The sequence below is a fragment of the Capricornis sumatraensis genome, chromosome 6 (assembly GCF_032405125.1).
Source record: "Capricornis sumatraensis isolate serow.1 chromosome 6, serow.2, whole genome shotgun sequence".
Classification (NCBI taxonomy): domain Eukaryota; kingdom Metazoa; phylum Chordata; class Mammalia; order Artiodactyla; family Bovidae; genus Capricornis; species Capricornis sumatraensis.
The window spans coordinates 114076486-114512245 of NC_091074.1; the positions used below are offsets into that span (position 1 = coordinate 114076486).

At 45.7% G+C, this 435760-nt stretch overlaps 1 protein-coding gene across 1 annotated transcript; it reads left to right on the forward strand.

The window, feature by feature from the left end:
* The first annotated feature begins 162610 nt into the window (after positions 1-162610).
* Positions 162611-417313, forward strand: PAPPA (pappalysin 1). Its single transcript, XM_068974426.1, has 22 exons — positions 162611-163031; positions 195906-196968; positions 218469-218614; positions 223496-223789; positions 231293-231485; positions 238463-238584; positions 246890-247388; positions 277806-277934; positions 283188-283279; positions 311528-311721; positions 341523-341636; positions 342782-342917; positions 345078-345291; positions 354033-354201; positions 356631-356814; positions 367591-367801; positions 368417-368588; positions 377026-377173; positions 382181-382290; positions 393280-393351; positions 397880-397978; positions 417197-417313. Exons 1-22 carry the CDS (start codon positions 162611-162613, stop codon positions 417302-417304), a joined length of 4890 nt encoding a protein of 1629 aa, XP_068830527.1. The 3' UTR covers positions 417305-417313.
* The last annotated feature ends 18447 nt before the right edge of the window (positions 417314-435760 follow it).

The window sequence follows — 435760 nt, forward strand, 5'->3', positions numbered from 1 at the left end:
ATTCTAGTTGGTCATAGAGGTGGCATGTGGACCCACTGGAGTGTGCCACACCTCTTTAGGGATAGTTCTCACTTATCAACTAATGGAAGGGTTAATGAACTTGTCCAAAGGCTTACAGCTAGTCAGTGCAGCCACTGAGACTGGAACCCAGGTTGTTTATTTCCAAACCTCTTGCTCTTCACTTCCGTATGACACAGCTCCTCCTGAGTGTCATGTCTTAGGAAGCACCTCTTCTTTCCTGTGTGGCACAAATCAATGGTAATTTAACATCCGAAAACACCTTTCAGTTGCCTTGATATTTGCACTTCCCCGGGCCTTTCCGATAAATGCTCACATTCTAGCCACTTTTGAATAATCCTTGCCTGGAGTTTGCATTTAAGAAGGATCAGCTAGAGCCACAGCACACATTTAATGTGCACTTCTGAAAGTGTAGGAGTTTTCGAAATATTCTAAATCACTTCCCTAAGAAAAAAGAGGAAATGAACGAGTCATGCTGATGAATATTTGAACACAAACAAATATTGGGAAAACCTACAGAGAATGTGGGCTGGGAAAATTCCTTTGCCCCGAACAATGTATTGATACTTGTAACCATAGGGATTTGCCTTCCTCTGTATTTCCTGTGTTCCCTCCACTCAGTTTCCCTGCTGTTGCCTCCAGAAGCCTAGATCTGACCTCATCAACAACCTGCTGACTGGTTCCTGCCTTGCTTCTTAGATCAAAGGCATTGCTATTAATTTCTTGCTTCTTGCCACTTATTCATTCCAGAATCAGCCATGGTTCTTCTTTCCCTACTGACGCTTAAACTGAGTACTCAAGAGCTTTGTTATCTGACCCCCAAGCCATGGGCCATACATCATGTCCACCTATTTCTCTCCCTTACCTGTCCTTTGCTCCAGCAATACTGACTGCTCCATGTTCACTGAATGTGTTCTCCATCCTTTATGCGTTTCTGACTGCCATCCCTTCTGCCTGGAATGTCTCTGTCTTCATCCTCTCTGCCTAATTCTCACCTTTCCTCCAAAACCTAAACTCAGTGTTACCTCTCGGATGGACCCTTGCACTGATTCCATGATGATTTCATCACTCAGTCCTCTGAACCCCAGTCCTCTTGGCTGGTTGCAATGTTATGGCTCTAAGAATGCAAAGTTTGGGTCTTTGAGTGTCCATCTAACTGCAACACCCTTACCTGCCCAGCACAAAGAAAGATCACACTGAATGTTGGGAACTGGCTATAGAACCCAGGTACTTTGACTCCTATTCTTGCAACAAGAATATGATTCAGCATTTATTCAACACGTATTTTGAGCTCCAATAATAGTGCTGTGATGAAGGGATCTCATTCAAGGTAAAAGCCCGTGGGGCTTCCCCTGCAGTCCAGTGGTTGAGACTCTGTGCTTCCACTGCAGTGGGCATGGGTTCAAGCCCTTGTAGGGGAAGTTCCACATACTGCACAGTGTGGGGAAAAAAAAGTAAAAGCCCATGGCTTTGAATGGCCTTTAAAGCCCCTCATAATATGAGCCTTCATCTCCGTTCTAACCCTCCCTCACTTACATCTACCTCCATAACCTCTTTCCTCTTCTTGAACATGCCCTCACGTCTGTGTTTTGTCTTTGCTCCTGCTTCTGCCCAGGATGATCTTTCTCCTAAACAAACCCGGCTTTTCTTCTTCCTGCTTCAAGTTTTCACTTAAACATGCCTTCCTCAGTCAGGACACATCCCACTATATAATGTAAAATTGCAATTACCTCCCACGTTGACTGTTATCCTTTGCTCACTCTACTTTCCTCCATAATGCCTATTGTCCTCAGACTCACTGTATATATTTTTTTCTATTCATGTATCTTTTGGTTCTGTCACTGGAATATTAGGTTTTTTATTTATTGCTGAACATTTCATATGTAGGAAAGTACCTTATGCATGCTAGGAGTTCTGTCACTCTTTGTTGAATAAATGAATGAATACAAAGTTGAACAGGACAGGCTGAGCTTTTGCCCTCTTTGTGTTTCATGGACCACCAGAAGAATAGGCTCGATTCATCACCCAGCTGAGAAGTGTCCTGGTAGGGAACTTAGAGACAGCCAACTTGGATGAGGACAGCGGAGGAAAATAAATCATTATCCTTGCCCTAAAAGAGTTATAGATTTCCAGATGAATAAATAGATAAGTAGATATCAAACAATATGAAAATAACTTAGCCAAAGGACAAAATAAACACTCTCTCATGCACTTCTTATCCTTTCTGCTGTTATAAACCCGTTGAGGAGTTGGTTCAGGGATAATTCATCCATGCATCCTTTTTTTCTTCACACCCCTGGGAACATTGCATCCCAGCCTCGCAGGTACACCATCTGGAGGGAGGGAATATACAAGAAGATGACTGATGGATGAATGAATGGCCCCTGAAACAATATGCAAGCATGTGGTCCCTCTCTGCCTTAAGCAATATAAATGCCAGAGGTGATTTGGCTGAGAGACGATTATATTTTTCTGTTTATCCATTTGGCTGGCACAGTAAGGCGGGGATTTCACAGTCATTCACTGACTGATATATGGCGTTATAAAAGCAGGCATCTGCTTGTGAGGAGCAGTTCTCCATAAAGCTATTCTGAGAAAAACAGGTCCAGTAAAGTGAGCTCACGCCCATTACTGGAGATATCTCCAGATTTATTACTGGAAGCTGTATTAGGAGGAGAGTGGACATAGCTTTCTCCTGGTCAATGTCATCAATGGTGATTTGGAAGGCATGACATCAGCTAAGCCATGGAAGATTTGCTGCCCTCATCCATCCCCTGGAGGGTTAATGCAGGCCGCTGGGACACTTCAGTGTCTGAGGGGACACAGCCTCCCCTAGTGACTCCCTTGTCTTCAGATTATAGTCGAGAAAACTGGGGCCCAGAGTGGGAAGGGATTGGTTCAAATTCAAACAGCTACCTATTTCGGCAGAGCCTGTACTAGAACCTACCATGTAACACGTGTTGGCCACCTAATCATTGCTTGCATACTTCCAGTGACAGAATTTAACAATGACTTGAATCTCCTAGATTTTTTTTATTTTAATATTTTATTTATCTACAGTTGATTTATAATGTTCTTAATTTCTGGTGTACAGCAAATTGGTTCAGTGTATATATTTATAGGCTCCCCAGGTGATGCTAGTGTAAAGAACCTGCCTGCCAGTGCAGGAGACTTAAGAAACTCGGTTTCAGTCCCTGGGTTGGGAAGATCCCCTGGAGGAGGACATGGAAACCCACTCCAGTATTCTTGCCTGAAGAATTCCATGGGCAGAGGAACTAGGCAGTCTACAGTCCATAGGATCGCTCAGAGTCGGACATAATTGGGGTGACTTAGCATGCATATGCATATATATGCATTCTTCTTCACTATAGTTTATTATAGGATATTTAATATAGTCTCCTGTGCTCTCTAGTAGGAACTCATTTATCTACTTTGTATATAGTAGTTTTTATCTGCTAAACCCAAACTCCTAATTCATCCCTCTCCCATCTCCTTTCCCCTTATGGTAACCATAAAATCATTGCCTATGTCTGTGAGACTGTTTTTGTTTTGTAAATAAGTTCATTTCTATCTCATTTTAGATTTCACATGTAAGTGATATCATATTTACCTTTCTCTGATTTTTTGGTCTGGATTTTTTAAGGTATTTTTAAAAATGTAGTTGCTTTATGCTGCTGTGTCAGTTTCTGCCATACTGCAAAGTGAATCAGCCACATATATACAAACATCCTCTCTTTTCCCAGATCTCTTTCCTAGATAGGTCACCCCAAAGCGCTGAGTAGAGCTCCCGGTGCTATGCAGTAGGTTCTCGTTAGTAATCTGTCTTATACATCAGTTCAGTCAGTTCAGTCGCTCAGTCGTGTCTGACTCTTTGCGACCCTATGAATCGCAGCACGCCAGGCCTCCCTGTCCATCATCAGCTCCCAGAGTTCACTCAGATTCACGTCCATCGAGTCAGTGATGCCATCCAGCCATCTCATCCTCAGTCGTCCCCTTCTCCTCCTGCCCCCAATCCCTCCCAGCATCAGAGTCTTTTCCAATGAGTCAACTCTTTGCATGAGGTGGCCAAAATACTGGAGCTTAGGCTTTAGCATTATTCCTTCCAAAGAAATCCCAGGGCTGATCTCCTTCAGAATGGACTGGTTGGATCTCCTTGCAGCCCAAGGGACTCTCAAGAGTCTTCTCCAACACCACAGTTCAAAAGCATCAATTCTTCGGGGCTCAGCCTTCTTCACAGTCCAACTCTCACATCCATACATGACCACTGGAAAAACCATAGCCTTGACTAGATGGACCTTTGTTGGCAAAGTAATGTCTCTGCTTTTGAATATGCTACCTAGGTTGGTCATAACTTTCCTTCCAAGGAGTAAGCGTCTTTTAATATCCTGGCTGCAGTCACCATCTGCAGTGATTTTGGAGCTCCCCAATTTCTTTGAAAGGAATAATGCTAAAGCTGAAACTCCAGTCCCTTGGCCACCTCATGCGAAGAGTTGACTCATTGGAAAAGACTCTGATGCTGGGAGGGATTGGGGGCAGGAGGAGAAGGGGACGACTGAGGATGAGATGGCTGGATGGCATCACTGACTCGATGTACATGAGTCTGAGTGAACTCCGGGAGTTGGTGATGGACAGGGAGGCCTGGCGTGCTGCGATACATGGGGTCGCAAAGAGTCAGACACGAGTGAGCAACTGAACTGAACTGAAAATAAAGTCTGACACAGTTTCCACTGTTCCCTCACCTATTTACCATGAAATGATGGGACCAGATGCCATGATCTTCGTTTTCTGAATGTTGAGCTTTAAGTCAGCTTTTCCACTCTCCTCTTTCACTTTCATCAAGAGGGTTTTAGCTCCTCTTCACTTTCTGCCATAAAGGTGTTGTCATTTGCATATCTGAGATTATTGAAATTTCTCCCAGCAATCTTGATTCCAGCTTGTGCTTCTTCCAGTCCAGCGTTTCTCATGATGTACTCTGCATATAAGTTAAATAAGCAGGGTGACTATATACTGCTTTGACGTACTCCTTTTCCTATTTGGAACCAGCCTGTTGTTCTGTATCCAGTTCTATCTGTTGCTTCCTGACCTGCATATAGGTTTCTCAAGAGGCAGGTCAGGTGGTCTGGTATTCCCATCTCTTTCAGAATTTTCCACAGTTTATTGTGATGCACACAGTCAAAGGCTTTGGCATAGTCAATAAAGCAGAAATAGATGTTTTTCTAGAACTCTCTTGCTTTTTCCACGATCCAGCAGATGTTGGCAATTTGATCGCTGGTTCCTCTGCCTTTTCTAAAACCAGCTTGAACATCTGGAAGTTCACGTATTGCTGAAGCCTGGCTTGGAGAACTTTGAACACTACCTTACTAGCGTGTGAGATGAGTGAAACTGTGTGGTAGTTTGAGCATTCTTTGGCATTGCCCTTCTTTGGGATTGGAATGAAAACTGACCTTTTCCAGTCCTGTGGCCACTGCTGAGTTTTCCAAATTTGCTGGCATATTGAGTGCAGCACTTTCACAGCATCATCTTTCAGGATTTGAAATAGCTCCCCTGGAATTCCATCACCTCCACTAGCTTTGTTCATAGTGATGCTTTCTAAGGCCCACTTGACTTCACATTCCAGGATGTCTGGCTCTAGGTGAGTGATCATACCATCGTGATTATCTTGGTCATGAGATCTTTTTTGTACAGTTCTTTCCAACAACACAAGAGAAGACTCTACACATGGATATCACCAGATGGTCAACACCGAAATCAGATTGATTATATTCTTTGCAGCCAAAGATGGAGAAGCTCTACATAGTCAACAAAAACAAGACCTGGAGCTGACTGTGGCTCAGATCATGAACCCCTTATTGCCAAATTCAGACTTAAATTGAAGAAAGTAGGGAAAAACCACTAGACCATTCAGGTATGACCTAAATCAAATCCCTTATGATTATACAGTGGAAGTGAGAAATAGATTTAAGGGTCTAGATCTGATAGATAGAGTGCCTGATGAACTATGGAATGAAGTTTGTGACATTGTACAGGAGACAGGGTTCAAGACCATCCCCATGGAAAAGAAGTGCAAAAAAGCAAAGTGGCTGTCTGGGGAGGCCTTACAAATAGCTGTGAAAAGAAGAGAGGCGAAAAGCAAAGGAAAAAAGGAAAGATATAAGCATCTGAATGCAGAGTTCCAAAGAATAGCAAGAAGAGATAAGAAAGCCTTCTTCAGTGATCAATGCAAAGAAATAGAGGGAAACAACAGAATGGGAAAGACTAGAGATCTCTTCAAGAAAATTAGGGGTAACAAGGGAACATTTCATGCAAAGATGGGCTCGATAAAGGAAAGAAATGGTCTGGACCTAACAGAAGCAGAAGATATTAAGAAGAGGTGGCAAGAATACACGGAAGAACTATACAAAAAATATCTTCACGACCCAGATAATCATGATGATGTGATCACTAATCTAGAGCCAGACATCTTGGAATGTGAAGTCAAGTGGGCCTTAGAAAGCATCACTATGAACAAAGTTAGTGGAGGTGATAGAACTCCAGTTGAGCTGTTTCAAATCCTGAAAGATGATGCTGTGAAAGTGCTGCACTCAATATGCCAGCAAATTTGGAAAATTCAGCAGTGGCCACAGGACTGGAAAAGTTCAGTTTTCATTGCAATTTCAAAGAAAGGCAATGCAAAAGAATGCTCAAACTACCGCACAATTGCATTCATCTCACATGCTAGTAATGTTCAAAATTCTCCAAGCCAGACTTCAGCAATACGTGAACCGTGAACTCCCTGATGTTCAAGCTGGTTTTAGAAAAGGCAGAGGAACCAGCGATCAAATTGCCAACATCCACTGGATCATGGAAAAAGCAAGAGAGTTCCAGAAAAATATCTATTTCTGCTTTCTTGACTATGCCAAAGCCTTTGACTGTGTGGATCACAATAAACTGTGGAAAATTCTGAAAGAGATGGGAATACCAGACCACCTAACCTGCCTCTTGAGAAATCTGTATGCAGGTCAGGAAGCAACAGTTAGAACTGGACATGGAACGACAGACTAGTTCCAAATAGGAAAAGGAGTATGTGAAGGCTGTATATAGTCACCCTGCTTATTTAACTTCTATGCAGAGTACATCATGAGAAACGCTGGACTGGAGGAAACACAAGCTGGAATCAAGATTGCTGGGAGAAATATCAATAACCTCAGATATGCAGATGATACCACCCTTATGGCAGAAAGTGAAGAGGAGCTAAAAAGCCTCTTGATGAAAGTGAAAGAGGAGAGGGGAAAAGTTGGCTTAAAGCTCAACATTCAGAAAACAAAGATCATGGCATCTGGTCCCATCACTTCATGGGAAATAGATTGGGAAACAGTGGAAACAGTGTCAGACTTCATTTGGGGGGGCTCCAAAATCACTGCACATGGTGATTGCAGCCATGAAATTAAAAGACGCTTACTCCTTGGAAGAAAAGTGATGACCAACCTAGACAGCATATTCAAAAGCAGAGACATTACTTTGCTGACTAAGGTCCGCCTAGTCAAGGCTATGGTTTTTCCTGTGGTCACGTATGGATGTGAGAGTTGGACTGTGAAGAAGGCTGAGCACTGAAGAATTGATGCGTTTGAACTGTGGTGTTGGAGAAGACTCTTGAAGGTCCCTTGGACTGCAAGGATATCCAACTAGTCCATTCTGAAGGAGATCAACCCTGGGATTTCTTTGGAAGGAAGGATGCTAAAGCTGAAGCTCCAGTACTTTGGACACCTCATGCCAAGAGTTGACTCATTGGAAAAGACTCTGATGCTGGGAGGGATTGGGGGCAGGAGGAGAAGGGGACGACTGAGGATGAGATGGCTGGATGGCATTACGGACTCGATCGACGTGAGTCTGAGTGTACTCCGGGAGTTGGTGATGGACAGGGAGACCTGGCGTGCTGCGATTCATGGGGTCGCAAAGAGTTGGACACAACTGAGCGACTGAACTGAACTCTGTGTATTCTTGCCACCTCTTCTTAGTATCTTCTGCTTCTGTTAGGTCCATACGATTTCTGTCCTTTATTGAGCACATCTTTGCATAAAATGTTCCGTTGGTGTCTCTAAATATCAATCCCAATCTGCCAATTTATCTCATCCCCCTTTCTCCCTTGGTATCCATAAATTGTTCTCTATGTATGTGTCTCTATTTCTGCTTTACAAACAAGATCTCCTATACCATTTTTCTAGATTCTACCCACATGCATTAATACATGATATCTGCTTTTCTCTTTCTAACTTACTCCACTCTGTATGGCAGTCTCTTGGTTCATCCCCAGCTTTGTAAACAGCACAGATTTGTTTCTTTTTATGGCTGAATGATATTACATTATACAGCACGGCATCTTCCTTATCCATTCCCCTGTTGATGGATACTTAGGTTGCTTCCACGCCCTGGCTCTTGTAAATAGTGTTGCAGTGAACTTCGGGGAACATGTGTCTTTTTGAACTATGGTTTCCACTGGGTATATGCCCAGGAGTGGGATAGCTGGGTCATATGGTAGTTCTATTTTCAGTTTTTTAAGGTACCTCCACTCTCTTCTCCATAGTGGCTGTATTGAGTGTAAGAGGGTTCCTTTTCGACACATCCTGTCCAGTATTTATTGCATGCAGATTTTTTGATGACCATTCTTACCAGTGTGAGGTGATACTTAATTGCAGTTTTGATCTGCATTTCTCTAATAATTAATGATGCTAAGACCTTTTCATGTGCCTCTTGGCCATCTGTATGTGTTCTTTGAAGAAAGGGCTACTTAGATCTTCTGCCCATTTTTTTATTAGTTTGTTTGTGATTTTTTTTAATTAAATTGTTTATATTTTGAAGATTAATCCATTGTCATTTGCTTCATTTGCAAATATTTTCTCCCATTCCAAGAGTTATCTTTTTGTCTCAGTTATGGTTTTCTTTGCTTTGCTAAAGTTTTTAAGTTTAAAGTCTCACTAGTTTATTTTTATTTTGATTTTCATTATTCTAGGAGGTGGGTCATAAAAGATCTTGCGTGATTTATGTCAGAGTGTTCTTCCTATGTTTCCCCCTAAGTGTTCTATAGTGTCCAGTCTTACATTTAGGTCTTTCATCCATTTTGAACTTATTTTTGTGTATGGTGTTAGGGAGCATTCTGTTAATAATTTCATTCTTTTACGTGTAGCTGTTCCGTTTTCCCAGCATGACTTATTGAAGAAACTGTCTTTTCTTCATTGTATATTGTCACCTCCTCTGTTATAAATTAGGTGACCATAGGTAAGTGGCTTTGTCTCTGGGCTGTCTATTCTGTTCTATTGTACCATTCTGGCTTGATTAATGTGGCTTTGTAGTGTAGTCTGAAGTCAGGGAGCCTGATTCCTCCAGCTCTGTTTTTATTTCTGAATATTGCTTTAGCTATTCTGGGTCTTTTGGTTTCCATACATATTGTAAATCTTTTTCTTCTAATTCTATGAAAGAATACCATTGGTAATTTGATAGGGATTACATTGAATCTGCATATTGCTTTGGATAGTATAGTCATTTTCATAATATTGCTTCTTCAAGTTCAAGAACATGGTGTGTCTCTCCATCTGTTTGTATGAGCTTTGATTTTTTTTCATCAGTATATCATAGTTTTATGCATACAGGTCTTTTGCCTCCTTAGTTAAGTTTATTCCTAGGTACTTTATTCTTTTTGTTGTAATAGTAAATGGGTTTGTTTCCTTAATTTCTCATCCTAATCTTTCATTGTTAGTGTATAGGAATGCAAGGGATTTCTGTGTATTAATTTTGTAGCTTTCAACTTTACTAGAGTAATAGATTAGCTCTTGTAGTTCTCTGGTGGCATCTGTGTAAAGTATCATGTCATCTGCAAACAGTGACAGTTTTATTTTTTTATTTTTTCCAATTTGGATTCCTTTCTTTTTCTTTTCTGATTGCTGTGGCTAGGAATTACAAAACTGTATTGAATGATAGTGGCAAGATTGGGCACCCTTGTCTTGTTCCCTTTCTTAAAGGAAATGCTTGCAGTTTTTCACCGTTGAGAATGTTTGCTGTGGGTTTATCATCTATGGCCTTTATTATGTTGAAATAGGTTCCCTCTGTGCTCACTTTCTGGAGAGCTTTCATCACAAATCCGTGTTGAATTTTGTCAAAATTTTTTCTACATACATGAGATAATCATATGGTTTTTATTCTTTAATCTGTTAATGTGTTGTATCATATTTGATTGATTTGTGGATATTGAAAAATTCTTTCATCTCTGGAATAAATCCCACTTGATCATGACAGATGTTCTATTAATGTATTGCTGGGGTCAGTTTGCTAATAAACATATACCTATAGATTTTTTGGAATTATGTGAGTTTTTTTCCTAACATATTAATTTTAATATGTTGATAGACCTTAAAATGGTACTGTGCCAAAAAATACTTTCAAAAGTTAAGTTTTAAAAAAAGCTAACATAGGTTCACATACACTTTCAGGAATGTTCTTTTTAAAGATTCCATGTATTGATTATCTGAAAAAAAGTAAACACTTTTTATCAGTAAGTATTTACATAATATAGTGATCTTTGTAACAACTATATCTAATATGATATCACTAATATATTTGAAGTATATTTTTTTTGCTCTTAGTGTGATATTATTTTAATATTTTCTACAAATTGCTTATAATCTTTTCAATATTATAGGTTTTATTTTAATTGTTGACACCTTCAATTGACTCTATTTGTACAGTATAATATTGAGAAAATTCTCAGCAGATACGGAGGTACCCAGGAAGCTCAGAATAAATTATCAACTCTATTTTTCACATTAAATGAATAAATACATCAACTCAAATATTTCTAACAGGGAGTATCTTTTCCCTTCAATTTAGCCAAATGGCTTTTTCAACAAACTTTTTTTATAAGACAAAAACTTATCAAATGTGTTTATCTATGTATGATACTAAATTTAGATGTTGCAAAATTGTATACTTTCTCCATCCCATTCTACTATGGAACAGAATAGAAATCTACCCAATTAACTAAAGGAGCTCCTTTGAAGGAAAGCCACTAAAAATCTAGATTTTCCAAATGACATTGAACCACTCCTTCTGTCCCTGTTCATACCCAATCATCATCATCTAGCAATCATCTCAAAACAATCTTTAAAAATATTTTGAAATGGATTCAGAAACTCAGTACTTAATTTCTTTTTTAAATATATACTTTCATTTTTTAAAATTGTATTGATAATGAAAGGGTTATTGGAAATGTTTAAAGTATCAACAGAAAATTAAATCAATATGTAATTGTAGGTCTACACCATACAATCAATTATAAAAAAACCCTGTAGCTGGATGAACTTAGGGTCTGTCATACAGAGTGAAGTAAGTCAGAGAAAGAAAAACAAATATTGTATATTAATATGGAATCTAGAAAAATGTACGGATGCAGGGCAGGAATAAAGTAAAGACTGAGACATGGAGAATCAACAGGTGGACAAAGCAGGGGCAGGGGAGAGTGAGACAAATTGAGAGAGTAGCATTGACATATGTGTGTGTCTGTCTGTCTGTCTGTCTGACATGTGTAACATAGATAGCTAGTGGAAAGCTGCTGTATAGCACAGGGAATTCAGCTTGGTGCTCTGTGATGACCTAGCAGGTGGGATGCGAGAGCAAGGGGGGCCAGAGCTGCAAGAGGGAGGGGATATATGTATACATAAAGCTGATTCATTTTGTTGTACAGCAGAAACTAACACAGCATGGTAAAGCAATTATACTAAAAACAAACAAACAAACAAACAAAAAACCCTGTGGCAAGTACAATTCAGAATACTTTCTATTGGAGGGCCACTCAGTCTTTATTTTCCTCAAATGTCTCATGCATACCTCACCTATTTAATTGCTCACTGACTTGCCTGACCATTTCCTTCATCTCATAATCTGCAACAGGGCTCACAGCCTTACTACATGGTTCACCAAATGGCCAACGCTGTTGAATTGTTTTTCCAGCACCTCTGGACGCAGGAAAGATACAGCTTTTCCTAGTGAGTCCTCAAAGGGAAGTGTTGGTTTTATATTTAAGTGTAGAAAAAGTCTGAAAAGTGAGCCACGGATGATTGTCATTTAGCCTTAACTCTAAGTTACAGGAAGACCTCCCTGGGCATTGTGTCTTACACTCTATTAGATGAGGCCACAATGAGATGGAGAAAAAATATGGATATCTTCCACACCATCCCAAACAATTTAAATGCAGCTCTTAGGTGACTGAGATGGTCAAGAATCTGCCTGCAATATGAGACATCCCAGTTCGATTCCTGCGTTGGGAAGATCCCCTGGAGAAGGGAATGGCTACCCACTCCAGTATTCTTGCCTGGAGAATTCCACAGACAGAGGAGCCTGGTAAGCTACAGTCCATGTTGTCACAGGATCAAACACAACTGAGGAACTAACACTTACACATTAATAATAAATAACACTTTGCAAACAATGGGAAGATGGTAATCTCTAGGAACATTTTTTCTCAGGTAAATTGAGTTCCCTGGTCACCTTGCTGTAAGGTGTTTCTGTCAGGGCCATATTTTTAAAAAATGGTATTTGACTTAAAATCCTAGTTGAAAATAGTATTTTTGACTGGTCTTGAATAGGTAAGAGAAAATTTTAAACTAGTATAGATATCAAGAACTATAAAATATTTGCAATTCAAACCAAAATTAGACCATCTTGTATGTGCATTCTACCTTTATGAAATCTAGAAGGAAATGGTGGCTTCCCTTTCATTGCATGAGTACATTTCAGAGGCTGAAAAACAGATCACGTGGCTCCTTCCAGTGTCTTTTAGTTTGTTTATTGTTTCATTTGGAGGTGGTACTATTATTTTAAGCTGTTTAAAACCCCACAGTGGATACTCCACAGTTTTGAGGTCAGCATTTTAAATTCAACTATATCATCTAGTTGCTGTCTATTACTCTAGGGTTATCACCCTCAAGCTTCTCCGTTATGTTCTTTCTTCCAGCCCAAGTACGATAATTTTAATTTCTTGGAACATGTTTCAAGACATGTGACCCTGCATACATTGTTGCCTCTGCCTAAAATTTCCTTTAGCCCTTATCTTTGATTCATTTAGCAAGGATACTAGAATGGGTTGCCATTTCTTCCTCCAGGGGATCTTCCAGACCCAGGGATCGGATTGAACCCGTATCTTTTTCATCTACATTGGCAGACGGATTCTTTACCACTAGTGCCACCTGGGAAGCCTTCAAGCCTGTATCTAAATGTGAACTGCTCAGTGAGAATTTCCTAGACCACTGTATAGTTAGTACTTAAAGCATCCAAGTTCCTCATTTGCAGATTCAACCAACCTCAGATCAAAATATCCAAAGGAAAAAAAAAATCCCAGAAGGGCCCCAAAAGGAAAACGTGACTTTGTCACACAGAGGTAACTATTTTATAGCATTTGCAGTTCATTTACAACTATTTACATAGCGTTTACATTGTATTAGGTATTATAGGTGACCAGGGCTTCCCTGGTGACTCAGACAGTAAAGAATCTGCCTGCCTACGTTCTCCTCTAGGAGTTTTATAGTTTCTGGTCTTACGTTTAGATCTTAAATCCATTTTGAGTTTATTTTTGTGTATGGTGTTAGAAAGTGTTCTAGTTTCATTCTTTTACAAGTGGTTGACCAGTTTTCCCAGCACCACTTGTTAAAGGGATTGTCTTTAATCCATTGTATATTCTTGCCTCCTTTGTCAAAGATAAGGTGTCCATAGGTGTGTGGATTTATCTCTGGGCTTTCTATTTTGTTCCATTGATCTATATTTCTGGGATTGCTGTGTCATAAGGCAGTACCGTACTGTCTTGATGACTGTGGCTTTGTAGTAGAGCCTGAAGTCAGGCAAATTGATTCCTGCAGTTCCATTCTTCTTTCTCAAGATTGCTTTGGCTATTTGAGGTTTTTTGTATTTCCATACAAATTGTGAAATTATTTGTTCTAGCTCTGTGAAAAATACCACTGGTAGCTTGATAGGGATTGCATTGCATCTGTAGATTGCTTTGGGTAGTATACTCATTTTCACTATATTGATTCTTCTGATCCATGAACATGGTATATTTCTCCATCTATTAGTGTCCTCTTTAATTTCTTTCACCAGTGTTTTATAGGCAAAACACTCTCTGGCATAAATCACAGAAGGACCCTCTATGACCCACGTCCCAGAATACTGGAAATAAAAGCAAAAATAAACAAATGAGATCTAATTAAAATTAAAAGCTTCTGCACAACAAAGGAAACTATAAGCAAGGTGAAAAGACAGCCTTCGGAATGGGAGAAAATAATAGCAAATGAAGTAACTGACAAACAACTAATCTCAAAAATATACAAGCAACTCCTGCAGCTCAATTCCAGAAAAATAAACGACCCAATCAAAAAATGGGCCAAAGAACTAAATAGACATTTCTCCAAAGAAGACATATGAATGGCTAACAAACACGTGAAAAGATGTTCAACATCACTCATTATCAGAGAAATGCAAATCAAAACCACAATGAGGTACCATTTCACACCAGTCAGAATGGCTGCAATCCAAAAGTCTACAAGCAATAAATGCTGGAGAGGGTGTGGAGAAAAGGGAACCCTCTTACACTGTTGGTGGGAATGCAAACTAGTACAGCCACTATGGAGAACAGTGTGGAGATTCGTTAAAAAACTGGAAATAGAACTGCCTTATGACCCAACAATCCCACTGCTGGGCATACACACTGAGGAAACTAGAATTGAAAGAGACACGTGTACCCCAATGTTCATTGCAGCACTGTTTATAATAGCCAGGACATGGAAGCAACCTAGATGTCCATCAGCAGACGAATGGATAAGAAACCTGTGGTGCTTTCTTATGCACAATGGAGTGCATACTTGATCATCCTTGGATTTTGGTATCTGTGTGGGCCCTGGAACCAATCCCTATAGATACCAAGTGCATACTCAGCCATTAAAAAGAATACATTTGAATCAGTTCTAATGAGGTGGATGAAACTGAGGCCTATTATACAGAGTGAAGTAAGCCAGAAAGAAAAACACCAATACAGTATACTAACACATATATATGGAATTTAGAAAGATGGTAATGATAACCCTGTATGCAAGACAGCAAAAGAGACACTGATGTATAGAACAGTCTTTTGGACTCTGTGGGAGAGGGAGAGGGTGGGATGATTTGGGAGAATGACATTGAAACATGTATAATATCATATAAGAAACAAATCGCCAGTCTAGGTTCGATGCAGGACACAGGATGCTTGGGGCTGGTGCACTGGGATGACCCAGAGAGATGGTATGGGGAGGGAGGTGGGAGGGGGGTTCAGGATTGGGGACACGTGTATGCCTGTGGCGGATTCGTGTTAATATATGGCAGAACCAATACAGTATTGTAAAGTAAAATAAAGGAAAAAAAAAAAAAAGAATCTGCCTGCAAGGAAGAGACCCCAGTTTTATCCCTGGCTTGGCAATATCCCCTGGAGAAGGGAATAGCTACCCATTCCAGTGTTCTTGCCTGGAGAATCCCAGGGACAGAAGAGCCTGGCTGGCCACAGTCCATGGGTCCCTCAACTAAGCAACCAACGCTTTCACTTTTTTCACTTTTTAAAGATGATATATAGTATAAGGGAGGATGTGTATAGATTATATTCAAATATTGCACCGTTTCAAATAAGAGACTTGATCATCCTTGGATTTTGCTATCTGTGTGGGCCCTGGAACCAATCCCTATAGATACCAAGGAAGGACTCTGTTGACTCCCCTTTCCTCAGTATACTTTGTCATACCATGATACTTCCAATCCCTCTTTTCAGAGCATTTTTCAGTTTGTAACTATATACTTATTTGTATGCCTCCCTGTTTATCATCTGTCTTTTCAACTATAAGGCTCCTAATGGCACATAAGCCTATTGTCATCACAACTGTATATCTGGTGCTTAGCATAGTATTCACCATATAGTTGATACTCAACATCTACTTGTGAAAAGTATGAGCTTCAAAGTGCTGTTACAAAACTTGCTACTACTTCCAAGTCTTCCTACAAGCTGGAAGTTGGAGACGGGTGATGGAAACATTGCTATTTCACAGAGAAGGGTGCTAACCCATAAAGGAATGATTAATACCTGGCGATGAATCTGTGAAGAAGCTGTTCTCATCTTCTAAGTTGTATCCCATTATCTGCAACCCCAGGCTGGCTCTCCTGCTCTTTCCAAATGGGAAATAAAGTTAACAAGTGCCTTTAGCATGACTTTGACCAAGGACTTCTCAGGAGACACTTTGAGGGATCTCAAATGCCCACTTGGGCAAGCCGCCTTCAATCAGAAGCAGGCACGTGCTGTAGGCACTGAAAGGGGAAACCTTCTCTGTGTCACAGCTGAAAGCAGCACTCTGGATATTTAAAGCAATCCCTCTTTTAAAAAATTAATGACCTGAAAGGGGAGAGAAGAAGCTGCCTATGTAATGCGGAAAGAGGAGCTAGATGACCGCAGCCCTGGTCCCTCTCCAAATGATGTCATCATCAGTCTAGATAATAAATTTGTAACAACGTGGCTGAAAGATATGGGACACCATTTTGATATAAGTCAAAGGAGCTGGTGGCAGCAGAATTTAAAGGAAGGAATCTTTAAAATCTGGCTGGCCTACAGTTTTCTCTTTACTGGGTAATTAGATTATCCGGAGAGCAGAGCAGAAACCACCATGCTCTGGCTCTGCGAGTCTGGACGTCCCCAGCCTATCAGAACAGGCAGAGTGGCCAGCAGGCCCTGCTCTGTTGGGAGTCTTCTGGGCACCCCTTTCTACTTTGAAAGAGGAGAAATGGATGAACACTTGATTTATGGGTTTTTTTGGTTTTTTTTTTTTTTTTTTTAATAGAAATCAGTCACTCACTTAACATGTATCCTAAGACATGATCTCAGAGAAGTTTTTCCTCAACCATGTAAGACCGTACTATCTTTTGTGGTGCTACTTTGAGGATCTCTTCCTGGTGACTTGTCCCTGGCTTTGGTCTACAGTCTGCCATCCTTTGCCATGTATACATTAACCTTCCTTTCCTTTCCCTTCCTTTCCCATTTCACATATGATCTAAATCACAGTGTCTTGTTTTAAAGTATTTTTCATTTCATCTGTGGTGTTAGAATGGCACAAAGCTCAGTTATAGAGGCAAATCTGGTCCCAAGGTCTTATATTATCTATGGTCTACCAATTTTCACAGATCCTCATAAATATAAATGCTTGATAAAAAAATAAATGAATGAATTGATGAATGTGTAGGTTTGTAAGCATCACTGGGATGATTTAATTGTGAAGCACATGTTACTACCTCTTTCATCTCAACTTCAGTGCTTTCCCAGTCCCCAAAATAGACTGGCAGGTGATGGATTAAGGATTTGGCCATCTCACCTGGGCCCTTATAAAGGGTAAACTGGCAAGCCCACTTCTCTCTGTTCCCATCTTCATCCAAGTGGCTGTCACTTCTCTCTTACTGCAGTAATCTTATAATGTTTCCCCACATTCATACTTTTCCAAAAGAATTTTAATTTATGCCTAATATATTCACATGAGATAGAAAAGTTGTCTTTTTTAACTTTCTATTACTCACTTATTTATTTATTTAACTTAAAAATTTTTAATTGGAAGCTAATTACTTTACAATATTGTGGTGGTTTTATCATTCATTCATATGAATCACCCATGGGTGTACATGTGTTCCCCATCCTGACCCTCCCTCCCACCTCCCTCCCCATCCATCTCTCATTTGCTTAACTGGATAATGCCAAAAAGTTGTTCTACACAGCTCATCACAAAAGAGGTTTTGTTCTTATCAAGAACAAATATTTTATATTTATCTATGCCTTTGTTAGGGCTTCCCCAGTGGTTCAGGAGCAAGAAATGTGCTTGCAGTGCAGGAGTCACAAGAGAAGCAGGTTCAATTCCTGGGGCTGGCAGATCCCCAAGGAGGTCCTGGCAATCCACTCCAGTATTCTTGCCTGGAGAATCCCATGGATAGAGGAGCCTAGTGAGCTACATACAGTCCATAGCGTCTCAGAGTTGGACACAACTGAAGCAACTTAACATGTACACACATGCCTTTGTTAAATTAACAGACATTACTGATACCATCTAGTGAAGTGAAGTGAAGTCACTTAGTCGTGTCTGACTCTTTGCGACCCCGTGGACTGTAGCTCACCAGGCTCCTTTGTCCATGGGATTCTCCAGGCGAGAATACTGGAGTGGGTTGCCATTTCCTTCTCCAGGGGATCTTCCCCACCCAGGGATACCATCTAAACTAAAAGCAAAATCAGGATTTCAAGTGAATAGACCATCAGTTCAGTACAGTCATTCAACCATGTCTGACTCTTTGCGACCCCAGCACGCCAGGCCTCCCTGTCCATCACCAACTTCCGGAGTTCACTCAAACTCATGTACATCGAGTCGGTGATGCCATCCAGCCATCTCATCCTCTGTCATCCTCTTCTCCTCCTGCCCCCAATCCCTCCTAGCATCAGAGTCTTTTCCAATGAGTCAACTCTTCACATAAGTTGGCCAAAGTATTGGAGTTACAGCCTCGGCACCAGTCCTTCCAATGAACACCCAGGACTGATCTCCTTTAGGATGGACTGGTTGGATCTCCTTGCAGTCCAAGGGACTCTCAAGAGTCTTCTCCAACACCACAGTTCAAAACCATCAATTCTTTGGTGCTCAGCTGTCTTCACAGTCCAACTCTCACATCCATACATGACCACTGGAAAAACCATAGCCTTGACTAGATGGACCTTTGTTGGCAAAGTAATATCTCTGCTTTTTAATATGCTATCTAGGTTGGTCATAACTTTCCTTCTAAGGAGTAAGCATCTTTTAATTTCCTGGCTGCAGTCACCATCTGCAGTGATTTTGGAGCCCAAAAAATAGTCTGACACTGTTTCCACTGCTTCTCCATCTATTTCCCATGAAATGATGGGACCAGATGCCATGATCTTCATTTTCTGAATGTTGAGCTTTAAGCCAACTTTTTCACTCTCCTTTTTCACTTTCATCAAGAGGGTTCTTAGTTCCTCTTCATTTTCTGCCATAAGGGTCATGTCATCTGCATATCTGAGGTCACTGATATTTCTCCCAGCAATCTTATTCCAGCTTGTGCTTCTTCCAGCCCAATGTTTCTCATGATGTACTCTGCATATAAGTTAAATAAGCAGGGTGACAGTAGACCATAAACATCACCTAAATAAAGCACCATAATGAAAGCCCCACAGTCATACTCCATCCCCTCTACACGTTTCCATAGCCAGTTCGTCTTTAAAAATGATTTTTGTTTTTGATACTCTATTTCCCACACAGTTAAATGGTTACCCATTCCTCCCTAGATAAGGACCAAAGTCCTTCACTGGATGGCCAACAAAACCCTGTGTAATCTGAGGTCCACCCACTTCTCCCATCTCCCCTTAAAGACTCATGTCTTCCTTGAGCACTTTCTCCAGCCACACTATATCTTCTTCATCATGCCTTGCTCCTTTTCATCTCTAAGTCTTCCTATATACTGCCTCTTCTATCTGAATGCCCACCCATCCTCACTCACACCTTGTTAATTCTCATTCATGCTTAGCTCTCTAGTTACTGCATCCATGAAGTCTTAATCCTTTCCCTCAACCAAAATCAATACACATGCCCATAGGAGAGCCTTTCTCACAATAACTGGGCAGAACCTTAGCAGCAGAACCTTAGCAGATATTTTCCACTTAGGATAACATTTTCCACTTATAACTGCTAGTTTCTATATAAGCCATTGCTTAACTGAGTGTAAGATGTGAAGGGCACTGTTCACTTTATGAAGTGAAAGTGAAGGTCACTCAGTTGTGTCTGACTCTTTGCAACCCCATGGACAGTCCAGGGAATTCTCCAGGCCATAGTCTCACAAAGTATCGGACATGACTGAAGCGACTTACTTAGTATGCATACATGCTTTTGTTATATTAACAAAGGCATTATCGATATCTTTTGAACTAAAAGCAAAATCAAGAACTTGTACATAAGTCCATTTTATGTGCTTTGCTTATTCCCAGAGACTAGAGAGGAGCACATGATTGATGTGATGGTGGTTTAGTTGCTAAATCATGTCCGACTCTCGCGACCCCATGGGCTATAATCTGCCATGCTCCTCTGTCCATGGGACTTCCCAGACAAGGACACTGGAATGGGTTGCCATTTCCTTCTTCAGGGGAACTTCCTGACCCAGACAGTCTCCTGCATTGAAGATGGATTTCTTACCACTGAACCACCAGGGAAGCCCTCATGATCAGTAAAAACTTACAAAATGAATAAAAGACAATTTATCTCACGTTTCATGACCCTGAGAAATCAAAATTATAAGTAAATTCCAAGGAGCCCCAGGACACAGACCATATCCCTTAACAAAGATGACAATGATGATTATGATGGCGATGATCATGTACCACTATAGAGCCTTAATATGGGGCATTAAACTAAAAGCTTTTTATATATTCTTCATTCAACTCTCCCAAACGTGCTGAGGAAACTGAGGTCAGAGAAGTTAAAGGCCTTGCCTGCAGTCATATAGTTTGGATTTAAAGCCACATCTGCCCAACTCCATCATCTTTTTCTTTTATGCTTCATGGTAGAACCTCTTCTGATGATGTAGTAGTTTTCTTGCAGCCAGGTCATAAAGCAAGAGTTCAGAGGACATGTTCTGTGGATGTAGCACTGGGGTGTGATTTGTGGACAGAGTCATGGAAGCGAAATGTTTCACAGAAGAACAGGTGTCCTGTGTGACAGAGTGCGGGAAAGCTTTTCCCTCCCTGGTCGAGGTGTAAAGATGTTTCCCATTGATATATTCCTGACAGTACAAGCTGAGTTATGATGGGATGTTAATATGTAGAAATAATGGGACACTGAGTGTAAGCTGTAAGGAAAAGCAGGATATCTCTCTTTGGAGGATCTTGCCAAATGGCTAGTGGAGGAAAGTTTAACTGCAGTTAAACATCTGGGGAAACTTTCTTCACATCTGTAACTTTCTCCTATCTCCCCCCTCATTCCAGCCTCAATAAAGTTCTTTCTATGGAAATATCTAAAATTGGTAAGAAATCAAGTATTTAAAAAATCAAGTGACAGTCTTGCTTTTTTTTTTACTTGCTTATGTTCTTCCAAAGCATCTTAAAGAGAACTCTGTGAATTTAGAGTCTTAAAAGTTTGAATAATTATACAATTGCATGAGTAAGAAATACATGTCAATGAATTAAGCTTACCACTACACTCTTTTGAGAGAAAGGATTTGCTTAGCAAATAAATAACTTTGATATCGTTGGAAGGAATGTTTAAACACTATAAGAGAACAAGCCTTTCTCAAGCACTTTACATACCAACCCCTGATAAGCTTATTACAAATCACTTGTCTTCATTTACTAAGATATGTCCCTAGAGACACCTACTTGGCAACTCTAGTTTAAATTAATATATTTTCCTTAAAAGATAATCTGCCTTTACTTTAAAAACTGTGTGTAATTCAAAGCATTACAGATTCATACTGATAGATATGTATTAGTCAGAATTAGGAAAGCTTCAGAGTGTTTACATAATGACTTCTATTTAGAAGTCTGTTCAAGGACCACAGAATCTCAAAGTTCTTTTTTTTTTTTTTCCCTCTGTCTCTGTTTCCTCTGTCTCATTTTCTAATGCCTGGCTCTGCTTACTGTAACTGAATGCTTGGATTCAGGAGAGAAAGTGTACAGGCAAAAACTACATTAGCTGCAAGAACCACCATAAAAACGGAAGTTGCACATTGAATCTTAGAGTCCAGTATTTGGAGTTCTAAAAAACTGCACAGCGTTCTTTTTCTTCTTTTTTGCATCTACCACAATGCAGTGTTAAAATGTCTATTATGTGTGTACCATTCTGTGGCACTGGAAAAATATAAGGATGTTCTAAGTCTTCCAGAGCTTTCTCTAGCTAGGGAAACAGAACCTTGCTATGTATATTGATACAGATCAGTGGTGGTTTCGCTCCCACCCCTCCAGGACATTTGGCAATGTCAAGAGATGTATCTTGGTCATCACACTTGAGAAGGGTATGACTGGTACCCAGTGCTACAGGCCAGGGATGCTGCCCAGCATCCTAGGGCTGCCAGGACTGTCCCCCAGAGCAGTCACCCAACCAGGAATGTCAGCAGCACCACAACTGAGAAACCCTGACTTGATATCAATTCCCTAAAATATGAGATCCTGAAGTGGAGGGCTCTTATGGTCTTTATTTCTCTGTCTCCTGTGTCCAGCCAAGAGCCTTGAACATTTCAGCTGGCATTAGATGTTTGACTGTTACATGAATGAATGAGTAAATGATTATCAGAATTGGGGCATAAGACTGAAAGACGACTAATCTCATAAAAAGAACTACATGTGTTAGAGATTTTTTTTTTTTTCATGTAGAAGTTTATTTTCAGACCACTAGTAACACTGATACTTCCAACATGACTACCTTTTGTTGGGAGACAAATCTTTGCCTATATTTTTATCATATGTCCAGAAATAAAGAAGCCCTGGATAGACAGCAATTCTCCAAATTCCCAGTGATAAAATTAAGACATGTATGACCAACTTGAAAATGTTAGTGATTTAGATTAAATAATTAAATATCTACTTATATAGTTTATTCATTTAAATATATTCAAAATTATTAATATATTAATTTAGAAATGTGCTTTTTTTCCTATATTCTTTTATTTTATAGAACAATTTTATTCAAACTTTGAAAAAATGTGTTTTCCAATATTGCTCAGTCATTACATCATCATTTTAAAATTCTTTCATCTAAGTTGTTTCAAATATAGTAGTTTTTAAAATCATATATATTTCTGTTCCTTTGTATTTTTTCCCTCTAAGTCTCATGTATGATTATGAAAGGTCATTTTTTCTTCCTGTAGATTATTACCCAAGACCTTTACAATACAACCACTCAGTGTATTGCTCTTAAAAGTGCTGTTTACAGGGCTTGTTGTTGGTGTTCAGTTGCTCTGTTCAGTTCAGTCACTCAGTTGTGTCTGACTCTTTGCGACCCCATGGACTGCTGCATGCCAGACCTCCCTGTCTATCACCAACTCCTGGAGTTTACTCAAACTCATGTCCATTGAGTCAGTGATGCCATCCAACTATCTCATCCTCTGTCGTTCCCTTCTCCTCCCCACTTTCAATCTTTCCCAGCATCAGGGTCTTTTCAAATGAGTCAGCTCTTCGCATCAGGTGGCCAAAGAATTGGAGTTTCAGCTTCAGCATCAGTCCTTCCAATGAATATTCAGGACTGATGTCCTTTAGGATGGACTGGTTGGAACTCCTTGCTGTCCAAGGGATTCTCAAAAGTCCTCTCCAACACCACAGTTCAAAAGCATCAATTCTTCAGCACTCAGCTTTCTTTATAGTCCAACTCTCACATCCATACATGACTACTGGAAAAACCATAGGTTTGACTAGATGGACATTTGTTGGCAAACTGATGTCTCTGCTTTTTAATATGCTCTCTAGGTTGGTCATAGCTTTTCTTCCAAGGAGCAAGCATCTTTCAATTTCATGGCTGCAGTCACCATCTGCAGTGATGGTGGAGCCCAAAGAAAAATAAAGTCAGCCACTGTTTCCACTGTTTTTCCACTGGAAAAACAGTGATGGGACCAGATGCCATGATCTTAGTTTTCTGAATGTTGAGCTTTAAGCCAACTTCTTCACCCTCCTCTTTCACTTTCATCAAGAGGCTCTGTAATTCTTCCTCACTTTCTGCCATAAGCGTGGCATCCTCTGTATATCTGAGATTAAGGGTGGTGTCATCTGCATATCTGAGGTTATTGATGTTTCTCCCAGCAATCTTGGTTCCAGCTTGTGCTTCATCCCGCCCAGTGTTTCTCATGATGTACTCTGCATAGAAGTTCAGTTGCTCAGTTATTTCCAACTCTTTGTGACTCCATGGACTTCAATATTCCAGGCTTCCCTGCCCTACATTGTCTTTCTGAGCTTGCTCAAACTCACGTTCATTGAGTTGATGATGTCATCCAACTCACTCTGTTGCCCCCTTCTCCTCCTGCCTTCAGTTGTTCCCAGCTTCAGGGTCTTTTCCAGTGAGTCAGCTCTTCGCATCAGGTGGCCAAAATATTGGAACTTCAGCTTCAGCATCAGTCCTTCCAATGAGTATTCAGGGTTGATTTCCTTTAGGATGGACTGGTTTGATTTTACGGGGCTTGTTCATATGAAGATCTTGCCTAATAAGACCATCTTCCTTCTCAGCCCCCTCTCCACCCACACTTCACTTCCAGTATGGCACAAGTACTAAATATTTGTTACATCTGATTGCTTTCTTTTGGTACTTGCTTTTGTCAGATGATTTCATAAGAATCCAACTCTAGGACTGATCAAAATAGATATAGAAAAAGGCGCCTTCCCCCTTCATGGATAACAACCTTGTCATAGCAAAGGGGCTTGTGTAACCCAGTAATGCTATGAGCCATGCCATGCAGGGCCACCGAAAATGGATGGATCATAGAGGAGAGTTCTGACAAAACGCTGTCCACTGGAGGAGGCAGTGGCAAACCACTCCAGGATTTTTACCGCAGGAACTCCATAAACAGTATGAAAAGGCAATAAAGATAAAATGAGCCCCTCAGGTCAGAAAGTGTCCAGTACGCTACAGAGGAAGGGTGGAGAAATAGCTCCAGAAAGAATGAAGAGCCTGGGCGAAAGCAGAAACAAGGCTCAGTTGTGGATGTGTCTGGTGGTGAAAGTAAAGTCCAATGCGGTAAAGAATAATATTGCATAGGAACCTAGAACATTAGGTCCATGAATCAAAGTAAATTGGATGTGGTCAAGCAGAAGATGGCAAGAGTGAACACTGATATTTTAGGAATCAGGGAACTAAAATGGATGTGTGCCAACTCTCTTCAGTCATATCCAGCTCTTTGCAACTGGATGGACTGTATTCTGCCAGATGCCTCTGTCCATGGGATTCTCTAGGCAACAATACTGGATTGGATTGCCATTTCCTCCTCCAGGGGATCTTCCTGACCCAGAGATCAAACTTGAGTCTCTTACATCTCCTGAATTGGCAAGTGAGTTCTTTACCACTAGCACCACCTGGGGGAAATCCCTAAAATGGATGGAGATGGGCAAATTTAAGTCAGATGACCATTATATCTACCACTGTGGGCAAGAATTCCTTAGAAGGAAGGCAGTAGCCCTCATAGTGAACAAAAAGGTCCAAAATGCAGTAGTCGGGTGCAATCTCAAAAGTGACAGAATGACCTCGGTTCATTTCCAAGGTAAACCATTCAACATCACAGTAATTCAAATCTATACCCCAACCACTAATGCTGAAGAAGCTGAAAGTGATTGGTTCTATGAAGACCTACAAGACCTTCTAGAACTAACACCAAAAAAAAAAAAAAAAGGAAAAGATGCCCTTTTCATCATAAGGAACTGGAATGCAAAAGTAGGAAGTCAAGAGATACCTGGAGTAACAGGCAAGCTTGGCCTTGGTGTACAAAATGAAGCAGGGCAAAGGCTAATAAGATTTTGTCAAGAGAACGCACTGGCTGTAGCAAACACCCTCTTCCAACCACACAAAAGATGACTCTATACATGGACATCACCAGAGGGTCAACACCAAAATCAGATTGATTATATTCTTGACAGCCAAAGATGGAGAAGCTCTAAAAAAGCTTTGAAAAATAAGACCTGGAGTTGACTGCGGCCCAGATCATGAGCTCCTTATTGCAAAATTCAGGCTTATATGGAAGAAAGTATGGAAAACCACTAGACCATTCAGGTATGACCTAAATCAAATCCCTTATGACTATACAGTGGAGATGATAAATGGATTCAAGGGATTAGATCTACTAGAGTGCCTGAAGAATTATGGACTGAGATCCATAATATTGTACATGAGTCAGTGACCAAAACTATCTCAAAGAAAAATAAATGCAAGAAGGCGAAGTGGTTGTCTGAGGAGGTTTTACAAATAGCTGATAAAAGAGAAGCTAAAGGCAATGGAGAAAGGGAAAGATATACCCAACCAAACACAGAGTTTCAGAGAATAGCAAGGAGAGATAGGAAAGCCTTGTTCAGTGAACAATGCAAAGGAATAGAAGAAAACAATAGAATGGGAAAGACTAGAGACCTCTTCAAGAAAATTGGTGACATCAGGAGAACACTTCATGCAAGAATGGGCACAATAAAGGACAGATATGGTAAGGACCTCACAGAAGTAGAAGAGATTAATAAGAGGTAGAAAGAATATACAGAAGAACTGTCCAAATAATGTCTCAATGACCCAGATAACAATAATGGTGTGGTCGTTCACCTAGAGCCAGACATCCTGGAGTGTGAAGTCAAGTGGGCCTTAAGAAACATTATTACAAGCAAAGTTAGCGGAGGTGATGGACTTCCAGCTGAGATAGTTAAACATCCTAAAAGATGATGCTGTTAAAGAACTGCACTCATTATGCCAGCAAATTTGGAAAATTCAGCAGTGGCCATTGGACTGGAAAAGGTCAGTTTTCATTCCAATCCCAAAGGAGGGTAATGCCAAAGAATGCTCAAACTACCTTAAAGTTGAGCTTTATTCACATGCTAACAGGGTAGTGCTCAAAATCCTTCCAGCTAGGGTGCAACAGTACATGAATCAAGAACTTGCATATGTACAAGCTGGGTTTAGAAAAGTCAGAGGAACCAAAGAACAAATTGCCAACATCCACTGGATCATAGAGAAAGCAAAGGAATTCCAGAGAAAACATCAACTTCTGCTTCATTGACTAAAGCCTTTGACAGTGTGGATCACAACAAACTGGAAAATTCTTAAAGAGATGGGAATACTAGGTGCCTGACCTGTCTCCTGAGAAAACTATATGCAGGTCAAGAAGCAACAGTTAGAACCAGACGTGGAGCAATGGACTGGTTCAAAATTGGGAAATGAGTGTGTCAAGGCTGTGTATTGTCACCTTGCTTATTGAACCTTATGGGGTGTACATCCTGGAAAATACCAGGCTGGACAAATCATAAACTAGAATCAAGATTGCTGGGGGAAATATCAACAACCTCAGATATGCAGATGATATCAATCTAATGGCAGAAAGCCAAGAGGACTTAAAGAATCTCTTGATGAGAGTGAAAGAGGAGAGTGAAAAAGCTGACTTAAAACTCAGCATTCAAAAATCTAAAAGATCATGGCATCTGGTCCCAGCACTTCATGGCAAGTGGAAGGGGAAAAGTGGAAAAGGTGACAGATATTATTTTCTTGGGTTCCAAAACCACTGTGGCTGCATCCATGAAATTAAAAGGCACTTGCTCATTGGAAGAAAAGCTATGACAAACGTAGACACTGTATTAAAAAACAGAGACATCACTTTGCTGACAAATGTCTATATAGTCAAAGTTAAGGTTTTCCAGTAGTCATGTACAGATGTGAGAGTTAAACCATAAAGAAGTCTAAGTGCCAAAGAACTGATACTTTCAAACTGTGGTGCTGGAGAAGACTCTTGAGAGTCGCTTGGACTGCAAGATCAAGCCAGTCAATCCTAAAGGAAATCAGTCCTGAATAGTCATTGGAGGGACTGATGCTGAAGCTCCAGTACTTTGCCCAGCTGATGCAAAGAGCTGACTCATTGGAAAAGACCCTGATGCTGGAAAGATTGAGGGCAGGAGGAGAAGGGGATGACAGAGGATTAGATGGTTGGATGGCTTCACCGACTCAGTGGACATGAGCAAGCTCTGGGAGATAGTGAAGGACCTGGAAGTCTGGCCTGCTGCAGTCCATGAGGTTACAAAGAGTCAGAGAAGACTTTGGGACTAAACAACAACAGTGTGCATTCCCCAAAGTCTGTTATTCAAAATATAGTAACTGAGATAACATTGTAAACTCTCAAATGAAAGGCAGTTCTCCTTTTTGGGGGTACAATTTTGAGAGAATGAAAACCTTACCTGCTTTTGAGACATTATCAGTGGAACAAACATTCTAAGACTCCAGTGGACGCCAGGAACCACAGATAGCACGGATCCCTGCATACACTGCTTTTCAGTCACTACTCTTGCACTGGGACCACTAAAAAGTAGCATAAGGGTGACTTGAACACAAGCACCGTGATACTGCAATGGCCAAGCTGATAACCAAGTCAGCTGCTAAGTGACAAACAGGTGGGAAAAGCTGAACAAAGGATGATTCAGGTCCTAGGAAGGACAGCTCGATTTCAGTGTGCTACTCAGAATGAGCATAATGTAAAACCTATAAATCATTTATTTCTGGGATTTTTCACTTATTATTTTCAGACTTCAGTTGACTGTGCATAACTGAAACTCTAGAAAACAAAACCTTGGCTGAGGGGGGACTCATTTTCTCATTAAATCCCAATGGCAACAGTAAGCTTCCTGGTTATTTATATCCCAACCTTATGAAGCTCAGTGTTGTGGCAATGCAAGGCCCAGGCCACGTGACTGATAGGAACATGAGCAGAACCCATTCTCAAGTCTCTTAGGCCTCAAAGATGAACCTACTTATCATTCATCGAAACAAATTTTCATGAATGAAACCAACTAAGAAGGTGTTGCAGGGGGAAGGTGGAACCATAACCAAAGGGGAAGTAAAAATCCCCATGACACTTCTCCTCCTACGTTCAGTTTCCTTCCCAGTTGATGTCTAAGGCATTAACTAAAGTGAGTAATATTTTATTTTGTACATTAGACTTGGCTCATTTAACACTTCTTAGAAGTTAAGAGTCCAAAGAAAGGTTAATTAAGATCTAGGTACTGAATGCAATCAACCTTTGCAGTCAAAATGTGGGGGAAACATTTGTTTTCATTTTAAAACTAAACACACAATACAATTTTAAAACAAATCCAAGAAGCTAAGTTATCCTTTTCTTCAGAAGCCTTTGAGTAATTTTTTCCAATGATAAAACTATTTGTTATAGCCTTCCCGAGTGTGATTTGAGTTCTAGGTTTCTTCACCAGTAAAATTCCTAAACCGTCATGCTGGTGTGAGGTTGAAAGGAAGAAACTGTTTGAAGCCCAGCGCGCTGGTTCACAGAAAGCATTCAGCCGAAGTTAGTCCCTCTGACTTTGTTCTGTTCTTTTCTTATCACTTCAGCTTTCTGACCAACAGTAATACTTGAAGGAGAGCAGCAGTAGACGTGGAGAAGGCAATGGCACCCCACTCCAGTACTCTTGCCTGGAAACTCCCATGGATGGAGAAGCCTGGAAGGCTGCAGTCCATGGGGTCGCAAAGAGTTGGACACAACTGAGCGACTTCACTTTCCCGTTTCACTTTCATGCATTGGAGAAGGAAATGGCAACCCACTCCAGTGTTCTTGCCTGGAGAATCCCAGGGACAGGGGAGCCTGGTGGGCTGCCGTCTATGGGGTCACACAGAGTCAGACACGACTGAAGTGACTTAGCAGCAGCAGCAGCAGTAGTAGATGAGGCTGAAGATGTTGTGATGGTTATAAATGAGCAACAAGTTAATATGCATATCTTTGGGCACTACAGTTTTTGCATGGATGTTAATTATTTGAAGAAAATCTTAGGGGGTCAACCAAAAGCCACACTTTACATGCTGAGAAGTTGGAAATAATGTTCCTGAGGCCTTCAGATATTAAGCTGTAAAGCGAAGGAAAGCTTATTTCAATGAGATCAGTGGTACTATGACTTTCTTTTAATTATCAAGAAATTCAAGGTCTGGAGTGTTCAAAAATTTGATTCCAGTCCAGGATCTGACACTCAGTTATGGAACTTCACCATCTTTAAAGCTCCGCTACACCCACTGGATGCGGATTCCCAACCCCATGCTGCTTAAACCTGGCTATAGTCAGCCAGCAGAAGGGAACACAGCTTCCTTTCCAAATCCCACTACAGACTGGCAAGAATGTTACATCTGATGAAGTTCATATCCGTTTGAGGCAATGATAATGAAAGACAAAACAAGACCATTGATTTGGTAGCAAAATGTCCTCAGAAGGATACATCAGTTCCTTAAATGCAATCATATAAATGCTGCCGTTGGTCTCCAGTAATAAAGGAAACACAATGGTGGAAAAGGTCTTAGAGATTATATTTCCAACATAGTTGTCATGCAGATGGAAAAACAGAGGTCTAGGAAAGAGGAATGATTTGTCCAAAGTTTCACAACAAATCAAGACAGAGCAAGAACCAGAATTCTTAACTCTCAGGTCTCTAGTAACTAACTAGATATCAATATATAGATACATACATGCATAACCATTTCTTAAGAAAGCACTCTTAGGGTGCTCACAATTTCACTTCAACATCTTTGCACAAAGGCCACTGTAGAGTTATGACCTAAATAGGAAAAAAAGTGACATCACTTCTAGGACATCTGTCCCTGGTAGGTAGCATCAAAGACCCTTGCCAAGGACACCTCCAATCTCCTTGGACATGCTGCTTCAGCTCCTTGTTTGGCTGACATCAGCCTGACTCACAGCTTCAGAAATGGCAAGATGTGCACAGTGAGGAATGAAACAAACTCATGCTCAAAGCTAGGTCAAGTTTGCCAAAATCGTCCCCAAACCCCTTTAGCTAATTGGAAATTGCTACAGAGGGCCTACCTCTCTATTCTACAGCTGAGCAACAAAAATGCCTCCAGTGGAGACTTTACCTCCCAGAGGTGAGCTGAGATCATTTCTGGCAATGAAGCACTCCCTGTTTATTTTTAGACTGGTACAGTAGAACTCACTGGTTGATTGCTGAGCACACAGATAATTTGAAAAAGAGAAAAAGCCTTCTAAATAAGTGTTCTTTAACCTGTTTCTGTCTGCATTAATAATTCAAAAATGTTGATTGTTATGTCCACTAAGCTATACTTTACTTTCTTGTACACATGGATGCATATGTTTCTATGTGTTGAAGGACCACATGTAGGATAGAGATTGGCCCTGGAAGACATTTAATAATCATCACTTCTTTTCCATTCATAAATTTACTCAGGTTTCTTTAGTAAATAACTATTGTGTTTTACTATGAACATTATCATGAACTGTTAGCTCAAATATAATAATCAATAGAATCATTAAATCATTAAATGAACAAGTGTTTACTGACTGCTTTCTATTTAGTAGGCACTGTACTAAATCCTTGGGTCATCATGCTAAATGAAATAGAGTCCCAGGAACAGAAGAGATAACCTAGAGAGGGAGGGAGCTGTGTAAAGGAAAAAGGATAATACAGTAGGGTCGGTGATGGAAGAAAGGCTGCCTAAAGTGCTAGCAAGCAGAGAGAGAAGTGAGCAATGAATTCTGCCCAGGAAAAGTTGAGGAGGATTCCTGGAGCAACTGACCTGGAGTTTCCCCAGGCTTAGGAGGAACAAAAGGATGACAAGAGTTTTTCAGCCATAGGAAACAGACCTTGCCTTCTTTCTTTGGAGGACTGAAGCTTCCTGGGAAAAGAGAGTCTTAAGAAAGCCCATGTAGATGCCCCAGTTGACCTGTGGCCAAGAGGAGAACCTCCATGTCTCTAGCCCTCTCGATCTGGGCATCTCTAATGAATCTAGAAATGACTGCTTTCAGAAAAAAAGTGAAGGGGCCCATGTGGGTTTGGAAGGTGCTTTCCCTCTGAATCACTGCCCTGCAATACCCAAGCAGGACCTCAGGCAGGGGCAGAGTGGGTTTCCCTAGGCCTAGCCAAAATAAAGCTTTTTTAAACCTAAGCTTTACAGGAGGAAAATGAAGACTCTGTATGTAAGATGCTGGAATAATCAACCTCACCTTTCTAAATTCAGTCTATAGACCCCAAAGGACTTGGAATGCTAACAAAGCTGTTGGGGTACCTAGAAGCAGGATTCTAGAATTAAGAAAGATGTGAGTTGAGTCCCAGACTAAGATTTTAAAGGCCTTTGGTCTATCATCAACTCTACCACTAAAAGTCTGCTGCTGCTAAGTCGCTCCAGTCGTGTCCGACTCTGTGCGACCCCATAGATGGCAGCCCACTGGGCTCCCCCATCCCTGGGATTCTCCAGGCAAGAACACTGGAGTGGGTTGCCATTTCCTTCTCCAACGCATGAAAGGGAAAAGTGAAAGAGAAGTCGTTCAGTCCTGTCCAACTCTTAGCGACCCCATGGACTGCAGCCCACCAGGCTCCTCCATCCATTGGATTTTCCATAGTCTTGAGAAAATAACATTCCCTTCTCAAGACCTCCCTTTCCCCTAATAAGATAGCAATTGGATTACGCCTTCTTGTGTGATTCTCAAATTTAGGATTCTAAGTGTATTTAGACATGTGTGCAACCTAAGGGATCTCTGTAGATTTGGACTGTTTATTGGAAAATCAGCCATTTTGGCCACATCATGATGGAAACTGTCTATGCAAGGGATAGGTGAACAAATACCTTCACAGATACTGACACCCCTCAGTGATTGCAGTAGGTTGCATTATTTATCTACATTTTTTCCTTTACTCCCTTCCTTTCTCTCCTTCTCCAGAAGTATCCTCCCTGAACCCACTGTCTTGGGCCAAATTTTATGACTTACTGGCAGCAATGGAATGTGGGCAGAATTAAAGTATGTCACCATCTACCTGTGACCTAAAGAGGCGCAGCAAATTTATGCCAGCTTTTCAGAGTTCCTTCCCTTGGCCAGGAGATGCAATCTAAATGGCCCCAGAGACGCATTGCTTCTTCAGCCTGGTTATTGCAATGAAAGTCTTGGAGCTGAGCTGAGCCCATCCTGAAGCTTAGAGCCCAGTAAAGTCCAGCCTATGATGGTACAGTTTTTTTGCATATATTGAAGCTGAGTTATTTGCATCAACCTATCTACCTGTTAGCCTGGAATATATTTTCTTTGCTTTAATGTACAGAGTTTGGGGATTATTTGTCATGCAAGAGCATTATTTCAGCCAAAAGCGTTCTAGTGTGCTGATCCTCTTTGATTAGATTCCATAGATTGCCCTGCAGTCTGTGGAATAATGCACTCTATTAATATCCTGTCACTGCTCTAACAAATGTTACTGGCTTAAGCAACACAGTACTTATCTTATAGTTTTAGAGGTCGGAAGTTTGAAATAAATCTCACGAGGCTAAAATCAAGGTGTTGAAATGGTTGCATTCCTTAGGGCAACTCTAGCTAAGACTCCATCTCCTTGTCTTTTCTAGACTCTAGAGGCTGGCGACCTTCCTTCGTTTGTGGCTCCCTTCTTCCATCTTCAAGGACAGCAATGTCCTTAACACATTGTCGTCTCTCTGATTCTCTTTTCCTACCTCCATTTTCAAGTTCTAGAGACCTTTATGATATATTCAGTTCAGTTCAGTTCATTTCAGTCACTCAGTCGTGTCTGACTCTTTGCAACCCCATGAATTGCAGCACGCCAGGCCTCCCTGTCCATCACCAATTCCCGGAGGTCACTCAAATTCACATCCATCGAGTCAGTGATGCCATCCAGCCATCTCATCCTCGGTCATCCTCTTCTCCTCCTGCTCCCAATCCCTCCCAGCATCAGAGTCTTTTCCAATGAGTCAACTCTTCGCATGAGGTGGCCAAAGTACTGGACTTTCAGCTTTAGCATCATTCCTTCCAAAGAACACCCAGGGCTGATCTCCTTTAGAAAGGACTGATTGGATCTCCTTGCAGTCCAAGGAACTCTCAAGAGTCTTTTCCAACACCACAGTTCAAAAGCATCAATTCTTCAGTGCTCAGCTTTCTTCACAGTCCAACTCTTACATCCATACATGACTACTAGAAAAATCATAGCCTTAGGAACATACAAATAATTCAGGATAATCTTGTCTCAAGGCCAGCTGATTAGCAATCAGAATCTCACCTATAGCATTATTTCCTATTTGCTACATAATCTAACATACACAAAGTGCAAATGTTAGTCACTCAATTGTGTTCGTCTCTTTGCGAACTCATGGACTGTAGCCTGCCAGGCTTCTCTGTCTATGGAATTCTCCAGGCAAGAATACTTGGGTTGGGTTGCCATTCCCTTCTCCAGGGGATCTTCCCAACCCAGAGATCAAACCCCAGTTGCCCACATTACTGGCAAATTCTTTACTATCTGAGCCATAAGGATTCCATGAATTAGGAGGTGAATGTCTTTGAGGGTTTAGGGGGACCTTATTCTGCCTGACACAGGAACCATTGCTAATCCTGTACTCCTAAAAAGAAAAGAGTGTTAAAAAGAAATATACAAATGAGCTTATTTACGAAATAGAAACAGACTCACAAACTTAGAGAATGAATTTACAGTTACCATGGGGAAACGGTGAGTGGAGACGGGATAGTTAGGGAGTTTTGGATTGACATATATACACTGCAGTATTTAAAATGAATAACAAGGACCTACTGTGTAGTACAGGGAACTCCACTTAATGTCATGTAACAACCTAAATGGGAAAAGAATGTGAAAAAGAATAGATACACATATGTGTATTACTAATCATTTTGCTGACACCTGAAACTATCACAACATTATTAATCAACTATATTCCAATATGAAATAAAAAGGTTTAAAAAAAAACACCAGAGTAGAGTGAGCATTTGCCTTGGGGGCTCCTGCTCGTTCCTCCAGTTCAGTTCAGTTCATTTCAGTCGCTCACTCGTGTCCGACTCTTTGCGACCCTGTGAATCGCAGCATGCCAGGCCTCCCTGTCCATCACCATCTCCCAGAGTTCACTCAAACTCACATCCATTGAGTCCGTGATGCCATCCAGCCATCTCATCCTCAGCCGTCCCCTTCTCCTCCTGCCCCCAATCCCTCCCAGCATCAGAGTCTTTTCCAATGAGTCAACTCTTCACATGAGGTGGCCAAAGTACTTGAGCTTCAGCTTTAGCATCATTCCTTCCAAAGAATTCCCAGGGTTGATCTCCTTCAGAATGGACTGGTTGGATCTCCTTGCAGTCCAAGGGACTCTCAAGAGTCTTCTCCAACACCACAGTTCAAATGCATCAATTCTTCAGGGCTCAGCCTTCTTCACAGTCCAACTCTCACATCCATACATGACCACTGGAAAAACCATAGCCTTGACTAGATGGACCTTAGTTGGCAAAGTAATGTCTCTGCTTTTGAATATACTATCTAGGTTGGTCATCACTTTTCTTCCAAGGAGTAAGCGTCTTTTAATTTCATGGCTGCAATCACCATCTGCAGTGATTTTGGAGCCAAAAAAAAAAAAGTCTGACACTGTTTCCACTGTTTCCCCATCTATTTCCCATGAAGTGATGGGACCAGATGCCATGATCTTTGTTTTCTGAATGTTGAGCTTTAAGCCAACTTTTCCACTCTCCTCTTTCACTTTCATCAAGAGGCTTTTTAGCTCCTCTTCACTTTCTGCCATAAGGGTGGTGTCATCTGCATATCTGAGGTTATTGATATTTCTCCCAGCAATCTTGATTCCAGCTTGTGTTTCCTCCAGTCCAGCATTTCTCATGATGTACTCTGCATAGAAGTTAAATAAGCAGGGTGACAATATACAGCCTTGACATACTCCTTTTCCTATTTGGAACCAGTCTGTTGTTCCATGTCCAGTTCTAACTGTTGCTTGCTGGCCTGCATACAGATTTCTCAAGAGGCAGGTTAGGTGGTCTGGTATTCCCATCTCTTTCAGAATTTTCCACAGTTTCTTGTGATCCACACAGTCAAAGGCTTTGGCATAGTCAATAAAGCAGAAATAGGTGTTTTTCTGGAACTCTCTTGCTTTTTCCATGATCCAGCAGATGTTGGCAATTTGATCTGTGGTTCCTCTGCCTTTTCTAAAACCAGCTTGAACATCAGGAAGTTCACGGTTCACATATTGCTGAAGTCTGGCTTGGAGAATTTTGAGCATTACTTTACTAGCATGTGAGATGAGTGCAATTCCACAGCCTAGGTATAGGAAGTGTTTTTGATGCCCAACATATCCCTTCAACCTCTTACCTTACTGTAGCTGTGATGGATAATTATGTATATTTTTGTTTTAACCCATATCAGGGGTACACTACCAACTTCTACATGTTTCTCCCTACAGCTGCTTTGGAACTACAGAAGCCTGCTCAGCTTCCTATGCAGACACAGCCAGCACTGGTGGGGTGGAAGCTGATAAATAAATGTCCAGCCTTCTGGGAGAACATGGATGGAGGCTCAGTTCACATGGTTTCTAGAAGGGTCTCAGCAGGACCATAACAATCCTCAACTCATTAACCCCACTGATGAGCTTTCCCTTCTCCCTCTCTCCCAACTCTTTATCCTGCCACCTGGATCGCCTCTCAAATGAACTGCCTGACACACAGACCTTACCTCAGACTCTGCTTTTGGAGGAAACCAAGCTGAGACTTCATGTTTGGTGTTGGCTGAACAACCACGCCTCAAGGCTGAAAGAATCCTAACCATTATGCAATGCAACTTGTGTAGAAATGTCTAGAGCAGCTTGTATGATTCAAGAAAGCCCTCTAGTCTGTAACGCCTCTCACGAGAGGCTGTGCTGTCTCTGATTACACACCTCCAGGGATGCAGAGGTCACAGTTTGCTCACGTTGTCCCATGAGGCAAACCCGCCTAATGTAAGACAGCTGTCAGTAAAAATGCGCTTCCTTGAGAAAAGTTCTCATTACTCCTAGTTCAGTCTTTTGAGTCCTTTTGTAATGTCACATATTCTTATAAAAATGCTCAGAGACTTAGAGACCAAAAGACTTTCCATCTTTATATTAAGCCTAGGGCCTTCAACAATACCACACGAACTCAAAATGTCCTTACAGCTGATGGAATCCTCTTTGCCAATATACTTAAATGTTTGTTCATAGTGAAGCAGAGCATAGTATTTCATGAGTAAGCAAGGTGAGTTTGTTTAAAAATCTGGGTTCAAAAGTCAGCGATGTTACCTGTTACCTCTGTGTGCATGAGGAAATCAGCATCATTCGCCAAGCTTCAGTTTCTTCATCTGTAAAATGGGGATAATGAGACTCCCCTGAGGGTTGTCATGAGGAGAAAATCTATTGACGCATAAATGATGTGGGGAAAGCTCTGAAACATTGTTGTTACTCATAGAAATGATTCAGTTGTTCAATTTCAGCTCTGCCTCCAATCAAGGAATAGAAAATCTTCACAATAAACATGGAAGTGGAGCCAAGATTATAACGAACTGAGTCTCCAGTTTTAAATGACTAAGACATTCTATACTGAAATGACAGAGACCATGGTGAATTGTAGCACTAAATTTCTGCTGTGCCTTTGTTTCTTTGGTTACTGATACTGTGAATCAGCTTTATTATATGGGACCAAATATTGTTCCATGTCCTGACACTTTGCAGTCTACAAATCCTGGTCCTCACCACTTCCCTTTGAAATCTTCTCACAGCAGAGGGAAAATAGAGGTTCTGAGGAGGAAGTGAAAGTGAAAATGAAGTCACTCAGTCATGTCCGACTCTTTGCGACCCCGTGGACTGTAGCCCACCAGGCTCCTCCATCCATGGGATTCTCCAGGAAAGAATACTGGAGTGGGTTGCCATTTCCTTCTCCCTCTGAGGAGGAAAGGACTTACTGAATCGGTGAATTGGTGTCAGAAAGCCGGTTGGGAATCTGAGGCAGAACCATACTGGCCAGTGGCAAAGCAAGTACAAAGGCCCTGTGGTTAACCTTGGCATGTTCAAAGTAGTACATACACTGGTGTGTCTCTGGGGAACTGAGTAAAGGGGGTAGTGGTAATAGATGGGAGCCGAGAGGTAGGCAGGAGTCTGATTATATGGGGCTTTTCAGGATATGGGGAAAAGTTCATAATTTATTTTTAGTAAGATGAGAAATCTTGGGAGGTTTTTGAAGGGGAGTAACATGATCTGGTTTCTGTTTTTTAAATCATGAAGTGTTGATAATTGACTGTGGAAAGGGAGCGTGTCCCAGGGAGACTGGTTAGAAGGCCATTAAGTATTCTATGTGAAAGACGATGATGGTTTGGAATAGTGTAGTAGTGGTAACAACCCTTGGATTCAGGACATATTTTAAAAGCAATGCAGTTAAGACGTGGGCTGAATTGGACGTAGATGGTTAGAGAATGAGAGGAGTCAAGAATGACGCCTACATTTTTGAGCCTGGACAGATGGGAGCATGACACCTTTTGGTGAAAATGGAAAACTGTATAGAAGCCGTGGGGATGGAGTGCAGGGGAGCCAATGGGAAGCAGGAGTTTTGTTTTGAACATATGACATGGAAAATGTCCATGAGGTATTCAACTGTTGATATCATTTGCATAAATAAAGTGTGGATCTGCAGATAATCGGTGAGATCACAGTGTGAGGAAAAAAAAATTGTGTCATCGTTATACCCATGGCATTAAACACTCATAACATCAATAGAACCACCCAATGGTGTTGAGTGTTCCTCAAATAGGGGAGGGCTTGAGACTGAGGCCTAGTCTTCCCAGGTGTGGAAAAGGAAGAGGAACCTGTAAAGGATGCTGAGAGAGGCCAATGAAATAGAAGGAAGCTAAGAGATAGTAGCTACCTGTATGCTAACTGGAGCAAGTATTTCAAGGAGAAGTGAGGAACAGGGTCAAATGATGCTAATAGAATAAGAATAAAATAAGGTGTCTGACAGCCCGCATAATACATATTAGCATATCAGTGTGCCCCCTAAAGACCTCTTTACCACCTTCATGGAATCCATTTCCCGAATTCACTTGCCCAAACCACAGTTTTCTTGTTAATATCAGTTACCACGTGTGGAATACTCAGTTCATAAAATGTTGTAAATACAAGGAAGGGAGAGGAGCTGATCACCTGTAATCCCCCCATTCCCAACTCTGCTGCTTCTTAAGTGAGATCCATTAAAACTGTAAAGAAGGACAAGATGGCATCCATTCTTGTAAGTGTGGGTAGCCTTTTGGTCTGATGTCAGTTGGGCAAGGCCTGGTTTCTTGGGTATGAGAAGACCTCACATATGAAAAGAAAGCCACAAGCAAAATCCAAACCACAGCCTTCAGAGGTTTGCTTGTCACAAGCCAGGTCTGAACGTTGGCAGTGCCACTCTGGAGGACCTGATGCAGTGTGGGCAGGACCTTGCCTGGCCTCGGCACCACCCTCCCTTCCCCGAGTCCCACATTCCAGCCTTACTTAAAGAGAAGTGTCAGAAAAGATTTTTCTTTTCCAGATCATTGGCAAATGTTTGCTCAGATCTATTTTGGGGGCATTAGCTCAACACTGCTGTCTTTTCTTTGCAAGAATTAGAAGAGTGTTTCAAAACCACATTTATTTTCCCTCTCTCTCTGTCCCTTTATCCTTCTGTTCTCCCTATTTTCTTTCCTTGCCCCTCTTTCTGTCCTTCTTTCTTCCTCGACATACTTGAGTTCTGCATGGGTTTTCTCTGTCGTGGCATGGAAAGGCTATTGTGGCCCATGGCTGACCCTTGGCTCTCTTAGCATTCATTTACATTGTAAACCAGAGCAGCTGCAAGGGATACAGAAACTTCCATCAACCAACTCAATGTAAAACTGATCTCATCCTACATGTTAGGATCGTTGTTGAAAAAAAGGGAAGAGAGATGGATAACTACGGGAAGTATGAGACACCCACTTTCCTCGCTGATGGCTGTGAAAACGTTCTCATTGAATCCTTCCAACTGCTCTGTAAGGGAAGCACGGTTGTACCCATTTTAGTTTATAGTTCGGGACACTAAGACATGCTGAGGGGAAGGGCCTTGCCCACCATCAGTCAGAAGTGGTCCATCAGTCCAGGCCTTCCACTCTCTGTGGCCCAAGGTTTGCACTTGAACTGACTCAATAAGGGGCACAGAGAGAAACAGGAAAGCAATGATTATCTTCCACGAGGAAGGATAATTTATTTAAGAAAGGTAATTTATTTAAGAACACAAGATAAGATGCACTACCCCTACCCTTTTGGTAAAAATCAATTTTAAGCACATCTCTGTTCTTTGTTTTTACATGATTCCTATCTACCAGGCACTGAGCTGGATACTTTGCATGATCCCTGAAAGTCAAAACAAACTTTTAGGTAAAAAGAAAATGCACATGTTTTTCCTTTCTCCTTTCCTTTCTCCCTTTTGTTAAAACTCCCCTCTAACATACTTCTCAGCTCACAGAATATTTTAATGATTATGCTGGCTGTAGAGACACATACCCTAGAAGAGTCATCAGCGTGTACTCCCAAGTTCTTTTCCCAGATTGGAAAAAAGTTATCATTTTTCCCATCTGACATCTTAAAAAACCATATATACTGAGAATGGCATAAAAAGAACCCATCTCATCATCTTAAAACATCTCCAGTTTTTTTTTTCCCTATTTCTCAGCCAGAAGTTCTCCCTAATTTGGCATCACAAAATGAACAGGAATGTAGGAGGAAGCTTTTATTTCTCTTAGAATATACGATCTACTCCTGTTTTTGAATCACCTTCAAAAAGCCAGCTATTTGGTCCTACACAATCATGTTCCAACTGCAAAATATGGTGACATTGCCATCTTGGTGAACTGCAGTAAATATTAGATTCTTTCAGCTGTCTTGTTTCTCAGCTCCTACCAGCAGCCTCAGTACTGGACCTGCCCATATTGTAACCCAAGGCATCTATCCACTGTTCCTTCCAGGAGCCCTCTTCGACCTGCCCAGAGACAAATGGTGGTGATCATCTTCTGCCCACCCCGCTTCGTGAAGAGCAATGCCCATAGTAGACTTCCCTAGTGGCTCAGCTGGTAAAGAACCCGCGTGTAGTGTGGGAGACCTGGGTTCCATCCGTGGGTTGGGAAGATCCCCTGGAGAAGGGAAAGGCTACCCACTCCAATATTCTGGCCTGGAGAATTCCATGGACTCTGTAGTCCATGGGGTCGCAAAGAATCGGACATGACTGAGCAACTTTCGTTCATGCCCTTAGTGAGTGTATGAAACCCTGGTCTTTCATGCATTTCCTTTTGGCTTCAGAAATGAGGCAAAGGGATCAAATACAACTGCGGCATGAACCTGAAGTGGCAAAAAATACTAATATATATGTACACACACATACTCACACATACATACATCAGCAGTCCAAGTTGTTTTGATAAGTTGCTTATACCATAGCCATTTATCAAGACATCTGTTATGCACACAGCTGGGGAAGAATGAAAGTCATCGGTTTATTCCTTCAGGAGTCCAACTAATCCTTCTTTAATGGTTGGTACAAAGATTTGTTCCTCTCCCAGCAGTTTTGAGCTCTGAAGGGCACTTAACATGTTCCACTGAATTATACCGGATATATCAAATTAATTCTATTAACCAGCTTATCCTCTAAATCTTTAACCAGGCCCTGATACATATGCATTCACTGGTGTAAATGACTTCTAGCACTTTCAGTGCCTGCTCTTTGGAGCTGTAGCTACATTGAAAGGTGATCCAGGCTCTGACCTTACTGCATTCCTCAATATTAAATAATCGGCTAAATGGTTACAGCCCGTTTTCAGAAAGGGGTACTGCATTCTCTTCTTACCCCCTCCCACCCCCATTGCAAGCTTGGAATTTGCCTTCAAACCAATTGCAGGACCCATGAGCTGTAATGGGCAAAAACAAGAGCTGTGAGCAACAAGGTCGCCATTGACGATGGAAGGTAAAGGAAGTCCAGGAGAGTTGTTTCTAAATCCAGACCTTGTCCTTGTTGTTCCCTAGCCCCTACCCATCTACTTGACATATACCCACTTTCCCTCTGCTTTCTGGGAAGTTTTTCCTTCTCACCTACCCACCACAGCTCTACATAAGTGCCTTTTTGCTTCCTTGCAGTATCTTGTCATTCCCACAATCAAAAATTATCACGATGATAATATAGTAGTGAACATTGAGTCTCTGGGGTTTCCGTGGTGGCTCAGACTGTAAAGAATCTGCCTGAAGTGCAGGAGACCTGAGTTCAATCCCTGGGTCGGGAAGATCCCCTAAAGAAAGGGAATGGCTACCCACTCCAGTATTCTTGCCTGGAGAAGTCTATGGACAGAGGAGCCTAGAGGGCTACAATCCAAGGGGTCGCAAAGAGTCGGACATGACTGAAAGACGGACACTTTCACTTTTCACGTCAACATTGAGTCTTTACTGTGTGCCAAACATTTTTCTAAGTTCTTTATAAATATCAACTTACTTAATCCTTGTTATGACCCTGTGAGGCACATATCAGTCTTAACCCAGCTTATGTATGGGACAACTGAGAGGCAGAATGGTTCAGTACTTTGCTCAGGGACACAAAGCTGGTCGGAGGTAGAACTCAGACTAGACCCAGGCAAGTGGTCTGATTCCAGTATAGAAACGAACACTGTTGAGTGCTAGTTATGTGCATATAACACATAACACTTGATGTGAAGAGAGAGCTCTTGGAAAAGACCCTGATGCTGGGAAAGATTGAAGGCAAAAGGAGAAGGAGGCAGCAGGTGGTTAGATAGCATCACCAACTCAATGGACATGAATTTGAGCAAACTCCCAGAGATAGTGAAGGAAGGACAGAGGAGCCGGGCGTGTTGCAGTCCAGGGGGTCGCAAGGAGTCAAACGTGACTTAATGACTGAGCAACAGCAGCAACGTGCACACATGCTAAGCTGTCTGTGTGCTGTATTCCATTTCATTCCTCACGCAGTCATGTGCAATAGGGATGGTATGCCAGCCCCACTTTACAGATGCAAAGGCATGATGATTTGTTGGAGTCCATACAGTGAGTGAGTGTACATTCAGGATTCAAACACAGGTTCTCTCTATGAAAAGCCCAAACTCTCCATCACTATGCCTTAAAAGACATTTTTATAATTGCTCATTTATTTTCCCATGAGCTTTCCTTGTGTGCAAGCTCAATAAGTTCATTTTTCTGTGCTGACCACCCCCTGCGACAGAATACCTGTGATGTACCTCTTTTTATAAATGTTGGCTATGCTCACAGGACCTGAATATATTTTGAGGCTAGCCCTGTTGCTTTGCATCATCAAAGGACAGAGAACTTCATGAGACAAGAGACTGTATGTCTTAACTTTGCCCATGTGTTTTTTTATCCTGCCTTCCTGAAAGCTGGTGAACATGTAGACATCTATAGCCCCTCCTTTCCCATGGAACCTCACAAGCTCCATGGAGTATAGCTCCAGTGTACATGATAGGACTATTCTGGTGTCACTTGACATAGCTACCTCCCAATAACAAGGGCGGTTCACTGTGTGTTATGTCAAAACGGTACCAAGCAGTCCAAGGGATTTACAGGTAATCAGAGTAGAGTTCTGGGCTTCCCTGGTGGCTCAGACAGTAAAGAACCTGCCTGCAATGCAGGACACCTAAGTTTGATCCCTGGGTTGTGAAAAGCCCCTGGAGAAGGAAACGACTACCCACTCCAGTATTCTTGCCTGGAGAATTCCATGGACAGAGGAGCCTGGCAGGCTCCAGTCTATGGGATCGCAAAGAGTCAGACATGACTGAGCAACTAACACTTTCACTTTCAGAGTATAGCAAAAGTTGTAGAGTCAGAAAGTTCTACATTTGAGTCTATCTTGAGGGTATCTTACTTTAGATAAATAACTTTGTTTTGCTTTGATTGTTTGTACAGAAAATGAGTCGTACTTACTTTATAATATCCCATGGTGATTAAATGAGATTATATTCATTAAGTACATGACACAGTGCCAGGTGCTTCATAAGTTCTCAGTAAGAGGTGGGCTTCCCTGGTGGCTCAGAGGTTAAAGCTCTGAGGTCTGCCTCCAATGTGGGAGACAGGGGTTCGATCCCTGGGTTGGGGAGATCCCCTGGAGAAGGAAATGGTAACCCCCTCCAGTATTCTTGCCTGGAGAATCCCATGGACAGAGAAGCCTGGTAGGCTACAGTCCACGGGGTTGCAAAAAGTCAGACACGACTGAGCAACTTCACTTCACTTCAGTAAGAGGCAGCAATTATAACAATTATGCCAGAACATCTTTGCTTTTTTTCTCCTCACGTCCTAGCCATTTTCTTCACCATCTTATGCCCAGGTACATTCAGCTTGTTGTTGTATTTGCAGGACATTTATCAATATTAATGAGAAAAGCAAGAAACTTTGAGTAATAACCTTGTATTTACGGAGCCCTTGCTATGTGCCAGGCACTGTGCTGAGCATTTTAACATATGTATTCCTTACCACACCTTATAAGGTAGACAACAGTTTTCCCCATTTTAAAGCAGAGGAAATAAAGGTTTTTAGAGGCTAAGTAGCTTACCCAAGGTCAGGCAGTCAATAAGTACCGGGAATGGGTTCCCAACCAAGGCAGTCTTAACTCTGCAGCCCGGTCTCATAACCAACCTGGCATGCTAAAATTTCCTCCACGTAATCCTGAGTTAGGTCTCTTGTTTTTAAAATGGGTGACAAGGAAGAGCAAACACTTGGAAGGTCAAATTTACCCAGCTGTAAGCACCATTTGGAACTTGGCTTGACAGCGTGGAAATGTTTGTTTGCAGGCTTTTATGAGTGGCGTTGCTGAGTCCCTTCACTAGCTGTCTTCTGGGTATTCCATACCGATGATCCTTGGTGAACTTTTGGATTCTGAGAAGCAGCTGGTTGGTTTGCATAACTGCCTTCACCCTCTTCTGGCCCAGATGTCAAGTATTCTTAAATCTGACGCAGATAAAACTCAGGGACTATTGATTAGATTCTTGACACAGTGTGCTCAGGTTTCCCTTCTGTCATATTTTACCACATTCCATGGTGATGTTGGTGACCTTCTGAGCTTTCTTTGAAATGTTATCGATCATGCAATTAAATGGCCTCTCAGTGTGTGTCAGAAGTCCAATTCAGGTAAAGCTCCTGCTGCCTCGTTCTTGCAGATCCGATCCTTAATTCCAAACAGAGGCCCTTCTCAGACTGTCAGTCATTGTGTTTAAGGTGGATGCGGGTTTTGAAAGGCTGACTTCAGGGTGGATTGGAGTCTGCCTTACAGAAAGCACATACCAGCATGCATCTTCTCATCTGTGTCTCCCACTTCCAGGAAAGCAGTATTCTGACTTTTAATTGTTCCATGTTCAGAAGGCAGTCCAACTGGAACAAGAAACACACATTCCAAAGCAGATCTTGCAACTTCTAAAAGGCATTGGTATTCACTCTATATTGCAGAATGGCTCAGGGGGAAGGCCGAGAGAGTTCACGAGCGAGTCGGAGTTTGAAAGATGGTGAATATACATTGTTCTCCCATTAAGTAGATGGGATCTGGGCCACATTTAGGAGATGATATGAGGAGTCAACATTGATGACCCACCATTTAGAGTGCTATCAAAGGCTTTCAAACATGAGATGTGGCAGAGCAGACAAGGAAAACAGCAGTAGCCTAAGATTCGAGAAACTGGAACGGAGGCTTGCATAATTCCTGCTAAAACTTCTGCAAATCCTGCCTCCTCTCTGGGACTCAACTTTATAATCTGTAAATTCAGAACATGAGTCCTGAGATTCCCTTCTGTAGAAACAAGTTTCTTGCTCTGTGTAAAGCCTGCTGGAGACAGTATGTACCAGCCTCCCCACCCCCCGGCCACCCCCACAACCAGAGCAGTTTTCAGGATGCAAAGTCTGTAATAACTATGTGTGAGGAAGAAAGAAATGACTTTCAGCTCTGCTTTCAAGGAGAAAAAACTCACCACTCATTGGCCCAAGGAGGCAGCCAATATTTCCAGAAGTCTGATGTTAACTGATCTCAAATCTGAACCCTTGTGAATTATAAGGCCAATTTTCCAATCAATTCCGGCTGAAATTTAGAACGCTTGTTGAGATTTAGGGGCTGGTGAGAGGATAGAACTGCAGAATTGCCAGAGATAATTTCTATTGCCATGTTCTGGCACAAAACAAGTCCTTGTGATGATAATAATAATTTTTTTTTAAAAAAAGACACTGGCAAGGTTGCAGAGTGAAAGTAAGAGTAATCCAATCTGGATATAAGGAATGCATTCAAGCCCATTTCCAAATCAGTAACAGGCAGGCAGGATTTAATCCTCAACGTATTTTTAACATCTTACAAAAAGCTGTTGCTTTTGGTGTTTTATTTATTGTCTTTAAAGGCCGGGGCAGGGGGGTGGGGGGGTGGGGGGGTGGGGAATACATGCAACAGCAATGACAAAATTTTTCCTCCAAACTGGAAATAGGTTAGAGAGGGCTTTCTGATGTCAGTCAGCTAGAAGTTGGTGATTTTGCTCTTATTACCACTGTTTAAGATTAGCATTTAGGAAGTAGGACTCACCCACATGTTAACTCAGTGTAGGGCTATTCAGGGCTATTACCAGGAAGTAAGTACCAACTGTATGCCTGGAACAGGACTGACCTTTCATTTAGGGTCCTGATGACTTGGGACCCCACAAGGAGCTATCACTCTCCTGTTTTAGAGGAGGAAGCAGACCCTGAGCAGTTAAGAAATGTATCCAAGAGTCTGTGGTTGATCGCTTTGAGATTTGAACTCAGTTCTGTCTGATTTTATAACTCATACTGTTTCTGGAATCCTCTGTCAATGCTATAGGATGCCTGTGACCTATTTTCTGTGACCGTGAACTTGACCTCCTGTACTATTTGAGGCATCTCCCATGGAGCTCACCTTCCACCTAGTCACAGTGCAGAAATAGAATCATCAGCCAGTGGACTGATAAAGACAGCAGTTGAGTGAGGGAAATTATGTTTAATTTTGAACAATTTGAAATGTAGTATATGAATAATAGTCTCTTTCCAGTTATAAAACCGGTTTATGTATATCCATTGTTAAAATTTTGGAAAATCCAAAATGTCACAAAGATGAAAGTAAAAATTACTCCTCATCCTGCGAAAGTGAGAAAACTATGGCTGATGTTCCTTTTTCTGAATTGCGTAATGGTTAAATGATCAAATTCTGTAGCCAGACAGGCTTTGGTTCAAATCTCAGTTCAAGCAATTATTAGCTGAATAAATTTGCATATATGTATATGGGCTTCCCTGGTGGCTCAGATGGTAAAGAATCTGCCTACAATGTGGAAGACCTGGGTGTGATCCCTGGGTCAGAAAGATACCCTGGAGAAAGTAATGGCTATCCATCCCAGTATTCTTGCCTGGATACTGGATGAGAGGAGACATAGGAGCCTGGTGGGCTATAATGCATGGAATCACAAAGATTAGGACACAACTCAGAGACTAACTCATATATATATATATATGTGATTCATCTTTTTATTTCAAACTTTGTTTTAAAATAGCTTATGAATTACATCACTAAAAAAATGAAACAAATAGCCAACACTTCTATAACATTGACTTTGTGACAAGTACTGTTCTACAGCTTTACAGAACATTTTAATTGTCAGAAAAATCTCTACGAGGTTGTCCCCATTTTACGGGAACTGAAGAGGAAACTGAGACAAATAGAGGTAAAGGATTCCCAAAATCCCGTAGCAAGAAAGTGTCAGAGCTGGAATTTGAATCCAGGAGTTCTAACTCCACAGACTGGGTTCTTAACCATTAATCATACTACTTCTGGTATTATTTAGTATTATTGTTGTTTCCTTCATAATTTTTTACAAAATTGGAAACATACGGACATATTGCTTTGTTATCTTTCTTCATTTAACAGTATGCCTTGAACTTGCTTCCAAGTCATTAAATACTTTTAGAGAACACAATTTTTTGATGTCTGCGTGGTATTCAATTGAATGTCTGAAATGTAATTAACTTAGCCAAATCTCTATTGTCAGGCATTCCAGATGTTTCTAATTTTTCACTGTAATAAACAATGCTGAGATGAACATCATTGTACATGCATTCTCTAGTTATTTCCTTTGGATAAATTCCTAGAAATAGAATTGCACAGTCAAAAGAGTATGACGCGTTTTATGTGGATGTTGGTACTTTTTGTTTGATTTTTGAGAAATTGCAAATCTCTCTGTAGCCACACCACATCAGGCATACTCCTGTGACAAGGGAACTATTAAAAGTCACAAAACTAGTTAGGACACACACATTACACATAACTCAATATTTATTGTATGTAAAACCAATGGTTCATCAGAGCACAATTCTTGCTAATTCATGGTTGCAAAATGTCATAGCTACTTAACCCTACACACTGGACAACCCTACTCCATATTCTGGAGACAATCCTCTTCATAGGGTATGAAGGGAACCATGATTTATTGAGCAATTAGTACATGTCTGCACTGAACTCAGTCCTGTGGTGACCCTGCATTGGGCAATGGGAAATGCACTTCACAGATAGGGACCTGAAAAGTCATATGCCTCATGCAGTGTTGCAGAGAGAGTGAGAGGCCGTCAGCCTGAAGCACTGGCCCGCCAGCCTTTACCCTGCCCCTTCCATATGCCAACACACTACCCCAGAAGTTTAAGATTTCTGGCTCTGAACTTGTCAGGAGAAATGATCTCAGGTTCCTGCAACTAGACTTCAGGTTTGGTCTTAGGTCTCTTCTGCATTTGTTAATTTTAACGAGATTGCCTAGCCTCATACCTCACTGCAGGTGTCTCCAAATTGTCAATCTCTTTCTGTCTCTTCTTTCCTCCCTCCCTCCATCTCTCTCTCTCTTTCTCTCTCTCCCTCCCCCCTTTATCTCACTTCTGGAGGCCAATAACTGTATTGATTTTTTTAAAAGAACTCTATAAAGACAGTGACTATTCTTCTAAAACAAAACAAAACAAAAAAAGAACCAGAAGGCATAAAATAAATCAGAAGTGAGGGTGGGGTATGGAAAGGAGCTGGGAATCCCCTCAGAAAAACTAATAATTGTTGATACGAAACTTGCAAGGGGAGGAAAAGGTAGAACCAAGAGCAAGAACTTCAAACATGTTGACATGGTGAAGGAAGCAAGCTCCCTAAAGACCCTGGAGTACACGGAAGGTGGGTTAGGATCACAGCAGTCACCTCCTTGTGGAGCCTAGCGCAGGAGTCCTCACTCAGCTATAAAGCTGGGTGTGTACCGGGTGATCAAGTCATCTTCCTTTGCAGAAACTTCTCCAGCTGTGGCACAGAGAGTTGTCTCACATTCCAGACAAACCCAGACAGTTGACCACCCTGAGTGGTAACTGCACAATAATCCTGGGTCAGACATTCACAGACAGGTTTCCTTAAGAATCACTTAAGCTACTCTTCATGTTCATTTATTCACTCCATCCTCCATGCCTGGTCACTGTACAGTCATCTGGTACTCATCTGGTACTCATCTTCGTACAAGAGATGAGTACAGACGAGATGAGATGGAGATAGAAGAAAAGCTGACTTCCATTCTTCCCTTGGTTAGCTGTTTCCAAGAGGAAAACGACAGAAAATGTAATTCCATTGTGGGATAAATGCAACTATACAGACACGGAGCAGGCAATACAGGGGCTCTGCGGTTGGCACCGTTTAGGAAGATGAGAAAAGGCTTCCCAGAAATGGGCTCTCTGTACTCAGGACCACAGGTTCTGCAGGACTTGTGCGTGGTTAAGGATGGTCCAGGGAGAGGGGACAGCAAGAACAGTTCAGAGGGAAAGATTTGGTGGGTTTGGGAAGCTATAAAGAATTGAGAAGGATGGGAGGTATGTACAATTATGACTGATTTGCGTTGTATAGCAGAAACCAACACAATGTTGTTAAAGCAAAAATTAATTGAATTTAAAAAACAGAAAAACAAAAAGAATTGCTAGGACATTGGAAAAGGGCCCTAGCGTCAGGACCCTAGTCAGAGGCAGAGGGAAACAGAGGAGGGATATTTGCTGAACAAATTCCCACTCGTTATGGAAAAAGCTGCATTTGGATAGAGGAGCAGAGATTTAAGGCCAGCGCTAATGGAGAAAATGGGCTTCCCTGGTGGCTCAGATGCTAAAGAATCTGCCTGCAGTGTAGGAGACCCAGGTTCGATCCCTGGGTCAGAGAGACCCCCTAGGGCATGACAACCTACTCCCAGTATTCTTGCCTGGGAAATTCTGTGGACAGAGAAGCCTGGTGCGCCACAGTCCATGGGGTGGCAAAAAGTCAAACGTTACAGAGTGAATAATGCACAATACAGAAAAAAAAAAAAAGTCAAGACCTGGTGTTTAGGGATTTTATTTACAATGTGACAGTCATGGATCATCTGTTCATTTATTCTCTAATCTGTCCACAAGTTGGATATTTATTTAACATCTACTATTTGCCAGAAATTGTTTTAGATGCTGGAAATACAGCAGTGAATAAAAACAAGGTAAAGTTCCTGCCATCAGGAGTCTCACAAACAACAAATAAATATATAAGTAAAGAGTCCACCCCGGCTAGGAACAAATGTAGCACAACAATACACAGAGTAATGTGACAGCAAGGGGCTGAGTAGTCAGTGTAAACTGGGTTGTCAGAGGAGGCGTCTCTGAAGATATGTCGCTAGAGATGCAACCAAAAAAAATGAGAAAAATCGGCTGTGCTAAGATAGATTTGGACAAGGGGAACAGCAAGAGTAAGACAACAGGAACCTCAGAAGGCTGGAAACAAAGCTAGTAAAACTGGAAGCTGGGAAATGAAACAGAGAACAGATAGGATGAAGTTGGACCATATAGAATAAGACCTTGCAGAAAGGAAAGTTCCTAGAAGTTTATCAATGAAAGAGAGACATCATTCCAACTAGAGCTTTCTACACACACACACACACACACCCAGCGTTATATACATCCCCACAGACCATCATTCAGTGACCTATATTATTAACATTCTGCTTTATGACCATGGGAAAGTCATTTAACATACACACCAGGCAAACAGTGGTGAAGAAACAGACACAGTTCTTATCTCCATGGACCCTTGTCTCTCTAATGTTTGGGTTCCTGACCCAAAATAATTCTCAACCTGTAAAGATTATAATGTGCTGAACTCTCAGCAACCCCATGGACTATAGCCTGCCAGGTTCCCCTGTCCATGGAATTCCTCAGGCAAGAATACTGGAGTGGGTAGCCATTCCCTTTTCCAGGGGATCTTCCTGACCTAGAGGCTGAACCCAGGTCTTCTGCATTGCAGGAGGATTCTTTACCATCTGGGCCACCAGAGAAGCCCGTCAAATAGGATTACAAGACAGAAACACCTTGCCTGGTACACAGAAAAAGGCCAGTAAGCATTGAGCACTTTCCCTTCCGTTATGTAATCATTCATGAACCCAGCATGAGGTCTCTTTCTAGATTTAGCTAGTGTTATCTTATCAAACCAGTTAAAATTTCAAGAATATACCACCCCCCACCATGAGAGAAGGGATGATCCACATTTTGGTATTCTCATTGCTTCTTTGAAGGGCAAGCCCTTTCAAGGGCCACTAATCCATTCCAGACTCCAGCCACGATAACCTTAATTCCTTTTTCTAAAGAATCAATGACAAAGTTAGAAAAACAGGATGACCAAAGGTCAGCATATCACCAGATGTCCCTGGGCCGATGGCCAAAACAGTGGAACACAGGTATGTTCGGGGTAGAAGGCTGTGACCGATGCCAGATGGAGAATCTTGTCAGCTAAGCAATTTTGTTGACGTGGCATCTACTCACTTCACTCACTGGAACCAGCATTATGCAGGGTCACGCGCTATACACGAACTATCAGGAATGGTTACTTATTACCAGCTCAGCAGGTGACCAGGGCCATGTCATTTCCGAAGGAAGCTGTTTGAAGGCTTTTCCTGCACTTACTTTCCCATGTTCAGAAATTCTTAGAAGAGTGAATGATTGTCAATAGGTTTCAGAATTTCTCTGACTTGAGCAAACTCCAAAGGCATGGGGAAGTTTCTTCAGCCACGCAGGTTCCCAGATCTGAAAGTCTAGTGTCATCAAACAGTCGCTTTCAACCCCTACTATATGCCAGATGTTGCATGCCAGGAAGTGATTCACAAAAATGATATGGACAAGAATTGTGTCCTCAAGTCATTTATATTCCAGGGAGCATGGCTTCCCACTGTCTCCAGGCTAACGCTGAAACTCTCAGCACGCCCCAGGAGGCCCTTGGCAGGCTGCCTCTGCTCCACCTTCACACGTCCTCTGGCCAAATAAAGGAGTTCTCTTTCCCTGGGCATGCCTCATACTTTACAGTCACTGCAATCATGCCTCTCTTTAAATTTCTCCCAGATGATTCCCCAGAACAATTTGATGCCGTGAAAAGGACACAAATATCAAAGCCAGGTTCAGCCACTCAACTTACTGTGTGTTCTTCTGCAGGTCAGTTTCCCTCTCTGAGCCTCAGTTTCCCTGGCTGTTAAAGGGGTTCAGTTCAGTTCAGTTCAGTCACTCAGTCGTGTCCGACTCTTTGTGACCCCATGAACCGCAGCACGCCGGTGGGGAGGTCTCTATCATTTCTCCTCTTCCTTCCATCACTGACAAATCCTAGGATTCTAGAGCTAAGCGTAGAATGAACAGGACACCTCAAGAAATGTTAAAGCATGCCTTTTCAGAGCAAGAGAAAAGAAACAGCTTCCTTCATGGATTCTGTCTGCCCAGAATGGTGAAGATGAGGTCCGCTGAGCTAGTTCAGCACACTATGCATGCTGTTTATCAGCTTCCGTCTCCTGGGAGGCCTCTAATAACACTGATGGAGGGCCCACTTAATGTCATTCATCAGCTCTCACATCTTTATACCACTCCTGAGAAGTACGGGTTATTATTTCCATGCTGCATGTGGGTCAACATAGAGGCTCAGGGAGGAGCCTTGTCTGAAGTTGTACAGAATCCTTGACTAGGTTAGGGAGTCCAGATGCAGATCAGAGCTCAGCCTCTTTCTGGGCCAAAGCCTCTGCTATCCAGCCCATGTCCTGTCTCTGATCCTCACGTCTGGATCTCCTTGCAGAAGCGGCGGTATTGGGAGACAAGCCTTTGAGACTGAGCGCTGTGCCAACACACATGTATACTGACTGGCTTCCCCTCCACGGCAGGCAGAGGCGAGCTCTGTATGTGATATAGGGAAACCACAACAAGGCAATCCCTGCAACTATAAAATCAAATTAAATCAGGGATTCTGGCTGGGGCTTTAAACGTCTTAGCCGCTCTGATTTCTCTGGAGAAGCTGGGAGACAGAGCCAACTGCTGGAATGCACTCTCTCCCCAGTAAGAGTGTGTTTTTTTGCCTCAGGTTCTCAATCTGGTTTAAGTTGTCCATTTGGAGAGGAGAGAACTTTCTGGGCTTGGGGAGAGCTTTCGTCTGCCAGTGAGTTTTGCTCACCATGCTAGGAAATCTGGGATGCTGGTGGGTAAATAAGGGTAAATAAAAAGAAGATGGGCTCCTGTTCACTGAGCATGGGCCGCCCTCCAGTTAACTCCACACCTGTTAATTCCCATAGCAGGGCCATCACAGCAATGCAGGTAGGTAAGGTCCTCATCTCCAATTTAAAGATGAGGGAACCTAGCCTCAGAAAGACAAAGCAACTAGTCCAAGTTTACACAACTGGTAAAAACGGAGCCGTATTTCAAATTCTGGGACATAGGAACATCTCTTCTTTTAAGCCACATGACAATATCACCTCCACTCCCATCCTGAAGGGAAATTTTAAAAGAACAGTCCAACCTGCCCCATTTGTTGTTGTTCAGTCACTCAGTCGTGTCCAACTCTTTGTGACCCCATGGACTGCAGCATGTCAGGCTTCCCTGTCCATCACCAACTCTCAGAGTTTGCTCAAACTCATGTCCATTGAGTCAGTGATGCCATCCAACCATCTCATCCTCTGTTGTCCCCTTCTCCTCCTGCCTTCAACCTTTTCCAGCATCAGGGTCTTTTTTAATGAGTCAGGTCTTCGCATCAGATGGCTGAAGTATTGGAGCTTCAGCATCAAGTGTTTCCAATGAATATTCAGGACTGATTTCCTTTAGGACTGACTGGTTTGATCTCCTTGCAGTCCAAGGAACTCTCAAGAGTCTCCTCCAACACACAGTTCAAAAGCATCAATTCTTTGGCACTCAGCCTTCTTTATGGTCCAACTCTCACATCCATACATGACTACTGGAAAAGCCATAGCTTTGACTAGACAGACCTTTGTTGACAAAGTTGATGTCTCTGTTTTCTTAAATGCTATCTATGTTGGTCATAGGTTTTTTTTTTCAAGAAGCAAGTGTCTTTTAATTTCATGGCTGCAATCACCATGGTTATTATCTGGTTAGCAATTACATCTAACCAGAATTTTTTTTTTTTTTTTTTGGTGTGTGTGTGGGAGCAACATATATGGGTACTCATGACAAGATTTTACAATGACATTGGCTTTGAAATATATAAAAATCTCAGCACAAATTCTTTGGTAGGAGGAAATGTACAAAGTAGAATTGAAGAGAGGGGAAGAGGAGAAATACAGGGCTATAATGTGTAGTTTATGGGGCTTCCCAGGTGGTGCTAGTGGTAAAGAATCCATCTGCCAGTGCAGGAGACTTATGAGACACAGGTTCAATTCCTGGGTCAGGAAGATCCTCTGGAGGAGGGCATGACAACCCACTCCAGTATTTTTCCTGAGAGAATCCCATGGACTGAGGAGGTTGGCAGACTTCAGTCCATAGTCACACAGAGTCGGACATGACTGAAGTAACTTTGCATGCAGGCACATGTAGTTTATAATTGATAATAATTGATACCACATAATAATTTAGCTTGTAGATTCTAGAGAAGTCTATCAAGATTGGAATCTCAATCTTAAGGAAATGATTTATTCTCTAATTTTTTCTCTTTATTTAAAGGAAAATAATAATACTGCTACCTAACTAGGTTGTAGTGAAGTTTAAGGTATGATCTATAATGAGCTTATAGGAACTACTTAACAAAGTTAATGACATATATGCCTGATAGTATTATTTTTTTAATGAAATCTTATTTATCAGCTTTTTTTTAAATTTTTTATTTTTACTTTATTTTACTTTACAATACTGTATTGGTTTTTAACCAGCATGAAGTGAAGTGAAGTCGCTCAGTCGTGCCCAACTCTTGGCGATCCCATGGACAGTAGCCTGCACCAAGCTCCTCAGTCCATGGGATTTTCTAGGCAAGAGTACTGGAATGGTTTGCCGTTTCCTTCTTCAGGGAATCTTACTGACCCAGGGATTGAACCCAGGTCTCCCACATTGTAGACAGACACTTTATCATCTGAGCCACTGGTGAAGTCCTGATATATAATTCATATGCCAAGAAATTCATCCATTTAAAGTGTAAAAAAACCCAGTGGTTTTAAGTATTTTCACAGAGTTGTCAAACTAATATTGCAGTCAATTTTAGAACATTTTCATCATCCTAAAAAGAAACCCTGGGTTCATCAGCCATCCTGCCTATTTCCCCAAACTCCTTCACCCTGGATGAAGGGTCCCCAGCCTCCAGGATGTAATGCCAGATGATCTGAGGGGGAGCAGATGTAATGTTAAGAGAAATAAAGCGCACAAGAAGTACAAGGTGCTTGAGTCATCTGAAAACCACCTTCCTCCACCCGGTCCACGGAGAAATTGTCTTCCACGAACCCAATCCCTGGTGCCAAAACAATTGAGAACTGCTCTCCTAGACAGCCATTAATTCAGTCTCTATTTCTACGTATTGGCCTGTGCTGGAGATTTCATTACAATTGAATCATACAACGCATGGTCTTTTATGATTGGCTTCTTTCACTTACTGTTTTCACAGTTCATCTTGTAGCAGGTATCAGTACTTTATTTCTTTTTATGGCTGAATAATGTTCCATAGATATATGCTACTTTCCATTTGTCAGCTGAAGGATGAGTCGTTTCCACTTTGTGGCTACTATAAATAATACTGCTATGAATACTTGTGTACAAGGTTTTTTGTGGTCTTGCATATATAGCCAGAAGGGGAATTGCTGGGTCATTACAGTAACTCTATATTTGACTTCCTGTGATGCTACTAGACTGCTGTTCAAAGAAGCTGCGCTATTTTGTACTCTGACCAGCAATCTATGCAGGTTCCAATTTTCACATCCTTGTCAACACTTGTTATTGTCTACTTATTTTATCCATTTTTGTGAGAGGGAAGGGGTCAGATCAATCCCTTGTCCATTTTTTACTTGGGTTATTTGTCCTTTCACTACTGGGTTTTAAGAGCCCCTTATATATTTTAGATATAAATCTCTAATCAGATATATTATTTGCAAATAGTTTATCTTACATCATAAGTTACTGAAAGGAAAGGGGTTTATATTCCTTTGAATTGTGAGCTTTAGAGTCAGTTCTGGGTTTGAACACCTAAGATCAGTTATTCCTAGCTGTTTAACTTTGGATTGGCTTCTTAACTTTGCCTCTGTAAACTGGGAACACTAATTCTGATGCTTCAGTTTGTGAGATTCAAATAGCTAATACATGTTCACGTATGACACAGTGCTGAGCATATAGGAGGCATGCAACAACCAGGATTTGTTATTATGTGTATTAGGCAGTTCATAGCATTATTGTGATAACTGACTTCTTTTTAAGACAATTGGAATGTATAAAATATTGATTATTTTATTTTATAACCTACATCAGTTGCTTCAGGAGGTTAAGTAACAAGCCCAAGAGACATAGTAATTCCACAACATATCTAAAGCTCAAACTGCTTTTTTTCAACTTGAAGTTTCATGCTGTATTCAAAGGACTTGGTGAGACACATGATGCCTTTGTGCATAACCAGAGAATGGAAATTTCTGGGAATTGAAACAGCAATCCACGTAGGCAGGTTGCAAGCAAGTAAATTAAAACTAATCAATTAATCAAATATCCTCTGGCTAAAACAGTATCTTTCACCCCAGATTCCATCTTGAAATGTAAGCTTGCCATTCTCTCATTAGGAAATGTTTATTCCCCTTCGTTTAAATCTGAATTGGCCCTTTGATTTGACTTGACCGATGAAATATAGCAGGATAGTATGCCACAGTGTAGCTGCTATGAAGTCTAAGTGGCCTGTCGGCCTCTGGCCTGCCTGGTGGCTCAGATGGTAAGGGATCTGCCTGCAGTTCAAGAGACCTGGATTCAATTCCTGGGTTGGGAAGATCCCTGGAGAAGGGAATGGCTACCTACTCCAGTATTCCATGGACGGAGGAGCCTGGCAGAAAAAGTCAGACACAAACGAGTAACTGATACTTTCATCTTGGACTTCTCTGGTGTCTCAAACAGTAAAGAATCTGCCTGCAATACAGGAGACCCAAGTTCAACTTTGGGGTTGGGAAGACCCCTTAGAGATGGAAATGGCTACCCACTCTAGTATTCTTGCCTGGAGAATCCCATGGACAGAGGAGCCTGGTAGGCCCCAGTCAGTGGGGTAGCAAAGAGTCAGACATGACTGGTCAACTAACACACACACACACACACACACACATACACACACTAAGTGGTCACATAGATAGCAACCCACATGGAGGAGACCCTTGACCCTTGGCTGTTAGCCCCAAATTAGCTTCCAGCCAGCAGCCAGCACCAACTGCCAGCCATGTGAGGGAGGCCATTTGGCAAACCCAGCCAATGCCAAGTGAAGCAGAGCAATCACTTAACCAAACCAAACCCAGAATTGTAAGCAAATAAATTATTTCTGTAACAATCCATTAAATTTTAGGACAAATTATCACATAGTATAATAGGTAGACAAAAACCACTTGAGATTCTCAGGTAAGGGATATCAGAATACTGTTTATATAGTTTGACATAGCTAAAGAAATACATGCATTTTCTACCTTAGTCAACTGTAGGTAAAGTTTTGCTTTACTATATTCCCAGGAATTCCCCTCAAAAGATAAGCATATTCATTTAGCCACGCCGCTTTGTATCCATCCATCCAATAAACATTTAATGAATGTCTACTAATTTTCTGGCATTGGGTTAGACCCTGAGTTTATAGAAATAAATGAATGAGAAAACACAGTTTTCTGCTCTTGTATATGATTAGAGAGGAAACAGACATTGAACAAGTATCTGTAAGCTGACAGGCTGGAAAGAACCAGGTATCAGAAGTGCTTATAAGAGAAAGGACTAGGCTTTTCTGTAGCTCAGGGCTAGCTATCTTATCAGGGGCCACTTGCTTGGAGGACTGAGAAGCTGGCTACTTGTATTTCAGTACTAGTGCATCAAAAAAACCTCCTCCGCCATATCTCCACACAAACTCGTGGTATAAAACACCAATTTATCATACTCATGAATCCTGTGGGATGGAGCAAAGAGAGGACCAGTTTCAGCTATATATCTATGGCATCATCAGAGCAGAGTCCTAAATCAGGGGTCCCTTGATAGCTGGAGGCTGGAGAACTCTCAGGACACCTTCACCTGCATGTCCTGCATTTGACTTTGGTGTGAGCCAAGATCTCAAATGGGCTGTCAGGCACAACCTCTCCAATGTGGCCTTTCCACGTGCTGTCTCCACATGCGCCAGTTTGGATTTCCTCATAGATGGCAACCCACTCCAGTGTTCTTGCCTGGAGAATCCCAGGGACGGGGGAGCCTGGTGATCTGCCGTCTGTGGGGTCACACAGAGGCAGACATGACTGAGCGACTTCACTCTCACTTTTCACTTTCATGCATTGGAGAAGGAAATGGCAGCCCACTCCAGTGTTCTTGCCTGGAGAATCCCAGGGACAGGGGAACCTGGTGGGCTGCCATCCATGGGGTCGTGAAGAGTCAGACATGACTGAGCGACTTCACTTTCACTTTTCACTTTCATGCATTGGAGGAGGAAATGGCAACCCACACCAGTGTTCTTGCCTGGAGAATCCCAGGGACAGGGGAGCCTGGTGGGCTGTCGTCTGTGGGGTCACACAGAGTCAGACATGACTGAAGTGACTTAGCAGCAGCATAGCAGGGCAGCTGGGTGCCAGGAGTAAATACCTCAGAGGAGAGCTAGGTACAAGCCAGGAAACTTGTCTTCCTTGACCCTGCCTCAGGTGCTTACAGGTATCACTGTGTCTCGGTGACAAGTCCACTTAAATTCAAGGGGCGAGCACCTACAGGTCTGCTGCTTTGATCAGAGCACTGTCAAAGTTCCATTGTGAGAAGAATTTGTGGAATGGGAGAAATGATTGCAACCATCTTTGGAAAAGATGCCTGAACAATCTGCCTGAACACGTATCAGAATCAATGTTCTTTTGATATTTAAAGATGGGGAAAAACATTTATAGTCCTTAACTTTAATAGCTACCCATATGCAGAAGAAACACAAAGGTTGAGAGACGCTGGATCTTTAAGATCCAGAGTGTTTCAGTAACAAATTCCAGTCTGGGCATTTATATAGTCCCTTGCTGAGAAAAGGACCAAAGAGCTATATCTCTTCATTCATGAGGAACTGATGGAAAGGTGTAGATTCTTCTAATTGATCACAGATCCTGAAAGAAACAAGCTGCTCAAAATTTTTTTAGAAAGGGGATCCATGAGTAAATATACTTTGAAAAAAATCTCAAAATATATTAGATCAGAGAGGCTAAATGAGTTATCAAGAATATGAATTATTCAATTCATTCATTAAATTTATCTCCAGGAAAATCATCTCAGCCTGGGTTAGTTGGACTTTCTTCTCTACTGCCCTCTCATCTTGGGATCACCTACCCACCCCCACCCCCCTCATAGTACTTGCTGGATGTATTGTGGTTGCCTGCTTATTTATTTACCTTCTTCATTAGACTATGAACTCTCTGAGACGGGAGACCAGGTCTCAGAAACTGCTGAATCCTCAGCATCTAATTATCTCATCATAACTGAAATCATAGTATTGTGTCCTATCTCTTGCCAACAGCTTTTCCTGGACCAAACTTCTACAACCCGTGACTACTGGAAACCCAGTGAGAACTTTCTCATTAGGACTACTGAAGTCCTATTAGAATTCCAAGGGGAAAAAATGACTGATTCTAGGATAGGAGCAGGCGATATGAAAGATGATCCTGGAGCATTTTGTTTTGTTTTTCTTATTTTTTTAGTTGGTGGAAAATTGTTTTACAACATTGTATCAGTTTCTGCCCTGCAACCATACACACACAAACACACACACACAACACAGCACACACACACACACCATATACACACACATAACACATAGACACACACACAACACATACACACACACCACACATACACACACACCACACACATACACACATACACAAATACACAACACATACACACACAACACATACACAACACACACATACACAACACATACACACACATACACACATACACAAATACACAACACATACACAACACACATACACAGCACACGCACATACACAACACAGACACACACACACAAATACACAACACACACACATACACAACACACACACATACACAACACACACACATACACAACACACACAACACACACATACACAACACACACAATACACACATACACAACACACACATACACAACACACACACATACACAGCACACGCACATACACAACACAGACACACACACATACACAACACACACACACACAACACACATACACAGCACACATATATAACAACACGCACGTATATGCACCCCGTGCCTCCAGGGCCCCCTCCCTCCCCCTGCCCACCCTCTAGGTCATCACAGAGAGCCAGGCCGGGCCCCCTGTGTTCACAGCAGGCTCTCACTGATGGTCTGTTTCACCCATGATCGTGTCTATCCGTATGTCAGTGCTCCTTTCTCAATTTGTCCCGCGCTCACCTTCTCTGGCTGTGTCCATGAATCCATTCTCTCCTAGGTTCCTCAGCACCATTTTCCTATATTCTGTGTCTATGCATTAGTATATGGTACTGATCTTTCTCTTTCTGACTTACTTCACTCTGTGTAAGAGGCTCTAGGCTCATCCACCTCGCTACTTCTGACTCAAATTCATTCCCTTTTATGGCTAATATCCCATTGCATATGCACACCACGTCTCCCTGATCCGTTCATCTGCTGTTGGATATCTAGACTGCTTCCATGTCCTGGCTATTGTAAATATTGCCGCAGTGAAACTGGGGTACATGTGTCTCTTAGAATTGTGTTTTTTTCGGGGTATATGCTCAGTGATGGGATTTCTGGGTCATATGGTAGATTTATTCCTAGTTTTTAAGGAATCTCTATACTGTTTTCCATTTTGGCTGTATTGCAGGAGGGTTCCCTTTTCTCCCCATTCTCTCCAGCATTTATTGTCTGTACAATTTTTAGAGCATGTTGTAGTGCCAGACAGTAAGGAAGTGTGCAAGAAATAAGCAAACAACTGCTACAGTGACGGGAGTATGTCAAAAGGAGCCAACTGAGGGAGACGTGGGTGGCCAAACCAAGAACATTTTGAGCAACAAAATAAATAAGGTGGCAATGGATTATAACCCTAAATGTAAAATGAATATTCATGAGTCCATACAAATGTTGAATGAATACATAAATTAGGGAGAAGAGACAAATCCTCCACTGAGAACGATATCAAGTGATTTATGTAGATCACCTCCACCCTCAAGGACGTTGAACCTGCTTCCCTCTCCTTAAGTGTGGGCTGTACAGAGGGTGTCATTTCCAAAGAGCGCAACAGAGAAAGTGGGTAAACAGAGGGTAGCTGGACAGCTGAGAAGCATGACAAGCGCTACCTCAGCGGGCCGACCAAGATGAACACCCTCAGCGAGAAGTTCCATTGTTAATATCCACCCTTAACACGGGGCTCCTCTTATGGCTCAGATGGGAAAGAATCCACCTTCACTGCAGGAGAGCCAGTTTCATCTCTGGGTTGTGAAGATCTCCTGAAGAAGGGCATGGCTACACACTCCAACATTCTTGCCTAGAGAATCCCATGGACAGAGGATCCTGGCGGGTTACAGTCTGTGGGGTCACAGTCAGACGTGTCAGACTCAGACATGACTGCACAACTAAGCATGTATGCATGCACCCTTAACATGATGGGACGAACACGGGTCTTCACATCTGTCATTTTTCTCCTTAAAACACACAACCTCAGTCTAATCACACACACACACAAAAGCCTATCAGGCAAAGCCCAACTGAGCTCATTCCACAGAATACCTGACCAGTACTCCTCAAAACTGTCAAGATCATAAAAAACAAGTAAAGTCTGAGAAACTGTCATAGCCAAGAAGAACCTAAAGAGATGTGATACAATATAGCAGCCTGGATGGGATGTTGGAACAGAGAAAAGGGCATTAGGTAAGAAGTGAGGAAACTGGAATCAAGTATGGGCTGTCATTAGTAATAGTGTATCAGTATTGGTTTATTAATTACAGAGATCATACCACTCTAGTGGTAAAAAAAACTTGAGATGCAGTATATGGCAATTCCGCACTGTCTCCACAATTTTTCTCTAAGTCTAGACCTGTTCCAAAGTTAAAATTTTTATTTTTAAAAAGTTTCAAGGAAACATGTATAGTTTAAAACCCTGCCTTTCCCAGTTGAAAACAGAACTGATATAAACCACCAAAACAGCGAAGTTAATAAGTAAAGGACTCAATCTTTCAATGCACTTAACACCAGCAGACTTCACATTCTGATTCTCGTCTTGTTCACGGACCGAGTTGCAGCAGGGGCATTTAGAAGGTGGGCAAGAAAAGGGCTGAAAGCTTTTGCCTCAAGGCCTGGTGCAGAAGATCGTCTGAAGTCTGGAGCAGAAACACTTTCAATCTATGTAAATATCAGGAAATTAAATTCCATATGTTGTGTGCCAGATGCTTTCAGCTGCCACAGCTGTGTGCAAAACGGTGAGCAGACAGTTTGGATTGTCAAGCAGGCAGAGTGTCATTCTTCACAAAGGAGAAGACTGGCTGCCAGTTGGAGGTCAAGGGGTAATATGTACGAATGACTTGATTCCAGCAATCTGACAAGTTGAATCACTGGACAGTTGGGAATTCCTTGGGAGGCTTAAAAAGTTGGAAGAACTTGTTAAGGGTGTCATAGTCTTTGGAACCAGAGATTGCCTTTGAAATACACTGTTTATTTTAGAAGCCACATGAAAAAGGCACGTGTATGATAGGGCGAGGATGGCAGGGAGGTTCCCATTATGATTAAATATGAATGGTCATTGGAGAAAAAAAAAAGATCATCAAATATAAAAAAATAAAAAGATAATAAAATATGGTTGTTACAACTAGAATGATACATATGGGATAGCTTTTAAGCTTTCAGCAGGGGTCCCAGCCCTCTCTAATGCCTGTCTGTTTGGTTTAAATACTTTTTAAATATGAAGATAGCAAAAAGGCTGGGAGTGACTAAGATTTCAGAAATGAGCGGTAGAGCATAAACATTTAGGGATTAGACATAAGTGATGTACAAACGTTCCAGGTCTAGCCATCTGTGAGAGAATGGGAGGAGAGGAGACCTACGAAAGGGCACATGTCCAGGAAGAACTCTCAGATTCAGGAGATCTGAATTCTGCTTTGAGCTCTTTTGCTAGACTTCTTCCCCCTCTGTCTCTTGGCTGTGAAACACGAAGCAGAGCTGAAGCGCTGGAGTTTAAATCCCTGAATTTGAATTCCCATTCTGTACCTTATTACCTCTGTGATGTTTGAAAAATAACTCCATCTCTCAGTACCTCTGTTTCTTAACCTGTAAAATGGTAGCATGTCTCTCTAGGGTGGTGTAGAGAATTCAGTTAGCTCAATGCCTTTTAAAGACCTCGTATTCCCCGGTGGCTCTAGTGGTCAAGAACCCACCTGCCAATACAAGAGATGCAAGAGACGTGGGCTCAATCCCTGGGTGGGGAAGACCCCCTGGAGAAGGGCATGGCAACCCATTCCAGCATTCGTGCCTGGAGAATCCCATGCACAGAGATGCCTGTCAGGCTGTAATCCGTAGGGTCGCAAAGAGCTGGGCAAAACTGAAGTGATTAGCATGCAAAGACTTTACCCCAACCTTTGGTTCTTGTTTAATAAACAGTACCTGTTTTTCTTCCAAGGACTTAAGCAGCATTCAGAGTGATCTTGAAAGTCTAGAATGCTAATCTGAAACTAACAGAGAAGGATCTTAAAGGAGTTAGTGTGTGATTGAATTTAATCCAAAATGAATCAGTGGCACAAGGTTGGGATGGTTCTTGGGATTCAGGTATGGATTTGTGGAATGAGACCCGAGTCAAAGTCTCATTTTCAAAGCTCATGCTGTCTGGTTAGTCTTAATAGGGTGTCCAATCATTTATTTAGACAGAACACACCAAAAGCTTTGGCTTTAATTCTGAACATCTCATTTTAAGAGGGATTTTGACAATCTAGAATCCCAAAGTAGGCTGCATAAGATCACAAAAAATTCTCAAAATGTTGTTACATGGCACAGTTGCTAAAGAAGTTTTTGGTTTTTTTTAAACCATTGCTGTTTTTCAGTTGCTAAGTCGTGTCCAGTTCTTTGCGACCCCAAAGAACCACAGCACGCCAGACTTCCCTGTCCTTCACTGTCTCCTGGAGTTTGCTTGGATTCATGTCCATTGAGTCAGTGATGCGCCATCCAACCATCTCATCCTCTGTCACCCTCTTCTGCTGCCCTCAGTCTTTCCCAACATCAGGGTCTTTTCCAGTGAGTCAGCTCTTCGCATAAGGTGGCCAAATTATTGGAGCGTCAGCATCAGTTCTTCCAGTGAATATTTGGGTTGATCTCCTCGAAGTTCAAGGGACTGTTTAACCATAGAGAACAGACGATTCTCGAGGTACATGATAGCCCCCTCCAAATGTTTGGAAAATACCTGTATAGATAACCATGGGAACCACTTAGCGGCACTTTGAATGACAGGTTTTAAGTCAGCACAGATTCTCCATGTATTATTTTCTCTTGTCTTCTGAAATACCCCATAGCCTCTTCCTCCATCCTCACTCTCAGCTGGCAGCCTTGTTTGCTGTTTCACCAAGAAAATGCAGCCGTTCAGATCATGTTCGCAAGCTCCTCCCCTCACATCTGTACCAATCGTCTGTATTCTGATCTACTGCAGACTCGATGTCTGCGTATTTCTTAGCCACAACGGAGATTTCTACCTCTTGAACAGACCTACCCTCTCTCCGCTCTCTCCCTCTGTCTCCCGTCCTTTCTCCTGCATCATCAATCCACTTTATCTTCGGGATCTTTCCTTTGTGCAAGTAGAATTGGTATTATTTCTCCCATTAACCCCTTCAGAAGCTGTTTGACCCTATTTTTTGTCTCTTTGATGCAAAACCTTGAGTTTCTAATTCCTCTCTTTCCATTCTCCCTTTAATTCACTTCAGTCAGACTCTTATCCACACGACTTCACCAAACCACCATCCCCAAAGTGATGAGCAATTACTATGTTGCTAATGCCACTATTTCATTCTTGCTTGACTTAGCAGCAGTATTTGATCCTATCTGTTTCTCTTTCCTCTTTGAAGCTCTTCATTGTCTACCAGGAAATTCCTCTCACAATCTTCTTCCTTCCTCTCTGACCGATCCTTAGTCTCCTTTAAAGATTCTTCCTAATCTGTTCATTTCTAAACACTGAATGTCTAGGACTCAAATCTGGGGTGGTGTCTATCTATGCATACTCACTGGTTAAGCATTTCCTACTCCAGCCTTTTAAACTGCCATGCCTGTGATAACTCCCATATTTAACCTGCATCATGGTGTTATAGCCCCTGAACCCGAGATTTTTATAACTGACTGTCAACCCAACATCTTCACACAGACATATTGTATGGTTTTAAAATGCACTGTCCAGAACTGAACTTGTAATATTTTCCCATCATACCTGTACTAAACCTACCCTACCCATAACATCACTTTCTACATTGTACATTATGAATCATGGAAAGGCCATCTTTTTCTTTTCTAAGGCCTTATTCTCTCTCTCCCTCTCTCCCTTAGCCTCTCCCTCCCTCCCTCCTTTTCTCTCTTTCTCTCCGATCCATCCATGTTTGGCTTTACCTTCTTACCCTTTCTGCTGCTCTCTCCTTGGTCCAAATTTCCATAGCCTTTGACATGGCTTTTTAATAGCCCATGGTCTGTTTAACCTGTCTCCACTTCTGTTCCCTCCAAAATGTTCTCAATGTAGCAGCTGAAGTAGTCTTTTTAAACTTATATCCATGATATCCCTTATTTAGTTTCCTCCAAAAGTGACCTATCTCATTCAGAGTGAAAGCCAGTGTCCAAAGCATAGCCAGTTGGGCCCCACATGCTCTGCCCATCTTGTTTCCTTGACCATCTATCCTAATGCTCTTCTTTTTCTTCTCTCCACTTCAGTCACATCAGCCTCCTCAACACATCACGTGTCCTATCACCTTTGAGACTTGGTGTTTGTTGTGCCATCTGCTTTGAACATTCTTCCTCCAGTGGCTTCATGACTCACTTTCCTCCAGGATTAACACAGAGGCATTGTCTAGGTTTGACCCCCTCTGGCCGTTTACTTCTCACACCTCCAACAATTCCTGTCCTCCTTTCCTATTTTATTTTGTTCTCCTTAATCTTTTTTGACAGTAGCATAGTATTTTGTGTGGGTTTTCCCCTGGACTATGAGTGTCAATGATCTTTATTGTTCACTGACCCATTCTGAGCCCAAGAACAGCCCCTGACACATAGTACATACTCAACAAATGCTTAATGAATAAATGATTGGTTGGAAGGATGGATAGATAAGCAGGACTTCTTAGGAAGGTGGAAAGCTCCCTGCCACTGGGTGTCTACCATTCAGGGATGCTGAATATAAGACTTGTGCATAGGCTTGGTTATTCCCAACTCCATGATTATATGAAAGTTACAACTTAAGTGGTTTGGAGATTTGGATGTAATTCTGTGGTACTGACAATTATAGAGGAGAAAGCAGCAGGACATAAGGTTTATGCCTTAAATATTCAAGAAATTATACATGGCCTAACTTCATCTTATGGATGAACCACTTGTGTCCCAGAGGTTGCAAATAATCTGTTCTATGTTACATAACTAGTAAGTGGTAGCAGAGAGACCTAATGAAAGTAGCTGTCTCCAATAAACCACACTTAACCCTGGTTTGAAGTCTGGATCTATGCAAAATCTTGTGGGCAATAATCATTCTTCTTTACTTCTGTTACCATAGTTGAAATTTATTTTAAAGAAGACTCACTTTATCTTGATTCTGAGAAAGTTCTTCCTGCATTAGGCACATGTGCTTTTTTACCTATGCAAATTATTTTTTAAAATATTCTTTTACAGCAGCGTTTCTTGAGAAAGAAAAACAACATGGGTCCAAGGGAGTGTCATTCTTCAAGTTATTTATGAAAGCGAGTAGAGCATTTGGAAAGCATCCTGCCTTGCTGTCCTCAGCTAAGACCTGAGAACTAGGCCTCATGCTCTTCCTTTTGCCGAGGGTTGTACATTTGATCCCAGGAAGGTGAGGTAATGAGGCCCAAGGAGGTGATGACTCAGCAGCTGAACCACAAACAGACCCTTAAAAACTCCTGAACTGGAGACCAGAGCGCCCACTTTCTTCTGTGGTGACAAGGGAGTGACCTGGGCTTTGCCTTATAAACCCCTCGTCCCCTGGGGCCTTATGGAGACTGCACACAGCAGAGGTCTTTGGGTAGCTGAACCCGAGAACACCAAGAAGGACAGTTCAGTCTTCAGGGGATGGCTCCTCCCCTTAGGTACAAAACACATTTGCCAAAACTTTGAAGTGGAAAGAAAAACCACATCGTCAGCTCCCAAGGCAAATCCATGTTCAGCATCACCAATGGTCATATCCTGGGTGTTACCCCTTAAGTCTTTTTCGGATTCAACCTAGCCACCTGGCCTCAACTCCAGCCCCCACTTCTCTCTGGCAACATTACCGGTGAAGCTGGCTTGAACTCCTAGTGATAATGTAAAACCCACACCTCCACTCTGCCACCCATGCAGAAAGACTGAGTGGCCTCATCTTGCCCTGCTCTGCTTCCTTTCTTGTTTTCAACCCACATGGAAAACTCTCTCTTCAAAAGGGGAAAATCATGGGCTCCTGACATCATTACCAAGAGCGTGTGGATCAGAGGGTAGGGGTTGTGATACATTTGCTTACAGAAGGTTGGCAGGAATGAGGGGTGTGTATGTGAATCACCCAACACAAGGTGAAAATATTGGTGGAAAAATCCAGCCACCTGATGACTCTGAAATTTATTTAAATATAGTATCCATGACCCATGTTTCCAGGGAATTTAAAACAGTGGTTTCCATTGACCACACAATCCAAATTCCAAAGAATCACATACTTAAGTTTCTTTTATGGACTTGACACCAGAGGAGGAGGAGAAAGGAGAGAAAAGGGATCAAAATAGTTCACAGTGATATGTGAATAGCTTAGCCATGTGCTCTGTGTGTGTGTGGTGTGTGTGTCTGTCTGTCTGTCTGTGTGTTTGCTTAAGCTTGTTGGCCTAAAGGAGAATACAAAGTATTTGGGGCCTGCCAAGGTATATGGTTTCTTTTACATTACTCTATCATATTAGGAAATCTTTCAGCCTCCCCCAGCATCCAAGACACAAAGAACTCAAGACACACGTTTGCCAACAAAAACTACCGTTTCCAGTCTGACTCCTGTGGGGCCCAGCTCAACACCACTTGTCAAAGTAGCTTCCTGCACAACCATTGTTCACCAAATGTCCTTTGTCTCTTTAACACACTTGGCTCACAGTTTTAGAAGCTAGCACTTTCTAACTGAGGACTTTCCATTGATGCTGCAGGAGAAAAGGGCAATACGACAAAGGTAGGTTTCCTAAACGATTCTCAACTTTCAGAGTGTAGTGGTCACAAAATCTGGGATGCTTCAGTGATTTTGTGCAACTCTGGAGTCTTACAGAAACCTCTCTTGGCCCTCCTCCAGTGTTCGCTCCGTTTTGTGGATGTGGTTGATCTGTGAGGACACATGTTCCCAATTTCCTCTTCTCCCCCTTCTTTGACGAACATCCTTATACTATTTACCTTTGGTATTCACCCCTTGTACGCCATATTGGATCTAGGAGACCTTTGATTTTATGGGTTCAGCTTCTCAGAATGCATTTCTGTTTTCAGTCAGACTCTATGCTGCCAACTGTGTTGGGCATTTGAAGAACAATTGAGGTGGCGAAGGTACAAGTGATCTCTCAGAAGAAAAATTCATGCTACCCTGATCTACAAATCTCCATTTGACACCTTTCTTCTGCTCTGTCCACCTTTTTCTAGGAAAGGTGATTCCTGATATGCTAAAAAGTATCCTAAATAGCCTTTCCTATAAAATGGGCTTCCCTCATGGCTCAGACAGTAAGGGCATGGCAACCCACTCCAGTATTCTTGCCTGAAGAATTCCATGGACAGAGGAGCCTGGTGGGCTACAGTCCATGGTGTCGCAAAGAGTCAGACACGACTGTGTGACTAACACTTTCACTTTCCTAGAAGGTAAATTAACTATACATAAGCTTTATTCATTCATTCATTCATTCATTCATTCAGTGCCTGTTATGAGTTAATTATTATTTTTTTCCTCCTGGATGGTCCTTCTACCTTGAACAATTTTATCTCTCAAACTTGCTGCGTTTAATAAGTATAAACCATCCCTCCCACCCTGAAGATGATGCATATTGCTAATGAATCAAAATGAGGCTGGTCTCTTCAGTTCAGTTCAGTCACTCAGTCATGTCAGACTTTTTGCGACCCCATGAACCACAGCACGCCACGCCTCCCTGTCCATCACCAACTCCCGCAGTTTGCACAAACTCATGTCCATTGAGTCCATGATGCCATCCAGCCATCTCATCCTCTGTCATCCTCTTCTCCTCCTACCCTCAATCTTTCCCAGCATCAGGGTCTTTTCAAATGAGTCAGCTCTTCGCATCAGGTGGCCAAAGTATTGGAGTTTCAGCTTCAGCATCAGTCCCTCCAATGAACACCCAGGACTGATCTCCTTTAGGATGGACTGGTTGGATCTCCTTGCAGTCCAAGGGACTCTCAAGAGCCTTCTCCAAGACCACAGTTCAAAAGCATTAATTCTTCTGTGCTCAGCTTTCTTTATAGTCCAACTTTCACATCCATACATGACTCCTGGAAATACCGTAGCCTTGACTAGGTGGACCTTTGTTGGCAAAGTAATGTCTCTGCTTTTCAATATGCTGTCTAGGTTGGTCATCACTTTCCTTCCAAGGAGGAAGCATCTTTTAATTTCATGGCTGCAATCACCATCTGCAGTGATTTTGGAACCCAGAAAAATAAAGTCTGACACTGTTTCCACTGTTTCCCCATCTATTTCCCATGAAGTTATGGGACCAGATGCCATGATCTTAGTTTTCTGAATGTTGAGCTTTAAGCCAACTTTTTCACTCTCCTCTTTCACTTTCATCAAGAGGCTTTTTAGTTCTTCTCCACTTTCTGCCATAAGGGTGGTGTCGTCTGCATATCTGAGGTTATTGATATTTCTCCCAGCAATCTTGATTCCAGCTTGTGCTTCCTCCAGCCCCAGCATTTCTCATGATGTACTCTGCATAGAAGTTAAATAAGCAGGGTGTCAATATACAGCCTTGACACACTCCTTTTCCTATTTGGAACCAGTCTGTTGTTCCATGTCCAGTTCTAACTGTTGCTTCCTGACCTGCATATAGGTTTCTCAAGCGGCAGCTCAGGTGGTCTGGTATTCCCGTCTCTTTCAGAATTTTCCACAGTTTATTGTGATCCATACAGTCAAAGGCTTTGGCATAGTCAGTAAAGCAGAAGTAGATGTTTCCCTGGAGCTCTTCTGCTTTTCCATGACCCAGCGGGTGCTGGTGATTAACACATAGTAGGTGCACAATAAACCGTAGTGCCCTACACTGTGTGATGCTCTCTCCTTCATAAAATACCTCTGAAGGCTTCACCCTTGCACAGCATTTCTGCTTTTATATGTGGCTAGTAGCTATAAAGTTTGCCATCTTGCTTATTAAATTTAACTAACACCCCCCTAGAGATGCATAATCAAGTGATTTTGGCATGTGAAATAAAATACAGCAAATGTTATTGCTATGATTATTCAGCTGCCAGAATATTTTATAGTAGTACTCAGATGATGGGTTACATAGGAAACTAGGGTAAATAAAATGGGTTTTTGCAAACTTGTAAATGGTTCATTTAACCTTATTCTTTAGGGAGGGAGACGAAAGACTTTACCTACCTCCCTTTCGAAAGAATGAATGTTAAAATTTTGCACTAGGCAACTCAGGAAGTTTTGTTTACATGTATATATATTAAAGCTCTCTTCTCAGCCTCTGGACACATTTACAGACATCAGAAAAAATAAAAATACTGGAATATTTTTATTACCTTTTACAAATCTTACCCCTACTAGAATGTTAGCTTTGGAGAGATAACTATTGTATGTATATTCTTCAATGTACTAACACTAGCAAACTGAACAGAACTTGACCCTGAATAATTAAGTAAAATAATTCTTGTTAAATATGCTGATATTCTTATGCCAAGTAAGTACTTTAATAAAGCAGTCTTCATTCTAAAAATGTTTTACATGGAATGGGGAGTTGAAATGGGAGGAAAGGACACATATGTATGAGGCTTTCAGCATCTTGTAGAAAAAGACCAAAAAAAATTTAAAAAGCAAAGTAAAAACTGAATCCCCCAATAGAAGCTCATATTTAACCTATGAAATAGTTGTCAGCTTTCTAACATGAGTATACAGATAGAATTGCTGACATGAAAGAATGCTAAAAATACACTTTGATTGAGGAAAAGTATTTACATAATGCCATAACCCATGTTTGTATCTTGAGATGGTGGAAGGTGGATAGTTTTCTTCCTTTCCTTTCATTATTCCATGTAAACTTTATATTTTTAAAAAATCTTTTTACATGTTATTGATTACAGAAGTCTTTTCCCTCAGGAGAAGAATTCTCTATCTTTTTTTAAAGTGAAGTTGCTCAGTCATGTCCAACTCTTTGCGACCCCATGGACTGTAGCCTACCAGGCTCCTCGTTCCATGGAATTTTCCAGGCAAGAGTACTGGAGTGGGTTGCCATTTCCTTCTCCAGGGGATCTTTCCAACCCAGAGATCGAACCCGAGTCTTCTGCATTACAGCCAGACGCTTTACCATCTGAGCCACCAGGGAAGACCCTCTATCTTTTTAGCTTGTTATAAATGTAGTTTTTGCTGTTGGCATTGTCCCACACCAATTACTTCCAAAATGTTTTATTGACAAATACTGTGTTTGACTATCTTACTTGGGCAAGATCTTCGCAAAAACTTCTGAATGTTTTTGTATTAATGGTTAGTTATTAGCAATTAGTAATAGAAATTAGGTATTAGTAATCAGTTACATTGAATTTATTTAATATATGTTATTCTCTTTGGAAAACTCAGTTTGAACACAGGTTAGGAAATGACCTTAAATTTCTGTCTAAAAAAATTCTCTAACTCTTGCTGTCTTCCCACCACAAACCACCCCCATTCTTTAGAATGATGTTGGCATAAAATTCCCATTGCTTCTTTAAACAAAAGAGGAAATTAGCTATTCTTTGGCAGAAAAAAAAATGTACTCTAAGAAGTATGTTAAATTTATGTTTTGACTATCAGAAGATAAATAAAAATAAATTTAGGCAATATTTTTGGTAGCAGAAATAAAATGTACCCTTTATTTATTTTACCTTTTTTATGGTAGTATAGTTTATTTATATATGTTTCAGGTATGCAACATACTGATTAGACATTTTTATAGATTGCATCCATTATAAAGTCATTATAAAATATTGGCTCTATGCCCTGTGCTGTACATTATATCCTTGTATCTTCTTTGCTTCATACCTAGTAGTTTATATCTCTTGATCCCTTTGCTGTTAATGATGCTAATAAAAAAAGTCAATCCCACATTGAATGTGGGGACCGGGAGGCACGTAGGGGCACATGTATCATCACCTTTGTGTTGGTGCACTCTTGCACACCCCGTCGTCCCCGAAACCACCGTTGTACTGTTTCTTTGATTTGCCTGTCTTAGATTTCTCGTAAGTGAAGATGTTTGTCCTTCTGTGACTGGCTCGTTTCATTCACCATAAGGGTTCCAGGTTCATTCATGATGTCTCATGTGGCAGGATTTTCTTAGCACTGAGTGATATCACATTGTACACATAAGCCACATTTTCTTTATCCATCCACCCAAGGACATGGACTGGCTATTTTGAATAAAGCTGCAATGACTCTGAGAGTAGATACCTCTTTGATATCCTGATTTCAGTTCTTCTGGCTATATGCCCATCAATGGTAATTGTATGCTAATTCTATTTTTAATATTTTGAGGAATTGCTGTACTGTTTTTTATTGAAGCTACACCATTTTACATTCCCACCAGCCAACAGTGTGCCAGGATTTCAATTTCTCCATATCCTTGTTGACACTTGTTACCTTTTGTTTTTGTTTTGATATTATCTGTCTTAACACAAGTGAAGTGATATCTCATTGTGGTTTTTATTTGCATTTTCCTCATCGTTAGTGATATTGAGCATCTTTTCACATACTCATTGGTGATTTGCATGTCTGTTTTAGAGAAATATCTATTCAAGTCATTGGCCCATTAAAAAATTTTTTTCAATTGAGTTGTTGAAATTTATTATATATTTTGAGTATTAACCCCTTATCACAAATATGATTCACAAATATTTTCTCCCACTTCATAGCTTGTGTTTTTACTGTGTTGGTTCCTCCTATGCAGAAGCTTTTTAGTTTGATACAATCTCACTTGTCTATTTTGCTTTTGATGCTTGCGCTTTAGTGTCATCTCCAAGAAATCGTTACCTGGACTAATGTTATGAAATTCCACTTCCCATGTTTCCCCTTAGGATACTCATGCTGTTAAAGTGAAGTCGCTCAGTCGTGTCCGACTCTTTGCGGCCCCATGGACTGTAGCCTACCAGGCTCCTCTGTCCATGGGATTTTCCAGGCAAGAACACTGAAGTGGGTTGCCATTTCCTTCTCCAGGGGATCTTCATGTTGTTAGTAAGTGTTAAGTGAATCATTTGATCCCAGTTCTGTCCTTGGGTCATTGATGAGCAGCAAGACAGTTAAACCCGGTGGGTCTCCATTTGCACACCTAGGAAATGGGAGGTGCTATCTGACACACGATTCTCAGGGTTGTAGATAGGATTTAATGAGATGCTGTCTGGAAAACTGCACTGTAAGCTGTGAAACGTTACCACAGCAGTGAGACAGTGCGCCCACATAAAACTAAGCTGTTAGCTTTGTTGAAAGAAACACAGCTTGATCTGAGGATGCTGTTAATTGTGTTAATGGGGATATCATTTCTGACAGTTTTGGGTAGCAAATTAAATCAGTCACTAGCCTCAAGGAGTCCCTCGCCCACAGCCACACTCCATCACCCCACTCGGTTTTCATGCCCACACTTCTCACTGCTTGACGCTACTTGTCTGTTCTTTTGCTGAGTCTCTTCCTCTGCATTATAACGTGGCTGCCGTGTGAGTGGTGACCCTGTCTATCATATTCAGTAACATATCCTCGGTGCCTGAAATAGCCGTGGTCATAGACACCTCGTGTGTGATTACGGAATAAATAAACAGACACATGAATAAACAGACTCGAATTTTCTGAGCACTAAGAGAACTTGAACGAAAACATGTTTATTTCTATTTCCCAATTAAGATTTAGGGTAATTGGCACAAGTGGTTATAAAACAAATCCTGCATTTCCTTCTTTGTCCTTCCACCTACTTCTGCTTCTGCCCAGGTATGTATTAAACTGGAAGATGGAATCTTGTGGAATCTAAGAAGATGAAAGGTAGAAATCTGCATGTAAACAGGCCTTGCTGGGACCAGATTTTTATTTTTCGATGGCTCTTGAGAGCCAGCGCAGTTCCCTCTCCATTCGTAGTCCTTTGCTGGGTTCCTGAGCCATGGGGCTGGGGGGGCAGAGGTGTAAAGCTCCCCATCACTGGCTTGAAGGAGTTCAGAGTCCAACCAGGCAGACAATCAGGGAGGAGATAATTGTAACAAAAAGGCAAAAACATGGCACTGAGGAGCAATAGTGAAGGAGCAGGAGAAATCCAAGAAAGCTTCCCTGTGGAGGTGACCTCTGAAAATAGAGACCGTGTGAGCAAAGGCACAGAAGCTTGAAGCAGCATCACGAGTTATAGCAACATTCAAGGCAGGGAGACCGAGGCATAGGTGGCGTGCGGTGAGACAGAGAAAGGGGATGGGTTTCTCATGGCTATGTGGCCATTTCAAACTTTCTGCCAACTTCCACAGTCTTGGTCTAGCTCTAGGATTTCTGAGACACCTAAATCTATTGCTCTCATCAGTCCTACCCATCCTCCTATCTTTTTTCATGTAGAACTCACTACACAACCACAGACTCTCCTTACACAATTCTCAGGTCAGCCCTCCTACACCATTAATGAGGACATTCTTTGTTCCCACGGAAAGAAAACCACCTTGAATTAGTTTATGCCAAAGGAAGGTGATGTTTGTTTGCTTGTTTTTGTCTGACGTAACTGAGAAGGACAAGAGTTGAACTGGAAAAACTAGAATGGTTTCTCCATGAAACCACTAGCAGCTTTCAGGATCAAATTTTTCCAAGAAAAGAGAGAGTTTTTCCCTCCTGGTTTCAGCTGGAAAACAAAGATCACAGTCAAGAACCCTTATTGGCTCAGTGTCAGCCAGGCATCGGGCTGAGCGGTGCTTGCTCTGGAGTACACGTTACTGAGAGGAGGAGAGGTGGGAGCTGGGAGGAAGGATGAATGCCGGGATGACGGCTGGGAGGGGAGATGTGGAGAACAGTGTAGACGTGGATCCTACGATGACTGTTAAGGGCCGCACCACATGCTCAGTTGTGTCAGACTCTTTGTGATCTCACAGACTGTAGCCTGTCAGACTTCTCTGTCCATAGAATTTTCAAGGCAAGAATACTGGACTCGGTTGCCATTTCCTACTCCAGAGGATCTTCCCAACCCTGGGATTGAACCCACATCTCCTGTGTCTCCTGCATCAGCAGGTGGATTCTTTAGCTCCTGAGCCATTGAGGAACCCTGTCATGGGCTGTGAAGCCATCCGGATTCGTCTCACTGCATCATCCCTCCCTTTTAATTTGTTGTCCAGTCACTAAGTCCTGTCCAACTCTTTGCAAGCCCAGGAACTGCAGCACATCAGGCTTCCCTGTCCTTCACCACCTCCCGGAGCTTCCTCAAACTCATGTCCATTGAGTCAGTGATGCCATCTATCCATCTTGCCCTCTGCTGTCCCCTTCTCCTCCTGCCTGCAATCTTTCCCAGCATCAGGGGCTTTTCCAGTAAGTCGACTTTTCACATCAGTCACCTTTTAACACCATGGTTTCTCATGCAGTGCCTATTGCTAACTACCAGAATCCTTCTTGAAGCACAATTATCATGAGAATGAAGGCTGACTATGTAACTCACATGAAATAAGAGAAGACACCAGACTGGATGAGGGAGCAGATGGGGGATTAGTTGGAGGCAAAGATGGATGAGGGAAGCGAGGAAGAAACCATCACAAAACCAGGACCATCAGGTCCCCTTCATGGAAGGAGAACTAGATCTGCATTCCTCAGGGGGATGCTGAGAACATCCGTGTGGCACCAGAAGATTTCTAATGTCCCTGCAAGGCAGACTACTCAGTGAGGCTGAGTAGTCTTTCTCTGCAGCTGCAAGAAAGCATAGCCGGGCAGTCTCTCACCAAGTGTAGGATCATCAGTGGTTCCAATGGTACCCGCCGCCCCCACACACCTACATGGCAAGTAATGAAAGTCAGAGATGCCTTCTCCAGAGGGCAACACAAGGTCCTCCTGGCCCATGCTTGAGTTCAGACCAGGTTTTTGGAGTCAGGTGGGTGTGTGCAGATATTTTTAAGCTACAAGACTCAGTGCCACTAAAACAGCCAAACAGCTGAGCCTTTCTTCCAGGCTTCTGAAGACACACGTCAGTGTGCAGGTTTGAGTGAGGAGTCTGTTCCCTTGGCGCTCCGCCCAGGCCCCTCTACGTTTCTGCCAGAGGTGGGGGTGAGTGGGAGGACACAGCTCATTGTGGCCAACCTCAGCTCCCCAGCATGTCTGGCTCCAGCAACCACCAAAGGTTAAAATAATTTTAATAAAGTCTTAATGAACAGCTCAAAGCCTCAGAGTTATTCCTAGGTCAGTGGAGTTGAAGTCAGAGTTCTGAGATCAGTCCATTTTGTTAGAACCATTTTATAGTCATTGGTTCATGTCAACCGCTCACCCATTAAACATTGGAAGGGCATTAAAATTTCTATTTATAGTAAGGATAAGAGTTTTGTGCTAAGCACTTTGCAGGCATGATCTCATTTAGTTCTCAAAACAATGCTGGAAGAGCACTCTTAGGATTATCCCTGTTTTATGGATAAGTACACTGAGGCTTAGCAAAGTTAAGTAACTTTCCACAAGGACTGGAAAGTAAATGGCAGTGAGTGGACTCAAAGCCAAGTCTATCCAACCAAGAGCAAGCCCATGTGCTTTGTATGTTCACTTGGTTTTTGCTATGTCATATGTAGTCCTTGGGCTTCCCAGGTGGCTCAGTGGTAAAGAATCTGTCTGCCAATGCAGGAGATACAGGAGACGTGGGTTTGATCCTTGGGTTGGGAAGATACTCTGGAGAGGGAAACGGCAACCCACTCCAGTGTTCTTTGCTGGAAAATCCCGAGGACAGAGAGCCTGATGGGCTACAGTCCATGGGGTCACAAAGAGTTGGACATGACTGAGCATGTACACACATCCACAGCTGGAGTCCTTACCCGTGTGTCAGGCCTCATATTAATTATGGGGCCACAGAGATCAATAAAATCATATTTCTGTCCTCAAATTGCTCGTTGTCTAATAGAATAGATTTTAAAAAATCAATCATTATACTACAATAGCATATTAAAAAAAATAAATAAAATGTCTTAAGGCAACCCTAGAGAACCTGTCAGAATGCCCCGGGAAGGCAGTTAACCCATTCTGGATCATTAGAGATTTCCTGGTCGGGGTGCTTCTAAGCCAGGTTCTGAAGGATGAGTAAGGCTTGGTCATTTGAACAAAGCAAGGATGGAGCAATCAAATCATAGGAAACCAAGAGTTTGGCATATTTAGGGAACTTCCAAGTAATGCAGTGAAGCTTGCATTTACATTAAGCACACAGAGCCAGTGAAGGAGTTTATTTGGGGAGAACTCGGAGCTGCATCGGAGAAGGCAATGGCACCCCACTCCAGTACTCTTGCCTGGAAAATCCCATGGACAGAGGAGCCTGGTGGGCTGCAGTCCGTGGGGTCACCAAGAGTCAGGCACGACTGAGCGACTTCACTTTCACTTTTCACTTTCATGCATTGGAGAAGGAAATGGCACCCCACTCCAGTGTTCTTGCCTGGAGAATCCCAGGGACAGAGGAGCCTAGTGGGCTGCTGTCTATGGGGTCGCACAGAGTCAGACACGACTGAAGCGACTTAGCAGCAGCAGCAGCAGCAGCAGCAGCAGCAGAGCTGCATACGGGGAAGCTCACACTGGCAGCACCTTGGCTCAAGGCTGCAGTAGCAAGCCCAGAGCGGGGACTCCGTTAAACGCTGGCCAGCCACACATCCTGTGTCTCTTTTGGCATCAGTGGGTGCACTGCCTGTGTGAACACTGATGCACGTGGCCAGCACCTTGATCAAAACCCACCTGTTTTCCATCTGCTCATTTTCACCTTCGAGGGTCCAGCTAGTCTCCTGTAGGTCCCTACAAAGTTATTCAGGCATGGAAATTGAAAAAAAAAAATCCTGAAGGTTGGTTTTTTGTGGTTGCAGCTGATTAAAACCACATTTGACAGAGTGTAAGGAGGAAAATGCCCTGGTATTTGAAGGCAGCGTGTCAGAGAAGGTGAACGATTAGGTGCCTTCATCTGTACTATGATATCCTGTGCTGATCCAGAAATTGGCCTGCTGGAATTCTTCTTGAGTCTGAGAATATACAGAAAGATCCTCGAGTCCTGGGACATCTCCCTTCAAAGCTCCTCGGATGGTACAGTTAAGCTGCCTGGCCCGTGAGCCCATGGCTTTCCTCTACAATCCTGTGATTGTGGCAATGTTTCACATCCTGCTTTGCCTCCATTAGGGGAAGAAATACAGTAAATCACCCTCTGGAGGAAGAAGAGCTGGTATGATTTATCTATCAAAAAAAGAAAGGTTAAAGGAACTGTGTAGTGCAAAGTTGGATAAAGAATTAAGAAAAACAACAGGAAGGTTTGCAGGTTTGGGGAGCCGCTCTTGGGAGATGTTAGAGGAAGGTGGTACAGATGATTGGAGACAGAATTCAGAGGGAAAAAGAGACACGAATAGGTGCTGCCTCTCTCCAGATGAGAATTTGTGTGTACACTGATGCACTTAGTGGTCACAGTAATATTGGGAGGTGAGTATTATTAGCTGCCTTAGTGAATCCAACTGCCAAAGCAAGAGGCACAGGGAACACAGGTGTGATCCCTGTGTCAGGAAGAACCTCTGAAGTAGGAAGTGGCAACCCATCCCAGTATTCTTGCCTGGGATGTTCTGGGACAGAGGCGCCTGGTGGGCTGCAGTCCATGCAGCCACAAAGAGCTGGACACAACTGAGCAATGGAGCACACACAGAGAGGACACTGACACTCAGAGCAGTTGAATTACTAACACAAAAGCAAGCAACACTTAGAACTGGACGTGGAGCAACAGACTGGCTCCAGATAGGAGAAGGAGCACATCAAGGCTGTATATTGTCACCCTGCTTATTTAACTTCTATGCAGAGTACATCATGAAAAACACGGGGTTGGATGAAGCACAAGCTGGAATCAAGATTGCCGGGAGAAATATCAATCACCTCAGATATGCAGATGACACCACCCTTATGGCAGAAAGTGAAGAACTAAAGAGCCTCTTGATGAACGTGAAAGAGGAGAGTGAAAAAGTTGGCTTAAAGCTCAACATTCAGAAAACGAAGATCATGGCATCCGGTCCCATCACTTCATGCCAAATAGATAGGGAAACGGTGGAAACACTGGCTGACTTTATTTTGGGGGCTCCAAAATCACTGCAAATGGTGATTGCAGCCATGAAATTAAAAGACTCTTACTCCTTGGAAGGAAAGTTATGACCAACTTAAACAGTATATTATAAAGCAGAGATATTACTTTGTCAACAAATGTCCATCTAGTCAGGGCTATGGTTTTTCCAGTAGTCATGTATGGATATGAGAGTTGGACTATAAAGAAAGATGAGTGCAGAAGAATTGATGCTTTTGAACTGTAGTGTTGGAGAAGACTCTTGAGAGTCCCTTGGACTGCAAGGAGATCCAACCAGCCCATCCTAAAGGAGATCAGTCCTGGGTGTTCATTGGTAGGACTGATGCTGAAGCTGAAACTCCAATACTTTGGCCACTTGATGCAAAGAGCTGACTCACTTGAAAAGACCCTGATGCTGAGAAAGATTGAGGGCAGGAGGAGAAGGGGATGACAGAGGATGAGATGGTTGGATGGCATCATCGACTCAATGGACATGAGTTTGTGTAAACTGCGGGAGTTGGTGATGGACAGGGAGGCGTGGTGTGTTGCAGTTCATGGGGTCGCAAAGAGTCAGACATGACTGAATGACTGAACTGAACTGAACTGAACACAGTTAGTAAACTATGCGGGTGAGTTTTTTTTTTAACTCAAGTCTGTTAGACTACCAACCCCTTGTTCAGGAATTTACTACATAAGAAGGGAATCTGTATTTTTTTATAGTATAGTGGATTTGGAAACTGTGTTAGTTTCAAGTATACAACCAAGTGATTTAGCTAAATGCATATGTGTAAATCTATATTAGCTTTTCAATTATTTTCCTTTATAGTTTATTATAAGATATTGAATATAGTTTCTTATGTTATACACTAAAACCTTATTGTTTATTTTATATATAGTAGTATATTTGTTAATCTGCTGCTCCCAATTTATCCCTCCCCCACCTTCCCCTTTGGTAACTGTAAGTTTATTTTCTATGTATGTGAGTCTGTTTCTGGTTTCTAATTTCATTTGTACTAATTTTTAGTACACATATATCACATATAAGTAACATCATACAATATTTGTCTTTTTCTGATGTAGGAGTTGGTGATGGACGGGGAGGCCTGGCGTGCTGCAGTTCATCAGGTCACAAAGAGTGGGACACGACTGAGCGACTGAATTGAACTGAACCTCACTTAATATGATAATACTAAGTGATAATCTCTAGGTCCATCCATGAGCCAAACAGCACTATTTCATTCCTTTCTATGGCGAGTATTATTCCGTTGTGTACATGGACCACTTCTTATTTATCCATTCATCTGTTGATGGTGCTCAGGTTGCTTCCATGTCTTGAGTATTATAAATAGTGGCACTATGAGTATTGGCTTGCGGGCACCATTTAGAATTAGAACTTTCATCTTTTCTGGATTTATGCCCAGGAGTAGGATTGTTGGGTCATAGGGTAAGTCTCTTTTTAGCTTTTTAAGGAATCTTCATACAGTTTTCCATACTTGCTGTACCAGTTTACTTTCCTACTGGCAGTGCAGGAGAGTTCTCTTTTTTTCATTCTCTCTCCAGTATTTATTACATGTATGCTTTTTGATGGTGGCCATTCTGACCAGTGTGAAGTGACGCTTCATTGTAGTTTTTATTTTCATTTCTCTAATAATTAGTGATATTGAGCATCTTTTCATGTGCCTGTTGACCATCTATCTGTCTTCTCTGGAGAAATGTCTATTTATGTTTTCTACTTTTTGATTAGGTTGTTTGGCTTTTTCGTTTCTGAGTTTTATGAGCTGCTTGTATATTTTGGAAATTAAACCTTTATCAGTCACATCATTTGCAAATATTTTCTCCTACTCTGCAGGTTGTCTTTTCATTTTTTTTATGATTGCCTTTGCTGTGAAGGACTTCCCTGATAGCTCAGTTGGTAAAAAAAATCCACCTGCAATGCAGGAGATCCCAGTTTGATTCCTGGGTTGGGAATATTCACTGGAGAAGAGATAGGCTACCCACTCCAGTATTCTTGGGCTTTCCTTGTGGCTCAGCTGGTAAAGAATCCGCCTGCAATGTGGGAGACCTGGGTTCAATCCCTGGGTTGTGAAGATTCACTGGAGAAGGGAAAGACTACCCACTCCAGTACCTTGGCCTATACAGTCCATGGTGTCACAAAGAGTTGGACGCAACTGAGAAACTTTCACTCACTTGATGTGAAAAACCTTTTAAGTTTAATTAGATCCCATTTGCTAATTATTGTTTCCATTTCCATTACTCTAGACGATGGATCCAAAAAAGAATCCTGCAATTTATGTCAGCGTCCTGCTTATGTTCTCTTCTAGGGATTTTAAAATGTCACGTGTCAAATTTAAGTAGTGTAGTCATTTTGAGTTTATTTTTGAATATGATGTAATGGAATATTCTAACTTTATGGATTCACATGCCCCTGCCCAGATTTCCCAGTACCACTTTCTGAAGAGACTGGCTTTTCTCCATTGTATATTCTTACCTCCTTTGTCAAAGATCAATTGACTGTAGGTATGTGGGTTTATTTCTGGGCTCTCTTTTCTATTCCATTGATCCATACGCCTGTTTTGTGCAATACCATGCTATTTTGTTTACCGTAGCTTTGTAATATTGTCTGAAATCTGGAAGGGTTATGTCTCCTGCTTTGCTCTTTTTCCTCAGGATTATTTTGGCAGTTCTGGGTCTGTTGTGGTCCCATGCAAATTTTTGAAGAATTTGTTCTGTGAATAATGTCATGAGTATTTTGATAGGAATTGCTTTGAATTTGTAGATTGCTTTGGGTAGTATGGCCACTTTAAGTACACTCGTTCAATCCAAGAGCATTGCCTATCTTTCTATTTCCTTGTGTCATCTTTGATTTTCTTTATCAATGTTTTATACAATGTTCTCTGTGTATACGTTTTCACTTCCTTGGTTAGGTTTATCATTAGGTAGGTTTTATGCAATTTTAAGCAGGGTTGCTTTTTAAAATTTCTCTTTCTGATATTTCATGGTAAGTGTAAAGAAAGAGATTTCTGTGTATTAACCTTATATCCTAACACCTTGCTGAATTCATGGATCAGTTCTAATGGTTTTGTATGCAATCTTTGGGCTTTTCATTATAAAGTATCACATCATCGACATATAATGGCAATTTTACCTCTTCCCTTCTGATTTGGATAACTTGTATTTCTTTTACTTGTCTGATTGCTAGGACTGCCAATGCCACACTGAACACAGGGGTCTTGTTCTAGACTTTAGCAGGAAGGCTTTCATTTCTTTATCATTTCATATTATGTTGACTGTGAATTTGTCATAAATGGCTTTTATTACATTGTGATATGTTCCCTCTATACCCAGTTTGGCAAGAGTTTTTATTATCAACAGATACTGAGTTTCACTGTGCTTTCCTACGTCTATTGAGATAATCCATGTGGGTTTTGTCTTTTCTTTTGTTGATACGGTGTATCACATTGATTGATTTGCAAGTATTGAACCATCCTTGTGACCCTGGAATGACTCTAACCTGATTATGGTGTAGGATCCTCTATGTATTGTTGGATTTGTTTTGCTAATATTATTTGCTAAGTATCATGAGCCTCTTTTATGAAGGGTAAATTGACACTCAGAGATTAAATTATTAGTTTGCAAAATAATGCAGCTAGTAAATGGGGCAAGGGAGTTTTGTTAGACTCTGAGCCTCTTGTATTTGAACTTACCCCATAAGCAGAGAATCTGTATTTTTGAGGTTGGCTGATCAGATGCAGACCTGATAATTTGATCAAGTCTAACTTTAATACTTTAATACAATTCTACATGTGAAACCAGGATTTTAGTCTTTGCTGTATGGTTCAGTGAAATAGAATAAAACATATCATTGAGGAATCAAGTCAATAGGGAAATCAAATCATCTTTCTCAAAGGTTCTAACCCAAAACAATGAAAAACTGTCTTAAAATGGTCATCTCATCTTTCGGAAGAGGAAGTGTGACATAGGGGTTCACAAGGTCATACTGGCCTGAGTTTGAATTATTTATCTTCCCATTTTCAAGCTGGATGATCTCAATCATGTTCAATCATGTTGTATATATATTTCTCTCTCTCAGCTTAATTATCTCATCTGTAGAATGGAGATGGCCTTTCTTATCTCACAAGTTGGTCGCCAGAATTAAATGGGGGCAGTTTTGTTTAAAAAAAAAAAAAGAAAGAAAGAAACAGCTAATATAGAGCCCGGCAAACAGCAGGTACTCAGTATATGCCTGGTGGCTTTAAACTGTCAATAGGATGAAATGGTGATGATACTTTTGCTATGAGTGTTATCACTGTTTCCACGGCTACTGTTATTGTTGCTGCTCTAACGTCTTCCTGCCTCTAAGAAAGAAATTCCCTTGATTATCCCTGATGGAAATTGAGTGTCTAGCTCTTTCTTTGATTCTCCCCTCCCCCATACTCCTTTGGCTTTCTTCCACGGAAACAGAAGGAGACTGTCAGGGAAGAAACGCACACACAGGCACACCAATGCTCGACAGCCAGGATGGCGGAGTGCATCTGCCAAAAATCCACAACTTTATGCCAGGGGCAAACATATGACTTTATTTTCCCCCGCTAGGAGGGACTTGTGCTGTCACAGCAAAAATTGATCTTCTGTTTGTGGGAAATTATGCAGAGTTCCCTCTTGTCTGTGCTGGGGAAAATTCAAGTCCAAATCCTCACTCACAGATTCTGGCAAGTGGCTCTCACTTTATATCTGTTGATTTTTTTTCCCCACAAATATTTACTGAGCACCTATTATGTGCCAGGCACAGGGCTAGTCATGAGGAATATAACGCTGAGCAAAAGTATGCTTAACCCCCCGCCTTTATGAAGTTTTAGTCCAGGGTGTGGAGAGAAGGGGAAGATAAATAGGAATTAAATACTCATAAAAATGTGATGGCAGCTAAGATGAGAAAGATAAGTAAGACTTGTGCAGGTGAAGAGAGAGGAAAAAGTGTTCCTAGTTACAGTAAAGTTACCTATTATTCCCCCAGTTATATGCAATATTATAAACCTTAGAGCATAGCAGATTGACAGACTGAGGAGAAGTGTGTGTGTGATCTGAGTGTGAAGGGGTCTGGGATTCGATGTCTGACTTGGGATCCAGTCCCAACATTGCTGCTTATGGGTTAACTGAATAATTCTGAACTTTAGGTTCTAATCTGTTAAATGGGAATAATCTTTGTAAGGCCTAAGATAAATAATGCATAGAAGTCTGTTCTCTGTCTTCACAACTTTCCTCACCTCTGCTCTCTGGTTAACTCCTACATACATGTAAGGCTTAATCTTAAACCTTTTTTTCTCAGGAACATCTTCTTTGACCCTCCTAGACTAGGCTAGATCCCTCAATTATATAGCACATATATAGCACCATGGACTTGCACTTGCTACACTGATCATGAAATATGTTTTCATATATGTAACTGTCTTCCCCACTTAACTTTTTGATTGCAGGGGCCACGCATCATCCCCAGGCCTAGGCATATGGCTGAGTCATAGTACATGTTTGGAATAAAGCTGAGTAGTTGAATGTGCTAAGGAGTACACTGGCTCAGACGGTAAAGCGTCTGCCTGCAATGCGGGGGACCGGGGTTCGATTCCTGGGTTGGGAAGATCCCCGGGAGAAGGAAATGGCAATCCACTCCAGCACTCCTGCCTGGAAAATCCCATGGATGGAGGGGCCTGATAGGCTGCAGTCCGTGGGGTCGCAAAGAGTCGGACACGACTGAGCAACTTCACTTCACTTCACTTCAAGGAGTCCATGCCTGGCAGAGTAGGGCTTTAGTAAATGGAGTTCGTAATGGTTATATTGGTGGTACAGAATACTTCTGCATAATGAAAATCACTGACAATAATAATAAAAGTTAACCATGACTTAGGTTTATGACGATGGTGCCCCGGTTATTTTACAGCTCAAGAGTTTCTGCCTTCACCACCTTCTCGGAGACAAACATTATCTGAACTTCTATCACTTCTACTTTCTTATCCTGTCTATCCTTACTTCCCAACTATATTGTACTTAGTATATGCTGAAGTCCCTGAATAAATACAGAATCATCCTATTTATTCTAATGAAAAAGTCCCTGGCTCAGTAAACTTGTGATCCCAAAGCACCATTGATTATAAATTCCTCTAGCCTTGCACTGGATCAGCACTGGCAGCTTCCAAAATACTCATGCTGATCTCTTTACTTAATCCTCCTTATACCCGTTTTGTTGATAAGAGAACTGAGACTCATTGATGAAAGTGGAGTCCCCATATCCAAGTCTCACTGCAAAAGATTTAAATTAGAAATCTCAAGCTAAATGCTCTCCAGGTAGCTGAAAGGAATATAAGCTGGGGGAGGGGCTGGGGGTGGGGAGGACCCACACTGAAAGAGGAGCAGTTCCCATCAATTGTTGGCAGGCAATGTTGCCAGACACTCCATTAAAAAAAAAAAAAACAAAGAGAAATCTGGATTTTTATATGAACCTCACCACTTTTCAATGCTGGCATCTGAACCAAATTCTTTTAAAACACATTGCAGTCCAAATAAAACAGCCACGGGTCAAACTCAGCCCATGGACCACCAATTTACAAGCTATAATTTAAACTTTAGAGTCTTCCAAAATAGCTTGGGTTGCCCTTCCCAGCGGGTTGAGTCTCAGAGCTGGGCAGCCCTTGGACCCAGTAGATCCGACTGGGTGGCTCCCAGGTTAGTCCACTGGCTAGGAAAATTAGGATAGAACATAGTGGGCAATTTAATGTCCTGACTTGGCAAAAGTGGAAACATGTTGTACTCTGCTCTTGATTTTCCTAAAGTGTACTGGTTTGTGAAATCCAGAAATCTGGAAACAAGTGGCTTAGCACAACCCCCACTTTTTATGGAAGAGAAGACAAAGATTCATGGACGTTAATGATATGAGCCCAAACATCAGGTTCAGGAGGACTCTACTCCTATGCAAGACATCTCACTTTGCACAGCTCCCCAAGTGTTCTGGACTCTGTGCCAACAAAACCGTCACCTTCTTATGGTCGAGAGTCCCATCCTCCTTACCACATGTTAGTTATCACAAGGGATGTGCATACAGTAGGTGCTTTTTCAGTACTCATGGCTCAGATGTCTGCCCCATCTTCTCCTGTGAAGTTCTGCTTAAATGTTCACTGCTTTACTGAAAACCCACATCTTCTATAATACAAAAACCTTCTCAAATCCTGTTGGTTAAAGTATTTTCCTTTCCCTGTGTGCCTATGAAATATGACTGCCTCTCTATCATAATCCTCACTTGTGCTAGAGTTACTTTTGATTTATCCATTTCTGCAGAAAGATTGTGAGCCAGTGGTGGGCAGAGCCCATGTCTTATTCAACTCCACATCCCTCCCACAAAGAAGAGCTCAGCATCTTGTTCATAGAAGGTATTTAACAAGTATCTATTGAAGTGCCTTCCTTTTAATGTCTGAGTGTAGTGCTGGCACATAGCGGGTGCTTAATAAATGTCTTTTGATTGCTGTTCCCTTTTAAAAGTTAACCCAGTGCCTGGAATGTAGTAGGCACTCAAAAAAAAAAAAATTTTTTTTTTTTTTAATGAATGAATGGAAAAACGCCCTGTTAAGTTAAATACAGAGACTTTTCTTGAGAAAGTCCAGGGAATTTTCAGAAAATACCACCTCAGTCCAAATACCCCTATTGAGAGGTTTAAGGGGAGTTTGGTGCTGGACTGTCTCAATAGTTGTTGGAGGCAGGGCATGGCCTAGAGCAAATTTCCTGTGATAGAAACTGAAGAAGGTTTTTGCTTGTGGGGCTGTGCGAGTCCATGTGATGTCCTTGTGATGGTGGAGTGCGTGCCTGATTTGTCTTGGACTCCCTGCTCCAGCCTGTCTGAGGGGTGTTATTGGCTCCACTATTAGTACTCAGACTACTGTGACAACGTGGATGATTGAAGCAATAGGAATGTGTCTTCTAATAGTTCTGCAGGCTCGACGTCCCAGGCCACAGGGTCAGCAGGTTTGGGGTCTCCCGAGGCCTCTCTCCTGGGCTTGCAGGCGGTTGCCTTCTTGCTGGGTCTTCACACATTGCTCCTCGGTCTGTGCCCTAATCTCCTTTGCTTACAAGAACACGGGTCATATTGAATAAAGCCCACCCATATGACCTCATTTTACCTTAATTACCTCTTTATAGGTCCTATGCCAAATACAGTCACATGCTACAAACTAAGGGATTAGGACTTAAATGTATGAATTTGGAGGGGGACATAATTCAGCCAATAACAGCCCCCCCACCAGACACCACAGCTAACAACTGGTTTGACCTCTTTGTTTTTTTTTTTTTACCTTAGGAAATTGAAAATTGTACCAAAGCCATCCATAATGTCCATTAAAAGGCTATGTGGATTTTTATATAACTTAACAGTTCTTGCTCCTGTGAGAGATAACAAAACCCCTTCTTTCTGCCATCCATCTCTGTGCCATGCCAGCACCTTCTCAGACATCTGTCCTCCACCTATAGTGTCAGGCAAAGAAAATTTACTATGTGCTAGACGTCTCTGTGTATGATATATGAGTTTTTGTGATGTGAACAGGCAGGGAAAGAAGAAAAAGGCCCAGAATCATTTATGTTGCCCATAAAGCACAGTTACAGACAGCACCTAAGTTTAAGTGCCCATAAATTCTTATAAAAAATGATTTAAATTATAACCACTCCAGAAATAACTTTCACTGAGGGATGACAAAATGTTTAATTCACCAGTGGAAGTTGTCTGTGGATCCTGGCAGGTTGAAAGGGACAGAACTATTTGCTTGGATCAACTTTAACTAGGGTAGCTGCTAACTATGCTAAAAATATTTAGGTACACGGACAGAACTGGGAACACTTTGAAGTTAAAGATTTATATAGTTCTATGTAGCTCAGAATATTTCAGAAATATGCTTCCTTAGGACAGGCATTATCACTTGAGTTGTTCAAGTAGCTCTTGGAATCTCCCCCTGTCTTTCTCTTGGAAGCACTGGAATCTGTGCCTCAGCTCCTGTGGACCTGCCACTTTGAGGCAGAAGGATAGATTAGGAGGGCCATAGGGGCAAAAGAAGGGCAAAAAGAGAAAGATATTATTTGGGTAAAGAAGGTTTCTTCATAATGAAGCTGACCAGGACCTGTCAAACCATCCACCTTCAGAGTTAAGCCTCATGATGTGGACATCATGAAGACGTGCTTTCTGAATGACCAAACCACGCAGCCCCCCTGACTCACAGCTTTACTGTACTGTTTTCTAAATCTTGGAATCTCTGTGTCACATTCTGAGCAATATTCCTAAATTTATTTTCTGTTCCATCAATTTAGTTTTCAGTTGTGTCTAAACTGCTGTTTGAAACTCTCTGGCTTTATACAGTTCGGATTCTCAGTTTAGTTTTCAGACTCTAAGTTCTTTTTTGAAAAATCATTTTGCTTATATAGTGAGATGTGTGTGTGTGTGTGTGTGTGTGTGTGTGTGTGTGTGTGTGTGTGTGTGTGTGTACTGTGTTGGCAAAAAGTTCATTCCAGTTTTTCCATAAGATGCTATGGAAAAATCCAAATGAACTATTGGCCAATCCGATATAATTCAGGTTGTTGTATTAACAGTATCTCACATACCTGGAGTTGCTCCTCTTGCATCTGCTGTCCTTTGTGCTGGGCTATTTCTACACATGCTTGTTGATATTCCTCTTTTAAAATCTCATCCTTTGTGGGGGCTTTGTTTGTGTATCCAGGGGGAGAATTCTAATGGTGGTGCTCAGGGCCTAGAGGTCAAGCCTAGCCCTGCTCAAGATTTCCAGCAACAATTTAAAGAAAGCTATCATGTAAGAATTGAATCGCCAGTCTATGTCTGACGCAGGATACAGCATGCTTGGGGCTGGTGCATGGGGATCACCCACAGAGATGTTATGGGGAGGGAGGTGGGAGGGGGTTTCATGTTTGGGAACACATGTAAGAATTAAAGATTTTAAAATTTAATTAAAAAATTTTAAAAAAATAAATAAATAAATAAATAGACATTTTTTCAAAAAAAAAATAAATAAAATAAAGAAAGCTATCAGGTTTCTAAAATGGAGATTGGATTAGAAGAATAGTTAGCACACTGGACTAGAGTCAGTGTCCCAAGGAGATCCATTGGGTAAAGTTCAGCAAAATATAGGAAGACAACACAGATCCCACATTCTGCCTACAAAAAGCTGTCTGCAGTTCACTAAACTTATCAAATGCTTTTCTCCCTTTGAAGTCTGTCACGTACTCTTCTGCCCAAACTTCACCTTGCCCTGGCTAACTGTCTGCTACTAATCCTTCAAGTATAACTCTTAGCCTTCGTCCTTCCGTTCTAAATCTCAATCTCTTCCATCATAACTAAATCGTGGGATTTCCCAAGACTGCAAGAAAAGCCCTTTCCTTCTACCAGAGTACAATAGTGTCCTATGCTTTCCTCCATTACGGTTCATCCTTGCTCTCTCTCCCATCATTCAGTAATTCCACCATTCACTAAAATTCTTAAGGGTAACAATTATATTTTAAGATAATGATTAAAAAATAGCTGCTCTATTGAGCACTTACCACCTGCCAGAAAGCTAAAATAAGCTTTTCACATATATTTTTATCTTTTACTCTTTACCACAAAGTTATAAATTTAGGCATTTTTATCTCCACATTAAAGATGATGAAAAGGAAGCTCAGAGAGGTCAGGAAACTTTAAGATGATTCAACACCTGAATGGCAGGTACAGGATCCAAATTAAGATCTGTCTCCCCAGGCTTGTATCCTTAACAATGTTCTGTATTATTTTCCCATATCTGTATCCCCATAATCTATAAAGTAGGTATAAAATGCATATTTAGTGAATAAATCCATGTGATTTCCTGGATACTGAAATAACAGAACTTTCCAAAGGAGAAGGGGAAATGCAATGTTCTGGTGATATATTCTGCACCCAACCTCAAAAATTAGCTCGTCTATATATCCCATGATAGTGTGGCTTAGAAACTCTGTGCTAACCAGTCTGGCTGAGCAGTGCTCCCACTGCATGGGGCATCGCCCAAGGTCGCTGGTGGTACTCAGCTGATGGCTCTTCTGGCCTGGAGGACAAATTGATGGAAGAATCTGGAAGGCTGGGCTTAGCTAGGTCCCTGTCTCTCTTCACGAAGTTCCAAGGCATCTCTATGTGGTCTCTCCAATAAAGCAGTTAAACGTCTTACAAGGCAGCTCAAGGCTCTAGGGGACCACGGTGGAATCTGCCAGATCTCTCGGGGCAAGGCTGAGAACTGGCACAGCACGACTTCCCCCACATTCCACTGGTCAGAGCAGTCACAGGCCAGCCCAGATTCCACAAAAAGTGGAAACAGACACCACATCTCAGGGAGGAGTGACAAAGAATTGGTGGCCATCTTTATTTCATTACATACAGTGAATTTAATGACAAAAATAGTACAGTGAAAAAACAAAACAAAACAAAACTTTGACTTAAGGGTACGTAGTGTTCACCTCTGGGCTGGAGCAGGTCCCTTAGTATCCTCTCCCATAGCACCCTTTTTTCTTGACTGCAAGGTTGTGGGATCTTAGTTCCCTGGGACTCTCCAATGAAAGCAATGAGTCCTGAACAGTGACGTGCAAGTCGCTCAGTTGTCTCCAACTTTGCAACCTCGCGGACTATACAGTCCATGGAACTCTCCAGGCCAGAACACTGGAGTGGGTAGCCTTTCCCTTCTCCACGAGATCTTCCCAACCCAGGGATCAAACCCAGGTCTTCCACATTACAGGCAGATTCTCTACCAGCTGAGCGACAAGGGAAGCCCAGTGGGCTGCCAGGGAATTACCCACCCTAATCTTTTCTTTACACTGTCCTCATCTCAGAGTAATATACATATATTTTAATCACAATTGTTTGGCTGAGGTCTGGGTCCTGATCTAGACTGTTAGTTCCTGGGAACAGGTTTGTTCTGCAGAGGGCTGTCACGCAGCCATCAAGACACATGGTGAGCACTCAAGAAATACTTGTCAGATGGATGGGTAGGTGGGAAGAAGGCTGTGGACATGGTTCTTCTACCCACTGGAGGAGGTAATTAGACCTCAATTCTTCTTTTATCAAGAATGATCTTTGAGATTCCTTCTTACCCTATTTTCCTGTAATTCATCAGCTGAGGCATATAAGATGACTGCAAGGAAAGCAGGGGCCAATAAAAAGGTAAGGCTGCCAAGAAAGCTCGGGAGATCTCAGACTCTTATGAATGAAAATTCTGAATCCAAAACAGAGTCTACTGTACAGTGTTCTGGCCTCTAACTGGAAACCACCTCTGCTTCTGGGCATAGTGCTTTCAGAAAGATTTAACAAATTGAAAACTCCCCAGAGGTCACTCTACTGGTGAGCAAAGGGCCTAGATGTCCTAGAGAAGTTGAAGAAACAGGAACACTTTTTTTCCCAGAGAAGAAGAGACTTCAGGCTCATCATAAAGCTATTTAAACATTCGAGTTATATCTTTAAGGCGGAAGAAGTAGACTTGAACTCCTGTGTACCCAGAAGGCAAAACTAGGACCAGTGAATGAAAATTATATGAAAAGAAATTTCAGTTCAGCTGAAATACATTTCTAACCCTAAAGCTACCTGATACATGCCATAAAGTTTGCCCTAAAGTGTAGGGGCTTTCCCGACGGTGCTAGTGGTGAAGAACCCACCTACCAACACAGAAGACTTAAGAAATGCAGGTGTGATCCCTGGGTTGGGAAGATTCCCTGAAGAAGCATATGGCAACCCACTCCGGTATTCTTGCCTGGGAGAAACGCATGGACAGAGGAGTTTGGTGGGCTACAGTCCATAGGGTCACAAAGAGTCAGACATGACTGAAGTTGACTTAGCACATGGCAGTTGCCTGATAAATGCCATCAAGTTTGCTATAAAGTGTGATGGCACCCACTCCAGTACTCTTGCCTGGAAAATCCCATGGACGGAGGAGCCTGGTGGGCTGCAGTCCACGGGTTCTCTAAGAGTCGGACACGACTGAGCGACTTCATTTTCACTTTTCACTTTCATGCATTGGAGTAGGAAATGGCAACCCATCCCAGTGTTCTTGCCTGGAGAATCCCAGGGACGGGGGAGCCTGGTGGGCTGCCGTCTATGGGGTCGAACAGAGTCGGACACGACTGAAGCGACTTAGCAGCAGCAGCAGCAGTGAGTTTTCTAGTACCAGAAGTATTCAAGAAAAGATTCTCAATGCCTAAATATACATCTCAAAAAGAGAGTCAAAGCACAGCTAATGATTGGACCCAATGACCTTAACTGCCAAAGAATGCTGGGAGGGTATGGGTGGACTTGGGTCCAGAGGACCAGGGTTCCAATGTCAGCTGTTATCTCTTTCATGTGATGCAGACATGTGACTGTCTCTTCCAGGAAAGGCTAGTGAGAATTAAATAGGATAATACACCTAAGTACCTAGCATGTCAAATGAGGCGCAGAACACTTCTAACAAATGGCAGTATTTTTTATTATTTCTATACTATTACTTCATGGGGGGAAGAAGACAATGAATATTTTGTGAACATCTGCCTTTAAAAAAAACATACATATATTATACTCTTTATACAGGCATATTTTCTTTCTCATGACCCTATGATGTAATTAGTTGCTAAAACTTCCCTTCTGCAAATGAGGAGAACATTCCCCCAAAGTCACACTTCTGAGTGGAGTTCAAATCCAGATATTCTTACCCCAGAGCTTCATCTTTTAAAATTTATCTCATGTAGCCTTTCTGCAAGTATGTACTCTTATCCTAATGATGTCATTTTTGTTAAGTATTATGTGAAAAGGGGCTTCCCAGGTGACTCAGTAGTAAAGAATTCACCTGCCAATGCAGGAGACCCAGGTTCTGTCCCTGGAAGAGAAAACAGCAAGCCACTCCAGTACTCTTGCCAGGATAATCCTATGGATAGAAGAGCCTGGCAGGTTATAGTCCATGGAGTTGCAAAGAGTAAGACATGGCTGAGTAAGCATGCGTGTGCATTATGCAAAAAAAAAAAAAAAAATTGCATTTTTTTCCTCCACTAAGCCAAAACTTTCGGAGGCTAGGAATTATACTCATGTACTGTTTATACTGTATATTTCTAGCTCAATTCTTGACACATAAAGGATCTCAGTTTTTCTCATGCACTGTAATTTTGCTGCAAATTTATTTCTGGAGATTATTTCTTATAGTATTTATTTGGGACTGTTGGAAGCTCAACACTGAATGCATACAGTCCATGGCCATTAATATTTGAATATTTCTTTTGGATGATCTGACCAGGCAAATGGACCTCCCTCCAAGTTCTTCTGCCTGTGCTTCCAACTCAAGACTTTTGAAATTGCAGGTGATTTAAGGGCCACATGCTTGTCTGTTGATACTTCTGTGTCATTTCATAAGTTATTTGATAGCTCAAAAACCTGTTATTTTATTTGCAAATTATGTATAATAAGCCCTCTCTTGCAACAATTTTGCAGACCTTATATGAGGTAATATAGCAGAAGCAAAACTATGTGTTCAGAAAAATGTTTCATTTTCTGTCTGGAAACATAGTAGCCTCCCCACCCCCTTTATAGCTAAGTGAGGGTGGTTAGTGCTGAAATGTAGGCCAAAGAATGGAGCAGTTGTGATACAGGCCATATCCAGATATAGAGCTTAGAACCTTCTAGTCATGTGTTGCAGGCTGGATGTAAGGAAAAATCTCATGGGAAACTGAGGTCCTGGAGGAGAGCTGAGATGAAAGGTACCATCAAAGACAGGAATGCTGCTCCAGCCACATTGGAACTGTGATACAAACAGTATAAAAGTGCTTTCCTAGGGATTATTTGTTACAGCAACTAGTACCACTTGCCCTGACTTATACAACTAATAAATGCACCAAGCATGGACTTTACACGTAATAGCACTCCATAATAAGCATCAGTTGTTTGCATCTCATTTTCCTTCCCGTTTATTTAGCAGTATGCCAAGTAAGGCGTAGTTCCCTGATGGCTCAGCCAGTAAAGAATCCACCTGCAGTGCAGGAGCCACAGAAGACTTGGGTTCAATCCCTGGGTCAGGAAGATCCCCCAGGAGAAGGAACTGGCAACCCACTCCAGTATTCTTGCCTGGGAAATCCAATGGACAGAGGATCCTGGTGGGCTAGAGTCCACAGGGTTGCAAAGAGTCAGACATGGCTGAGCATACGAGCAGAAGGACATTTTCAAATATTATTTCATTATGATTTATAAAGCTTCTCATCTATGTACAAAAATATGCATTTATTTTGAATTTTGCAACTCTCTACAACTGGCAGGTAATTACTGCCTTATTTTACAGTTAATGATTCCAAAAAAGTAGGAATATTCTTCTCATGAGAATTGTCTGAGAGCCTCATTGCTGAGTAAGTACTTCATTTAAAGTCCTCATTCTTGCTAATGCACATTGCTAATACTATTTAAACATTTCAGATGAGGACACTGATACTCAGAGCAGGACCCACATTTGCACAGCATAGTTAGTGATAAAATTAGAAGTTTAACCTGAGCCAGTGTGTCTTCAGAATCTATGCCCTTTGAACATTCAGACAGTCTAGCTAATCCAAGGTCTACAACAGGCCTACCAGCAGAGCTTATAAGAGACTACAGAAGTGTTGGCTCCTAACCCATCTCCTCTTTCACAACCCCATGCTGTCTTCCTGTGCAAAGAATCTACCCAGTCATAAGTAGTTGCCATTGTTGTTGTTCAGTCACTAAGTTGTGTCCGACTCTTTGTGACCTCATGGAGTGCAGCACACCAGGCTTCCTGTCCTTCACTATCTCCTAGAGTTTGCTCAGACTCATGCCCATTGAGTCAGTGATACCATCCAGCTATCTCATCCTCTGTCATCCCCATCTCTTGCCCTCAGTCTTTCCCAGCATCAAGGTCTTTCCCAATGAGTCAGTGCTTCAGCTTCAGCATCAGTCCTTCCAATGAATATACAGGGTTGATTTCCTTTAGGATTGACTGGTTTGATCTCCTTGCAGTCCAAGGGATTCTCAAGAGTCTTCTCCAGGACCACAATTTGAAAGCATCCATTCTTCGGCTCTCAACCGTCTTCATGGTCCAACTTTCACATCTGTACATGACTGATGGAAAAGCCATAGCTCTGTGGTTACCATAGCCATCTGAAAGATAGGAATCTTTTCCAGCTGCATCTCTTCTCAGTGAAAACATTCATAGCAGTGGTTGAGTGAATCACTCAGATTTCAAATATTTAGAATTAACTGTGATGACCCCTTTATAAAATCAAATCAACCAAAAGAAATATGCTTTTTACATTCCAATAAATAAATATATCTTCCACAAAGAAAAATATGGGTGCCATTTGCCATTGAGTAATATGGCAACAGATGGAACTCAGCGTGAGACATAGAAATCCATGGGTGTTTCCTGGTGGAGATGCTATTTGCCAAAAAAAAAAAAAACAAACCTGAATTGTGAGACTGTTTTATAGCAATAAAAATAAACAACGTTATTCAAACATAATTAATCTTCCCCAAAATATTCTTCCTTCCTTGGTGTTTTTGTTCTCACCAGCGTTTGGGGAATCTCTACCTAGGTTTGAGTCACCAAACACCTATTTTGATTTTTTTTTTTTTTAACATTTTATGTTTAGAATCAGTTGTGTCATTACCCACTGAGAGCTTAGTCATCCTCTCATGGGGTCACATCAGCGCCTCCACCCATGCCCAGGTTTAGCATTTCAGTCTCGGTTACCTCTGCATCCTTCTGCCCACCTTTGACTGCAGCTTTGCCAGCTGCCAACCGATCCCTGTATATGCCCTGTATTATCCCATCTTTTTATCTGTGTCAATCTTCCCTCCCTTCTGGTTTTCTCCCCTTCAGAGCATCCTTAGAAAGTTTCTCCATCTTTCCACATCCCCCCTTCTTTCTAAAACAAAAATGAAAACTTTTATTTGTTTGCGTGTGTGTGTGTGTTTTTTAATAACCTTTAACTTGCAGTACTGCTGTAGATGTCCATTTAACGTAAGTCTCCAATTCCGTTTGATGTTAACATGAGGAAAAAAAACCATAAGGGTGTTTTTTAAGATTTGCTGAGAGAAAAATGGCAAGAATGCAGGAAACCCACATGTTTGGTACACTTGAACTGTGCCTGGCATTATGCCATATACTTTACAGATCTTACCTTATTGAAGGCTCATGACGACCCTGGGAAGGAGACTAGCATGTTCCTATGTAACAATTAAGGAGCACAAGGAGTTAAAGGAACTTCCCCAAAATTACCCAGCCATGAAATAAGTGGTAGTGTGTCGGATTTAGACACAAAGGAGTCTTGACCCAAATTCAAGGACACAATTATATTCAACTTTTTATTTTTTTTTTTACTCATAAACCAAGAACTAAAGATCAATAGGATCATTAAAGAAAAGAGAGACATGCGTCTCTAACTCTCTAAATCTCAGAAGGAACGACATTAGCCATCCTTAGTTGCATAGAGGCTTGGATTCTAATCAGAATTCTAATTCTGACCCATCAGTCCTTGCTTGACAAGCCAAGCTTTCTTTTTTTGTCTCTCTCAATCTGAACCCCCAAAAATGCAAAGGTGGGCTAATTTGATGCCCCTATAGGAAACCTGACCAATCGCTCCTTCTGTCTATCACTTTGGAGTCCAAAAAGGTTAAATCTCAAATAAATTCTCAATAATCAAGAAGGAAAAGGAGGGGGAGGGGGAGAAAGAGGAGGATGAGAAGGAAAATTGAGAACGACTGCTCATGTCCTACAAAACACTTTTTAATTCTATTTTCTGTTCCCTGAAATGCTTCACCTGTCAGGAGTGTGGCAGTATCCTCCTTTGGGAAGTAGGAATGTTTCTGAAGAAAAGAATATTTCATATATTGATTAGGTGTATTTGCTAAGGGGAGAACTCACCACCACTTACACTTTACCAGAGGGGTTGAGCTGAGGCTGAGCAGGCACTGGCATCTTGCAGGAAGTACAGAGTACAGGAAACAGATTCTTCCGTGCCACGAGTGTGCAGCAAACAAAGTCCAGGCTATGAGACACTCCTCCAAGGCCATGGGTTTTCCCACGGATGAAATGGAAGGGAACTCAAGAGGCAGAAGGTGAACCTATAGATTAAAAGTCTCATCAGTCTTAAAAAAAAAAAAATGAGTGAGCAGGGCTAAACTATAATCTCTAAGGATACACACTTGGGAGACAAAACTATAAAGAAACAGAAGGAAGTTACTAGAAGGATGTCAAATTATTTTGTAGAAGAGAAAGTGAGGGTTGATCTGGTCAGAACACGAAGTAGGGGCTTCTGAAGCAGTAGGCAAAGTTGATGTTCTTGACCTGGGTAGCAGTCACAAAGGTGTTGACTTTATAATGATTAATTAAGCCATACATTTGTTCTCTGTGGTTTTCCTGTATCTGCATTAATAGTTTTCAATTCAAAGAGTAAAATACCTAATTAAGTAGTACCCTGAGGCTCTAACTAGAAAATTGAATATTCATCTTAACTAAGTATTGAATTCAATAATGGGGAGATTTCCTCAATCTATAGAACATTAACAGAAATAAACAAAGCAAGACAACATTTCCTCTCAAGAAATGAATGCATGCCTGGATTCAAAACATTCATTAGATCTTTGATTTTGGTTACCTTTTCACCCTTTTCCTCTCTCAGACACGTAGTTTCCTCATATTAAAATGATGGTAACTATATCATTTGCAAAGACTTTTTATCAGGATTAAATATGATTACATGTAAAAGTAAGTTTTAAAAATGCCTAAAGTAGTGCCCCCCCGCCCCACGCAGGAAAGCCTCAAATGGCACTTCTGTCTATTGACGGTGGTTTTAAAATATTGATCTTTTGACTATGAGATGGTTCAGACAGGATGTAAGTTACACATTAGAGCTAGAGATCAGATTGAAATAGTTCAGCTCAGGAAGCAGGTGATGGTCAAGTGGGCTGGTACAGATGCACAGAACAAGCAATAGAAACAAGCAAAAGAAAGACAGCCTCAGTATGAGAAAGCCTTGCCCAGTAAAAATGATACAGACCTTGTAGGATAAAACCTAGTTTCCTCTTCTGAAGTAGATGTTTGCATGTTTATCTGGGGGTGCAGAGGGTGAAGGGAGTGTTGAAAGTGCTGCAAAAGGCTGCTTAGCAAGGCATCGAGTTTGATGCTCCTAGAGTCCGTGAGCTAGTCAACTCCTCATCAAGTCTGATGTCCTGAGTCTTTCAAACTCTGATAGAGATATATGTCACAGATACGTCAGCTCTTACTCAGTTCAGTTCAGTTCAGTCACTCAGTCGTGTCCGACTCTTTGTGACCCCATGAACCGCAGCACGCCAGGCCTCACTGTCCATCCCGGAGTTCACTCAGACTCACGTCCATCGAGTCAGTGATGCCATCCAGCCATCTCATCCTCTGTCGTCCCCTTCTCCTCCTGCCCCCAATCCCTCCCAGCATCAGGGTCTTTTCAAATGCATCAGCTCTTCACATGAGGTGGCCAAAATATTGGAGTTTCAGCTTCAACATCAGTCCTTCCAGTGAACACCCAGGACTGATCTCCTTCAGAATGGGCTGGTTGGATCTCCTTGCCGTCCAAGGGACTCTCAAGAGTCTTCTCCAACGCCACAGTTCAAAAGCCTCAGTTCTTTGGTGCTCAGCTTTCTTTGTAGTTCTTACTCAGTATCCACTAAATGCTAGGTGTTGTGCTATATGTTAAATATGCATTATCTATCTTTCACACACATAGACACAACTTAGGAATCAGATATCATGATCCCATTTACAGTTCAGTTCAGTCAGTTCAGTCGCTCAGTCGTGTCCAACTCTTTGCGACCCCATGAATCGCAGCATGCCAGGCCTCACTGTCCATCATCAACTCCCGGAGTTCACTCAGACTCACGTCCATCGAGTCCGAAATGCCATCCAGCCATCTCATCCTTGGTCATCCCCTTCTCCTCCTGTCCCCAATCCCTCCCAGCATCAGAGTCTTTTCCAGTGAGTCAACTCTTCGCATGAGGTGGCCAAAGTACTGGAGCTTCAGCTTTAGCATCATTCCTTCCAAAGAAATCCCAGGGCTGATCTCCTTCAGAATGGACTGGATGGATCTCCTTGCAGTCCAAGGGACTCTCAAGAGTCTTCTCCAACACCACAGTTCAAAAGCATCAATTCTTCGGCGCTCAGCCTTCTTCACAGTCCAACTCTCACATCCATACATGACCACAGGAAAAACCATAGCCTTTACTAGGCGGACCTTAGTCGGCAAAGTAATGTCTCTGCTTTTGAATATGCTATCTAGGTTGGTCATAACTTTTCTTCCAAGGAGTAAGCGTCTTTTAATTTCTTGGTTGCAGTCACCATCTGCAGTGATTTTGGAGCCCCCCAAAAATAAAGTCTGACACTGTTTCTACTGTTTCCCCATCTATTTCCCATGAAGTAATAGGACCAGATGCCATGATCTTCGTTTTCTGAATGTTGAGCTTTAGCCAACTTTTTCACTCTCCTCTCGATCCCATTTTAGATATGAAAAAACAAAAAACTGAGGCTCAAGAAGTTTAGACTACTTGTCTAGAATTTTAGAACTGGCAAACAGGGACTTGAAACCAGATGTTTATGATGATAATTTCTATTCTAGGTTATACTGCTTAATTTTAAATCTCCAAAAATAACATACAGAAATACCTATATATATAATAAAATGTATTCCACATTGAAATATGTTTAACATTTTATATATATATATATATATATATATATATATATATATATATATATATTAGCCCAAGGCCACCCAACAGCTAGCTAACCAGATGACGGAAACAAAGCTTTGACCCAGGCAGTCTGATTGAAGAAACCTAACCTATATTCACACTACTGTGATGCCTCGAAATAGAACACCCTCTCTTTCCTTGGGAAATCAGAAAAGCCTAACTCCAAACTAGAATAGAGATGACTAAGTAGTGAAAAGAATATCCGGGAGTTCGGCAACCTCAGCTCTTCTTCTGGTTCAGAAACTAAATTTTTGCGTAACTGGGGCAAATCATTCATTCTCTTTATATATATATATATATATATATATATATATATATATATATAATTATTTTATTCCAAGTCATCCTTTCTTGACTCTGTGTTGTCAGAGATTTTTCCAAATGTTGGGAGAATTCTAGGGAACTCCTGGGCTTCTGTAGGGTCTCCGAAGGGGTAGGGGTGGAACCTGTTAGATCATGCCAGGAGAGAGAAGGAGAGGAACTAAAGCATCACTTAGTAGGGCCCCCCTCCCAATGCTTAGTATCACATTTCACTTATATTATCTCTTTACCTTTTCAACAGCTCAATGAGGTAGGCATCACTTCTCCACTTTGTAGATTAAATAAGCAAGATTTATGGAAACTGAATAAAAGGATTTGAGATTCAACTCTTGATGACTCTAAAGTCAATTGTTGACCTCCACACCCCCTCAATCCCCACCACCACACACAAAAACATACTCTGGAAGAGGATAATTTCTTTCCAAAGCCTCAGAGGTAGAACAGTCCCAGGTGAGGAAAAACTGAGCCCTGACTCTGCATCAGGGTGATCCAGGCCCTAGAGTAACAGAACAGTTCCTGGGTCCCACCACAGACCAACCTACCTACAGTAGCCTGGGCTGTACACCAGTGACATGTGCTTTAATGAGCTTTTTGGATGATACCCCAGGAGAAGGGGAAGGATACCGACTCCACTATTCTGGCCTGGAGAATTCCATGGACTGTATAGTCCATGGGGTCACAAAGAGTGGAACATGGCTAAGAGACTTTCAACATGGGATGGCTCCTCTAGGCCCTTCTGCGCCCGCACAGCCACCACTCCTTGGACATGGGGTTGCCCCTCTGGGCCGCCGCCCCTAGCCTTGGGCGTGGGGTTGCTCCTTCCTGCTGCCGCCCTTGGCCTCGGGCGCCGCCCCTGACCTCAGACACGGGGTGGCTCCTCTCGGGCGCAGGGTAGCTCCTCTTGGCCGGTGGGGTAGCTCCTCTTGGCCATTCCTGCGCCATCATAGCCTGGCACTCTAGGCCGCTGCCCCTGACCTCGGACGTGAGGTAGCTCTCGGCCGCGCTTAGTGTGCCGGCCAGCCGCCGCCGCCGCCTGCACTTAACGATGGTGTGATCACTCATCTAGAGCCAGACATCCTGGAATGTGAAATCAAGTGGGCCTTAGAAAGCATCACTATGAACAAAGCTAGTGGAGGTGATGGAATTCCAGTAGAGCTATTTCAAATCCTGAAAGATGATGCTATGAAAGTGCTGTACTCAATATGCCAGCAAATGTGGAAAACTCAGCAGTGGCCACAGGACTGGAAAAGGTCAGTTTTCATTCCAATCCCAAAGAAAGGCAATACCAAAGAATGCTCAAACTACCACACAATTGCACTCATCTCACACGCTAGTAAAGTAATGCTCAAAATTCTCCAAGCCAGGCTTCAGCAATACGTGAACCGTGAACTTCCTGATGTTCAACCTAGTTTTAGAAAAGGCAGAGGAACCAGCGATCAAATTGCCAACATCCACTGGATTATGGAAAAAGCAAGAAAGTTCCAGGAAAACATCTATTTCTGCTTTATTGACTATGCCAAAGCCTTTGACTGTGTTGATCACAATAAACTGTGGAAAATTCTGAAAGAGATGGGAATACCAGACCACCTAACCTGCCTCTTGAGAAATCTGTAGGCAGGCCAGGAAGCAACAGTTAGAACTGGACATGGAACAACAGACTGGTTCCAAATAGGAAAAAGAGTATGTCAAGGCTGTATATTGTCACCCTGCTTATTTAACTTCTATGCAGAGTACATCATGAGAAGCACTGGACTGGAAGAAACACAAGCTGGAATCAAGATTACCTGGAGAAATATCAATAACCTCAGATATGCAGATGACATTACCCTTATGGCAGAAAGTAAAGAGGAACTAAAAAGCCTCTTGATGAAAGTAAAAGAGGAGAGTTAAAAAGTTGGCTTAAAACTCAACGTTCAGAAAACTAAGATCATGGCATCTGGTCCCATCACTCCATGAGAAATAGATGGGGAAACTTTGGAAACAGTGTCAGACTTTATTTTCTGGGGCTCCAAAATCACTGCAGATGGTGACTGCAGCCATGAAATTAAAAGACGCTTACTCCTTGGAAGAAAAGTTATGACCAACCTAGATAGTATATTCAAAAGCAGAGACATTACTTTGCCGACTAAGGTCCGTCTAGTCAAGGCTATGGTTTTTCCTGTGGTCATGTATGGATGTGAGAGGTGGACTGTGAAGAAGGCTGAGCACCGAAGAATTGATGCTTTTGAACTGTGGTGTTGGAGAAGACTCTTGAGAGTCCCTTGGACTGCAAGGAGATCCACCCAGTCCATTCTGAAGGAGATCAGCCCTGGGATTTCTTTGGAAGGAATGATGCTAAAGCTGAAGCTCCAGTACTTTGGCCACCTCATGTGAAGAGTTGACTCATTGGAAAAGACTTTGATGCTGGGAGGGATTGGGGACAGGAGGAGAAGGGGACGACCGAGGATGAGATGGCTGAATGGCATCACTGACTCGATGGACGCAAGTCTGAGTGAACTCCGGGTGATGGTGATGGACAGGGAGACCTGGCGTGCTGCGATTCATGGGGTCGCAAAGAGTCGGACATGATTGAGCGACTGAACTGAACTGAAGAGACTTTCACTTCACTTGGATGATGCTTATGAATACTGATCTTGCCAGAGCACTTTGGAAAGGAATAGTGAATGGAGAATGGGTAGCCTGATGCTGTGAACACAAAAGTATCCAAGATGAATGGCTGGGACCATGGAGTAAGGTAGGATGTCAACATACACCTAAGCATGTGTCTGTGTGTATAATCATGTGAGGGGATAGGAATGTGTGTAATATATGCATGTAATATATATGTGTAATATTCCATGAATAGAATAGAACCTTTCTATTCAAAAGCTCGTCTATCGTTATTCTCCATCCCTCTGTTCTGCTTTATTCCTCTCCCTAGTCCTTACCTTATTTTACATTACTTGTACTACTTCCTGATGTATTTACTTTTTGTCTCTCCTCTGTAGAATGTGAACTGCATGAGGGCAGGGACGTGGCTTTTGTTCACTGCTCTCCATCATCTTAGCAGGGCTTGGTGCATTGTAGAATCTCAATAAATGCTTTCTGAGTGAGTAAATAATAGACGGCCTTCCAAGGAAGCTTGAGGCAGTAAGTTTGGAAAATCATCTGGAACTGGCCAGAAGGGAAGGGTTAGACAGGCTTCCAGCCAGATCAGTAAGAGCAAGAGGATTCCAGTGGAAGCAGCTCAGTGAAAGAACCGGAATTTCCCAAGATGGAAATAGGGTAGGTAGAGTATCCCCAGGGTTTATTCATTATAAAATCCTTTAAACAGACACCTTCTCAGAACTAATATTCCATAGAACATACTTTGAGAAATGCTGAGCTAGACCAGCAGAGAGAAGGGGGCTTTAATGATCCAGACAAATATAGGCTTTGCTCTAGTAAAGGCAAGAGTTTACTAGAGTACTGGAGTGGGTTGCCGTTCCCTTCTCCAGGGGATCTTCCCAACCCAGGGATCAAACCCAGGTCTCCCTCATTGCAGGCAAACGCTTTACCCTCTGAGCCACGAGGGAAGCCATCTTTAATGTTGTTGGTCTCTGCATTAAAGGGGGGAAAAAGACAGCTGGTTGGTCTCAAGTTCACCCATTAAATCCCCTGGCATGGAAGAGGCATATATTACTTAACGGTTACAGTTCATTGGTCAGGACTAGCCTCATGTCCCACACGATGACAAGAAGCCTGGAAGCGTAATCCTTTTATGTGCTGAGAAGGTTTCCCGTACAATATGGTCAGAATTCTTTAGTGAGCAGCAGTAACATCAATCTCAAGGGAAAAGTTTTGAGGGATTTCTCTACCTATTAACCAAGAGCAAGAATCTTGGACAAAGGGATAATGAGAGAGATGGAGTGAAGGATTTCTGAGTACAGTTCAAGGAGCAGATTTCCTTGGGCTCTGATGTTGAAACACTTTTCAGGCTTTTCTTTTAAATTTCCTTCTTGGAAAGGACAACAGGGATTACTGGAAATTCTGGGTGGGTCTGAGTTTGGCTTTGATATTCTAATTTTTCACCATTTCTTCTCCTTCTCACCTACGGTCACATCTTTTTTGGGGGGGTGGGAGTTGATTCACTGTGTCCTGAGTCCTCACCTGTGCCACTCTGAGCACTGGAGTGGGTTGAGACCCCTTCTGTTTCATGACCTGTTTCCAGTTGATGATCAGCTTTTCCTTTTTCTCATGGCTTAAGAAGGTTAGACAAGAATCATCCCATGCGACCTTTGTGGCTTTCACTCCTAGTGTTCTCTTGCTCAGACTTTGGTGCATGCCTTCCAGGAGCCCCACCCCTGACTAGCGGATGGCCTGTCCTGCTGTCTTTGTCCAAGACAACCATCCTGATCAACCCATAGACCTATTTTTTATTTTTTCACTTTTCTTCGGGTAACATGGCATAGTGTTATATACGCAGAATGTGGAGTCAGATGTACTGAGTAAAATTCTGGATCTACCACTTCTATCCCTGTGATCTTGGGTGAGTTACTTCTCCCCTCATCAGTCCTCCTTTCCTCATCTGTAAAATGGGGTCAATGACATCATATACCAGTTGTGACATGTGACAATCTTTGGAAAAGATGGCAGTACCTAGAGATCAGTTCCTAGACCAGTTGAGTATTACTACATACCACACAACATAAAAACTTAGTGTCTGAAAATAAAAACATATCATTGCCCCCACTGGGCAACTTATCTGTAGATACACTGAGAATTTCTGATCTGGCTAGACTTGGAGAATCTCAGTGAGCTCACACATGTGTTTATATTCTGCAGTTAGGTTCACTGGGGTTGACTAGTCTAGGATTATCACTTATCATTTATCAGTTGGCCAACTGCTGACTTGGACCACAAGGGAGACATGAACATATATCTTTCATCATCTATTTTGTTCTTGTTCTGCCCTTGTCCTCTAGGCAGCCAGCAAAGAACCAAGACAGAAAGCAGAAATGTATAAAACCTGTCTGACGTAAGTTCAAAACTGGCACAAAGTTTCTTCTCCAACAAAGCATGTCCCAAGACTAGCCCAAATTCAAGGGCTGGCAAGGTAATCTCCACTCGCCTCCTGATGGGGGAAGCCATCAGGTAGCATCTCAAAAGCTGTTGGCACAGGAATGCATGGAATATCAGAGCCATTTGTGCAGGCAGTCTACCAGTTCCATCAGGCTTCTTCCCCTCTCAAGTATTTCTTGTCCTGCTCTAGTTCTGGGCTTCCTGATTGTGAGCTTCTTGAAGTCAGGCATGACATGTTATGCATCTCTATGTCCCACATTTCCTGAGCATCAAATGAGCACTACAACCATTACCACTGAGGACTTCCCTGGTGGCTCAGCAGTAAAGAACCTGGCTGCCAATTCAGGAAGACACAAGTTCCATCCCTGGGTCAGAAAGATCCACTGGAGAAGGAACTGGCAACCCACTCCAGTATTCTTGCCTGGAAGATTTCATGGACAGAGGAGCCTGGCAGGCTACAGGCCGTAGAGTCCTGAGAGTCGGACGTGACTCAGGGACTGAACGTGCGTGCGTGCACTCTCATTCCTACCATTTAGCACATGTCGAATTCATTCCAGACTCTGTCTGAATAGTTTTTCAACATATCACCTTATCCTTACAACTCTTCTCTTTATAATTGTTTCTCTTCCCTGTCTTCTCCTTCCCATACACTTAGTAGGTACCCAATATCAACTAAAGGAAGCTTTTTTTCCTACTGTAAGTTTTCTCTGGGGTTAACACCTGCTTTGTGTTTCCAGGAGATGGGCCAGAAGTGGGTTGATGAGTCAGTCATTCCCATCTCTGACTTCCAGCACCCACTCTGGTGGCTCACCTGTCTCACCTCGAGTTCACCCCACAGACGTGTTATCCTGGGGTGGATTCGGAACTCTTGTAATATTTCCCATGCTCTGAAATGCCCATATTACTCACCTCGCTTCACCCACATACCTCCTACTCCCCGCCAGTCATGTCTTTGCCCACATTGGTCCTAGTCTTTGCTTATGTGAGTTTATCACAGTTATTTTTCAGAGAGAGGTACCATAAACCCTTACATTGAGTCATAAAGGGCAATAAAAATACCAATATATTTTTATTGCCAAATACTTGTCCAGACATCTCACTTGATTTCTGGACCCACCTGACTGGATATGAGGCAGCTACAATAGTCCCTATTTACAGGCATCAAAACTGAGATATAGACAGGTTCCATGGCTAGCTCTGGGTCACACAAATACAGTGATGTTCAAGATGGAAAGAAATCCAAGCATTTATGATTTATGGACCAGCAATAGTTCAATCCTCTTATCATTTAACTTCACCTATTCTGCAGTTTCTCATTTCTCCAGCCTTTCGTACTGTTGTGTAGCAATGCTAACTGACTGTAATCAAAGAAAACCTAATTTACAAATGAGCTATAGCATCACTTTAACACACGCAGTATCAAGAGGGCTAAGTAGAAAGAAGTGAACACAAACCTGCTCGTAAATAAAAAGCGTAGAACAAATACAAGAAAGACGTTGGTTTATTTATTATTACATATTGTGGAGCGTGAAACACTAGAGGCAGAGTCTTATAATTTGTCTGGATTCTGACTATATGCCAAGCATAATTCAGAAATGGAAGGCATGGGAAGTCTGTTCACCTTAGGAGAAATCCTGTTGTTTTGTGCCCAAGTGTTCTGCATTTAGGCAGCACAGGATTTTAATCAAGTTTCTGTCCCTTTCTCATTTTGTGATCTTGAACAAGTTGCATAATATGTTTGATCCTCAGTTTCTTCATCCCGCATGAGTGGGTATTAACCTTCACACCACAGGTTTATTAGGAAGATTAAATGAGATGATGCAAATAGAGCTCTGACACATAGGAGCCTTTCTGCAGGCTATTACTATTGTTGTTGTTGTTGTTGTTAACAAATATGAATGAGGTAAGAATGAGTCATCTTCGTCAATTGCTCAACTCTCTCTGTTCAGTCTTCATCATATTTTTGTCCCTATTATTCACTCCGTGTTTGTTTTCCAGAGGTATGAGCCTCTTCTGTTTTATGTGCCTAATTCCAGGATGACTTTTAGCTCAGAGGGGTAATTTGGAACATAAGTGATGTATTTGTGTCCATTTAGCGTCTTCATTCTTTTGCAAAGGTGTATATAAGCTAGAAGGAATGGTAATTTAGAAAAATATTAATATCCAGAAAACCTAGGCAGACAAAACAGTGAGTCTGTGATCTCTGGACTGAGTTCCTGAATAGTAAACACATTAACCTTGGCCATCATGTTAAGGAGGTCAGTTAGTTCAAACCTTCATGATCTAAAATCCTTTGAATCAATTTTACATCTATAGTAGCTTTCTTTTTTTTTTTTTTTTGAGATGTATCACAACCCACAAAAGTTAGGGACAAAAGCCCAGCAAATCATAAGAATCTGCCTCTGGGGTTTCATGCTCCACAACACTGTAGTAACAGGTAAATTGACCTCTGTGCCTTTTTTGCTTACAAGCAGGTTGTGTTTGCTTCTTTCTCCTTAGCCCACACAGTATGTGTGTATTAGTGTAAGTGATGCTATAACTCACTTGTAAAACTAGAGGTGAAGAAGTTGGACTCAGAGGGGTAAAGCAGCATACCCAGTTTATCTAATTAAACATCAGAGAGCTGTTGATCACACCTCATGAAGGTCGTTTAAAAAACACAACTAGATGTTGAATGCACTGATGCCAGTCTGCTCACCACCCAGTCCAGCCACCTCTCTACCCAGTGGCAGTGCTGCAATAAGATAAAATGGCATCAAAGTTGGTCTAATCAAGGCATTTCCTTCTACACTGAGCTATGCAGGAACACTTTAAATCATGGCTTTCTTCCTGAGGATCAGATAGTTGGAAACAACTGAATGGAATTATAGAAGACAGATCACTCTGATGAAGAAGCAAGGAAGGGACTGAATAATTCAGTGAAATTTAATGGGCTTTCAGAACATGCCAGCAATCTGTTCCCATTCTCAAACCAGATGCCACCGAGCCAGCACTCTTTCTGTCTGCCTGATCCATTTGAGCAGTCTCATTGGGGGGCAAATGATGGTTTTTCCTAAAAGGTAGAGAAAGGTTGTCTTCTGAGAAGCCCAGACTTCCCAGGTGGCACTACTGGTCAAGAACCTGTATGCCAGTTCAGGAGACATAAAAGACACAGTTTTGATTCTTGGGTTGGGACGATCCCCTGGAGGTGGGCATGGCAACCCACTCCAGTATTCTTGCCTGGAGAATCCCATGGACAGAGGAGCCTGGTAGGCTGCAGTCCATAGAGTCTTGAGGACTTCCCTCCTTTTGGATCCATCATTATTCACTAGAGAAGCAGAGATGTGCTTGATAGAGGTCCCTGACCTTGTCACAACTCGCTCACATCTGGGATGTCACAAAGGTCCATTACTATTCTGCATGAGTCCCAGCTGTAGAACAAGGAGTTTGGGCCCTTGTCCCAGAACATCTTTTAAAGCCCCAGATTCCATGGTTTTCAGTCACTTGCTCACATGAGCAGCTCCTGCCAGGGCTCCTTTGGGAGAGACAGTCTAGTCTTGTCACCAACCTTGAGCAGATTAGTCTAATTGAGCCTTTTCTTCATCTGTGAGAGAAGCATTGTGGTTTTCAGTCTGTCTGTCCTCTGATGGAGAAGGATGAGAGGCTTATGGAAGCTTCCTGATGGGAGAGACTGACTGAGGGGGAAACTGGGTCTTGTTCTGATGGGCGGGGCCATGGTCAGTAAATCTTTAATCCAATTTGCTGTTGGTGGGTGGGGCTGTGTTCCCTCCCGGTTATTTACCTGGGGCCAAACTATGGCAGAAATGGCAACCCACTCCAATATCCTTGCCTGGAGAATCCCATGGACGGAGGAGCCTGGTAGGCTACAGTCCACGGGGGTCGCAAAGAGTCGGACATGACTGAGCTAGTTCACTTTCAAACTATGGCAGAGGTAAGAAAGATAGTGGCGACCTCCTTCAAAACATCCCATGCACGCACTGCTGCATCCAGTGCCCTCAACCCTGCAGCAGGCCACCACCAACCCACGACTCCGCTGGAGACTCCTGGACACTCAGGCAACTCTGGGCCAGTCTCTTGTGGGGTAATTGCTCCTTTCTCCTGGGTCCTGGTGCACAAAGTTCTGTTTGTGCCTTCCAAGAGTCTATTTCCCAGTCCTGTGTAAGTTCTGGCAGCTCTACGGTGGGGTTAATGATGACCTCCTCCAAGAGGGCTTATACCATACCCAAGTCTGCTGCACCCAGAGCCCATGTCCCTGCGGCAGTCTACTGCTGACTCATACCTCCATAGGAGATGCTCAAACTCAGTGAGTTTTGCCAAGAAAATGCACTGGTCATGGCAAACACCCTCTTCCAACAACACAAGAGAAGACTCTACACATCAGCATCACCAGGTGGTCAACACCAAAATCAGACTGATTATGTTCTTTGCAGCCAAATATGGAGAAGCTCTATACAGTCAGCAAAAACAAGACCGGGAGCTGACTGTGGCTCAGATCATGAACTCCTTATTGCCAAATTCAGAATTAAATTGAAGAAACTAGGGAAACCCACTAGACCATTCAGGTATGACCTAAATCAAATCACTTACAACTATACAGTGGAAGTGACAAATGGATTCAAGGGATTAGATCTGATAGAGTGCCTAAAGAACTATGGATGGAGGTTCATGACATTGTACAGGAGGCAGTGATCAGGACCATCCCTAAGAAAAAGAAATGCAAAAAGGTAAAATGGTTGTCTGAGGAGGCCTTACCAACAGCTATGAAAAGAAGAGAAGTGAAAGGCAAAGAAGAAAAAGCAAGACATACCCATTTGAATGCAGAGTTCCAAAGAATAGCAAGGAGAGATAAGAAAGCCTTCCTCAGTGATTAATGCAAATAAATAGAGGAAAACAATAGAATGGGAAAGACTAGAGATCTTTTCAAGAAAATAAGAGATATCAAGGGAACATTTCATGCAAAGATGGGCACAATAAAGGATAGAAATGGTATGGACCTAACAGAAGCAGAAGATATTAAGAAGAGATGACAAGAATACACAGAAGAACTATACAAAAAAGATCTTCATGACCCAGATAATTACAATGGTGTGACCACAAACCTAGAGCCAGACTTCCTGGAATGTGTAGTCAAGTGGGCCTTAGGAAGCATCACTATGAACAAAGCTAGTGGAGGTGATGAAATTCCAGTTGAGTTATTTCAAATCCTAAAAGATGATGCTGTGAAAGGGCTGCACTCAATGTGCCAGCAAATTTGGAAGACTCAGCAGTGGCCACAGGACTGGAAAAGGTCAATTTTCATTCCAATCCCAAAGAAAGGCAATGCCAAAGAATGCTCAAGCTACCGCAAATTGCATTCATCTCACACGTTAGCAAAGTAATGCTCAAAATTCTCCAAACCAGGCTTCAATAGTACATAAACTGTGAACTTCTGATGTTCAAGCTGGATTTAGAAAAGGCGGAGGAACCAGAGATCAAATTGCCAACATTTGTTGGATCAATGAAAAATCAATAGAGTTCCAGAAAATCATTTACTACTGCTTTATTGACTATGTCAAAGCCTTTGACTGTGTGGATCACTACAAGCTGTACAAAATTCGGTGGGAATGCAAACTAATACAGCCGCTATGGAAAACAGTGTAGAGATTCCTTAAAAAATTGCAAATAGAGCTGCCTTATGACCCAGCAATCGCACTGCTGGGCATACACACCAAGGAAACCAGAATTGAAAGAGACACATGTACCCCAGTGTTCATCGCAGCACTGTTTATAATAGCCAGGACATGGAAACAACCTAAACGTCCATTAGCAGATGAATGGATAAGAAAGCTGTGGTACATATACACAATGGAGTATTACTCAGCCATTAAAAAGAATACATTTGAATCAGTTCTAATGAGGTGGATGAAACTGGAGCCGATTATCCAGAGTGAAGTAAGCCAGAAAGAAAAACACCAATACAGTATACTGACACATATATACGGAATTTAGAAAGATGGTAATGATGACCCTGGATGCAAGACAGCAAAAGAGACACAGATGTATAGAACGGACTTTCGGACTCAGAGGGTGAGGGAGAGGGTGGGATGATTTGGGAGAATGGCATTGAAACATGTATACTATCATGTAAGAAATGAAGTGCCAGTCTGTGTTCGATACAGGATACAGGATGCTTGGGGCTGGTGCATGGGGATAATCCAGAGAGATGATATGGTGTGGGAGGTGGGAGGGGGATTCAGGACTGGAAGCTTGTATACACCCATGGTGGATTCATGTCAATGTATGGCAAAACCAATACAGTATTGTAAAGTAAAATAAAGTAAAAATAAAATTAAAAAAAAAAAAAGATGGGAATACCAGACCACCTGACCTGCTTTCTGAGAAATCTGTATGCAGGTTAGGAAGCAACAGTTAGAACTGGACATAGAACAACAGACTGGTTCGAAATAGGAAAAGGAGTACGTTAAGGCTGTATATTGTCACCCTGCTGATTTAACTTATATGCAGAGTACATCATGAGAAACGCTGGGCTGGATGAAGCAAAAGCTGAAATCAAGATTCCTGGGAGAAATATCAATAACCTCAGATGCCAATGACACCACCCTTATGGCAGAAAGTGAAGAAGAGCTAAAGACCCTCTTGATGAAAGTGAAAGAGGAGAGTGAAAAAGTTGGCTTAAAGCTCAACATTCAGAAAATGAAGATCATGGCATTCAGTCCCATCACTTCATGGCAAATGGATGGGGAAACAGTGGAAGCAGTGGCAGACTATTTTTCTGGGCCCCAAAATCACTGCAGATGGTGACTGCAGCCATGAAATTAAAAGACGCTTACTCCTTGGAAGGAAAGTTATGACCAACCTAGACAGCATATTAAAAAGCAGAGACATTACTTTGTCCACAAAGATCCATCTAGTCAAGGGTATTGTTTTTCCATTGGCCATGTATCGACGTGAGACTTGGGCTGTAAAGAAAGCTGAGTGCTGAAGAATTGATGCTTTTGAACTGTGGTATTGGAGAAGACTCTTGAGAGTCCCTTGGACTGCAAGGAGATCCAACCAGTCCATGGGTATTCATTGGAAGGACTGATGTTGAAGCTGAAACTCCAATACTGTGGCCACCTGATGCGAACAGCTGACTCATTTGAAAAGACCCTGATGCTGGGAAAGACTGAGGGCAGGAGAAGGGGACAACAGAGGATGAGATGGTTGGATGGCATCACTGACTCAATGGACATGAGTTTGGGTAAACTCCTGGAGTTGCTGATGGACAGGAAGGCCTGGTGTGCTACAGTCCACGGGGTCACAAAGAGTCAGACACGACTGAGCGACTGAACTGAACTGAACTGAACTGAAGAGAAGCATTGAATGATAGACTTTTGAAAGGATAGAGTCAGTTCTCGCATATAAAATTCTTTATTTCAGAACTTAGCAGCAAGCACTCAAACATTAGCTTCCATTGTTATCATGATTAGCATCATCTTTCTCCTTTTTAAACTAATTTTATTGGCATATAATCAATTTAAAATGTTGTGTTAGATTCCACTCTACAACAGTTAATCGATTATACTTACATCTACTCCTTTTAAGATTCTTTTCCAACATAGATCATTGCAGAGTATTGAGTAGAGTTCTCTGTGCTAGACAGTAGGTTCTTATTAGATATCTAATTTCAATACATGTATTGTAATGTGTCTATATCAATTTATAATAGCCAGAACATGGAAGCAACCTCAATGTTCTTCAGTGGATGAATGGATAAAGAAGACATGGTACAAACTATACAATGGAACATTGTCTTTCAGTTCAGTTCAGTTCAGTCGCTCAGTTGTGTCCAAATCTTTGCGACCCTGTGAATTGCAGCACGCCAGGCCTCCCTGTCCATCACCATCACCCGGAGTTCACTCAGACTCATGTCCATCAAGTCCAAAATGCCATCCAGCCATCTCATCCTCGGTCGTCCCCTTCTCCTCCTGGCCCCAATCCCTCCCAGCATCAGAGTCTTTTCCAATGAGTCAGTTCTTCTCATGAGGTGGCCAAAGTACTGGAGCTTCAGCTTTAGCATCATTCCTTCCAAAGAAACCCCAGGGTTGATCTCCTTCAGAATGGACTGGTTGGATGTCCTTGCAGTCCAAGGGACTCTCAAGAGTCTTCTCCAACACCACAGTTCAAAAGCATCAATTCTTTGGCACTCAGCCTTCTTCACAGTCCAACTCTCACATCCATACATGACTACTGGAAAAACCATAGCCTTGACTAGACGGACCTTAGTTGGCAAAGTAATGTCTCTGCTTTTGAATATACTATCTAGGTTGGTCATAACTTTCCTTTCAAGGAGTAAGCGTCTTTTAATTTCATGGCTGCAATCAATCACCATCTGCAGTGATGTTGGAGCCCAAAAAATAAAGTCTGACATTGTTTCTACTGTTTCCCCATCTATTTCCTGTGAAGTGATGGGACCATGATCTTCGTTTTCTGAATGTTGAGCTTTAAGCCAACTTTTTCGCTCTCCTCTTTCACTTTCATCAAGAGGCTTTTTAGCTCCTCTTCACTTTCTGCCGTAAGGGTGGTGTCATCTGCATATCTGAGGTTATTGATATTTCTCCCGCAATCTTGATTCCAGCTTGTGTTTCTTCCAGTCCAGCATTTCTCATGATGTACTCTGCATAGAAGTTCAATAAGCAGGGTGACAATATACACCCTGACACTGACGCACTCCTTTTCCTATTTGGAACCAGTCTGTTGTTCCATGTCCAGTTCTAACTGTTGCTTCCTGACCTGCATATAGGTTTCTCAGAAGGCAGGTCAGGTGGTCTGGTATTCCCATCTCTTTCAGAATTTTCCACAGTTTATTGTGATCCACACAGTCAAAGGCTTTGGCATAGTCAATAAAGCAGAAATAGATGTAAGGAGATACCCGTCGTCCAAGGTAAGGAGCAGCAGCTGTGCTTTGCTGGAGCAGCTGTGAAGAGATACCCCACGCCAAGGTAAGAGAAACCCAAGTAAGATGGTAGGTGTTGCAAGAGGGCATCAGAGGGCAGACACACTGAAACCATACTCACAGAAAACTAGTCAATCTAATCACACTAGGACCACAGCCTTGTCTAACTCAATGAAACCAAGCCATGCCTGTGGGGCAACCCAAGACGGGCGGGTCATGGTGGAGAGGCCTGAGAAAATGTGGTCCACTGGAGAAGGGAATGGCAAGCCACTTCAATATTCTTGCCTTGAGAACCCCATGAACAGTATGAAAAGGCAAAATGATAGGATACCAAAAGAGGAACTCCTCAGGTCATTAAGTGCCCAATACGTTGCTGGAGATCAGTGGAGAAATAACTCCAGAAAGAATGAAGGGATGGAGCCAAAGCAAAAACAGTGTCTTTATTCTTATCAATTAAATCTTTTCTGCTGTCCCATGAGCCTCTGGAGCCAGAGAAAGCTGTGAAGTGAAAGAGCATCCCTATGGACTTCTTGGGCTTCTCTTGTGGCTCAGCTGGTAAAGGATCTGCCTGCAATGTGGGAGACCTGGGTTCGAGCCCTGGGTTGGGAAGATCCCCTGGAGAAGGGAAAGGCTACGCACTCCAGTATTCTGGCCTGGAGAATATATACAGTCCATGGGGTCGCAGAGAGTCAGACTTCTTGGGCCTTCAAGGAAAATGAACACTTCCCACTGTCAGTGCTATCAATTTCCTGTGGAAATCAACTCTCCCAAATAGAGAGAAGTGTTTAATTTCAAGCGTGAGAAAAGAGCAGGAAACAAAGATTAGTCACAGGTTTAAAATGTTCAAATGCCATTGGTGTTATTATCTCAGCAGCCAGGTACCCAGTGCTTCCACAGCTATTTAGCATAATGGATGTTGCTGACAGGCTTCTCCACAGAGCTCTCACTCACAGGTGTACAACCAGGGTATTAACTGGGACTTTATTTAAACAACATGCTCTTCTCATGCCTAAATGGAAGAGCTTTCACTTTCAGGGCTCAGTGGCTGCTTAATGTGGAAAGGCTGGTTTTCAGCTGCTCATAAGTCTCTGCTAGGAGATCCCCCAAGAAGATTTAAGCCCCCCTTCCCTAACATGCTGGGGTGCTAAGTTTTATCAGTTGGAACAGAGTCAAGTCTCTTTCGGTTGGTTTCTCCTTTCATTTTGCAGTATTTTGTCACCAAACAGGCTCAGTTTCTCACTTGCCTCATATTCTTCTATTCAGATGGTAGAAACTGGGAACTGGGACTGTGTGTGTCTCCTTTTTTAATTTGATCATAAACAAAAATCATACTGTGTCAGAAACTTCGAGCAACATAGAAATTTGCCCATGGAAGTGTAAAATTCCCTACCCTAATCTCAACCAGCTCATAACCCCAAACATGGTGACGATTAACAGTATAATGTGTAGCCTTCCACATTTTTGACTATGAATTGACTCTTGCAATTAGATGGGGTGGGAGGGAGCTGCCCTATTCAGAGGGATTCATTGTATAAAGGACATTCTTTGGGAAATATGTAAGTAAGAAAATAGAAGCCTCTAAGCTGAGTGCCAAAGAATTGATGCTTTTGAACTGTGGTGTTGGAGAAGACTCTTGGGAGTCTCTTGGACTGCAAGGAGATCCAACCAGTCCATTCTGAAGGAGATCAACCCTGGGATTTCTTTGGAAGGAATGATGCTAAAGCTGAAGCTCCAGTACTTTGGCCACCTCATGAGAAGAGCTGACTCACTGGAAAAGACTTTGATGCTGGGAGGGATTAGGGTCAGGAGGAGAAGGGGACAACAGAGGATGAGATGGCTGGATGGCATCACTGACTTGATGGACGTGAGTTTGAGTGAACTTCGGGAGATGGTGATGGACAGGGAGGCCTGGCGTGCTGCAATTCATGGGGTCGCAAAGAGTCGGACACGACTGAGCGACTGAACTGTACTGAACTGAATATGGCTACAAGAGTTTGGGAGGAAACGTATAAATGTATAAAGAGGCTGCTCCCCTGAAGGTGGAGGATGGGCTGGAAGAGGGCCACAGAAAGGAAAGGAGGTGATGCTGAAGCCAGGAAGCCAATCTTGTTTCAATTCTAACCTCTCTGCTCAGTGAGACACTGTAACTCTTTAGCAGCGTGAACCCAACACAATAAAAGACTTGGATGTGAGTTGATTCTTGGCTGCTGCTGCTGCTAAGTCACTTCAGTCACGTCCGACTCTGTGTGACCCCGTAGACGGCAGTGCACCAGGCTCCGCCATCCCTGAAATTCTCCAGGCAAGAACACTGGAGTGGGTTGCCATTTCCTTCCGCAATGCATGAAAGTGAAAAGTGAAAGTGAAGTTGCTCAGTCATGTCCGACCCTCAGCGACCCCATGGACTACAGGCTACCGGCTCCTCCGTCTATGAGATTTAGATAGAGACAAAAAGATTGAGTTTTGCACCCCAAGTTCAAATGGGGAAGGACGGAAGCAGCATGATACATAGAAGCAGGTAGAAACATGAGGGGGAAAGTCCTGAAACTTGCAGAAACCATGAGGAAGATTTTTAAATATTAAGAAATAAAATTTAGATTTGAGCCAAGAGTAACTGTGCTTCAAGAATCGAAGCTCTGCAAATGAGATCATTATACCATTCTTCTAGATTCCATATATATGCATATTCAGTGGGATATTTGTTTTTCTTTTAATGAGAACCTACCATGTAGTACAGGAAACTCTTCAGTGCTCTATAGTGACCTAAATGGAAAGGAAATCCAAGATGGGGGGATGTTTGTATACATAGAGCTGATTCACTTTGCTGTGGAGTTAGAAACCAACACTGTAAAGCAAGTATACTCCAACAAAAATTAACTAAAATTAATAAATAAATCTAGGCTAAAAAAACAATCACTGCTATCAGCTGCTGATGTTCTATATGATTATACATGTTTATAAATATTATATATGCATATATATATATACATATGCACGTCTATGCATGTATCAGTTCAGTTCAGTCGCTCAGTCGTGTCTGACCCTTTGCGACCCCATGAACCTCAGCACACCAGGCTTCCCTGTCCATCACCAACTCCCGGAGTCTACCCAAACCCATGTCCATCGAGTCGATGATGCCATCCAACCATCTCATCCTCTGTCGTCCTCTTCTCCTCCTGCCCTCAATCTTTCCCAGCATCAAGATCTTTTGAAATGAGTCAGTTCTTCACATCAGGTGGCCAAAGTATTGGAGTTTCAGCTTCAACATCAGTCCTTCCAACGAACACACAGGACTGATCTCCTTCAGGGTGGACTGGTTGGATCTTCTTGCAGTCCAAGGGACTCTCAAGAGACTTCTCCAATACCACAGTTCAAAAGCATCAATTCTTCGGTGCTCAGCATTCTTTATAGTACAATGCTCACATCCATACATGACCACTGGAAAAACCATAGCCTTGACTAGATGCACCTTTGTTGGCAAAGTAATGTCCCTGCTTTTTAATATGCTGTCTAGGTTGGTCAAAACTTTCCTTCCAAAGAGTAAGCATCTTTTAATATCATGGCTGCAATCACCATCTGCAGTGATTTTGGAGCCCAGAAAAATAAACCCTATGCCTGTATGTGTGCATATAGTATGTATATATACATATACATACATGCATACAAAGGTATATAGTGTTGGAACTTGCTTTTTCATTCAGAAATAAATTGTGACATTGATTCATTGTATTTCAAAAATATTTAGCAAAAGCCTTCAATGAATCAGGCCCTATGCTACAGACCCTGGAAAACAGCCATGAAGAATCTTACCATGCCTATACTGTCAGATCTATATCATTCTTTTTAATGACCACATCAAATTCCTCAGTGAAAAGCTCTGTTTTGTTTTGTTCTGTTTCATTTTGATAACATGTCCTCTAGTGATAGATATGGAGGTTATTTTTAATCTGAGATATTATACACAGTGATCCAATGTACTGATATGTTTGTGGAAGTATTTATATGCAAATATTTTTGGAGGTGTCTTTCTTAAGGATGATTGGAGAAGTCAAGGCACACGCATATTTTAAAATTAAATCAGCACTGCCTGATTCACTCCAAAAGCGAATGTCATAAAAATTTAGTCTTTAGAATCTCAAAGAACCAAAGACTATTGTAGAAGTAAAATCCTTGTTGGATCCTGTCAAGAATACTGATGATGGTTTAACTGATCATCTTCCTACCGTGTACCAGCTTTGGGGCTTCTCATTTGGCACAGCGGTATAGAATCTGCCTGCCAGTTCAGGAAACACAAGAGACATGAGTTCAATCCATGGGTCAGGAAGATCCCCTGAAGAAGGAAATGGCAACCCACTCCAGTATTCTTGCTTGGAAAATCCCATGGACAGAGGGGCCTAGCGGGCTACAGCCCATGGGGTTGCAAAGAGTCAGACACGACTGACTGGCTGAGCACATAGGCACACGGTCTTTGGGCGTTTCAGACCTTGGGGCTACTACACGCGAAATAAGGAGGCTCAGAGCAGTAAAAGTAACATGGCTTCTGAATGGCATAGGCAAGAGTTGAGCTCTTTCCTCTCATTCTCCAAAGCCCACTCTTCTTCCAACTGTATATAAGGGTTTGCCAGACACAAGTATTATGTGAGGTGTTCCACTAGGAAAAACTGCTTAATAAATGAAAGGGTTCCGTGGCCAAACAATTTTGGGAAACATTTTATATAGTCTGTATGTTTTTCGAAAATTTACAATATTTGTGATCTGGCTTACAGCATCCTCTATATTCCCAGAAAGTGAAAGAAAATGAAAGTGAAGTCGCTCAGTCATGTCTGACTCTTTGAAAACCCCATGGATTGTAGCCTACCAGGTCCCTCCATTCCCAGAGAAGTCAACAAGTGAAGGAGCGTGTGTAGGATGGATGGTCTGGGGGGATGATATAATGAAGAGTAAAGGATAAACTATAGAAATTATTTTGGTGAATTTCTCAGGAAAGATAAATATCAAGTACACACCAAAAGAAAAGAGTTAGAAATGAGAGTAAGAATAGGGTGCGACTAATGTTTTACATGTGTCTCCTCTTTTAAACATAAAAGATACTATCGTTCTTAATTTAAACGTACAGAAACTAAGGACTTGAAAAGTCAAAAGACTTGTCCAGTTCTAATTAGCTGGTAGGTTACAGAGTCAAGATTTCTGCCTAGGTATATTTGACCCTACAGCCCTGTCATTGTTCAGTCACTAAGTCATGCCTGATTCTTTGTGACCCCATAGATTGCAGCATGCCAGGCTTTCCGGCCTTTCACCATCTCCCTGAGTTTGGTCAAACTTATGTTCATTGAGTCAGTAATACCATCCAACAATCTCATCCTCTGTCACCCACTTCTCCTCTTGCTCTCAATCTTTCCCATCATCAGGGTCTTTTCCAGTGAATTGGCTCTTTGCATCAGGTGGCCAAAGTATTGGAGTTTCAGCATCAGTCCTTCCAGTTAATATTCAGGTGATATCTCTTAAGACTGACTGGTCTGATCTCCTTGCAGTCCAAGGGAGTCTCAAGAGTCTTCTCCGGTGTTACAATTCGAAAGCATCAATTCTTTGGCACTCAGCCTTTTTTATCCAACTGTCACATCCATACATGACTACTGGAAAAACCATTGCTTTGACTATACAGACCCTTGTCAGCAAAGTGATGTCTCTGCTTTTTAATACATTGTCTAGGTTTGCGATGGGCTTCCCTGGTGCTCAGATGGTAAAGAATCTGCCTGCAGTGCAGGAGACCCGGGTTCAGTCCCTGGATTGATGGCAGCAGTTACCATCCACAGTGATTTTGGAGCCCATGAAAATAAAATCTGCCACTGTTTCCTTCTTTTCCCCATCTACTTTCCATGAAATATCTAAGTATATTTTACCTTACAGCTATAGAAGCAACAGTTAGAACTGGACATGGAACAACAGACTGGTTCCAAATAGGAAAAGGAGTACGTCAAGGCTGTATGTTGTCACCCTGCTTATTTAACTTATATGCAGAGTACATCATCAGAAACACTGGGCTGGAAGAAGCACAAGCTGGAATCAAGATTGCCAGGAAAAATATCAATAACCTCAGATATGCAGATGACACCACCCTTATGGCAGAAAGTGAAGAGGAACTAAAAAGCCTCTTGATGAAAGTGAAACAGGAGAGTGAAAAAGTTGGCTTAAAGCTCAACATTCAGAAAATGAAGATCATGGCATCTGGTCCCATCACTTCATGAGAAATAAATGGGGAAACTGGAAACAGTGTCAGACTTTATTTTGGGGGGCTCCAAAATCACTGCAGATGGTGACTGCAGCCATGAAATTAAAAGATGCTTACTCCTTGGAAGGAAAGTTATGACCAACCTAGATAGCATATTCAAAACCAGAGACATTACTTTGCCAACAAAGGTCCATCTAGTCAAGGCTATGGTTTTTCCAGTGGTCATGTATAGATGTGAGTGTTGGACTGTGAAGAAAGCTGAGCGCCGAAGAATTGATGCTTTTGAACTGTGGTGTTGGAGAAGACTCTTGAGAGTCCCTTGGACTGCAAGGAGATCCAACCAGTCCATTCTGAAGGAGTCAGCCCTGAGTGTTCTTTGGAAGGAATGATACTGAAGCTGAAACTCCAGTACTTTGGCCACCTCATGCGAACAGTTGACTCATTGGAAAAGACTTTGATGCTGGGAGGGATTGGGGGCAGGAGGAGAAGGGGACGACAGAGGATGAGATGGCTGGATGGCATCACTGACTCGATGGTTGTGGGTCTGAGTGAACTCCGGGAGTTGGTGATGGACAGGGAGACCTGGTGTTCTGTGATTCATGGGGTCGCAAAGAGTCAGACACGACTGAGGACTGAACTGAACAGAGCTGATAGAATTCTATAATTCTAGGGCTTTTTCCTTAAAACTCCTAGGGAAATCCCAATGGTGCTAGGATAGAGTACTGAAACTCAGTGAGCCAAGGGTGGGATGGGGGTGGGGCTGGGCCACAAGACCAACTTACAGAGAGATGAAGTAGCCATGACTAGTCCTCTGGTAAATCAGCCCTCTTCACAATCTGCCAGAGAGAAACTCTCTCTTCCCCCAGGATGAGTTAATTCTGAAAATCAAAAGTCTTATAGAAAACATGTTGGAGACTTCCAATTAGGCTTCCTTGAACTATGCCTTTGAAATTCCCTTCTTTTATGTCCCTTTTTTTAATTTTACTTTTTAAATTTTAATTGCAGGATGATTGCCTTATAATGTTGCATTCGTTTCTGCCATACACTGATGTAAATCAGCCATGAGTATACACATAGCCCCTCCCTCCTGAGCCCTCTCCCACATCCCATCTTCTCACCCCTCTAGGTCATCCCAGAGCACTGGGCTGAGCTCCCTGTGTTATACAGCAACTTCCCACTCACTATCTATTTTACACATGGGTAGTGTACATCTGTCCATGCTACCGTTTCAGTTCATCTTACTCTCTCCTTCCCCCACTGTGTCCATGCTTTCATTCTCTTCTTCTCTATTCCTGCCCTGTAAATAGGTTCATCAGAACCATTTTTCCTAGATTACATATATATGCATTAATTATGAAACTTTTCTATTTCTGACTTACTTCACTCTGTATAACAGGCTCTAAGTTCATCCACCTCAGTTCAACGGACTCAAATACATTCCATTTTAATGGCTGAGTAATATTCCCTTTCATATATATACCAAAACTTCTGTATCCATCATCTGCCTATGGATATTTAGGTTGCTTCCATGTTCTAGCTATTGCAAATAATGCTGCAATGAACATTGAGTACATGTGTCTTTTTGAATTACAATTTTCTCAGGGTAAATGCCCATAGTGGGGTTACTGTATCATATGGTAGTTTTATTCCTGGATTTTTAAGACATCCCCATACTGGTCTCCATAGTGGCTGTATCAATTTACATTCCCAGCAACAGTGCAAGAGGATTTCCTTTTCTCCACACCCTCTCCAGCATTTATTGTCTGTACATTTTTTGAAGATAGTCATTCTGACTGATGTGAAGTGATACCTCACAGTAGTTTTGGTTTGCGTTTCCCTAGTGATGAGCAATGTTGCCCATCTTTTCATGGGCCATCTGTGCATCTTCTTTGGAGAAATGTCTGTTTAGGTCTTCCACCCGTTTTTTGATTGGGTTGTTTCTTTTTCTCATATTGAGTTCCATGAGCTACTTGTACATTTTGGATATTTATCCTTTGTTAGTTGCTTCACTTGCCATTACTTTCTCCCATTCTGAGGGTTATCTTTTAGTCTTGTTTATAGTTTCCTGAAAATCCCGTGGAGAAGGGATAAGCTGCCCACTTCACTACTCTTGGGCTTCCCTTGTGGCTCAGCTGGTGAAGAATCTGCCTGCAGTGCATTTGATCCCTGGGTTGGGAAGATCCCCGGGAAGAGGGAAAGGCTACCCACTCCAGTATTCTGGCCTGGAAAACTCCATGAACTGTGTAATCCATGGGGTCACAAAGAGTCGGACACGACAGAGCAACTTTCGCTTTCACTTTGCTGTGCAAAAGATTAAGTTCCTCTGATCCTGGGGTTAACTTTGCAGTGATAAAGAAGGAGATTAACCGGACTTACTAGTACAATTTTCCTGTATACAGGTTGGGGTTGGCCAAGCTATTTTCATATGAATTTGATGCTATCTGTAATATAAAGGTATCTTATTTATTGATTGTTTATGTGCCATGCATACCACCCAATGATCAAAAATCATATTTTTCAAGCATTTTAAACATCTTTAAAACAACAGCAATAATGACAGATCACAGAGAGGCAGAAGGAAGCTTTTGGAGGTGACAGGTAAGGTCAGTGTCTTGACTGAGATCAAAATTATCATTCTCACTTTTATCTATAAGGAAACTACAAAACCAAATTGCCCAGATCCCCAGAGTAAATAAAGAGTGGAGCCAAAATTCTAAGCCCAATCTGTCTGAAGTCAAAGCCTCGTTAACCCAATATTCAAGATGAGGCATCTCAGACTGAAACATATTGTAATCTCAGCTTTTAAAAACATAGCCAAAATAAAATTCTGATTTACTAGGCCATGGAATCTGCATTTTGACAAGAGCCACCCGATAATTCTGAGCACCATATTTGTGAAGAAAACTTTCTGAGACTACAAAGAGAGCCCTTTCTCTGTATGAATTGTTTCCTTTCCCCAAAATGTGAATGTGAATGGTGTGTCCTCAATAATAATAGTGAAAGTGAAAGTGAAGTCGCTCAATCATGTCCGGACTGTAGCCTACCAGGCTCTTCCATCCATGGGATTTTCCAGGCAAGAACACTGGAGTGGGTTGCCATTTCCTTCTCCAGGAGATCTTCCCGACCCAGGGATTGAACCTGGGTCTCCCGCGTTGTAGACAGACGCTTTACCATCTGAGCCACCAGGGAAGTCAAATAATAATAATAGTAAAGCTGAAAAACTGAAGCAGCAACAAAAAAGCTCCATTTCCAGAGAAAAGAAAAGTGAGTAAGGTCGGGATAATGAAGAAAGGATGAAATTATCTTTCCCGAAATATTTGATTTCTAGTTTAGTGTAAACAGTGTGCTTTTATCACAGCGATCTTACTTTTCTCTGTTCTGCTGGCTTCCTGAATTGCCAGTTGGTGCATTCCTTGGACCAGAGACGAGAGAGCATCAGCCCCGAGAAAGAGGAAAGGCAGTGACTGGGCAGGGGCTTGGTGGACAGGTCATTTGCCTCTTCCCTCTTGCACCCTTCCAGACTCCCGCAACCAAGAGGAGTGTACAGAACTGTGAGCACGAGGGGCCAGCAGCCGAGCGGTTTCCTCTGGGATATGAAATGTACAACTTACGCATTGCCTGGAAATGCCATAAGGATTTAATATTTGTTACAGAAACAGTGAGGCTGCATTAATATTTTAATGGTGAATGAATATTTAATCCAAAACTCTGAATGGAAAGTGGACAAGATAACCATGGCAGGAACAGCCACACCACCCAGTTGAAGATGTTAATGATTCGCTGGCTCTGGCGGTGGTGATAATGCCACATAGTGTATCCATTATACAGTGCCTTTGCAATATTAGTAAGTCACGCCTCAGAATCAAAATTGAAAGAAGCGTTGTTTACTCTTTGAGAAGCAGTATGAAGCATGGGATGGAGCAAATCTTTGGAATGGGAACCTGGAATTGAATACCAAGTGTATGTTTTGCTGGTCATGCAACTAGAAAGAAGACCATTCACCTCTTTGAGCTTTATCTTCAAGATGAGTTCAGTGCCTCCTTGATGCGATTGTTGGCTGCTTCTGTTTTTGGTTCTCCTTAAGATATGGGAGAAAAAAACTGAAGGTGCTTGCAGTGTCTCTTAATTTAGTCCCTTGTCTACTTCTTGCAGGAAACAATGAAGTTTTCATTTTCTTATTTCTCCTAGATACTTATATCTATCATCATTTTATTTCAGTGGAAATTTTTCTAAGTAGCTGGGGGAAGCTCTAATTAAAAACTCAATTCTATCTATTCAATTTGATCCTTAAATTAAAACACATGGATAATAACTTGTTGTATAAATGCACTGAGGCAACTTTGTATTGTCCCGCTGTAAATGGTCACATTTACAAGATAATTGCAATGTATCAGTAAGTTTCTCCTGGCAGGTAATTGTCCCTCCTGACAGGCTAGACTGTGGCCCTGTGGTGCGGGCTGCCCTCCTCTCCCCTCTGTGGCCCCACTAGACTCTGTTAGCTTCCTTGTTTTGTCACTTGGAACTTTTGATAACTTAATAAACACATGGGCTTGAGAGTTCGAGAGCTTTTAGGTGCCAGTCTCTACTTGATTCATTATCTGTAGTGTGATCTTGAGCAAGGTCATCAGTCAGTCCTCTTGTCAAGGGACTTTCATTTGTAAAATTGTGATAGTGACATTTAATCTCACCGCTTCCCAAGCATCTATGAAATATACATATATATATATGTATATATATATATATATATATAATATGTGAATGTGGAATATATATATATATATATATATATATACACACACACATACACATAAAATGAAATAGTTCGCAGACCATTCCAAAATTTCAAATGAAGAAACTGAGATGCAGAGACCAAGTAACTCACTCAAGGTCATTCAGTAAGGACTGGAACATGGTCTTCAGAACAGACTTGAATCTGTATTGTTTGTAATCCATCTTTATAATATACTAAGACACATTTTAAAATCTGAGGTTGCAGTCAAGCGTGAACAACAGTGCAGTACTAAGTACTGTGTCTGAGAAGAATAAACTTCAGTGGCTTTAGGTTGTAATATTTAAATGCAGTGTCGTAATCCTTGCCTCATGACCCAACCTAAAACCCAGCACATTGAACATAATAAGCCCATCATAAAAGCTAGAATTTTCTTTTATTGCTTTTTACAATTTTTTAATGAATTGAGGTGTTATTGATCTTAATTCTTTTTTCTCATATACACTCTAAACGGAAAGTATTCTAGTTTCTTAATTATTTCTCCCAATCTTGATAGCTGTCTTTTTCTGCTATATGAACCCTAAGACCCTGAATCTTACTTTTCTGATCCTTTAAGGAGTTATGCATAGTGATGGCATCAGGCCCTATTCAATCCTCACTCTCCTAAGAAATGTAATAAATGAGGACATTTTAAAAAAATCAAAATAATTGTCTATGAAGAAAATCCCAATGACTCTACAAAAGAATTTCTAGAACTTAGATGAGTTTAGCAAGGTTGCAGAATACAAAGTCAACAGAAAAAAATCATATTTCTATAGTCTGGCGATGACTAATTAGAAACCCAAATTAAAAACATAATATTATTTTAATAGTTCTAAAAAATCTGAACTTTCAGGTATAAATCTAACAAACCATGCATAGGATGTCTTCTAATACATAGCTGGAATCTAAAAACTCTTGTAAAATAAATTTTTTTTAAATGCCTTCAATGGAAACATACTATATTCATAGACTGGAAAACTCCACAAATTAAAAATGTCAGTACATCCCAAATTGATCTATGTTGAATGCACTTCCTATCAAATCTTGTGAGGATTTTTGTAGATACAGACAAGCTGATTCCAAAATTTATATGAAAAGCCCAAGTAACTAGAATAGCTAAAATGATTTCTTAAAAAAAAAAAAAGAATCAAGTTGGAGAAATTACATTACTTGATTTTGAAACTTCATTTATGATTACATTATGAATTGTAGTGCTGATGGAGGGGTAGACGTATTGATCAATAGAACAGAATAGAGAAACTAGAAATTGATCAAAGCAAATATGCTCAACTTCTTTTGGAAACAAGTGGAACAGGAATTTCAGAGAAAAGATATCCTTTTCAACAAATGGTTCTGGAACAATTTGGTATAGGAAAGAAAGACAGAAGGGAGGGAGGGAGGATTCTTGAAGCAAACCTCACATCTTACACAAAAATTAACTCGGATCATAGATCTAAATGCAAGTATAAGTCTCTGAAAAGAACATATAAATCTCTGTTACCTAAGTCAAGGGAAGAATTCTAAAGTGTGATTCCAAAAGCAGACTCCATACAAGAAAAAAAAAAGTTAAATTTAGACTTCATAAAAATTAAAAATGTTAAAGGTACTCTTAAGAGATGGAAAGACAAGCCATAAACTAGGAGACAATATTTGCACATCAATCATCTAACAAGGAATTTGTGCCCAGAATATATAAAACATACTTTAAACATGAAGATAAGAAAACAAGCCATTCTATTATAAGATGACAAAAAAGTCACTCCATTGCCCCACCAAATTGAATATATAGAGGCAGATAAGCACATTAAAAGATGTTCAGCATCATTCACCTTTAGAGAAATAAATTAAAATATTTTAGAGAAATATCAATAATCTCAGATATGCAGATGATATCACCCTGATGGCAGAAAGCGAAGAAGAACCAAAGAGCCTCTTGATGAGAGTAAAATAGGAGAGTGAAAAAGTTGGCTTAAAACTCAACATTCAGAAAACTAAGATCATGGCATCCAGTCCCATCACTTCATGGCAAATAGATGAGGAAACAATGGAAACAATGACAGACTTTATTTTGGGGGGCTCCCAAATCACTGCAGATGGTGACTGCAACCATGAAATCAAAAATTCTTGCTCTTTGGAAGAAAAGTTATGACCAACCTAGACAGAATACTAAAAGCAGAGACATTACTTTGCTGACAAATGCCCATCTAGTCAAGGCTATGGTTTTTCCAGTAGTCATGTACAGATGTGAGAGTTGGACTGTAAAGAAATCTGAGCCCTGAAGAATTGATGCTTTTGAAGTGTGGTATTGGAGAAGACTCTTGAGAGTCCCTTGGACTTCAAGGAGATCCAACTAGTCCATCCTAAAGGAAATCAGTCCTGAATATTCATTGGAAGGACCGATACTGAAGCTTAAACTCCAATACTTTGGCCACCTGATGTGAAGAACTGACATTTGAAAAGACTCTGATGCTGGGAAAGATTGAGGGCAGGAGGAGAAGGGGACAACAGAGGATGAGATAGTTGGATGGAATCACTGACTCAATGGCCATGAGTTTGAGTAAACTCTGGGAATTGGTGATGGACAGGGAGGCCTGGCGTGCTACAGTCCATGGGGTCACAAAGAGTCAGACACGACTGAGTGATGGAACTGAACTGAAGTGTGAAGATGACAATAGTGATATAGATGTGTTTATCTAGATGAAGAACCAAGGAAGTGGGATAAGACAGGTCACTAATTATTATTATGCAGAACAGGAAGTCGTTCTTGGCAAGGGGAAAATATATTGCGAAGCATATTCAAAGTAGCAAGAACTTTTAATTCATATATTGGAGTTCTATATAGAATTTCACTGGGGAAAAAAAAAAAAGATGTATCTACTGGCAAGAAACTAAAGGGAAAAAAGAGCAAAGTCCCTTGTGATAGATGATGTCACTAAGCTACAACCGAACTAAAAAGTCATTGTTCTGTGCCTCCTTCTGAACAGAATCAAATCTGTGAGTATTCACCTTTTTGTTTTCCTAGGAGAGTACGTGAAGTATACATGAGAAAGAAGGCAAGATGGATGGACGCAAGATGGAGAAAAAGTCAGCAGCCTGAACTCAGCAATCAGAGTGTGCAGTTCTGAAGAGTTTCTGCTTGGTCAAGCAGGGAAAGAAACCATATGAGTCCCTGCCAGAAGCTCTACAGAATGCCTTACATAACTAATTTCATTTGATCCCCACAAGAACTCTAGGATGCAGGACTTAGATCAGCAACAAGTCCCCTCTGCTTGTCTCAAGCATCGGACGATTTCTGAGCGGCAGCCATACAGTCCTCTGCGAGCCTGCACCACCTATGGGTGCAGACTCTCTCCTAGACATCTCTGCCTCACCTGAGCATCCTTTCTCTCTCATTCCTTCATATCTTAGCCATTCACTCAACCTCCAAACTTCAAGGCAGGAGCATCCAATCAGCCAGAACCAGGTGAAGCCCTCCACACCAGGACACCTAAGAGGATGCACATCCCCATATCGGCTTCCCTACTTCCCTCTAGACTCACAGTGAAGTCCCTAAGATTGGGAACAAGTTTATATCCACAGCAGACCACATGACAAGTACCTACCGTAGGTACTATCATACCAATTTTATAGATGAAAGCACCAAGGCTCAGAGAAGTAGACAGCTGGTCCTAAGACTACACAGTGAAGTGAAAGTCTCTCATTCATGTCTGACTCTTTGTGACCCCATGTACTATGCAGTCTGTAGAATTCTCCAGCCCAGAACACTGGAGTGGGTAGGCTTTCCCTTCTCCAGTGGATCTTCCCAACCCAGGAATTGAACTGTGGTCTCCTGCATTGCAGGCAGACTCTTTCCCAATGGAGCTACCAGGGAAGACTACGTAGCTAGTTTTTTTTAAAAAACACTTTATTGAGGGATGACTGACATGTAAAAGTTGTCCAAATTTAGTGTATACAACTCATTGAGTTTGGGGATAAATATACAGCCATGAAATCATCACAGCCATCAAAGCCATACACATAAGCATCACAATTATGTGACTTTTGCCACAAGAAAAAAATAAATAAAAGAAGAACAACCATATCCCCCCAAAGTTTCCTTCCATATGATTATTATTATTATATTATTATTGTTCTTATGTTGATAACACGTAACATAAAAGCTACCCTCTTAGAAATGTTAGGAGTACACACTGTATTGTTAGCCATAGGGTCTATGCTATATAGCAGATCTCCAGAACGTATTACTTACATAACTGAAATTTTGTACCTTTTGATCATCACTTCTCCATTTCCCCCTCCCCCTAGCCCCTGGTAACCAGCATTCTACTCTTTGCTTCTGTGCGTTTTGACCATTTAAACCCCACATATAAACGAGATCATTACAGACGTGTCTTTCTATGTCTGGCCTATTTCACTTAGCTTAATGTCCTCTGGGTTCATCCATGTTGTCCTAAATGGCAGGGTTCCCTTCGTTTTTAAAGGCTGAATTGTACCTCATCATATATGTGCCCTGTTTTCTTTATCTGTAGGTGGACATTTGGATTGCTTCCACTTGCAACAATTGTGAATAATGCTGTTATGACCGTGAAGGTGCAGATAACTATCTGGGTCCTTGTTTTCCATTCTTTTGGATATAAATAAAGAAGTACAATTTCTGAATCAGATGGTAATTCCTTTAATGTTTTAAGGAATCACCATAGTACTTTCCACGCTTTACACTCCCTCAACAGTGAGCAAAGTGTCCAATTTCTCTGCATTCTTAACATGTGTTTCTGTTTTGGTTTTGAAAGTAGCCATCCTAATGAGTGAGGTAGATACCACTGGATAATTTTTGGTTCTTGTTCAAAACTGACTCTCAGGGTCCCCTGGTGGTATAAAAAATAATCCCAGTTGCCCAAGCACAGTGGTAACTTGCTTATTGGTTTCTCTCCTTGCCTTGACATACACGTCAACTAGTATTTCCTCAAATTTCCTCCAAATAAACTCCTTACACTCAAAGTCTTACCTCAGGGTCTGTTTGTGAGGATCCTGAACATGACTGAGATTATGTTTCGTTTGTTTGTCTGGCTGCAGCATATCTTAGTTGCAGCATGCTGGATCTTTGTTGTGGCTTGTGAGATCTTTAGTGATAGCATGCGGGATCTAGTTCCCCGACCAGGGATCGAACCCAGGCCCCCGGCATTGGGAGTCCTGAGTCTTAGCCCCCAGACCACCAGGGAAGCGCCTGAGGTTCTGTTTTATCTCCGATAGTGCATCTTGACAGCAGCACCTACCTTCATCAGTTATGTTAGACTAATTTGCTTCTCAGCCTTAGTTTTACAAAAGATTACCTGTCCCCACAAGCCGTTGGGAGGGAGTAATTTCCTAAATATGACTTAGCTCCATGAACATAATCTCTGCACACTCTTAAAAATATATAGGATTCATTCAGTCTATCCCATAGATACGAAATCTTCCTTTCTTTGGTACTGTCAAAACTCCTAAGATGGCACAATTTCAGAGGTGAGTGAGCGCTCACAGATATACAAAGCAGTTGTTTATAAAATGATGTGCCATGGAACTCCCATGTTTTTTGGACTCTACACATGTTTACTGCTTTGGGTTCAGCACTCTGTTTATAATATCGCTAGTCATCTCAGCTAATTACAAAATATCCAAAATCCCTGAGGCAAGTTTGTTTTTTTAACATTGTTACAAATATCTGCATATCTCTGTCAATCCGGACTTTATCAATACTGTGTCACCATAGCATAGCCCCAAATTTCTTGATTTTTCTATTAATCAGACAATGTAAATATGAAATCATTTCCCTGGAAAAAAAATCCATTGCTACTTTTTCTCTTAAGTATATGCTGGGGGTTCCAGTATAGTTTGATTAAACATCAATCAACAACCAGTAAGATTTCCACAGCCATAAAAGTTTATAAACCATAGATCTAGGTCAAGCCCTCATGCAGTTTATAATTTCCCTCCACGACTTCTTGACACATGTGCTTAAACATGACACGTTAAAGAAAGCGTCTACCTCCCAAAGAAGTCTGCTTTATTTTAAGATATTTCTAATTGCCGTGAAGGTTCCTGTTTCCCCTCTTATTGAAACCTACCTCCCTGCAACTTCCACTCTTCCATCTAGGAGAGATTTTGTTTGCTGGCTTTTTCAAGGCATTCTCAGACCTTGCTGGAGTTACCCAGTGTTCCTACACAAGCATGCAAGAACCCTTGCAAGTATCTGAACTCCTATACCTTTGGCATCCAGCAAGTAGAGGGTACCCCAGTCCTCTGCTTGCTGGCAGCAAACCTCTCCTCTCCAGTCCATCTGTAACATATAGGGAAGTGATGGCAAAGACATGGGTTTCACCAAACTTAATCAGAGCCTTAAGTGAATCAGTGGGGTGGGGGTAGGATGGGAGTTAGTGGGTACAGAGGAGGGGGCGGCTAACTTTCCAGCCCCACCACATATGGCAATAGTTTCATTGAAAGCTCAAGGCAGTATTTATTTCGTGCGGTGACATTGCCCCCAAGAAGTGCACAGGCAAAAGTTCTAATACCTGAACCTTAAATCCAATGTTTCAGATCTCCTCTTCCTCTAATTCTCCTTCCCCCCACCCCACCCTGCTCATTTTTTTTGAATACTCCATGTTCTCTTTGAAACCTGGGGCAGAATGAATGGAATGTTTTGATTTACTGCAGCCCTCCTTGAATTATATTTTCCCAAATCAATTCATTTCCGCACATTCTGATAACTGAAGGGTAGGGGCAGAGCTGAGGGGGGCAAGGGTTGGGTGGTGAGAGGTGAAGGTATAACAGGGAGTGAGGCGAGTGGGAGGTGGGAGCTCCCTGGAGGGGTGGGGCCGGGAGCAGATAAATTACCCCTGTGCTTGGTGTTGAGAAAGAAGGACTCAGGAGAGCTTGGTATCTGAGGCTAGCACACATGAGTCCTGGGGGTGGGGGTGGGGTGGGGTCAGCTGTCAATCAGAGGGTTCAAAAAAATAGAAGGAAAAAAAGCAACTTCATTCTAAGAGAACTGGAGGCTTGGACAGTCTCCCTTACCTCCCCTGCTTTCCCAGGGCCATGGTTATGGCTTCCTGCTTGCCCCTTGACCCCTGTAGCTGCAGCCCCATCACAAGTGGGCAGTGGTACTTCTCTAGACCAAGTGTTCAAGAATTCTGGTCCGAAAGATGAAAAAAGGAAACTTTTCCATATCCCTTTGTTTCTTTTCAGTCTCTCTCTTTAAAAAAAAAATTATTTATTTTTAATTGAAGGGTAATTTCTTTACAATATTGTGCTGGCTTCTGCCATACATCAGCATGGCCTCTTCAGTCTCTCTTATTTTTCCTCCTTTCTTTCCTCCCTTCCTCCTGCTTCCCATCCCCCCTTCTTTTCTTTCTTCTTCCTTTCCCCACCCCCGTTCTTTCCCTTGATCACTCTTCCAGACTGTACTGAGCAGCTGATCTGTGGGACAGTCGATGGTAGTTAGGCCTTCCCTGGTGGCTCAGCTGGTAAAGAATCCGCCTGCAATGTGGGAGACCTGGGTTCGATCCCTGGGTTGGGAGGATCCCCTGGAGAAGGGAAAGGCTACCCACTCCAGTGTTCTGGCCTGGAGAAATCCATGGACTATTCCATGGGGTCACAAAGAGTCGGACATGACTAAGCGACTTTCACTTCACTATGTTAATTTGGCAAGACCATAGTTTTAAGTTATCAGACAATTCAGCTGAGAAGACATTCATCAAGAAGCTCTGTGCTACATGCTGGAGATACAGGTCGAAAAGAAACGCAGCACCAACTGTGGCCAACAAGAAACACACTGAGGCAGTCCAGTAGTTAAGACTGTGCTTTCAATGCAGGGGGCGCAGGTTCAATGCAAGGTCGGGGAACTAAGATCCCACGTGCCACATGGCACAGCCCAAAAGGAAATACATTGCTATGTAGGGGGAGACAGACATATCATTACTCATTTGTTTATTCTCTGAACCCCTTTGTGAAGTGCTGGGACCTTTGACTGGTTTTGAATTTATAACATGTAAGACCATGCCTGGCCTCTAGTTGACATGCAATAAATATTCGATGATGAAAACAAGTACATTTATTAGTACACCTGTGATGTGTCAGATATTTTGCATGCTTTATTGTTAATCCTTCCTCTAACCTCAAAACAAAGCTATGATTACCCCCATTTTACAGGTGAGAAACAGAGGCATAGAGAGATTAAGCAATTTGCCAATGTTAAATACCACTTAGAGGTGAAATAAAATTAAGATGCTAATTTAGGTCTGCCTGATGCCAGTGTAGAATATTTTCCTACTCTTCCATGCCTCTTTCTGCAAAAATTTATGAATAAAAAACCACTAGGTGTTCACGTCAAGTTGATGAGATTAAAACCTTCCTAATTCCAAAAGAGAAATCTTATCATAATTGGTAGGAAATGTAGGTTATAATGTATTTTGCATTTCATGACCCTTTATAAATCATGTACACCCAAATTTTACTCTTGCAAGCTTCCACCTGCATAATTGTAGGACCCTGTGGCATCTAGCTGAAGTCTCTTTCTAGTTATTTTTAGTATCAACATATGCTCAGTATATCTATATATACAGTATATATCTGTATACCTATGGACTTCCCTGGTGGCTCAGACGGTAAAGCGTCTGTCTCCAATGCAGGAGACCTGGGTTCCATCCCTGGGTCGGGAAGATCCGCTGGAGAAGGAAATGGCAGTCCACTCCAGTACTATTGCCTGGAAAATCCCATGGACAGAGGAGCCTGGTAGGCCACAGTCCCTGGGGTCGCAAAGAGTCGGACACGACTGAGCGACTTCACTTTCCTCTATGCTCAGTAGTAAGTTAACTCCTGTTCCTCTCTTCCTGTCCCTTCGTTGGTGTCTTCTGCACAAAGTCACTTGGGATGGTTGCTCACCATTAACGTGCCATTCATGACCTCGAATGGGAACAGTGTGCTCCCACTGTGGATGGTGTATCCCAGGGTCCTTCAGAATACATCACCCAAGACTGAAGCACTCGTTTCACAAGATGCCCAAGGTGGGTCACCAGGGAGGCGCTGCTCCTGGAGTAACTGACTCATCACATGCTTTCACCACCTTCTCAGCAATAAGTAGGAGGAGCCCCTGGAGTTGCCAAACCCTGCTGTTTTGTCTACAGTGCACCTTACATCAGAGCCAAGTGTGTTCCAGCTAGAGATGAGGCGGACACGCCACTCTTCAACTCCCCACGCCTCCATCATTTGAGGCCTGAAGGGAGTTTGCTTGTACGCAATAGGTTGACTGCCAAGCTTTCACTCCTCACTGCATCTGTGTCCTTTCATGGTAAACCCACTGACTCTGGGTCGGGCCATGTGACTGACTTCAACCCAGAAGATAACGACAGACTCGATGTAAGCAAGCGCCTGCAAGAACACGCCTGGAACGGACTGCTAGAGGAGGAGGCGTGAGAAGCAGAGGCAGTCGGCCCAGCTAAGACTATTGTAGCTTTGCAAACACTCAACTGATCACTTGCGTCCCGTGAAGATTGTAAGAGCTTCCCAATCAACTCAGAGACTTGTGAAAAATAACATATGTTTATTTAAAACCACCACTCTTTTGAAGTGGTTTGTTATACAGTTATAGCTAGTTTATTTACTGTTGAGTTATGTCTCATGAATTGTTCATGGAAACGTTGTTTAAGCTCTTGCCACCAACAGTTCTCTCCAAAGGGTCAGAACCCATCTGAGAAAGATGTATCATGAGCTACTTTCCATCTTCTGTATTGCCCTCCCCTCTCCACCTTATCCCCAGAGATCTGCTTGCAGAACTAGCCTATGGTGCTATTAGGAAGCAGATGACCTGTGGTCCATTCTGTTCTTCCATTCTCTGCTTTTCTCCCTTCTCCCTGTCTCCTTTGTCCAGGTCTCTCTCTTTCCCATATTCACCAGGGTACCAACGTGTTCACTCATCGAGAAAAAAAGATAAAACACAAAGCTCTCATATAAATTAATGCAAATAGATGCCTATGTGTCTACCAAATCTATCACTTCATTAGGCATATACAGACAAGGCAAAATTCCCTTTAGGCTAAACCAAGAATTCACAACAGAAGAAAGAAATAAGTGTAAATATAATTGATATACATGAGTATAAGATGCCTCCGGTGGCTCACACAGTAAACAATATGCCTGCAACACAGGAGACCTGGGTTTGATCCCTGGGTTGGGAAGATCCCCTGGAGAAGGGAATGACAACCCACTCTAATATTCTTACCTGGAGAATCCATGGACAAAGGAGCCTGGTGGGCTACAGTTCATGGGGTTTGCAAGAATCAGACACAACTTAGTAACTAAACCACCAGCACCACATGAATTTATCCTGTACATACACACAGATACGACTTTTAAGGAATTACACAGACATAGTAAGATTAAATCGATTAAGAATTGGCAAAGGTGACTGTGAAGATTAAAGTCAGAGAAGGCTGCATTATGCAAAACCACATCGTTACCACTAAGAGCAGGTGCATGACTATTTTTGGCCACTATCATATATTGAGTTCACACATACTTTATCACATTTTCTTAATAATTCTACATTAGCAGGATAATACTAAACAGTGGTTTTGTGCCTGCATCTTGCCTTATAATTTTGCCAGCTATGTAGGAGAAGTTTTGACTTCCCAGGAGTCCATTCTTGGTACCTCATAAGGGACCAGTGCCACATTGCCCAAGTTATCCTCTGGGCTTCCTTGGTGGCTCAGATGCAAAACATCTCCCTGCAGTGCACGAACACTAGGTTCCATCTCTGGGTCGGGAAGATCCCCCAGAGAAGGACCTGGCAACCCACTCCAGGATTCTTGCTGGAGAATTCCATGGACAGAGGAGCCCGGCAAGCCAGAGTCCATGGGGTCACAAAGAGTCAGACACGACTGGTGGCTAACACTTTCACTTCCTTTCCCTAGTGGCATCAAGGTCAGTCAGTCGAGGTCATGTTTGCATGTTTCTAGGAAGCTTTGCTTAATTTCCCTGATACCTACAGACAGGTCCTCTTTCCCTTTGACCCATAATTTTATTTTACCTGTCACAACCCTCAACATCAAGAACATCATGTCTTCCTTCTGTCAGCCAAGAAAAAAAAAAAGCCTCTGAATTTCATGAGCAATTTCATATCACAAGCAATGAACTTGTGAAATACAAGGAGCAAGTCTGAGCCTGTAAGGGCAGTAAAGGGAGCACTGGGCTAGGAATCAAGAGGCACAGGTTCTAAACACAGCTCTGCCCCAACTTCCTCACTGAACGTGGACAAGTTACTCCAAGTTGGAGTTTTGTGGGTTTTTTTTGCCTACTTGGCTCTGAAATGCAAAGTTGTACTGACTGTTCTTTAGAGCTCTAACTTCAAAGACTAAATAAGTTGATCCTGAAGTGCTCAAATGGTGCCGCAAAACTCGACCTGCCCTGCTTGAGAGATTAGCTGTTGGGAGTCCATCCCTGGACTGTTAGACACCATGATCTTTTGCCCGGACCACTGTAGTCAATCTTGAATTAATGTTCCTGCTTTAGCTCTTGTGTTCCTACAATTCATTCCCCAATTAGAGTCCAGAGTGATGTCTACAAACACAAATGAGGTTGTGTTTGCTTTTTTCCACTGAGCTTAGAATAGAATCCAAATATCTACAAGGCACAATCGGGCCCTTGCCTGAACCCTCAACTTCATTTCCCACCATCCTCCCAGACTGGGACCCAACAAGGACTGTAGCTGCCCAGGCTCCACTGTCCATGGGATTCTCCAGGCAAGAATACTGGAGTGGCTAGCCATTCCCTTCTCCAGGGCCTCTTCCTGACCCAGGGATCAAACCCAGGTCTGCCGCATTACAGGCAGATTCTTTTACCATTTGCGCCACAAGGGAAGCCCAAGAAGGAAAGAGCAACTTCCATCTCTTCCCCCTCCCCAACCCTGGCCACACTGCTCAGAGGTTGTGGGATCCTAAGTTCCCCAACCAGGGATCAAACCTGCACCCCCTACAGTAGAAGCACAAAGTCCTAGCCATTGGACCACCAGAGAAGTCCCAGCAACTTCTGTCTTATGACTACATGTAACTCCATTTTTTTAGGAACTTAAATCAGGCTGGAAGTGGATTCTCAGCCTAGACACCTGAGAAAGAGCACAGCCGTGCTGATATCTGAATTTCCACATTGTGAGACCTTAAACAGGGCCCACTGGACTTTTAGTGAGCCTCAGCCAAGCCAAACTGGACTTCAGACAGAGAGAACTGGGAGATGATACAGTGTGGTTTTGAAAGCCACTGATGGATTAGTTTTGTTGTTGTTGTTGTTGTTTTTTCACAGCAGCGATAGAAGACTAATACAAGACACAGAGCTCATCCAAGAAGACTCCATGAAGTGATCCTTGATGTTCCTCCATCTCTTACGCCAGGTTTTCCCCTCTTAGAACTTTGGATTCTTCTCTCAAGTAACACAAATCTTAAAATTCAAATTACTCTCAGCTTCTGGATGAAATCTCAGCAGATGTAACTGACCCGTCCTTCTGCACAAAGACAGCAAAATCAAGCTCTTAAATGTACCAGATTAGTTTCTCCTGGAGTCTTGGGACCCACTCTTGGTACCACACTTTAAGATGGAAGGAACAGGTGGGACATGTGCAGCCTAAGAAAGAGTCCAAGTATTATAAAAAAAGAAGGAACGGATCGTTTAGCCTAGAGAGAAGGGAGCTCAGAGGAAACAAATGTCTGCAGACTCAGGGAGACAAGGAAATACACTTATTTGGGCATCAGGAAAGAACAATTAAACTGATGGGTACATATTCTAGAAAGCTTAGTGCCCAGAAAAAAAAAAAAGCTAACCATAAAAGTTGTTTGAGACAGCCTTGGGAAGTACTTAGAGCAAAGATGTTGTGCTGGAGAGCTTGCCAAATTGGCTAGAAGCAAGAGCACTTCAGAGTCTTGGGCCAGCATCCTCATTTTATCAATGGGTGAACCAAAGCCCAGGGAGCACGACCTGTCACATGACCTTCAGTCTTCTGCCACGACGAAATTCTCCTTCAGTGATTCCTGTTTTATGGGATGATGAAAGGCCCATGGGAAAGACCATCTCAGAGAGCACGCTGCCGCTCTTCAGGAATTGCTACACCCTCTCATTCTCTCCAGTTTAGATTCGAGATCAGGGTACAGTTACTGTGACCTAATCCTACCGCTCATACACTAGAAAAAGAAAAACTTACGGGATTTCCAGGTTTTATCTGACCCCGCAAATAAAAATCCCCAGGCTTCAGCTATGTGAGGACTTCTGTATCCTTTTGTGCTGTGTCTTGAAAAGAGATCTGTACAGCAAATCAAGATGCTTCATCAAGTCCAATCAAGATGTTCAAATCCTGTTTTACCTAGAGAACGAGATTCAAACTTTCATTTATTCACTCACTTGAAAACAGGAGTTCCTTCTATGTTAAATGTAGGTATGATAGAAATGAACAAGATATGATACTCACCCTCTAGTAGCTCATAGAGAAATGCTATGGAAAGAGACCCCTGTACCATTCTGTGTCACAGTGCTATAGTGTGGGACTCTCGTAGGTGAAGGGAAGAGGGAGTGAGGAGCCCCAAGGCAGCAGGAAAGGTCACACTCCGTGTACAGTTCAGAGAAGGCAATGGCAACCCACTCCAGGACTCTTGCCTGGAAAATCCCATGGACGGAGGAGCCTGGTAGGCTGCAGTCTATGGGGTTGCGAAGAGTTGGACATGACTGAGCATCTTCACTTTCACTTTTCATTTTCATGCACTGCAGAAGCAAATGGCAACCCACTCCAGTGTTCTTGCCTGGAGAATCCCAGGGACGGGGGAGCCTGGTGGGCTGCCATCTATGGGGTCGCACAGAGTTGGTCATGACTGAAGCGACTTAGCAGCAGCAGCGGCAGGTACAGTTTGTTTCATGGGGGCTGAAGGATGGGTGGATTGAAAGCAAACGTGGATGGAAAGTTTGTCTGGGACCAGGTATGGCTACGAAGGTCCCTGTAGTCAAAGCTATGATTTTTCCCATAGTTGTATGCAGATGTGAGAGCTGGACAATAAAAAAAAGGCTGAGCGCTGAAGAATTGATGCCTTCAAACTGTGGTGTGAACTGGGGTGCTAGAGAAAACTCTAAAGAGTCCCTTAGAGAACAAGGAGACTAACCAGTCCATCCTAAAGGAAATCAGTCCTGAATATTCATTGGAAGGAATGATGCTGAAGCTGAAGCTCCAAAACCTTGGCCACCTGAAGCAAAGAACTGACTCATTGGAAAAGACCTTGATGCTGAGAAAGATTGAAGGCAAGGGGAGAAGAGGACGACAGAGGACAAGATGGTTGATGGCATCACTGACTCGTTGGACATGAGTTTGAGTAAACTCTGGGAGACGGTGATGGACAGAGAGGCCTGGCGTGCTGCAGTCCACAGGGTCACAAAGAGTCTGACAGCAGCTGAGCAAATGAACAACAAGGCATGCCATGTTAAGGAACTTGTATTTTATTCTGAAACTAACATGCAGTTGGGAATATTTTTAAAAGAAGAAGAGGATAAGTTTTTTTGTTTGTTTGTTTGTTTTGTAGAAAAAGACTTCTGTTACAATGGGGAAGACAAATTTCCTGAAATCCTCTTGGCAACATTCAATTTTATTTTATGCTAAAAATGATTTCACTCATTATAATATGTTCAAGGGGCTGCTCTTTTGGCTGTATAATGTAAGCTACTAATTTTCAAATAATATATATCAGGGATGGTTAAACAATTTTATAATATTTGCATATTCATATTGTAAGCAGCGTTATTCACAAATGCCAAAACAACCCAAGTATCCATTGACAGACGAATGGATCAACAAAATGGGATAGATATACACACACAAAGAGATAGTATTTAATCTTGAAAGGAAGGGCACTCTGATATATGTTACAGGAGAGACAAACCTTGAAGCCATTATGCTGAGTGAAACAGGCCACTCACAAAAGGACAAACACGGAATGATTCCACCTAGATGAGGTACCTAGAGTCATCAAATTCATAAAGACCAAAAGGAGAATGGTGGTTGCCAGGGGCCGGAGGAGGAGAAGCTGAGAAGCTACTGTTTAATAGATACTGAGTGTATCTACCTGGAGGTAGATGCTGGTGATGGCTGTACAGCAATGCCAATGTCCTTAATGCCACAGGACCATACATTTTAAAAATGGCTAAAATGGTAAATTTTGGGTTGTGCATATCTGATCACATTTTAAGGTTCTGTGCTGTGTAAGCAAGAGGCAAAATTCAAATCCACTTCAGACAGAGTTCTAGGGTAAATTTCCAGCCTGTCCAACCTGTCAGCCACAATCATCACTCCACCTTCTTCCGGATTATTTCTCAGCTACGTTTCTCCCCTTGGAAAATGATTTACCTGTCCTCTTCTGGCTCGTATAGAAACAGAGGCCAGTTCTTTTCTTCATCAAAACCAAAATGGCAAAAGGTCTGTGAGATCATGTCATACATCCAGGAGACAAAAGTGGGCCAACTCTTGTTCAGTTCATTCTGCTGCATCAGGGAAATTCCATCGCTCTCCTTGCCTGCGATCGTACTCGAAGGGCCTCAGGTACACAGACACTCTGCCAGAAGTCTTCCTCATCCTTGGCAAGAGACCAGGAGCTCAGACATCTTCAAAGAGTGGGAGAAGGAAGCAGCCCAGAGACCTGGCTGGACCACTCTCGGTCGGAAACCAGAGGATGTTTGCTGCAGAGTAGACTCCAGGAACCTTGTGCCTGCTGACATGGCACCAGAAGACGAGCCAAGGGAATAAATGGGAGGTTAGGTCAGAAACAAATGCCAGGAACAGAAATACAGGAAAGTAGAGCAACCCAAGTGCCACAGAAAGAGCCCTGAACTAGAGCCCGGTGCCCTGGGTACAAACTGCTCTGTGATTTGAGGCAAATCACTTCACCTCTCTGAGCCTTACTTGGAGACTTACTTGGCAAATGAGCATATTACAGAGTCATATGCATAGTCAATGAGGTGGCAAAACAGGAAGTGTGTGATACGCCATAGGTGGCCACAAATGTTAGCTCCCTTCCTTTGGGGATGCTTGGGAGAGGTGGTCCAGCTGTGTGTTATCTGGAGGCCTCTCCTTCACACACATCTGTGTGTCTCTCCTACAGAAACTGGCATCCCGCCCTCTCCCCACGTATGTCGCCATCTTGCTGAACGCCTACTGTGTGTGAGGTGTTGTGCTGACCTCACATCTGCAATCTCATTCCTGCCCTTACTCTTGAATGCATGAATTGCTTTGGGGATTTCCCTCTGATTTCTTCTTATAAGTCCATCTTGTCTTGTAGATCTTGGACCATATGTTGGAAGAAAAATTTCTTTTGGAGTCCTGATTGGGGTTAGCTCCAAAAGTGCTTACAGGTCTCCCAGAGGGCTTCCTTTCCTTATTCATTCCTAAGTGGGCTTGCATGTCAGATATCATGCAACTCATTACATTTGTTTATCTGCTGAGGGCATCATGTCAGACTGGGGACTAGCCAGGGCCTTAACAGTTACACAGGATGATCTCTTCATTTCTCCAGGTGAATTCTGACTCTATCTCAAAGATTTCTTTAAGTGATGCCTTCAAAGATAATTTTTATAATTTGTTTATTTTGGGCCATGCTGGGTCTTTGTTGCTGCATGGACAATGAGCAGGCTTCTCCCTGCCATGTCTTCTCTTGGGAGCATGGGCTCTATCAGTTCAGTTCAGTCTCTCAGTCGTGTCTGACTCTGTGACCCCACGGACTGCAGCACGCCAGGGCTCTGTGAAGCTCTGCGTGGGCTCTGTGGAGCACAGGTGTACTGAGCACATGTGCTCAGTAGTCGGAGCTCCTGGGCTTCAGAGCACAGGCTCAGTAGTTATGGTGCACAGACTGAGTTGCTCCTTGGCATCTTCCTAGACCAGGGACTGAACACGTGTCTCCTACATTGGCAGAAGGATTCTTTACCAATGAGCCACCAGGGAAGCCGCAAAGATAATTTTTAAATGTACGTTTAGAAAATGTTTATTCTTCAGGGGAAAAACTGTCAGTAGATAATATTTGCTCTTGACTTTGTCCAATAACCAGGGCCTGGCTTTCCCACAGATTTTAAATGTGGAGAGGATCTTTGAGATCACTGGGTCCAGAAGCAGTGAACGTAGATGTGCCCCAAGACCGGGAAGGGAAAGTCAAGTATTCGGGCAGTTGTACAACGATGTGATAAGAAAATTAAAGGATTCGTTAGAACACCGAGGTGGGGAACATAACCCAGCCTGGTGTTCACAAGAAACTGTCCAAGCCTGAGGAAGAGAGTTACAAAGGGGGTGGTGGATCAATGGATGACACTGAGGACGGTGTTCCCTGGAGTATGTAACCCAAACCACACATTCCCAAGGGGGAGAGGGACATTATCATTCAACCATCCCCATGGGGGGCATTTTAATAAATTCCAGCTTTGTGTTTTGGGAAGAGGAAAAACACAGTTTATGTCCAGCCTTCCTGTCATTAAATACACTGAAGAAACTGAAAGCCTATTGGTTGGGGATGGCATTGAAGGAACTCAGTCTCCAAGTGGGGTTCAGAATGTTGTCTTGGTTGACAGCTCTTTGGGAGAACAGACCTCCAAACCAAACCACAGGTGTGTGATGCCCAGCTCTACTACTCACTGGTTGTGTGTTCTTGGCTGAGTTCTTACCCTTTTCTGTGCTTCAGCTTTCTCCTTATAAAATGGGTATCATAATAGTACATGATTGTAGGGTTGTTGTACAGATTAAACTATAAAATTGCAGAAAGCACTTAGAACTATGCCTGATACCTGGTAGTCATTTAATACAATCACAATTAAAACTACTATAGAGGTGGGGTTCAGTGATCTTTAAAGTGCCTTCCAATTCTGGGATGATGAAAATCCCATGGACGGAGGAGCCTTGTAGGTTGCAGTCCATGGGGTCGCTAAGAGTCGGACATGACTGAGCGACTTCACTTTCACTTTTCACTTTCATGCATTGGAGAAGGAAATGGCAACCCACTCCAGTATTCTTGCCTGGAGAATCCCAGGGATGGCAGAGCCTGGTGGGCTGCTGTCTAAGGGGTCACACAGAGTTGGACACAACTGAAAGCGACTTAGCAGTAGCAGTGATTTCACAGGGAGGTCATGAAATCCGGTCTGTATATGCATTTGCAGTGGAGATGAGGGAATGGTGAAAACAAATTCCAAGGTAAAAATAAACCCACTTGGTGGGTGCAATGATGCTTTCTGATTCTTTTTTTTTTTTTTTTTTTCCCAGAATTGTTCATAGAACAGGAGAGAGAAACAGGAAGGGGGGTGGGAGGGAGGGAGAAGGGGAAGAGAGAGGCACATGAAGAAACAGGGAAAGAAAGAGAGAGAAAAAGGAGAGAAATGATGAGGATTTCCAGTTTGGAGGCCCACAGCTAGTTTCTTTCATTCACCAACTGGCTTGTGATCGTCTTCTACGTGCCTGGAGTTGTCCTCCATGCAGTGACACTGGAAGGATTAAGAGGCAGAGAGAGCAGTGGATCTAAGGGAAACTGGGAGCGACTGAGACAGAATGGAAAAGGCATGATCAGTGCCACTCGGGAGGCACTCAGGTCTCTCGTCATTTTTCGTCCGAATTCCTGCAGCAGCCTCCCTGCCTCCCACCTTGTCCTTCCTCAGCCAGTCCCATCACTGCCCAGCACAAGCCTCTATGTGATGCAGGTCCATGCCGCTCCACGGCTCGCTGGGTGTCACCAGGACCCGCGGGCTCTGCCAGCATCCTCGTCCACAGCTCCTGCTTCGCCTCTTGCCACTGCACCCCCACCCTCGCCACCCAGCTTCTTCTGTCTGGTGAGGCTCTCACGAGCTCACCTCCCTCGCCTCTAGGCTTCCACCATACTGTTCCTTAGATGGGAACAGTCTTCCCCCAACACGGTCTGGCTAAATCCTCCTCATCCTTCAAGCCTGGGCTTAGATTTCACTTCCTCCAGGAAGATATCTGGGGGGCCCTCTGGTTCACACCTATACACACACAGATCTAGAGTAGATGGATGACCTCCCTCTGAGAACCCTCCATGTCCTGCACCTTCCTACTAAAACACGTATCCTAAGGCATTCGCATGTCCTTTCTCTCCCCTAAATACTAAGCTACACATGTGCCCCTACCACGACTGTCTCATCTGCCACTTGCTCCTAGCATGCCCCAGGGCCTCTAGCACAGAGTCGGTACTCAGAAAATGTTTGGTGCTGTGACTTTCCTTCTAAGAATGACAACCCAAGAGCACGTGAGCCCCCTAGTACCAGCCACTCTGGTACATCCTGCACTGTCCTCACCCCTGATCTCCGGAGAGCCCAACTCCCCTCCACTCTAACCCTCTCCTTCGGTGCTGGCTCCCATCCGTTCTGGAATCAGTCTTTGCTGCGCCAGGCTTGTGTTCACTCCGAAGCCATGGCTAAACACGGCCACACAAACTCTGGCATCGCAGCCTCCAGTCGCCCGGATCCTTGGTGACCTGACAACAGAACATCTGGGCAACTGACTCATCACGGTCTTGTTTTCATGCACGTGGTTTGGCACCAGTGAGGACTGCCTGAAGGTCAGGCACCGGAGCCCTGCTTCCGTGACAGTTTTCCTCTGGTCTCTTGAAATCATCAAGGGCTTGTATACGTGGGCAAGGCTTTTTTAATCAGGAAACAGCTGGTTGTGGTGGCGGATCTATTTGTTGCACCCACTATTAATTAGTAACATTTTAAAAAGGAGAACCAGCAAAGGGAAAAAGGAAAGTTTCTGACCAGGAGGGAGAATTGGAAACCATGTGTAAAAGCTGCGGGCTGGATTCACATGGCATGACTGGAGAGTCTCAGGTGAAAAAGATAGATTTTTCTCCTTGAAGACTTTAGAGAGTAAAGTTGTGATCAAAAGTTTCAGGGAAGACCATTTTAGACTTTATCTTTTCAACAAAAACGATTGAATCATAAGATACTCTTCTGTTGTTTTTCAACAAATATTTACCATACACCTTTATATTCTGGGCCAATCCCTCAAAAAGGCATGCGAGGAACAGCTATAAAATAGAATTCTTGCCCTTAAGGAGGTTACAGTGAAACAGAGGAAAACGGACACAAAGCCAGGAGATGGGATGTTTAAGCGCAATGACACACACGTGCCTCACGGCAACAGAGGACCGAGGCATCTTTCTCGGGTTTCAGACCTGGTACCACCACTGCCTGGTGATGTGACCTTGAGTAAATCTCATAACCTGCCTGGCGTGTTGATAGTGAACCTAATAGGACTTAATATAAGCAACAGCATCTTATAAACTGACGAACGATTTATTGGGGTTAATATCCACCATTAAACTTTCCCAGATTTGCACGGGATGATCTTATAAGTTGTTGAGCTTCTGGTCATTAGAAGTATTTCAGGAAGCCAGATGACTTCCTGGATAAGGAATGTTTTAAGGGAAATTCCTCAACTGGGGGAAGCCTATAAATGCCTGAGGATCTCTTATTTACAGCACCTTGTTGTAAGTAAAATTTGTGAATTTGATGCTGGTTCTAGACCATAGAAAGTGTGTCAAAGTTAGGCTAGCAGCCGCCTGACACTGAAGAACAATATCCACCCCTACTAATGGGATGAAGAGGGCCGCCCCTGACACTGGCCTGACCTTAGCTTCCCGAATAACAATATTTCATTGTAGACCACCAGCAAGGATGAAAGCCAATTTCCTCTTCTTTCTCCAGTGCACCTGATCTACTTCCAAAGTTTCTTTTAAAAAAAATTTTTTTTCTGCAATTCTTCCTTCTGTCTCATCCTTCTCCCATCACCAAGTCCTATTAATTTTACTTCCTAAATAAATTTTTATCATCCTCCATCCAGGCATTACCTGTGTTCAGACCTCATCATCTCTCATATTAGTCCTCTGATGTCTAGTCTTGTCTCTTCACCTCCAGCATCCACAATATTTTTCAAACAGTAGCCAGAGCTATCCTTTTGAAATGCAAATCTCATAATACCAGTCCCTTGTATGAAACCATTCATTATCTCCCATTGGCCGCAGGGTCAAGTTCAAGCTTGGTGAACATCCCATAAGGGCTTCTGATCAACTGATCAACTATGCCCTGGTCAGCCAAACCAACAGTGGATTGCTAATGCTTTGAGATCTTCCACGGGATCTTTGCACATGCTATTCTCTGCCTGGAAATGTTAGCCCTCTCTGTACGTGTTCAAACTTGTGTTTTTTTCCTCATTCAAACTTTTCCTAACCTTTGCCCTTTTCACTCCTCGTTTAAGTTAGAATTAACCATTTACCCCTTGAGGACTTCAGTACTCCGCTTGCACCTCCACGGGTGCAGTTTTAATGCTTCATTACACTCCTTTCTTTACAAAACTCTCTTTCTCTCTCTACATTGTGAAGTCTTTGAGGGCAAAGACTGTGTTCCCAGTTGCCTGATATACAGTGTTTTTAAATGAAGAACTGAAACTGCCCAAATTACCCCTTGACGTTAAAAAAATAATCAGCAAATGTATATATTCATTCCTGGGCTTTTTTTCATTTTATAAGAAATTCCAAGCACTGAGCATTGATCCAAAGATAAAATCAAGCAAATTTTAAGATTTACTCTCTTTCTTCAAGTAGCTCACAATCTCCGGACAGGGAGCTGGCTAATTAGACTATATAATTAGTGTCATCATGGAGATCTGAAGAATAATCAAGTGAGGTGAGATTTTTCATTTTCCCGCGCCACCTGTGGACATGGGCAGCATGCCTAACAGGAGCCACACCACGAACAGAACGTTTCTTCAACAAGAGATGTAGCCCCTTTGATATTTCTGTGGGATAAGGGCATACGTGAAGGGTGAGATGCCCATCTCTAACAAAATCTTAACTCGCCCCATCAGAGTTCAGATGGTGGGCAGGTGGGCAATACCCAGCCCTTCCATCTTCCTCTGTGGAAGTTGCAAGCCAGTGGCACTTTGTTCCACCAGAGACCCTATTGTCATGAAGGAGAAGGATTCAAGGAACACATCCAGCTTTCAATGGATCACCATCTGGAGCTGTCAGTCTTCTGCCCCCCCAGGAAATAAAGGTGTTGTTAGGAGCTTATTAATCCAGAAAAACAACAAAAGCAAAATACATAATGACCTCAGAATTTTAGCGGGATGGGGTGAGAGTTGGAATACCCACACATAGTCTCTCTGAGCAGGTGACTGTTCATTGAGAAAAATGTGAAGGGCATAACAGCCATTCTGCAAGGACAAGAAATACTAATGAGCGTTTCTTTAAATGGCGTGTTAATCTATGTGGTGACCTTTCTTCTGTGTTGTCAAGATGCGTGACTCCTTGGATGGGAACCACACAATTTGCAAGAGTCGTGGACTTCCTTGTAGTGTCAATATTATGACCAGCTGGGCTTGTTCATGGTCCTGACAAAATTTCTAGGCTTTAAAAGTGTTTCATGAGCATACTCCAAAAAAAAAAAAAAAGATATAGCTGCCTGGCACTACCCACAGGAATTTCAGTAGAGTGGACTGGACACATTTCGTAGGATCCTGTCTCAGTAAAACCAATGGTTTGTTGACATTTCCCGTCTTCCTTGACTTTTGATTATCTAAAATGGGCATGGAAGCTATTGGACAGGATAAGTTTCTTTCTAGTTCTGCCTTCCTAGACATCTGCTTCCATGGGTTTTATTAACTCAGTTGTATCTCGCTCAACAATGATAGTATAGTAAAATAGGGTAAGGCGGTGTTCAGAGGAATTTCATGAGAACAACCAAATTTTCATACTGGTGAGATCAGGAATACATAGCTCTGAGTCCTATGCATGCAAGCATGCATGCAAGATCACTTCAATGCAAAGTGTCTGACTCTTTGAGATGCTATGGACTGTAGCCCGCCCGGCTCCCTCCCAGGTGGCGCTAGTGGCAAAGAATCCGCCTGCCAGTGCAGGAGACATAAAGAGAGGCAGGATTGATCCCTGGATCAGGAAGATCGCCTGGAGAAGGAAATAGCAACCCACTCCAGTATTCTTGCCTGGAGAATCCCTTGGACAGAGGAGCCTGGCAAGCTACAACCCATAGGGTTGCAAACAGTCGGACATGACGGAAGTGACTTAGCACGCATAACATGTGGTACCTGGGCAGAGAGTTTGGGAGCCCTGTTAGTGGACAAATCAAGTTCACAGCTCAAGTTCACTCACTAAGGGGGTGTTTTGGTTTCTTTTCTGTTTTCCCGGCATGGTAGACACACAAGATGTGGTACAGAGAAGACAGCTGGAAATGCAGAATTTATATATTATTTGTATCAAGTTCTAGGTTGCCTGGTCCCTCAGGAGTCTGACATCCAAAAAAAAAAAAAAAGAGAGAGAGAGAGAGAAAAGAGAAAAAAAGCCAAAAATTTCCAATGAAAAGGAAGAATGTCATTTCTCTTAATTCGCTCGTGAACTATAGACTTGAGAGTGAATGAGTCCATTTGGGATCCCTTGGAACACATATCTGTGGTTGGGATCGCTCCTTTACAAGTTGTGTAATGCTCCGTCTATCATTCCACGGTTCAGCGCGTTGGCAGCGGGCTGGCTGCGCGTGAGATAGACACCTAAGGCGGACAGCCACATCACTGAGCACGTACTCCGGGCCGGGCGCCGGGCCAGGGGCTTTAGTGTCCTGTCTCATTCGTGCCTCGCAACCCTGCAAAGCAGGCGAATCTAAGCCTATTTCCAGATGAGGAAACGGAGACCCAGGGAGTGGTGAGGTCATTTGCCCAGGGGCATGCATCTTGTAAGGGACAGAGCCAGGAATTAAACCCATACTTGTCATGCTCCAGAGCCTGTTTCCAAGGCAGGAACCTTCTTCAGATCCTTGCATCCTGCTTGGCAAGAGAGGGCATTCATATGACTGCAAAGCTAGAAAGCTGCTTCTGCAGGAGACACTCCCTTGAGCAGGCACTGTGGGTATATCGGATCCACTCGGTTTCATAAGCGCACTTTAAACTGAAGGAGGCATTGTTATTTCCACTTCCCAGATGGTGCAACCGAGGGCCAGATGGTTAGAGTGACCGTCAGAAGAATACCGGTGGGACAGTCGCTCAGGCATTCCAAGCACTTTTCCTCAGGAGTTGGCCTTGGAGGTGAGGCGATGGAGGCCTACTTTCTCCTTCTCATGGCTAACAACGCAAGTGTTAGTGGAGAGAAATTACAGAGCCGCATCTTCAGATCAGTGACTTTGGCTAAACCCCCCACCCAGCCTCCAGTGAGTCAGTTATCCTCTCCTGGGAAACCTCAGGCTCCCTATTCAGAAAGTAGGACTAAAATGGGCATTGAGAAGATTTCAGGAGTTCAGCCTCAGCAGGATGCAGTGTCTTAGCACTAGAAACCTTAGCTGTTTTGTCATGATCCTCGTCACAGTCCTCCTCCTCGTGTTTGATTGCCGAACAGCAGTGGGTACTCACGTTGGCCAGCCGTGGTGAAGGAAGCTCAAAAATCGAGGTGCACAGAGAAACCGCAGGCTCACCACCTCTTAGCTATCTAAACCCCTAGTCACCGGAACCCCTGACTGTCAAGCGCTTCATCTCTAAAGTGGAAATGGTAGAGATCCTGCTGTTCCACCCACCTTGCAGGGAGGCCCCAGACTCCGGAGGATAGAAGGGGAAACCGTTTTGCAAGGTCTAAAGCGGACGCGGTGCAGAGTGTATGTTGCTAATTCACCCTTACATATGTTTCTCTTCTTAATATGTAAAAATTCATGCACAGATGTATGTCTACTGTAAAATTAGAAGCCAAACAATACAAAAATCCCTTTGACTCATTTCCTATTTGGCTTTTTTGTGTGTTTGTTGGTTTTTTGTTGTTTTTGTTTTGGCTGCTTTAGGCCTTGGGTGCAGCATGTGGAATCTTCAACCTTCATTGCAGTGTGGGGATCTTTAGTGTGCGGTGTAGTTCCTTGACCAGGGATCGAACCAGGGCCCCCTGTATTAGAGTGTGCATTTTTAGCCACTGGGCCATCAGGGAGGTCCCTGACTCATTCCAGTCTGCTTGCCCTAGGCTCTCCTTATCTCCTCCCCCAGGGGTCACCAACCCAACACACCTCTATCACATTTCTTTTTTTGTTTTTTTTTCAGTTATTTAATATTTTGCCTTTCCAATGAGATATGTGGCCAAGTAGATAAAGACTAGGTTTTGGACCCAAGCTGCCTAAAAGTTTCAATTGTGACTTCATCATATTCTAATAAAGGGGATAGTTGTTATCCTTTCTGGATCTCACTTTCTCCCTCTGTAAAGTGAAGACACTAATGGTACCTCCCTCAGGACGTCCTTGTGAGGACTGAGGAGGCTAACCAATAGACCGACAGGACGCAGCACCTGTGATTTCCAATGCATGTTCCTTAGTGCTGTTATTGGACAGATAAGTTCACGAAGTCATGGGTCATAGCTGAATCCTTGGCACTTGGTCTGCTGCCTGTATCCAATGAGTGACTGATAAATAGTTCTTTAACTGGTAAGAGAAGACCACGTTCAATTTTATCTGGGATGCTGCCAAGGAGTAGGGAAGCTTCGTAGAAATATTACGAAAATAAGAATAGCTTGCATTACTTAAGCTCTTAATCTGCACCAGACAAGCCCTTTCTGCTTAATACATATTGACTCCTTTAATCCTCACAGAAATCCTAAAGGATAGATCTTACTCTTACTGCCCTCATTTTACTGGTGAGAGAACCCAACAGGTTAAGTCTCCTGTAACACAGTCACACGGGCTTCCCTGATTCCGTGTTAAAACTATTCACCTGTCAATGCAGGGGACACAGGTTCGATCCCTGGGTCAGAAAAGGAAATGACAAACCCACTCCAGTATTCTTGCCTGGGAAATCCCATAGACATAGGAGCCTGGTGGGCTACAGCACATGGGGTCACAAAGAGTCAGACAGTACTTAGCTACTAAACAACAATAACACACAGTTACACAGTCAAGATGTAAACCCAGCCAACGTGGGTCCAGTGTGGGCACTCTGCACTTCTCTCCAACCTTGTTCCTCTCTCCTAAGGGACTGTTAACTGGCTTCACATGAAGACACTGAGTGACTTTACCCGGCAACCATTCGCCTGGTGGTTTCCTGCTCATCTTTCTGGACTGAAAGTGGTTACTCGTCTCTCCTTAGAATGATGAGCTTACGTAACGATGCAGAACATAAAGATAAGTTAATACTGCCTTTGAGAACACATGTGTAGAATGGTCCCAACAGTTTCAGAAAGATGCTGAGACCATTTGGTGGGTTCACACCTGGCTGTCTGGGTACAGCTGCTATCCAGAGACCCACCTCTCACCTTACAGCCCATTGGACTTCAAGAGATAGCCCACGACTATGAACTGTGCCAACAGCAATGTGGAGTGACTCCACAGTGCCGATGAGAATGAGGGAAGAATTGAGCAGAAAGGATTCTTAAGGGGAACATCATCCAGAGGTCTTAGCGGGATTCCCATTGAGATCAAAATGATGAGCGTCAACCCTCTAAGATCACATGTAAATTACCAACACAGAGTAGCAACAGTAGGTCACAGATATCAGCCAATCAGAATGAACATTGGCCCAAGAGAAGGGAATGGATAATGGTCCTAGAGCATGGCTGTGGCAGTGCATATCTGGGCTTTCAGCCTGAGGGCTCAGTAATTTTCTACCTCTAACATTTTCACAGACTCTCAAAAGGAAAAGGAAAAGGATTTGTCTAAGGCAATACAGAAATTCAGTGGCAAAAATGAGAACACAGCCCAGACTGAGGACTCCCGTAAGAACTCTTTGATCACTCTTGTCTACCCCATGAACCTTTCTGAGCACCAGAGAAACGGGTCCAAGCACAAACTGCTCATTTCTCAACAGGACACTACACACTAACTTTATACGCACCTTTTCTCTGAAGAGCATAAAGCTCTTCACAAATACTGCTGCTGCTGCAGCTAAGTCGCTTCAGTCGTGTCCAACTCTGTGTGACCCCATAGACGGCAGCCTACCAGGCTCCCCTGTCCCTGGGATCCTCCGGCAAGAACACTGGAGTGGGGTGCCATCGCCTCCTCCATCACATATACTAGGGCCGTTGTCTAAAACTATCATCGTCGTTAGTATCTATTAACTGTCTAAAGTCTGTGCTTTCATTTGTGGCCCAAGTCAGTCAATGGTCTGTATTCTCTTAGGGTGGAGTGGTCTTCTCTCTCAATGCTCATTTCAGTAGAGCTTCCCATTGACTTCACTGTGGAAGAATGGCCATGGAGGGGGTCTCTGTATCCGTGGACTTAAGGACAGACTTGGGGTGCTGCATGGTAAATCTCCAGTTGTCTGAAAGGAACTTTTAAATTTCTCCTTGAGATCATTTCTCCTAAGTGCTGAGTTTTGGAGGCAAGCATACTTGATTTTTGGCCATTGCAAATTCATGAGTGTTGTCTTTTTCTTTTCTATGAAATGGAAGTACTCATATTACCTGCTTCTTGGAAGTGTTACAAAGATTAACTGATGCTATATGTAAACACTCACCACATATAAACAAACAAGAAACTTTAACTTTAGAGACAGACAGAAGTAATAGTTTGAGAACAAAAAACTGTGTTAGACAGCTAGCCACACCTTGGCACAGTGCCAGGCACATAATTGATAATAGATAAACAATTGTTGGATGAATAAATTATCATCATCATCTTACCTCCCCCCCACCCCGCCCAAAAAAAGTGTTATAGTGGGAAAATATTGGTTTGGGGATGAGAAAACCAGAAAATCATTTCTTTGGGATGGTTTAGATGTCTGAGACTTTGGGAGAATCCCTTCCCTTCTGTATCTTCATCTGCAAAGTGACAGTGCTAGGTTTAACAGGCTGTAATGCACTTTTGGGGACTTCCCTGATGACTTAGGTGGTAAAGAATCCACCTGAAATGCAGAAAAAGCAGGAGACATAGGTCCAATCCCTGGGTTGGGAAGATCCCCTGGAAGAGTTCATAGCAACTCACTCCAATATTCTTGCCTGGACAATCCTATGGACAGAGGAGCCTGGTGGGCTACAGTCCGTAGGGTTGCAAAGAATTGGACACAACTGAAGAAAGCTGAGCGCCGAAGAATTGATGCTTTTGAACTGTGGTGTTGGATAAGACTCTTGAGAGTCCCTTGGACTGCAAGGAGATCCAACCAGTCCATTCTGAAGGAGATCAACCCTGGGATTTCTTTGGAGGGAATGATACTGAGGCTGAAACTCCAGTACTTTGGCTACTTCATGCGAAGAGTTGACTCATTGGAAAAGACTCTGATGCTGGGAGGGATTGGGGGCAGGAGGAGAAGGGGACGACAGAGGATGAGATGGCTGGATGGCATCACGGACTCAATGGACGTGAGTCTGAGTAAACTCCGGGAGTTGGTGATGGACAGGGAGGCCTGGCGTGCTGTGATTCATGGGGTCGCAAAGAGTCGGACAGGACTGAGCACCTGAACTGAACTGCAATGATTGAGCTATGCAGTTTTTAATTTAAACATATATGTATGTCAGTGGGCTGATGCAACACATACCAACATCATCCCATATACCATGGAGGTAGGGTTATGTCCACATGATAAGGTGAGTAGCAATACAAGGTAATGCATGATAGTGCTGACTGAATGGCTTGAAAATGAGACAAGAGAGTCTCAGAGGAGGAGGAGCTTAACTCTGATTGGTGGAGGGCACAAGTAAGGTTTCCTAAAACAGCTACCGCTTTCTTCAACTGGGTTTTGAGAATTTGAAGGACTTCATATGTAAGCAGTATCACATATTTGTCTCTCACAGACTTCACTCAATCAGTCTGTAAGTCTATCCATGTAAAGTGGTAGGTACAGATGAGCTTATTTAAAAACAGAAAGAGTCATAGATATAGAAAACAAACTTATGGTTACTGGGGGGAAGTAGGGAGCAGGTTAAGTTGAAAGGATTGACATACACACACTACTATATATGAAATAGATAACGAGAAAAAGACCTACTGTAGAGCACAGGAAAATCTACTCAATACTCTGTAATGGTGTATATGGGAAGAAAGTGGATACACGCGTGCACACACACACACACACACACACACACATATCTATATACCTGAAAATAACGCAACATTGTAAATCGAATACACTCCAATAAAATTTAAATAAAAGGTACATTTTATTTATACAAAACAAAAATAACAACAAAACCAACAAAGCACGGAATTTGAAGGACTCAAGCTGAGATAAAACGAAAGAAGCAGGGCATTATTCTGGAAGCCACCCAGAGGCAGGAGTTACAGAGGTTCCCAGAGTTCACCCAGTGCTCACTGATCCCCTACTCAGCGTAAACCATAGAGTGCTAACCCCATGGAGGATCTCAAAAGGCAGAAAACTCAGGCTCATCTCCAATAAGCTTAAGATCTGTCATGGAAAGCAATACAAGGACATGCATGTAAGAACACAGGACGGGAAACAAAACTAAATAATCCTCTGGGAATGACTTATTTTAATGCTTCATAAAGAATGACGTCATGGAGAAGGTCACATTTCCACTAGGGGGAGAAAAGCATGGAGACTGAGTTTGGGTTTGAACACATACCTGCTAGCCAGATGATTTGGGGTAAACTGCTCCCTCTTTCTGAACTTGGGTTTCCTCATCAATTAAAACAAGCAGAGCAAAACCAACCTAATTGAGTAGTCAGAATACATGTCCCCAGGTCCATGCATGGCATACAGAAAGCACTCAACAAGTAATGCTAATCTTAATTGATAGAGACTGATTTCATCAGAAAGTGTTGTTGGATTAGTTTCCCATGAAAAGGTCTTCTTCACTGAACAACAATTAATTGCATGCCTTCAACCTCAGCTGATATAAAAAGTGGCTGATTGGATGTGATTCTGCAATTTCTCAAAAAGAAACGGAATTGAAAGCATTGCTCATTATGTGACTCAAGGCCTCTTCTCAAATAAGCCACAAGATACATTTGTTCTGGAATTAAGAGGAAAGGTCATCACACATTTTATTTTCCATTCAACTACAATAACAATTAAACAAAAGGTGAAACATACCAAGTGAAGAAAATGCTCACAATTTCCTATTTATGATTTTTCACAAAGCTTCCTTTTCCTTAAGATTATGGAGATATTCTGACTAAAGTTTAAGACATACAACGATTAAAGTTAGCTTAGAGTAGATACCACCAAGCAGTTAAGAATATGGACTTTGAAGTGAGACAGACTTGGGTTCAAATGTCATAAAAGCCAACCAACTTTATCCAGCTTAATTTTTTTTTTTAACTTGGAAAATGGGAATAAGAAAAACTACAGATTGTAGTTTTGAGGATGAAACAAAATAGTCTATATAACCACTCAAGATAGTAGCTTATCTCTCATAGTGAATTCTAGCTAATTATTATTTTACTGAAGAGAACAAAAGATAAAACAAAACTCATAAAATTAAATGTTTTTCCACAAATAAAAAAAGCAGTGTCAAGCAGTGATAAGTCAAAGTGAAGTCACTCAGTCGTGTCCGACTCTTTGCAACCCCATGAACTGTAGCCTACCAGGATCCTCTGTCCATGGGATTTTCCAGGCAAAAGTACTGGAGTGGGTTGCCATTTCCTTCTTCAACCTTCAACTAAAAATCTCAGCTTCAGTAATGCATTACACAGTGGAGGTGAATAAAATGAAATTCCTTGTCATGAGCCAGGGACAGGGGTTGGAGTTTAGAAGTTGCTATTTCAGCTTCCTAGTCATAAAACTGCAGAAGACTAGAGGAGGACTCCGCTTCATTCCAGGGCCTCCCACTTGGGGACACAAAGTTTCAGAAAATACAGAGGAAAACATTTGGAGCTTGCCAGCTCCACCTCTAGCCAGAGTGGTCCCTAAGCCCCATCTACCCATCCTCATTTCAGGCATAACAGCGTGCTCCCTGGCTCTCTTCTCTTTGTGGCTTTGTAGAACAGGCAATTCTTTTTATTTACTTAAAAAAAAAACTTTTTTGGCTGTGCTGGGTCTTCATTGCATTACACAGGCTTCTCTAGTTGTGCTGGATGGGCTCAGTAGTTACAACTTACGGTCTTAGATCCCCCTTGGCGTGTGGGATCTTAGTTCCCCAAGCAGGGATCAAACCCATGTTCCCTGCATTGGAAGGCTAATTCTTAACCAGTGGGCCACAAGAGAAGTCGCGAACAGGCAATTATTAAAACATGAAATTCAATTTTTTTTTTTCAGATGGAGCTTGGAGATGCTAAAAAAAATACTCAGGGCTGAAAATAAAATTTATTTTTTAACATGATTTAAGAAGAGAGAAGGATAGGCAGAAAACTACTGAGCAATTCAGATAAATTAGGTTCAAACTTACCTCCTAGTTTTGTGAAAAGTTAAAAGCTGAGTACAATGCCTAACACATAGCTGGTGCTTAATGCAGATGAGTTATTATCACTGCTGGCATGAATCTTACGATTGTCAACTTGAGTACATGTGTTAAATTAATATAATTAAACTACTGTATGGGAGGAAGTAAAGAAGCTAATGTTTCTACAACACCCACTGACATGTGTACTCATCACTATGCAACATGATACTCATCCCCACCGTCTCATTTCATCTCCCAGATAACCCCATGAAATGTCTGAAAATGAAAAATGAGATTCAAAAGGTTAAGTGATTCTTCCTGGCCCCCAGAGCTAGAACACAGAGTACAAGGTCCAGATTTAGTCTATGTGATTCAGGATTTGGTTTTTTTCTCCTGTAAAATGGGATGATTTTTAGACTTCCTCTGTAGGCTTGTTCCAAGGATTAGGTGGCATCATTCCTCTAAAAAGCTTTTAAACATTGCTTGGAACACAGAACATAGTCACTAAATGTAAGGCATGATTAGAATTGTTCTTTAGCAAAGGTAGGATGTGGATTCACTTTCTTTCCCAAAGCCTGAATTCTTCCTAGTAAACCTCCCTTGGGCAGCCAGTGAACCTCAGTACCTCTGTCTATGTATCCCTACATGCATCATCTGGGAAAGAGGAGGCTGGAATCACCCATTTATTAAGAGCCTGATATATTCATAGCACCGGCCAGATTAGCATCATAGCAAAAAGTAAACAAGCATAGAGAAGCAAAATGCATACATACATCTATACATGTATGTGAATTTATGGATTTGCAAATCAATCTCTATAAATATGTGTGTGTGTGTTTGTGTGTGAGAGCACGAACATGTCCTAAGTTGCTCAGTTGTGTCTGACTCTTTGCAACCCTATGGACTGTAGCCCACCAGGCTCCTCTGTCCATGGAATTTTCCAGGCAAGAATACTGGAGTGGTTTGCTATTTCCTTCTCCAGGTGATCTTTTCAACCCAGGGATCAAACTCACATTTCTTATGTCTTCTGAATTGATAGGCAGATTCTTTATCACTGACACCACCTGGGAAGCCTGTACACACACACACACACACATATGTTCTGAATGAGCAGCTATAATTTTATGCAAAGTGTTGAACCAGGCATTAGGGCAGACACAAATATGAAGGCAACAGACTCTGTCCCACATGAAAAGCAGGGACAAGCAGATATATAATTAAGCCTGATGGTTGGCTTTGGGAAAATACCCAGAGAAATTCAGAGGAAGTTTCATGAGAGCCCAGAGGAGGGAGCCCTTCCGGCTGGGAGGGAAGGGCATGGGGACAGAACTGGCCCTTGAAGAGCCTGGCCTAGATGGGTTCCAGTCTTGTCAACAAACACACCAACAAAACGCATAAATAGGACCCCAGGAACAAAGCAGGATCCTATCTTACGAAGTTGTGGATTCTACCAGGCAGGCAGTGCTTGCTTTGGAATTCTGAGATAAGAATAACCTTTCTGGTGTGGAGTAAGGAGGCAGAGCTCAGTGTGTAGATGGAAGACGACCAAAGCTCAGAGAGCCATAAAATGTAGATTCCCAGAAAGGAAGACGGAGCTGGTTGATTGAGCTTCCACACTGCATCAGATAGCACAGCATCCTCAGGACAGCTCCATGATAAGGTCACTGAGATCAGAGAAATGAAGTGACTTGGTGAAGGCCGCAGGAACCCATGAGGGTGTGACTCTGAGATGAGTCCTCTGAACCAGACACACACCTTCAAGCCCTTCCCAAACTTCAGCACACCTCTCACAGGCTGCCCTCCTGACTTCCAGTAAACAGATATTGAAGCTTACTGGCTGCCCAAGTGAGGTTTACTAGAATGTAAGCTTTGGGCAAGAAACTGGATTCACATCCTACCTTTGCTAAAGGACAACTCTAAACGTCGAGTCAATGAGTGTGAGCAAACTCCGGGAAACAGTGAAAGGCTGGGGAACCTGGCATGGTGCAGTCCATGGGGTCACACAGATTTGGACACTACTTAACAACTAAACAACAGCAACAATTCTAATAACACCTTACATTTATTGAGTATGCACCTTACAACTCCCTGGTAAAATACCCTGCTTCTAATTATTACCAAATAAAATATTAAAGGAGTATATCCTAAGAGTGGAGGAACAGGTCTTTTTGTTCTATCAAAGTAGTTTTTAGAATGAAAATCCTCAGAAACAAAGGACTATTTCGAGGGTAGGGGGGAATTGACCAAATATGGGGTATTTAGATGGGAGTTACTGCCATGTTCCAAAAATATGGGGACTCCATTACACTTCAGATTTGGAAGTGATCTTAGGAATCTCCTGCCTTGTAATTTTACATAGGAGCAAACTTAGGTCAAAGAGGTGACACAGAGTCAGAACTCAAGTCTCCTAACTCTCAGATGATTGCTCTTTGACCATAAATGTTAAAAGGAGACGGGCCAAATCCATGAGTAATCAAGGGATGGAGTAAAAGAGGGATGGTAGTATTTGACATATTATTTGTTACATATAACTAAATAAGAATGGCATGCATAGGCCAATGATAAGGGTGGGTCATGAACCAAGGGTTAGAATTCATCCAGTTCTAATCACTCAGTTAAAAACAAACACATACATGTGTACATAGATATATACATCCATAAAAGTATGTGTGGCTTGAAGACAGGTGGGATAGAATAATAAATGTATGTTCCATGAAAAGACCAATGAAAAGTCTTTTAAACACATTTAGGGGCTAAGTTCCAGAAGCTCAAAGAGCTATGAGACTCAGATCTCTTTATCCCTTCCCCTCATGCCTGTCACAGGACAGGAATGGTGACTTGGCCTCCCAGATGTTTGCTTATCTTTAAGAACCCAAAAAGTACTTGGTCCTTGACAATATCAGTAGAATAAATGGGTTTATATAGCATCTTTATAGCTTACAAAATATTATATACCCGAAAGCATCTTTTAACCTCAAAGCACATTTGTGAAATACATATCCCATTTTAAAGGCTCAGAAGTGCCGGGTTAGCAAAGCGCCTGGCTCAGGGCATGGCACTGATACGTGTTGGGGTGGGTGAGACTTAGAACTATAAGTCCCACATTTTGAGCTTTGGTGGGAGAGCTGACAAAGTCCCAAAAGTCTAGGAATATTCAAAACTATTGTATGCAATGACTTAGAAGCCCTTGGAAGGAATACAGTTTCCAAATGCCTAGTAGCAATAATCGAAATGAATTAGTAGTCAGGTTCCAATTTCGAGTGAGAAAAGAGGGATTCTGTAGGATATAATATATGGAGTTCAACATAGGTCTTATTAGTATCATTATTAAATGCCAACTTCATGAGTTTTATACTTGACTTGGAGGTGCAGAAAGTGAAAGGTTTGCCTGGGCAAATTCCTTCTCCATGGCATTGTTTCTGGAAATACATTTATGATATAATGCCATTTCCATTTTATAACTGGAGAAGCTGATTTCATCCATTCTGAGCCTAAGACTATATGACAAGTTCTTCCCAAAGCAAGAAGATCTGAATCTGGGATCTCCCGTTTTCAGAACGGTGCCATAATCCCTGCACACCACATGCCGGCTTTTATGGGGGATGTCTGAGTCATTTGCTCATCCTACAAATCCGCATACTTCAACCAGCACATACTCTCCACTAGTGTTCACCCTCCCGAAGCAACCAGGAATGACCCCAGCTCTTAGGCAGGATCCACGGTAGCCCTGAGGAGAGGAGACACGGGAGGAAAGTCAAGTTAATCCCCCCCGCAGGCTTCCAGCTCACTATCCACATGCAAGCCTCACACAGCATATTTTTATCACTGTTCTATTTGAACAACCCAGTAACTAATAATTTGTAATCTACCACTGCTAACTCATTTTAACTTACTTAACACTTGGAAGGGGGAAAAAAAAACAACAACTGTTTTGCCATAAGGGGGAGCTTTTGAGTTCTACAAAGAGGGGGAAAAAAAAAAGAAAAAAAATTACATATATGTCCCAGTTCGAAACAGATCTACAAAGCAGCAAATGGCCAGATCCTTACCTGTGACTTTAACAGTGTCAGAAGGACCTGAATTTCTTAGATGGAAAAAAAAAGGCAAAATAATAGGTGTTTATCTTATTTTTTATATAAAACAAATAATTTCTAACAAATTTAAAAGTATTCAGGAGTATTTAGAGACCTAGTTATGCTGAGTCTACAGCTTCGGGAAAGCAAATGCCTTTTCTAGTTGCTTCTGGTGATTCCTTGAGGACTTTGGGACAACATTTGGACTAGCTGAAGCCAGCAGCACCGCGGCTCTGGAAAGAGGGGGAGACCTTCACCACTGCATAACTTTAAGGAGATTCCAAGAGGGAAAAGGAGAGGGAAGGCAAGAGAAGGGAAAGAAGAAGGGAAAGAGGGAGAGAGAGAGATACGGAGTGGAAGGAGGGAGAGAAGAGAGTGAGGGTGAGAAAGGAGAATGAAAGAGAGAGAAAGAGCATTACCCAAAAAAAAAAAAAAAAAAAATCTGAGACTCAAGTTTCAAGACTCTTTATGTGCTATAGAGAAGGATGAGGTTGACCAGCAAAGTGCAAAGGGGATCCTGAGAGAAGAGAGATTTTTCTCCCCTCCAGGAGGAAAAAAAATTAAAAGGTGGGAGGGGGCAGTGAAGGAGGCGAAAAAAAAAAAAGCAAGCAAAACAAAACAAAAACAGGAATGTGTGTTTTGAGCAGGAATGAGGAGAGCTGGGAGGACCATAAGGGGGTGTGTACAGAATTTCATTAAATTGTTACTTTAAGATTGTCTTCTTAAAAAAAAAAAAAAAGGAGGGGGTGGAGAAGCAGAGAGAAGGAGGCAAACGGGAAGGTGGAGGACGGCTGGGTAGCTCGGCCTCTCCAAACTGATTGATTAGTCATGATCCCCGCAGTTTTAACTAGGACTCATTCAATTGGGGAGGTGGAGCGCTCGGGAGCAGATTAGCATACGCTTGTTTACTCATCTTCTGAGGGATTTTTCCCCCCTCTTTCCTTTCATTTTGTGAAGAAGGAGGGAGGGGAGGGGGACTGGGGTGGGGGGGGAGAAGGGGGCTGTGGCTTGTGTTATAAAGGACGCAAAAAATAAATAAATTAGAGCATCTTTTGGGGGGGAGGGAATTCAGCGGATCAGTGTCTTAGAGGAGCTTTTTTTTTTTTTAAGAGCGAGAAATCATATAAAATAAAATGAAATAAAACAAGGAGGAAGGCAACCAGCTGTTAGAGGGGGGAATAAGGCAGATAAAGGAGCGGAGAGAGAAATTAATTGCCAACCAGGAGGAGTTGGGCTGTATTTTTTCAAAGGTGGGGGGAGTGGAGCACACACCTTGAGGAGGAAAGCGAGAAAGAAAAGAAAAAAGCAAGTGGAAGGGGGGGCTCGCCCAAGAAGGGTGAAGAAGCGAAGAAAGTCGAGGCGCCGAGGCTCCTAAAGCTGGCAGCTCCGGGCGGCGGTGCAGGGGCGAAGGGGGGGCGGGGGGGACCGTCGGACATGCGGCTCTGGAGTTGGGTGCTGCGCCTGGGGCTGCTGAGCGCCGCGCTGGGCTGCGGGCTGGCCGAGCGCCCCCGCCGGGCCCGGAGAGACCCGCGGGCCGGCCGCCCCCCGCGCCCCGCCGCCGGCCCGGCCACCTGCGCCACCCGGGCGGCCCGCGGCCGCCGCGCCTCGCCGCCGCCGCCGCCGCCGCCGCCGCCGGGCGGTGCCTGGGAAGCCGTGCGCGTCCCCCGGCGGCGGCAGCAGCGGGAGGCAAGGGGCGCCGCGGAGGAGCCGAGCCCGCCGAGCCGGGCGCTCTATTTCAGCGGGCGAGGCGAGCAGCTGCGCCTGCGAGCCGACCTCGAGCTGCCCCGGGACGCGTTCACGCTGCAACTGTGGCTGCGAGCAGAGGGGGGCCAGAGCTCTCCGGCGGTGATCACAGGTAGGCGAGGGCGCCCGGGTGGGCGCTGCACCGGCCCCGCGGCCCCAGGGGTGCGCGGGTGCCTGGGAGCGGGTGGCGGGATGGTCGGGGGGCTGGAGGGTGTGTCTGTGCAGGAGCCGCCGCTCAGCTGGTGGCTCAGAGGCTCCAGGACGAGCCGCGAGCCTCACTTTGCCCCATCTGCGGAATGGGCGCGCTCGGAAGGTGTCTCTGCCTAGCCCCTCGGGAAGAACGCAGGGAGCGCTCCCGGCCACCCCGGAACGCAGTTGGTGAGGGCTGGTCTTGGGGAGCCTTGTGCACATGAATCGTGTTTTGGATGTTCAGGTGGACTGTTTCTGTTCGGGATGGTGGACAGGATGACCCAGCTGGGATGCATGTGAATAGAAGCTAGGGACCATTGATTTCTTTGGCTTTTTAATGGAGATGACCCCTGCCCACCCCCGCTTTACTTAGGCCAGTTACCCTGAAAGCCTACAAGGTTGTTGTGATCCTCAGGACTTAAAAGTACTTGAAGTGCCCCAAAGTTGCTCTGTACTTGATGCCTGCCTCTAGAATTAACCCCCTACCCTCAGACACCCACAGACACGCACACACACTGCCGTCCCGTGTTCTCTCTTTCCAAGCCCCTTGCCTGTCATTCGGAGCTGGGGTGAGACTTTCCGCATGCACACCCAGCCAGTCTTCCCGGGACTAGGCTGCGAAACGGGGCGCTTTTCTCATTTGGGACTTTTACAAGCCCGTAATGAATTTAGGTTCCTCTCCTCACACCCTCCCCTTTCCATAGCAAAACCCACAGTGAAACCGGACACTTGGCGAGGGTTGCAAATCTTAGAAATCCTCCAGCATCCATTTTCCCCCCTCTTAATGAATCTGTGGCAATGTCTTTAATAAAACTGGGGGGCGGAAAGGGAGGGGGCGGCGCTGGAGGAGAGGAGGAAAGTTTTGCCTCTTCTGGCTGGGAGATTCCCTCCCTGCACAAACAATCTTGCCTGGTCCTCGGACGGCTCAGAGTGAGAGTAGGGGTTCCCCCGTCGCTGCAGCCAGGAAACGTGTTGGAGGCGTTTTGCGATCCCACCCCCTTACACACACTTTCTTAGAAGGGAGAGAGCTCTGAGTTCTCTGAGCAGTCCGGCTTCTTTCTGTCGTGGCGTGGACCTCAAATGTTGCTAACTCTGTCCTATTTACATCAAGCCCATTTCGGGGACCCAAACTCTGCTGCCGTACTAAGTAAGCACATACCCGCAGAGCTCCGCTCTCCCGCTACCAAATCCCAAGCCGAGAGCTACAAAGTGACTTTCCCCCATGCCTGACGTCATCACATGCTATTTTTTTCTTTTTCTTTCTTTTTTTTTTTTTGCGTCTCAGGAAGTAGAGGGAAACTGAGCTCATTCAGTTTTAGCCCCCAAGCTCCAGTCAGCCAGAGGGGGTTATAATGTAGAGTAGAGAAGAGACGGTACTCATAATAGTAATGCTGATGCTTATAATTCAGGGCTGTGGTGTGTTTACTTCTCTTTCGGAACACAGGAAAAACGCAGAGCCTGCTACTTGGAGATTTTTTTTTTTTTTTTTTTTTTTAATGAGTAGATCTGATTTTTCCCAAGTCTATACCTGTGGTTCAGGGGTTTGGAAACCTCCTCCAGAGTGGAGAGCCCAGGGTTATAGAGGTATCATCAATGAAAAGGTAGTAAATGCATTTTTTCAAAACAAGCAAATGCATACATATAACACCTGAGATTCCACAGGAGTCTGCTTTATAAATGTCTGCAATTCAGACAAGGAGCCCCCTCTTGACACACACACACTCTCTTGAGCACTCATTCACTCTCTCACACAAAGATTGTGCAGTAAAATACTTTAATTGGATGGGGGACGTTAGGTTATTATTGCTTGTATAAAATGCCTGGTCCATTTTATGTGTGGAAATAACATTCCTCTCAAAACGAGAGAGAAAGAAAAAAGTCACTGCTGGTGTGTAGCCCCAGAAAGCTCAGAGCTTTTCTCCCGAGGATTCTGGTGGATTTTTTTTTTCCCCTCCCCTAGTTGAGTCTGAGCCAGATTTGACGGTGTGTAAACACCTGGCCTTGAGCCAGAAAAGACTCATTCTGCATATCCTCCACACGGTACAGGCTGTGGGACTGAAAAGAACCTGCTTCTCCTTGAATTAAAACACAAACAAACAGAGGTTCTTTACAGAAGCACTTTTGCAGCTCCTTCCTCCGTGTCAGTTCAGACTGGGAGAGGCAGGGCCGGCTGAGGTGGGCAATTTGGACAAGGGTGCCAAGCCACGTCCTCCCGCAGCGACCTCGGGTGCCCGGTTGGCCACCTGACCTTTGCTGGCGCTCTCTGGCGGGGCGTCGCCACTTTCCTAGGAATCCCGGGTCACCTATCTTGAGAGAGCAGGCATCTCCCAGCAGGGACCTCACTGCTATTTCAGGCAGAGGGTTGCTGCCTCGCTGTCAGGCCAGGCTGCCTTACATCACTCTTTGCTGCAGGATTCAATTGGGTTTCGTAAAGGTCTAATTTTATGGTGCTGTTAAGCGGGTCTGTCGTCTGGCAGAGGCAGGCCTTGCCGCTGCTGGGAGGCGGGCCACGCTCCCAGATCCGCCTGGGATGCTATTTCTACCCCGGTTCAAACTTCACTGACACCAGTTCAGACAGGCGCTCAGAGAGGCAGAGAAGAGTGAAGGAGCAATTTGCTTCTGAAGCTCAGAAAACATGCCTTTTATTTTTTCCAAAAGGGAAGTGGCGGTGTGGGGTGGGGGGCGGGGGGGGGGGATATATATATACATATATACACACATATACACACACATATCTGTACATGTGTGTGTGTGTCAGTTGCTCAGTTGTGTCCAACTCTTTGCAACCCCATGGACTGTAGCCCTCCAGGCTCCTCTGTCCTTGGGATTTCCCAGGCAAGAGTACCAGAGTGGGTTGCCATGCCCTCCTCCAGGGGATCTTCCCAACCCAGGGATTGAACCTGGGTCTCTCATGGTGCAGGCAGATTCTTTATCGTCTGATCCACCAGGGAAGCCCACATATATATGTGTGTGAGTATTAATAAAGATGAAAAGGCTTATGCAGGCAAAAGCAGGGCTAAAGTTAGAAAGTTCCTGTGTGCAAGAGTCTCTGAATGGCCCACCCACGGTGGATGGTCTGAGGGTTGAAGAGTCCTTTAAGGCTGTTGTGGAAAGGGTCCTCGGAGGTCCCCCAGGCCAGATCTTGTCTCTTAGGCCAAACAGGGAGACAGACGCAGCCAGGGGAGGGGCAGGAACTAGGATCTGAGCCTGGTCATGTCCACTCCCAGGCCTTACCCACTATCCTGCTGAGAAAACCTGTCCAGAAACACCGTCACCTCCCACCCCTCACAGACCCACCACCCAGGCCCTTGGGGCATGGTAACTGGGGTTCCCTTTCAAGTCTGGGGGTGAGGAAGGCTTATTGACACATCCTTTTGCCTTTATAGCGTACCAGGCAGGATCCAGACCCCTGCCCCTCATCCCTACCTGCCCTCCCCCACCATACCTCTCCAGTTTGACAGAAAGAGAAAGAAGGGGAAGAAAAAGAAAACAAGACTCAATTTGCTCCAAGGAGCAGAGGCCCTGGGCAGCAGTTAATCTTGTTAAAGTTTCTCTGACCTGCTAGGTAAGTGAAATGTGGAGCCCACAAGTACGGCTACCTCCTCCCGCCCCCATCCCTAGTGACCCAGAATCCCTGCTCACAAGAAGGAAAGGATTTACCTGAATCCCCTCCAGCACCTCCTCCTGCCATGCTTCTTGCCTTTGTTCTAAATGTTGGACTATTGAGTGGACAGGCTACCGAGAAGAGACTTTTATTTCCTCCCTTCTGCAGCCCACACTTCCCACAATCCACTCAACCCCCCAAAAGCCTTGGTTTATGGACTGAGGACACTCAGTGGCAGGAAGGAAAGTGACTCTTCCTGGGTGCCTCCCAGGTGCCAGGCACGGAGCTAGGTGCTTGCCTTGTGTCTGCCAGTTTCACCCTCACAGTCACCCTGCAAGGTGGGCACTGTCACCTCTGTTTTCCAAATGAGAAAACAAAGTCTCAGAGGGTGGAAGCTACTTAGTCCAAAGTGGACAGAGCCCAGGTATGAGCTCAAACTGCAAGTGTCCACTTCTTCTTCAGCAGTCCTTTGGGAGAAAGAAGGAATGACCCCCTTTCCTTCTTTAGACCTGCTGCAGACAACTCTTTTCTGCCCCTCTGTGTGCTAACTGTATTCCTGCAGATGAAATGGGATAAAATGTGAATCTAAATCTCCTTGGAACTCTGGACGTGACTCGCATATCTGCGTGTTTCTTTTTTCTTTTCCCATCAAACTATCTATCAGACCGACGGGGCTTGGAATTTCTATTGCCGATGACTTCCTGTGTGGTTTGAGTCAGGTCACTTTGTCTTTCTGTCCCTTTGGCTTCCTCTCTGTAAAAGGGGCATAATGGTGTCAGGATAATGCAGGGAAATAAGTAGGCAGAAAGTACCTGGCACAGAACCAGCTCATACTGGGTCGCCACCTTGCCTTCAGCCCGTTTATGCCTTGTTTGGGCTTCCCCGCTGGAGTGGCTGGGGAGTCTGTCTAGAGTACACAGTGTGTCTTGGGGAACAAACAGTTGGGCCCCCTCAGATCCCTTGCTTGCACTTTGATTTCCTCTTCTTTGACCTACTTGGATGACTCCTTGGTGATCAGGGCCAGAGGAGGGCCACCAGCACAGGACCAATGAGTAGTAAAGCCAGTTAGCACCCAGGGGGAGAATACACCCTCAGGAACAGTGGCCACAGCGCATCCCGGTCACAGCTCTGTGGTCACATGCCTCTCGCTCCTTCCCCAGACACTCCCCTGACTTTCACGTTGTCCCAGTCAGCACTTTACGTGGACAGATCGGGTGACTGGAGGCTGCATCACCCTCGCCCCACTACACCGAGGAGGGCAAACTGGAGGCTAAGAGGTGCAGGGCTCGGGAACGTGGGTTCTGCATGGCCAGCCAGGCATGGACTGGGTCCAGCAGCCCATGGAGAAACAGGGAGACTGAGGACCAGCATCACATGGGCGCTGAGAACTGAACTGTATCCATAAGCTGCCCCTCTCAAGGTGGCCTGGGAGACGGTTTGGTTGAGTTGCTCCCATCTCGTAGCACTGAAAATCACCAGCTTTTAAAACCTCCTGCTGCCCAGCTGCCTCCCAGGGATTCAGAGGTCGAGGGTCTGGCCCTGGCCTGGGCAGCAGTGTTTTCCGAAACCTTCTCAGGAGATGTAGAAGGGCTACCAGCAGGAAGAACCGCTGATGCTGCTTGATGCCTCCCTGCTCTGCAGGTGGAGAAGCTGAGGCCTCAGTCAGGGGCAAGGAGTAGGGCTTCCTGCTCACCCAGCTGGTCGGTGGCAGAGCTTTTAAAGAAGTTCATCTGTTCCAGTTCTGAGTTACCATCAGAAGGGATCCCCTTTCCATTCCCAATTCCACTGTGGTTCCTAGGGGCAGGGTGTGTGTGTGTATGTGTGTGTGTGTACACACACACGCACGATGACATTCCATTTTTTCAAATCTGGTCCTGTATGTGAAGCCACATTCTCACCTTCTGGCACCTCCTTTAAAGAGCAAACACTCCTAAAAGGGGATAATACATGGAGTGCCACACATCTGAGCTCAAATGGATCTCTCACCATGCTTGAGCAGTGAGGTGTATTTTTTTTCTGAGGAATAAGAGGTGGAAAGGAGGGAAGGAATCCCAGCTGGAAGGCATTCCCCACTTTGCCCAGGGCTAGTCCTTCCTGAAAGAAGGCAAGTGTTCCTATCATCCCAAATCCCCTCACCTTACGATCACTCTGAAACCAGTGCTGGCTGCAGGGTGTCTTAGATGAGAGAGAAGACCCCATATACAAGCAGCCTGAGCCTCATCTACCTATGGCTGGTCCAGGGTTTAAGAATTCAGTAAGTGCCTGCTTCTCCCCTCACCTGCTGCCCCATCTCTGGAATTTAATTTCCTTTCCCTCAGTGTCTCTTTTTATCCTTTTTTCTTGCTGCGCTGAGGACTCTGCTTCATGCCTTAGTGCACTTACTGGAAACGCTCAAGTCAGACCTGACTTGTGGGTCTTGGCCCTTTAGCTCCTTTGAAAACCTGGAACTGAGAGCCAGGAACTCTGGACTCAAGTCCCAGCTTGGCCTCCTCTGAGCTGTGTGACCTGGAGCCTCTGGGGAGAGAGTTGCAGGTGTGGTTACAGTCAACACCCCCATCTCACAGGTTGTCACGAGAACCAGGTGAGACAATGGCACGAGAAGCTCTCAGCTGAGATCAGAATCTAGACCATAGGTCCACACTGGTTGGAGGATCCAGAAAGTGAGAGATGTGAGTGCTTTGTAAGATTCACGTTCCTGAAAAGGCACCTTTATCGTCATTCTTCACACTGGAACAATACACAGTGATCGAGTTAGCAAACCTTTTCCTGTGTGTGACCTCACTGGAGTTCTTTGATGTTGGAATTAACAGGTCTGCCTCACTTGCTTTGTGACCCAGACAACTTAACTGCTCCTCTCTGCTTCAATGTTCTCAGCGTGCGTAGGTGGCGGGGGTGGGGGGGGGGGGTGGGGGGGTGGCGGAGGTGGGTAGCAATGAAACAGGGGCTTTTACACTGTTCCCCACAATCTTAGGAATGCCCTAAGGGGCAGAAGTGATGGAGAAGGAAATGGCAACCTACTCCAGTGTTCTTGCCTGGAGAATCCCAGGGACAGAGGAGCCTGGTGGGCTGCTGTCCGTGGGGTCACACAGAGTCGGACACGACTGAAGCGACTTAGCAGCAGCAGCAGCAGGGAAGAGGCGAAGGGAAGCGAAGCATTCTGCTTCCGGCACCGTCCCTTCGCCTATACTGCCTGAACTGTGTGCTTCTACAGGATTTCCTTTGAAGGACTGTGCGAGTTTCTCAGTGACAGAATGCAAATGGACACCGACTGACATCGTTACCTTTGTTATCTTTGTTAAAGATCTATTCTGTTAGAAATGCGTACTGAAGTATTTATGGGTAAAATGACGTTATGTCTATTTTGTTTGTTTAAAGTGTTCCAGGGGAAAAAAAAAATTAGGATGTTGGGGGGAAGAGGGGGTAGATGAAAGATTGGCAGGCTGATGGCCGCTGAAGCCAGGTGACAGGAAACAACGGGCTTCAGTACAGGTTTTGTCTGTCCTCCTGTGCCTGATTGAAGAGTCCCGGCATGAAAAGTTTAAAAGAGTTGGAGAGCCACAGGAGGAGCTGAAGTCTTAGATCCCTGCGTGATCTGTGAGCTGACAGGCTTCCAACTGCATTTCAGCAACTTGGAGCGGGTTAGGGACTCTCCCAAGGTCACACAGAGAGTAACTGAAAGTCAGGGTGCAGACACCGGGAGCTCCCTCGGCCCTTCTTCCTGTACACCTGTGAACCCAGGTGATTGGCTGTCCTGGAGAGCTTGCAAGGAAGACAAGAGATGGGAGGGGCAGGTGGAGCCTTGCAGAGCAATTAGAAATGTCCGTGAGGGCATTCCTTGCTGTATGGAACCATCCCCAGCATTGGGAAGCATTTTACAGCCTTGGTTTTGTGCATAAGGATCCCCTAGAATCTCCTAATCATTGTGACAACCCAAAACACACTGCCACCATTCACACACAGGCACGCGCGCACGCGCACACACACACACTCATTCACGTTTCCATCTACCCGTTTCTTTGGTTTTTTTTTGGCTCCTTCTTTCTCTGCGTCTCCCATTGCCCTGGAAGCCTTCTAGAACCTTCTAGAGCCCAGTGGGGATGGAGGAGGAGGATAAACTATAGTTGACTAATCTAAGAAAGAGCTGACACCCTCAGGAAATGGGAGGAAGGAGCATATGTTTACTGAGGACGTATTTTGTAATGATTGATGGTAGAACTCGAGGCAGGTTGCCTGAGTGTGATTGGCTGATTCTCCCACCTGCCAGTTGTGTGACCTAGGGCAAGTTACTTAATATCACCAAGCGTCACTTTTCCCCTCTGTGAAATGCGGATAATACTGGCTCCTACTTCGTAGGGTTGTTTTGAAGATTAACTGGGCCTCCATGTGGAAAATGCTTAGTAATGGAATCTAGACCACGGGGAAGCACCCAGTAAACGTTAACTCATGTGGGTTTTATGTGTGTCCGGCCCTTGCTACATGCTATTTCTAATTCTCTCAATAACCCTATAAATTAGACATGTTTATCTCCTTTGGCAGAGCTAGGAATTGCCTTTCCCTCCCTCCCCACTCAGGAAAGGCTTGTTCCTGTCATCTTCACATCAAACAAAAACTAAAATGAAGGACAAACAGAATAAACACTTTCTCATTTCCTATCACAGAAGCAGTATGGGCTCATTGCAGAGACTCTGAGAAAAGCAGATCAAAAACAAGGAACGGAGTAAGATATGTCCCTCCCTGCCCAAGTAGCCAACAAGTGTTCCATGGGTTTCTTCTGCAGGCCAGGCGCAGTTTTAGGCTGTCAGTACAAAGCAAGGAGCAAAGAAGATATCTCTGACCTCAGGGAGTTTCTATTCTGGAGTCCGGGGTGGGAAGTGAGAAGCAAGAGCAGGCAGAAGACAGATGAGTAAGGAAATTCACCTCATCGTGTCGGGTGAATGTTTACGAACCGACAAAATAGGAAAAGGGAGCTGTGTGGGGCTGGGGTGGCAGGAAGAGGAGGGAGGCAGTGCTGAGAAGTCTCTCTGGACCAGAGGCTTCAGAGCAGAGCGGCGCCGGCTGGAGGAGGCTATGGGGCTCGGAGAAGGAAGCACAAGGGACTAAGGGCAGGGGGGTGGAGGGTGGGGTCAGGTCCAGACCAGTGCCGTCCTCAGCTTGCTGTGTGATAACGCACTTTCCTTCTTGGGGCCCATTTTCCTCATCCGAACGGTGGGGGCAAGGAGGAGCTCATCTTTGTCTGTCTTTGCCCCGGAGGCCCGTCCAGCAGAGGTGCCCTGGGGGCCCGGTGACCCTCATCAGGCCTGTCCTGAGACTAAACTGCAGTGTTGGCAGGAGTTCCCACACTCTTCCTTTTTGAGTGAGGCTTCCTCCACTAGGTGGCGCTTGTGCCCCTCGGGGACTAAGTGCCCACACCGCCGCTTCTCTTTCCCAGCTACACTCATCCTCGAAAAAGGACATGGCGCCCCTTCTTGCTCAGGTATCATCGACCGACCCCAACTTAGAGTGTGGCTCTTTCATGGACGTATATGTTTTAATGTCTCCTCAAAAAGCCTCCTATCCACAAGCAGAGTACCAGTGGGTAGAATTTCCGTCAAAGACTGACTGAAGACATTATGTCGGGAATATTGGTGCTTCCCAAGAGCTGGAAGCCATCGCATTAATAATATTGCTAATAATAGCTGCCATAAGTATTTAAAAAAAAAAAAAACTCGCCAAGTGACCTTTTCAGTGATCACATCTTGGCTTATGGCTAGAATACTCAAGTTTCATAATTTCTTATTGTACGAAAGCCATTCCAGACAAGTTACTGGTCGCTGGCGTAGCCCACTGGCCTTTTAGTCATGCTTATCATTTTAATCACATCACTTCATGATTAAAATACTAGAGCGCTAGAGTCTGTAGCCATCTGCTAGTCTATTTTCCGTCTGGGAATCCCCAGCACTGCCATACCAAGGTTTTTCTTCCAACAAGAGAAAGAGAATGTTTTCCAGTATCACTTGTCACAAACCCAGGGACCGTGGAAGAGCAGGAGAGATGGCCATTTCAGTTTTGGAAAACCTGAGACAGTCCCAGGTTCCAGTCCACTTGGAGGAAACAGAGACAGAAGCTCTAGGAGGTGCGGGGTCGCAGCTTGGGATCTAAGTGCCTGGGTCGTTGTTTGGTCGTTCAGTCATGTCCAGCTCTTTCTGTGACCCCATGGCCTGTAGCCCGCCGGGCTCCTGTTCATGGGATTTCCCAGGTAAGAATACTGGAGTGGGTTGCCATTTCCTTCCCCAGGGGATCTTCTGAACCTGCATTGGGTGTAGCTTCTTTACCACTGAGTCACCTGGGAGGCCCAAGTATGTGGGTGGGGGGAGCATATAACTTGTTACAGATCCCTGAGTGAAGAAACATTCCCATAAGTGCCGAGAACCAAGGTGTGTGAGAGTCAGCATCAGAGCCATTCATTCCCAGGATGGGAACCCAGGGGTGGCGGAAACAGTGACTTGTCCAAACCAGTGACCATTCAGGGTAAGGTGCTCTATCTCCGAGTCTTAGGCCAGGGCTGGGTCTGCTTCCCTCCTCCCTCTGCATCCTTCCCTATCAAAGTACCATCTCTCTGCTGAGGAGCATCACTTATCTCCAGATTCTGCTGGACTCTGGACTCACAGACCCAGCTGTCTGTTGAAAATGTCAGCCTGCATTTCAAACTCAACGTGTCCAAAGCTGAATCCTCTTTTTTCCAAAATTCCTTCTGTCCTCATCTAGTGTCGCCTGCCCTAAATATGTTACCACCATATTTATCCTGTCTGTCCTGCCTTTTTAACATGTTTATAGCCAGCCTTCCCCTTTCTTAGCTTAGGCTTTCTTCATCTCTTGCTTTGACTCTTTCCTTAGTATTGTAAGTGCCCACTTCTCTAAGCCTCAACTCCAACACCTCCTTCAACCTGTCCTTCAGCTTTCCGCAGTCAAATCTTGCTACAATGCTAATCTGCCTCTACTGCTTCTAGCTAGAGGCCCTTCAATAGCACTGCAGTTATTTACAGTCCCCCAGATACATGCCCTAGGCTTTTCCCCATCATTTTCTTTGCTTGACATACCTCCTATATCCCCTAGATCCTTGACGTACCTTTCTATCCCCACAGAGAAATGTTGCAGGCAGGGTGTTGCAGAGCACTTAAGCCTCTAGAGGCTTCTGCTCAATGTTCCTCTTCTAGGAAACCCTTTCTGACTCTTCCCCAAATACGGCTTGTTTCCCACCTCTCTTATCCATCTGTCTCTATACCCTCTGCACACATTTATCAAAACACCTGGGATTCTTTATCACGTTTTATCCTGTGCAAATTAGGGGTCCTCTCAGCTTCTCCACTGCCTGGCCAAGCACTTCACTTATAAGGAAATACAGAGATTTTTTTGTTTAATGAATGCATGAGTGGATAAAGGAACCAGCTACATTTCTAATGATTCTGGGAGAAAGAGCTTGGGGACCTCAGGCATGTTGTATTACGTAACCAAAACACATGACCTGGCCCGTGCGTCACACTCAGAAACATTACACAGTGGTTAATTCCATTTCCCCTTGAGCAAAGAAGTCAGAAGGGAAAAGATAATCTGGCCTTCCCAAACACGGAGTGGGGGAGGGACAGTGTAGTCAACGCCTCCTCAACTCATATCTCAGCCTTTCTAATCCAAGCCCCGGATTAACCTTGGTCTTTCCCACTCTGTCCTTCGCCCGTTTGCGAAGCGTTTGTTCTGTGTGTGCACTGCAGCACATATCCCAAGCTTTGCTGTCTTCTCCGGTTTCCACCCTGGTCCCCCTTCGCAGGTCCTTTTTGGGCCTTGAGTGTCCCAGCTGTCATATCTGTTGCCTGGGTTTTCCCTCCTTTGTGATTGGCGGGCCTCCCATCGGCTGGCCTTGATCTTGTGAGCCCTTGGGGTGACCTTGGGGTCTGGAATCCTCTATCCGCTGTTTATATACCCTTGAGGGAGGAGACGCATTCTCAGCGGTAATAACAGTAATAAAAGCCTCCAGCTCATAATGAGCACTGACTGTGTGCTGGCCGTGTGCCGAGGGCTGCACGCCGGACCCTCGGAGTTTGGTTTAGAAAGTGACATGACTTGCTGAAGGCCTCACGGCTTAAGGGTCGTGGAACTGGAGCTGAGGCCAGTTTAATTTTCTCTCTATCCACAGGGCCTAGCGCATTGCTTGGAATACAGTAACTGTTCCGTAACTGTTCCGTGAGAGATGAATATATGTGAATGCTAAATAGATGGCTGGCTAGCTGGCTGGATGGATGGATGAGGCTACCCCCAGTGGCTAATGCAGCCATCTACAGAGACTGCAGAACAGAAGCGAAGAAATAGAGGGAGAGATGGAAGAAAAACTGGAATGAACATTATAAGACTTTAAAGAGATTGGCTAAGAAATCTCTTTGTTGTTCAGAATATATTTTATTTGCCAGTAACTTTTGAACAAAAAGGCCATTGATGTCCACCAGAGCATTTCCCATTTTTACATAGTCTACCAGGAGCTAATAAACTTTCAAAGATTCGCTCTGCCAAACATGTTTCTGGATTCCTCTTTTGGGAATCAGACTTCCCTGATACCTCAGCTGGTAAAGAATCCATGTGCAATGCAGGAGACCCTGATTCGATTCCTCGGTTAGGAAGATCTGCTGGAGAAGGGATAGGCTATCCACTGCAGTATTCTGGCCTGGAGAATTCCATGGACTATTGTCCATTGGGGTCGCAAAGAATCAGACACGACTGAGCCCCTTTCACTTTTGGGAATCAGGGCCTGAGAAATGTTCCCCCAGGAACATGCTCGGCAGAGATGGTGACCCTCTCACCATCTGACGAGGGAGCTGATACATTCAGAGCCAGTTTGGGCCCGATGTAGGTGGTATGCTGTGAGAACCAGGGGTTCTGAGCAGAAGAATGACTCTGGAGTAACAAGGCTGGTTTGTGATGTGCTCTCATTGGAGCTGATTAAGGCTCTGTAGAGCCAGTAGTGAGTTCTCAGGATTACTCCTTTACAAAAAACCCCACTGGGCTGATTAGAGCTGATCTGCTAGCAACAAATATGATATCTTGTTCTTCCCTTTCCCAAGACAATAGAGTCTGCTTTATAAAATCTGCTCAGTTTTTAGATGAAGAAACTGAGATCTAGGCAAGTTAACTTGTTAAACTGAGTTGAGTGAGGTTAAGCACACAAACCGGTAGCAAAATTGAAACTAGAACTTGGATCTCTTGACTCCCAAATCAGTGCTTTTTCCACCAGACCACTTTGTTTTCCTTTACAGTGTTAGATGCTGGATACATCTATGGGTTCACGTTAGTGAGCTTATTAGAAATGTCATACAGCGGTTTATTAACTTAAGTATTTCTTACGTGCCAAACCTCTGTCCTAGACATTCTGCAAAGTTGAATGGGAAATGGCAGTTTATTCAGAGAGGTAAGCTTTCCTTCTTTTCTTCCTTCCTTCCATCCATCCATCCACCCATCTATTTGGTAGTTACTGAGCAACCTTTACGTCTTTGTGTCTTACACATTGAGCTAGGAGATGCAGATTAAAAAGAACAGGGCACAGTTCCATCCCTTGGGGAACTCCCAGTCCTAGTGGCGGAAGCAGACTGGTAAACAGCTACATGACATCATGGTAACTGCTATAACTAAGCAATTAATAGAGTCCTGGAAAAGCTCAGAAGCAGAAAAGCTGTGTTGCTGCACATCTGTGTTGGCTATGGGGGCTAGAAAGTACTCTGGGATTTTGGGGGCTAAAAGAGGTCCCTTCCCTTGAAGGGTTGGGGATTCTTGAAGTAGGTGGGGTGCCTGTGGAATGTGCGCCTTGCCCTGCATAAGGATGTATACCGGGCGTGACGTTTCAAATGTCGAACTGTAAGTCAAAGTCGAACAATAAACACTTTTTGATTCCTGTCTCCGCTAAGGACATTGACCTAGAGTGGCTTTTAGGAGTATGACACTAGGAAATGATTGGACGATTCAGTCTATCACCACCCGAATCAAACCCAACAGCTCCTTACTGCATTTGTCACGCTGTTGTGATGCCTTCGTACTTGTCTTTCTCCACTTGTGTCCAGGCTGCATCTGAGCAGAGACCATTTCTGTCGTTATTGCTGCTTTATTCCTACCTGTCACACAGCGCCAGCCATGCTGGTGGAGCTCAGCCGACTTTGTGAAATGAACGGGAGATGGCTCCGCATAAGGGAGAAAAGAGGACGGCTGAAAGGAAAGGTGCTTTGAGAAATGATGATGAGCCTTCAGAAGGGCCAGGCAATGAGAGCAAACTTGTTGTGAATGACAGCCATTCGACACAGCTCTGGTTTCTCTGAGCTGACCCAATCCCTGTATATATTCCTGCCACCTTTCCCCTCTTACTAAGCCTCCTTTCTTTCTGTTGAGCCAGTATATCATTCTATTGGCGTTAAGTCCTTTTCCCCCTGGCTTTCTCTCAGTTTCTCCTATCCTGTCCCTGGAGAGAGCTGCTAAAGAACCAGCTACAGCAGTGAGGATGTGCCCTGCAAGCCTCCCCTGCGCCCTGGAGGCCTCCCAGAGGATGTGAGCGCAGAGTGAGGGCAAGAAGCATGCCTGCCATCTCAGCACAGCTTCCCAGGGCTGGCACGTTGCTGGGGTTCAGCAGATATGGGAATGAACTTCTGGACGCATGAATGCTGTAACTTTGCAGCACATCTGATCTGGTCTCTTCAGCTCACAGGTGGAGAGAATCTGATGTCCAGAGGAGGCAGGGAAATGATTCCAAGTTCTGCTCCAACTCAGAGACAGAGAAGGACAAGAGTCCAGTTCTCCTGACCATTGTTCTCTCCGGTCATATTTTGCTGGGATTTGAGCCCAACTCACTTGAACTTGGTCATAGAGATTTTAGTTGGGTAGGACCCAAGCTATCCTTTTATAGCTGGGAAATCTGAAGTCCCAAGAGTGGAGGAGATTAAACCACACACCAAAGCTTCCCCCAAACCCTCTATGCATCTCCATAGAGGCAATAAAAATGTAGTATGTGCCCAATACTCTCAGAGGTGCAACGCTGAGAGACAGAGCGGGTCCCTGCCCTCGTGGACTTAGTATTCTTGTGAGGAGAGAAAGACCATACATAGGGAATCAGTTGTAAGGGCCTCTACAGTGACCCTTTCATGCATTGGAGAAGGAAATGGCAACCCACTCCAGTGTTCTTGCCTGGAGAATCCCAGGGGCAGGGAGCCTGCTGGGCTGCTGTCTGTGGGGTCGCACAGAGTCGGACACGACTGAAGCGACTTAGCAGCAGCAGCAGCAGCATACAGTGGCAAGCACTGAAAGTGGATGCTGTGGAGAATGACTGGAGTAGAAGGACATCGATGTAGGTGGCCAAGCTGAAGCTTGAATGACAGGTGAGGAGGAACAAGGCGTATGAAAAGATAAATAGAGTTCCAGAGAGAGAAAGAAAGAGACAGAAGAGCCAGCGCATAGACCGTGAGGCAGGACAAAGAAGATTTAGCAGGTTGAAGAAGCAGACAGTCTAGCCATTAGGAGACCTGTGTTTCTGAAGCTAAAGGTAGTCCAGCTTGTGGAATGTGGATTTGGATCTAGATGAACTAGAAAGTTATCAGAGTTTCAACCAAGGAAGTTACAAGGTCTGGTGTTTGTTTTCCAACGATCAGTTTGACCTCTATGTGGAGAATGAATCATATGAAACCAAGAGTAGAGAGTCAAGTATACCGTTGTCATGGTTTGAATTAACTATTGATGTCATTGCTTAGTTAATTGTTTAGTTATTACTTAATATTTTGGTGAACATCATTACCACTTATTTCCTTGCTAATACCAGTAGCAACTAAAATATCTGAATAGCACTAATATTTTAAACCAATAGGGGGAAGAGGGGTTCCTTGCATTATGCTCCAAGAGGACTTGAAGACACTTGTCCTCAAGACATTTTCTGTAAAAATTTGAGACTGTGCACGTTTTTCTGGTTGAAAGTTTTCTTCACTTTCTAAAAGGGGTCTATGGCCCCCAAATGATGACTTAAATGCCTAAAAGAAGACCTAAGAGGTCATTTCCTGAAGCCTGGTCCCAGCTCTCCAAGCTGAACACTCTAGGAGATCTGTGAAACTGAGAATGTTGACGCTGAGTTGTCATATCAGACTGAGGAATTGCACTTTCCTTCATCTGTGCCCTTGGTGGAGTAAATAGAATTGGGGATTTTTTTTCTCTCTGAGGAGAAGTTCGTTTATTCCTTAGAAATATAATCTACAACTTTGTTTATTCAGACTCTGTTCTCTGAGGTTCTCTGAGTTTTAAACTAGGCAAGTTCACTTCCAAAGTGGCCTGAGGTGGTCCTTATCGTAATTATTCACTGTGGACTTTACCCAGGAATCTGTGAATCCAAATATCCATCTACTCTTCCATCTCCAAGCATCACCCAACATCCACCCACCTTCCCTCCTTCCCACCCTCCCTTCATCCCTCTTCCATACATTGATCTTTCCACCCTTCCATCAGTCCATGCCCTCACCAATCTGTCCTTCCATCCATGGAGCCTATTTACCGGCCTCTCTGCTTCCCTGGTGACTCAGATAGTAAAGCATCTGCTTGCAATGTGGGAGACCTGGGTTCTATCTCTGGATTGGGAAGATCCCCAGGAGAAGGGAATGGCTACCCACTCCAGCATTCTTACCTGGAGAATTCCATGGACAGAGGAGCCTGGCAGGCTACAGTCCATGGGGCCAAAAAGAGTCAGATGCGACTGAGTGACTAACACTTTCAGTTTTTACTTTTCTCATGCTAGAGCTAGGACAAGAGTTGCTGCTGCCGCTGCTAAGGCGCTTCAGTCGTGTCCGACTCGGTGTGACCCCAGAGACAGCAGCCCACCAGGCTCCCCCGTCCCTGGGACTCTCAAGGCAAGAACACTGGAGTGGGTTGCCATTTCCTTCTCCAATGCATGAAAGTGAAAAGTGAAAGTGAAGTCGCTCAGTCGTGTCCGACTCCTAGCGACCCCATGGACTGCAGCCTTCCAGGCTCCTCCGCCCGTGGGATTTGCAGGCAAGAGTACTGGAGTGGGGTGCCATTGCCTTCTCCAAGGACAAGAGTTAGGAGACTCCAGTTCTTGTCTCACACCACTGTGAGTCCTTGATGAAAATCTCCTGAGAAACCTCCACTGAACCGTTCACTTCTACTAGAGCACAGTTAGAAAATCTCACTTCAGAAGCTGAAAACTACTTTGAAAAAAAATTCAAGTGCTCGTCCTGCTTAGTGACATGGTTTTAAGTATTCCCAGCAGTGCTCTGGATCTGGGTCTAGGTGAATGGAGGCCCCTTTATCAACTCTAATATTTTAGATCAATAACGGCTTCTACCTTGGGTCAGCAGGTGGTGGGAACCCAATAGAGAATGTGAAATAGAGGCAGGGCTGGTGGGGAAAGGGATGGCTGCATAGAGCAGGCAGAGAACGGAGCTGGTGGTCACTTAGCTTCTGGAACTGTCTTTTGCCCCCAAGCCCTGGTCTAAAGACTCTGAGCCTTCATGATCCGTGTGTGCGCCTGGACGCATGATGTAGGAGGAAGCCCTCGTGGCATGAAGTTGTTTCAGTTTCCGAAACATTTTCGACATGTACCTATCATATTCCCACTCGCCTTGTAAAACAAGCATTTTCATTTAATACAGTGAGGTCTTTGTATTCTCAACAATAAACACATGGTCTAAGGCTCGCGGACAGAACCTGCCTTTTTCTTCAACACTCTCCGCTACCCACCCCCACCCCCCCCCCAGACTCTGTCCGCCCTTACAAAGCCCAGCATCAGCAGAAATATCTGTTTACAAACAAGGGCTCCCAGAGAACAGTATCAGTAGCTCAAACAATCCTCTAGAACACGCCCCCAGCTCTGCCCTTGGAATCCCTGTGAGCGGTGTGTGTCACTGGCAGCCGCTTTCGTGGAAGGCTTCCTGCCTTTCCATCTTTCCATCTGGCTTCCTCTGTCTTCTTCCACTTATTCATTAAAAATGTGAGGGTCCTGGACTGAAGAGGCAGTTGGATGTGGGCTTGGGATATCTGGAAAACAGAGCCCCGACCGTGAGTGGCTTGAGAACAGCCACACAGACCCACACACATCCCACTTGCCATGTCATCTGAAGCAGAAGCTGATTGAAGGAGGATTATTCATTGAGTGGATGTAACAGTCACACGGTGATCAGGCACCTCTAGATCATTTTTCTAGCACTAGCAGCAGCCGAAGCGATTCTTTTGTTACTCTTTCAAACTTGAGTCCACTGTAGCTCCCTATTACCTACACCTGGTAAGGATAATAGCTAACATATTTAGCACATAATATGTGCCAGACGCTGTTCTGAGGACTCTGCGTGTATTAACTCTTTAATCTTCACAAGGACCCTCTGAAATAGATACTCTTATAATCCCAGTATTCCAGATTGAGAGAGCTGAGGGGTATGGGAAAGTTACGTGGCTTCCCGAAGGTTAAGTACTGTACAGAATTAGTCCCAGAGTTCCGTACATCCCGCTACAAATCCTCTCGGTCAGGCTAGAATTCCTTAGCATCCCATTCAACTTTCTCCTCAAGCATTATTTTCTACCGTAACATTTCCTAGTTCCTCATATCAGGGATCCTCAACCTCAGCACAGTGGAGATATCGGAAAGGGTGAGTCTCTGCGGTGGGAGTTTGTCCCAGGCACTCTAGGATGTTTAGCAGCATCCCTGGCCTCTGCCCACAAGAAGCAGAAGCAGCCTCCCTTCCCTAGCTGCGTTGATCAAAAATGTCTGCAGGAACATTACCACATGTTCACTGGTTGAGAAGCGTTGTCTAACGTGCACTTGTCTGATGAAACAGAATTATCTGGTGTTCATAGAACACTATTCCCACCCCCTTGCTTTTTCAGGTTTTGGAATGTTTTTAATGTATGGGAGTATAGTTGCGTTAGTTTCTGCTGTGTAGCAAAGTGAGTCACTTACACATGTACCCCCTCTTTTTTAAACAGTAGGTTCCCTTCCCACTTAGGTCACCACAGACCACTGGGTAGAGTTCCCCATGCTGTAGACAGTTCTCAGCAGTTATCTGTTTTATACGTAGGCCCTGGGTCAGGAAGGTCACCCGGAAGAGGGCATGGCAACCCACTCCAGGATTCTTGCCTGGAGAGTCCCATGGACAGAGGAGCCTGGCGGGCTACAGTCCACAGGGTCGCAAAGAGTCGGACACGACTGAGCGACTAACACTTTCACTTTCCGCTTTCTACATGCTAGTGTTTATATGTCAGTTCCAGTCCCCCAGTTCATCCCCCTCCCCCTCCCCCTTGGTATCCATAAATTCATTCTCTACATCTGTGTCTCTGTTTCTGCAAGTAAGTTCATCTGTACCATTTCTCTAGGTTCCACGTATAAGCGATGTTTACTATTTGTTTTTTTCTTTCTGACTTACTTCACTCTGGTTGACAGTCTGTGGGTTCTATCCACATCTCTGCAGATGCCACGATTTTGCTGCTTTTATGGCTGAATAGTATTCCGCTGTATATATATACACCACATCTTTATCCCCTCCTCTGTTACGGACATTTAAGTTGTTTCCATGCCCTGGCTATTGCAAATAGTGCTGTAATCCACATTTGGATGCATGGATCTTTTGGGATTATGGTTTTCTCCAGGTATCTGCCCAGGAGTGGGATTTCAGGGTCGCACGGTAGCTCTGTTTTTGGTTTTTTAAGGAACATCCATACTGTTCTCCACAGTGGCTGCACCCGTTTACATTCCCACCAACAGTGGAGGAGGGTTCCCTTCTCTCCAATCCTCTCTAGCATTTACTTCTTTCATATTTGGTTTCCCCTTTGACCTTGCAGGGTCCTTGGCCTCCTCCCCTCAGTCTTTTCTCTGTTCCAGAGTCTTTGAGTTCCTCAACACCTTTTACAGCTAGAGAGGAAACTCTAGCCTATCTGTGTTATTGATCTGCTTGTATTTATGCTTTTTTGTTTAAAAAAAAAAAGGTCACTTATTTCAAAGTTTCTGTTTAAAAATCCGCTAAAGATTCCACAGGAGCTTGAATTAAAAGCTCAGTTCATTTCATGCATTCAGTGATTATACATCGGCTCTACTTTGTTTCAGGTCCCAGGCTCAGTACTCAGGGTATGAAGTCACAGGTGATACAACACTGCACCTCCAGAGTTTGTGTGATAGATGATCACAGTTAGGGAACAACTTAGAGATTCAACTCCCCACCCTCTCCTAGTTGAGTAAATGAGAGGACCAAGCCCGGGAAGGTAGATGATATTTGATCAAGGTCAGCTAGAGAGCAAGCTCAAAGCTGAGCTAGATCATTCTCCACCTAGTGGAATAAAATTCAAAATCTGAAGTCCTAGTGAACAATTAAATACCACCTACCCATCTGGAGTTTTAAAGAGTTCTTTTGATTTGAGTCATAATTTATGATTTTTTAGTGGATAGTTAAACAATAGAAAACTCGTATCTGAAAAGTATATCAGCCCTCTTTTCAAAATTTTTGCTTACATCCCATGCCTTTCATTATAAGTCTTTAAGGCTGAAGGGCTCGGGATTGCCCACAGGCACTGGACAGGGTGTCCAGGGAAAGGAGTCCTGGTTCTTTCAGCTCTGTGACTCTATCAGTAAGAGCATCATGAAATCCCTAGCTGATGATCCCTACCCCGATGGACTCTGTTTCTGAAAACCCACCAAAGAGTCCCTGTTGTCTATGGAATAAACTTCCAATCTCTCCGTCTGGCATTCCCCACCCTGCACAATCTAGCTATGCCATTTCCCTCTAAGAGCTCCCTCAGTGCCATCAAAAGCAGATGTCTTCTCCATCTCCAGAGTCACCTTCCAGTGACCACAGCTCTTGACTGCTAGAAAGCTGGTCTGCCCAGCCTCCCACCCCCTACCCCTCCTCTCCCACCAAATTCCTTATGCAAGCTTAGTTATGTCATTCATCCAAGAAAACTTCCCGGAGCCTTCTTGTCTGAATCAAGTGTTCCCTCCACTGAGCTCTTTGGTTTATACCTCCACTAGAACTTACTCTATTATGCTTTATTTATTTATAATTAAAAACTCTACTTTGTCCTCATGTAGTCAGTTTTCCCCTGACTGGCAAGCCTAATTCAGAACTTAGGAACGTGAACCCTCGAGACCCATTGCCTGGGTTTGAATCCCACCTCTGTCATTTGCGAATTACTCTGGCTTGGGCTTGTCTGAGTGTCAGTTCTCTCATCTGTAAAGTGGAGGTAACAGTGCTCCGATATGGTGAAGGGAACCTGACCTGCTCCACACAAGGAGCCAAGCACGGTGCCTGGCACGCGGTGCGCACTTGGCACACATCCAGTCCCACTGCCGGGCCCCCCCACCACCTCCGCTTTGGAGAGTGATTCCAGATGCCCCCAGCCCAGCAAAGCAGGGATCTGCCTGTCTGGCCACATCCCTTTCTCGTCTCTGGCTGCCTTCTCACTCCCCGAAAGGCTCGCCCCTAGCTGTGTGTGCCAGGGTGAGGTGACAGCAGGCCCGCCCCAGAGGAGCTTTTGTGTCCAGAATGCAGCCCACACTGTCTAGGGTGTGTTTTCACATAATTTGTTGTGGGCCTCCGCCGGTTGGGAAAGTCACATCACTGGACTCACCCGTGTGGGAATCCTCTGAATCCCTCCGAGCTCCCTGGATTGGCAGGCAGCAGGCACTCAAAGCCTCCTCTGATGCTGTTCTGTAGATGAAGACCCGTCTTCTTCGAGATGGACCCAAGGCCGACTCATCCATTAGCTGCAGTTGACACAACGCCTGAGGTCCACAGCACTTTTAAGAGGCCCATAAAAATGGCTTCATGTTTCTTTTTTAAATCAGGAGAAAAAAGCTAGTATAATAATACATGTATGATAATGAAACCACCCTTCATTATATATATTTAAATATGTAAATAAAGATTATATAAATCTTTACCCTTTACACCCTTCATATGTATATAAAAAGATTATATACATCTTTATACCAATGCAGTCATAAAGTATAATTATATATATTTAGGGAGAAAGAAAAAGCCTCCAGGGTCCATGAAAGTCATGACGCTACCCCAGAGGGAAGGAATTTGCACCAGATCAATAGTACCTTAGTGGCAAATCCGGACACAAGTTCATGTCTCATCACTCCCAATTTAGAAATCTCCCTACATTTGAAGAAAAGCCCCAGAAGCGATTTCACCACGATCTTCTTTCAGAGATGAGAAAAGGAGGCCAGAGAAAGCACGACTTGCCTCGGGTCACACAACTTAGTCGCACAGCAAGCGTCTTTCCTGACCTCTGGTTGCTCTTTTCAGTATTTTACGCAATCGACCTGGTGCCCACCAATGCCAACCTCCTACTCGATGGATAGACATTTGAGGCCCTGGAGACACAGGGGCTTACTCATTGTCACCAGGATGCCTGCCCTGCCTCCAAGTCAGGACTCTTACTCCAGTACTACAAAGATGAGTCCAAACCTCAAAATCCTCCGGTTGAGTTTCTTCACAAGTATTAGGCATTTATTTCATTCATTCATTCAGTCAGTCACTGCTCATTCATCTGTTCAACAAATGTTGATTGAGTACTTAGGTCCTCAGCAGCCTCTTTAAGGCTCTAAATGCAGAGATGTAAAGAGATGTACTCTTTACCTTCTCAGAGCCTCATTTCCCCCATTTGTGTGAATTGTGAACATAACGTCTTAAAGAGAGTTCTTGGGAGAAGTGAATGAAATAATTAAGGTCCTTTGTACACGTTAAAACTTCAAGGAGTCTTAAGAATGCTTCTTGTGTTGTTATCACTGACAGAGTGTGTAATTAACATAAGAAAGAGTAAAATGTTGAGTATATGAGAAAATAAGTATTAAGTAAAAAATAATTTCTGCTTATATTTAGCCATAGAAAACTTAAGGCGTTGGCTAAGCATCTGGCTTTGGAATCAAAGAGCTGGCACCGAATCCTGTTCTTGTTATTGTTGACCTTTGCCCAGTCAGTCCACCTCTGAGCTTCAGTTTCCTTACCCGTAAACTGGGACCAAGAGAACTCATCCTGTAGAGTAGGTATAGTAGTTCAGTGAGCTGATGCACATAAAGGTCTTGGTCTTGTACGTGGCACACTCAATAGTGGCTCTGTTGATTTCTTGGGAGGTTCATGCGGCTTGAAGAGCCATTAGAACAAATCAGGTCCTAGGGATGATATGAGGAGGCAGACGCTGGTGATAGCAGATCTTCCTAATCGCATAGTATCAACTCGTATTGCATCTGTGTTGCCTTAACAGAAGGACTGGCGCTAACATTAAGGATCAGCATGTCTCTCAGCAGAGGGTATATCTCCATACTTGAACGTCCAGCTGGGTCCTGATACAGTGGATGCCTGGTGACTGTGTGTTGAAAGAATTGGTGAATGGACAGATTAATAAATCAGAAAGGACTTGAGGATGTTGATTTAGGGAAACGAAGAGCCAAGGATAACACAGTGAAAAGCCTCAGACAGCTCCAGGGCTCCCTTGGGTAAAGCGCACTGAATAACTCTGTGGGTTCCTGCAGTCCAGATCCCGCACCACTGTGTGCAGAGGAAAGGGAAGCGATTTTGGCTCACTCTGGGTGAGCACTGGGGCTTCCCAGGTGGTGCTAGTAGTAAAGAATTCACTTGCTAATGCACGAAATGAGGGTTTGATCCCTGGTGGAGAAGATCCCCTGGAATAAGGAGTGGCAATCCACTCCAGTATTCTTGCCTGGGAAATCCCATGGACAGAGGGGCCTGGTGGGCTACAATCCATGGGGTTGAAATGAGTCAGGCACGGCTGAGCATACTGGTGAGCACCAAGAAATGCCCCAAGGTGCAAAGGCCTTGTTCTTCAGGGGCTCAGAAGCTGTCTGATTCTGGAGATACACGGTCACTTGTAGAGAGGTACAGGTGATTCAGACGGGAGGTTGGGTGTGAAAGGCTGTTGAATGATTTTTGAGGGAGCCTCCAGTCCTGACTGTGCCTGATTCTGTGAATGTGAAGGGTGAGCTTGGGGCTGCTGCGAAGAGTGTGGGCGGCAGGGGGCTTTGGCTTGAGGGTTTTCTGAGAAGCAATGTGATTATCTCTGAAGTTAGTGGGTCTTCATCAAAAAGACCAAAGGTCAGCGCTCTTCTGTGGGGCAGTTTAACGTCAGCACCGAGTCCACTGGGGAAACTTTTAAGGGTGAACAGAAGAAAACATGTAACCCTTCCTCCTCGTCCACTCTTCCCCTCCTCTTCATCCTGACTCCTCGTCCCCTCCAACCCTGCCTCCTTTTCTTCCGTATCTCCTTCTCCCTCTCCCCCTCCCACTTCCTTTTTTAAAGCCCTTATGAACCAATTTCAATGACAACGTGTGAAAAAGAGAGTGATGAACAGGTCTCTCTCTTTCAGAGAACAGCCTCAGAAAGGATAAAGTTTCACCACACAGAAGAAGGGGGAAAATGGTCCCGATTTGGAGGAAAAGGCACAGACGTTTATCATTAATACTGATTAAACAGCATAGCTAACATTTATCATGTGCTATGCAGATGAGTATTTGTATTCTCTAACTAAATCCTCAAAATGTCGCTGTGCCTTAAGTACTGTTATTATCAGTTTACAGTTGAGAGAACTATCAGGGAGGTGAAGGGATTTTGCCCAAGGCTACGAGCTAACAAGCAGCAGAGCTTGGATTCCAGCAGTTAAGTCTCCACAGTACAAATGCTTCAGTTCAGTTCAGTTGCTCAATCATGTCCGACTCTTTGCTACCCCCTGGACTGCAGCACGCCAGGCCTCCCTGTCCATCACCAACTCCCGGAGCTTCCTCAAACTCATGTCCATCGAGTCGGTGATGCCATCCAACCATCGCCAGCGCCCATGTGCCAAGTCTGGATACGCTTATTATCTCTTTAGTTCCCCCTCCAACCAGCAGAGGTAGATCGCATCATCCCCATTTTACAGATGAGAAGACTGATTCTAAGAGAGAGATGCTCTGACTCTCCATGCGTCACACTCGTGCACGGCAGAGCCAGGACCTGAACGCATGCTTGCTGGTCTCTAGAACTCTGACCGTGCTATATTCACAGAGCCTGCTTTCATGTGAGTGAAGGAGGCAGCCTGGAGAGCCACAGTCTAGAGGGAAACACGGATGCACCTTGAGCCCCTAAAAGCACTTTGCCATCCCCAGTGTGTTATGTAAGTCTGTGTATTAATACAGAAAATGGATTTTTAGGAACCCTTAGACATACTCTTGTTCACCTTGCCTTACATCCAAATGGCCTTAAACAGTTTACAAGGAAATATGCATCCATTTATCTCCTTTCTCTCCCTCTCAAAAGAAAAAAAAAAAGACCTGTGAAGTATACAGAATGAGACTGTTTAATCCCTGGAATACAAATGGGAAAACAGCCTCAGAGAGTTGAATGAGCTCATCCAAGGTCACAAGGCTAGTGTAAAAAAAAAGAAGAAGTGAGTGGACCGATAATATCAGGGACTTTTTGGGCGATGGTTCCCAGCAGGGAAGAAGGCCACAGGCAGGGAGCAGACACAGGCGCTGCCATGGATGCTGGTCACGCTGCTCTGCCTAGACCTGATCTTGACCTTGTGAATTGCCCCAAAGGGTCACTCTTGATATCCCAGCCTCTCACACCCAGAGGGAGAGACAGCCAGAACTCAGCAGAGTGTGGAGAAGCCTCTAGCCAAGTGTGATTTCCTCCAAGCCTTCTCCTTCCACTGAGCCTAAGCGCCATCCTTTGAGCCAAGGTACGCCGGCCTGGAGGAATGGGGATGCTGAAGTCCCTCGGGCACCTGCCTGGTGCTGCTGAGTCCTCCAGGGTCACCCTGGTGGTTCTCCCCCACCACTGAACCAAGTGCAGGGGCCATGGGTATACTTAACCCGAATCTGTCTGTTTTAATCACCCTCCTCTAGACAGATAAAAGCTTTCCATAGGATTGCTCTCTCAAGCATTTCTCTGTGGCTTTGATACCAGCCATTAAACCATGGAAGGGAAAACAAAACAAACAAAAAAAAGGACCAGCTTCAACTTTTAGCTTTTAATTTTTTTTTAGCCTCCTGAAAGAAACCAGATTGTTGACCTAAATTCCCCCTTTCATCCCCACATCCTCTCACCTCTGCTCGTATTCCCCTGGCTGAGGTTCCACAGCTAGTGGACATCCTGAAGTTGGAGGGCCTGAAATGGCCTTCTTTTCCCTCCTCCCCACTCCTCCATGACCTTATATTCCCTTCAGTAGGAACTGAGGCAGGGACGTCTGAAAGACCTGAGATCTCAGAGTTACAGAGGGTCTCAGGTGGAAGGGACCTCTGTGGCCGTGTGATACAACCCTCCTATTTCATAGGGGAGGATTTGAGGATGCCCTTGCTGGGGAGACTGCCCACCCATTGACATATAGCAGCAAAGTGGCAGAGCTGGGGCACAAGAACCTTGACCGTGGGCTAAGAGATTTTTTCCCCCTGAAGGAGAGCATCCCAGAAGACAGCTCTGGCTTTAGAGTTAGCCCAAGTGGGATTCTCCCACTCTCTAGCTGAGATCCTTGGAGAGAAGCCAATTAGCTTCTCTGCACCTGTTCCTTCTCTGTCAAGGAAGATCAGTCAAGCCCACTTCACTGGGTTCTTATGAGCATGGAAGGGGATGTCTGTGCTTAGCCAAGAGACTACTACATTGCCCGTTATTATTATTATTACAGTTTTCCCTTGGTATCCCCAGTGCATTTGTTCCCAGACCCACCGTAGTTACCAAAAGCTGTGGGATGCTCAAGTCCCTTGTACACAATGGCATAGAACTTGCGTCTGGTCGACACACATCCTCCTGTGTACATCAGCGCTAGGCTACTTAAAATGTCTTATGCAATGTAAGTACCAGCGCATGTCAAGGTCCTCCTAGCGGAGGTCTGGCTCAGCTGTAGGGGAACTGAACTTGAAATCAGGAGTCTTGAATTCCACTCCTTCCTCCCAGTTAGTGGTGTGTGACCTTGGGCAGATTGACCTCACCCCTCTGAGGCTCAGTTTTCTCATCTGTAAACAGCGCCTGTTATACAAGGTTGCTTGTGAGGGTCATAGGAGACATCTTGGCCCAGAAGCAGCTAGGCACATGCTCAGTGCACAGCAGGGGCTCTAGCTGGAGTGCAAGAAGCAGCTCTTTCCTGGGAGGAGCATTTCCTGTGAGGCGACCACACCAGCCATTTTTATATCCTCACAGTACTTGCCCTGCCCACAGTAGGAGTTAAGCTGAGACAATTAGTTGTAACCAAGAAGGATACTGAATTGAGTACAAAGCAGCAAATGATTTTAGAGAAACTTCAGGGGGAGAGCTTAAAAAAAACTTGTTGAATGGCAGTATTATAGTTTGCTAGAATTACCACAAACACAGCACCATGACTTACTGGCTTAAACAACAGAGATCTATTTTGTCACAGCCCTAGAGACTAGCAGTCTGGGATCAAAGGGTCTGCAGGGTTGGACTTTCCGAGTCCTCTGCCCTTGGCCTGTACAGGGCACCTTTTCCATCCCATGTCTTCATGTTGTCTTCCCCTTGTATCTGAATCTCTTCCTCTTAGGACAACCATTATATTGGATTAGGGCCCAACGCAATAACCTCATTGTAGCTTAATTATCTCCTTAAAGACCTATCTCTAGATAAATTCACATTCTGAGGGATGAGGGGCTCACCTTCCACCTAGGAGTTTTTTGAGGGGAAGACGTTTCCGCCCATGCAGATGGAATGGAAGATGGGAGGCAGCCAAGAGCAGGACAGCAGCCTTGAAGGAAAGCTGAAGAACACTGCAATATAGAGCTGGTGCAATGGAGCAAAGCTGAGTCAGAAGCCCATAGGCAAGGAGGCTAGTAACGGAGGTTCAGATGCTGAAGGACAAAGCAGGGAGGCACCCCAAACTCCAGATAGGCAGCCAGGCCTGGGCAGGTCTCTGGTCCCAGTAAAGCGAGGCAAGGCAGGCAGAACCAACGAAAAGCTGATTGTAAAGAGCCACTGATTCTTAGTCCAGAATTGAGCACCAGGCAGAAGAATGACACGGAAAGCAGCCTTTTTGCAGTTCAATTCCACTTGCTTGTGTTGGTGCTGTTGAACTTGCAGAAATGTTTCTGGAGGGGGTGGGGCATGTCTTCAGATAGCCCAGGATAATGTGTGTGCCACTTGGCGCTTGGTGCAGTAATGTGATTAAGAAGTGGGGTCTGGGACTCGTATGGACATGGATTCTAAGCTGTGTTGCTTTGGACAAGCTGCTAACCTTTCTGAGCCTCTGTTTTCTCTGCAGAATGGGCTGCACTGGTAGTTTTGTTGTGAAGACCAAGTGAGAGAATTCATGTAAAGCGCATGGCGCTTAGTACGCTCTAAACAATGTGATTATATTAATCATATGCTGGTGCTCTTATAAGGAACAGAGTGATAGAGAAGTGTCCCCCTCCTTCCCTTCTCTTGCCTACCTTGTTTGCTCCCTCCCTTCCTTTATTTTATAATTTTAATGATAGACTCTATGCAGCACCTGCAAGGTGCCAGATACTGTGTTGGATGTTGGGTGTTTAGAAATGAACCAGAGAGAGATATACTCAGGAAGCAGAATGCGTAATTACCAAACAGATGTCTTTTAGGATAGGGAAGAGCATGATCAATGTGTGGGAGGAAGACCCATCTACACCTGGGCTGGAGTGGCGTGGTCACACCACACTGCCCTGGCACGGTGACAATGCAGGGATCCTGAGAGTGATCCTGACTCCAAAGCCTGGACAACTCACCCCAGGTGGCCTGGGCAGAGGTTTTGGGAAACTCCCTGCAAGTCCTTCTGCGTTTGAACTTGCCCCATTGTGCATGCCCTCTACCTCTGGAGTGAATTGAGACCAGAAAAAAAAAAAAAAAAAACAGAGAGAGAGAGAGACAATAAAAATAAATAAACATCAAGCTTCTGCTGGGCTGTGCAGCCCTTTCACAGCAAATCTGTCTGCCAGAAGATAGGGACACATTAGAGAGACTAGGGTTCAAGCGTCTGATGCTGGTCATGAGACCCAGGGCAGCCTCCTTCCTGGGCCTCTACTTCCTCATCTATGCAGGTGCCCCGGACGGTCATTGGCTGGTGAATGAATGGGCTCTGGCACTTTCATTGCCTGCTTCCACCTGCTTGCAGCTTTGAGGCAGGCTTATGCTAATTAGGCTTAGATGGTGTGCAGGATTGCCTGTGGCCATTCCATGAGGATGTGTCCCCCGGGATCAACCTCTAGTACCACCCAGATGGTACTGACATTCAGACTGACTCTTACTGTTTCTTTCACTCTGTCTCTGTCTTCCTGGAGAACCGCGGGGAAGGATGAGGTGGAGGGGTACTGGCATTCACCCATGTCCTCCAGAGAACACTGTTCCATGTCTGGTATGGAGACATGCAAAGGACATGTCCTCTAAGCACACAAGAACTGGCAATGACGTGAGGCATCCGATTCAAATCAACATGCATTTTTGAAGCATCTCCTCCTTACAAGGAACCATTCTCACAGGGAACAAAAGAGCTCTTAAACTGTAGCAGGGAGATCGTTTACTCCCAACTCCTCCTTTCTCAGAAAAGGGAAATAAGGCCTGGCAGCCAAAGGGGCAGGGTGACTTGTCCCCGGCAAGGTCATGCAGCAGACCGGGAGCCCAGACCTCTGGTCCCAGGTCTCCAGTTCCAGGCTGGTGAAACAGCGGTGTCTCCCATCCAGCCCTCTGAAATGTGACTGCTGTTGATTACTTCATTTTTGCCCAGAAATAAATCCCATTCACCACTACACCCCATCCCCCCCCATCCCTATTGAAATTCAGTGATTTCCTTTCACCACTAGCACCCCAGGTAAATATTTCCCTCTGAACTTTTGAAGCCACTGTTTCAAGGTTCTCGTTTCCCTTACTGTGTTTCCTCTTGGTTCCACTGAAACCCTCCCTTTGCCCTTCCTCTCTGCCTCCTGGGGCTAAGCTGCCTCTTGGTCCTCCGCTCCGTGTCGCAGAGTCAAGCCTTTCTCATTGATTCCCTCTTTTCTCTCAATTGCAAACAGAGGTGGCCGAAGCCCGTGTACCCCAGTCCCAGGAAGGTCCTGAACTGAGGGCACCCTACAGATGTGTACACATTTTACCTTGCTACCCCGGCCAGCCACCTTCCAAAGGCAACAGCAAAGCCAGGCCTGAGAGCCCCTGGCCAAATAAAAACCTGCAGAGAGAGAGAGAAAGGATCCTGTTTCAGATGTGAATTTTCTTATTAGAAGAATTTTCTGTTTGGGGGGTGTGGGGGGGTGTTAGCCAGAAGAGGAAGAGAAGGTGAGCAGAGAGGTGGGATGTGGTGAGGGCAGGGATGGGGGGGTTAAGGGCAGGGGGGCGGGGGGTGAAGTCCAAAAGCCTGTTCTCTCATACTTCCCGTAGCTAGCAGTGAAAGACATAGGGGAGCTCATTCCAAATGTGGAGTCAGAGCTTTGGCCTTGGAGAGGTCAGTGGGGAGGTGGCTTTTAACATGCAAGTCTTATAACAGTAGCAAAGCCAAGGAGCGGGGAGGGGGTATGGGTTATGATTTCTGAGTAGAGTCTGCCAGTAAATTTGAGGAGGACTTGTGCTTTTTTGAGCCCTCATCCTACCAGCTCTTGATACATCAGTCACATTGTCTTTAGGATACCCATTCTCCCTGGTGTTGCTGTATTTTGTTCTTTATCCTTTCCCCCATTTCATCTTTGACATCACTCTGAGATTCTCTAGCATTTTAACAATGTAGTCCCATCTGGACAGCCACGGTGTGCCAAGGATGGTATAGCCACTATGTCTTTTAAGCATGACAACATATGTAAAGAGAGATAGAGAGGAGGGGATTGAGATCCACAGAGGTGAAGCGATTTGCCCCGGATGTACGGCCAATAACTGTTGTCATCGGAATTACCCTGAGTCCAAAGGTCCTGCTCTTTGTATCCGGCCAAGAACACACTCTGTCTTCTGATTCTCTCTGTCCTTTATCCAGGGAGTCATAGATTAGTCCCTCTGATTCTATTTCACCTTTTCTCTCCTCCCACGCTGTTCAGAATCATCCATGTGCGCATTTGGGGGACACTTGCTGAGTGCCTGCTGTGTACACCCCATAGTGCAAGATGCTGGACAGGGTAGAGATGACCCAGACAGAGTCATCATTCTCAAAAAGGGTCATGTCTAGGGGAGATTCCAAAACTGGAGAGTAAATGTACAGTTTCCTAAAAGTACAAAGAATTCAGGGGAGAGAGTGATTATTCCTCACAGGACCATTAGGGAAAGCTTCCTGGGAGAGGTGGTTTCTGTTTTAGCCATTGGGAAACCTGGGGTCACAGAAAATCCCCCGTAGACCAGGCATATGAGGGAAACCTCATTCATTCCCCTCCTTTGCTGGGGAGAGGACCAAGACCCACCAATACATGGTGTTTCTTCAAGGCCTGAGAGCAGGTTGATACTGTAGGAGACCCTGGCCATCACTTGAAAGTTGGTAGAACAGGGAATGCTGATAGGGGAGATGGAGGTGGACTTGGAAGCTTGGCCAAAACTACCATCCATGTCAGCTGCTCCCAGATTTACACAAAATCGAAGGCCCCAGTACCCACAGAGAAGCACAAACTGTGTGGGCTTTCTCTATTGATTTTGCTAGACACTCTCTGTGCTCATTTGATGAGTGCTAATGGCAGAGGTACAAAGTTATGGTGACCGCAACAATTCTCCAGCTGAAAGTAGGGACTGTCCTCCTAAATGAGCATCTTTTATTCTTTCTCCTATCCCTGCTCTCTCCTCGCACCTAACCTCATACATCATCGAACGCTTAGAATACATTCTTAATTAGAAAGTCCTCTTCCCCATCCAACTGCTTGCCTGTGCCAAGGACACTGGGTGTATTCCACAAAAGCTGGGAACAGGAGTTGATGAGAGTAAAGAGACTTAGATCCAGAGAGAATCTACTTAGTGACTTCCTGGGGTTTCCAGGCTAAGTCTAGAGATGTCTAGCTTGGAACTTTCCCAAAGAGTCAACTGAAATTTGGGACAACCCAGGCAGGTGTTTTCATGCAGATGGACCCTTGGTGACACTGATGGGGTAGAGGGAGGTAAAGTTAGTGCCTAGGACGGTGATCCTAGGGTCTGATGGATCTAGGATCTAGTTACCAGCCAGTTGACCTTAAGCTTCCCTCTCTTTACCTCCTTCAATTCCTGTTTCCACCTCTGTTAACTTAATATCATCACCTTGAGGGTGCTACATGGGTTAAGAGAATTAATGCATGTGCAGACCTTAACACAATGCCTCACTTGTGACAGAGGCTTGGTTTTACTTAATGATGGAGTCCCCAACATCTGTTTATGCTAAGAGGATGCCTTTTACTTTTTAAAATATTAGCATTGATGTTAGAGAAAAGCAGGGTTGAACTGAGTGTCAGGAAATTTGTCAGTGACTGTGTAACCTAACAAATACCTTCCATTTCCTGAGTCTCAACTCCCTTAACTTTCGAGTGAAGGAGTTGGAATTGGTAATGTTTAAAAACCTTTCCAGCTCAGATAGTAAGTATGCCTGCCTTTCTTTGGGGGTGAATGTCAGAGCTAGTCAGGACTACTGTCACGATAGAAGCTTTGCAGCCCATGACCATCACTTGTCCAGGCAACTTTCCTGGCACTTCACCACTGCTGATCATTGATGAGTGCTGGTGGCTGACACACTCCTAGTTATGGTGACTATAGTTGGCGCTGTTGAAATGAGCACCTTTTATGGATCATTTTCTCCCTTTGATTCTTCTCTTACCTCTTCCTCTCACCATGTATGTCATTCTACACTTAAAAGACACTTTTAATTAAGAAGTCCTCTTCCCCATCCAAAGGTTTTGCAAAATCAAAGATTTTCAGATTTTAATTATTAGTAGTATTACTGTTGTTTCCTTTGGCTCAAGTATGTATTCTGCAAACAAATGTCATTTTTTGTGTGCCCCATACTCAGAACCAATCAAAGTGAAACCGCATGGGTTAAAGTTGTGGTCAGAACCTCCCAAAGCCACCTCATCCATGTTACCCATTCCTGTAGCCCTCACCTTGCCCTCGGGCTGGTCCCAGAGGCTCAGTTAGTCACTGCCAGGAGGCCACTGAGCGCAGTTTGTGAACTTCTTCTTCTAGGACATCCTGATAGGAATTTTATCAGAAAGAAAGAACTGTCCCCTCCTTCCTCCACCCTTTATTTATTCATCTTTTTCTTTTGGGGCTACATAGGGCTCTATGACAAATGTTCTTATGCCTCACGTGACCGAGGATGGGTCGTGGGCATTCACACCGTCAGTGACCAAGGCAACAGAGACCCACGCTACTTTTTCTCCTTGAAGACAGACCGGGCCCGGCAAGTGACCACCATCAATGCCCACCGCAGCTACCTCCCAGGCCAGTGGGTATACCTGGCTGCCACCTACGACGGGCGGCTGATGAAGCTCTACATGAACGGTGCCCAGGTGGCCACCTCCGGGGAGCAGGTGGGCGGGATCTTCAGCCCCCTGACTCAGAAGTGTAAAGTCCTCATGCTGGGAGGCAGCGCCCTGAACCACAACTACCGGGGCTACGTGGAGCGCTTCAGCCTGTGGAAGGTGGCCAGGACGCAGCGCGAGATCCTGCTGGACATGGGGACCCGCAGCCCCCAGGGCCCTCTACCTCAGCTCCTCCTGCAGGAGAACTGGGACAATGTGAAGCGGGCCTGGTCCCCCATGAAGGACGGCAGCAGCCCCCGCGTGGAGGTCAGCGGCGCCCATGGCTCCCTGCTGGACACCAGCCTGGAGCCGCCGCTGTGCGGGCAGACGCTGTGCGACAGCCCCGAGGTCATTGCCAACTACAACCGGCTGCCGCGGCTCCGCCAGCCCAAGGTGGTGCGCTACCGCGTGGTCAACCTCCACGACGACGGCCGGGAGAACCCCACGGTGAGCCGACAGCAGATCGACTTCCAGCACCAGCAGCTGGCCGAGGCCTTCAAGCACTATAACATCTCCTGGGAGCTCGAGGTCCTGGAGGTGAGCAACTCCTCCCTGCGCCGCCGCCTCATCCTGGCCAACTGCGACATCAGCAAGATCGGCGACGAGAACTGCGACCCCGAGTGCAACCACACGCTGACCGGCCACGACGGCGGGGACTGCCGACACCTGCGCCACCCCGCCTTCGCCAAGAAGCAGCAGAACGGGGTGTGCGACATGGACTGCAACTACGAGCGCTTCAACTTCGACGGCGGGGAGTGCTGTGACCCCAATATCACCGACGTCACCAAGACCTGTTTCGAGCCGGACAATCTGCACAGGTAAGGGAGTCGAGCTCCTCCCCTTTCTGCCCAGGGGTGTGGCTCCTAACGCCCAGTGGGGTTGCGGGAATTTCCCAGTTCACAAGGCAGACTGGACCAAGTAATCACAGGACTGCAGGCAAGGTTGGGCTTCCCAGGTGGCTCTGTGGTAAAGAATCCGCCTGCCAATGCAGGAGAGGCAGGTTGGATCCCTGGGTCAGGAAGACCCCCTGGAGAAGAAAATGACACCCCACTGCAGTACTCTTGCCTAGAAAATCCTGTGGACAGAGGAGCCTGGCAGCCTGCAGTCCATGGGGCAGCAAGGAGTCCGATACAACTTAGTGACTAAACAAATATGCAGGGTGAGTCCATTACCAGAACATTTCTGCGTCGCCTCCTATGGGCTCAGAGGAAGCTCTCAAGATCCTGTCTTCTCAAAGGGCTCAGAGTCTAAAACTGGACGACCGGGGCTGAGTGCTAACAGCCGCAGTTATAAAGCACTCTGCCGTCCAGTGCAGTGGTCATTAGCCACATGTGACTGGTTTTAAATTAGTGAAGATGAAATGCAGTTTAAAATCCAGTTCTTCCATCACACTAGCCACGTTTTCAGAATTCAGTAGCCACCTGGGGCTGGTGGCTACCATACTGGACACAGTCATGTGACCGCTTCTGTGCTAGCAGAAGGGTCTGTGGGGCAGTTCTGGTGGAGCTGGGATGGGCTGGGGTCAGACAGACTTCATGCTTTCTCAGTCACTATGTCATGTCTGAATCTGTGGGACCCTGTGGACTGTAGCCTGCCAGGCTTCTCTGTCCGTGGGATTTTCCAGGCAAGAATCCTGGGTTCAGGTCTCTTCCCTTACTTTGTGACCTCTTACAAGCTGTGCCCTCATCTGTACAATGGGAATGACAGTGGCACCTACTTTGTGAAGTTGCTTGGAGGATCAAATGAGGGCAGGCAAAGCAAGTCTCTTCTAGGGGCAAGCAGGTGACTACCTCTCAATAAGTGCCTCTGCTGTTTCTTGAACAATGAAAGGCAGCATGTAGCATGCATAGGAGGTCAAAGGGGAACAGCTGACTTGCAGCTTGAACATTTTAGGGAAAGCTTAGGTACGGTTTGGACATCAGAGATTGAGTAGATTGAGTTGAGGGAGAAGGAGGGTACTCAAGGCAGAGGAGCTTCACATATTGCTGAGAAGAGGGTGGAAAGGGTGGAGGGCAGATTTTCTGTCTAATGCCTGACTTACCCTCTGCCTTGTACTACAACTATGACCAGCAGCCCCCCAAAACACCCAGAGGTGGACCATAGGTGATCGCCATTTGATGTGGGACCCAGGGGGACTAGTTTTAAGTCAGAGAGACCGTCTACATCCACTTTCCTGACTTCCCAGATTCACGCTGAGCTTTTCCATTCTCTCCAGCTCACAGAACCCTGGCCTTGCTGATGGCTTGATTGGTTGGCTCATTTGCCAACCTCTGTGGGTTTTCTGCTGACTCTTCTCTTTATGTCTCTCTCACAAGAGCAAGGGCCTCCCATGCACTGACAAAATACCTATGTGCAGAGGAATGACAATGCTGGCAAGAGAATGTCATGCCTGGCCCCAAGCCAGAGAGCACGTCAGCTCAGCCGTCTGGCACCAGTCGGGCCCCTGGACTCTCACCTTGGCTCAGAGATGGGAGCAGCCCATGTAGGAAAAGCCTTGGTGTGTGGCAGGTTCCTTCCAGGTCACAATGCACTTTCATCTCTGCTCTAGTTAGGCTTTGATGGCATTTGACGAGAATGACTGAACAGAGTTAGCATTTTGTATTTAACTGATAGGGCCTTAGAGAGTGAAATGACTCAACCAAGGTCCCAGGTCAGGAAAGACATTTGGCTAAATCACAAATGCAGGACTTCTGAGATGAATGTGATGTATGCTCTCCTGAGCCAGACCCCAGGAGTTCCTGGGGTGCCCAGGGAGAGTGGGCATGGGAGGATTGATGAAGTGCCAGGAATATTGGAAGCCATTTATCTGTTTGTCCATTTACCCATTCATTCACTCATGCAACAAATGTTTGTTCAGCACCTTCCCAGTGCCAGGCAGGTAAGCACCCTTATCCCTACTTTGCGGAAGGAAATCCAGGCTTCAGAGGAAGGAAGGGACTGACCCCCAGTCACTCAGCTAAGGCATAGAGAGCTTACATTTGAGTCTTGCTCTGTTGACTCCAAAGTTCCCATGGAAGGGAGGTATTTTGAAATCCAAGGAGCAGTGAGAGGCAGAGTCAAAAAGCAGGAGTGACTGGCGAGGTGGCTTTCGTAAAGCCTTTGGGAGAAAACTGCTGAGTATGATTGGGTCAGGATCAAGGGCAGCTGACCTCTGTGGTTGGGGTGCTGGGGCCGTGGGGCCTGAGGTTCCAGAGAGCTGACCATCAGCAGACCGGGCCAGCAGGTGCCAGCGGCCTCCTCTTTTCTAAGTCACAGGACCGCATGTCCAGAATATCCGTGGGCAGCCATTTGGCAGCGCTGTGACCACTCACACCAGGGCCTGTGTGGTTGCTGGCTAGAAAGTGCTGTGCCCCAGGGAGCCCCACCAGGGATGTTTTACCTCCTGATGAAGCTGGAGGGGCACAGCATTCTGGCTGAATCAGCTCTCCTGTGTGCAGAGAGAAACCTGTGGAAGTTTGCAGAGAAAATACTTGCTTCGTGACTTTAAAAACAAAAGGAGGGAGGGAAGCGGGGAGGAAGAAATGAATGAAAAAGGAAAGAAAGAGGAAAGAAAGGGAGAGAGGGAGCTAGGAAAGAAGGATGACACCTGTAGTGGAAAATTACAGTGACGTCGTCTTGATTTTTAACGAAGAGGTAAACTTGCTTTATACACAAGGTATGCTCCGCATCGCCTGCCTGCTTCCCAACCTCCCTTTCTCTCACTGGGTAAAAACAGTAAAGATAATATTTCAATTACTACTTCTCAGTCTATGGTAGAGAACCAGTTTTGTTTCCTCTACGTTGCCAACCGATTCTTTTGTAACATACAACAAAAATGAACTGCTGTGAATGACGTATCCCCAGGAATGGTGAAGCAGTGTCAGAGTTCCCTAGAAGTTTCTAAATGCTGGCTCTCCGCTTCTATACTCATTGTGCCATAGACTAATGAGAAGTGGTTGGTGCACAGCTTACTTAGAGTGGCACCGAGTAAAATTCATCATCCTGACAGCTTATGTAGCAGTTCCTTCGAGCAAAATAAGATCCAGCAGCGATACAGCAGTGCAGACTCCATCAGAGAATTACCATTTCTTCTAACACATTCGAAGTCATTCTTTACCTACTAATCCTTGGGGCCCCTTAGTCCATGTTCTCAGGAGTTCATATGTTACGAAGAACTTCCAGTCCTAGCAGAAGGCTACAGAAGACATCGAAACGATGTCAGATGTCAGACCTAGAAACAGCCTCAGAGATCAGTGGGTCCAAAGCCTGCTTCCCCCATAGAGGGAAGCTGAGGCCGAAGCTCACACAGTCCATTCGTGGTCAGAGTGAGGTTAAAGATCCTCTAGGTTTCTGAGGCCGGGTCATCTGCTGTGATGCAGCTTCTCAGGACTGTGCTGACGTTCTTGCCTTTCACAGATACCTGCTCCCCTACTCTCTGACCTTGCTCTCTTCTTCTGAGCAGTTGGGGTCGTGAAATGCTGAGATGAGGGAGTTTGGAAGAGAATCAGATAAGGACTTTGGGTGTCCATGAGCCACTGCAGAACCATTAGAGCTAGCTTGGCCATGGGTTTTCCTTGTGAAGAGGCCAGGATAAGGTCACCTGAATGAGGATATGCACGAAGAAGGGGGCTGGGGAGTGGCTGCGGATGAGTGAACAGAACACTGAGGTGTCCACCAAGAGGAAGCAGCCTCAGCAGCGGGTCGGGGGAGGGGTGGGGTGAGGAAGGGCTTGTGGAATAAGGAGTCACTCAGTGTGGCTGGGGTCCGGAGCATAAGCAGAAAGGGGTTCAGTTTATCTTGTGGAAAACTCTAGCCTGCCTCTCTCCCTTCCTTTACTTCTTCAGGCCCTCCTTACTCTCTCGCTTCCCTCCCTCCTTCCTTCCTATTTTGCCTTCTTTTCTCTTTAAACGTTGAATTGCTGCCTTTGTGTCAGCCCTGTCCCTGCCCTTTTGGAGCTCACCATCCAGTGGATAATCCTGGCTTCCCTGACGGCTCAGACGGTAAAGTGTCTGCCTGCAATGTGGGAGACCTGGGTTCCATCTCTGGGTCAGAAGATCCCCTGGAGAAGGAAATGACAACCCACTCCAGTATTCTTGCCTAGAAAATCCCGTGGATGGAGGAGCCTGGCGGGCTACAGTCCATGGGGTTGCAAAGAGTCGGACAGCTTCACTTTCTTTCTTTCTCTTATCCAGTGGATAAGAGAGATGAGCAAACAAGGCATCGCGATCCCTGGTGTGAAAGAAGGACACCCCCCCCCGGTCTCAGCCAAGAGGGGCTGTCTTGGAGGGGAAGTGCAGGTCTTTTTATTGGACTGGTCAGTTATAAAAAGACATTCCAGTGACTTGGTCGCGGAGACAAGCCAGGTAGGCAGGACTTCATTTGCAGCCATTAGAAATGTGTGCAAACAGGTTAGAATGTACTTGGTGCATCTTTTTATAAATGAAATGAGAAACCTGGCTGTTACTAGAAATCCCCAGTGTCAGGAAATCCAGGGGCAGTTGACCCTTTGGGCTGGGCACACTTCATGGTGAGAGGGTGTTGCAACACGTCCACCAGGCTCCTGGTGGACCCTCTAGCTGCGCGCTCTGGCATCTTTAGGTGAGCTGCACTTGAACATCTCTTCCTGTGGAGTAGGACAGATAGATACAAGGAGACCTCCCGGACGATGGCTCCCAGGGAAACCTTCTCTTTGTCTTCTCTGCATTATTATTTTTAATGTAACAAGGGCATTCCCCAGGGGCCATGCTTTGTTTGTTTGGCCCCGAGTGGGTGTTGCTGGAATCTTTGGAAAGGGCTGGAATAAGCCTCGAGGCAGAGTCTACATGACCCCTCTGCTAGTGTCTGTCATCCTCCTCGGTCTCCTGCCCCTTATCTGAGGCCAGTAGATGGTTTGCCTTCTAATGAGACCTTTTATTGCGTTTTTTTTTTTTTTTTTACTTCTTTTCTAGAATGATCTCCCAGAGCATGCAGTTTCTTCTCTTCGTTCCCTGCATGTCTAACACAGTTGCATGGAATCAGGGACTCTCTGAGCTGCAGTGAGTGGTGGAGCGGTCCAGCCCCCGTGCCCATAGATGGGGAGCGGCGAGCTCCCTAAAGGGGCAGTGCTGACCCAGGCCTCACAGAGAGAGGGGGCCAAGCAGAGCACAAGTCCTGGGGTCTCATTTCTCTCTCCTGAGGCATTTCAGTGCCCCCCATTGCCTTGATGTCTTAGCAACTGGCAACTTGGAAGCACTCTGTTCAGGAAGGCTGTGTTCTTATTCATCATCCATATTTTGGTGAGAGACTTTGATATCCAAGGGACTGTGAGAAATGCCCTAGGGATCGAAGATATGATCCATGTCCTCAAGGTATCTATATGCTGTGGTTTAATGACATTTTGTTACAGTCATTCAAGAGATGGCAGGAGAGCAGATGATTCACTTCCAAATGAACCAGACAGATGATAAGACTTGAATGAGCTCTGAGAAGAGGCAGATTCATGGCAGTCAGGAGCAATCAGGAAAAGTTTTCTGGCAGAGAAGGTATACAAACAGGCTTCCAGCATTTGTAGGGGCTGGAGTGGAAGAAAAGAGCAAGGTAGGAGCAGAGAGATGGAGGTGGGCAGGTGTGGGGAGGGTATAAGAAACAGGTGGGGAAGATGCTTGAGGCTTCATGCCGGTAGATGCTCTCTCTTGATCATCAGGTTACGAACCTCCCACAACCCAACTTAGAAAGAATGAAAGAGGAATTCAGGGGAAACAGATTCGAGCCCTGACGTGGCAGCTTCTTAGCTATGCAAGTCTCTCAATCCCCTCGGGCTTCCGTTTCCACATCTGTCCAAAGGGAAAAATAGCAATAATGGTATTTGACCGCCAGGATCACACAACTGCCTCGAGGGTCACACAAAATAACATCTCAGAAAGAGTTCTGGGAAGAGTTAACCAGCACGCAGATGAAAGAAGGCATTGTTGTTTTTTTCTGTAACTTTGTTCATTCTTTTCCAGTAATCATGTAAGAGAAATTGCTTGGAATTTTATAATCAGAATATCGGAGTTTATTTAACGTGACTAACATTCATTAAAGCAATAACAGCAGTCAAGCCTGGTGGAATGGAGAAATGAGGGGTGTTGGAGACTGACCAGGGCTTGGGTCTTGGTTCCTCATCTGCCTTGGCCCATCTTGCAATAACAGTGACTTGGATTCCCAACGGTCACAGTTGGGTGTGGCATGTCATGAAATTTAAATGAAGCCATGGTGTGTGAAGCACCTGGGCCAGTGCCTGGCACATAGTAGGTGCTGGGAGGCTCCCCTCCCTGCCCCCAGGTCCTCGTCTGCCTTGGCCCATCTTGCAATAACAGTGACTTGGATTCCCAACGGTCACAGTTGGGTGTGGCATGTCATGAAATTTAAATGAAGCCATGGTGTGTGAAGCACCTGGGCCAGTGCCTGGCACATAGTAGGTGCCGGGAGGCTCCCCTCCCTGCCCCCAGGCACACGTGGGCTCCTCTTCTACCAGCTTTGTCTTATGGAGACTGGCTGAAACTGCAGTGCACACACTGAGGCCATTTGTTCAGATTACTTCCATTCTTAAAATACTTTTTTTTTTTTTTTGAGGACTGACCACAGAATTGGTTTTTTAAATGAAGACCACATAACTTCTCTCAACTTCACTGAGCTCACACACTAGTTTACTTTGAAAACAGCCCAGATGTCTATGTTAGAGAATACATCTCTGCAACAGGGAACGATCCCCTCAGTGTTGAGGGGGGTCATAGTGGGTGGGTCACTGATTCAGCTGAAGCTCCGAGATTTCTCGACCGTGTCCGGCCCACGTGTATGCCTGAGTGTAGATATGCAAACGCCCCATCCAGGCCCCCTGGTCCACGTGGTCTGGTGTCCTCTGATTCAGTCTGAGATTTCCTCATGATTTTCTTCTGAACAAAGCCCGCCTTGACTCACAGGTTCCGTCTGTGACCCATGAACACCCGTGACTTTGTTCTTTGAGAGCAGACTAGAGGGGTGATAGAGAGCAGGAGAAGGATTGCTTGTGGCCCCTGAAGGTGTGATTAATAAGATGCTCAAGATATTGCGGAAGAGTGAGGGATCAGGCAGTCCAGAAAATAAATAAGAACACAAGTTTCAGAGACAGAGGGGATGTGAATCAAGCCACTTACTATTTCTGTGACCTTGAACTAGTCTTTTCCATAATCAGAGACTCAGTTTTCTCCTCTGTAAAACCAGGAATGAAAGTAACATTGGGTGGTTTTAGAGGATGTCACGAAAGTAGACCTGTTCAACCCTTTCAAACAGCACCTGGGACTTAGTGACCTCTCAAAGTAACAATGGTTGTTTGAAGATTTTCTGTCTCTGGGAAACCTTCTGACCTCTGACATGCACATCCCCAAATTCCTAGCCTCTCTCAGATCCTGAGCCCCCTTGCTAGAACCTCCGGGCTGGACTGGGAGTTGGATGTGACCTGTTCACTCCGTACTGCCAAGGGCTCTTGGATTTTGACACCTGTCGATTCTGTTTTTAAAAGATTTCCTTTACTCCCAAAGCCCGGCATGTACGAAGTGCTAATATATTCATTTTCCCAAGAGTTAGGCAGCAGGTCACATAGAGTGTATGCATTCCCACCAAAAAACACAGGCCTGTCGGGGTCCCAGGATCCTACCAAGAAATTCACCTGTGAGCATCCTAGGGAGGGGGCAGGGAGCCAGGCTCTCAGGACCCACTGGGCAGGATAGGGTGGAGCTGGTCTTCTGCCTGCGCCTGGGGATCTGGCCACAGCACACCCACCTGAGCGTGTACGGGTGAAGGTTGGGCCCTTTCCTCTGAGACACACCTGGGAGGCCCCAGCAGGAGGGGGCTGCCCCTTCTCTCACCCTTTCCTAGACGTATGTTTCCACCCGCAGTGCCCTGGACAGACAAATGGAGCGCGCGGTGCCCTTTTGAGGGCCTCAGTGGGAGGCGGCTGGGTTTTCTGCACCCTGTGCCTGGCTCGGTCAGCACTCTCATTCTCCTTCCTCCATCCGCTGGTGACACTGAGCACTTATGACGGCCTCAGCGCTCAGTCAGACGCCCTTCCAGGTTAGGAGACAGAGCGGCTGGACTGTGAGGAAGGGCTGGACAGACACCGGTACAGTTTGTTTCCGTGAAACACGTTTCCCTCTAGTGATTTCAGCCCAGCTTGTACCTGCCTGCTTGCAGCTGGCCAGTTTTCCACCTCCTGAGAGGGAACCCCCCGCCCCCCACCTCCACTCTCACCTTCTGCAGACACAAAAGCACTGTGTGGACAGCAGCATGTAGGTCACGGGTTTGTCTGTAGGCATTAAAGAGGCTCCCGTCTCTTCATATTTATGGAGGGGTGTTTGCTTTTTCTCCATCCCTCTCTGCTTCTCTTTCTCCCTCTTTCCCAGAGTCTGTGTGGTTTTGTGGGTCTGGTGATGATGGGTGGAAGGTGAGGGGGTTTGTGTCCTCCGTTCCAAGCTTCTAATGTTCACTGATTCCAGCCTTTTGGGAGCTCAGCCAGCCAGCCACAGCTCTCAGACTTGAGCTTGGCGTCTCGCTACTGACCTGTGTTGATGGCCACCGAGGGCAGTGGTGACTGTCACTCCACAAGCCTGGAGTGTCTTAGAATCTTCCAGAGTGGGGGGAAGGCAGACATGAGGGAGTTTGCCTGTGGATGCCAGAGCATGTGGAAGGAACTGACTAGATCCTTCCAAGTAACTTCAAAGCCAGAACGGAATAAGTCGCTTCTCTGACTTCAAATTCTGCCTCTGTGAAATGGGAGGACTGGGACAGACGAGCTCTGAGAACTGTTGCCTGCTCAGGCATTATAGTCTAGGCTTGTGGGGACTGGGGCTAGAGGAGAAAAAAAAAAAAAAGGAAGGGGAGAGGTGCTGACTATTGAAAAGTACACACACATTGACACTGGGGACATTCAGGGAAATGAGAGACAGTCCCTACCTTCAAAGTGTCTGCCAGGCCCCATGTCTAATTGAGCACGACACGTAGAGAGCAGCGATGAGGGAACAGTTATACTCTGTGACAAGTTGAAAAAAAAACCCTCCCACTTTCACCCCGGTCCTGGCAGAAGCCTCAAGAAAGAGCTCCACCTTGGGCACTCTGCACCTCCGCTCTTCTCTTTTCCCTCAGGCCCCGAACGAGGCATCCTCTTTCCAAAAATCAATTTGAATTTAATTCTACTTTCGACAGCCTGACATAGAGTGTCATACTTTCCAGCATTATTTCCCCATGTTTGAACCCTGACTTTCACATGACCCTTGGAGAGCTGTCTCTTTTTTTAATCCCTCAAGAGACCCAAGTTTGTGGAAGTTACTAACTAGGCTTGTGCAGGATCACACAGGGACGGTATGGGTCTCTGTGAGATGACACTCATCTCCTAGAATGACTGGGTAGTTCTTACTTTAAATGTGTCTATGATTTGCCTAAGGTTAGGTGATCTGTCTCTTGTATTGTTGGAAGAGGGGTTTGCTATGACCAACGTGTTCTCTTGGCAAAAAATCTCAGTTAGCCTTTGCCCTGCTTCATTTTGTACTCCGGGGTCAAACTTGCCTGTTACTCCAGGTATCTCTTGACTTTCTCCTTTTGCATTCCACTCCCCTATGATGGAAAGGACATCTTTTTTGCTGTTGTTCTAGAAGGTCTTGTAGGTCTTCATAGAACCATTCAGCTTCAGCTGATACTGGGAAAGATTAAGGGCAGGAGGAGAAGGGGGCAACAGAGGATGAGATAGTTGGATGGCCTCACTGACTCAATCAATGGACATGGGTTTGAGCAAACTCCAGGATATGGTGAAGGACAGGGAAGCCTGGCGTGCTGCAGTCCATGGGGTCACAGAGAGTCGGACACGACTGAGTGACTGAACGACAACAAGGTGATGTGTATGGGCCCAGACTAACACCCAGAAGCGGCCATATTGACTCACATTGAAGATAATGTTTAATTCTTGCTCAGATCTTCCCAGCTATAAATCTGTGGGGTCAATCTTCACATCACTTAAATTTTAAATGGTTACAAATTAGAGTGAAACAACAGTCTAGTGAGATTGCTACCTGTCCTTAGAATTCTGTGGCTTGCAACACAGAGGTGATTTGTCTTTATTTAACTGAACATCAAGTGTAAGACCAACCACAGGGCTGTCGGCAAGCTGTGTATACCCTTCTCAGTGTGGTCAGTTGTATTATTTATCAATTGTGGTTTTGATCCTCTAAGAAGAAAGTGAGGGGTGGAGAGAGAGAGCTGAGGGCCCTGGAACTGTGCGTTACTGTTATGAGAGCAATGCTTCGACGTGCAGTCTCCATATGACTGTCCTCCTACTTTTGAACACGCCATCACAGTTCAGCTGTTGGTCTTCCTTACAGTTCAGGGGATTCTTCAAGTTTCATGATTTCCCTGAAAATCAGTAAACTCGGAGTCCCTGGGGCTATCAAAGCAGAGACGGTAGAACCCCAGGAGAAGATGCTAGGAGAGTGATGGTTCGTTCATGTGTGTGTGAGGTGATGGGGGGCTTGGGGGAGGCATGTCTGCTATGTGCAAGCCCTGTGTGAGGTGCTGGGGTTACAATGAGCATTTCACAAGATAGGTGTGATTCTGCCCTCAAGGAATTTCCTGTGGGTAAATAAGTAGCTAGTTGGAGAAGCACTGCTGAGTCCAAGGTGCTGAGGGAAGCAAGGGTGGGTACCTGACTCATCAGGGGTCAGAGTCGCTTCTAGGCTGGGTCTGGGAGGATGGGGCACATTAACCAAGTGAGTGGAGCTGAGCTTGCCAGGAACCAGGTGTCTGACACTCTGCCTTCTGCTCCACAAGTCTCTAGAAGCCTTTTTCAGGGTGAGAAATGAAAAAAAAAGGAGCTGAGTAGTTCTTGATAAAAGGTATTCCTTTTAAATCACTGTCCTTAATTCTGAGATTATTTTGTTCCTTCCATTAGAGTCTTACATCAGTCCCCAGTATTTTATGATGGGGGACAGCATGTATGGGAGTTCCACCTTTTGAGCTGTACTTATTTGTCAGAATGAGAGATTGCTACTTTCACACCAGTTTTAAGATGATCCAGAGATCTGAGAGCCTGTCCATTGGTCCTCCCTGCCTCTCTGAATCAGCACCCTCCTCTCCTCCTGTCCTCCTCCTCAGGATTCTCAATCCCACCCGTCTCCTGGTTTCATTAGGATCCTATTCTGCAGGCCCGTGATTTTCCTGGGGGTGGACCTTGACCTTCCACGTGACGTGACAGCCCCAGAAAAACAGAGCTGGTGGACCTAGAGTTGAGGGCAGCAATGCAGGATGGGATTGGGCGGCTGATATATAGAATCTGCGACTCGTAAAAGAGCAGCGCTCCAGCAGACCTCATCAGAACCCGGACCCATCATTTCACCTGCTCTCACTCCTGACCCCACCAAACATCAAATGATCCTTGAGCGCAAATACCTCTCCTTAGACACGCTCACATCCACCCCGTTTCTGCAAGCCGCTGCCGATGCCTTTACTTTCATCCCTCTTCCAGTCCATCTTCCACATTCCTCCAGAAAGCTCTTTGGAAAACATGAACCAGATTGTTTTGTTCCCTTCCATAAAAGTCTGCCAGGGTCTGCTTAAAGCTTGCAGAACCTTGCCCATCCTCCACAGCCTGGTGTACAAGGCCCTTCCTGATGTGGCCATTGCTGACCCTGCCAGCTGCCTCTTGTGAAATCACTCCCATGGTCCCAGTTTTGAAACCAGAGGACTTGCTGTGTCCTCTTCTTCTTATGTGTTTCCAGGCGCCTTTTGCTCTGTCTCCCACACTTGGTCCAAGGTGTACTCTTCCTGTGAAAACCACAATGGTATCTCCCCCCCTGCCTTCACCTGGGTAAATGCCATCCCTCTGTGCTTCCATCACACTCAGCACTCACTCTGTCATAACACTTATCAGAGGCAAAGGTAAGAGACCAATGGTTAGAGTGTGTGGGATCCAGGAGACTAGCGATTGTGTTGTGTGACTTACATCCTGTGAGTGCAAAGGAGGGTCTTGGGAAAGTGGTGTCCCCACCACTGAACCCTGGTTTCTTCCCCTGCAAGTCTGGGAATACTCATACTTCACACATAAGGTTTTTGTAAAGCTTCAAAGAGACAGTTTAAAAAAGGACTTAAGCAGTGCCAGTGTGTATAATAGTAAACTCCCCAAAATGGTAGGTTTTATTAGTATTATCACATCATGTTGTGATCATCCGATAATTTGTCCTGCTTCGTTCATAAAACTGCTAGCTCTTTGGTAGAGAAGTGTTTCTCATTCATATTTTATGCCCAACTTCTAGCTTAAAGTATAGTGTATGATATAATCTCAATAAGCATTGGCAAATGAAAGAGAAAAAAAAATGAATCATATGCAGGGAGAAAGGAAGTTAAGCAGGAAAGAATGAAAGCAGGCAGACCGGAAGGGAGGGAGGCTAAAGGATAGATAATGAAAGAATGACTCATTCAATAAAAGAATTTTAAAAATGATCACTTTTCAATTGATCTTTGATTACTGCCGTTGCATTTTTCTTAGATTGTATGTCAAGCTTCCATATAAGAGTTATCTTTGAAACCAATTATTCAGGATTCTGAGAATTGAAATCAACTCTTCAAGTGTTTTCTCTTTACCTCTTCTCACACACAAGAGGGGCAGATTTAGGCATTTCTGACAATGAAACTGAGAAGGAGAATAAAGTCCAGATCATTAGGCCCCTTGGGGTAAAAGTACAACATCCAGGTTTTAGAACTGGTCACAGTTTGGAGAAAGCTTGTTATTTGGAACAAGGATATGGATGCAATAAACATTCTGAGGTTTATCTTGTTTTAATGACTTGCATTGAGTGGCTTTGATCTTTATATTTGATAATCACTTTCAAATGGTCTGGTGTGTTCTGAAAGTGGAGGAGTGCCTTATGGACTTGAGATCTTCCATGGGAATGACAGGCTGCAATCAGAATTTGGAAATGGGCAGTGTTATAGGACTTTTTCTGTGAGTTGTAGAAATGGGGCAGCTGCCTATGAGGAAGATAAACACATAGGTCCAGTGATGGAACCAGGGTACACTGATGGAAAGGAGACACGATAAACACTGGGATCCAAGACCAGTTTCTTCTAGATCCATAGTGATGGTGGTGGTGTAATTAATAAGTCCTGCCCAGTTCTTGAGATCCCGTGGACTATAGCCTGCCAGGCTCCTCTGTTCATGGGATTTCCCAGGCAAGAATACTGGAGTGGGTTCCTTCTCCAGTGGATCTTCCTGACCCAGGGATTGAACCCATGGCTCCTGCCTTGTAGGCAGTCTCCTGCATGGCAGGCAGACGCTTTACCACTGAGCTACCAGGGAAGCCCGTAGCTCCATGAGCGAGTTAAATAAAATTGCGCATCTTAGGGCCTTTTCATGAGTAGAGCAGTCTTTTAGGGACTTTCTTGTGTATTACCCCTTTGGATTTTTATATTCTCATTTCTAGGTTGAATTTTAAAATCCCCATTTTACAGATAGGGAAATTGAGGTTCAGAGAGATTGAGTGCCTTCTCCAAGGTCACAGGGTCACTTGCTAGAAGAGGGAGGATTTGAACCCTATTCTATCTCTGTCTTAAAATATGGCTTTTTTTTTTTTTTTTAAAGAAAAATAAGGCCAGGGATGACAGTAGTTAGGAAGGTCTTGGTGTATAATGCCAGAAGAAAATAGTGAACACAAAAAGAAACTAGTGACTGCGTATGTATGACTTTGACACACGTATATCCCACGGTCATATGATTGCATGAAGAACCGATTTAAGTCCTGAACATTTCTATCTAGAAATCCATCCGAGAACATTTAATCATGTAATTAACAGAGTTTTACTGTGTAAGACTGTGCTCTACATGGGCTTCAGAAGAATAAGAATCTAAGGTATTCTATTTAAATGTTGTTGCTGTGGTTCAGTCGCTAAGTTGTGTCCGATTCTTTGTGACCCCATGAACTACAAGATGCCAGTCTTCCCTGTCCTTCACTAGCTCCCAGAGTTTGCTCAAATTGTGTCCATTGAGTGGGTAAACATTATGCTGTCATATTTAAGGAAGTTTCACTTTAAAAAAAAAAAAAAGATGAGTTTTTCTGTAGCACTCTGCTGTGGTTCCCCTTACTTTGAAAGAGCCTCTAGCTTGGAAATAGCCTGTTCTCAGCCAGGAGCAGCTCAGACAAACCCTCTTCAAATGGACAGTATTTACAGGTGGGCAGCACCATTCCCGTAACCTGCCTGTGCCCATCAAGGGCCCAGGGAGCAGGACTTTGGCTTGGCAGTCCTCAAAGAGCTCAGCCATCACTTCTGCGGTGGGGAGTCCATTTGCTCTGAGTGGTAATAGAGACACAGTCTTGACCTGAGCTCACTGTACCTTGCCTCTCACCATCTTGAAAATGGGGAAGCTAGTGCCATACGGTCTAGAGTTGGAAAAACTCGATGCTTTCATTGGAGGGATTGCTGTTGTTGTTGTTGTGCATTTTGAACGCAGTTCCCTTTTGCTTCCCATTCAATAAAACAGGCCCTGACAGCCCTCTCACTGAGATTATTACCGAGTTGTACCATCTCAGGCCAGTGCGTTTAGGAAATATGTTGTTGGCACTCACGAGCGAGTGAGATGCTTAAAGAAAATATTCTAATGACAGTTGAGTTGAGAGGGCTTTGATCTCCCTCCAGGACTGCTCTCAGGGCTTTGAAATGTAGTTCTGGCAGAAGGGGAGAAGCCATGAGAACGCCTTGGCCGGGCCCTGTCCTGAAACTGACAGTCCAGGGGACCCACAGCCCTCACAGGGGGAGCCAGGTACAAGGGCTGCGCAGGAAGAAAAGAGACACCCAGACACCTCTCTTGACAGGCAGTCGGGAGAGGCTCTGAGTGAGAAGGGACTTTCCAGCTTAGCCCAGCATTTCCCAAGCTCGGTTGGTTGTGCTGTTATTTCATTTTTGGCAAGGGCAGCGGTGGGGTGGGGGAGAAAGGATTATGGTCAAATGTGTTTGGGAATACTTCATACGCTCTGTCTTACTCCCATTCTGTATATTAAAGGCTCTGAAAATTCTTGCAATTAAAAAAATATATGTATTGAAGCTTGTTTCACAGAGCATGTCCTAAAGCCATCTGACTTGGAAACTCTTTTTTCCTTTAAATATGCCTCTTCTTCTTGTGGAGTTAGCCTCCCATAGACCTCGATTTGGAAAATGCTAGTAGTTCACAAGCTCACTGAATAGATGGGGACTCAGAGCTGCAACCTAGGCAGCTGAGCATAGTGGGAATGGGCTTGAAATCCAGGCAATCAGGTTCTGCACAGGGGTGTGCAGCTGAAATGGAGAGTGGATGCTACAATCCTCCCCACGCTTAACTCTCCACACCGTGCCCCCTTGCAAGGAACTATGCCCCTCCCGCCTCGAAGGGAGAGGTAACTTTATTTGTTGGTACAAAAGTGCTGTCGTACGTGGGCTAGTGACTAGAGGCCTTCCACTCCTTACTTGATTGGGCAAGTCACTTCACTTCGCTGACTCCTGGACTTCCTCATCGTGTTTTGAAGTTACACAGTTTATGAGTGTATGTGTATATGTGTGTGCTCAGGCACTTAGTCTTGTCTGACTCTTTGCGACTCCATGGACTGCAGCCCATCAGGCTCCTCTGTTCATGGAATTCTCCAGGCAAGAATACTGGAGCAGACAGCCATTTCCTCCTCCAGATCTTCCCGACCCAGGGATGGAACCTGCGTCGTTTGCATTTCTTGTGTTGGCAGGCAGATTCTTTACCGCTGCACCTCTGGGAAGCTTACAAGCTGCTGCTGCTGCTGCTAAGTCGCTTCAGTCGTGTCCGACTCTGTGCGACCCCATTGACGGCAGTCCACCAGGCTCCCCTGTCCCTGGGATTCTCCAGGCAAGAACACTGGAGTGGGTTGCCATTTCCTTCTCCAATGCATGAAAGTGAAAAGTGAAAGTGAAGTCGCTCAGTCGTGTTTGACTCTTCGCGACCCCATGGACTGCAGCCTACCAGGCTCCTCCGTCCATGGGATTTTCCAGGCAAGAGTACTGGAGTGGGGTGCCATCGCCTTCTCCGAAGCTTACAAGAGAGGTGCTGAAAAGTTGCCAACCAGAGATAGCTCTGTATCTTGGAGGAAAGGCGTAGGCAATATAGAGAGGATAAAGACACAGCTTATAAGTTTGAAGCTTATTGCAGACTGATGAAAGGTACAGCGACGATAATCCTGAGCAGGATAATAGAAACTAGAATCAAAATTAGGAGCCTCTGAGGAGGGTGAAATCATTTTCAGCTGATTTTGGTGTTGCTAATAATTGTCCTTGTAATTAATATAATAATAACGCAATGCAAATAGCCTCAGCTAACCAGTGAGTGCCTTCAAATGTGCCAGGCACTGTGGGAGGAACGTTTTCTTCTGCCTCTAGTCCTGCTGACAGCCCTGGAGGGCGGACATCATCTCCCCGTCTTACAGGGGAGAGTGGTCAGGAGCCGACACGTGGCACGTAGTGCATGTAAACTGAGCTTAGCAGGGAGGGTAAGAATTTAAAAGGCCGAGATTCAGGGTGAGAGCTTGTAAAGCAGAGAAGAGAGACTGATGGATGTGCTTCAGGAAACGGGCATCACTGGGCAAACCCAGAGGTTCTTGGGATGAGGAAACTGTAAGAACGCGAGTGGGAGGTTGTAGGGGAAAGAAGAAGATTGGGTGGTAGGCCTGAGACACTGCAGGCTGAGACCAGAGTGACCCGGAGGTGGTTTTTCCCACCAGGAGGAAACAAAGAGAAATAATAGGAGATCAGAAACTGCAGGGTGGTGGGGGGAGGTCTGAGCCAGGGTGGTGCTGAGCTGGCTTGGTCCAGCCCTCTGGTAGCCTCTGAGCTAGCTGAGACTCAAAGAGGCGAAGCAGCTTGCCTGTGGATCCGGATCTACTGTCCAGCCAAGTAGAACCTGCACATAAATTAATAAACACACAGAGTGTGGGATTTAGATGAATTGGGGGGAGGTAATTTCTTTTTTAAAGAAATTTGGCCAGTTTAGAGCAAACATAGGGGACCAACCTCCCTGTGGTAACAAAACGGAGAGCAAGTGGCCCTCAGCAAACCCTTTTCCTCCTCTTAGCACCCATCTCCCTCGACTCTGAACGGTCCTTCTCAGTGTGACCCCCTGTGCTCTCTCTTCTGCAAAGGGAGTAAGCAAACCTTTTCTTAAAAATTAACTGTTTCCGGCAGTGCACGGCCTTTGCTGCTGTGTGCGGGCTTTCTCTAGTTGCAGCAAGTGGGGCTGCCCTTGGTTGTGGGGCCGGGGGCTTCTCTAGCTGCAGGGCGCAGGCTCCAGGCGTGTGGGCTTCAGAAGCTGTGGCTCATGGGCCCTGGAGCGCAGGCTCAGTGGCTGTGGCGCATGAGCTTAGTTGCTCCGAGGCATGTGGAATTTTCCCGGACCAGGGATCAAACCCGTGTCCCCAGCTCTGACAGGTGGATTCTTACCCACTGTGCCACCAGGGAAGTCCAACAGAGCTTAAAGAGATGGAGGAGGAAGTTAAATACACGGGCTCCTGTCCCCAAGAGTTTCCCCTGATACTTTTGGGAAACACCCAGCTTGGCTCTGAACAGGTGGGAAGACCTGAGCTAGCAGAAGAAAATCTTTTAACCACAGAACTATTCTCCTTTGCGTGGGTCCCCCCCAAAAATAACTGGAGAGGAAAGGGGCCATCTCTTTAGGGAAACAGGAGCTTCTCAAAGTGTGAAAAACGAAAACCGGAAAAAAAAATATATACAAGCAAGGGAGAGTCTATTTATTTAATATCGCACATATCTGCCTTGAGCCAGGATGAATACCACCCACTGAAAAGATTGGTTTCTGCAATTATATCAGAATAAACAACCAATTAAAACGTCTCCCTGCCCCTGCCCCACCCTCCTCTTCCTCTCCTGAAGCTTTCTCAGCCTGGAGCCGTGGGACAAAGAGGTGACTCTCTCTAACGCCATGTGCGTTCTCTGTGCGAGAGAGCGGTAGATGGAAACGGGCAAATCAATTGAAAAATAATAGATCGCGTGGGAAGGGCCGACGCAGGGTGTTTTCACTCTGCTCCCACTTGTTTCCTTTCCCTGTGGCCCTGAGAGGGCCCGGGATTGAGGGTGAGGTTGAGGGAAGAGTTGGACACATGGAGATTTGGACTTGGCCTTGTCAGTATTTATGTGATCTCTGAACCCCTGTTCCTTCATCTGTAGGACCAGGATGAGTACTGGGAATGGCTAAACATTTACCCAGGGTTTCTGCGTGCCAGGTACTATTCTAAGCCCTTTACACTTCCTTTATTAATGTCCCAAATCCTCAGACCAACTCGATGAGGTGGATACTGTTCGTATCTTTATCTTCTGTATAAAGATTCGGGGACACAGGAAGTTAAGCAGATAACCCAGGGGGACCCAAACATCCAGGGGAAGAGCTGGATTCAAACCCAGGACTTTGGCTTGATAACAGGTCATCTTACACGCTCTGCCCCGTGGCTTCAGATTCTGCACAGAGGTGAGACAGCACGTATAGCTAGGACAGGGGCTGGCATATAGCAAGAACTTACTGCGTGTTGTCCTTAACCTTCCTCATTTCTACTCGGATCACAGAGAAGACTCATTCAAACTCCTCACGAGGCTCCTCGGCTCAGAAGCTGAGGGAAGCAGAGGTATAACAGTGATATTCCAGGTCAATATCTCAGCTTCTGTCCTCAGAATTACAGGTCAGCTCAGCCTAGACACAGGTGTGACCTCTCCAGGCCTTGCCTGTATCTCCAACACATGTGCAACTTTTTTTTTTGGTAATTGAAAAGCTGGAAAAATTATGGTCCCGTGACTAATCATGGGCTCTTGATCACACGTGGGGCCGGGAGGGCACTGTAGGTTTCAGACATATTCTCTTCCCCCAAAGTGGAGACACAGGTTTGTGACCCACAGAAATGCTCCATGAAGCACTGGGCATCTGTTCCTAAACCCAGTGCATTGATAAGGAAGCTGAAGCCTCATAGAAAGGAAGCTGCAGGTGAGACTGGGGCCTCAGCGTTTTAGATTTTCTCTTTCTCAATATAATTCCCCTCCATCCAGATCTCCTGAGTGCTTGCCAAGGGTCAAGCCCTGTGCTGAGAACTGGGTGATAAACAGAGATGAATTAGGCACATTCCCTGCCCCCAGGGAGCCACAGAGAGTGGCAGATACAGACCAGTGGAGTATTTGGAGCGGTGTGAGTTCCCGTGCTCATAGGAGGTGGAGGGGTACAGAGATGGAAGAAGAGTTGGAGGTGAGGTGGCAATCGGGGATGGCTTCCTGGAGGAGTGATGCCAGCACAGACGTCGGATTCGTTCATCAGAGGATCTGAGTCCTTGAGAGGAGCAGCGAGAGTTAAGGCGCTGAGGATAATGCATGATGGGGGGACGGGGGAGGAAGATGTTGCCGACAGCACACTGTGGGAAGTTCAGGGGTGGGAGCAGAGTGATACGAGGCTCAAGAGGAAGACAGGGTCCCACAGGCCCTGCTGGGGCCCTCTGACTCTACTGCTTCACATGTGGGGAGCTTCTTCTGTGACCCCAGGAAGAAGAGAGAAAAGCGGCGTTATTAGTGTTTTGCTGGCCAGGCTCTGTGCCAGCCCCCACCCCCTCCCCCTCCCCTCCAGAGGCAGCACGGTGGAAAAGGGAAGCACTTCCAGCTAGCTGTGTGACCCAAGCAATGTCTGAAGTTACGCGAGCCTCTTTTTCTTCTTCTGGAAAATGGGGATAACAATACCACCTACCTCAGTGTAATGAAGATTAGAGGTGATTATCCATGTAGTGAGGGGCCACAGAGAAGGACCCAGAAAACATTAAAGATCACTGTTGGTCTCTCAGTTGTGCCCGGCTCTTGGTGACCCATGGACTATAGCCTGCCAAGCTCCTCTGTCCATGGGATTCTCCAGGCAGGAATATTGAAGTGCGGTGCCATTCCCTTCTCCAGATGATCTTCCCAACCCAGGGACTGAACCTGGGTCTCCCAAATTGCAGACAGATTCTTTACCATCTGAACCACTAAAGATCATTACTCACAGGCTTTATCTCACCTACTACACCAGGCTGACTGCTTGCTTATTTATAGTTGTTTTAGTTCATTGATTCATTTCTAACTTTACTCCAAAGATATTTATTGGCTGTTCACAAGTATCCTAAGAGAGAATATGCACGCATGTGTTCTAACTCGCTTCAGTCATGTCCAACTCTTTGCGACCCCATGGACTGCAGCCCGCCAGGCTCTAGTATTCTCCAGGCAAGGATGCTGGAGTCGGTAGTCATGCCCTTCTCCAGGGGATCTTCCTGACCCAGGGATCGAACCTGCATCTCCTGCATTGCAGGCGGATTCTTTTCCACTAGCTCCACCTGAAAGAAGCATGACAGGGGGATACGATGCCTCTCTCTGAGATCCGCTGAATCTGTGACTGGCCCAAAGCTTTATAATTCCTGTTGTGAAGGGAGAGTCGTACTCCACAAGGGAAATGTTCTTATTTATTAAGCACCTGGGATATGCCAGTCTCTTTCCAAAGACCATTTTTTCTCTGTCTGACATGTTTGTTCGGTGTGTGAACAACCTGATGATGAGAGTGTGCAGAGTTAATTCACTTTCCAAATGCATCAGTATATATTCTAGGTTTTTGCAGTGATGGCTGCCTCCAATGTGATATACACCGTGGCCTATTTTATGGACAAAGTAATAAAGGCTTACAGAATGCAGAGTCATGTATGGGAGGCAGATAGTGCCCCAGTGAAAAGAACATATATTTCTAAGCCAGACAGACTTGACCTTGAAACCCAGTTCTGCAACTCTGGGTAACCTGTTTAATCACTTTGGACCAAACCCCCTTGCAAGATGGGGATAGAGATGCAAAGCAGGCCTCCTAGTGTAGCTTGCATTTGCCTAATAAATGGTCCGAGGTCCATAGTGAATGAAGTAGAGAAGAAGCCAGGATTAGAATATGTGTGATCTCTTCCATGGTCTCTTCTCGATCTATGTCCGTATTATGTCATCAGTCAATATAGCAGAGCCCCTAGGGCCACACTTGTTGCCTTGAGATTGACTGAGGTTCTAAACTGAACGCTGCTATTGTTGATAAGCTGAGAAACCTTCAAGTTTCTCAAACTCACAAGGACATTTTTTTTTTGTCTGTGCAATGTGATCACCTCACTTACTGTATAATATTTTGGGGAAAGTCAATGAGGTCATGTTTATAAAGTGCTTAGCCAGGTGCCTGGCGCATGGTGTGACTCAGTTAATCTGGGAGTACCTGGTATTTGAATAGTACCCTTTTTTTCGGATGTCAATGACAGCCAAGGTTCTTTTTCTCTTGCAGAGCATACGTGGATGTTAATGAGATGAAGAACATTCTTAGGCTGGATGGATCGACGCACCTCAATATCTTCTTTGCAAACTCCTCAGAGGAGGAATTGGCAGGAGTAGCAACTTGGCCGTGGGACAAGGAGGCCCTGATGCACTTAGGTGAGAACTGGAAACTTCTTCAGGAAGAAGTTGGATTGGGACAGGCATACATTGAGTAGTGAAGTAGTCACGATTCTGATGGTGATCGTGGTGGTAATGACGATGAACAACTTAGTTATTGATGTCTTTTAATATTGCAAAACGCTTTAGCATTCCTTATCTGTCAGCCATCAAGTGAGGCTCTGAACAATAACACAATACTATTAATTCTGTTCTACCAGTGGAGGAACGAAGATCTGGAGAGTGAATGGGGCCTATCTAAGGTCACACCCAAATCAGGGCCAGAACCACAATTGGAATTTAGGTTTCCAACTCTGTTCACTGGTTGCTTTCTCCTTATACCCCCTGCCTCTTCGTTCATGCAAATATCTTCTCAGCCTAGTAACAACTTTGTGCTGGGCCAGCCAGTGATGGGTTGGCTTGAAAGGAGGAAACAGAGAGTTTGCAAGAACTCCCTGTTCCTCCATGTTCCATCCACCGACACCACCAGGAATTCTAACATTCAAATTATGCATATCTATAAACAAGACATGTGTTTATACAAACCAATCACCAAAAGTCAGAAATGACAATGGTTTCTGAACCAGGCCCTGTAAGCAAACACTGTTGTCATTTAATTTCAATTTTTCCATGTTCTCTACCAGTACTCATCTGTATGTAGGTATGCATTTTTTAACTTGTGCGTATCTGAAATCATAGCATAGATGCAAATTTGTTCTTTTTTTTTTTGCTTAATATTATGCCATCTACTTTTTGCCATGTTGCAACAGTCTTCAAAGTAATTTCTCATCCAGTTTTTTTTTTTTTCACTTAACATTACAAGAGAATAGCCTGTCTCTGAGTTATGTCCAGTTCTCTAAAGACCAGGATATTTTAATGGCCATGTAAAATGCCACTGGGGGCTCCCCTGGTGGCTCAGGAGATGTAGGCTCGATCCCTGGGTCAGGAAGATCCCCTGAAGAAGGAAATGGCAACCCACTCCAGTATTCTTGCCTGAGAAATCCCATGGACAGAGGAGCCTGGCGGGCTATATAGTCCATGGGGTTGCAAAAGAGTCAGACACAACTTAATGACTAAATACCGACCATATGCCATTGAGTGAGGGCACTGCAATTTGTTTAGCTCTTTTGCCTGTGTTAGAATGCTCCTATTATTTACACCAGTGAATAGTAATGACTCAATGCATACCTTTTTCTGAGAATGTTAGGGCTCAGCAGAGTGACAGTGCTGGATCTTTCCTCAGGCCTGTCTGATTTTCCAGTGATACAGCCAGGGTCCAGTAGCTGCTCTAAATCCACAATATCTTAGAGCTGAGGGACTTTGCAACTTCAAACAATAAAGTTGTGTTGAGTCAGCTTCTGGACTTAGTTCACTCCAGAGCACTATCTTCTGCTAGTTGTCTTTAAGAGAGTGAAACCAGTTTGTATGTCTGTGTGTGTGTGTGCATACACACATATGTGTGGTTATTTAGAGACAGAGACAATAAACAGCTGGCAGTTCTCAGCTGGAGGATTTTTATATTCTGGGAGACATTTGACAAGGTCAAGTGAAACTTCTGGATTTCACAAATGCGGCAATGCTACTGGCATCAAGTGGGTAGAGGCCGGCCACACCGCTGGATCTCCTGTGGTACCCACGTTAAAGAGTTACCTGGCCTCGAATACCAGCAGTGCTGTTGTTGAGAAACCATGAGATAGGTGATGGATGGGTAGACAGACAGACCTAGACAGACAGGGGCTGGGTGAAATAGAGTGCAGCTGAGGCAAGCTGAAGCTGATTAGCTCATATCACATGCCTACATGATGTATGGGAATCCTGCCGGCCCAAAGCCAACATATAGGCTTGTTCTCAGCTATGACTTCACTTCACAGGATGGCCTTAGGCAAGTCTCTTTCCTTCTCCAGTTCTCAATGTCTTCAGATTTTAAGGGAGTAAGTTAGACTAGAGGGCCTCTGAAGATCCTTCTCAGGACTGAAATTCTCTCCTTTTGAAAAATCAACCGAAAGGGTCATGATTAGAGTCTTAGAATGGTTGAGCAGCAAGTTTCTATAGTGAGAGAGAAATACTCCTGATAATTCCTTGAATTTCAGAGACTGGCTCAGGACCAGGCATACAGAAGGCTATAAATCCACAGCATGTTATAGTATTTCAGGATGATGTCAGCCTCAAGCTATTTCACCTTTTAAGAGAGGCAGTGAAACAGGACTCAAGCTCTGTGCTGTCGCTCTGTGAAGAGGGGGGCCTGGGAGACCCAGCCTGGACATCGAGCCTGCAATCCTATCATTATCCCCTGGAAACACCTATGGGGTCCTGCCAGCACCCCGCCTCCCTTCGTTCTCCATTGACCTCAATATTACAGCTTCACAGAGAGACTGAGAATCTTTGGTGCTCTGCTGCTGCTGCTGCTGCTTATATCAGAACACGCTAGAGGTGCAGAGTTACTTTCTCAAGATCACACAGCCATTGCAAAACAGAATGAAGATTGCAACCCATGTCAGGCTAACTCCCGCCGGCCTCCCAGGCTGCCACCTCTCCGTCCTGAGACATGCTGATCCTGAGCAGTTCCTCTGCAGTAGGCCCAATCAAACCCAATTTATTAGAATCATATATACACACCCTCTTTTCCTGCTGTTACACCATGATCCCTGGAAAAAGCCTTGGGTGGGAAGGGGATTATGTTTCATATTATGATTGACAGAAAATAATTGAGGGAGATTTCCTGTCTCAATTTCTCTTCCTCCCTGCCTCTGCCTGCCGCTTCTCACATATACACGTGCAAGCACACCCACCCCCTCATACATCTTTATCTTTGTGCTGGAAGGCTCTGAGCAGCTCAGAATTAATCGACTCCATGAGCCCCATGACTGAGCAAGCTTGCCCTCCCAGCAGTTCAGTCTGAGATAAAACTCCCCCCTACGCCTGCTCCTGGCTTGCCAGCAGAGAATAGCAAGGGCCTCCCTCCTCACCGTTCTGTAGTGAGCTGCTCTGCACTTACAGCCACTGCTTGCAGATTGCTCAGAGGTGAAGCGTTTTCTTTTTTTTTAAGCTTTTTATTTTGTATGGGGGGTATAGCTGATTAACAATGTTGTGATGGTTTCAGGTGAACTATGAAGAGCCTCTACCATGCATATCCTTCTATCCATTCTCCCCTCCCTTCTAGACCGTCACATAACATTGAGCAGACTTGCCTGTGCTGTTCAGTAGGTCCATGTTGGTTATCCACTTTGAATATAGGAGTACGTACATGACCATCCCAAACTCCCTAACTGTTCCTTTCCCCCGGCAACCATATGTACATTCTCTTAAGTCCCCGAGTCTCTTTCTGTTTCGTAAGTTCATTCTGTATCATCTCTTTTTAGATTTCACATATAAAGGCTGTCATACAATATTTCTCCTTCTCTACCTGACTTCCTTCACTCAATGTGACAATCTCTAGGTCCATCCAAATGGACCGCAAATGGCATTACTTCTTCTTTTTAATGGAGGACGAGTATTCATTGTAAATATGTAACACATCTTCTTTATTCATTCCTCTGTGCTCGGACTTGAAGCTTAACCTTCCCTTAAACACACTCGGATTTTCCAGCTGAAATATCTATCTGCCAACCTGTATGTATTTCTCCAGTAGCTAAATACAAACACAGAACCATGCTATCCATTGGTTTCCCTGAGATCTGATCCATCTATCTGCCCAAGGGAAGAAATGGTCATTCTTTTAAGATGTGTAGGGTGGTTTATCGCTTCTCAAACTAGAACATACAGGCAAGTCGCCTGGGGCTGTTGGTAAAAGACTTATTATTATTTTGATTCTTTAGGTCTGGGGTGGGGCCTAAGAGTCTGCATTTCTGATCACCTCCAGGTGAAGCTGATGCTGCTTGTTCTTGGGGTGCACTTGGGGTAACAAGTGGTTAGACAGTAAACAAGGCGCTTGCGGTGTGTAAGGTGCTATGCTGGCTACTTACACGCAATTACTTAGGCCTCACAAAACCTCTTTCATTGGGTTGGCATTCAGCAGATAGTCAACATTTACTTAATGAGATGCCATATTCTGTGCCTGTGGTGGGCATTAGCAGCAGAACTGATTAAGATTCCTGGCTTTGGAATCCAAAGATCTTGGGTTCAGGTCTGAACTCCCCGCTTACTAATTCGATCATGGGCCCATTGTTTCACCTCTCTGTGAGTCAGTGCCCCTCTCAGGGTGTTGTGAGATGATTAAGTGTGCTTATACATATGAAACACTGAACACAAGGCCTGAAAATATGTAATAAATGCTCAGGAAACACTGACTATTATCAATGTTATAATGTGAGTACGCCACAGTGCTGGCCTTTATGAACATTCACTCTCATAGGGTACAGAGCTTCGGAAACGGGATTCAGAGACGGCAATCAACTTGCTCAACTTCACAGCGTTAGTGAAGGCAACATGAGAGCTGGAACCAAGGTGTCAGGGCATGAGAGTTTCATTTAAGCAATTTGTGTAGATCAATTTGTGTAGATATTCATAGACTGGGGCATGCCTTACTTCCTAAGAGGTTGCAGCTGAAATCTTTGCCCGTCCAGAAGTCGAAGTCCTTGAATTGTAATCATGCCACTACTTCTAAGTAGTTTGACATCCCCTTGAATAAGTTGCCTCACTCCTTTAGGCATCGGTGTTTTCAACTGAAAAATGAAGAGATTGCATAAAATGACTTTGAGACTTCTTCCTACTCCATCAGTGATTCATGCCGCAAGTCAGAATGGCTCTCAGCCATGGAGTCGTAGGGTGGAGGAGATTGTGGTTACTTTGGGCTGTGCCCCATTCCCCCTTGAGGGATCTGGGGACTCCTGCAGCAGGAAGCAGGGTGCCCTGTTCACCTAACGCTCTGACTTCCCCTGGCAGGTGGCATCGTCTTGAATCCATCCTTCTACGGCATCCCTGGGCACACCCACACCATGATCCATGAGATTGGGCACAGCCTGGGCCTCTACCACATCTTCCGAGGCATCTCGGAAATCCAGTCTTGCAGTGACCCCTGCATGGAGACAGAGCCCTCCTATGAGACCGGAGACCTCTGCAGTGACACCAATCCAGCTCCGAAACACAAGTTCTGCGGTGATCCGGGGCCAGGGAACGATACATGCGGCTTCAATAGCTTCTTCAACACTCCATACAACAACTTCATGAGCTATGCAGGTAAGGCCCACACTCTGCAGGCCCACACACTGCACCAGAGTGCCAGAGTGTCAGACATGGCCTCCCGGCCTGGCTCAAGCAGGCTGCCTGTCTTTCCTAAGATCTCTTCATCCCAACAAGTCCTCATCCCAAGTAATCGAGTACCTGTGCCTTCCATGAGTACCTCAGGGATGCAAGGAAGATGTTGTATCTAAAAGCTCCTCAGAAAGATGCTTGGGGAAGCTGACCAGGACTAACAGTCACGAAGCCTGAGTAGAAGGCCGGGTTCTGCTGCTAGGTCACCTGCTGCCTTGGGGTCCATCACTTCCCATCTCTGGATCCCACTTTTCTCAAGAAAATGGAAACTCTGGAATTGATCTCTGAGGTTTCTCCTACTTTTGCAGCTATAGTTTTCTAAGCTGGTGATTGTTGAAACTTTAAAAAAACACACACACACAAAATTTTCACATGCTCTTTTACTGTTTTATTACAGTAGAATAGAATTCTTTTGGTTTTGAAAATAATGAAATTATTACATGAGATGGAGTTGTTTTTTCCCTCGTTGCATATTTAGTACCATCAGTAACAGTGTTAATAACTCATTCTGTGCATTCCAAGATCCCCTGCACTTCCTTTTAGTGTATATCAAGACCAGCTCTAGTCCTTATAACATCTTGGGAAAATTAGCTATCCTGGGACTGTCCTGGTAGTCCAGTGGTTAAGATTTCAGCTTCCAATGCAGGGCATGCAGGTTCAGTCCCTGATTGGGGAGGTAAGATACCATATTCCTCGTGGCCAGGAAAACCAAAAAACATAAAACAAAAGCAATATAGTAACAAATTCAGTAAAGACTTTACAAATGGTCCACATTAGAAAAATCTTTAAAAAAAGAAAAAGAACGCATGAGATACCCCTTTCTTAGGATGGTCACAGCCTCACCCGTAGGCCAAGAGACTAAGGAAAGCACCAGATGCTGGTGTGTGTTAGCTGAGCATCCAGCTCTATCATAATAGTCAATTTAGGTGTTTCTTTCCACCACCAAAGCAAGTGAGCTCTATAAAGGCAGAGATTGTCTCTAAGACATCACTGTACTCTCCGTACCTAGCAAGCACAGGCCTTATGTTTTTAAAAATGGCTGCTAAGAAGAAACGGAGGAAGGATAAAGAAAGGCAAGTAGGGAAGAATATGAATAAATTCTCTAACAACAGGTATATAAAGATTTGTATGGAAATATTTCTACTTATATAAACGTTTACTGTTCATGGGACTTCCCTGGTGGTCTAGTGGTTAAGACTCCATGCTGCCAATGCAGGAGACGTGGGTTCGATTCCTGGTCAGGAAACTAAGATCCCACATACCATGCAGCACAGCCCAAAGATTTCAAAACTAAAATAAAATAAAAAGTTATTGTTCATAAAGGACTTTAACATATGCCATCTTGTTTAACTCTCTCAATGAGCCTCTGGGACTGGAACTACCCCCGTTTCACAGGTCGCTGGTTTTTCTCTTTTCCTTTTGTGCCACTCTTCCAGTGAGACCTAGCTGATGGCTGAGTGGGATATTGAGCAATCTGGGTGGTTTTCGAGTCTGTGCCAGAGAGATCATTGTCAGGGAGGTGGGGGCACTCTGAGTGGCTGTGTGACTCTGAGCCTCCATTTCTGCTCAAAGCAGGGGAGCCCACTTCTAGCAGTTCCCATTTCTGATGGGGTTTGCCTCTGATTGCATTCAAAGAGAGGCTGTCCCTCCCGAGATCCAGTGGGTTCCACGACTGCCAGTGGGTCTTCGCAGTTTCCCGTTTGGACTGAACGATCTCCGGGGGCATCTCCAGTTTAAGGTTCATACAGTTCACACCCAAGGTCTCTTGAATGGTCAGCACCCACACTTGGTGCCATAAACAGCCCCTAGCTTGGGGTCTCTAAAAAAGACCCGAGTGCTAGGGATTTCCTCAAAAGCAGATTCCTACCATGCTCCCATTCCCAGCCAAGCCGGCATCCATATCCGGTGTCCCGTCCCCTCCCAGAGCCCTGCTTAAGTTCCATTTCTATAGCACCTTTCCTTGGCCAGCTCAGTGCACATGGAAAATAAACAATAACATGAGTTTGGAAGTTTGCCGGCCTCTTAGGGGCCAGGAGCTGCCACTCGCTACCGGACCCCCATAAACTAAATCTTTTTGTTGTTGTTGTTCCCCTTTGTACAGATCTAAACGGTGATTGATTTAATGTTGCTTTTCTAAAGGAACCCCTCAGCTCAGTGACCCATTAACAGCAGAACTAATTCACTGAGCTACGATAACAAACTTACACCCGCAAAAGCATATTCAAGGAGACCACGAGCTTTGAAATGTTTGTTTTTCTTAGGATCTCTGATAGATGAGGTGACAAAAGCAGCTGGATAAAATTCAAAATGCAGACCAGGATTGGGTTCTCAGGGCTGGGGAGAGGGACACACGGGGGCTTTGCAGTCAAGACAAGAGGGTAGAGAGCTTGCTGGGTCTGCTGCTTAGAGTTCCTTCCTTTCGAGTGCTCTGGCTTTTTGCAGAAGTGGGTGTATTCTGTGTTTGTGTCCCCCTGCATGGTAGCCACCAGCCACTTGTTGAGCAAGGAGAGTGAAGCTGAGGACCTGAATTAATTGTTAGTCCTAAGACTGTAATGAATTGAACATGGCTGGTGGCGAGTCTGCAGAAACTACTGAGTGTCTGTGACATACCAGACACTGTGGGCAACGCCCAATGGGCTTGTCTCATTGAATCGTCTAAATAGCCCAATGGGATAAGTGCTATTACTACTGTACCCACTTTACAAATGGAGAAAGCATGGCTTAGGGAACTTGTCACTTTCCCAGGGCCACACAGCAAAAACAAGGCATTCCTTTCATGGCAGAGCCTGCATTTAAGCAACAATTATCTGGCTCCCTTTCTGACACTGGGGGAGTTCGAGAGTGTCCCAACTGCTCAGATGAAGCAGACACCAGGGCAAGTGCTGGGGCAAGCCTAGTCAAGCACCGGGTGAGTGCGGTCACGTTGAGTTGTTGGCTAATCCTCAGGCAGATAGAAAGACGGCAGGTCAGACTCTTACTTCCTGAAGACAGCATGCCATAAGGAACCCACTAAGAGGACCTCCAAGCCCAGCTTCCTCAATAGTGCAGAAACCAGGCCTTCCCCAGCTATGGGAGCAAGCGTCTTGTCACTGCTGTTCTGTGTGTCCCTTTTAATATGCACTTAAGCTTTGACACAGCAGCCCCACCTCTAAGAAGTATGTCTTAAGGAAATAAATCTGTTAATGTGTTTAAAGATTTAGTCCTAAAAATGTTTTTAGCAACCTTTTTTTCCTCCACATATTAATTAGGACATTTACTAATTGAAGTGTGTAACAGGCATAGAAGAGAAATGCTTACACGTGTGAAAAATTAGAAGCTTCTTACAAATCCAAAAAGAGAATGGGTTGCTGAAATGAATCACAAGGCACTCATATGACAGAACATCCTGTGATCACTGAAGATGGTGTAGCAGACGGTTGATAGGAACACAGTGGTTCGGAGCGTAAAGTCTAGAGTGTGAGAACCACCTTGAATGCTCTGTGTGCCAGCCTTTGACTCTGACCTCAGGCAAGTTCCTTCTGTCTAAGCCTGTTACTTTATCGGTTCATGGAGGACAATCACCCTCACCTTGTGTGAGAGTCATACAGGTGAAGGGGTTAGAACTGTCCTTGGTACCAAAACTAGTGCTCAGTAAGTGATGATTAGCAGGATTATCTGTTGACTGTTAATTGTGAAAACACTCCAGAACCTAATGTACAGTATAAGACCTGGCACATATATCATGTCTCATCACAAGTGTGTGTATGTTTGTGTGTATGTGTGTATATATATGTATATGATGTTCGTGATGATAAGAATTACAGAAATCCACTATAGATATTCATATCCATCTATGCATACATATATACTAGATTTTTTTTTAATCTCTAGGTAATATTTAGGTTGATGTTTATTTCTTTGTAGCATGTTTGGCACATACCAAGTGTTCTGCGGTGGCTATAATCATCTATTGCTGTTACTGTTATTATCACTGTTTTTAAAACAACAAAACCATCAGTTATTCACGTGTTAGAAATGGGTGAGCTAGTTCCACGCTTCCCTTGGCTGTAGAAGGCAGGTAGGCTCATGAGTCCCTGTTTCACAGTGGGTGGAAAGAAGGGTGTCAGGGGTCGGCATTTTGTCTGAGGTCCCACAGGAAGTGGCGGCCTTGAACCTCCCTGCCCTGTGGCCTTCCAGCTGCAGGTGGAAACTGTTCTTGAGAACAACGTTTAGTTTGCAAACTCACAGCACAACATCAACAGCGTGGGGACTGGTGTAGCTTCCCAGAATTCTGAAGTCCCCCATGTCCTTTCTGGTTGGAGGCAGCATGGGGACGGAAGAATAGGATGGGTTGGCTGTTCCTACAGACCAGGACGAAGGGGCCACAGGTGTCAGGAGGGGCAGCCTGTGGAGGCAGGAAGCTAAGAGGGGCCAACTCGAAATGTCAGCTAGTTGGGGCAGAGGCTTTATGATTGACAGAAACCCTTTGGTACCTCACCCAAGGTCCCGGCAGCGGTTCAGTCTCTAAGTGATCTAGCTCTGGGAGGGATGTTTTTTGACTTCAGTTTTAAAGTTCAGGTACAGTTCTGTCCTCCTCCCAGCTTCTGTCACCTACCCATTTTCCAAACTTTTAAATTGGCAGACATGGAAATGGCTAATTTTTAAGTTATAAAAGGAAAGTAACTCCTTTGGACGAAGAAAACCAAACAAATCAGAATATAGAGAGGAAAGCAAATTGCTGTTTTTCTCTCTCATGCATCAAATAAATGCTGTATGTGTTCCAGCTCATGGAAATCACACCATCACTCTAGGTTGTGGGGTTGATTTAAATGTCCCCAACTTATACACAAGGGGCCTGAGTTTTAGAGTTACTTCCTGTTTGGGAAGTGACTGATTAGAATTCTGTTCTGTGCGTGTGCCTTGATGTACAGAGTCCTCCCCCTATTAATAGACAGATGTGTTATTTCTAACGTTTTTTCTATGTAAATGATATTTCAAAAGATGTCCTTGTACATATGTTTTCCCTCATGTTTGTTCATGAGTATCACTCCATCGAATTCCTAAATGGCGATGTTGCAAAATCAAAGAGAGTGATTATTTTACATTCTGGTTTTTTTCCTGCTTCTATTCCTAACACTCACCCACATTAGTGTACGTGTACACACACATGTGCACACACGCAAGCACACACACACACACACAGAGGTGCCTGCACTATCCCAAAATGTGCGGCAGCGAGCACTCACTGAGCATTGCTCCTGCCTCTTGATGCTACACCTGCCATGACCTTCGGCAGCATTCTGACACCAGCACTCTCGTAATCATCATTATCTCCACTTTACAGGTGGGAAAACTGAGGCACAGTGGTCATGAAGTCATTTGACTCCAGATCATTCACCCATCAATCTAACCATATAACCCTTACTTCTTTAGCCAGCATGCCCTTCCCCTGCTTTTAACCTATTTAGTGGCTTTTCCAAAGCTTTTGGGATGAAGTACAAAGTCCTTGGTAACAAAGGAAAATGTACCAGCCCATCCAGTCCTTCTTAGACCACTGGGGGCATTTGGAATCTTATTTTCCAGGCAAAAGCAACCCATAGCCTGTTTTGTATCTAAGGAGTTACATGCAAGTATCTGAGCTTGAGAGTGATTTGTGCAACTAGCCATTCTTTGATGGTGTTCTCCAAAGGACTCCAGGCTCTTCTGCTTCTTCCAAATGGATAAAAGTCTTCCCCAGGGTGCTGGCAAGGAGACCATCAAAAATTGCTAAGGGGATCAGAGGCAGCTTCTGTGTATAACCTCCTCACCCTCCTATCCCTTCCTCAAGCTGGATTCTCAAGGTCATGTCCAACTGCCCAGCACCTGCCTGAACTTATTTTCTGTTTGTTTGATAAGAGAAAGTGAGTTTATACTGTGGAATTCCCGTGGTGGGTTTATTTTAAGATCTGGTGAGCCCCGTTCCCCTCTGTCTGGGGCCCAGCTGCAGAAACCCAGGCCAGGCAGACACCTCTGGGAAGTGGTGTTTTTGGAAACCAAGCCAAAACAGTGCCTTGATCTTTCCCTGGGGCAGCTGAGTAAAGCTGTTGGAGGGAGAGATGGGAGGCAAGCTTCCTCCTTGGCAGGGAAGAGTCTCGGGTCGAGGCCTTCATTCCTCATCCTAGAAAACAGAGGGTAGAATTGAAGGTCATTAGATCTAAAGACATTCAGAGCTGAGATTGTATTCTGGTCCCCTCCAACTCAGGCTCAACTCCTATTTATCAAACACCTGCGGAACACTTTGCCCATACAAGGTCTCATGGACACTCAGAAAAAAGTTCTCATATTGATTAGAAATGTGGCCTTGGAGTCAAGACTGCCTGCGTTCACATCTCAGATCTGCCCCTCGGTCTGTGATCTTTAAAAAGTAGTGAGACCTCTCTCAGCCTCAGGTTCCTCCTCTGTGAAATGGAGCAATCAGAGTATTTACTCCAAAACTAATGGGAGAGTTACACATGCCCAAAGCACAGTATCCCATGTACGAAGCATGTACTAAGCCCACAGTCTGTGTCCAGCGACAGCACTGTGCAGGAGGTGTCATTGTCCTTGCATTCCTGCCGTGGACACTGGAAGCTGGGTGCTGAGCCTGGACTACTTCCGAGCCTCCCTGTGCTCACTGCCCAGGGCTCATCGCTGCTGTGGTCCTGAGCTGCCCCTTCTGCCATCCCTCATCTTCTTCCCCAGTCTTAACGGTGTAACCTGGTTGACCTCCAGGACCTCCCCCAGAAGCCTCTCCAGTTTATCCATCTTCCTCAACACACGTATCGCCTTGTCGTCGGGGACTGGCGTCACAAACTTGAACAGCCTTATAACCACCTTGAGCCACACAGCAAACTGACCTTTGCTCTATAGCTAGACCGGTAGCTCCTCAACAGCAGGAGTGTTGTAGGTTTCCGTGGCCCTTGGCTTCAAGCAGAGGGTATAGAATCGATGCTCAGAAGGCTGGTTTGGAAGGCAGCATCGCTGCATCAGTAAGGGGCAGAATTGATGAACGAGCCGATGAGCAAATGTGAAGGTGGGAGTGAAGGAACAAGTAAGCATGTGAAAGAATGAGTGAGCAGACAGACGGGACACGAGTGGATGAGTGAGAGTTCCTGACTGATTGGCTGGAACTTACTGACCGGTAGATGGGGGCCCATGGAAAGTGGCTCGTCTTGCCCTTGTCCTTACCCGCGACGTGCCTTTTCAGTCCCATCCGCCCTCCCCCTCCTAATGCTCCCTCTCACCTGTCTGCAGACGTGATGACTGCACTAATTTGTTCACAGACCATTAACTCTCGAGCACTGGAAGAGGCCCGCTCCCAGTTGGCAAGGGCCAGGGTGCTGGCTTCCGGGCCGCCCGGGAGGCATCATCATTCTCTTGCCTGTCCGTCCGTGCAATGAGGTGCTTCTCTCTCCCTCTGCCTGCTTGCAGATGACGACTGCACCGACTCCTTCACACCCAATCAAGTCGCCAGAATGCACTGTTACCTGGACCTGGCGTACCAAGGCTGGCAGCCCTCCAGGAAGCCGGCGCCCATCGCCCTCGCCCCCCAGGTCGTGGGCCACACGACCGACTCTGTGATGCTGGAGTGGTTCCCTCCCATCGACGGCCACGTCTTTGAAAGGTGAGTGTGGCCTGTGAAGCGTTGATCCCTCTCTCTCTCTCCTGCCAAGAAGAGGGAAACTTGGAAGGGAAGCAGCCTTGGAGAGGGATTTCTCTGTCTTTTATTGTTGCTCTTGTTTAACAAGTGCCCACAAGTGCCCAGATGGTAAAGAATCGGCCCGCAATGCAGGAGACCCGGGTTCGATCCCTGGGTCAGGAAGATCCCCTGGAGAAGGCAATGGCAACCCACTCCGGTATTCTGGCCTGGAGGATCCCATGGTCAGAGCAGCCTGCCTGGTGGGCTCCGGTCCATGGGGTCGCACAGAGTTGAACACGACTAAAGGAATAACACACCCACTCAAGGACTAACTGGCTCGGCGGCTGCTCCGTACAGACATGTTGTAGATATGGGGGTCAGGGAATCCATAAGTGATTGCTAACAGAAATTGATGAGTAATGATGCATAATTTCTGTGGTGAATAGTAAGCTGTATTTTATTGGTAAAAACCTGGAAACTTCTGTCGCCTGAACCTCGTCTGGAATGGAGGTGCTGGTCACATCTCATGAGCTTGGGCGTTTAACCTGCCTCTGGTTAATGAGCTAACACCTTTGTATACACACAGTACAATATAAGAAGGGTACATTAAACATGAAGGGTACACATGCATATATATATACACATGTATTTTTGTATAATGAGCATCTTTGCCTTTGGTGTTTAATAGAACTGAAGGTAGTCTTTTTAGAAGATCAGGGGATGATAAATCAGCGCACAAGATGCCTTAGTTGAGCTCCTATCAGTTACTTACTAGCCGTATGGCCGTGGGCAAGTCAGTTTCTCCCCCTGAGTCTTATACTCCACTGAAAGGTGGGTCTAATGATGCCTCAGTGGTCTGAAGGTGGAAACATGAATGAAATCATTTCTTGTGGTGCCTTTCAACATTGGGTCTCCCCAAGGCACTGAAGCTTTAGGGGATTTTAAAGGATCATGAAGATGTACGAACAGGTTGACACTTAATTTGGTTGGAACTTGGCTATAAATTAGTGTGGATTAGTATTTTTGCCCCCTCCCAGTCCTTCTTGGGAATGTTTTATTCAATAATGATAATATAATATTGACGATGGTGGAAATAATAACCAGTCCATTCTGAAGGAGTCAGCCCTGGGATTTCTTTGGAAGGAATGATGCTAAAGCTGAAACTCCAGTACTTTGGCCACCTCATGCGAAGAGTTGACTCATTGGAAAAGACTCTGATGCTGGGAGGGATTGGGGGCAGGAGGAGAAGGGGACGACAGAGGATGAGATGGCTGGATAGCATCACTGACTTGATGGACGTGAGTCTGAGTGAACTCCGGGAGTTGGTGATGGACAGGGAGGCCTGGTGTGCTGTCATTCATGGGGTCGCAGAGAGTTAGACATGACTGAGCAACTGAACTGAACTGAACTGAACTGATGAAGAATTAATATTACTCAAGGGTTGTGCATGCTGTTTATCAATTGCTCACTCTGCTCTGGATTCTATACTAAATGCTTGCTGTACAATCTCATTTCATCTCTTCAGTAATTTCTGTAAAAGGGGAATCAACTTCTTCATTTGCCAGCTGAGAAAGGGATTGGAGTTCAAAGAGGCAAAGAGATTTGGCCAGAAGCCCGTAGAAAGTGGTGGGAGCCAGGCTCCGACCCACATTTTGCAGTGTCTCATCTCAGGCTCACATGTTCTTTCATTAAGTTTTTCCAAACCTTGAATTATGAAGGAGGTGTTACTCCCCCCTTTATACAGGCCATAAAATGTGGCAGGGAACTCTCACAAGGATGTGTGTGTGTGCATAATAATATATTAGATCAGGGCACCACTATTAAATTTGGGCTCCAGTTTTCCTTCAGTACTATCAGTCCTTGAATCGAGAACCTTCTTTGACAGCTGGATGAATGTGATCATGGAGAAAGGAAAGCCACTCCTTAGATGCTCTGTAGAAACCCCCTTCCTCTGCCCCAGCCGCCCTCACTGGGAGCTCAGAGCTGGGTTTGGGAAACCTTATGTGACACTTCGGAGCAGCCTTTCCAGCAGCCCGTGGATTTATTTATTTTTTCTGTGGCGATGAGAAGTATCAGACTTTTGGTCAAGCCTTAGCCTCGATTCCACTTAAAAATGGAAGTTTTGTAAATGAAGCTTCCTGTGTGTGTATTCAATTTGTATTCCATAAAGCAGTTATTGTCCATTAAATAAATACCATCTGATTGTTGGAAACCTATTGGAGGGTTAATTGTTGTGTAATGAGATGTGTCTCTATTACATGGGGCCCTCAGCTTCAATCAGTATGTTTTTAATAACCTATAGTCAGTTGGTACTTGAGGCTCATACAATAGCTATTCTGTTCCGTCTAAGATTTCATAATGGAGTTATCATATGTTAAATTAAAACTGACATTTTAGAAACATATCTAATTAGGGTTAACAGCTATGTAGACTATAGTCTGTGACTGAAGGAAGTAGGTCAGCAAGTTCAATAAATTGTTTTAAAGAAATGAATCTATCCATCTCCCATACACAAGGAGTTCGTACTCATGGAAATTGACTTAGTACAAAGTGCACAAGCTTTGATGTCAAGCGGTCTGTATTCCAGACTCTGCTTTACCACTCCCAGCCTAGGGGACCTTGGGTGAGTTGTCTCACCCCTCTGATCCTTTCTGGCCTTCTTGAGTCTTCTTCCATAAAAAGTGCTAACCATACCCACTCCACCTAGCTTCTGTGGGGAATTTAATAAGATGACATGTGTGATATGCCTGGCACACACACTCTATGCTCAGGAAACACTAGCTCCCATCTTGTACAAAGTTTTTCAGAGCTGTTGAGCTACTTGAAATCCTCTTTCCCTGCAGAATCTCTGATGTTTTCCACTCCATTCATCAATGCCAACCTCTAGCCCCTGGCCATCGTCATGTCCTCCTGCTGTTCCTCACATCTGTGGTCGAAGAGAATACAAGGGTTTTCCTTAAAAAAACATACTCAGATCCTCCCACCGCCGGTGTCCTCACACATGGGCAACTGAATAAATAATTCAAGGCCACCCTTGGCTTTTTTAACTCCTTCATTTTTATCTGTTTTGCAAACATGTGTTGACTGGATGGTTTCAGTTTTCTGAACAATGGGCTGTGGTATATAGTAGAAAGAATGCTGGACTGGGAACCAAGAGATCTGAGTCTGAAGTCTTTGCAACTTCGTTTCTTCTTCCTCTTTGGCCTCAGTTTTCTGACCTGTAAACTAAAAGGGAATCTAGGCTTTCTCAGCCAAGGTTCTTCTTCCAAGTCTCAGAACGTAGAAAATGACTTGACTGACTATTTTCTCAATTCTCCTGAGGACAGTACCTAACTAGTACCATTCTAGATGCCTAGGAGAGAGCTTAATTCCTTCTGTACAGTGGATACCTTAGAGAAGCCCAGTAGAACTTTCTGTAATATCCAGTGCGGTGGCCAGAAGCCAACTGTGGCTCGGGAGCAGTTGAACTGGGACGAGTGTAACTGAGGAACTGAAGTGAATTCTATATTAATTTTAATTCATTTAGATTTGAATAGCCACATGTTACTAGGGGCTGCTGAAGTAGATGGCACAGATTTGGAGCTTTAAACTTTAATTCTCATGGACCCTGAGTAAGAAAGGCGATCTCTTCCAGTGTTAGCATCCTTTAGCATCCTGTGTTTCTATGATTTCAGTGTGTGTGTGTGTTTCTGTCTGTGTAGGTACAGGTGCCCATTAAAATCAAATAAATGCCAAAGGTTAGAAACACATTTTACATACCCTGAATGTGTAGGATATGGCATGGTTTTGGTAAAGTGTGTTTTGACTGTGACTTTCTGAGCTTTGACCTTGGTATAGTTACTCTGTACCCATGATCCTCAGTTTCCTTGTCTGTAAAATGGGAACGTCACCCACCATATACAGGATCACACCTTTGCTCTTTATTTCCTGACTTTGCTTTTCCCTGTGCTCTTCTTTTCCCGATTTATTCTTCATTCGTCACTCAGGCTGATCTTTTAAAAATGTCAACTGGATCATGTCACCCATGTTATAACGCTCCAGTACCTTCCCATTGCTTTTATGTGTAATCTGCAAGGAGTCTGCAGAGCCTTCCACCCTGTGGTCCTTGCCTGCTTGCCCACTGGCTCTCTTACTGCCCTGTCTTTCATTTCTGACTCTTGCCACTCGAGTTTCCTTCAGGCCCTCTATGGACCAAGGCCGTCCTCCCGCCTCGGTCCTTTCCATACCGTTAGACTGAGCCCGGGCTGCTTCACTCCCGCTGTCGGTGTCGTTCTTCGTCATACCTACACTAAGGTCCGCCAGCGTTGCGCCCATCTGAAGCCCTGCACAACCCCTCGTTAGTCTCGCCTACATCACCTAACGACTTTCCTTCTAGCAGCGATTCAACCTGTACTTTATACACATTATTTTCCTGTTGGTTTATGGACTGTTGCCTCTGCTTGGATTGCAGGGTCTGTGAGGGCAGGTACCACATCAAATCTCCTCTCCCGTGGTTGGTTAATGTCTGGTAGCTGCACAGTGCTAGCAACCAGAGTGTGCAATGAGTATCCAGTGAATGAACATGCGAACCCATGATTGAGCATGAGGGAATGCACTTTGTGGAACTCTGTGTAAATAAGGCCCATTTACTGTCAGGTGGATGACATTTTATTAATTCATCAAAGTATTTATAGGGAACCTACAGTTGTCAAGAACTCAGTGAAGTACAGGTGACTACATGCATTTCCTCTAAAGCAAGGCATCTAGAGTAGAAAGCTCAGTTACCATTAAGATCAGTGCAATCTGGATTCATACAAGGATGTTTGTAATCTCATTGTCGTCATAAAGCCAGTCCTGTGACTCTGAGCTGCTATGCGTGGATTGTGGTCATTGTAATGGAACCAGACTGGTGCTGAGCAACTCTCTCTCCACCCTTCATCCTCTGCCTCCAGGTGCATTTGTATAATCATCATTATTGCTAGTTCAAGAACACCTCATACATACTGAAAAATACAGAGAAAGTTCAGAAAACCAGAAGGAATGGAAGTAGGGAGAGAGGAATCAGCCTGAGTTCCACCACCTAGAAATAGCTTCTGGTAGTGTTTTGTCATGTTACGGTGTTTGAACAGCATTGAGATGCTGCTATAAGGTACAGTTTTGAATATGACTCTTCCCTTAACATTATAACACATTTTCCATAAATTTTAATGATCTTTGAGTGTTCGTACCAACTGCTTACTGTTTCATTGAGCAGACTGACCTTAGATTGTTCAGTCATTCTCCTATCACTAAATATTAGTGTGCGTATAAAATTATACCTATGTATGATTTCATATTTCTGATGATAAAGCTGATGATGCAGAATATGCAATTTGAGGGTCTAGACCAGGTTAGTCATGAGTCTTAGCAACATGTTGGAGTGACTGGTATTTATCCATCTATCCATCCAGCAACTACACATGTTGGTCACCATATTAGCAGATAAGCAGAGGCAGAAAGTATTCAGATTTAGGTTTGGGGATGAGCTCCCTGGCAGCTGGGTGGAGGAGGAACGAGGACCAGCTGCAGACTGTGATGTTAGCAAGCATGTGAGCCCCGGGGCTGTGGAGCTTCCCTGTGGAGCTTCTCTGTGAAGCAAAAGCCCTAAGGCTTGAGATTGGGTCCCTCCCTTGTGTCTTTCACGTTGTTGAAGGGTGGTGATTCTTTTAGGAAGGAGATTTTGGCAGGACCATTGCATTTTGAGAAATAATGGGTTGGGCTATGACCTTTCTTGATATTTTCCCCCTCCACTCGCTCTGTAGAAGTTGCTCAGATTTTCAGAGTTTTGGGCTTGCTCACCCTAGTACAGGAGAAGAGGGCTATTATCCCTCTCTCTCCCTAGCAACTATCTCCTGAACAGGGGCCAAGTCTGGAGAACAAGTAGGATCCCAAAGGCTGTTGTGGTTAAAGGGAGATTGAATCCAGACACATAAGATACTAGCTGATGGGGAAAGCCACTGTCATATTCCACTGCTGGGGTTTGTCCCATTGAGGGATTGGCTTGCCCCTTGGAAAGCTGCTGAAGTGAATTAGATGGCATGGTAAGGAAACTGCTTTTGACTGTAAAATCCAAGAGTGACTCATCTATCCCCTGAATGTCAGTGCTAGAAGGTTCTTTAAGCACTGTCTAGTTCAGCCCAGTCGTTTTCAGCTGAAGGAACTGAACCATTCCTTCTTCCTATTTAATACCTGGGATCCTGATAATTCCTGCACATAGTAGGTACCAGACAGAGGTTGTTAAAAGAATAAAATTTGAGGTCTGATGGGTAAAAGATTTTCTCACAACCATATATCAAATCTGCAGTGGAACTTTTAATCATTGATGAAATGAAGAAATAGTGCAGGCAGTAAGCCTTTCACCTGTTGATTTTGGTCTGCTTTAAATTTAAGTGTGTCCACCATCAGAACAGAAGACGCTTAGACCCAAGAAAGGCCCTCCTGGGTGGTGGGGAGGAATTTCACTTATGGTCATATTCTGGAAGCTCTGACAAAGATAGGGAGGATTTAGTGTTGTTGATTAGCCTCTAAGTTGCGTCCGACTCTTTGTGACCTTGCGGACTGTAGCTCGTCAGGCTCCTCTGTCCTCCACTATTTCCTGGAGTTGCTCAACTCATGTCCATGGAGTCAGTGATGCTGTCTAAGTCTCTCATTCTCTGCTGGCCCCTTCTTTTGCCTTCAGTCTTGCCCAGCATCAGGATCTTTTCCAATGAGTCTGCTCTTCACATCAGGTGGTCAAAGTACTGGAGCTTCAGCATCAGTCCTTCTAGTGAATATTCAGGGTTGATTTCCTTTAGGATTGACTGGTTGGCTCTCCTCGTAGTCCAGGGGAGAATAAGGACAATAGGGGAGCAGTTGTTGTCACCTACACCTTTGGCTCAGTTGAGTTGGGATCTCATTCAACCGTTCCTAAGTCGGTGCATTTCCTTCTTTCCTTGGCCTCCTAGAGAATTGGGATCAGCATGTGACCTTTGCCTGGAAGGGAGATTCCTGGTGCAGTTTGCTTTCAATGCCTCCTCCCCGATGCCCTGCGGCCCATCAGGACACTGGAGTCCTCGGGAAGCAGAAGGTAAGCCAGGCTGGGGGCTCTTTTGCAGGTTGGGTATGCAAAGAACTCTTTCAATGTAGATAGAGCTTTGTGATTTTAATGGTCTTTCTCATGTACCATCCAGAGAAGGCAGTGGCACCCCACTCCAGTACTCTTGCGTGGAAAATCCCATGGACAGAGGAGCCTGGTGGGCTACAGTCCATGGGGTCACTAGGAGTCAGACACGACTGAGAGACTTCACTTTCACTTTTCACTTTCATGCACTGGAGAAAGAAATGGCACCCCACTCCAGTGTTCTTGCCTGGAAAATCCCAGGGACGGGGGAGCCTGGTGGGCTGCCGTCTATGGGGTCGCACAGAGTCGGACACGACTGAAATGACTTACCAGCAGCATGTACCATCTCATTTGATCTTAAGATTGCCCTGAAAGCCCAGTATTTCTTTTTTTCTTTTTAGGTCTGTTGTTTCTGACCCCCCCAAAAATGAATTTTTTCTGAGATATAATTGACTTTTAATATTGTGTAGATTTAAGGTGTACAATGTGATGACTGATAGACCCTTGGGTCGGCAAGATCCCCTGAATGGAAATGACAACCCACTCCAGTATTCTTGCCTGGAGAGTTCCATGGACAGAGGAGTCTGGTGGGCTACAGTCTGTGGAGTCGAAGAGAGTCAGACATGACTAAACCAACTTAGCATGGCAGAACACATTTATTTTAAAGTCACCACACCTGTCACTGCACACGTTTCTTTCTCTTTTTTTTTTTTTTTTTTGCAGGGGGGGAAAGCAGTGAGAATGTTTAACATCTAGTTGTTATGCAGTTTTTCAATACAGTATTGGCAACTGTTGTCACCATGCTGTATATTGGAGCTGAAGAATTTATTCATTGTATTGCTAGGAGCGTGTGCCCTTTCCCCTCCACCAAGGCCAGTATTCATGCATTTGTTAAGCATAAGCCTTTTTAAGCACCTGAACTGTCCTGGGTGTGTCATCCCACTTTACATATGAAGAAGCAAAGCCCCTAAGGAATCAAATACCCAAGGCCACGTACCTGATAAGACACCGTGTGTGTGTGTGTGTGTGTGTGTGTGTGTGTTTGTCTGTGGCCTAGACCTTGACAGCCTGTGGGTACAAACAAGCTCACGTCAGAATCAACACTCATACTGGAGGACTTCAGGGCATCACGAGCCTTTGATTCTTCTGCAGTTATTCCTGGGAATACCCAAGGCAGTCTTCCACGTGCCCCAGTTTTTCCTCTCGGACTCCTGCCATGTCATTTCCTTGTCAGAATCCGTGTATCAGCAAGACACTGGAGGGAAGCACCTCAGGACGGCCATGGTTGTGGACTCCACCCACAGACCTTCCATGCTAGGGGTGGGGCAGTCTCCCAGGCCTCCCTGCAGACCAACAGTCTCTGCTCCCTTACACTCACTGCCACAGCCCCTCGGTTTTCTAGAGAGATTAAGAAAGTGTCTTTCACCCAATGCTTTGTCGCCCTGTCACTTGGCCCTGAAGCAAGACAGCTTGCAACATAGCAAATCTCATGGCCAATTGCCCATTCTGGGTCCTTCTGTGGTGTCTCTTTCTTCAAGGCACAGGTCTAGTCCCTGAAGCCAGGCTGGCAGAAACCCCGCACCCCCTCTCAGCCCTCTGTCTCACCCTCTGTTGCTCTCGGAGATGTCCACACAGAAGCCCCCCACCCAAATCCCTCTTCATGCTCTGCGGGGCGGCTCAGGCCAACCGTCTTTGGGTAGGGACCCCCAGCTACCTGAGGAAGCAGAATCCGACTCTTCACTGAGGTTCAGTGAGAACTCCCCCGTTCTCCTTTATATTTTTAGAAAGAAGGTTGAAAAAGAGAACGCCAGAGATAGAATAAAGCAAGGGAGAAGGATCAGAGAGGAAACGTGAGGGAGAAAAATGGCAGCGCTATGCTCTAATATCTTCTAAAGTAGCTTGAAATAAAAAGGAGGGTCGAACTGGGGAACTCTAAACAGACCCATCAGGAATGGAAAGCCCAAGGGGTGCCTGGGAGGAGCCCCCAGCTCGGCCTCACAGAATCACGGGCTGTCAGACATGGAAGGGATGCCTGGGGTCACCCGGCCCCAATTCCCACTCTGGGCAGGAATCCCCTTTGTGTGCACCCAGCACCAGCTCATGTATTTCCTTGGTCTCCCCATTCTAGTGCCATCTGCTAGAAAGTTCTTCCTGAAATCTGCAGTGGTGGCTTTTTCACCCAAACTGAACCCACGTTGGGTTCTCCCAGAAGAAGCTCTGTGTCTCTTCCATGCAAGGAACAAACCCATCTCCTCTCTGCCCACTGCAGGGACTATGCGCCAGGCAGGCACTGTGCTGGGCATGGGGACTCTGCAGAGCTGGCTATCTAATAGGAGAGTCAGATGAGTATCCGGGAGCGTTCTCCATCTGGTGTGATGAAGCTGGTGCTGATAGACCTATAGAGTGTGGGGAGACAAGTAGGAAGTGGGGGACCTCCCCCCAAACTGAGACTTACGCCCCGCCAAGGAACCGTCAGCATATCAGTCAGCAAGGTGCATTTAAGAATGTGAGAGGAGGTGACTGTTGAGAGGAGGTGACTGTTGAGAGCACTGGTTATTTTAGTGTGATCTGGAGACTTAAGGGCCTCCTAAGTCTTCTTAGTGTGTCCTCCAAGGAAAAGATATTTTCATAATAATACTATGACACAGTTTACCTTTTTCACTCGCTTTCTCTCCTGAGTGTCCAGCGGTGCTTCCCAACGACTGCATGGCACGTGATGTCTTACTGCTTAGATAGCTAATGGGATGCATACGTATGTGTTCCTGTGTTTTCAAGTCTCTCAGTTTTAATCTACAATATGGTAATGACATAGATACTATGTACAAGAACAGATAATGGGGTAGGAACTTAAATGGGTATGGAGAGAAAGGTGTAGACTAGGAGACAGTTGAGCTGGAGTGAGATGTGTAATGACCAGATGAGGATGGGTTTGGACTATTCTGAGGGTCGTAAGGAGATGCCACGTGCCTTGGCAGGGGTCTGGGAGATGGTGAGATGTGCCTGTTATAAAAGATCACCTGGTCTGCTCTGTGATGAAGAGGTTGGGGGTTGAGTAGACCTGGGGTGGGGTTGGGGGTGGGTGAGAGGAGGGTACATCTAAGTGGCTGTTGTAGGAACCCAGGAGAGGTATGGTGGTGGCCTGGCTGAGGTCAATGGCAGTGAGATTGGAGAAGAGTCAGTGGAATTGAAAGAGATCTGGGAGGACGATGGGGCTTCCCAAGTGGCGTAGTGGTAAAGAGTTCTACCTGTCAGTGCAGAACAAGCAAGAAGTGTGAGTTTGATCCCTGGGTCAGAAAGATCCCCTGGTGTAGGAAATAGCAACGCGCTCCAGTATTCTTGCCTGGGAAACTCCATGCGCCGAGGAGCCTGGTGTGCTACAGTCCATGGTGTTGCAAAGAGTCAGACATGACTGAACACACACACGTGCACACTGGGTGGATGGAGTAGCAAGACTACCCTGTGACTTTTCTGGCTAAAATCATCTAAGTTTGTTCTGCCACTTGAATGAATGAAGTAATTCCCTGGTATCACCCTGCACCACGATCCAACCAAACTATCAGTTGGTTAGGTCTGCTCCTGGTTCATCCCTGACCCTCTTAAACAGGGGTTGTGGAGCAGAGCCCCCCTGAAGTGTTGAACCACCTGCCCTGTACCCAGAGTTGACTCAGGCCTCCAAGAAAACCCAGCAGCCCTGGGTTTCCTATAGGATATGCAAATTTAGTACACGCAGGCCAGGAAAAGACACTGTTCTTTTTTTAGAGCATCCTATTACAGGCTCTGTGATCCATTTGGCTCAGACCCTTTTAATATTCTTGAAGAAATAAACTTTTCCATGAGCCAAGCTCTGCAATGTTTTTCTCAACTCATTCTCATCCTATTTATCTTTGCGTGTTTAAGTTTTTGGACTTCTCAAACGTAAAACTCCCCGGTCTGTGAGCGATGCCAGACGTATCTTTGGGGTAGGGGAAAGAGCGTGGGGGTGGGGAGAATGACGGGGTGGAGGTTTTGGTCTGAGCCTGGCCATCAGTGAGCTCTGTGCCCTTGAGTGAGTCACTTTGCTTCTATGAAGATAGCATCTTATCAACAGAATGTCCTTTCCAGCTAGGATATTCCACAGAGCCACAACCTCATAGTTTGAACTCCACATTAACAAGATCGAAAATTCTTCACTTAACAAATATTTATGGCATATACACTATGGTCCACTAACTCCATCTTGTGAACTTCAGGAAAAATATAATCACAGAAATTCTTGCCTTTGGCCACAGAACGTAGTTGTACCAAAAAAACCCCTATTTTCCCTTCTCTTGAGCAAACACTGTACTTCACAGATGAATATTTTCTGAGAGATTCAATACCACGATACGCTCGTAGCTCAGGAATCAGATAGCTAGATCTGATTGACTCAAATCTCAGTTCAGATCACTTATGCAAGCATATAATACATTGCAACTGCTGGGTTTTCCGTGAGAGGGTAACGAATGGCACTGGCTGTTTTCATTTTTTTCTCACTTGTGTGAATCTTTTCCCCATTTTTGTGCGCAGAATATTTCAGGTGTGCTGAAGTATACATCTAGAAAAAACTTGGCACCGAGTTTTTATAAACAGTGTTTGTGTCAACAGCTGCAGTGTATATACACAAAGATATGCAATAGACGTCTGTACAGATTGTCATAAATGTACATTTAAATCAGTGTGGGTTTGTATAAATATATTTCACACACGTCTGTTGCCTGATCTCTAGTGGATAGCTTATATAAACATGTGGCTTTTCACGTAAAAAGGTATGTACTTGTGGTGAAGGCACAGTTCCTGTGCACTTTTATTCCTTGCCCCCTCCTTTCTTTCCTTTCCCCTTCCTTCCCTCCCACCCTCCCTCCCATTCCCTTCCCTCTTTTCCCCTCCCCTATCTTTCCTCCTCCTCCCCACCTTTCCTTCCCTTTCCTTTTCTCAACCCTTCTCCCAAATTTGTCACCACCCAGCTTATCAGTCTCCTGGGTGTCTTCCTTTTTCCTCCTTAGGGACTCTGAGGTGTCCTCATGGCCCCTCATGGTCCCTTGGTACAGGCAAGAGTTGTGTGTTATCTGTACTGATACAGTATTTTCTTAACTGATTTCACTAGACTGGAAGCTCCAGGGACTATAACCTAGCCCTGGGCACAGACAGAGGCAGCCGTTCTGTGGACGGATGGATGGGTGGGTGGGTCGGTGGGTGGGTGGACCGATGGATGGATGGGTGGGTGGGTCGGTGGGTGTGTGGACCGATGGATGGATGGGTGGGTGGGTCGGTGGGTGGGTGGACCGATGGATGGAGGGATGGGTGGAAGGGTGGATGAATGGATGGATAGATGGGTGGATGGAGAGTATCTGTGACTCTAAACGTTGGTTTCTCTGAAAGACAACCTTCATTTGGTTGCTTGAAAGTCTTCACTAACTCTCCAGCTGTCTTAGCATAAAGTTCAGTTTCCTTAAAGTGACACACAAGACCCTTCGTAATGTGGGCTCAGCTTATGTTGCCGGCCTTACCACTTACTGCTTTCCCACTGCACTCAAAACCACAATCATCTTATTTTACTTTCTCTCTCAAGTGTTCCCTTTGCTTGGAATATCTCCTCTTCCCAGGCTTTCACTTGTTAATTCTTCCTTATGTGTCGAAGCAGAGCTAATGTATTTGTGAATATGTTCGTCTATCAACTATGTCATCCCATTTGAGTTTTATAGTACCCCTTGCCGGGTAGACATCGTTGGAGTAGGTGATATGGTGAGAAGCTGTATAATTGGTATTGTAACCCATGTTTTATTCCTTCAAAGTTTGACATGCTCTCTGGACCCACAGTATCACAAGTATTCTGCTCCCCACCATGGAATTACTTAACCATCGGAGGCTGTTTCCTCTTCCGTAAAATGAGCTTCATAAGACCAACGCCATAGACTTATCGGCAGGATGAAAAGAGTTGAGGCATGTAACGTGCCTGGCACAGTGCCCAGCGCACAGAGGGTGGTCAGTGTGTGAAGCCTGGTGTTATGAAAGGGACTCAGTGCCCCTTGAAACTTTTTTTTTTTACATCTAGAAGTTTGTTCTGATAACCAGACAAGCTCACACTTTGCTAATATTTCTAGTCCTATTTACTTATTTGAGCATAATGATCAAGCTTAGTTTCTTATCCTTTGGAAAGCATTTGGTCTCTCTGTTGATTAACAAGAAACCAGGGATGAAAGTCGGAGCCAAGCGGATTTGTCATCTTTGCCCTCCTGTGGCTTCCCACCACTGAAAGTCATTTTCTCCAAGGAAGGGAGAAAGATCTCTCCATTCCTTGTCAGCTCCAGGAGAACCCATGGCAGGGGACAGGGGGGTGCTCACCTGGAACGTACCACGACCTAGCAGGCTCCCGTAGTCCGTGGATCCTTCACTTCTTTAGCTCTGTTGAACACACTAAGAGAGTCTTCCCTGAAATATCTACCGAGTGTGCGCTGTGCTCCCTGTTGCTGTGCCAGGCACTGTATAAAGCATTGAGCGTGGCAACCGAGCGAAACAGAGCTGCCAAGCAAAGGCAAAAATGCAACCATCTTACAGGATTTTGCTGAGAATCAGATGAATACATTAATGGCTAAGGAATGTGCGTTGTATGCATTGAAACCCTGCCCTTGATAAGGCTTTTTGACTGATTACGTGCTACTTGAGTACCAAAAGACCCACAAAGTCAAAAGGATTCGGGAGCTCTTTGGGTTGGAGAACTGACAGGAAGAACGACTCCAGCCTTATTTGTGCCTTTGACTTGAACAGCTGGTCTCTTTTATCCAGCATTTGCCGCAGGTAATAAATGAAGTTGGCCAAGGAAAGGTGGAGGGAACCTTGTAGTCGTGTCCATCTCTTCTTGTTCTGATGTGTTGTATCTAAAGAGTCTTTTCAATTTTCCTTGTCCTTGGCCCCTCCTCTCCTCCCTTGCCCATTCTCCCTCCTCTTTTTCTCTTCTCTTTCCCATCCCTGGACATCATCTCTCTACTCCCTTGGCTGGGCAGAGGCAAGGGGATTGGAGATACTTAACAGCTTTCACTGGAATAGCTTTTCCACCCAAAACCAGTTTCTAGTTTTCATACTGTGGTGATTCCTATTATGCTGTGACATTATCATAAAGCCTTTTCAGGCTAAGATTGATGGGTTTTTTCCCCCTTTTGCTTTTGAAATATCCAGCACCTCCACCCCTATCAACCACTGATTTAAAGGGGGGAAAAAAATGTGGCTCACAGGACAACCTGAGATCTCCCATCCTCCCCTCACCAGCCGATGTGTATCTCTTGCTAGACATCCTTACATAAATCAAAGCCAGTCATTGCACTGAGTCCTGATTACTTTTCTCAGCAGTGCAAAGGAGAGTTCTCTGAGGGTCTAGGACTAATGATCTCAGCCGAGAAAAATTCAGAAGTCACTGCTCAGGCTGAGATCAGTGGGGATGAGGCATCGTCTCCCTGGAGAAAGACTGGAAGACTCTCTCCTTCCTTCTCCCCCCTCCCAAGCAGCCCTCCCCTCCCCGAGTCCGGCTGGACAGGGCTCAGAGAAGCTCCGTGGCATGGAATGACCTCATGTGGAGGAGGGGAGGCAGGAGATAAGATGGCTCCAGGGCTGCGTTCCAGCTCCGCCATTCAGGGTTCTAGACAGTTTCCTCCATGGAAATTCAGCCCAAGAGGCGGAAGCTATCATAACTCACCTCCTCTTCGCTGGAGGTTTCTGGTCCTTCTGTCCTTACAGGCAGGTTGTACCAGAGGGAGTCTAGTTTAGTTAGCGGCTCTCGCGTTCCATCTGGAGAATGAGGAACTTCAGGATGAGACAGAGCTGGGCTCTAGTGCTGACTTTTACACACCAAGCTGTGAGACTCTGGTTAGTTCACTCCACATCTCTAAGCCTTAGTGGCCTCACCTCAGAAATGAGTCCTTGCAAGAATTAAACTGGTTCAGAGGACACAGTGGGTGTTTAGCATGCATCCCTTCTTTCTTTCCATCAAGTGAGAGACGAGGAGGGATAGTTTGGGCAGCGACTCCATCGTAAGCAACTTATTTGAAGGTAATTTTGACCAAACATCTCATGATCCAGTTCGTTCAGATCCACGTCACTGGGGTAGGAATGAGCAGGAGTGCTGTAGCAGATTCACCAAGACACTGAGAATCTTCCCTCTCTTTTTACCTTCCCTCTGAGTCCTAATCTGGCCATGTCTCCTGAGGGCTGCAGGAAACTCCGAGGACTTTCCAGAGCTCATATCCTCATTTCTTGTCCACAGGTCATCCAGATGTCGAGCAGCCCTGTAAGTCCAGCGTCCGTACCTGGAGCCCCAATTCAGCCGTCAACCCACACACGGTCCCTCCAGCCTGCCCTGAGCCCCAGGGCTGCCACCTTGACCTGAGATTCCGCTACCCCGTGGTCCCCGAGTCTTTGACCGTCTGGGTGACCTTTGTCTCCACCGACTGGGACTCTAGTGGGGCTGTCAATGACATCAAACTCTTGGGTATCAGTGGGAATAACATCTCCCTGGGGCCTCAGAACATCTTCTGTGATGTCCCGCTGACCATCAAGCTCCAGGATGTGGACGAGGAGGTGTACGGCGTCCAGATCTACACGTTGGACGAGCACCTGGAGATTGACGCGGCCATGCTGACCTCCGTGGCAGACAGCCCACTCTGCCTGGAGTGTAAGCTGCTGCAGTACAAGGTGGTTCGGGATCCTCCTCTCCAGGTGGACGTGGCCTCCACCCTGCACTTCAGTAGAAGGTTCACAGACACGTAAGTGTGCTCTCTGCACAGGGAGATGATCAGGTGAGGGGCGGGGGGTTGCAGAGGGATGTGAGGAGGGTCAGAGTGTCCTGCACTGGAAGGAGGGTGATCACAGACAGACTCATCTCTGGGGATTTGTCACTGGCGTTGGGTGAGTTGATATGGTGGGGAGGCCAGCAGACCAGGAACCTCGAGTCCCGAATGCTGGTGGCAGGTCTAACCTGGGACTCTCAGCCTCTCTCACCTCTCTGTAGCTTACTTTTCCCAACAGTGAAACGAAGGAGGTTGGATGAGATTAGCAATGAGAAAGTCATTTATTGGTAATGAAAATACAAGAACTAGAGTTTGCTAATGATCTCCTTTTTAGATTACATGGAAGTGTATTCCTGCACTGTGGTTGCTTTTTGAGGAAAGGGTGAAGTTACAGCAGGTTGGCTGGGAACTGGGCATGTTCCCAGATGTTTGCTTAAAAATAATGATGGCTGCTGCTGCTGCTAAGTCACTTCAGTCGTGTCCGACTCTGTGCGACCCCATAGACGGCAGCCCACCAGGCTCCCCCGTCCCTGGGATTCTCCAGGCAAGAACACTGGAGTGGGTTGGCATTTCCTTCTCCAATGCATGAAAGTGAAAAGTGAAAGTGAAGTCGCTCAGTTGTGTCTGACTCCTAGCGACCCCATGGACTGCAGCCTACTAGCCTCCTCCGTCCATGGGATTTTTCAGGCAAGAGTGCTGGAGTGGGATGATGATGGCAGGTGAGCATAACCAGTAACCGTCTTGGTTTTCCAATGTAGAAGAGAGGTTCATACCCATGTGATTCTTCGGCGCCCTTGCAGCTCTGGGTCTCCATTCTTTTTGGGTACTCGTCGCTTGGATGTGAGATAATGTTTGTTCTTAATATTCCTTTCTCAAGCTGTCTCTCTATCACTTCTTCCTCATGACAGGCACCCCCTTACTATGAAGCCATTAGTGCTTTTCCTCTCTGCCAAGCCATGGGTTAATGTCTTTGCATCTTTGACTTATTTCATCCTCTCCACAATCACAGCCCTAGTCTCCTTCTCATTTTACCGAAGGAAACTGTAGCTTAGAGATGTGAAGTCACTTGTCCAAGATCACATACTTAGGAAATGGTGAGATCAGGATTGGAATTCATCCTGGCTCCAAAGCCAGTGCACTTAACCACTGTTCAATTAAAGATGTGATTCCAGTTTCTGCTCTAATTTAACAAATGAGAGAGCCTTAGCCTCACCTAGTGTGGATACCAAGAGTCTATGAAGTCATACCTGTTGAACCTCATCTCTTCTATGTGCAAGCAACATAGATACGGAACATTTTCAGAACTGAAAAAAACAATAGCTCAGGAGTCAGACACCTTGTGTCTAGCCCCAGCTGGTCCACTTACTCATGCTAGATAAATCAGTCAATTTCTTTGAGTTTTGATTTACTGTCTGTCTGATGAAAATGTTGAAGTCGATGGTAACTATGGGCCTTTTGTTGCACTTTCTTTGGTTCTAAGATGATATAAGACACAATCTCTGCTCTGTCTGTTTGAAAATATGTGCTAAGCCAGTTATTAATAGAAACCAAGTTCTGGAGGAAACTTTTAATCTCTTTAAGAGACAGAACCACTTTCAGACACTTTACCAGCACTTCCTTTTACAAGGCCGGCAATTAACGTGCACATTGCAAGCAAATCTTGCCCGTTCATTGACTCCGAGATGAAGAACATCTGTTTAAGAACTCAGAGGGAGCCCTTGGTTTGTGTTTGAGGATGTACTTAAAAGACCGTCTTGCCTTGAGAATCCTCCATAACCCTGTCTCTTCCATCTCCTCACTTGTCTAGAATGGTAAAATTCTATAAATATGCATCCACTTAACATTTCTGTGTAAAACAAGGAAGAGAAGAAATACTAGATGTCTTAAAACCTCAACTTAGACACAGCTCTGTTTTTGTTTTGTTTTGCTTTGTTTTGTTTAGCCTGGAGCTGTGAGCCTGTAAGAGCTAGCATGGGTTGTTAAGTGCGGGATGGTAGATTGCACTAAAGAAGTAAAAGCACACTGCGTTCTCTTCTCAGCTAAGCCACTAACTTGCTGTATGTTCTTAGACTAGTCACTTACTCTTTCTGGACCTCGGAGGCGTTACGTCCATGAGGGGGAGGTTGTGCTAGATGAGGGATTCTCAGACTGAGTGGCACAGTACAAAACTTAAGGACAGTTTAAAATCATCTCCAGCTCATTTACATCCCCAGCTCCTCCTTCCCCCTGGTCCTGCCCCAGATATTGGTTTAATAGGAAAATGAGGCATAGCCCTTAGGCCTTAAACATCTCACTGGTTGATTCGAACTTGCAGCCAAGTTTAAGAACCTCTGCACCAAAGCAGGCTCTTGAAGTGTGACCCAGACCAGCAACATCAACAGGATCTGAGAATTTAGAAAGGGCAGGTTCTTAGGCCCCAGCCCAGACTGCTGACTAGGAAACTGTACATACAGGACATCTCCAGATGGTTCTGATGCTGTTTGAAGTTTACTAGTTATTATTCTCACTGATCTCTAAGCCCCAGGAAGCTCCAAGTTCTCTTTACTCATATGACTGACTACTCATTCAATTTACAAGTACGTATCGAGAACATTCTACGTGCCGTAGTCTGTGCTGGGAGCTGTAGATTTCAGAGATGACTCAGTCCTCTTTCCGTAGACACTCACACTGGATTGCTGAAGACCTTAACCACTTGGTAAACGTGCCAAGTCCCAGGCCAATTTGCTTCCCAAATCATTCTTCAGGTCCAGACTGTGTACCATTTGTCCTTTCATCCTCAACAAATGTGTCTTTGGCCCCGACTGTGTTGCAGACACAAGGGCTAGATTGAGTCCTGCATTGACCTTTTCCTCTTTGTCTTTCTTGAGTCCCAAGGAATTTATTGGAGACCTGGGCTGGGCCAGGCTCCGTTTCCTGACTTGAAAGTTCTCTGAGACTCTGAAAAAATAAAATATCGTTCCAAGTCAACCTACTATTTCAACTCCTTTATCTCTTGGTAATTTGAGTTCTAAACTCCAACACAAATACCTCTTTGTGTGTGTGTGTGTGTGTGTGTGTGTGTGTGTGTGTGTGTGTGTTTCACTGCTTTCACATTTTTTCCATATCAAATAAATTGGCTCTTAGACAAGTTCTATATAAAGACTGTTTTGGAGAAAAAGAGGAGGGAGAGAAAAAATGCTTTCTTTTTCTTCCCTGACTCAACCCATTACATGATTCCCTTTGACCTTTGTCTTCATTTTTTTCTCTCAACAAAAATATTTATTCTTTCTGTTATCTATACTGGAGATAGTTTCCCAAGGTATGACATTGATGAAGGGAGAGGCTTCTGTGCTTACCCAATGGACGCTTCTCGTAGACTGATTGCTCTTGGCCAGCACAAGGCAGAACTGCGGACTGTCTCCCTTAAGTGGAAGCTCTCCATTAAATGAGGCCTGACACTGACAGAGGAAAAGGGGACCCACGCTGACTCCACTCCTAACTCACCATGTGACATGAAGGCACGTTGCTTCACCTTTGTTTTTTTTTTTTTTTTTCTACCTATAAAGTGAGGGGACAACATATAAAGCTTTTCTCTGTGGATAGTTGTTCTTAGGTGATTCATTCTCTCTGGTTGGTTGTTTTTTAATAGTAAAAGGACTCGGCAGAGACTATTTATCTCTGACTCAGTACCCAGCATGGACCTCACTGGTTTTTCCTAGTGAAAGGTGTAGTTTGTGGATAATGATAACACTAATAATCTAATAACCACTTACTGAATGTTGACTCTGCTTTAAGTGCCTTTATGAAGCAGGTAGAGCTCAGAAAAAAGGGCCAAAGCTCAGAAGAGTGAATTATCCGACCTAATACAGCTGGTAATGGCAGTAGTTGTTTTTGCTCAGTTGTGTCCGACTCTTTTGCTATAGCCCAGCAGGCTCCTCTGGCCATGGGATTTCCCAGGCAGGAATACTGGAGTGGGTTGCTGTTTCCTCCTCCAGGGGATCTTCCCAACCAGGGATCAGAACCCGTGTCTCCTGCATTAGCAGGCAGATTTGTTACCAATGAACCACCAGGGAAGCCTGGTAATGTCAGTGTCAGGTTTAAAACCCAGGTCTAATTCCAAATCTCACCTTCTTAGCCACAGTACTCCACCTGCTGTAATAACGCAGAGGCAGAATTTTAGAGCTCAGACCTGCATCTAAGCTGGCTGAAGTTCAAGATACAGAAAGCAGAAGACAGGATTACAGTTCACAGGCTACCAGCCCCCAGACCGTCCCTGAGACCTGCTCTTGGAGTCCAGCAACATGGAATACATGGCCAGGTCTTTTTGTGTCTGGCTGGGAAGGAGTGAGGATACTTCTGTTTCTGACTTGACTGCCAAGTGCTTCTGCACTGGGCACCATGCTCCTTGGGTCTGTATTGAATCTCCAGTTGTCTCTAATAAATAAAGACTCTGGATAAAAGTAAACCGTTTTGGCTTAAAGAAAGTGAGATATAAAGCAAACCAGGAACAGCAGATAGCAGCTCACTTTCATTATTCATCAATTTATCTGTTCATCTATCCATTGTCAATTCAGTGGTTTCTAACCCAAACTTGGAAGAACTGAGCTGTAACTGAGGAATATTAAACTCCTTGAGGACTGGATTTTTGCCTCTTTATCCGCTGGTGCGGTCCAAGTGCCTAGAACAATTCCAGGCACACAGTTGGCATTCAGTAAATATTTTTGAATGATTCTTGAATAAAGAATGGGAAAGGGTTTAGCAGTTGAAGAGAAATGGAGAAGTGGCAATTTAGTAAGTAGCTACTATATGTCAAATACATATACTAAGGTCTTTGCTTAGGTGATCTTATTTGACTAAATCTGCACAACAGCTCCACAAAGTAGGTGGTCCTAGACCCCAAATTACAGATCAGAACCTAAAACTGAAAGTCTACACAGCTATCAAACAGTATAACTATTGCTGGGGTTTGCACGGAGTTCCATCAGCTTTAATGCTAGCGCTATTAATTATTCATTCTCTAGTTGAACAAATTTTTCTGTGTCCCCTATTCTGGTTGTGCCTCTCTGTTCTTAGAATCACTGATTTAGAGCTAGAAATATTCTCAGAAGTTGTTTCTCCCCACCAGCTTATTTGTCTGTCCAAATTAATTAATCTATCAATTCTTTCATATTCAGGCCTATTAAGGTGCCGACACAATCTCTATTTGACCTCACATCCTTGGTATTCTCAATATAAGTCTTGGAGTAAATGAATAATGATAAGGGAAGTAGGAACTTTCCTGGTAACTCAGCTGGCAAAGAATCCACCTGCAATGCAGGAGACCCTGGTTTGATTTTGGGTAGGGAAGATCCCCTGGAAAAGGAACAGGCTACCCACTCCGGTATTCATGGGCTTCCCTGGTGGCTTAGACAGTCAAGTATCTGCCTGCAGTGCAGGAGACGTGGTTTCAATCCCTGGGTTGGGAAGATCCCCTGGAGGAGGGCATGGCAATCCACTCCAGTATTCTTGCCTGGAGAATCCCCATGGACAGAGGAGCCTGGAGGGCTACAGTCCACAGGGTCGCAAAGAGTTGGACACAGAAGAATGACTAAAGACTGCATAGCACAGCAAGACAAGGATATATTCCATATGATCTCGGTGGAAACTGTTGTGAATATGAGTCCACATTTTACAAATCAAACCCTAAGTCTCTTTCTCTGGATTCCACGTACTCAGAACCCCCATCAACAAGCTCAGAAACTTTATAGTTCACGCATCAGTTCATTTTCTGGGAGTGTATTTGTTGATTCCCATCCTGAACCCAAGCACTTTCGAGGCACGAGCAATGCAGTAGTGAATAGAGCGGAGAGGACCCTTGCTTTTACCTGATCCCTGTGATGTAGTTGGAAGAGATAAACCAGAGAGCACTACACAGTACCCCCAGTTGGTTAGAATATAGTGATTTTTAGATAGGTTGTCAGGCAAGTCCTCTGTGATAAGGTGACATTTGAACAGAGACCAGAAGGGTCTCCTCGCGACTTATAATAAAGGCTGGGTAACCTGTCATCGTTGAGATCCTACCCTGTTTGGAACAGAAGTGTCTTGTAACATGATCCTTGGTCTTTGATCACTGTCTGACCTATCTTATCTTTAGCTGTGTATGTTTATTCCTCTTACCTGGTTCAGATTCTTAAGTACAAAATTTAGTACGCTTATTTGTAACAGAGTCAGGGTTCCAGGAATGCCTGTCGGGTAAGTGAGTGAAGAATGAGTCAGCAGTAGCACAAAGTGAGACCTCTCAGAGACGAGTTTCTTGCCTCCAGATCTTAACCATAAGATTGACGTGTGATTCCATATTAAACATCAAGGATTGGGAAATGTTAGACCAAATCAGGGTCACCTGAAACAGGTGGCTCTTTCATGCTGTTTCTGTGACTCTGAGCTGAGTCAGCATTTCATTGTTTTTCTTAGGGCCATTTCTTTGCCTGGTTCTTTCTGTATATCACTCAGTCATATGTGTTTTGTTCTTATATATGTTCCTTTTTTTTCTTTCATTCATCAACCAAATAGTGAAAATCTGTGATTCAATCGTGTTTGGTAATAACTCCTATACTCACAGATATTTACTAGGTGTCTTGCTCTGTGCTATGCTCTGCACTTGAGCTAGAGAGCCCTGATGCCTGGCCTTATACACAGTTTAAAGGGGGAAACAGGAAAAAACTCAGGTGATTCTGCTACAGCATGAAAAGTGTGTGGAGTGAGGAGCATAAGAAGGCTGTATAAGACACAAGAAGGGTCTCTAACCCAGCTTGAGATGATTTAGGAAGGTTTCTTAGAAGAAGTTACATCTGTCTAAGTTGAGATCTGAGAGAGGTAAGAGTTGATTATTGAAGAAGTGTGCCATAGGATGGCTGGTTGAAAAACGGATGCTCATCAAAAACTGATAAATACATGAACGAATGAGTGAATGAGTGAGTGAATGGACAGATCTAATGTGCTTTCTGGCAGAGGAGCGTGTCCAGTCTCAGATCACATGTAGAATTTGCAGGAGGGTGTGTAGTCATCTGGACTGTCTATCCACTTTGATCCTTGAATCTACTTGATTCCTTTCAACTGCTAAATAATAGTCCACAGTAGGAATGTGCTACAGGTTATTTAACTGTACTCATGGTCACGACTGCTCAACAAATGGAAGTGTTTTGTCTTTGCCCATTGGATGGTAAAACGTGACTTTTCATTGGCGTTCCTGCGACTGAGCATCTTGAGTGAGCGTCTTTTCAGATATTGACTGGCTTTGCGTCTCCTCTTCTGTGACTTGTCTGTTAATGTGCTTACGTGCTGCCTGACTGTTAATCTTATCATGTGTCCGTTTTCCGAGCTGCTGAATTGGGATTTTAGTGTCAGCCCTCCTGCATATCCGTCAGTGTTCTCGGAATCTAGGGTAAAATGGGTAGTCAAGGACGAACTAGCGTTTATGAAGGAGTTACTCTTAGAAATCATATATTCATTGATATCTTTCTCAAATGCCCCTTGGATGGGAACCATGCCCCCTTTGAAGATACAGCGTTTAATAAAAACCAACCCCGGTTCTGACCTCAGCAGAGTCTAGTCTCTCTGTTAAGCACCATTACATATGCAGGTAGCGTCTAGTAGTACCAGCTTCACTACTCCTAATAATCACCACGTAGAATATCCTTCATATATGCTCAGTCATGTCCAGCTCTTTGCGACCCATGGATTGTAGCCACCAAACTCCTCTGTCCGTGGGGTTTTCCAGGCAAGAATACTGGAGTGGGTTGGCATTTCCTTCTCCAAGGGATCTTTCTGACCTAGGAGTCGAACCTGGGCCTCCCACATTGCAGGCAGGCTCTTTACCTTCCGAGCCACCAAGGAAACCCCCAGGAACTACTCCATATATGCTTAGTAATTTTTATAAGCCCACCAATGAGATATAGCTATCAGTATGCTTTATTTTTAGATATATAAGGTCAGACTCAAAATGATAAAGTCATTCAGTTATTCATTTAAGGTCTTACCGTTAATAGATGCTAGAGTCAAGTTTTACATTTCCTTGCCTGACCCTAACAGACAAGCCTGGCAAGCTATAGAGCGTAATCATTGTTATGACAGAAAAAGGATAAGGTGGTATCTTGATGAATGGAGAAAGTAGATGTAAAAACTAGTTTTTCTTGTTTCCAAGAAGCGAGAGAATAAACACACGCAAGATAACTTCTTTTCTATCTAATTTTTGAACTTTTAAGCAGATGAGGAAAAGGAGGCTTGACAAAGTGTGGTCATGGTCAGACCAGCAAGGCTTCCAAGAAGCTGTTGCTGAAATGCATGCCTTGCCTGCCTTCTGATGTTCTGTCCACCGGGACAGAGGAGACCATCAGGATTGGTAGCTATTTCTACAAGCCCAGAACAAATACCTCTGCTCCGAGCTCAGGCTAGCAGTGTACATAGTCAGCACAATCTTCCTCTATTTCTGGAAGCTGGGCATTATCCACCTACAGCTCCCTCTCATCCGTCTTAGGCCAAGTATCTCTCAGAATGAAATACGGGCTCTGGGAACATTGGGGTTAGCAAGAGGGTTTGGCAAAATCAACAGGTCTCCAGGATCAGCAGCAGCCATAGAAGTGCTCTCTATCTGTAAGTTCCCTCGTGATTTTGAAAGTGTGAAGAGCCCCCATTTGGTGCTGATACCATTGAGATCACTCATCTATGGATCAGTCTGATGCATTCCTTGACTTTTAAACCAGGTCATCATTCTAGTGTCTCTTTGACAGATAGTAAGACTCAACCAAAGTTAAGTGTTGAACTCAAGCCTCCGTTGATAAGCATATTCATTCATTTAGTCAGCCTTTTAATACGAAGTAACTTCTGCATGTTAATCTCCACGCTGGCACTATAATTCTGAATCTTATAATTGGATAGGAAGGCTGGTCTGAATAATAGCCCAAATAAAAATATAATTACAGACTGAAGATTATTATTATGAGAGGTTATAATAGAGCATAATTCCCTATTAAACTAAGCAGGGATATACAGAAGACAAGACTGGAGATGCAAGCAAGGGCAGGATGGTGAAGGGAGGTTATGTTATGGAGGCTGGATTTGTTCATTGGGAAGTGGAGGGCTAAACCCATCAGATCTGTATTTTTATAAAATTGCTCTTGGTACTCCGTGAAGAAAGGGTTGAGGAAGAGTGAGAAAATCCATTTAGGGACTGTTGCTAAAGTGCAAGCCAGAGATGATTATTCTCAGGAGAAGCGGATGAATTGGAGGAATGCTTACAATGTAGAACCAACAGGACTTGGCGATGTATTGGCCTCAAGGGTTCTGAGAAGGAGCTGTCCAATGACTCCCAGGTTTCTGGTTTGAGTATCTGGAATGAGGGAAATGTTATTTCCTGACGTGGAGGAATAGATTTTAATTTAGTGTTTTATTACAGGGTGGGGTGGATCAAGCGTTCCCTTGGAAAACAGTGAGTTGGTGAAGCTGGGTTGCACGGGGTGTCCTGATGCCACGTGCTTCTCTGAACTTGCCATTCTCCCTGTGGGTCGGCACGATGGGCTGGACTTAGCAGTACAGCACCCATTCCTGATTTTTTAAGAAAACAAATGACTAGGAAAGAGAAGGAAAATAACAGCCGTCAGAGTAATTACAGATGTGGGAAGAATGGAGGAATTTATCTCACACTGGGCATTGGCAAGAGGAGTGGACAAAATCCATTCAGTCTGTGCTCAGAGCCGATGAGAGTCCTCAGGACAGAACTTAATGGGTTTATGTTGTGTCTGTTAAAGCAGGAACCTCAGACATGACTTAGGAGAGGCTGAATTCAGAATCAGGAGATCTGATTCCCAGGCCAGCACACAAGGGCCTTGCTGCGTGACCCTGGCCAGATTCTTCCAATGCTTTTGAGCCTTAGCCCTGATCCCTGGGGAAAAAAAACAAAAGGGGGTGCTGATTCCTATCCATACAGTCTCACAAGGGGTATCCTGAAAAACTAATGAGCTAATGGACTTGCAAGAACATGATGCAATCTGGGGGACTATAAAGACTGAAATGTTCATGCTTCTTCCTATTGTTTGGTTTTCATTAGGGTTGTTCTTGGCCTGGCCGGAGAGTATTTGTGAAAGACAAACACACAGACACGCACAGACACACAAATGAAACCATTTCCTGGTCACCTCTACCCAGAGTTCAGTGCTGGATTTGGAGGCAGAAAAGATAGTTGCGCTTTAATCTCTGTAGCTGAGCTAAAGAACAAGAGAGAAAACCCATGAAGGGCCGGCCCTGGAATCAGGAGGCCTGACTTGGCAGGGCTGATCTCCTGAGATTGTGATATATTCCTGGCCCATGGCTCCTCAGTTGTGGGCTGGAGTCCCCCACCTCCACCCCTTCTATGAAATGAAGGCCTAGGTAGATGACTCTCAAAGTCATTTCCAGCTCTGACATTCTGTGCAGACCCTCCTGGAGCTCTCACCTGCTCCGAATGTCTAATTCAGGAAGAGAGAAGAAAGCAGGCTGCATGTCCCATGGGAGCTCAGAGACTGGCCGTCTGTAAAGAAACCCTTCTGGGGCCCTCGGAACTCCTCCCTGACCTACTCTCTCTCTTTTTCTCTTAAAGTTCTCCAAGCTCTCCATTTGGGACAGTTTCAGAATGCATTGGTGCATTTTTTTTTTTTTTCCTGTTCCATGACATTTTGGCTTGACAATGAGATACCAGAGATGGGAACTAGATTGCATTTGAGGCATTATCTTCAGCTTCTCGTACAAGGACAGGCATGAAGCAGATGGCCAATAAACGTAGGTCAGTAAAAGTGTGAATGAATGGGTGAGTAAACGCTTTGGCAGATCAGTAAGTGGTCAGAAATCTGCGATGATACAGATGATACCTGGTATATTGGATGTCTTCCTCTAAACATCTCAACTGGAGCAAAACAAGTAAAGAAAACCTTACAGCTTGGCCTCCTTCTCCTCTTTGGGCCTCAGTGTCCTTATTCCTCAAGTCAAGGGATGAAGCCAAGTGATGGAAGTCAGCCTGCCCTTCGCTCTGTGGGCACGGATTTAGCGCTGCCCTCGCCCCATGCCGGGCAGTGGAGATCAAAGGAGGAGCCATCCCATTCCTCTGGGAGCTTCATGTCACTAATATGAGAAGGGGGCACCTAGGCGGTAACAAAGTGAGAAAAGTGTTACAGTGAGAGAAGCAGCAGGGCTGGGAGACCCTCACTTGGCTTAAAAGTCAGCAAGGCCCTCTGAGAAAAGGTGGCGTCTTGCCTGGAAGATTCCACGGGCAGAGGAGCCTGGTGGGCTCCGGTGCATGGGGTCACACACAGTCAGAGGCGCTAAGCAACTGATCACACACGCACGTTAAGGCCAGGCCACGTAGGTGGGGGCGTGAGGGTGGGGGGCGGCGCTGTTCGTCCCTGCTGGCGGTGGGGCAGATTTGGAGGAAGGGGAGAGTTTGAGCAAAGAAGCCAGAGAGATTGAGAGGAGGAGGTCTGTAATGATGGTTCTCGAGCGCCAGGCTAAAGGGCCTCGACTTCATCCTGAGCGTGGTGAGGAGCCACTGAATGTCTTCAGGTAAGAGAGGATCCTGATGAGATTTGGTTTTAAGACCACTCTCTGGCTGTGTGTGGCTGCTGCTGCTGCTGCTAAGTCGCTTCAGTCGTGTCCAACTCTGTGCGACCCCATAGATGGCAGCCCACCAGGCTCCCCCGTCCCTCAGTTCAGTTCAGTCGCTCAGTCGTGTCTGACTCTTTGCGACCCCATGAATTGCAACACGCCAGGCCTCCCTGTCCATCATCAACTCCCAGAGTTCACTCAGACTCACGTCCATCGAGTCAGTGATGCCATCCAGCCATCTCATCCTCGGTCGTCCACTTCTCCTCCTGCCCTCAGTCCCTCCCAGCATCAGACTCTTTTCCAATGAGTCAACTCTTCACATGAGGTGGCCAAAGTACTGGAGCTTCAGCTTTAGCGTCATTCCTTCCAAAGAAATCCCAGGGCTGATCTCCTTCAGAATGGACTGGTTGGATCTCCTTGCAGTCCAAGGGACTCTCAAAAGTCTTCTCCAACACCACAGTTCAAAAGCATCAATTCTTTGGTGCTCAGCCTTCTTCACGATCCAACTCTCACATCCATACATGACCACTGGAAAAACCATAGCCTTGACTAGATGGACCTTAGTCGGCAAAGTAATGTCTCTGCTTTTGAATATGCTATCTAGGTTGGTCATCACTTTTCTTCCAAGGAGTAAGCGTCTTTTAATTTCATGGCTGCAGTCACCATCTGCAGTGATTTTGGAGTCCCCCCAAAATAAAGTCTGACACTGTTTCCACTGTTTCCCCATCTATTTCCCATGAAGTGATGGGACCGGATGCCATGATCTTCGTTTTCTGAATGTTGAGCTTCAAGCCAACTTTTTCACTCTCCTCTTTCACTTTCATCAAGAAGCTTTTTAGTGCCTCTTCACTTTCTGCCATAAGGGTGGTGTCATCTGCATATCTGAGGTGATTGATATTTCTCCTGGCAATCTTGATTCCAGCTTGTGTTTCTTCCAGCCCAGTGTTTCTCATGATGTACTCTGCATAGAAGTAAAATAAGCAGGGTGACAATAGACAGCCTTGACGCACTCCTTTTCCGATTTGGAACCAGTCCATGTCCAGTTCTAACATGTTGCTTCCTGACATGCATACAGATTTCTCAAGAGGCAGGTCAGGTGGTCTGGTATTCCCATCTCTTTCAGAATTGTCCACAGTTTATTGTGATCCACACAGTCAAAGGCTTTGGCATAGTCGATAAAGCAGAAATAGATGTTTTTCTGGAACTCTCTTGCTTTTTCCATGATCCAGCGGATATTGGCAATTTGATCTTTGGTTCCTCTGCCTTTTCTAAAACCAGCTTGAACATCAGGAAGTTCATGGTTCACATATTGTTAAAGCCTGGCTTGGAGAATTTTGAGCATTACTAGTGTGTGAGATGAGTGCAATTGTGAAATAGTTTGAGCATTCTTTGGCATTGCCTTTCTTTGGGATTGGAATGAAAACTGAGCCTTTCCAGTCCTGTGGCCACTGCTGAGTTTTCCAAATTTGCTGGCATATTGAGTGCAGCACTTTCACAGCATCATCTTTCAGGATTTGGAATAGGTCCACTGGAATTCCATCACCTCCATTAGCTTTGTTCATAGTGATGCTTTCTAAGGCCCACTTGACTTCACATTCCAGGATGTCTGGCTCTAGGTGAGTGATCACACTATCGTGATTATCTGGGTCGAGAAGATCTTTTTTGTACAGTTCTTCTGTGTATTCTTGCCACCTCTTCTTAATATCTTCTGCTTCTGTTGGGTCCATACCATTTCTGTCCTTTATTGAGCCCATCTTTGCATGAAATGTTCCCTTGGTATCTCTAATTTTCTTGAAGAGATCTCTAGTCTTTCCCATTCTGTTGTTTTCCTCTATTTCTTTGCATTGATCAGTGAAGAAGTCTTTCTAATCTCTTCTTGGTATTCTTTGGAACTCTGCATTCAGATGCTTATATCTTCCCTTTTCTCCTTTGCTTTTCACTTCTCTTCTTTTCACAGCTATTTGTAAGGCCTCCCCAGACAGCCTGACCATAAATGTTGAGGGAGGTTAGGCAGTGTTGCCGACAGTGAGGCGGAAGATGGCCCTGACCTAGGGCCGTCAGGGCGGGAGCAGAGGGACCTGGGCAGGTGGGGGGGGGTTGGCAGTGCTGATGGATGGAGGGACCCCATGGTGGTCAGAGGGAGGAGACAAAGGACTGGGTCCTAGAAGTGCCTGTGGTACTGGGGTCACTGAGTCACGTGATGGGAAGACAGAGGGATGTTTGGTTCGGGAGGAGAGGAGGAGGAGGAGAAATGGAAGTGTCTTCCCATTACCAGTCTATGAATCAGTGGCAGGCAGGCAGTTTCAGTTGGCTTTGAACCGTGACATTTCTATATATAGATTCAGGAGCAATGGAGGTGAGCTGGTGCATGTGCGTGCGTGTGTGTATGCATGTATGCATGTGTGTGTGTGTGTGTGTGTGTATGTGTGTGTGTGTGCGCGCGTGTGTTTCAAGGGTGGGCAGACAGGACCTGTGAGACTACCTGTTTTCATCATCCAAAGTGTTTGAGAATCCACTTGATTCTCAAAGTGTTGTCCAGTGTTCTCAAAGGTCCCCTGGGGGGGTCGTGGGGTTAATCTTCTGTCGCACTAATACCTATAATGTTACAAGGCATGGGCTTTGTTTTCTACCCAGGATTAATCATTCACTCATGGGCTTTAATAGGAGCCAAACACCACCTCGCTGTGCCTCATGCAGAGCAATGCCAGTTCACCCTTCCATCTTAGCCCCAGCGTTCACATTCCTGTTGTCAGAATGGGAAGCAGAGTTTTTTTGCCCCACCTTCAGTATCCTGTAAACCAAATGATTTGAAATCTCCCATCCAAGGATGTTAGTCAGAAAACACCAGGAAAGCTGGACTCTGCCATTAATTTTCTGTATGACTTGGGGCAATGGGTTTCCTCCTCTCTGGCCTCAAGTATCCAGCCCACAGTGAGACAGTGAGCATGGGATAGCCAAAGCCTGATTTCTACATGTCTGTGTGTCCTTGTGCAAAGCTACTTGTATCCAAGCTCTGTCCCCAAGTTTTCAGCAGAGAGAATTCTGGGGTACTCACACCTCCTGTCTAGGAATTAGACTCAAAAACTCTTGGACTCTAGAGGAGCGCTGAAGCACTGACCCTCTACAAATGAGAGCCCTGGGCCCAGAGATGGGAGGCCACGTCCTCAGAGGCCCACAGCCCTTCGACAGCTGAGTGGGGACTTGAACCTAGGGCTTCCTGATTCCCAGCACATGTGCTCCTTTCCCCACAACGCAGAGGGCTGGGGTTTGGCCAGACATGGGGATTCAATAGCTTTGAGCTCAGCTCTCTCTGATCACGAAGGCGCCTCCATCGACTGCTCTGCTCGGAGTGAAATCATAGCAGGCAGACGCTGGTGACGTCATGGCAGCTGGTGCTGGTGGGGAGGGGGTGCTATAGGAAATGAGAGAACGCATTTGGCCCAGCTCCGGGTCCACGTGACCCTCCGAGAGCCCTCATTTCAAAACAAACTCAATCTTTTAAGTTCAAGTTCTCCCTCTCGTCAGAAACGTGACTTCCTGCTCCTAAGAAGCCCAGCTTACAAAAGGGGCTCGACAGACTCCGTGGACATCAAATAGCTCTTACAAAATAGCGTTTTGATGAGTTAAGTGTAAATGAATCAGAAACATAAGGATTACATTTTCCCCAAGCGCACATGGGTTTCAAAATTCGAGGGGAAATGTCGTTTGCTAGCTGCACGCCGAGACTTTCACCGAATCCAAAGCATTCTTGAGGAGGGTGAGGGCTGCGGGGGGTGGTGATGGTGGTGTGCGAGGGGGTGGGAGAGAGAGGAAAGAGACGCCCAGCCCCCCAAATGGTTTTAGATGTGGTGCCAAATTCGAAAATGCTGTGGGGCTCACCCTCTGCCAGTAATAAAATCGCTGGCCACCCAGTGAGGCCAAGGGGAGGAGAAAGGAGGCTGCCTTCCGCGCTGGCCCCGAGTCCTCCACAACTGTGTTCCCTTAGCGCCGCTCCATCACCGGCTGTCACCGGTCCCCCCGCTCGGCTCCTGGCCCCAGCGTGGCCTAGCGTTCACACTGCGCCCAGAGCCTTGTTTACCTCCCACCGTATCTGGTGTTTCGGCTCCCGGGGGTCTTGGCGACCGGTCAGCTTGTCACAAGCCCCTGCTCTGTAATCAAGAGCCCTGTCCATCACCAGCACGGGTGTTTGGGGAAGCTGTCACACAGTGCCTTTGATTGCGTTCAGGAAAAACAAGAGTCCCTTGTAGTCCTTTTCGTCCCTCCTTGCTTTAATGCTGTCCAGGTGTGGGGTTTCCCCCAGACTGGGAAATGTCTTCCCTTCAAATCTCCACCGGACGCAAACAGCCAGCTAGCTCTCAGGCCTGCTGTTACCTTATCCCCGGATTTGAAACTCGGAATCTTTTTCTAATTTCCACGTTGCCCCTCCGTTCTTTGTCTTGTATTTTATTGCACTGCACCAAGAAAGTAGAAAATCATTTCAATTGGTGGTAAAAGATGATTAAAACAAAATAACAAAGGCCTTGGCTGCAAACTGTTAGTTTTATTAAATTTGCTACTGTGTTGTAAATTGGTACCAGGGCAAACCTTTGGACAGTTATTTCAAAAGCTGCTGGAATTCATCAGTTGAGTGTATACATCTGTTCCTTTCTGAGGCTTATGCAGAGTCAAGGCAGCGTTGTCAGCATGGAAAGAATGAGTTTGTGTTACCTGCGTAAGAGGGGTGGACCCGAGTCCCATTGGGAGGGATACACATGCCCAGTGGATTCTCAGATCCATTCTCATTCTTTTTCATTCTTTATTCATTTAATCCAGACCACGAGTTGGAACTCACAGCAGTCACCAAGAGTGGATGGACATTGTAAGACAAACGTTCATTTTCCCAGACAAAGATTCTTTTCTTGGCTTCAGAATCTCAGTATTCTGAGATGCACAGCTTTAATAAAAGGACACTTGAATGGAAAGAGCCACAGTCTACCAGGTGCTGGTCTGGTAGGAGAGTAGGTGGCGGTGGAGTTACCCCGGCCTGGGTAAAGACCTGGGTGCTGGTTTGATATCTCAGCTCCTGTTAAATCATCTACATTCTGACTTATACAGCTGGAGACGGGGGACTTAGGAAATCATTGCAATCAGTCCCCTGCTTTTACACTTGTGAGTCCTCACCGCTCAGTGACTTAGGCCGCAATATCTTCCTCAGAACCTTCCACCACTTACCGCACACTCTCGACTGACCATTGCCGTTGAACTTTAGCACTTCCTTTGACTTAGCTGGAAGGCCAGTCTTAATGCGCTATTCTTTCTCTCAAAACCTTTGCCTGTGTCCTGTTCTGTGCAGTTCCTACTGAATACCATGCTCATCATTTATGTCTTGACATTTTCCCTATGTGCACTATCTCAAACTGTTAATTCCTTCAACAGATATTGTTGGAAACCTCACCTGTGCCAAGCACTCTGCTAGGTACTGAGATGTAGCAATGAAAGGCTAATGTTTCTTTTTGTCCTAAGAACACTTTTAATATACACCAGGGAAGACATCTGATTTCAACAAAGGGTGCTGAATTTTATAATCAATTACAGGGGGAGAAGGCAATGGCACCCCACTCCAGTACTCTTGCCAGGAAACTCCCATGGATGGAGGAGCCTGGTAGGCTGCAGTCCATGGGATTGCAAAGAGTCGGACATAACTAAGCAACTTCCCTTTCACTTTTCACTTTCATGCATTGGAGAAGGAAATGGCAACCCACTCCAGTGTTCTTGCCTGGAGAATCCCAGGGACGGGGAACCCTGCTGGGCTGCCATCTATGGGGTCGCACAGAATCAGACACGACTGAAGTGACTTAGCAGCAGCAGCAGCATGGACCCTTAGAGAAGGTATCAACCTAAGAGTGTTAGGAGTCTTCCCTTTCTCATCCTTCTAACCACTCTTGGACCCTCTTTTCTGTTGGTGCTCTTTAATTCTTCCTTGAATTACAGTCAAACTGTATTTGGCTTATCTTCTTTTTTGCCCACTGAACTATTTGAGAACAATGATGTTGCCTTCTTCATCTTTGGAATGACTCGTACCAGAAGCTTCTTACATCCTTTTTATTTGACTTGCACAAGGAAAGCAAGGTTGGGAGAGGAGAATTAATTCATCTAAAATCACAACCAAAGTTAGTGGAAGAACCATAGTCATTTTTCCTGACATGTGGTCCAGGTGACATCCACAGTGATGTCAAAATGTCTTTCAAGTTGTCCCTTCCCAAAGGCAGAGGATATTCTCTGCTTCAGATAATTAACAGCTGCCCTCTTCGAATAAAACCTAAGCCCAAAGGACCTCTCAACCTAGAACAAAAATCAAGTGCTCTCATAAAAATTCAGGGTGATACCCAAACAAAATTGGAATTAGGAGTTTATTATTACTGCATATAGGGGGGAAAAAACAACTGAGTGTATGAATGTTAAGAAATCCTTTGGAGAAGACCACTCAGCTTCAGGGATTCAATGAGGAAGGCTATTTTGCTGTAAGTTTTACTTCTCTTTAACCACTTTAGGATATGACAACATCTAGCTCAGTACCCACACTTGATGGGTAGTTTATTCCCACATCATTCATCCCATGGGGAATATTTGGTCTTTCTGCCTTTCCCTCAAACCAGGTATCTCTACTGCTACCAAAACAGTCTTCTTCAGCACAAAGGTGGTTGCGTCCTTTGCCTCAAAAGCCATTTCTCTCTTCTTCCCCTGGCATGGTTTCTCCTTACGCCTCCTGTCAAGCCAGTATACCTTCTCTGAGAAGTCTTTCCAGACTCCGCCTCTGTGTCTGATACTGTCTGTGCTTGCTATAGACCTATTACACTCTTTAAGCCATGTGAAATCCATTCATTTTATTGTCTTTTCTTCCCCACAAGCCTCTGAGTATCCTAAAGGCAGGACTATATTTTATTGATCTTTGAATCCAGAAAACCTAGGAGAAGTTGGGACAACTCAGTGAATGCTATTTGGATGAATGAATGGATCAGTCAGGGAAATGATATACACATATTTATTCAGGATTTGAAAAAGTGGTCAAAGTCTCATGAAAGTAATAAGATAGCATAAAGCTAACTAGCTGGACTTACTTCTCCTGTTCCCTTTTTTCCATGAACACTGAAGATGAAATGGACTTCCCTGGTGGCTCAGCTGGTAAAGAATCTGCCTGCAATGCAGGAGACCCTGGTTCCATTCTTGGGTTGGGAAGATCTGCTGGAGAAGGGACAGGCTACCTGCTCCAGTATTTTTGGGCTTCCTTTGTGGTTCAGCTGGTAAAGAATCCTCCTGCAATGTGGGAGACCTGGGTTCAATCCCTGGGTTGGGAAGATCCCCTGGAGAAGGGAAAGGCTACCCACTCCAGTATCCTGGCCTAAAGCATTCCATGGACAGTATAGTCCATGGGGGTGCAAAGAGTTGGACACGACTTTTACTTCACTTCAAAGATGAAATAGTATTGACGTATTTGTGCACTTACATTCATAGAAAATTGTGTGTGTGTGTGTGATAATACATAAAAAGATACGTGAAGGGTGCTGACCAGAAGGCTCTTCTTTTAAAACATTGTTTATTTGATCACTAATGTTTTTTCCCTGGGGTGGGCACTGCCCTGGGTCCTCGTCGCTGCAAGCAGACTTTCTCTAGTCGCGGCAAGCGGAGGCCCCCCTCTGGTTGCAGTGCTCGGGCTTCCCACTGTGGTGGCCTCTCTGGTTGCAGAGCGTGGGCGCCTGGACGTGCCTGGATTCAGTAGGTGTGGCACACAGGCTTAGTTGCCCTGTAGCAGGTGGGGTCTTTCCGGACCAAGGATGGAACCCATGTCCCCTGCATTGGCAGGTGGATTCTTAGCTCCTAGACCACCAGAGAAGTCTGGAGTATTCTTGATAGCTGCTTCAATGTGATGGAATTTGATATAATTTTACTTTATTTTAATTATTTTATATAGTGCTTTAATTTGTTAAAGCAAGCATGGGTGATCTTTAAGGTTAGAAAAAAAAAATAAAGCAGTTGTGATAATGTTACTATCCCTTAATTAAAACAAAAGTCAGCTCTCACTCTAGCAATATGCTAGTGCTTAAGCTATTTGTTCTATAACTCTACGTAAGCAATAAAATCTACGTTAGTTTGAGCTGTAGCTTCCTAAAAGACTCTAGAACTACAAGAGGAGCTTGTCTTCTCTTCAGATATTTGCAGTGGTCCATACTTGATTGGCGATTAATGCACTGCTCACTAGTGTATACTTATCCAAGCAGTCCTCTCAATATCATGGGAATGTCAAGGGTTCTAGAGTCAAATAGCATGATTTAAATTCTGCTTTATAATTATTATCTCCCTGACCTTGGGCAGATCACTGAACTACACTCAACCCCAACTGAACAGTGCAAATGATTTCTATCTTTCAGGTATATATTAGTCATTGTATATGAAAATGTGGACTAGCAAACTAAAAATATTTCTAGTACAAACATCTATCCAGTCATTTGAGATAAAATACAACTGATGTAACTAGCACCCTTCAAAATTCATGACAAATCAGAGAAGTATTAGCAGCAATAAAATAGAACTGAGAACTAGACAGGTTAGCTCTGAATCCAGTTTTATTGATGTAGTTTGGACAAGGGAGAGCCTTCAGTTTGGCAAGTGAGTGGACTGAATATTCTCACTTATTCCAGGAGAGGAGATTTGGCCCTGAATCTCTGAAAAGGGAGAAATTGTATCTGAGGGCTTCAAAATGAAGTTAGGACTTCTGAAAGTTACATGCTTAATGAAAGGGTGTATTTGGGGGAAAATATCTATGTTTATGTCGTATATCTCACAAAGATTTGAGATTTGGGTTTACATTGCTCACTATGGTCTGGGAATGCCTGAACTGAAAAAACTAACTGGAAGCAAAATGAAAAAGATGAGTTCTAGATGAATAATGTTTCAAGGCTACCTAGAAATTATCCTCTGAGAGGGAATGTAGACTTGACCTTGGGAAACACATGATTCCCCACGGATTAAAACCCCATGAACATGAGTTGACACATCAAAATTTAAAAAACGCAAAAAACATAAAAACTTAAGAATACGGGTCAGAAATCAACATCAGTTTTTGTTAAATTTTGACATTGATAATAAGTGTGTGCTTTCATATTTTTGTGTAACCAGGAGAAACAAATAGTAAGAAGGTATAATCTGTAAAAATTAGATGGACTAACTAGGGGTAAAGAGTGAAAATAAAGAGATCAGGAATATCCAAAGGAAGGAAAGAAAGGGAGGAAATAAATAAGCAAGGAAAAAGGATGGTGGATGGAAAGCATAACAAGATGGGATAAATTAATTAATAGTCACCACACTAATCAGATTAAAGTCGACTGTGAAGATGTAGATTCCATGTTGGATTTAATTGAATATAAATTCACTGAAAGGTGAAAGGTAAAAGAATGGAAAATATTTGCCAGGAAAAAACTAACAAAAACACACTAATATTAATATCAATCAAAAGAAATATTAAGAAAAATAATTTTTTTTCTAAGATATAGTGATTACCATAGAATGATAAATGAAAGTTATATAATGGTTTTGAGCTTGTATACACCAAATAACATGCCCTGAAACTATATAAACTGACTATGACATCTTTGAAAAAAAAAGACAATAAATCCACAGTCTTATTATAATATTTTAACATACTTTCTCAATAATTAATAGACTAAGCAAAAAAAAAAAGAATAATAGTCTAGTTGACTTTGAACAACACACACAAAAAAGTGTTTCATCTGACAAAACTATATAGAGCCCTGCTACTGAATTAAGTATAAATGTTTTCTTCTAGAATGCATAGAACATTTTTTTTTCTTTATTATGTCCCAGGACACAAAATGAACAGGAAGTATCAAAGAATAAGCACCAGGTCGAACAGTATTTCTGTCCACAACACAGCACGTAAATATCTAAGCCAGTAAACAAGCAGACAAGTAAATAAACGCAGAGGGTTAAGACGTCTCTTTGATCACTTAAGTGCATGATCAAAACAGCAAGAAATCCATACGATACTGTGTGTGCTTAGTCGCTCAGTCGTGTCTGACTCTTTACGACCCCGTGGAGTGCAGCCCACCATGCTCCTCTGTCCCTGGGGATTCTCCAGGCAAGAATACTGGAGTGGGTTGCCATGCCCTCCTCCCGGGAAATCTTCTCAGCCCAGGGATCAAACCCAGGTCTCTCTCACTGCTGGCAGGTTCTTTACCCTCTGAGCCACAAGGGAAGCCCAAAATTACTGGAGTGAGTAGCCTATCCCTTCTCCTGGGGAACTTCTCAACCCAGGAATCAAACTGGGGTCTCCTGCATTGCAGGTGGATTCTTTACCAGCTGAGCTACCCCAGAAGCCCATATAAGATACTAGCAGACCAAATATATCCATGTCTTAAAACCCACAAACTCAAACAAATACATATACACTGCATCAAGTGGATTTTCCCAGGATAAAAATGAGATGTTAAAGTTATATGATCTATGAATGTAATTCACACGACCAGCATATGAAAATATTTTTTAAATAAAATTGTCTTACTAGATGCAGAATTTTAAAACTCTTAATAAAATGAAGTCCCTTCATGATAAAAAACAAAACCAGTAACACCATTGGTCCTACCTGACCCAGCTAGGCAAACAAATATCAACTGAGGACTGAAAAGGGAGAAGCTAGACTATCATGACCCTCGTCTATAAAAGACTGCATAGAAAAATTAATAAGACTCAACAAATTAGTGGAACTAATAAAAACAGCTTATGAGGACTGATGAATAGAATAGCAATCTATAAATTATTTTTGTCAGCTCTAAGATATGAAGATACAAATTAGATATACATGCAAATATGTTTATATGCGTGGATGGGTAGATAGATTAAAGCTACCATTTACTATAGCACTGACATCATAAAATGCTTAGAGTTAGGAATATATCCCTAATAAAAAGTCATCACAGTTTTTATGAAGAAAGCTTTAAAAACTTTACTGAAATCATAAAATGAAACCTAAATAAATACAAACTATATAGTTAAATGGGAGGGTACAATGTCATAAAGAAGTATTTTGTCCTCAAATGCATCTATAAATTCAATGAAATTGGAATTAAAATCCCAACAGGCATTTCAGAAAATGAAACTAAAAATTCACTTGAAAGAGTAAAAGGGTCTTTTGATGGAGAAAACCAAAGTATAAAGTGGACTTGTAGATAAATCAAGACTTTTCTAAAACTATGGAAACTAAGACAAACTGCTATTGATAATAGGAAAAAAAATCAACTAATGAAACAAGACAAACGCCCCCTCCCCCAAAAAAGAAAGCTTATCTAAGTTCTGAATGATATATGGCAAAAGAATGTGTCACAATTCAGTAGTGAAAGGATTAAGTTTTACATAAATAATGTCAGACAAATGATTCATCTCTAGTTGGGGGGAAACAGTCCTTATCACCATCGTTTTAAAAACTGTTTGTAGTTGATTGAAGCCATACATGTAAAAATTAAAACTTAAAACTATTGGAAGAAAATAGGAGAGACTACTTACTTGCATTTGTGAATACCTTGGAGTAAAGAAACGTTTATTTAACAAGCTATGCAAAGATCAAATCATGAAGGAAATGATTAAAAATTTTTATTCAACAAAACAACCTAAACAGAATGAAAAAAAAAAAAAATTGCAGAGAATCAGTATCCAGTATCTGTAAATGCATGGCATATCAATAAAGACAAAAGAACCCAATTTAAAATAGGCCAGAGTGATGAACAACCAGTCAACACAGGTAGAAACATGGTGTCAACAAATACCTGAAATGATACTCAGGCTTGTTAGTAATCAGGGAAAAGCAAAGTAGAATAATACCACCAGGGAAGCCCCTAAAGCATTAGTCTCTCAGTCATTTCTGACTCTTTGTGACCCCATGGACTACACTCACCAGGCTCCTCTGTCCATGGGATTCTCCAGGCAAGAGTAGTGGAATGGGTTGCCATTTCCTTCTCCAGGGAATCTTTCTGACCCAGAGATTGAAACCACCTCTCTTGCATTGCAGGGAGATTCTTTACCATCTGAGCCACCAGGGAAGCCCAAATATCATTTAATACCCATCAAATTAGCTACAAAGTTACATGTTTGGTAAAACCTAGTGCTGCCAGGGACCTGGAACAATGGAAAATCTATTGGTAGGTGTGTTAATCGGTACACTTTTGGAGAGTAATTTAGCAATATCTAACTGAATAAAGTTGAAGATGCAATTATCTTCAGCCTAGCAATACCACTTTGGATGTATTTCCTGCAGACACTCATGTTTTATGTGCAAAGGAACGTGAACATGTAAGTTTAAAGCAATGTTATTGGAAATAACAACTAAAAAGATTACCAACGATGATAGTAATAATGACAGAGATATAATCTGGGTGCCTATCAGGAAAAGAATGATCAAAGGAAGTATTATTACTGCATTGATCTATATGGTCAATATGAGTGATCTCAAAAACAATGCTGGGTTTAAAAAAAAAACAGCCACACAATAATAAATGTAGTAATGAAACACCTAGGAAGTTTAAAACATGCAGAGCAACACATAGGCACAAGAAATATAAAAATACTCCTGGGAAAGAGAAACGGTGGATTGAAAACAAAAAATACAAAACAGTATATTTTATTTCTTCCCCCCTCCCCCCAAAAGAGGAAGAAAACATGATAAAATGCTTTAATTTGACAAATCTGGGTGGTAAGTCTAAGGGGATTTGTTATAATGTTCTTTGTATTTCTCTATATGATTAATACATTTTCTAATTAACACAATACTAATGGTATGTATAGTGTGCCTGGGCACATCATCTCAGGCTCCAAAAGTGTTTGTTTCCTCTCTTCCCGTGGCTGGAAGCTGGTGTATGAAGCACCCAGGGATTACCCTCTTATCCTTAGCCCAAGGCAGCCCTGGAATACTTGGGCTCTTCCTGAGCCAGAGGCATCCTAGGTGGTCCCTGCCTACCATGTCTCCCAGCTTAGTCAATCTGGGTGGCAGATTTAGAACTACATCCTTCTCAGGGCAGAATTTTAAGTGCTGAGGCAGCTTCTAGCTTGTAGAAAAGCCTGTGGCAGGAAGATGCAACACCACATTCCTCATTAAATTAGAGCCGCTTGTCACATTCTTCCCAGATTCCCATTTTGTAGATGAAGAAATGGATGATCAGAGAGAAGGAATGGCTTGCCCGTGATGAGTGAGCCATTCGTGGTGTTTAAGAGAATGTGTGTCTCTCCTGACTTCTAGAACTTTCCAGCTGGTGTTTGTGTGCAAATGCTACGTGATTCGAAAACATGATCTTTTCTCCTCTGCTGTCTTTTCCGGTTTATAACAGCCAGGGTCCTCACCTCCAGAGAGCAGTGTCTTGGGATGGAATTAGTCAGATTTGCTCAAGTTCCTGTCCTGAGACAAAAGCAGTGTGACTAAAGGCAGGTAGCTTCACCTCTCTAGGTGTTTGTTCCCTCACCTAAAACCTTTTCATATTAAATATTCAAGGGACTGCTGTTCTGCTTAAATGATGTTATTCATATGAAGTGCCAGGCATAGGGCCTGGCATGTGATAAATAGCCAACAAATGGAAACTACAATTGCTATAATTATTGCAGAAGTAGGGTATCAAAAAAAGTAGAATACAGTTCAGTTACACAGACTATAGAGAGAGAGTGTATGATAAATGAATGCTATGATATGGAAACAATAGGAGGTCAATAAGGAGGAGTCAAGGGGCTCAGAGAGAATTTCCTGGAGGAAGCCAAATGGGGTATTTTCATTGTGAAATGGCGTTCCCCCACCCTCTTTCTCCCATTGTACTTTCGTAGTTCTCATTCTGTCTTCACAGTGGCGTGGGACAAGAATCATACATCTTAATTAAAAGGTAGGAAAACAGACTGAGAGGAAGAAAGTGACTTGCTTGTAGATTTCAGAGGGGGGTTTAATTGACCTGTCATGATACTAATTGCACACCAACATTTTAAGAAATTGACATTTTTGCCAAAAGCTCGGTCATGGCGTGTTTAGACTCCTTGATAATATATATTTTCTTAAGACAGTGATTTTATAATCTATAACTAAATTTACTTTCAGGTTGTGCTCCTAATTTGATACACATCACCATCAATACATTTCTGAGGAAAAGTACTGAAAAGTCATACCGCTTAGAAATGTCAGTGTTTTTATCTCTAATCGCCAGAGATGCAAACCTAAGGCAGATGTGTCATTTGAGACATTTGTGAAACAATGATGGTTAAACATAAAAACATTAAAAAAAAAAAAAGTCATACCAAGGATGCAAACCAAGCCACCCTTCAAAACCAGCCAAACAATCTCATCACATTTAAATACTGCCATTTAAACTTACTAGCCAAAAGCCTGAAATTAATCTGAGATGTGATGCATTAATGATTGAATTCTGGTGGAGGTTAAAAAACTGGCACTCAGAACTCTATGAGAGGAATCAGAAGTGATGAAACTAATTGTGTTTTGGATGAAGTGGTAAAATTTTAGTTTTAAACCAAGAGAAATAGGAAGTTTAAGGTGGAAGCATGTTCCCATCACTGCCCTACATGGGGAGGTTTTGAGCTGGAGAGTAGCTTTGGATCTAAGAATATTCTGATGGTGTTGGTGCGACTGGAAAGGGGAGATGCTTGAGGCAAGAGGGCGAGCCAGAGCTGTCAAGACTGGGATATAGGTGGTAGCAAGGATGCACAGGGAAAGACATGGGAGCTCTTGGATGGGGGAAGTTGACAAGGCTTAGGGTCTGCCTGGATGTGGGAGACTCAGGAGGGGAAGGGGGTTCCAGTGACAGCATTAAGACTTTCCAGATGGTTTTCAGAGCAGCTGAAAGGAACAACCAGACATAAATGTCCCACGTTGGCTTTAGGCCAACCATGAAATAGGTCCTAACCTCCAGCAAAGCCTTCAGAAGCCATAGCCTGTCCTCAAAAAATTCTCTTCTACCTTAGGCTGTAGAGAAAAGAGCCCCAGTTTAGCATTCATTTAACTTGGAGAAAATATAGTTTTATCACAGGAATTCTTAAGTGGAAAAATACAATCTTTTTCATAGCATTTCTGCCCTGATTTCCCTTCTCATCCTTTTAATGAAGGGAAAGGCTTCTAATTTCCTATGTGAAATCTTGGGATAACATCCCCTGCTCCAGAGAGCCACTGTCAGGCTTCTGGGAGATAATCGTACATGTGCTTGCACGCACTGTTTGGAAGGAGGGTATTAAGGTTTCTCTACCAATCAGATACTTTCTGTGTACTGCCGGCAGGTAATAAGAAGGACAGGGGTGGAAGTTACTGGGGAATCGATTTTGCCCCAGGGTGAAGACAAACCTTCTGGGATCCAGAAATTTCTAAAGTTGAAACAGCCACCTAGAGAGAGAGAAAGAGAGAGAGCTGCATGCCCTGAGGCTGTTCTAGCCAAACATTGTGGCAGAAAAGAGACTTTCCATCGAACCGTGACTCTCATGATAGATGACTGTCTTATTCATCTTCATGAGTTTACCAAACCAAGTTTATATGTAGTTATCTGTCACTCCATTCCTTCTAGTAAAGAGAGCATCGCAAAACTCTCAATGGATGAGAATGTTGATAATTTAGCTTTAATAGTAACAGGTTAGCATTTGTTAACAAGTTATTGTTGGCTGGGCACATAGGTGCTTTATGTGTTCTCACATTCAACCTGTGGGAAGATGCTGTGAAACCAGGCTTCTGACTAATTTGAAATAGGCTCAGAGCACTGGAAGCGAGCAAGTGAGGAAGCCAGGATGGAAACTTGTGTTTGCTCACCTCAAAGTGGTGTTTACTGAGACGGAGGAGGAGGGAGAGGGGAGGAGGCCAGGCAAGGTGGGGGAGAAAACAGTCACAAATATTAGCAGAGCCCCTAAATATCACCAGGCATAAATCATTTGGATGCACACCACAAATGAAAAGCACAAGCTAGAGATGTAATCTTCACAGTCTCACGCTTTTCCACCCAAGTGCTCCATCTGCTTCAGACAGTGACCATATGCCCCAGTAGCCTGGGAGGTAGCCTGTAGAAATTTTTTAAATGTTATTCCCTAATGGGCCATAATTGTTTAATATAAAGCACACCTCATATTTTTTTATTTTTATTTCATTTATTTGACGGTGTCGAGTCCTAGTTGAGGCATGCCGGATCTCTGTTACATCACGTGGACCCTTCTGTTTGTAGCACACGCACTTTCCTGTTGTGCTGTGTGGGCTCTGAAGTGCACAGGCTCAGTAGTTGCTCTGCATGAACCTAGATGCCCTGGGGCATGTGGGAGCTTAGTTCCCTGACCAGGGATCAAACCCACGTCCTTGGTATTGCAAGGTGGATTCTTAGCCACTGGACCTCCAGGAAGTCCCAGCCTCCATATTTTAAAAGCAAAAATAATGTACAATAGAGCACATGTCATCTTTATCTTGGGCCTTCATGCACCCCCGGGAAAGCCAGTCTTTCCCCTCCCCCAATATTCCAGTTTCAGAAGCGCCATCTGAAAATGTATACATTCATTGGTCTAGAGGTGATTCAAATATCCAATAAACTTTTATAAAAGCCTCTAATTATATCCACAAATTAGCGTTCCAGAGGTTTACAAGGCAACCACTATTTGTATAGTTATACATATAATATCTCAAGATTTTTATGCATCTTGCCTGCTTAGCTTTCATTGAGAGAGTGCTGCTAAATCTCCAGAGACTTCTGGTCTACCCTCAATATTCTTACCTGCTCCAGCAGTGCTAAAACAAGCCCTCTATTGGGTCATAAGTCCAGCATTCTCAGAAGGGTCGTGTTCTTCGGGAGCCTTCTTCAGTGCTCATAAACTCTAGCTCATCATTGTGTTGAGAGTCAGGAGATACTGTCTGTTGTCACTGCACCTGTTATCTTATTGGCCTTATCCAAACAGCCCCAGCCCGATCAGCAGCTGAAATAACAGATGGGCAGGAGGACTTGAGATTTTTTGACACCATCCTTTTGTTTATGAATCCCCCCTCACCCCAACTCTGGAATCTGATAGGAATTCTCTTCATTGCCATTTTGTACGTTCTTTTTTCCTATGACACATTTTTATTATTAAAAAATAATTAATTGGTGCAGAGGGAGATGAAAGAGAAGAATAGTATTTCCCTTTGAAAATGGTCAAAAAGGAAATGGGGATGGTGATTTGGTCATGTGGATAAATATATCTTTGCCCTGGAAGATAATTGCCGGTATCCAGGTTCCTTCCATGGCAGGGAATTCAAGTAAGGAGCTGAGAAGAGATTAGAAAGGGAGGAAGGTATCTGGTATAAGGTTGAGTGCCAGGAAAGTGGAACAGGCATTGCTCTGTGGGGTCTTGCGAGCAGAGCAGAGATGCAATCTAGGCAAACTGGAAATCTAGCAGGAACCAAAGCCTGGAATTTCAATTGCAGAACAAGATTTCCCGTTGCAAGGAGTGAAATTGTTCAAGCTGACCTGAGCTAGGAATTAGGGAGGCAGAGTGCAGGAAATAATTTAATGCCGTATGGTTGTAAGCAAGATGCTTAATCTCTTTATGCCTCAGACTCATCATCTGTAAAATAAACATGAAACTACTAGTATGCATCTAGTGTTGTTTTGATTCTCAAATGAGAAAACACACAGAAAGTGCTTAGCCCCAGGCTTGACATTCATTTAATAGCTGCTGCTATTATTATTATTTTAGTCGAGAGTGAGAAGCACAGGACGGAGCAAGTGGCAGGGATAGTCGTTGGGTGTGAAACGTGAGGAAAGGGCTTGCTTGCTTCCTTATATGGGGTTTCCACTCAGATCTTAATATGAGGGCAATGATCAGACAGTGCCCACAGCCTGGCGTGGTGCTTTCCCACCTCTGTGCTTTTACTCATCCCATTTATTTTCCCTAGATGGCATTCTCCAAGACATCTTCGTTATGGGCCATATACCATCCAGTTCTTATCCACCAGGGTTATTCTAACGATTAAATTGAAGATAAAAAGTGCTCAGTCGTTCAGTCATGTCCAACTCTTGGCAGGCCCATGGACTGTAGCCCGCCAGGCTCTTCTGTTGGTGGAATTTTCCAGGCAAGAATACTGGAGTGGTTGCTACTTTCTCCTCCAGCCAGGGATCGAACTCACCTCTCTTGTGTCTCCTGCATTGGCAGGCAGATTCTTTTCCACTAGCACCACCTGGTAATGCTCATGGTTGTATGTCAGTTGATGCTACATTTTAGGATAGCCCATCATAGGTGGGGAAGTGGCTTCATCACAGTAGACATGAAAAATTACTGGGTAACTAACTTATGTGTGGATTCTAAAATGTGACGCAAATGAACATTTCAACCAAACAGAAACAGACTCATAGACATAGAGAACATTCTTGTGGTTGCCAAAGGAGAGTGGGATGAGGGAGGGAAGGATTGCAAACTTGGGATTATCAGATGCCAACTAGTATGTGTAGGATGAGTGAACAAGGTCCTACTGTACAGCCCAGGGAACTATATTCAATCTCCTGTAACAAACCATAATGGAAAAGAATATGAAAAAGAATGTTTATATGTGTAGAAAGGAGTCACTTTGGTATACAGCAGAAATTAATATAACATTGTAAATCAACTATGCTTCAATAAAATTTATAAAAAACAAATAAAAATTGTTGAATAATTAAATATGCGAGTGGTATCAAAAACAAGCCAGACTAGTAGAAACGTGCTCAAGGGGATCCATTTTGTCTGTCCCCAGCCTTATATCTGCATAGTTAGTAGTCTTCCTTATGTCTTTATGTTTTCCAGAGATGTACGTCTTGGCAGTAGGTACCAGTATTGGGTCATCGCTATTTCAGGAAGTGAAGAGAGTGAGCCATCACCTGCTGCCATATACATCCATGGAAGCGGGTACTGTGGTGACGGCGTCATTCAGAGGTGAGTAGGTCTAGCTACAGACAGGCGGGGGTAATGCTAATTCGGCCAGAAGGTGGTCAGGGTGCTAAAGAGAAGAGCTTCTGGGCTACCCTTCAGGGTGTGAGCTGTGAGGGAGCCCCAGCAATCTGCAGCTCGATTCATCTGCAAGTAGTTTGCAGGCCTCAGAAGAAAAGCAGTGACTCTTTTTTGAGTAAACACAGTTCTCAAATGTGTAATAATGTAAGATTTCCACAGAGCTACCATTCTGCACTGACTACCACTGTGCTTTTATTCCTAAGTATGTCCTGTGTGCTACAAAGATTCTATTAGTTTTTTCCACCTCAGTCCACATTCAGTTAATAGGACACAGGACCTACATGAGAACACTTTTACATTCTTTGCTGGTTACTGTTTACATTTATTAAAACTGAAAGTTTATTTATTATTTCTATTGTGTTATATCAACAAGTTACAAAATGGGTCAGAGTCTCATAAAAACAGCAAAATATTTCAATTCTCTGGAATGTTGAAACCATATAGTAAACAGTCCTCTAGAGTGAACATTGAATATGACTATAAGTACAGGAGGCAAATGAGTCAGTAAGTGTAAAGATTCCACACAAGCAGCCAAAAGAAAGGAAAAGTGTGATCAGAAGATATAAAGCTGTGTGTCTAGAAAATGGATTTTATCGGATCATCAGTCCATTCATCCCCTGTCCACAGGGCAAGATGTTACGCAACTGAGAAAGTGGCGAGAAGCCATCAAGACTTTTGTATTGTTGAAAAAAAAAAAAAAGGAAATCTGTGGGCTTTTTTTTCCCTCCAGAGGAAGCACAAAAATGTCTTGTCACTGAATTAAATAGTTTTGGCCCTCAAGATGAAAAAGAGACCAAGATTCATTCACAATTACACTCCTTATTGCTAAAGCTGTATTCTTTATTGCAATCACAGTTACAATCACACTATTGCTAAGGGACTTTAGAAACTATTGGCAGATTTAATAATAAACATTACATATGGAGATGACACTACATGCAATTGGCAAAATTCCTTCGTTAAATGGCACCATTGGGTGTCACAAAGTATCTGTGCACCAGGGGATTGCAATTACTATTTCTGTAGGGGGAAGGGCACTACAAAGAGAATTTATTTCACTGATGTGCAGAACATGAGTCGATTCATAGGTATAGTTCATATAATGAAAGAAAAGGGCTCAATGGCTGTTTCATTGGTTTATCACTGACATTAGTGCTAGAGGTCAAGAGCAATTTAATTGGATGCTGATGATCTTGTGGTGTGTAATATACACTGGAAAGCTGCTATGGAATGAAAGGACCAGCTAGGCGCACAGCAAGGATAATGCAGGGATGCAGAGAAAGAGTGTGTACATGAATACGCATTCGCACAGACACCCACTATTGGCCAGCAGTTTGCCTTCTGATCATGGCTTAGCACTGAAGGGAAAAGCAGATGTTGAGAATATGATCAGATGCCAGCCAGTGAGTTACATCTGCCCAACTTATTGTGCAAAAGGATAGCAGTATGTGCAAGACACTGCTCCCCTAAACACCCTGAAATAAACCAGCTGCTACCAGCAGGGTACTAAGTCAAGTTTTTGAAATATTCAATGACTTTTTTTTTTTTTACTGTTAACACTGATAAAGAGCAGTATTGCTTATTTGTGCAATTTCAAGTGATTTGCTGAAGTGATGTAGCTCCGGTGTGTGTGTGTGTGTATATATATATATATATATTCACGTCTTAAACGTCCTGGATCTATAATTTCAAAGCTGAATTATCTAGATTTCGATATGGAGGGGGGCAATAATAAGGATTTTTAAGTGTTGAATTATGATGCAAACCACCTGATTGTCAACGATTTGACTCCTCAAGCATACAAAATAACACTCCTCACTTGTCAGAGATTGACATTGATGGTGTGCTATTGCATGCATTTAAGATCCTTACCCAAGTGCAACAATCCAACATGAAGATATGGTTTCAGGCATTTAATGTAACAAAAATGGGCAAAGGGAAGATACTCACTGTTTACTTCCACATGAAGACATTGACTTCTAGCTTTTGATACAGCTGTTGTCTGATAGAACCCTGAGCAAGTGAACAGGGATCATCTCCAGGGAAAGTGCTGCATCTTCTGTGGGTCCAAGATTAAGCTACATATCCAGAACAACCAGGAGACAGTCACGGTCATTGCCAACAACCCATAATTGTGACTTGGGATTTTTTAATTTAGCAAGAGGAATAAAAATGAAACTCACTACATGTAGGATCTGGTCTACAATTCTGCCTATCCATTTTGGAAATCAGATATAGATAGAGCTTCCTTGATGGCTCAGATGGTAAAGAATATTCCCACAGTCCAGGAGACCCGAGTTCAATCCCTGGGTTGGGAAGATCCCTTGGAATAGGAAATGGCAACCCATTTACTATTCTTGCTTGGAGAATCCCTGGGCAGAGGAGTCTAGCAGGCTATAGTCCATGGGATCGCAAAGAGTCAGACAGGACTGAATGACTAACACTTTGACTTTCCATAGATATACTGATAAAACACCGCAAGCAATATTATCACTGCCCTAAAACTGCTAGTAGTAGTAGTAATTTAAATATCATTCTGAGCAAAGTTTTTTAGTATTTTATACCTAGGGTTAATAACCTTCACAGACATCAAATAGGTATTGAATTACCAGCAGGTACCAAATAGTTGTTGACATAGTTGGAAGAAAACTGAATGCAACTTACGGATGATTACCTAAGCAAAAACATAAAATAAACTTTGAGAGTAAGAAGGGCTGTCATCTTCGCTAATTGGATTTTTCTATGGGATGATACATGCTAATTTGCTGTATATATGCAAAGGAATTTACGAAGAAATACAGAATAGACTCAACACTCGGTGAGGCCCCTGATGAATAAAAGCCCTGGATGACTACTATAATGATAATTATAAATATTTATTGAGACTCCACTAGGCGGAAGGCACTGTGCTACACGGTCATCTTCCAACAACCATGTGAGACAGGCCTGATGACCTTACTTGACGAAAGAGACACCTTGCCCCCAAAGATTAAAATGGTTTTCTGAAGCTTACATACCCAGTAAGGAGCAGAACCAAGGTGTAGGCCTAGGACCCACATTCTCATCTGGATTTACCATTGCCGTGACCGATGGTGCTACAAAACCAACAAGTGAAGGGATAGCTCCGTACTGTTTCCTTTTTCCCAGACCCTGCGCCAGGCGTCAGGGTGCTAGGATGACAAAGACTCTGTCACCTCCTTTGGCTTCCTAAAGCCTAGGGTGGGGTGCTCTCAAGTAACAGGCAAAGGTAGTTGGTTTGACAAGTGCTGTGATAGATGGAGCCCCTTGTCTTTGGACTCAAAGAAGATGGCCACCCACTCTAGCCCGGGAGGTCAAAGAAGGTTTCTCAGAACTTGTCTATCTAATGATAGATCTGGCATGCCTAGAAGATATTTGTGGTGACCCTAACGTTTTGCTTAAACCAATAGAACATACTGTTTGGGTGGTGAGGGAAGGAGGGTTAGAAGTGTTCTTTGTGGCTTAGGGAAACCAGCCCAGGTTTAAAAAAAAATCTCTCCCCATATACCCTATGAAATAGTTAAGAATCACAAGGCCATCACTAATTTCCAGTGTGCAAGATTTGCTTGAATATGGGCCCAGCTTGGAAGATAGAATTCTTTGCTAAGGGCTTTGCAAGCAGGAGAGAAGTCGGGGGACTCTTCAAAGATCAATGCAATGTCCTAGTCATCGTAAGCATTGATTACAAGGCCCCATACTGGTACTCTTGACACTTCCTAAAAGCAACAAATGTTTCCCCATGTTAATTGCCCGGGTGAAAGGCAAAGTCTGAGATCTCTTCCAGGCTGGGCTTCCAGCTGGGCTCTGGGAAAGGAGGGACAACACGCTCTATGGAGACATCCCAGGACAGGTGGGTGGGCGTGGGGACTGTGACTCTCTGTCCACTGTGTGTGGCAAACCTGGCCCGCCCCCTGAAGTTACCTTCCCTGTTTGCACTGAAGCCAAGGAGTAGGTGTAATTATCTCCATTTCAACCCATGAGAAAACTGAAATTCAACATCCAGAATAGCACCGTTCAGGGGATTTTTCTCCAATAGTGGAAATAGATTCTGTGCTGTCTGATCCCGTTGCCGCTTGCTCCATCCAGCTATCGAGGACTTGAAATGTGCTTACTGTGGCTAAACAGGGGAAAGTTTGCTTCCCATTTTTGTTGGTGTAAATTGTCACAGATAGATCAGAGAGAGATTAACCAGCAGTCCCCCACCTTTTTGGCACCAGGGACAGGTTTCGTGGAAGACGCTTTTTCCATGGACTGGGAGGATGGGAGATGGTTTAGGGATGACTCAAGCTGATTCCATTTATTGTGCACTTTATTATTATTGCATCAGCTCCACTTCAGGTCATCAGGCATTAGGTGCCAGAGGTTGGAGAGCCCTACTAAGGGCCTTGTCCAAGATCACACAATTAGTTGGGAACACGGGGCTCTAAACCCAAGTTTCTGTGACTAAAGGGATGGGAATTTTCCAGAAAGTGGTAACATACCCAGTCTGTCTGTTGTTAATCCTCCTTCTCTTCTAGATCTAATTCAGAGACTGTGGCTCATTTTCTGCCCATCCTAACCACTGCAAAATCATCCTTCGGTGATGGAAATAATTCCTTAAAGTAGGAGGAGGCATTTTAATTTCCTAGCAGCATAGGTCCCAGGCCTTAGAGTTCTCGACAGCATGAAATGACACACCTATTGGAGGAGGCTGTGAGGAAGATCAAGTCTGAATGTGTGTCGGAGAAAAAACGACCTTCATGTGCACTGGGGTTATGGCAGAAGGGCCAGAGCAGGGCCCACGGAAGAACAGCATTCATGCCTTAGAAACTCCGAAATCCCCTTCAGTCCATCATTTTAGAGTGGAATTGTGATTTCCTAGACATAGTAGCAAAGTCTGGTCCACTGATTCATCCTCTTCTTCCTCCCTTCTGGCTTACTAACTTAACAGAGTGAATGAGTCTGAAGCAGGAATTCTGCTTTGTCATGAGAAACACACAGTAGGACACACATAAGCACCTCACAAATTTACATTGTTTGGAAGAAACAGAAACTCAGCCAGGGGAAGGGACTTGTCTGAGACCTAACCAAAAAGTTCCTAGCCCCCAGAGGGCTTTTCCATGTCCCAGGTGGGCTTCTGAAGCTGATGTGACAAGCTTTCCTTCCATATCCGTTCTGCAGGAGCCAAGGTGAAGAGTGTGACGACATGAATAAGATCAATGGGGATGGCTGCTCGCTCTTCTGTCGGCAGGAAGCCTCCTTCAATTGTATCGGTAAGTCTTCCCTTTCTCTGGGCCTCGCTGGAGAAATGGACGGTGCCGGATGGCTAGTCAGTTACAAGAATAGCAATGGTTATAACTAAATGATGATTCACTCCTCTCCTTCACGTGTATGTATTGAGTGCCTCCTGGGAGCCAGACTCTGTTTTAGGCACTAGTGAATCCAGTCATGGAAACAGACAGACAGAGGGCAGGTGTTCTGCTCTCCTGGACCTTATGTCCTCATAGATGACGGTGGTAATGGATAACCCTGTGATCTAGCTTCATCTTACATTTATTGCTCTTCTTCACGCCAACTGTCTGGGATGGTTATAATTTGTATAGACGTTTAAGGCTTTTATTCTTTCTTTAGAGATGAGAAAAATGTAGAGGCCAGAGAGCTTGTGAAACGTGTCCAGAGTCACACAGGTTAGGCTTGAAGACAGAACCAGGACTTGAACCTGATCTTGTCTGATTCTCGCACACAAGCTCAGTTCATTTTACTCCACAGCCTCCAGCCAGGATCCAGGCTCTCTGACTTGAGGAAGAGGAATCGCAGACCAGCCCATGTTTAGAAAGCAAATGTCCTTTTCCCACCTTCACGGAGTCAGATGGGAAATTTGTTTTTGGAGTCTGGCTGGTCTTGTTGTTTTAGCCCCACTTGGGAGGCCCCTGGTCAGCCTCGGGGGTTGGTAAACAGACAGGGGTTGGGGGGCAGGGATGGAATTTTGAGCTGGCCCAGATGAGATCATGCTTCTTTTAAGATGCAAATCGATACCTGAAGATCAAAGGTCCCCTGGCTAATCCCCTGGGCTGGAGGTGAAAACTAATCACAATTCATTTGCAAGTACAAAAGACAGAGGTGCTCCATCTAAGGAAAGGAGGAAACCCTCGGTGGGAAGATTTCCCTCTGAAAGGCAGTTTTCTTGGAGGACTGAACGGGAGGAAATGTCACTGGTTCTACTGTCCCCAGCATGTCACAGAGCAGCTTTTAGACCTCCCTTCTCCTGGCATGCTATGAGCGCTTTACCACATATCATTTACGGTGTGTTCCGTTCTCAAACACGTTTATTGACCACTTACTTTCTCCTTGGCACCAAGTGAGGACTGAGCAACACAATAGAGGTGCCCCGCAGTTGTTTGTGGATGGAACAGAAGGAAGATATGGAGCGGGGAAGGACAGCAGACCTTCCAGGCAGAGAAGCGTAGATTTCCAGCCCCCCACTCTTGATCTGAGTGTAATTCATAATAAAATCTTGATATGAACCTAGTGGTAGAGTAGAAAGAGCCTTGGATTAAATGTCAGAAAACCAGGCACTCTGGTCTCAGCTATACTGAGAACATGTTAGTTGAAACTGGCCAAGTCACCTCCCTAGTCTGGACTTCTGATTGACCTCCCATAAATTGAAAGGATTGTATTAGGTGATCTCTAAAAGCCTTACCTGCACTTCTGCTTTGTGGTTTCCAAAGTGTGGGACTATTTCTCATAATCGTGAGCTCTGCTTGAACCATCTCTCACCGTGGACATCATCCTCATCACACCCAACAGTACACTCAGATCTTGCTGGATGATGCCCACCCATTCTACTAGCATTAAGATGGCATGCGGCTCAAGGGCTTCTGGGCAGAGTTAGAATGTGGTGAAGTTAGGATGGTATGGTCTGTGCAACAGGTCTGCAAGTTACAGTCCATGAGCTGGAACTGGTCTACTGCCTATATTTGTAAATAAAGTTCTCTAGAATGTACCAGGGGCCTCCCTGGTGGCTCAGACCATAAAGAGTCTGCCTGCATTGTGGGAGACCTGAGTTTGATCCCTGGGTTGAGTCGATCCCCTGGAGAAGGAAATGGCAACCCACTCCAGTATTCTTACATGGAGAACCCCATGGACAGAGGAGCCTGGCAGCCTACAGTCCATGGAGTCGCAAAGAGTCAGACACGACTGAGCAACTAATACAGAATGCAACACCATTCCCGGATGCTCAGCCTTGTCCGACTCTGTGACCCCACAGACTGTAGCCCGCCAGGCTCCTCTGTCCATGGAGTTCTCCAGACCAGAATATCGGAGTGGGTTGCCATACCCTCCTCCAGGGGATCTTCCAGACCCAGGGATCGAACCCATGTCTCTTGCATCTCCTGCATCGGTAGATGGATTCTCTACCACTGCACCCATCTGTTATTCTCTGTGGCTGCTTTTTTGCTGAGTAGAACTGAGTCGTCGCAACAGAGACCCCAGGGGCTGAAGAGCCTAAAGTATTTATTATCTGGCTCATTACAGATGACATTTGTTGGTCCACAGATTTTGGGTCTTTGATATTATTGGTTGCTAGAGACTAGTGCAAAGGGGAGATGAACATTATGACATGGTTCACCATTTCTTAGAAAAAATAACTACATTTTATGCCTACAGTAGTGGGGCCTGGGAGACTCTGAGTCTGGTCTTCTCTTGCTTTACCTCTAGAGGCATAGCTTCCCCACCTACACTTTGGCCCGAGTAACTGGAATAGATCCTGATTTTCAAGCTGTGTTCACTGAAATGCTTAAGAGGGCGAAGGGTAAAGATGAGGAAGTTACCAAGAGGATGAGCCTTGGACACTCCAGATCTACTTTGCATTGTCATTTTTTGAGAATTCATGTATTCATCCGTTTATGGCTGCGCTGTCTTCGCTGCTGTGTGTGGGCCTCTTCTGTCTATGCCTAGTGGGGGCTGCTCTCTAGCTGCAGCGCACAGGCTACTCAAGGCAGTGGCTTCTCTCGGTGCAGAGCGCAGGCTCTAGGCACGCGGGCTTTGGGGGCTGCAGCGTATGGACTCAGGAGTTGTGGCTCTCGGGCTTAGTTACTGCCTGGCGTGTGGAATCTTCCTGGACCAAGGGAAACTGTGTCCCCTGCCTTGGCAGATGGATTCTTAGCCACTGTACCACCAGGGAAGGCCCTAGGACCTACTTCACATACTATTATCCTCCAGGAGATCCTAAATGTTCTGCTGTTGCTGATGATATGTATTGAGCACCTATCATATGCCAGACACATTTCTAAAGTGCCATTCTCCTAACAACTCTTTCAGTACCCTGCATTTACAAACCAGGAAGCTGAGGCGTTGAGGAGGTGAACTAAGGATATGCAGTCAAGTGGTAGAGCTGGGACTTTCACCCAGAGAGTCTGACTCCCGGGCTCACGGTGGTGAGCTTCCTGCAAAATATTTTTTTTACCAGACAGCTCTTGGTCTGGTAGGGCTTTGGGAGTGTGAGCAAGAAGCATACTGCTATGGAACAGTTCACTTAGTGAATTAATGGAATGGAATACAGAACTGTCAGTGGCGTGGATGGTGTCCAGGGAAGGCTCTGTGTTCCCCCTGCCTGTTGACTGGCTGTGTTAGAGGAGGCACCTCAGTTAGGCGCCCCCACCTCACCATGGAGGAGTCCGTCCTAGGGACCCTGAGGGACAGGACATTCCAGGAACAAAGGAGTCTGTCCAGAGATCCCGGCGCCTAGGAACTACATTCCAAGAACAGACTCCATGGCTTTAGAGGAAGAAAAACGTCTTCCTCTAAGAATAATGGAAAAACAGACAGTGAATCTGTGGCTCCCAAAAGATCCAGCTTAGATGAGTCAGAGGAATGGGACTGGAATGTGGGAGGCGTTGCTGGGGTGGAGGTTGTTCTCATCATGACGCATGTCAAGACGGTGGTCAAGGTGGTAGCCAGGAGAACAGGCTTGAATGAGGCTTGGCTTGGGTTGACACCATGACTTAGATATGTGACCTTGGCTGAGCTTCAGTGTTCTCATCCAGAAAATGGGAGCAGGCCTGGGACTTCATTGCTGGAGATATTTACCAATGTTTGTGGACACATTATTTGAATCCCTTTCCCAGATTTAAGAAAGAACCCTCCTTGGTGTAAGAACAGTGAGGCAGAGCCCCACTGCAAAAGCTGGTAATGCAGAGACGTCCCTGGTGATCCAGTGGTTAAGACTCTGCCTTCCAGGGCAGAGGGTGTGGGTTCGGTCCCTGGAGGAGACAAGATCCCATATGCCTCATGGCAGGAAAACCAAAACATGAAACAGAAGCAATATAGTAACACATTCAATAAAACTTAAAAAAAAAGAAAAAGAAAAGAAGTTAGTAATGGCAGCACCTCTGCCTCCCAGTCCTCCTTGTAGTTGAATGTGGGCATGTGACCTACCCTCTCCCCTGATCAGCAATCAGACTCATCAATCTGAGAATGAATCAGAAGACACAGGGACTCTCTGATTCATCAAATCAAACCAATTTGATGTAGATGGTGGGAGTGGCCACAACCCGCGTGTTTCCAAAGTGCCACTGACAGCACCCAGCAGTTGTGTAGCCACAGCTCTGAGATGTCTTCACAAGAGCTCAAAATCAGCCTTCAGAACACTTCTCCAGCCCTCCCAGGGAGTCTTCCTTGAGCATCCGATATTCTTGGAATAGGTTTTGCTTGTTTGCTAATTTTGCCTGACTTAGCTGAAGTTGGTTTCTGCTGATTGTCACTTGGAAGCCCTGCTCAATATTGTCATCTGGTGCGATGAGGTTCAGCCCCATTCCTAGCAAGTTGAGTGTGTTTGATGCACATTACCCAGTACTTCCTTCAGTGGGCGTTGAGAGGGGGGTGAATATCAGCACTACCCACCACGTGTGGAAACTCACCAGGTAGCCTGCCTTATGTCATGCACCTTTGTTTAAGATGAGCCGGTGGAGGTGTGTTACATCCAGATGAGGGATCTGAGACCTACTAGGATGCCTGAAGGGGCTTCCCAAGTGGCGTAGTGGTAAAGCATCCGCCTGCCCATGCAGGAGACGCGGGTTCGATCCCTGGGCCAGGAAGATCTCCTGGAGCGGGAAATGGCTACCTGCTCCAGTGTTTTTGCCTGGAAAATCCCATGGACAGAGGAGCCTGGTGGACTGTAGGCCTTGGGGTTTTGTGAAGAGTTCCAACAAGACTTAGTCCAGAGCATACACACAGGATGCCTTCATTTGTCCAAGGTCACTCATCTCAAAGAACTGTGATTCTATCTCCAGACTAAGTACAGAGCCTCTCTGCCTTCTCTCTGTGGCAGCTCTGCCTCTCTAGCTGAATGACCCCTTCACTCCCTCCTGTCCTTCCTTCTTTCCATGCTTTCTTCGTCCCTTCCTTTCCTCCTCATTTGTTTTCTTGTCCCCGATCATCGATCATCGAGCCGGGCTGATGTTTTCCCTGGCTCTGGTACCAGCAGTGTGAGGGTGGGTGGCAGATTTATGGTGGCATTCTCATTCACGCTGCAGAAGCCCACACATCCGGAAGTATTCCCAAGGTGCCAATGTGTTATTATGCAACAGCCCGGGACTTCCCTTTCCCACTGTCCCTCCCCCAGAGCCCTCATCCCCAACACATAATAAGTTGCTTGTTAATAGGAACACCACCCACAAGACCTCTTAGGCAATGAGGCTGTGACCCAGCAATGTAAAAATTATCTTGTCCTTTCTCCCCCTTTTCACATATAACATACCCCAGGCCTGAGGTTTTTGGTTAAAAAAATGTGGTATCATCAATAAACTGATAACTCTCTGCACCCCACCCTGAGCGGCTCTGGCTGGAGGCATTGTTCGCAGAGTTGGGAATTCTGTGTCTAAAGCACTGAGTCATAAACTACAGACAGGCTGCTGATAAAAGCTGAAGGAGGGGAGGTAATGGTCAAATTAGTCAGACAAAATGGGAAGCATCCCCAACAGGGCTTGTGCTCACTCATATATCTCCAGCGGGTGCTGGAAACGTGCTACCTTCGGAGATGACATTTAAGCCATTATAGGGGTTGTGATTGTAGAAGGCTCTTCATGCCACGTTGATTTACCGCCCCGGGTTCTTCAGGAGAGCTGGGGTCTCAGCTCAGACTTGAGAGTCTGGGCTGCAGCTTGGGATCTCCCCTGGGGGGCGTCAGTTTCTCCCTTTGTGAAATGAGAGTGAGCGTGCTGAGGGTCAAAAGGCTCCTTTCCCCTGTCTGACAGTGAGGCATCCTCAATTTGTCAAACATCCATTTAAGGGTTTTGGGGTTTCAAATCCTGCTTGATTTTGATATATAGCTAAGCAAACAAAGCCAAAGACCCGCACATTGCCTTTTGCAGACACAAACACACAGGCATTCCCAGCCTGGCTCTCTTTCTCACCGCCTGCCCTCCACCTTCCTCTCCCCCACCCCCTGCCATTAGCATCACCGTCTCTGCTCAGGACACAGCATCCCCAGCCCTGTCCTAGAGCCAGGGCCAATAACTAAATTATCTGTGAGCAGATAAGGGGGGGATCAATCCATTTCCCCAGCAGTCCCTGGGAGGGGCGGGGGTCACCGCGTCTTGTGGCCCCTCTGTCAGGCTGCCCTGGCCTGCTCCCAGCCAAGGCGAGAAAGGAAAACAAGAAGATGAATCGCTATGTCTTCTTGGTGGATATTCTGATGAGAGTTTAGAACAACACTGACTAAAAAGGAAAATAGCATCTGGTAGGGGGAGGGGAAGAGGCGGAAGCATGGGCTCTGCTGGGAGTTGTGTTTATTATTATTTTTCTTTCTAACAACATGAAATCATAATAGATGACCCACCTCTCACCTTACCAAAAAAAAAAAAAAAAATTGAAATAAGAAAAAAATAAAACGTCTCCTGGCCATACATGGTTTTTCAGACCTCCCTCCATGGAAAACACAGTGACTGTCACCAAAATACCTTCTTGAAATAAAACTTTTAGCTTGCAGACCTGTCTTTAAAAGAAGGAAAGAGAAGTGTTAGTGGTAGTCATGGAGGTTGTGATAATGGTGGTGATCTGTCAGCTAGAATGGGTATCATGCTTATGGGCATGGATTTTGGGTGAGAAGCAAGATTCAAACACATTTTCTCTGTGCCTCAGTTTGCTCATCAGTGAAATGGGTTAGTAATAGTCCCTGCCTCTCACAGTTGTTAAGATAAAATGAGGTTAAGTATGTAAAACATTTTATAAGTGATACCTAGTAGGTGATATGTATGTGCTTGCTAATGCTGCTATTGTTGTCATTGATATCATGAATTTGAAACTTATGTCCATCTCTTCCCAGGAACCCGATGATATGAATGATGTTCCCAGTTGTGTAGAGGTTCGGAGAGGTTAAATAACTTGCCCAAGGTCACATAGCTAAGAAAAGCAGAGATGGGATTCACAGTACCTAAGCAAAGTCTGCACACTTGACCGTGAAATTATTTCATTTATCAGGCGCCCAACTGGACCAACTTCCGTGCTAGGAGCCCTTTTGTCAAATGATTTCATTTGCCCTTCCTGCAACGCTGCTTCCTCAGAATAAGAACACCCGTTTTGCTGATGAGGAGACTGTAACGCTGAGAGTGTAGGTGAATTGTTTGAAGTCATACAGCCAACTTGGTCAGAGTAGGAGATTTTAACTCTAGTCCGCCTGTTTTTAAAGACTATGTCCAGCATCCAGGTGAACTCCACCAAAAGCTGTCTAGAGCCTCTCTTTTCCACTATTTCTGCTGCGTTACCACTGACACAGCAGGAAACAAAAGTGAATGCATAGATCCTTCCTGTGCCTTTTTCATGAGTCATGAAAACGACAATCTTCAGTTATTATCACCCTATAAGCGTTCCACTGCACAAACCCCAGGCCCTTGACTTGGGGCCATTCTGTGTTTGGGGCTGCATTTTTGTTTATAATAGCTCACCTTCCATTGAATATAGCCACATTGTGTTTTAGCCTAGGAAGAGTTTAGCATTTCAGTCCATTGTCAAGGCAATGTCAGGCCAAGGAGCCTGAGTTCAAAGGTCTCACTCTGGGGGGGTCATCTTAAGCATCTCCCATCCTCTCTCTGAGTCCCAGTCTTCTGTTCTGGAAAATGGACATAATCAGAACACAGTCATGTTTAGAGAAAGATGGAAGAGAGTCTGTAGAGTGTCTAGCACCGTGCATGGCAATCAGTAGACATGTCTACTATCTCCCCTCACCACCCCCCACCTCCATTTGCCATCTCAGTTGTGAGGGATGCAAAGGCCATCGGTCCCTCTCTGGGATAAATGGTCCTTAGCTGCATCCTGTCATCAGGAGAAGTGACAGAGGCCCCTTGATCTCCATCTCCCCAGCTGTCACGTGATGGGAGTGAGCTAGATGAGCTCCAGGACTCTTCCAACCCTGACTTCCAGAATTTAAATCCCAGATCGTTATTGTTTTTAAACTGTGCATTTTAAAAGAAATGAGGGCTTGGGGAGGAGAAAGGAATTCCTTTAACCCAGAGGGTCAGAGGGGGTCACTGAGGGGACAAAGACAAGGGGAAGGGAGGCGATGGGGCGGAAGGCTGCCGTGCAGGGCGGTCTAAAGATCTGAAGTCCTCAACCGGGAGGTCTGATGGATGCGTTCACACACCCTCGAGTCAGCACCGGTTAGGATCAAGCCTGCCATCCAGCCTCAGACCGCGGCTTACCACCTCCTTTAGAAGCCCGGGAGGCCTACCCCACAGAGAGGCCAGTCAGGAATGAAAAGAAACAGGATGGCCCCAGATGCCAGAAGGGAGGAATTCTCGCCCTCGGTCCAGGTTGGCCTCATGACTCCCAGGGAGGGGTCAGGCTCCAAAAGGACTCAGAACTTTCCTGAAATCGAGGCATTAAGACCACACTTTGATGTGCGCGTTTGAAACGCAGTCCACATCCAAGACAGGTGAATCTGGGTAGCCAAGAACAAGGGCTTCTCTGTGGCACTTAAAGGGACCAGAAAGCAGACTGCCCCTGCAGGTCCCTTGCTGTGCATCTGTGTGGCCAGCCCGCCAGGTCAGAGAGAGCCCGCAGAGGGGGGAGGCCTGGGGGCGGGAGTCTTTCCTAGTCCCTGGCTTTCTCTCCTCTTTCTTGGGGACCATGGTGAGTCGGAAGAGACATTTAATATTCATGAGCTGTGATCTCCACTTGAAGGGAGTGTGCCCTGGGGGAGATTGAAATATTAAGCAAGTGGGGGATATAGGCCTAATTGTATCCTCCTCTTCTTTTTGGGTAGAGAAGTAATGTGCTTAAAATAAAATGATGGATGGGCAGTCAGGATGGTGTGAAACCCCGCTGCGATAGTCTGCAGAATGGAGCGGCTGTGGGCGCTAACGTAAGCCAGGCCAAGGATGGTGCAGACCAGCTGCTGGGTCACATCATGCATTTAGTCACACAGTTATTGATGTCTGCTGGTGCCGAACACTGTGCTGGTGGCAGGGGAGATGTCTGTGAACAAGGAAGGCCAGGGAGGTGAAGGAAACAGCTCTGGCAATTATTGAAATGGAACTGTTGGAAATGCCACTGAGTGGAAATGTGTAGGGGTGTGTAAGTGATGGGCCAGGAGAGGCCCCCTTGGAGAAAGGACCTTCAAGCTGAGACATGAAGGTTGAAGAGAAAGTGGATAAAGTAGGGAGATGGGGAGCAGGGTGATAGAGCAAGGCTTGCAAGAAGTTCAGACTGCTAAATCCTCGAGGCAGGAAAGAACTTTCAAGGAAGTTGGAGAAAGTCATCGTGGCTGGAGAGTGGTGAGGGGTGGGAGGGAAGAGGTTGGACCCCGCAGGGTCTGGGGACCCCGGGGAGGTTGCTGTTCCTGGCAGGAAAAGAAGAGAAGGCAAGTCCTTGGTGTGCAGTCTACACACAGGGACAAGCCCTGCGCAGGCGCCCAGGAGGCATGTGCATGCTTGCCTAGATCAGGGGTCAGGAAACTACTGCCCGTGGTCAAACCACACGTGCTTTCTCTTACGGCAGATCAGGTTTGACTGAAACAAAACTATGCCCCTTGGTTTAGAGATCTGTGACCGCAGAGACAGTCGAGTAGTTCCCAGATACCCTGTATGGCCCACAAAGTCAAAATATTTACTGTCTGGCCTTGCAGGGGAGAAGTTGCTGACCAGCTGCTGGCATAGATGGACGAGTCTATAGGTGGGTGGAAGATTAGCCAATCAGGGAGGTCAAGGCAGATAAGAGACAGAGAGGGGAGGGCATGACCCCTTCCATGTCGCCCCTCAGCCTATAGCAGCATAGTTGTAATTCTATTCACTCCCCTGATTTTTTGTTTCCATGTCAGTTTCCCTCACCCTCGGGGAAGTCATCCTGCCCATCCCTGTGTTTCCAGCATCCAGCTGGAGCCAGACTTTGGCTGATACACTGAGTTAAGTGCTGCTTGGAAGCAGAAAAGAGTGGCTGGAGATGCTCAGCTCCATGTTAGTACCTAGAGCTTCAGAAAACATCCTGGATCCTCCCTGGGTTGGAGAAGAGGGCATGTAGACCTTTAATAAGAACCTTTGTCTCATTTCAAACCCCCAGCACCCCTGGCATCCAGACATTCTCATCACCGCTTTCCAGATGACAGAGCAGAGTCCCCAGTGTTTAAGTGACTTTTGAGAAAGTGACCTCTCTTCCATAAATATTTATTGAACGGGAAAACCAACGCAAGAGGAAACAAGCTTTCATGACCTGACCCAGCAACACAGGGGCTGCCTGTTCTCCAGACTTGGTCCCCAACCATCTTTTTCCAAATGTGGAGTGTGGGGGGTGAGGTTCCATACTTCAAAGGGTAGCTGTGATATATTCGTTCATGCATTTATGGATTTATTCATACACATTTGTTCAGCACCTCTTACATGTCAGGTCCATGCCAAGGCACCGAGAATGCCAGCTGTGCTAGGCTTGGGGCAGTCCCTGTTCTTCAGGAATGATGAATACATATTGATTCTCGTGGCTATTATAGATAATAACCTAGTTCTTACTCACAAGTGGAGAACACCCTGTCTCTGGAAGAGATCAACCGGAAAGTTGAGAGTCGTGATGGAGCAATGAAGGGGGTTCTCTTGGAGAGCGCGATTAAACAGACATGTGTGCATGCTCAGTTCTCAGTCACGTCTGGCTCTTTTGTGACCCCATGGACTGTAGCCCACCAGGCTTCCCTGTCTATGGGATTCTCCAGGCAAGAACACTGGGTTGGGTTGTCATTTCCTATGCCACAGGCTCTTCCTGACCCAGGGGTCAAACCTGCATCTCCTGTGCCTCCTGCAATGGCAGGCAGATTCTTTACCATTGTGCCAAAGAACGATTTTGGGGGGAAGCCAAAAAACAAACATGGAAGTTACCTGGTGGCTCAGACAGTAAAGAATCTGCCTGTAATGCAGGAGACCTAGGTTTGATCCCTGGGTCGGGAAGGTTCCCTGGAGAAGGGAATGGCTACCCACTCCAGTATTCTTGCCTGGAGAATCCCATGGACAGAGGAACCTGGCGGTCTACAGTCCATGGGGTCGCAAGAGTCGGACACGATGGAGCGCGAATACTGTTTCAAAAAACAAACATATTCCAGTGTTTTTCTCCTTCCGCTTACCTGGTTCTTTGTTGAACTTCTTTAACTTCCAGGGCCTCTGAAATGTTACCTTCTCCCAGTTTTCCTCAACCTCTCTGCCCATCCCTACGTAGACATGTTATGCCTACCTTTTAAATCTTCTTTCTCCAAAGTTCCATAATGGACTCATTTCCCAATCTCCGCACTCTCTCCCTGACTACGTCATTCAAAACCAAATACTACAAAATCTGTGTGCAGTCTGAGGCCTTTATCCTGACCTCTGGACTAGTCTATCTAATGACTCTGTCCGATCCCCCGCAGCCACTCAGACTCAACGCAGGTAACACAGGGCTTGCCACGTTCTCCCCAGAGCTGCTGCAGCTCCTGTTTTTCTCAGTCTCAACGGCTGGTGCCACTAGCCAGCCAGCTATTGAAGCTAGAAGCTTGGGAAACAATCTCCACTCTTCCCTATTTCCCACATCCAGTCACCATTCTGACCATTTAACTTTGAACACTTATCCTTCCAAATCAATCCTACTTCTGTCTCCCTACCTGAGTCTCCAGACCCGCCCCCACATTTAGTCTCCTGCCTGAACCACCCTAGGAGAGGTCAGCTAGGTCCCTGCTCCCATCTTTGCTGGCTCCGATCTGTCCTCCAATATAATGAGTATGTGCGTGCATGCTAAGTTGCTTCAGTCATGTCCAACTCTTTGCGACCCCATGGACTATAGCCTACCAGGCTCCTCTGTCCATGGGATTCTCCAGGCAAGAATACTGGAGTGGGTTGCTTTGGCCTCCTCCAGGGGATCTTCCCGACCCAGGGATTGAACCCACATCTCTTCCATCTCCTGCACTGGCAGGTGGGTTCTTTACCACTAGTGCCTCCTGGGAAGCCTAAGCTTCCTAAAAGGCAGATGTCATTCTGTCTCTCTCCTTTTAGAAGCATCAGTGGCTCTGCATTGCCCTTGAGATGAGTCTCAGTTCTTACTGTGGCATGCACCTACAACCCCATTTTCCACTTCCTCCTGCTTGCTCTCAGCCACCCGGCCCCCGGCCTCCTGGAATGTCTGCCTCACCCCAGACTGATTTCTCCTCTCAGAGACTTAGCCCAGATGTTGCCTCCTAAGGGGAGCTCTCAGATCTGGGCAAGATCAGGTTAGGGGGTCTCTTCTCTGTGATCCTACAGCATTTGGATCTGAGCAAAACAGGGTGCAGTCGATAACTTCCTGCCTCTCTCTGCAACCCCTGAGCTCCTGGAGTGCTGAGCCCGGGGTTCATTCATCTCACTTCCCAGCAATCCGTCCAGGACCTAGCACATAATTTGCAGCTCAGTAAATATAGGAGAAATGAGTGAAGGGAGGATATATTTCTTAAGAGACATTTTTATTCCTGAGGCAACAAACTGTGGTAGAGCTTTGTTGGTCTTTAGAGTCGGACAAACCTCAGTTGGACTCACAGCCTCTCCGCTTTCCAGCTATCATCTCAGGCCGGACGTCTCGGTCTGAGGAGCTTAGGATGGAGGTTCTGTGCTCAGGCTCCAGAGCTGGGTTGCTTGGTTCAAATTCCAGTTCTCCCACAAAAAAAGGGGTGGGGGCCACTTCGGTTTCTTCATCCATGAAAATGGCAGGTTTGCAAGGTTGACAGGCCACAGAGCTAGAAAGCACCATAGTAGCGTTTGCCAGGAATGTTCTTGGAGTTTTATCATACCTTCCCTGCAAAGCTGCGACAGCTGGCCCGGTCACTCCTCTGCTATCTCACAATGCCAACCGTGGTCATAACTCTGATGAGGTCCACACGTTTTAGAACATTAGCAGAAGCAGCGGGCAGTCCAGTAGCTCGTGTGAACTCTCTGATAACCCCCGAATTGAGCTGCTTTTTAAAACCAAGTCCCTGCTTCCACTAGCTTCCTTTCTGGGAGGGAGCCTAATTAACTAGTAGCTGGAAAGGACTGCAGGTAGGCCACCCCCCACCCCCCCCACCCCCCCAGGCAGAGAATTCAAAGGGAAGTGGAGAAACTGTGTAAATAACACTGCTTTAAGGGGCATTTAAGCCAATGGTCTTTGTTAAGGAAATTGATGGCTTTGTAAGTACTGCCTCTGAAGGGAGTACTTGAGTTGATGGTCCCCCGTCTCCCCTCGTAAATTCCCTAATGGACTGTGGGCCCAGAGGCTGGGCCCATGCCTGTTCAATCCCTTGCCAACAAAAACTCAGATTCCCCTTAAATTTTTTTTTTTTTTTTTAAGGTTTAACCAAAATATGAGTTACCGAGCTGGTACAGTTTAACTGGCAGAAAGTAGCAGAGACAGATTGTTTCCTTTAGGGAAGGGGAGGCTTGTGATCCTTTGCAGAACCTTGCAGAATCTTTGTGCATGCTAGGCGCATGCTATGCATTTTCTATACAGCTTCTCATTTTTATCCTCCTAACGTCTGGGAAGAGTCATTATTTCACCAACTGCCAAAGAAGAAACTGGGAATCCAAGATGAAGCACACTGCTCATCAACACCCAGCTAATTAGTGGAGAGCAGGGATGTGACCGCAGTTCCATGAGACCCCTGAGCCCCCAAGTACCACAGAATGGCAGGGCATCTGAGAGAATCAGATCAGCTCGTCTCATTAGCTCCTTCTCACCCACATCCACACAAAAGACAGGAACTGGGCAGCAGGGGCAGATGGGAGGGTATGGATTTTGGAATCACGCTAATCAGGGTTAGAGCCTTAAAACCTTAGGTAATGCCTTAACCTTTCTGCACATCAATTTCCTTGTCTGTTAAATGGGAATAATAATTGCACCAAATACATAGGGCTCTTCTAGGATTAAATGACGTTGCATATTTAAAAACATTTAAGTATGTCATTCACTTGGCAAATATGCTTATTTCATGGTGGCTATCATTTTCTGTTTGTTTTTACTGAAGTGTAGCTGATTTACAATGTCGTGTTAATTTCCACTGTACCGCAAAGTGATTTGGTTATACACACACACACACATATCGATAGATATACATTCTTTTTAATGTTCTTTTCCTATGGTTTACTCTGTGCTATAAGATCTTATAGTTTATTCATTCTAGAAAGAATAGCTCATATCTGCATGGTTTGTTGTTGTTCAGTTGCTAAGTTTTGTCCGACTCTTTGCGACCCCATGGACTGCAGCATGCCAGGCTTCCCTGTCCTTCACTATCTCCCAGAGTTTGCTGAAACTCATGTCCATTGAGTCAAGGATGCCATCCGATCATCTCATCCTCTGTCACCGTCTTCTCCTCCTGCATGGTAGCTATTATTTTAATTAGAGAAGTTGAGGAATCCTGAGTGGATTGCTGGAGAGATTTTCCAGAGAAATGTCTGGTTAAATATGGATGGAGAATGAAGACTAATAACAAAAAAGCAGCGTTAGGAATTTGAGGGGGGGGGCTGGGCTTCTGCACGGCAAGGGGTGGGGAGAGCAAAGGGAATCTGGCGCATTTAGGAGATGGCCATGATCTCAGCCTGCCTAGAGCGGAAACTGCAGTACGCTAGAAAGAAGGCTGCAGACACAGACTGGAACCAGGTTATGCCTCATCAGCTGTTATCAAGCCTCTGTCTCGGTACCTTCTGAGGTAGCCCATTTTCTTCTCAAACCAGCTGCAGTTGGTTGGAAGAGTTTTCTGCTGTGTCCCCTCTGAGCCTCCTCTTCTTCAGATTAAGCATCTTCATGCCTGTGTGAGCACTGCTTCCTGATGACGCCTGCCTTGGGCCCCATCCACTGACTGTATCCTGGTTCATCAATTCAGTGGTCTAGAACTGGTCTGTCCAGCTATCTCTAGGACCGGAGGGGGCTTCTCGGACCTCTGTTCTGGAATCTTACTGCCTTTTAGTCAGTAAGGTGATCTGCAATCTCACATTCTTGTTTGGGCCAACACCTTCTCCAGTTGGTAGAAACAGATCCCAGGGTGACTGCTACTCTTTGAACCTTTCTTTGAGCATGAATAGTTATGCTGACCCTTATCTGTCATCTCTGATCAAAAACAACAGGGGTTTTGATTGATATTTTCAAATATTCCAAGTTAGCTCTTAAGACTGAGGACCAATGGCCCTCCTTTTCTTTCCTTCTTCCTCCTTCCATCTCTTCTTCCCGTCTTTCCTTCCTTCTTCCCCCTCTTCTTTCCTTATTGGGAGGAAAGAGACAAAAATATATATACACGTTTCTAGAAAAACAAAATACAGTGCAACGATACACATGAAACATATAGATTCAAGGTAACATAACATGAGGGGCCCACTCATCCTGCAAGATAAAGGAAACTTGCCTGAGTGCCGTTCCGCCCCTTGACTGGGCTTCAGTTTGTCAGAGCACTGCGGCACGTATCCTAACCTGGAGAGTGAGCAGCAGTGGTTTAAACGCCTCATCCTCTTGGTCTTATCTCAATCATATGGCAAGAGGACAGCCTTCAAGGCTGGCTAAACCAACCAGGGCTCCGGGTGGAAGGAGTCCATTTTTGACACTCCAGCTTCTTGCATCGGAACCCTACCAAGAACCTAACACACTGTCTTCACCCTAGTCCCGATTTATGCCAGACTAGGGTGACTGGCTTAGCTTCACGTGGTGCCTTCAGTCCCTCAGCTACCGTTAGCCTAGACTTGTCTAAAAGCCCCTCTTCTCCGGCATCTTGGGGATGCCTTAGAAGACTGATGGGCTGCTTGTTTCGCTGGATTGAAGGATAGATGCGCATGTGTGTACCTACCAACTTTTATTTGCACTGTTTTGCTTTAGGGTCACATGCATGGATTTCTCACTGTCCGATTCAATTTCTGTTTGATATTGCATATTCCCAATAGTTATATAATGAACCTTAGTTAGCCAGTCAGAACTCTTGGCCTGTAACAATGAACTGTGCAGCATTCAAGGAGAGTTACTTAAACTTTCTGAAACTCAGTTGCTGTATTTGCAAAACAAAGCATGTAGACGCGTTAATTTCAAAAGACTTTTGCAGTGTTAAACCTTAATTCATTCATTCAGCCAACAGTCCATAACTGTCTTCTGTATTCTGAAATTGGAATGCAGTAGTGGGCAAAATAGCGTTTGTTCCTGGTCTCATGGAATAGCCATTTTGTTTTAGAGAGAATGCATGGTCATTACTAAACTTTGCAGAAGCAATGCAATGTTATGTAGAAAATAAAATAGACCCGTGGGGTGGAAAAACTGGAGTGAAGTTAGCATGACTAGAGAAGTCCTCATTAGGCAGGTGATGGTGGAGGGGGGACTGGCATGATGAACTGGAAAAGCCATGTAATGCTTTGGGAAATGAGTTCTAGATTGTACCTGTGATGATAAAATGTAGAAACAACACCATGCTTGAGTATTTTCCATAACACTATTTGATCATTACAACCACTTTCTGTAATGGGTAGAAAAAGTAATATTGTCATTTTTTAATAAACAAAAAAGAATGGAACCCACAATGATGATGTACGTTGCCTTGTACCAAATAATCTAGTGACAAAGCTGAGCTTCAAATTTTGGTTTCTGGTTCCTCTTCCGTATACTTTTTGTTAGACATTTTCTTCCATGTTCTCTGGAGAGTTCTTTTGCACTCTGCTTAGTTTCAGTTTTGCTGAACATACTTCCCCATCTTCAGACTGAAGAGTGGATTTACTAATTAAAAGAAAGTTAAAAAAAATCAAATACATTTTGAGAGTGACTTAGTTGAAGGGAATCATAAAACGGATTTAACTCTTTTTCACTCAAAGGGAAACTGCAGCCCTGAAAGGGAAATGCCATGGTCAAAGTCATGGGTACATTAGTGGACATCTGAAACTCCAGGACTTTGGCCACCTGATGCTAAGAACTGACTCTATGGAAAAGACCCTGATGCTGGGAAAGAGTGAAGGCAGGTGGAGAAGGGGACAGAGGATGAGATGGTTGGATGGCATCACCGACTCAATGGGCATGAGTTTGAGCAAGCTCTGGGAGTTGCTGATGGACAGGGAGGCCTGGCGTGCTGCAGTCCATGGGGTCGCAAAGAGTCAGACAGGACTGAGCGACTGAACTGATTTTAGATATCAGTTCTCTTGACCAGTAAGCTGATCATGAGGAAGTGCCCTCTTTCTTTTTTTTTTTCTTTCTTCTCTCTCTCCCCCTCTCCCTTCCTCTCCTCTTTCCCCCCTGGGCCCCCACTTTTGTTTGGACTGATGAGATCACATTGAAACCCCTGACACTTCATTTGTACTTTGCTATCTTTTTGTTGTTGTTTTTACTGCTCTCCCTGTTTTTAATTTTATTCATTTTTTAAAAATTAACTTTTTAAATTTTAACTGGAGGCTAATTACTTTACAGTATTGTAGTGGCTTTTGCCATACATTGACATGAATCAGCCACGGGTGTACATGTGGCCCCCATCCCGAATCCCCCTCCCACCTCCCTCCCCATCCCATCCCTCTGGGTTGTCCCAGGGCACTGGCTTTCAGTGCCCTGTTTCATGCATCAAACTTGGACTGGTGACCTGTTTCACATATGATAATATACATGTTTCAATGCTATTCTCTCAAATCATCCCACCCTCGCCTTCTCCCACAGAGCCCAAAAGTCTGTTCTTTATATCTGTGTCTCTTTTGCTTGTACTTTGCTATCTTTTATCATCTTTCTTTTCTGTTACCTTTTTTTTTTCAGACTCTCTGCATATGAATGCTTCAGATTGGTCTTATGCATTTATTATTAGCTTATATCATCCAAAACAAATCTCATTTTGTTATTTCCTGTTCATACTTTTAAAGGCCTTCAGGTCCAATGTCTGTCCTGTTTCATGACCACTGTGTCATTCACTGCAGAGCTAAATTTTACCCCTTCTTTCATTTATGAGATAGCATTGAAACCCAAAAGAGACTCAGCTGAAAATCATTCAGGGCAGCTTTCTCTGTGGGATGTATTGTCATTTATTAGGATCACTATCTTTGATTACAATCTTCTTTAGGCCATTTAAAAAAACTATAGTAAATTCAAACTGATGTAAATGTATCTTCAAGTTCCAATTCATAAGCCCATCAAATCTCTTTATTAAATTTCAGCTTAGTAGGCACCACCTTTTCCATCCAGATATTCCATTTCTTTGCAGATTCAGTCAAGAAAGAAAATAAAACAATATATAGGACAGATGGTGAGGCAGGAAGTCTCATGGGAAAAAAATAATATGGGATGATTTAGATAGAATTGGATTTTGCCCCTTAATATGTGCTTGATTCATAATATGATACCACTCTAATTAACATTTTCATTTAAAAAATCATTCTATAGTACAATCTGCAGAACAGATTCAAATCAAGTTTGAGACTTCTTCATTACAGTCAGTAACAGAGATTCTGAAACTCTAAAAAACGTTGTTAATTCATAATTTACTGAGTACCTGCTCCAAGACTGGCATTGTTCTGAGAATTAGAGGTGCAAAAAGAAGTGTGACTGGGACCAGCCCAGAAATATCTCACAATCCAAGAGTGATACATATTCACTCACTCATTCATTCATTTGTCCTTAAATATCAATTATGTAATATAGGGAGGTGATTTTCTTGATCCTACAGAAAGAGGCATATGTTGAGTCAGTCTTCCAAGAAACTTACATTATCTAGAAGAAGGGGAACAATAATAAATATACTTTATTTTTAGATAGTGACTAATGCTGTGAAGAAATAAGGTTGTGTGCTACGTTCTAATGGGGATGGAGGAATAAGATGTGAACTTACTGTAAGAAGACAGAGTTGTTATTAGAGGAAGTAGTGTGTGAACTGAGCCCTAAGTAATGAAAAGAAACTTCCCCTCCTGGGAAAAGCCATGGTGGGAAAAAGTATTCCAGGTAAAGGAAATAGCAAGTTTGAGTTTTCTGAACACTAGAAAGTTTGGCTTATTTAAGGAACAGGTACTTGTTGAATGATTGGATAGATGGATGGATAGACGGATGAATATCTGAATGGATGGAATGGATATATATCAGGATGGAGGAATGGATGACTGTCTGGATGAATGGATGGACGGGGGGTCGATGAATGGAAGCTAATAAACAAGAAGGATAATGGTGGAAAATGGTTAGATGAAGTGGTGCCTTGCTGGGAGGCAGTCTTTGCATTTTGTTCGGTGTGACATGGGAAGCCCCTGAAGTGTTTGTGGAGAGTGGCCTGATGTGGCTTACGTTGTTGGAAGAGCCCTCTGGCTGTGCGCTAGAGGGGGGAAGTCTGGGAAGCAGACACGGGAGAGAAACTGGTTAAATAAATAAGTGATGCCACAGTGATGGTGGCTTGGATTAAGGGTGTTGGTGACTGGACAGCAGTGGATCTTTTTGGAATATCCTGAGACGAAAGAATCTACAGGATGTGTTCATGAACTGTATGTGGTATTAGAGGGTGGACCGAAAATAAATAACAGGAGAGATGACTCAGAAGATTTTTAGTTTGGCCATTGTCGGGCAATGTTTTCATTTACTAAGATGGGAAAAAAAGAAATTTGGGAAGAAGCCATTACTTGTGTTTTAGACCTGTTGATTTACTGATGACTTTAAATAGGTATTTAAGTAGAGATGTCATTGCAGGGCGCTGGGACTCAGAGGTCATATCTAAAGAGATGTTTGAGTCATTGGTGCATCAATCCTTTACGTTTTTATTTAAATATTGGGACTAGATGAGACAATGTAGACAGATAGGAAAAGGGAGCCCAAGACCTTGCCCTGAAAACTGGCAGCATTTAGCAGACGGAAGCAGAGGTAGCGGATGAGTCTGTGTGGGAAGGTCTGACAGCTAGAGGGGGACTAGGATGCATGTTGTCATGGAATCCAGGGGATGCATGTTGTCATGGAATCCAGGGGAAATGCTTTGGGAAGGAAGGAATGGATGACTTCTTCATGTTTCAGGACTGTTGGATATTGCAGTTGGTTTTGGCAACATTGAGTCAGTGGTGATCTTGATAAGACCGTTTTCTGTGTGTGTGTGTATGTGTGTGTGTGTGAGGGAGGTGAGTTCAGAAGCTAGAGGGGAGAGAACTGAAGAGTGAATTGTCAGAGAGAAAGTGGAAAATGAAAGTTTAGATAGTCCTCAGTCAATTTCACTATGAATCATGGGAAGGGAAATGTGACCAAAAGGGGGGGGAGTTTATTAAAAAAAAAAAAATTTATATACATTGCTTACTTTTTTAATTAAAAATTTGCCTAGGCAATATCCTGCTTTGCTGGTTTGGAAATAGAGAATCATAAGTCAGGGAACAGAGTGAAATAGTTTTTGCTGGACAGCAGTGATGCGGAAGCATGACAGATGAGGCTGCATGGAGCTGAAGATACTAGGATTAGACCTTGACAGGAGACTTGTAGGCAGGGACTAGCCTTTCATGCTAAGGAGATAAGATGGGAGTGGGCAGCTCTGAGGTGTGCGTTCTGGAGAGGAGCTCTATGCTTATAGAGTAGAGGTGAGGTTGGAAAAGAGAGCAGATGGGGAGGTTGGAGCTGGATGACAAAAGGGCTTGAGCGCTAGATGGGGAGGCTCAGATTTTGCAGGAGTCAATTGAGAAGTTCAAACTGGACCAGCTTTACATTCCAGATGAATCGCTGTAGGCTGCTTTGTGAGAAGGTGTTGGAGTGAGGAGGACCCGAAGCCACGGTGAGAGGGTCGTAAGTGGTGAGTGGTTCCCTGGAGGATGCTCTCTGTGACCGTGGAGGCGGAGTGATCATTGGAGACCCCACCCAGATTCACTGTTCTCCTGCTAGCGCTTGAGATTGGCTCAGTGGTGCCTGGCTGTCACAGGGAAACGCAGAAAGGGATTTCTGGCCTACTTTGGCAGATGGCCAACCCTGAAAGGAACCAGAAACCCACTTAAGCTCCTCAGATTCAGTAGACCTAATCGGCATCTGAAGCTTGTTAGTGGGTTCATGGTTCTTTAGAAGCCCTTCACCACCCTGACTTTTGTACTCCGAACAGGCTGATCTGGTGGTGGAAGTTAAGAAAAAACCTAGGTTTGAATAGAATGAAGTGAGGTCAGCGATTGACTTGAAGTCTTTAAAATATAGGCAATGTAAAGTCCAGATATTTCTGTTCCAGAGGAAACATTTGCCAAGATAGCCCACCAGACCATCTCAAGCTTCCCCTTTATAAACCTTTGGCGGTTAATTACTCCATCCAATTTCCTCCATTCCAAGAAGATATTATTTGGACACAAAGATTGTGCATTTTTTGGTCTCTTTTTGTTGTTGTTTGGATGAACTGTTATGTGGCATGAAGCTTGTTGTGGTTGGACCCATCCCTAAACAAACAGCTGAACTTAAAAAAGAAAATAATATTTCTTCTGAAAAAAATAGTCATCATTGGACTGACAGAGAATATCCTGATGCCAATCCTGTTTCCTCAGCTGGAAATAGAAACAGATGCTAATTTCTCAAAAGTTGACCCATCTTCAGACATGGGAAGTTGAGAAAGATGGGTAAATCTACCCATCATTTGGAAGGCGGGCTGCCAAAAAAGGTGTGCGTTCAAATCCCTGTGTCTTCATTGAGACCTAAGTCAAATCTGTCATCTATCTCCTATTGCTTGTAACTCTCATTTCTCCATCTGCAGGTAGTTTTTGTTTTTTGTTTTTGTTTTTTCCTTATTGGACTGTTGACTTAGTAATCCCAATAGCTTCAGGCTTCCTAAGCCGGTACCAGGGGCTATTGTGAAAACAGAAACCAGAGATTCTCAAAAGTGATAGTGAACTTGGATAAAGATACCCTTTGGATGCCATAATTATATACTGAAAACTTGATATAATAAGGTAGCATGGTACAGTAGAAAAGGAATTGTATTATGGGTTTAAGAACTAATGTTCTAATCTTGTATCTCCCAGAAACTTTTTCTGAAGCCTTCAGAAAATGACTTCAACTTTATGAGCCTCGGTTTTCCCATACATAAAATGAAATAATTGCTTTCGGCTCCAGAATCATCGGCATCATGATCGCCATGACCAGAGGCCATTTTTCAATCACGTTTTATGCTTTAAGTGCTTTCCTTGTGTTTACCACTAGTCTGTAAGTTCTGTGGAATCTCAAGGATTCTACTGGTCTAATAAATTAGCAAAGTTTCTAATCAAGCTAAGTCAATTAACATTCTCCAGTTGGATTGAAATAGTTCTGGTCTAAGTAATTATTCTCTTTTTCCTTAGGTTATTACTTCCCCCACCCTTTTTTCTTTGTTTTAGTTGACTCTGTTTCTGGCTATTTAAATTGAAAATAGCCCATGCACTCTCTTCAATCATTTCTATTCCTGAAGATGCCCTAGGATCTAGGGCTGTGTAAATAAAAAGTAGACATTTCAGAAATTTGAGCAAACTCTGGGAGATAGTGAAGGACAGGGGAGCCTGGCACGCTGCAGTCCATGGGATCGAAAAGAGTAGGACACGACTTAGTGACTGGATACCAAATTTCTAATTAAGAAGACTTCTCCAACCCCTACCTCACCCCAGTATCATCATGGTTAAGAATAAGCCCTGTGCCTTTAAGACTTGCATCACTTTCCATTGGTGTCCATTATGCTGTTTGAGTATACCCAGCACTTTGTCGAGGCAGTCTAAAAGGTAATCTTGTTTTCCTTTTCCATATGGGGAAACTGAGGCACAGGGAGGTGAAATACCAAGCCCATGTTCACCCAGGAATCAGGGACAGATAAGGAGCTTGAATCCAGGGTTTCTGACTTCAAGGATGAGAGCTTTTAACAATAGTTCAGATAACAGCCTGTGCTTATACTTAAAAGTAAATTTGTCTCATTTCTCTGAGACCTGGCTTGTTAAGGTTTCGATTAGGTATGACAGTCCCTGCTTATCTTAAATAGTGTCCTTCAGACATGCTTCAGGGGAACAGAGGCAAGGGAGCTCATCCTGATGCTCCAGACTGATGGGAACTGAAAATTAAGTCAGTGAGAAGCAACATCAGCTGTGTCTGTCCACTGACAGAGCGTCCATCTGTGGGCTCCTGGAGCTGAGCTCACCCCTGCCAACTGAAAACTCAGCCAGGGAAGAGAGGCTTGGCTGTGTCGCCCCCCCTACATCAAGTCTCCTAGCTGGCTAGAGCAGATTCCTAAGTCTGTCACCGTGTGAAAGGAAGGGAATCTGAAGTGGAGAGTTGCCTGGTGTCACGGGAAGATGGGGTGAGATGGAGTAATCAGACTGCCCACTGGAATTCCACTGTAAGCAAGTCACTGCTCCCATCCCTTCACCCCGAGACCCAGTTGAAAGAAACACTTCACAGTGCACAGAGCCTCAACTATATTGGGACAAGAATATATGCATTGAGGGTACTGAATTTTCCTCATTCATTCATTCATTCAGCCAGTATTTGTTTTCAGAATACCCCTCCCGATGGGATGTATTATCACCAATGCCACGTAGCTACTACTGGAGAAGACAGAGGGGCAGGGCGATCATTTGACCTTGGTATTGACTTCAAACTCTTTTTCCCTGCAACCTGCTCAGCTCCCCGCAGAAAGCATTCAAGAAGCACTGAGGAAATTGGGGTCATGAAAGCAGGAAGGCGGGTTTTGTTTGATTGTTTTGTTGCTGCCTTTGTTTTTCCTGGCCCACACATTTGTATTCCATTCCTCTCCCCGCTTTCTTCGGCACTGGGGGCATGGGAGTAGAGAGGGAGAGAGAATTCCCTAGATGAAGACTGGCGGACGCAGCTGAAGGGCCCCTGGGATGCTCGTAGCAAGAGAAACTGCATAGCAGAGTGCAGGGATGTTATTCAAAAAAAGGGACTCTCAGTAGCTTTGTCAGCAGAATCTTGAGGGGGAAAACAAGTCCCTTTCTCTCTCCCCTCCTCCCTCCCCCGTCCCTCCCTCTCCCCCGTCCCTCCCTCTCCCCCATCTCAGTCTCTCTTCCTCCCAGCTTTAGCCTCATTTCCTCTCTCTCTTTTAAGGCTCCCTCTGCCTATCTATCTACTATCCTGCTAGGAACCGCTGCCTATCTAAGTGCGTATGGCCCTACCTGTGTCTGCCTCTGCCTCTCCTCCAGAGCCTGCGGGACGCACTACCTCTAAGCAGACAGACAGACTGAGGTCTTCCACATAGTCAGGAAGGAACCAGCCTTCATAAGGACTCAACTCTAGCTCCAGTTCCTGCCACGGTGCGGTCTCTTTGAGGAAATAAATCAGTGTACCCTAGAAAGCAGGTCATATGCAATCTTCCCATCATAATCTCACCCGATTTGTCTTCCTATTCGAGGAGAAGGGAGGTGGTACCAAGAGTCAGACAACCTCATGACCTTATGCTCAAGGGGGTGTGCCTTCATGATCCTGTAGATGAGATGTGCAGGGGAAGATCTCTCTGCTTGATATAGAGAGTCCAGGCTCCTGCTTCTAGGCCTCCACCAACTGGCTCTGCTGTCTGGAGGCAAATAAATGCCTTGTCTCTTTGCTCCTACGGTTTTCAGTTTTCCATTCAATAAAATGGGGGAAGGGTCTGGGATGGTACACCTCATCACATGAAACCGTTGCAACAACACTGGATAGATATTATTATCTACTCTTTCTGAATGGGGAAATGAAGTTCAGAGAGCTTAGGTTATTTAAGCCCTATGGCACTTGTGTATGGCAGGATTAGCACTTGAAGCTAGCTTCATTGTTGTTCAATTGCAAAGTCATGTCCGACTCTTTGTGACCCCATAGACTGCAGCACGCCAAGTTTCCCTGTCCTTCACTATCTCCCAGAGATTCCTCAGACTCATGTCTATTGAGTTGAAGATGCCATCCAACCATCTCATCCTCTGTCACCTCCTTTTGCTCTTGCCTTCAATCTTTTCCTAGCATCAGGGTCTTTTCCAGTGAGTAGGCTCTTCACATCAGGTGGCCAAAGTATTGGAGCTTCAGTATCAATTCTTCCAATATATTCAGAGTTGATTTCCTTCAGGATTGAATAGTTTGATGTCCTTGCTGTCAAGGGACTCTCAAGAGTCTTGAACCTGGCTTTGCCTGATGCCCAAAACCTATGCCCTATGCAGTTCCCTTTATTGGGAGTAAAGTCTGGACAGATGACTTGCTACTCTCAGATCAGGGTGAGTTTTATTATTTGTGAGTTGGCCACAGTGACCAAGAAGTTGGAGCTACTGAGAAGTGCTGAGCCTGTATTCTTTCTGTACTTGAACTGCCAGGCATGCTACTGGTCACTGGAGTCCTCAGCTGGCTTAAACTCATCCTTAAATAATTGAATTATAATGGATTGATTTATTCTGGCTCTTTTGATAGCATTTCACTATGTAAACTGTTTGCAGAAATAAACAAGGGATTTTGGAGCTTGGAAGGGGCTCAAAATTCTGCTGCCCCTGAATTCAATGATTCCTTTTTTCGGATAGTCAGCATCACAGAAATTCAAGTCCTAGTTCTACTTGACCCAGGCTCTTTCCATTTGAAGGAATGCCTCTTGAAAGTGTTTCAAATGAATACTGATTTTACAAGCTGATTCAATTCAGCCACTTAGGAATAAATTAAACCCTTATGAGAAGAGTATTTTTTTCTCTTGATCATTATTTTAAGATATACACTGTGTGTTTATGTCCATTTCTTATTAAAGTTGTATGGCTATCTTGAGAGGTTGTCCTTGCTGGTTTCTGTACTACAGATAGGAAGCCAGAGGGTGAGAAGTGAAGCTGATTGTGCAAAGTTACATACCTAATATGAGTTTCCCTGGTGACTCAGACAGCAAAGAATTTGCTTGCAGTGCAGGAGAACTGGGTTCGATCCCTGGGTTGGGAAGATCCCCTGGAGAAGGAAATAGCAGCCCATTCCAGTATTCTTGCCTGAGAAATCCCATGGACAGAGGAAACTGGCAGGCCACCATCTATGGAGTAAGGAAGAGTCGGACACAGCTGAGCAACATGCACACACACACCCCTCCCGAGTACGAGGGGCAGAAACCAAACCCTGGTGTTAAATGAGGCTTCACTCTATTCTTTCAGAGCAAGTCAGGGAAGAATGTCCTAGACCAAGCAGCATTCTCAGGGTGACCGTAAGCTCTGCGATATTTAGATTTTCTCAGGAGAGGTGCCTCTTGCCTGGGCAGAATTTATGCGAACATTCTCTCCCACTCTCCAAGTGTGCTGTTTGAAGGAGCTGCTACATGAAAATGCGATGGCAATACAGCGGGATGAGTGTTAAGACGGTGAAGTGAAGTGAAAGTCGCTCAGTCGTGTCCAACTTTTTGCAATCCCATGGACTATAAAGTCTATGGAGTTCTCAAGGCCAGAATACTAGAGTGGGTAGCCTTTCCCTTCACCAGGGGATCTTCCCAACCCAGGGGTCAAACCCAGGTGTCCCGCGTTGCAGGCAGATTCAGACTAATTGCAGGCAGATTATGATGGGGATCTTTGTAAAATAGGAATCCACACAGGAGGGAGTACTTAGCTTTCCTAGAGGAGCTGGGAAGGTGTACCTGGCCAGATGATCGCTTTTGGACAGCTACCTCCAGATTTCTCCTTGTGTTACTCTATTCTGAAACATCAAGAAGCATGTACTGTATAGGTCCTACCTGCTTAGAAGGCATCCAGCTATACATGTATATGTATAGCTGTTCACCTGAAACTATCACAGCATTGTCAATCGGCTATGTTGTCGTTCAGTTGTTAGGTCACGTCTGACTCTGTGATCCTATGGACTGCAGCGCGCCAGGCTTCCCTGTCCTTCACTATCTCCCAGAGTTTGCTCAAACTCACATCCATTGAGTCGGTGATGCCATCCAACTACCTCATTCTCTGTCATCCCCTTCTCCTCCTGCCCTCAGTCTTTCCCAGCATCAGGGTCTTTTCCACTGGATTGACTATAGCCCAATAAAAGTTAAAAGTTAAAAAAAATTTTTTTTAAAAAGAAGGCATCCAGCTAACTCTGTTTCCCTTGAGTTTTGTTCTTGCAGCTCACGGAGAGTCATTGCAGCCAGCTGCAGCTTTAAACTGTCCCAAGCAGGACTCCTGGCTATGATTTGAGTTACATAGGAGCTTGAGAACTCACTTGGCCTTTAACTGAAATACCTAAGATATCCAGCAAATATCTAGAAGATAGCACCTTAGACAGGAAGGGCTCCTGGAGTTTCAGCAGTTTCACCCCCTTCAATGATGACTGAGCCCAGAAGAGGGAAAGAGATTTGTCTAAAGGAACAGAGCAATTCAGTTACAGACCTGGGGCTGATGCCAGAGGCTCTCATATAACAGTTCACTCTATGTCAGCCTGTAATCCTATTTACAGTTAAATAGTCAAAATAGTCAGTTTAAGACTACGAAGTGCTACGGTGGCAGATAATGTACCTAGAACTTGGACAGCGAAAGCCCGAGTTTAAAATCAGGATCCGGCATGAACACATTTCATGACCTTGGGCAAGTTATTTAAGACATGCAGGATTGCAATTTCCCAATGTAGAAAACTAAACCAATGATATCTTTCTCACAAAGGTACTGTGGGGCTCACAAGAGGTATGAAGGTGGAAGTCTTTGTTAATGTGCGTGTATGTTATGTAGTAAAAATCACATAATACAAGATCTACCCTCTTAAATTTGTAAGTGTACATACAGCTTTTTTTAATCTATCGTCACAGTATTGTACCTCAGATCGCTAAAACTTATTCATCTTGCATAACAGAGCTTTATACCGTTAGAACAGTGGATTTGAAATCTCAGCCCCCCTCCTTCCAGGCCCTGGCAGTCGCCATTCTACTCTCTCCTTCTGTGAGTTTGCTTTATATGCATCATATAAGTGGAATCGTACAGTGTTTCTCCTTCGTGTAATGTCTTCCAGATTCACCAGTGTTGCCTCCTATGGCAAGATCTCCATTGTAAATAACAGTCAGTGGTGACCATCAGTGACTCACAGCCTGAGTAACAGTCAGTGATGACCATCAGTGGTGGGCTTGACTGTGCTGATGATTCTGTGTATCTGATTCCGTAACTGCTGGTGGCACCCAGGGCCAAAGAACAAACACTGATCTGTTCTGTCCCTTCTGTGTCTGTCTCCCACAGATGAACCCAGCCGGTGCTATTTCCATGATGGTGACGGGGTATGTGAGGAGTTTGAACAAAAAACCAGCATCAAGGACTGTGGTGTCTACACGCCCCAGGGGTTCCTGGATCAGTGGGCATCCAATGCTACAGTGTCCCACCAAGACCAGCAGTGCCCAGGCTGGGTCATCATCGGCCAACCAGCAGCGTCCCAGGTAAGCGCCCAGCCGTGCATGACATTTCCTGCAGACATTCCAAATCGCTGCTCTGCCCCTCAAGGTTGCCCATCACAAGGGCAGTGTCACTGGACATGGCCGCTTGACCATACCTCCGTTGTGGTTCAGTCGCTAGGTTGTGTCTGACTCTTTGCAATCCCGTGGACTACAGCACTCCAGGCTTCCCTGACTTTGACTATCTCCCAAAGTTTGTTTGAATTCATATCCATTGAGTCCGTGATACTATCCAGCCATCTCATCCTCTGTTGCCCTCTTCTCCTTTTGCCTTCAATCTTTCCCAGCATCAGGGTCTTTTCCAATGAGTCAGCTCATTGCATCAGGTGGCCAAGGTGTTGGCGCTTCAGCATCAGTCCTTCCAATGGATATTCAGGGTTGGTTTCCTTTAGGAAGGACTGGTTTGATCTCCTAGAAAGCTTTGACAAACCTGGACAGCACACGATAATCTCTAGGTCCATCCATGTTGCCGCCAATAGCCAAAGGTCATTCTGAGGTCTCATGAGACTTGTTTGTCAGCAATTGAATTTGGAGTTTTTAAGGGCAAAAAACATTAGCATAGCAGGGGTAATGACTGTCCTGTGTCTCCTACTAGAAGTCATATTTGGGGAAAGCACTCCATTCTGGATATACCACTGACATTCAATGGCATAAGAATGAATTCTCAGGGAGAGTCTCACTTTTGACAGAGGAGGGTGTCAAGTCACGTCCTCCTCTAGCACGCTCTCCTGAATATGGCATCTCCATCATGAATGCTCTGTGTGGCTTGGGACTAGCCTTCCCACTTCTCCGGGCCCCACTTTCCCCATCTTTAAATTAGGGAGTTAGTTGAACTGGATGGTCTCCAAGGACCTTCCCAACACTCAAAAGCTGTGACTCATTCCTCATTCCCGAATGCACTATTTATGTCCCAGGGTTCTTCCCCAAGGGACTATCAGCTTAGTTGAGGGAGCGAGAGCACTGGGGCCACCAGAGCTTCTGTGATTCTAGGGATGGCCCTGCTGTCCCCAGAGTCCCCTTTCCAATTATCCTGCTCAGCGTGCACCTGCCTTCTTCCGAGACTCCCGTTTCCCAGAGACACGCCCACGCTTCCTACCGCCCAGCCCCACAACCGTTTCAGAGGCCGGCCTCCCACCTGGCCTTGCAGGAGAGCCATTATTTCTCCCCATTCCTCTCCAACATTGCTTCTCTGACTCATGGTCGGTGGAGGGCTGGCGCGAGGGTGGAGGGGCCTGGTTTCTAGATGAAAGAGACACAGGACCTTCTTCTAGGGCCCAGGGAGAATCACTGGAAGAGGGACAAAGAACCTAACCTCGATTATAGTGTTTATTTGATCATTTGTTCACTTATCTGATTGTGTTTACCTACATCAGATTCTTTGTGTACGCATTTGTCTCTGTTTCTGGGGAGGGTGGAAAGAAATGTAAGCGAGGGATTCCCTAATGTTGTCCTGTGCAGTGCTAGCCGGGTGCGTGAATGAATGAACCTGCCTACGCTCATTCTGCCCCATGCCGCCTCTATACTTGCTGGGTTCATGTTGGGTGACACCCATGGTCTGAACTCTAATTACCTGTTTCCATGTCTGGCTTCCCCCTTAGGCTGCTAATTGTGTGAAAAGAGTTTTAAGGTTTTATTTACTTTGTTCCCCATCTTCAAGAACAGATGTAGATAAGATCAGGAGTTCGAGCGATGTGTGTTTAATTGATTGTAGATAAACACATACATCGCTACCTTTCTCATAAGGAGTGCCTTGCTTTAGGAACAACAGGGCTGGCCAGTGATAGAGCCAGGCATTCCAGATGCAACACCGCCATCCAGTCTCTAGAAATGTTTTAAAAACATCGTTCAAACAAGGGTATTATTAACGCACTCAGAATCTCACGTGACCAAGTGTTGAGGTAACAGCTGTGCTTAAAAGCCACCAAAGGTTATTGCTACTAATGTGAGAAAAGGAGAGAAAGAATTTTCCAGTCTTAGCATTTGAAAAGAGACTTCGCCCAGGCAATTATTCCAGTCTGGGAAGGGGGAGTGGGGGGTGTGGTGCTGTCAGGAATCATGGGTGATTATCTCTTCCTAAACAACAATCCAATTTAAAAAAATCATTATAAATACTCACTCTTCGATCTACAAAGAGGAGATGAGGAAACAAAATCATCCTATTGAATTATTCATTGTAACCAATTTTATTTTAATGAAATCGACTAGGTTCCATTACTCTGGGCTTGGACATAATCTTTGTTACAAGGAGACTTCAGCTGTAACTAAATTTGCCATAATGAGATCAGCTCACTGGAGGATACAGGGTCAGGGGTGGGGAGGTATGTGCCGCCTGGGTGCAGGGCCGGACAAGGGGTCTGGGGGCTGGCAGAACAAAAGTCCCCCCAGTTCCCTGTTTCAAAGCGAGTGCCTGGAAGCCATTCCCACACCAACCCCATCATGCACGGGCCAACATGTGCACACACACAGACACTACACGCACAGCCTGCATGGCTGAGTCAAGCCTCTTCCTGGAGTGTAGACACGGCTCCCTTCTGACAGCAGAGAAGAGGAGGAAGTGTAACTGTGGCCGTCATCACCCTGCGCGGTGACTAGAGGAGGCTGGTGGTTAATTTTCACCCTGTCAGGGCCTCCAGGCAAGAGGTTGATGGCCTGAGAGAGGGAGTTGTGGGCTTCTTAGATGCACTGTGAGCACCTTCCCTTCCCTTAACCCAATTATACATTCCTCCTCCACTTTCCTCCTCCTCTCTCTCTCTCTCTGTCTCTTACACACACACACACAGGCACGCACACGCGAGCATCCTACAGGAACAGGCCGTGCAGAAGCAGCGATCCCGAAGCACAGGGAAGAGAGTGGGGAGGGAACCAGCTGTGTCGAGGTCCACCAGCCACGGATCTGGGCCCGCATACATGCTTCATAACCAACCGCCTCGCCATTCTTCAAGGGAAGAATTACTACTTACCTTGTAGAAACTGAGACGTGGAGTGGTTTCTGCAAGGTCACACAGCCTGTGGTGGGAAATTTAGGATGGAAAGTTTCTCCTGGAAGGCGACACTGGGAGTGTGGGAATGTGTGGTCTTGTTCAGGAGCTGGGAGTAGCCGGGTTCCTGAAAAATGTCACTGAATCAGGTGGAAAGAGCCATGGATGGATAGATCTTTGCGTTGGTGGTACCGTGCACACTCCATGAGGTGATTGAGGAGGAACTAAAGAGCCCCTTGACAAGGGTAAAGAGGAGAATGAAAAAGCTGGCTGAAAACTCAACATTCAAAAAGCTTAAGATCATAGCATCTGATCTCATTAATTCATGACAAATGGAAGGGGTAAAGTGGAAGCAGTGACTGATTTTATTTTCTTGGGCTCTGAAAATCACTGCAGACAGTGACTTCAGCCATGAAGTGAAAGATGCATGCTCCTTGGAAGGATAGCAGATTACAAAGCAGAGAAACCACTTTGCTGACAAAGGTCTGTCTAGTCAAAGCTATGGTTTTTCCAGTAGTTTTGTACGTATGTGAGAGTTGGACCATCAGGAAGGCTGAGCACCGAAGAATTGATGCTTTCAAACCATGGTGCTGGAGAAAACTCTTGAGAGTCTCTTGGACTGCAGGGAAATCAAACCAGTCAATCCTGAAGGAAATCAACCCTGAATATTCATTGAAGGGACTGATGCTGAAGCTGAAGCTCCAATTCTTTGGCCGCCTGATGTGAAGAGCCGACTCATTAGAAAAGACCCTGATGCTGGGAAAGACTGAGGGCAGGAGGAGAAGGGGGCAATGGAGGATGAGATGGTTGGATGGCATCACCACCTCAATGGACATGAGTTTCAGCAAACTCCAGGAGGTTGTGAAGGACAGGGAAGCCTGGTGTGCTGCAGTCCATGGGGTCACAAAGAGTCAGACACAACTTAGCTGATGAACAGCGACAGCAAAAATCTTCCAGGCACTGCTCACAGCTTGAGCTCAGGCTGCTCCCACTCTGTCTAGGTGTCCCTGTTGCTGGTACGCTGGTGTTCACTGGAACACTCTGTCCACTTGGAGAGTGATGAAATGACCACAGTGACGTCCGTTTCTTCTTTATAAGTCAGTATTGTCCTAGTCTCTGTATTTCCCCTGATGCTGCAAAAATGATAAATGCAGGTGTTTATTGGAGTTATGTCCCTGGCTCTGTGCTGGAGCCCATGGAAGAAACCAAAGAAGAAGGAGACCCAACCTTGACCTTATGAATGTGTAAGACCATAATGTGAGGATGCTCTCGAAAGGCATAGCCCTGTCGGAGTCAGCAGGCAGGCTATTACTGTGGTTACTGCGGAGACCCCACCCTCTCTGTGCTAGATGAGTCTAGAAAATGATTAAAATTTTCATTTCCATTTTTGCGTGAACCCTCCACTTCTCAAAGTCCCCGGTCTTGCTTGTCCATCCCCCTCAAACAAGATGCCCAAATTTGGTTAGCACTGATGCTGGGAGGGATGGGGGCAGGAGGAGAAGGGGACGACAGAGGATGAGATGGTTGGATGGCATCACTGACTCGATGGACGTGAGTCTGAGTGAACTCCGGGAGTTGGTGATGGACAGGGAGGCCTGGAGTGCTGCGATTCATGTTGTCGCAAAGAGTCCGACACGACTGAGCGACTGAACTGAACTGAACTGAAGCTCCTCCGCCCGAACATCGAGTCTTATATCCAAATGTTATCAGAAGCATCAAACCTCCCTGGCTGTGTGCATCGGGCTGAACATCCTATAATAAGAGACATTCTTGGGATGTTTTGGCCGTGCACCTTCCTGGCCCTGCTGGAATTCAAGAGGTCCCTGAGACAGAACAAAAATGGAACAGATTGAAAGTACAGAGTTATCTCTCTTTTGGGAAAGTCAGCACAGCTTGGTTTAAGTGTTTGCAAAGATCCCGTCTTGTTCTCATTTGGTCTCCAGGTCTCACATTTCTCTGTGCTTTACACCACAGGCTGCCAAAGAGAGCTGCAGAGATTCCTTCATCCTGCCCCCCACCCCGCCCCCCACTGCATTTCTTCCCAAGCCAGGTTCCTCCTGTCCAAATAGTCCCCTTCCTCCTCCCGCACAGGAGGTGGTGGAGACGCAAAGGCTATCGGAATGCGCAGTGCTCTCCCAGGGATTATGGACCTGCAGTCAACCAACCAATTTATTTGGTTGATCCTTTGAGAGTAACATTTAAACTAAGCATTTCCAGGGCTGTAGTTTCAGAGCCAAAGTAAAGACAACCTTGCTTAGCACAAGCGCTATCCACAATGAGAAGGAGTGCCTGTGATGCAGTAAGCTGCCATCACAAGGCACTCAGGCTGAGCTGGTGGTCACACAGGAAGCCCTGGGCATCTCGCCTTTCTTGGTGACTGATTCTGACTTTGCATCCACTGACCCATGATTAGACATATCAATCCTTTGCCACCTCACTGAGAATCGCTAGTACCTGTTCCTTGGCATATCCAGAACATGGTGTGCCTCTATTAAAATACAAATCATAATTTGTCTTGATGGATTTGTTGACTTATGCATTTGACTAAATGGGCAAATGAAAGGGTCCTGCCCTGAGGAATGTAAGCAGGTAGAAAACACAGACATCCGTGGGGTCAAGTGGAAGTCGTGCCAAGGTGGCCCTGCCTGCATAGCTTTTCTTTTTATTTGGGAATTTTGAGCCAGTTATTCCTCCAGGAACCTCAGTTGTCTCTTCTGGAAAGAGAGAATGGTGGCATCGATTTGGTGGGGATTAAGGGAGTGAATGCAGAGAAAAAGCTTAGCACTGTTTGTCACGGTGGTGGTTTTGTTCGTTTCCCATGTATCGGGTAGTGTGTGTTAATTCCGTCTTCGGTTCGTGTCAGGCCTCCTCTCTGCACCCTCATTCTAGTGAGCCACACTGCACAGAAGCTCAGTCAGCGTTTGGTTGGGTGAATAAGCACAGTTGCATTAACAAATGTTTCCTGCACACTCGGGGCTAGAGCAGGCACTTTGCGAAACTCCGGAGAAGCGCTGGTCCTTTTGTAGCCCTCACAGTGCTCACTATTCCATGGGAGGGGTGTGTCCAGCTAGAAATAGCAGCCAAGACCCAAGAGTCTGAGATTCAGAGGGAGTTTCCCTGAGGAAGAAACCGCACTGCTATCAGCTTACTCAGCCAGCAGGGATGAAAGCCAGCATGTAGGGATGGAAAAGTCCTTTGCCCACTTTCAGAAGGTCCTGGACAAATTATAAAAATAATATTTTCCAAGTTCAGCTAGGCTCTGCATCAAATTCCTTGAATCCGACTTAAGCTTCTGCAAAGGTAGGAATTGCTGCTCTCATCTGACAGATTGGGACAGGAAGGCTCTGAGAGCCGAGAGACTGACTAGTTGGGTGGGGTGCGCCCTTCTAAGAGACCGCGGCAGAACCAGGATTCAGGTCGCGGGGTTCGTCACAGGAGCCTGGGTGCAGGACAAGTCAGCTCACGCCCGCTTCCGTGGCTGACACAGGAGAACAGACCAGGAAGCCTGCCATTTGCGTGTTTTCTTGCCTAGTGTGCATTCAAGTACCTCGAGGAAAGTGGGAACCCCCTCTCCAGGACCGCCAGTATGGGCCCACTATTTCTGCCATGCCACCAACATCTCTACCTAGGGGCAGTCATTCTTTCACGTTAAGTGTTGCCCTTTCCAGAAAGTCACTTTAAACACGTTTATGAAAATATGGGAGAAGCTCAGGAAATGTTTCAAGTTGCTGAACCCTGAGTGTAGATTTTTGGCTCCATGGCTAATTATTAATGGATTGTGGGGAAGAACATGAAGCAAAACACCAGCAGGACAATTGTAGATGGAAGGGGAAACTTGGCTGCGTTTGCAGGTTTGTCACAAAAGCATGTGCTCTACCTGAGAAGCCTTGAGATGTTGGTAAGGGACTTGCAAGAGATGTGCGCTCCCTGGTGCCACCGAGTTGTAGGCCCAGAATGCAGGGACCATTCATCTGCATCTCCTGCGTCCTTGTGTCCAGAGGAAGGGAGCAGAAATCCACTGGGCTCTCTGACATAAGGACAAGATATCTTTCCACTGGCACCCATGGTGCAGGGTAGGACGTGCTGGGACCGAGGAGTCAAGGGGAGGGTGGGTGAATATTTCCTCTGGGTGTGATCGCTGAGCTGTGACTGGAAGGATAATCTGGGGTAGTAGAGGGGTATTGAAAGGAAGATCATGTCAGAGAGACAGAGAGACAGGGAGACAGGCATCCAAAAAAGGTCAATAAGAAATTCAGGGGGAAATGAAAAATGAGATCCAGGGGATGTCAAGAGAGATGGGCTATGAAAATGACCTGGCACCCGCCTTCAGATGCTTGAAATTTAGACTTCACTATTTATTTATGGGCTGCTCGAGGTCTCAGTTGTGGCCCCCGGGATGCTGGGTCGTTATTGGGACGTGCAGGATCTTTAGTTGTGCACGCAAACTCTTAGCAGCGTGGAGAATCTAGCTCCCTGGCCAGGGACTGAACTCAGGCCCCCTGCCATGGGCACGTGAAGTCTTAACCACTGGACAAGGGAAGTCCCTGCACTTTATTCCAAGTGCAGTGAGGAGCTTCTCTGAGGTTCTGAGCACCAACAGATCAGATGCTTATTTGAGGATGAGGACTGACCTCTAGGAGCACCGCCTGAAAGATGGGTTTGAAGCACCTTATGAAACTCAAGTTTTGCTTCTCATCTCAGAATGAAGAGCTGCCTTCCCTGTGTGCAGTAGGTGGACGTCCTTGCCTGTGCCACGCTTTCTCCTACTTCTTTCTCTTCTTGCACCAGCTACTGGTATTGCATTGAAACAGCCCCATGTGGACATTTTGCCTGGATGAGCCGTTCTCTGCTGATGCTCATATTGGCAAAGGGCTGGGGAGAGGGGCAACTGTGGGCTCAGTACCCAGTGCTGAGGCCCCTGCTGAGACGTATCCCTTCACCAGTGTGGTCAGCTCTTCTCGCTGGTGAAATGGGACAGCATCCGCTGGTGGTGGGGGGAAGCGGGAGGCCAAAGGGATGCGCCAAAATGTCAGAGAGGATTCCAAGCAGTTTTCCCAAGTACCCAAGGGATCTGCTTTCTTCTGGTGGTTTCTGAATAATTTCTCAAGAGCACATGTGTGAGTCATCTAAGGAGACAAAACAGCTAGTCCTATGGCCTGTTACAGTCTGTCCCATTGGTGTGGGGCACCCAAAAATCCCTCCAGAAGACTAAAAGCCAGTTTCTGCCTCAGAAAGGACCCCTTTGCCCTGGTGGTGATAACATCCTGGACTTGATATGGAAATGTGGGTTGGGGGGGCGGACTTTAAATCTATCAAATTTTTCATGACCCCAGCGAAGGTCTCCACCAGACTCTCCTCCACCCCTCTTCTTTTCTCCCTTCTTAAGTCACTTGCTGTTTCAAGCTTTATTCAAACCAATAAATGCTAGACATTATGACTGTGCCTTCCCAACTTTGAATGATGAGAGTTTTATAGAAAAAAAATGAGGTTCAGGATCAGCTCAACCTGGCTTCTGATTCTAGAGTCACCAATTACTGACTCTGTCCCTCCAAGCAAGCCGGTTCTCCTTGCCTCTGCCCCATCTGTGAAACAGGAGTGGCAGCATTCCTATGGCAGGCGTTGGTCAAGGATGACACAGTGGGTCCACAGATGTTGAGACAGTGGGTCCACAGATGTAGGTTTCCTTCTGCTAGCAACTAAAACCTTTTTAAAGAAGTGCTTCTTTCTGTCCATGGAGTTTTAGCAACTGAGGGATCCAATGAGGAAATATTGAGTTCTGTGTTGTTATTTTTAAAGAAACACAGTCTTTAGGACTACAGAAATCTAAGCAGAGAGAGACTTTGAGAGTCTGTTGGTCCTATTTCACTTAAGATTTGGCTGTGATGAAATAACTTCCCTAAACCCCTCAATCCCTATCTGTTAGAAAGCAATTCTGATATTTGGATTTAAAACCCACTATAGTCTTGTTGTGAACCTACTATGTCTCCATTCAGTTCAGTTCAGTCGTGTCCAACTCTTTGTGACCCCATGGACTGCAGCACACTAGGCTTCCCTGTCCGTCACCAATCCCTGGAGCTTGCTCAGACTCATGTCCGTGGAGTCGGTGATGCCATCCAACCATCCCATCCTCTGCCGTCCCCTTCTCCTGCCTTCAATCTTTCACTATGTCTAGAACATCCTTTTCAGCAGGGAGTCGAGGCTGAGAGGAAGTGTTCAACCACTACCCTCAAGTCATCTGCTGTGTCCTTGGAGGACAGGGAACCCTGACACAGGTACTTCTAAGAAGGAAAGAAAAACTTGGGCAAACCACGGTGGTATGCAGGCACGTGGAGTTATTCTTAGAGACACGTGCATTGACAGGGGAGGGTGTGCTGGCCTGCGCAGCAGACACGCACGGGTTACAGGAAGGTGCTTCATGGAGCAGAGAAAGCTCTTGCTTGCCAGTCGACTCCTGTCTTGCAGCCCAAGAGCAAGCCAGGCTTTGTGGTTTGGGGCGGCTTCCACTGGTTCTCTGCAGAGAGCAGACACGGCCGGGCCAGTTCACACCACAGCCCCTCCTGCAAGATCCCTAGGCCTTTGTCTTTCTTGCATCTCTCAGCCCACTCCTCTCCCATCTTGCTGTCTGTATTCTCCGCATCGTCCCTCCCTCCCTATCCCTTCAGGACCAGACCCCTTCCCTCCTTCCTTGCCGTTTACTCAGGCTCCCGCAAGACTCAATTCCATCCTTGTCTTTCATTTTCTCTTCTTTTTATTTTTTAAAATTATTGTTCTTTTAAGTGGGGGCACCGGTGTTTGGCCAGCGTCGTCTTTGCTGTATAATTTAGTTTCATGTCCTGTACCCAAGAAACATGTCAAATATGTAAACAGCGTTCACTCTCCGAGACCATAATACGCTTAGGAAGCAGCAGCCGGTCGAGCTTGCTGAGCCTGCGGCTTCAGCGGTATTGGAGTCTGCCCCCAAAACCACATGCTCGTTTCTCCAAGTCTGGAAGTAAACTTTCTCGAGCCAGGCCCGAAGGATGGGGGTCTGGGGAGAGTTGGATGTCGGTTGTGCACAGCATTTTGCTTCTGGGGGGGGTGTGTGTGTTCATTTGTTTGTTTTGTAACCCCCTTGCCCCCCACTCTCCACCCCAACATCCTTACTTTTAAAAAGTAACCTAGGCAGTCTATAGAAGCTGCGTGCTCTGTCTCTCAGTTGTGTCTGACTCTTTGCGACCCCATGGACTGTAGCCCACAGGCTCCTCTGTCCATGAAATTTCTCAGGCAAGAATACTGGAGTGGATTAGTGGGTTGCCATTTCCTTCTCCAGGGCATCTTCCCAAAGCAGGGATCAAATGTCTCTTGTGTCTCCTGCACTGGCAGGATTCTTTCCCCCGGCGCCACCTGGGAAGCCCGTTATCTATAGAACCAGACCAAAAAGAGCTTTCTACCCTCTTCACCACCCCAGACACAGATTTTTTAAAACTCACCTAATTCTTTGGCTAGATCCATGTGCCAGGATATATTTGTAGCGTGTTCATTTTTGAGGGAGAAATGGACTCAGAGAGGCACGTGACAGGTACCCATGCTGAGGGGCAAGCTCCTGTGCCAGGGTGGTCCAGCAAAGTCTTCCCTGGGGGGCTCCTGCCCGCCCCGAGACCTTTTCCAAACTGGACCCATACATCCAGCTGGTGGAAGGGGATGCTTGCCTGAAGCCTGCATTTGTCTCCATCTTGGGAAAGAGAGGTGAGTTGGGGAGAGATCTGGCCTGCTGGCAGGATACTGCTCTCAGGAATTGTGGCTACTGCCAGGGTGATGCCCAGGTCTGCAACACAGCTGCCTGGGGCAAGGGGTCTGGGAAGAGAAAAGTAATCCAGAGCCATGCAGGAAGGAGAGAAACTGACACACACTGGGGAGCTGTGGTCAGTTCATGTGCCGGAGAAGGTAGAGCTGGGTCAGTGTAGAGAGCCGGCCTCCAGATCCGTTCTCTGATAGGACTTTTGGCGACAGTGGAGGTGCCTACTGCCCCTCCTGGCACTACTGCCCCTCGCCACCTATTGTACTGAACCCTGGAGATGTGGCTCAGGGCACTAAGGAACTGAACTTCTGATGAATTTAAAATTAAATAGCCACAGGCAGACACTGAGCCCCCCTGTTAGAGCTGTTCTTGTCTAGCACGTCCTCGTGCGGCCACCTGTAGTGAGACCCAGGGCGACCATAGTCTCTCTCTGCCTCAGTCTCCTCATCTGTAAAACAGGGAGATGGACTGGCAGTTGCGAGTATTCTAGAAAACGGCATGCAAAGAGCACGTGGAGCATTGCTTGGCATGTAAGAACTGGGGTCTACACGGATTCACTTTGGTGATGGCATTAAATCCTTATAATCTAGTGAGAACTGTGTTCTTGTTTCACAGATGGAGAAGCAAAAGAACCCTTCCTCCAAATGGTGGAACAGGAGTGAGACCAATGGTTTCAGGCTCCACAGCCCACATGCTTTCCAGCAGACACACTTCTCCCAAGAATTTTTTTTTTTTTTTTAAGAATAACCCTTCTTTTGTTCCCAAAGTGAAATATGACATACTCATCTTTTTGTGATACATCATCTTAAATCATTAAGCCTGCACGTATCTTTATTGGAGGATTTTTCCTTTTGTAGTACCTTTTCCATCGTTCACAATAAATATTGGTCTCAGGGATCTCTCGGTTGTGAAAGATCTCTATTTATTTATATTTATGCGCTGTGCTCCCCACGGCATATAAAATCCCAGAGTCTTAGCACGTAAGGCCTTCCACGGTCTGTTTGCCTCAGCTTTTCCTCACAGCCTGTTGTCTAACAGGTTTATTAGACAGGAACCTTCCAGACAGAATGGACCCATCTGCAATCCCCAGACAGACCTTGGAGTTTCCATTTCTTCTACATGGAAACACCATCCTTCATTCATCCACCTTTAAAAAAAATTCATCCATTTTTGGCTGTGCTGGGTCTTCATTGCTCTGCACAGGCTTTCTCTAGGTGAGCAGGGGCTACTCCTCATTGCGCTGTTCAGGCTGCCCATTGCAGTGTCTTCTCTGGTTGTGGAACATGGGCTCTAGAGAGGGCGGGCTTCAGTACTTGCAACGTGCAGGCTCGGTACTTACAGAACCCCAGCCCTAGAGCACGGGCTTCAGTAATTGTGGCTGGCAGTTGTGATTCACAGCACAGCTGCTCCACGGCATGTCGGATCTTCCCGGCCCAGGGGTGGAACCCATGTCTCCCACATGGGCAGGTGATTCTCAACCTCTGGACCACCAGGGAAGTCCTCTCATTTAAAGCTTAACTATCTTTCAAGGTCTGCTTCAACCAGCTCCTCTTTCACGTGGCGTCTCTTGACCATCCCAGCCCGTGTGGAGCCCTCACTCTCTGATACCACATAGCACTTCTGCAACCATCCGTGGCCCGGCACAAGTGGCCTTTTATCAGTACTTTGCATCGGCCTTTGTCTATGACTTTCCATACCACATGTCCCATGAACTGCTGAGTATCTGGGCTCCATCTTACACCTTGAGGTACGCCAGGTCTAGAACAGAGTTTGGTACCTGAAAAGCCGAGTTTCACAGTGTGACAACACATACACAGCCGCCAACCCCTCTAAGAGATAATGATTATCTTTCACTGGTTGCAGAGGACTAAGCTGAGACTCACGAAGGTTGCTTGACAATAAACATGAGAGGACAGATGCAGAGGAATGACTAAATAATAGTAAATGACAGTAATCACCAAGGACATAGTAGTAATAGCAATAGCTGGTGGTGATAGCAACATAAAAGCTCTGGCTTTCTGCCTGAGTACTCCATGTCAGGACCTCTACCCAGAGTTTCACTCCGTTGTTAGCACATTTATACCCGCCAGCCGCTTTGGGAAGTAGGGACTAACTTTCACTGGTTTACAAAGGACTAAATTGGGACTTAACAAAGGTGAAGTATTAATAACTCACCCAAGTTTCTACAACCAGCTAAGGGTGAGGCAGGGAAATCTGGAATTCATGCCCAGGACTGTCTTCTTCTAGAACCTGGAAAAAAGAAGTGGGAAGGGACAACGGAGGGGAATGTTCAGCGTGTTTCTGGCCTGCAGGGCTATGTGTCTGCACTTGCAAGGGATCTTTTAACCCTGGGACAACCCTCCAAAGTAGATCTCGTCATTTGATTTTTCAGTGGAGGAACTGAGGCATCTTAGAGTATTCAGTCATGATGTCAGTGAGTTCTGGCCCACATCTCTCGGATGTGTGTGACTTCCACTGCTCATGGAAAGTTCAGACAAGTGGCAGGTGTAGGATTGTTGAGAAGGTCATATTGTAGATCCCAGATCATGCTGGGATGGTTCCCATGGACCATGTCTCAAAACAGCTGCTTCAACACCCTGCTCTTCTGCAGATGTGTGCTGCCTCGTCCAAGGGCCCCCTGGGAGAGAGCACCACTGCAGATGGCCTCTGTCCCCCAGAGGGCTCTGCGGCTGGGGTGGTGGACACGGGCGTCAGCAGCGCCCATTGGACATTTGATGGGCAAAGCCCCCAATTTGCATGTCACTGTCCCTCCTGCTGAAACCTGGAGAGGAAGGCCAGAGAGAGATGCCACCCTCATCCTTCAGAATGTGAGCCGTTCTTTGAGCTGGAAGGTCAGCATATGCTGATAAAAGCATATGCCAGCCCTGTCCTTGGGTCGTTGCACACATCAGAGCATGGCATCCTTCAGAGCCTCTTCCTTGGAGAAATCGGACTGGAGCAGCCCTGCCAAGAGGACTGCTGCTCTTCAAAAGCAAAGAGGAGAGGCACGCACGCGGCACTTTCCAGCGCTTTCTCCCAGGGTGATCAGAGGGGATCAGAAAACCCTGAGGTTTGTGGTGAAGGGCAGAACCCAAGACAAGGTGCTCTGAGTGGCCTGGGCACCAGTTGGGCCTCCCTGCAGGCAGTGGCCTGGGCACTGAGCGGGGCTCCCTGCAGGCAATGGTCTGGGCACCGAGCGGGGCCTCCCTGCAGGCAGTGCCCTGAGCACCAGTGGGGCTCCCTGCAGGCAGTGTGACTTGTCCGTCATCCTGGTCACAGCTTGGGGCACACACATTTTATTAGGAAAGGAGGAGATGGCAAAGAAGGGGCAGGGAGAAAACAACACAAAGACAACCTGGAAACTCCTAGTTTTATGAACTTGAGAAAGTCTTGTTCTTTTAATGCACAGCTGTTTTTAAGTGAAAAATCACTCCCTTGACCTTTCTCGAATAGGCCAGTGTGGTCAAGACTGCCATTAACCACTGCTCAACTATGCTTAACCAAGGGTTTCAGTGACCGGGCACTGAGTTTGAACACGGTCACCACTTCCCTGATTAACCCATGCACATCTCAGGGATCCCAGAGTAGGTGAAGGAGCAGTCTGGAGGCTTCCTCGGACAGCCTGTGTGAGTCCGAGTGGCTCTGAGCAGTGCTTTGCTCCTCAGTTGACCGTGTCTCCCAATTCCACCCCGAGCCTGTAGACAGGGCATTTCAGAGCAAAGCTCACTGGATCTGTGTTCTCCGTCTTTGGTGTCTGATTTTCTGACACAGGCATTTGGGGGTACTGGATTTAGAGCAGACGGTATTGCTTGGCCCTGTTAGTAGAATGACAGTACCCTGGTATTCTGGTCTTGAACTGGAAGTGTTTCCATACTCAAAGTCCTGTTTTAAAACTGACGGTGCTCCCAAACTCTGAAATACATGTCGGATTCATATTGCTTCAGGATTCACATTGGAGACTGGTGATGCCTCCGAATTTTCACCTCACGCTGCCAGTATCTCTGGGTTTCAATCCAGATTTGAGTGCACATTCTAGTTGAAGATAACAGCACCATCTTGATGTCTTCCAGAGTCTAGGCTGCTTATATTCTGACCTAGAATTCATGAAATGTCATTCATTGCTTTCAGTACAATTTTTTTTTTTAAGAGATTTGGAAACACATAAAGTTAGCAATGTGACTTTTAAAAAGAATACGAATGTCCTCAGAATTGTGTTTGCAGCAAAATTCTACATCTCGAACTTTATCCTTCATGCTTCTGCTATTGACATCATCTGGGAAACTGGGTTTGTCATGGCTCAGCTGTGGCCCAGTTTTTCTCCTTCTCTCGCTTTTTTTTTCTCCAGCCCTTGCTCTCCAGCCTCTTGATATTAAGATTCGTCATTTCAGGCCTGGTGCTTGGGCACAGATAGTTTGGGAACTTCTTTTTTCCCAGTTCCTCTCGGCCTGCACAAACCTTGAGCAAAGAGCCCACCACATTGTTGGATGGGTGCTTGCTGGCATCATCATTTACCCCCCGCCCCCACCTCCACTTGGGTCTGGGACCTCTTTTGGGGAAGGGATTTTATCTTTATGGCCTTTTTTCCCCTTCTCTGGGATCCATTTTCCTTAGATATCATGAGATAAAGAACCTAACTCGTAATAAGTGTCATGTCAGTGTATATTGAATGAGTGCATGAGTGAATGAATGAGAGAGAAATATAAGAAGTATGTGAGCTTTGGCCAGAGCAAAATTTGAGTATTCCAAAAGAAGACTGAGATCTCTGGAAGCACCCCCAAGCCCCCATCCCTCACCCCTAAACACTTTTAAGAAGGTCCTGCAACCCACTCTTCTAACCCTGTCAGCATCTTAACTGCCGGAGGAGACACATGTACTGTGAAGTCACCCACGGACCATCTGGCTGGGGATCCCGTGTCCCTCCTCGGCTTCAGGAGATTACGTAAACTGGACAGCAGCCTCCAGATGTTAGCAGTTTCTGCTCATTTTTTTCCCCTCCCTTTTCAACAACAATAATAATAATTAAAACAAACATGGGCCTCATCCCCTACCCGCACCCCTGAAATTACAAACAGGTGGGTCCAGATGCCCTCCCCATCCCAAGGCATAGTGTCTGAGCTGAGTCCCGAGCCTTGGGGAGGCCTGTCCTGCCCCAAGCCAGCCAGCCAGGCCAGCTGCCCTGTGACTCCGGCCCCAGGCCCCAGAGCAGGCCCATGGCCATGTCATGAGAAGGGCCTCTGCTGGACTTTCCCTCTCTCTGGCTCCCACCCCCAAAGCCTTGGCCTCCAACTTAAATGGATGTATTTTGGAGGACTAGGTGGCTTAAGAGATTAGTAATGAGATCCCAAGTCTTTCAGTGCCGGGTCAGGAGTTCAGAGGCGGGCCTGGGTGACTGGTGAATGGCGTAATTACGGAGCCGAGAGCGGGCCTGCGGAGGGCCCCTGTGAAATGAGCCCGGCCCAGCCTCTAAAGGGACAAGTTGTCAGCTGCACAAAAGCCGACCGCCACATCCGACACTAATCACTCTCCCTTGTTAGAGGATTTACTAGCTGGAGGAGCCTGAGCCCCCTGCCCAGCGCCTCCTCGAAACGGGTGGGTGGGTTCCGGTGCTAAGCACGCCCAAGGCCCAGCTCTGCTGTCTGGGAGATGGGAGATGGTGCTGACCCCGAGGGTCAGCGTGGTGAGAACCCCCATGTTGTACAAAGTCGGTGGCTGACCTGTGTCCTTTTGTTAACTAGCACTCCCGCTGCCACGGTGATTATTTCTTCCTCTTCCTTGGCCTCAGTTTTCCCACCTGAAAATGTGTAATAGGACTCTTCCTTTCACAGTGAGACGAGGATGGAGTTGATGGCGGTGAAAGCAGGTGAGAGCTCACCATCACTGCTATCATCGTCGCTTCTCTGCGAATCACCATTTACCCTAGGTGGGTCCCGGTTTCCTCATCTGTGTCAAAGGAGGCAGACTTGTAGTACCACCAGTGGGAATCAGACCCGGACTTCACAGTCCTGATTGGTATGGCTTAAGGATGCCGTTGGTCCTCAGGCTCCCTACCTGGAGAGCAGATGAGGATGGCAATTCCTGCCTTACTCAGGAAGGAGAGGATCTGTGCTTGGGACATAGTTGCTGGTTGAGGTGTTGGCAAAGAAAGTGTGTTTTGTCTTTGCCATTGATCATGGACACCTTCTGAGGCCCCTTGCATAAACACTTCCTTTAGAAGAAGGTTGGGGCATCCAATTTCTGTCCCTTAGAAGTCCTGAGTGTCTGTCTGTCTGTAAAATTAGGCCATTGAGTGAGCGGTTCCCAAGAATCAATTCTGTGACTCTGAACCATTTCTTTTCTAAGAAAATTGGTTTCCTCACCTATGAAAATGTCAGGATGCTGTGTGACAGTGGTGTTTTAAGTGACGTCTTTGCATGTTTCCCCTTGAGAGCCTAGGCATCTTTTCCAGGACCATTTGATCAGACCAGGGGCTTGTGCCCCAAACCATAGCATTCCAGACACATGTGGGAGGGGTGGGCCAGGAGGATGTTAGACCCCTAAGGAGTGTGAAATGCCTAATGTGTTAGGGACAGACTCTGGGGGGCAACAAGGTACTAGCCACCCTGGAGCTGAGCCCCAAGCCTGGAGGGCATCTAATGCCAGGTTACCTTATCCGCGAGGGTCTCCTGGGTGGGGAGGCCGTGAGGTCTGCCGAGTGGAGGAGGTAACTCTACACCCCAGGCACCCGCCCTATACACAGGAAATGCTTCTTTGCTCGATTGTCCACGACAAATAATAAATCCTGAAATTGAAAGAAAGGCAATCCAGCCTTCCCACTCCCCTTTCCGTCTTTTTAAGGCAGGTTTCAAGGGGGACGCTGTTCTGAGGGCGGGGGCGGGGGGTGGGGGGCAGTGAGCACTGTTTCTGATGATCAGGAAAGAAAGCCTGGCTTCCCCCGCTTCTGTCTCTGTCTCTCTGTCTCTGTCTCTGTCTCTCTCTCCCTAGTTGTAGTAGTAGTTTAGTCGCTCAGTCGTGTCCGACTCTGTGACCACGTGGACTCTTTCACTAGTAAGTGTGTAAAATGGAGACTGGAGGAGGAAATTGAAAACGTGTTAACGGAAGTCAGATGAGGGGATTGAAAGTGTGTGTGTGTGTGTGTGTGTATCGTGTAATGTTAACCACAGTGATGGATACCTTTTAAGATATTTTGTGCGTCATACTCAGAGGGTCAGTTTGGAGGAAGGAGCACAGGAAGGTGATCGGGAGGGGCAGAGCAGTGAGTGGGGAACCGGACCCAGGCGGGAGAGGACCGCGGCGTTCCACAGCCAGTGAACGCGGACCTGAGCCAGAGTCGGCACATTTGGTCTCCATGCCGCCTTCATGGAGACCAGGCACGCGGAGCTCGTGTTAGACGCCTGATACGTATTAAGGACCAGTAACATCCCTGTGACTGGTGTCAGCTCATTCTTTATTCAACTGGCTTAGTGCTTACTTTAGGCTTTCTCCTGGTAGCTCAGTTGGTAAAGAATCTGCCTGCAGTGCAGGAGACTCGGGTTCAATCCCTGAGTTAGGATGATCCCCTAGAGAAGGGCATGGCCACCCACTCCAGGATCCTTGCCTGGAAAATCCCGCAGACAGAGGAGCCTGGCAAGCTACAGTCCACAGGGTCGCAAGAGTCAGATACATCTCAGCGACTAAACCACCTGTGCTTAGTATTAAAGAGGTAGCAAGTAAGGCCTCATGCTTGCCCTCAGTGAGCGAACAGCCAAGTGCAGGGGCTGCAGATAGGCCCACCTCCTGGGCCAGTCCTGAGCCAGGGCGAGTCTGCAGTCAGGGAGGCAGCAGGCCCGGGCTAAGGATGGCTGTCCTGGGCAGGAGGTGGGGGAGCGGCCGCCCTGACCCCACACGTGGGCCTCGAGTGCTCTGCTGGGCTCAAGGGCCATTGCGCCTCCTTGGGGTGTCTCAGGTTCTCTCAGGGTGGCTTTAGGGAGTAAGCAAAGCAGTGGAATCAACCAGGCTCTGGAGTGCATTACGCTAATGAGAGAGACGGCTGTGAGTACCATTTCTTTTGTCATCGGCCTGCTCACAGGACGTCAGCGCTGGGTGAGCCTGGGTGGTAGCCGGATGCGGCTGCCAGACGTACTGGTGCTCCTGAACAGATGCTGGGTCTCTGGTGTCTTCCTGAATCCAGGGTTCATCATCACTTCCCAGCGCTGGTCGAGGCCCCCAGAGACCCGGGCTTCTGGATCAGACGTTGTCAGCTCTGAACCGCATGTGCGGCCTTGCAAAAGCCGCATCATCTCAACAAAGGCCATGTTCAAGGAGCCCTGCCCAGTGACCTGTACTGCACACCAATGAAAAGGAGAGATCAATCAGGCGTGGGCAGTGTCCTCGAAGCTCATGCGTGGGGACAGATGGGCGAGAAACCACAGCACAGCGTGTTACACAAAGGCTGTGACGAAGTGTCCTCGGCTCGTCCAGCCACAGGATGGGGAGAGAACGGACGTTGAGTCAGACCACTTGGCTTTGACCTCTACGTCCCAGGGGAGCAGCCAGTGCCTTCCAAACCTCAGAGCCCTTATCTCTCCAAGAGGGACACACACACACACAAAACAGTCATTCCTCAGCGTTATTGTGAGGGTCAGAGGAGGTAATACATGGGGCAGCATCAGTCCTGGGGGGCCATCCTTAAGAGCCAGTCCCCTGTCTCTCCCCAACAAGAGCTCTGAGGAGGGAGCGGCATGTTCTCAAAGGAACAGCCAAGCCAGCTTTATAGAGGCAGCTTTATTTCACGTTGACAACTCTGTGTCCACTCTCCCAAGGCCCGTTACAGCCTGCAGTCTTCAGAGCAAGGACCCTGCCCACCTCTGCAGCCTTGCAGTTCTTGGGGAAATGGCTTGGCTTGGGGCCTGTAAACCTGAGGTTAACACGTGGCCCGAGTAGAAATATTCTGAACCACTGCCTGGGGAGTGTGTGTGTGTGTGTGTGTGTGTGTGTGTGTGTGTGTGCGCGCGCGCGTGTGTGCACAAGTGCTTGTTGTGCACACACTTCTGCGCTTACATGCAGTTTTTGTTTGCATGCTCCCCTCCCCCTCCCTATTCCTTTTCCTCTCTTTTTCCATGAGGCCCTTTCCCAGGTCCCTTTGGACTGACAGAGGAAATTGGAGAAGATGGGCTCGAGGTTTGACGAGCACTTCCTCCATCCTGTGATTGACAAAAGGGCATGTAAATCTGTAAAAGTGAAATTCAGGAGAAACCTCCTGGCATCTCCCTTGTGTGGGAAAATGCCAGAACGCCCACTCCCCCTCCTCTCTCTCCGTCCCTGCCTTTGTGTACATCGTGTGTGGGTGGAAGATAAACTGGATTTCAAAAACCCTTTGAAAGCAAGACATCGTTAACTCCTCTAATTGGAAGCAGTCTTCTTCGAGGGAGGAGGTCTGGAGGCGGGTGCTGGGTGTCGGGGCTGGCAGTGCCTGGTGTGGGTGAAAGTCCCCAGGCCCTAGGGCCACGGAGGCCTCGCTTCTGTAGGCTGAGAGCCAGCCCGGAGGACCGTCGCAGCACTGGCCTGCTCCCCACTGGGCTCTGTCCCCCACCTGTCCGTCAGGCGTGATGGCTGGGGTCAGATCTCTGAGGACTTTCCCAACTCAAACACCCGACGGTCTCAAAGCTCTGGGGGAAGAACTTCCGGCTCTTTTGCAGCACACACAAAAAGAAAAGAAAAAGAAAACAGAAAACACGTTGCTGGAATGACTGCAGTAAAGTTTTAGGTTACTTCTCCAGTTGCCTTAGAAATGCTGGCTGTGATAGGAGTTAGCTTTTGGCCTCAGGGTATCAGAGACATGGGATCCCTGAGCCAACTCAGACCTACAGGAGCGTCAGATTTCACTGCAGAATCGATACTTTTGCTGGAAGGAACTGGACATCAAAAGGTGGCAGAATGTCAGAACAGAAAAGCCCTTTGGGGTTCCATCTTACTCCATCCTTCTACAAGCAGGAACGATGAATGTCAGAGAAAGTCGGTAACTGAGTTGGTTCTAGGAGGCAGGTCCTGGAGCCTGGCAGCGTGGGCTCCTTGAACCACACAGCTCCATCCCAGAACAGGCCTGGAAGGTCCTGCTTTTGTCTGCTGAACCATTCAGCAGACCAGGAGAAACAACCAGAAAAAACGCCAAGTCCTTTATCTATAACAGCCCTGAGCCATATGTAGACAAGCTCTCTTCAAATTATATCTACGGTCAAGAGTCGGGGCTGAGTTTGCGCCTGGATTTGAGTTTTGGTTCTACTAACTAGTTGTGTGACCTTCAGTGAACTTTGCTGTTGTTCAGTCGCCAAATTGTGTCCGACTCTTTGCGACCCCATGGACTGCAGCACGCCAGGCTTCCCTGTCCCTTGCTGGCCCGGAGTTTGCCCAAGTTCATGTCAGCGAATTACTGGGCTTCAATTTCCTTATAGATTAAAGGGGTATAATAATAGCACCTATCTTACCTAGCCATCATTGAAGACTGCATGCTTTCATACGTATAGAGTCCTGAAAGCAGTGCCCAGCAGACAGCAGGCACTCCATGTACCCTGCTGGCCCAGCAGACAGCGGGCACTCCACATACCCTGCTGGCATAATTGGTGTTCACTGGTCAACTCTTGTGTCCTGTCTGCTGGGCAATTTGCTGGGATTTATTTGAGGGTAAATGAAACATAGTTCTCACCTTGGAAGCCTTGAGAGTTTAAAGGGATAAGACTGAGCTCTAAACAACTATAATCCAACCTGACAAGTGATGTAACGGAGGCATATATAAAGAACTATATGGACACATAAGAGGGAGCAATTAATTCTGCCTGGGGGGTGAGCAAAGGCTTTCAGAGGAGGGGTGATATTTGAGACTGGCTTTGAAGTATGTGTCGTGTTTCACGAAATGGGCCATCATCGAGTGCCATGGAGGGAAGTGGGGGTGGGGAGGGGGAAGGGAACTGGGCACAAGCCTTTCGACAGTGGAGTCTGTGGCACGCAGGAGGAAGGGCGGTTCAGTGGGAAGGGGGCACCCATGTGCGCCTGCATGGATGGAGCGCAGCTGGCTCTGCACCTGGGGATGAGCCCGAGCCAGCTCCCAAGGCCCTTGTAAGCTGCATCTAGGGAAGTTTCCATCCTGTGGTCCAGGGGCAGCCACGGATGGGGTGAGAACTAGCAGGGTGATATGATGCATTCTCCATTGTGAAAGCGATTTATGGGAGCCTCCGGAGCAGGGACGGGGCGGTGGTGGTGAATCTGCCTACCGGTGTAGGAGGCGCGGGTTTGACCCCTGGGTTGGGATGGTCCCCGGAGCAGAAAAGGACAACCCACTCCAGTTTTCTTGCCTAGAGAATCCCATGGACAGAGGAGTCTGGCAGGCTACAGTCCATAGGGTTGCAAAGAGCAGGACAAGACAGAGTGCACGCGCACACACAGGAGCAGGGAGAGGGTGTGGCGTGACTGGCAGTGAGGAGAGTGGTCCTCAGTATCTCCTTCTCCATCAGAGGGAGCAGAGGTTTTAATCAAAACAGCAATTGAGCTGCCATGTGATGGAGTCCACAGAATGTGGACTCAGAGTCCAGAATCCTGCTGTTATACACAATTGGATGTGTGAGCTTGAAAGAGTCATTGAAAGCTTCCGTGCCCCCTTGCCTCATCAGAAAAATGGGATAATTCCAGCCTCCCTGAATAAGTGAGAGGATTAAATGATACCGTGCCCATGAGACCTTGGGGGATAGTATTTCTGTGGGTGTTCTTAAGCTGCTGGGGCACCACTGCACTTCACAGATGGAGAGACAGGCTGGGAGAGATGTCCAGCCAATAAGTGGCAGACAGAACTGGCCCACGTCCCCTGTGTCTCTTGGTTTCTATTTTTAAAGTGAGCACAGATATCTCTGAAGATGACAGAGAGTCTGAGGCAGTGTGCTAAAGATGAGACTTTCCCCTTCAAGGTCAAGGGGAAAGTGGGTTGTTCACCCCCTTGGTTTCTGCACTAAGATGAGGTTGAAAGGCAATGAGTTGCCCAGCTTCCATCAGAGACATAGAGCTGGGCTTCCTGCAGAAGCAAGTAACATGGACACTGGGATGGCTGCTATGCATCCTTGGGGAAGGGGAGAAATCTCACCAGGGATGGTTCTGCTTAAGGGAGGGGGGCTTCAGAGAGTATAGAACACGGGAGAGGACAGGCATCGGTTCTGGGGCCAGAAAGGCATTGTTGTCATATCAGGTTTGCCACTTACTTGCTGTGATGTATTGTGCAAGACACCTGCCCTCCCTCAGTCACTGGAAAAGAAATGCTCCCAGTTGATAACCTACTTAAGTCGCGCTAATTCTAAAGCTCTAAGATGTGGAAGCTTATGAGTGTTGCTGCTTAGAGGAAAGAGTAGAAGAAAGCACAGCTAGACATCTTCCCCTGGCTTGTTGGGAAGAATCTCCCCAGAGGTAAGCTGGGCTGTTTATGAATGGAAGAGAGTCCCCCATCTGTGAAGCAATCAAGAAGATGCTGGGTAAGATGACACCACCCTTATGGCAGAAAGTGAAGAGGAGCTAAAAAGCCCCTTGATGAAAGTGAAAGAGGAGAGGGAAAAAGTTGGCTTAAAGCTCAACAATCAGAAAACGAAGATCATGGCATCCAGTCCCATCACTCCATGGGAAATAGATGGGGAAACAGTAGAAACAGTGTCAGACTTTATTTTTTTGAGCTCCAAAATCACTGCAGATGGTGACTGCAGCCATGAAATTAAAAGACGCTTACTCCTTGGAAGGAAAGTTATGACCAACCTAGATAGTATATTCAAAAGCAGAGACATTACTTTGCCGACTAAGGTCCATCTAGTCAAGGCTATGGTTTTTCCTGTGGTCATGTATGGATGTGAGAGTTGGACTGTGAAGAAGGCTGAGCACCGAAGAATTGACACGTTTGAACTGTGGTGTTGGAGAAGACTCTTGAGAGTCCGTTGGACTGCAAGGAGATCCAACCAGTCCATTCTGAAGGAGATCAACCCTGGGATTTCTTTGGAAGGAATGATGCTTAAAGCTGAAGCTCCAGTACTTTGGCCACCTGATGTGAAGAGTTGACTCATTGGAAAAGACTCTGATGCTGGGAGGGATTGGGGGCAGGAGGCGAAGGGGACGACAGAGGATGAGATGGCTGGATGGCATCACTGACTCGATGGACTTGAGTTTGAGTGAACTCCGGGAGTTGGTGATGGACAGGGAGGCCTGGCGTGCTGCGATTCATGGGGTTGCAAAGAGTCGGACACGACTGAGCAACTGAACTGAACTGAATTGAACTGAATTCCTCCTCTTACCCTGAAAAGACTTAAGCGACATCTGCTCTTTGCATGACATCATTACATGAATTTCTCTTCCCCCACTTCACTGGATCATATATTTCTTACTGTATTCAGTCATTTATTAATTTATTGATTGATTCATTCAATCATTTATTCAGTCACTTAACCATTTGTTAATTATTCATTCATTCCGTGAATATCAATGTCAATCACTCAAAATAATATTATCTGTTTTATTTCTGTTTATTGTGATGAGAACACTTAAAAAGAAATCTACCCTCTTAAGTTTTTATGGGCACAATAGAATAACATTGACTATGTTGCTGTGGTTTAGTCTCTAATTGTGTCCGACTCTTTGTGACCCCGTGGACTGTAGCCCACCGGGCTCCTCTGTCCATGGGATTTCCCAGGCAAGAATGCTGGAGTGGGTTGCCATTTCCTTCTCCGGGGGATCTTCCTGACTCAGGGATCAGACCCACATCTCCTGCAAGTCTCCTGCAATGCGGGTGAATTCTTTACCACTGAGCCAACTACGAAGCCCCATTATTGATTATAAGTATAGTGTTATACAGTAGATCTATTAAAATTTTAATCAACTTGCTTAACTGAGACTTCATTGTTGATTTATACGTTGATTTATAAACTTATAGCAACCCCTTTGTCCCTTTCCCTGCTGCCCCTGGCAGCTCCCATTCCACTCTTCAATTCTGTGGGTTGAGCTATGTTGGATACCTCATGTAAGTGGAATCGTGCAGTAACTGTCTCTTAGTGACTACCTAGGTGCACTTAGAATAACCTTGAGGTTCCTCTGTGTGGCCGAATGTGGCAGTATTTCCTTCTCTTTTCAGGTTTAATGCTGTTCTATTGTGTGTACCCACCGCATTTAGTTTATCCATTTATCTGTTGATGACATTTAGGTTGTTCTCACCTCTTGGCTGTTGCAAATAATGCTGCATGAACATGGGCATAAACAATGCAGCAAGATCACTGTCAACTAGAGGAGACCCTCTCCTCTTCTCTCCAGAAGAGCCTAGAGACTGCGATGCTTCTAGAGCCTCCGTGATGTATCCCACAAACCAGTGAGTGATGTGAAGGAAGGGAGGAGAGTTCGTTCATACCAGTAGGACAGAGAGAATCAAAAGGTTGCTGGGTTCACCTCCCTGCCATCACTGGGTGTTGGTCATCTCTTGACCAAGGGGGCAATCTCGAATCCTTGGCATCATGTGAAGGATTTGTGTGTAGAGACCAGGAGGGAGAGCAGAATGACTCTGCCTGGGATTGAAGAGAGGTGGAGATTGGGAAGGGAGAGGGGGTGAGAGAGGTTGGGAAGGTTGCTGAAGACCCTGGTTGGAGAGAGAGGATGAGTAAACAGCAGCCTGGGGTGACGATGGGAGACCATGAGCCCCCACGAGAGAGCAGTGTCACCCCCTGCTCGCTCCCCCACGACATGCCCAGTAAAGTCTACACTGCTCAGTAAGGCTTTGTGGGATTGGATTTGCCTTTTCAGAAGGTACAAAACATGGGTGGGTGAAAGCAGAGCGCCTGCATAGAATCAGGTATCTTGGGGATCACACTTAGATATGTGCCCCTCCTTTTGCCCAAGGGCAAGGCTCTTCTCCTCTCAGAGAGAGCCCGGTGGGCCATCCCCCTTCCATCCACGGCTGCTGCATGAGCCCCACCCCGCCGCTTCCTCTGTAACCGTCCCCCACCTCCCCAGGAACAGAGATGATTTTAACATCGGCTGGGGCTTCGGGCCAGGGTTCAGCAACATTTGTTTGTTCCTCTCTGATCTGCTTTGACTGTCCATGGTCAGGATCACAGCCAGCCCGAAACAAGCACAGCACTAAATGGGAAACCAGGAGAATAAAATAACAGCACCACATCCCTCTAAGCCCTGTCTGGTGCTGATAGGGTTGATGAGATAAGAGGAAATTGTGTTTAAGCAGTAAGAGGGCTCTGTTCACGACCGAGACTTCTCTGACCCTGCATGAGATAAGCTCCGGGCTCAGCACTCCAGAGATGCGCTCCACCACGCTCTGCGGGGGGACTGGCAGCTAAGAACACAAGGGGAAAGAATTCCAGAAGGATACGTGTCGAATCGCTGGCCTGGATTTCAAATGCCATAGATAGTTTGTGCGATGTCTCACACTGTTGTAAAATGTAACCCAATCCCCTGGCGGATCTGCCTGAGCCCAGTCTCCGTTGTTTTTGAGAAAAACAAATAAACTGTCTGCCAGCCCATTAAATTGGCTATGTTTTGCCCACAGCCTCCTCGGTATTAGGCTTCTAGGGATTTGAATAGCTGAAGTCATCATTTCTGGCCGATAAGACGGTTGATTCTTGGCACCTTTTCTCTCCTTATGAAGTTACCTGTGACATTCAGGAGACTAATACTGTATTCCCAAGACCCACTGACACCTTGGGGAAGGGTGAGGGGAACTTTGGCAGTGAACACGTTTCAGTACTCTTCTGGGTTTTAAAGCAATGAAGCTCTCAAATGAAACAATACAAGGCATCCTGATACATAAAACAGATGGGTGAAGATGCTTTGGTTGAAACAGTGGAGCAGAGGCTAAACACACCTTCCCCATCCTGATGCCTAGGCTGACACCTCCAAGCAACTCTAGGAATCCATAGGTGACACCTTGAAAGGCCATGACCTAATCCAACATTCAGATGTGAAAGATAGCCTGAGGTCCAAAGATGGGAGACAGCGAGTCCGCAATTACACATCAAATGTTGAGGGAGCTGGTGTCTTAACCAGGTATCTTAACCCAGCTCACTATTGCAGGAACTCCCTGGGTGACGGTGTGATTCTCCAAAGTTGGTTAAGACACTTTTTCTTCTTCTATTTGATATTTCAAGAAAGAACTGAAGACGTTAACTTTAAGGGAAATTGGGTGAAGCATATATGGAACTCTTGGTATTTCTTCCTTTGCAAGTTTCCTGTAAACATGAAATTATTCCAAAACAAAACGTTTATTTTCAGAGAAAGCGTTGCAGCTTGCAGTTGTGGATTACAGTGCGACCATGTGTTTTAGCTTGACTTTGATTAGTGAATTTGATGTGCAACTTTCCACGCTATTTTTAATTCTACACTCATCTGTATGGCTCCCTGGGTATAGTCTAACTTCGTTTGATTTTAATAAATAGAATCCTAATGCACTTATCCACTTATACCTCATTCTTTATTCATTCCACGTTACGCTTTTGCAATCCCTCTGTGTTGTCATCTATGAACTCACAAATGGGGCTTCCATTTTTCTTGGCCAGGGTGCATATTGAATCAGGTGTCAGATATTCTCAGGATCATCCCCACATGTGAATCTCTTTCAGTCCTCTTAATATTCTTTTGCTTGTGGAATCCTAACATGTGAATGCATCATCTTTACTCACCCCTTCTTTGACAGGGGAGTATATAAACTGTCCCTGATCTGTTTTTAATTGATCTGTTTTTTATTGAAGGGTGATTGCTTTACAAGATTGTGTTGATTTCTACCAAACATCAACATGAATCCGCTATAGGTTTACCCTTGTCCCCTCCCACTTGAATATCCCTCCCACCTCCTTCCCCATCCCACACCTCTAGGTTATTACAGAGCCCTGGTTTGAACCCCCTGAGTCATACAGCACATGCCTTTTGGCTATCTGTTTTACATATGGTAGTGGAGAAGGCAATGGCACCCCACTCCAGTGCTCTTGCCTGGCAAATCCCATGGACGGAGGAGCCTGTCGCTGAGGGCCGGACACAACTGAGCGACTTCACTTTTCACTTTCATGCGTTGGAGAAGGAAATGGCAACCCACTCCAGTGTTCTTGCCTGGAGAGTCCCAGGGATGGGGGAGCCTGGTGGGCTGCCGTCTATGGGGTCGCACAGAGTCGGACACGACTGAAGTGACTTAGCAGCAGCAGCAGTGTATGTTTCCATGTTACTCTCCATACATCCCACCCTCTCCTTCCTGACTCCATAGCCGTGTCCATACATCTGTTCTCTTTCTGTGTCTCCATTGCTACTCTGCATATAGGCTCATCAGTGCCATCTTTCTAGATTCCATATACAGGCGTTAATACACAATCTTTGTTTTTCTCTTTCTGACTTACTTCACTCTTTATAATTAGCTCTAGGTTCATCCACCTCATTAGGACTGACTCAAATGCATCCCTTTTTATGGCTGAGGAATATTTCATTGTATATCTGTACCACAGCTTCTTTATCCATTCATCTGTCGATGGACATCTAGGTCGCTTCCATGTTCTAGCTATTGTAAATAGAGCTGCAGCAAGCATTGGAGTACATGCGTCTTTCAATTGTGGTTTCCTCAGGGTATATGCCTAGTGGTGGGATTGCTGGGTCATATGATGGTTTTATTCCTAGTGTTTTACGGACTCGCCATACTGTTCTCCATAGTGGCTTTATCAATTTACATTCCCACCAACAGTGTAAAAGGGTTCCCTTTTCTCCACACCTTTTCTTGTCATTTATTGTTCGTAGGTTTTTTGATGATGGCATATCCGTAATCTTTTGCTACTTTAAATATTGCTGGAATGGATAGTCTTGATCCTTGTATATATATATATTTTTTTTTTCCTTTCCTTTTTTTTGTTTTACGTGTGTATGTTTGTTTGTGTAATTGACATTAGATCATCTCACTCTTTTTCTCATAGCTTATAAGACCTTAGAGTTCTCTCGGTTAGCCTTACTTTTTAGGCAAGTCACCTGAGACCCACAGATCTGGAATGACGGGCCCAAATTCCCAGAGAATATTGAGAAAGGGGTCACCATAGAGATGCAAGGAAAAACACTAATTGCGGATGCCCTTTGGCAAAGAGCCTGACGTAGCTCAAGAGGGCCGCAGCTGCTCCTCTCCTCGTCCGTCGCGGCTCTTTTCTGGTCTCCAGCGGACAGTTGCGCAGGCAAATGTGATTCCTCGATGAGTGCCTGCATACACTGTCACCCCGGGCTCCTCCCACGGTCTCCGTTGTCTGGTGTCTGGTCCCAGAGTGTTTGACCAATTGCAGTTACTCAATAAATAGTGTTGGACTGAGTGATTGAACCAGTGGGATGAAATGACATCGGGGCAGGAAATTCCTCAGTTTGAAGAATTCTGCTCGTCTCTACGTGCTTCATGTTTCTTGGAATGTCATTTGGTAGATCTGTCATTGAGACCGAGGGGCTGTGTGTATGTGTAGATACACACACACACACCCAAACGGTGGAGCCGATATTCTTTGGGCTGTTCCAGTCTGTGTCATTAATCGGGCTCTGAGCACAATTTACAGATCTGTCCTGAAGGGATGCTTGGTATTCAGCGTCCGTGACAGATAAAGGCCCTCAGGCCTGCTTTTGCTGCCGCTTTCCCCAAGTTCTGATTATACAGCTCATCATCCTGGGCTTCTGCTTTCCTCTGAGCCTTCACTTGTCTTCCTTCCATGGGCAATACCCTTCCGTCTGCAGCCACCCTATTCTTCCAGACCCGAACCAAGGGTCAACTCCTCCAGGACCTGTCCCTACAAGAACTTATCTGACGTCTCTACCACCCAAATGTGTTACCTCTCCTCTCCTGAATACCACTGAGGATTTTCTCATCTGCATTATTAGAATGTGGGCACCTGAAACAGACTCTTGTCTGTTCATCACTGTTTCTTCCTGCGGTGTCAAGAACACAATAGGTGGACAGTGAGGTGTTGTCGAGTTGAATTTATTTCAACCTCCAAGACCCTCTAAGACATTTGTTTCCCTTTATTTTTTTTTTCCAGGTGTGTCGGACCAAGGTGATCGATCTCAGCGAAGGCATTTCCCAGCATGCCTGGTACCCATGCACCATCAGCTACCCGTATTCCCAGCTGGCTCAGACCACTTTCTGGGTCCGGGTAAGTCAAAGCTTTGAGAGCCTCAGACTGTCCGGCAGAGGCTCCCAGGAAGCATTGTCTCCCTTGGCCCTTTCTCAGGCTGGTTTTGTCTACCCGCTGAGGGTGTTAACGGCAAGGACAGAAAACAAAACAGTTAGCAGCAGGATGCTTCCTGGAATCAGTTCAGTTCAGTCGCTCAGTCGTGTCCAACTCTTTGCGACCCCATGAATCGCAGCACGCCAGGCCTCCCTGTCCATCACCATCTCCCAGAGTTCACTCAGACTCACGTCCATCGAGTTGGTGATGCCATCCAGCCATCTCATCCTCTGTCGTCCCCTTTTCCTCCTGCCCCCAGTCCCTCCCAATATCAGAGTATTTTCCAATGAGTCAACTCTTCGCATGAGGTGGCCAAAGTCCCTTAATTGCTCATGGGATGCCTTCAGTCAGTCTTGTTTTGGCCGAGAGTTTAGATATCATTTAGATGTCGTTCTTTTAAACTGCCTTGCCTTGAAGTCTTCACTGAGCGCTACAGGGAGAAGGAACTCTCCTTCCCTTCCAGCCCTCCACGTGTGGTCCTCTGTTGGATGGCACTGGTCATGTGCCATGGTATCCTGTAGCTGTCCGTGGGCCCATCTTCCTGACTGTGGACTGGGATCGTTTCAAGTGTTGGTAGTGCGTGTCACTCACCTACATTGAACTCCGCCGTCTATAGCAATCAAAGGCACACCTTATTTACCTTTGTCTCCTCGATGCCTAGTCCAGAGACTGGTCAGCACAGAGCAGTGATGAATAATAAGCCGCATTTCATGTGGTTTTAGTGCATGCTGGACCTCTTAGTATCTTCCCGGAGCCTCCCAGGCATCCTGTGATGTATCTGTTTACAGATCCGTGACTTGGAGGTGAAGGAATTTAGGCTCAGAATGGCTCAGCCATCAGTGGGCATCACACAGCTTGAAAAGAGCAGAGCCAAGATTGGAACAGTCTCTGACCTCAGAGGCTATGCTCTTTGCTCTGAGGTTTTGCTGCCTCCCTGTTCCCACCATGGACTGTGATAAGTAGTCCAGCGCCCAAAATGGAAGATTCTTCTCAAAACCCCTGCCCCAGGGCTGCCGCACCACTGCAGGCCTAGCTACATGGCTGAGCCTCCTATGTCTCCTGCATTTCAGGTGTACTTTTCTCAACCAATGGTCGCTACAGCCGTCATTGTCCACCTGGTGACTGATGGGACCTACTATGGGGACCAGAAGCAGGAAACCATCAGTGTCCAGCTGCTTGATACCAACGAACAGATCCACGATCTAGGTGAGCGTATGGCTTACCCTTGCTACCTGCCTCCCCGTCTGCCCGTGGGTGGTTTGTAAGGATCGGCTGAGAATGAGTTCTCGCCTCCCGTCGCTTCTTCTTGGGGCTCTGTTTCCCATCAGGTTGTCTTCAGATCAGGATGAGTATGTGTGTACATCTAGAGAAGCCCGAATCAGATGGGGATGAGGGTAAGAGATTCAGGTCAAAGTCCTCTTCTCAGTAGGTCCCTTCTCCCACAGTGCCTTCACCCTCAGGCATCCCAGGAGATCTCAGAGGACCCTGGGAAGGAGACTGAGTAGAGATGCTTTTCCATTATATGTATCATCACCTGAGACCCAAAGAGACACGTTGAGAGGCCCGGGTCTCTGGCCAGAGCCAGTCAGCAAGCAGGGAAGCCAGGCTTTCAGAATCATTGCCCACTGCCCTTCACCCCTTAACCAGGAGCATCCATGATAGCAAATGAGCTCTCACGTGAGATGTGGTGACCCGTGCCGAGCACAAGACCCCACACTCAGAAAGCCCCACCATCCCCTCCCATGCTGCCCAGACAGCCTGCCCAGTCTACTCTGGAATTCCAGGCCAGTGCAGAAGTCCCGGCTTCAAAGCTGTGCCCGTACGATTCCACAAGGAGCTCGTTTCAAAGCCCCATAGGAAGCAAGCTCGCCAGGGGTTACGTCAGGGTCAAGCCGCAGCTCAGGCAGTGGGGAGGGGTTTTGTTTTGTTTTTATGTTTACTTATTTGGTCAGTTTTCAAGGCAAGGGGGAAATGCATTAATAAGGAAGGGAAAGGAAACCCCTCTGGATTTATCCAGATTCCTGGGAAATGTCCCTAAGCGAGAAGCAAATATTTTCATAGCTGTCCTGGCATCGCAAAGGGCTCTGTGGAGAGTTTTTCAGAGGAATGGGAAAGATTCGGGCTCCAGCAGAGATCCTTGGATCCTGCTATTTGATGCCCGAGTGTCCATCTGTCCCTCCCCATCGGCTCCCCTGTCCTGCACCCTCAGCACCCTGGCATTCCCATGGAGGCTCTGCGGCTCTATGCCAGTGGACCACAGATGCAGACCTGCTCGACCGGGAGCCTCACGCCCTAGCAGAGCAGGACTCCCAGCACTTGGTCAGGATGATCTCACTTCTTAGAGGCAGACACTGAGTGTTAGGGGCTTGGTGGACTCACATAGTAAAGAAGTGAATATCTGTTATCTGCATCAGTTGCTCAATCATGTCCGACTCTTTACAACCCCATGTACTGTAACCCACAAGGTTTTCCTGTCCGTGGGATTCCCCAGGCAAGAATACTGGAATGGGCAGTCATTCCCTTCTCCAGGGGATCCTCCCAATCCAGGGATCAAACCTAGGTCTCCTGCAGAGCAGGCAGACTCTATTGCTTGAGCTGTCAGGGAGACCTACTAAGCCAAGAACTGATGTGCATCAAACACCAAAGCCAGCTTTGGTTTTCCCAACTCCAACCCACCCCGTCATTCTCCTCCCTTTCCTTACGTACCTTTTCTCCCCGCCCCACTCACTCCCCACCACTTGTCAAAGCCTGGGGACTTCTAGAACGGACTGAGAGCTTCTGGGTGAAGCTGTTTGGATTCTCCTTGGACTCTGTGTGGCACACTGTTCTAAGTCCCCCTGGAAAGCCACCTCCCGCCACGTTTCTGCCTCTCCTCTCTGCTAAATGGACGCAGAGGTCCTTACCTCACAGGGTTGGTCCCAGCTTCCTAGCTTAAAAATGAGAGGAGGCTTTTTTTTTTTACCCCAACAATGACCTATTTCTGTGAATTGTTTCCCTCATCTTGTTGACTGCCTGAAAACTAGCAGCTCAGACCAGCCAAGCCCTCACGCAAGGTGGGAGGGAAGTGAGTGCCAGCGAGGCTTGGCCCAGGGGTGGCCCTTTGGAGGGGAGGGAGGGGCCGTGGGCGCTAGGTGAAGGGAGAGCTTAGGGAGCGGCGAGGCGAGGGGATTGGAAAGATTTGGAGCCAAGAGAAAAAGGCAGACAAAGAAACTTTCAATCAAACTCAAAATCCCCACTGGCCACCCAATGGTGCTTTTGTGCAGTGACATGAAAGGGTCTGGGGGCTTCGGGAAGGGCCCGTTGGGGAGGGCGTGACTGGCCTTGAGTAATGAGCCTGGCCCCCCGGCCCTCTGTCTCCCCTGACAGGCTTCCACGTCCTGAGCTGCCGGAACAATCCCCTGATTATCCCTGTGGTCCATGACCTCAGCCAGCCCTTCTACCACAGCCAGGCGGTACGCGTGAGCTTCAGTTCACCCCTGGTCGCCATCTCGGGGGTGGCCCTCCGCTCCTTCGACAACTTTGACCCCGTCACCCTGAGCAGCTGCCAGAGAGGGGAGACCTACAGCTCTGCCGAGCAGAGGTAAGACACCCCGGGTCTGCCCGCCGGGGTGGACCCTGGAGCCGGGCAGCCGTGGGTGCTGCAGGAAACAGTCTGTGTGTTTCTCCCTTCTCCATCGTCTGCCCCCTGGCCGGCTCTGCCTTGGGGCTTGGGAGGACCCCACGCCTGTGAGTTCCAGGGGTACGGGAGGGCAGTAGAGACGTGGCTGTGGAAGGAGGACCACTTTCACCTTGTTCGAGGTCCCAGTGCTGACGACGACCTGCAGGGTGACCTTGGGAGCATCACTTTCCCTCTCTGGACTCAGCATCCTCATTTGAATGAAGTGAGGGGTGGTGGATTAGCTGTCTTCCAGCTCTGAAATACTGGAACATTCTGCTTCCTACGTAGCACAGGCAAGAGGCATAACCCTCCTTGGAGATACCTGCAGTGGTCGTGGGGTCTGTCTTTTAACCACATGGTTCTGCGGTGCCTTTGATCTCTATCTGTTAATATACCCAGTGTGGAGCTAGGAGAGGGGGATCCTTCCTGGAAAAAATGTGAGCTCTAGGGACACTCTGGTCTGGGTTTGAATCTGCCCACTCCACTTTGGTGAGTGTCAGTTGTCTCCTTTGGAGTAATATCTACCCGGTAGGGCGGTCGTGAGAATTAAATGGTGTGCCGCAGATGCCAAGTGCTCCTGCAAACTCTCAGGCACTGTGCAAAGATAATGTGTTCATAGTGTTTATCAGCACTTGCTGATGCGATGCTGATGCTTTTCTGTGCAGAATTCCACATAAAGTTCTTAGAGTTGAGCTGGAAGAAGCCGCGGGGCTCATCTAGTACATCCGCATTGTCCAAACTTCCATGTTACCCTCTGCGTTTTCAGAACGGGAAGGGCTGGTCCAGAGTCACACAGCATCTCTGACGTTTGTTTAAAGAGTTGGGGGTCTCAGTGGGCTCCCCCAAACAAGGCCCTCTGAAGGGCAGTTCAGCCCTACCCTGTATACCTGGGAGCCGGAGAGAAAAGAGTCGGGAGAGGGGACCCAGCCTTTCCCACGCCCCTGCTACCAGAGGACACAAAAGGTGGTTGCAAAACCCACATTGTTTTGCACCCACTGTCTCTAGCTTCTGTTGTGCAAAGTCTGTCGCAATCCTTCAGAGGCAAAGAGCTCCTTAAATATCATTCATTGTTGTATTTCACCCTGAGAGGGCTTTTTCATCCCTGCCTCTCCAGACTATAAAAATAAGTTAATTCTCAGAACCCAGGGAAACAATGTCGACGGAAAATGCAAATCCATCAGACCCTCTCTGCAACACTTTCCCGTCCCTAACCGGCCACCAAGACCATCCCCAAGTTGACTGAGGCCAGCGCTGGCTTCTTTGAATCTTTCATTAGCAGTTCCCATGTCCCAAGTAAACAGTAAGAAGTGTTTAACCTTGAAAACAAGTCCATCAATAAGTATGTGTTGAGTCCTCTGACCTCTCATGGAAACAGACAGAGCTGGGGCAGGTGTTGCCCTGTCTCTGGCTGGTGGTGGGATGAGGAGCCCGACCCCTTACTTCTCTGGGCCTGTCTCCCCACGTGTGAAACGACAGCAGTGACGGATCTGTGTTCTGCGTGGTTCCTTCCACTTGGAACAGTCTGTGATTCCCAAGAGGTGGGAGCGGTGAGAGGGACGAGGAGGGGACCCACGCTGAATTCATTATCTTATTTCATTATCTCACCTGTCTGGTGAGGTATGGACATAGTGACTGAGCCAAGACTGTCCAGGGAGTGGGAGGTAGGATCTCGCTTTGTCCCGCTGGCTGGACCTTGAGCTCCCTGGGTCTAAGAGAGGCTGCTCCTCCTGAATGCCAGGGCTGTGGGGTGGGAGTGGGGCGGGGAGTCGGGGAGGACCACAGCTGCTCCTGGGGCACTGAAGAGGGATTTACCCTAACAGACAGGACTGTGCAAATGTGCAAATGCATTAAAACAAACTAGGAGGAAAGAAAAGAAAAATAAGCAACAACTGTAAAAAGCCACGGGATGTTTTTCTTCATTCTTGAAACACCAAGGTAAATAGCATCCCTTTTTATAGCTCAGCTGCTCTAGTGGAAATGGCCCACTTGACTCTCAGCTGCTTCCCAGGTAGTAAAGTGTGGCCCCTACCCCGCTCCCCAACACACCCCTTCCTCTCCCCACTCAGAGTCCCACTCCCATCTCCTGCCCATCTGTTCTCCTCCGGCTTTCTCTCCTCCCTCCTGCTCCTCCGTCTCTTCCCCTTTCTCCTCTCTCACCCCCTTTTCCTTCCTCGCTTTCTTTCTCTTCTCCTGAGGGCAGCGTGATAGCTAGTGAGCTGCAATGGAAGAAACCTCATCACGGCAAAATCAGTCCAGGGTGTGTGTTCTGACCCAGATTCAAGGGTCTCTGTCCCCGTCTGGAACTTGGGAGTAAATTCAGACACCCAGGAAAACAGGATCCGGTTCCAAAGGAGAGGTCCAGTGGTGGAATTCTAGCTGAGTTCCAGCTCCGCACCAAGAAGGGGAAGCGGGAAGGACGGGGGCCCTCGTGATGGCTGGAGGGAAGCCATGAGGCTTCTTCAGTGAGAAAAGGGACCGTCAGGAGCTGAGGCTTCAGGGGCTGGACACACACACGCACGCACGCACGCACCATTGTCCAGCCTGTCGTTCTAAACAGATTGAGCAGTTTAGTATAACATTCAGTGGCCGTGTGTTTAGAAAATGGCTTCTTCCCTTCCCTCTGCTCTTTCCTTCCTCCCTTCTTCCCCTCCCTCTCATGTTTTGCATTCTCTTCCTTTCTCTACCTCAAACTTTTCCCGCTTTTTCCATGTCAGAGCATCCAGAGAGAGGCAGCTCTGATTGACAGCTAGCCTTTAGAGGATCAGCCTTCAGTTCAGTTCAGTTCAGTCGCTCAGTCATGTCCGACTCTTTGCAACCCCATGAACCACAGCACGCCAGGCTTCCCTTGTCCATCACCAACTCCCAGAGCTCACCCAAACTCATGTCCATTGAGTCAGTGATGCCATCCAACCATCTCATCCTCTGTCGTCCCCTTCTTCTCCTGCCCTCAATCTTTCCCAGCATCAGGGTCTTTTCCAATGAGTCAGCTCTTCACATCAGGTGGCCAAAGTATTGGAGTTTCAGCTTCAGCATCAGTCCTTCCAATGAATATTTAGGACTGATTTCCTTTAGGATGGGCTGGTTGGATCTCCTTGCAGTCCAAGGGACTCTCAAGAGTCTTCTCCAACACCACAGTTCAAAAGCATCAGTTCTTTGGTGCTCAGCCTTCTTCACAGTCCAACTCTCACATCCATCCATGGCCACTGGAAAAACCATAGCCTTGACTAGATGGACCTTTGTTGACAAAATAATGTCTCTGCTTTTTAATATGCTGTTGAGGTTGGTCATAACTTTCCTCCCAAGGGGACAATAAATTCTTCGTGTGACTAGACTCACTCCTCACAGCCAGAGTGAACTTAGTCTGGTAGTTATTGGTAGTGGTGGCATCAGAGCAGGTGCCTACAGGCTGGAACCAAGAGACCCTGGAGTCTGTGCCCTGACTGGGGGCTCTCTAGGAATCTGTCTGGAAGATTGGGAGCACAGAAGGAAGCTTCTCACGGCCGGACAGCCCGGGCCTCAGGTTGCTGCCTCCAGGTTCACCCAGTGTCGCCACCCTCGAATGGATCAGCACCTCGCGGAACATCTGTTGGGAGCGGCTAGACTGGGGGCTATTCCTGCAAATGGAACTTCTGCGCCTAAGCACGCGCCCGTCTCACCCATATGGATATGCCTGATTGTTGCTCAACCCACGCTCCAGCCCCGACCTGCCTGTCAGAATCCCTGTTCCTCCATATCCTTGTCAAGACGTGGCATTATCAAAGTCTACTTGTTCCCCTTCCAGTGGGCTCTGAAATACGTCTCCATGGTTTTGTCCACACCCTGACTTGACCCCTGGAAGCTAGGAGGCGTGAAGAGATTCTTTAGTTCCTAACCCTCATTCGAGGATGGACAACCTAAGGTCCAGGCGGGGAAAGTGTTTCCCAAAGTTACCCCAGTGGGTTAGGATGCAGAACCACATGGCATTGGAATCCAGGTCTTGGGACTTTCAGGGCAAAGCTCTCCCCACCCCATCCCCCACCCTCCCCATCATCAGAGGTATGAAAACAGCTGTCCCAGAGGCCCCAGCAACTTGTGGTGTTTTTGGCCCTTGTGTGACTTGTTTTTAAATTACTTGTAACAGTTAACTATCAGGAGAGTACAGAGTAAAGGCCAGAATCCTTTCTGCTCTTAAACACATCACAAGATTTGGAACATCAGGCCCACTCAGATCCTGGGACTTGAGACCCAGCTCTGGTGAGCAGGTGGCCTCCCACTGGGCACCTCCCACTCAGCTCACCTGGCCATTCAGATGGTCGGCCAGACCCTATAGCTGCTGACCCTGCCTCCCAATGCCTCACCCCACCACACCACTGGCTCACTTCTAGAATTCCAGGGAAGAAGAGCCTGTTTGGATCGCTTCCTACGGTAGCCTCATTGCTGGGCAGAAAAGCAAGCCCTGCCTTGCTGACTCTCAGTGTCACTTCTCAAGTGATCCCGTGGTACTCGTGCCGAGAGCATCTCCCCCTCCGTCTTCCGGTGCTGCACATGCTGTCTCTTTGGGTGTCCCCCGCCGAGCCGCCCAGCATGATTTATAAAGCAGCTGCCTGTTTACTGCCCCCACTGCCCCATGGCATAATTGCAGCTAAGTAACCACAAGAGTTAAGCCATGGGTCAAGGGGCAGCCGGGAGGGGAGCCCTCACCAGGCCTTTGACCTCTGGCCTCCTCTCTCCCAGTTGAGGGGTACACACGTATCCCACGTTATGCACAATCGGGGGCCCTTTCAGCTGACTGCGGGGGGTGACAATTGGAGGACTGTCAGGTCCCTTAAGGATCTGCCTCCTTATGGAACGTGAGTCTGTACGTAAATAACTTACGTAGCTATAAGAAGAACAGACAGTTCCTAAGTATCTGATTATCTTTGCATAGGGCAGGGAGGGTGCCTCATGTCACCTTTGCCCCAGTGTGAGAATTTTATTGGTAAAATTACCTATATCCCTTCCCCCGTTGGGATCAACCACTCTCCTCCCTTCTGAGAAGTGGCTTCCTTTTCTTTTTCCCCCTTCTTTTGTTATTTTATGACAGCGCATCGCTGGTATGAAATCCCTCCCCCCTCCTTTTCTTCTTTAATGAAGGCAGAGGCTTTTGTTTTGTTTTCCCTGTTTTGATTTTTGTTTTTGTGTTTCAGAAATGACAGAGCTGTGTCAGGGAGTTATTTGGGAGGGGCCGCTGGGGTGATGTTTATCATTTTTGGGCAGTGTGTTCACACAGCCCATTCCAGCTAATAGGACAATGAAGGGAAGAGCAGGGACTCGGGGTCAGAGAGGCAGATCCTCGCCGGAATCCTGTCCACGCCGAGTGCCTTTGGGCAAGTGATTTAAACTCGCTTAGTTGCAGTCTCTTCTTCTCACGAATGGGAATAATCACCCTACCTCATGGAATTACAGTCAGGATGCGGATAAGATGATGTAGGTAAAACACAGCTGCCAAGACCTGGGGCGTAGTGCTTTCTCATCCCCTTTCTTTCCTGTCCTCAAGCCTATAAGCCAGGTGCAGACGAGTGTCCTGAAAATGCAGGGAGGCCGCATTCCCTAAGATACATTCCAGAGGACCTAGTCCTAAGAAACGTGCCACGGGGAAAGGCTGTCAGAGCTTGGGAAGTTATGCATGCATTAGTCTCTCTGGAAACCCAGCGTATGCATTAGAATTCTAGGTTCTGAGAAGTCCTGCAATGGAGAAAGTTGACTGGTCATCAGCTCTCCCCATTTGAACAAAGACTTTTTTTGGTCAGGCAGCCCATGTGGATAGGGGATGCTCTCCTTCTGTAGTAGGAGGAGCCAGAGGAGAGGGACCCCCTTCTCACGGTACATCATAGTTTCCGTAGCATTTCTCATGCACCGGGCTTTCTGTTCTGCAAACACGCCGAGCTTCAACCTGTCCTGGACCTTTGCACATGCCCTTCGCTCTGCCTGGAATTCCCTCTGCTCCAAACCTTCCCGTGGCTGACCCCTCCGTTTCATCTGAGTCTTAGTCAGGTGTCCCGGGAGGAGGCTCCCCGACCCCTCTGTGCAAAGTGCCCCGCCCACCCTCCCCCAGGTGTCGCCCTCTGTAGTTTCACCTGCCCCTACTGTATGTGCGTCACTGCCTAAAACTGGCTTATTTATGACTTATCTTTGGCACACGCCCTCCCTCCTCAGACCCACATAGTGTTTGCAATTGTCTGCCGTGCAGTGAGATCTCTAGGCCAGTGTCTTGAATAGATGACATATCACCTTGTTTTGACTGTCTTGAGAGATGGATCACTTCATGGCCTCCACTCAACAGAGGAGGAAACTGAGGCTCAGGTTGTTACATGACTTTCCAAGATCAAATAACTGATAAATGGTGAGCCTGAGCTGGAGTCCAGATCTGCCCATCTGCTAAGCTGTAGGTCCTTCCTGTTCGACGAAATCAAGTTTTTTAGTTTCTCCTTTTCCTACAATGGAGAACCTTACTGTGCACAGAAGGAGGGAGAGCAAATTTTTTTTTTTTAACCTTAATGGCCACACAGCGCAGAGAAGCCCAGAGCCCTTGTCTTTCAAAAAGGGTTCCCAGAGGCCCCCCAGTCTGTCATCAGATGGGAGACCAGGGGCCTCCTGGGTGCGCAGAGTGAGAATGGTCAAACTGCAGGCAAAGGTCGAAGACCCACTTAGAGGCTGGTAGCTTAGAGACTTAAACCTATTTAAATTGGAACCATGTGGCTCTTTCCCCCAGCTCTTACACAACGTCAACAGATGCATTGTTTGGTGTCAAAGACCTCGTGTTGACTCCACAGCTACAGTCTTCCGGGTGGCGCAGCACAGAGGCTGTCAGAGCAGAAAAAAGGGCAGGGCATCAGAAAGTCTCAGCGAGTGTCACTTCATCCGAACTCATCCTGCGCTTGTAAAGGGGAGGCGGGTATGTGGAAGCTACAAAGCATACATCCGTGTGGGTGTGAGACCTGAATCGAACACTTGCCTTTGTCCCAGTATTTTAAAAGTGAGTTTGTTTGTGCTAAGTGCTGGAGATGTTTGTTCCTCACTGCCCCCCTCAGTTATCCCACTTTCTCACTGCACTTTTGAGCGGGGGATACAGAGTGGGGATGAGTACCACATTCCTATAAAACCCTCAGTGTGGGGTGTCCTGAAACCAACACCAAGTGGAAAGTTGAGAGTTCCTTCTTAAGTTGGCTTGACCCCTACCCCGCTCCGTGTGTCCTCGATAGAAACAGGAAAACAAACACTTTAAGGCTGTGAATGGCAACCCCAGCTATCTGTGTATGTCGTATGGCAGGAGTTGGGATAGACAGGGCTAGAGGGGCAACATTAGAGAGAACTGCCTCCTAGCAACCTTCAAATTCAATATTCCGATGTTTGCAGAACACTTAGAGCTGTTGCAAGACACTGCCACCATTTGTTCCTTGCTAGTTAGGAAACATCTATTTCATCCAAGGCATTTTCATTGGCAATGCGAAGTAAACTGAAATGAAACAGGCATTATCTCTACCCTCAGGGAAGTTCCAGTCCAGGTGTGGGGTGAGGTTAATAAGGAGGACTTTGGAGTCACACATCTGGATGGGACCTTAAACAAGTAACTCGATCTCGCCGCTCCCCGACTTTCCAACAGTAAAATGAGTAACACTTAGCTCATAGGGTCGCCGCGAGGATGGGTGAGCTCATGTATATAAGCAATTGGTGAATAGTCGCTAATGTTATTAAGCGTCTGCGTGACGGTAAGAGGGGAAAGATCATCTAAGCGTGGGGGTTTTCTGTTGTTTCCATTTCCTGAAGGGTTAGCATGTATTCCGGCACATGGCAGGCACCCCAGACCTGTGATCAGTGCATGGAACAAGAGGCCAGGGCATGAGAGAAAGGAGGGCCCAGTGCTGCAGGGAGCTTGCCTGGGGACACGAGAAAGCTTCCTGTAGACTCTTTCATGGAGCTCAGACTTGAACAAGTAAATTCCTATTGGCAGGAAGGTGGCGACAGCAGCTACAGTAAGATGCACGTCATGATCTCTGCCCAACTTTATGAACCATTCTGAAGTGACTTTACAGTTTATAAAAGACTTCTACCTCCAGGACCTCAGTTGAATCTCATGGAGCTATGGGTTCGCCGAATCTGGGAGTACACTGAAACTCAGAAAGGTGATGGACCTTGCCCAAAGTTAGACAGCTTGTAGGTAATAGAGCATAGATTTATCCATACCTTAGTGTCCTTATGTGCTAGGAATTCCACTCCATGCTTTGGCTCAACTATCTGATTAAATTCTCACAACGACCCCTGGAAGTGAGTGCTGTTATAAAATATGAAAAGGCTTTCATTCAGCTCAGTGCCTGGCAGATAAGAGACTCAACAAACACTTGCTGTAATCATAATAATTCCTGTTTTGCAGATGGGAAAATGAAGGTTCTACAGCATCTGCAGATTTGTAATTCGTAAGGCTTTTAAGATGTAGGATTTGGACCCTGCTTTGTCTGTTTCCATAAACTGTGCTCTTAGTGATAAACTTTGGCCACTGCTCCTCCGGAGTCTTGTCCACTCTGTGTGTCTCCTGTGTCAGCCTCCTGAAATTTGGAGCGGAAGCCCATTAGCCTTTGTCTTCTGGCCGGAGTGCATCGGTCCTGCGAGAAAGCGCCCCCTCACCCTCTTGTTCCCTTTCTCCTCAGCTGTGTGCACTTCGCATGTGAGGCCGCGGACTGCCCAACGCTGGCTGTGGAGAACGCTTCGCTCAACTGCTCCAGCAGTGACGGCTACCATGGTGCCCAGTGCACTGTGCGCTGCCGGACGGGCTACGTGCTCCAGATACAGCGGGATGACGAGCTCATCAAAAGCCAGGTGTGTGTGGATGCTGGGCTCAGAGTCCCTCTCCAGCCCACGGAAGGCTGAGCGGCTGCTGAACCTGTTCTCTGCTGAATCCTCAGCATTTGAAGCACTGCTGCCACATAGTAGGTGCTCAATAAAGAGGTGTGGATTGAGTGAAAGACTGCCTCAATCTGGGATTTCTGAGACAGTGCTTCCTGTGCAGAGCAGTGATTCATACAAGAGGTACCAGCGTCCCCCACGTAGGTTGAAAATCTGGAAAACCATGGGCTGAGCATGACTTTTGAACCGAAACCCTCACAGTCAGAACCCTGCTACAATTGAGTGGGCTGGTTTCAGAAGAGGTGAGCCCCCTGTCAGTGGGATGCTCATTCATTCATTCAAACCTCTGTGCACTGGGAACCTGATGCTGTACTGTGTGTGTGCTTAGTCGCTCAGTCGTGTCCAACTCTTTGTGACCCCATGGACTGCAGCCCGTGAGACTCCTCTTTCCATGGGGATTCTCCAGGCAAGAATACAGGAGTGGGTTGCCATTCCCTTCACCAGGGGACCTTCCCAACCCAGGGATCGAACCCAGGTCTCCTGCATTGCAGGCAGATTCTTTACTGTCTGAGTCGCCAGGTATGCTGTACTAGGTGCTAGAGAAAAAATTCACTAAGATGAGCCTAGTTTCTCTTCTTAAGGAGCTTAGTGACTAGTGACCGGGAGCAATGATTGGGTAGTGGCCGTACTGTGTGATAAACATTGTGAAGGGAAGTGGGGGGTGTTGTGGAAGCACAGGGGCAGTCAAGGAAAGCTCCCTGGAAGAGGTGACATGAAAACTGAGAACTGGAGAGATAGGCAGAGGTCGCGCATTGCAGGGAGGGAAGGAGGCAGGCTCTGGGCATGGACGGGAATGTGTGGATGCCTGTTGGTGAGAAGGAGGGTACCACAGACAGACGTTTGTTTTACTGAACTTACCTAAGGAGTGAGGCTGGAGAGGCAAACAAGGTGTGCATGGCCCTCTTAGCTTGGTCAGGGAGTGGGAGGGTCCTCTTTAGGGCAGCAGGGAGCTATTGAAGGAAGTGACGTGGTCAGATCATGGGTGATGAAGGTCCTTCCAGCGGCCCACATGGGTGTGGCTTGGAGTCCAGCCACGGGGGAGCCTTGGGAAGAGGGCTGAGTCCTGCACGAACATAGTGGCCTCGCGTGGACTTAGCTGTGCTGTAATGGTGCTTTCAGCCAATGTGGCTGTGGGGTCTCAGGTGGGTGTGGGGAGGAGCAGGGAATTAAGCCCTGAAATTTGGGGATTCCATGTGCAGCCTCTTGTGGGACCCTGCCAACAGACTCCCCCTTCATGCTCTGGGGTCAAGGGCACATTCCTTATTGCTAGGAATGCCTGTTTGCACAGAGCTTCTGGACTTGCAAAGAGTCCCACTGAGGAGCTCCAGGGCCCTCAGTTGCTTAGACACCTGCTTCTGTGTGTCAGACAGGGCAGGTCTGAACTCCTGTGAAAGCAATTAAGCTGGCTTTGGCAGTGAGGGACCTTTCATCCCTTTGATGGGTGCTGAAGAGGGGAACAGTGTCCCATGCTTTTAAAATCCCAGCTCAACATCTGGCATCCTCGAACGCCTGGGATGTGGCGGCTTCCTCCTTGAATGGAGGCCCCTGGGGCTGGGCTGCCGTGGACGGACCCTGCCTTAGCCCTGCAGCCTGAACTTGCCCTCCTACCCCCAGCCAGGCTGTCTTCTAATTTGTGTCGAATCCCTGTTGACCCTTTCGTTTGCCTAGCCTCCTTCCTTCTTCACGCCCACCTCTCCCAGCTGTTGAAGCATCATATGTTGGAGCAGGGAGTGGCTCTTAGAGCAATGCTTGGCTTCGATGCCAGAAGGATAGCTCAAGTGAGGAGGGGGACTTGCCCACAATCTTGCAGCAGCCAGAACCAAATCCCATGCTCCCATCCCCCCAGGGTGAGGCCCACTGTGTGCCAAGCATAATCCCCTCCCCTCTCCTAGTGCCAGGAAAAGATCAAAGGTTAACATCCAGCATCCCACTCTTGTGCTGTGTTTCAGAGGCTATTTTATGAAAGAAGCCCTCTGGCCCTGAGAAGTCTGAGCCTTAAGATTCACAGCAACACGATGGAAATATCTATCTGGGAGACTCTCCAGACAGCCGTGTGGAGCTGCGTCTTTGGGCTCAATTCCCACTTAGCCTTTGTCCAGCTTTGAAACTTGGAGCTAGTCACTTAATGTCTCCGAGCCTCAGTTTCGGCAGCTGTAAAGTGGGAACTGAAGTACCTCTTTCAAACAGTTGCTGGGATCCTGGAAAGGGAGCTCAATGTCGAGCATGGATCTCCGGGTGCTGTACCCCAGGGGAGAAGGGTTTTCCCCATGGGTGGGTTTCCGCCTGTGGCATCTCACAGTGCCCGCCTGCCGCATCTCACAGTGCCTGCCTCCATCTTCCAGGCAGGACCCAGCGTCACGGTGACCTGCACGGAGGGCAAGTGGAACAAACAGGTGGCGTGCGAGCCAGTGGACTGTGGCATCCCGGACCAGCACCACGTCTATGCCGCCTCGTTCTCCTGCCTCGAGGGCACCACCTTTGGCAGCAAGTGCTCCTTCCAGTGCCGCCACCCGGCGCAGTTGAAAGGTACGAGACCCAGCGGCCGCTTCCAGGTCCTCCCGTGGGGACTCAACACCAGGGCTTGGACAGGGTGTTATCTTTGCTTCTGATCCCTCCCACCTGTTCTATGCACCCATCCATGCAAACTGCCTTGTTGTGCAGCTGGGGAGAGAGTAGAGTGTGGACAAGCATGGCCACTGCTGCTGCTGCTGCTGCTGCGTCTCTTCAGTCGTGTCCAGCTCTGTGCGACCCCAGAAACGGCAGCCCACCAGGCTCGCCCGTCCGTGGGATTCTCCAGGCAATAACACTGGAGTGGGTTGCCATTTCTTTCTCCAGTGCGTGAAAGTGAAAAGTGAAAGTGAAGTCACTCAGTTGTGTCCGACTCTTAGCGACCCCATGGACTGCAGCATGCCAGGCTTCCCTGTCCATCACCAACTCCCGGAGCTTGCTCAGACTCACATCCATTGAGTTGGTGATGCTATCCAACCATCTCATCCTGTCTCCCTCTCTTCTCTTGCCCTCAATCTTTCCCAGCACCAATGTCTTTTCCAATGAGTCGGCTCTCTGCATCAAGTAACCAAAGTCCCCTCATATTTTTAGCCAAGAAGATTTGAGTGTAAAATTATAGACATTTTATTTGAGCTGCCCTAGAGATTGAGATCTGAGAGAGATGAAGAGACAAGTGGAAATTGCAAACCCTCCACCTTATCTGAGCCTGTTCCTGGCCCCATCTGCTCAGACACGGGGCTTATTAATAACTCCAGACTAGGATATCACACTTCCCCTCTGAGTCAGAGGTCCTTGGGAAAGGGAGGTGTATAAATCAGCGTTGATTATTAGCCGCAATGAGGGCTGCAATAGTAATCCTTAATCAAAGTGATTCTCTTTCATTGCTTCTCTGCTGACTGTGGTGAAGGGGCGACCTCACTGTGGAGATTTGACCCTAGGACTGTCATTTTGATGGTGTCGATCCCCACTTTGCTCGTCCCTTGAGAATACAGGGCAGCACCTCTCCAGTGGCTGCATTGACCCACTAGGCCCGCTGCCATACCATGCCCTTGGTTCTCAGCATCGTCGGATGCTCAGATTCCAGGCCCAATACTTTGGCTTGGCTCTTCTGCCAGCAAAGGCTGGGCAGAGGTCCTGGTCCTCTCTCTTGAGCTTGTTAATAATTCCTTGCTTCTTAAGCCAAAAGATAAAGTGAAAGTGTTAGTCGCTCAGTCATGTCCGACTCTTTGTGACTCCATGGACTATATAGCCTTCCAGGCTCTCTGCCCATGGAATTCTCCAGACAGGAGTACTGGAGTGGATATCCATTCTCTTCTCCAGGGGATCTTCCCAACCCAGGGACTGAAGCTGCATCTCTAGTGTTTCCTGCATTGGCAGGCAGGTTCTTTACCATCTGGGCCACCAGGGAAGCCCAAAGTGAAAGTGTTAGTCCCTCAGCCATGTCCGACTCTGTGACCCCACAGACTGTAGCCCACCAGGCTCCTCTGTCCATGAAATTTTCCAGGCAGGAATACTAGAGTGAGTTGCCATTCCCTTCCGCAGGGAATTTTCCCAACCCAGGGATCGAACCCGGGTCTCCTGCACTGCAGGCAGATTCTTAACTGTCTGAACCACTAGGGGTGATCCAAACAAAATTTTCCCCCATTTCTTGTTTGCTCCCCTTTACGCCCTATGTTTTTCCTTCCCCACAGCAGGAGTTAAGCAAAAGGAGTGTGAGCTTTCATCTTTCATCAGATATAGAGGGATTGAACTCTTGGTTCTGCCCCAGCTGTCTGATCTCAGGAGATGAATTTCACATTGGGAGATGTTAGTAGATCCTAGAAGAGCAATTTCACATCCTTGAGCCTCAGTACTCTCATTCGTAAAACGGGTGTAAAAGCATCCATGTTGATGGGTCATCAGTTCAGTTCAGTTCAGTTCAGTCGCTTAGTCGTGTCCGACTCTTTGCAGCCCCATGAATTGCAGCACTCCAGGCCTCCCTGTCCATCACCAACTCCCGGAGTTCACTCAGACTCACGTCCATCGAGTCAGTGATGCCATCCAGCCATCTCATCCTCTGTCATCCCCTTCTCCTCCTGCCCCCAGTCCCTCGTGAGGATTGAAAGAGATGGTATGAATAAAATTGCCAGAACCAGAGCAAGTACTTAGTAAATACTCATCTCCAAGAAGCACTCTTGTGAGAATTAAGCAGTGGCTGCCCTCTTGGCCCCTGACCTCTTTATCCCATGGAGGCCTTAGTCCTCGGACCTGTGGAAACTTTCTCCATCCTCCACATTCCACTCAGGACCTAGAGGTTAATGTGCTTGGACCAGAAGCTTCCACCCAGGAGAAGCACTGAGTGTGGCCCCAAGACCAGTGTAACGCAGGTGTCAATAGCACCGCAAACACATCCATCCCTTAGAATCTGGGCGAACTTTTCTCGAATATCCTGACTTCCTCTTAAGTTCTGAGCCTTCATCAAGGTGTCCACAAGATACCCTGTAAGCCCACAGCTCTGGAGTCATTCCTGCCAGGGCCCTTTATCACATGAGTACTAATAGCACCCACTGCACCTACACACATGCACGAGGGAAAAAGTCCTCAAGTTTAAAAGAAAGGGCCTCAGTCTCAGAATCATAAATGTTTAACTCAGTGGCTAAAAATGCATCATTGCATCCTTGACCTTGTCAATTTCAACTCAACCACATGAGGTGCACTGGCTGTTGATTCTGGAGTGGGGGTTCTAAAGCAAGCATGCCCTCTTCCCACAAAGATCTTTCCCGGGACTTTCCTGGTGGCCCAGCGGCTTAGACTCCATGCTTCCACTGCAGGGGTGTGGGTTTGGTCCCTGGTTAGGGAACTAAGATTCCATATGCCATGCAGCTAAGCCCCCAAAAAAAAAGTCTTTCTAAAAGGCCCACTGTCTACTTCTATCTAAGGCCCAAGATTTAAACTCAGTCAATTCACTAGTTTCCAGAAGACACTCCATACCGTGGAGCATTTTCTGATTTCTTAGACTCTACTGATGAGCGGAATGGCATGTCCTTCAGTGTCCAGCAGGTAGCCTTCCTGCCAGCCCCCCACTCTCTTCCTCGCTCCTAACCTTCTCCCTCAGAGTCCTGTCCTGATCTTTGTCCCTCTAGGATTTTCACATCCTCTCTCAGGCAGAGACTCTTTCATCTTTCTCAGAAGCAGATAGCTAGACCTGGAGGATTCAACTTTATCCTCAGGGTCTCATCAAGGCATCTTTCCCACAAAAACAGGGTTACTGCCAAAGAGGCCTTCTCATCTCCTAAGAGAAGGCTACTCTCCTCATCTTATGATCCTAGTGTTTTGGAGATGGCAGGGGCTCGAATGTCGTCGGGTCGCAGCCCCGACTAGGTGTTAATGGTAAGTGGTAATCGCTCAGCCGTGTCTGACCCTTTGCGACCCCATGGACTATACTGCCCAGGGAATCCTCCAGGCAAGAATACTGGAGGAGGTTGTCATTTCCTACTCCAATAGTGGTTAATGGTAAACCACTACCCAGTCCTTCCTGGGGACAGAGGAGCACCATGGAAAAGAAACCTTGCTCAAGATCCCACAGATGCTAATGACGAAGTGATTAAGTGGTAAGAGGAAGCAACAGATTCCTTTTCCCTCTTAGATAATTCTTCTGTCTCCCTCATCCCCCACCTCCACCTTCACTTCACTCTGAACAGTGCTCAGGTTTCAAAAAATCAAGCGTATTCTCACCTCAGGGTTCTTAGCTGCTGCTCCAGAATTCCTTTGACCTTTTCTGAGCCGTGCCTCTCAACCTAGCTGTTGCTGTTCAGTGGCTAAGTCGTGTCTGACTCTTTGTATCCCCATGGACTGCAGCACGCCCGGCTTCCCTGTCCTTCACCACCTCCTGGACTTTGCTCAAACTCATGTCCACTGAGTCGGTGATACCATCCAACCATCTCATCCCCTCTTGCCCCCTCCTCCTCCTGCCCTCAATCTTTCCCAGCATCAGGGTCTTTTCCAGTGAGTCGGCTCTTTGCATCAAGTGGCCAAAGCATTGGAGCTTCTCCAGCCAGAGCTGGGAGAAGCCAGAAGTCATCGTGTCATTTTGCCATGCAGAAACTGAGGTCCAAGAGAGGAAGACATTCATGCAAGGTCAGGTATGACCATGAGCACTGGGGCCAGAAATTGACCCAGGGGTCCCGACTCTAGAGGAGGTGCTCTCTGGGTAGGCATGCCGCTCCCAGCAATCTTGTGAAGTCATCTGACTTGCACATTCCCAGCCCCTCTGTTATGGCAGGTGTCCAACACTCCAGGCTCTTTCCTGTCTCTAGGACAGTACCCATCCATTATCCCTTACTGTGACTGCATCTTAGCACATTCTTCTCCTTTGTGTCTAACATGTGGGGCCTTTCAGTAAAGAAATTTGGAAGTGAGAGACACCATTCTGGACAGTGGGGACAGGAGGGGTGGTGAAATTACCTGACTAGTTTTGCTTTTGAGATACTCCACACATTCATGTTTCTGGTTCTGTGAGGCTGTTCTCTAGACAGCAGTCCCTCTATGGCCACGCACTTGGGTAAAAGCTCCGTAGAGCGGTCAAGAGGGCACTCAGGAGTCAGACACACCTGGGGTGAGTGCCACCTCTAGTTTGAGAAGCTCACTTTTCCACTCAGAGACTCAGTGTTCCCACCTGCAAAATGAGATTAAGGACAAATTGGGTCACTAGAAGGATCAGGGAGCCGGAGCCTGTCATTCTTCCTGTGCCTACCTCAGGGACTCTACAAATGTGATCTGTCCTTATCCCAGCCCAGCAAGCTGTGTTTTTACTTTCTTAATTCACTGGCCAGTATCCTTCCACATCCTAAAGTATTAGACCTGGACAAGAACTTAAAGATGGCTTTGGTCTAGGGCCAGAGAAGTCAGGTGACTTGTTCAAGGTCATGGTAAATTCATAATACTCCCGGCTTCCCCGGTAGCTCAGTGGTAAAGAACCTGCTTGCATTGCAGGAGACTTGAAGGAGATGCGGGTTCAGTCGCTGGGTTGGGAAGATCCCATGGAGAAGGAAATGGCAGCCTGCTCCAGTGTTCTCACCTAGAGATCCCCTTGGACAGAGGAGCCTGAGGGGCTATAGACCAAGAAGTCACGGAGTCGGATACCGCTGAGTGGCCGAACAACAGTGTGCACTCAACAAATGGAAACGTAGGACTTCCCGTATGCTTGGCTGGAGAAGGAAATCGCAACCCACTCGAGTATTCTTGCCTGGAGAATCCCATGAACAGAAGAGCCTGGTGGGCTGCTGTCCATGGGGTCACACAGAGTCAGACACGACTGAAGCGACTTAGCATGCATGCATGCGTGTCTGCTTGGCACTAGGGTAGGTTCTGGGAATAAAAGAATGAGCAAGTTGCAGTCCCAGCCCTTAGGATGTGGGCAATGCCAGCACGGTCGACGAGGCATTAAGAAAACAGACCTAGGTCTCCCGTCATTTCCCTCCTTTGATTCTGCTCTGGGTTAGTTTCACTCTTAAAGGTGTTCTCAAAGAGATGTGATCTTCTGGGCACTCTTTACAGCAATATAATAAAAGTAGATATATTTCTTTTGATAGTACATTTGTAATCATTTTAATACTCACTGGAGATTGAAATTCCCTTAGCCGCATTTGTAGACAGTCTGAGCAAGATTTGTTTCCTTGACTTTGAAAGATGAACAAACAAAAGTACAGTGGCATATCACTCTCGGAAACCTAGTCTCCGCCTCAGCATCCTTACCCTCAGCCAGGGACTGCGGGCTCAGAAACGCCTGCACCGCGTGTGCAGAGTCACGCTCCCCAAGAAGCACAGAGGAAGACGTGGAGACGATAGAAGCATCAGGGCTTCTCTGAAGCCACTGCCTCTGTGGACAGCTGGACTCAGTCCCTCTGGGAAGCATGGGAGCCGGGGCAGGATTAGTCCTCTGAGTTCCTGTAGTTCGGGCAATTGTCGTGTTAATGCACCAGCCCCTTCACTGGTTTGGGCACTACTTCTATGAGCATTGACACCTCAGTGCTGTAAGCCTGCCTTGCATGCGGACCAAACACCGCTGATCAGAGCGAAAGACCTCCAGCATAAACAGCTGCGGGGGCAGTAGGCGTCCTTCAGCATATAGAGGTCAGGGCCAAGGGCACGAGGGAAGGGCGTGGACAGCTGCGTCCTACCCTGCTTTCCTCAGAGCCACATGGAGGCTGCAGGGTGGGGGCACGGCTAGGGCCTGGAAATGCTGATTCTGCGCACTTGAGGGTCTGCCGTGGTGTGGGGCATGTCCATGGTCCTGAATCGCCAGTTCTTCTGTTAGCCTTCTTCTGACTGCGGTGCTCAGCTAACTCCTATTTACCCTCTCAAAGAATGTACATTTCTAGTCTGCATTTTCTCTCTTGATTAACCTTTTACGATTTTTCTGTTAGCTCACCACCAGAGAACCACACTGTCCACTTCACAGTCTAGGGTTTGCATAGCTGATAGGGTGTACTTGTACAGCATCTCAACCCTTTTTCCAGAGGTGTTTTATCCTTCCTGGGAAGTAGAAAGAGGGTATGCTCCCCTTATCTTTTGTGGCTCCCGGTCCCCGCTAAGCTCTTGCTAAACCCAGGCGCTCCAACCACGGCCTTCATCATAAGACCACGCAAAAAATAAATAAATAAATGAGAAGAAGAATGCAATTTACAATCTCTGGTGTGCTGGAGCCATCTCTGCTGCTGTAGAAACCAAATGAGTCCCTCTTCCACACCCTTTATTCTTTTTACTCGAGGTAGAGCTATCTGTGGTGTGCAGTGTCCCAGTTCGTCACATGGAGTCCTCTGTGTGGCTTACAGACCCTAAGTTGTCTTGGGCTCCCCAGGTGACGCACACAGATACGAGAGGAAGAGGAGGAAAGTGAGCAGGGAAAGAAGCAGCAGAGGAGCCTACATACGCTCTCATCTTTCTTCTTTTTCCTGTTTTATGTCTCTCCATAGTTCTTTCCACCTTCTACACACCAAATAGTTTGCTTTTTTAAAAAGGTAATTTCTTGTCTTGTTCCTGACTTTAGGGGAAATGCTTTCAATTTTTCACCATTGAGGATAATGTTTGCTGTGGGTTTGTCATATATAGCTTTTATTATGTTGAGGTATGTTCCTTCTATTCCTGCTTTCTGGAGAGTTTTTATCATAAATGGATGTTGAATTTTGTCAAAGGCCTTCTCTGCATCTATTGAGATAATCATATGGTTTTTATTTTTCAATTTGTTAATGTGGTGAATTACATTGATTGATTTGCAGATATTGAAGAATCCTTGCATCCCTGGGATAAAGCCCACTTGGTCATGGTGTATGATCTTTTTAATGTGTTGTTGGATTCTGATTGCTAGAATTTTGTTGAGGATTTTTGCATCTATGTTCATCAGTGATATTGGCCTGTAGTTTTCTTTTTTTGTGACATCTTTGTGAGAATGGCATTCTATCATGTATACTATCATGTAAGAATTGAATTGCCAGTCTATGTCTGACGCAGGATACAGCATGCTTGGGGCTGGTGCATGGGGATGACCCACAGAGATGTTATGGGGAGGGAGGTGGGGGGGGGGTTCATGTTTGGGAACACATGTAAGAATTAAAGATTTTAAAATTAAACTAAAAAAAAATTTAAAAAAAGTGTTTCATGAAATAAGTGTGAATCAGAATATTTACAAAGATTATTAAGATAAAAGTCTTTGGATGTGAAATTTATTTTTTCAAAAAATAAAATTTCTGTAGAACTAAAAAAAAAAAAAAGGTAATTTCTTCTCCATATCCCACTAGAATATAAGCTCCAAGAGGGCAGGGTTTGGGGTTTGTTTTGTTCATTGCCTTGCCTCGACATAGACAAAAGTAGCTGGTGCTTCAGTTCAGTTCAGTTCAGTTCAGTCGCTCAGTCGTGTCCGACTCTGCGACCCTATGAATCGCAGCACGCCAGGCCTCCCTGTCCATCACCAACTCCCGGAGTTCGCTCAGGCTTGCGTCTATCAAGTCAGTGATGCCATCTCATCCTCTGTCATCCCCTTCTCCTCCTGCCCCCAATCCCTCCCAGCATCAGGGTCTTTTCCAATGAGTCAACATAGTAAGCACTAAATAGATGCTTGTGGAATGAATAGAGTGTGTGTGTGCTAAGTCACTTCAGTCGTGTCTGACTCTTTGCAACCCTATGGACTATAGTCCACCAGGTTCCTCTGTCCATGGTGATTCTCCAGGCAAGAATACTGGAGTGGGTTGCCATGCTCTCTCCTCCAGGGGATCTTCCCAACCCAGGGATCGAACCCACATCTCTTACATCTCCTACATTGGCAGGTGGGTTCTTTACCACTAGCATCATCTGGGAAGCCCCGAATGAATGGAGGTTCTCATGCAACTCCTGTGATCCTCCTTGCAGAGCTGCTCCTAAAGGCAGAGATTGAGAGGAAGGAGAAGAAAACATGGGAGGGAGGGAAGAGCATCAAGGAAATTGGTAGCATCTCCCTGAGCACTATTCATCCACGTTGTTTCACTTCATCTTCTCATCACCCTGAAAGGCAGGAGCAATTGCTTTCTTTCTATAGATAGGAGATTTGGGGTTTGGCTGTCTCAGAACAGAAAACAGAGTCTCTGCTAAGCAGGTTTAGCCAACTTTCCACTAAAAACGACAGCCGTCTTTGTAGTTACACAAAACCAGCTTTAAACTCCACTCTTGTCTTTTATTAACCAGAGAACCTGGTCAAGTCACTTGCCTCTCTAAGTGTCTGCTTTCAAATACAAGTTGTTGCCCTACTAAGAGCACTGTGTGAGGATAAATGAGATCACACAGCAGAAGTGCTCAGTTGGTTGTAACTGATCAGTAAATGTCAGTCTCACCCTGATCGCCCCTCTGATTCCTAATCCCCGAGCCTCCCACGGGTTGGAGGCAACCCACTCCAGTATTCTGGCGTGGAGAATCCCCATGAACAGAAGAGCCTAGTGGGCCACAGACCATGGGGTTGCAAAGAGTCGGACACAACTGAGCAACTAAGCACGCAAGCTCCTATCAGAGTCAACTAGGAGCTCTGATTTCAGGGTGCTGTGTGACCTGCAGCTGCAGGAAGGAGCTCCTCCTCACCCCTCCTCCTCCACGGGAGCCTCCCTCCTCCAGCCCTGGTTGTCAACACCTGTCAGGAATAACTGGGAAGAAGAGGGTTTGGTTGGAAGCCCCAAGTTTCAGGTCCATCTCCAGTTGTCTTGGGGAGATTCTGGGCAGGCTGTGTGTGTCAATAACATACGACCTGTCAGGGAAAAGCCTGACTTTCCGTGTTTCACTTTTATTTGTGACATCTCACACCAGGCCAGCTTCCCCGTGGCAGTCAGTATGCCTCCTAGAGCTGGCATGGGCTGTGGAGACGTGCTCATCTCTCAGCTGCTTTGGCAAAGCTTCACTGGATACTGGGGCCTGAGAAGAAAGTCCAGCCTCCAGACACCACGAGGCTGCCACTTCCAGGCATGCGGGGGCTCAGTCAAATACAGGGACACAGGGCCCAGAGAGGGAGTGGCAGCTGCAGGTCACACAGCACCCTGAAATCAGAGCTCCTAGTCGACTCTGATAGAAGCTTGCGTGCTTAGTTGCTCAGTTGTGTCCGACTCTTTGCAACCCCATGGTCTGTGGCCCACTAGGCTCTTCTGTTCATGGGGATTCTCCAGGCCAGAATACTGGAGTGGGTTGCCATGCCCTCCTCCAGGGGATCTTCCCAACCCAGGGATTGAACCCAGGTCTCCTGCATTGCAGGCAAATTCTTTACCAACTGAGCCACCAGGGAAGCCCAAGAATACTGGAATGGGTAGCCCATCCCTTCTCCAGGGGAACTTCCTGATCCAGGAATCAAACCAGGGTCTCCTGCACTGCAGGCGGAATCTTTACCAGCTGAGCTATCAGGGAAGCTTACTCTGCCAATGACTGGAAAGCAAGTTTCTTCATCTCTGGACCCAGATGCAAAGCAGGGAGGATGAAGTGTGGACTAAAAAGATGTGCAAAGTGAGAGCTGCAAGTTAAGTTTTATTGGAGGCAAAATGAGGATGGCAGCCTGGGAGGCAGTGCTTCAGAGAGCTCTGAGGGACTGCTCCAAAGAGACAATGGGGAAGGTTAATATATAAGATTTTGGTGAAGGGGGAGTTCAATGTAATCAAGTTCTTCTTTTATAAAAGGTTTTCTGTTAGTCATGAGGAACTGATGTCATCATGAAGGGATTTAGTGATTTACTAGGTATGAAGACATCCAAGGATTGGGATCATGAAATCAGTTCCTGAAAATGTCTAACTATCTAAAGACCTGTTCCACCAGTTTCCTTGGAGCACAGAGTGCCTCACCCTCCTCCCTGAGTCCCCCTTGGGGTGTGTTGAAGGTCAGGTCGGCGGCTGCAAGAGCATAGGGTTCAGTCTCTGCCCAGGCAGGTGGCAGATGCCTTGTTGTCCAGTCGCTGGCACATACTCGTGCCAAGTGCCCATTTGTAGTTGACAAGGATCGTGAAGGTCCCTTGTTTATGCGATATAAGAGGTTTCAGAATCCGAAGTCAGGAGCCTTGACTTGGATTCGCTGTAGACGTGGCGTGCATCGCTGCCCACGTTGTGTCTCCTTTTTTTTCTTTTCTTTTCTTTTCTATTTTGTGGCAGCTCTTTCTTCTCCCTAGACTCGTCAGCCGAAGGTGGAAGGGTCTGGAATTACACGTGCAAGCGTCTCTGGTTCTTCAAGCTGACTTGAGTCGAGGCAGCACGTGGATTAGCTGGCCTATCAGAGCCTCCTCACCTCCTACCTCCACTAACCCTGCCTCCCTGTGTCCTACAGGCAACAACAGCCTCCTGACCTGCATGGAGGATGGGCTGTGGTCCTTCCCGGAGGCCCTGTGCGAGCTCATGTGCCTGGCTCCACCCCCAGTGCCCAACGCCGACCTCCAGACGGCCCGGTGCCGCGAGAACAAGCACAAGGTGGGCTCCTTCTGCAAGTACAAGTGCAGACCTGGATACCACGTGCCCGGCTCCTCCCGGAAGTCAAAGAAGTAAGTGCGGCTGCAGAGGCAAGCTCCTGGCGGCTGGAGCCGGCGGGGGGACGGGGAGAGCCAGGTCTGTCTAGTTAGAAGGAAGTGCTCACTGCTCTGCCCACCATTCATCGCATGCTCTTCCCTGGGAATCTGGAGGGACATTGTCATCAGCTCCTTGCTGACTGTGTGACTTCTCTGGGCCTCTACTGTTGAGCAATACGATGGGGAGGATGGTAACAGTCACTGCGTAAGATGGTTGTGAAGGATGAATGAGGATGCGTATGTGAAGTGCTTGCAAAGTGCCTGGTGCACAGCAAATGGTGGGTATCCATACCACCCCTGTGTCAGCCCCCATCAGCGCCCCTGGAAGGAAGTCGGGGGAAACGGGCCAGCAGGGCTTGATTTTATTTCAGTCCACATGAAATTCTTGCTCGGCCCTGGGAAAAGAGTTCTGTGAACGTTAACCTTAACCCCTCCTCACTCCCTCCGCCACGCAATAGGATGAGCAGGGACTCAGGAATCAGAAAGGTACGTGTGAGGCCAACTGGCTCCAGAGACTGTGGCTGTTTGGGTAGAGTGTGGCTGCAGCCGTTTGGTCCTTGAGATGTCTCTACTTTTATCTCTTCCTGAAAGACGGGCCTTCAAGACCCAGTGTACCCAGGATGGCAGCTGGCAGGAGGGAGCTTGTGTTCCTGTGACGTGTGACCCTCCTCCCCCAAAATTCCATGGGCTGTACCAGTGCACCAATGGCTTCCAGTTCAACAGCGAGTGCAGGATCAACTGTGAAGACAGTGATGCCACCCAGGTGAGGCTCCTTGAATTTGGGGTCAACGCTTAGACCCCTTTCCCTTCTGTTTACTAAAGACCAGCCAGGATTTGAGAACCACATCCTCCAGAGACTCCATGTGGATGCCAGAATTGTGTAATAGCGGTATCACCCATGCAGAAGTTTAGGAGCTGGGTTCTTACCATCTTTCTTTGTAATCTCTCTGAACCTCGTGGTCCTACCCATCACACTGCATATTATTGGCTCAGAGATTCTTAGCTTCGAAAAAAAAAATCTCAGTATCAGGAACCTTATGAAAGAAATCATAAGTGAAATCCTGATGTCTGAACTTGATCCAAGGTAGGGAGTGACTGAGACTGTTTTGTTGACTTTTTACCACCATCGCCACTTACATTGCTCTGAAATATGTAGAATCATGATTTCCACTACCTGGAGCCATCAGTAGCTCCTCAAGTATTTGGAGAAAGGGAGCCATGTTTAGACTAGATGTACAGTTTTGAGACTGTTAAAGAAGGATGGAAGGAGATGGAGGGGACTGAATCTTATTTCAATCCATGTGTAACTGAGACAGAGTCCAGCGCTCCCACTAGCCCTGCTGAGGCAGTTCTGTGAATGGCATTTCCTTAATCTTTCACACACCCACCTCCACCCACTAAGACAGGTAGGGAATCAAGAATGGGAAAGAGAACGAGGAACCAGCTGGCTCCAAGGAAGACTTAGGTCCACAGGGAGCTCCAGCCCTGAGAGAACCCACCACTTAGGGTGGATGCCTCGAGCCCCATGACTCAGAGGTGGGCAAGGATCTTGACTCAGGTGAGGCCAGAGTTCAGCCAACTGGGCCCCAGTGCAAGGATCTCCCTCTTGTCAGTCCTTATTGGGTATTCAGTTCAGTTCAGTTCAGTTCAGTTCAATAGCTCAGTTGTGTCCAACTCTTTGCAACCCCATGAACTGCAACACACCAGGCCTCCCTGTCCATCACCAACTCCTTGAGTTTATCCAGACTCATGTCCATTGAGTCCGTGGTGCCATCCAATCATCTCATCCTCTGTCATCCCATTCTCTTCCTGCCCTCAATCTTTCCCAGCATCAGGGTCTTTTCAAATGAGTTAGCTCTTCGCATCAGGTGGCCAAAGGATTGGAGTTTCAGCTTCAGCATCAGTCCTTCCAATGAACACCCAGGACTGATCTCCTTTAGGATGGACTGGTTGGATCTCCTTACAGTCCAAGGGACTCTCAAGAGTCTCCTCCAACACCACAGTTCAAAAGCATCAATTCTTCGGCGCTCAGCTTTACAGTCCAACTCTCACAACCATACGTGACTGCTGGAAAAACATCTACCGAATACTAGACACTGTCGGAGCAGCATCCTCAACTCCTTTCACTCACATTCTCACGTGCAGATAGCCACTGACTTCTGTTCATTCCGAACTCCTGAACTGCCCTTATCTATGTCCAAGGCCACCAGCCTAACTCAGGCCAGGAGCATCAGCCTGCCGGCCTGCGTGCAGCTTCCCGACCGCCCCCCTGCCTTCTCCTTGCCGCTCCAGCGTACTGTCCACATCGCAGCTAGAGCGGCTTGTTGAGAGCACACATGTGATTGTGACAGTTCCCCTGCTCAAAGTCCTTTGTGAACCAGCGACCCCATCTCCCTTAGAGTAAGTCTCACGTCTGCATTCAGCTTATCTCCCCATCACAGGAAGACAGATCTTCCCCTTCACCTGGGTGTTCTCTGTGAAAGAAGCCCTGTCACCTTTTCCAGCCTAACTGTCCTTCACCGTTCAGCCCACACACCCCTTCTTCCAGGAACCTTTTCCTGCCCCTCCCACTGTGGGCTCAGTGCCCCTCCCTCACAGCACTGGCCACGCTGCATTGTAATTCATTTCACGCTCCCCCACTAGATTTTGGGGCTTCCCAGGTGGCTCAGACGGTAAAGCGTCTGTCTGCAATGCGGGAGACCTGGGTTCAATCCCTGGGTTGGTGAGATCCCCTGGAGGAGGAAATGGCAACCCACTCCAGTACTCTTGCCTGGAAAATTCCATGGACGGAGGAGCCTGGTGGGCTGCAGTCCAAGGGGTTGCAAAGAGTCAGACACGACTGGGCGACTTCCCTTTCGCTTTCACTAGGTTTTGAGATCCCTGACCACAGTCTTCCTCTTCCCTGTGTTTTCAGCACTGGGGGCAGTGCCGAGCACCTAGTAGGTGCTCAGGAAGTGACAGGGCTTGACTCCTGCCATGGACATCCAGGCCGCTCTCATTTTCCAGTTGAGACAGTCACTCAGCCATCCAAGGTGACGCAGCTGGTGTCGGCTGAATCAGAATCGGAACCTGGTCCCCCAACTGTGGACAGTGGGCAGACCCAATCCAGGAGGCAGTTCCTGTAGGGCAGGCATGCTCAGGACTCCTGTCTGTGTACCCGGGTCCTTCCCTTCCTCAGCTGCCAGGGAGGCAGAAGCCAGGCCGGAACGAGCAAAGGCCAGAGATTACCACGGCCCCGCACAGCCGATCAACTCCCCTCTCACTCGCTTACATAAAGCTGTTGCTAACAGTTACCCAAACTGCTGAGCCAGATGCTATTCTGGCTGTGGTCATGTTATCAAACTGAAACCCAGTCTGCCTGGGGCCTGCCAAGTACCTTTCATGGCCAGTTTGTATTTAAAGGAGAGGAAAATGTAAATTTATCAGACGACTCAAGCAGTCCTGTTTGGCAACTGGCGGGGAGGCCAGACGCTAAGGAGCAGGGTATTGCTTGCCGGCTAAGGAATGAGGGCGCGCGTGCCAAATGGGCTCCTAATACAATTGACGTTTCTAGTTTGTACTGCAAATGAATTTCCTCTACCCTCAGACCGGGGGCCTGGAAGCCAAATCTAGTATTCACCTCAGATCCCCTCTCGCTGCCTGTAAACACAGTCGAAGTGTACGGCACAGAGTATCTTGAATCGAACAGCGTGTATATAGAGCGGGAATTCTTTGCTTTCCAAACAAGCTCCAGATCCTGGCAGGGGAGGACAGGGGCTGTTGTAGCGGAGGTCCACCTACTCCTTCCCACTGCCACTAAAAGCAAATGAACAAATCAGACCTCAACTTCATTCATTCCTAGGGAGCCCCTGTGATGCTGGACCCAGACTCTGAGTTTGAATATTGGCTTTACCACTTACTAGCTGGAGGACTTGGGCAAGTTATTTAACTCTTTAAGCTTCAGTTTCCTTAGGCGTAAAGTGGAGGAGGGGAAGTAATTCTGGCTACCTCTTAATTTGTGAGGATTAACTGAGGCAGTGGAAGTAGGGTAGGCCTGTGGAATTGTGCAGTGCGCAACCTGTGCACACCTCCCATATGTATAATGCCTTCCCAAGCAGGGGCAGCTTCTAGGTTCAGGATCATCACATGCTTGCCCGAGGATGCAAGGCTTCCTAGAGGAAGTCCCAAGCCCATATGATATTAGAGGTAGGCTGGACCTCAGGGTTTTCCCATTGCAACCTGCTTATTTTATAGGTAGGTCCACTGAAGCTCAGAGAGGGGAAACGCCACACCCAAGGTCACACAGCAAGTTGGTAGCAGAGTCAGATCTCCTAGCCAAGTCATTGCACAAACGACTTTTTCTGCCCAGCCCTACTCCTACAGCTGCGTGGCTACACGTCACCCCTGTATCTCACTGGGAGGAAGCAAAATGCACGTGAGGCCATTGACCAGACACAGAGGCAGATAATAAACAACAGCTGCGATTTATTGAGCGTGTACTCTAGTGAGTCTGGGCTAAGTGCTTTGTATAGACATGTAAGCCCCGCAGTGTCTGGCATTACTGTCCATTTTGCATGTGAGGGAGGTGTGGTTCAGGGAGTTGAGGTGTCTTGCCCACCTCCTACAACTAGGAGGAAGTCCAGGCAGAACTGAGGTCGCTGTTATCAGGTCAGCCGCCTCCTTTATACCTTGTGGTTCACTGTGTAGATGGTTGGATGGCATCACCCACTCAGTGGACATGAACCTGAGCAAAGTCCGGGAGATGGTGAAGGACATGGAAGCCTGGCGTGCTGCAGTCTGTGGGGTCAGAGTCGGACACGACTGAACAACTGAGCTGAATTGCTCTGTTGCTGTCATATTTCTCTCTGCCACTGTTTTATTTCCACTTCTGCTAACTAGAAGTCGGGGTCTCCCTTTCTGTGCATCTCCCAGCCTCTCCTCCCCATCTCCACTCCCCTGCACTGTAGGAAAGCACAGAGGCTTACGGGGAAAAGCCTGGCTCCGGCCCTGCCGCCTCTCTATTCTGGCAGCTGCCATTTCTCAAATGCGGGTAATGATTGGGCTGATGCTAAAGTTCCCTTTGAGACAGTGCAAGAGAGTGGTTAAGAGCTCAGCTAAACTTTAGAGAGCCTGATCTGTGTGTTAAGCTATAAATTCTTCACATAGGCTAACTCACTGATCCCCGTGATGACTTTCTCAGGCAGTGAATTCCAGGCTCATTTAACAGGAAACCAAAGCATAGAGAAGTTAAGGAACTTCCCCAAGTCTACACAGTGGGAAGGTTGCAGAGATGGAATTGGAACCTGGGAAGTTTAACTGAAGTCCAGACTCTTAACCATCACACCAGCATCATTTAAAACCTCACCTTTTCACTTCCTAGCTGAGCCTCAGTTTTCAAATCTGTAAAAAGGACATGATTTCCACACTAACTGCACTGTTAACAGCATTTTTAACTGTGTGTAAAACACTGGCACGTAGCAGATATTTGACACTGTATTATATGCTTATGGCTTTTGGGGGACCCGTGTAGTTAAAGAGGAGAAAGCATAGTATGTTGAGAAAGCATAGTATGCTTCTTTTACATTCGTGTTTATTTATTTATTTGGGGCTGTGCTTGCCTTTCGTCGCTGCACGGGCTTTCCTCCAGCTGCGGCGAGGTGGGGGCGCCCTCCAGTCGCAGTGCACGGCTCTCAGCAGCCCCTCCTGTGCAGAGCAGGGGCTTAGGGCACTCAGGCTTCGGTAGTTGCAGCCCAGGCTCCAGAGCACAGGCTCCCTCATTGCGGTGCATGGGCTCAGTTGCTCCGTGGCACGTGGGATCTTCCCGGATCAGGAACCGAACCTGTGTCTCCCGCATTGGCAGGCAGATTCTTTACCACGGAGCCACCAGGGCAGCCCCACACAGTATGCTTTTCTGCAGATGGAGGCACAGGCACAGAGAGACAAGACCCTTTGCTGAGAGGTGCTCAGCCCTCTGGCGATAAACTTCACCCTAGCATGCAGCACTGCGCATTCTGAGATGCACAGTGGGTCCCCTGGCCTCCGGTCTTCCCAGGTTGGATCCTCAGTGTCAGTGGGTCCCCAGGGCACTTGTCTTCCCAGATTGGATCCTCCGTGTCAGTGGGTCCAGTGGGTCCCCAGGGCGCTAGTCTTCCCAGATTGGATCCTGCGCGTTAGGCCTTCTGTGGTCACACTGGGCTCAGCAGCATGGCTCTGCTCTGAGCATCTGCACCCAGGTGATAGGCAACCCTAAGTGCACAAAAATCTTTTCCCAAAGGAGGACATGAAATCCAGAGAGGCTCCGGGAAGTCTGCCATGTAGAAGGCACTGCAGGGTGAAAGGTGTGGGTGTGGGAATCCAAAGAAGTGTGCAGGAGAGACAGATGACCACAGACTCAAAGGAAGGATGTGTGCAGAGCAAGAGAAGGGGCTGGGCGTGCCATCTGGGTCCCATGGTAGAAGCCCTGGCTGGCGGCCCTCCAGCAAGCCTGGATTGAAAGTGCAAGGTATCTTATCAGAAGGACTCTATCCTTCAGTCAGCAGCAGAAAGTGCCAGATGAGCTGGGCAGGAGGGAGAGAGACCAGATGCAGCAAGACCAGAGCGCCTTTATGCTTCCCTTTTCTGTAGTGGCGCCTCCCCGGCGTGAAATTCCCTGCGCAGATTCCAGCCGGCCCTAATACATTCTCTGTTGCAAACCCAGCTCCCAGCCAGCTCTGGCCCACGCAGTGCTGAGGTCTGCAGCCCTTCAGGGGCTGGAGGCCAAGTGCACCATAGGCCAAGGCTCCAGGAAATTGGGGTCAATTTCCTACTCCCCCGAGGGCCCAGCAGAATTACGGGGCCTGGGGCTCTGGGAGGGAGAGTCGGGGTTCTCTGAAGCCATAGAAAGTGGCCTAAACTTTCCCCGCGCTCACACGGAACCTCTGGGTGGACTCAGCAATCACCCCACAGCTGTGGGCGTGGGATGGGCCACCCTTCTCCGTGGCCACAGAGGTTTCCACCGCCACCAGATCCTCCTCATGCTGGCCCACGTGAGGCCCAGAGAGGGGCCCCTTTCTCTCTAAATCCCAGCTCCTTACAGCTGTTTTCTCAGGGCAGCTCCAGCCTGCGTCAGCCCTTTCCAAGAGTTTGTTTTCTCACGCATGCACTTGTTCATTTATTCGCATATTCACTCATTTCTTCATTTATTCATTTATTTCCTCATCCATGCATTTCTCTTCTTACTTTTTAAACAAATTCATTCCACATCTCTGTACTTACTCATTCCATCTTTTGTTAAACTGTTCCTGAGTGAACGAAAATACCTATTGGGTGATGTGTGAATGGGCCATGCAGCTGGGACCTGTGAAGTACTGTGGAAGGCCCCCAGGGGTGCAGGGGTGACCCAAGAGGGTACCTTTTAGGAGGGAGCAGATGATAAAGAGGCAGCGGATGTCTGAGGCCTTCGGCTAGTGCAGTGTGCAGGCCTGGGGCTGGCATTAGGACAGGATGCTTCTGCCAGCAAGTTCTGTGCCTGTGTTTGGTCAAGGGGGTGGGGGGAGGAGACAGAGCAGACAGAAGGTGCAACTCGTGCAGAAGAAGCCTGGCCAGGTGAAACCTCACGTGGGGCGTTTGAGAATGCAGGCAGTGGACGATGCTCAGGGTTGGCAGTCATGCTGTGGGGAGCAGGGAGCTGGAGAACTGGGCAGAGCTGAGGCTGTGAGGGCTCGGGAGGCCTGAATGGGGGCTGAAGGGCTGGAGAGGAGTCGATCCACAGGTCTTTTTGCTGGTGGGGCACAGTCAGCTCCTCTGGTCTTATGTAGAGTTTCCTTTTTTTTTTTATCATAAACTTAAAAGAAGGGGACAATATACAGCTTGTTCTCAGATAGGTGGACTCCCTGTGCAGAAACTATTAAGGTCTGTGGTTCTCCATTTCCCAGGAGGTAGAGCCCAAACTTCATAAGTGGATGTTTAAGGCCCCTACCTGCCTGACAAGCTCATCCTGCCCCATGACCTCCTGCTCAAACTTTCTCATGCCCTTTGGCTTCCACAGATGTTTTGTTTTGCCTGATTCTGCATACATACCCTTGAAAACTCTTTTCCATCTGTCACCTCCTCTCAGAAGCCTTCCCTGCTTGCCCCTCACATCCCGTTGCCCTCCCCGTGTGCACACAAGCATGGTCACTGGGCACGGTCATACTGATGTTGGTGGCAGCTCACGACTCTCTGGCCATCTCTCTGGGGCAAATACTGGCTGACTTCACATCTGGGCCTGACAGAGCTACACCTGGAATGGACGCTAAGGAATGGTCTTTGGATTTGGGGATGGTTCTGAAACTTCAGCAAAGCTGGACCTTCTGTTAGAAAGTTAGTGGAAAGTGGCTCGTTTGCCCGTGGCTTTGTGGAAGACTGAGAGATGGGATATTGCCAATTGTAAAGACTCGGAGGGAGGGAGCATATAGAAGCCTCCTCACGCTACCCTCCCGGTGTCATTATTGCTGGAATGGAATGGAGTAGAAGGAAGGAAGAGAGGAAGGAGGGAGGGGAAGGGAGGCTCTGGAAGAGAAAGCTTCTCAGGGGGCTGGGGCCTGGGATTTTTTCTCATAGATTGAGATGAAGCAAGCTTTGGAGTATGCCTGGGGTGAAAGTGAAAAGTGATAGTTGCTCAGTTGTGTCCGACTCTTTGTGACCCCATGAACTCTAGCCCGCAAGGCTCTTCTGTTCATGGGATTTTCCAGGCAAGAACACTGGACTGGATAGCCATTCCTTTCTCCAGGGGATCTTCCCGACGCAGGGATGAAACCTAGGTCTTCTTCATTGCAGGCAGATCCTTTACCCTCTGAGCCTTGGTGTGTGACTGCTTCCTGACAAATGGCTCCAAGACCCATGCTTACTCACTGTAAACATCGGGGTGCATGTGGTCCCCTGCGTTCTAAATCACAAAAAAAAAAAAGCCAAACAAGTTCATCTGATTGGACTCTCTGAAAGAACACTACTTGGATGTAGGAAATCTGGGCGTTAAACTCTCCAAAATGCTTTGAGCAAATTTCTTCCCCAACTGAGTCCTTAGTGTCCCCATCTGTAAAATGGAGACATTGCAGTGACTCTGTTGGAGGCTGGTTGGGTTTCCACCATGGTGAAGAACTTGTTTTGGAATACTTCCAGGGCGCTGCGGAGATGAAACATTGGGAGGCTTCTTCAGAGGGTGGGGTCTCTCTCGGTCCTGACTGTGTCTCTGTGGCGTGCAGGGCCGCGGGAACAACGTCATCCACTGCCGGAAAGACGGCACCTGGAGTGGCTCCTTCCACGTCTGCCAGGAGATGCAAGGCGAGTGCTCGGCCCCAGACCAGCTCAACAGCAACCTCAAGCTGCAGTGCCCTGAGGGCTATGCCATAGGTACGATGGGCGTGGGTGGTGAGCTATGCACGGGTGAGGGGGCTGCGCATCCTCCCCAGAACTTGGAGCTTGTGTCCTGCTGGGATAATGGGCACCTCTCTCAGCACGAGGCACTGGGGAAATGAAGAGGAATGAGACCAGACCCTGTCCTCCCAGGAAGAGAATTCAGGGCACAGATGTCGGCGAAGCAATGTTAGGTGGGTGTGTGGGATTACACTGGAGGACAGAAGCATTGACTGGTGCCTTCAGGGACACAGAAGGCTCCTAGAGGAAGGGCTGCTTACATAGGGATTGGCCAGAGCTCACTGGGCAAGAAGTGGCATTCCAGACAGAGGGATCAACATGGCAAAGGGAGGGAGGTATGAAAATCCACATCCGATTTAGGGAAGCAGTGACCCAGTGTGGCTGCCTTGTTGGTAAATCTTAAAATACATGTGATGCTGATCATTCATAATACCAGCCGTGGGTCAGCGCTGTGCCCTGCTCTCTAGAGATGTGATCTCTTATCCTCTCAAGAACCTTGAACAGACGAGGAAATTGAAACTCAAAGCAATGATAGAACATGCCTGAATCCTGAGACCACTCCTCCAAAGCCCGAGTTCTTCCCATGACATTTCAGTTGCCTCCAAAATAAGGAGAAACAGCTTTTTCAAAATATTCTTTGCGTGGTCATAGGCTAGCTCGCCAAGTGAAGGGAGACAACCTGGGGTCTGATGCCAGGGCTTGGCCTGGTGGAGACCAGGCGTCTGGACAGATACATTCATCACAGGCCCACAGCTTTCGGGGGAGCTGCATGGAGACTGACTTCAGTGGAGGGCAGTGCTTCTGACCTCTTGGGCGGATTCCTTAATTGACCATGATGAAAAGCCCAGGGAATTGGATGTCCTTTCTCGTGGCCAGTGTGATTTATGGGACGATCACCAGGGATGTCTGGAGCAGAGGGTTATCTGTGCAGACACTCACTCCCAGCCACACAGAGTCAGCGTGTTCCTCACCCTCACGTGGTTATCGTTTCACATCCAGAAGGGAGACCCGCAGCTGGAGAGCAGAGGGGTGAGGGGGCCTGACCACTTCCTTTGAAAGATGGAAATGCAGAGCCTCCCACAGAGGTTCTTCAGCTGAGCTTAGAGTAGGGATCAGCCCTCCCCCGTTAGTGCAGCGTGGCTCAGAAAACACCCAAGGGCATGGTTCCCCTCCCTGCTGATTCCCAAGGTACTTTAAGATTTAATGGAGCCACCGATCCAAAGGACCCTAAGCAGGAGGGTTGCAGAGGGCGGGGGTCTCATCGGATGTGCCAGTATAGGCGTTCTAGAAAGTTGGGGCAACAGATAGAGTGGTGGCCAGTAGCGTTGGTTGCTCCATCCCAAGGCCAAAACTTTCTCCATCATTCCTGAGGGGTGTGCATGGCTCTGGGCACTTCTGTCTGTGATGGGGCCCCTGCCCCTGACTCAGTCAGGACACGTACATGAATACTCCGTCACACTCGTGCCTGGCATTGAGCAACCCTAGGAGAAAAAAAATCCTGATTAAAACCAGAACTCCTGCATATCTGCATCCACTGATGCTTTCAAGCACATATATTCATATATGCACAAACAAACGAGCGTGCACGCTTCACAACCAGACGCAAACACACCCATTGTGTGGTAAGCTCATGCCTAGCATGGACGCATCAGCCAGACACCACCCAGATACGTCACCCGTAAACCTACGTGTAGCTCACACACACACGTGGCAGATACACCACGTGGCCGCTTTGCACCTGTTGTGCTTGCAAGTCGCAGACACACGCAAACGAGCCAGCATGCCTGGCTCTCTGCTCGCCAGCAGACTGGCCGAGAGCTGCTGGGGGGTGGAGGGGATGGCGTAGTGGTGACAGCAGCGTTTCCTTCACCCCCGGAGCTTTCTCGTGGTCAGAGCAGAGAGGGAAGGCTGTCTGTCTGACGTTGAAGCCGGAATCCCCTTCCCCGCCTCTGTACCCCCTGTTCTCACTGCCATGCCGATGTGGTTTTATGAGCACGGCCATCTGGGGTGGGGGTGGAGGGCTGGAGGGGGCTGAGAGAGTAAAAGCCCCCTTCCCCGGGGCCTCTGAAGGAGATGCTGAAGCAGAGAGGAGCAAAGCTTCCCCCTACCTGCCCAACACTCCTGCTTGTTCTCCTTCCACCCACCCCCTGGGCTGAGCCCTCCTGGGGTAGACGTCCCTCAAGGAGAGGGGCCCCGGCCAGAGGCCTCCTAAGCAGGCAGGGGTGAGGTGGGCGGCCAGCTTGGGGGCTGGGACCCCCTTTCTGGAGCCGCTCTGAGCATCTGTCTCCAGGCCCTCCCCGAGCAGCCTAGGGAGGTCTGTGTCCTCTCTCAGAAGCTCCCAGAAAGTTGTGACAGCCACCGAGGTCCCTGCCACCTCCCTGCTCCTCCCGGGAGGAGGAGGCGGGGGCCTGGTGAGATCAGCGCTCTGTAATGATGCCAATTAGGGCTCATACATTACAACACGCCGCCTGGTCCCGAGGCCCGGCGCTGTGGCAGGGGGAGGGCAGAGCGGAGCCCGCCGCCGGGAGAGAGGGATTGAGCCGTGTCTGCTGTACAGGGCAGCCGTGGCCTCCTGGGTGGACCAGGTTTATTTCTTCCCCCTTTTGGGGTGAACAGCCTTTGTCTGTTTCTCAGAGGTGGCGTCTTATTTCTCCAAAAAGATTTTTCCATCACAGCCTGGCTCCGTGAAATCTTTACAGTTGATCTCCTGATACACACACATGCCACGGAGTCTCTCTGAGGGCCAAGGGACCCCCACCTCGGACTCTCGTCTCTTCTTTTTGTGTCTTTCTGCGTGCTTCTTTTCTCCCTGCTCACGCTTCCCCTCTCTCTGTCCCCTTCCACGGCCGCCGCCTTCTCTTCTCTCCCTTCTGTGTCTCCACTGTATGTCACGGGGTTTGGAAGCTGGAAAGGCGTGGGCTTTCATTCACGGCCCCCTCCTCACCAGCTGTGCAACTCAAGCTCTGCACCCTTCACCCTCTCACCCCCAAGATGGGTGTGAAGACTGCAGTCTCAAGGGCTGAGTGTGCAGGGGGGTGAGTGGCAGGTGAGAGCCAGCTGACCAGACCAGAAATACCTCCCACCCCTGCCTTCTGGGCTCAGGGGCCCCGTGTTTAAAGAGATTCTACAGATTGTCCCAGACCTGCCATTCCACCCCGGTCCCTCTTCAGACTTTGTGACTTGCTTAGATTGAAGAGAATGACAAGACGGCAGCAGAAGGGCCCTGATAAACTGTATGTACACATGCAAATATATATATATATATGCACATATATTTATTTCCTTTATACATATATGCATTCTGTTTATATACATACACTCATTTGGAAGGGAGCCTTTGGACTGGCTAACAGTAGAGGATATTTTTCAAGAAAAATATTTTGACTCTCGTAAACCATTCAGTGTTCAAGGGTGGTCTTGACACTAAGGCAGGGAAGTGACCTCCCTAGGGCCCCAGTCAGATTCTGACATGTCCGTTCTTTGTCCATATGAATGAGGACCTTTCTGGAGTCCTGGGGACATCCCATGGGATACGCTTGGTTTTAAGGAGACTTCAGAATCACTGAGGTCAGGACAGAGAATGAATCAGTCAACTTTCAATCGTCTTGCCCGCCCGCAGCTTGAAGGTCCTCTGGAGCAGCGCCTGGCCCGAGGGCTTCCGTGGTGGCCCTGGTGCCTTCACCGACTCACTGCCTGATTCATGTTTTCAGTCCTTTAGCCGCTTATTCAGTCATTTATTCATGCTCACTCGTTTATGTGCCCACTTCCTGCTCCCTGGGATACCTAAATGCCTGCTGCTCCCTCATTCATTGTGCCCTTCATTCATTCACTCATTCATTTCTTCAACCATCTGTGCAGTTGCTCACTGTTGTCTCTTTCACTCACTTCACAAATATTTATCAAGTGCCTGCCATCCACCAGGCACAGTGCCAGGCTCTGGGCATAGAAAGGGGCACAGATAGATAGCACCAGCCTCGTGAAGTTACAGGCGAGCAGAGAAGAGAACTTTTGACACAACAGTGACAAAGTCTGTGACAGGCGCCTGTGAGAGGGTATGGGCTGTCAGGAGAGGAGGTCTTCTCCAAGCAAGGGCACTTGGATTAAGGTTTGAAAGATCGTTGATTGTCATGCACCCGTTGAAGAGAGGGGGGGAAAGATCTTGAGAGCACAGGGGAGGGTGTGAACATCAGCCCTGGGGGAGGAGAGTGTGGTTAAGACGCTGATGCGGCATTCACATGCTCACCCTTCACTTGGCTGATGCCTGCGGAGCAAATCTTGTGTGTCAGGTGCTGGGTTAGGCTCAGAGAGGACTTGACCCCATCCTTGCCCTCCTAGGGCATTACTGTCACTGTGGAAAGGAGGGATGGGGGGCAGGGCCAGCACTGGAGTGGGATTCACCAATGGCAAACGCTGCTCTCACTCAGCTGCAGAAATCAGGGCAAGCTTCTTGGAGGATCTGACCTGGGCTTTGAAGAGCCGGTAGGATTTGACCTTGAGAAGGTCAATCAGTGGGACAATTCAGGAAAAAGGATACACAGGGGCAAGAGTTTAGAGGCTGGCATATGGGGGATTCCGGTGGAAAACCAAGCACAGTCCAATTAGTGGGAGTGTGTGAGGTGGTTCACGGGAGACGAGGTTGACCAGACCATGGGGGGCTATGGATGCTGGACAAAGGGGTTTGTTTTGCACTTTGTCCTGGATGTGGGCAACCCTGGAAGGGTTTCTGAGCAGAGGAGGAGTCAGACCAAACTGGGCTCAGGGCTGATGAGCGTGGCAGTGGGTGTCAACTGGCCTGGGGACGAGAGAGTCGTCAGGGAGACCAGAGGTGGCCCTACTGGAGGTGGGGGGTTCTCTCTTTCCCGTTGCCCCTAAGGGATGGCCTAGGTCAATGGGGTCCAGCGGGCAGCTGGGTCCATTCCAGAGATGTCTCCTTGGCATCAGGAGACGGGTTGAGCCGCTGCCTCCCTCTCTGCTTCCCCGCAGGGTCAGAGTGCACCACGTCCTGCCTGGACCACAACAGCGAGTCCATCGTCCTGCCAGTGAATGTGACCGTCCGCGACATCCCGCACTGGCTGAACCCCACGCGGGTACAGGTGAGTGACCGGGAGGAAAATGACCTTGCTGACCATTGACACGCCCTGGTCCTGCATTAGTCCCTCTCCATTCGTGAAAGCATCTGACGGCCACACCTGCTCCGTGGGGCGGGCACTGGTTCACCGTCATTTCTCCAAGCTGTAAGCATTTAGTCCTTCCCCCCGGCAGCCCCTGTGCTAAGGCTGTTATGTAGCATCCCACTGAATCCCCATGACGGCCAGGGAGTAAAAGGACAAAGCACCTCGTTTACAGATGAGGAGACTGAGGCTCCAAGAACAGCTGGGGTGAAGGAGCAGAGAAGACCCCGAAGCTGCGTCTGCCTGGCGGGAACGTCCTCGCTCGTCGGGGCAGGGCTCACGGCTTCTCTGGTAGAAGCTCTTGGACACTCCATAGGCAGGTCTTCTGGTATCATTCTCATGCTTCACTTGGGTGGTGGAAAGCACTTAATATGTGATATGGGGACCTAGTAATACTGATTGTCTATGAAGCACCTCCCGTGTTTGCGCACCCAGCACTTAGCACAGAGGTCTGTTTAGACCTCAGGACAGTCCCAGGGAGCGAGGGCCACTATCTGCATCCTCTCCTCATGGACACTAGACCTCGGGGGTGGGCGGCGGTCCGGTAGGAGGGTTCGACCCCAAGCCTGAGTCCAAGGGCTGTGCTCACCCCATGGCGCCAGGCAGGTGTGGAAGGCCAAGTTCCCATCAGAATTGGCCAGCCCCGCGTTCCTACGTGTCACCTGATCAATCGGGGCCCCCAGAGCCGATGTAGGCCCCACTCGTGTCCCCCGGGGCAGCGAGATCCCTCGCGTCACGTGTCAGCCCTGGCGTGTTGGCTCCACACACCGGAGGAAGTGAGAGATGGAGACAGGGCGCCGGGAAGGTTCAGCTGTGTCTCTCCACCAGCCTTTCTGCTGAGGCGCTGGGAGGGCTCCCGTCTGCCCGCCTGCCCATTGCAGATCCTGCTCAGAGAGCTGGCAGAACCTGATAGCAGGTGTGCTGTTTCCCAGACGAGCTGAGGGTGTGATGGCGAGGCCTCACTCAGCACTCCCTGCTGGCTGGCCTGCCAGCCCCTCTGCTGCCCCCTGCACCCCGAGGCTGCCGCCCCTCCCTCCTCCCCTCTCCTGCCGCCACTCTCTGCCCGTCTCCAACTTAGTGCCCCTTTTCCTGCCTCTGTTTTCTTCTTCTTCTTTTTTTTTTTTTTTAAGAGTTGTGAGTGAGGTTTTATTTGGGGCAAATGAGGACTATAGCCCGGGAGATAGCATCTTAGATAGCTCTGAGAAACCGCTCCCAAGAGGTAAGGGCAAGGTCAGGATAGATGTGATTTTGGTGAAGACAGAGAACACGCAACCAAGCACATATTTCTGCAGAAGGTCCTGCTAGTCTCATGAAGGTACCACTCGTCAAGAGGGGCAGATGTCACCACGAAGGATTTTCTGGATACAGGGAGATACAAGAATTGCCTGCCTCTGTTTCCACTGTTTCTCTCTTCCTTCTCCTGAGACCTCTATACCTCTTTCCACCTCCTTCCTGCCCACCTTCTTGGCCTCCATCCCTGTTGTCCTGTCTGTCTCTCTGCTTGACTCTCGCACACATCCAAGAGACCAATCTGTGTCCCTGACCTTGGGCTCCTTCATCTGTTTTTCACACTCAGCGTGCTTTTCCCCACTCCCCACCCAGAGCTCCACAGAGCTCCATGCTCCCAGAGCGTCCTGTGTACACACCCAGGTGCCCACACAGAGACCGTATGTCAATCTCAAGGCAGATGGAGATCATCAACACACGCCCCCCTCACTGTACAGATGGAGAAACAGGATCAGAGAGGGGAGGGGGCTGGGCCAGGGTCACACAGGAAGCAGCACCAGGATCGTGACTGAGAGCTCCTTCTAAGCCACCCCACTGTCCCTTAGCACCCTTCCCCCCCCCGCCTCCCATGCACCAAAGGCAGGGGACCTACCTCTGCACAGAGCGGACACCAGAGACCTCTCTCACATCCTAAGGCCAGAGGTCTTCTTTGCCTGGGACCCAGACCAGGGGCCCCCACCCCTCTGCCCTCTGCCTGTTGGCTGAATTCCACCCTTCCCTCCATGAGCCCCGGGCACTAAAGAGTTCAGTTATAATTCATGGTGAAATAAATCCAGGGATTTGAAAGTCTGCAAAGCCCCCCTCCTCAGTCGCCCACCCGCCGCCTGCCTGCCCCCGCCCCTGCCCAGGTCCCCGGTCCGCCGGCCCTTATTGATGCCGGCCTACCCGGAGAGCTGTAACGAGGTTCAGACCTCCACTGGTCTCCGGAGGCCTCATTATCCAGAAGGAAAAAAAATGTGGTAGAAAAAGGGAGGAGGGCGAAGGGCAGAGATTGATGATTTCCAGGAATCAGGCAGAAACGCTGGCCTCTGCTGCACCCTTGCCCCCGGTGTGGCAAGAGCTGCAGACACAGAGCTGCAGGGCTGGTAGGGCTGGGCCAAGCCCGCCCTGATCACCCCTCTGCTTTCAGAGGGCTTGCTCCGAGCCCCAGCACGAGGTGGATGTCAGGGCAAGGCTTTGCACCAACCACTGTCCCCGTGTAAGAAAGTGAGAGGTGAGCACTGATGTGTAATTGACACCCGCTGTGAACCCGACCTGGATCAGACACCTTCCCGGCTTCATTTGCACTCCTGCCCCCACCACACACACACACACACACACACACACGCATGCACGTACACGCACGCGCACACACACACGCACGTACACACGCACACGCACGCGTGCGCACACACACACGTACACACGCACACACACACACACGTACACACTCACAACCCATGAGACAGGAATTAGTCTCCCTTTTTCCAGTAGAGGAAATGGCATCTCATATGTAGAAACCTTTTCCCTACAAGGAACTGAAGAGGGATCCAGGTCAGTCTGATGCTGCTGTTAACTCTAGCTGCCTACAACCTCCATGATAATAATAATAAAGGGGAAATGTTTACTATCGCTTAAGTAGCTGACAGCCAGCTCTCCCCACAGATACACCCGCTGATTGTAGCACTTGCCCATTGCTGTGGTGTAAATATTCCCACCACAGCAGGCTGCTGATACTCCAAGTGACTGTTGCTAAACACAAGTCAGAAGAGATGGGCACGATTGCCTCTCATGAGCCCCTGGGAGCCGGCTATGGCCCACCCCAGGCACTCACCACATAGCAGGCTCTGTTTTAAGCATTAGACATAGGTTGGCACATATGACAAGAACAAGGACCACCTAGGTAACTTGGAATATCGACACTGAGCTCATGTGCAGGGTGAGCAACCGTTGTGAAGGCAGGCCCATGCTCACCGTGTTGACCCTGGTGAGCCCTTTGGGGCCCAGGGCACAGCAGATGCTCCTGTTTACAGTGGCTGAGTCATGGGACCAAGGTTCAAGACAGCCCAGGCACTTGCTTGCTGTGTGAGCCAGAGTTCCCCCTTCTGTGAAGCGAGAGCTAGACTGGAATCAAGAGTCACAGACTCAAAAACCCATGGGAACCAGGCAGGTGGGATAAATGGGTGAAGCAGGCCAAGTGTGTCACTTTGTATTCTAAATACTGAAGGGTCGTAGTTGCAGTAGTATAGATATATCAGACAGACTGAAATAAAACAGATGCCTGTGTACGTACTACCCAACCTAAGAAATAAGGTATTGCCAATGCAGTCACTTTCTTATTGAGATAAAGCTCACATGCTAATCTTAAGCATAAGGCTTGGTCAGTTTGCACGCTATGTCCACTCGTGAGGTGCAGATCAGGGTGGGGACCTTTACAGCTTCTCAGACACATTTCCATGCCAGGCAATGCCTCCACCGCCAAGGTCTCTTCTGTTGGATTTGCTTACTTTTGAACTTCATGTAGCTGGAATCTTAGCATAAATATCCAAAGAAATTCTCTTGTAGCCATATGTTTTACCTTCAGAGAAAAACTCTGTCCTGTCCTTTCCTTCAAGCTCTCCCCCTTTTCCAGCCTCCTCCCACACATGCGCTTTGCAAAGCAGTGAAGATACAGAGAAACCTTTCTCTGATGTAGTCAATAGGACAGTGCAAACTCTCTGTGATAGATGCAAATACCCTTCCAGCTTAAGGCTGGAGAGACTGCAGGGAATGGTGGGGACTGTGGTCAACTGAGAAACACACTCTGGCTGCCAAAGGGGGAGCCGCCAGCTGAGTGTGACAGCGTGGAAATGTGGGCTCCGTGTGGCCAGAGTTTCCTTGTTTCCTTGGGTATAAGAAATCTGAAGTCTTTAAAATATGAAGTCTCTCATTTTTAAAATATGGGATTCTGAAGGAGATCAGCCCTGGGATTTCTTCAGAAGGAATGATGCTAAAGCTGAAGCTCCAGTACTCTGGCCACCTCATGCGAAGAGTTGACTCATTGGAAAAGACTCTGATGCTGGGAGGGATTGGGGGCAGGAGGAGAAGGGGACAACAGAGGATGAGATGGCTGGATGGCATCATGGACTCGATGGATGTGAGTCTGAGTGAACTCCGGGAGTTGGTGATGGATAGGGAGGCCTGGCGTGCTGCGATTCATGGGGTCGCAAAGAGTCGGACATGACTGAGCGATTGAACTGAACTGAACTGAACTGAATTTTGACTTTGACTGAGCGCTTTGTGTGCCATGCCAGACATTTCTGTGGGCTGTGTAGCCTGGAAGCTGTTGGCTGGCTACCTCTGGATGAGACACTCTTTGAGGCTGGACCTTCAGAATTTAGGGGGCAGCCCCTCCTGCATCAGCCCCTAAGGAGCACCTCCAGTCTGCTCTGCAGTCCCCCTGCTTAGGGCGGAGAAAGCTCCCCGATAGGAGGTGCAGCCCACAACCTCAGAGGGGCATAATGCCTCCAGGTAGCTAGGATCACACCACTGACACAAGAGGCATGAGTCTGAACAAACTCCAGGAGATGGTGAAGGACAGGGCAGCCTGGCGCGCAGCAGTCCGTGGGGTCACAAAGAGTCCGACACGACTGAGTGACTGGACAACAGCAACAACAGCTGGGATCTTGGCTTCTTTAAGAGCTTCTGGGAAAAGGATGGAAGGAGGAAAGGAAAGAGAAAGGGAGAGAGGAAAGGAGGGCTGAGGAGGAGGAGGAGGGAGGGAGTTAAGGAAAGGGAAAGCGCCACGTCCTGACCCTCCGTTGTGCCACGATGGGCACTTTTTGTGAGGAATTCACTGCACTCCAGTGAGATCAATATTATCACCACTTTACAGAGGAAGAGGCTGAAGTTCTCAGAGGTTGTCACCGCCCAATGCACGTAACTTGTGTGATGGAATCAGGATTAGCACCCAGGACTAAGGCCGATGCATTCTGTCCTACAAGACCACCACCTTACGTGGTATAAGTAATAAACAAGTGCAATACATTAGACAAAGGGTGCACCATTCATTCCTGGAAGAGAAGGCATCAGACTCAGAAGGTCAGAGGTAGAATGGTTCTGAGTGAAGACAAAGTCCAGTCTGTGTTTGTTCTGAGTGAAAACAAAGTCCAGTCTACCCAGCGTGTAGAAGGAGACATCCTGTGCCCTGCAGGGAAGCCCGGAGGTGGGGAGATGTGTTCCGAGACCAGCCATTTCTCACTCACTCTGGGATGCACTTATACATTCACTCAGTTGGTCATTTATTCATTAACTCTTGCAATGAACATAGATTAGCTACCTCAAAATGGAAGGCATTCTTCAAACAAGGGGTACAGGGTGGAAAATACCTAGGTTTTTAAAAAAAAAAATCTTACGCAGAAGAAAGCCAGAAGCTCAGTAACTGATAAAAAAGGAAAAACAAACAGCTTATGCAGCTGACCCACAGAAGGTCCTATAAATAAGGAAAAATAAAGAAGAAAGGAGGACTTGTCCCAGAAGACATCAGAGAGGGTATGAGGTCTGGGCTTGGAACAAGGGGTTTCTTCTAAGACTCTTTCTCACGTCTTTGGCTCTGCTCGGGTCCGTCCTCTCCGGGGTTCAGCTTCTAAACACTCTGCTTCTGCTGTGTTTGTCTCGAAGCCCCTCCACCTTTCTGAACCTTGGTCTTTCCATCTGAACCTTGGTCTTTCCATCTGTCAAAACAGTGAGTGTTTCCATGCTTACCGGTTTGGGAGCAAGAGGGTTTTGAAGGAGAATATAGTTTTCAAATTACAAATCTGGAAATAGGACAGATATGAGTTTAATTCCTGACTGTCATTACCTATGTGTATGATTTGGGGCAGGTTATTTAACTTCTCTCTATCTCAGTTTCCTCTTGTGTAAACCAGCATCAAAAATTGTGCATAAATATTGTATGATACCACATATATGTGCAATCTAGAAACCGTACAGATGAATCTACATACAGAAAAGACACGGACTCACAGATATAGAAAACAAACTATGGTTACAAAAGGGGAGAGGGAGGGAGGCAAGGACATACAGGAGTATGAGGTTAATAGATACAAACTACTATATATAAAATGAATAAGCAATAAGGGTTTAGCATATAGCATAGGGAATTATGAGGCGGGAATGGCAACCCACTCAGTATTCTTGCCTGGGGAATCCCATGGACAGAGGAGCCTGGTGGGCTGCAGTCCACAGGGTCACAGAGTCAGACACAACTGAAGCGACTTATCACAAGCACACAGGGAGTTATACTCAGTGTAATAACCTACATTAGAATATAAGCTGAAAAGATAACTGGATCATTTTGCTGTATGCATGAAAAAAGTACGTATATCATATATGTATGATATAGTAACTATATCAGAGTTATGGTAAATGTTAAATGAAAATTCTGAGCACAAGGTTTGGAGCATACCATGTGCTTAAAGAGAGGGTTTTGTGTTGAGGCGAGGGAGAACCGCGATGGAGCTGTTGGTGGTCCTGTGCTGATGCTGTGGTGCTGGTGCTATTGCTGATGATGATGGTCGTGGGGCTCTGGTGAAGATGATGGTGCTGGTGTCATGGACGATGACGGTGGAGGCATTGGCAGTGGTGCTGGCCACTGCAGCCAAGAAGAGACAGTCTGTCCTTCCTATGGAGCAAGGCAGGAAAGAAAGCTGTCTCACAAAGCCTAGTCTGAAAGGGCTCTGACTGGGCTGGAGGTCTCACTGGCATCAAGACGAGCAAGGCTGGCCTCTGTGGGGACCCATCCGGGGTCTCCCAGCACGTGGTGTAAACAGCCGAGTCTTTCCTTCAGCTCCTGCTGGCTCCCCTTTCCCACTCCTCCTGGCAGACAGAGGGGCCCTGTAGGGCGACAGGTGGGGCGTGCAGCCCTGAGGAATAGTGGAAAATCCAGAAGACTTGGAAACATAAACAGGCTCACGCAGATAGTATAAAAGTCCTTTTTCTGAACTCACGTCAGGTAAACCTCAACTGACAGAAACGTGTACAACCACACTGAGACACTCGCACGGATGGATTAAGTTAGGTCTCAGATAAATAGGGGTGGGGGTGGGCATCAGATCCCTCGTGGGTCCCGACCCTGCTGTTTTCTGCTACTTGAGTTCGGTTCAGTCACTCAGTCGTGTCCAGCTCTTTGCGCTTATTTTTTTTTTTTGAATGTTGACCCATAGCTGAAATGTTCCTTCAACATCCCTGAATGTTGGCCGGGAACAGACGCTCAGACCCAGAGATGGAAGTCTGGTTAAAACTTGCCAGATGATGAAAGTAGGTGGTCCCCTCCTCTTCTGGCCCCCAGGATTAGGAAGCAGAGGGGTGAGAAAGTAGCTGAACTGGAAGGAAGGGACTAGACTTCTCACATTTTTTCACTGGATCAACATGCATTTGTTTGGTATGCTCCATCCTGAACCTCGGGGGTGGGGATGAGGGTGGGCAGAGATGTCTAAAACCAGGGCCTGCCCTCTTACCCGCAGCTGTTAGTCTTGGATTAACCATTTCCACATACTTTCTCTTAATGCATCTTCACAAGCCTGTGACATTTTCAGGACCCATTGTGCAGATGGGAAAACCTAACCTCGGGAAATTTCAAGTCAAAAATGCACCCATGTCTGTCATGCCTCGGTGCTCAATCTTGCCCACACATCACCTTGTGTTTTAGGAGAAGGCAGACAGTGTCAACAGGGGCAGGAGGGGCTAACGAGTAGATTTCACATTGTGAGACTGTAGTTGGCAGATCCCAAGTTAGGTTGTTTGTCCGAGATCTGTAATTAATTCAGTGTACGCTAAACTGGTCCTCTAAGCTAGACACTCTGCTGGGCTTTCCAAATGCTTTTCTGCTGCTCTGGAAGAAAAAATGAAAGTATTAGTTGCTCAGCCATGTCCGACTCTTTGCAACCACATGGACTGTAGCCCACCAGGCTCCTTTCTTCATGAAATTCTCTGGAGAATACTGGAGTGGGTAGCCATTTGGAGTGGGTAGCCATTCTCTTCTCCGTGGGATCTTCCCAACCCCGGGATCAAACCTGGGTCTCCCACATTGAAGACAGTTTCTTTACTGTCTGAGCCACCAGAGATGCCCAGGAAGACAAGTAAAGAAAACAACAAGTGTCCCTTGGTAAAATCATCTCTATTTTGAGATGGATCCATTCATATATAACATAAATATTGACTGCTCATCCTCCATGTACTAGGCACCATTCTAGGCACAGAAGACCCAGGGTGAACCAGAGAAATTGGACAGAGAAGCAAGGCACCCACTCCAACCTCAGCCAAATCCTGGAGTCATGTGATCCCACGCTCACCAGGAAACCTAATCCCAGCTTTGCTCCCATATAGGTCTGCCCTTGGGGAGAGAATGGGCTGGTCACATGGATTTTCCACAGTCTGACCCTTGTGACTGCTCATCTCTTAATTAAAATTAATCAACTGGCACTCTGCTGAGACCTGGCCATGGAGACTTCAGTGGCTGCTCCCTGACACAAAGTTACCTGTCATGACCAAGCTAAGCATTTGCCTCCAGGTTATTTTAATTAATTTTTTAAAAATAAATCACTGTAGGATCTCCCTGGCGTCCCGTGGTTAAGACTCTGTGCTTCCAATACAGGAGGCATAAATCTGATCGATATTCAGAAAGCTAAGATCCCAGATGCTGCATGGCGTGGCTAAAAGATTAAAAATAGATAAATAGATAAACAAATCATTGTAATGTGGCATGAAAAGTAGGGCATCTATGGCAGAATAGAAAAGGGAGCTTCTGGGATTGCTGCCTTAGCCTTTTATTTTCCTAGTTGTGTTTCTCTTTATTTTTTTCACCTCCTTAAAAAATTACTGTGTTGGATTTTATGTTATGAGCCACCTTAAATCATTCCTAAAAAATATGCTTAGTTTCATATGTTGGTTTCTTCACTTAACAGCTGTGGAGCTTGGGGAATTTCTCCTCCTTATGATACAAGATTAATGCCCACCCCCACCTCCTGCATGCTGGTGAGAAATAAATAAGAAAATGAATAAAGTAAATAGCACCATAAATGCACTCAATACATTTTAGTTGTCATTATAATAATAATTTTATTCAGGGTGGCTATAAGTAAATGTATATACATATACCTTTAAGTTCTGCCTGAGGGGGTTGGGGAAATCATCACAAAGGAAGGTAGTCTTTTTTTTTTTAATTCTAAATTTATATGCTATTTATTTATTTTATTGGAAGAGAAGGAGGTGACAGAGAATGAGATGGTTTGATGATGTCACCGATTCAATGGACTTGAGTTTGAGCAAATTCCAGGAGATAATGAAGGACAGTGAAGCTTGGCATGCTGGAGTCCATGGGGTTGCAAAGAGTTAGACACGACTTAGCCACTAAACAACAACATAGTTAATTTATAATGTGTTAGTTTCAGCCGTACAGCAAAGTGAATCAGTTACACATGCATCCACTTCCCAGGTGGCGCTAATGGTAAAGAACCCTCCTGCCAATGTAAGACATAAAAGACATGGGTTCCATCCCTGGGCGGGAAGATCCCCTGGAGGAGAGCATGGCAACCCACTCCAGTACTCTTGATTGGAGAATTCCATGGACAGAGGAGCCTGGTGGGCTACAGTCCATGGGGTCACAAGGAATTGGCCACGACTGAAGCGACTTAGCACACCCAGCACTCTTCTTTAGATAGTTTCCCCACACAGGCCATTACAGAGTTTCGAGGAAGGTAGTCTTGCACAGAAACATAAAAGAAACTAAAGATTCTCCAGGTGACATGATGAGGAAGGGCCTGCCGTGAAGGGGAGCAGCAGGGCCAAAGTCACAGAGATGGGAGCGTGGGCGCCTCGGGAGTGGTGGTGGTGGTTTAGTCGCTCAGTCATGTCCGGCTCTTGCGACCCCACATGGTGAGCTGGCCTGTATGGTGGCAGCAGGTGGAAGCAGAAAGGGTTTTCTGCCTGTCCAGGATTCCAAAACCAAAGGTGCATTCATGCATCTTCTAGCCCACCACTCTCAAACTGTAGTGTGTATCAGAATCATCTGGGAAAGCTTGTTTTTAAAACACAAGAGTCCCACGTCCTGGCTTCAGGGATTCAGATGCCCTAGACCCTAGGCAGTGACGAGGCTGCCATTTCAGCAATCGTGATTAGGGTGGTCCTCAGCGCCGACTTTGGGCAGCCCTGCTCCATGCCTTGCTCCATCTCCCTGCTGCAGCCACGCACTCGGACATGCCTGTGCTCACATGTGCAAGTGCACACGTGTGCACACACACACAGACACACACACACTCTACCCTTCCTCCCACCCTATCCCCGACTCTGTCCACGGGGCAAACAGCCAGCAATTTCCTGAAGTGTCTTCCCGATCATGTCCCCGTCCTGCAGGCCTGCTTCTCCTCCTCTCGTACTCCTGCCAGAGAAATACAGAATCACGACCCCTACAGTGAACACAAACATTATTTTAATCTTGTGGCTCCAGTTCAGGCAGGTACCTGGGCAGATTCTCCATGTAAATGCCAGGGTGAGGTCAGGACTCAGAAGATCCAAGAAGGGAACAGGGGCATTGAATGCGATTCCGGTGAAGAGATGGCTCCCTCGCCGCCGCAAGCCCATCTAACCTCTTTCTCCCTCTCTTTGCAGAGAGTTGTCTGCACGGCTGGTCTCAAGTGGTATCCTCACCCTGCTCTGATTCACTGTGTCAAAGGTTGTGAGGTGAGTTCCTCAAAATGGTCCCACTATGGTTATCACTCCACTGTTAATCATGGTAACGTTTCCTATGCCTGCTAAGTGCTTTAAATACCCCTTTAACAGACTTCTTGGATAGGAGTCAGCAGTCCTGTTTTACAGCTCATGAAACTGAGGCACAGAGAGGGCAACAAACACATTCAGACACACATTGGATGGCTAACAGAGTCAGGGTTCCAGACCAGGTATTTCTGGCTCAATATACTGTTGCCTCTGAAAGGGAGACTGGGAGTGAGAGAGTCCATGATTTAGCAGCTCTGATACACCAGACATTTTCCAGCATCAACTCATTTAACTTTTCAGAACCACGTGAGGCAGGTTTCTTTTCTTTAATTTCTACTTTTTCTGACACCATTACCTGCAGATCACTTCCTTCTGCCTCACATCTTTGTCATTCATGTGTTCATCAACTCCAAAGGAGACAGGGGGCACCTTATCCCAACTGCTTAGAGCTGGAGGCGGAACAGCTCCTCTGACCCTTCAGAGAAGCCATCCCTTGGAACTTGGCATTTTGGAGCTCTGTCCCTGGGTATCAGTGATAAGCTTGGGGAGGGGCAGGGCCAGGGTACGTGGCCTGTCACCTGTGTTCTCAAGGGGGTGCTGTCCTTGGAGGTCAGAGACATTCTGTGCACCTCTGTGCCCACCTGAGTCTTTTCGGCTGGCATCCAAAAGGAAGCCCCAGATCCCATCCAGGTGGATACCCATATCTCTGTGGTCCCCTCAAACCCCTCTCAGGAAAAGCCAGGTGGAAAGGACTAGACTGCTCTAGGAAACTTTGTGTTTGATGGAATTCTTAAAATGTCACAACCAGAATGCTCTTCTAAATGATAGGGAGACTGAGACCTAGCTAGCAGCCAGCTCTAACGTTCGATGGAATGCCAAACTGGAATGGCTCTTAATGTGATCTAGCCTCCTTGTTTGTTGGGTAGACTGGAAGAGGGCTGGAGCGGGGATGGAACAGTCCAAGGTTGCACAGCGTAATAAACCTAGAGCAGAAGCATGAACCCAGGTCTCCTGACTTCCAGGCCTGTGAATTTTCTCCTCCACTGTCCACTCCTGCCCACAGACCACCCCCTGACCTGTCAGTGTCACAGGACAGTCCCCGGGTCATATTTCTTTCTGTATATGGGTTAGGGACCTCCCATGGCATCTTCTTAAGGCAGAGGACACTGTAGTTTTTAAGAACTCTCTTTTTCCCAAGATTCAGCAGAAATGGCAAAACTGAAGCCAAGGACCCGAGACAGTTGCATCCTGCCATCTCTCTGGATCAGTCCAGCATTTCAGAAAAAGGAAGCTTGGGTTACCTGGGCATGCCTTCTGCCGAGTCGGCAGTCTGGGCGACCAGTGTGACAGCAGAATTCGATCCCTCCTTTGACTCAGCACTAAGGTTTTGGAGACCCTCACCTGCCCGGCTCTGAGCTCTGCCAAGCGATGCTTATCGCCTTTGCCCTTGCAGCTGCCCCCTTGTCCCCTTGCCTTCTAATAGTTTGTCTCTTATCTGGGCTGAAAAGTATGCTTAGAAAAGACACAAGTGCTGGGTCTAGGGAGGAGCTATCATCCTGGAATATCTACAGGAGCCAAGATTGATAAATGGTTTGGGAACCTTGAGCCCCCCTACCCTCTGCCCCAAGCTGTGTCTAAATTAGTAATTTAATTGCTTGTCTGTCAAAGCTTCACTGGGGGCCTATTCTGTGCCCAGCACTAGTCTAGGTTCCGAGAGTGCAATGCTTTTAGTCATGTGAGAACAGTAACTAAGCTCTCTTGACTCATCTAGCTATCTTCTTACCTTTCCTCCATGCAACCGTCTGCCCTTTTACTGATCATTTTACAAGATAAACATTTAAGGAAAATATATTTGATAAAGGTTTGCTCAAATTGCCAGCATTTTGCTAGGAAATCTAAGATATAAAAATGGATGACATACATTCCCTGTCCCTAAGGATAAAGAAGATGAAGAAGATAAGGATAAAGGAGAATTCTAAACTGATATACCAAGAGCTATCAGCAAAGCAGGCACAGGAAGCCACAGAAGCACATGGAGCCCCAGGGGCCATAGGGAAGGCATTTTGGAAGGGTGATGTTTGAGCTCTGTCTTGAAGGATGAATTGTTTTCCAGAACACACTGTCAGTAGAAGTAGCAGCGTGAGAAACACCAGAGAGAGAAGAAACCTCTAAGTTGTAGAGCTTCTCGCACGCGATTCTCTCTCTATAGAAAGCCTCCCTTCTCCACCCCCTGATTAATCTCCCATCTGATTAACTCCTACCCATCTTATGATCTTAGCCGAAACAATTATTTCCTCGGAGACTCCTTCATAGAGTTCTCTGATTAGGTCAGATCTTCCTGCTCTTAATTCTAACGTCGTCATGTACCTTTCCTCCCAAGCTCTTATCAAAGTTAAAATCAGCAATTAGATAAGTGAGCCTGTGACCAAAGTCTGCCTCTTCACTGCAGTGTAAGGCCTAGAGGAGGAGGGGCTCTATTGGGATGGCCAAAAAGTTCATTCAGGTTAGTCTATAACCTTGAAGGGAAAATCCAAACGTTTTGGCCAACTCAATTCATTGACTCATTATTACATCTTTTTTTTTTTAAACCACAATGTGTGACACTTAGTTGGTGTTCAACAGATAGGATTGAATCAAAGATGAATGGATAGATGGTTGGGGGGGTAGGTGGGTGGATATAGCAGCAGGAAAGGGTACATAGTAGAGAGTAGCTAGAAATGAGATTGGAGATACTTTTCAGTGGCCCAATTAAAAAAAAAAAACGCTTTTATTTTGTTTTTATTTTATTTTTATTTTTCTTCCTCCCCTTCTTCTCCAGCTACTCCTTTACCAAGCCAGTTCTTTTTATTTTATGAAAAGGACTTTTGGTTTCTGTGATCAGTCCTTATATATGATATAAGAAAGAACATAGGAAAGAGAGCCCCCAGACAGATCTCCTAAGGCTCAGAAAAGAGCAAAGGGCTGATCCTTTGTGGTTGGTGCCTCTGCTCCAATATGAATGTGGCTAATGTATCCGTTACGGCAGTCACAGGGCAGAGTCCCACCTGAGTTCACAGCCTTGCGTATGTGCACACACAGTTGAGCACAGCTCTCTCTGTTCTTGGCTCTGCCTTGCTAAGATCTTTTCTAGACCCTAATAGGGTGGTGATGAAATGGAATCAGGCCTCAAGAGTTGGTGGCACAAAGACTCTGTGACTCTGGAGCACACATGCAAGAGACAAGGATGCCACACAGGCTGGACTCCTTGTGAATCTGGTTCTCCCAGAGCAAGCCCACAGGAAGTCAGGATGGGAGGGAGAGACGGCTGGGTCACAGAGGTTGTGCTGGGATGCAGGGGCCTTAGCCAGCTATTGACATCTTCTTTCTCATCAATAAGTCACTGAGCATCAGAGACTCCCAACCCGAACTTTAATCAGAGAAGTTTCACTTTCATTTCCTTTCTATGTTAAAGGGTTACACAGTATTACCTCTGATGAGGGGAGGGGGAAGTTCATTGCTTTGAGAAAACAGTGGTCTAATCCTGCCTCTGTTTTACCACTGGGAGCCCTGAGGCCTAGAGACAATAAGCCACTTACTCAAAATGACCGAATAGCCAGCCAGGTTAGACAGTACGCTAAGTGTTCAGGTGGGAAATGCAACTGCTGGGGGTTGCAGAGACCCCTGCCTCTGCCCTAAGCTGACTCTGGGTTCACATCAGTAATAACGCCATCATCTTTTCCTCATCTTTCAAGCATCACAGAGTTGGAGAAACACGGGGAAGAGAAGAGAGAAATCAGCATATTCTAGATATAACCTAGAAGGGTAAAGAAAAATGAGATGTCAGCTTAGATTGAAATCTCTGCTCTGCCTCTCCAGTTTGCTCGTGGCCAAGTCCCTTTCTTGCTCTGAGCCTCAAGGTCTTAATGTGTAAAGTGGGAAGAGCAATGCCTACCTCATGTGTTTTTTTGAGAATAAGAGGAAAACAAACATGGAAACTGTGTGATGTCCAGTATATCTATACTCTTGTGTTAGAGGAGAAAGTGCCTGCAATCACACACCAACCGTTGTGCCAAATCCCAATGAACTCTTAGGTTCAGTCTCTCTAGTTCTTTGTTAGTTTACATTCAGCTTCCCAGTGTATTTGCATATATTTTTATTGTAAATTATGGTTGTAAATATCTACTTCCAGGAAAGTAGGGGAGGGGTCAGATTTTCTTATTTCTCTTATTTCTTCAGGAGGACAGAGTGGTCTCTCCTGTGCTTTTGCGCACCCAGCATATAAGTGTGTGTCTCCTAGCATAACTGTAGTTGAGTGGGGAAAGATCTTGGCTAGTTAAGAGTCTTTAAAAATGGCAGACGTGATGATTTGTCCAAAAGGGTGGAGGGATTTGAAGCCAGGTAGGCTGACTCAGAGGTTTGTGAGAAGAAGAGAGACAGCTGAATATTTACAGGAGCCAGTCGCCGCTCACTGCAGGATGCTAATGAGGCCTCCCTTCTTCCTGCCTCTCTCCAGCCCTTCATGGGAGACAATTACTGTGATGCCATCAACAACCGCGCCTTCTGCAACTATGACGGTGGAGATTGCTGTGCTTCTACAGTGAAGACCAAAAAGGTAGGTAGGCCAGGGCACCCCCTCTCTGCAGCCACCCCTGCAGGTGTCTCCAACTTACTGGCCCAGCATCACCCCTGGGTTGTTGGACAGCCCATTGTCCTGGGTGTGTCAGCACTCCCCTACAGGCTTCACTGTGTTCTATCACACTGTATTTTTCATTCTTTTGTTCAGTGGTGGTGGAGGTTTAGTCCTAAGTCGTGTCTGACTCTCGTGACCCCGTGCACTGTAGCCCCTCAGGGCTCCTCTGTCCTTGGGATTCTCCAGGCAAGGACACTGGAGCGGGGTGCCATGCCCTCCTCCATTGTACTCAGTACTTGAGCTCATATCATGTGCTGAGCCCTGAACAAGGTGTGGAGCTGCATGGATGATCTTTGTAGATGGTCCCTTAACCTCGCAGCTTAGAGTCAGGTACGGAAGCTGGCAAGTTGAAGAGCAATGCTTTTTAAAGGAGAGAACAGCATTCCCTGAGGGCCCAGGCAAAGGGTTGGAGAAGACTCTGCGGAGGGATCTTCATCAATGCACACAACTGAGGGATAAGAAGGGGCAGGGAGGTGGCCAGGAGAAGTGTCTGGGGCAGGAGGCTGGCTTGCAAAATCCTAGAGAGCACACACGTTTAGGGAGTATGGCTAAAGCCTAGGGGAAGACGCAAGATGAGACGTTCCTGACAAGGTAAGTTATGATCTTTAAGCACTGAATAATCTCTTTCATTGTTCACACCTGGAAAATTAGCGGGTGTGCTCTTGGTCACCATTTTCTTCCTTAGCACACTAGGATGCAGCGGGAGTGATTCAAGTGTTTATGGTAAAACTGGGGCATCCAGGTGAGCTGTGGTGGCACCCACCCAGAGAGGAGGGGCCACCTCCGCTTTCCTCCTGGTGAGAGCTGGAACCACAGTTTGGGGCCTGAGCCAAGAGCTGGAAGAGGGGGGACCAGCCTGGCCCAGTGTGAGTTAAAAAGTCTTCCTGTGATGAATGAGTTCATCGGGAACAGTTTCTATCTTCATGCTCATCTATATTCTCAGCTGAAAAATCATTGACCCTCTCTCTCATTTTTAAAGAGGCGAAACTGCTCTTTAGAGAGGAGGGGGCACAGACTCGTGGTCATTTCGGCTACAGAGCCCTCTGTGATGATGTGGTCCGGACTTGGCATTTCCTTAGTGGGGGTTCTGAGACCCATGAAGGAGGGATGATTTGTCCAAGGAAGAATAGTGAGTGATGGAGCACAGTTCCTGGCTTCTGTCCTCGTCCCTTTGAATTGCAGTGTCCTTAAGACAAATTGTTCCTGCAGGAAAGATGCTCGGATTCTAAATGAAGGGGTAAACAGGGCAAAACCCAAGAAACACTCAAGTTGGAGACTTGTTAACTGCGTCTCTCGGTCGGCGCCAGGCTCATCTGATTGCGTTCGCTTTGCTGTGTATTGTTAGTATACTTAGTATATGGTTGTGATGTACAATAATTTATGAAACTATTTGTCTCCAACTTTTGATTTTAACTTTTAGGTGACTTCATTTTCTCACAATGGTAATGATGCTAATGAACATTTTTGCATAGAAATATTCTATAGCTCTAATTATTCATTTACAACTGATTCTTGGAATTGACCTGAGTAGGATATAAGATGTGAGCATTTTTAATATCTTAATCTTATTGGCATGTGTTTGGTTTTCGGAGTTTTGTTAGTTTCAGGTGGACAGTAAAGTGATTCAGGTATACACGAAACCCTTCTTTTGTAAGACTCTTCCCTCATATAGATTATCACGGATACTGCATAGAGTTCCCTCTGCTATACAGTACAGCCTTCTTGGTTATCTGTCTTACATATGTTAGTGTGTGTGTGTGTTTATCCCAAGCTCTTGATTTATCCCTCCCCTGCCATGTTTCCCGTCTGGTGACATAAGTTTGTTTTTGATATCTGTTCCTGTTTTATGAATAAGTTCATTGGTATCTTTTTAAAAATTAGATTCCAAAACTATATTGAATGAAAGTAGTGACAGTGGGTTTCCTTGCCTTGTTCCTATCTTAAAGGAAATGCTTTTGGCCCTTTGCCATTAAGAATGATGTTAGCTGTGGGTTTGTCTTATATAGCTTTGATTATATTGAGTTAAATCCCCACTTTCTGGGGGGCTTTTATCATAAATAGATGCTGAATTTTGTCAGAAGCTTTGTGTCTACTGAGATGCTCATATGGTTTTTATTCTTCAGTTTGTTAATGTCGTGTATCACACTGATTGATTTGCACATATTAAAGGATCTTTGCATCCCTAGGATAAATCCCGCTTGATCATAATGTATGATCCTTTTAATGTATTGTGGGGTTTGGTTTGCTAGTGGTTTTGCATCTATGTTCATCAGTGATATTGGCCGCTAATTTTCCTTTTGTGTGTGTGGTGTATTTTGTCTGGTTTTGGCATCAGGATTATGATGGCCTCATAAAATGAGTTTGAGAGTGTTCCCTCCTCTGCAGTTCTGGAAGATTTTCGAAATGATAAGTGTTAACTCTTCTCTAAATGTTTGATAGAGTTTGCTGTGAAGCCGTCTGGTCCTGAACTTTTCTTTGTTGGAAGTTTTTTAATCTGTGTTTAAATTTCAGTACTTGTGATTGGTCTCTTCATATTTTCTATGTCCTGCTGATTCGGTCTTGAAAGGTTGTATCCTTTAAGCATTTGTCCATTTTTTCCTGGTTTGTCCAATTTATTGCCATGTGGTTGCTTCTGGTAGTCTCTCCTGGCCATTTGCGTTTGTAACTTCTTTTTCATTTCTAATTTTATGGATTTGAGTCCTCTCCCTTTTTTTCTTGATGAGTGTGCCTAAAGGTTTATCAATTTGCTTGTCTTCTCAAAGAATCAGCTTTCAGTTTCATTGCTCTTTGCTACATTTCTGTTTCATTAATTTCCGCTCTGATCTTTATGATTTCTTTCCTTCTGCTAACTTGGGACTTTGTTCCTCTTTAGTTGTTTTAGGTACAAGACTAGGTTGTTTATTGAAATTTTTCTTGTCTCCTGAGGTAGGATTGTATTGCGAAATGGTTTGCTGCATCCCAATGGTTTTGGATAGTTATGTTTTCATTGTCATTTGTCTCTAGGTACTTTTTTTCCCTTGATTTTTTCAGTGGTCCATTGGTTGTTTAGTAACATATTGTTGAGTCTCCATGCGTTCGTGTTTTTAAAGTTTTTTCCCCTAGTAATTGATGTCTAACTCCTAACATTGTGGTTGGAAAAGATGTTTAATTTCAATTTTCTAACATTTACCGAGGCTTGATTTGTGGCCCAAGATGTGATCCATCGTAGACTGTTCCACATGCACTTGAGAAAAAAGTGTATTCTGCTGCTTTCAGATGGAATGTTCTATAAATATCAGTTAAGGCCTGTGTTTCCTTCTTGGTTTTCTGCCTGGATGCTCTGTCCATGTGTGAGAGTAGTGTGTTAACCTCACCCATTGTTATTGTGTCTATTTCTCCTTTTCTGGCTGTTAGCACTTGCCTTATATATTAGGGGGCTCCTATGTTGGGTGCATATATATGTACAATTGTCATATCTTCTTGGATTGATCCCTTGATCATTATGTAGAGTCCTTCCTTGTCTCTTTATTTTAAATTCTGTTTTGTCTGACATGAGTGTTGCTATGGAATACCTTTTTCCATTCCCTCTCTTTCAGTCTGTATAGGGCCCTAGATCTGAAGTTAGTCTCTTGTAGACAGTATATACCTCGGTTTTGTTTTTATATCCATGCAGACAATTTGTGTTTTTTGGTTAGAGCATTTAATCCATTTACAGTTAAGGCGATTATCAATATGAATATTTCTTATTGCCATTTTGTTCATTGCTTTGGGTATTTTTTTTTAATTAATTTTTTTTATTTTTTTTTAAATTTTAAAATCTTTAATTCTTACATGTGTTCCCAAACATGAACCCCCCTCCCCTCCCTCCCCATAACATCTCAGTGGGTCATCCCCATGCACCAACCCCAAGTAAGCTGTATCCTGCGTCAGACATGGACTGGCGATTCAATTCTTACATGATAGTATACATGATAGAATGCCATTCTCCAAAATCATCCCACCCTCTCCCTCTCCCTCTGAGACCAAAAGTCCGTTATACACAGCTGTGTCTTTTTTCCTGTCTTGCATACAGGGTCATCATTGCCATCTTTCTAAATTCCATATATATGTGTTAGTATACTGTATTGGTGTTTTTCTTTCTGGCTTACTTCACTCTGTATAATCGGTATTTTTGAAGGTCCTTTTTCCCCTTCTCCTGTGACTTGATGCCTGTCTTTAGTAATGTGTTTGGATTGCTTTTTCTGTGTGTGTATCCACTGTAGATTTTTGGTTTGTGCTCCGATTAGATTTTGATATAGCAGTCTGTATATGTGCCAGATTTTCAGTTGCTGATCTCTCAAACACATTCCCAGTATCTTGTATCTGTGCTCTCTTCTTCTCGTGATTGCTGGCTTTGACATATTCGTGTGTGGATGGTTTCCTAACTGTATCTGTGCCTTTACTGGTGAGGTCCCTGTTTATAATTTTCTTGAATCTTGTTGTGGCCTTGTCTTTCCTACCTCGAGAAGTTCCTTTAGGATGTGTGGTACTGAATTCTCTTAGCTTTGGCTTGTCTGTAAAACTTTTGATTTCTCTGTTGAATCTGAATGAGGGCCTTACTGGGCTGAGCAGTCCTGATTGTAGTGTATGTGAAACTGTGTGTGTCCTGCAAGAGTGAAACCTGCCATTTCCCCCAGTCCCGAGGAGCTCCCACACTCGAGCCAGATGCTTTGGGGTTTCTTCTTCCTGATGCCTTGCCCTCAGGCTGGGGAGACTGACGTGGTGCTCAGGACACTCACTCTTGTGGGAGAACCTCTGCGATATCGTTATCTTGCAGGTCACCCACCCAGCAGCTGTGGGGTTTGATTAGGTCAGGAAAGCACCCTTCCTCTTGCGCTCTTATTGTGGCTTCTTCTTAGTCTGTAAAATCTCTGTGTTGGTAGGCTCCAGGCTTTCCTATTGATGGTTGTCAGCAGTTAGTTGTGATCTCGTGTTTTCCTGGGAGGAGCTGAGCTCACTCCTTCTACTCTGCCGTCTTTTCTGGGATCGAGGGCTGTTTCTATAGTTCGGATGCTTGCTGCTCCTTTCTTCACCAGGTACTGGCCGTTGTCCCCTTGCTATGGGGTGTGCCGCTACGGTGGCCCTTTGCAGGCTCCTGGAACAGCAGGGTTGGGGCCTGGCACCTACTGCCAGGTCTTGTGGCATCAGCCTGTACCCATGGTGGCGGTAGGACTAATGCCGGGTCACAGAGCTCCTGTAGCTGGAGTCCTGGTGTCTGGGAGCACGCACAGGGAAAGAAGCCCCGATGGTGGTCCCACCCCTCTCCTCACACACCCCTCATAACAGCGCCTTGGCGCTGCGGGGCCCAGGCTCCTTCCAGGTACACCCTTGGTTGCTGCAGTCTAGTCTGTTCCGGCTCTTCCGTGCAGCCGACCGCGTTCTTCTCCCTGGGTCTGACCTCTGAAGCCTCATCTTCTGTACCCGGCTCGCCCTGCACTGACATAGGAATGTGCCAGACTGGGGAGCACAGGGGGCTGCTGGGCTCTGTCTTCCTGGCTGCTGTGCTCTCCTCGCAGCTCCTCTTCCATCCAGCGGATGTTCCCCCGGGTGAGGAGACGCCCCTGGGTGCAGAAACTTTCCTCCTGCATAGCTCCCTCCCTGCGGCGCAGGCTCCATTCAGATTCCTTCCTTTTCTTTTTCCCTTTGTCCTACCTGGTTACGAGGAGGTTTCCTTGTCTCTTTGGAAGTCTGAGGTATTCTGTCGGCATTCACTAGCTGTTCCGGGTGAATGGTTCTCCTTGAAGATGTATTTGTAGTGTTTGGTGGGAGAAGATGAGCTCCATGTCCTACTCATCCTCCATTTCAATGCCCCCTCCAGGTGTGAGCGTTTTGAAGGCTCTCGATTCCTGATGCCAAATGAATACAGTGTGTCTCTGTCACTCCCATGGAGTCAGCCACTTTGACAGTGAATAGACAATGAAGCTTGTGTACAATTATGACATGTGATTCATCTGACACCATCAGCTAGACAAACAGCAGCTCTGATTAAAAGAATTTTCCTACCAACTATAACTTACGTACTAAAACATTAAAATATAAAACTAATATATTAAAATATAAAAACTAATTTTATTGGGAAACTTTCTTAAATGGATTGTTATTTCTACAGAGCGCATGGTAGGGACATGCAGTCGTAATTCAGGCTCAGGTGCAGATTCCAGGTGGTTACAGTCACTGGAATATATAGGTGTACATCTCAGGTGGTCATTTTGACCCTGTCTTCCTATACTAGGTTCAGCTGCAGCAGTTTCAGGCTCCAGGGTTCAGAGATGAGTGTTGTCCCTCGAGTCAAGGACCCAGAGTCTGTTTTCTAGCTAGTTCTGAATATGTTTCCTAGTCCTTTTTTCCCCTTTTCTATCTACATTATGAATGTAATTTTAGCCTTTTGTGTTCAAAGACTACCTTCTTCCACTTTTGCACTTCTTCCTGTTGGCCAAGGCGATGGAATGTAGGTGAGCAGGCTTCCTCCATGACAGGAGATGTGTGTTCATGGAGCATCGCTATGGGCTGACCACTGGACCAGGCTGGGCACACGGCAGAGTCCCGGCGCCACACCTGCCCTTGTCTGTAAGGGCAGGTCTGTAAGGGGAGCCAGACTATAAGCAGTGAGGTGTGTTGCTGTTGTTAGTCACTCAGTTGCATCTGACCCTTTTGCAACCCCATGGACTGTAGTCCACCAAGCTCCTCTATCCATGGGGATTTTCCAGGCAAGAGTACTGGAGTGGGTTGCCATTTCCTTCTCCAGGGGATCATCTGAAACCCAGGGATCGAACCCACATCTCCTGCTTGGCGGGTGGATTCTTTACCACTGAGCCACCAGGAAAGCCCCACTGAGGTATATAGCTATGTATCTAGTGACCTTTGCAGAAGGGACAGTGAAAGGAAGGTGGGGGGGGTCATTTGAAGAACAGTGTGAAGGTCAGAGAAAGCGTTCCCAAGGTCTCCCGCAGTGTAGACAGACGCTTTCCCATCTGAGCCACCAGGGAAGTCTAAGAGAGATTCACACTGAGACCTGAAGAATGAGGAGGGCCTTTCCTGGTGCAGGTGAATGGTGGCTGGGAGAAGAATGGGGAGAGCTGTGGGGACTCTGTGTGACCTTCACCTGTGGATTAGAGAGCCTGATGGCCTCTGTCACCGTGAGGTGGCTTTACCGTAGTTATTCTGTGCACAGGACTGTCTGGACATCTCTTCAGATGCGAGAGTCCTGAAGTCTGACTTCTGGAGAACAAAGGTGATTCAAATTAAAGTCATACTCCTACAGTTTAAATTCCCCAACCTACCTTCTACATAAACTCCAACTTCTTGAAACCCTTCTACTCTCTCATCTCCAGCCAACTGTGCTTGCAGTGGCTGCTTTATAGAGACAGAAGATAATAAGACAGGATGCCTATTAGTGAACTGCCGCACGTCAGACTTGCATTCTCCCTTACCTTCTTTAATCCTCATGTCAACCCTGGCAGGGCACTGGGAACCAGTTGGGGCTTGTGTGTGAGTCACTCAGTCAAGTCTGACTTTCCAACCCCATGGGCTGTAGCCCGTAGCTCACCAGGCACCCCAGTCTGTGGAATTCTCCAGGCAAGAATACTGGAGTGGGTAGCCATTCCCTTCTCCAAGGGATCTTCCCAGCCCAGGGATCAAACCCAGGTCTCCGCATTGCAGGCAGATTCTTTACCAGCTGAGCCAGCAGGGAAGCCCTTAAGTTCGGGCTTAGCAAGTACTTACAGGACTTGAGTTTACTGGCTGCAAGTGCCATGGGCCAGAGTCGAAGCCAATTCCGTCTAAGTCCAAAGCCCAGCTTGTTCTGCTGCAGGGGCTGCACCACAAAAGAGGGAAGCGGGGGCGGGGGGGTTGCAGAGCCTGTCCTCAGTGCACCTGGGCATGACCCTACCTGGTCCAGCTGGAGACATTTCGCTGTGGACCCAGAATGCCAGGGAGCCTTGGGTGTGGGACCCCTGCTCACTCACTTTGACAAGGCAAGAACAGCTTTCCCCAGGGTGGGGAATAGCGGAGACTCCCAGCCCTGCCAGTCATCCTTGACTGCCCAGACAGGAGTTTCCCCTGGGCACAAAAAAGTCCTGCCTTTCCGTCTCCAGCTTCCACAGCAGGAAGCCTCTTGGGGCAGGAGAGGGGCCAGAGGCTGGCTTTCTCTCTCCCATACCCCTCCCATCTCTTACCTGCCAGCCTATTTCACTCCCACCTGTACTCATGGCCCCAGTTCCATCTCATGGCAAGTCCCCTGCCTGTAAACTCCCAGCCTGGTGCTCAGAATCTCATTGACAGTGGAGACTGACTCCCTGCACTTTCCAAAATGACTGTAATTGAGCACTTACAGGTGCTTGGCCATGGGATAGCATCTCTGTGCATACTATTCCGTTTAGACTCTAGAACCAGAACCGTCCAACAAAGCCCACATTTGAGACTCAGAGAGGTGGAATCACTTATACAGGGGGGCAGATCTCTGTGTAGGATTTAGGATTTCCTGACACCAAGCAAATGACAGTAGCTGCTGTGTTTCGAGAGCTTACTGCCTACCAAGCACAGCGTCCCCTTTTCTTCCATGTGTCGTTTTATTTCATCAGCAGCGCAGCCCTGCTGTAGGCACGGTCTTTTTTAGCCCCACTTTATAGATGGTATAACTGAGGCTTAGACGGGTTGAGATCACACAGCTGGTAAGTGGTAGACCTGAGACACAAACCATGTGATTCCAAGTCACACAGCACCTGCCTCTGACCCTTGTTCTGAACATCCGCTTGCTCTGGGCTTGTACCATGCCCTTCCTGGAATCCCTTTCCTCTTGCTTCCTGGCCCTGCTGGACTGGGGTCCCGGGTAGGAACTCCAGGAGCAGGGTGAAGCACTCCGTGGCTTCTCCTGCACGTCCTTCCTCCTCAGTTCAGTTCAGTCGCTCAGTGGTGTCTGACTGTTTGCAACCCCATGAACCGCAGCACGCCAGGTCTCCCCTGTCCATCACCAATTCCCGGAGTTCACCCAAACCCCTGTCCATTGAGTCGGTGATGCCATCCAACTACCTCATCCTCTGTCATCCCCTTCTCTCCTGCCCTCAATCTTTCCCAGCATCAGGGTCTCTGCGAATGAGTCAGCTCTTTGCATCAGGTGGCCAAAGTATTGGAGTTCCAGCTTCAACATCAGTCCACCCAGGGCTGATCTCCTTTAGGTTGGACTGGTTGGATCTCCTTGCAGTCCAAGGGACTCTCAAGAGTCTTCTCCAGAACCACAGTTAAAAGCATCAATTCTTTGGCACTCAGCTTTCTTTATAGTCCAACTCTCACATCCATACATGACCACTGGAAAAACCATAGCCTTGACTAGACAGACCTTTGTTGGCAAAGTAATGTCTCTGCTTTTGAATATGCTGTCGAGGTTGGTCATAACTTTCCTTCCAAGGAGTAAATGTCTTTTAATTTCATGGCTGCAATCACCATCTGCAGTGATTTTGGAGCCCCGAAAAATAAAGTCAGACACTGTTTCCACTGTTTCCCCATCTATTTACCATGCAGTGACGGGACCAGATGCCATGATCTTAGTTTTCTGAATGCTGAGCTTTAAGCCAGCTTTTTAACCTTTTGAATGCAGAGTTCCAAAGAATAGCAAGGAGAGGTAAGAAAGCCTTCCTCAGCGATCAACGCAAAGAAATAGAGGAAAACAATAGAATGGGAAAGACTAGAGCTCTTTTCAAGAAAATTAAAGATACCAAGGGAACATTTTATGCAAAGATGGACTCCACAAAGGACAGAAATGGTATGGACCTAACAGAAGCAGAAGATATTAAGAAGAGGTGGCAAGAATACACAGCAGAACTGTACAAAAAAGATCTTCACAACCCAGATAATCACGAAGGTGTGATCACTCACCTAAAGCCAGACATCCTGGAATGTGAAGTCAAGTGAGCCTTAGAAAGCATCACTACGAACAAAGCTAGTGGAGGCGATGTGGAATTCCAGTGGAGCTATTTCAAATCCTGAAAGATGATGCTGTGAAAGTACTGCACTCAATATGCCAGCAAATGTGGAAAACTCAGCAGTGGCCGCAGGACTGGAAAAGGTCAGTTTTCATTCCAATCCCAAAGAAAGGCTATGCCAAAGAATGCTCAAACTAGTGCACAATTGTACTCATCTCATACACTGGTAAAGTAATGCTTTATTAATGCTCAAAATTCTCCAAGCCAGGCTTCAGCAATACGTGAACCGTGAATTTCCAGATGTTCAAGCTGGTTTTAGAAAAGGCAGAGGAACCAGAGATCAAATTGCCAACATCTGCTGGATTATCAAAAAAGCAAGAGAGTTCCAGGAAAACATTTATTTCTGCTTTATTGACTATGCCAAAGCCTTTAACTGTGTGGATCCTTCCTCCTACTTTCCACCTAAAACCTCTTTCTGGCCCCTGGAGCTGAGACCTCCCTGTCACTTTAGCCAGAATGATGTCTGTCTGTTCCCTCCAGCCTTCCCCCCTCGCTTGTCTGTTCAGACCCCCGCTGTTCCCCTCATCTGCCTCGTGGGGTGACCTGGGCCCTGCTGGAAGACGAGACAGGACAGTGCAGGAATGTCTGAGGAAACTACCTGCCAGGCATGCCCAGCTTCCTACCCAGGCACCTGTGTGCACTGCAAGGCAGACAGGAAGAGGTGGGACTCAGTATTTTCTTATTGGAGCCAAGAGGAGTCCAGAACACAGAGCAGATTTCCAGAATGGTTGCTTCAACAGCTTCCCCCTATACCAACGGCGAACGATCATTATTTCTAACTGGACTCATTCTAGGTCCGCATGTGTAGCAGGGTGTAAGGGAGGAAGGAGAAGTAACCTTCAAGTATTTGACATACCAGTGTTTTCCAAGGTGCGGGGCCTGGAACGATGGTGGCAGTCATGTTTCGGTTGGCTGCTAAGAGACTGGCTCTGGAAGATGTCTGGGGAGCTGCGGTGTGGCCCCAACTCTACAGCTCAGTTCTGCGGCCTTGGCCAGGCCAGGCTTGCCTTGAGTTTTTATCTCCTGATGTTTGGATTAGATTCATGTCTAAGGACTCTCCACGTGGCTTCCTGAGTGAGGTGGTCCTTGAACAGGAACTTGAAGGCTAATCAGGGTCAGGGGACCAGGGAAGAGTTAAAAATTGGCCCCAGGAGCGTGTCTCGGCACAGGATGACATGCCCAACTGATAAAATGAAGCGTAGGCCTGCCACCTGTATTTGCTCAAATCTAAGTGAAAACCTGCTTTCTTGGGAAAGGGTATTGAAACCCCAGTGGAGCTCATTGGTCTAAGGAGGCTAATGATTCTGTAAGATAGGGGAAGACAGTCAGGAGCTTTAGATGGGAAGCAGTCATCTCAGCAGAGCTGATAGAGGGTTGTTTGCAGAGTTGGGGGTGCATGTCAACAGCTCTAACGTCTCAGCTTAGCAACCTGAATGGTCCTCTGAAAAGGAGTCAGGATGGCATCGCATCTCTGCGCACAGCTCTCTGTGCCTCTCCACTTCCCCAGAGTGAACACTGGTCCTCCCAGCAGCCTGCGAGGCCCTGAGTGCTCTGCCCACCCCAAGACCTCACCAACCCCCCCACTATTGGTGCCTTCCTCCACTTCTCTCCAGCCCTCGGGACTCCTTGCCACCCTGCACACAGGCCAGGCATCCTGCTTCCTTCCAGCCTTCACCACGAGCTGTTCTTTTGGCCAAGAACATTCTTCTCCATTCATCCTTATGGCTCACTCCAGGTCTCTTGCCCAAGTTCTGTGTGTTCAACGTGCCCCACCCTGACCACCCGCCTTCCATCACCTCTGGCCCTTCTGCACCATTGACCTCGGCTTCCATGTCTTCCTTCCTTTCATAACACGCATCACTTTGGCACATACTGTGAGAATGTATGTATTATTCGTTGCCTGGCTATTTCGATACCTCTTGCTGTTGGAAGAAAAATTTCATGACAGTGAGAAGGTGCATTTATTTTCGTCATTGTTTTATCCCAAGTTCCCATGTCCCCTACTGCTGAGAACCTGCTATGTGATAGCGACTGTGCTAGGCCATGAGCAGAGGGGCCAGGCCCAGCCATGAGGTCATGGGGACCCATGGGCAGGCACTGAGAGGCCAGGAAATGCTAATGGAGACCCAACAACTGAGGCCAATCACCAGAGATCCTCAGAGAAGACCATGTTAGAGGTGAGGCGGGGAAGTCGCAGCAGGTCTTACCCAGGTAAAAGTAGTGAGGGGAAGGCCAGAGAGAAAGATGAGAGAGAAGCATGTTCCTGGCAGAGTGCAGAGTCTGTGCAAAGCCCAGAACAAGGGAACACAGTCAGGAAACTCTGATTCCCTGAAAAGGGCCAGAGCACAGTGCAAGAGGTGAGGGCATGAGAGGTGAATCTGGGGCGCAAGCAAGGCTTCTGTAAGCCACACTGGGGAGTCTGAACTTTATCTAGGGAGCGATGGGAGTATTCGATGATTTTAAAGACTGAACCAGCCGAGAGAATCCTAGAAGGCTTCCTGGAAGAGGGAACACATGTGCTCAACTTGGAAGATTAGTAAGACAGTAGGCAAATGACTAAGCCAAATAGACTAATTCTTCCACCCACTGGTTTCTGGAGTGTTAGGATTTCCCCCACTTGGGGTGTAACTTTGACTTTTTTTTTTTCCTGTGGGTGAATTCAACACTCATTTCAAACTTGATCCTATGAAAAGAACCTGGCCTTTCTATCCCCCTAGAATGACGATCATCACAACCATCATCAGTGGCATTACCACATCATCACCACTGTCACCGACATCATTTAGTGAGCACGAATTCTACACCAGGCCTTATGCAAGTGTTGTCCTTGATTTTATACTTTATCCAAAACACTTCTGCATGGCAGGACTGTTATTTCCTCTGTCTTATAGATAGGCAAACCTAATCCCCCTCCCTGCAAAGAAGTCACTTGCCTGCTAGCACTTCACTACCTTACACTGCTCCACTGCTGACAACACAAGGACTCAGACCAGGTCTCCTGTCTAACCGGGTGCACTCCTCCACATTACCCACACTTCGCGCTTTCTCCTCCACTTACCCGCGTCTAAACAAGCTTTGGCATTCCCTGACTGCTGCATGCCCCGTGCCAGGCACAGATCTGCACAGTCCCAAGGGAGCTATAGAGGAGCCCCAGCATCAGGCCTTGGTCTGCTTGAGGTCACTAAGTCTTTCCATCAACACTGCGGCGACCCAGAGACTCATGGTAGTGAAGCGAGTGGCCCAGGGCCCCGCGTGGGCGGGGTGGACAGTCAGGCTTTCTGACCTTCACTGCAGCACGCCTCCCGCTCCCCCACGCCGCCCACCCTCTGCTGTGACCTCCCTGTTGAGTGAGTCAGAAGCCAGCCTCAGACAGCCCTTCCGCCAGGCCCCCGTGGCGTTGGCCAGGCTGCATTCCTGAGCCGCTCACACACACTCGGGTGGAGGTGTTACCCTGGGCAGCTCACCCATGGGTTGAAACCCCTGTGCTGAGCCCTGTCTCCAGCCTAGAGGAAAAAGCGAGAACCTTGGCCTTCCATCACCGACCTGGGCTTGTTGACAGAATCCCAGAGTGGGTGGCCAAGCCGTTTATGGGACAGCCTAGCTGCACGATGCTGGGAATCCCAAATGTAAACTGGCCGCCGAGGCCTTGATGCCGTGGGTGGTAGGTTTGCTTGGGAGGCCATCCGGGGGAGAAGGTGGAAAGCTGCTCGGGGAATCCGGGCATCTGGGAGTCAGGCTTGGAGCCAGCTTTATTGGGATGGGACTTGTCTCTACCAGACCTCAGCTTCTTCTTCTGTGAAAGGGGACCCTGCCTCCTGGGGGAACAGTGCCGGGGAGCAGTTACAAATTGGGGCGCAGGTCCAAGGCACCCTGCCAGACAAATGACTCACCTCTTCGCATCTTCATTTCCTCTAAGATGTAAAACGAGGATTGTGGGAATAGCTGCCTTATGAGAGCTGCTGGGAAGGGTGAGTAACGGGGCACCAGGTACCATAAGAGGTAGGAGGTAGGAGGCGAATGACCATTAAACATGCCCCATAGCACTCGGCCGGGATGGGGGACGGAGCACTGCCTTCCCCCTCTTGTTCGGGCTTGCCGATAAGTTCTCAGTGTCCAGAGTGGGGGCTTAAAATCCTGCAGCATCTACCAGGTTGACAAGTAGTGAGTTCCAGGGCAGGTCTGAGACAGGCCGAGGCCTCTATTTTACCATCTGTGAGCTGGGTAGCTAAAGGACAGCAGCCTCTCGAGCCTGGGTGGAGCCACGTGGGAACCATGCTGCACGGCGGCCTCAGGCAGTGGCTGCGTGTGTGTGCACACAGCCGTGGACTGGACCTGGGCGTGTCTCTTCCAGGTCAGACCTGGGGACACCTGCGGGAGTGGGTGGGGCAGGCAGGCTCCACCTTCTCTTACGAGTTGTAGATGCCCAGCCAGTAAGGATGCCTGTGAGCAGAGACCCCCGAGGCAGGCTCTGAACAGGCAGGTCACGGAGAGGCGAGAAGAAGGGCGAGATACCGTGCTTGTCCTCCACACCGGGACCTCTGCGGGCTGGTAGGGAGGTGGCGTTGCTCCTTACCAGATCCCTTGTCTCGCCGGTGGGGAGTCCAGCTCCACAGGTACCTACCTGCCGAAGGTCGAGCAAGGTGCTCCCAGGCCCTAGCAAGGGCTCCGTTGATGCGCCTGCGTTTACAAGCATGGAAGGGCACAAGGAGCATCCCCGATCGTCCCCCTGAGACCAAACCTTCTAGACTTTGTTGTGTTCCGACTCAGGTTCCTGCCCTGCGGATCCAGACCCACGTCTTTAAGGGAACGCTGAAACTGCCTGGGCCAGGCCAGGAGGAAAGCATGTGCACACATCACGCCCCACACAGCCAGGGTGCCCTCACGGACCTGAGAAGCTCCCTGGCATCATAGGGCCCTGCTGGCTGATAACTCTGGAGAAGCCCCTGGGACTGGAGTGGCAGAAAGGAGGATGTGCAAGGCACAAGCTGTGGAGAAGGGCAGCATTTCCTGGTCTTTTCTGCCCAGGGCATCACCTTCCACCTTTCTGGGGCTGAGAAGGAGTCTCAGACAGAAGGGAAGGTAGAGATCATTAAAATCAACTCGGTGTACAGATAGGGAACCTGAAGCCCGAGAAGGGAGGTGACTTGTATGAAGTTACGCAGCACAGGAGTGCAAGAGCAGAGGCCCCCTGACTGGTGTTGTCCCTGGGTATTTGTGCTTTCATATGTCCCTCCAGTCATGGGTCCTTTGAATGCCTGCCACGTGGTAGATGAAGAGGTCAGCCACAGACACGGGGACTTCCCTGGTGGTCCAGTGGCTCAGATTCCACGCTCTCAATGCAGGGGGCCTGGATACTATCCCCAGTCAGGGAACTAGATGCCACGTGCCACAACTAAACAATCTTACATACCGCAGCTAAGACCCAGCACGGCCAAATAATACGTATTTTAAAAAGCAACAACACAGACATGGCCCCTGCCCAGACAGCACAGGCATACAGGCGCAGACGTGATTCCGTCCAAGAATGGCGTAGGGATAGAATGCTAGGGTATGGAAGGAGTGTGATGGTCCCGTCTTAGGTCAGGCTAAGGAGGCAGGAGGCAGGGCTTGCAGTAAGACCTGGTGGATGAAGAGGAGCTGGCCAGGAAAGCACAGGAGCAGGGAGGAACAGGAACAGCTGAAGACTTAAACCCAGGAAAACACCTGGAGTCTTTGAGGAAACAGGAAACAAACAAGCCGCAGAGAGCGAGGGGATGAAGGGAACCAGATGAGGTCTAAGAAGGGTGTGGAGATCAGGCAAGGCCTTGAACTCTCACTAAGGACTTTGTGTCTTATCCTAAGAGACAGAATCTGTTGCACGTTTGCCTGGGTGAGGTGCAACAGGAAGCAGGAGAGAGAAACCATATGTGAGGCTGTCCCGAAAGACTCGTGGAGCCCAGTGGGAAGAGTGAGAGAACACACTGTGCAGAAGACGGGAGCGGTCACCGGGTCATCCTAACACTAGAACGCGGGCAAGGGGATGGAACGGGCCCGGGGGAAACCGAGGCCGCTCACGTCGGGGAGGAGAAGGGCAGGAAGGGGGTCACAAGCAGGAAGTACAAGCCTGCGGGAAGCCGACTCAGCATTGAGCGACCCGGGTATTAGACCGCGTTCCGGGAGGTTTTGCATCTTTTCTGTTGAATCCTTGCAACCATCTGAACTACAGTAGAGGAAGTCCCCTACATACGAACCTTCAAGGTGCAAACTTGCAAAGATGGGAACGTGCATCTGGTTCCAGTGAGGAACCAGAACCTGTGCCATCGACGTCGGGCGTGAGTGTGATTGCAGCTTGCCTCTTGCTCTGTCTCCAATCACTGATGATCCTTCAGTTTTCCCTCCAGGCAGTAACTCTTCTTGCCTGTTCACTCCGTGCCAGCCCCTGTATGCCAGTCATTGTACTATGGTACTTTTCAAGTTTCTGTACTGTAGGATTAAAAATGTTTTCTTTTTGTGTTTTTTATGTATTATTTGTGCAGAAAGTATTATAAACCTGTTACTGTACAGTACTGTATAGATGATTGTCTATATAGTACTAGAGACAATTGTTAGTTGGGTACCTAGGCTAATTTTGTTGGACTTAGGGTCACACTGGACTTAACAAATGTGCTCTGGGAATGGAACTCATTCGTATGGAGAGGACTTGCTGTATTTTTTTTTTTTTTTCAGCACCATTTTCTAGATACACAAATTCAGGGTGATGGCAGTGAAGGGGTTTTTCCCACAGTTGTTCAGCGAGTATGAGGCCTTACTGAAGTCTTCAGCAAGTAAGGATGCTAATCCAGGCCTCTCTGCTCACAGGGTCTCCCCACTGGACCTCAGTTATTAGATCTGGACCTGGCTCTGCCCTCAGTCTCCCCACTTTGGAGGATTTTCTCGAGGTCTCTTCCAAGTCTAACGTTCTCTGCTTCTTAGGGCGGTGAAGAAGTTGCAGAAGAACATTTAAGATGGGACGGTACAGCCCCTGCATATGCATGGAGGCTGGGGAGTGTCCTGGAATCAGGGCACCATGAGCAGCTGAACGCAGCAAGGCTCTGCATGGAAGTGGTAGCTGTAGGGGTGCTCACCAGGGCATCCCAGACCTGTGAGCTGGAACTGAAGAGGGAAACGACAAGTTGCACTAGCCATACTGCGGTGAGAGTCAGAGAGAGGGAGAAGAGAACAGACCTGCATCCGTATTCTGCAGCTTAGACGCTGGGGACACGAGAGTGAGCAAGGCTGATACAGTTCCCACCTTGCTTACTGAGAAAGAGGCACACCCGGCATGCGGCAAGCATTGCTTGCTATGCTCATTTTATCAGCTAATTCATTACCCCTTGTCACAGCCACTGGAGGGGCATGCTTTCGCCTCTCCCCTTTTAGGAAAGATCACCGAGGCTCAGAGAAATTGTCACCTATTCAAGGTCACACCTCAATTAGGTGAGAGAGCTGGGGCTTCAACTTCAATCTTCTGGTTCATTCTTACACTTTTAAATTATTGAAAAGTTGCAGGATGGAGAGAGGTTGGGGAGGCAAAGAGGGAAGAAAGAAGGACACGGAGCAGAGAGAAAAAGTGTTCAGGAGAACGAGCCCACAGCCAGAGGGACAAAGATGCTCTCTGAGCCTTGTGAGCACTCGAGACCCTGCCCAGGCAGGAGGTGAATGAGGCCATTACATCCATCTGCGCAGATGGGGTCCCTCTGGGGAAAGCTCTATGCAAATGTCATGATGCAATGAGGTGAAATCCACTTGCGTCAGCCCAGGCTGGGGCTCAAGCAGGGACCGCTCTGTGCTCTTTGCAAAGACAGATCCTTTGCCGTGTTGGGAGGACGTTCACTCTGCTGGGCTCTTTCTCACAGTTTCTAGAAAGGAAAGCCAGCCCAAGATCACAAAGCATGTGAAGGGATGGACTGGGAAATGAAATTTGGGCCTCTTATTTTTTCTCTTTTCCCCCAATTTTATAATCTATACATATATCAAATTGTCACGTCGTGCACCGCTCACTTTTTCTTATGCTAAAATCTGCTCCTAGGACCCCTCAACCTAGTTTTCTGCAAAAAAATTCTCTCTGTGAAATGTTCCCCTCCAGGATTTCAGGCGCTCTAGAACAGGGGTCCCCAACCTCTGGCATCTAATGCCTGACGATCTGAGGTGGAGCTGATGTAATAATAATGGAAATAAAGTGCACATTAAATGTAATGCATTTGAATCATCCCCAAACCATCCCCCACCACCCAGGACCATGGCAAAACTGTCTTCAACGAAACTGGTCCCTGGTCCCAGAAAGGTTGGGGATCATTGTCCTAGAAGGTGGTCGGAGCTTGCTGGCAAAAGCTTTTGCCATTTTCATAATCCCCAAATCAAAATTACCAATATGTGCAGAGAGTTAGGTTTTCCTAAAAGACATTATCGCATTGTCTTGCGATAGTTGGGAAGACCCCATGGAGGAGGAAATGGCAACCCACTCCGATATTCTTACCTGAGAAATCCCATGAACAGTGGAGTCTGGAGGGCTACAGTCCATAGGGTCGCGAAATTTGGACACGACTGAACCAACTAAACACCACCACCTCCATTTTGGGCAAATGCCTGCCGCTTTCTGAGCCTCAGTTTCCCCACCTGTAAAAGGGCGGTTGTTCTAGTGCCTGTCTTACAGAGGTGGACTTCCCTGGTGGCTCAGACGGTAAAGCGTCTGCCTACAATGCAGGAGACCTGGGTTCAATCCCTGGGTCGGGAAGATCTCCTCCAATATTCTTGCCTGGAAAACCCCATGGACGGAGGAGTCTGCTAGGCTATAGTCCATGGGGTTGCAAAGAGTCGGACATGACTGAGCGACTTCACTTTCACTTTACAGAGTTGTTGAAGAATTCAGTTCTTTCCTGGTTGTAAAGCATTTAGCACATTGCCTGGCCTGTAATACATGGCCCTGAAAATGTAAACAGCTATGATAACGCCCATGGTGATCCTGATAGACATTATCATAAGGCTAGCAAGAAGCAAAGGCATGACTTGGACTTGAATCTGCTGCCCCAACATCCAGTGATGAACCCTCTGCCCTGCACTGCTTCTCTAGAAGTTTCTGTTTCAGCCCCAAGCACCTGACGCATCTCTTCTGCCTTTCTCTCTGCAGGTCACACCCTTCCCCATGTCTTGTGACCTACAGGGTGACTGTGCTTGCCGGGACCCCCAGGCCCAAGAACACACCCGGAAAGACCTCCGAGGATACAGCCATGGCTAAGGAAGGACAAGGAGTTGTCAAAGAATTCCCAACGCCAGGACCCGCATCCCTTTGGTATTGATTTCACAGTCAGCTGCTCAACGGAATGGCCTCTCCACACCAGGGATCCTTAGCACCCAACCGGTCTGCCTTTAATTTCACCCAGGAAGGACTCGTAGTACAGGCGTGTGAACCAAGTCTCGCCATGTTGAATGATGGAATGGAATCCCATCTCAAAGTCTTAGGAAGGTTGCACGTACAGTGTGCAGTCCCTGAGCCTCCTAAAATTCTAACCATTTGTCACACGACTGCAGCGAGAAACATATTCTGTATCTAGGAGTGTGCCCATCTGTGGTTAGTAGGCATGCATGCATACGCACCCATGCAGACACCCGTGGGAGGGCAGTTTTGGAGACTGAGCAGAGAGAGACTGGGCCAGACTCAATCCTTTCTCTCCCAGGCTCCAAACCAGCACTGTCCTTGGGAGAAAGAGAGTTACAGAAACTGCTAAGACCAAGTGTTAAATGCCAACATAGCTCACAGCCTGAGGCTTAGAATATGTAAGGTGTGCCTGAGTGCGCAGTCCTCTGGGATTGGAGGTGAAATGGTCTCTGATCACCTCCCTTCTAGGGAAGTAGGACCTGAGGAAGAGGTAAAGAATCCAAGGTATGCGAAGCCCCCAGGGTTCGAGGCCAAGCTGGAAATGGCTTAGGATTGCAATGTCAAGGTATTATAACAGCCCCCGGCTTGAGGCCATAATATCCCCCACATCTTGCCTTGGGACCACACTTGCTGCTACTTTCCCGGCTGCTCTGTCCTATACATTGAGTACCCCCAAGGTGGTAGGACTAGGTGAGGAAAAACCCCCACACAACCAAACTGTCTGCCTTAAAAGTGACCCACATTTTCCCACAGCTCCTCACTTCTTAGTCCTTCTGCGAGGGAAAACCCCTCATTGGCCCGCATGGTGAGAAGTGAAGGCCCCCTGGGTGGGCTTCTCATCCTGGAAGGGAATTGAGGGGCTTCAGATGCTGGAACCCTCACCGAGAGTCCAGAATGTCTAAGCCAGTGTTAGATTTTATAAGCAAGAGGAACAGTGTTACGTTTCTAGGATGCCGGAACCCTCCGGAGACTGTTGGGATGGCAGGGACTCTTGGGTTAGCATCCTTATCCAAGTCTTCCTGCCCCTCCAAGGCGAGAGCAGGCTTTGGGTCTGAGGACCTCATCGTGCCCTGAGTAGCAATAGTTCTAGAGCAGAGAAGCATCTCGGATGGGATCCACACCTGGACTGTGGCTCTAGAGGGGCCTTCGGGGGGCAGCCCAAGGGTTCCCAGCCTCGGTCCCTAACCACCCAGCATGGTCATCATGCCTTCCACACAGCCTTTGGCTCCCATACTCCCGTCCACCTCTGTCCTAGGGTGGCCCTTCCCTCTCTCCCATGTTCAGCCTCCAAAAGTTGAGAGGAAATTAGCCAGATGCTCGCAGAAGCCCCCACCTCTTTGGGGCCCTCTTTGTTCAGCCGGTTCCCTGTCCACTCCTTTTGAAATTAGTAAGGGAGGTGAAGAATACAGAATGAGGTGGAAAGAAGGCTGACATTTAACCTGATCTCTGAAACTGAGAAAGTAAGGTGAAGGGAGGGTCTAAGGTAGAGATATTGCATAAATATTGCCACAGATCATCTCAAATCTAGTGAAGACAACCAACCAAAAAACAAATAGCATAGAAATGGAAGATACCAAGCACGTGGGCTGACTCTCCTCATTCCTGCAATCCAACACAGGCGCTGTTCATCAACTAGAGCCCCCCCTTTTTCTTTTCCAATGGGGACCAAAAATAACTTCAGAAACCTTCCTACTGTTCTGTCTCCCAGCAGCAGCTAGCTGCTGACCAAGAGCATTTGAGAAGACGTCTGTTGGCCATCTGTGGTCTGTTACATTAATAAATATATCAAGGTGCTTTTCGCACAGCTGCCTGCAAATAAGGACGCAATGCTTAGATAGTTTTGTGTGGCTTATTCCATGCTACAGTCTCTGAGATTGGGTTCCAGGCATGCCATTGTTAAGGCCTGACTCAGATCCATTATATTCCCTTCTTACAAACTTGTATCTCATTTATACTGAGGGCATGTTTTTGTTTTTGTTTTTCCTTTAATTACCAGGGCCAATCTTTGACAAGAGAATAATAATTGTATAAGCATCGATTCCATTTTGTACCCCTCTCCAGTATCTTATAACTCTTGCCAACTCTTCAAGTCCCCTCATGCCCTTGCTGAGTTATCAACCTGAGTGGTGCTAGATGGGAAGGAACAAATGAGGTAAGATGTTAACAGAGTTGGCTCTCCCAGTTGCTTTTTTTAACATCAGCAAGGAGTGCAAAGAGCCTGGGAGACCTAAAGACAACATTCCTGACAGAGGGGTGGCAGGAACCAGAGCAGAACCTCACCAGCTTCCTTCCAGTCCACCCTCATGCTCTTTCCTCCTCCATTCACACACATTCTGCAGCTGGCTTCTGCCTTCAGAGTCTCAGATTGATCAAGCCCTTCTCAGCAAAGTGTTTCTCAGTCTCCTCCTCACCATCATTCAAACCTGCTACCCACAAATTCCTATTTGCCAGGGATATTAGGTAGGAGAGGCTGCCTGATGGGTGGGCAGCCTCAGTCCCACGTGCAAGGTGTCACTAACAGGTCCTTCTCACACCTTAGCGGAGGAAGTCAGCTCTGGCTATGCAGTGCACTTGTACTCAGCTTCAATTTCTTTCTGGGTATAAACTCATCCTCTCACCCCTTTATCAGCTCCAGTTTAGGACAGTGGAGTACTCACAGGAGGAGGCTCTGAAGCACTATTGTCTATCAGCAGCTCAGAGGTCCTAAAGCACTTGGCGGTTCTGAAGATGGATTCACTTCTTCAGAACTTTCTTCAGAACATGAAGGTTCTGAAGAAGGATTAGCCTGTTAACAGCAAGAAAGAAAAGATAAGGTGACAGTTTGCCAAGCCTTCTCTTAGGAAGACTTTCTGAGCCACAGCCCTACTAGCTGCCACAGGACCTGTGTTAGCCCTTAGATTCTGTGCCAACCACCTCTTAAGGGAAGACGACCCTTGGGAAGTCCGTTCTGGAGGCTGAATGGGGGGTGTTATGAAAGGGGGAGATGAGCGGTTGTAACTAGCAGGGCTCTGAGGATGGAGGGTATCAGCTGCTTCTCCGGGCTTCAGCATGCTGAGTCACTGCCTAGACAGTGCTCTTGGTCTCTTTCCCACCTTGGCCAATGTTTCGATGCTATTTGTTGAAAATAATTCTTTGAGACAGATTCTGGCTACCTCCCTTCCAGGTTTGGTTTAACTTGGTTCTGTCAGTTTGTTATAGGTCTTACCTGTGTTAAGAAAGGAAAGAAAGAGAGGAAGAAAAAGAGAAAAAAAGGGGGGAAAAGAGGGAAGGAAGAAAGGAAACCATAAATTCAGGTTTGAAGTTTTTGTGTTGTGTGTGTGTGTGTTTTTTTTTTCTCCTCAAACTACTTCAAAGTAGGGAAAATATAAAAGAAGAAATGGATGGTGATAAAGCTGCACAGACAGAGGTTAATAGAAGACAAGGAGGTTAAAAAGTAAAGCATGAGTAAAAATAAGAATTTGGAGAAAACCTAGTTTTGTGATTCCTGAAGAACATTCTTTATTCTACAGACTGAGCAGGTAGACACAGTCTAAAGATTTCCCTAGCAGGAGTAGAGTGGGGTTTTCTATCGCTCTCTGTTCTTTTCTGTACATTGTGGTGAGTTCAGGAAATAAGGCATCTTGCCCCTTAATCTGTAGTTGATATTGTTGGGGGTGGGGGGGGTGCATTTTGTCTATTTGTTTGGTTGTCAATCAGTAATAGTAGGGAGTGGGGAGGGCTTGAAATTGTTGTGTTGTTTTTTTTTTTTCCAATATTAATGGGACATGCTGTGTTGCGCTTTTCACATTATAAAGTGTTTGTATTTGCCATTAGAGCACTGGGCTTTATGAAGTCTGCACTTAGAATCACACTGCACAGTCCACTTTCCTAGGGAGCTGCTACATGACCAGACAGGTAATTCCCATGGTTTTCGAGAAACAGAACTAACCAAGCAAACAACAGGCGTGAAACTAAACAGCAAACGAATCAAAGCCTATTCTTGGCAATCTGCTCACGTTTTGCCAAATTCCTCCCAACTGTTTGATCTTGAAGAGCAATGTGTAATAGCCAAGAGAGGAATTATGTCCCCCGAGCGAGAACACAGAATTCTTGACTCCAGGCAGCAGTTTGCTCAGTGACCTTAAACAAGCAATGACATCGCCTCTCCATTTGCCTCAGTTTCTCCAGCTGCAAAATGGGGATAATACTACTTAACCTACCTCACAGTGGGAGGGCAGGGGATTGTGAGGCCCTGAGGCTTCTAAGGGGCTGTGGCAATCTACGAGAGCCAATCTGTGAGAGCCTGACGCAGAGTCTATGGGTTATTTTTCAAGAATGCACAGGCCCACCGGCCACTTAAGAAAGACAGGGAGTGCTCATTCGGTATTTCAAGGAATGGGAGTGAGCTCCTAGATTAGGACCCACCTTGAGAGAGGCTTGCATTTGAGAATATTTTACTTGTAGATAAGTTGGACTTTCTCCCCCTTATTCGGGCCTTTAGCAGTTCTGTAATTTGATTAAAAACAAAAACAAAAAACTAGTGACTTCCTACAGTGTAAAAGTCAGTTTACTGTTTATTCAAGACTTCCAGGCCACTTCCAACTTTACAGAGGAAGGGAGTCCCTTCGTTCTGTTTTTCTTCTCAGACTTAAAATTCCACATTGAGTGTTCCATTAAAAGAAGATATGGCATTCTGAGTGCAAACTCGGGGCTTCTTAAATTCTACACCAGCAGTCAGTGAGGAGAAGTTTGAACAATTAATTGACTTGCTTTCTTGGGTCTCTATAATCAATAACCTGTCCGCAGATATCTATCTATATAAAGATATTATATATAAATATAAATTTACATATATATGCACATGTATATATAGTTGTACATATATGTGTGTATATATATACTTAAATGTAATATTTACAAAATAAAACTGTGATCTCGTCTAGAGAAAATGTATTCATATTACAAGCGGCTCTTCCATATTTATGTATCATATTATACCTTTTTATTATTGTTATAATTATTATGGGTATTTCTAATGATGATGATGTTGAAATCTGTTTGGCATCTTCTGGAAACTACCAAAAATGACTCTCCATTGACATGCTTAAAAATCTGTTCTCAAGAAAATTCTACTGGCCTACTATAAAAAAAAAAAGAGAAAAGAAAAAAAAAAAAATCTAATCACCAAAACCAAAACACAACTCCAATCCTTTTTCTGTACCTCACGCGCATAAATTTGCTGCTCCTTTTTTGGGTTTTATTTTTTCCTGTTTATGTGTTTTTATGGATCTAAGTTAAGTCTTTCAGCAATATATAAAAAATGTAAATAGTAAACTTTATTTATTAAGAATGTCATCTTTTTTTAATTTATATTTACACAATTGTGCATCTAATTTATTTTTTCTATATGGTTTTAAATACGCAGACATATTTTGCTGTTCATGATATTTTTATCCTGTTCTCCTGGATTTGTTTCTCCATACTGTTTTCTCTGGTCTTAATTACAGGTTGGATCTCACGAAAAAATAATGTCAAAGACAGAAATATTTTGCCACTGTTGATTACTATACCTTAAAATTCTATATTATGAAAATATATAATAGCTTGTATGCTTCAAAAATAGTGGTGTGGTTGTTGTCTGTTGTGGAAATCTGCAAGAGTCTCACAAATACACACTAGCATAATCTAAAAGACTCACATATACACAGAAACACGGAATCGAATACCAGGGCCTAGAATTATACGATCAATGGTAGCATGCATTTGAATCTGATACACACCCTCTCTCCTACAGAAATAACTCCTGAAAGCACCTATACTTTACATATACAATTGGAAACATTCTTACATGTTACAAGAAAGTTCAGTTTTCATATCACTTCTAGTTGTATCTAGTTTTTTGGATGCTATATTCAATGATATCCTTCAGTATATTCATTATTTTCATTTTTTCTTCATAACTGGACACTCAGTCATCCAATTTTCAGAACTGGAAGCTGAAACCAAAGTTCTGCTATTTTCAATCTGCCCATGGGATCTCGGTTTTTGGTCTCATCACCACGTAGTAGCTATGTGATCTTTGGAAAGGCATTTAATTGCTTTAAGATTTAGTTTTCCTATCTATACAATGGAAATAATCAAAGTACCCACCCATGAAGTTGTTATTAGAATGAGCTAAGATAAATATCAAAGATTATAGAGCTGTGCCAGACATGGTTTATATTAACTCTTGTTATGATTATTATGAGACACGGCTGCTTATGACAAGTATCAATAAATGAACTGATTTTTCTAATATCTAAAAGCATAAAAACAAGGTTCATAAAAGCACTCAAGTGCTTGCACAGGCAATGTATGCACTGTATTCTGAGCTATAGACTGGCAGTGCCACCATAACATAGGTTTATCTGCTGCTACTTGAACTGCTGAATTCTGCACAGAAGAGTTATTTAGGGACACCAGTGTGAATGCCATAAAAGGGCAGAGAGAGAAGCCAAGAGCTACCTATGGCAGGTGTTTTGGACTCTTTACAGGCACAGTCCACTGGGAGACATGAGACAGCGCTCCAAATAATTTAACCACAGTCATTGCTGAATTCTATCAGATAACTGTTTCCAAAGTGAGATAAATTATTAAAGAGAATGTTTTACTCGGTTCTGTTCAACTCACTGTCAAGACTGAAATAAGACTTAAAGAATAGATTCATGAAAAGAGGCAGATATTTCCCGAAGAGATCAAGAGAGAACGTGTGTGTGTGTGTGTGTGTGTGTGTGTGTGTGTGTGTCCGTGTGCACGTGCCGATATCATGTGCTCTCTTAGTTAGTGTAGTTTGCAGGCAGGCAGTGGTTTTCAAACACTTGGACCGTGCCGTCCATTTTTCAAGCACAATATTTTGTGAAATACAAACAAGTGGAAGAGTTTCTGTAATCAAAGAGGGGATGAGGGACCTTCCTAGTTATCCCATCTCTGTCTTCTCGAACAAAACCAGGATCATCCCAGCGCCAATTCCCTAGAGTTTGGGGTTCTAAAGAGCATGATGTAAAAGCAACCAATCTAATATTTTTTTACAGATGGGGAAATTGACAGAAGCTCAGTTAGAACTTGAATTTGTCACTTGCCCAGAACCCCTAAGCAGGGGGCAGGTAACACTGCTGACTGACTTGCCATGATGCAAGTGGTATCTGGGATCTTCAGAAGCAGTGATCTATGGGGTTTCGAAAGACTACACTGCATGCCTAGAGATGAAATCAAGGGGGACTGGAGGCAGCAAAGGCCCATCATTTTTTGAGATTCTTTGTTTTTTCTCTGCTTGAGACATAGCTAGCCATGGTCCATCCTGAGAGTAAGAGGTTTCTTCCTGTATAGCACTCTGAGGCTGCACCATACAGAATCCAACCCGAGCTACCTGCCTAAGTGCTTTCATTTCTCTCTTTAACCCATGGCTTTTCAAGCAAAGAATTCTCAGAGGCTGCAGAGATGGTAACCATGTCCTTTCAACAACCTCTGGGGGTCAACTTGCTGAAACCACAGTACAAATAGATCCTTCCATATGTACATCATTTACTACATTTAGTAACCTTTAAATGTATTCATTTACCCAATTAACATGTTGAAGAATGGTTTGTTGAGCAGTACTATATGTAGTGCATTAGATTAAGTAGAGATAAAAACGACGGCCCAGAGAGACAGCCACAGTCACAGCCCTCACAGGGCGTAGTATCCAGATGCAGAGAGAGACAAGCAACTCTCTCATTAGTGTACAGAGTCATAAATAGGAGAATCCATCCCAGAGGGATAATGGTAAGTGTTGCGGGCACAGTTAGTGCCACACGCACAGACCAAGAGGTTGAAATAGGACACGACCGTCTGGGGGAATGGCAAGGGTTCCGGTCATTGGAGTTGGATTGGTTATAAGAATAATCAAGGAACCACTCTGGGGAAGAAAGGTGTCATCTGATACCAGAGAGTTATACAGACACTCAATTGCCACAGGCTTTGCAATTGTGTGTCTTAGTCTGTGTTGCTTCAGAAGCACACCCCTAGGCAAGTAGTCTATCATATAATGATTTCAGTTGCCACAGACAAAGAGGCGATGTGAAACAGAGATGGGAAGGTAACCAAGACAGGATGTATTGTCAAACATGTTACTACTGTGAGCAACTACGGTTTAAGCTCCTTAAAAACTCTGAGCCAGTGGAGAACACACTCTCTAGAGGTACCCGACCTGAGATGCTGCAGAACTGGGATAGAGTCACTCCCTGGAGGGGTGCCCCTGGACCATTTATCCTTCACCACATTTGTATTTCATGCTTATGGGAAGAAGACACTCAGGGCATCAGAAAGGACTCTCAGGCAAAGAGATGTGGATACTGACCATGGGGATTTGGACCAGAATACTCCCTAAGCTCAGAGAAGCGGGCAGGGATTCCCTGGACTCTGCTGTAGCACTCAAGAGTTTGAACATCATTCTGAAGATGATGGACAGACATGCTCCACATTTTTAGGGAAAGGGAGTAAGAAACAAAATTGAAATTGTGAGGTAGACGGCTTTGTGGAGAACAAGGGTAACAGGGGAGAGAACTAGGATCTGCTGAGACCAAATGCGAACTGGAGCAATGGTCCAGGTGAGAAATGATCAGGTTGTGATGGGCAATAATGGAAAAAAAGCAGCTGGGATGAAGAGAGCGGCAGGTAGTCGGACAGCAAGCAGGCATGCTCAGTCACTTCAGCCGTGTCTGACTCTCTGCGACCCCATGGACTGTAGCCCGTCAGATTCCTCTGTCCATGGGATTTCCCAGGCAAGAATACTAGAGTGGGTTCCCATGCTCTCCTCCAGGCGATCTTCCCAACCCAGGGATTGAACGAACCTGGTCTCCTGCATTGCATCCAGATTCTTTACCCACTGAGCCACCTAGGAAGCCCAAGTAGGATAACATAAGTGATTAATTTGATACTAATGACTAGAGGGGAGAAGTGGCATGATTTACCTAGAACGCACACACTTCACATGGACAACTGGAGAATCCAGGGTGTTTAGGGGCCGAATGTAGTCAGAAAAGGTATAAAGGCCATGAGGGGTCAAATAAGTAGCAATTAAGTTTTCCTGGGAAAGAAGCACTGAGTGCTGGAGCTACGTGTCATGACGGACACGTGTTGCATATTTTTCTTGTAACAGTTTAAATCCACAGAAAACTGCTCCCCTAATTAGCCTCCCTCGCTGAGTAAGAACATTCTGTCCACAGTTCGCGATGTCCTCGAGTTCCAGTGAAGTTAGTGTCATGTGAGCAGAACATCCTATGAACTGTGGCCTTTTCATCGTGATGGTCCAACCCCCTTTTTCAGACCTGCGGAACTCAAACTTCAGCATGCATCAGAACCCTCTAAAAGCCTTACTAAGATTTTACTTTGGAGTTTCTGATTCAGCACTGGAGTAGGGCCCAAGAATCTGTATTTCTGAAAACTTTCTATGAGATACGGTTGCTGCTGATCAAGGGGTCACACTTGGAGAACCATAGATCCAACCTCTCAACTGTCCATATGCACACACACCTAACTCTGCTAGGTAATGAGGATCCTGAAAGTTATGAGAGTTGTGGCTCGGCTGATAAAGAATCTGCCCACCATGTGGGAGATCTGGGTTTGATCCCTGGGTCAGGAAGATCCCCTGGAAAAGGACATGGCAACCCACTCCAATATTCTTGCCTGGAGAATTCCATGGACAGAGGAGCCTGGCAAGCTACAGTCCATGGGGTCGCAAAGAGTTGGACATGACTTAGGTGATTATCCTAAATGGGTAAAATAAACACCATATAGCCCTCAGGGAGTTTTCTGTCTATTGGTAAAGACATTCCACACCTGTTTTATAATATCAAAGGCCAAGCCTGAGAGGGACTCAGACTTAAGGATACGAAAGTGAAATCATGTAGAGTCTTTGTGACGCTGTGAGCTGTAGCCCACCAGGCTCCTCTGTTCATGGAATTCTCCAGGCAAGAATACTGGAGTGGGTAGCTGTTCCCTTCTCCAGAGATCTTCCCAGCTCAGGGATCGAACCCAGGTCTCCTGCATTGTAGGCAGATTCTTTACCATCTGAGCCACCAGGGAAGAAGGCAATGATCACATGGAGTTTCGAACACTGAGGAAGAGTGAGACAGACCAAGAAGGGAGAGAAGGGTGTTCCAGGCAGAGGGAGGAACCTGGGTAAGCGCATGGTGGTGGGAGAATGCATGGTGAGGAATTTAGGTCGGGAGCAAGCAGAAGAGATGGGGCTGGAAAGGTGCCTGGAGGCTTCCTCGAGGAGCCTGGAGATGAGCCTTGAAGAACAAGCAGGGCTTTAGGAGAGAGAAGGAAGGGTAGTCTGGCTGGGAAAACCTCAGGTCTGTCTGACTTTGGGGACCCAGTGCTGCCTCCCTTATTTCCTCTTCCTTTTTCAAATAGGGAGCACGCACATGTTGTTCTTTGACAGAAGTTCATCTAGGAGGTGGGGTCTTGCCCTATGGCCCCTCTCAGGAACCTGTCTGGGCTTCACAAGGAAAAGCAGCAGCTCATTCTCCTTGATACCTTTGCACTGTACGAACATTCCTTTCCAGGATTAAAGCCTGCCAAGTAACACAGACCCTGTTTAGGACAAGACATAACCAGATGTCTCACTTTCTCCAGTTCCTGGATAGACATGGGGTGGCCATCCTAGCATCCATTCATCTGTACACACATACACACATACACACACACACTCACACACACACCCTTTCTACCAGTACAGGCCAGGGAGGCAGAATTCCCAAGGACCAATTTCAAAACCTCTTCCCAAGCAGCCAAAGAGAAAACTTAGTTTCCAGACATTCAGTACACCATCCAAGACCCAAACCCAAAACCTTGATATTTCCCTTCCGCTAGGGGAATGGCTTTCTGTCAAGTCATTGCTAATTTTTCTCTGTGCTGATATTTTTAAAAAAATATTTTCCACGAAGCTCCCTGCCAAAGGCTTTCATCTCAAACATCTGTGGTTCTCTTGTAACTCATGTTAACACATACAAAGCATCAGTTGTTGGGACTCTGTTCACCTGTAAATTTGTCTCCAGAGCCTGAGATTTGGAAATAGGCTGACTTCTCAAGGACACAGCAGCCCGAAGTTTCAGATTCCGCCTACCGTGCGAGACTTGTCTTCTGCTCCCAAACCCCCTGCCACCTACCCACCCCTCTATGCTCCAGCCAAACTGAACTCCCTTTGGTTCCTATGACATATCATGTCCTCCTCTCAAACCAGCCCATCCTAAAGGAAATCAACCCTGAATATTCATTAGAAGAATTGACGCTGAGGCTGAGGCTCGGATACTTTGGCCACCTGATGCAAAGAGCCAACTCATTGGAGAAGACCCGATGCTGGGAAAGACTGAGGGCAGGAGAAGGGGCGACACAGGATGAGATGGTTGGATGGCATCACCGACCCAATGGGGGTGAGCTTGAGCAAACTTGAGGAGATAGTGAAGGACAGGGAAGCCTGGCGTGCTGCAGTCCATGGGGTCACAGAGTTGGACACGATTGAGTGACTGAAAACAACAAAATGTTCTCTGAGATCTGAGCTTCGGACTCGAGCTCTGTACTCCCTGGAACACTCTCCTTTGACTACATAGAGCTCATTCCCATCCATCCTTTAGGCCTCAACTTAGATAAGTATATTAATATGCATTTAGTATCGCTTGCACTGATCACAGGCTCACTATATGCCCGACACGATATTCTCATTTTGTACATGAGGACTTGAGGCAAGACGTTTTAAATAACGTTCCCAAGGTCATAAGACCATTGAGGGGTGAAATCTGAATGTGAACCCCCAACATAACTAAGCCCAGTGATGCTCCTGGAAGTCTTACCCAAGCTCAACCAAGCCTAGAAGGCCTGCAAGTCCCCACTAGCCCGTTTCCTCCAAAATCACCTCAGACTATACTAACTGTCCATTTACTGCTTCTGTTTCTCAGAACACACAAGCTGCTTCTCATTCAACTTATATCTCCTGGCTCACCATTGGTCTTCTGTGTTTGTTTATGGAAGATAGGAATAAATTTGGACAGAGCATGTGTTAAGTGCCACTCATGATGCTAATCCAATTAGTGTTGTAAAACTCCAGGCTGTAACTAATTCAATTAAGAAAACATTTTTTCAACACTTTGGTGAAGTATACAAACACACATACACACACACACATACACACATATCACATGTTAATTACCAAATTTCTTCATTTTTTTCATTAAAGGTGCCCCCAAAGACTTTTGATTGCTAAGGCTTAAGTAAGACAAGCATGTAGTTAGAGACAGAAAAGACGATTTGAAGAAATAATCAGTAATTCCAACACTTAGCACAGCCTGATTACCTGTGTCTTAATAAATACAGTCAAATATGGATAATGAAGTAGAAGTCTATGTTTAAAGTGTTGATGGTAGGTGGTGTGCTCAGCTGCTTCAAACGTGTCCGACACTTTGCGACCCCATGGACTGTGGCCCTTCAGGCTCCTCTATTCGTGGCATTCTCCAGGTAAGAACACTAGAGTGAGTTGCCATTTCCTCCTCCAGGGGATCTTCCTGATGCAGGGATGGAACCCAAGTCTTCTGTGTCTCTTGCATTGGCAGGTGGGTCCTTTACCACTTGCGCCCCCTGGGAAGCTCCATGATAGGTGGGGAAGTGGGTAAATAGAAGGAAATCTGAGCACCTGAGAAGGGGTTGTTATAATCAAAACTAGCCCACCTATCCAGGAGGTCTAGTGAGTTTTGGTTGAAAAATGGGTCTCGGCCCTCAGAGGCTCAGATGTGAGGGAGTGCCAAGCTTCTGTGCCCCAGGCTGGGGTGAGTTCTGCAAACTGGACCACCAGCTAGCAGCCAGGAGAATGAGGCAGCTTCCTGGGCTGACCTGCCTTCCCGCTCTTGACATCCTCAGGTTCTGAATGAGAGGGTTGGTGGTTCTCAGGTAGTTAGCAGAGCTGACCACTGACTCGACACCTAGGCTTTGACGCCTCATTGTGTGAGCAAGATCTCCCAGACATCTGACCTCTCAACCACCGCCTGTTTAGGTCAGCTGGATATTTGGTTCTATTCTTTTTCATTTCCCCATGTTTTCTAATAAGGCCACACACACGCTTTTTCCTTCCCATCCAAAGCTGGCCATTCTTCCCTCTTCCTTTCTTCTGCCTTTTGCTTCTCTCCGTTGAGCTTCCTAGTCCAAGGCAATTGGTCAGAAATGTAAAGATAACAGGCTATCCTGCTACCAGAATGATATTAATATATAAAAGTCTCACTGCACTTACGCTATAGCCCAGCCTCCACTGATGCCCCAGACGGCTTCGCGTGACCTAACTTTGGCAGCGCCCAGCACAGTAGTCACTAGCACGCGAGTCTACTGAGCCCTGAGAGAAACACGGCTAGCTTGAAGTGAGATGTGCTGCAAGCGGAAGGAACACACTGGATATTAATGACTTAGTACCAAAGAAGAAATACTGAGAATTGTTTATATTAATCATATGTTGATAGGATACTATTCATAATATATTGTATTAAAGAAGACAGACACACCTTCCATGATTTATGCTGTGGTTACATCTCTATAAACCCACCATCAGTTGAAAATGTCATCGTAAATTGGAGATGCATTTAATACAGCTCACCTAGTGGACATCATAGGAGAAGGCAATGGCACCCCACTCCAGTGCTCTTGCCTGGAAAATCCCATGATGGAGGAGCCTGGTCGGCTGCAGTCCATGGGGTCACTGAGAGTTGGACACGACTCAGTGACTTCACTTTCACTTTTCACTTTCATGCATTGGAGAAGGAAATGGCAACACACTCCAGTGTTCTTGCCTGGAAAATCCCAAGGGCGGTGGAGCCTGGTGGGCTGCCGTCTATGGGGTCGCACAGAGTCGGACACGACTGAAGCAGCTTAGCAGCAGCGGCAGCAGCAGTGGACATCATGCGCTTCCCTGAGGGCTCAGAGGGTAAAGAATCCACCTGCCAATGCAGCAGATACAGGTTCAGCCCCTGGGGCGGGAAGATCCCCTGGAGAAGGAAAAGGCAACCCACTCCAGTATTCTGGCTTGGAGAATCCCACGGACAAAGGAGCCTGGTGGGCTACAGTCCACGGGGTCACAGAGTCAGACACATCACAGCTTAGCCGAGCCTACCTTAAATGTGATCTGAACAGTGACATCAGCCTACAGGTGGGCAATATCATCTAACACTAAGCCTATCTTATAACAAAGTATTGAATATCTCATATCTTTGAATACTGTGTTGAAAGTGGGAAGCAGAATGGGTGCCTGGGTCCAGAATGGTTTAAGTGTATGGGCTGTCTCCCCTCTTGATCGTATACCTGACTGGGGGCTGGGGCTGCCACTGCCCAGCATCATAAAAGAGGATCTTACAGCACATGGCTGGCCTGGGAGAAGATCAGCATTCAAAATTCAAAGTATGGTTTCTACTGAAATGTTTATCACTTTTGAAAAAAGTGAAAGTGTTAGTCACTCAGTCATGTTCAACTCTTTGCGACCTCCTGGTTGGTAGTCAGTCAGGCTCCTCTGTCCATGGATTTCTCCAGGCAAGAACACTGGAGTGGCTAACCATTCCCTTCTCCAGGGGCTCTTCCCAACCCAGGGATAGAACCTGGGTCTCCTGCATTGCAGGCAGGTTCTTCACTGTGTGAGTCACATGGTAAAGTTGAAAAATTATAAGTCAGGGACCATCTGCATTATTAAATTTAAATTCATTCATTGCTTTTGAACTCTTTAAATATGGCTCCCCTGATAGCTCAGCTGGTAAAGAATCCACCTTCAATGCAGGAGACCCTGGTTCAATTCCTAGGTTCGGAAGATCCGCTGGAGAAGGGATAGGCTACCACCAACCTAGAGAGCATATTAAAAAGCAGAGATATTACTTTTCCGACAAAGGTCCATCTAGTCAAAGCTTTGGTTTTTCCAGTAGTCATATATGGATGTGAGAATTGGACTATAAAGAAAGCTGAGCACTGAAGAATTGATGCTTTTGAACTGTGATGCTGGAGAAGACTCTTGAGAGTCCCTTGGACTGCAAGGAGATCCAACCAGTCCATCCTAAAGGAAATCAGTCCTGGGTGTTCACTGGAAGGATTGATGTTGAAGCTGAAACTCCAATATTTTGGCCACCTGATGCGAAGAACTGACTCATTTGAAAAGATCCTGAGGCTGGGAAAGATTGAAGGCAGAAGAAGGGGACGACAGAGGATGAGATGGTTGGATGGCGTCACTGACTCAATGGACATGAGTTTGAGTAAGCTCCAGGAGTTGGTGAGGGACAGGGAGGCCTGGCGTGCTGCAGTCCATGAGGTCGCAAAAAGTCAGACACGACTGAGTGACTGAACTGAACTGAGGAGCCTGATGGGCTACAATCCATGAGGTTGCAAAGAGGTGGATAGGACTGAGCGAATTTCACTTTCACTAGAAATTTTAAAATCACATATATGATTGACACTCTTATTTCTATTGGGTGACACTGTTCTAATGGATACTTAACATTCAGCCTCAATTCTTGCTGTGCTCCCTACCACAATCCATGCTCCTGAACTCATCTCAGGCCGTCTACCCTTGAACATCTTCTATCTCTACCCAGCCTTTATTTATCTGGAACATTTTTTCAATTCATTTACTCATCTTTTGGGCCAGAGCTCAGATATTATTTCCTTGGAGAATGTGGCACATGTTAAACCTTCCAAATTTGGGTTTAAGGGCCTATTTCTCTGACCCCATGACTCCTTTTCTCTCGATCCATCACAGCACTTGCCAGGGTGCTCTGAGTCTTTCTATCCCACTAGTCTGTAAGCAACAAGAGTGAAGCAACTGCTGCTATTCATGGGGCAGATTAGCTGTTCGAGAAATGCTTAAGGGATGAAAAAAGGAGGGACATCTGATCATACTGCCTCAAGAGAACCCAAAACCCTGCAGCAGGGATCAGCAAACTTCAGCCCATAGGACATATCTAGCCTGCCTCCAATTTTGTAAGTAATTTTTGGAGGAATAGAGCTATGCTCATTCATTGACATATTCTCTATGTCTACCTTTGAAGCAGAGTTGAGTAGTTGCAATGGAAATTGTATGGCCCACAAAGCTTAAAATATTTACTGTATGACCCTTTAAATAAAGTCTGCTGAGCTCAACCTCATCAGATAATGCACAGCTCTTGAGGACACATGACGGTTTACCTGTCCAGCCTTATCGGATGGTGCCCCATCTACAATACCTGTTTCAGGTGTGTTGAACTACTGGCAGTGCCAGTAACCCTTCCACTCATGTTCTTCCACTCCAGCCCCAGGGCATACTATGGTGGTGATGGTGGTTTAGCCGTTAAGTCGTGCCCGACTCTTGCAACCCCACAGACTGTAGGCTTCCAGGATCCTCTGGCCACGGGATTCTCCAGGCAAGAATACTGGCTGCTGCTGCTGCTAAGTCACTTCGGTCATGTCCGACTCTGTGTGACCCCATAGACGGCAGCCCACCAGGCTCCCCCGTCCCTGGATTCTCCGGGCAAGAACACTGGAGTGGGTTGCCATTTCCTTCTCCAATGCATGAAAGTGAAAAGTGAAAGTGAAGTCGCTCAGTTGTGTCCGACTATTTGCGACCCCATGGACTGCAGCCCACCAGGCTCCCCCGTCCCTGGGATTCTCCAGGCAAGAACACTGGAATAAGTTGCCATTTCCTTTTCCAAAGCATGAAAGTGAAAAATGAGAGTGAAGTTGCTCAGTCGTGTCCGACCCTTAGTGACCCCATGGACTGCAGCCTGCCAGGCTCCTCCGTCCATGGGATTTTCCAGGCAAGAGTACTGGAGTGGGGTGCTATTGCCTTCTCCAGGGTAGACTACAACTCTCAACATTCCTATATATGTGTGTGTATGTCTATGTATGTGTGTATGTATATAAATATGTGTGTGTGTGTATACACACATGGATTAATTATATATTATAAAAATGAGTATATATTTAAAGTTTTTTCCTCCAGACTGTGAACCACACAAAGGCAGGAACAACACATTCACCCAACACTATGTATTAAACACCTAACATGTTTTGGGAACTGGAGATAGTCTTGAGGTTCAAGGCACTTACATGACCAGTGAGCTGGGTGCTGAGACAACTCTTCCTGAACCCTGGTCCCCATTGTCCAACTCAGGAACAGACATGTTATAGTTGCCCAGCACATATTTGAGTGAATGAATGAATGTCTCCCACCAGAATGGCACTTTTCTCTTTATACAATGCTACCAACATCGAAGTGAAATTAGGAGTCAGGCCTGTTTCTCTGCCCTGCTTTGATAGGCAGGCAGGCATGGAATAGTGCTTTAGAGCATAGATTTTGGAGGCAAACTGTCTGGACTTGAATCTTGGCTCTGCCACGGGCTTTCTGTGTGATCTTGGGCCAACTGCTAAACTCTGGGGTGATTCATTCTCCTTGTCTGGAAAGTGAGGATAAAAACCCCATCTTGCAGAAATGCCACGGAGGCTCAATAGTGAATACTGTGTAGGCAAACACACAGCCCGGGGCCTGGCCTGTTCCGAGCGCTTTCGAAGCATTGGTTTCCCTTACTACCATCGTCATCACTATCGTCACTACTGTCTAAGCAGGGGCATGTGACAACTTTAGGGGAGTCACTGGTCACAAGGGCCAGTGATGTTTGCTCTGCCCACTTTGCTGTGCGAGTCTGATTACAGATAACAGTGAAAGGCCTTCACAACCTGTGTGGTGCTCTCCAGATGTGGGCCCCGGTGACAATGATCTTCCAGAAGCATGGGCAAAGCCATCAGGGGCACAGATGTCAGGAGTGAACAGCTGGAGGCCTGGCCTTCCATCACCTCAGTCTCTGCCTCCCTTTCCCCTGCTCTCGTTCTTCCCTCTCGAAGTCCCTTCTCCCACCCAGAGGCGACTTGCCAGTTCCAGGGTTGGAGAAAGAAGAATAACATTCCTCTGTTCTCTGCCCAAGGTGGAAATTCCATCTCTTTGCAATTTCCATCATGTCAGAGTTGCACTGAAGTCCATTAAGGCTTCTTGGGTAAAGACAGAAGGGTGTGGAGAGAGGGGGAATGGGAATCCCTTTCACTGGGATTTTTACTAGAACGCCTAGATGAAGTATTTCCATCCAGTCACCAAAGCCCTCAGTGGGTCATGGCTACCACTAGAATGTGATTTAAAAAAACACAGACCAACAGCAAATGAGTTCTTCATTGAACTGAAGCACACACCCACTGCAGGATTTTTCTCTCGAAGTTTTTTTTCCCCTCTTTGCTTTCCGAAATACGACACAGCCTGTTAGTTCTCAAAGATATTTTGGA

Excerpts from the sequence above, each read along its gene's own strand:
- PAPPA (XM_068974426.1), top strand. The coding sequence starts at position 162,611 with ATGCGGCTCTGGAGTTGGGTGCTGCGCCTGGGGCTGCTGAGCGCCGCG. Across the intron at positions 342,918-345,077 it reads CGAACAGATCCACGATCTAG|GCTTCCACGTCCTGAGCTGC; the intron begins GTGAGCGTATGG and ends CTCCCCTGACAG. Across the intron at positions 354,202-356,630 it reads ACGAGCTCATCAAAAGCCAG|GCAGGACCCAGCGTCACGGT; the intron begins GTGTGTGTGGAT and ends TCCATCTTCCAG.